The sequence below is a fragment of the Pezoporus flaviventris genome, unplaced genomic scaffold (assembly GCF_033815535.1).
Source record: "Pezoporus flaviventris isolate CSIRO_AGI_PZ_B2104156 unplaced genomic scaffold, CSIRO_AGI_Pfla_v1 ptg000199l, whole genome shotgun sequence".
Classification (NCBI taxonomy): domain Eukaryota; kingdom Metazoa; phylum Chordata; class Aves; order Psittaciformes; family Psittacidae; genus Pezoporus; species Pezoporus flaviventris.
Window position 1 is genome coordinate 1 of NW_026892747.1, and position 483,184 is coordinate 483,184.

At 44.5% G+C, this 483,184-nt stretch overlaps 4 protein-coding genes, 1 long non-coding RNA gene and 1 pseudogene across 9 annotated transcripts; 4 read left to right on the forward strand and 2 right to left on the reverse strand.

The window, feature by feature from the left end:
* Positions 1-47,559: 47,559 nt before the first annotated feature.
* On the forward strand, positions 47,560-344,205 carry LOC133262220 (uncharacterized). The gene is made up of 3 exons (XR_009741251.1): positions 47,560-47,589; positions 326,185-326,328; positions 344,103-344,205. It is a non-coding gene; the product is annotated as an uncharacterized LOC133262220 (long non-coding RNA).
* Positions 146,564-196,942, forward strand: LOC133262219 (palmitoyltransferase ZDHHC7-like). Its single transcript, XM_061441181.1, has 7 exons — positions 146,564-146,647; positions 153,783-154,105; positions 156,893-157,017; positions 193,110-193,206; positions 193,647-193,728; positions 194,979-195,109; positions 196,046-196,942. The coding sequence occupies exons 2-7, from the start codon at positions 153,800-153,802 to the stop codon at positions 196,220-196,222; spliced, it is 918 nt and encodes a 305-aa protein (XP_061297165.1). The 5' UTR covers positions 146,564-146,647; positions 153,783-153,799; the 3' UTR covers positions 196,223-196,942.
* Positions 292,254-340,921, reverse strand: LOC133262217 (ubiquitin carboxyl-terminal hydrolase 10-like). The gene is made up of 14 exons (XM_061441174.1): positions 340,836-340,921; positions 331,894-331,962; positions 328,804-328,849; positions 321,929-322,939; positions 309,250-309,341; positions 307,561-307,670; positions 307,052-307,107; positions 305,566-305,669; positions 304,687-304,786; positions 303,264-303,444; positions 299,565-299,730; positions 296,854-296,998; positions 295,631-295,696; positions 292,254-293,359 (listed from the first exon to the last, which is right to left on the reverse strand). Exons 1-14 carry the CDS (start codon positions 340,854-340,856, stop codon positions 293,172-293,174), a joined length of 2,355 nt encoding a protein of 784 aa, XP_061297158.1. The 5' UTR covers positions 340,857-340,921; the 3' UTR covers positions 292,254-293,171.
* Positions 344,206-347,382: 3,177 nt separating the features above from the next.
* On the forward strand, positions 347,383-349,600 carry LOC133262216 (kelch-like protein 36; annotated as a pseudogene).
* A 49,415-nt stretch (positions 349,601-399,015) lies between these two features.
* On the reverse strand, positions 399,016-421,216 carry LOC133262221 (kinesin-like protein KIF2A). Its single transcript, XM_061441182.1, is given in 9 exon segments — positions 399,016-399,147; positions 404,148-404,258; positions 407,422-407,447; positions 407,450-407,625; positions 408,290-408,432; positions 409,268-409,359; positions 409,767-409,830; positions 409,986-410,178; positions 420,972-421,216. Coding segments are annotated over 9 exon segments (1,143 nt in total). The 3' UTR covers positions 399,016-399,054.
* A 3,129-nt stretch (positions 421,217-424,345) lies between these two features.
* On the forward strand, positions 424,346-479,471 carry LOC133262218 (neuropilin and tolloid-like protein 2). 5 transcript variants are annotated; one of them, XM_061441175.1, is made up of 10 exons: positions 424,346-424,513; positions 448,222-448,278; positions 450,979-451,119; positions 452,579-452,617; positions 453,057-453,305; positions 463,374-463,418; positions 463,508-463,635; positions 470,613-470,841; positions 475,314-475,427; positions 478,493-479,471. In XM_061441175.1, exons 1-10 carry the CDS (start codon positions 424,480-424,482, stop codon positions 479,068-479,070), a joined length of 1,614 nt encoding a protein of 537 aa, XP_061297159.1. In that variant the 5' UTR covers positions 424,346-424,479; the 3' UTR covers positions 479,071-479,471. The 5 variants fall into 5 exon arrangements, with proteins under 5 accessions (XP_061297159.1, XP_061297160.1, XP_061297161.1 ...); XM_061441176.1 differs by lacking the exon at positions 452,579-452,617; XM_061441177.1 differs by lacking the exon at positions 448,222-448,278.
* The last annotated feature ends 3,713 nt before the right edge of the window (positions 479,472-483,184 follow it).

Sequence of the window (483,184 nt, forward strand, 5' to 3'; positions counted from 1 at the left end):
TTCCAAAGGTCATAAACCTCCCCCCCCCCCCTTTTCCTTCTGCTAACCCCCCTCCTTATTTCTTCAAGAATTGAAAACTCACAATCGCTATGCTCAAAACAGCCTCCCACCCCAGAAGTCCTTCTCTGTTCACAAACAGGTCCAGCAGGGTGCATTCCCTAGTTGCCTCACACACCCACATCCCTATCTTGCACACACTCCAGGAACCTCCCAGACTGTTTCTTCTCTGCTGTATTGTATTTCCAGCAGACATCTGGTAGGTTGAAGTCCCCCACAAGAACAAGGGCTAGCAATTGTGAGATTTCACCCAGCTGCTTATAGAATATTTCACCTGCCTCTTCATCCTGTTTGGGTGGTCTATAACAGATTCCCACCATGATATCTTCCTTATTTGCCTTTCCCCTCAATTCCTACCCATAAGCACTCAACCCTATCATCACCATCATCAAGCTTTAGACAATCAAAACACTCCCTAACATACAGGGCTGCCACACAACCTGTCCTTCCTTGCCTATCCCTTCTGAAGAGTTTATAGTCATCTACTGCAGCACTCCAGTTATGCTAGTCATCTCACCATGTTTCTGTGACAGTTAGCATGTAGATTATATGTGTTGGATAGACTGTAAACCTTGGAGTACCCAACCGATGGGGAAACAAGGGAGGGAACTTGCAGATGGGATACGAAATGTAAATCACAGTTCTGATTTTGCTCTGTGTGCCTACTTGCTAGGACACTCTTTTTTTGCAAAAATTTTAATAAACAGCTGCTTCACTGCTGTGTCTACCCTGAGCTGAAGTTTTTATCTAGAGACCATTTCTCAAAATTTGGGGGTGTCCTGGGTTCAGCAGTAGCAGTCATTTTTCTCCTTCTTGGTAGCTGGTGCAGTGCAGTGTTTTGACTTTCAGCTCGGGAACAGAGCTGATAACAATGATGTTTTGGTTTGGCCAAGGACTTTGTGAGCCTCATGCTCTGCCAGGGAGGAGGGGAAGCCGGGAGGAAGCAGAGACAGGACACCTGACCCAAGCTAGCCAAAGAGGTATTCCATACCACAGCACATCATGCCCAGGATGTAACTGGGAGTTACCAGGAAGGGCTGGTGCTCTGCAGGGTTGGAGGAGGTATCGGTCAGTGCTTGGTCTGGTGGGGTGGGGCTGGTGGTGAGGTGATGTATTCTCTTCCCTTGTTATTTCCTTTATCATTGTTATTATTGGTAGTAGCAGTAGTGATTTGTGTTATACCTTAGTTACTAAACTGTTCTTATCTCAACCCGTGGGAGTTGCATTCTTTTCGATTCTCCTCTCTGTCCCTCCAGGAGTAGGGGGAGGGCAAGAAGGGGAGGGGTGAGTGAACAAGTTACCTGACTGGGTTTAAACCACGACAGTTCTTTTGTTTGGGATCAAGTAATCTTTGAAGGGACCTCTGCTGCCGAAAGATGGGAGACTCATCCTATTGCTTTCAGTGGCCTCATGTGGAGCTGACAGGGGGTTCCACAGCTGCTGACTAAAATCTGTCGGGTGGTTATTGAGTCAGAGTCCCAGACCCGCAAGCAGTGTCATCTTTCATCGGCGGAGGAAGAATGCAATCAGACTCAATATGAGTGATAAGCAGACTTCGTTTATTGATTCAACTTGCCATCTTTTATACTCTTACAATGATTTATGCCTACTAGTCAGTTGCTGATAGGCTGCAAGCCTAAAGGTTACATTAATATACTTCTCCTACTTGCGGTTTACTTGCGGTTTAACGGCAGGCTAACATCCTCATTCCTGAGAGGGCACTTCCTCAAAGTTGTTTATCATACTTGTCCTCAACCGAACTTGACCTAGGGTTATTAGCGGTCGGTACTTTTCCACTGCCACGTCAGTCTCGTAGCAGTAGAGATGTCAAGGCCGCTGAACCAGACTAGGCCGCAATCATCAAAACTGACTTTCTCGATACAGAGGGTCACTAGACCCACTGTGCCCTTTCTTTCTAAGCCATTCTCCAACAATTCCCCCTTTTTCTTTTTGGGCTATCAAAATCTGATCAGATGCCTTCATGAGCCCCCTTTTGATACACTTAAAAGCTATACAAATACAAATTCCTATTAAGCTAATTATGATTAAAAAGCGTATGCCTTCGATTAATAATCCTTTCAGCCACCCCGTTATACCCCAATTGCCAAGGTTGATTCCAAAAAATCCATTATCTTCCTGTAGCAATTGTACTCGTTGTTGCAAGGTTCGGATCCTCGCGTGGATAGACTCCGAATGGTCAGATAGATTAAAACAACACATTCCATCAAAATCCTCACACCCATGTCCATGTGCTAACAATAAAAAATCTATAGCGGCGCGATTCTGTAATATAGCCTTGCGATTGCTACTAACATCCTTCATCAAATCGGTTAAAATTTCAGAAGTGAGGTTAGCTTGCTTGGCAGCCCAGCATGCCAATTTTTGTAGGTTAGCATTAGCAATTGCTGCCGAGCAGCCAGGACAAAATATACTGGCAAACAAATTTTCTGTCTTCCCTATCAAGGTTACTGAATCCTGACAGGTGTCTGACAGAGCGTTCACACTGCGCTTGCTTCGAGTGCTATTTTTTGCCTTGATTTGTTCCATTGAAGGCGCTAAGAGGCCAAGCCTTCCCAAATAACATGGCCCTCCAAGTGGGAATCGCGGGATGCCTTGCCAAGCGCGATCACCACAGATCAAAAAGATTCCTTTAGGCAGGGCTAATGACCTGTCTGGGAAAAGTTCATATCGGTAACTTTCTTCTAATCCCACAGCCCCTCCACACCATGCTTGGGCGTCAGAGGCATTTTGTATCCCATAGACACCTGATCCAGACACATCTGTCCATGCCTTAAGTGGCTCACATATTGTGCCCGTCGTGGTAGAGTTACATCTAACTTTACCTATTGGGGTGTCGGTTATCTTAGCACTAAAGCCAAAGCACAAGCCATCTCTGTTTTTGTTTACAGATCCTGCTAAATGCAATTCTTGTGGGTCCCATGGTAAGGGCTTATTTAGATGTTCGATTAGCCGGACAGACATCCAAGCCAAGGTTCGATTTGCAATATTACCAAGGGTGCAGCCTCCACACCAGACCTGTCGATTAGCCCCGGGCTGTCGGCAGGCTGTCTGATTTCCGTGACACCAGTCATCAGCGTCATTAGCCCTTTTTCCTTCCTGTCTTAATATAGTTAGATTGGTTAAGGAGACGTTGCTTACATACCCCACAAATTTTTCAGGCTCTAAAAAGGGTATACCAATTAGACAAGTGCGAAATGGGTCGGACACAGCTGTTAAGGACATACAAAAACTAGAAGTGTTGGTTTCTTTTGCCCAAGTTACCCACATGTTAGGCCTGTGGAGATGCTCCGGGCCAGCTTCCGTCCCCCGGGCTTCCACAACCGGGACGGAAGCGGCGACAAGTGCGATCCCAATCACTAGGCCTAATTTGCCACATGGTGGGGATGCCCACATTTTGACCACACTTTGAATCTAAGATTGTGGTAGCGGCTGCGGCCTGAAGACAATTAAGCTGTTGTTGTACCCGCCACTTCAGGTATCGTAAATTTAGATCCTCTCTGTTCTCAATTATTGGGTAGGCCGATAAAAAGAGAGCTCCAGTTTCCACAAAAAATGCTCTAAGGGGAGTGTTATCGTTACTGTGCTGCAATTCCCAACTACAATCTATGCAACAATTAAGTAGCCTCAACTGATGTTGAGAGACCCACCACCTTTTATGACACTTCCCACAGTTGATTTTTACCCAGGCAACATGCGTTTCTTTCAAGCAAGCAAAACAATATCGCGGCAGAGCAAACTTATCACAAAGGGAGTTGAGTTCCCAACTTAGGCATGTTTCTGCTTCTTCTTCCGTTCTATATGATAACCGGACCCCAAAGTGTCTCTCAATCGGTTCCAACAGCGGTCGTAGTACACTCTGCAGACAACGACGTCGCCTCGCTTCCGGGCTGTTCATTCAGGTGAACCGCGCGGGTCCACTTGGCCGGAATCCACTTGGGTCCTGTTGGTGTAAGCACGCACATATAACCCCTGCCTACATATTGTACCTCAACAGGCCCTTGCCATTGTCCAGTTTCTGGATCCTTGTATAACACTTTCATCTGAACCTGTCGTCGTTCCTGCACCCCGGCATGTATTCTGACTGGTGGCTCTTCCTCAGGGCCAAAGATACATAAATAATTCAATACAAACAATGTTTTTGAGACCCGTTCATGGACATCCTTTACATCTACAAACTTATCAAAATAACGCTTCAGCGTTTGGTTCATCCTTTCTACTATGGCCTGCCCTGTGGGAGAATGTGGGATTCCTGTCACATGTCGGACTCCCCACTGTTGACAGAATTTTCTCATTTTCTCAGAGGTATAGGCTGGACCATTATCTGTTTTAATTTCTTTTGGCACCCCCATGACTGCAAAACAGCTCGTTAGGTGCCGTATCACATGAATAGCCTTTTCTCCCGCCTGTGCGGTGGCCCATACAAAATGACTGTAAGTATCAATGGTAACGTGCACATATTTTAGCCTTCCAAATTCAGATACATGCGTAACATCCATCTGCCATATCTCACAGGACCTCAACCCCCGAGGATTGACTCCAACCCCCAGGCCAGGCCCATGATGACTACATTGCGGACAAGTTTTCACAATTCCCTTTGCCTCTTCTATGGTGATATTGAACTGAGACCTTAATCCTCGTGCATTCTGATGGAATATGTTATGCGCTTCCCTGGCCCTTACAAAGTCATTTAAAGGTACTGCATGCATGACTAATTGATCCGCCTTGTCATTTCCTTCCCCTAGCCCCACTGTCCACATATGGCTCCTTATATGGATGACCGAATAAGGGACCGACCGAAGGCTCAGTGCAGTCTGCAATTGTCTAAAAAGTTCATTAAGTCTGGGATTGGCAACTTCTTTTACTCGAGCATCCTCTATCCTTTCCATCACCCCAGCTACATAAAGTGAATCTGTCACGACGTTGAGTGGTACGGTAATCCAGTACTCTACGGCCCACGTTACTGCGGCAAGTTCCAGCGTCTGCAGCGAGTCCCCAGGGACAGCATTCAGCAAATGGTGGTGCCATTCACCGTCAGCCATCCAGGTAATTGCTGCTCGCATAGACCTCTTGCCTGCATCTGTAAAGACTGTGAGCGCATCCTTTACTGGAGTCTCACTCCTTAGTGGCCGCCGTATCCACTCATTGCGACTGATCCACTGCACTATGGGTGATTTTACCGGCTCTATGATAATTGGAGAATATTCTGACAGCAGGCTGTCTCGTAGCCCTGGGCTGTGTTGCAGGTACCAGTCAATGTCCTCCTTGGATATCGGCAACTGTATAGAATGTGGTTCTTTTCCTGTTATTTGTAAAATTCTGGTTCGGCCCTTTTTAATTAACTCTGCTAAGTTTTCTACTTTGGGCTGAATCGACTTTTTTGGCTGCAAACTTGTAAATACCCACTCCAAGATCTTAAGCTCGCTTTTCTCCCCCTTTTTCTTTTTAAATTGCGTCAAGGCGCCTAATAACTGATGGTGAGTATGCCAAATAGTAAGATCGATGGGGAGAGCAAGACTGCGTCTTGAAACAAAATGTTCTGTGATCTGTTCAGCAAGTGTCTGAATTACAGTAGCTTGTTCCATTGTAACATCCACCTTGGCAGCAGGATCCGTGCCTTTGAGTAGCGGACGAAGAACCTCAAGCTGATGGGTGGGAATGCCAACTACCGGGCGAATCCACTGGATATCTCCTAACAATTTCTGCGCATCGTTGAGGGTTTTTATTTCCGTCCTAAGTTGTATCTTTTGAGGACGTATTTGAGAGTCCGTAATCTTCCAGCCAAGATAAAGCCACGGCGCTTTCTGTTGGATTTTTTCTTCTGCTACGACCAGGCCTTTGGAGTTTAACTGTTGTCGCAAGGTCTGTAATTGGTGTTGGTCAAATGGCTGCTGTTGTGCAAACAAAATATCATCCATATAATGATATATAAAGACGCCCTTCCATAGTTGCCTGATGGGTTGTAAAGCGTTGTCGACAAACAACTGACATAAGGTGGGACTGTTCTTCATCCCTTGAGGCAGCACTGTCCATTCGAAGCGCTGAGCAGGCGCTTCCCTATTAATTGCTGGCAAGGTAAAAGCAAAACGCTGGGTATCTTGTGGATGTAAACTGATGGTAAAGAAGCAGTCCTTGAGATCAATCACCAAAAGGTGCCAAGATTCCGGCAGCATTGCAGGATTAGGTAGACCAGGCTGTAGCGCCCCCATGGCTTGCATCTGGTCGTTAACAGCTCGGAGGTCGTGTAACAGACGGTACTTCCCAGATTTTTTCCCGATCACAAAAATTGGAGTATTCCAAGGGCTCGTAGACAGTTTTAGGTGTCCCTGACTGAACTGTTCTTGCACTAAGTGATGTGCAGCTTGCAGGCTTTCCAATTTTAACGGCCACTGTTCGATCCATACTGGGTTATCGGTAGTCCATTTTAGCGGGATCGGGAAAGCCCATTGTGCAGTGGCCGTCAGCCAAAATTTGGACCTTGGTCGGTAGTTAAAATTGCTCCCATCTGATTGAGCACATCTCTACCAACGAGTCCTTGCACTCCCTCAGGTAATTTCATTACAGTAACAAAGGTGTTAGCTTGACATCCACCTATGTATATCTGGACTCTATCGACACTTTGTTGAACTGATGAATGGCCTCCAACCCCTTCCACTCCTCTGGTGGAAGATCGGAGGGGCCAGCGCTGGGGCCAATAGTTGCTGTCTATGATAGTCAAGTCCGCACCCGTATCGAGAAGTAATGCAAGGGTCACAGTCTCATTCCGAGCACATAGTTGCGCAGTCACAATTGGCCTCTTTTTCATAGAGAGGGTGAGCATAGCCGCTACCCCTGTAGATCCAAACCCCTGATCATTTCTTTCTTGGTTACTAAGAGACGTCATGCCCTTTGTGACTTGTGCTATTGGGACTAGCTGTGCAACGCGGCTCCCTGCCGGGATATGGAGAGGCGGAAATAAGGTGTACATCACAATGTCAATTCGTCCCTGGTAATCGGCATCGATGACTCCCGGCAAAATCATTAGTCCTTTGAGTCCGGTAGATGATAGCCCTAATAATAGTGCTCCAACAGCTTGCCCGTTGATGATGAGCGGACCATAAACTGGAGATGCGACGCGTTGTGGTTTGCTGTCAATCAAGGTAATATCTACTGCTGTTGCCAGGTCCAGCCCGAGGCTCCCTCTGGTAGCTGGTTGTAGCTGGCAGGAGGGCCTTGCGGGTCCGGTGGCCCTTGTTGCTGCATCACGGGAGTTTGAAGCGCTGGAGCAGCTCGACGCGCTCTGCTGGCCGTTTCCCGAGCGATAACAGGCTGCGGTATTATGGTTGCTCGACTTGCAGTTTTCACACCACACTTGACCTGCGCGACAGTCTCGCCGAATATGCCCATCATGGCCACAGCGAAAACATTTATTGTGTCGTCTGCCAGAAGAGCCCTTTCGTTGCTCGCCTTTATCTGGAGGCCTCAGCGGAGCTAACGCAGCAAAAACTTGTTGTGTCGCTTGCTGCTGTGCTACGAGGGCTTGCTGTTGGGCTTGCAGGAAATCTTTCCCTAGATTTTTCACCGCCTCTACTAACATCGCTTGCGCACCTACCGGCACCCTGCTCATTCTTTCTAACATCATCTCGATAGTCGCATCAACCGGCAACGTCACTAGCACACTCCTTGTTGATGAATTTGCATTCTGTAAAACACACTGCCTGAGTAGTGCCCCATGCATCCAGTCGGGAACATCTGATTGTTCTATGGCACTGGTCAATCTGTCTACGAATGCAGAGAAAGGCTCCTCTCTTCCCTGTTTAATATTCATATATGATGGGGACGGGGGTGTCGTTTTAACTAACTCTATGGCTGCCTTAGCCGTTCTCATTGCTTCTAGGCACCTCTCCGGTCCCATCTCCAGCTGTGCTCTAACCGTAATAAAGGGTCCTGACCCCATCAGCTGTTCAACAGTGACCCCCCTCAGTGGATCATTATCTCCTCTGGGCTGCTGCACTGAGGCTTCACAGAGTCGCTGCCAATGTGCTTGCCACAATAAAATCTGCGACTGCGTCATTATCATTCTCATTATTACCTTAATGTCTTCGGGACACAATAGCGTGCTTCCCCATATATAATTCATGAACTGCTTCGTTGGCTCCCCATGCAGCCCAGCGTCATTTACTGTCTGCCTTAATTGTGATAACATTTTCCAACTAATTGGATTATGCTCCCCGTGCACATCCCCATGTTCGTTAATATTGAACATTACTGGGAAGGCTAAACTTGACAGTATCCCTGTTCCTTCCTCAGTTATCGCATCTTCCATAACCTTCTGCCAATTCATCCCTGTCACTCGCCTCCTAATAGAATCTGATTCCGTGACCGGTTCCGTTTTATCCTCCGTATCACTATCTGTCTCTTGTCTTGGCTCCTTTGAGTGTTTACTCACAGGCAACTTTTGCCAGCATGGCTCTGGAGGTATCCGTGTACCACTAAACATCACCCCTCCTCCTGTCGGAGCCTGCGTGGCGCTACTAGAGAATGTAGAGAGGCCACAGTCGGCTGTGGAGGATGGGGAAGGCCCCCCCTGCTCCAGTTTTGCCGAGGCGACTGCCGCAAGACCTTTTTCAATCTTATAACGTTTTATATTGTTAATGATTTCACGCCAAGGTTTCATCAGTTTCCTTGCTGTTTTGTCATCATCTATCACCCTGTCCCACAAATAATCTCCTAGCTTACGCCACTCCTCCTCTTCAAATATATCCTCTGAGCTCCTAAAACACCCCTGTGTACGCCCTGTTGCCACTAGTCCCGCTAGTGCTTTAACGCAACTTTTATCAACCCCCCGCTTTTCTAAAAAGCCTTCTAACATTTCTAGGGCTACTTCTAGATCCATAACCTCTTATCTTTTATAAAGCGCGCTGTCTTACCCTAACGTCCCGTTCCTGCAGCCCCTAAGCCTGTAGCCCTGGCAGCGGCGGTCTTCAGTCGGACCGGACCTAGGAGTCGACACACCGCAACAGTGTTGAGTCGCTCTTGCCCACCGGTGGCTGCTCCCGGTGCCGTGCTCCTGTCCGCCGATCCGTCATGGTGACACCGACTTCGGGTCCCTGTTCGGGCGCCAAATGTCGGGTGGTTATTGAGTCAGAGTCCCAGACCCGCAAGCAGTGTCATCTTTCATCGGCGGAGGAAGAATGCAATCAGACTCAATATGAGTGATAAGCAGACTTCGTTTATTGATTCAACTTGCCATCTTTTATACTCTTACAATGATTTATGCCTACTAGTCAGTTGCTGATAGGCTGCAAGCCTAAAGGTTACATTAATATACTTCTCCTACTTGCGGTTTACTTGCGGTTTAACGGCAGGCTAACATCCTCATTCCTGAGAGGGCACTTCCTCAAAGTTGCTTATCATACTTGTCCTCAACCGAACTTGACCTAGGGTTATTAGCGGTCGGTACTTTTCCACTGCCACGTCAGTCTCGTAGCAGTAGAGATGTCAAGGCCGCTGAACCAGACTAGGCCGCAATCATCAAAACTGACTTTCTCGATACAGAGGGTCACTAGACCCACTGTGCCCTTTCTTTCTAAGCCATTCTCCAACAAAAATCCTGAGACCATTTTTATAAGGTAGACCCAGTGAACCAGAGGGGGAAAAAGAGATAGAAGAAAAAGTAGGCACCACTGCAGCAACCAGGCAACTCTGTGCGCAGACCAAGGGAAGAAAATTGGACTTTAAGTATTGCCTTGGTGGTTGGGACATTCTGAGAGACTTGAGTGTGTATGTGTCTGAGACATACAAATAAGTATGAAGCGAGTATGTAGTCCTGATCCACCTTCCTGTTATTCCACGAGGGATGTAGCCAGAGAAGGACAAAGTATTAGGACTTGTTGAAAGGAAGTCTTGGGAAACAGAATGGGGAATAAGAAAAATAGGTCTAATGAAAAGAGAGGATATGAGAGGATTCATCCCAGGAATAACATTCCTCTGGAAAGTCCCTTAGGGAGGATGTTGAAAAAAAAATTGGGAAGACATGTCTTATACAAAGGGAAAAAATAGGAAAAAGAGGATACAGTACTGTTGTTTTATATGGAGAAAGGACAGTATTCAGCCACTGGCTGCTTTTTGGCCGAAGTATGGGGCTGAGGAAATATGAGTTTATCAGGCTTTAAATCTTTATGTAAATGTCAAGGGGCAACAGATTCAAACTTAGGCAGGGGAAGTTTAGGTTAGATATAAGAAAGAAGTTTTTTACTGTGAGGGTTAGGCACTGGGACAGGTTATCCAAGAAAGTGGTAAACGCTCCATTCCTGGCAGTGTTCAAGGCCATGTTGGATGGAGTGTTGGGTGACATGGTTTAGTGTGTGGTGTCCCTGCCCATGGCAAAGGGGTTCGAATTAGTTGATCTTAAGGTCCTTTCTAACCCTAAGTATTCTATGATTCTATGATTCTACGTTAAGGAACCTTTCTCACAATAAGAATCTGATTATGCAGCATGTTGGGAGTGTGAAAAATGTAAAAGGTCTCCTGGGAGACTTGGGTTGGGATCAACAGTGAAACAGGTGGGAGAAATTCTACCCCTCCCTGCAGTTCACTTGTTCCCCTTAAAAACAACAAAGAAAATTAAGGGAAATACTGAGGAACTTAAGGAGTAGAATCCTCTAAAGAGTTTATCTCCTCCATATGATTATCCCCAAATAATTTATAGCCCACCTCCTGAAAATCCTGATGAGTAGGAGTTGCAGCATCTGCAGCCATGGTGGGGGCAGTACCACTGAGCTCAGAGAACCCTGCCCATGCTCAGATCACTGCTGTGTGCGTACTGGCACAAGAGTACCAGGGTGGGATTACTTGAGCAGAGGGGCTGTCCAGGGCTGGCATGGGCTGGGTGCATATGCCAAGTCAGATGTAAGCTGCTTTGACAGGGCTGGATGTATGAGGCTCACATGTAGCCTCCCTCTGCTGCAGCCAGGCCAAGCCAGCAGCCTGAATCCTTCACTTTCAGGAACAATAAATTGTCTGTTGTGGTTTAAGCCCAGCCAGTAACTCAGAAACATACAGTCACTTGCTCGCTTCCCTCCAACTTCCTCCCCCCCGTCCTGGAGGACTCAGTGTAGAGATAAAGTACTGGCCACTTTTCTCATTCAGCAATGCCCAAGGCCAGCTGGATGGCTTTCACCTCAGCAAACCGACTTGATTCACCCTCTCCTTCATCAGTTTCTGCAACTTGTTGTCCAGGACTCCATACAGCTGCCTTCCATCTCCGATGCTTTCCCACAATACGGCAAGAGCCATCAGTAAACAAGGCATACTGCTTTTCACTTTCTGGCAGTTTATTATATGGTGGGGCCTCTTCAGCAGGCACCACCTCCTCCTCTGGTGACATTCCAAAATCTTTGCCCTCTGGCCAGTCCATGATAACTTCTAGAATGCCTGGATGACTGAGATTTCCTATTCAAGTTCCTTGTGTAATTAGTGCAGCCCATTTACTCCATGTAGCATCAGTTGCATGATGTGTAGAGGAGACCCTGCCTTTGAACATCCAGCCCAGCACGGGCAGCCGGGGTGCCAGGAGGAGCTGTGCTTCAGTGCCAATCACTTCTGAAGCAGCTCGAATCCCTTCATAGGCTGCCAGTATCTCTTTCTCAGTTGGGGTATAGGTGGCCTCAGATCCTCTGTATCCCCGAATTCAAAAGCCGAGGGGTCGACCTCGAGTCTCCCCTGGAGCTTTCTGCCAGAGGCTCCAGGTAGGACCGTTCTCCCCATCTGCGGTGTATAGTACATTTTTTACATCTGGCCCGGTCCGGACTGGTCCAAGGGCTACTGCATGAACTATCTCGCGTTTAATTTGCTCAAAGGCTTGTTGTTGCTCAGGGCCCCATTTAAAATCATTCTTCTTCCAGGTCACATGATAGAGAGGGCTTACAATCAAACTGTAATTTGGGATGCACATTCTCCAGAACCCCACAGCACCCAAGAAAGCTTGCATTTCTTTCTTATTAGTTGGTGGAGACATTGCTGTTATCTTGATGATCACATCAGTGGGGATCTGTCTACGTCCATCTTGCCATTTTATTCCCAAAAATTGAATCTCCTGTGCAGGTCCCTTGACCTTACTCAGTTTTATGGAAAAACCTGCTTTCAGCAGGATTTGGATTATTTTCCTCCCTTTCTCAAAGACTTCTTCCGCTGTATCACCCCACACAATAATGTCATCAATGTATTGCAGAAGTTCTGGAGCTTACCCCTGTTCCAGTGCAGTCTGGATCAGTCCATGGCAAATGGTAGGGCTGTGTTTCCACCCCTGGGGCAGTCGGTTCCAAGTGTACTGGGCGCACCTCCAAGTAAAAGCGAATTGTGGCCTGCATTCTGCTGCCAGAGGAATTAAGAAAAATGCATTGGCAATATAAAGTGTGGCATCCCACTTGGCTGCCTTTGACTCCAGTTCATACTGAAGTTATGGCCTGTCTGATACAGCAGCACTCAGTGGTGATGTGACTTCATTCAGGCCATGGTAGTCTACTGTTAGTCTCCACTCTACGTTAGGCATTTGCACTGGCCATATGAGGCTATTAAAGGGTGAGGGGTTCCTACTGATCACTCCTTGGCTCTCCAGTCTATGGATCAGCTCATGGATGGGAATCAGGGAGTCTCGTTTGGTGCAATATTGCTGCCGGTGCACCGTTGTGGTCGCGAATGGCACTTGTTGTTCTTTGACCTTCAGCAATCCCAAAACAGAAGGATCCTCTGAGAGATCAGGCAAGGTGGGCAGCTGCTCAATTTTTTCAGTCTCCAAAGCAGCAATACCCAAAGCCCACCGGTACCCTTTTGGGTCTTTGAAGTATCCTCTCCTGAGGCAGTCTATGGCAAGGATGCGTGGAGCCTCTGGACCAGTCTTAGTGGGGTGCTTTTGCCACTTCCTCCCAGCCAGGCTGATTTCAGCCTCCAATATAATCAACTCTTGGAATCCTCCTGTCACTCCAGAAATATAGATGGGTTCCACCCCTTGATAGCTTGATGGCTTCAGGGTACACTGTGCTCCTGTTTCTACTAGAGCCTTATACTTCTGTGGGACTGATGTGCCAGGCCACCTGATCCACACAGTCCAGTAAAACCAATTTTCCCTCTCCTCCACCTGGCTGGAGGCACGTCCCCTCTATAGTGATCACAACGTTGGTCACTTATGTCTTGTTGACAGGGGTTAGTCATATTTATCACAGGAGCTGCAGTAAAATCATGTCTTCTACTCTATCACCAAAGATTGGAGCAGCAGTTTTCATGGGATGATCATCATTGACCTTTGTTCTCCTCTTCAATTCACACACCCATTACTCTAGAACTTAGGTAGGTTTTTCATCCCACTTCCTCATGTCTTTTCTGTGATCCCCCTGGTAAAACCATAGGGTGGTCCGTGGCGTGTACCTCCTGTATCTTCTCTCTCGAGCAGTAGGGTGCTTCTCTTAATAGCTGATATATGGGTTGGTACACATGGGGGGCTGGATAGATCATCTCTCAATTGTTTCAACTCCTGGGACAGATTTTCCATAGCTGAAATGATGGAAGGGGTGAGATTGTCTTCGAACTCTCAGAGTTGACAAATCAGTTCATCTACTATTGAAATAATCCAAATCCTGCTGAAAGCCGGTTTTGCCATAAAACAGAGTAAGGTCAAGGGACCTGCACAGGAGATTCAATTTCTGGGAATAAAATGGTAAGATGGACATTGCCAGATCCCCACAGCTGTGATCAACAAGATAACAGCAATGTCTCCACCAACTAATAAGAAAGAAACACAAGCTTTCCTAGGTGTTGTAGGGTTCTGGAGAATGCACTTCACAAATTACAGTTTGTTTGTAAGCATCACATGTACCCAGAAGAAGAAGGATTTTAAATGGGGCCCTGAGCAACAACAATCCTTTGAGCAAATTAAACGCGAGATAGTTCATGCAGTAGCCCTTGGAGCAGTCTGGACTGGGTCAGATGTGAAAAATGTACTCTACACCACAGCTGGGGAGAACAGTCCTACCTGGAGTCTCTGCCAGAAAGCTCCAGGGGAGACTCAAGGTCGATACCCCAACTGAAAAAGAGATATTGGCATCCTATGAAAGGGTTCGAGCTGCTTCAGAAGTGATTGCCACTGAAGCACAGCTCCTCCTGGCACCCTAGTTGCCGGTGCTGGGATGGATGTTCAAAGGCAGGATCTCCTTTTCACATCATGCAACTACATGGAGTAAGTGAGATGCACTAATTACACATCGAGCTCAAATAGGAAATCCCAGTCATCCAGGAATTCTAGAAGTCATCATGTACTGGCCAGAGGGAACAATTTCAGAATGTCGTGAGAGAAGCATGTGACGTGCTGAAGAGGCCCCACCATATAATAAATTGTCAGAAAGTGAAAAGCAATGTGCCTTGTTTACTGACGGGTCCTGCCGTATTGTGGGAAAGCATCAGAGATGGAAGCACTTGGACTTTTTTAGGCAGCTGTTGGCAGCTGTGAAGGAAAGTTATCCCTACAAAGATGATGTTATGTGTCACTGAGCCAAGTGGACCACGATAGAGTTAGGCCTCCATTCCCTGAGGGAATCAGCCATTCTAGAGATGACCTATTATCGGCCTGATACCAGGAATGCACCTGTAGATCCAGATAAAGTCAAATGTATACGAGCCCGTGTGGCAGAAATTTACACAGAGTGTGCTATCATCATATACCCACTCATAGGCATCTGTCGTGGTTTAAACCCAGTCAGGCAACTTGTTCACTCACTCCCAGTGAGTGGTGCCAGGCTGACAACAATCGAGCCCCCCCCACCGGGGCTCTCCCCTTCCCCGCTCCCGGAGGAACGGGAGGGAGGATCGAAAGAGTGCAACTCCTACGGGTTAAGACAAGAACAGTCCAGCAACCAATGTACAACACAAATCACCACCGCTACTACCAACTACAACAATGATAAGGGAAAATAACAAGGGAAGAGAATATGATACCACCGGCCAAGAAACGAGTCCCACCCGGAAGCCCGTGTCCTTCCGGGTAACTCCCAGTTACCCCCCACCCCGGGCATGACGTGCTGTGGTATGGAATACCTCCCTGGCTAGCCTGGGTCAGGCTTCCCATCTCTGCTTCCTCACAGCTTCCCCTCCTCCCTGGCAGAGCATGAGCCTCACAGAGTCCTTGGTCAGGGTAAACATCACTTAGCAACAACCGAAAATATTGGTTTCACCAACACTGTTCCCAGGCTGGAAGTCAAAACACAGCACTGCACAAGCTACCACGAAGGAAAAAACATGACTGCTACTGCTGAACCCAGGACATTATCAGTGAGCTGGAGGGAGGCAGTGGCACCAGCAGCTGATGGAGTGATCAGCTCCAGGAGTTTGTAGACAATCTCGCCCCTTCCATCATTTCAGTTGTGGAAAAACTGTCCCAGGAGGTCAAACAATAGAAAGACTATCTATCCAGCTCCGCAAATGTACTGACCTGCATCTCAGCTATTAGCAAAAAGCACCTTAATGCCTGAGAAGGAAGATATAAAACGTTGTCATGGTTTAAACCCAGACAGTAACTCTGAACCATGCAGCTGCTCTTTCACTCTCCCCCTTCTTCCCCTCCCCGCTCCCCTGGAGGGATGGGGAAGAGAATCGAAAGAATGTAAATCCTACGAGATAAGAACAGTCCAGTAACTAAGGTATAACAGAAAACCACTACTGCTACCACCCATAATAATAATTATAAGGGAAATAACAAGGGGAGAGAATATAAAACTAAAAGGGGAAAGGAAAAAAAAATAAACACAAGTGATGCACAATACAATTGCTCACCACCCGCCTACCGATACCCAGTCTGACCTGAGCAGTGATCTGCGCCTTCCAGGTAACTCCCTTCAGTTTGTATACTGGGCATGACATACTGTGGTATGGAATACCCCTTTGGCTATACTGGGTTGGGTGTCTGTCTCTGCCCCCTCACAGCTCCTTTTGCCCCTCCTCACTGGCAGAACATGAGACTGAAAAGTCCTTGATCAGGGTAAGCATTTGTTGTGGTTTAAACAAAGTCAGCCATAAATCAAACAGTCACTCTCTCACTCCCCCCTCCTTTTTGCCCTCATCCTGCTCCTGGAGGGATGGGAAGGAGAATCAAAAGAAATGCAACTCCCACAGGTTGAGATAAGAACAGTTTAGTAACTAAGGTATAACACAAATCACTACTGCTACCAACAATAATAATAATGATAAAGGAAAAAACAAGAGAAGAGAATACAACACCTCACCACCTGCTGACTGATAACTCGCCCCCCCCCAGCCCGACCAAGCACTGACCAATACCTAGTCCAACCCCGCAGTCCTAGCCCTTCCGGGTAACTCTCAGTTACATCCTGGGCATGACGTGCTGTGGTATGGAATACCTCTTTGGCTAGTTTGGGTCAGGTGTCCTGTCTCTGTTTCCTCCTGGCTTCCCCTCCTCCCTGTCAGAGCATGAGGCTCAGAAAATCCTTGGCCAGACTAAACATTTGAGCAGTAACTAAAAACATCGGTGCTATCAGCACCGTTCCCAGGCCGAAAGTCAAAAACACAGCACTGCACCAGCTACCAAGAAGGAGAAGAAATGACTGCTACTGCTGAACCCAGGACAGCATTACTTAGCAACAACTAAAAACATTGGTGTGTTATTATCTTTGTTCTCAGACTAAATTTGAAAAAACACATCACTGCACCAGCTACTAAGAAGGAGAAAAATAACGGTTACAGCTGAACCCAAGACAGGCCCCCAACACAGGAGGGACATGAACCTGTTCAAGTGAGTCCAGAGGAGGGCCATGATGATTATCTGAGGGCTGGACCACCTCTCCTATGAAGAGAAGCTGAGAGAGTTGGGCTTGTTCAGCTTGTAGATGAGAAGGCTCTGGGGAGACCTTATAACAATCTTCCAATACCTAAAGGGGGCCTACAAGACTTCTGGAGAGGGACTTTTTACAAGGGCATGCAGTGACAGGACAAGGAGGAATGTCTTTAAACTGAAAGAGGGGAGATTTAGATAGGAATTAGGAAGAAATTTTTTACTATGAGGGTGGTGAGACACTAAAACAGAGAAGTTGTGGCTGCCCCATCCTTGGAAGTGGTCAAGACCATGTCAGTGGGGCTTTGAGCAACCTGGCATAGTGGAAGGTGACCCTGTCCATGAAAAAACTATATCATCTTTAGGGTCCCTTCCAACCCAAACCATTTCATGATTCTATGATTTTCAGGCAGGCACCAGCCTTTATGCTGTGCCATGGGGCTGGGAGGAAGAAACTGCCATCAGGCTCAGGGCTTGAACATCCACAGTGGGATTTTTATACCAATAAAATTAAGTGCCAGAGTTGAGCAAGGGTGTGTGCGCCACTACTGGTGGTAGTGGCTTGTGCTGCTGTGACCATGGGATGTTTCTAGCAGTTGCAGACCCAGTTGCCTGAAGGTCTTGCTCTTGCCTTGTCCATCTCTGGTTTTACTGCTTTGAGGTGGAGGCTGCTGAGAGGTAGAGACCTGCAGTTTCAGGCAGGGCCAGGCTGTGCAAGGAACCCTGCACTGCTTGCTTTAGAGCTCTGCCTCTTGTACAGAGGCTGATGTTGTCTCTGCTGGTCAGGAAGGAGTCCTTGTGCACCCCTCTGCTGTAGGTCCAGGTCCACAAGTGCCCCTCAGCTTAAGACTAGGACAGCAGAGACAGCTGGCACCATGGGAGGCTTTTACTTATGTTTTAACTTTTTTTTTGTTTTTCCTTCCCCAACCCTCCTTCCCCCACCCCCACCCTACAAGTGAGCTGAGCACAGACATGTTAACACTGCAGACAGTCTCCTATGGCTACTGGACAAGGGAGATGGGACAGGTCTGGAGAAGGCTGTTGGCCCAAAGGGAGAGAGGACATGAAGGGAGTAACGTCAGCTTAGCATGCTTACCTGCCTCAAATGAAGAGCTGGAGTGTCCTGCAAGAGACAAACACAAGAGGACACCTGTGAGAGCCAGCTGTGCAGATGCTATGGGAGCTCTGAACTCCCATCATGGCTGCCTGACCCTGGGCTCAGCACACAGCTGCCAGGCCTCCCCTTTCCCAGGCAGGTATGCACCCTGGCCATCTTCCTATCTGTCCTGGGTTCAGCAGTAGCAGTCATTTTTCTCAGTCTTACTAGCTGGTGCAGTGCTGTGCATTTTCAGCCTGGGAACAGGGCTGATAACACCAAGGGTTTTAGTTGTTGCTAACTAATGTTTACTTTGACCAAGGGCTTTGTGAGTCTTATGCTCTGCCAGAGAGGAGGGGAAGCCGGTAGGAAGAAGAGACAGGACACCTGACCCAAAGTAGCCAAAGGGGTATTCCATACCATACCACATCATGCCCAGTATATAAATTGGGAGCAGTTACCTGGAAGGGCTAGATCGCTGCTGGGGTAAGGCGAGGTATCGGTTGGTGGGTGGTGAGCAGTTGTATTCTCTTCCTTTGCTATTTCCCTTATCATTATTATTACTGGTGGTAGCAGTAGTGGTTTTGTGCTAAAATTAGCTTTGTGGTTTGGACAGTGACTAAATCACCAGGGAACATGCACAACGACTAGAGGTGAAAAGTTCAAGGAAGACTCATTTACTTCATCTTGAGACCCTAGCCCACGACCACCAGGAGACACTACACAAGCAAGGACCTCTTACCTCACTATAATACAAAGTGGGGATAGGTCATGAATACGTATAAGTGTGTTGTGGAATCTAATGCATATGTAATAGTGTCGTGGTTTAAACCCAGTCAGGCAACTTGTTCACTCACTCCCAGTGAGTGGTGCCAGGCCGACAACAATTGAGCCCCCCCACCCCCACCGGGGCTCTCCCCTTCCCTGCTCCCTGAGGAACGGGGAGGAGGATTGAAAGGGTGCAACTCCTATGGGTTGAGAGAAGAATAGTCCAGCAACCAATGTACAACACAAATCACCGCCGCTACTACCAACGACAACAATGATAAGAGAAAATAACAAGGGAAGAGAATACGATACCACCGGCCAAGAAACGAGTCCCACCCGGAAGCCCGTGTCCTTCCGGGTAACTCCCAGTTACCCCCCACCCCGGGCATGACGTGCTGTGGTATGGAATACCTCCTTGGCTAGCCTGGGTCAGGCGCCCCATCTCTGCTTCCTCACAGCTTCCCCTCCTCCCTGGCAGAGCATGAGCCTCACAAAGCCCTTGGTCAGGGTAAACATCACTTAGCAACAACTGAAAACATAGGTTTCACCAAGACTGTTCCCAGGCTGGAAGTCAAAACACAGCACTGCACCAGCTACCACGAAGGAGAAACATGACTGCTACTGCTGAACCCAGGACAAATAGCGATCTCCCATGCGCCTCAGCGCTGAATAAAGCATACCTACTTTGCAACTTTAGTGAGTTGTGGAGTTTATCCCTGCATCAATTTGGAGAGCCAGACAGGAGATGTCTGTTCGGCTGCAGGATCGGATGAGCGGTGGACATCCTAGGTGCCCCAGGCCGTTTGCCTGGAGGACCTCCCTTTCTCGTCTGCTCACTGCGGGGGCAGACAACAACCTGTGCCGGCTGTGGAAAAGGTATGCTTGCAATTTAGGGTGCCTATAAGTCCTACGCTTGGCCGGAGCTGCTGGTAAGCCACGCAGAGACGTCTGGTGCATGGTGTTGTCCCCATACTGGGAAAGCAGGCCTTGCAAGCAGTAGGTTGGGGACTCGTTGACCGATAAGAGTTTCCACTAGAAATCCTAAGGGTGGATTGAGTGAGTCCAAGGACTCGTTGGCCAATAGAGAGTCCGTGAACCAGGTGAGTCCGGGGTCTCCACTGCATCCCAGGTTTTGGGAGCCAGGACAGACCTGCTAATAACTGTGGAGGAAGCAGGAGAAGAGTAAGCAGAACTGCTGTGTGGAGTGTGTCTGTGGGATCCCGTGTGGGTGTGAAAGTTTTTTGTGTGACTGAGACGTGGCATAGCTACGAAGTGTATTTGTCTTGTGTTGTGCCTGTTTGTTCTTGTGTATATGTCTGTTGTTAGTGTTAAAGATTGCAGTGTTTAAGTGGTGGGGGAAGAGTAGATGAAAGTAAACCATGGCTAATGGGGGGTGGGGGTTTAAGAAGAGTTCTCTTTCTGTGCCCCAGTGGCTTTATAAGAGAAGTATAACCTCTAATATCTGTAGTTCTACTCTTGAGACCTGAACTTTACACTCAGTACCAGAGGATTGTAGCCTCACATATGCGTGCATAATAACTTCTGAATGGTGGAACCTGCCGTGGATACTAGGATAGTGTAAATTTTGCTGGAACCGAAACTATGATCTAACAACAGGGGAGTTGATCTGCAGAACCCAGAGGTATTATTTTACTGAACCCCCTGAAAATAACATAAAACTTGTGCAGGTGCCCTCATATTATTTTTATAATTGCATCCAAGGAGAACTGGGAGAGAGAGGCTATAGAGATCTGTAAAAGATTGTTTGAAATGGGAGCCGATCAAAGCAAGAAAATTCTGAAGGAAAGCCCATTCAGTTGCATTTTGGAATATTGGAAAAAACTGGGAGGGTCTCCTGGGGTCTCGGTAAACAAGAAAATGTTGGTAAAATATTGTAACCAATGTTGGCCTTTATATACTTTGGAAGATCAGGAGAAATGGCCTAAAAATGGAACTCTGAATTATAATACATTGTTACAATTAATGTTGGTTTTGAGGTGGCCAGGAAAATGGGATGAAGTAATATATACAAATATGTTTTTCACTTTAAGAAACCATCCAGAGTGACAGACTGAATGCAAAATTAATATAGCTCTGCCAGATTCCCTAATTTTGGCTTTGGAAAAGGAAAGGGAAAAACTGAAAGTTAAGATGGAGAGATGTTGTTCAGCCTATGATATTGAGGAAAGATGTTTAAAGTTAAAAAACAGTAATCAGGAAGGTAGGTTGGAAAATTATGTATCACAGGTACCTTTGAGAGGAGCACTCTCTGTAACTGTCCTATCAGATATTGATAAGGAGGAGATTGCTGTCACTGGCAACAAGTGGAAGATTCACATTCAGAGTTAAGAAAAGGTTAAAACAGAAGTGCTGTTGCAGATGCAGGCATCTGCAGTCCCTGCAGAGCAGGGTAAGCAGCTGTGAGAAAAAAAAGGGAAAACCAAGGGGGAAAGGATGGGAGTTCACACAACTCCTGTGTTTGAGCACGGGATGGGGGCTGGGGCAGGCAAACAAGTGGGAACAGACATGTTGACAGACAGGACTGAGGGGTTGTTGAATAAATGTGTACGGGAGTGAAGGAGGAAGCATGGAGAGCGTATAGGAATCGGGAACAGGTAGAAAAGGAAAAGCTGGGTCGTGCAATAGCCACGGCTGCTGTGATTGCTTTGAAACTGGTGAGGAGGAATGTCAGGAGGAGGTGGAGGAATGGGCTCTTCTTCTGTGGAAGTGGATCCGTGTTTTTGCTTTGGGGAGTTTGGACGCTTGGAAGTGAGACTGCCCTGGGGGGGAGTGACTCTGGTGGCTGAATTGGAACTAGACTGATGGGGACCTGGAGTATCTACCCTAGCAGTTCTGCTGGTTATAATGGAGCCAGGGAATGAACAAGAAAATATTGAGTTTTTAATACACACAGGAGCAACATATTCTGTTTTAAATCAAGCCCTAATACATGTAGGAGATGAGTACATTATGGTAAAAAGGGCAACTGGCCAAAGTGAGAAGGCATACTTTTGTAAACCATTAAAATATCAATTGGGAAAACAATGGGGCATCCATAAGTTTTTGTTATATGCCTAACTCCTGATTCGGAGAAAACTCCAGGAACAAACTTGCCAACAAAGTTTTCAGGCTGACAAGCAGGTATTCTTTATTGCGGCGCCAGGAGACACAGGGAATAGCTCCTCCTAACGTGTGTCCCTGTATTGCTACACAACCTGCCCTTATATAGTCACTGGGCATACATGCATATTCATGAGGTTATGTATGGATTGCATTATTTTCCAGAAAGTTCCCCACATGAGTACAGAATTGTGGTGGTGGTCTCTGAGGGTTGTCTACTTCTTCGAATAATCTTCATCACTTCTGGTAGTCTTTGAAGCACGCGCAGTAGATGCTTATACCAGCTTAATTGGTACGTTAACAACACAGACATAATAATCCTCCTGTCCTTCTAGTTATCAGTTACTTTAACTGCAGCCCATCCTGGACCCCTGCCGTTCCCAGATACTCCTTATCCTTGCATCCTGTTCTTCTAGCCTGTTTTTCTTATATTCATTTTGTATTAAGGTCATAGGGCCTAAAACTATGTCAACTATAACAGTTTATCTTATACAAGAATTCTCAGTATGTTCTCTAGCTGTTCTCTACTTTTTTTTTCTGTGCATCATGCACCTCAGTAATTTTCCATTGTTACTGTTACAAAGCCATCAAACTTAACATTACTTAAAACTGATTCTAAAGGTTTATATATTCCATTTTGTAATGTTGTGCCCCCCCCTTGTCTTACTCCCCAAAAGGTCTTTTGGGGGGAGATTTGTTAGAACACTTGAGAGCGACCACTACCTTCAAGGGAAGCAAGATCCCTTTAAAAGTAAATGACCAGCAGTATATAGAGATGTTAAGCTTAGTTTTGGTTACTAACCACATCGAGGAAAAAGTCAGGGAAGATATACTGGATCAGGTATTCCCAGGAGTATGGGCCACGAATGTAACTGGAAAAGCCAAAAATGCACCCCCAATACAGATTAAGCTCAAGGAGGGAGAACAGCCAGTCAGGATTAAACAATACCCCCTAAAAAAGGATGATAGGGAAGGAATTTGTCCAATAATTGAAAACTTCCTACAGCTAGGACTGCTAAAAGAGTAACAATCTGATTTTAACACCCCTATTTTACCTGTTCGTAAACCTCATGGGTCGTACCGGGTGGTACAGCTTGGAGGCAGTGTTCTCACAGGAGAATGCATAATTGGTACATAAACTCTGAATAATCCGGAAAGATACAGCAAGGCCATGAGAGGCCTGAAGAAGCTTAAGTAAGCAAGAAGAAGCTGGAATTCACTGAGCTAATGAGAACTGTTGACTGTTGGCAAGTTTTTGAGGTCAAGTTCTCACACCAGTGCTTAACCAATTATATGTCAGTCACTAAGGGTCTTCAAGACATGTATCCAATCATAATATGACAAATCAGTGTAAGCCCATGTAAGAAATAGTATATAAGGAGTTAAGGCTTTGTAATAAATTTCGCAATCGCTTGATCACATTGATCATCTCTGCGTTGTCCGTGACTCCCACGTCAACAGTACAGGACTTATGGGCTGTTAACAAAATAACTGAGTTGTTACTGTAGTAGCAAATCCATACAATTTACTTACATGCTTAACACCAGAGCTGACTTTGTTTACCGTTCTAGGTTTGAAGGATGCTTTCTTTTGCCTCACTCTCCATGAAGCCAGCCAGAAAATCTTTGCATTTGAATGGGAAAGCCCTAAGAGTGGGTGCAAAACTCAGCTCACTGAGGCGGTGTTGCCTCAGGGATTTAAGAACAGTCCCACCTGGTTTGGAGAACAACTTTCAAAAGACTTAGAGTCCTGGGAAGCCCCACCAGAAGAAAGGAAGTTATTGCAGTATGTAGATGGCATCCTAATAGCTACCCAGACAGAAGAGGCCTGTGTGGCCTGGACGGTAAGCCTCTTAAACTTTCTGGGACTCCAAGGGTACAGGGTAACAAGGAAAAAGGCTCAGGTGGTGAAACTGAAAGTGATTTACCTGGGCTATGAGGATAGCTTTGAAAAATGGACTTTGGGGCAAGATCGTAAAGAAGCAATATGTCAAACCCCAAACCCCCAGACAATAAAGGAACTGTGGACCTTCCTGGGTATGATAGGATGGTGTAGGTTGTGGATTTACAAGCATGGATTGCATGTAAAGACTCTGTATGTAATCTTTGCCAATGGAAACAGAGACCTCCAGTGGACAAAGGAAGCCACACGGGTCTTCGACCAGCTGAAAAATGCTCCAGCTCTAGGACTTCCAGACGTGAGTAAACCATTCTTTCTGCTCTCCCATGAGAAACAAGGGATTGCCCTGGGATATACTAGCATAGGATTTGGGTCCATACCAAAGAGCAGTTCCTTATTTTTCTAAGCAGTAAAACACAGCAGCCAAAGGTGGCTGGGGTGCTTCAGAGCTGTCGCAGCAGTTGTACTAAACATCCAAGAAGCACGCAAATTCACCTTGGGCCAGAAAATGACTGTACTAGTGTCCCATACAGTGTCTGCAGTGCTGGAGGTGAAAGGCGGGAACTGGCTTTCCCCACAAAGGTTTCTGAAATATCAAGCCATCATGGCGGAACAAGATGATGTACAGAGAGGGGTAACTAACATTGTCAACCCAGCTTCTTTCCTCAGTGGAAACGAAGGAAAACTGGTACACCACGATTACCTGGAGACTTGTCCTGGGTTCAGCAGTAGCAGTCATTTTTCTCCTTTTTGGTATCTGATGCAGTGCAGTGTTTTGACTTTCGGCCTGGGAACAGAGCTGATAGCGATGTTTTGGTTTGGCCAAGGACTTTGTGAGTCTCATGCTCTGCCAGGGAGGAGGGGAAGCCAGGAGGAAGCAGAGACAGGACACCTGACCCAAACTGACCAAAGAGGTATTCCATACCACAGCACGTCACGCCCAGGATGTAACTGGGAGTGAGCCGGAAGGGCTGGGAGACTGCAGGGCTGGAGGAGGTATCGGTCGGTGCTTGGTCAGGCTGAGAGGGGGCAAGTTATGGGTCGGCTGGTGCTGAGGTGTTGTATTCTCTTCCCTTGTTATTTCCTTTATCATTATTATCACTGGTGGTAGCAGTAGTGATTTGTGTTATATCTTAGTTACTAAACTGTTCTTATCTCAACCCGTGGGAGTTGCATTCTTTTCGATTCTCCTCTCCGTCCCTCCAGGAGCAGGGGGAGGGAAAGAAGGGGGGGAGTGAGTGAACGAGTTACCTGACTGGGTTTAAACCACGACAAGACTATTGAGGTCACATATTCCAGTCATCCGTATCTGAAAGATACCTCTTTAGGTGACACGGAAACCTGGTTTACTGATGGGAGCATCTATGTCATCAGTGGAAAATGACATGCTGGATATGTAGTTATCACCTGCAGAGAGGTAATAGAATCTGGACCTTTGCCAATAAACACCTCTGCACAAAAGGTGAAGCTGATTGCGCTGACTAGAGCCTTAGAAATAGTGAAAGAAAAGAATATAAACATCTGTACAGACTCAAGATATGTATTTGGGATCCTACATGCGCATGGAGCCATTTGGAAAGAAAGAGGACTGTTGAACTTGAAAGGGAAAAACGTCAACCATACACAAGAAATAGTGAGACCTTTGGAAGCAGTCCAACTGCCTGAGAAGGTAGCAATTATGCACCTCAAGGCACACCAGAAGGTGAGCTCAGAATTAGAAGAAGGAAATGAACTGGCGGATAGAGAGGGAAAAGAAGCAGCAAAAGGTGAGATAGTGGTTGAAGGAGATTTAATTCCTGATGGGAAAATTTCCCTGGAATGTAAGCCAAATTACAACAAAGATGACCAAAAATTAATCACAGACCAAGAAGCAATATTCAGTGAGGAGGGGTGGGCCTGCATAACACAGGAAAGAATAATTGTCCCCTCCTCTGTGTTATGGTCACTAATAAGGAATGAGCATCAAAAAACACACTGGGGGGTAGATGCCTTATATAAATATCTAACCAGGCAAATTGTATCTAGAAACTTGTGATTCTACCATGTGACCTTTGCCTCCAGACTAATCCTAAAAACACTCCCAAGCTTGAGATGGGTCAAACTGGGAGGGGCAATGGACAAGGACAGCAATGGCAGATCGACTTCACAGAACTGCCAAGAGAAGGTGGGTATAGGTATTTGTTGGTATTAACGGATACCTTTTCAGGTTGGCCGGAAGCCTTTCCAGCTAGAACTGTGAAATCTCGAGAAGAAACACAATCGGTGCTAAGGACATATGCCTCGATACAGAACAAGGCATCTGTCCTTTTGAAGTCCATCCAGGCAATACTCAAAGCACTGTACTTGTATATATTGGCCAAAGCTGTGTATGCTGAAGAACTGCTTGCGCTTTTATAAGGATAGATAATAATGAAACTGTAGCTGTTAAGAATAGTTCTAATCACTGTATTTATAATTTTGTTGAGATCACTGGGTGTGACTTTTCATATTTAGTACCAGTTGCATACCACCAATTGATAAAGTCTAATTACACAATGTACCACAAATTATCACCTACACCCATTGGGATGAACCCTACATTGGTAAGGCAATTAATAAAGCATCATACCTAATTAACATTTTGAAAGAGGTCTAGAAAAGTGGAATGAAATCTTTAATTACCATTCATCATGATATTGTCTTGTAGAAAAGGTTTTGGATTTTACCAGTATACAATCACAAGAAGCAGAGGGCTTCTTGTGGTTTGGGTCCTTCAAGACACAGTGGGCATCTTGTAGAAAAGGTTTTGGATTTTACTGGTATACACCCACAAGAAGCAGGGGACATCTTGTGGTTTGGGCATTCTTTCTGAAACCCTTAAAGTACAAACTGGGAAAACAAATAGGAATGCATAAATTTTTATGCATGCTAAATTCTCTAAAATATTTATTAGGGTAAGAAGCAACATTTAAAGAAGGCAAAATGGAATTCATAGTTAAAAAACAATCATTTAATTGCAGTTTTGAGTTTATCTTTAATTCAACAGAAAAGAAAAAGGAGGACCTCCCTGAAATAGAAGAAATCCTTAATCAGGTATATCTGGGAGTATGGGCATCTGAAATTCAAGGTAAGGCGAAAAGTGCTTTGCCTGTTCAAGTAGAAATAAAAAGGGGGGGGGAAATGCCCAATTAGAATAAAACAATGTCCCTTAAAATTAGAAGACCAAAGGGAATAAAAAAAAAATTGTAAATTTTAAAATATAGATTATTAATTGAATGTGAATTGGAATATAATACTTCTATCTGGACAGTAAAGAAATATGCTGGGAAAAGTTGCAGATTGGTTCATGATCTCAGGGCAATCAACAAAATTGCTGAGGATATTTGTCCAGTAGTAGATAATTCCTATGATTTATTGACTAAATTGAATAATAATCAGAAATGGTTTGCCATCTTGGATTTAAAGGATGCTTTCTTTTGCTTACCATTGGCCAAAGAAAGCCAAAATTTATTTGCTTTTGAATGGGAAAATACTGACACAGGAAGGGAAACTCAATTAACTTAGACAGTATTACCTAAAGGGTTTAAAAACAGTCAAGCAATTTTTGGAAATCAGTTAGCACTGGAAGCAACCTACACAGATGGGGACTCTGTTACAATCTGTGGATGACCTGTTAATTGCTACAGAAAGAAAGGAAGAATGCATCCAGTGGAATTATTAAATTTTCTAGGACTGAATGATTATCGGGTATCCAATCAAAAGGCCAAACTAATCCAAACCCGAGTTTCCTACCTAGGATATGAAATAACAGGAGGACAGAGAGAACTTGGAGCTGCTAGAAAAGAAGCCATTTGTTAGACTCCACAGCCATCAACCGTCAAGATGCTCCGAACATTCCTGGGAATGACTGGATGGTGCAGACTTTGGATACATGATTATGGTGTTCTGGTAAGACCACTATATGAACTGTTGAAAGGAAACCCTCCCTTTTTAGAATGGACTGATTCAGCAGAGGGGGCTTTTAGAAATTTAAAAACAGAGCTAATGAGAGCTGCAGCTCTCTGACTTCTGGATGTGACTAAATCCTTTTGGCTATATTCCTATGAAGAACAAGGAATAGCTTTGGGGGTCCTTGCTCAAAAACTAGGACCCTATAGAAGGGCAGTGGCATGTTTTTCAAAACAGCTGGTTGAAGCGAGCAAAGGATAGCCCAAATGCCTAAGAGCTGTGGCGGCAGTTGTCATGAATATTGAAGAGGCTTGCAAATTCACCTTTAGTCAAAAAAACACTGTGCTAGTGTCCCATGTTGTATCAGCAGTCCTGGAACAGAGGAATCCCACTGGTTATCTCCTTAATGTTTTTTTAAAATACCAGACCACCCTTGTGGAACAAGATGATATAGAAATTGTGGTCACTAATGTTGTGAATCAAGCATCCTTTTTGCAGGAACAATCAACAGAACCACTAACACACGACTGCTTGGCCACTATAGAGACTCTATATTCAAGCCAACCAGATATGAAAGAAAAACCTCTGGAAGATGCTGATTCTTGGTTAACTGATGGTAGCAGCTTCGTGAAAAATGGTGAAGGAAAGGCAGGATATGCCATTACCACCTCTTAACAGATAATAGAAGCTAAACCTTTACCTGCGAACACTTTTGCCCAGAAGACAGAAATAATAGTGTTAACGAGAGCCCTGGAATTGGTTAAAGATAAAAGGATAAATATTTGGACTGATTCTAAATACACATTTGGTGTGGTACATGTACATGGTGCTATCTGGAAAGAACGAGGACTTTTGAACACACAAGGCAAACAGATTAAACATGCTACAGAAATTTTACAGCTGCTGGAGGCTGTTCAGCTACTTGAAGAAGTAGCTATTATGTACTGTAAAGGACATCAACAGGGTGACTCTGATCAGGAAATCGGAAATAATTTGGCTGATTTTGAAGCCAAACGAGCAGCTGAACAATCTCAAATCATGTCCTTAATCCCTGACAGCAAACTAACAATTGAAAAATCTAAGCCTAGGTATTCAAAAGAGGACAGAAAATTGATTCAAGATCTAAAAGGACAGGAAAATAAAGAGGGTGGAGTTCAGATACCTGGTGGGCAAATTGTAATCCCCTATAACCAAGTCTGGAAGTTAGTTCAGGAGGAACATAATAAAACTCATTGGGGTATTAACTCTTTGTATAAATACCTAAACAAATTGTAGGAAGAAATCTATATACTATAGTTGAATTAGTGACAAAGCAATGTCAGCTATGTTTTAAGAATAATCCTAAGACTGAAAATAGAAATCAAAATGGGACAATTGTGAGAGGAAGTTATCTGGAACAGCACTGGCAAATAGATTTTTCTGAATTACCGAGAAAAGGAAGTTATTGATATTTGTTGGTGATAACAGATACTTTTTCAGGCTGGCCAGAAGCATTCCCTTGTAGGATAAATAATGCAAAACAAGTGATTAAAACATTATTTAATGAGATAATACCTCATTTTGGAGTACCAGCGGCAATTTCTTCTGACCGAGGTTCACACTTTAGTGCAAAATTGTTACAAGAAATTAGCAAAAATTAGAAATTGATTGGCAACTACATGTTCCATACAGGCCTCAGGCCGGAGGGCAAGTAGAAAAAATGAGCCATCTGATTAAACAACAGATTAGTAAAACATGTCAGGAAACAAATTTATATTGGTACCAAGGTTTACCACTGGCTCTATTAAGAATTCGAACTAAACCTTGGTCAAAGAAGAGGTTAGCCCATTTGAAATTTTATATGGAAGACCATATCAGTCCCAGTTTAAAGGAGAAAGTCTTCAGCAAGTGGGAGAAGGCTATCTCCGACAGTTTCTGACCAATCTGAGAAAACAGCAGAGATAAATATTAGAATAGTAGGGACAAGAGCAAAAGGTTTGGATTATCCGATTCACCCTTTCAGATCTGGAGACTGGGTTTATATTAAGAATTTTTCAGGAGATCCTTTACAGGAGAAGTGGAGTGGACCATGCCAGATATTATTGACCACCTTTACAGCACTGAAGGTAAAGGAGCAACCAGCTTGGATACATAATTCAAGAATTAAGAAAGCACCAGAGCCAGAGAAGACATGGCAGATCAAACCTTCAGGACCCTTACGTATAAAAATGCGTTGGTCATAATTTGGACTCGTGATAACTGGTGCACAAGCTTGGGACCAGAATTTATACCTGAAATTAGTGCAGAATGTTACTAAGGTTTTTAATTGTAGTGACTGTTGGGTGTGTGCACAGTAGCCTAAATCAGAAGAAGATAAGGACCTTCCATTAACTGGCATTCCAATTTCCAACACTATCTCACAGGCAAATTTGTGGGTGAACACTAGCAATCTACATCCGAAGGACAGGTTAATATTTGGGATTGTTAATCCTAATCCAAATAAAGAATATTATACCTGTGTACAAAGATGTATTGCACCAGGAACCAGAGTATGAGATCGTTTGCTTAAATGACACAGATGTAGGTCACTATTGATATTGCAGTCACACTATTAAAATAGATGGTATTGTAGTTCAGTGGTGGCCCGTTCCTAAAGGAAAAGGATGGTATTGGTTATGTGGAGAAAATGCTTATAAGACTCTACCCCCCAGCTGGAAGGGGGCGTGCACCTTAGGTGCTGTGATACCCAATCTAACTAGTATTGACACGTATCCTTCTGGGACTTGGATTAGAAATTTTGCTAAATGAATTAAGCGAGGGTTTAACCCTACTACTGAATGGCAAACTGCATTTCATAGCTTTGTCAGAAGGCTAATTCCATCTTTGGGAGTAAGTGAATTAGAAAAGGCAATTGTAAATATCTCAGCAAGCATAGAGGAAATGGAAAGTAAAACTATCGATATAATCCAGGCAGAACAACAAGAGATAACCAGCCTGTGTAAAGTGATATTACAAAACCGAAAGGCTCTAGACATGTTACTGGCATCACAAGGAGGGGTTTGTTCCATAATCACTCAAAGTTGTTGTTCCTATATAGACTAAAGTGGCAGAATTGATACAGATCTGGAGGAAATTTGGAAACAAACTAAGGTATTTCATGACATGGCCATGGGTGACACCTCCTGGGGTTTTGAAGAAATATGGAAAAAGTTAACTTCATGTTTACCCAATCTCTCCTGGTTGAGGCAACTGGTTGCAGGAATATTGATATTAATTGTTTTAATATTGATTACTTGTGGTATGATACAATATTCCCTCTGTTGTTGTAAACGGTCTATGATTGGAAAAGGAATGAAATCAAGCACCAAGTAGAAACGGGAAATTATTTCAAAAAGACTTTAGACGATAATGGTAATATGAAAGAATTTGCAAAAGGACAGAAAAAGGGGGGGTTTGAGACAAGGGAGGGGCACAAAATTACAAAATGGAATATATAAACCTTTAGAATCAGTTTTAAGTAATGTTAAGTTTGATGGCTTTGTAACAGTAGCAATGGAAAATTACTGAGGTGCATGATGCATAGAAAAAAATAGAGTACAGCTAGAGAACATATTGAGAATTCTTGTACATGATAAATCGTTATATTTGACGTAGTTTTAAGAAAAAACAGGATGCAAGGATAAGCAGTATCTGGGAATGGCAGGTGTCCAGGATGGGCTATGGTTAAACTAGTTGATAAGTAGGAGGACAGGAGGATTATTATGTCTGTTGTGCTAACAAACCAATTAAGCTGGTATAAGCATCTACTGCATGTGCTTCAAAGGCTGCCAGAAGTGATGAAGATTGTTGGAAGAAGTAAATGACCCTCAGAGACCACCACCACAATTTTGTACACATGTGGGGAACTTTCTGGAAAATAATGTAATCCATACGTAACCTCATGAATATGCATGTATGCCCAGTGAATATATAAGTGCGGCTTGTGCAGCAATACAGAGACACACGTTAGAAGGAGCTATCCCCTGTGTCTCCCGGCACTGTAATAAAGAATACCTGCTTGTCAGCTTGAAAACTTTGTTGGCAAGTTTGTTCCTGGAGTTTTCTCCAAATCAATTATTTGGAAGAAATAAGCAGAGTCTTGTGAAGGGTAAGACAAGATGCAAGTCACCACTGGTGGGATGCACTTTTTGGATGGTCACCTACTGGCATTCTAAATCTGCTACTTTACCCCACTATTGTTCTTTTAATCGTAGTTAGTGTTAGCTTTGTGTTATCCATTGTGTTATTTGTTTGGAATTTGAGGATGCTGCGACAAGTGGCAAATTTGACTTCTTTGTCAAACGCACAATGTAAAACACTGAAATATACCTTTAGCAGGAGTTTGCTAAAAGAAGAATCTATGTATTAGTAAACAAATTTACTAACTTTATAGAAAAGGGGGGACTGATGCAAAGGGTTAACCGATTTACAGGAGTGTTAGGGTTAAGCCGCTTGCTTAACAATGTTACTGCTTACTCATGCTTACTCAACAAATGCGTGCTCAACACTTATCATGCTTGCCAGAACAGGGTGGGAGGACCAAGGCTATTGATAAGGGGAAGGAACAGTAACTCGGTTCCTGCTCTCCAGACCCCTAAAACGGCTGAAATTAGCTTTGTCGTTTGGACAGTGACTAAATCACCAGGGAACATGTGCAACGACTAGAGGTGAAAAGTTCAAGGAAGACTCATTTACTTCATCTTGAGACCCTCGCCCACGACCACCAGTAGACACTATGCAAGCAAGGACCTCTTACCTCATTATAATACAAAGTGGGGATAGGTCATGAATATGTGTAAGTGTGTTGTGTAACCTAATGCATATGTAATGGTTTAGAGGATAAATATAGAGGAGAACAATGCTGGGGTGCGCATGCCTTTGGAGGAGCGATCCCCCATGCACCTCAGCACTGAATAAAGCGTACCTACTTTGCAACTTTAACGAGTTGTGGAGTTTATCCCCGCATCAAGCCTGTGAAGAACACATTCCCTCACAGCCTCTGCTCCCCCACCAGACTATTTACAGTAGGAGGAGATACTGAAAGAGTTAAAAGATCCTGAATATCCTTTCTATGCCCTTGAAAGCACCCTGTTCCTATTGCTGGAAACTAGCTTGTTGCTGCATGTGCTCTCTATGTTTTGCCTGCAGCATGACCACCTTGAGAATGCCCAATCTTGTCCAACTGTGGGACCTAAGGAGGGTCCAGCTCTAGTCTTCTCTGGGATTAGACAACGATATAGGAGGACCACCAAGAGTTTTTCCTCGAGGATGGACAGACATGAGTGGCAGGGTGTGTGGGACAGTATGGGCAAGTATTTAGTCCAATGGGTCCCTCCAGTGCTTTGGAAGAGTCAGAGATGGAAGACAGCTGTATGGATTCTCCGATGACATGTTGCAGAAACTGCTGATGGAGAGGGTGAATCGAGTCAGTTTGCCAAGGTGAAAGCCATCCAGCTGGCCCTGGACATTGCTGAACAAGAAAAGTGGCCAGTACTTTATCTCTATACTTATGGATGGTGGCAAATGCCCTGTGGGGGTGGTTGCAGCAATGGAAGTAGAGCAACTGGCAACGCAAAGGGAAACCCATCTGGGCTGCTGCACTGTGGAAAGATGTCGCTGCCAAGGTGCAGAACCTAGTGGTGAAAGCATGCCATGTAGATGCTCATGTACCTGAGAGTCGGGCCACTGAGGAACACCAGAACAACCAACAAGTGGATAAAGCGGCTAAGATTGAAGTGCCTCAGATGGGCTTAGATTGGCAACATAAGGGTGAATTATTTTTGGCCCAGTGGGCCCATGACACTTCAGGCCATCAGGGCAGAGATGCAACATATAGATGGGCCCGTGATCAACGGATGGACTTAACAGTGGACACTATTGCCCAGGTTATTCATGAGTGTGAAACATGTGCTGCAATTAAACAAGCCAAACGGATAAAGCCTCTTTGGTATGGCAGATGATGGCTGAAGTACAAATATGGGGAGGCCTGGCAGATTGACTATATCACACTCCCACCAACCTGTCAAAGCAAGCGCCATGTGTTTGCCATGGCGGAAGCAACCACTGGATGGCTGGAAACATATACTGTGGCCCACGCCACTGACTGGAACACTATCCTGGGCCTTGAGAAACAGATATTGTGGCGACACAGCCCCCCAGAGGGAAGTGAGTCAGACAATGGGACTCATTTCCGGAACAACCTTATAGACACTTGGGCCAAAGAGCATGGCATTGAGTGGGTATATCACATTCCCTGCCACGCACCAGCCTCTGGGGAAATCAAATGGTACAATGAGCTGTTAAAAACTACACTGAGAGCGATGGGTGATGGGACTTTCAAGCATTGGGATATACATTTACCAAAAGCCACCTGGTTGGTCAACACCAGAGAATCTGCCAACAGGGCTGGCCCATCCCAGTCAGAACTTTTACATACCGTAGAAGGGGATAAAGTTCCTGTGGTGCATATGAAGAATTTGCTGGGGAAGACAGTCTGGGTTATTCCTGTTTCAGGTAAAGGCAAACCCACTTTTGGGATTGCTTTTGCTCAGGGACCCGGATATACTTGGTGGGTAATGTGGGATGAGACAAGGAAGTGCAAAAGCGCAAAATGTAATCAGTTCTAAGCAATGTTAAGTTTGATGCCTTTTTAATGGAAAATAACTGCGGTGCTTGAAGGTAGTTGACATAGTTTTAGGTCCTTAGCACCTTAGTACAAAAAGTGTAAGAAAAGCAGAATACAGAAACAGGACCTGGGGATGGGAAGTATCTGGGTCTAGCAGATGTCCAGGGTGGGCTACAGTTAAACTAACTGATAAGTAGAAGGACAGGATGATTGCTATGTCTGTAATGTTAATTAAGCTGGTGCTTCAAAGGCTGCCAGAAGTTATGAAGATTGTTGGGAGAAGTAAACGACCCTCAAAGACCACCATCACATTTTTGTATGCATGCGGGAAACTTTCTGGAAAATGATGTAGTTCATGTGTAGCCTCATGAATATGTATGCATGACCAGTGACTATATAAGGATGGCCTGAGTAGCAATATGGGGACACACGTTAGGAGGAGCTATCCTCCATGTCTCCTGGTGCTGTAATAAAGAATACCTGCTTGTCAACTTGAAACTTTGTTGGCGAGGTGGTTCCTGGAGTTTTCTCTGAATCAGGGAAGACGGGGAAGTCCAATGTGTACCTCAAGGGGATTTGATTTTGGGGGAAAACAGTTAATGAACTCAATTGCATGCTGTTGCCTGCTATGTAGCACTTTTATAGCCCACCAACTAGATGTCTTCACCCATCATTTCAGCAAAGAATGAACTTTGATGAAACCAGAAGCGCACAGCAGTGACCAGATGAGTTCCGTGGTGTCATCAGCAGGCAACAATCCAACACTGAGCACCATCTCTCCTGCTTTGAAAGACTGTTACAAGAGATGGAGCCTGACATCATGGACTGGATGAACTCAGCAGCTTTATAGCATTCTTTTTTGGGTTATACCTTTGTTACTGGACTTTTCTTAGCTCAACCCGTGGGAGTTACATTCTTTCGATTCTCCTCCCCATCCCGCCAGGAGTGGGGGGAGGAAGAGAGGTAGTGAGTGAATGGCTGTGTGGTTTCTGGGTTGCCGGCTGGGCTTAAACCACAACACCAAAATAGTCCCAACTTTCATCTAAAGGTCTGGACCATCCTTTAGGTGGGTTTCTCAGATGCTCACGTGTAAGCGGCGAGGAGAGGCAAGACACCCCAACCCAATATGGGTGATAAGCAAACTTCTACTTTATTTGTGGCACACTTCGCTTATATCCACGTGGTGTTTAGCCACGCCTGCTAGTCAGAACAGTATTGGTTAGTTCTACACAGCTTCCTTCACATTCTCCTCCCACATCCGGTATCCAGTTACCTGTGAGGCCTACACCTTGCTTTGCTCGCACAAGGCCTCTAAGGATCCATGGCCTTGCTCTTGGAGCCATTCTGCAACAATTCCCCCCTTTTTCTTTTGTTCGAGCAAAACATTGTGGGTCGTTATGTTCACTTGTTTTCACCACGCAACTATAAGCAAGTCTAACAACTACAATGATTGAAATAACAATGACACATAAGCGCAGTCCTTCAAATAGCAGTGTTTTAAGTCAACCTGTAATGCTCCATGAGGACAACCATTTAGTTATCCCTAGGTCATTGCTCACTTGCAATTGCTGGGTAAGCTGAGCTGTGCATGTATCGAAATAGAATGACCAGAAAGTTTCATACAACACATTCCATCAAACTCTTCACATCCATGTCCCTGTTCCAACAAGAAAAGGTTCTGCAGTGTTGCACGTCTTACAGAGTCAACATTAAACAACAAATCAGAAATCGCCTTCAATGTAGCATTTGTCTGCTTAGCAACTCAGCAACTCAGTCTGCTTAGTTGAGCCAAGGCCCCAGCTGAAGCACTTACAGTGATTTGGCATATTACGATTGGATACATGTCTTGAAGACCCTTAGTGACTAGCATATAATTGGTTAAACACAGGTGTGAGAACTCAACCTTGAAAGCTTGCCAACAGTCCACACTTCTCATTAACCTGGTGAATTCCAGCCTCTTATCTTGCTTGCTTAACCTTCTTCAGGCCTCTCATGGCCTTGCTGTATCTTTCAGGATTATTCAAAGTTTATGTACCAATTATGCATTCTCCCGTGAGAACACTGTCTCCACATCTCTCCCCTTTTGTTTTATCCAGTAACAAGTCGCTACTACAGCAAGGCACCCACACATTTACATTAGCAGAGTAACTATTACAGGGTGCAGCAGCATGTTGAAGACGCTGATGGCAGTGAGGGACTAGCCAAAGAAATTTCTTACCAGTGGAATTCTCCCACCCTCTTCATTTGTTCCATCACCTGCTTTATAACACTACCATTGTATTAAAATCTTTCTAGCTTTTGCCTTAGCATTTTTCTAGCAGCTACTGCAAATTTCCATACTCTAACGTCTCTTTTACAAGTGACAAATCTATACAATACAAGGTGCAGTTTCTTATTAGGAACTAGCTAGTAAATACAGGTGGTTTCATATACAAAATCACAACCTCTAATAATAGCTACTTTACAAGCACACATGTTCAGGATGTTACTTTTCAGTTGCCCCCAAGTGATGTTTTGCAGTTATTCATTCTTTCTCTTCCTCTATCTCATTCTGCTTGGGGTATTCACAGTCAGCTCCTGTAGCTGAGGCATCAGGTTTTTCCATTCGTCTGTCCAGTTCATGTCAAGGCTTCACAAACTTTGCAGGCAGTCACCATGGACCTGTAGGCAGGAGGACACAAATATACCCCCTCCCCCAGGTTATCAGTTTTTGAGAAGCAGACAGGTTAAACTACACATTGTTAACTGTCGAGGAGTTTGCTGCATCATTGCTCTTCCCCCCCGCCCCTTTTTTTTTTTTTTTTACCCCTGCAAAAGCCGGCCTGCTTGGCAGCAGCTACAGCCGCCTGCCTGTTTCAGCAGCAGCTATAAATACCTGCAGGCAGACGCACTTCAACGTTAACTCGTTCATGTCCGAAATGTTAAACAGCTACCCGTTGAAAGCTTTTACATGAACCCAACAAGAAAAATACACAGATCACCGTCTGCCCTCAGCATACACACACACACGCGTATGGGATCCCACAAGCACACACCACACAACTATAATATTTGAAGCACAAAATCCAGACAATCATTACTCCCACTGCAGTTCCACGTACAGAACGTGGCACAAGGACCCTGTGTAGACTAACAGCAAACCAGCTCCGAGAAGCATCATTGCAGTGCGAGGTGGCAGGCTCATCCTTAGCGGGTGTTCCCACAGAGGCTCTGCCTCCCCCACATCGTATGAGGCTTGGGCTTTTATACTGACCAAAATGCACACTCATTCCGACACAGGTGGCCAGCCTGTGCTGGAAGAAGTGGCCAGCAATATCTACAAAGGTCTCCAAAGGTTGATAAAAGCTTGGAAATACTTATATTTACCAAATTCTGGTACATGAGTATCACTGAGAAACTGTATGGGCTCCCCCTGTCAATTGCAAGAAAAAATCATAACATATACAGCTTGAGTATAAGAGGATTTTAACCCATACGTGGTCACTGCTTGTCAGGCCTCCTTAACTATTTTGAGATCAAGAGCTTCCCACTCTTTAGCCCCCTGCTGTGTAGTAAACACAGGATATGCAGAGATGCCCATTGCAGAAAATTCACCAGTAATGATCATATCTTTGATTAACCATTGTTGCAGCTTCGCGTCTCCAGTCAGTCTGGAAGCAGAAGATATAAATCTGGCTCGGATTCAGGGGATTCAGGGGCTCATCCTGGGCTGAACTCAGGGTCTCCGTTGCTCACAGCTATGTCTTTCTTGTCTGATGTCTCTCCTTCGTTATGTGGCCATCTGCAGACCTGGCTCCTCCGTAACTGAGTTAAAAATTTCCACTTTAGGGCATATAGTGGGTTGTAAAGGCTCGCAGTTCTTTTAAATCTCCCGCTAGCACATGATCTCTATTTTCTGCTGCGTGCTTCAAAATGGCGCCCCAATCGATCCGGCACCGAGGCACCACCCTCTTCCTTTCAGCTTCCTCGCCATTCATCATGCGTGTCCCTTCTAATACACTTTCTCTGTCCTTTTCAAAGTCCCTACTTTCCGAACTGGGGTGGTGGGGGAGCAGGGGGTTACACCTCCTCCGCTGCACCTTCTGATGAAGAAGGATGGGAAGAAAAGGAAGGGGGAGGGAAAGTTGTAATCTTTCCCCGGTTTCAACCGACTGGGGATGTCTGTTCCTAGTTTCTCCGTTGCTACCGCGGCAGTTTTCTTTTCCGTCTTGTATCTTTTTAGACAGTTTATTACTTCTCTCCGTGGTTTACCAAGTTTCTTTGCCGTTTTATCATCATTAAGCATTGAGTCAAACAGTTCATCAGCAAACTTTCGCCACTCACTCTCCTCAAAACCTTATTAGGATCTACAAAAATCCCTTAGCCTTCCCTACAGCCACTAGGCCTGCTAGCTGCTTTAGAGTCTCAGGCTCAATTCCCCGCTTTTATAAAAAGCACTGAAATAAGTCCAGGGCTACCTCTCGGTCCATTTTCATGGCCGGCCTTTTCCGGATCGTCTTCTTCTGGATCGTACTGTAACCTCGGTCTCCGGATCGGCCTCCTGATGCAGCAGTGTTTGGTTCACCCCAGCGGCAGACTCCTTTCGGTCAGTCCAAGCACCCGGGTCCGTCACGATACCGCAGTAGCATTGCCAGCGCTCCCCAGCCGCTGCTGCTGGCTTCGCTCACTCTCCGTTCTGGGTCCCTGATACTCAGGGCCCTGTATTCCAGGTCCCCGTCAACCGGGGCCCTGTATTCAGGGTCCCCGTTAACCGGGGACCTGTATTCCGGGTCCCCGCTAACCGGGGCCCTGTAATCCGGGTCCCCGGTAGCCAGGGCCCTGTAGTCCATGGTCCCTGTTCGGGCACCATTTGTAAGCAGCAAGGAGAAGCAAGACACCCCAACCCAATATGGGTGATAAGCAAACTTCTACTTTATTTGTGGCGCGCTTCGCTTATATCCACGTGGTGTTTAGCCGCGCCTACTAGTCAGAACAGTATTGGTTAGTTCTACACAGCTTCCTTCACATTCTCCTCCCATATCCGGTATCCAGTTACCTGTGAGGCCTACACCTTGCTTTGCTCGCACAAGGCCTCTAAGGATCCGTGGCCTTGCTCTTGGAGCCATTCTGCAACACTCGTGTTCTGTGGCAGTAAGATTTCCAATTGTAGTTTGATTAGTTGCACATAGTGACAGTGAGCCTGCAGCTTGCCCTCCTGAAGCCTGAAATGAAAAGGTTAAAAATTCCCCCTTTAAGTTTTGTGACCCTTCAGGACATTGTTGATGACCTCCCTTTCCAAAAACTGTACAATTGTCTCCTGGTCTCCAATGAGCTGTATCTCATTCGGGCCACAAGGATGATCAGGGGACTGGAGCTCCTCCCACATGAAAATAGGCTGAGAAAGTTGGGGCTGCTCAGCCTGGAGAAGAGAAGGCTGCGTGGAGACCTCATAGCAGCCTTCCAGTATCTGAAGGGGGCCTATAGGGATGCTGGAGAGGGACTCTTCATTGGGGACTGTAGTGACAGGACAAGGGGTAATGGGTCAAAACTTAGGGGAAGTTTAGATTGGATATAAGGAGGAAATTTTTTCCTGTTAAGGTGGTGAGGCACTGGAATGGGTTGCCCAGGGAGGTTGTGAATGCTCCATCCCTGGCAGTGTTCAAGGCCAGGTTGGACGAAGCCTTGGGTGAGATGATTTAGTGTGAGGTGTCCCTGCCGATGGCAGGAGGGTTGAAACTAGGTGATGTTAAGGTCCTTTCCAACCCTAACTGTTCTATGATTGTATGATTCTATCTTATAGTATGTCACTGCCTTCTTGTCTACAGCCCTGCTCTTTGTCCAAAAAGTAGGATGTATTTGCTGCTTTCAACTGTTTAGTCAAATTTTCAAAATGCTCTATGATGGAAAGGTTTAGGGGAATAATACCCCATGGGATGGGCTCTCCTACAGCATGAGGAATAGGTAAGCAGGCAGTTACTCCAGTTAAATTATGCATTTTCCTAAACCCCTGTATCAATTTCAGGATCAAGTTATCACTTGGTTGGCTTGCTGCACAGTCCCCTGCAAATAGAAATAAAGCAATCAATCACAGCAATCACAGTCAATGCCTGGTAAGCTTTAGGTGCATCGGTCTGGTGGCTTAGGCTATCCATTCTGGTGTCAGTGAGGGTTTGAACCGACTGTAATGAACCCACATGTCTGCTTCTTGTACTTTAACAACCGTGTTAGTTGTCAGCAATACCAAGTATGGTCTGACCTAAGAGGATATGGTATTATATAAGAAGATGACCATTTAATAAGTAATGAAACAGCAAAAAAATCAAAAGCAAGAAGACCCCAGACCTTAACATTACTATTGTTCTGAAATATTGTGAGGGGTGGGGAACTTAGATTGTAAGTGTATAATTGCCCAGGGATTTGTTTGTTCAGGGTCCCTCTTTGGAGGCATCCAGTTCAAGCTGTAGCGCTATTAATAAAATGCACTTTCATAAAGGAATCTATGTTTCGGCGTATGTGGAAACCTAGAATCAAACCCTGTTATAACAGGTGAGACTGACTGGTCTGTAGTTCCCTGGGTCTTCCTTTTTTCTGTTTAAAAAAACAGGGGTTATATTTCCCCTTTTCCAGGCAGCTGGTGGCTGGCACACATATTTTCCATAACAGCTTGACAATTACAGATATTGGCTTCCGTCACTGAGCAGCACTCCTGCAGCTACTCTGGAGCAGCCACAATACTTAATGAGCACTTAATGAGGCAGGACTGCAGTTTCCCTGCTTGTACAAGCAAGAGCAGCCATGAAAACGGCTGTCCTGGTGGCAGTCCTCGACTGCTGAAGTGCTGGAGGACATACGGGAGAAGAGCAGTGTCCTGGGTTCAGCAGTAGCAGTCATTTTTCTCCTTCTTAGTATCTGGTGCATTGCTGTGTTTTTGACTTTCAGCCTGGGAACAGCTCTGATAACACCAATGGTTTTAGTTGTTGTTAAGTAATGTTTAGTCTGACCAAGGACTTTGTGAGCCTCATGCTCTGCCAGGGAGGAGGGGAAGCCGGGAGGAAACAGAGACAGGACACCTGACCCAAACTAGCCAAAGAAGTATTCCATACCACAGCACATCATGCCCACTGTATAAACTGGGGGCAGTTACCTGGAAGGGTTAGATCTCTGCTGTGGTCGGGCTAGGTATTGGTTGGCGGGTGGTGAGCAGTTGTATTCTCTTCCCTTGTTATTTCCCTTATCATTATTATTATTGGTGGTAGCAGTAGTGGTTTTGTGTTATACCTTAGTTACTGGACTGTTCTTATCTCAACCTGTGGGAGTTACATTCTTTCGATCATCATCCCCAACCCTCCAGGAGTGGGGGGAGGAAGGGGGGGAGTGAGCGAGTGGCTGCGTGGTCCTGGGTTGCCAGCTGGGCTTAAACCACGACAGGCAGCAACCACACTATGAATAATTTGGGTAGCAAGTTACATTGCACTGTGCCAACACCTTCCTCCCACTGCAAAAGCAGCTCCCGTCACTCACAACAGAGGAAGCAAATGACTCCCAAAACTGTCTTCCTCAAAAAGGAGTGCCCCTAGCCACAGGGGCAGACTGCCACAGGAAAACATGCCAGACCAAACATGCAGCTTCTGTTCTGGCAGCCCCCTGCCCCAACTCACCCAAACACCGAAATTCCCACAGAGGTGCATAAGGGTTCTACCTCATGCAAACTCTTAGTCAAAGCAGAGGGGAGGATGGGGGAGCATGTGTCAGGACCTCTGCATGCCCCATGTCACCCATGGGTCACACAGCAGCCACAGCAGGGCAGGATGAGCTCTGGTGATCAACATAGTGTCCCCTAAGCCTCCCACAGCTCCCTGGTGTGCAGACCTGGAGGGACCAAAACCCTCCTGGAGCAGGTTCTGAGGATACGACTGTGCTTCACACATGACCACTTTCATCCGGAGCTGCCAGCAAAGCCCAGGCTCCTACTATGTGGCTGTAGCTGAATTTAGAGTTGTCCCAGAGTTTCTTCTCAGACCCCACTGACCAAACACTTTGGCTATCACCACCCCTTCCAGAAGCAACCAGCTCCAGGCAAAGGGACACAGTACTTGGATTTGCCACATACAGAGAAATGCTGCCCATAAGGATTATACCCCAGCCCTGACTGGCAACAGGGAATTCATGGGCCTTTCCTCTGACTTGTCCTTACCATCATGCTCTCAATGGGCACAGCACTGGTACAGATGGGACAGGCTTGGGTCAATGGGGTGCATGAACCCAGAAGTGAGGGGCAGCAACCACACCCATATCCGTCAGCTCCCCAGGGTACAAGGACATGGAGGAGCATTTAGCAGGGACAGTCCAGCCCTGATATGATCTACGTCCCTCAGTGGGGCAAATGCCTGTCAGCCCAGCGAGGATACAGGAGTGGCTCAGCAGGCACTGCTCCCTGCTGCTGACAATGGATATCAACAAACACTTGCTATTAATAGGAGTGGATTCCAGTTCAGGAGTGAGAAAGGAAGAGGCACTTTCCAAAGACCAGATGTCCTATGTGAAATTCCAAGCACAGCGGGACCCTGCTCTCCTGTCAGCAAGGATTGAGACATGGGTGCTGCAAGGGGCTACTGGCACAGCTGCCACTCTGGAGAGCAGATGGCCACCACAAAAACAGGCTGGGAAGGGATGGAGAGTGCTTTAGGAGCACCAGGAGTTGCAAAGATGGGAACAGCCCTGGAGCACCCACCAGCATCACCCGTAACTCATCTCTGCATGTAGTGCTTCCAAAGCTCAGGAGTGATGCTCTGGAGTAACGTGTCCAGGCATGGGGTACTCCCAAAGGCATAAGGGTGCCTATCAGCATAGGGAGTTCCTTTGAGAGTCTCCCATGTTGAAGAACACCTGTTGCAGAATGACTCAAAGAGCAGGACCATGGAGTTCTGGAGGACTGTACAAGCAAGGCAGGGGGTGGCCCCCACAGGTAGCCGGAGACCAGACCTGGGAGGAGAATGTGGAGGAAGCTGTGGGGGGCTAACCAATACTGTTGTGCCAAGAAGGAGTGGCTGAATACCACTCCTATATATGTGTGAACTGCGTCACAAATAAAGTAGAAGTTGCTTATCACCCATATTGGGTTGGCCTGTCTGCTTCTCCTCGCCGCTTACAAATGGCGCCTGAACAGGGACGCGGACTACAGGGCCCTGGTAGCTGGGGACCTGGATTACAGGGCTCCGACTAGCGGGGACCCAGAATACAGGGCCCCGACTAGCGGGGACCCAGGATACAGGGCCCCGGTTGACAGGGACCCGGATACAGGGCCCCGGCTAACGGGGACCCGGAACGGCGAGTGAGCGGAGCTGGAGGCAGCAGCCAGGAAGCACGGGCAATGCTGCTGCGGTAGCGTGACGGACCCGGGTGCTTGGACTAACCGAAAGGAATCTGCCGCTGGGGCGAACCAGACACTGCTGCGTCGGGAGGCCGATCCGGAGACCGAAGTTACAGGACGACCCAGAAGAAGACGATCTGGAAAAGGCTGGCCATGAAAATGGACCGAGAGGTAGCCCTGGACTTATTACAGTGCTTTTTATAAAAGCTGGGAATTGAGCCTGAGACTCTAAAGCAGCTAGCAGGTCTAGTGGCTGTAGGGAAGGCTAAGGGATTTTTTTGCAGATCCTAATACAATATTTGAGGAGAGCGAGTGGCGAAAGTTTGGTGATGAATTATTTGACTCAGTGCTTAATGATTATAAAAAGGCAAAGAAACTCGGTAAACCACGGAGAGAAGTAATGAACTGTCTAAAAAGATACAAAGCAGAAAAGAAAACTGCCGCGGTAGCAACGGAGAAACTAGGAACAGACATCCCCAGTCGGTTGAATCCGGGGGAAGATTACAACTCATTTCCCCCAACTCGCGGGAGCACAGGGTTTCCCACCCCCCCCCCACCCCCCACCCCCTCCTTCCTTTTCTCCCCCTCCATCAGAAGGTGCCGCGGAGGAAGTGTAACCCCCTGCTCCCCCACCCCCCCAGTTCCGAAAGTAGGGACTTTGAAAAGGACAGAGAAAGTATATAAGAAGGTATACGCATGATAAATGTCGCGGAATCCGAAAGAAAGAGGGCGGTGCCTCGGCACCGGATCGATTGAGGCACCATTTTGAAGCACGCAGTAGAAAATAGGGATCATGTGCTAGCGGGAGATTTAAAGGAACTGCAAGCCTCTCCAACCCACGATGCCCTAGAGTGAAAAAAAAATTTTTAACGCGGTTTCGGAGGAGCCAGGTCTGCAGATGGCTACATACCGAACGAGATACATCTGATAAGAAAGACACAGCTGCGAGCAACGGAGACCCCGAGTTCGGCGCAGGATCAGCCCCCGAATCCCCTGAATCCAGTCCAGATTTATATCCTCTGCTTCCAGACCCTGACTCTTTGTCTCCCGGGGCTCAGACTTACTGGCCCTGGAGACGCTCAGTTGTAACAATGGGTAACCAAATATGTGATCATTACTGGTGAATTTTCTGCAATGGGCATCTTTGCATATCCTGTGTTTACTACACAGCAGGGGGCTAAAGAGTGGGAAGCTCTTGATCTCAAAATAGTTAAGGAGGCCTGACAAACAGTGACCACGTATGCGTTAAAATCCTCTTATACTCAAGCTGTATATGTTATGAATTTTTCTTGCAATTGACAGGGGGAGCCCATACAGTTTCTCTGTGATACTCATGTACTAGAAGTTGGTAAATATAAGTATGTCCAGGTTTCTATCAACCCTTGGAGACCTCTGTAGATACTGCAGGCCATTTCTTCCAGCACAGGCTGGCCACCTGTGTCGGAATGAGTGTGCATTTTGGTCAGTATAAAAGCCCAAGCCTCATGCGATGTGGGGGAGGCAGAGCCTCTGCGGGGATGGCCACTAAGGTTGAGCCTGCCACCTCGCACTGCAATGATGCTTCTCGGAGCTGGTTTGCTGTTAGTCTCCACAGGGTCCTTGTGCCACGTTCTGTACGTGGGACTGTAGTGGGAGTAATGATGGCTTTTGCAGGGACTAAAAAAAAAAAAAAAAGAGGGGGGAGAGAGAGTAATGATGTTACATTTAACTTTAACCTGTCTAACCTGTCTACTTCTGAAGAACTGATAACCTGGGGGAGGGGGTATATTTGTGTCCTCCTGCCTACAGGTCCATGGTGACTGCCTGCAAAGTTTGTCAAGCCTTGCCATGAGCTGGACAGACGAATGGATAAACCTGATGCCTCAGCTACAGGAGCTGACCGTGATTACCCCAAGCAGAATGAGATAGAGGAAGAGAAAGAACAAATAACTGCAAAACATCACTTGGGGGCAACTGAAAAGTAACAGCCTGAACATGTGTGCTTGTAAAGTAGCTATTATTAGAGGTTGTGATTTTGTGTATAAAACCACCTGTATTTACTAGCTAGTTGCTAATAAGAAACTGCACCTTGTATTGTATAGATTTGTCACTTGTAAAAGAGATGTTAGAGTATGGAAATTTGCAGTAGCTGCTAGAAAATGCTAAGGCAAAAGCTAGAAATATTTTAATACAATGGTAGTGTTATAAAGCAGGTGATGGAGCAAATGAAGAGGGTGGGAGAATTCCACTGGTAAGAAATTTCTTTGGCTAGTCCCTGGCTACCATCAGCATCTTCAACATGCTGCTGCACCCTGTAATAGTTACTCTGCTAATGTAAATTTGTGTGTGCCTTGCTGTAGTAGTGACTTGTTACTGGATGAAGCAGGTGAAACTGTGCATTGACAACAAGGTGCAAGGACTGAGGCTGACCAAATGCCTGCTACCACAATCAAGGGCAAGACTGGGTTGGCTTCTGTGTTTGCCACCAAGGAGAACCTTTAGCTCCGCTGTTGGCTGCAACCCAGCAGGCATGGAGCGGTGGGGACACATGCCATGCCAGACCTTGATGTGAAGGATCAGAGAGCTATACAGCCTGTTATCAGAGAGCCATGCAGCAGAAAAAAGGGGCAGGCCCAGGCAGCCTCTAGTTGGCATATGTTAGAGATATAATCTAGCCCAGATCCCCTGCTCAAGTAGGGCCACCCAAACGTATATAAAACATAAAGGGGGAAGATGTGGAGACAGTGTTCTCACAGGAGAATGCATAAGTGGTACATAAACTTTGAATAGTCCTGAAAGATACAGCAAGGCCATGGGAGGCCTGAAGAAGCTTAAGCAAGCAAGCTAAGAGGCTGGAATTCACCAAGTTAATGAGAACTGTGGACTGTTGGCAAGCTTTCAAGGTTGAGTTCTCACACCTGTGTTTAACCAATTATATGTTAGTCACTAAGGGTCTTCAAAACATGTATCCAATCATAATATGCCAAATCACTGTAAGTGCTTTAGCCAGGGCCTTGGCTCAACTAAGCAGACTGGGTTGCTGAGTTGCTAAGCAGACAATTCTACATCGAAGGCAATTCCTGATTTGTTTTAATGTTGACTCTGTAAGACATGCAACACTGCAGAACCTTTTGTTGTTGGAACAGGGACATGGATGTGAAGAGTTTGATGGAATGTGTTGTATGAGTCTCTCTGATTATGCTAATTCGATGCACGCACAGCTGAGAACCCTGGCTCAGCTTACCCAGCAATAGTAAATGAGCAATATCCTAAGAATAACTAGATGGTTGTCTTCATGGGGCATTACAGGTTGAGTCAAACACTGCGGTTTAAAGTATTGCACTTATGTATCATTGTTAGGTTAATCATCGTAGCTATTAGACTTGCTTATAGATGTGTGATAAAACAGGTGAACAGAATAACCCATAATGCCTTGCTTGCGCAAAGAAAAAGGGGGGAATTGTTGCAGAATGACTCTAAGAGCAGGACGATAGAGTTCTGCAGGACTGTGCAAGCAAGGCAGGGGGTGGCCCTCACAGGTGGCCGGACACCGGACCTAGGAGGAGAATGTGGAGGAAGTTGTGGGGGGCTAACCAATACTGTTGTGCCAAGAAGGAGTGGCTGAATACCACTCCTATATATGTGTGAACTGTGTCACAAATAAAGTAGACGTTGCTTATCACCCATATTGGGTTGGTTGGCTTGTCTGCTTCTCCTCGCCGCTTACAAACACCTGGCACAAGGAAATGTCATGGCTTCAGCTGGGACAGAGTTAATTACTTCTTAGTACCTGGCATAGAGTTGTGTTCTGGCTTTAGTCCGAGAACTGCGTTGATAATACACCAATGTTTTAGTTGCTGCTAAGTAGTGCTTAACCTTATCAATGATTTTCAGTCTCATGCTCTGCCAGTGAGGAGGTCCAGAAGAAGTTGGGAGAGAGCACAGCTAGGTCATGTGACCCAAACTAGACAAAAGGGTATTACATAACATAGAATGTTGTGCTCCCTACATGGGAAAAGCTGGCTGGGAGACTCTGATTTATGCGCAGGGAAGGGAAAGGCATTAGTCAAGGGGGAGTGAATAAGTGCATTCTGCATCACTACCATTACTGGAGTTGTATACTCTCTTACCTTATTAAAAAATATTATATTTTTTTATTTCAATTATAACACTGGTGTCGTGGTTTAAACCCAGTCAGGTAACTTGTTCACTCACTCCCAGTGAGTGGTGCCGAGCTGACAACAATCGAGGTCCGTGTCCCCCCCCCCCACCGGGGCTCTCCCCTTCCCCGCTCCCGGAGGAACGGGAGGGAGGATCGAAAAAGTGCAACTCCTACGGGTTGAGACAAGAACAGTCCAGCAACCAATGTACAACACAAATCACCACCGCAACTATCAACTACAACAATGATAAGAGAAAATAACAAGGGAAGAGGATACAATACCACCGGCCAAGAAAACGAGGTCCACCCGGAAGCCCGTATCCTTCCGGGTAACTCCCAGTTACCCCTCACCCCAGCCATGACGTGCTGTGGTATGGAATACCTTCCTGGCTACCCCGGGTCAGGCGCCCCATCTCTGCTTCCTCACACCTTCCCCTCCTCCCTGGCAGAGCATGAGCCTCACAAAGTCCTTGGTCAGGGTAAACATCACTTAGCAACAACTGAAAACATCGGCTTCACCAACACAGTTCTCAGGCTGGAAGTCAAAACACAGCACTGCACCAGCTACCACAAAGGAAAAAACATGACTGCTACTGCTGAACCCAGGACATTATCCACCCCTTATTCCATACCATTCACGTCGTGCTCAGATCCCACATTTCCCCATCGTGCTCAGATCCCACATTTCCACCATTGCTCTCCCACATATATACATCCATATACATACAGACCAAGAGGAAAAGATCATTTTCTTAGTGCATGGACCAATCCCTATAATGCTGCCGAGTCCATTCGGTCCATGATGTTCAAAGTTCATTCTCTGTTGGGATGATGGCTGGAGGGAAGTCAGGGCCAGTCGCTGGTGACCTGGAGACATCTAGTTGATGGGCTATAAAAGTATTACACAGCAGGTAACAGCATACAATTAAGTTCATTGGCTGTTTTCCCCTAAAATCAAATCCCCTTGAGGTATACATCGGACTTCCCCATCTTCCCGCATTACCCACCAAGTATATCCGGGTCCCTGAGCAAAAGCAATCCCACGAGTGGGTTTGCCTTTACCTGAAGCAGGAATAACCCAGACTGTCTTCCCCAGCAAATTCTTCATATGCACCACAGGAACTTTGTCCCCATCTACAATATGTAAAAGTTCTGACTGGGTTGGGCCAGCCCTGTTGGCAGATCCTCTGGTGTTGACCAACCAGGCGGCTTTTGGTAAGTGTGTATCCCAATGCTTGAAAGTTCCCCACCCACTGCTCTCAGTAGTTTTTAACAGCCCATTGTACCGTTCGATTTTCCCAGAGGCTGGTGCATGGTAGGGGATGTGATATACCCACTCAATGCCATGCTCTTTGGCCCAAATATCTATAAGGTTATTCCGGAAATGAGTCCCATTGTCTGACTCAATTCTCTCTGGGGTGCCGTGCCGCCACAAAATCTGTTTCTCAAGGCCCAGGATGGTGTTCCGGGCAGTGGCATGGGGCACAGCGTATGTTTCCAGCCACCCGGTGGTTGCTTCCACCATGGTAAGCACATGGCGCTTGCCTTGGCGGGTTGGTGGCAGTGTGATATAGTCAATCTGCCAGGCCTCCCCATATTTATACTACAACCATTGTCCTCCATACCAAAGAGGCTTTAACCGTTTGGCTTGTTTAATTGCAGCACATGTTTCACACTCATGAATAACCTGGGCAATAGTGTCCATTGTTAAGTCCATCCCTCGATCACAAGCCCATCTGTATGTTGCATCTCTGCCCTGATGGCCTGAAGTGTCATGGGCCCACCGGGCCAAAAATAATTCACCTTTATGTTGCCAATCTAAGTCCATCTGAGCCACTTCAATCTTAGCCGCTTTATCCACTTGTTGGTTGTTCTGGTGTTCCTCAGTGGCCCGACTCTTGGGTACATGGGCATCTACATGACGTACCTTCATCACCAGGTTCTGCACCCTGGCAGCAATATCTTTCCACAGTGCAGCAGCCCAGATGGGTTTACCTCTGCGTTGCCAGTTGCTCTGCTTCCATTGCTTCAACCACCCCCACAGGGCATTTGCCAACATCCATGAGTCAGTATAAAGTACTGGCCACTTTTCTCATTCAGCAATGTCCAGGGACAGCTGGATGGCTTTCACCTCGGCAAACTGACTCGATTCACCCTCTCCTTCAGCAGTTTCTGCAACTTGTCATCCAGGACTCCATACAGCTGCCTTCCATCTCCGATGCTTTCCCACAATATGGCAAGAGCCATCAGTAAACAAGGCATACTGCTTTTCACTTTCTGACAGTTTATTATATGGTGGGGCCTCTTCAGCGTGCACCACCTCCTCCTTTGGTGACATTCCAAAATCTTTGCCCTCTGGCCAGTCCATGATGACTTCTAGAATGCCTGGACGACTAAGATTTCCTATTCGAGCTCGTTGTGTAATTAGTGCAGCTCATTTACTCCATGTAGCATCAGTTGCATGATGTGTAGAGGAGACCCTGCCTTTGAACATCCAGCCCAGCGCGGGCAACCGGGGTGCCAGGAGGAGCTGTGCTTCAGTGCCAATCACTTCCGAAGCAGCTCGAACCCCTTCATAGGCTGCCAGTATCTCTTTCTCAGTTGGGGTATAGCTGGCCTCAGATCCTTTATATCCCCGACTCCAAAAGCCGAGGGGTCGACCTCGAGTCTCCCCTGGAGCTTTCTGCCAGAGGCTCCGGGTAGGACCGTTCTCCCCAGCTGCAGTGTACCGTACATTTTTACATCAGGTCCGGTCCGGACTGGTCCAAGGGCTACTGCATGAAAAGCTTCTCAATTTCCTCAGTCTCCAAAGCAGCAATACCAAAAGCCCACCGGTACCCTTTTGGGTCTTTGAAGTACCCTCTCTTGAGGTAGTCTATGCCGAGGGTGCATGGAACCTCTGGACCAGTCACAATAGGGTGCTTTTGCCATTCCCTCCCAGTCAGGCTGATTTCAGACTCCAGCACAGTCAACTTTTGGGATCCTCCTGTCACTCCAGAAATATAGATGGGTTCCACCTCTTGACAGCTTGATGGCATCAGGGTACACTGTGCACCGGTATCGACTAGGGCCTTATACTTCTGTGGGACTGATGTGCCAGGCCATCTGATCCACACAGTCCAGGAAATCCGATTGTCCCCTACCTCCACCTGGCTGGAGGCAGGGCCCCTCTAATGGTCGTCAGCGTTGGACACTTCAGTCGTGGTGAAAGGGATTATTCTTCGTTATCACAGGAGCTGTAGTAAAATCAGCTCTTCCATTCCATCTGGGAAACTGATCACCAGAGACTGAAGCCGTAGCTCTCATGGGACGATCAGTCTTGGCCCTTGCTCCCCTCTTCAGTTCACTCACCCGTTCCTCCAAAGCTGAAGTAGGTTTTCCATCCCACTTTGTCATGTCTTCTCCGTGATCCCGCAGGTAAAACCATAGGGTACCCCGTGGTGTATACCTCCTGTATCTCCTCACTTGAACAATAGGACGCCTTTTGTTAATAGCCGAGACGTGTGTTGGTACACGTGAGGAGCTGGATAAATCAGATAGATCATCCCTCAATTGTTTGAGGTCCTGGGACAGTTTTTCCACAGCTGAGATGATGGAAGGGGTGAGGTTGTCTTCGAACTTTCGGACTTTATGAACCATTTCATCCACTGTTAGTGGTACTATGTCATTCCAGGTCACTGTTGCCAATGAATGGGCATATGATGACGGTGCATTCCGTGTGAGTTTTCGCCACATGGGTCGTGTACATTCAACTTCATCTGGATCTATAGGTGTATCCCCGTTATTCGGCTTGATGTGATAGAGCATCTCTACAATGGCCGATTCCCTCTGAGACTGGATGCCTTTGTCTATAGTAGTCCACTTGGCCGAACGACTCGTAACATCGTCCTTGTACGGAAACCTTTCTTTCACAGCTGCCAAGAGCCGCCTCCAAAGGCTGAGGGACTTTTTCTCTCTTGCGATTGCTTTGTCAATTCCCCCTTCTCTAGCAAGTGATCCGAGCTGCTTGGCTTCTGTACCTTCTAGTTCGTGACCATCGGCCCCATTGTCCCAGCATCGGAGTAACCAGGTGATGATGTGCTCCCCTGGTTGACGGGTAAAATCTTTTCGCATATTCCGCAGCTCGGTTGAGGTCCGAGGTCGAGAAGTTACCTCTTCTTCATCTTCTTCGTCATGTGATGATGACTCCTGATCAGATTCTGGACCGGGTGGTGAATTCATTGGTTCTTCATCTCGCTTCACCCTTTTTGCCTCCTTTTTGCTTGTTCTCTTGCGTACAGGGGCAACCGATAATGGTACGAATTGATCCTCTGGTTTGACTGCAGTGATTATCACTGTGGTTTGAGTAGCAACTGTACTTGTTGCTGGGGGTGGTGTAGCTGCTGTGCTTGGAGCTGGGGTAACCGCGCTGTCTGTTGCAGTTGAAGTTTGAGCAGCTGCTGTACTTGCCACTGGGGTAGCTGCTCTGTTCATTGAGGCCAAAGTTTGAGTAGCGACTGTACTTGTCGCTGGGGTTGGTGCAGCTGCTGTGCTTGGAGCTGGGGTAACCGTGCTGTCTGTTGCAGTTGAAGTTTGAGCAGCTGCTGTACTTGCCGCTGGGATAGCTGTGCTGTTCATTGCAGCCGAAGTTTGACTAGCGACTGTTGCTTAGCCCTCAGATCTGCCGACATTCTTTTCCTTTTGAAGGTGCTGGATAGTGTTGAACCAGGCCGTGTAATCATAGGCCAAGCCCCAGCACGTTGCCATGATTTGTCTATCTCTGGTATGGCCAGAATGACCACACACCTCATTTAAGTGTTTTACTAATTCTTCTGGATTTTGCAGTTGTTCGGTAGTGAAATTCCAAAGTACTGGAGGGGCCCACTGACCTAGATACTTGCCCATACTATCCCACACACCCTGCCACTCATGGCTGTCCAGCCTCAGGGAAAATCTCTTGGTCCTCCTACATCGTCGTTTGACCCCAGACAAGACCCAAACCTGACTCTGCTTAACTCTTGAAATCAGTAGTGGGCAAAACACACTCTGTATGCGTGTTTAGCATGGTGATTCCCATCACCATCAGCAAACAAGTCTCAACAGCATTAAAAGGCCATTCAAAAAATTCAAAACTCTCGAATGTAAATGGTCTGGGGGGAGGACTGGGAGGGTAAAAGGATGTCTCCTTCACAGGTTGAGCACCTGAGAAGGAGAAAAAAGATGTGTAATTGCTAAGCACCTCCATCATATACCTCCCAAAGTATAAAGGTGGTGACCACACTGGGAACATAAGCCAGATCAGTTTCATGATCAATGATTCTATTGTATTACAAGTCATTGCCATAAAGTACAATGGGACAAAAACCTTAGCCCAAGCCCCACACTTGAAAAACACTAATACAGCAAATACCGGATGGACGTAAGATACGATATACTGAAACTGTGAGATCAAGAGGAACAACCTTGAGAGCCAATAAATCAGCATTGTGACGAGTGACTATCAATCCAGTCAGATCTGTTCTTATCTCAACCCCTCGTGCCCCACGTTGGGCGCCAAAAAGAACTGTCGTGGTTTAAACCCAGTCAGGTAACTTGTTCACTCACTCCCAGTGAGTGGTGCCGAGCTGACAACAATCGAGGTCCGTGTCCCCCCCCCCCGCACCGGGGCTCTCCCCTTCCCCGCTCCCGGAGGAACGGGAGGGAGGATCGAAAAAGTGCAACTCCTACGGGTTGAGACAAGAACAGTCCAGCAACCAATGTACAACACAAATCACCACCGCTACTATCAACTACAACAATGATAAGGGAAAATAACAAGGGAAGAGAATACGATACCACCGGCCAAGAAAACGAGTTCCACCCGGAAGCCCGTGTCCTTCCGGGTAACTCCCAGTTACCCCTCACCCCGGCCATGACGTGCTGTGGTATGGAATACCTCCCTGGCTAGCCCGGGTCAGGCGCCCCATCTCTGCTTCCTCACAGCTTCCCCTCCTCCCTGGCAGAGCATGAGCCTCACAAAGTCCTTGGTCAGGGTAAACATCACTTAGCAACAACCGAAAACATCGACTTCACCAACACTGTTCTCAGGCTGGAAGTCAAAACCCAGCACTGCACCAGCTACCACAAAGGAAAAAACATGACTGCTACTGCTGAACCCAGGACAACTGGTCTTAATACAACTAACAGGTTTTAACTCCTTCTGATTCTACTCCACGCCCTACTTCCTTCCTTCCTTCATTGTGGGACGGCCAGCCTCCCCTACTGCACATTCCTTCCTTCAATAATCCCTCCCTCCCTCCTTCTTTCCTTCCTTCCTTCCTTCTTCCTTCCATCCTTACTTCCATCCTTCCTTCCTATCTTCTTCCTTCCATCCTTCCTTCCATCCTTCCTTCTTCCTTACATGAATGCCAACCTGCACTGCAGGACATTCAGTCCTTCCTTCCTTCCTTTCTTCCTTTCTTCCTTCCTTCCTTCCTTCCTTCCTTCCTTCCTTCCATCCGTCCTTCCTTCCTTCCTCCCTTCCCAACCTGCACTACAGGACATTCGACATTCCTTCCTTCCTTCCTTCCTTCCTTCCTTCCTTCCTTCCGTCCTTCCTTCCTTCCTTCTCTGACTTTCAGCATGCCCTCCTGGATCTTCCTTCCTTCTTCCTTTCTTTCTACTCTGACTGCCAGGCTGCCCTACCTACCGTTCTTCCTTCCTCCATTGACTGTCAGCCTGCCCTTCCCTTCTTCCTTCCTTCCTCCCTTCCTTCCTCCCTTCCTTCCTTCCTTCCTTCCATGAATGCCAGCATGCCCTACAAGACAGTCTTTCTCCTCTTCCTTATTTCCTTCTTTCCTTCCTTAATTTCTTCCTTCCTTCCATGAATACAAGCCTGCCCTACAGGACATTCTCTATTTCCTTCCTTCCTCCCACCCTCCCTCCGTTCCTCCCTCCCACCCTTACTTCCTTCTTTCCTTCATTCCTTTCCTCCTTTTTGCTCTGACAGCAAGCCTGCCCTTGCACCCTTTCTTCCTTGTCTGACGGCCAGCCTACATTAGTGGGCATTCCTACCTCCCTCCCTCCCTCCCTTCCTTCCATCCTTCCCTACTGGACCTTCCTCCCTTCCTCCCTTTCTTCTTTCCTTCCCTACTGAACCTGCCTCCCTTCCTCCCTTCCTTCCTTCCTTCGCTGACTTTCAGTCTGCCCTACTGGACCTTCCTTCCTTCCTTCCTTATTTCCTTCCTTCCTTCCTTCCTACCTTCCTTCCTTCCTTCCTTCCTTCCTACCTTCCTTCCTTCCTTCCTTCCTTCCTTCCATGAATGCCAGCATGCCCTACAAGACAGTCTTTCCCTTCTTCCTCATTTCCTTCTTTCCTTCCTTCCTTCCTTTCTTCCTTCCTTCCTTTCTTCCTTCCTTCCATGAATACAAGCCTGCCCTACAGGACATTCTCCATTTCCTTCCTTCCTCCCTCCCTCCCTTCGTTCCTCCCTCCCTCCCTTTCTTCCTTCTTTCCTTCATTCCTTTCCTCCTTTTATCTCTGACTGCAAGCCAGCCCTTTCATTCATTCTTCCTTGTCTGACGGCCAGCCTACCTTAGTGGGCATTCCTTCCTCCCTCCCTCCCTCCCTCCCTCCCTTCCTTCCATCCTTCCCTACTGGACCTTCCTCCCTTCCTCCCTTTCTTCTTTGCTTCCCTACTGGACCTGCCTCCCTTCCTCCCTTCCTTCCTTCCATCTCTGACTTTCAGTCTGCCCTACTGGACCTTACTTCCTTACTTCTTTCCTTCCTTCCTTCCTGCTCAGACGTCCAGGCTGCCCTACTAGGAAGACCTTCCTTCCTTCCTTCCTTATTTCCTTCCTTCCTTCCTTCCTTATTTCCTTCCTTCCTTCCTTCCTTCCTTCCTTCCTTCCTTCCTTCCTTCCTTCCTTCCTTCCTTCCTCCCTTCCTTCTTTCCTTCCTTTTTTCTCTGACTTTCAGCCGGCCCTACTGGACCTTCCTTCCTTCCTTTCTTTCTACTCTTACTGCCCGGCAGCTCTACCTACAATTCTTTTTTCCTCCTCTGACTGTCAGCCTGCCCTTCCCTTCTCCTTCCTTCCTTCCTTCCTTCCTTCCTTGAATGCCAGCATGCCATACAAGACATTCTTTCCCCTCTTCCTTATTTCCTTCTTTCCTTCCTTTCTTCCTTCCATCCATACATACAAGCCTGCCCTACAAGACATTCTCTATTTCCTTCCTTCCTCCATTCCTCCCTCCCTCCCTTCCTTCCTTCTTTCCTTCATTCCTTCCCTCCTTTTTTCTCTGAGTGCAAGCCTGCCCTTTCATCCTTTCTTCCTTCTCTGACGGCCAACCTACCTTAGTGGGCATTCCTTCCTCCCTCCCTCCCTCCCTTCCTCCCTCCCTTCCTTCCATCCTTCCCTACTGGACCTTCCTCCCTTCCTCCCTTTCTTCCTTCCTTCCCTACTGGACCTGCCTCCCTTCCTCCCTTCCTTCCTTCCTTCTCTGACTTTCAGTCTGCCCTACTGGACCATCCTTCCTTCCTTCCTTCCTTCCTACTCTGCCGTCCAGGCTGCCCTACTAGACCTACCTTCCTACCTTCCTTCCTTCCTTCCTTCCTTCCTTCCTTCCTTCCTTCCTTCCGTCCTTCCTTCCTTCCTTCTCTGACTTTCAGCATGCCCTCCTGGATCTTCCTTCCTTCTTCCTTTCTTTCTACTCTGACTGCCAGGCTGCCCTACCTACCGTTCTTCCTTCCTCCATTGACTGTCAGCCTGCCCTTCCCTTCTCCTTCCTTCCTTCCTTCCTTCCTTCCTTCCTTCCTTCCTTCCTTCCTTCCTTCCTTCCTTCCTTCCTTCCTTCCTTCCTTCCTTCCTTCTTACATGAATGCCAGCATGCCCTACAGGACATTCTTTCCCTTCTTCCTTATTTCCTTCTTTCCTTCCTTTCTTCCTTCCTTCCATGAATACAAGCCTGCCCTAGAGGACATTCTCTATTTCCTTCTTTCCTCCATTCCTCCCTCCCTCCCTTCTTTCCTTCTTTCCTTCATTCCTTTCCTCCTTTTTGCTCTGAGTGCAAGCCTGCCCTTTCATCCTTTCTTCCTTCTCTGACGGCCAGCCTACCTTAGTGGGCATTCCTTCCTCCCTTCCACTCTCCCTCCCACCCTCGCTTCCTTCCATCCTTCCCTACTGGACCTTCCTCTCTCCCTCACTTTCTTCCTTCCTTCCCTACTGGACCTGCCTCCCTTCCTCCCTTCCTTCCTTCCTTCTCTGACTTTCAGTCTGCCCTACTGGACCTTCCTTCCTTCCTTCCTTCCTTCCTTCCTTCTCTGACTTTCAGCCTGCCCTACTGGACCTTCCTTCCTTCCTTCCTTCCTTCCTTCCTTCCTTCCTTCCTTCCTTCCTTCCTTCCTTCCTTCCTTCCTTCCTTCCTTCTCTGACTTTCAGCCTGCCCTCCTGGACCTTCCTTCCTTCCTTTCTTTCTACTCTTACTGCCAGGCTGCCCTACCTACCATTCTTTTTTCCTCCTCTGACTGTCAGCCTTCCCTTCCCTTCTCCTTCCTTCCTTCCTTCCTTCCATGAATGCCAGCATGCCCTACAAGACATTGTTTCCCTTCTTCCTTATTTCCTTATTTCCTTCCTTTCTTCCTTCCTTCCATGAATACAAGCCTGCCCTACAGGACATTCTCTATTTCTTTCCTTCCTCCATTCCTCCCTCCCTCCCTTCCTTCCTTCTTTCCTTCATTCCTTTCCTCCTTTTTGCTCTGAGTGCAAGACTGCCCTTTCATCCTTTCTTCCTTGTCTGACGGCCAGCCTACCTTAGTGGGCATTCCTTCCTCCCTCCCTCCCTCCCTTCCATCCTTCCCTACTGGACCTTCCACTCTCCCTCCGTTTCTTCCTTCCTTCCCTACTGGACCTGCCCCCCTTCCTTCCATCCTTCCTTCCTTCTCTGACTTTCAGTCTGCCCTACTGGACCTTCCTTCCTTCCTTCCTTCCTTCCTACTCTGACGTCCAGGCTGCCCTACTAGACCTTCCTTCCTTCCTTCCTTCCTTCTTCCTTACATGAATGCCAGCATGCCCTACAGGACATTCTTTCCCTTCTTCCTTATTTCCTTCTTTCCTTCCTTCCTTCCTTTCCTCCTTCCTTCCATGAATGCAAGCCTGCCGTGCAGGACATTCTCTAACTCCTCCTTTCCCCCTTTCCTTCCTTCCTTCCTTCCTTCCATGAATGCCTCCATGCCCTACAGGACATTCTTTCCCTTCTTCCTTATTTCCTTCTTTCCTTCCTTCCTTCCTTTCCTCCTTCCTTCCATGAATGCAAGCCTGCTCTACAGGACATTCTCTAATTCCTTCCTTCCTCCCTCCCTCCCTCCCTTCCTTCCTTCCTTCCTTCTTCCTTCCATCCTTATTTCCATCCTTCCTTCTTCCTTCCATCCTTCCTTCCATCCTTCCTTCTTCCTTACATGAATGCCAGCCTGCACTACAGGACATTCTTTCCCTTCTTCCTTATTTCCTTCCTTCCTTCCTTCCTTTCCTCCTTCCTTCCATGAATGCAAGCCTGCCCTACAGGACATTCTCTAATTCCTTCCTCCCCCCCTCCCTTCCTTCCTTCCTTCCTTCCTTCTATGAATTCAAGCCTGCCCTACAGGTCATTCTCTAATTCCTTCCTTCCCCCCTCCCTCCCTTCCTTCCTTCCTTCCTTCCTTCCTTCCATGAATGCCAGCATGCCATGATTTAGATGAGGGAATTGAGTGTACTATCAGCAAGTTTGCTGATGACACTAAGCTGGGAGGAGTGGCTGACACGCCAGAAGGCTGTGCTGCCATCCAGCGAGACCTGGACAGGCTGGAGAGTTGGGCAGGGAGTAACTTGATGAAATATAACAAGGGAAAGTGTAGAGTCCTGCATCTGGGCGGGAACAACCCCAGGTTCCAGTATAGGTTGGGGAACGACCTGTTAGAGAGCAGTGTAGGGGAGAGGGACCTGGGGGTCCTAGTGGACAACAGGATGACCATGAGCCAACACTGTGCCCTTGTGGCCAAGAAGGCCAATGGCATCCTGGGGTGTATTAGAAGGGGGGTGGTTAGTAGGTCGAGAGAGGTCCTCCTTCCCCTCTACTCTGCCCTGGTGAGACTGCATCTGGAGTATTGTGTCCAGTTCTGGGCCCCTCAGTTCAAGAAGGACAGGGAGCTGCTGGAGAGAGTCCAGCGCAGGACAACGAAGATGATTAGGGGAGTGGAACATCTCCCTTATGAGGAAAGACTGAGGGAGCTGGGTCTCTATAGTTTGGAGAAGAGGAGACTGAGGGGTGACCTTATAAGTGTCTATAAATATATAAAGGGGGAGTGTCACGAGGATGGAGCCAGGCTCTACTCAGTGGCAAACAATGATAGGACAAGGGGTAATGGGTACAAACTGGAACACAAGAGGTTCCACTTAAACTTGAGAAGAAACTTCTTCTCAGTGAGGGTGACGGAACACTGGAACAGGCTGCCCAGGGAGGTTGTGGAGTCTCCTTCCCTGGAGACATTCAAAACCCGCCTGGACGCATTCCTGTGCAACATTATCTAGGTGTTCCTGCTCCGGCAGGGGGATTGGACTAGATGATCTTTCGAGGTCCCTTCCAATCTCTAACATACTGTGATACTGTGATACTGTGATGCCCTACAGGACATTCTTTCCCTTCTTCCTTATTTCCTTCTTTCCTTCCTTCCTTCCTTTCCTCCTTCCTTCCATGAATGTAAGCCTGCCCTACAGGACATTCTCTAATTCCTTCCTCCCCCCCTCCCTTCCTTCCTTCCTTCCTTCCATGAATGCAAGCCTGCCCTACAGGACATTCTCTAATTCCTTCCTTCCCCCCTCCCTCCCTTCCTTCCTTCCTTCCTTCCTTCCATGAATGCCAGCATGCCCTACAGGACATTCTTTCCCTTCTTCCTTATTTCCTTCTTTCCTTCCTTCCTTCCTTTCCTCCTTCCTTCCATGAATGCAAGCCTGCCTTACAGGACATTCTCTAATTCCTTCCTTCCTTCCTTCCTCCCTCCCTCCCTCCCTTCCTTTCTTCCTTCCTTCCTTCCTTCCTTCCTTCTTCCATACATGAATGCCAGCATGCCCTACAGGACATTCTTTCCCTTCTTCTTTATTTCCTTCTTTCCTTCCTTCCTTTCTGTTTTCCTTCTTTCCATGAATGCAAGCCTGCCCTACAGGACATTCTCTATTTCCTTCCTTCCTCCCTCCCTCCCTCCCTTCCTCCCTCCCTCCCTTCCTTCCTTCGTTCCTTCCTTCCTTTCCTCCTTTTTTCTCTGACTGCAAGCCTGCCCTTTCATCCTTTCTCCTTAGTTTGACGGCCAGCCTACCTTATTGGGCATTCCTTCATCCCCCCCTTCTTCCCCCCTCCCTCCGTCCCTCCATCCCTCCCTCCCCTCCTTCCTTCCTTCCTTCTCTGACTGCCAGCTTGCCCTTCCTTCCTTCCTTCCTCCTCTGACTGCCAGATTGCCCTTCCTTACTTCTGTGTCTGACTCCCAGCCTGCCCTGCTAGACCATCCTTCCTCTCTCCCTTCCTTCCTTCCTTCCTTCTATATCTGACTGCCAACCTGCCCTATCTGACATTCCTTCTCCATTCCTTCCTTCTCCGACTGCCAACTTGACTTCCTTGCTTCCTTCCTTCCGACTTCCTTCATTCTTCCTCCCTTCTATGACTGCCATCCTTCCCTAAGTGCGTTCCTTCTTTCCTCCTCTGAATGCCAGCCTGCCTTACCTGATCTTCCTTCCTTCCTTCCTTCCTTCCTCCCTCCCTCCCTTCCTTCTTTCCTTCATTCCTTTCCTCCATTTTTCTCTGACAGCAAGCCAGCCCTTTCATCCTTTCTTCCTTGTCTGACGTCCATCCATGCTTACTGGGCATTCCTTCCTCCCTCCCTCCCTCCCTCCCTCCCTTCCTTCCATCCTTCCCTACTGGACCTTCCTCCCTTCCTCCCTTTCTTCCTTCCTTCCCTACTGGACCTGCCTCCCTTCCTCCCTTCCTTCCTTCCTTCTCTGACTTTCAGTCTGCCCTACTGGACCTTCCTTCCTTCCTTCCTTCCTTCCTTCCTTCCTGACTGCCGGCCTGCCCTACCTGACATTCCTTCTTTCTCTGACTGCCAGCTTGCCCGCCCTTCCTGCATTCCTGCATTCCTCCTTCCTTCCTTCCTTCCTTTCTTCTCTGTCTGCTATCCTTCTATTCCTTCTTTCCTTTTTTCCTTCCTTTGTGGAAGCAGTGTTCTCAGAGCAGAATAGATATTGAGACAGAAACTCTTAATAATCTTGAAAGATACTGTAAGGCCCCTGGAAGTTTAAGCAAGGAAGTTAAGAAGAAGCTGGAATTCACTGAGCTGATGAGAACTGTTGGCTGTTGGGAAGCTTTCGAGGTCAAGTTCTCACACCTGTGCTTAACCAATTGTATGTTAGTCACTAAGTGTCATCAAGACATGTGTCCAATAATAATATGCCAAATCACTGTAAGTGCATGTAAGGAATAGTATATAAGGTGTTAAGGCTTTGTAATAAATGGCTTTTGTCTGATCACATTGATCTCTAACTCGGTCCATATCTTTTCTGAGGCAAATGGCGCCCAATGTGGGCCCCCTCATTTCTTATATTGAAACTGACGGTATTAAAGCTCATGGCACCGAAGAAAGTGGAAAACGCGGAGCCGCAGGGACATTGGCTGTGTTCGTCCTGGCAGGATGTGGATCGGGAAATAGACACCTTGGAACAGAGCGTTGTGAGCCTGAAGACACTGTGCTGTGCAAATAAGGTAACAGCCGATGGGTCTGGAAGACGATTAGGATGGGGAATCAATTAAGTAAAGAAGAAATGGTCATCCTTAAGCTCTTCCAGCATAACCTCTCAAAGAGAGGGATAGAGTATGACAATAATCTGTCAAAAAGGCCATTGCTCTGGAGTAAAGAAAAAAAGCTGATCCAGGGGGTTAATGGAGCTTTTGATCTCGGGACTTGGGAAAAAATTGGGTCATGCCTGTGGGATCAAGTTACTTGTGGGTCTAAGGAGGCGAAGTCTCTTGCTGCCCCCTGGCTACTACTGAAAGGGACTCTAGCCGCAATGAAGGCTGAGAAACAGGCGGAAAAATCTGCTTTTAAATCTCTCTGTTCGGTAGTGAAATTCCAAAGTACTGGAGGGGTCCACTGACCTAGATACTTGCCCATACTATCCCACACACCCTGCCACTCATGGCTGTCCAGCCTCAGGGAAAATCTCTTGGTCCTCCTACATCGTCGTTTGACCCCAGACAAGACCCAAACCTGACTCTGCTTAACTCTTGAAATCAGTAGTGGGCAAAACACACTCTGTATGCGTGTTTAGCATGGTGATTCCCATCACCATCAGCAAACAAGTCTCAACAGCATTAAAAGGCCATTCAAAAAATTCAAAACTCTCGAATGTAAATGGTCTGGGGGGAGGACTGGGAGGGTAAAAGGATGTCTCCTTCACAGGTTGAGCACCTGAGAAGGAGAAAAAAGATGTGTAATTGCTAAGCACCTCCATCATATACCTCCCAAAGTATAAAGGTGGTGACCACACTGGGAACATAAGCCAGATCAGTTTCATGATCAATGATTCTATTGTATTACAAGTCATTACCATAAAGTACAATGGGATAAAAACCTTAGCCCAAGCCCCACACTTGAAAAACACTAATACAGCAAATACCGGATGGACGTAAGATACGATATACTGAAACTGTGAGATCAAGAGGAACAACCTTGAGAGCCAATAAATCAGCATTGTGAAGAGTGACTATCAATCCAGTCAGATCTGTTCTTATCTCAACCCCTCGTGCCCCACGTTGGGCGCCAAAAAGAACTGTCGTGGTTTAAACCCAGTCAGGTAACTTGTTCACTCACTCCCAGTGAGTGGTGCCGAGCTGACAACAATCGAGGTCCGTGTACCCCCCCACCGGGGCTCTCCCCTTCCCCGCTCCCAGAGGAACGGGGAGGAGGATCGAAAGAGTGCCTATAGCCTCACATATGGGTGCATAATAACTTTTGAACAGTGGAACCTGCCATAAATACTAGGACAGTGTAAATTTTGTTGGAATCCAAACTATTATCTAACAGAAGAGGAGTTAATCTGCAGAACCCAGAGATATTATTTTACTGAACCCCCTGAAAATAATATAAAACTTGTGTGCAGGTGCTCTCATATTTTTATAAGTGCATTTGCAGAGCACTGGGAGAGAGAGGCTATAGAGATTTGTAAAAGATTGTTTGAAATGGAAGCAGGTCAAGGCAAGGGAATTCTGAAGAAAAACCCATTAGGTTGCATTTTGGCACATTGGAAAGAACTGGGAGGGTCTCCTGGGGGCTCTGTAAATAAGAAAATATTGGTAAAATATTATAACGAATGGTGGCCTTTATATACTTTGGAAGATCAGGAAAAATGGTCTAAAAATGGAAATCTGAACTATAATACATTGATACAATTAAGGTTGTTTTGAGGGGGCAAAGAAAATGGGATGAAATAATGTATGCAGATATGTTTTTCACTTTAAGAAACCACCTGGAGTGACAGACTGCAAAATTAATATAGCTCTGCCAGATCCCTTAATTTTGGCTTTGGAAAAGGACAGGGAAAAATCTGAAAGTTAAGCTGGAGAGATGTTCAACCTGTGATATTGGGAAAAGATTTTTAAATTTAAAAAAAAACAGTGATCAGGAAGATAGGTAGGAAAAGTATATATCACAAGTACCTCAGAGAGGAGCACCCTCTGTATCTGTCCTATCAGATATTGATAAGGAGGAGGAGATTGCTGTCACTGGCAACAAGCAGCAGATTCACATTCAGAGTTAAGAAAGAGTTAAATCAGAAGTGCAGTTGCAGAGGCAGACATCTGCAGCCACTGCAGAGAGGGGTGAGCAGCTGTTAGGAAAAAAAAAAAAAGGAAAACCAAGGTGGAGTGTCAAGGGGTGGCTCCAGTAACTGAATCGGAACTAGACTGACAGGGACTGGGGGAATCATCCCTAACAGATCCACTGGTTATAATGAAGCTAGGGGACAAAGAAAAAAGAAGTGGAATTTTTAGTTGATATGGAAGCAACATATTCAGTTTTTAAAAAAGCTTTAATATCTTTGGAGGATGATTATATCATGGTATAAGGGGTGACTAGCCAAAATGAAAAGGCTTATCAACTGAAAAAGCAATGGGGCATTCTTAAATTCTTGTATATGCCTAACTCCTCAAAAGCCCTTTTGGGAGAGATTTATTAGAACATTTAGAAGCAACTATTATTTTTAAAGGAGGCGAGATCACTTTAAAAGTAAACTACCAACAATATATAAAGATGTTAAACTTAGTTTGGTTACTAACCACGTTGAGGAATAAGTCAGGGAAGATTTACTGAATCAGGTATTTCCAGGGGTATGGGCTACAAACATACCTGGAAGGGCCAAAAATGTACCCCCGATACAGATTAAGCTCAAGGAGGGAAACAGTCAGGATTAAGCAATACTCCCTGAAGAAACAAAATAGGGAAGGCATTCACACAGTAGTTGCCTACAGTTAGGACTGCTAAAAGAGTGCCAGTCTAATTTTAAAACCCTTATTTTGCCTGTTTGTAAACATGATGGGCCTTACCGAGTGGTACAGGACTTACAAGCTGTTAACAAAATAACTGAGGGCCTTTACCATGGGGTAGCAAATCCATATACCCTATTAACATGAATGACACCAGAGTTAACTTGATTTACTCTTTTAGATCTGAAAGATGCTTTCTTTTGCCTCCCTCTCTATGAAGCCAGCCAGAAAATCTTTGAACTTGAATGAGAAAGCCCTAAAAGTGGGCACAAACCCCAGATCACATGGACGGTGCTGCCTCAGGGATTTAAGAACAGTCCCACCCTGTTTGGAGAGCAACTCTCAAAAGACTTAGAGTCCTGAGAAGCCCCACCAGAAGAAGGGAAGCTATTGCAGTACGTAGACAACATCTTAATAGCCACCCAGACAAAGGAGGCCTGTGTTGCCTGGACGGTAAGCCTCTTAAATTTTCTGGGACCCCAGAAATATAGTATATAAAAAAAAAAGAAAATCCCAAATATTAAAGCACCTAAAATATGAAATTAGTGCTGGACAGTGAACACTGAAACAAGACCAAAAAGAGGCAATATATCAAAAGCCAAAACCCCAGACGGTGAAAGAATAGTATAGTTTGTGGATCTACAATTATGGACTAATTGTTAAACCTCTAAATGCACTTGTCGTGGTTTAAACCCAGTCAGGTAACTTGTTCACTCACTCCCAGTGAGTGGTGCCGAGCTGACAACAATCAAGGTCCGTGTCCGTCTCCCCCCCCCCTGCACCGGGGCTCTCCCCTTCCCCGCTCCCGGAGGAACGGGGAGGAGGATCGAGAGAGTGCAACTCCTACGGGTTGAGACAAGAACAGTCCAGCAACAAATCACCACCGCTACTATCAGCTAAAACAATGATAAGGGAAAATAACAAGGGAAGAGAATACGATACCACCGGCCAAGAAAACGAGTTCCACACCGAAGCTCCTGTCCTTCCGGGTAACTCCCAGTTACCCCCCACCCCGGGCATGACGTGCTGTGGTATGGAATACCTCCCCGGCTAGCCCGGGTCAGGCGCCCCGTCTCTGCTTCCTCACAGCTTCCCCTCCTCCCTGGCAGAGCATGAGCCTCACAGAGTCCTTGGTCAGGGTAAACATCACTTAGCAACAACCGACAACATCGGCTTCACCAACACTGTTCTCAAGCTAGAAGTCAAAACACAGCACTGCACCAGTTAACACAAAGGAAAAAACATGACTGCTACTGCTGAACCCAGGACATTATCCACCCCTTATTCCATACCATTCACGTCGTGCTCAGATCCCACATTTTCAATACACCATCGCTCTCCCACATATATACATCCATATACATACAGACCAAGAGGAAAAAATCATTTTCTTAGTGCATGGACCAATCCCTATAATGCTGCCGAGTCCATTCGGTCCATGATGTTCCAAGTTCATTCTCTGTTGGGATGATGGCTGGAGGGAAGTCAGGGCCAGTCGCTGGTGACCTGGAGACATCTAGTTGATGGGCTATAAAAGCATTACACAGCAGGCAACAGTATACAATTGAGTTCACTGGCTGTTTTCCCCTAAAATCAAATCCCCTTGAGGTATACATCGGACTTCCCCATCTTCCTGCATTACCCACCAAGTATATCCAGGTCCCTGAGCAAAAGCAATCCCACGAGTGGGTTTGCCTTTACCTGAAGCAGGAATAACCCAGACTGTCTTCCCCAGCAAATTCTTCATATGCACCACGGGAACTTTGTCCCCCTCTACAATATGTAAAAGTTCTGACTGGGCTGGGCCAGCCCTGTTGGCAGATCCTCTGGTGTGGACCAACCAGGTGGCCTTTGGTAAATGTGTATCCCAATGCTTGAAAGTTCCCCCACCCATCGCTCTCAGTGTAGTTTTTAACAGCCCATTGTACCGTTCGATTTTCCCAGAGGCTGGTGCATGGTAGGGGATGTGATATACCCACTCAATGCCATGCTCTTTGGCCCAAATATCTATAAGGTTATTCCGGAAATGAGTCCCATTGTCTGACTCAATTCTCTCTGGGGTGCCGTGTCGCCACAAAATCTGTTTCTCAAGGCCCAGGATAGTGTTCCGGGCAGTGGCATGGGGCACAGCGTATGTTTCCAGCCACCCGGTGGTTGCTTCCACCATGGTAAGCACATGGCGCTTGCCTTGGCGGGTTGGTGGCAGTGTGATATAATCAATCTGCCAGGCCTCCCCATATTTATACTTCAACCATTGTCCTCCATACCAAAGAGGCTTTAACCGCTTGGCTTGTTTAATTGCAGCACATGTTTCACACTCATGAATAAGCTGGGCAATAGTGTCCATTGTTAAGTCCACCCCTCGGTCACGGGCCCATCTATATGTTGCATCTCTGCCCTGATGGCCTGAAGTGTCATGGGCCCACCGGGCCAAAAATAATTCACCTTTATGTTGCCAATCTAAGTCCATCTGAGCCACTTCAATCTTAGCCGCTTTATCCACTTGTTGGTTGTTCTGGTGTTCCTCAGTGGCCCGACTCTTGGGTACATGGGCATCTACATGACGTACCTTCACCACCAGGTTCTGCACCCGGGCAGCAATATCTTTCCACAGTGCAGCAGCCCAGATGGGTTTACCTCTGCGTTGCCAGTTGCTCTGCTTCCATTGCTTCAACCACCCCCACAGGGCATTTGCCACCATCCATGAGTCAGTATAGAGATAAAGTACTGGCCACTTTTCTCGTTCAGCAATGTCCAGGGCCAGCTGGATGGCTTTCACCTCGGCAAATTGACTCGATTCACCCTCTCCTTCAGCAGTTTCTGCAACTTGTCGTCCAGGACTCCATACAGCTGCCTTCCATCTCCGATGCTTTCCCACAATACGGCAAGAGCCATCAGTAAACAAGGCATACTGCTTTTCACTTTCTGACAGTTTATTATATGGTGGGGCCTCTTCAGCACGCACCACCTCCTCCTCTGGTGACATTCCGAAATCTTTGCCCTCTGGCCAGTCCATGATGACTTCTAGAATGCCTGGACGACTGGGATTTCCTATTAGAGTTCGTTGTGTAATTAGTGCAGCTCATTTACTCCATGTAGCATCAGTTGCATGATGTGTAGAGGAGACCCTGCCTTTGAACATCCAGCCCAGCACGGGCAACCGGGGTGCCAGGAGGAGCTGTGCTTCAGTGCCAATCACTTCCGAAGCAGCTCGAACCCCTTCATACGCTGCCAGTATCTCTTTCTCAGTTGGGGTATAGCTGGCCTCAGATCCTTTGTATCCCCGACTCCAAAAGCCGAGGGGTCGACCTCGAGTCTCCCCTGGAGCTTTCTGCCAGAGGCTCCAGGTAAGACCGTTCTCCCCAGCTGCAGTGTACCATTGTCCCAGCATCGGAGTAACCAGGTGATGATGTGCTCCCCCGGTTGACGGGTAAAATCTTTTCGCATATTCCACAGCTCGGTTGAGGTCCGAGGTCGAGAAGTTACCTCTTCTTCTTCTTCTTCGTCATGTGATGATGACTCCTGATCAGATTCCGGACCGGGTGGTGAATTCATTGGTTCTTCATCTCGCTTCACCCTTTTTGCCTCCTTTTTGCTTGTTCTCTTGCGGACAGGGGCAATCGATATTGGTACGAATTGGTCCTCTGGTTTGGCTGCAGTGATTATCACTGTGGTTTGAGTAGCAACTGTACTTGTTGCTGGGGGTGGTGTAGCTGCTGTACTTGGAGCTGGAGTAACCGCGCTGTCTGTTGCAGTTGAAGTTTGAGCAGCTGCTGTACTTGCCACTGGGGTAGCTGCTCTGTTCATTGAGCACCTGAGAATGAGAAAAAAGATGTGTAATTGCTAAGCACCTCCATCATATACCTCCCAAAGTATAAAGGTGGTGACCACACTGGGAACATAAGCCAGATCAGTTTCATGATCAATGATTCTATTGTATTACAAGTCATTGCCATAAAGTACAATGAGACAAAAACCTTAGCCCAAGCCCCACACTTGAAAAACACTAATACAGCAAATACCGGATGGACGTAGGATATGATATACTGAAACTGTGAGATCAAGAGGAACAACCTTGAGAGCCAATAAATCAGCATTGTGACGAGTGACTATCAATCCAGTCAGATCTGTTCTTATCTCAAACCCTTGTGCCCCACGTTGGGCGCCAAAAAGAACTGTCGTGGTTTAAACCCAGTCAGGTAACTTGTTCACTCACTCCCAGTGAGTGGTGCCGAGCTGACAACAATCAAGGTCCGTGTTCCCCCCCCCCCCCCACCGGGGTTCTCCCCCACTCCCGGAGGAACGGGGAGGAGGATCGAAAAAAAGTGCAACTCCCACGGGTTGAGACAAGAACAGTTCGGCAACCAATGTACACAAATCACCACCGCTACTATCAACTACAACAATGATAAGGGAAAATAACAAGGGAAGAGAATACGATACCACCGGCCAAGAAAACGAGTTCCACCCGGAAGCCCAGGTCCTTCCGGGTAACTCCCAGTCACCCCCCACCCCGGCCATGACGTGCTGTGGTATGGAATACCTCCCTGGCTAGCCCGGGTCAGGCGCCCCGTCTCTGCTTCCTCCCGGCTTCCCCTCCTCCCTGGCAGAGCATGAGCCTCACAAAGTCCTTGGTCAGGGTAAACATCACTTAACAACAACTGAAAACATCGACTTCACCAACACTGTTCTCAGGCTGGAAGTCAAAACACAGCACTGCACCAGCTAACACAAAGGAAAAAAAAAAACATGACTGGTACTGCTGAACCCAGGACACACCTGCAGAAAGGTAATAGAATCTGGACCTTTACCAGTAAACACCTCTGCACAAAAAGCAGAAAAAATTGCTCTGACTAAAGCCTTAGAAATAGCAAAAGGAAAGAATATAAACGTCTATATAGACTAATGATATGCATTTGGGGTTTTGCATGCACATGGAACCATTTGGAAAGAAAGAGGACTGTTGAACTTGAAAGGGAAAAACATCAAACATGCACAAGAAATAGCACGATTGTTGGAAGCAGTCCAACTGCCTGAGAAGGTAACAATTATGCAAATCAAGGCACACCAGAAGGTGTGCTCAAAAATGGGGGAGGGAAATGAACTGGTGGGCAGAGAGGCAAAAGGAGACGCAAAAGGTGAGATAACTACTGAAGGGGCCCTTAATTCCTGAGGAGAAAAATTTCCCTGGAAGGTAAGACAAATTATAATAAGGAAAATCAGAAATTAATCACAAACCAAGACGGAAAGTCTAGCCTTCAGAATTCAGAGTGTAATCCTCATCACTCTTTGCACGGTGTTTCAACTGAAATATTACTGGGAAAGGGACAATTTCACCCTGATGGAGTACAAGCTCATATGAAAATTGAAGTTTTACAGCAAGCACAGCAATTGGCTTTAGCTGCTCTGAAAGCTGTGCCGGAATTGGGAAAACCGAATCCTTCATATACATCAGTAAAACAGGGACCTACTGAGCCCTATATGCAATTTATTGACAGATTGACAGAGGCTATTGAAAAGGATATTGATCTGGCTTCTAATGCTAAAGAATCCATGCTTATGTCTCTGGCTATGGAAAATGCTAACCCAGCTTGTAAGCATATTTTGCAGGTTTTGCCAAAATATGCTGGTCTTCAAGAAGTGATGGATGTATGTTCTGAAGTGGGCGCAGCAGACGAAAAGACTGGATACATGGCTACTGCCTTCGCCGCTGCTGTTAAACCCCTTCTACAACAAGGTCAGGGTAATCATGGGGGTACGAAGGGTATGAGATGTTATAAATGTGGACAGATGGGACATTTAAAAAAAAAATAACAAAACAAAACAAAACAAAACAGTGTACTGTAAAGAAAATTAGTTCATCAACCCCCCCCCCCCCCCCCCCCCCAGGGTGGTGTCACTGGTTTTTCAGATAAATGTATTTAATATGACAAATTTGGCCACAAGACAATTGAATGTCATTGCTTTGCAACCTGGCATGCCTAGCCCTTCAATGATACCTCAGGGTTGGTATTTAATAATAATTGATTTAAAAGACTGTTTTTTCACAATTCCTCTACACCCAAGCAATTGTGAAAAATTTGCTTTCTCTGTCCCAGCAATTAACAAAGGAGAGCCTGCTAAGAGATACGAATGCATTGTTTTACCTCAAGGTATGAAAAATTCTTCTGTTATTTGTCAACTGTATGTTGCCTGGGCGTTGCAACAGATCTGAAAAAAACTGCAAAAATATGTAATCTATCACTGTATGGAAGAGATCCTAATTGCAGGCAAAGATTTAAACAAGGACCTTCTGCTCTGACTGCTACAATCAGAATTAGCGAAAGCAGGACTGGTAATTGCACCAGACAAGGTGCAACGTGAAGCCCCTTGGAAATATGTGGGGTGGATCATTTCTGGAACTGAAATTAGGCCTCAAGAAGTTAAAATTACCACACAGATAAAAACTTTGTCTGTCATGCAGAAATTGCTGGGTGATATTCAATGGATCCGCCCTTTGTGTGGAATCACAAATGATGATTTGACCGATCTCATGCCCCTTTTAAAGGGTGAGTCAAAGGCAGAACAAAACAGAGTTCTATCAGAAGCCCAGTGTGAGGCCTTAGATCACATCACGACAAGAATCACTACCTCTTACGCTTCTCAATGGAATCCAGACTTACAGGTTATTCTGTTTATTGTCAACAGTGAGTGTCATCCATTTAGTCTACTAGCACAGTGGGATCTTCAAAAGACTGACCCTTTATGCATTTTAGAATGGATTTTCCTGCCTTTTCAATTACATAAAACTGTAACTATACCGCTAGACGTATTTGCTCTTATGATTGTACAAGGTCGTTCACGTTGTCAGGAAATTATGGTCTGTGTTCCATCACAAATTTGTTTGCCACTTACCAGGGTATGGTTAGACTCGGCACAACAATTTAGCTCTGCTTTTCAGTTTGCTCTGATAGGCAAAAAAAAAACCAAACCTCTCAATCTATTGAGATATTGAGGCAGTTTGTAGAGACACCACAGAAAAAGGCTAAGAGCACCTGCAACACAGTGGGTGCGTGGTAGGAGCCTTCCTTAGTATGTTTAAAGTAACCTGGGGGTGAATCCAAGATTTGGAGGAATAGATAGATAGGTTGAAACAAGAATTGCTAACTGAAGCGAGAGGGGTGGTGCAACCATGTTGCAGAATGACTCTAAGAGCAGGACCATAGAGCCCTGGAGGACTGTGTGAGCAAGGCAGGGGGCAGCCCCCACAGGCAACCGGAGACCGGACATGGGAGGAGAATGTGGAGGAAGCTGTGTGGGGCTAACCAATACTGTTGTGCCAAGGAGGAGTGGCTGAATACCACTCCTATATATATGTGAACTGCGTCACAAATAAAGTAGAAGTTTGCTTATCACCCATATTGGGTTGGCCTGTCTGCTTCTCCTCGCCGCTTACACAACCACAAGCTTTATGAGCCATCACCTAAGCAGCATCAGGGTGGAAGAGGAAAAAAAATAAAAAAATAAGGGTAGTGATACAGCAAACTCCTGGACAGTTAACAATGTTCAGTTTAACCTGTCTACTTCTCAAGAACTGACAACCTGGAGGAGGCCATCTGTTAGCGGCGAGGAGAAGCAAGACACGCCAACCCAATATTGGTGATAAGCAAGCTTCTAATTTATTCGTGGCGCACTTCGCTCATATCTGCATGGTGTTTCTCCACGCCTTCTAGTCACAACAGTATTGGTTAGTTCTACACAGCTTCCTTCACATTCTCCTCCCACATCCGGTTACCAGTTACATGTGAGGCCTACACTTTGCTTTGCTCGCACAAGGCCTCTAAGGATCCATGGCCTTGCTCTTGGAGCCATTCTGCAACAATTCCCCCCTTTTTCTTTTGTGCGAGCAAAACATTGTGGGTCATTCTGTTCACACAACTGTTCACTTGTCACACAACTATAAGCAAGTCTAACAACTACAATGATTAAAATAACAATGATACATAAGCGCAGTCCTTCAAATAGCAGTGTTTTAAGCTAACCTGTAATGCCCCATGAGGACAACCATTTAGTTATCCCTAGGTCATTGCTCACTTGCAATTGCTGGGCAAGCTGAGCCAGGGTTTTCAGCTGTGCATGTATTGAATTAGAATGATCAAAAAGATTCATACAACACATTCCATTAAACTCTTCACATCCATGTCCCTGTTCCAACACCGAAAGGTCTATAGCGGCTCTGTTCTGCAGTGTTGCATGTCTTACGGAGTCTACTTCAGACAACAAATCAGAAATTGCCTTCGATGTAGCATTTGTCTGCTTAGCAAGCCAGCAAGCCAGCTTGTTTAACTGAATCAAGGCCCCAGCGGAAGCACTTACAGTGATTTGGCATATTATGATTGGATACGTGTCTTGAAGACCCTTAGTGACTAACATATAATTGGTTAAACACAGGTGTGAGAACTCAACCTTGAAAGCTTGCCAACAGTCCACACTTCTCATTAACCTGGTGAATTCCAGCCTCTTATCTTGCTAGCTTAAGCTTCTTCAGGCCTCTCATGGCCTTGCTGTATCTTTCAGGATTATTCAGAGTTTATGTACCAATTATGCATTTTCCTGTGAGAACACTGTCTCCACATCTCCCCCCTTTTGTTTTATATCCAGTAACAAGTCGCTACTACAGCAAGGCACACACAAATTTACATAAGCAGAGTAACTATTACAGGGTGCAGCATCATGTTGAAGATGCTGATGGCAGTGAGGGACTAGCCAAAGATATTTCTTACCAGTGGAATTCTCCCACCCTCTTAATTTGTTCCATCACCTGCTTTATAACACTACCATTGTATTAAAATCTTTCTAGCTTTTGCCTTAGCATTTTTCTAGCAGCTACTGCAAATTTCCATACTCTAACATCTCTTTTACAAGTGACAAATCTATACAATACAAGGTGTAGTTTCTAATTAGCAACTAGCTAGTAAATACAGGTGGTTTCATATACAAAATCACAACCTCTAATAATAGCTACTTTACAAGCACACATGTTCAGGATGTTACTTTTCAATTGCCCCCAAGTGATATTTTGCAGTTATTTGTTCTTTCTCTTCCTCTATCTCATTCTGCTTGGGGTATTCACGGTCAGCTCCTGTAGCTGAGGCATCAGGTTTATCCATTCGTCTGTCCAGCTCATGGCAAGGCTTCACAAACTTTGCAGGCAGTCACCATGGACCTGTAGGCAGGAGGACACAAATATACCCCCTCCCCCAGGTTACCAGTTCTTGAGAAGTAGACAGGTTAAACTGCATATTTGCAGCATCATTGCTCTCTCTCCCTTTTTTTTTTTTTAATCCCTGCAAAAGCCGACCTCCTGGGCAGCAGCCATAGCAGCCTGCCTGCTTCAGCAGCAACCATAAATACCTGCACTTTTACATTAACCCTTTCATGCCTGAAATGTTAAACAGCTACCCGTTAAAAACTTTTATATGAACCCAACAATACACAAAGCACCAATTGCCCTCAACACATACACACACACACGCGTATGGGATCCCACAAGCACACTCCACACAACTACAATATTTGAAGCACAAAATCCAGACAATCATTACTTCCACTACAGTCCCACGTACAGAACGTGGCACAAGGACCCTGTGTAGAATAACAGCAAACCAGCTCCGAGAAGCATCCTTGCAGTGCGAGGTGGCAGGCTCATCCCTAGCGGGCATCCCCGCAGAGGCTCTGCCTCCCCCACATCGCATGAGGTTTGGGCTTTTATACTGACAAAAATGCACACTCATTCTAACACAGGTGTCCAGCCTTTGCTGGAAGAAGTGGCCAGCAGTATCTACAAAGGTCTCCAAGGGATGATAGAAACCTGGACGTGCTTATTTTTACCAACTTCTAGTACATGAGTATCACAGAGAAACTGTATGGGCTCCCCCTGTCAATTGCAAGAAAAAATCATAACATATACAGCTTGAGTATAAGAGGATTTTAACCCATACGTGGTCACTGTTTGTCAGGCCTCCTTAACAATTTTGAGATCAAGAGCTTCCCACTCTTTAGCCCCCTGCTGTGTAGTAAACACAGGATATGCAGAGAGGCCCATTGCAGAAAATTCACCAGTAATAATCGCATTTTGACTAACCCATGCCCGGAGTGCGCAGGATTTTTGCCCTCCCAATACCTCTCCCACCCCCTCCCCCTGTTTGCCTTCTTTAAGGAAGGGGTTTTATGGAGGTTAAGGTGGAGGCACCGATGGAGATGTGTCAATCTGAGTCTCAAGGGCTTCAAGCTTTTTCATCAATTGTTGCTGCTGAGCGTCTCCAGGGCCAGTGAGTCTGAGCAGACCGACCCAGGAGACAAAGAGTCAGAGTCTGGAAGCGGAGGATATAAATCTTGCTTGGATTCAGGGGATTCGGGGTCTGATCCTGGGCCGAACTCAGGGTCTTCGTTGTTCGCAGCTATGTCTTTCTTGTCAGATGTCTCTTGTTCGGTATGTGGCCATCTGCAGACCTGGCTCCTCCATAACTGCGTTAAAAATTTCCAATCTAGGGCATAATGGGTTGGAAAGGCTCGCAGTTCCTTTAAATCTCCCGCTAGCGCATAATCTCTACATTCTACTGCGTGCTTCAAGATGGCGCCTCAATCGATCCGGCGCCGAGGCACCACCCACTTCCTTTCAGCTTCCTCGCCATTCATCATGCGTATCCCTTCTAATATACTTTCTCTGTCCTTTTCAAAGTCCCTACTTTCGGAACTGGGGTGGTGGGGGACCAGGGAGTTGCACCTCCTCTGCTGCACCTTCTGATGAAGAGGGAGGGGGAGAAAAAGAAGGGGGGGGAACGACCCCTTGCTCCAAGCACAGGGAGTACCCCACGAGTTGGGGGAAACGAGTTGTTATCTTGCCCTGGCTTCAACCGACCGGGGACGTCTGTTCCTAGTTTCTCCGTTGCTACAGCGGCAGTTTTCTTTTCCGCCTTGTATCTTTTTATACAATTTATTACTTCTCTCCATGGCTTACCTAGTTTCTTTGCCTTTTTATCATCATTAAGCATTGAGTCAAATAGTTCATCACCAAACTTTCGCCACTCACTCTCCTCTAAAATTGTATTAGGATCTACAAAAAATCCCTTAGCCTTCCCTACAGCCACTAGACCTGCTAGCTGCTGAAGCGTCTCAGGCTTAATTCCCTGCTTTTATCAAAAGGGCTGTAATAAATCAGGGGCTACCTCTCGGTCCATTTTCATGGCCGGCCTTTTCCGGATCGTCCTCTTCTGGATCATCCTGTAACCTCGGTATCCGGATCATCCAATACTGGATCGTCCTCCCAGTGCAGCAGTATCTGGTTCGCCGCAGCGGTGGACTCCTTTCGTTCAGTCCAGGCACCCGGGTCAGTCACGCCACTGCAGTAGCACTGCCCACACTCCCTGGCCGCTGCCGCCGGTGCCGCTCACTCGCCGTTCCGGGTCCCTGATACTCAGGGCCCTGTTACCCGCATCCCCGTTAGCCGGGACCCTGTATTCCAAGTCCCTGTTAGCTGGGGCCCTGTACTCCGGGTCCCCGGTAACTGGGGCCCTGTAGTCCTGGTCCCTGTTTGGGCGCCATTTGTTAGCGTCGAGGAGAAGCAAGACACGCCAACCCAATATGTGTGATAAGCAAGCTTCTAATTTATTTGTGGCGCACTTCACTTATATCTGCATGGTGTTTAGCCACGCCTACTAGTCACAACAGTATTGGTTAGTTCTACACAGCTTCCTTCACATTCTCCTCCCACATCTGGTTTCCGGTTACCTGTAAGGCCTACACCTTGCTTTGCTCACACAAGGCCTCTAAGGATCCATGGCCTTGCTCTTGGAACCATTCTGCAACTGCCCCCCTCTTTGTGTCCTGCCAACAGGTCCATGGCAAATGCCTGTGCAGTTTGTCGAGCCTTGCCATGAGCTGGACAGATGAGTGGAGGAACCTGATGCCTCAGCTAAAGGACCTGACCGTGAATACCCTAAGCAGAATGAGATAGAGGAAGAGAAATACTAATGATTGCAAAATATCACTTGGGGGCAACTGAAAAGCAACAGCCTGAATATGTATGCTTGTAAAGTAGCTATTATTAGAGGTTGTGATTTTGTGTATAAAACCACATGTATTTGCTAGCCAGTTGCTAATAAGAAACTGCACCTTGTATTATATATATTTGTCACTTGTAAAAGATATTTTAGTGTATGGAAATTTGAGGTACCTGATAGAAAATGCTAAGGCAAAAGCTAGAAAAATTTTAATAAAATAGTAGTGTTATGAAGCAGGTAATGGAACAAATTAAGAGGGTGGGAGAATTCCACTGGTAAGAAATATCTTTGGCTAGTCCCTCACTGCCATCAGCATCTTCAGCATGCTGCTGCACCCTGTAATAGTTACTTTGCTATAGTAAATTTGTGTGTGCTTTGCCATAGTAGCAACTTGTTACTGGATGAAGTAGGTGAAACTCTGTATTGACAACAAGGTGCAAGGACTGAGGCTGACAAAATGCCTGCTACCACAGTCAAGAGCAAGACTGGGTTGGCTTCTGTGTTTGCCACCAAGAAGAACCTTTATCTCCGCTGTTGGCTGCAACCCAGCAGGCGTGGAGCAGTGGGGACACATGCCATGCCAGACTTGGATGTGAAAGATGGCCTCCCCTGTTATCAGAGACCCATCCAGGAGAAAAAAGGGGCAGGCCCAGCAGGCAGTAGTTGGCATATGTTGGAGATATGATCTAGCCCAAATCCCCTGTTCAAGTAGAGTCATCCAAACCATATATAAAACAAGAAGGGGGAGATGTGGAGACAATGTTATCACCGGAGAATGGATAATTGGTACATAAACTCTGAATAATCCCGAAAGATACAGCAAGGCCATGAGAAGCCCCAGGAAGCCTAAGCAAACAAGATAAGAAGAAGCTGGAATTCAGGGACTTAATGAAAACTGTGTACTCTTGGCAAGCTTTCGAGGTCAAGTTCTCACACCTGTGCTTAAAGAATTATATGTTAGTGTCCTGGGTTCAGCAGTAGCAGTCATTTTTCTCCTTCTTGGTAGCTGGTGCAGTGCAGTGTTTTGACTTTCGGCCTGGGAAGAGAGCTGATAGCGATGTTTTGGTTTGGCCAAGGACTTTGTGAGCCTCATGCTCTGCCAGGGAGGAGGGGAAGCCAGGAGGAAGCAGAGACAGGACACCTGACCCAAACTGGCCAAAGAGGTATTCCATACCACAGCACGTCATGCCCAGGATGTAACTGGGAGTTAGCCGGAAGGGCTGGGAGTCGGCAGGGTTGGAGGCGGTATCGGTCGGTGCTTGGTCGGGCTGAGGGGGGCAAGTTATCGGTCGGCTGGTGCTGAGGTGTTGTATTCTCTTCCCTTGTTATTTCCTTTATCATTATTATCACTGGTGGTAGCAGTAGTGATTTGTGTTATACCTTAGTTACTAAACTGTTCTTATCTCAACCCATGGGAGTTGCATTCTTTTCGATTCTCCTCTCTGTCCCTCCGGGAGCAGGGGGAGGGCAAGAAAGGGGGGGAAGTGAGCGAACGAATTACCTGACTGGGTTTAAACCACGACAGTTAGTCACTAAGGGTCTTCAAGACATGTATCCAATCATAATATGCCAAATCACTGTAAGTGCATCTAAGAAATAGTATATAAGGAGTTAAGGCTTTGTACTAAATTTCTTTTGTCTGATCATATTGATCTCTGACTGGGTCCATATATTATCTGTGGTACAGTATATAAACTGGGAGGTGTTACCCAGAAGGCCCAAATTGCTGCTCAGGTCAAGCTGGGTATGGGTCGGCGTGTGGTGAGCAATTGTGTCGTCTCCCCTTGTTATTCCCCTTATCATTGTTATTATTGTTGGTAACAGTAGTAGTTTTGTATTGTACCTCTTTTTCTGGACTGCATTTCTTTCAGCCTGTGAGAGTTACATTCTTTTGATTCTCCTCCCCATCACTCTGAGAGCAGGGAGAGGAAGAAGTGGGGGAGTGAGGGAGCATCTGTGTGGTTCTGAGTCATCGTCTGGGCTTAAACCACGACACTGAGGACCAGCAGCACAAAACGTAACCTGACTCGAGGATAGTAGTAGCTAAACTTTGTTGTAACCCATGGCACTCCCTCTGCTTCCAAAGGCAGGTTTCGAAGAAGGGTGATGTGCAACACTCTTCTTGGATTAATGTCGAAAACACAGCAGAACATCAGCTGACAGAAAGGGGAAAAATAACTGCTACAGCTGAACACAGGACAGATTAACAGAGGTGGGAAGCGTGGTAGGAATTGCATGACTTTCAGTAATGTTATATTGTCTCAAAATGAGATCTGATTTAACTGTGCTTGGTTCTAGAGGAGGAAGAATTTTGGTGGCTGTGCTATCCTGATTTTATTGTCCTCATCAACCCATCAGTGTATGGATGGGGGAGGAGGTGGCTGTAAGAAAAGTCACGAGAAAGCATTTGGGGTAAGAAGGAGAGGAAGAATTCAATAGATAGGGTTGGTCATGGACTGGAGATTGGGAATCTGGGGGCTTTTCAAGAAGCTCCAGAGCACCCTTTTTGACAACAGCTTAGGGAAAGCAAGTGCCACATCCCCATAAAGGGCAGAAGGGGCTGCACTTCTTAATTGTCCGCAGCCCTGCTCATTTAGCATGTAGCCGTCTGCAAGGGGATGGTTCGCAGCTGAGTGCTGCTGAAGTCTGGCTTGAGAATGGGGTCCGAATTAGGATACCCACACATCAGTAACTCACTCCCACAGCACTGGACAGACTTGTTTAAAAGCAGACATAGAAAAAAGATAAACACACAAAGCCAAATAATCTCATCCTTCCTTCTCCAGATGGCGAGCAGCCTGCTCCTTCTTGTTACTGAGGCTTGAGGTGCACGTGATCCCAATCTGAAAGAGGAGATGGGGGAATTAAGAAGTTTCCCAATTCATTTTTCCTTGGAAAATTCAGTCCTGAGGATGGCTGACCCTAGCAAGCTTTCTCCTCACCCTCTCCTGTGTGCATTTTGCTGTTACCAGCACATTTTAGCACATCTCAAAGGCGGGCATGGGATACCTGGTGGTTTTCCATGTGACCAATTCTTTCTACTCTGTCAGGAAGGGTCTGAAATAGCTCATAGATCTGCCAGGCTTCCCTAATAGTCACCCAGTGCAGCTCCCTGCTTCTCTGTAGAGGCTGGAACTTTCCTAATGTCTTTCAGGGTTTTGTGACTGCAAGGCTATGGCTGAAAAAAATCACTGTGGAAAGAAGCAGAAAAAGTCTTGGGTTACTGCATCCTTCCTCTTGAGCTTCATCCAGTCCTTAGGCACTGGAGACATTGAAGCACTGTGTAAAGAAAAAAGGTCATGGGCATTTTGAAGAGGATAAACCCCCTCCTTTCCAATAGGAATTCCACTACTTGTGCTGTCTCTATTATCTGTCCCTCACTGGCTATTTTATTAAGCTTTCCCTCCTCTCAAAATAAGCAGTAAATCATAACAGGCTAAAAACATGGTTGGGCATCTGTCTTGCCAGTGCGCCTTTGAATGCTTTTAGATCATTAGATGGGCCTGGCTCTACACAATCTGACAAACATGAGGTGAACTTTACCTCAGTGTCTGCCATCTTCACACAAGGGCACATATGCCACAGCTGGGGAGCTGTTATTCAACTTGGGCTGTACCATGGGTCAGAATATATGACTTTGTTATAATTATGTTTATGAGTTTTACAGCCACACTGGTCCTGCGGGAACCCTCAGCACTTTTGCTTAGCAATGCTTGTCAGACATTCATAATGCACCAAAGAGGAAGCATCGAAAATGCTGGGAATATCCCATCTAACATTGTCTCTCATCTCTCTGACCCTCAGATTAGGGCCAGACTTTGCACGGAGCATTAGAGGAAGCTGATAAAGGGCATAAGAGGAACATGGAGGGGGAGTGAAAGACAAAGAACACTCAGCAGTGTTATTGCCAGAGGCCTCTGCTACTCTCTTTTTTTTATCCAATGACACATCCCAAATTTCCTGATGATAACAGTCATCATGTTGTGCTTGATGTTTTATTGACTTCTGATGTCGAGCCAGGAACTTCACAATGGGGGTTAACCTGATGTTAATGAGTTTAACCACTCCAGTTCATCTGCTGACCCTTCAGAGTGTTAAAGGCTTGTGGGGGCAGAGACAGTTATTTTTATTCATGTACAGTGTGTAAACACACCACACTCTTCCCAGATTTCACTGCAGAGCACCACCAGCAATGATGACAACTCAAAAGCTTTGATTGGTTTTGTCTCCTGGATTCCCGTGGTTTGTCAGGAATGGTAATCACTTTTGCGGTAAAGTATCCAGGGTGGGAATTTTTCTCTCGTACATGTGCTGGATGGATGCTAGTGTGGAAAATTTTGTGGAAAACATAGACTGATCAAACTTCTCTGTTGCAGTGTAAGTTGTAAGGCTACTAACATGGTGGCATCTTTTGCTGGTATCCAAGATGAAAAAATCCACTGAGTAGGATGAAGTTGTACAGTGTTTGGCCCTCTGATACCCCTGAAGCAGCATGGCTCTTCCCCATCAAGCTGCCCTAGCCCTCAGAGGATCTTAATTCTTCAGAAAAGTCAAGATTCCAAAGCAGCCGTCATCCCAATTAACTCTAGCAACTCCCACCATCCACAGCCAAGAGCTGATAGTGGCTGTTTCATCATCTCCCTTCCTGGGTATATTTAGGCCATGAGATGGAGAAGTTGTAGCCTGGGTCTGAAATCTTTGCCTGAGCCACTGGCAACTGAAGCAATAAAAAGCCAAGGTCAAACTATCCTGAGCATTTTCCCCTTTTCCCCTCCTTCCATAGTCCCTCTTTTACGCTCTCCCAGGCAGGATAGTAACACCCAAGCTCCAGGAGAAATCTCTCTGAAGAGACATTATGTTAAAGGCAAAGTTGGTATTGTATTTTACACGACCTAGGGTTTGACATTCCTCACGTTTGGATGCAGAAAATATTCAAGCAATATGTCCTGGGTTCAGCAGTAGCAGTCATTTTTCTCCTTCTTGGTAGCTGGTGCAGTGCTGTGTTTTGACTTTCGGCCTGATGTTTTGGTTTGGCCAAGGACTTTGTGAGCCTCATGCTCTGCCAGGGAGGAGGGGAAGCCGGGAGGAAGCAGAGACAGGACACCTGACCAAAACTGACCAAAGAGGTATTCCATACCACAGCACGTCATGCCCAGGATGTAAGGGAGAGTTACCCGGAAGGGCTAAGACGGCAGGTTTGGAGGAGGTATGAGTGGGAGCTTGGTCGGGCTGGTGGGGCTAGTTATCGGTTGGCTGGTGGTGAGATGTTGTATTCTCTTCCCTTGTTATTTCCTTTATCATTGTTATTATTGGTGGTAGCAGTAGTGATTTGTGTTATACCTTAGTTACTAAACTGTTCTTATCTCAACCTGTGAGAGTTGCATTCTTTTGATTCTCCTCTCCGTCCCTCTGGGAGTAGGGGGAGGGCAAGAAAGGGAGGGGAGTGAGTGAACGAGTGGCCTGACTGGGTTTAAACCACGACACACTATCATTCTTTTGTTGCCTGTCTATCCTGGACAAACCAGGGTGTACAGGTATGTGTAATTACCATAGGAATCTAAAAACATATGTTTTGGGAATATACCAATGCAAACTAACCTTTCAATTATACATCAAACTTAGAAAACAGTTATAATAATAAATATATAACTCCCTGATATCCAACGTGTGTAGGAGAAGCTTTCCAACCACTTTTCTTTTTTCCCTCCTGCCTGAAGAAAGTATTCCCTTCTCTACCTGTCCACAGAATATATAATTCTAATCAAACCAGATGTGTTGGGGGAGGGGGGCATCATTCCATCCCAACACACCCAGTCAGTTGCCAGCACCTATAATAAATGCTTGGAGCAACGTAGAGATATTCCAGCCACTCCAGCCAATGAGCCGGCTTCATTTGGAGCTTGGCTCAGATACCTCTATACAAACACCCGTAGCATGGAGAACAAACAAGAGGAATTAAAGATGTGTGCACATCTACGGGGGTATGATATAATAAGCATCACAGAAACATGGTGGGATGGCTCATATGACTGGAGTGTTGGAATGGAAGGCCCCTCTTTAGAAAAGACGGGCCCGGCGGGAGGTGGAGTTGCTCTTTATGTTAGGGATAGGCTGGAGAGTACGGAACTCTATCTGGGGACAGGTGAGCAGTCAACAGAGAGTTTGTGAGTCGGGATCAAAGGGAGAACAGCTATGGGGGACATCACTGTGGGAATCTGTTACAGACCACCTGACCAAGAGGAATCTGTGGATGAAGTTCTCTACAGACAGATAGTGTTAGCTTCGAGACAAACACATAACCACCGGGATGGTTATACGAGGTGCTTTATTGAGGCTTCGGGAACCAGGGGTACGCACCCAAATCTGGTTCCGACTCCCATCACATTGCGTTCACAATTTATACACTAAAAATTTCGTAACTAATACATATTCAACACAGATTACATCATTTACTAATACATATGCATCAAGGATTGCTACATCAGTCTATTACGACATCAGCCTCTTTTGCGCTTGCGCAGCCCCCTCTGGTGGTCGCCCTGATGAAGTAAGGAGTCTTCCTTAGATGAAGTAAGACGTCTTCCTCAGGTTGTCCTCTTCACCTTTTCTCTACTTGGCTAGGTCCCAATAGTCTTGTGGACGTTAGCATTCTCTTATCTTCACCAGGATGCTTCTGGTATGCCCTTTTTGGCTATCTTAAACTTAGGTTCTGCTTGGGTAGAGTTTTACAATACGTACACCCATACTCCCCTCACCATATACAGTTACATTAGCTCTTGCTACCAAGACTACCATTGTAACATTTAGTTACAGAGTAACTATGATACAAAACAGCAAAGTTACAACATCTTCTAATATACAAAGCCTCACTATTGATTTATAAATTTCTCAAATATGATCATTTTACTATTTTATATGATTATTTTATTGTAAAAACTTCACCCTCTCTAACAATAGGAACAGCCTCACGCTCTCAGGCCCTTGTCTTCATGGGGAACTTAAACCACTGTGATATCTGTTGGAGGGACAGTACGGCCTGGCGCAACCAATCCAGGAGGTTCCTCGATTGTGTGGAACACAACATCCTTCTGCAAGTAATAGAGGAGCTGACAAGGAGAGGTGACATTCTTGAACTGGTGCTCACCAAAGGGAAGGGCTGGTAGGAAATATGATGCTCCAGGGCAGACTTGGCTGTAGTGATTATGAGCTTGTTGAGTTTGAGATCTTCAGGATAGTGAAAAGAACATGCAGCAAGCTCAGTGTCCTGGACTTGAAGAGGGCAGACTTTGGCCTCCTCAGGAACCTGCTTAGTAAGGTTCCATGGGATATAGCCCTAGAGGGCAGGGGAGCCCAAGATTATTGGTTGTTGCATGGATCATGAGTGTTGCATCCCAACTAGAAGGAAGTGCAGCACGACGGCCAGAAGACCTCCTTGGACGGATGAGGAATGGCTCATTGAGGGAAAAAAGGGGCTTATAAAAAGTGGAAGCCAGGACAGATGGCCTGGGATCAACACAGGGATGTTGTCCGGGAAGCTACGGACAAGGTTAGGAAAGCTAAGACTCAGTTAGAATTAAACTTGGCTATGGAAATTTATGATAAGAGGAAGGGATTCTATAGGTATGCAAAAAATAAAAGACAGACTAGGGAAAATATAGGCCCTTTCCAGAATCTATCAGGAGAACTGGCTACTCTGTATTTGGAGAAGGCTGAGTTTCTGAATGACTTCTTTTCCTCAGTCTTCACTGGCAAAGGCTCTGACCACACCATCCAAGTCTTGAGAGGCAGATGCAGTGACTGTGAGAATAAAGCACACTGTAGGAGAGGAACTGATGGACGGGGTAGAGAAGTTGATGTCATCTACCTGGACTTCTGCAAAGCATTCGACACGGTCCCGCATGACATCCTTGTCTCTAAATTGGAGAGGCATCAATTTGGTAGGTGGACCACTCGGTGAATAAAGAACTGGTTGGATGGCCACACACAAAGTGTTGTGGTCAATGGCTCAATATCCGGCTGGAGACCAGTAACAAGTGGTGTCCCTTACAGATTGGTGTTGGGACTGGTCTTGTTCAACATATTTGTCAGTGACATGGACAATGGGATTGAGTGCGCCCTCAGCAAGTGTGCCGATGACACCAAGCTGTGTGGCTCTGCTGATACGCTGGTGGGAAGGAATGCCATCCAGAGGGACATTGACAAGCCTGTAAGGTGGGCTGAAGTCAAACTCATGAAGTTTAACCATGCCAAGTGCAAGGTCCTACACCTGGGTGGGAGCAATCCAGACACAGCTACAGGTTGGGCAAAGAAGAGAAGACATTCAGAGCAGCCCTTCAGAGAACAACTTGGGGGTGTTGCTTGATGACAAAATTAACATGAGCCGGCACTCTGCTCTCCCAGCCCAGAAAGCCAGCCGTACCCTGGGCTGCATGAAAAGGAGCATGACCAGCAGGTGGAAGGATGTGATCCTGACCCTCTACTCTGCTCTCGTGAGACCTCGCTTGGAGTACTGTGTGCAGTTCTGGTGTCCTCAACATAAAAAGGACATGGAACTGTTGGAACAAGTCCAGAGAACGGCCACAAGGATGATCAGGGGACTGGAGCACCTCCCGTATGAACACAGGCTGAGAAAGTTGAGGTTGTTCAGCCTGGAGAAGAGAAGGCTGTGTGGAGACCTCATAGCAGCCTTCCAGTATCTGAAAGAGGGCAATAGGGAGGCTGGGGATGGACTACTCTTTAGGGACTGTAGTGATAGGACAAGGAGTAAAGGGTTAAAACTTAAACAGGGGAAGTTTAGTTTGGATATAAGGAATAAGTTCTTTACTGTAAGGATGGTGATGCACAGGAATGGGTTGCCCAGGGAAGTTGTGAATGCTCCATCCCCGGCATTGTTCAAGGCCAGGTTGGACAGAGCCTTGAAGGTTGGATAGAGCCTTGGTAGACATGGATTAGTGTGCAGCATCCCTGCCCATGGCAGGGGGGTTAGAACTAGATGATCTTAAGGTCCTTTCCAACCCTAACTATTCTATGATTGTATGATACGATATAAGGGATTTTCACCCAACTTTTTTTTCTTCTGTTTTCAAAGACAGCTGTATCATAGATAGCCTTCCCCTCCCTTTGTTCCTCTGAGCTCTTATTCTTGAATCCTCTTGGATTCCCTCCAGGGAGGGGAAATATTCCCTTAACCTTCCCCCAAAATTGTGTGTTCCTTTAACCTTGGAACAAATTTAGCCACTGAAAATAGACACCAAACTCCAAACTTCACTGTCTCTTCTTTTGCCACAACTTCATTTTGACATTCTATTCTTGGTTGATCCCATGCAACCTCCTTTCTTCCTTCCCAAGGCTGACAGAAGAACAATGTGTCACTAAAATCTTAAACAGGAATTACAATGACCAGACATTTCCTGAAAACATAAAAGAAAATCGTGCATGGAGAAGATTTTTCATATGAATAGCAACAGAGAAAAAAAATTTCACAGAATTACAGTCTCTTAAAAACTAGAAATAGAAAATTGATAGGGTCAGACAGGCTATTTCTTTGCCAACTCAGGATAATCCCATATAGCATTGTCTGGTTTAAAAGCCCTAAATGAGAGACCGCTTACCAGCATCTGAGAAGATCATTCACCTCCCAAATCTTTCCATCCGTCTTCATGAAAGGATTTGAGGCATTTTTCCCATGAACTTTTGAAAAGTATTATACCTGCCTGTTGTTTTATCAGAAATGAGATAATTAGGATATGTTGGCTTTCAACGTCTCAATTTTCCATTGGTCTTCAGTTCTTTATCCTGGTGATTTCTTCAAATATCATAAAATCATAGAATCATAGAATCATTAGGGTTGGAAAGGACCTTAAGATCATCTAGTTCCAAACCCCCTGCCATAGGCAGGGACACCTTACGCTAAATCATATCACCCAAGGCCTCGTCCAACCTGACCTTGAACACTGCCAGGGATGGAGCATTCACAACCTCCCTGGGCAACCTATTCCAGTGCCTCACCACCCTAACAGGAAAGAATTTCCTTCTTATATCCAACCTAAACTTCCCCTGTTTAAGTTTTAGCCCATTACCCCTTGTCCTGTCACTACATTCTCTAATGAAGAGTCCCTCTCCAGCATCCCTATAGGCCCCCTTCAGATACTGAAAGGCTGCTATGAGGTCTCCACGCAGCCTTCTCCAGGCTGAACAGTCCCAACTTCCTCAGCCTGTCTTCATAGGGGAGGTGCTCCAGTCCCCTGATCATCCTCGTGGCCCTTCTCTGGACTTGTTCCAACAGTTCCATGTCCTTTTTATGTTGAGGACACAAACTTTTTCCAGTTAATGAGCCACAGCAGGTAGTGCGGTGTCAACTGACTGCAGAAGAGCACTTACCTCCTGGATACCATCCTCCATATATATCACGGTAGTTAATTTTCCTAATATTAACTTGCACGTGTAAAAAATTACTGGTTTTCTGTTTGTCAGTAATAGCTCAGTTTTTTGTCAATATGAGTCTTTTTGTTTTTTTTTCCTTTTCATTGAATATTTGTCCTTTTGACTACCCTTTGCTGATTAATTGTGTTTGTTTTTTTTCTTTTGTGAGTTGTATTTGTTCTTTTCTGGCCACTTTCCTTATTCCTTAAAGCAATAGATCAAGATAACATGAACATCAGGTCTGACATGGGACCTCAGTTCTTGCACTGTGAGAAATGGGAGAATGTGGGTGACCTCTCTATCCTCCTGTGACTCACATGTGATAGTAGAGCAGAGAATTTGTTTATCCTTCTAACATCAGTTGAGATGCGTGGCTGAAAAATGCTGTTAGTTTAAATTTTTTGTAATGTCTATTATTTGAGCATTTCTTTTTTCCTCCAGAGGTAGCTCCCAATTATACAGCGGCACTCCTAAACTTTGTTGCCTCCATGTCCTTTGTTCACTTTCTGCTCTGCTTCAGTGTGGTGTTTTTCAGGAACACAGTGCTGATCCCCATCACACAAGTTTAGGTCTCGCTATCCAAGGATATGAAAATGGGTCTCTGTGAAGACTGTGCTTAAGTCTGTGTATGTGACAGTCCCATTCCATCATAATGCTCCAAGGGCCATCCCATAGGCCACCTGTGAGCATGAGCTTTTCCAGGATTCATGAATTATCCTTCAACCAACTCACACAGGAACAAAGATGTTTGTCTGAGGAGAAATTGATTTAATAGTTGCACGGTCATAAGTTGTCCATAAAGAGTATACATACACAGAGAAAGCCACAGAGAAAATTATATCAATGTGGGAATGACCCTCTGGATTTTCCAGTTTTGAGGCATGGACAGAAGGTGAAATTGAGTTTCCAAGGTTTTCCCTTTGCATCAGCATTATTGTACATTGTATACCCCAGCCCTCATTGAAATCAGTCATTCTGAGTCCATAAATTGCTTGTATTTTGGAGAGCAAAAATTCTTGTGTTATTCAAGAGCACCACAGTGAAAAATAGCATGAAGAAATGCAACAATGAAAACTCAGAGCTCTGACAGGTTGGTAGTCTGGTGTGATTAAATGTTCTCTTTCTGGGTTCCCTTGCTGCTGGGAGAAAATCCTTGGGGCTGATGGCCCACAGCTATGTTCATTGTTCTGGTGTTTCTCAGTGGCCCTACTCTTGGGTACATGAGTATCTACATGGCTAACCTTCAGCACTAGGTTCTGCACCCTGGCAGCGATATCTTGCCACAGTGCAACAGCCCAGATGGTTTTCCCTCTGAATTTCCAGTTGCTCTGCTTCCATTGCTGCAACCACCCCCACAGGGCATTTGCCACCATCCATGAACCACTATAAAGTACTGGACACTTTTCTCGTTCAGCAATGTCCAGGGCCAGCTGGATGGCTTTTACCTGTGCAAACTGACTCGATTCACCCTCTCCTGCAGGAGTTTCTGCAACTTGTCATAGGGGACTCCATACATCTATCTTCCATCTCTGATGCTCTGATGCTTTCCCACAATACAGCAGGACCCATCACTAAACAAGGCATAGTACTTATAACTTTCTGACAGATTATTATATGGTGGGGCCTCTTCAGGACGCAGCACCTCCTCCTCTGGTGACATTCCAAAATCTTTTCCTTCTGGCCAGTGCATGATGACTTCTAAAATTCCTGGATGACTGGGATTTCCTATTTGAGCTCGTTCTGTAATCAGGGCAGCCCACTTACTGTAGCATCGTTTGCATCATGTGTAGAGGAGACCCTGCCTTTTAACATCCAGCCCAGCACGGGCAACCGGGGTGCCAGGAGGTGAGGGAATAAATGGACTATACCCGATCCAATGTGAATACAGCATAAGACCCTTAATTGTGTTACAAGCGCATATTTATATCATTCTACTCACTTTACAAGTGATCATACATTCTTTGATTGGTCACCTCCTATCCCTTTTATCTGCTAAGAGCTAAGCAGTAACTTTCCACTCTTTTACTCCCTTATCATTCCTATTTAGCAAAACTACTAAGGGCTACAAATATTCACACTGTTTGGTCTGTCTTTGATATGAACATCCTTCTTTATCTTGCAAATCGCCTGCTCTGTTTTGCTAACTGATCTTTACCCTTCACAGTTCCCTTTACAGTTCCGAAGGTTTAGGACTGAGCAACACCTTCACAGTTCCCAACCTTGAGCCTCTACAGGGCAACAGCACCTGGTGCTTTCTTTACCCTTCCAAGGTATAAGCCAGACCAGAGCGATAACACCTAGATCCAGTTCGTTAACTATTTCTGTCACCCACAAGGAGGAGATCTGCTTTAGTGCCAATCACTTCTGAAGCACCTCGAACCCCTTCATAGGCTGCCAGTATCTCTTTTTCAGTTGGGGCATAGATGACCTCAGATCCTTTGTATACCTAACTAACTCCAAAAGCCGAGGAGTAAATCTCCAGTCTTCCCTGGAGCTTTCTGACAGAGGCTCCAGGTAGGACCATTCTCCCCAGCTGCGGTGTAAAACAAATTTTCTCATCTAGCCCGGTCTGGACTGGTCCAAGCATACTGCACGAAATATCTCATGTTTGATTTGCTCAAAGGCTTGTTGCTAGTCACGGCCCCATTTGAAATAACATTTCTTCTGGGTCACAATATAGAGAGGGCTTAAAATCAAACTGTAATTTGGGTTGTGCATTATCCAGAACCCCACAGCACCCAAGAAAGCTTGTGTTTCTTTCTTATTAGTTGGGGGAGACATTGCTGTGATATTGTTGATCACATCTGTGGGGATCTGGTGACATCCATCTTGCCATTTTATTCCCCAAAATTGAATCTCCTGTGCAGGTTCCTTGATGTTACTTCCTTTTATGGCAAAACTGGCTTTCAGCAGTATTTGGATTTTTTTCCTTCCTTTCTGAGAAAGTTCTTCAGCTGTATCATGCCACACAATAATGTCATCAATGTATTGCAGGTGTTCTGGAGCTTGCACCTGTTCCAGTGCAGTTTGGATCAGCCCATGGCAGATGGCAGGGCTGTGTTTCCACCCCTGGAACAGTCGGTTCCAAGTGTACTCGACGTCCCTCCAAGTAAAAGCAAACTGTGGCCTGCATTCCTTTGCCAAAAGAATAGAGAAAAATGCATTGGCAATATCAATTGTGTCAGACCACTTTGCAGCCTTTTACTCCAATTCATAATGAAGTACTGGCATGTCAGTTACAACACTCAGTGGCGGTATGACTTCATTCAGGCCACAATAGTCTACTGTTAGTCTCCTGTCTCCATTAGACTTTCACACTGGCCATATGCGGCTGTTAAAGTGTGAGGGGGTCCTACTAACAACTCCTTGGCTCTCCAGTCTATGGATCAGCCCATTGGTACCCTTTTGGATTTTTGTAGTACACGCTCCTGAGTTAGTACATGCCAAGGATGCACGGAGCATCTGGACCAGTCACAATAGGGTGCTTTTGCCACTTCCTCACAGTCAGACTGATTTCAGACTCCAATACAGTCAACTCTTGGGATCCTCCTTTCATTCCAGATATATCAATGGCTTCCACCCCTTGGCAGCTTGATGGCATCAAGTTACACTCTGCACTGGTATCTACTAGAGCTTTATACTTCTGTGAGACTGATGTGCCAGGCCATCTGATTAACACAGTCCAGTATATCTGATTGTCCCTTACCTCCACCTGGCTGGAGGCAGGGCTCCTCTAATAGTCCTCACAATATTGAACAGATCTTTTGCAATTGCTTTGTCAATTCCCCATTCCCTAGCAAGTGATCTCAGCTGCTTAGCTTCCCTACCTTCTAGTTCGTGACCTTCACGTCCATTGTCCAGGCATTAGAGCAACCAGGTGATGATGTGCTCCTCTGGTTTATGGGTAAAATATTTTTGCATATTCCATAGCTCGGCTGAGGTCCGGGGGGGAGAAGTTGCCTCTTCTTCTTCTTCTTCCTCTGATTCATGCAATAATATCTCCTGATCAGAAGCTCTCATGTGTAGTAAGTGCATTGTTTCTTTATCTTTCTAGCCTCTTTTTTGCTTTTCCCCTTGCGTACAGACTCAAACAATATTTGCACAAATTGGCCCTCAGGTTTAACGGCAGTGATTATCACTGTGGTTGGAGTGGCTGGAGTAGCTGTTGTCAGGGTTTAGTTAGCTGCTGTACTTGTTGCTGAGGTTGGTGTAGCTGCTGTGCTTGTACCTGCAGTGGCTGTGCTCTCTGTTGCTGTCAGAGTTTGTGTAGCTGCTGTACTTGTCTCTGGGGTTGGTGTAGCTGCTTTACTTGGAGTTGGAGTAGCTGCATTATCTGTTGTAGTTAGACTTTGAGAACTTCTGTATTTGTCACTAGGCTTGTTGTAGCTGCTGTATTTGGAGTTTGAGTAACTGCGTTGTCTATTGCTTTGCCATCATATACAGAGGCATATTTTTCCCTTTGAAGTTGCTGGATAGTGTTGAACAGGGCTCTGTAAGCATAGGCCAAGCCCCAACACATTGCCATGATTTGTCCCTCTCTGGTATCACCAGGTTGACAGCACACCTCATTTGAGTTTTTTACTAGTTTTTCCAGATTTTGCACTTGTACAGCGGTGAAGTTCCAAAGCCCTGGAGAAGCCCACTGGCCTAGATACTTGCCCATACTATCTCACACACCCAACTGTCCAGCCTTGGGGAAAATCTCTTGGTCCTCCTATATCGTCATCTAACCCTAGACAAGACCCAAAGCCGAGTTGGCTTAACTTCTGAGATCAGAAAAAAATGGTTGTGGGTAAAACACACTCTGTATGTATGCCAGCATGCTGCTCCCCATCACAATCAGCAGGTAGGTCTTAAGGGTACCCAAAGGCCATTCAAAACATTCAGAACTCACAATTCATGATGCAATTAGTCTGGTGGGGTGGCTGGGAACATAAGTGAATGTCTCCTTCATAGGTTGAACAGTCAAGGAGTGGAAAAAAGATTTTTAATTGCTAAAAACTTCCATTATATACCACACTGGGAACACAAGCCAGATCAGTTTCATGATCAATGAGTCTATTGTATTAGAAATCATGACCTTAAAGTACAGTGAAACAAGAACCTTAGCTCATGTCCCTCAGCCGATAAACACTAAAACAGCAAATACTGGCTGTAAGTAAGTTACGACATGCTGAAACTCTGAGATCAATAGTAACAAACTTGAGAGCCAATGTCAGCTTTAATGAGAGACTATTAATCCAAAACAATGAATGATTATCACAAATACGATTTCACCCAATCCAGTCAGATCTGTTATCTCAAACCTTTGTGCCCCACGTTGGGTGTCTCTAAGTATGATTTTGGTTTAAGCCCAGCCGGCAACCCAGAATCATGCAGCTGCTCACTCACTCCCCCTCTTCCTCCCACCACTCCCGGAGGGGTGGGGTGGAGAATCGAAAGAATGTAACTCCCTCTGGCTGAGATAACAACAGTCCAGTAACTAAGATATAACACAAAACTACTACTGCTACCACCAAAGAGCAAATGAATCAGTGGGGAGACCAGTGGAAGTCATGATTTGACAACATCAAAGAGCAGCTTGGACCCTATCCTTATAGAGAGAAAAAGCTTGCCAGGATCTCATGAGTTGGTTGACTAATAAGTGCTGCCAATGCTCCAGTTCAGGATGACTTGGGGTGACCTAGTGAATGATGACCACTGCTAGTGGAAGACTTTAATAGAAAAAAGGAGTGAGATAAAAAAAATAACCAAGCAAATACAGGATTTGGGAATGCATAGGAGCACAGAAGGAGTCACCTCTTGAATCAGAAACATCTGTATTAGTAGTAAGGTCAACAGTGACTTCTGAGAAGGATTCTGAAAAGCCTTTGTTACTGCTTCTGTCTTCTGAAAGAGACGCATTGGTGTTTGGTGCTATTTGTCTTGCCCACACTGGTCAGAATAACAGACAGCATTGGGGGGGGGGGGAGGGGGAGGACAGAAAAAAATATTTAATTCAAAAGCCAGGATGGCCAAATGTACATTTGTACTGGGATATCACACATTGCATGTGGCTCAAACCCTGCTATTACAAATGACCTTTTGCTAATTATGAAGACCAAGTCCCCAGTGAGGTCTGAGTGACTTGATTTGTTTGTTTGCCTGAGGGAAAGCAACTACAGCATGTGCCATTCCAAGGCATGCTACTACAGACAAGGGACAGGCAGCTGCCTTAGGGCAAGAAAAGGCTTAGTGACTGCTTATTGGGTGAAGGACTGCCCAGGGTGTATAGAAAATGTTTCATGGTGTTGCAGAATGGCTCCAAGAGCAAGGCCATGGATCCTTAGAGGCCTTGTGCAAGCAAAGCAGAGTGTAGGCCTCACATGTAACTGGAAACCGGATGTGGGAGGAGAATGTAAAGGAAGCCGTTTAGAACTAACCAATACTGTTGTGACTAGTAGGCGTAGCTAACACCACGAAGATATAAGCGATGTGCGACACAAATAAAGGAGAAGCTTGCTTATCATCCATATTGGGTTGGCGTGTCTTGCTTCTCCTCGCTGTCGACAAATGGCGCCCAAACAGGGACCTGGATAACAGGGCCCCGGATAACGGGGACCCGGATAACAGGGACCTGGAACAGCGAGTGTGAGCGGCACCGGCGGAAGCAGCCGGGGAGCGTGGGCAGTGCTACTGCGGTGGTGTGTCTGACCCAGGTGCGTGGACTGACGAAAACGAGTCCGCCGCTGGGGTGAGCCAGATACAGCTGCATCGGGAGGACGATCCAGTATTGGACGATCTGGAGACTGAGGTTACAGGACGATTCAGAAGAGGACAATCCAGAAAAAGGAACAGGCCGCCTAAAGAAAATGGACCGAGAGGTAGCCCCTGATTTATTACAGTCCTTTTGATAAAAGCAGGGAATTAAGCCTGAGACTCTAAAGCAGCTAGCAGGTCTAGTGGCTGTAGGGAAGGCTAAGGGATTTTTTGTAGATCCTAATACAGTTTTAGAGGAGAGTGAGTGGCGAAAGTTTGGTGATGAACTATTTGACTCAATGCTTAATGATGATAAAACGGCAAAGAAGCTTGGTAAGCCATGGAGAGAAGTAATAAATTGTATAAAAAGATACAAGGTGGAAAAGAAAATTGCCACTGTAGCAACGGAGAAACTAGGAACAGACGTCCCCTGTCGGTTGAAGCTGGGGGAAGATAACAACTTGTTTCCCCCAACTCGTGGGGTGCTCCCTGTGCTTGGAGCATGGGGTTTTCCCCCCCCTCCTTCTTCATCAGAAGGTGCAGCAGAGGAGGTGCAACTCTCTGCTCCCCCGCCACCACAGTTGACTTCCGAAAAGCAGAGGGATTCCAAAAGTAGGGATTTTGAAAAGGACAGAGAAAATCTAATAGAAGGGATAGGTGCGATGAATGTCGGGGAAGAGGGTGCTGCCTCGGCACCGGATTGACTGGGGAGCCGATAAAAGCAAGAGAGAGGTCTGCAGATGGCCACATACCGAACAAGAGACATCTGACAAGAAAGACATAGCTGCAAACAACAGAGACCCTGAGTTCGACCCAGGATCAGATCCCGAGTCCCCTGAATCCAAGCCAGATTTATATCCTCTGCTTCCAGACTCTGACTCTTTGTCTCCTGGGTCGGTCTGCTCAGCTCATCAGCAACTACTCACTGGCCCTGGAGATGCTCAGCTGCAACAATTGATGAAAAAGCTTGAAGCCCTTGAGACTCAGATTGACACATCTCCATCGGCACCTCCACCTTATCCTCTGTAAAACCCCTTCCTTAAAGAAGGCAAACAGGGGGAGGGGGTGGGAGAGGTATTGGGAGGGCAAAAATCCTGCGCACTCCTGGCATGGGTTAGTCAAAATGCGATTATTACTGGTGAATTTTCTGCAATGGGCCTCTCTGCATATCCTGTGTTTACTACACAGCAGGGGGCTAAAGAGTGGGAAGCTCTTGATCTCAAAATAGTTAAGGAGGCCTGACAAACAGTGACCATGTATGGGTTAAAATCCTCTTATACTCAAGCTGTATATGTTATGATTTTTTTGCGATTGACAGGGGGAGCCCATACAGTTTCTCTGTGATACTCATGTACTAGAAGTTGGTAAATATAAGTATGTTCAGGTTTCTATCAACCCTTGGAGACCTTTGTAGATACTGCTGGCCACTTCTTCCAGCACAGGCTGGACACCTGTGTTGGAATGAGTGTGCATTTTGGTCAGTATAAAAGCCCAAACCTCATGCGATGTGGGGGAGGCAGAGCCTCTGCGGGGATGCCCGCTAAGGTTGAGCCTGCCACCTCGCACTGCAAGGATGCTTCCCGGAGCTGCTTTGCTGTTAGTCTCCACAGGGTCCTTATGCCACGTTCTGTACGTGGGACTTTGTAGTGGGAGTAATAATTGTCTTTTTGTGTTTCAAATATTGTAGTTGTGTGGAGTGTGCTTGTGGGATACCATACGTGTGTGTGTGTGTGTTGAGGGCAATTGGTGTTTTCTGTATTGTTGGGTTCATGTAAAAGTTTTTAACGGGTAGCTGTTTAACATTTCAGGCATGAAAGGGTTAATGTTGGGTTGCTGGCGGGTATTTATGGTTGCTGCTGAAACAGGCAGGCGGCTGTAGCTGCTGAACAGCAGGCCGGCTTTTGCAGGGATAAAAAAAAAAAGGGGGGGGGGGAGAAAGAGCAATGATGCTGCAAATATGCAGTTTAACCTGTCTACTTCTCAAGAACTGATAACCTGGGGGAGGGGGTATATTTGTGTCCTCCTGCCTACAGGTCCATGGTGACTGCCTGCAAAGTTTGTGAAGCCTTGCCATGAGCTGGACAGACGAATGGAAAAACCTGATGCCTCAGCTACAGGAGCTGACTGTGAATACCCCAAGCAGAATGAGATAGAGGAAGAGAAAGAACAAATAACTGCAAAATATCACTTGGGGGCAATTGAAAAGTAACATCCTGAACATGTGTGCTTGTAAAGTAGCTATTATTGGAGGTTGTGATTTTGTATATGAAACCACCTGTATTTACTAGCTAGTTGCTAATTAGAAACTACACCTTGTATTGTATAGATTTGTCACTTGTAAAAGAGATGTTAGAGTATGGAAATTTGCAGTAGCTGCTAGAAAAATGCTAAGGCAAAAGCTAGAAAGATTTTAATACAATGGTAGTGTTATAAAGCAGGTGATGGAACAAATTAAGAGGGTGGGAGAATTCCACTGGTAAGAAATTTCTTTGGCTAGTCCCTCACTGCCATCAGCATCTTCAACATGCTGCTGCACCCTGTAATAGTTACTCTGCTTATGTAAATTTGTGTGTGCCTTGCTGTAGTAGTGACTTCTTACTGGATATAAAACAAAAGGGGGGAGATGTGGAGACAGTGTTCTCACGGGAAAATGCATAATTGGTACATAAACTCTGAATAATCCTGAAAGATACAGCAAGGCCATGAGAGGCCTGAAGAAGCTTAAGCTAGCAAGATAAGAGGCTGGAATTCACCAGGTTAATGAGAAGTGTGGACTGTTGGCAAGCTTTCAAGGTTGAGTTCTCACACCTGTGTTTAACCAATTATTTGTTAGTCACTAAGGGTCTTCAAGACATGTATCCAATCATAATGTGCCAAATCACTGTAAGTGCTTCCGCTGGGGCCTTGATTCAGTTAAACAAGCTGGGTTGCTGGCTTGCTAAGCAGACAAATGCTACATCGAAGGCGATTTCTGATTTGTTGTTTGATGTTGACTCTGTGAGACATGCAACACTGCAGAACAGAGCCGCTATAGACCTTTCGGTGTTGGAACAGGGACATGGATGTGAAGAGTTTGATGGAATGTGTTGTATGAATCTTTCTGATCATTCTAACTTGATACATGCACAGCTGAAAACCCTGGCTCAGCTTACCCAGCAATTGCAGTTGAGCAATGACCTAGGGATAACTAAATGGTTGTCCTCATGGGGCATTACAGGTTAGCTTAAAACACTTCTATTTGAAGGATTGCGCTTATGTATCATTGTTATTTTAATTATTGTAGTTGTTAGGCTTGCTTATAGTTGTTTAATGAAACAAGTGAACAGAATGACCCACAATGTTTTGCTCGCACAAAAGACAAAAGGGGGAATTGTTGCAGAATGGCTCCAAGAGCAAGGCCATGGATCCTTAGAGGCCTTGCGCAAGCAAAGCAAAGTGTAGGCCTCACATGTAACCGGTAATCGGATGTTGGAGGAGAATGTAAAGGAAGCCGTTTAGAACTAACCAATACTGTTGTGACTAGTAGGCGTAGCTGACACCATGAGGATATAAGTGATGTGCGACACGAATAAAGGAGAAGCTTGCTTATCACCCATATTGGGTTGGCGTGTCTTGCTTCTCCTCGCTGTCGACATCATGGTTCTCCGAAGGTTGAATATTGCGACCACAGGTGGTGCCAGGAACTCTCAGCACCCACTGATTTACCACCAAGATTAGCTTTCATCAATGAGTAAAGACAGGCACAGGATTGTACAGGGCATCAGAGACATAATTGCTTCTCCTTGCTTTAACTGGATTCCCTTTTCTGCACAAAGAACTCAACAGAAAATAAAGGGTCACAAAATGTCATCTTCAAAGAGGTGAGGAAGGAATAGTTTAGCATCCTTAAGGCTTAGACTGCTTAATGCTAAACTCTGATGCCCTGCTGGTATATATCTAAATAACAACCACCTTCAAAAATTGAAATCAACGAGTCTCCTCCTGGACTGAGGTGCTGCCCACAGAGTGTTCAGCTCTTCCCCTGACTTCACTGCAGGTACAGAAGAAGCCATGCTGTGACACTGAGCATCATCTGTGACGAAATCAGGAATCCTAGCAGATGCTGAGACCAGAGTTTCCAAATGCTGTTTGGTCCAAGCTCATCAGTCTTCCTCGCTGAAAGACTCAAAGTTGTAATTTATCATCTCAGCTTGTTCAAATTGCAGAAAACAAGAAGGGAGAATGGTTTTCCAGCTTTTAAGACAGCATAATTTGTTTGGTTTTTTTTTCATAAATTTTACAAAAGTTTTAAATCCATCAAGTCACTCTTCAGAATTATAGAGCTGAAATAAATTCTAATCTGTTTGGATTTAGATTCCGGTTAAGTGGTTTACCAAGCAGCCTAATAAAAATGCATTAATTTAAAGCTATGCAGAGAAAATAAAATAGAATTTAACAGCAGACATTTCTTTAGCTGGACTGTGCTATTTTTCTATGCTTGTTTGCATCATAGTAGCAATAAAAAGAACTGGTAATTGCATTGCCTATAAAAAGTCATTAGACAGGAATGGAAATGTATAAAACCCCACAATTAATGTTTGATTAGTACATACATAAACATATGTACTTGTATAGAGGATAATTATGGGAGCTTGACAGGAAAGGAGACTGCATTGAGGTTTGAATGAGTTATCTTCTAGGTTTGTGGGATTCTAGCAGTCTTGAGGATACTCATACATTCCTAAAAAAGGAAATTCAGGCTGTACAACCACCAAGCACATTCCTGAATCAGATTCCTGAGCAGGGGGTAATGTGGGGTCCATGGGAATGAAAGAAGGGAACCCCATTCAAGCCAAGGATCATCCTACCCTGAAAAGCTTGCTGGATGGGAAGGCCCACATAAAAAGTGTAACCTGAGACCTGCATAACTAGGTTAAAATAAGGAGCGACTATGCAATTTTTGTAGCCAGCCATAAAAGAAACCTTCTCTAATTTCTCAAATGAGCTTTGCATAAAACTGTGAATGCCAGGCCTTGACATTTATTGTCCACAGTCCTGATCCCTGTCTCATATCAGGGACAGCAAATAAACACTTCTGGCTTGAAAGAATTGGTTGTCTGCAGAGATTTATTTCTCCATGGAAGTATTTATGAACCCCAGTGTGATAGTTGCTGCCTGGAGAGGCAAAAATCATCCTTTAGATAATCTGGGAGCAAAAGCAGCCTGGTGCAGGCTTCTTTAGTTTAAGGGAAATGAAACATTGCCAACCCCATGGGAAACCATGTAAAGGGATGGGATTCCATCACCTGGGAGAAAAGCACTGTCGTGGTTTAAACCCAGTCAGGTAATTCGTTCGCTCACTTCCCCCCCCTTTCTTGCCCTCCCCCTGCTCTCGGAGGGACGGAGAGGAGAATCGAAAAGAATGCAACTCCCACGGGTTGAGATAAGAACAGTTTAGTAACTAAGGTATAACAGAGATCACTACTGCTACCACCAATGATAATAATGATAAAGGAAATAACAAGGGAAGAGAATACAACACCTCAGCACCAGCTGACCGATAACTCGCCCCCCAAGCCTGACCAAGCTCCGACCGATACCTCCTCCAACCCTGCAGTCCCACAGCCCTTCCGGCTAACTCCCAGTTACATCCTGGGCATGACGTGCTGTGGTATGGAATACCTCTTTGGTCCGTTTGGGTCAGGTGTCCTGTGTCTGCTTCCTCCTGGCTTCCCCTCCTCCCTGGCAGAGCATGAGGCTCACAAAGTCCTTGGCCAAACCAAAACATCGTTATCAGCTCTTTTCCCGAGCTGAAAGTCAAAACACTGCACTACACCAGCTACCAAGAAGGAGAAAAATGACTGCTACTGCTGAACCCAGGACAAGCACAGAGACCTCGCAGTTACAACATACATAGGTGGTCTGGGCCAGTCTTAATGAAAATATGAGAAACTAAAAAAAAAGACAGGGGAGAAAATCGTCCCTCTTTCACTACAGCCATCACAGTACAAAAGGATTATTCTTAAACTTATGTTTTAAAAGCATTGTTAGTCCTTGAGTCCAAATTTTAAAAACAGCAGCAGCACATGCTCAGAAATTGATTGGGGGCTCTTTTACATGCTCAATTCAAAGAAAATTTAAAAGGAAAAAAACACTTCAAGAAAAATAAGTTCAAACAAGTGGGATTTTCTTGACAAATTCATTCAAAGGATTTCCCCCCTCTTATTAGATGATTTCCAATGGCAATGTTCTTTTCCCCTTTTTGGAAAAGCTTTGGACTGACATTTGCTTATATCTTAGTAGAATTTACCAAAATAATTTCAGCATAAGACCCATGGTGTCAACTCATCTTTTCTTACTAAACCAATAAGTACACATAAAGGCACAAAACATTGGGCTTCCTGTTTACATCCACAGATGGTGAATTAATGCATACTCATTCCTCTGATGTATTAATCTCGCCTTTTCTCATATAATCTGTCAATGAAGTCCAGATGGAAAGAAATAGCTTGAAACCTCTCCCTCCTCTTGACCCTCTCCCTGAAAAATGTGGGTAGAAGGGTTTTGGTATCCCGGATTACACAAAAAATTGTTTTCTGCTTCCTTATATATATTGCTATCTCCCAAAAGCAATATAGGATTATACTGCTGCTATAGCACATGATATATTATGGTTAATGCGCTACATCTCTGTTTACAAGATGAGGGATATTAAAAAGAAACCATTGAAAATTTATAACCCAAGTAGCTAGAAACTAACAGACACTAATCCGAGCTCAGTGAATTTAGTGAAGAGACTCCAAACAACATAGGATTAAATTTTTCCAGGTCTTAAAAAGCTAGAGTTAGCTAGGTATAGTTTCTAAGGTCTTACATTACTTATAAGCTTTTGAAAGTGGTCTTGCTGGATATGATTATATTCTCTTCCTTATTTTTCAAGGGAAAAACTTTTAATGAGATGCCTATAATGCCTTTTTATATTGCTGCTTCAAGAACTTTGGATGGCTGTTTCCTATGGTATCTTTGCCAGGTGACAAACGAGCAAAGTGGCAAGACCAGTTCTGGTTTAATCACACTGGCATGTGAAGTGGTTTCACAGTGTATGTCTATCCAGTTGTTTACAGAACTAAAAGCACAACTGCAAGATGGATGTCTTCCCCACACAAATGGAGTGGAGTAATTACAATGTGCCTTAAGATAATGGACTGGGAATAGCCATGTTCAGCACCCTTTTTTCTGTAAAAGAATTCTTGTGCATGTTAGGACACACCTGCCTTATTAAAAATAGTCACAACTTTCCAGGCTCCAGAGGCCTTGATCTCTTTGCAATCTTTCCCTATGTACTCCAGCTGCGTCATATCCAGCTCCAGAGAAGTTGTGTTGATCGACCCTTTATAGGTGGGGAATATCCCATAGTAATAATTCTCTTCAACAACAGTTATGTCATGGCCAATTCTTGATCATCCTGGTAGGAAAAACTGAACCTCAAGTGAGTATGTGCTGACATAAAGGCTTTCTAAACTGACAATGAATTTTACTTTGCTATTGCATACCATGGCAAAAATTTATCAAAGGGAATTAAAGAACTGGTTCATCTACAGTTTTTCTCATTCTAGTAAAAAAACCCCACAGATGAATTATATTAATCTTCAAGTATTAACTTGCTTAGAGGAGTTTACTGCACTGGGGAAGTGGGAAAAATTTCAGACACAATGCCAGCAACTTGTCTGAAGCCCCGTGTGTTGCCAGACTCACTGAACTACCCATGAACTCAGGGTGGCTTCAGCATTCCTAATACTCAGGCCATGCAGTAGCAGCAGCTCAGACCACAGAGGAATTTGAATACAAAAAATAAATTGCTTTGTAGAGAGTGCAGGAGCAGGCACAGCTCCGAAACACTTGCCAGGGGTTGAGCTGACAGAAATGTAAACCAAAAACAGACCTATGTTTGCTTTTATACCGTGACATTCATCTAGAAGCAGACCACTTTCCTGCAGAATTTGGTAAATTTGATGGAGAAATGACATCTTCAGGAACTAATGAATGGGAAAAGCTGAAAGATCAGAATTAATTACCATGAAAGCTGCAACAATTTAAGAAGTTTATGTATATGGGTGATTTTGAAGTTCTTTGTGTTTTTTTAATTTTATTTTGTGAGTATTGTAATAGCAAGAAATGTAATTGTTTTTTGAATGTGAGCGTTCTGTTTCAAAACATTTCTTTTAAATTGAGAAACGGCCCCCTCAGTGAGTGTCTTGGTTTAAACCCAGGTGGGATCTCAGAACTACACAAATGCTTACTCACTCCCCAACTTCTTCCTCCCTCCAGTCCCGGAGGGTTGGGGAAGACAGTCAAAAGAATGTAACTCCCATGGGTTGAGATAAGAACAGTCCAGTGATTAAGGTATAACATAAAACCACTATTGCTACCACCAGCAATAATAATGATAAGGGAAAAAAAAACGGAAGAGAATACAATCACTCACCACTCCCGAATCGATACTCAGCCGACCTGAGCCTGGAGGCTAATATCTCAGTTCCCAGAAGAATGACATAAAACTTGATGTCTTAAGATTGGAAGGCAGATGCAGAGACTGTGAGAATGAAGGCATTAAGCCCACTCTAGGAGAGGGTCCGGTTGAGACCACCTCAGGAACATGAACGTGCACAAGTCCATGGGACCTGATGAAATCTACCTGTGGGTCCTGAAGGAGCTGGCAAATGAAGTTGCTAAGCCACTGTCCATCATATTTGAAAAATCGTGGCAGTCAGGTGAAGTTCCCAATGACTGGAAAAAGGGTAATATAAACCCCATTTTCAAGAAGGGGAAAAAAGCAAGACCCGGGGAATTACAGACGAGTAAGTCTCACCTCTGTGCCTGGCAAAATCTTGGAGCAGATTCTCTTGGAAGGCATGCTAAGGCACATGAAAAACAACAAAATGGTTGTTGGGATCCAGCATGTCTTCACTAAGGGGAAATCCTATCTGACCAATATTGTGGCCTTCTATGATGGGGCTAAGGAACTGATGGGCAGGGGTAGAGCAGTTGATGTCATCTACCTGAACTTGTGCAAAGTGTTCGACACTGTCCCGCATGACATCCTGGTCTCTAAACTGGAGAGACATCAACTTGGCAGATGGACCACTCGGTGGATAAAAAGTGGCTGGATGGCCTCACGCAAAGTGTTGTGGTCAATGTTTCAGTATCCAGCTAGAGACCAGTAACAAGTGGTTTCCCTCAGGGATCGGTGTTCAAACCAGTCTTTTTCAACATCTTTGTCAGTTACATGGACAGTGGGATTGAGTGCTCCCTCAGCAAGTTTGCTGATGACACCAAGCTGTGTGGTTCAGTTGATACTCTGGAGGAAAGGGGTGCCATCCAGAGGGACCTTGACATGCTTGTGAGGTGGGCTGATGCCAACCTCATGAAGTTTAACCATGCCAAGTGCAAGGTCCTACACCTGGGTTGGAGCAATCCCAGGCACAGCTACAGGTTGGGCAAAGAAGAGATTCAGAGCAGCCCTGTGGAAAAGGACTTGGGGGTTTTGGTTGATGAGATAATGAACATGAGCAGGCAGTGTGCGCTCACACCACAGAAAGCCAAACGTATCCTGGGCTGCATGAAAAGGAGGGTGAACAGCAGGTCAAAGGAGGTGATCCTGACCCTCTACTCTGCTCTCATGAGACCTCACTTGGAGTACTGTGTGCAGTTCTGGTGTCCTCAACATAAAAGGGACATGGAAATGTTGGAACAAGTCCAGAGGAGGTCCATGAGGATGACCAGGGGCCTGGAGCACCTCCCGTATGAAGACAGGCTGAGAAAGCTGAGGTTGTTCAGTCTGGAAAAGAGAAGGCTATGTAGAGACCTCATAGCAGCCTTCCAGTATCTGAATGAGGGCTATAGGTGTGCTGGAGAAGGACACTTCACTAGGGACTGTAGTGATAGGACAAGGGGTAATGGGTTGAAACTTAAATAGGGAAGTTTAGATTGGGTTTAAGGAAGGAATTCTTTACAGTAAGGGTGGTGACGCACAGGAATGGGTTGCCCAGGGATGTTGTGAATGCTCCATCCCTGGCGGGGTTCAAAACCAGGTTGGAGAGAGCCTTGGGTGGAATGGTTTAGTGTGAGGTGTCCCTGCCCATGGCAGGTGGGATAGAACCAGATGATCTAAAGGTACGTTCCAACCCTAAGTATTCTATGTTTCTATGATTCTATGTTTTCTGCATTTCCCTGTGTTGGGTGAGTTGCCCCCACACCTGCTGGCATCCACATTACTGCTCCTCCATCCTCCTACCCATCTAATTGCAACAGGCTGTTGCCCCTTGTCCAGAAATATTCAGCGAGTAATGAATCTGTGTAACATTCCGTTTACCAGCCTCCTCAAAGAGGATATGCAAGTGATTTATTACAGCACTTTATCAGATGACAGCACTGAGATTTTCCCTCTCCTGTTGTTTTTACAATGACAATATATTGTTACAATCATTACTTTACAAGACAGCTCTCATTGCCCCAACTAACTGAATGGGGTTGCTGATTGCCATGATTTCCCTGCAGGTATAAAGGCTGTGTGGTTTATGGCAAGAAAAATTAATATTAACAATAAATATCTTTATAACTAGCCATCTGGAAGAGAGAGCGGGCTATGCAACCAGCACAGAGTAATTCCTGTTTTATAGGTTGCATCTGCAGCCCTCTGTAAAGCAATGCTTGTCTCAGTGGGTGTTGCTGAGGCTATAGAAAGGGCTTTTAATCTGAAAGAGGAAATATGCCACAGTAGTGCTGACTGGTGCTCTCTGCTCTGCACTGCTAGTCTGTCCCACAAGAGCTGATTTTCTTGTATTAAACAGGTAGATGCAGTCTTCCACCCTCATCCAAATACTGGACCCAAAACCCCCAGCCACAGCTGGGGCTGTGCCCTGTCTGCCATCAGAATGGCTGCAGCCACCCTCCAGCTCCTGCATACCAAAAAGGGAACTTGCATCTCCCAACCTCAATATGAGGAAAGTAAATTCTTGTAAAGGGTGAGGGATTTGGTAAAAATTTGTGTGTTCTTCATCAAGGAGGGCTTATAGGGAGTTTGATGCCAAGCCGGCACAGGAGGTGGAAGGTTGAAACTGGGATGCTGTGCTTTTCTATACTACTTTCCTGCACAGTAAGATGGGAAGTCTGAAGACATTTCTGTGTGACCCAATTTAGGGTCCTGTGTCCAGAAAGAGATGCTTCTTACCACTTCATCCATTGCTCTTTTGTTTACACCCCAACTCTTTGGATCAGCATCTTTCCTTATATATCAACCTCCCTCCTCTTTTCTTAATTCAGATTTCAATGTATACATATCCCATTAGCAGTTTCACTGCAGGGGGAGATAAATGAGTCTGAGAATAGTGTTCATTTTTTAACTTTCGGATGACATGGTCTCTTTCAACCCATATGGATATTTCATCTGTATCGCATCCTCTGCAGAAGTCTAAGCCAAAGGACATCCTCAGTGTTTACGCAGAGATAAGGTATTAGTGAAAATAAAACTGCTGAAGTGCAGCTGTGTTAGGATCATTTACAGTTTCTTTGAGATCAGCTGAGGTCTCTCAGGAAACACTGTTCATGTATTAAGTATGTCTCCTGCCTTTTTATTTGGGGTCATTGTTATGAGAGAGTCCCGCACAGAAATGAGTGATGACGAGCCACAATAACAGTTCAGGGGTCTGGCCATTTCCCTGTTCAGCCATGATATTTGATGGTGTTTAGCTGAAAACATTGTTTAAGGACTCTACTGTTTTAGCAAAACTCTTCAAAGTTTCCTGGACCCAGAGGAAAATAGCTTTCCACCAAGCTTCCCTTTCCTTACTTCTGATGAATTTAAAAGCAAGACCTTGCTAGATTCTAAAGTTTTGGAAATGGTCTACAAAAATATTGTTTGGGTTACCTATGGTACATGAAGAGTAGACACTGAAATTACTGAATCCTGTTGTGACTAGAAAAGTCCCTATACAGAAAAAAAAGAGGAAAGAGAACCACTTTACCCCTGAAGAGCTGAACTGCCCTTTGAGAGGTTCACGAGTCATCAGGTTTCTTTAAGCTAACAGTCAAAACAAAATGTCACCAAGGAGTTAGGCAGTTGGTGAAACACATGTGGAAGGTGAAAAATGAACCATGGTGCTGTATTTGTTTTCCAGCCCTGCAGCTAGTTTGTGTATGCTACACATAGCTGTCCTGGAGAGCACGTTTGCAAACACACCAGAGCAATAAATGTGGGCTGCAGATGCTGGTTTACAGGTATATATGCCCAACCAATCCTTTCTGATAAGTACAGAAGGTGTGGAGATGTTACTCCTCATTTTACTTGCCTCATTTTGCTATGGGTCTCAGTTTTCATTCAACGCTTTCTCTTGGAGCATCAGTACTGACAGACCACTGTCTTGGCGGCAGATTAAGTATAAATGTATAGGTGTTTAAATCCTGTCATAGTCTCCACAGCATCACCAGAAATGTTTAAAATTTTAGAACCAGATATGAAAATTTCTGTGTTCACTGCCACGATGTATAGAACCAGCATCTTCCACAACTGCTTGGGAAAATAAAGAGCAGATCAAATCTGCCCAGGAAAGATTAGTGTTTCCTGCAGAAATTATTACCTCATAATAGTCTGCAACTCTGGCACAAGGGATGGCAGAAGCTGCCGCGCCTCAGTGCGGGTTTTCATGAACTAAAAAGCAGCTTTTTCACATCTTCTGGAATCAGGATCTAACGCAAAACCTCATGAAGCTCTGACTTCTCCAAGTGACGTGACTTGTCTATGTTGAAGGTCAGTCACTTTTGTATGAACAACCCTCCAGTCAAAATTACCCCCACACACACCCCCCAGTGAGAACACATCAGTTCCCACCAGGCAGAGACACATTTAAACCATTGTGTGTTGGCACAGGGACTTGAGAATCTTCTAGGTCTGGTTTGGTTTTAAGCACAGAGATAATGCAATATCATGTTATAAAGCCTGAAAGGGAGGTGGAGGCGCTAGGATTCATAGAGAGAAGAAACTGATTTCATGAGATGAAGTGAGAAGAGGTGACGGTCCAGGTGTGCTGGCTCCAGGTGCCTTTCAGATCTGGACATTGAGTTTCTATTAAGAATTTTACAAGTAATCCCCTAGAACAAAAGTGGAGCAGACCATGCCAGGTATTACTTACTACCTTTACAGCAGGGAAGATAAAGGATTAACCTGCTTGGATACACTATTCAAGACTCAAGAAAGCACCAGCCCCAGAGAAGATATGGGGAGTCGAATATTCAGGACCCTTATGTATGAAATTGCGTAGATCATAATTTGGACTTGTATGATAATTTATCACAGTATGCTAGAGATTGGAAGGGACCTTGAAAGATCATCTAGTCCAATCCCCCTGCCGGAGCAGGAACACCTAGACAAGGTTACACAGGAATGTGTCCAGGCAGGTTTTGAATGTCTCCAGAGAAGGAGACTCCACAACCTCCCTGGGCAGCCTGTTCCAGTGTTCTGTCACCCTCACTGAGAAGAAGTTTCTTCTCAAGTTTAAGTGGAACCTCTTGTGGGAGGTTTGTGGAGTGGAGATGCTCCACTCCCTTAATCATCTTAGTTGCCCTGCGCTGGACTCTCTCCAGCAGGTCCCTGTCCTTCTTGAACTGAGGGGCCCAGAACTGGACACAATGTTCCAGATGCAGTCTCACCAGGGCAGAGTAGAAGGGAAGGAGGACCTCTCTCGACCTACTAACCACCTCCCTTCTAATACATCCCAGGATGCCATTGGCCTTCTTGGCCACAAGGGCACAGTGTTGGCTCATGGTCATCCTGTCATCCACTAGGACCCCCAGATCCCTCTCCCCTACACTGCTCTCTAACAGGTCGTTCCCCAACCTATACTGGAACCTGGGGTTGTTCCTGCCCAGATGCAGGACTCTACACTTTCCCTTGTTATATTTCATCAAGTTATTCACTGCCCAACTCTCCAGCCTGTCCAGGTCTCGCTGGATGGTAGCACAGCCTTCTGGCATGTCAGCCACTCCTCCCAGCTTAGTGTCATCAGCAAACTTGCTGATAGTACACTCAATTCCCTCATCTAAATCGTTGATGAATATATTAAATAATACTGGTCCTAGTACTGACCCTTGAGGCGCTCCTCTAATTACAGGCCTCCAACTAGACACCGCCCCATAGACTACAACTCTCTGGCTTCTCTCCTTCAGCCAGTTCACGGTCCACCTCACTACCTGATCATCCAGACCACACTTCCTCAATTTAGCTGTGAGGATGCTGTGGGAGACTGTGTCAAATGCTTTGCTGAAGTCAAGGTAGACCACATCCACCGCTCTGCCATCATCCATCCACCGTGTTATTTCCTCATAAAAGGCTAAGAGATTGGTCAAGCATGACTTCCCCTTGGTGAAGGCTTGTTGACTGCCCCTCATAACCCTCTTATCCTTGATATGCCTTAAGATGGCACCAAGGATAAGGTGTTCCATCACTTTCCCAGGGATGGAGGTGAGGCTGACCAGTCTATAGTTACCCGGGTCCTCCTTCTTGCCCTTTTTGAAGACTGGAGTGACATTTGCTTTCCTCCAGTCCTCAGGCAGCTCTCCCGTTTCCCAAGACTTGGTAAAGATGATGGAGAGTGGTCTAGCAATGACTTCCACCAGTTCCCTCAGCACCTGCGGGTGCATCCCTTCTGGACCCACGGATTTATGGATGTCCAGATTGCTCAACTGGTCTCTAACCCATTCCTCATCGACCAAGGCAAACCGCTCCGTTGACCTGACTTCATCTGAGGTCTCAGGGGTACAGGGCTCTTCAGGACTGCCTGCAGCAGAGTAGACAGAGACAAAGAAGGCATTCAGTAACTCTGCCATCTCTGTATCTTCTGTCACCAGGGCACCCATCCCATTCATCAGTGGGCCTACATTGCCTCTGGTGTTAGTTTTGTCTGCCATGTATTTGAAAAAGCTCTTTCTGCTGTCCTTGACCCCTCTCGCCAGGTTTAATTCTAAGGAGGCCTTAGTCATCCTAGCTGCCTTCCTACATTCTCTAGCAGCAACCTTATATTCCTCCCAAGTGGCCAGCCCCTCCTTCCATGACCTGTAAACTCTCCTCTTCCACTTGAGCATACCCAGCAATTCCCTATTTAGCCACGCAGGTCTCCTGACCCTCTTCCTTGACTTCCTACGTGTCGGGATGCTCTGATCTTGAGCTCGGAAAAAGCAATCCTTGAATGCCAACCAACTATCTTGGGCCCCTTTACCTTCAAACAGCCTTGCCCATGGGATTACCCCTAGCAATTGCTTGAAAAGGCCAAAGTTTGCCCTGCTAAAGTCCAGGGTTGCAATTCTACTTGCTATTCTACTGGTCCTACCACACAAGATCCTGAATTCCACCATCTCGTGGTCGCTGCAACCAAGGCAGCCCTCAACCCTTACTGCTTCGACCAGACCCTCCTTGTTAGTGAGGATGAGATCCAGCAGCGCTCCTCTCCTGGTTGGCTCATCCACCATTTGTATGAGGAAGTTATCATCCATACACTGGAGGAACCTCCTGGACTGTGGCTGGGTTGCTGAGTGGTCCTTCCAGCAAACATCAGGGAAGTTAAAATCCCCCACAACGACCACGGCCTGTGACTGTGAGGCCACTCTCAGCTGCCTGTAGAAGGCCTCGTCAACTTCCTCACCCTGATCTGGTGGCCTGTAACAGACACCCACAACAGTATCCCCCCTGCCAGCCTGCCCCTTAATTCTCACCCACAGACTCTCAACTCACTCGTCATCTGGCCCTGGACAGAACTCAGTGCATTGTAGTTGCTCTCGCACATAAAGAGCAACCCCACCACCCCGCCTGGCTGGCCTGTCTTTCCTGAAGAGGACATAGCCCTCCATGACTATATTCCAGTCATGTGAGCTGTCCCACCACGTCTCTGTAATTGCCACCAGATCATAATCTCCTGACTTAACACAGGTTTCTAACTCCTCCTGCTTATTTCCCATGCTGCGTGCATTGGTGTACAGACATTCCAGGGAGCGAGCTGAGCACACCGATTTCACCCTAGGATTATAGGAGGCCTCCCAGTCTTCATCAATTCTGGAGTGCTGCCCCACTGGGGCAAGCCCAGCTACAACCCCATCCCCCTTCGAATCTAGTTTAAAGCTCTCCAAATGAGCCCTGCTAATTCGTGCCCCAGCATCCTTATGCCTCTGTGAGATAAACCTTTCCCACTTGTCATTGTCCAGACTGGTGCCCTATAAAACCAGCTGTTATCAAAGAATCCAAAGCCCTGCCTGTAGCACCAGTCTCAAAGCCAATCGTTTATGGACTGAATCTTCCCATTCCTTCCCACATCATCAGTGGAAGATGGAAGGAGTGAGGAGAAGATCACTTGAGCCCCAGACTCTTTCACCATCCGCCCCAAGGCCCTCTAGTCTTTCTTCATCCCCCTCAGACTGCGGGAAGCAGCTTCCCCCTCACCTGTCTGGAAGACCAGCAGCGGGTAGTAGTCTGTCGGGTGCACCAGGCTGGGGAGCGCCCTAGTGATATCCCGGATCCGGGCTCCAGGCAGACTACACACTTCCCTATGATGAGGGTCAACTCTGCATATCGGGCCCTCTGTTCCTCTGAGAAGGGAATCGCCTACTACAATGACCCTTCTTTCTTTCTTATCAGAGGCAGTCTTGAGGTGCAAAGTCGACACCCTTTTCCTATGTGGCCTTGTAGGCTGGCCTTGCCCCACATTCTCACCTACCTCTCCTTCAAGATCCAGGGCCTCAAACCTATTACAGAGGGACACCTGGGGAAGCAGGGCAGGAAGGGGGGAGGGTTTCCCACGACACCAACCTGGAACTCGCTTCCAACCCTCGTCATCTTTTTGGTCCCCTACCTCTGTGCAACAGCTACAGGGCAGGAGCTGTCTCGGGCCATCCCCCTCTGTGTGAGGGGGCAGGGGGTCCTTCCCCTTTTGGGAGATATCTCCCTGGAACCATTCCAACTGGCCTGCCAGGGAGTTATTCCACCAGTCAATCTCCCTTTCACACTCCCTGATGGTCCTCAGCGTCTCAACCTCCTCCGTAAGTTTTGCCACCAGACTAAGCAGATCTTCTACCTGCTCACACCTCACGCAGGTGGAATGCTGTCCTCCCTCCCCCGGCAGCAGCAGGCTCTGGCACTCCCTGCATCCAGAGACCTGAACAGCCACAGTTTGGGATGGAGTCTCTGTCTGAGTTGCTACAGTCTTCTTACTGCAAGCTCTCTTTCTGGAGGCGACCATATTGGTCAGCAGTCTGGGACACCAGCAACAGGGTCACCAACACGAACTGCTTGTTCCTCCCTGCGCCTGATGGGCAGCAACGTCGCTGCCCTCTCAGAGGCTCTTTCAAGGCAAGGGGCAGGGGGGTGGTCACCGTCACCGTGGGAACGCCCCCTGCCACGTCAGCCGCTCTCTCGCAAGGGCTGCTGGGGCTTGGGGATCGGGAGATGTCGGGAATCGCGATGCCTTTGTGCTATCCCCTCTGATTTTCCTAATCTCCATTGACCCTCGCGGTCGCTGAAGCGTGCCGGCTGTGGCTCTAGCTAGGCTAGCTCCGATCAGCTGACTGAATCTAGGGCTGAATCAGCTGGCCTCTAGGGCTATATCCCATGAACCTTACTAAGCAGGTTCCTGAAGAGGCCAAAGTCTGCTCTCTTGAAGTCCAGGCCAGTGAGCTTGCTGCACGATCTTCTCACTGTACTGAGGATCTTGAACTCGACCATTGTCCTGGGTTCAGCAGTAGCAGTCATGTTTTTTTTTTTTCCTTTGTGCTAGCTGGTGCAGTGCTGTGTTTTGACTTCCAGCCTGAGAACAGTGTTGGTGAAGTCGATGTTTTCAGTTGTTGTTAAGTGATGTTTACCCTGACCAAGGACTTTGTGAGGCTCATGCTCTGCCAGGGAGGAGGGGAAGCTGGGAGGAAGCAGAGACGGGGTGCCTGACTCGGGCTAGCCAGGGAGGTATTCCATACCACAGCACGTCATGGCCGGGGTGGGGGGTGACTGGGAGTTACCCGGAAGGACATGGGCTTCCGGGTGGAACTCGTTTTCTTGGCCGGTGGTATCGTATTCTCTTCCCTTGTTATTTTCCCTTATCATTGTTGTAGTTGATAGTTGCGGTGGTGATTTGTGTTGTACATTGGTTGCTGGACTGTTCTTGTCTCAACCCGTGGGAGTTGCACTTTTTTTCGATCCTCCTCCCCGTTCCTCCGGGAGTGGGGGAGAACCCCGGTGGGGGGGGGGGGACACGGACCTCGATTGTTGTCAGCTCGGCACCACTCACTGGGAGTGAGTGAACAAGTTACCTGACTGGGTTTAAACCACCACAGTTCTTTTTGGCGCCCAACGTGGGGCACGAGGGGTTGAGATAAGAACAGATCTGACTGGATTGATAGTCACTCGTCACAATGCTGATTTATTGGCTCTCAAGGTTGTTCCTCTTGATCTCACAGTTTCAGTATATCGTATCTTACGTCCATCCGGTATTTGCTGTATTAGTGTTTTTCAAGTGTGGGGCTTGGGCTAAGGTTTTTGTCCCATTGTACTTTATGGTAATGACTTGTAATACAATAGAATCATTGATCATGAAACTGATCTGGCTTATGTTCCCAGTGTGGTCACCACCTTTATACTTTGGGAGGTATATGATGGAGGTGCTTAGCAATTACACATCTTTTTTCTCCTTCTCAGGTGCTCAACCTGTGAAGGAGACATCCTTTTACCCTCCCAGTCGTCCCCCCAGACCATTTGCATTTGAGAGTTTTGAATTTTTTGAATGGCCTTTTAATGCTGTTGAGACTTGTTTGCTGATGGTGATGGGAATCACCATGCTAACACGCATACAGAGTGTGTTTTGCCCACTACTGATTTCAAGAGTTAAGCAGAGTCAGGTTTGGGTCTTGTCTGGGGTCAAACGACGATGTAGGAGGACCGAGAGATTTTCCCTGAGGCTGGACAGCCATGAGTGGCAGGGTGTGTGGGATAGTATGGGCAAGTATCTAGGTCAGTGGGCCCCTCCAGTACTTTGGAATTTCACTACCGAACAACTGCAAAATCCAGAAGAATTAGTAAAACACTTAAATGAGGTGTGTGGTCATTCTGGCCATACCAGAGATGGACAAATCATGGCAACGTGCTGGGGCTTGGCCTATGCTTACAGGGCCTTGTTCAACACTATCCAGCACCTTCAAAAGGAAAAGAATGTTGGCGGATCTGAGGGCAAAGCAACAGTCGCTACTCAAACTTTGGCTGCAATGAACTGCGCAGCTACCCCAGCGGCAAGTACAGCAGCTGCTCAAACTTCAACTGCAACAGACAGCGCGGTTACCCCAGCTCCAAGCACAGCAGCTGCACCAACCCCAGCGACAAGTACAGTCGCTACTCAAACTTTGGCCTCAATGAACAGAGCAGCTACCCCAGTGGCAAGTACAGCAGCTGCTCAAACTTCAACTGCAACAGACAGCGCAGTTACCCCAGCTCCAAGCACAGCAGCTACACCACCCCCAGCAACAAGTACAGTTGCTACTCAAACCACAGTGATAATCACTGCAGCCAAACCAGAGGACCAATTCGTACCAATATCGGTTGCCCCTGTACGCAAGAGAACAAGCAAAAAGGAGGCAAAAAGGGTGAAGCGAGATGAAGAACCAATGAATTCACCACCCGGTCCAGAATCTGATCAGGAGTCATCATCACATGACGAAGAAGAAGAAGAAGAGGTAACTTCTCGACCTCGGACCTCAACTGAGCTGCGGAATATGCGAAAAGATTTTACCCGTCAACCAGGGGAGCACATCATCACCTGGTTACTCCGATGCTGGGACAATGGGGCCGATGGTCACGAACTAGAAGGTACAGAAGCCAAGCAGCTGGGATCACTTGCTAGAGAAGGGGGAATTGACAAAGCAATTGCAAGAGAGAAAACAACCCTCAGGCTTTGGAGGCGGCTCTTGGCAGCTGTGAAAGAATGGTTTCCGTACAAGGACCATGTTACGAGTCGTTCGGCCAAGTGGACTACTATAGACAAAGGCATCCAGTTTCTGAGGGAATCGGCCATCGTAGAGATGCTCTATCACATCAAGCTGAATAACGGGGATACACCTATAGATCCAGATGAAGTTGAATGTACACGACCCATGTGGCGAAAACTTACACGGAATGCACCGTCATCATATGCCCATTCATTGGCAACAGTAACCTGGAATGACATAGTACCACTAACAGTGGATGAAATGGTTCATAAAGTCCGAGAGTTCGAAGAGAACCTCACCCCTTCCATCATCTCAGCTGTGGAAAAACTGTCCCAGGACCTCAAACAATTGAGGGACGATCTATCTGATTTATCCAGCTCCTCACGTGTACCAACACACGTCTCAGCTATTAACAAAAGGCGTCCTATTGTTCAAGAGAGGAGATACAGGAGGTATACGCCACGGGGTACCCTATGGTTTTACCTGCGGGATCACGGAGAAGACATGACAAAGTGGGATGGAAAACCTACTTCAGCTTTGGAGGAACGGGTGAGTGAACTGAAGAGGGGAGCAAGGGCCAAGACTGATCGTCCCATGAGAGCTACAGCTTCAGTCTCTGGTGAGCAGTTTCCCAGATGGAATGGAAGAGCTGATTTTACTCCAGCTCCTGTGATAACGAAGAATAATCCCTTTCACCACGACTTAAGTGTCCAATGCTGTGACGACCATTAGAGGGGCCCTGCCTCCAGCCAGGTGGAGGTAGGGGACAATCGGATTTACTGGACTGTGTGGATCAGATGGCCTGTCACATCAGTCCCACAGAAGTATAAGGCTCTAGTAGATACCGGTGCACAGTGTACCCTGATGCCATCAAGCTGTCAAGGGGTGGAACCCATCTATATTTCTGGAGTGACAGGAGGATCCCAAGGGCTGACTGTGCTGGAGGCTGAAATCAGCCTGACTGGGAGGGAGTGGCAAAAGCACCCTATTGTGACTGGTCCAGAGTCTCCATGCTTCCTCGGCATAGACTACCTCAAGAGAGGGTACTTCAAAGACCCAAAAGGGTACCGGTGGGCTTTTGGTATTGCTGCTTTGGAGACTGAGGAAATTGAGCAGCTGTCCACCTTGCCTGGTCTCTCAGAAGATCCCTCTGCTGTGGGGTTGCTGAAAGTTGAAGAACAACAAGTGCAAATTGCGACCACAACAGTGCACCGGCGGCAATATCGCACCAACCGAGACTCCCTGATTCCCATCCATCAGCTAATCCGTAGACTGGAGAGTCAGGGGGTGATCAGCAGGACCCGCTCACTCTTTAATAGCCCCATATGGCTAGTGCGAAAGTCTAATGGAGAATGGAGACTAACAGTAGACTATCGTGGCCTGAATGAAGTCACACCACCCTTGAGTGCTGCCGTACCAGACATGCTAGAACTTCAGTATGAACTAGAGTCAAAGGCAGCCAAGTGGTATGCCACGATTGATATTGCCAATGCATTTTTCTCCATTCCTTTGGCAGCAGAGTGCAGGCCACAGTTTGCTTTTACTTGGAGGGGTGTCCAGTTCACTTGGAACCGACTGCCCCAGGGGTGGAAACACAGCCCTACCATTTGCCACGGACTGATCCAGACTGCACTGGAACAGGGGCAAGCTCCAGAACACCTGCAATACATTGATGACATTATTGTGTGGGGCGATACAGCAGAAGAAGTCGTTGAGAAAGGGAGGAAAATAATCCAAATCCTGCTGAAAGCCGGTTTTGCCATAAAACGGAGTAAGGTCAAGGGACCTGCACAGGAGATTCAATTTTTGGGAATAAAATGGCAAGATGGACGTAGACAGATCCCCGCAGATGTGATCAACAAGATAACAGCAATGTCTCCACCAACTAATAAGAAAGAAACGCAAGCTTTCTTGGGTGCAGTGGGGTTCTGGAGAATGCACATCCCGAATTACAGTTTGATTGTAAGCCCTCTCTATCATGTGACCCAGAAGAAGAATGATTTTAAATGGGGCCCTGAGCAGCAACAAGCCTTTGAGCAAATTAAACGTGAGATAGTTCACGCAGTAGCCCTTGGACCAGTCCGGACCGGACCAGATGTAAAAAATGTACTGTACACTGCAGCTGGGGAGAACGGTCCTACCTGGAGCCTCTGGCAGAAAGCTCCAGGGGAGACTCGAGGTCGACCCCTCGGCTTTTGGAGTCGGGGATATAAAGGATCTGAGGCCAGCTATACCCCAACTGAGAAAGAGATACTGGCAGCCTATGAAGGGGTTCGAGCTGCTTTGGAAGTGATTGGCACTGAAGCACAGCTCCTCCTGGCACCCCGGTTGCCCGTGCTGGGCTGGATGTTCAAAGGCAGGGTCTCCTCTACACATCATGCAACTGATGCTACATGGAGTAAATGGGCTGCACTAATTGCACAACGAAGTCTGTTGCAGAATGACTCTAAGAGCAGAACCATAGAGTTCTGGAGGACTGTGCAAGCAAGGCAGGGGGTGGCCCCCACAGGTGGCCGGAGACCGGACCTGGGAGAAGAATGTGGAGGAAGCTGTGGGGGCTACCCAATACTGTTGTGCCAAGAAGGAGTGGCTGAATACCACTCCTATATATATGTGTGAACTGCGTCACAAATGTTATAAATTGGGACCACAACGGATCATAATCCAATTGAATTTTATTAATTATAGCAAGTAGAATATGAGCAAAGACAGCGCTGGACGACAGGGGAGTCTGCGCTCCGACAACTGCCGTGCTGAACAGTTCTAACAGTCCCTTTTTATCAGTCCTCCAGTTCCGCATTCGTATCTTCAACGGAGTACTCTGCGCATGCCCCAGTTGCTTGAGGCTGAAGGCTTGAAGTCCTCCTCGGTTACCTTTAGATATCCTTTTCCATATATGGTCTTCAACTTGCTGTGCAATAATTTTTAGAATTGTTTTGCAAAAGCCCTTAGTAAGCGTCTTGCGGTTTGTAAGTAATTTTGGTGTCAACTTATGCAAGTAAAGCACTTAAGCAAAGCAATAGTTGCCCCCACCCATATGTCTGCCAGTTTTTTAGAACATCTTGCAGATATTTCCTCAAAACTTGCAGATATTTCCTCAAAACTTGCGCAAGCGGTGTCTGGTTTAATCTGCACAAGCGACCACGGTTATCTTTTCTTTTGTTGTCTAATCTTTACATCAGGCTTAGCATAAATCTTAATAAACAATACCATAGTCCCTAGTTTTTCACAATCCCCCCTTTTTCTTTTTATCCTATTATTGTTTATTAGATGTTACTTTCATTTTCATTCTCAGTACTGTAAGCTAATTTGTTCCCACACTCCCAACACTTATCATAACATTCACAAGGTAATACCTCGCAGTTACATTCATAGCATTTTCGTGGTATAGTACATTCACAGTATTCTTCCTCTTCATTGATAGATACCTTCTTATACTTTGTTTCGAATTTTGTAGTTAGAATAAGCAATTTGGCTATGTCAAGCCTTTCCTTAATAAAATGTAAAATATAACGCAATATACAAGGTCCAAATACAAGTCCTAAGATTAGCATAATAAGCGGTCCTGCTAAAGTAGATAACAAAGTGGTTAGCCAGGGTGAAACATTAAACCAGTTCTCATACCATGACCTGCCCGTCTCACGATCTTTCTTACGTTGATCTAACCTTTTCCGGAGTTCAGACATGGTGTCCTGGACTACTCCCGTATGGTCAGCAAAAGAACAACATTCTTCATTGAGAGCTACACATAACCCTCCCTCCTTTAAGAACAACAGATCTAATCCTCTTCTATTTTGCAGTACTACTTCTGATAAAGACTTTACTGAAGTGGCTAAATTTTGGATAGATTGTTCTATTTTTGCTAAATCCTCATCTACAGCCATCTGCAAACTTTGTAATTCCTGACCTTTTACTAGGGAGGCTATGCCTGTGCCTGCTCCAACTCCGCCCGCTATCAGCAGTGTAGCTAAGGTTACCACTGTAATTTGCTCTCGTTTTTGTCTATTCAGGTCTCCTTCAAAATGGTGTAACACCTCCTCAGAGGTGTGATAGATCAGACGAGGAACAATAATCACCTGTACGCAAAACTGAGATTTATTAAACACCTTTAGGGATAGGCAAGGCGTTACTCCGATGTCTGAACAAACCCATTTAGCTCCTGGTGTCGGGATAGCCCATTTGTCATTTTTATTCTTGTGTTTCTCTATAGTGTGTTTTTCTATAGTGACTGTTCGGTTGCACAAAGGCTGATACTTTTTGGGCACTGTACCTATACATTTTCCTTGGCCTGTTACTAATTGAATAGTAATGCCTTGCGTATGGTTTCTCTGGTCATCCCATGGGCATTCTTGTGGGTTTGAACCACTAGACCATTGAATCTTCCCTACTTTTCCAATTGCCTCAAAATATGGTGGTCCAACATTGTAACATAACCAGCATTCCTTAGTTAGATCTGGTTTGCTTTCATTAAGGGCACGATAAGAGGCTTGCATTAAATCCCATAAAGGGTCTTTGAATTCTGACTTTCCTGAATCCCTAACTACAGAAGACTCAGTCACCGCGTCTGTTACTGATAGGGAGTTAACACTTGTGGGGACAATCTTTTCCTTAGGAAAAGTGGGTGGATTCAATACTTTATTCGGCCCAACAGGGAGTGGATCATGTGGTATTTTAACTTTTCTTATGAGAAAGTGCCCTCCCCTGTCTTTAGGAATTCCTGCATGGATACGTATTCCCCATGTTCGTCCTATTAACCACTTGTCATCTTGGGGATTTAATACTTGAAATTTGATGTAGGTACAGATTTCCCTGTCACGTGAAGATACATATTCGTCACGTAGACCTGTAAGATCTACACCTGTGCCTTCAGGTACACATCCGTTAGGAGTCCAGGTTGCTTTTATATATTTATCAGGAGTATTTACTGACCAGCCTGAGGCTATTGTCTCACATCCCCAATACCCACAATAGTAATGTCCGGGATAATTACAGTAAGTTGGTCCAGAGGCCGGGCATATATAAAATGGAGGCCCCTTTTCACAAGGTATTGGTATTAATTCACAAAGTTCCACTATGAATTCAGGTGGCCCTGGGTCGCTAAAAGTGGCTATTGTTCTCGTTCCTTCCCAAGATACTAGTTCCCACTTAAATGGTTCATGTGGGTTTTCCCCTTTTGCCTGGGTTATTATCAATATCAAGACTAATGGTATACCAGGAAAAAGGGTGTTTGTCAATTTTGCCAATTCAAATATATTCTTACCAGTCCTGGGGAAGTTCGGCCATGGCTGCTTCTGCATCCCATTTTTCTGGCTCTTTTCTCCACGGTTTGTTTCTCTTCTGCCTCGCCCGTCGACTCGGTTGCTTCGAGCCACGGGGTGTACCATCTTCTCGGCAGCAAGGGAATTCTTCAGGAGAATAGCTGTTTCGGGCTTTTTGCCTGCTTACATAGGCTTCCCACTTTACAGCCTTAATTAATGGGGCCAAGCAAGACACGGTTAGTACTTCCCTCCGGCACTGGACAGCCACGATTTCAGTCACAAAAGGGACTGGTTGATTTGAGTGGTAACAATAATATTGGGGGTGTATTCCCTTAGCAAAAATATCCCACCATTGGGGGGATCCTTTTACAATTTCTCGTCTTTGTTCAAATTGTTTTAATTTCCAATCGGTTAATGATCTTTCAAATTTATAGCACTGTTCACAGACTCCGTTCGGAGGGTACCCCTCATAACAGTGCACCCACCTTTTGTCCTGGCATACCTTGCATTTAAAACATACAAATGGATAACAATCACACTGTGGGTTGCTACACCTTAATCGTAGGTTTTGTATACAATTGTTCCTTATTCCCGTGGGGTCTCTATAGTCTATATCAGGTTGCATGGGTATTTAACAATTTTTACGACCGCACTTGGTATGTTTCCACAGGTAATACACTATTAAAGACATTATAACAGCAATTGCAAAACAAATCACACACTTAACTCCAAAGGGTAAAGCTTTAAAATAATCAAACCAAGTCTCTATCATAACTTTATCTTCTTAATATTATCTTGGTATCACCTGGTGCACTGATTACTTTCCAGTGGGGTTTCGTCACTGGGCCTTTAATGCGACTGGCATGAGTCCATCCGCGCTCAGCAGTCCGGACAGCTGTTTCTGTTGTAAGTAAAACAAGATAGGGTCCCTCCCAGTTAGGTTTTAGGGTTTCTTCTTTCCACGTTTTAACCAATACCCAATCTCCAGGTTTAAGATTGTGAATTTTTAAGTCCAACGGCGGTCGTTGTACAATCAGTCCCCGTTCCCAAAGCTTATTACGATGTTCTGCTAATTGTAAAATATAGTCATTAATCGCACGGTCTCGAATTAAAATATTTGTCTGTGGGCTTTCAATTCTATAGGGCATTCCATACACCATTTCAAATGCTGATATTCCCACATCTGCTCGGGGTCGAGTTCTGAGAATCAATAGAGCCATGGGTAGGCACTTAATCCATGATAATTTGGTTTCTATCATTAATTTAGTTAAGATAGTTTTGATTTCCCCATTCATCCTTTCAACTTTTCCCGAACTCTGTGGATGCCATGGTGTATGGTATTCCCACTTAATACCCAAGCTTTCTGTTAGATCTCTAACAATTTTTGACACAAAGTGTGTTCCTCTGTCCGAGTCGATTACTTCAGGTACTCCATATCGAGGTATAATGTGTTCAAGTAACACTTTAGTAGCTTGGTTAGCAGTAGCCCTGGAGGTAGGAAAAGCCTCAACATAATGTGTTAAATGATCCACCATAACTAATAAATATTTATAATGCCCTGCCCTAGGTAGTTCAGTAAAATCTACTTGTATGTGTGAGAAAGGTCTGTATGCTGGGGAACGTCCTCCAAGAGGTCTTTGTCTCATGTTGTTTCGATTAACCTTTTGACAGGTCTCGCAGGCTGCCATGACTGTCTTTGCTATATTATATACGCCTATACAGGCAAACTGTTGATTGAAATGATCAACTAACGCCTGTGTTCCCCAGTGTGTTTTACTGTGTATTTTTGAAAATATTTCGAGTGCTATGCCTTTCGGCAAGACTTCTCTCCCATCTGGCAATATGTACTTCCCATCTTGTTCCTTAGCTCCCATTTGTTCTAGTTTTTCCTTTTCTGCAGACTCAAAACTCAAATTCTTATTAACAGGTACTTGTTGCATAGTCAAAATCATACTATAATTGCCTGCCACTCGTTTTGCTTCTGTATCAGCTGCATTATTTCCCCTAACTTGATAACTTGTACCTCGCTGGTGTCCCTTTATATGTACAACTGCTATTTTATTTGGCATTTTCAATGCCCCCAGAACTCTCCGAATTAATTCCGGGTGTATTAGTTCTTTTCCCTGTGAGTTAACAAAACCTCTTTCCTCCCATATTTTTCCAAAAGTGTGCACTACTCCGAACGCATAGCGTGAGTCTGTATATATAGTTCCATCCTTTCCTTTTAGTGACACTAATGCTTTCCACAATGCATACAGCTCACAGGCTTGAGCCGACCAGCTAGCACTCAGGGGGCCTGATTCTATTGTCCTAAATTCCCCTTTTTCCAACTTAACAATGGCATATCCAGATAATCGTTTACCTTTCACTATTCGTGATGACCCGTCTATAAATAATACTTCTCCACATTGTAGTTCTTCTTCTTCTAAATCTGGCCTAATGCGTGTCTGTTGTTCAATTGTTTGAAAACAATTGTGCAATAATTCATTACCTTCTCCTGGGTACAAAAATTCAGCGGGGTTAACTGCTCCAATAGTTTTCAAAGATAGTTTAGGGGATTCTATAAGTATTCCCTCATATTTTAATAATCGGCTATCTGTAAGCCATTTTTCTGCTTTTTGTTGTAACACTCCCCGGATGTTATGAGGCGCATATAAGACAACCTCTCCATTAAAGGTAATGCGATTTGTTTCCTCAAGTAATAAGGCAGCGGCCACAATGATTTGTAAACAACTCGGCCAACCCCTGCTCACAGGATCCAACAGCTTTGATAGATATGCCACCGGTTTCTTTTGTCCGGCCCATTCCTGAGTTAATACTCCGAATGCCGTACCTTCATGTATGTTAACAAATAAATGGAATGGCCGCTTTAAATCTGGTAAGCTTAAAACCGGTGCTTGGCTTAGTTCCCTTTTGAGATTGGCAAACTGCTCTTGATCTTGTGGGGTCCATTTGGGTAGTTTGTCTTTAGACAGTTGTTCATATAAGAATTTAACTTTAAAGCTGTAGTTCTCTATCCACTGCCTACAATACCCAAATAGCCCTAATGCCTGCCTAATTTGCCTCTTAGTGACAGGCATAGGTAATTCCAGAATTCCTTTAATGCGTTCTGGATCCAATATCTTCTTGCCATTAAACAAATAATGTCCCAAATACTTCACCTTTTCCTCCACAAATTGTAACTTTTCCTGTGATACCTGTAGTCCTTTTTGTGCAAGAAAGTTTAGGAGTCGAATGCTTTCTTTTCTTACATCCTCCTTATTATTCCCTGCTATGAGTAGATCATCTACATATTGTAACAACACGTTTCCCGTTTGGACCTGGTATTCCTTTAAGAGCTCTTCCAGGGCTTGTCCAAACAAATTAGGGGACTCCGTAAACCCTTGGGGAAGCACGGTCCATCTCAATTGTTGTCTACGGCCTGTCTCTATGTCCTCCCATTCAAAAGCAAAATAATCACGACATTCCTCTGCCAGTGGACAGGCCCAAAAAGCATCCTTCAAATCAATTACACTATACCAGGAATTATGGGGTCCTAGTTTACTTAACAATGTGTATGGGTTTGCTACTACAGGGAACCGGGTAATAGTTCTTTTGTTTATTTCTCTTAAATCATGTACGAGCCGATACTTCCCATTTGGTTTCTTTACAGGCAGAATGGGAGTATTAAAGGGTGACATACAAGGCTCTAAGACTCCTTTTGCCAACAATCGATCGATTTCTGGTTTAAATCCTCTCCGTCCTTCTAGGGAGATGGGATATTGTTTCACTCTCACAGGTATGTGGGGTTCGGAAATCTGGATCTTAATTGGTGGGATTTCCAGTCTACTTATTGTATCCGGAGAGTACCAGACATCGGGGTTAATTTGGTTTTGATCATCCACGGTCAAAGGATAAGTAGACACTGTTAGTTCATTATTTTTTACTTTAATTTCTAATTGCAATTCAACAATTAAATCTCGTCCTAACAGATTAAATTCTGCTTCAGGGACGAGCAAGAGTTCACCTATTCCAAATTTATTTTCAGTTTCGAATACTACATTTTTGATTTTGCTTACTTTAAAGGGTTCTCCTTTTGCCCCAATTACTTGTACTTTTTCAGGGGAAACTTTACATCCCTCAGGTATTTGCTTAATAGTTGATTTTTCAGCCCCAGTGTCTACTAAAAAGGTGAACTCTTGTTTATGGGGACCTATTCTTAATTTTATCAAGGGCTCATGATGACTCCGGTCCCCTAAGATATAGAGCCCCTGACTCTCCTATTCTGTTTTCAACATTTCCTCATCCCTGATCCTTTGTCTGCAATTCTTCTTTATATGTCCCTTCTTTCCACAGTAAAAACAATATCTCTGTTCCTTCTCTACTACTACGTTCCCTTGTTTCGTTCCAGCAGATCTGTGTTCACCAGTTCGCCCTTTGTGATCCTCTCTGACCACTGCTACCATCATTTTTACTTGTCGCTTGCTGCTCTCTTCTTCCCGCCTTACATAAACTTTCTGAGCTTCTCTCAGTAATTCATCCAGCCCTCTATTCTGCCAGTCTTCTAACTTTTCAATCTTCTTTCTGATATCTTCCCATGATTTTGCCACAAACTGAGTTTTGAGGAGCGCTTGCCCTAAAGGGTCGTCTGGATTTACCCCAGAGTACAGCTGAAGGGCTTTCCTCAGTCGTTCTAGCCACTCAGTAGGGCTTTCATCTTTCTTTTGCATTTCATTAAATGCTTTATTGATATTCTGGCCACGGGGTACTGCTTCTCTAATTCCCTGAATTACTATAGTTCTCAGATCCTGCATATGAGTTCTATGTACCGGATCTTGATTATCCCAATTAGGTCTTTGGAGTGGCCATTTAATATCTGCTTGGGGTCCCTGGACATGTTGAGCATCCCACAGTCTCATTCCTGCTCGTCTAATCATATCTCTTTCCTCAGTAGTAAATAATTGACCAAGGATAGATTGCATCTCATCCCAAGTATAAAGGTTTGGTCCCAAAAATTGATCTAATCTTTCTGCCACTCCGAGTGGGTCCTCAATTAAGTTTCCCATCTCGGTTCTTTTAAAATCTCGTAGGTCAGCCGAATTTAAAGGTACGGAAATATATCCGATCACAGGTTGAGGTCCCCCCATGGGTATTTCCCTTAGAGGGTACATCTGAGCTGCCCCTTTTTGACTTCTAGTTACGCGTCTAGGAGGAGGGGGAGACTCTTGTTCCGACTCTGGTGGGGGAGTGGATGCTCTGGGGGCCTCTGGAGGGGCTGTGGGAGCAGGAGGAGGAATATAAGGAGGGGGGGTCAGAAGGGTTTCATCCAATTCTTCCTTCTTTTTCTTTAATTTAGTTTTCAGTTCATTCAATGGATAAAGTCTAGTTCCTGGTTTTTTCAGCCAGACTTCTGCATATTGACTCTCCTCCGGGTTAAGGGGTTTTTTACTATTAACCCAGAGGTTTAATTGCTGTCTTACCCAATCTTCTTCTGACCCATAGACTGGCCAAAAGACATTTTTAAAAATCTTCTTCCCTCCCCATATCTTAGTACAATATTCTATCATCTTCTGCTTATCTTTCCCTTGGGTTCCAGGGAAATATCTCCAATTATCTAAGATATATGCCAGAGGGGTATTCTTAGGTACAGTAGGTACCCTTCCCATGGGAGCCGAAGGCTTGCTGCCCTTCGCCCCCATCTTCTGGAATATCCACAAACACACACTCAGTCACTCCCCTTGTTCCTGGCCCAGTCCCTCGCGGGAGATGGAAAACGCAGTACTTAAGGGTCCACACTCGCTTGGTTCAGTATATCGAACCTCTCATTTGTTATATTCCAGGAAACCCAATCCCGCCCGAACGGCAAACCCGCGAAAAATTTCGCAATATACTTACGTGTCCTGCGTCTTCGTCCGGACTCCTGTGCACAGAATTTTATGGGATTTTACCGGTTTCTCCTTTGCTCATTATTCTAGAATTTAGGTTCGTCGGTAAGGTTGGGGTGAGCTGTTGGTCGCGGGGCCGCGAAATGTCGCGGGGCGCCTCCCCGGAGGACCAAAGCCCACCGTTCCTTATCCGAGTCACGGCACCAAGAAAATTGTTATAAATTGGGACCACAACGGATCATAATCCAATTGAATTTTATTAATTATAGCAAGTAGAATATGAGCAAAGACAGCGCTGGACGACAGGGGAGTCTGCGCTCCGACAACTGCCGTGCTGAACAGTTCTAACAGTCCCTTTTTATCAGTCCTCCAGTTCCGCATTCGTATCTTCAACGGAGTACTCTGCGCATGCCCCAGTTGCTTGAGGCTGAAGGCTTGAAGTCCTCCTCGGTTACCTTTAGATATCCTTTTCCATATATGGTCTTCAACTTGCTGTGCAATAATTTTTAGAATTGTTTTGCAAAAGCCCTTAGTAAGCGTCTTGCAGTTTGTAAGTAATTTTGGTGTCAACTTATGCAAGTAAAGCACTTAAGCAAAGCAATAGTTGCCCCCACCCATATGTCTGCCAGTTTTTTAGAACATCTTGCAGATATTTCCTCAAAACTTGCAGATATTTCCTCAAAACTTGCGCAAGCGGTGTCTGGTTTAATCTGCACAAGCGACCACGGTTATCTTTTCTTTTGTTGTCTAATCTTTACATCAGGCTTAGCATAAATCTTAATAAACAATACCATAGTCCCTAGTTTTTCACACAAATAAAGTAGAAGTTGCTTATCACCCATATTGGGTTGGCCTGTCTGCTTCTCCTCGCCGCTTACAAACGGCGCCCGAACAGGGACGCGGACTACAGGGCCCTGGTCGCTGGGGACCCGGATTACAGGGCCCCGACTAGCGGGGACCCGGGATACAGGGCCCCGACTAGTGGGGACCCGGGATACAGGGCCCCGGTCGACGGGGACCCGGGATACAGGGCCCCGACTAGTGGGGACCCGGGATACAGGGCCCCGGTCGACGGGGACCCGGAATACAGGGCCCCGGCCGACGGGGACCCGGGATACAGGGCCCCGACTAGCGGGGACCTGGATACAGGGCCCCGGCCGACGGGGACCCGGGATACAGGGCCCCGACTAGCGGGGACCCGGATACAGGGCCCCGGCCGATGGGGACCCGGAATACAGGGCCCCGGTTTAACGGGGACCCGGAATACAGGGACCCGGTTTAACGGGGACCCGGATACAGGGCCCCGACTAGCGGGGACCCAGGATACAGGGCCCCGGTCGACGGGGACCCGGAATGGTGAGTGAGCGGCGCCGGCGGCAGCGGCCGGGAAGCGCGGGCAATGCTGCTGCGGTGGCGTGACGGGCCCGGGTGCTTCGGCTAACCGAAAGAATCCGCCGCTGGGGCGAACCAGACACTGCTGCGTCGGGAGGCCGATCCGGAGACCGAGGTTACAGGACGACCCAGAAGAAGACGATCCGGAAAAGGCTGGCCATGAAAATGGACCGAGAGGTAGCCCTGGACTTATTACAGTACTTCTTATAAAAGCGGGGAACTGAGCCCTGAACTTTTTACAGTGCTTTTTATAAAAGCGGGGAATTGAGCCTGAGACTCTAAAGCAGCTAGCAGGTCTGGTGGCTGTAGGGAAGGCTAAGAGATTTTTTTTGCAGATCCTAATACAATATTTGAGGAGAGTGAGTGGCGAAAGTTTGGTGGTGAACTATTTGACTCAGTGCTTAATGATTATAAAAAGGCAAAGAAACTCGGTAAACCACGGAGGGAAGTAATGAACTGTATAAAAAGATGCAAGGCAGAAAAGAAAACTGCCGCGGTAGCAACGGAGAAACTAGGAACAGACGTCCCCGGTCGGTTGAAACCGGGGGAAGATTACAACTCGTTCCCCCCCCCCCCCCCCCCAGCTCGCGGGAGCACAGGGTTTCACAACCCCCCCCCCCTTCCTTTTCTCCCCCTCCATCAGAAGGTGCCGCGGAGGAGGTGTAACCCCCTGCTCCCCCACCACCCCAGTTCCGAAAGTAGGGACTTTGAAAAGGACAGAGAAAGTATATTAGAAGGTATACGCATGATAAATGTCGAGAAATCCGAAAGAAAAAAGGCGGTGCCTCGGCGCCGGATCGATTGCGGCGCCACTGTGAAGCACGCAGTAGAAAATAGGGATCATGCGCGAGCGGGAGATTTAAAGGAACCGCGAGCCTTTCCAACCCCCTATGCCTTAGAGTGAAAAAATTTTTAACTCAGTCACGGAGGAGCGAGGTCTGCAGATGGCTACATACCGAACGAGATACACCTGATAAGAAAGACACAGCTGCGAGCAACGGAGACCCCGAGTTCGGCGCAGGATCAGCCCCCGAATCCCCTGAATCCGAGCCAGATTTGTATCCTCTGCTTCCAGACCCTGACTCTTTTGTCTCCCGGGTGGGTCTGCTCAGACTTACTGGCCCTGGAGACGCTCAGTTGTAACAATGGGTAACCAAATATGTGATCATTACTGGTGAATTTTCTGCAATGGGCATCTTTGCATATCCTGTGTTTACTACACAGCAGGGGGCTAAAGAGTGGGAAGCTCTTGATCTCAAAATAGTTAAGGAGGCCTGACAAACAGTGACCACGTATGCGTTAAAATCCTCTTATACTCAAGCTGTATATGTTATGATTTTTTCTTGCAATTGACAGGGGGAGCCCATACAGTTTCTCTGTGATACTTATGTACTAGAAGTTGGTAAATATAAGTATGTCCAGGTTTCTATCAACCTTTGGAGACCTCTGTAGATACTGCTGGCCACTTCTTCCAGCACAGGCTGGCCACCTGTGTCGGAATGAGTGTGCATTTTGGTCAGTATAAAAGCCCAAGCCTCATGCGATGTGGGGGAGGCAGAGCCTCTGCGGGGATGCCCGCTAAGGTTGAGCCTGCCACCTCGCACTGCAATGATGCTTCTCGGAGCTGGTTTGCTGTTAAGTCTCCACAGGGTCCTTGTTCTGTACGTGGGACTGTAGTGGGAGTAATGATGGCTTTTGCATGGACCAAAAAAAAAAAAAAAAGGGGGGGGGCGGAGAGAGAGTAATAATGTTACATTTAACTTTAACCTGTCTACTTCTGAAGAACTGATAACCTGGAGGAGGGGGTATATTTGTGCCCTCCTGCCTACAGGTCCATGGCGACTGTCTGCAAAGTTTGTGAAGCCTTGCCATGAGCTGGACAGACGGACGAATGGATAAACCTGATGCCTCAGCTACAGGAGCTGACTGTGAATACCCCAAGCAGAATGAGATAGAAGAAGAAAAAGAACAAATAACTGCAAAACATCACTTGGGGGCAACTGAAAAGTAACATCCTGAATATGTGTGCTTGTAAAGTAGCTGTATTAGAGGTTGTGATTTTGTGTATAAAACCACCTGTATTTACTAGCTAGTTGCTAATAAGAAACTGCACCTTGTATTGTATAGATTTGTCACTTGTAAAAGAGATGTTAGAGTATGGAAATTTGCAGTAGCTGCTAGAAAATGCTAAGGCAAAAGCTAGAAAAATTTTAATACAATGGTAGTGTTATAAAGCAGGTGATGGAACAAATTAAGAGGGGGGAGAATTCCACTGGTAAGAAATTTCTTTGGCTAGTCCTTCACTGCCATCAGCATCTTCAACATGCTGCTGCACCCTGTAATAGTTACTCTGCTAATGTAAATGTGTGTGTGCCTTGCTGTAGTAGCGACTTGTTACTGGATAAAACAAAAGGGGGAAGATGTGGAGACAGTGTTCTCACAGGAGAATGCATAGTTGGTACATAAACTTTGAATAGTCCTGACAGATACAGCAAGGCCATGAGAGGCCTGAAGAAGGTTAAGCAAGCAAGATAAGAGGCTGGAATTCACCAAGTTAATGAGAACTGTGGACTGTTGGCAAGCTTTCAAGGTTGAGTTCTCACACCTGTGTTTAACCAATTATATTTTAGTCACTAAGGGTCTTCAAGACATGTATCCAATCATAATATGCCAAATCACTGTAAGTGCTTCATCCAGGGCCTTGGCTCAACTAAGCAGACTGGGTTGCTGAGTTGCTAAGCAGACAATTCTACATCGAAGGCAATTCCTGATTTGTTTTAATGTTGACTCTGTAAGACATGCAACACTGCAGAACCTTTTCTTGTTGGAACAGGGACATGGATGTGAAGAGTTTGATGGAATGTGTTGTATGAGTCTCTCTGATTATGCTAATTCGATGCACGCACAGCTGAGAACCCTGGCTTAGCTTACCCAGCAATAGTAAATGAGCAATATCCTAATAACTAGATGGTTGTCTTCACGGGGCATTACAGGTTGAGTCAAACACTGTTGTTTGAAGTATTGCACTTATGTATCATTGTTAGATTAATCATCGTAGCTATTAGCCTTGTTTATAGTTGTGTGATAAAACAGGTGAACAGAATAACCCATAATGCCTTGCTTGCACAAAGAAAAAGGGGGGAATTGTTGCAGAATGACTCTAAGAGCAGAACCATAGAGTTCTGGAGGACTGTGCAAGCAAGGCAGGGGGTGCCCCCCACAGGTGGCCGGAGACCGGACCTGGGAGGAGAATGTGGAGGAAGCTGTGGGGGCTAACCAATACTGTTGTGCCAAGAAGGAGTGGCTGAATACCACTCCTATATATATGTGTGAACTGGGTCACAAATAAGGTAGAAGTTGCTTATCACCCATATTGGGTTGGCCTGTCTGCTTCTCCTCGCCGCTTACAAACTCAAATAGGAAATCTCAGTCATCCAGGCATTCTAGAAGTCATCATGGACTGGCCAGAGGGCAATGATTTTGGAATGTCACCAGAGGAGGAGGTGGTGCGCGCTGAAGAGGCCCCACCATATAATAAACTGTCAGAAAGTGAAAAGCAGTATGCCTTGTTTACTGATGGCTCTTGCCGTATTGTGGGAAAGCATCGGAGATGGAAGGCAGCTGTATGGAGTCCTGGACGACAAGTTGCAGAAACTGCCGAAGGAGAGGGTGAATCGAGTCAGTTTGCCGAGGTGAAAGCCATCCAGCTGTCCCTGGACATTGCTGAACGAGAAAAGTGGCCAGTACTTTATCTCTATACTGACTCATGGATGGTGGCAAATGCCCTGTGGGGGTGGTTGAAGCAATGGAAGCAGAGCAACTGGCAACGCAGAGGTAAACCCATCTGGGCTGCTGCACTGTGGAAAGATATTGCTGCCCGGGTGCAGAACCTGGTGGTGAAGGTACGTCATGTAGATGCCCATGTACCCAAGAGTCGGGCCACTGAGGAACACCAGAACAACCAACAAGTGGATAAAGCGGCTAAGATTGAAGTGGCTCAGATGGACTTAGATTGGCAACATAAAGGTGAATTATTTTTGGCCCGGTGGGCCCATGACACTTCAGGCTATCAGGGCAGAGATGCAACATATAGATGGGCTTGTGATCGAGGGGTGGACTTAACAGTGGACACTATTGCCCAGGTTATTCATGAGTGTGAAACATGTGCTGCAATTAAACAAGCCAAGCGGTTAAAGCCTCTTTGGTATGGAGGTCGATGGTTGAAGTATAAATATGGGGAGGCCTGGCAGATTGACTATATCACACTGCCACCAACCCGCCAAGGCAAGCGCCATGTGCTTACCATGGTGGAAGCAACCATCGGGTGGCTGGAAACATACGCTGTGCCCTATGCCACTGCCCGGAACGCTATCCTGGGCCTTGAGAAACAGATTTTGTGGCGACACGGCACCCCAGAGAGAATTGAGTCAGACAATGGGACTCATTTCCGGAATAACCTTATAGATATTTGGGCCAAAGAGCATGGCATTGAGTAGGTATATCACATCCCCTACCATGCACCAGCCTCTGGGAAAATCGAACGGTACAATGGGCTGTAAAAAACTACACTGAGAGCAATGGGTGGGGGAACTTTCAAGCATTGGGATACACACTTACCAAAGGCCACCTGGTTGGTCCACACCAGAGGATCTGCCAACAGGGCTGGCCCAGCCCAGTCAGAACTTTTACATATTGTAGAGGGGGACAAAGTTCCCGTGGTGCATATGAAGAATTTGCTGGAGAAGACAGTCTGGGTAATTCCTGCTTCAGGTAAAGGCAAACCCACTCGTGGGATTGCTTTTGCTCAGGGACTTGGATATACTTGGTGGGTAATGCAGGAAGATGGGGAAGTCCGATGTATACCTCAAGGGGATTTGATTTTAGGGGAAAACAGCCAGTGAACTCAATTGTATGCTGTTGCCTGCTGTGTAATGCTTTTATAGCCCATCAACTAGATGTCTCCAGGTCACCAGCGACTGGCCCTGACTTCCCTCCAGCCATCATCCGAACAGAGAATGAACTTTGAACATCATGGACCGAATGGACTCGGCAGCATTATAGGGATTGGTCCATGCACTAAGAAAATGATCTTTTCCTCTTGGTCTGTATGTGTATGGATGTATATATATGGGAGAGCGATGGTGTATTGAAAATGTGGGATCTGAGCAAAAGCAATTATGATCGCTACAACCAAGGCTGCCCTGGAGCGTCGCATTTCCAACCAGCCCCTCCCTGTTGGTGAGAACAAGGTCAAGCATGGCACCTCTCTTTGTTGGCTCTTCTATTATTTGCCCTCCTCTACTACTTGTCATCCCTGTAAGAACAGTGATGCTGAGTTGATGTCCCTCAGTGAGGGGGAAGAAGCAGACACCACCCTTTAATGTCTGACATGGTTTTGATTTGGAAGCAGATAGGAGATGGGAGCCTATGGAATTTTGTCAGCATTGTTAAATTAAGCCTTCCTGGGCAGGATCTAGAAATGCCCAGGACTGCCTGGATTTGCAAAAGGTGCCTTGTCTGGGTTTTTGCTGAGACTTTCCTTACTGGGTCATTTCCTCCACCACACAGGTTTTGACAGCCAGTGAAGGGAGTGGAGCAGGTACATGACGTCAGCTACAGGCCATGTTTTTCAAGTTCAACAGGCAGGTTTTTGGCAGTTTAGTGGCCTATTTTATGTGCTTTAATGTGTTTGGGTTTTGGAAGAAGCTTTCCAGGACGGACTATAAACACCAACTCACAAACCTTTATGGATAACTATATAAAATTCCACATTAACCTATATAACAAAAAACTGAAAAAGTGCTCGTGGTTTGTCTACATGTATGAGGTGCTTGCCGAACCATTATTTTTCAAATAATAATATATACTTTCTTCAATTTAATAAACACATTAAGCACTAAATGAACATCATTTCTTTGCATCAGATAAAAAAAAAAACGTGCATTTATGCTTCAAATATCTATGGAGCTGTAGCCACATAGGTCATATTACGAGTACAGGAATTCTTTACCACTTCTTCCCTGTCATTATTTTACCTGTAAACGAATTCAGCCAAGCCCTAGTCTTACATTATCCTTTTCGGTCGGAAATCTGTAATGCACTCATGGAAAATGCTGCTTCCAGTCAGGTTGTTATACACCATGGGGCAAGCCTGTTATCCAGCAGTGCAGAAAAATCAAAGTACTTAGAATCATAGAATTGTTAGGGTTGGAAAGGACCTGAAGATCATCTAGTTCCAACCCACCTGCCATTGGCAGGGACACCTCCCACTAAAACATGTCACCCAAAGCTCTGTCCAATCCAGCCTTCAAAATCTCCAGGGATGGAGAATTCACAACAACCTTGGGCAACCCGTTCCAGTGCCTCACCACCTTCACAGTAAAGAACTTCCTTATATCCAATCTAACCTTCCCCTTTTTAAGTTTTAAGCTGTTGCCCCTTGTCCTATCACTACAGTCCCTAATGAAAACTCCCTCCCCAGCATACTTATAGGCCCCCGTCAGATACTGGAAGTCTGCTTTAAGGTCTCCATGAAGCCTTCTCTTCTCCAGGCTGAACAGCCCCAAATTTCTTAGCCTGTCTTCATATTGGAGGTGCTCAAGGAACATCCTTGTGGCCCTCCTCTGGACTTGTTGTAACAGTTTAATGTCCTTCTTATGTTGAGGAAACCATAACTCTACACAGTACTCCAAGTGAGGTCTCACGAGAGCAGAGTAGAGGGGCAGGATCACCTCCTTCCACCTGCTGGTCATGCTCCTTTTGATGCTGCCCAGGATATGGTTGGCTTTCTTGTCTCTGAGTACACACTGTTGTCTCATGTTAAATTTCTCATCAACCAACACCCCCATGTCTTTCTCCACAGGCCTGCTCTGAATCTCTTCCACGCCCAACCTGTAGCTGTGCCTGGGATTGCCACCTTTGAAAAAAGAAAAAAGGGAAGAGTGTGCCCAGCTCTCATTAGTATTTTATCTCAAAAAAAATCCAAGATCTATTATTTTTGCATGTTTTCTTCTTATGCTTTTCTAAAGAGCAATACTATCCCTGTCTGTTTTGTAAATGAAGTAAAACCTTGGATCCAGCCATATTTCCAGAGCAGCTTGTCGTGGTTTAAACCCAGTCAGGTAACTCGTTCACTCACTCCCCCCTTTCTTTCCCTCCCCCTACTCCCAGAGGGACGGAGAGGAGAATCGAAAAGAATGCAACTCCCATGGGTTGAGATAAGAACAGTTTAGTAACTAAGATATAACAGAGATCACTACTGCTACCACCAATGATAATAATGATAAAGGAAATAACAAGGGAAGAGAATACAACACCTCACCACCAGCTGACCAATAACTCGCCCCCCAAGCCCGACCAAGCTCCGACCGATACCTCCTCCAACCCTGCAGTCTCCCAGCCCTTCCGGCTAACTCCCAGTTACATCCTGGGCATGACGTGCTGTGGTATGGAATACCTCTTTGGTCAGTTTGGGTCAGGTGTCCTGTCTCTGCTTCCTCCTGGCTTCCCCTCCCCCCTGGCAGAGCATGAGGCTCACAAAGTCCTTGGCCAAACCAAAACATCGCTATCAGCTCTGTTCCCGAGCTGAAAGTCAAAACACTGCACTACACCAGCTACCAAGAAGGAGAAAAATGACTGCTACTGCTGAACCCAGGACACAGCTGAATCCACCTCATAACATAGGTTTTGACATGAAAAAAGTAAAAAACTCGTCATCTTGATTAGCTTAAACAACAGTCACCACAAATAGAAACTCTAAACCTAGTTGATGCAGCTGCCCATGGCCCTGAGCCTGCAGTGGACACACACTGTTTCAGTGATAACACACTACACATAGGACTTAATTTAAGCACAGAACTGAATTTTTCAGGGTGTAAGATGATGCATTTAACTTCCACATTTTCTCCAAGGATCACCTGGAATTTCGCTAAAAAGCCTTTCCTCCCCTAAATTAACTGCATGCCAAAAAGCTGAAGGCAGATATTGTTGGGCTGCATTTAGCTTACCAGCCATAAGACTGACTCCATATTCATCCTTGATAACACCTTCATCAGCCATCTCAGCCAGAGAGGTATTGGACCACTCAGTGCCTCCCATCAAGGAAAAAGACATAACCCACATTGAGGCTGAAGGGAAAGAAATGGAGCAGTTGAAAGTTCAGCCAAAACTCTAATGGACCAGTACATTGGCTTTCCAGGGGATCTCAATTCTGAGCATAACCTCCATCCCTGGAAAGCAGCAGGAACAAATAAAAAAGGTGGGAAATTCCAAATGCTAAGCGGAAGAAGCCATGCATGCAGGAAAGATGAGGCTTGCATGATGGATTGTGGAGGCGAGGTGGCAGATTATTTTGTCCCACTTACGTCACAGGGCCATGAGAACTGATCTTTAAGGTTCTGGATGCAGAGAGTACCAGTCAGCAAGGCAAGGCTCCCTGAACAATGCCCTACAGAAGGACACACATTCTTAAATATCTGGAAGTGCAGAATTTGTACCTCTAAATCTAGGCACAAAGACAAGAAGCTGCATCAGCCAAACAGTAACTGAATGGAAAAGAAGTACTTGAAGGTAAAAACTTACTAGCTGCAAATGGAAAATTGGTTGGAGTAAGTGGGGAACAAGAGTGTGTGGATGGAAATTTGTCTGTGCAGGTTCAAAGCAAGACTGCATATAGGCATCGTGCACATACTTTTAGCAGCATAAACTTCCTTGGCTACTTACTTAGTTGTGGTAGCTCTTATATTAATAACTTTTAAATGTGCTGCAGTCCCATCCTGTAAGAGAGTGAAAAAGAAAAAGCAGTCTAATTTGTGTGGACTTATTTCTGTGGGTCATCGACTGATTTGACCAAGAAGACACTGAATATTACTCAGGTTATGCAGTGGGCTCTGACTTTATACTTATAAATCTTCTCAATACATCTTCCAAGAAAATCTACCTGAAAATTAGTCCAAACACATTAGAGACAAATTAAGGACATTAAGGACAACAGAAAGTCCACAGCAAATGAACTTAAGAGGAAGAGAGAGAAAATACATGTGAAGATATCAGCTAGCCATGGTCAAAACTGATTGGCAGACTATTAAAGCTGTCTCTGCTTTGGCCAGACATCTCTTCTAACCTTTATTATTCTATGACTGAGAACAGTATATAGGAAAAATGTTTAATAAGAAAGAACTGGAATCTCATGGTTTTATCCATTTCTCTTCCATCCTTGAGTCTGAATCCCTTCATGCTCTACTTGGGCTGTTCCAAGGCGAGTATAAGCCTACACTGTGATGTTACATATGTACAGTATGAGGACTCCAACCTTCAATAATCAATAAACATTGATTCCATCTTAAAAACCACTCGGCTTCTAATAGGAGGTCGAACCACAGTCCCTTTGAGTTCTGAATATCTCAGAAGTAAAGGGAGAGGTTACTACCTGATTACACACATTGCAGTGCAAAAGCCCAGTCTTTTCAAAAAGTACAAAATTATGTGTGAAATCACAGCAGCTACTGGATCTGCAGTGATGTGGGTTTCTCCATGGTGTGGTTTTGTGCTAGCCATCATATATCTGGGAAAAAAACTTTTATGCTGCATTCAGTCTTAACTCCTGTTATTTTGCTTATAGTAGAGAATTTAGATCTTTTACACCTCTGTTGGCAAAGGAAATGCCTTTTTAGGAGCATCTTCTGGGATTGTATGCGAGCTTGTTAGGCCAGAATTCAGCATTTCCCCAGGCTGTTTGCTCCCAGAAGCTACACAATGCCTCTCCCCCAGCACAGCCACCACTGCAAAGCTCGGCACAGGCAGAAATATTTTCTAACTGCTGTCAGGAAGGCTTAGGATGCCTTCAAATGCCTCAGACTCTCAATTAGTGTGAATCCGCACTGCATCAACTCCACTGAATGCTGGGTATTTACTGTAGCTTAGAACCTGCCCTGTGAAGCTGCCTATCTAATTTTTCCTCAAAAAGCTAAAACAAACAATTTCAAGTTACTGAAACAACTATTGGTTGAGCCAATGTAGCAAAATCTCAGTTTTTACACACATGGCTCTCCTTCTGAGAGCTGCTCCCAACACTGATACCTGCTAATGCTGGCACCACTTAACACTTCTGATTGCACACCATGGATCCCAATGCCTAAATTCTGGATACATAAATATGACTGACAAGTTCAGAAACACCTCCAGTTTCATGGTTAAGTAGCACATTGCCATATTAGTACCTGCTTCAAATTGTGCCAAAATCATGACATAATGGTAAATCTCAAACCAGTTCTGGATACCTGCCAAAAAGAACAAAACCACCCAACCTAAACTTCACCATTACTGGAAAATGTGAATAGTAACTGACTTGACAGTAACTGTGGATAAAGAAATATCCTGTAATTGATAAAAATTTAAGCATATGCATATACCCAAAACAGTAATGGCATTTAATCTGAAATGTCTAAACTCCATGCCCAGTCATGAAATTGGTTATTTTTAAAGATAGACTTATTCCTGCTGTCCTGCCAGTACCAGCTACTGTGAAGGAAGCTAAATGAGTGAATTGTTTCTGGCGCTGTTGCCATAAGAGTGGGTCTGAATTCCTTTGAGGAAATGTTTGGTTTTCTCATGATTTTCTATTTCACTTTCTCCAAAAGACTGGCCACACTACTCATGTTGGAAACTTTGTTCCCTTTGTCTGGAAGAAAGAATCATTGAATCATAGAATCACAGAATGATTATGGTTGGAAAGGACCTTAAGATCATCTAGTTCCAACACCCCTGAGATGGGCAGGGATGCATCACGCACGACAATATTGCCCAAGGTTCTGTCCAACCTGGCCTTGAACATTGCCAGGGATGGAGCATTTATCACTTCTTTGGGCAACCTGTTCCAGTGCCTCATCACTCTCACAGTAAAGAACATCTTCCTAATATCTCACCTTAACTTCCCCTATTTAAGTTTAAACGCATTCCCCCTAGTCCTATCACTACAGTCCCTGATGAAGAGTCACTCCTCAGTATCCTTGTAGGACCCTTCAGGTACTGGAAGGCTTCTATGAGGTCTCCACGCAGCCTTCTCTTCTCCAGGCTGTGAAATACAAGCTCACTCCTCTAATAGAGATAACAGGGTTTTATTGAGGGACAAAGTCAATAAAGCAAAAGCAACAGCGCTGGGTGCGTGACCATAGCCAGAGGCACACATTAGTATTTGTTACAGGTTTATATACTTTCACTATTGCATTAGTCCTATACATATTCATAATTCCCACATGCAGGCGGGGAATATTATAACTAGCTACAGGAACGTATTATCATAAGTCTCCTCCTCTTGGCTTCTGCACGCTTCTCTCCAGTGATTGTGGGCAGGGTTCTTGAGGATGAAGTAAGCAGTCTTCCTCTTGTGAGTAGGGGTCTTCAAGACTAAGTATGCAGTCTTCCTCACAGTATACTTTTTATGTTTGTCACAGTTGGACGCCCCAACAATCACACAATTAGCTGAAACAAATCATATCTGTGATTCTTTTGATAGCTGGCAAAGATTTAGAAGAGTGTGACTTTCCTGCAAAATTTATTGCAGGATGGGCAGACAAGGAGTATCCCAAGCTAGGAGATGTTTGGGAGGCTCTGTCTCTAACTGATAAGTATGGTGTGAAATAACTCATTCATGTTTAATGCCATCACTAAATACTGTTATCTCACCACAAACTTGCAACACAAACATTGTTCTTTAAAGCTAAAGGTGCTTTAAAGCTAAAGACTATTGTGAAACAATTTACTCATATTTAGAGGGGCCACTAAATTCCACAGACTTACAACATAAACATTGTTCTCTTTCTACAACCTAAGTTAAGCTAAAAAGTACTTTAACTCTATGCTTTCTAGGCACTAGCTTTTCTTATATCAAGCCCCCCCTCCCCCCCCCCATTTCTTTTACCTTTACAAATTCTTTTGCTATGTGACTCCGTTTTGCTCAAGGGTTCTGGCCATTTTCAACTTGTCTAATCTTGTGTCTTTAGCTAGCTTTTTTTCTGTTATTGTGAACTCATACCATTATATCCACATAACCACACCTATGATTCGTGAAAGCCAATACATTTATGTGTTTATCATAAGGCTGAACAGCCCCAACTTTCTTAGCCTCTCTTCATTTGGGAGGAAAAGAGTGAATCGGCACAGGCAATTTCAGTAAGTCTTCTATTCAAGCAGCTTCAGTGCCACTCTGATGGACTTATATCCCAAAATGAAGAAGAAATTTGAGAGCATTTGGATCGTGGCTATGCCAGATTTTACACATGAGCAATCAGTTTTAAATTTCCCCGTTATTTCAACATAATGTCTGTAAGAAACCTGAGAATGAAACAACAGCAAATTTACAACCTGACAGACTACAGAAATGCCTTCTCTTTGAAAAAATTCTGTACTACCACATAGTTGCTGCTTAGAAGTCAGCAGATACCACCAAAGACAACATGCTATTGGTATACATATTTTCTTCTTGTATTTAGACAACACAATATTGATACTAATTTTTACTTCTCATATTTTCAGCTCTCCATAGCTTGTAACATTATTAGAACTCGCACTTTAGCTCTCCTTCTACATGATTATACTTAATCCTTTGCTTAGATATACCTGGACTGTTGACTTGGGAAGCAGCCTAAACCATGTTGTTAGCAATGAAAAAAGACAGAGTAAGAAATATTCCAAATGCTCAAGGTTTTACAGACAACAAATGTGGGCAGAACCCTCAAAACACACATTAGGAAGTGCCTGTCTGCCTGCTGAATTCTCCTCAGAGTTTACCAGATCTGGTGTGGTAATGAAACCAGAAAAAAACTGACAGGTGTCCTTTATTAGCTCACTTGGGAAAAGGTGGGAGAAGGTGAGAAATTCTTTGTTCTCCATAGATCTCTTCTCAGGAATCAAAGTTTACTTTCACTTTCTATATTTAATAGCAGGCACCCCAGTAAACAGCCAGAGATTTCTGCTAGAAGCAGTGAAGCCTCCTCCATAAGACAGGACAGCTCATGTCCTCAGGAAATAACTGAGATCCACAATATTTAGTCAATCTAGAACAAAATAATCACAATGTTCATTGACACAAAATCATTTTTCCTACATTATTTGCCCATTTTCTCATCAGGGCAGACACAAAAAGCAAAAAGAGAGCAGATGAGAAGCAGTTTTAGAGAGAATAGGCCACTAAACTGCCAAAAACCTGCCTGTTGAACTTGAAAAACATGGCCTGTAGCTGATGTCAGGTACCTGCTCTACTTCTTTCACTGGCTGTCAAAACCTGTGTGGTGGAGGAAATGACCCAGTGAGGAAATGACCCAGTAAGGAAAGTCTCAGCAAAAACCCAAACAAGGCACCTTTTGCAAATCCAGGCAGTCCTGGGCATTTCTAGATCCTGCCCAGGAAGGCTTAATTTAACAATGCTGACAAAATTCCATAGTCTCCCATCTCCTATCTGCTTCCAAATCAAAACCACGTCAGACATTATAGGGTGGGTGTCTGCTGCTTCTCCCTCACTGCAGGACACCAACTCAGTATCACTGTTTTTACAGGGATGACAAGTCAGTCTCACCTCTGTGCATGGTAAAATCCTGGAGCAGATTCTCCTGCAAAGCATGCTAAGGCACATGAAAAACAACAAAGTGGTTGGTGACAACCAGCATGGCTTCACTAAGGGGAAATCCTTCCTGACCAATTTGGTGGCCTTCTATGATGGGGCTACGGAACTGATGGAGAGGGGCAGAGCAGCTGACATCACCTACCTGGACTTGTGCAAAGCATTCAACACTGTCCCGCACAAAATCCTTTTCTCGAAATTGGAGAGGCATCAGTTTGATAGATGGACCACTCAGTGGATAAAGAAATGGCTGGATGGCCCCAAGCAAAGAGTTGTGGTCAATATTTCATTATCCAGCAGGAGACCAGTAACAAGTGGTGTCCATCAAGTATCTGCGTTGGGGCCGGTCTTGTTCAACATCTTTGTTGGTGACATGGACAGTGGGATTAAGTGCGCCCTCAGCAAGTTTGCCAGTGAGAGCAAGCTGTGTTGTTCAGTTGATAAGCTGGAGGGAAGGAATGCCATCCAGAGGGTCCTTGACACGCTTGTGAGGTGGGCTGATATCAACCTCATGAAGTTTAGCCATACCAAGTGCAAGGTCCTACACCTGGGCTGGAGCAATCCCAGGCACAGCTACAGGTTGGGCAGAGAAGAGATTCAGAGCAGCCCTGTGGAGAAAGACTTTGGGGTGTTGGTTGATGAGAAAATGAACATGAGCAGGCAGTGTGCGCTCACAGCACAGAAAGCCAACCGTATCGTGGGCTGCAACAAAAGGAGCATGACCAGCAGGTCAAAGGAGGTGATCCTGCCCCTCTACTCTGCTCTACTGAGACCTCACCTGGAGTATTGTGTGCAGTTCTGGTGTCCTCAACATAAAAAGGACATGGAACTGTTGGAACAAGTCCAGAGAACAGCCACAAGGATGATCAGGGGACTGAAGGGAAGGAATGCCATCCAGAGGGACCTTGACATGCTTGTGAGGTGGGCTGATGCCAACCTCATGAAGTTTAACCATGACAAGTGCAAGGTCCTACACCTGAGTCGGAGCAATCCCAGGCACAGCTACAGGTTGGGCAGAGAAGAGATTCAGAGCAGCCCTGCAGTGAAGGACTTCGGGGTGTTGGTTGATGAGAAACTTAACATGAGCCAACAGTGTGTGCTCAGAGCCCAGAAAGCCAATTGTATCCTGGGCTGCATCAAAAGGAGCGTGACCAGCAGTTGGAAGGAGGTGGTCCTGCTCCTCTACTCTGCTCTCGTGAGACCTCACTTGGAGTACTGTGCACAGTTCTGGTTTCCTCAACTTAAGAAGGACATGGAACTGTTGCAACAAGTCCAGAGGAGGGCCACGAGGATGTGCCTTTAGCACCTCCCATATGAAGACAGGCTGAGAAAGTTGGGACTGTTCAGCCTGGAGAAGAGAAGGCTTCATGGAGACCTCATAGCAGCCTACCAGTGTCTGAAGGGCACTTATAATTTTGCTGGGGAGGGACTCTTCTTTAGGGACTGTAGTGATAGTACAAGGGGTTACAGGTTAAAACTTTAACAGGGGAAGTTTAGATTAGATGTAAGGAAGAAGTCCTTTACTGTGAGGGTGGTGAGGCACTGGAATAGGTTGCCCAAGGAAGTTGTGAATTCTCCATCCCTGGCATTGTTCAAGGATGGGTTGGATAGAGCCCTGGGTGAAATGGTGTAGTGCAATGCATCCCTGCCAAATGCAGGTGGGTTGGAACTAGATGATCTTAAGGTGCTTTCCAACTCTAATCATTCTATGATTCTATGTTTCTATGATTATTATTAATAGTAGTTGTTGTTGTATTTGTATTTTTCTCTTGAGAAACATGATCTCAGCGCACATTCTGCCCAGCTGTATGGAAGCGCCAAATGGGAAGTTGAGGCTGTTCCCCTGGAGAGGCACAGCCATGTGTCCAGGAAACCCTCCAGGTTAAGTGCTGTGTTGCAGGAGCAGTAGGTTTCAGGGTCACCCCCGGGTTTGTCAGGGAGCACTAGGGCCTTATCAGCAGCTGCTCCCCAAAGCTGAGGGTTTCCATCTCTTCAATTCAGATCACAGTTCCTATTGCAGGTTTCTGACCCTGTTTTCTCAGGCTCTCAGCTCCCACCACCAGGTCCAGCCCATCTGTCAGCCCATTTCATTTAAGACACCAAAAAATAAACCACAGTAAGCAACCTTCCAGCATCTCTTGTAAGTACAATTTCTAGAAGCTGTATTAATTAAGGCTTTGGGCTGGCTGTACTGCCACAGAAAAAATATGGACTCAGTCCAAGATCAATATGATCAGACAAAAGCCAATTATTGCAAAGCCTTAACTCCTTATATACTATTGCTTACAAACACAGTGATTTGGCATATTATGATTGGATACATGTCTTGAAGACCCTTAGCAACTAACATATATTTGGTTAAGCACAGGTGTGAGAACTTGACCTCGAAAGCTTGCCAACAGTCCACAGTTCTCATAACTCAGTGAATTCCAGCTGCTTCTTTTCTTGCTTGCTTAAGCTTCCTTGGGCCTCTCATGGCTTTGCTGTATCTTTCGGGATTATTCAGAGTTCATGTAATAATTATCCATTCTCCTGTGAGAACACTGTCTCCACACTGTACAATAGGTATTTTTATTCCTTTTGTAATTAACAAGTATTTAGTCTCATTTTCCTACACAAAAACTCCCCCAACCTCTCAGGGGTCGTTGAAGTGTAGCTGACCTTGCTTTGGAGAAAGATGTGCCCCTCAAAACCCATGCTTTCTTTTGTCTGCTGAGTGTTTTGACTCCCTATTAGCTCTACAGGCTTCTCAGGGGACTTCCTGTTACTTGAAATAGCATTTGTTGTATGTTTTTATGCCTCATCTCAACTGTCCCTCAGTTTGGTTTTGTAACCACCTCTGCTGTGGTCTGTGTTTAATGAATCAGTGCTTCTGGTTCTTTCGATTTTCTTCTCTGAATGCAACTTGTATTTAATAACCTCCTTATTTCTGCTGCTTATTTTGCCCTTTAGCTAAGCTTTTCTGATACTGATGTGTGCTTACTCCACCTCTATGATCATGTCTCTATCTATCCTTCAAAAGCTTTTATTGTCTTAGATGTTCCTTTTACCTCCTTAAAAAGCTTCCTTATTTTTACACAGTTGCCCTTTTTCTGAGACCAGGCACAACCATTCTGTATTGCTTTATTGCTATCTATAGACCACATCTAATCAAAATAAGAAGGGCAGGAACTAAAAAGCAGAAGGTACCAGAGATAAAGACAATGAGGTTCAGAAATGTATTTCTGTAAATCACCATTCTTCAGTTAATACTGAAGGGGTACATCTTAAAGTCAACCACACAGAGCAGGCAGAGAACCAGAGAAAAAAAAGGTTATTTTCTTACTTCAGATTATGTCATGGATGGGCTGAAAATGGTCTAAAAATAGGAGATGTTGCATAATGTTATCACCCTGCACCTGCAGCACAGCAGGAATGGTTCAGCACAGAGAAAGGATGCAAAGGAAATATATTATGAAAACCAGCTTTTATTTTTAGTTAGAATTTAAACCCAGTACTGACACCAAGCAGTATTCAATGGGTAAAATTCCACACAAATGACAAACCTTTGGGACTTCACAAATAATTAAACCCGCAGCAGATCTAGTCTGCTGGAGATGGAAGGGCCTTGGGCAAATGTCACTCTTGTAAACTCTCCCTTTTCTCCATAATGCAATCCATGAGCATCTTTACTGCCCTTTACCAAACTGCTAGACTCCTCATACAAATCATGTGAATTTCAGTATTTGCATTTCTAAGGGGAGGATAAATGGGGCATGAATATTTCATATGTTCCTCTGACATGTGAAGGATTCAGAAACTCCCCTAAGTCTCACCCACACACCAGTAAAGGTATTGTGGCTGCCTCTATGCAATCTGCAACAGAGATAAGTGCTGTTCCTTCCTATGAGGACAGGAAGCTCGGAAAAAAATTGATTTGTACAGTGTTATGTTTCAACATTTCTTAGGTAAATTGTTTGTGGACCTGAAGTTATCTCTGGCAAACAATTTATCTTGGTAATATCGTTTGCTGTGGAAACAGGCTCCAAAACAGCAGGGCTTGCAGAAGAACCAAAGTCCTGACATGTCTGGTAATGTTTTTAGCATGGCAAATACAATCCTGTGCACATTAAAACAAGTCTAAGACCTGCTCCCCATGCTTAACAAAGAAGTGGGAAGGAAAATATTCAAATGCTTGGTTTTAAGTCTGGGAGGAAATGAAGAAACTGCAATTGATGCATGGTGCTAAAAATACAGACAACAAAGAAAGCTGAATTTAAGAATTTCTGGTTAGCATAAGTTTGATAGATTGCTCTTGATCATCTGCAATATTGACCATCAAACTTCTCATTGTGCAGTGAACACTTTAAACAGCGCTACCTCTTTTAAACCCAGCTGCCTGGCAAGGGAAATTGGTATGCTAGGACTATATTCCATCAGAAAAAAAGTACTTTGGCACCCTGAGAAATCAAGGGCCTGCAAAATCAGATGAAGTGTGGCTCTGAGTTCCAAGCTGGTTCTCAGGATCTTTGCACTGCAGTGAGCACTGACTCTGTGTGCTGTGCAAAGCCACCCAGTGTTTCTAGCAACGTTCAAGCAGAAATCAAAGCAACATAAAAAAATGCATCACAGCCTTTCCTCCTCAGAGAGCTGCAAATGTAACTGGATTTTCAGAACTACATCCAGAAATAATGGCTAGACTCACACCTGTAGTATGCAACCCAGACATGCCTATACTTCAGGAAAACTCAGATCTCAGAGAGAATTTCCTGGTTTCAGCCTATATTTAAGTTATATGTCATTATATGTTATATATATATTTCTTTAAAAATTGTCAAATAAACGACTTGTCTTGTACAGCTTTTCTCCCTGCATTTGCATCTGGAGATGCTCTGTTTGCCAGTGTCATATGGCCAGTGTGACAAACGATATTTAGGCTACCTCAGAGCTGCAGAAATAAGTCATGCACCATCCAGTGGACAAACTCACTACTTACACTGCAGCGAGGAGTTAGTAAACATCAGTTCCACGGAAATCGATTGCAAAACTTCCACTGAATTAGAAGCTCTCAGGGATAAAGCATGTGTAGGAACTGCTGAAGTATACACACCTCCAGGGTGTGACAACATACAGAGTCCTGTCTAGTTGACAATGCTAAAAAAAAAATCAAGCCCAACACAGTACCTAACTTTTTTGTAGTTTCTGGGTAACCATCGTTACTGAGATAAAAGCTCAAGGACATCAAGTTTTCTCAAGGCTTAAGCTCACTATAATCAACACTGCACCCCCCTGTAAGCATGTACCCAAGAAAAAATGCTTTTCTTCATTTTGTTTTTACTCCTGGCTAAATGACATTAGTTATATTAAGGGAAAACATGGAGGGAAAAAGTTTTAGAAAAAGATCAGCCCTTATGATTTTGTGTCTATAGATGTTTACATACTTTCATTTGAATAGCGGAGATACTGGCATCGAAAATTTCTTTTTGCATGTGAAACCCAGCTGCTAGGAGATAGAAACCCAAGCTTTTCTGAAGTCCTTAATATTTCAGCACAGAAGCATTTGGAAATTAAAAAAAAAAAGGCAGAAGCACACAGGTATATGGGTAGCTGAATGTTGTACTTGCAGCATGCACAGCCACTCATGCACTTGCTGCCCAAGTCCCACTAGATGGTGTTCACGCTGCAAGATAAAAACGATGCAGAAACGTGCCCAAGATGCCGTAATTTTGTTTTGTCATCCTTCAGCGTTTTTATCTTTGTGTTTCAAATGCATCCTCAGCTCACACACTGCAAGGTTTAGTATTTTTCATCAAATTTTTAAAGCTACTGGGCATGTATTTTTCCTAATGGAAAATTCTGAATGAGTGTCATAAAGTAGTATTTCATAGAATCACAGAATGGTTTGGTTTGGAAGGGGCCTTAAAGATCATCCAGTTCGAACACCCTGCCACAGGCAAGGACACCTTCCACTAGACTAGGTTGCTCCAAGCCCCGTCCAACCTGGTCTTGAAATCTGCCAGGGATGGGGAAGCCACAGCTTCTCTGGGCAATCTGTGCCAGTGTCTCACCACCCTCATAGTGAAAAATTTCTTCCTAATATCTGATCAAAATCTCCCCTCTGTCAGTTTAAAGCCATTCTCCCTTGTCCTATCACCACGTCCTTGTAAAAAGTCCATTTTTTACTTCCATATATAACTGCCCAATTCAAGTCCTTATGTTGAAGCCTAGGTTGATCAACTTTAGTGAACACTCTTGACTTCAGTGCCAAATCACCCTCCTGAGACGCCCTGAAGTAACAAAGAACTGTAACAAACTACCCCCACAAAAACCTGTTTAGGCATAAAGGAAAAATCCCTCATAGAAGAACTGAAGAGAACCCCACTAGGTCTGTATTCTGTTATGGCAGGTGCAAGGGGATGTGCTGCTGCTGGTGACGAGGGCTTCGACGGGACGAGGCAGGACTGGCCAGGGGCCAGCTCCCCGGGGCAGCAGCACCACCATGGACGCAGGGAGGGCTTCACCCAATGGCATGGGCGCTTCCAGTGAGCACGGGGCCGGAGCCACCCTGCCAGCAGGCCCCACACTTTCACTCTGCAACAGAGGTACCACCCTCACATGACGATTGCTTGTCAATCTGGCGGGAAGAACGTGAAGCGGCAGAGCCTTGAGCGCACAGAAACTAAGAACACAACTCCCACCTCAGCCCTCCCAGGCTCACACACAGCCACGCCTTTCTCCGGCAGCCTGGCCAAAGACGTCCCCCTCGAGACGCGCATACACACAACTGGCCGCGGCCAGCGGTCAGCCCCTCAAGGGGCGGTGCCTGTTCAGCTCGGCAAGCTTGGTTTCCGCCTCCTGCGGGGCTGCACTTCCCGCTTCCGGGAGTTCTTGACTCTGCGGAGCGTCCGGGGACAGACGGACGGGGTTTGGCTCCGGCTTTTTTCATTGTGCTGTCGGTACGGCATCAGCTTCATCTCTGAGAGTAGTAGGGCCGCCGCCACTGAGGTAAATCCACTCCCGTTCCCTTCCCTTCCCGGGCCGCTGTCCTCTCACCGAGCCGGTTCCCCTCAGGGCGCCCGCCGCCGCGGATCCTCCTTTGCGCTCCCCCCCGGCTCTGGCGGAGGCCGGGCCCTGCAGAGAGGGAGCGTGGGAGTTCGGTGAAGCCTTGGCGAAGGACGGGCGGGGTAGGTTATCGGGATCAGCAGCCTCTCCGGGCAGGTCGGGCTGAGAGCTGGGCGCCCCTCAGGTCCCTGTCCTTTCTGGCGCTTGGTGCCAGGTCTTAACGGGGTGTTTCTCGGTCCTGGCTGTACTCCTGCCTCTATTTGGATTATTTAAAAATAAAAACCTGGCAGTAGCCATGGAAACAAGCTTAGGGAAGCATCCTTGTGCCCCAGCACTGCTATGTTGTAGAGTCTTAGCTGCTGCCATGGGAAGCTGGAAGTTGACGGAACAGCAACTGCTTGACACACCACGCTTTTCAGTGGTATCCTGGCTCTAGGGAGTTTTGTTGATTTCTGTGCTGTTAGTTTTCCTTATTTCCGGGAAGGAAGAACAGCGCTTAGAAGAAGAGGGAACACAAATAGTTCACACTGAGAAATGAGAGGGTGGGTTTGCACAGCACGTATGTGATCTATGCCGTAAAAAGAAAAAAGGATTGGGAGAGCATTGGCTATACTATAGTTTTATATGCCCATTTTTGTTGAAATAATACATGCATGTTCCAGCTGCTAAGTATGTAGGCTTCATCAAACTTGAATTTTCTTTTACAAGTCTTGACCACAAAGAGTGGTTGATGTCACAAAGTGCTATTGAAATGAATTGGCGTATATTGTAATTTTAACTGGAAACATTTAGAAAGGGTAGGATAACGGAAAGTGGATGAAAAGCAGGCCTTATTTAGGTAAACATAAGCTCGAGCTGCTATTAAGGGAGGTCCTGGGTTCAGCAGTAGCAGTCATGTTTCTTCTTAGTAGTTGCTGCAATGCTGTGTTTCTGACTTTCAGCCTGAGAACAACACTGATAACATCAATGGTTTTAGTTGTTGCTAAGTAATGTTTAAGCTGACCAAGGACATTTCTGAGTCTCATGCACTGCCAGGGAAAAGGGGAAGCCAGGAGGAAGAAGAGACAGGACACCTGACCCAAACTAACCAAGGAGCACGTCATGCCCAATATAGAAACTGGGGGCAGTTACCCTGAAGGCCCAGATCACTGCTCAGGTTGGGCTGGGTATCGGTCGGTAGGTGGTGAGTGGTCATATTCTCTTCCCTTGTTATATGCCTTGTCATTATTATTATTGGTGCCAGCAGGAGTGGTTTTGTGTTATACTTCAGTTACTGGACTGTTCTTATCTCGACCCATGGGAGTTACATTCTTTTGATTCTCCTCCCATCCCTCTGGGAGTGGTGGGAGGAAGTGGGGGAGTGAGCGAGCGGCTGCGTGGTTCTGGGTTGCCAGCTGGGCTTAAACCATAACAGTTCTTTGTGGTGCCCAAAGTGGAGCACGAAGGGTAGACATAACAGATCTGACCAGAATGTATCTAATCGTATTTGTTATAAGCTGATCTGTAGAATGGAGAGCAAAGTAGTGATCAGCAGTACCAGCACCCTTTAATAGCCCCTTATAGCCAGTCCCAAAATCTAACGGAGAGTGGAGAGACAGTAGACAATCGTGGCCTGAATGAAGTCACACCACTGCTGAGTGCTGCTGTATCAGACATGCTAGAACTTCAATATGAACTGGAGTCACAGGCAGCCAAGTGGGATCCCACAATTGATATTGCCAGTGCATTTTTCTCGGTTCCTTTGGCAGCAGAGTGCAGGCCACAGTTTGCTTTTACTTGGCGGGGTGTCCAGTACACTTGGAACTGACTGCCCCAGGGGTGGAAACAGCCCTGCCATCTGCCATGGACTGATCCAAACTGCACTGCAACAGGGGCAAGCTCCAGAACACCTGCAATACATTGATGCCATTATCGTGTGGGGCAATACAGGGGAAGATGTTTTTGAGAAAGGGAGGAAAATAATCCAAATCCTGCTGAAAGCTGGTTTTCCCATAAAACGGAGTAAGATCAAGGAACCTGCACAGGAGATTCAATTTTTGGGAATAAAATGGCAAGATGGATGTAGACAGATCCCCACAGATGTGATCAACAAGATGACAGCAATGTCTCCACCAAGTAACAAGAAAGAAACGCAAGCTTTCTTGGGCGTTGTGGGGTTCTGGAGAATGCACATCCCAAATTACAGTTTGATTGTAAGCCCTCTCTATCATGTGACCCAGAAGAAGAATGATTTCAAATGGGGCCCTGAGCAACAGCAAGCCTTTGAACAAATTAAATGAGAGGTAGCTCATTCAGTAGCCTTGGGACCAGTCCGGACTGTGCCGGATGTAAAATATGTACTCTGCACTGCAGCTGGGGAGAATGGTTCTACCTGGAACCTCTGGCAGAAAGCTTCAGGGGAGATTTGAGGTCAACCTCTCGGCTTTTGGGATCGGGGATACTGAGGATTTGAGGCCAGTTGTACCCTAGTTGAAAAAGAGATACTGGCAGCCTATGAAGGGGTTCTAGCTGCTTTGGAATTGACTGGCACTGAAGCACAGCTCTTCCTGGCACCCTGGTTGCCCGTGCTGGGCTGGGTGTTCAAAGGCAGGGTCTCCTCTACACATGATGCAACCAATGCTGCATGGAGTAAATGGGCTGCACTAATTACACAACATGCTCGAATCGGAAATCCCACTCATCCAGGAATTCTAGAAGCCATCATGGACTGGCCAGAGGGCAAAGATTTTGGAATGTCACCAGAGGAGGAGGTGGTGTGTGCTGAGGAGGCCCCACCATATAATAAACTGTCAGAAAGTGAAAAGCAGTATGCCTTGTTTACTGATGGGTCTTGCCATATTGTGGGAAAGCATCAGAGATGGAAGGCAGCTGTATGGAGTCCCCTATGACAAGTTGCAGAAACTGCAGAAAGATAGGGTTTGCTGAGGTAAAAGCCATCGAACTGGCCTTGGACATTGCTGAACGAGAAAAGTGGCCAGTATTTTATCTCTATAGTGACTCATGGGTGGTGTCAAATGCCCTGTGGGGGTCGCTGCAGTAATGGAAGCAGAGTAACTGGCAATGCAGAGGTAAACCCGTCTGGGCTGCTGTACTGTGGCAATATATGGCTGTCCGGTTGCAGAACCTCATAGTGAAGGTAAGTCACATAGATGCTCATGTACCCAGCAGTTGGGCCGATGAGGAACACCAGAGCAACCAGCAAGTGGTTAAAGCTGCTAACATTGAAGTGGCTCAGATGGACTTAGATTGGCAACATAAGGGTGAATTATTTTTGGCCCAGTGGGCCCATGACACTTCAGGCCATCTGGGCAGAGATGCAGCATACAGAAGGGCTTGTGATCGAGGGGTGGATTTAAGAATGGGCGCTATTGCCCAGGTTATTCACAAGTGTGAACCATGTGCTGCAACTAATCAGTCCAGGAGGTTAAAGTCTCTTTGGTATGGAGGACGATGACTGAAGTACAAATATCAGGAGGCCTGGCATATTGACTATATCATACTCCCGCCAATGTGCCGCGACAGGTGCCATGTGCTTACTATGGTAAAAGCAACCACCAGATGGGTGGAAACATATGCTGTGCCCCTCGCCACTCCCCCGAACACTCTCCTGGTCCTTGAGAAACAAATTTTGTGGCAACATGGCACCCCAGCGAGAATTGAGTCAGACAGTGGGACTCATTTCCGGAACAACCTTATAGACCTTTGGGCCAAAGAGCATGGCATTGAGTGGGTATATCACATCCCCTACCATGCCCCACCCTCTGGGAAAATCGAACGGTACAATGGGCTGTTAAAAACTACACTGACAGCAATGGGTGGTGGGACTTTCAAACATTGGGATGCACATTTACCAAAAGCCACCTGGTTGGTCAACACTAGAGGATCTTCCAACAGGGCTGGCCCAGCCCAGCCAGAACTTTTTACATATTGTAGAAGGCAATCAAGTTCCTGTGTTGCACACACCTGAGGAATTTGTTTGGAAGACAGTCAGGGTTATTCCTGCTTCAGGTAAAGGCAAACCCACTCATGCGATTGCTTTTGCTCAGGGACCTGGACATACTTGTTGGGTAATGCAGGAAGATGAGGAAGGCGGATGTGTACCTCAAGGGGATTTGATTTTGGGGGAAAACTGCCAGTGAACTCAACTGTATGCTGTTGTCTACTATGTAGCACTTTTATAGCCCACCAACTAGATGTCTTCAGGTCACCAGGGACTGACCCTGACTTCCCTCCAACCATCATCCCAACAAAGAATGAACTTTGATGAAACCAGATGAGCTCAGCAGTGACCAGACGAGTTCCAGTTTGAAGAAATGGAGCCTGACATCATGGACCTGACAAACTCAGCAGCTTTATAGGGATTGGTCCATGCACTAAGGAATCCTATCTCTCTGTTTGTGTTTGTGTGGAGAGATATCTATATATATATATGAGACAAGAGTGATGGTATATTGAAAAATGTGGGATCTGAGCATGACGTGAATGGTATGGAATAAGGGATGGATACTGTCCTGGGTTCAGCAGTAGTAGTTATTTTTCTTCTTTTTAGTAGCTGGTGCAGTGCTGTGTTTTTGACTTTCAGCCTGGGATCAATGCTGATAACACCAATGGTTTTATTTGTTGCTAACTAATGTTTACTCTGACCAAGGACTTTCTGAGTCTCATGCTCTGCCAGGGAGGAGAGGAAACCGGGAGGAAGCAGAGACAGGACACCTGACTCAAACTAATCAAAGGGGTATTCCATACCACAGCACGTCATGCCCAGTATATAAACTGGGGGAGTTACCCGGAAGGCCCACATTTGCTCCTTGGGTCAGGCTGGGTGTTGGTCAGTGGGTGGTGAGTGGTTGTATTCTCTTCCCTTGTTATTTCCCTTATCATTATTATTATTGGTGATAGCAGTAGTGGTTTTGTGTTATACCTTAGTTACTGGGCTGTTCTTATCTCAACCCCTGGGAGTTACATTCTTTCCATTCTTCTCCCCATCCCTCCAGGAGCAGGGGGAGGAAAGGGGTGGGGAGTGAGTGAGCATGCTTTTCTTGACACATAATGTTAAAGCTTAAATTTGTCTCCTGTTTGTTGATAGCACTTAATTTATACCATATCTTTGCTTGATAGAGACATCTGAAAAATAGTTCTATTTTCATAAAAACTGTCAAGGTTTCAAGTCTTGGTTTTGTTCCATGTTGGAACAACAACAAAGTCCTAGAAGGGTTTTTATGAAATTAACGTGTTCTTTGAAAATCTGATTCATGTAGTCCATTGCCATGCTAATTTAACCACTACCGTTGGTTTCCCTGAAGTTTGGTCTGATCTGACACCATGTTGTAAGTTATCCAATATATCTTTGTATCAGGATTTTGGTTTTTTTCAACACAGTAGCACTTTTGTCAACCAGTTTAGCTGCTTACTAACTTGCAGTGTTGTTTGTTGTGAACAGTGTACTAAACAGCTTTATTTCCATTCTGCATTTCATTCTGCTTTTCCCTGGGCTGCTGGAGAAGTATGAAAAGCCAACAGTCTGGTGCCATTACTTGCTGTTTACTGAGAGACAGGAACTGTAATTTAATGAAGGCTTTGCCATTTTAATTTGAGCTAAATGGAAAAGGTTACGTTTCCAGCAGAAGAGGAAGAATGGTTTACAGGCACACAAAGGTGGAAATGTAACCATTCTAAAATCACTTTGTCAAGCATTGAAGTTGTATGATTTTGATGGGTTGACCCTGGCTGGACACCAGGTGCCCACCAAAGCTGCTCTGTCACTCCCCTCCTCAGCTGGACGGGGGAGAAGAATATAACCTAAGGCTCATGGGTGAGATTAGGACAGGGAGAGATCACTCACCAATTACCATCATGGGCAAAACAGACTTGACTTAGGAAATTTAGTTTAACTTATTACAAATCAAATTAGAGTAGGTTAATGAGAAATAAAAACTAAATCTTAAAATACCTTCCCCCCACCCCTCCCTTCTTCCTGGGGTCAATTTTACTCCCTATTTCTCTACCTTCTCCCCCTCAGCGGCTTGTAGGGGTTGTGGTCAGTTCATCACACGGTGTCTCTGTGGCTCCTTCCCCCTCAGGGGAGGACTCCTCACACTCTTCCCCTGCTCTAGTGTGGGGTCCCTCCCACAGGAGACAGTCTTCCACAAACTTCTTCAATGTGAGTCCTTCCTATGGGCTACAGTTCTTTATGAGCTATGCCAGTATGTGTCCCTTCCCTGGGGTGTAGTCCTTCAGAAAGAGACTGCTTTAGCATGGCTTCCTTGCAGGGTCACAAGTCTTGCCAGCAAACCTGCTCCACTGTGGGCTCCTCTCTCCACAGGGGCACAGGTCCTGCCAGGAGCCTGCTCCAGCATGAGCTTCCCACTGGGACACAGCTTCCTTCGGGCATTCTCCTGCTCCAGTGTGGGGTCCTGCACAGGCTGCAGGTGGATATCTGCCCCACTGTGGATTTCCATGGGCTGCAGGGGCACAGCCTACCTCACCATGGTCTGCACCATGAGCTGCAGAGGAATCTCTGCTCTGGTGCCTGGCATACCTCCTCCCCTCCTTCCTCACTGACCTTGGTGTCTGCAGAGCTGTTTCTTTCACATTCTTACTCCTCCAGCTGCAGTTCTACAGGGTGGGGTTTCCCCCCCTTCTTAACTGTATTATACCAGAGGTGCTACCACTGTCACTGGTGGGCTTGCTTGGCCAGTGGCAGGTCTGTCTTGGAGCTGGCTGCATTGGCTATGTTGGACATAAGGGAAGCTTCTAGCAGCTTCTACCAGAGGCCACCCCTGTAGCACCCTCCTGCTACTAAAACCTTGCCATTCAAACCCAAGTGATAAAATAAAAATTTTATGGTATTATAAAACTCAGAAAATGGCTTATGAAGTTGTTGCTGAAACTTTGTAAATTAGTATCTTTTCATCACAGAAATATTTAATCTTTACGTAGTCATAGAGTTGTTCAGGTTTTTATTTTAAATCAGTAATCTATTTTCAACTGGGATATGTTTTATCTTGCACAAATAATAAATGAGTCACCTGTATTTCCAGTTTCCTCAAGCATAATAATGTATCTTTGCTTCCTGCAGGGCAAGGCCAAAAAACCATGCAGTCACCAGGGCACAGATTTCACAATGCTGAGCACCACCTGCTTCTTGCTGAAAATGACAGCTACGATTCCTCTTCCTCAGAGGCCAACATGGCAGACAGGGTTTGGTTCATCCGAGATTGCTGCGGTATGGTCTGTGCTATAATGACATGGCTTCTGGTTGTCTATGCAGACTTTGTAGTGACTTTTGTCATGTTGCTGCCTTCCAAAGACTTTTGGTACTCAGTGATCAATGGTGTTCTCTTTAACTGTTTGGCAGTACTAGCTTTGTCATCACATCTGAGAACTATGCTGACTGATCCAGTAAGTATGCAATTGTTCCTTCACTTTGGATTGTTCTCTCATGTAGTTCATTGTCTGCAGAGATGTGGAAAAGTGACATCAGTCTTCTCTTGGCAGGAAAAGCAGTATTAGGTTCAGAACCTTAAAGGTGAAGGGATGATATCCATGCTTTTCCTGTTCTGTTGAAACCTTAAATAATTTTTGACTTGAGGAGCAGGCAGTATAAAATTAACATAAGAGGGGGATGTAGGCTCACAAGAAGTTTAGTTTAATTGTAAAATATTAGCCCAGGTTTTGAAGAAGCTGATAGAGCTTTAGTCTTCTCTGTCCTAATGTTTCTTACTTTTGTTTGTCAGATATATTTTCAAAACTTCATAAGAAGTTGTAGCTTCACCCTCTTGTATTATTTCAAATGTATCTTACATTTATGGCACATGAAAGAACTTTTAGAGGTAGACATGCTGAAAAACCTCAGTCACATAATTGCACACATGATTTTGTGATTATTGTGTTTAGATATGTGTAGTCAGTGGGAAGGGAGATTTAAGTTGAACCCATACTGGAAGAGTATATGTGTGAGAGGTCTTGAAATTACTCATTTCTTAGGACTTTTACTCTTCAATTCAAGAGCTCAGGAGATTAAATAGTTTATTTTGTATTAATCTATTACTCTCAAGGGAATAAATCTGTAGAGAGAGAAGTGAGAGGAAGCACTTCTGTTTTCTCCAGATTTTTGAGATGGCAACAGTGTATACAGCGGTTATGGGAGTGTTCAAAAAACCAGCAGGGTGTTGTAGTTAATGGTTTCCTAGGTCTTTGATGTACTTCTGAGCCCACACCCAGTGAAGAAATGTTCAGACTTCTACAGAATGCAACAGCTAAGAAAGTTAATGGTTTAAGGATACATTGTTTAAGAATATGTCCTGGTAAAACTGTGTGTCTTTCTAGACCTATGTTGTGCTTTATGGATAAAACATGATAGAAATTGAGATGAATCGCTACCTTTTTTTTTTTTTTTCCTCCACTCCTTTCCTGGTGACTCCCAGAATGGAAGACATGATCGTGAGATAAAAATTAAGATTGAAGGAAAAAAGGAGTAAACTGCCTCAAAACATATGTGAATTATCTTTCTGATTATGACTGTTAAAATTTTTTTTTTTAATTGAAATGAACTTGTGACCATCAGACTATGGAAGATATTTTTGAAATAGAGCATATTTTTATCAGCAAAATGCCAAAAGTACAGCCTGAATTTATTATCCTTAGACAGGTGAACAGGTGAATGTGAGATGTGTTTTGTAAACACAAATCTACCTGGAAGAAGATAAATTTGTGCTTTAGGAGTTCTCTCTGAGATAATTCACCATGTTTACACCAAAGTATTCACTTCAATGAGAGCATTCATATTGCAAAAAACACTTCAGCAATACAAGATGAGAGTTTAAGAAACTCTTTTAGTTCATGTCCCTGCAAAGGCCAGCTGGCTTGCTTGAAGCACCACTTAACCAAAGGGTTCATCTAGGGCAGAACTTGGGCTGTGTCTCAGGCAGTGCAAACACAAGATTGTTATTCCAGGTCATAGGCAACAAAAACTTTCTGCCAAAGTAGAGAGGTGTTTTGCAGTTGAATCTTAAGTGCATGCTGGTTTCTTAATTCTATCCATAAAACTTCCTTAAGGTGTGTCTGTAAAGTCATGATGTTGCCAGTGGGCTTTTTTTGAATGAGAAATAATTATAGAGTGTTGCAGATGATTTAAGCCAACCAGGAGAAGGCGCTCTCTGTGTGAAGTAGGGGCTGGCCTACAGGAGTTGGTACAGAAAGGCCATTATGCTTTCATTTCACATCCCGGTTTATTTCATGATTACTTCCTGTCACAGGTAAGCCTTTAGCTCTATAAATAAGCAAAGTGACAGTGGTAATGTCCATTATTTTCTTCTTACTAATCTAAAGATAGATTCTGATCTTGTGAGGCTCTCGATTGATATTGTTACTGGAAGAAGCAATCCTGCCCGTTGTTCCTGTCCATTCATCATCTTCCTTGTGTTGAAACAGCTGCTAACACAGCTCTGTGGTGAACAGCTCAGAAAACTAATCACTAAAAAATAATGTATTTTCCTGATGGATTGTTTTTTCTTTTGGAAATAGTTCCTTCAACTGTTTACCATGTAGCTACACAAACTTTCACAGTAGCAGAAGGCAGCAGGTGACACTAGATGTAGAATAAAGAAGCCAGTAGTTCATACTGACAGTGTCCAAGCGAAAAGCTTAAGTATAAAAGAAACAAGGATGACTGTTGGTTCTCAAAAACCTGTATACATGTGGCAGGTGGCTAAATCTTGGATTCAGACTTGAAGTAACATCTTTCAAGCAGTTGTTGCTGATTTAAGTTTTGTAGATGTCTTTGCCTAATAATTGAACATCATGACAATTAACATACGCTGCTGTAAGAAAGCATCTCTCAGTAGCACTCGTTCAGAGTAACTTTCCAACAAATATTTTACCTGTAGGGCTTGTATCTGCATGTAAAGATGTCTTCATTTTATGTATGCTGGTGACAGTAGATTTTATCAGAATTATGCTAATGCTTGGCCATAGATAAGTCTTGCTGAAATGAAACTGAATTTGAGGTCAAGCAGAGGGAATTTATTCATTTGGAAATTTTTCTGGTTTATGGTGGACTAGCTTAGAATAAATTAATTTATTTCATCAGTTATCCTGAGATTACTAATATGAAGTCTATAAAATGTATTTTTAAACACTCTCAGACCATTTAAGAAGCTTTCTCTCCTTTAATTGAAATTATTTCAGGGGGCTGTACCCAAAGGAAATGCCACTAAAGAATACATGGATAATTTGCAACTGAAACCAGGAGAGGTGATCTACAAATGTCCAAAGTGCCGTAGTATCAAACCTGAACGTGCACACCATTGCAGGTATGCCATAGTTTTAAAGCAGTTACGCAGATTGAGTCTTGGAATAATGTTCCTGATATTTATGTGTTAATTTTGTTCCCATGAGTTGTTTTGGTATCCAGTAAAGTTTCAAATTCATCCATTGCAGAGTATTTAATAAATATAATATATTGTGGGCAGAAATTAATGTGGATGAGGGGAAAGAAGCAAGAGACTCAAGAGTTTCTAAAAATAATCATGCTGTGGTGTCTTAAATACTTTTTCATCTGTGAATATGTTTTCCTGTGCATTATTCTAGTTATTGTACCATAATGATAATGCAGGGCAAGGGGAAGAATCTCAAGGAAATTTCAAGAAGCTGATTTAAGAAATGACTCCTGCAATCTTAGTTTAAAACTCATCTGTACTTTTTTAATTTTAATTTGTGCCTTCTGGTCCTTGTCATATGCCATTTGAAGTTATATGTGAATTGGCAAATTATTTTTGCAAGGTTGTATGCATAATTGTTTAAATGCATTTCTGCTTATTGAAGATTCATTTTAATAAGGACAGAAGTAATGATAATTTGAACTAAACGTGACATGGAAGAGGTAGTAAATTGTCCTGGGTTCAGCCGTAGCAGTCATTTTTCTCCTTCTTTGTAGCTGGTGCAGTGCTGTGTTTTTGACTTTCAGCCTGGGAACAACGCTGATGTTTTTAGTTGTTGCTAAGTAATGTTTACTCTGACCAAGGACTTTCTGAGTCTCATGCACTGCCAGGGAGGAGGGGAAGCCTGGGAGGAAGCAGAGACAGGACACCTGACCCAAACTAGCCAAAGAGGTATTCCATGCCACAGCACGTCATGCCCCGTATATAAACTGAGGGGAGTTAACCAGAAGTGCTAGATCACTGCTCGGGTCAGGCTGGGTATTGGTAGGTGGGTGGTAAGAGGTTGTGGTTTTTTCCCTTGTTATTTCCCTTATCATTATTATTATTATTAGTGGTAGCAGTAGTGGTTTTGTGTTATCCCTTACTTACTGGACTGTTCTTATCTCAACCCGTGGGAGTTACATTCTTTTGATTCTCCTTCCCATCCCTCTGAGAGTGAGGGGAGGGGATGTGTGTGGAGTGAGCGAGTGGCTGCGTGGTTCTGAGTTACTGGCTGGGCTTAAGCCATGACATATGCATTTTCAATTCTCAGTCTTTTGACTTTTCAGAAGCTGTGGATATGCATTTGTAATGTTTATTGTGTGAGAGTTGAAAATAGATATGTCTGCATAATTAAGACTTACTTAAATATGCACATGTTTCTGGTGGCTCTCTAGGTGTGAGGAATGATACTGAATTGTGTAGCATATTAAATTTAAGTCTCTAAGTTAGTTCCCATCAAAAGAACAGAATGTAGTCTTGTCAGGTCTCTCAAATTATTCTGTAAATTTGTGGCTTCTAAATTAAATGTCTCGGGGTATGTCACTTATCTTTGTGAACATTATGGCTGCAAAGCTATTTCCGTCAAATACTCAGCCACTGAAGTCTTGTTCTTCTCTCAGATGCCAGTAGGCTTTTGTATCTGGAGTGTGAAGGAAAAAGTTTAATGTATAAATAGTCAAGTACAGAGTTATCTTTAGCTAGTTTCTCTGTGTTATAGTTTAGCTTTTGCATGGATGCAGGTAGCAGTCTTTCCTGCCTGTGCAATGAGTTTGGTTCTGGCTGGCATTACTAGTTCCAGTAGAGCATTACATGAACACAGCTGTACCAGCTGCTCAGTGGGCCTAGGGTTAGGAGCAGCACAGCTGCTTTCTTGTGGCAAAATGTAAGCTGTTAATCTCTGGGGATCCCGAACAGCTTTGTGCAGTCTGTTCATTGGCATTGTGTTCATGGGAAGCAGTAGGGGGACACCTGAGAGCCTCTGCTGAGTCTAGGTTGGATCTTGCTAATTTCCTCATCTTGGATTTAGGCTGGTTCCTACAGGGATTTTGCAGGTATCTTTGTAAAGTGTTTTCCATGTCTTCCGTCCTGATAGGCCATACTAATTTGGAAGTAGCCCTAAATGAAGACATCTTATGTTGAGCTCTGCATATGAACAAACAAGCTGGAGTATTAGAGAGGCTAGAACCTGTGCAGCTGGGCTGTGCTCTGTGTGGACAGTGCTTATCTGTTAGACCTGGAGCTAACAACTATATAGGTTTCAGACAAGTCTTGCAGAGTCCCTTGGGTACATCTGGGCCATCATCTGCTGTTGTTTTAATCAACAGTTGGATATCTGGTTTAATTGTCTTTGTTTCTGTTAATCTGCGTCTTTGACACAGACTTACCACTACAGAAGTTTACCGAATAGATAAAAGTTTGTTTGATTATACTACCAACTTATTGGCTTACAAATCCATTCCAAGGATATTAAAAGGACGGTCTAGTCCCAAGTAGTCAAAGTAGCAATTTACTGATGGAAGAGACTTGAAAATGGAAATTGAAGCTGGTTCCTGTTGGGAAATACTTACACTCAAAGCCACAGTGTTTTGAGTAGTAAATTATTAACAGAAGAGACTCTTACGATGTAATTATGAAAACTGAAGTTATGAAAATTGTTGTGCAACACTGCAACAGAATTTCTGTTAAGGAAGAAATATAGTTTCATAATACACAGTGATAGCAAAAAGAGCAAGAAACTTTCATTTACAGCTAAATAACTAGCCTTAGTGCAATATGTTAAAATGAGATTTTACTAAGCAGTTTCAGCATAAGCAAGAGGCTTATCCTGAGTTGAATGCTATTTCATTTTCACTGAAGGACCATAGCTGTCATTATTTCTAGCCTATTCTGAGTGCCTGTCTTTGTGTGGGGAACTGCTATCCAGAAATAAGTCACCGAGTTGTTTGCATCAGTCTTCCTATGAATTTCTGTTATCCAGCCCAGTTTCTCTTAAGCAATTAGCTGTGTCTTTCTGAATGTTACCTTCATCATTCAAATCTGTAACTGCATCTGCTGTTGTCTGAGTGGATTCAGCAGCAGTGCCAAGCTGGAGAAGACTTTCCTTCATCCACAGCTGATTGTTCTCACTCCTTCCTCTTGTGTAAGGCATGAATGTTCATACACAGTGACATGACTTAGGTAGAAGCTAATAGAGTGACTTTCCCAAACTCTTGCTGCATAAACATCTGTGCTTGAGCAGGGGAAGGACTAGAATACAAGTGATGGGGGTAGGAAGAAGGCAGAACCACTGTGTTAAGCATTGCTGTCTGTTTGTTGGCTGGAAATGTTTGTTGAATCATGATGTGAGATAAGAAAGGAAGGCAGGGTTCCAGACATCTGATGTCTTGAAGATCTCTGTGTAGGCATGTGTGAAATAATGAGCATAAGTGAGTCCTGCCAACCACACATATTCAGGTGTTTGGCTCAAGTGAGTCTGGATATGATTTTACTCAGCAGTTGATCTTAATATTCTTTTTAGAGTGACAGTATATATTCTGAGTTGCATTAAGAGGCTTGCATAGTTGTGGTAGCCGGAGTTGGCTCATCTTCCCACAGAGCATGGGAAATTAATGAGAGCCTTAACTTATAGGCAACAGTCTGTGAAATGAAAATATTTTTGAGAACCTTTGGAATACCTTCTCTTCAATGATACCTGTTTCTTCTGCACTAGAGAATGGTTGTGGTGTGTCCTGGGTTCAGCAGTAGCAGTCTTTTTTCTCTTTCTTAGTAGCTAGTTGTCCTGGGTTCAGCAGTAGCAGTCATGTTTCTCCTTCGTGGTAGCTGGTGCAGTGCTGTGTTTTGACTTCCAGCCTGGGAACAGTGTTGGTGAAACCGATGTTTTTCGGTTGTTGCTAAGTGATGTTTACCCTGACCAAGGACTTTGCGAGGCTCATGCTCCGCCAGGGAGGAGGGGAAGCCGTGAGGAAGCAGAGACGGGGCGCCTGACCCAGGCTAGCCAAGGAGGTATTCCATACCACAGCACGTCATGCCCGGGGTGGGGGTTAACTGGGAGTTACCCAGTAGGACACGGGCTTCCAGGTGGGACTCGTTTCTTGTCCGGTGGTATCGTATTCTCTTCCCTTGTTATTTTCTCTTATCATTATTGTCGTTGGTAGTAGCGGTGGTGATTTGTGTTGTACATTGGTTGCTGGACTGTTCTTGTCTCAACCCGTAGGAGTTGCACTCTTTCGATCCTCCTCCCCGTTCCTCTGGGAGCGGGGAAGGGGAGAGCCTCGGTGGGGGGGGGGGGGGGGGGGCTCGATTGCTGTCAGCCTGGCACTACTCACTGGGAGTGAGTGAACAAGTTGCCTGACTGAGTTTAAACCACAACACTAGTGCAGTGCTATGTTTTTGACTTTCAGCCTGGGAACAACGCTGATAACACCAATGGTTTTAGTTGTTGCTAACTAATGTTTACTCTGACCAAGGACTTTTTGACTCTCATGCTCTGCCAGTGAGGAGGGGAAGTTGGGAGGAAGCAGAGACAGGACACCTGATCCAAACTAGCCAAAGAGGTATTCCATACCACAGCACGTCATGCCCAGTATATAAACTGAGGGCAGTTACCTGGAAGGCTAGATTGCTGCTCAGGTTGGGTTGGGTATTGTTTGGTGGGTGGTTAGCGGTTGTATTCTCCTCCCTTGTTATTTCCCTTATCGTTATTGGTGCTAGCAGCAGTAGTTTTGGATTATACCTTAGTTACTAGACTGTTCTTGTCTCAACTCATGGGAGTTACGTTCTTTTGTTTCTCCTCCTCATCCCTTCAGGAACGGGGGGAGGAAAAGTAGGAGAGTGACTGAGAGGCTGTGTGGTTATGGGTTGCCAGATGGGCTTAAAACATGACAGTTCTTTGTGGCATTCAGTGGAGGCCTGAAGGGTTGATATAACGACAGATCTGACCAGGGTGTGTCTAATTGTGTTTGTGATAAGCATTCAGTGTTTCGGATTAATAGTCACTCGTCACAATGCTGATTTATTGGCTTTCAAAGTTCTTACACTTGATCTCAGAATTTCAGCATGTCGTACCTTACTTACAGCCAGTATTTCCTGGTTTAGTGTTTATTGGCTGGGGTGCTTGTGCTAAGTTTCTTGTTTCACTGTACTGTATGGAAATGCCTTGTAATACTGTCCTGGGTTCAGCAGTAGCAGTCATTTTTTCTCTTTATTAGTAGCTGGTGCAGTGCTGTGTTTTTGAATTTCGGCCTGGGAACGGTGCTGATAGCACCAATATTTTTAGTTACTGCTCAAATGTTTTAGTCTGGCCAAGGACTTCCTGAGCCTCATGCTCTGCCAGGGAGAAGGGGAAGCCAGGAGGAAGCAGAGACAGGACACCTGACCCAAACTGACCGAAGTAGTATTCCATACCACAGCACATCATGCCCAGGATGTAACTGAGAGTTACCCGGAAGGACATGGGGTCTTCTGGGTCGGACTTGTTTTGGCGGGTGGTATCGTTTTCTCTTCCCTTGTTATTTTCTCTTATCATTATTATCATTGGTGGTAGCAGTAGTGATTTGTGTTATACATTCGTTACTGGACTGTTCTTATCTCAGCCCATGGGAGTTAAATTCTTTTGATTCTCCTCTCTATCCCTCCGGGAGCAGGGAAGGGGGGGGGAAGAAAGAGACAGGAAAGGGGGGGAGTGAGTGAACGAGCTGGCTGGCTGGGTTTAAACCACAACAAATACAATAGACTCATTGATCATGAAACTGATCTGGCTTGCATTCCCAGTGTGGTCATCACCTCTCTACTTTGGGAGGCATATAATGGAAGTGTTCAGCAATTACACATCTTCTTCTCCCTCCTTGGGTGGTCAGCCTATGAAGTAGACATTCCATTATGTTCCCAGCTCCCCTACCAGACTATTTACAGCATCATTTGAGAGTTTGGAAGGTTTTGATTGGCCTTTGAATACCCTTGAGACCTGCCTGCTGATTGTGATGGGGATCACCATCTTGGCACGCATGCAGAGTGCGTTTTACCAATGACCGTTTTGTCTGACCTCAAAAGTTAAGCAGAGTTGGGTTTGGGTCTTGTCTAGGGTTAGATGACAGTATAGGAGGGTGAAGTGATTTTCCCCGAGGCTGGACAGTCATGAGTGGCAGGGTGTGTGGGATAGTATGGGCAAGTATCTAGGGCAGTGGGCCCCTCCAGTGCTTTGGAACTTCATCACTGAACAAGAGCAGAATCCAGAAAAATTAGTAAAACACTTAAATGAGGTGTGTTGTCATCCTGGTCATACCAGAGATGGGCAAATCATGGCAACGTTTTGGGGCTTGGCCTATGCTTACAGAGCCCTGTTCAACAGTATCCAGCACAGTCAAAGAGAAAAAAAGGTCTCTGGATCTGATGGTGAAGCAACAGACAACACAGCTACTCCAACTCCAAACACAGCAGCTATACCAACCCCAGCGACAAGTACAGCAGCTACTCGAACTGACTACAACAGGCAAAACGGCTGCTGGTGCTACCCCCTAAGCACAGGGGCTGCACCAAACCTGACAATATATACTGCAGCCGCTCCAACCATAGTGGTAGACAGTGCAGACACTGTCTACAGTGTGTGACTGTCACACAGTGATAGTTACTGCAGTTAAAGCAAAGGACCAATTTCTGCCAATATTGGTTGTCCCTGTACTCAAGGGGAAATGCAACCAGGAGGCTCAAAGAGCAACCCGTACAGTGAAGAAAGATGAAGAACCAGTGCACTTACTGCACAGGACAGCATCTGAACAAGAGTTACTATTACATGGATCAGAGGAAGAGGAAGAAGATGAGGGGACTTCTTGACCCCGGACCTCGACTGAGCTACGGAATGTGCAAGAAGATTTCACCCATTATTCAGGGGTGCACATAGTCACCTGGTTGCTCCAAAGCTGGGAAAATGGGGCCGATGGTCACCACCTAGAAGGTAGGGAAGCCAAGTAGCTGGGATCACTTGCTAGGGAAGGTAGAAAGGCCAAAGCGACTGCAAGAGAGAAATGGTCCCTCCGCCTTTGGACACAGCTCTAGGTAGCTGTGAAGGAAAAGATTGCGTACAAAGACGATGTTATGAGTCGTTCGGCCAAGCGGACTACTCTAGAGAAAGGCATCCAGTCTCTGAGGGTATCAGCCATTGTAGTGATGATCTGTCATAGGCTGGATGCTGGGAATGTGTAGATCCAGATGAAGTCAAATGTACACGACCCATGTGGCAGAAATTTACAAGGAGTACACCATTATCATATGCCCACTCATTGGCAGCAATGACCTGGCATGACGTAGCACCACCAACAGTGGATGAACTGATTCGTCATCTCCTAGAGTTTGAAGACAGTCTCACCCCTTCCATCATTTCAGCTGTGAAAAAACTGTCTCAGGAGTTCAAACAATTTAGAGACAATCTATTGTGGCGTATCAAAGATGGACTCCACCTCTGGTGAATTCTGAAGACCTTTGTTTCACATGCATCCCTTTTATAGTCTGCTAAGTGCTAAGCAGTAACTTTGCACTCTTTTACTCCCTTATCATCCCAATTTAGCAAAACTACTAAGAGTTACAAATATTCACACTGTTTGGACTATCTTTGAGATGCACATCCTGCTTTATCTTGCCAACTACCTGCTTTGTTTTGCTAACCAATCTTTATCCTTCACTGTTCTCTTTACATTTCCCAAGGCTTAGGCTCGACCAGGGCATTGACACCTGGTATTTTCTTCACTGTTCCCTCAGCTTAAGCCGGAACAGGGTGATAACGCCTGGATCCGTTTCATTAACTATTTCTATCCCATCACCCATGTCTCCCCTTTTTGTTTTACTAAAAGACACCTTTATAGATTTGTGATCTACTTTTGCCAAAGTTTCTATATTCTTCATTAACTATTGTAGCAAACAAGGCACACAGATTAGAATACCTGAAAAGACTGACAAAATGATTAATGCAAACAAGGCACACAGATTGAAATACCTAAAAAGATTAACAAAATGATTAATACCAACAAGGCACACGGGTTAGGATACCTAAAAAGACTAACAAAATGATTAAGTAAAGCCATCCTGTAATGCTCAAGTCAGAAAGCACTTTGTTCAACCAATTCAGTCCCTCATCTTCCTGAAGGTGTGCTGTCCTTGTTATTAAGTCCAGAATGCTTTTATGGATGATCTGATAAATTTGTGCAGCATCAAAATCTTCACACCTATGGTCTTTAGCTAACTTTATCAACAGCCATTCTGTTCTGTAGTGAGGTGTGCTTCACAGAATCAACTTCTAAAAGCAACACTGTTGTACAGTGGTACCCTTTCTGGGCTTAAATGTTCCCAGTCTATTACTAGTGGCTGGAAAGTCCAGTTGTGATACGCTCCCACATGGATACGCTCTCTGTTGACTGGTTCTCCAAAAAGAGACCGGTTGACTTTGTACACTTCCTACGGGTTAACTTCAAACCAGCGATGCATCAGTATCAATCTTCATTGGCAGCTGTTGCTTGTATAAACGGATGGGTACATTGCTTGGGGATCCATCAGGGTCCTTGTTCTGTAGAGACAAAAGAATAGCCTCTTCCCCAAGTTATTAACCTAAAAGGACCTTCCCAGTTATGATTTTCCAAAGACTTTACCATTACCATAACGGGTTCTTTCCCTGGTATCAGATCTGAGCCTACATGGGTTAGTGCAGAAAAATGCCTAATCATTGGGGGGATATTCGTGCCTGTGTATAAATCAGAACTGGATAATGTTAAAAAAATTAAGACAAACAATGTTTTATTGATTCGTACATTTGGGGTCTCCCCTGTCGTTCCCCCTTTTTGTTTTGCTAGCATGTTTTTTACAATTTGGTGTGTCCGCTCTATCACTGCTTGACCTGTGTAATTAACCTAACCACCCACTACTCCAGGCAGCATTATTTCAGTAAGATTAGTCTGATTTGAAGTCACTCGAACCTTTATAACATGTGACATACCAGTGAATCCTACACACCGTGTAACAGGTCAGAATAATGGGGATTTAACAAATGTGCCCAGTGTACTTGTCCTTACCCGTGGTCACACATAACAGAACAGATATTACAAAGATTTCTGTCATTGTCGTTTCTTTATGTTGTTGAGTTCTAGGGCTTTATACATTTTGCTGGCAGTCAGTATGGTCCTGTTGATAGCTATACACAGCCGTATCCTTGACCCCATGTCAGCAATGGCACTGGTCCTTTCCCCTTGTTATCATGTAGGTCTTTATATAGAGCCAGTGTTTTGGGCAAGGAATTGTCCCTCAGATGTCACAATCGCTGTACTGCGGAAAGAGAATCAAAACTAAACAAATTTAAAGAATTTAGTACAAATTGTGCTTTTGCTAAGTGTCCATGTGGTGAAAATCATTGCATTCCCCTTTTTTTGTTTTATATATCTTTTAGGTGACACTACTTGAGCAGGGGATTTGGACTAGATCGTATCTCCAACATATGCCAACTATAGGCTGCTGGGCCTGCCCTTTTTCTCCTGGATGGCTCTCTGACAACAGGGGAGGCCATCCCTCATATCAAGGTCTGGCATGGCATGTGTCCCCACCGCTCCATGCCTAATGGGTTACAGCCAACAGCGGAGCTAAAGGTTCTTCTTGGTGGCAAACACAGAGGCCAACCCAGTCTTGCCCTTGACTGTGGTAGCAGGCATTTTGTCAGCCTCAGTCCTTGCACCTTGTTGTCAATGCAGAGTTTCACCTGCCTCATCCAGTAACAAGTCACTACTATAACAAAAGATATATCACATACAGATTTACATTAGCAGAGTAACTATTACAGTGTACAGCAGCATGTTGAGGATGCTGATGGCAGTGAGGGATCAGCCAAAGAACTTTCCTACCAGTGGAGTTCTCCCACCCTCTTAATTTGTTCCATTACCTGCTTTACAACACTACCATCGTATTTGAATCTTTCTAGCTTTTGCCTTAGCATTTTCTAGCAGGTGCTGCAAATTTGCATGCTCTAACATCTCTTCTACAAGTGACAAATCTTTACAATACAAGGTGTAGTTTCTTATTAGCAACTGGCTAGTAAATACATGTGGGTTTATACACAAAATCACAGCCTCTAATAATAGCTATGTTACAAGCACACATATTCAAGTTGTTACTTTTCAGTTGCCCCCAAGTGATATTTTGCAGTCATTTGTTTTTCTGTTCCTGTGTCTCATTCTACTTGGGGTATTCAAGGTCAGCTCCTGTAGCTGAGGCACTGTTTTTTTTCACTCGTCTGTCCAGCTCATGGTAAGGCTTGACAAACTTTGCAGGCTTGTAGGTAGGAGGACACAAATATACCCCCTCCCCCAGGTTATCAGTTCTTGAGATGAAGACATGTTAAAGTGTTTCCTTAAAGCAGAGGTATTCTGATGCAAAGGGAATGTGAAGCAGCTGCAGAAGTAAACTGCACAGTGTTAACAGTCAAGGAGTTTGCTGTGTCATTGCCCGTTTTTTTTTTTTCTTTTTTCTCTGCCACCCTGATACTGCTTAGGTGGCTGCTAATAAAGCTTGTGGTTGCACTACTCCTTTCGCTTTTTTCAGTTAGTAGTTCTTATTTCAACCAATCTATTTGTTCCTCCAAGTCTTGGATTCACCCCCAGGTTACTTTAAACACACTAAGCAAGGCTCCTCCCCTGCACTCAGCATGTTGCAGGTGCCCTTTAGTCTTTGTTTGTGGTGTCTCTACAAACTGCCCCAATACTTCAATAGATTGAGTGGGATTTTTTTTGTTTTTTTCCTTCTTCACTCCTCTGCTCTGGCGTCCATCTTGGCCGTTCCACTAGTGGAGCACTGGGAGCAGAATTGGAAGGCAGCTTCTTTTGAACATGGTTACCGAACTCTTATCATATAAGTTTGGAGTTTTTTCCCGAAGTTGCTCACCCTGCTCTGCGGAGGCTATAAACGCCTGCCTGCTCAGCAGCAGCTACAGCTGCCAGCCTGCTCAGCAGCAGCCATAAATACCTGCTGGCAACCACAGTTTTGCATTAACCTTTTCTTGCCCAAAATGTTAACCTGCTGCCCGTTAAAAACTTTTACGTGAGCCCAACAAGAAAAATTACACAGAGCACCGTCTGCCCTCAACACACAGACACACACACACTTATGGGATCCCACAAGCACACTCCACACAACTACAATATTTGAAATACAAAACCCAGACAATCATTATTACTCCCACTACAAGGCCCCACATGGTGCATAGACTCTGTGAAGACAATCAGGAAACCAGCTCCAAGAAGCATCATCACAGTGCAACGTGGCAGGCTCAGCCTTAGCAGGCGTCCCCCCAGAGGCTCTGCCTCCCCCACATCGCATGAGGCTTGTGCTTTTATACTGACCAAAATGCACACTCATTCCGACACAGGTGGCCAGCCTACGTTGGAAGAAGTGACCAGCAATATCTATAAAGGTCTCCAAGGGTCAATAGAAACATGGACATATTTATGTTTGCCAACTTCTAGTACATGAGTATCACAGAGGGACTGTATCAAATGAGTTGTATATGGGGTCCTAAGTCCACGGTCCATCACAGTCCTCCCAATACCCCTGATAAGAGCATACGAGAGACTTTCCCACTGCAGGTCTTGATCCAGTGCATACACCGCAGGGAAAGCACACAATATATCTGCATACCCCACCCGTCTCACTTCTCCCTTTATAGCTGTGCATTTAACATGAGGATCTGGGGGATATAAATCAGGCTCCTTTTCTGGATCAATAGGCCCTGGGTCAAAAGGACCATCCAGGTCAGCATCAGAATTATCAGGCATCAGAACCTCAGGAGCAGCAACAGCAGTCTGGTGAACATGCACAGGCTCCTTCTCGGGGTCAATATGGCCTGGGTCAAAAGGATCATCTTCATCCCTGTTCTCAGTCTTCACAGCCGTGGCTGCAATCGGAGGGGGGTGGGAGGGGTGGATCTCATTTTTTGACTTTAGAGTCTCTAAAATAGTTCTCCAAATGACTAACGAATTTTTCAGTGTCATTGCCTTTTGTGGCTGCGTCCCACAATTTAACTCCTGCCCCATTCCACAAAGATACCTCAAATACGGTATACTCATCAGTCTCTGGATATCGCGTCTTCAATCATTTCAACATTAACTTTAGGTCTGTCTCCTTAAAGGTTGCTCCCTTCTTAAGAAGGACTGAAAACATCCATAAAACAGAGGCTTCTTCCTTAGTAACATTCCCCCCCATAGTCCCGTTCCCAGCTGCTCACCTTTTCCAGGTGATCCTACGTCTGGACCTCTGTGGTGCTCCCCCACCGGCCTCCCCCCACCAGACTCCTCTGAGTTCAGCCGAGCTACGCCACCAGCCGCCAATTCTGATGCATTAGCCCGAATTCCTCCTGTTTGGGCACCATTTGTGGCATATCAAAGACGGACTCCAGCTCTGGTGAAATCTGAAGACCTTTATTTTGCATCTCGAATACCTTTTATAGTCTGCTAAGTGCTAAGCAGTAACTTTCCACTCTTTTACTCCCTTATCATCCCGATTTAGCAAAACTACTAAGGGTTACAAATATTTACACTGTTTGGTCTGTCTTTGAGATGCACATCCTACTTTATCTTGCAAACCACCTGCTTTGTTTTGCTAACCAATCTTTATCCTTCCTTGTTCTCTTTACAGTTCCCAAGGCTTAGGCCTGACCACAGCAGTAGCACCTGGTGTTTTCTTCACTGTTCCCATGGCTTAAGCTGGACCAGGGTGATAACGCCTGGATCCATTGCGTTAACTATTTCTATCCCATCACCCACAATCTATCCAATATATCCAGCTCCCCACATATCCCAGCCCACATCTTAGCTATTTACAGAAGGTGCCCTCCTGCTCGAGAGAGAAGATACAGGAGGTACATGCCACAGGCCACCATATGGTTTTACCCTGCAGGATCACGGAGAATACATGAGAAAGTGGGATGGAAAACCTACCTCAGTTCTGGAGGAACGGGTGAGTGAATTGAAGGAGAGAACAAGGGTCAAGGATGATCCTCCCATGAAAGTTGCTACTCAAGTCTCTAGTGAGCAGTTTCCCAGATGGAGTGGAAGAGTTGATTCTACTCCAACTCCTGTGATAAGGAAGACTAATCCTTTTCTGCAAGGCATAAGTGGACAACCTTACGATCAATACTATAGGGATCTTGTCTCCAGCCAGGTGGAGGAGAGGAACAATCCCAAGAGTTGACTGTACTGGAGTCTGAAATCAGCCTGACTGGGTGGAAGTGGCAAAAGCACCCCATTGAGACTGGTCCGGAGGTTCCATGCATCCTTGGCATAGACTAACTCAGAGGAGGGTACTTCAAAGACTCAAAAGGGTACCGATGGGCTTTTGGTACTGCTGCTTTGGAGACTGAGGAAAGTAAGCAGCTGTTCACCTTTCCTGGTCTTTCAGAGGATCCTTCTCTTGTGGAGTTACTGAAGGTTGAAGAACAAGAAGTGCCAATCACGACCACAACAGTGCACCAGTGGCAATATCACACCAACCAAGAATCCCTGATTCCCATCCATCAGGTGATCCGTAGACTAGAGAGCCAAGGAGTGATCAGTAGGGCCTGCTCACCCTTTAATAGCCCCACCTGGCCAGTGCAAAAGTCTAATGGAGAGTGGAGACTAACAGTAGACTATCGTGGCCTGAATGAAGTCCCACCACCATTGAGTACTGCCATACCAGACATAATAGGGCTTCAATATGAGCTGGAGTCACAGGCAGCCAAGTGGGATGCCACAACTGATATTGCCAATGCATTTTTCTCCATTCCTTTGGCAGTAAAGTGCAGGCCACAGTTTGCTTTTGCTTGGAGGGGTGTCCAGTTCACTTGGAACCGACTGCCCCAGGGGTGGAAACACAGCCCTACCATCTGCCATGGACTGATCCAGACTTCACTGGAACAGGGGCAAGCTCCAGAACACCTGGAATACATTGATGACATTATTGTGTGGGGTGGTACAAAGGAAGATGTTTTTGAGAAAGGGAAGAAAATAATCCAAATCCCGCTGAATACTGCTTTTTCCGTAAAACAGAGTAAGGTCAAGGGACCTGCACAGAAGGTTTAATTTGGGGGAATAAAATGGCAAGATGGATATTGCCAGGTCTGCGTAGGTGTGATCAACAAAATAGCAATGTCTCCACCAAGTAACAAGAAAGAAACACAAGCTTTCTTGGGTGTTGTGGGGTTCTGGAGAATGCATATCCCAAATTACAGTTTGATTGTAAGCCCTCTCTATCACGTGACCCAGAAGAAGAATGATTTCAAATGGGGCCCTGAGCAACAACAAGCCTTTAAGTAAATTAAACGCGAGATAGTTCATGCAGTAGCCCTTGGACCAGTCCAGACGGGGTCAGATGTATATAGTGAACTCTACACTGCAGCCGGGAAGAATGGTCCTACCTGGAACCTCTGGCAGAAAGCTCCAAGGGAGACCTCAGGGTCGATCCATCAGCTTTTGGGGTCAGGGATACAGATGATCTGAGGCCAGCTATACCCCAACTGAGAAAGAGATACTGGCAGCCTATGAAGGGGTTCGAGCTGCTTTGGAATTGACGGGCACTGAAGCACAACTCCTCCGATCACCCTGGTTGCCTGTGCTGGGCTGGATGTTCAAAAGCAGGGTCTCCTCTACACATGATGCAACCAATGCTACATGGAGTAAATGGGCTGCACTAATTACACAACATGCTCGAATCGGAAATCCCACTCATCCAGGAATTCTAGAAGCCATCATGGACTGGCCAGAGGGCAAAGATTTTGGAATGTCACCAGAGGAGGAGGTTATGGGTGCTGAAGAGGCCTCACCATATAAAAAACTGTCAGGAAGTGAAAAGCAGTATGCCTTGTTTACTGATGGGTCCTGCTGTATTGTGGGTAAGTATTGGAGATGGAAGGCAGCTGTTTGGAGTCCCTTGCAACAAGTTGCAGAAGCTGCTGAAGGAGAGGGTGAATGGAGTCAGTTTGCCGAGGTAAAAGCCATCGAGCTGGCTTTGGACATTTCTGAACCAGAAAAGTGGCCAGTATTTTATCTCTATACTGACTCTTGGATGGTGTCAAATGCCCTGTGGGGGTTGCTGCAGCAATGGAAGCAGCGTAACTGGCACCACAGAGGTAAACCCATCTGGCCTGCTATATTGTGGCAAGATGTTGCTGTGCAGGACATGGTGGTGAAGGTACGACACATAGATTCTCATGTATCAAAGAGTTGGGCCGCTGAGGAACAACCAACAAGTGAATAAAATTGCTAAGATTGAAGTGGCTCAGACAGACTTAGATTGGCAACATAAGGGTGAATTATTTTTGGCCCAGATGGCACATGACATTTCAGGCCCTCAAGGCAAGGATGCAAGATGGGCTCGTGATCAAAGGGTGGTCTTAACAATGGGCACTGTTTCCCAGGTTATTCACGAATGTGAAATGTCCTGCAATTTATCAAGCCAAGAGGTTAAAGCCTCTTTGGTATGGAGGATGATAGCTGAAGTACAAAATGAGGCCTGGCATATTGACTATATCACACTCTCACCAGTGTGCCGAGGCAGGTGCCATGTGCTTACCATGGTGGAAGCATCCACCAGATTGCTGGAAACATAAGCTGTGCCCCGCACCACTGCCTGGAACACTGTCTTGGGCCTTGAGAAACAAGTCTTGTGTCGACACGGCACCTCAGAGGAGTTGAGTGAGACAGTGGGACTTGATTCCAAAGCAACCTTATAGACACTTGGGCCAAAGAGCATGGGTATATCACATCCCCTGCCATGCAACAGCCTCTGTGAAAATCCAACTGTGCAATGGGTTGTTAAAAACTACACTGAGAGCAATGGGTGGTGGGATTTTCATACATTTAACAAAGGCCACCTGATTGGTCAACACCAGAGCATCTGCCAACGGGGCTTGCCCAGCCCAGTCAGAACTTTTACGTACTGTAGAAGGAGATCAAGTTCCTTTGTTGCACACACCTAAAGAATTTGCTGGGGATGACAGTCTGGATTATTCCTTCTTCAGGTAAAGGTAAACCCACTTGTGGGATTGCTTTTGCTCAGGGACCCAGACATACTTGGTGGGTGTCTTGGGTTTAGCAGTAGTAGTCATTTTTATCCTTCTTAGTAGCTGGTGCAGCGCTGTGTTTTTGACTTTTGGCCTGGGAACAGAGCTGATAACACCAATGTTTTTAGTTACTGCTGAGATGTTTAGACTGGCCATAGGACTTTGTGAGTCTCATGCTCTGCCAGGGAGGAGGGGAAGTGTCCTGGGTTCAGCAGTAGCAATCATGTTTTTTACTTTGTGTTAACTGGTGCAGTGCTGTGTTTTGACTTCTAGTTTTGAGAACAGCGTTGGTGAAGCCGATGTTGTCGGTTGTTGCTAAGTGATGTTTACCCTGACCAAGGACTCTGTGAGGCTCATGCTCTGCCAGGGAAGAGGGGAGGCTGTGAGGAAGCAGAGGCGGGGCGCCTGACCCGGGCTAGCCGGGGAGGTATTCCATACCACAGCACGTCATGCCCGGGGTGGGGGGTAACTGGGAGTTACCCGGAAGGACAGGGGCTTCCGGGTGGAACTCGTTTTCTTGGCCGGTGGTATCGTATTCTCTTCCCTTGTTATTTTCCCTTATCATTGTTTTAGCTGATAGTAGCGGTGGTGATTTGTTGCTGGACTGTTCTTGTCTCAACCCGTAGGAGTTGCACTCTCTCGATCCTCCTCCCCGTTCCTCCGGGAGCGGGGAAGGGGAGAGCCCCGGTGCAGGGAGGGGGGGGGAGACGAACACGGACCTTGATTGTTGTCAGCTCGGCACCACTCACTGGGAGTGAGTGAACAAGTTACCTGACTGGGTTTAAACCACGACAGTTCTTTTTTGGCGCCCAACGTGGGGCGCGAGGGGTTGAGATAAGAACAGATCTGACTGGATTGATAGTCACTCGTCACAATGCTGATTTATTGGCTCTCAAGGTTTTTCCTCTTGATCTCACAGTTTCAGTATACCATATCTTACGTCCATCCGGTATTGGCTGTATTAGTGTTTTTCAAGTGTGGGGCTTGGGCTAAGGTTTTTATCCCATTGTACTTTATGGTAATGACTTGTAATACTGTCCTGGGTTCAGCAGTAGCAGTCATGTTTTTTTCCTTTGTGTTAACTGGTGCAGTGCTGTGTTTTGACTTCTAGTTGGAGAACAGCGTTGGTGAAGCCGATGTTTTCGGTTGTTGCTAAGTGATGTTTACCCTGACCAAGGACTCTGTGAGGCTCATGCTCTGCCAGGGAGGAGGGGAAGCTGTGAGGAAGCAGAGACAGGGCGCCTGACCCGGGCTAGCCGGGGAGGTATTCCATACCACAGCACGTCATGCCCGGGGTGGGGGGTAACTGGGAGTTACCCGGAAGGACAGGGGCTTCCGGGTGGAACTCGTTTTCTTGGCCGGTGGTATCGTATTCTCTTCCCTTGTTATTTTCCCTTATCATTGTTTTAGCTGATAGTAGCGGTGGTGATTTGTTGCTGGACTGTTCTTGTCTCAACCCGTAGGAGTTGCACTCTCTCGATCCTCCTCCCCGTTCCTCCGGGAGCGGGGAAGGGGAGAGCCCCGGTGCGGGGGGGGGGGGGAGACGGACACGGACCTTGATTGTTGTCAGCTCGGCACCACTCACTGGGAGTGAGTGAACAAGTTACCTGACTGTGTTTAAACCACGACAGTTCTTTTTGGCGCCCAACGTGGGGCACGAGGGGTTGAGATAAGAACAGATCTGACTGGATTGATAGTCACTCGTCACAATGCTGATTTATTGGCTCTCAAGGTTTTTCCTCTTGATCTCACAGTTTCAGTATACCATATCTTACGTCCATCCGGTATTGGCTGTATTAGTGTTTTTCAAGTGTGGGGCTTGGGCTAAGGTTTTTATCCCATTGTACTTTATGGTAATGACTTGTAATACAATAGAATCATTGATCATGAAACTGATCTGGTTTATGTTCCCAGTGTGGTCACCACCTTTATACTTTGGGAGGTATATGATGGAGGTGCTTAGCAATTACACATCTTTTTTCTCCTTCTCAGGTGCTCAACCTGTGAAGGAGACATCCTTTTACCCTCCTAGTCGTCCCCCCAGACCATTTACATTTGAGAGTTTTGAATTTTTTAAATGGCCTTTTAATGCTGTTGAGACTTGTTTACTGATGGTGATGGGAATCACCATGCTAACACGCATACAGAGTGTGTTTTGCCCACTACTGATTTCAAGAGTTAAGCAGATTCAGGTTTGGGTCTTGTCTGGGGTCAAAAGACGATGTAGGAGGACCGAGAGATTTTCCCAGAGGCTGGACAGCCATGAGTGGCAGGGTGTGTGGGATAGTATGGGCAAGTATCTAGGTCAGTGGGCCCCTCCAGTATTTTGGAATTTCACTACCGAACAACTGCAAAATCCAGAAGAATTAGTAAAACACTTAAATGAGGTGTGTGGTCATTCTGGCCATACCAGAGATGGACAAATCACGGCAACGTGCTGGGGCTTGGCCTATGCTTACAGGGCCTTGTTCAACACTATCCAGCACCTTCAAAAGGAAAAGAATATCGGCGGATTTGAGGGCAAAGCGACAGTCGCTACTCAAACTTTGGCCGCAATGAACTGCGCAGCTACCCCAGTGGCAAGTACAGCAGCTGCTCAAACTTCAACTGCAACAGACAGCGCGGTTACCCCAGCTCCAAGCACGGTAGCTACACCACCCCCAGCAACAAGTACAGTCGCTACTCAAACCACAGTGATAATCACTGCAGCCAAACCAGAGGACCAATTCGTACCAATATCAGTTGCCCCTGTACGCAAGAGAACAAGCAAAAAGGAGGCAAAAAGGGTGAAGCGAGATGAAGAACCAATGAATTCACCACCCGGTCCAGAATCTGATCAGGAGTCATCATCACATGACGAAGAAGAAGAAGAAGAGGTAACTTCTCGACCTCGGACCTCAACCGAGCTGCGGAATATGCGAAAAGATTTTACCCGTCAACCAGGGGAGCACATCATCACCTGGTTACTCCGATGCTGGGACAATGGGGCCGATGGTCACGAACTAGAAGGTACAGAAGCCAAGCAGCTGGGATCACTTGCTAGAGAAGGGGGAATTGACAAAGCAATTGCAAGAGAGAAAAGGTCCCTCAGCCTTTGGAGGAGGCTCTTGGCAGCTGTGAAAGAAAGGTTTCCGTACAAGGACGATGTTACGAGTCGTTCGGCCAAGTGGACTACTATAGACAAAGGCATCCAGTCTCTGAGGGAATCGGCCATCGTAGAGATGATCTATCACATCAAGCCAAATAACGGGGATACACCTATAGATCCAGATGAAGTTGAATGTACACGACCCATGTGGCGAAAACTTACACGGAATGCACCGTCATCATATGCCCATTCATTGGCAACAGTGACCTGGAATGACATAGTACCACTAACAGTGGATGAAATGGTTCATAAACTCCGAGAGTTCGAAGACAATCTCACTCCTTCCATCATCTCAGCTGTGAAAAAACTGTCCCAGGACCTCGACAAATTGAGGGACGATGTATCTGATTTATCCAGCTCCTCACGTGTACCAACACGCGTCTCAGCTATTAACAAAAGACGTCCTATTATTCAAGAGAGGAGATACAGAAGGTATACGCCACGGGGTACCCTATGGTTTTACCTGCTGGATCACGGAGAAGACATGACAAAGTGGGATGGAAAACCTACTTCAGCTTTGGAGGAACGGGTGAGTGAACTGAAGAGGGGAGCAAGGGCCAAGACTGATCGTCCCATGAGAGCTGCGGCTTCAGTCTCTGGTGAGCAGTTTCCCAGATGGAGTGGAAGAGCTGATTTTACTCCAGCTCCTGTGATAACGAAGAATAATCCCTTTCAACACGACTTAAGTGTCCAATGCTGTGACGACCATTAGAGGGGCCCTGCCTCCAGCCAGGTGGAGGTAGGGGACAATCGGATTTACTGGACTGTGTGGATCAGATGGCCTGGCACATCAGTCCCACAGAAGTATAAGGCTCTAGTAGATACCGGTGCACAGTGTACCCTGATGCCATCAAGCTGTCAAGGGGTGGAACCCATCTATATTTCTGGAGTAACAGGAGGATCCCAAGAGTTGACTGTGCTGGAGGCTGAAATCAGCCTGCCTGGGAGGGAGTGGCAAAAGCACCCTATTGTGACTGGTCCAGAGGCTCCATGCATCCTCGGCATAGACTACCTCAAGAGAGGGTACTTCAAAGACCCAAAAGGGTACCGGTGGGCTTTTGGTATTGCTGCTTTGGAGACTGAGGAAATTGAGCAGCTGTCCACCTTGCCTGGTCTCTCAGAAGATCCCTCTGCTGTGGGGTTGCTGAAAGTTGAAGAACAACAAGTGCCAATTGCGACCACAACAGTGCACCGGCGGCAATATCGCACCAACCGAGACTCCCTGATTCCCATCCATCAGCTGATCCGTAGACTGGAGAGTCAGGGGGTGATCAGCAGGACCCGCTCACCCTTCAATAGCCCTATATGGCCAGTGCGAAAGTCTAATGGAGAATGGAGACTAACAGTAGACTATCGTGGCCTGAATGAAGTCACACCACCATTGAGTGCTGCCGTACCGGACATGCTAGAACTTCAGTATGAACTAGAGTCAAAGGCAGCCAAGTGGTATGCCACGATTGATATTGCCAATGCATTTTTCTCCATTCCTTTGGCAGCAGAGTGCAGGCCACAGTTTGCTTTTACTTGGAGGGGTGTCCAGTTCACTTGGAACCGACTGCCCCAGGGGTGGAAACACAGCCCTACCATTTGCCATGGACTGATCCAGACTGCACTGGAACAGGGGCAAGCTCCAGAACACCTGCAATACATTGATGACATTATTGTGTGGGGCGATACAGCGGAAGAAGTCTTTGAGAAAGGGAGGAAAATAATCCAAATCCTGCTGAAAGCCGGTTTTGCCATAAAACGGAGTAAGGTCAAGGGACCTGCACAGGAGATTCAGTTTTTGGGAATAAAATGGCAAGATGGACGTAGACAGATCCCCACAGATGTGATCAACAAGATAACAGCAATGTCTCCACCAACTAATAAGAAAGAAACGCAAGCTTTCTTGGGTGCAGTGGGGTTCTGGAGAATGCACATCCCAAATTACAGTTCGATTGTAAGCCCTCTCTATCATGTGACCCGGAAGAAGAATGATTTTAAATGGGGCCCTGAGCAGCAACAAGCCTTTGAGCAAATTAAACGCGAGATAGTTCATGCAGTAGCCCTTTGACCAGTCCGGACCGGGCCAGATGTAAAAAATGTGCTGTACACTGCAGCTGGGGAGAACGGTCCTACCTGGAGCCTCTGGCAGAAAGCTCCAGGGGAGACTCGAGGTCGACCCCTCGGCTTTTGGAGTCGGGGATACAAAGGATCTGAGGCCAGCTATACCCCAACTGAGAAAGAGATACTGGCAGCGTATGAAGGGGTTCGAGCTGCTTCGGAAGTGATTGGCACTGAAGCACAGCTCCTCCTGGCACCCCGGCTGCCCGTGCTGGGCTGGATGTTCAAAGGCAGGGTCTCCTCTACACATCATGCAACTGATGCTACATGGAGTAAATGGGCTGCACTAATTACACAACGAACTCGAATAGGAAATCCCAGTCGTCCAGGCATTCTAGAAGTCATCATGGACTGGCCAGAGGGCAAAGATTTCGGAATGTCACCAGAGGAGGAGGTGGTGCGTGCTGAAGAGGCCCCACCATATAATAAACTGTCAGAAAGTGAAAAGCAGTATGCCTTGTTTACTGATGGCTCTTGCCGTATTGTGGGAAAGCATCGGAGATGGAAGGCAGCTGTATGGAGTCCTGGACGACAAGTTGCAGAAACTGCTGAAGGAGAGGGTGAATCGAGTCAATTTGCCGAGGTGAAAGCCATCCAGCTGGCCCTGGACATTGCTGAACGAGAAAAGTGGCCAGTACTTTATCTCTATACTGACTCATGGATGGTGGCAAATGCCCTGTGGGGGTGGTTGAAGCAATGGAAGCAGAGCAACTGGCAACGCAGAGGTAAACCCATCTGGGCTGCTGCACTGTGGAAAGATATTGCTGCCCGGGTGCAGAACCTGGTGGTGAAGGTACGTCATGTAGATGCCCATGTACCCAAGAGTCGGGCCACTGAGGAACACCAGAACAACCAACAAGTGGATAAAGCGGCTAAGATTGAAGTGGCTCAGATGGACTTAGATTGGCAACATAAAGGTGAATTATTTTTGGCCCGGTGGGCCCATGACACTTCAGGCCATCAGGGCAGAGATGCAACATATAGATGGGCCCGTGACCGAGGGGTGGACTTAACAATGGACACTATTGCCCAGCTTATTCATGAGTGTGAAACATGTGCTGCAATTAAACAAGCCAAGCGGTTAAAGCCTCTTTGGTATGGAGGACGATGGTTGAAGTATAAATATGGGGAGGCCTGGCAGATTGACTATATCACACTGCCACCAACCCGCCAAGGCAAGCGCCATGTGCTTACCATGGTGGAAGCAACCACCGGGTGGCTGGAAACATACGCTGTGCCCCATGCCACTGCCCGGAACACTATCCTGGGCCTTGAGAAACAGATTTTGTGGCGACACGGCACCCCAGAGAGAATTGAATCAGACAATGGGACTCATTTCCGGAATAACCTTATAGATATTTGGGCCAAAGAGCATGGCATTGAGTGGGTATATCACATCCCCTACCATGCACCAGCCTCTGGGAAAATCGAACGGTACAATGGGCTGTTAAAAACTACACTGAGAGCGATGGGTGGGGGAACTTTCAAGCATTGGGATACACATTTACCAAAGGCCACCTGGTTGGTCAACACCAGAGGATCTGCCAACAGGGCTGGCCCAGCCCAGTCAGAAGTTTTACATATTGTAGAGGGGGACAAAGTTCCTGTGGTGCATATGAAGAATTTGCTGGGGAAGACAGTCTGGGTTATTCCTGCTTCAGGTAAAGGCAAACCCACTCGTGGGATTGCTTTTGCTCAGGGACCTGGATATACTTGGTGGGTAATGCGGGAAGATGGGGAAGTCCGATGTATACCTCAAGGGGATTTGATTTTAGGGGAAAACAGCCAGTGAACTCAATTGTATACTGTTGCCTGCTGTGTAATGCTTTTATAGCCCATCAACTAGATGTCTCCAGGTCACCAGCGACTGGCCCTGACTTCCCTCCAGCCATCATCCCAACAGAGAATGAACTTGGAACATCATGGACCGAATGGACTCGGCAGCATTATAGGGATTGGTCCATGCACTAAGAAAATGATTTTTTCCTCTTGGTCTGTATGTATATGGATGTATATATGTGGGAGAGCGATGGTGTATTGAAAATGTGGGATCTGAGCACGACGTGAATGGTATGGAATAAGGGGTGGATAATGTCCTGGGTTCAGCAGTAGCAGTCATGTTTTTTTCCTTTGTGTTAACTGGTGCAGTGCTGTGTTTTGACTTCTAGTTGGAGAACAGCGTTGGTGAAGCCGATGTTTTCGGTTGTTGCTAAGTGATGTTTACCCTGACCAAGGACTCTGTGAGGCTCATGCTCTGCCAGGGAGGAGGGGAAGCTGTGAGGAAGCAGAGACAGGGCGCCTGACCCGGGCTAGCCGGGGAGGTATTCCATACCACAGCACGTCATGCCCGGGGTGGGGGGTAACTGGGAGTTACCCGGAAGGACAGGGGCTTCCGGGTGGAACTCGTTTTCTTGGCCGGTGGTATCGTATTCTCTTCCCTTGTTATTTTCCCTTATCATTGTTTTAGCTGATAGTAGCGGTGGTGATTTGTTGCTGGACTGTTCTTGTCTCAACCCGTAGGAGTTGCACTCTCTCGATCCTCCTCCCCGTTCCTCCGGGAGCGGGGAAGGGGAGAGCCCCGGTGCGGGGGGGGGGGGGGAGACGGACACGGACCTTGATTGTTGTCAGCTCGGCACCACTCACTGGGAGTGAGTGAACAAGTTACCTGACTGGGTTTAAACCACGACAAATACAATAGAATCATTGATCATGAAACTGATCAGGTTTATGTTCCCAGTGTGGTCACCACCTTTATACTTTGGGAGGTATATGATGGAGGTGCTTAGCAATTACACATCTTTTTTCTCCTTCTCAGGTGCTCAACCTGTGAAGGAGACATCCTTTTACCCTCCTAGTCGTCCCCCCAGACCATTTACATTTGAGAGTTTCGAATTTTTTAAATGGCCTTTTAATGCTGTTGAGACTTGTTTGCTGATGGTGATGGGAATCACCATGCTAACACGCATACAGAGTGTGTTTTGCCCACTACTGATTTCAAGAGTTAAGCAGATTCAGGTTTGGGTCTTGTCTGGGGTCAAACGACGATGTAGGAGGACCGAGAGATTTTCCCAGAGGCTGGACAGCCATGAGTGGCAGGGTGTGTGGGATAGTATGGGCAAGTATCTAGGTCAGTGGGCCCCTCCAGTATTTTGGAATTTCACTACCGAACAACTGCAAAATCCAGAAGAATTAGTAAAACACTTAAATGAGGTGTGTGGTCATTCTGGCCATACCAGAGATGGACAAATCACGGCAACGTGCTGGGGCTTGGCCTATGCTTACAGGGCCTTGTTCAACACTATCCAGCACCTTCAAAAGGAAAAGAATGTCGGCGGATTTGAGGGCAAAGTGACAGTCGCTACTCAAACTTCGGCTGCAATGAACTGCGCAGCTACCCCAGTGGCAAGTACAGCAGCTGCTCAAACTTCAACTGCAACAGACAGCGCGGTTACCCCAGCTCCAAGCACGGTAGCTACACCACCCCCAGCAACAAGTACAGTCGCCACTCAAACCACAGTGATAATCACTGCAGCCAAACCAGAGGACCAATTCGTACCAATATCAGTTGCCCCTGTACGCAAGAGAACAAGCAAAAAGGAGGCAAAAAGGGTGAAGCGAGATGAAGAACCAATGAATTCACCACCCGGTCCAGAATCTGATCAGGAGTCATCCTCACATGACGAAGAAGAAGAAGAAGAGGTAACTTCTCGACCTCGGACCTCAACCGAGCTGCGGAATATGCGAAAAGATTTTACCCGTCAACCAGGGGAGCACATCATCACCTGGTTACTCCGATGCTGGGACAATGGGGCCGATGGTCACGAACTAGAAGGTACAGAAGCCAAGCAGCTGGGATCACTTGCTAGAGAAGGGGGAATTGACAAAGCAATTGCAAGAGAGAAAAAGTCCCTCAGCCTTTGGAGGAGGCTCTTGGCAGCTGTGAAAGAAAGGTTTCCGTACAAGGACGATGTTACGAGTCGTTCGGCGAAGTGGACTACTATAGACAAAGGCATCCAGTCTCTGAGGGAATCGGCCATCGTAGAGATGCTCTATCACATCAAGCCGAATAACGGGGATACACCTATAGATCCAGATGAAGTTGAATGTACACGACCCATGTGGCGAAAACTTACACGGAATGCACCGTCATCATATGCCCATTCATTGGCAACAGTGACCTGGAATGACATAGTACCACTAACAGTGGATGAAATGGTTCATAAACTCCGAGAGTTCGAAGACAATCTCACTCCTTCCATCATCTCAGCTGTGAAAAAACTGTCCCAGGACCTCGACAAATTGAGGGACGATGTATCTGATTTATCCAGCTCCTCACGTGTACCAACACGCGTCTCAGCTATTAACAAAAGACGTCCTATTGTTCAAGAGAGGAGATACAGAAGGTATACGCCACGGGGTACCCTATGGTTTTACCTGCTGGATCACGGAGAAGACATGACAAAGTGGGATGGAAAACCTACTTCAGCTTTGGAGGAACGGGTGAGTGAACTGAAGAGGGGAGCAAGGGCCAAGACTGATCGTCCTATGAGAGCTACGGCTTCAGTCTCTGGTGAGCAGTTTCCCAGATGGAGTGGAAGAGCTGATTTTACTCCAGCTCCTGTGATAACGAAGAATAATCCCTTTCAACACGACTTAAGTGTCCAATGCTGTGACGACCATTAGAGGGGCCCTGCCTCCAGCCAGGTGGAGGTAGGGGACAATCGGATTTACTGGACTGTGTGGATCAGATGGCCTGGCACATCAGTCCCACAGAAGTATAAGGCTCTAGTAGATACCGGTGCACAGTGTACCCTGATGCCATCAAGCTGTCAAGGGGTGGAACCCATCTATATTTCTGGAGTAACAGGAGGATCCCAAGAGTTGACTGTGCTGGAGGCTGAAATCAGCCTGCCTGGGAGGGAGTGGCAAAAGCACCCTATTGTGACTGGTCCAGAGGCTCCATGCATCCTCGGCATAGACTACCTCAAGAGAGGGTACTTCAAAGACCCAAAAGGGTACCGGTGGGCTTTTGGTATTGCTGCTTTGGAGACTGAGGAAATTGAGCAGCTGTCCACCTTGCCTGGTCTCTCAGAAGATCCCTCTGCTGTGGGGTTGCTGAAAGTTGAAGAACAACAAGTGCAAATTGCGACCACAACAGTGCACCGGCGGCAATATCGCACCAACCAAGACTCCCTGATTCCCATCCATCAGCTGATCCGTAGACTGGAGAGTCAGGGGGTGATCAGCAGGACCCGCTCACCCTTCAATAGCCCCATATGGCCAGTGCGAAAGTCTAATGGAGAATGGAGACTAACAGTAGACTATCGTGGCCTGAATGAAGTCACACCACCATTGAGTGCTGCCGTACCGGACATGCTAGAACTTCAGTATGAACTAGAGTCAAAAGCAGCCAAGTGGTATGCCACGATTGATATTGCCAATGCATTTTTCTCCATTCCTTTGGCAGCAGAGTGCAGGCCACAGTTTGCTTTTACTTGGAGGGGTGTCCAGTTCACTTGGAACCGACTGCCCCAGGGGTGGAAACACAGCCCTACCATTTGCCATGGACTGATCCAGACTGCACTGGAACAGGGGCAAGCTCCAGAACACCTGCAATACATTGATGACATTATTGTGTGGGGCGATACAGCGGAAGAAGTCTTTGAGAAAGGGAGGAAAATAATCCAAATCCTGCTGAAAGCCGGTTTTGCCATAAAACGGAGTAAGGTCAAGGGACCTGCACAGGAGATTCAATTTTTGGGAATAAAATGGCAAGATGGACGTAGACAGATCCCCACAGATGTGATCAACAAGATAACAGCAATGTCTCCACCAACTAATAAGAAAGAAACGCAAGCTTTCTTGGGTGCAGTGGGGTTCTGGAGAATGCACATCCCAAATTACAGTTCGATTGTAAGCCCTATCATGTGACCCGGAAGAAGAATGATTTTAAATGGGGCCCTGAGCAGCAACAAGCCTTTGAGCAAATTAAACGCGAGATAGTTCATGCAGTAGCCCTTGGACCAGTCCGAACCGGACCAGATGTAAAAAATGTGCTGTACACTGCAGCTGGGGAGAACGGTCCTACCTGGAGCCTCTGGCAGAAAGCTCCAGGGGAGACTCGAGGTCGACCCCTCGGCTTTTGGAGTCGGGGATACAAAGGATCTGAGGCCAGCTATACCCCAACTGAGAAAGAGATACTGGCAGCCTATGAAGGGGTTCGAGCTGCTTCGGAAGTGATTGGCACTGAAGCACAGCTCCTCCTGGCACCCCGGCTGCCCGTGCTGGGCTGGATGTTCAAAGGCAGGGTCTCCTCTACACATCATGCAACTGATGCTACATGGAGTAAATGGGCTGCACTAATTACACAACGAACTCGAATAGGAAATCCCAGTCGTCCAGGCATTCTAGAAGTCATCATGGACTGGCCAGAGGGCAAAGATTTCGGAATGTCACCAGAGGAGGAGGTTGTGCGTGCTGAAGAGGCCCCACCATATAATAAACTGTCAGAAAGTGAAAAGCAGTATGCCTTGTTTACTGATGGCTCTTGCCGTATTGTGGGAAAGCATCGGAGATGGAAGGCAGCTGTATGGAGTCCTGGACGACAAGTTGCAGAAACTGCTGAAGGAGAGGGTGAATCGAGTCAATTTGCCGAGGTGAAAGCCATCCAGCTGGCCCTGGACATTGCTGAACGAGAAAAGTGGCCAGTACTTTATCTCTATACTGACTCATGGATGGTGGCAAATGCCCTGTGGGGGTGGTTGAAGCAATGGAAGCAGAACAACTGGCAACGCAGAGGTAAACCCATCTGGGCTGCTGCACTGTGGAAAGATATTGCTGCCCGGGTGCAGAACCTGGTGGTGAAGGTACGTCATGTAGATGCCCATGTACCCAAGAGTCGGGCCACTGAGGAACACCAGAACAACCAACAAGTGGATAAAGCGGCTAAGATTGAAGTGGCTCAGATGGACTTAGATTGGCAACATAAAGGTGAATTATTTTTGGCCCGGTGGGCCCATGACACTTCAGGCCATCAGGGCAGAGATGCAACATATAGATGGGCCCGTGACCGAGGGGTGGACTTAACAATGGACACTATTGCCCAGGTTATTCATGAGTGTGAAACATGTGCTGCAATTAAACAAGCCAAGCGGTTAAAGCCTCTTTGGTATGGAGGACGATGGTTGAAGTATAAATATGGGGAGGCCTGGCAGATTGACTATATCACACTGCCACCAACCCGCCAAGGCAAGCGCCATGTGCTTACCATGGTGGAAGCAACCACCGGGTGGCTGGAAACATACGCTGTGCCCCATGCCACTGCCCGGAACACTATCCTGGGCCTTGAGAAACAGATTTTGTGGCGACACGGCACCCCAGAGAGAATTGAGTCAGACAATGGGACTCATTTCCGGAATAACCTTATAGATATTTGGGCCAAAGAGCATGGCATTGAGTGGGTATATCACATCCCCTACCATGCACCAGCCTCTGGGAAAATCGAACGGTACAATGGGCTGTTAAAAACTACACTGAGAGCGATGGGTGGGGGAACTTTCAAGCATTGGGATACACATTTACCAAAGGCCACCTGGTTGGTCAACACCAGAGGATCTGCCAACAGGGCTGGCCCAGCCCAGTCAGAACTTTTACATATTGTAGAGGGGGACAAAGTTCCCGTGGTGCATATGAAGAATTTGCTGGGGAAGACAGTCTGGGTTATTCCTGCTTCAGGTAAAGGCAAACCCACTCGTGGGATTGCTTTTGCTCAGGGACCTGGATATACTTGGTGGGTAATGCGGGAAGATGGGGAAGTCCGATGTATACCTCAAGGGGATTTGATTTTAGGGGAAAACAGCCAGTGAACTCAATTGTATGCTGTTGCCTGCTGTGTAATGCTTTTATAGCCCATCAACTAGATGTCTCCAGGTCACCAGCGACTGGCCCTGACTTCCCTCCAGCCATCATCCCAACAGAGAATGAACTTGGAACATCATGGACCGGATGGACTCGGCAGCATTATAGGGATTGGTCCATGCACTAAGAAAATGATTTTTTTTCCTCTTGGTCTGTATGTATATGGATGTATATATGTGGGAGAGCGATGGTGTATTGAAAATGTGGGATCTGAGCACGACGTGAATGGTATGGAATAAGGGGTGGATAATGTCCTGGGTTCAGCAGTAGCAATCATGTTTTTTACTTTGTGTTAACTGGTGCAGTGCTGTGTTTTGACTTCTAGTTTTGAGAACAGCGTTGGTGAAGCCGATGTTGTCGGTTGTTGCTAAGTGATGTTTACCCTGACCAAGGACTCTGTGAGGCTCATGCTCTGCCAGGGAAGAGGGGAGGCTGTGAGGAAGCAGAGGCGGGGCGCCTGACCCGGGCTAGCCGGGGAGGTATTCCATACCACAGCACGTCATGCCCGGGGTGGGGGGTAACTGGGAGTTACCCGGAAGGACAGGGGCTTCCGGGTGGAACTCGTTTTCTTGGCCAGTGGTATCGTATTCTCTTCCCTTGTTATTTTCCCTTATCATTGTTTTAGCTGATAGTAGCGGTGGTGATTTGTTGCTGGACTGTTCTTGTCTCAACCCGTAGGAGTTGCACTCTCTCGATCCTCCTCCCCGTTCCTCCGGGAGCGGGGAAGAGGAGAGCCCCGGTGCAGGGAGGGGGGGGGAGACGGACACGGACCTTGATTGTTGTCAGCTCGGCACCACTCACTGGGAGTGAGTGAACAAGTTACCTGACTGGGTTTAAACCACGACAGGAAGCCAGGAGGAAGCAGAGAGAGGACACTTGACCCAAAGTGACTGAAGAAGTATTCCATACCACAGCACATCATGCCCAGGAAGTAACTGGGAGTTACCCGGATGGGCACTCTCTTCTCAGTCAGGCTCGTTTTGGCAGGTGGTATCTTATTCTCTTCCCTTGTTATTTCTCTTATCATTATTATTACTGGTGGTAGCAGTAGTGGTTTGTGTTCTACCTTAGTTACTGGACTGTTCTTATCTCAGCCTGTGGGAGTTACATTCTTTCGATTCTCCTCCCCATCCCTCTGGGAGCAGGTGGGGGGAAGGAATAAAGAGGGGTGGGAGTAGAAATTGTGTGACTGACTGGGTTTAAACCACGACAGTGGGTAATGCAATAAGATGGGGAAGTCCGATGTGTGCCACAAGGGGATTTGATTTTAGCAAAAACAGCCAGTGAACTTAATTGGATGCTATTACCTGCTATGTAGCACTTTTATAGCCCAACAGCTAGATGTCTTCACATCAGCAGTGACTGGCCCTGACTTCCCTCTGATCATCATTCTAACAAAGAATGATGAAACCCGATGAGCTCAGCAGTGACCAGACGAGTTCCACGTTGTCATCAGCATGCAACAGTCCAACACTGCACACCTTCTCTCCTGCTCTGAAAAACTCTACAGGAGATGAAGACTGACCTCATGGACTGGATGAATTCAGGAGCTTTATGGGGATTGGTCCACAGACTAAGGAATGATATCTCTCTCTTTGTGTGGGAGTGTGTCTGTGTGTATGTATATATATGTATTAGACCATTGTGAGACAGGTTAGCTTTACCCTATTGATGATGTGTTGTTGCAATAGTAATCCTGCTCAGTACAAGAGGACCCATAGGTTCAGACCCCTGGTGTGTGTGCTTGGCTGAGGAGCCACTGGTGTGAGGCTACCATCTGCGGGCTCATGACTGAACGCCTCTAAATCAGAGTCAGAATCCTGCCTAGACATTTGATGTTGTGCTGTTGCATCATTGGTCGCTCGAGATTGACCCAGGAGATGACAGTCTTGTTCAGAAACATCCTGAATGACCAAGCAGCCTTTTTTCCAACCAGATTTTCCTATCCCACGTTCCCTTAGTCATCATGCTTGTAGTAAGCATGGGTAAAGCCCTTCCCAAATCTTCGTTCAGGAAGCCAAGCCATCAATCAGTCAATGTGGGTTTTTCTTATATATATATGAGACAAAAGCAGTGGTATATTGAAAAATGTGGGATTTGAGCATGACGTGAATGGTATGGAATAAGGGGTTGTCCTGGGTTCAGCAGTAGCAGTCATGTTTCTCCTCCTTGGTAGCTGGTGCAGTGCAGTGTTTTGACTTTCGGCTTGGGAACAGAGCTGATAGAGATGTTTTGGTTTGGCCAAGGACTTTGTGAGCCTCATGCTCTGCCAGGGAGGAGGGGAAGCTGGGAGGAAGCAGAGACAGGACACCTGACCCAAACTGACCAAAGAGGTATTCCATACCACAGCACGTCATGCCCAGGATGTAACTGGGAGTTAGCCGGAAGGGCTGGGAGACTGCAGGGTTGGAGGAGGTATCGGTCGGAGCTTGGTCGGGCTTGGGGGGCGAGTTATCGGTCAGTGGGTGGTGAGGTGTTGTATTCTGTTCCCTTGTTATTTCCTTTATCATTATTATCATTGGTGGTAGCAGTAGTGATTTGTGTTATACCTTAGTTACTAAACTGTTCTTATCTCAACCCGTGGGAGTTGCATTCTTTTGATTTCCCTCTCCATCCCTCCGAGAGCAGGGGGAGGGCAAGAAAGGGGGGGAAGTGAGCGAACGAATTACCTGACTGGGTTTAAACCACGACAGTTCTTTTTGGCGCCCAACGTGGGGCACGAAGGGTTGAGATAACGACAGATTTGACTGGATTAATAGTCATTCGTCACAATGCTGATTTATTGGGTATCAGAGTTGTTCTTCTTGATCTCACAGCTTCAGACCGTTGTAACTTATGTAGAGCCGGTATTTGCTGTGTTAGTGTTTATCAAGTGTGGGGCCTGGGCTAAGGTTCTTGTCTCACTGTGCTTTATGGCAATGGCTTGTAATACGGGCGGGCTCCAGCAGCAGGGCGGGACGGACGTGGCCGTGGACTTGTACCTGGCCGTCCGGCTGCTCTTCACCGTCCTGGCCCTCACCCTACTCTCCATCTTCGTGAGGCTGCGGGGAGCCGAGGGGGAGCGGCCCCGGGAGCCGGCGGCTGCTGAAGCGGCCCGGAGGAGCGGCCCCGGGGACCAAGCGGCGGCGGGAGCGGGGCCGGAGGCCGCCAGGGGACGGCTGCCGGTGGAGGAGGCCGGGGCGGTCGAGGAGCAGAAGGAAGCGGCTGCCGAGCAGCGGGATAAGGCGGTGGAGGAGCCGAGCCCCGCGGAAGAGCCGAGCCCCGCGGAAGAGCCGAGCCCCGCGGAGGAGCCGAGCCCCGCGACGGCCGAGAGCATTCCCCGGCAGCCACCCGCCGAGCCTCAGGAGGATGCAGGAGACCACGCAGCACTTCCCAGCAAGGCAGAGGAGGAAGAGCTGGACTCAGGAAAAGAGAAGCCGGTGGTGGGAGAGCCGGCAAGCACAGCAGCTACACCAGCCCCAGTGACAAGTACAGCAGCATCGTTTGAGAGTTCTGAAGGCTCTGAATGGCCTTTGGGTATCCTTGGGACCTGCCTGCTGATTGTGATGGGGATCAGCATGTTGGCACACACACAGGCTGTGTTCTACCCACAACCATTTTGTCTGATCTCAAAAGTTAAGCAGAGTCAGGTTTGGGTCTTGTCTGGGGTTAGACAACAATATAGGGGGACCAAGAGATTTTCCCCAAGGCTGGAGAGTCATGAGTGGCAGGGTGTGTGGGACAGTATGGGCAAGTATCTAGTCCACTGGGCCCCTCCAGTGCTTTGGAAGCGTCGGAGATGGAAGGCAGCTGTATGGAGTCCCCAGCAACAAGCTGCAGAAACTGCTTAAGGGGACAGTGAATTATTTTAAGCCTGGTGGGCCCATGGCACTTCAGGCCATCAGAGCAGAGATGCAACACAGAGATGGACTCATGATCGAGGGGTGGACTTAGCAATGGGCACTATTGCCCAGGTTATTCACGAGTGTGAACACTGCACACAGTCTCTCCTGCTCTGGAAGACTGTTACAAGAGATAGAGCCTGACATGGACCAGATGGACGCAGCAGCTTTATAGGGACTGGTCCATGCACTAAGATAAGAGTGCACCGAGATAAGAGTGATGGTATATTGAAAATGTGGGATCTGAGCATGACGTGAATGGTATGGAATAAGGGGTGGATAATGTCCTGGGTTCAGCAGTAGCAGTCATGTTTCTCCTCCTTGGTAGCTGGTGCAGTGCAGTGTTTTGACTTTCGGCTTGGGAACAGAGCTGATAGAGATGTTTTGGTTTGGCCAAGGACTTTGTGAGCCTCATGCTCTGCCAGGGAGGAGGGGAAGCTGGGAGGAAGCAGAGACAGGACACCTGACCCAAACTGACCAAAGAGGTATTCCATACCACAGCACGTCATGCCCAGGATGTAACTGGGAGTTAGCCGGAAGGGCTGGGAGACTGCAGGGTTGGAGGAGGTATCGGTCGGAGCTTGGTCGGGCTTGGGGGGCGAGTTATCGGTCAGTGGGTGGTGAGGTGTTGTATTCTGTTCCCTTGTTATTTCCTTTATCATTATTATCATTGGTGGTAGCAGTAGTGATTTGTGTTATACCTTAGTTACTAAACTGTTCTTATCTCAACCCGTGGGAGTTGCATTCTTTTGATTTCCCTCTCCATCCCTCCGAGAGCAGGGGGAGGGCAAGAAAGGGGGGGAAGTGAGCGAACGAATTACCTGACTGGGTTTAAACCACGACAGGGGTGAATACTGTTCTGGGTTCAGCTATATCAGTCATTTTTATCCTTTGTAGCTTGTGCAGTGCTGTGGTTTTGACTTTCAGCCTGGGAACAAGTCTGATAACACTGATTGTTTTTAGTTATTGCTTATTAATGTATACTTCAAGGACTTTGAGTCTCATGCTCATGCTGGAGGGGAATCCAGGAGGAAGCAGAGACAGGACACCTGACCCAAACTAGCCAAAGGGGTATTCCATACCACAGCACGTCATGCCCAGTATATAAACTGGGGGGATTTACCCAGAAGGGCTAGATCACTGCTCGGGTCAGTCTGGGTATCGGTCAGCAGGTGTTGAGCGGTTGTATTCTCTTCCTTTGTTATATCCCTTGTCTTTATTATTATTGGTGGTAGCAGCAGTAGTTTTGGATTATACCTTAGTTACTGGACTGTTCTTATCTCAACTTGAGTCAGTTGCATTCTTTCTGTTCTCCTCCCTATTTCTCCAGGAGCTGGGGGAGGAAGAAGTGGGGGAGTGAGTGAGTGGCTGTGTGGTTCTGAGTTACCGGCTTAGGCTATGGTTTTGGGATTTTCGTGTGTATCTGGCACTAGTTAAGAAGCAATTTGCATCTGAGGATGAATTGTCTTTAATGTCTGTAAAACCAGAGGCAGTGGGAATGTAGTGCCTGCATTTTTTAAGGTTTGTTTGCCTTTGTAACTGCCAAAATGAAAATGCTTAATATTTTGTATGTTCTGCAGGAAAATCTGGAATATTTTGTGTGGCTCTCAAACACAAAGATAGGAAAATTCAACATCAGTAGTATTACTTAAGCTATTGATTAATTGAAGAACTTCTGCACATATTGCACCTCTTTTGTTTCTCTTGTATAACTGTTCATGTTTGGCTGGAGATGGACAGATGCAGATATAAGACAAATGAGCCCTCTGGTGGTGTATGGCCTAGGAGATATAAAATAGAGTTACTGAAATATTTGACTTGTGGAAATAACCTTGACTCAAAACTTGGCAGAAACGAAGTGTTTATTTGCAAAAGTAGCAAGGAACAGCAGTGTTTAAATATTCATTAACAAGTAGGCAAAGAATGTGTGCTGCTTATAGTGTCAGTATTTTTTTTTTTATGTTGAGGAAGTGAGGAGTGACCATATTGGCATATGTTTATGTCCTGGGTTCAGCAGTAGCAGTCATGTTTCTCCTTCGTGGTAGCTGGTGCAGTGCTGTGTTTTGACTTCCAGCCTGGGAACAGTGTTGGTGAAACCAATATTTTCGGTTGTTGCTAAGTGATGTTTACCCTGACCAAGGACTTTGTGAGGCTCATGCTCTGCCAGGGAGGAGGGGAAGCTGTGAGGAAGCAGAGACGGGGCGCCTGACCCAAGCTAGCCAAGGAGGTGTTCCATACCACAGCACGTCATGCCCAGGGTGGGGGGTAACTGGGAGTTACCCAGGACACGGGCTTCCAGGTGGGGCTCGTTTCTTGGCTGGTGGTATCGTATTCTCTTCCCTTGTTGTTTTCTCTTATCGTTGTTGTCTTTGGTAGTGGCGGTGGTGATTTGTGTTGTACATTGGTTGCTGGACTGTTCTTGTCTCAACCTGTAGGAGTTGCACCCTTTCGATCCTCCTCCCCGTTCCTCTGGGAGCGCGGAAGGGGAGAGCCCCAGTGGGGGGAGTTGCCCTCGATTGCTGTCAGCCCGGCACCACTCACTGGGGGTGAGTGAACAAGTTGCCTGACTGGGTTTAAACCACGACAGTTTACAGTTGTATGGCCAGTTGAAACCTCAGTTTCTCTTTGAAGATGCAAATTGTGAATTTCTTTGGGGTGTGTGTGGTTTGTTTGTTTGTTTTTCCCTTGTAATTCACAAAACAAATTCACAACTTAAGTCTGCAACCTTGAAATAATTACTTTGTGTAAAATAGGTTCTCCTGAGGGGAAGATTCTACTGAATCTAGAAAGAACAAAAACTTTGCTTATGCAGTGCCACAAGTGTCTAAAACAAGTTACTGCAGTGGGGCTCATGTTAATACTGGTTTTCTTATATGAAGAAAAATTTATGTATACAGTCAGTTTTGTAACAACCAAAACCTGAGTTGTAAGTGAGCAAATAGTTTCTTTAAAGAAATGCAAATATAATAACTGTTTGTAGTTTGTCAAGAAAGAATTCAGCACATCATCTTATGATCACCAGATACCCTTGTTTCAACATTAAAATGTGAAGTAGTCTTTCTCAACAGAAGTCTCTTTTTCTGTCCTTCAGTATTTGCAAACGATGTATTCGAAAGATGGATCACCACTGCCCATGGGTGAATAATTGTGTGGGGGAGAAAAATCAGAGATTTTTTGTTCTGTTTACGGTAAGTGAAAACAGCAGCTTGATTTCAGTACAAATCTACCTTGATTATAAGTTTTGGTTGTGCTTATTGAGTAATGTCTTAAGGGCACTACTGGGTTTTGTTGGGTTTGGTTTTGTTTCTGTCTATGCAAGATATTCTCCAAGAGGAAGATATTTCTACTCATACTTATTTTAATCTTGTAAAGTGCTGTTATTTTAAACTATATTAATTTTGCTGTGTTTTATGTAGTAACAGTTAATGAAATGGTATCGTTTAGGGAGCTAATCCTTAAACTTTTATTGTTGCCCATGTTTTTAGATTCAAGCTTAATTAGAATTTGTTTTTACATCATTGTATTGAATTAAAAATTGAAATCGCTGTGCGGTGGTGAAGGTTGGCTGAAAGGAATGTCTGCTTTACTACCTGGCAGCAGTCAAAAGTAAGCACTCTCTTATTTCCAGATGTATATAGCCCTAATTTCAGCTCATGCGCTCATACTGTGTGGGTTTCAGTTTTTCTCCTGTGTCCAAGGGCAGTGGACTGGTAAGCAAATACTTAATTTTCACTGTCATAATCTAGCAGTAATTAAGGGGAAGTTCCACCTATTTCAGTCCCATGTATGAAACATTACAAGACTTCAATCTTTTGAAAGTGAGGTCCTGAAAATATTTCATACCTATTTTTTCTTTGCCCCTCTCTGTGCCCTCCTCTGTGCCCTTCTCTCTCTCCCTCTGTCACTCTTTTGGTTCCCTTTATTTTAGACATTCACTCTAAAAGCTGTGTCTGTCAACAGCATTCTCACTCCCTTTCCATATAGTAAAAGTTTACTACCTCTGTAATAGGAAGGAAGCAGATAGCTGGTCCTCAGCCAACTCAGTGCTATATTACCTGAAGCTGCCAGCTGGGGCTTTGTGTGTCCCAGCACAGTTCTGTGAACAACAGCTGGAACTTTAATTTTTTCCTTATTTTGTTACTGGGACAAACTGTGGGGTTCCTTTAGAAAGGAAATTTCCTAAATTGTCCTAGTAGTTTGTTTAGGCCTCTGACTTGCATTTCCTAATGTTCCATTGTGCTAGAGCTCATTCTGACCTTGTGCTTTTGCCAGAAGATGGTTGACTGTATGTTCTTCCTGGTACCTGAAACAACAGGGGAATCCATGTGACTGATTTTTGATGAATATTCAATTAAATGGATGGAATCCTAGTACTTCTTTTACTTGAAATATTCTGCTTCCTGTATACTATCCCATTTCTTCTTTGTTTAACTATAATTGAGTTAATCAGTTGATCAGAGGGCCTCCTGAGATGTGACTGTAAGTCAGAACCTTCTGTGTGGTTAATTAAAAAAAAATAACAGCAATTGCAGCAAAATGGAACATCTGGATTAAACTATCAAGTCAGCTGACAATGGTGGTTTTTACAGTGCTTGTCACTCATGAAACTTCAAGCTGCTCTCATCTTTATATATGTGCAGATCTGAGTATTTAAATTCTCATGTGCAAACATTTATTTGAGATCCTTGAAATATTGAAGCAGGATTGCAGCAATGCAGTACCATATGCTTTATAGGAAGCCAAAAGTGTTACTTCCATAAAATTCTTTATTTCCTTGGGCAGCAAATAACGCTGCTGCAGTGCTAGAAATTAGAAGTTTGTTTTAATTGTGAAATACTGTTTCAAGTGTCAGATATTTAACTTTTTATTGCTGTTTGTTGAAGAGGGGATGTCTTAGTATGAAAATGCTCTATAGACTTTTTTCTTTTTTTTTTAATCACTACGTATATCGTTTTCACAGAATGCAGTGACTTCTCCCCACCTGTAACTGTGATCCTGATGATCATCTTGTTCCTTGAGGGTTTTCTGTTTCTCACTTTCACTGCAGTCATGTTTGGCACCCAAATCCACTCAATATGCAATGATGAAACGGTAAAGACCTCTACTTTTGTATGCTGTAACAATATTTTTTTTTTTCAGGTTTGCTTTCTAGCAGAAGTTCTTATATTATTTACCTTTCTGGCCTAAATTTTATAATTAGGTTTTCAATTACAGACACTGCACACATTCTGACTTCATTTTGGGCTTTCACTTCTCAAGTGTCACAAACTCCTGATATGTGCCATGAGAAATTTCTGCTTTTCTCAGGCTTACACTTAAACTGGGTATCTTGTATCAACCCTTCAAGTTTTCCTCTATTTTGATACACTTCATGTTAGAGTATCACCATAGTTTGGACCTTTGGCTCCCCTGCCCTTAAATGTAGTGTTAAGCCTTGAGAGGCTGTTTTGTGATGGGTAATTGACTGGAAACAGAAGGAATTTGAATCCTGTGGCTGTTCAGAATTTTCTCATGTGAGGCTGTTTAAAAGTGTATTTCTGTAGCTGTGAAATATAATTGGTAAATCAAGCTTTTGTTCGTGGGAAGTACAAGAAATGATCATCAAAATAATGCATTTGGGAGAGCAAGACTACCTTCAGTAATTGCAGCACAAGAGCCTTCTTAGAAGCCTTATTGTCTCATTTCATTAAATGAGTAAACAACTTCTAGTGTAGGTATGTTGTGTGTGGATCCTCTACTGTAACATCAGCTTTTCTGGTAATTTTGTCTTTGATGGAGGAGAGGTAGAGGTAGACCAGCCTTCTTGTACACATTTAATGTTCTAAGTTGTCTGCCCTGTACCCGCAGGGCTAAATCAGCCACTCTTACTTCATTCCTACTAAGTAACAGCAAGAAACTAATCAGCTCACATCACTAGCTATACGTCAAAAGAATGCAAAATAATCATCAGCTTCAATAAGTGCTATTATTAGACTTTACTAAACTGTGGACTTAACAGTGTGTCACGGCATGTCTATCTGTACACAGGAGATTGAAAGACTGAAGAGTGAAAAGCCAACATGGGAGCGGAGACTACATTGGGAAGGAATGAAATCTGTTTTTGGGAGTCAGCCTTCACTCCTGTGGATCAATCCTTTTGCAGGATTTCAAATCAGGCGACTTCTACTGAGAGCAAAGAAAGGAGGACCTGAGTTTTCTGTTTGAGTCTAATTATGCTTGAACTTACAAGAATACTATATAATATTTATTGGGGGGGCAGAGAAGGCTGTCTACATATAATCTGTGACCAGGTGAAACTGATATCAGACATTTGCTTGTAGCAAGCAGAGTTTTATACCTTTATCATCACAGACATCTCATTAACTTTTAGAGATGTGAACTGGATCTGTAATGGTCTTAACAGCAAGATAACAAAGGAAATGCACATGGTCACACTAAAGAAGCCAAATGTTGTCATGCTACTGTAATTTATTTTGAGATTAATTATCCATTTTTGTTAAACCCTTTTGATTTCATAAATGTTTGGAGAATTACCTGTGTGTTTTTATAAAAAGCATACACTTGGGTGCAGTTGTCAATCATAAGGAGGAGTATTATGGTGAAAGTTGATCTTAAATGAGTGTTTCAGGTTCGTAGGATTCCCGTGTACAAAGACTGGACACCAAACGCAATATAAATAATTAAATGCTCTAGTCTATTTATTGAGGTATTAATGTGAAGCAAATATATATATTAATGCGAAGCAGGTTGCATACATACTGACCCCTGGTTGAACGGGGTACCGCTGAGCAGCAGGAGATTGAACATGTTGCCCAGTTGGAGGGGTGGAAGGCAGTGCATCCATCGTCAAGGAGTCCCCCCAGTCAAGATGCGTATCTGGCTTTCTCACCTGTCTGTCCCTGCACAGGTCCTCATATCCATCCTCAGCTGGAGTGCAAATTACCAGTTGCAACATCAGCTCACACGTGGCCGTGTGCACAGATGTTTACTGGTATGACTCCCTTTTGCTAGCAGAGATGGTATCTCCTCTATACTCAAGGTTATGTTCTCACAACCCATGCCAAACAGTATTTTTCTATTTTTGTGTGTTTCACCACAGACTATTATCTATTGTCACTGACACAATGAGGCCTACTTTTCAGGGAATAGTGGTTTGTTCAGTTTTAATTTATATTTCAGCTTGTCCTAATAAACAGAGCTGTATTCTTGTGTCCCACTTCAAGCACACATTCCTCCTATGCAAGTGTTTCTAAAGACTGGTGCATACAATAGCATAACACATCAGAGGCACTGTTACACCCCTGCCAAATGTCTTCCCAGGCTCACAAAAGCACGTCTTGTGTTTGGCAGTATTAATCTCATGGCATTCGGGTAATCTCTGAATCTTCAGTAAACAGCACTTTTGACTAACAGCTGTGGTCCAAATTCTGCCCACAGATATGCATCTCCAATTCTTAATGCATTGATTCTAGAGGAACTTAAGTGTAGATTTCGGGGGATTGTGTCTAGTCCTCTGCAGGGATGAGTGGGACCAGTGACTATATCCTCCTGTGTGAGATTAAAATGAACGCACTGCAGATTGGAGTTAATTAATGGAAAACGGTTGTTTTTGTAAGATCTTGCTCAGCTCCTTTTTCATTATACAGACTTTTCATAGAAAGAAAGCTGTTAACTTAATGATACCTTAAACAAAGACATCAGAGGAATGAAGGAGGTTGCCTCTTTCTCAAGTACAGCAGATCTTAAATGTAGAAAGAATTGCAGTAGAAGGAACTATTTAGAATTTAGCTGTTTTCCAACCAAAATTACTTGGAAGAAATGAGCTTTATGTGGGCCTGCCAAACAACAGCAGTATGAAGAAACGTTTATAAATTTTCAAGTAATGAAATAAAAGCAGCAAGTGCTGAAACTCAGATGAAAGTGGATTCTTTCAAAATTACATTTAGACTAGTTTTTGTATTATTGTTAATCTGTTCTATATATTACAATATAAATGATAAAGCAGGAGCCTTGATGCATAGCTTGAAATTGTACCTAGAAAGCAAATAGCTCCCTCTTCTGAGACTTGCCAGAACATGAATATAAATGTTTTGCCACTGCTGCTTGTATTTTTCAGCAGGTTAATGATTTGATTATGTTTGTATGCCACAACAGTTAGGCTGTGCCATGCTTACATAAGTTTTAGGGGAGAGGTTGTTTATTCTCCAAATGGAATAGATGTCGCTGTAGATGGCTCCTGCTAGTTTACTGTCATGGCTTAGACCCAGGACCCATCAGTAAACAAGGCATATGGATTCTCAGTTTATGATACGGTGGGGCCTCTTCAGTGCACATTACATCCTCCTCTGGTGACATTCCAAACTCTTTGCCCTCTGGCTAGTCCATGACAACATCTAGAATTTCTGGATGACTGGGATTTCTTATTTGAGCTCGCTGTGTAATAAGTTTGGCCCACTTACTCCATGTAGCATTCTCCCTGGCTACTGTGTAAAGCACATAGAATCATAGAATAGTTAGGGTTGGAAAGGACCTTAAGATCATCTAGTTCCAACCCCCATGCCATGGGCAGGGACACCTCACTCTAAATCATATCACCCAAGGCCTCGTCCAACCTGGCCTTGAACACTGCCAGGGATGGAGCATTCACAACCTCCCTGGGCAACCCATTCCAGTGCCTCACCACCCTAACAGGAAAGAATTTCCTCCTTTTCTCCAATCTAAACTTCCCCTCTTTAAGTTTTAACCCGTTACCCCTTGTCTGATCACTACAGTCCCTAATGAAGAGTCCCTCTCCAGCATCCCTATAGGCCCCCTTCAGATACTGAAAGGCTGCTATGAGGTCTCCACGCAGCCTTCTCTTCTCCAGGCTGAACAGCCCCAACTTTCTCTGCCTGTCTTCATACGGGAGGAGCTCCAGTCCCCTGATCATCCTCGTGGCCCTTCTCTGGACTTGTTCCAACAGTTCCATGTCCTTTTTATGTTGAGGACACCAGAACTGCACCCAGTACTCCAGGTGAGGTCTCACAAGGGCAGAGTAAAGGGGCAGGATCACCTCCTTTGACCTGCTGGTCACACTCCTTTTGATGCAGCCTAGGATACGGTTGGCTTTCTGGGCTGCAAGCGCACACTGCTGGCTCATGTTCATTTTCTCATCAACCAACATCCCCAAGTCCTTCTCTATAGCGCTGCTCTGAATCTCTTCTTTGCCCAACCTGTAGCTGTGCCTGGGATTGCTCTGACCCAGGTGTAGGACCTTGCACTTGCTATGGTTAAACTTCATAAGGTTGGCATCAGCCCACCTCACAAGCGTGTCAAGGTCCCTCTGGATGGCATTCTTTCCTTCCAGCATATCAACCGAACTACACAGCTTGATGTCATCGGCAAACTTGCTTAGGGCATGCTCAATCCCACTGTCCATGTCAGCGACGAAGATGTTAAAGAAGACCGGTCCCAACACCGATCCCTGAGGGACACCACTCGTTACTGGTCTCCAGCCGGACACTGAGCCATTGACCACAACTCTTTGCGTGTGGCCATCCAGCCAGTTCTTTATCCACCGAGTAGTCCATCCATCAAATTGATGTCTCTCCGGTTTAGAGACAAGGATGTTGTGTGGGACAGTGTCGAACGCTTTACACAAGTCCAGGTAGATGACATCAACTGCTCTACCCCTGTCCATCAGGTCCATAGCCCCATCATAGAAGGCCACCAAATTGGTGAGGCAGGATTTCCCCTTAGTGAAGCCATGCTGGCTGTCACCAAGCACCTTGTTGTTTTTCATGTGCCTTAGCATGCCTTCCAGGAGAATCTGCTCCAAGATTTTGCCAGGCACAGAGGTGAGACTAACTGGTCTGTAATTCCCTGGGTCATCCATTTTCCCCTTCTTGAAAATGGGGGTTATATTTCCCTTTTTCCAGTCGTCAGGAACTTAACCTGACTGCTATGATTTCTCAAAAATGATGGCCAGAGGCTTAGCAACTTCATTCACCAGCTCCCTCAGGGCCCGTGGATGGATTTCATCAGGACCCATGGACTTGTGCGCGTTCAGATTTTTAAGATGGTCTCGAACCAGATCCTCTCCTACAGTGGGCCCAAGGTCTTCGTTCTCACAGTCTCTGCATCTGCCTTCCTAGACTTGGGTGGTGTGGTCAGAGCCTTTGCCAGTGAAGATCAAGGCAAAGAAGTCATTCAGAACCTCAGCTTTCTCCAAATCCTGTGTAGTTAGTTCTCCCGAGAGCTTCCTGAGGGGGCCTACTTTCTCCCTAGTCTGTTTTCTGTTTGCTATGTACCTGTAAAATCCCTTCCTGTCCATCTAGTAAACCAAATTGTCCCTCTCCTCCACCTGGCTGGAGGCAGGGCCCCTTTAATAGTGATGATGAGATTCTCCACTTATGTCTTGTAAAAAGGTATTAGAATTCTTTCTCACAGGAGTTGGAGTAAAATCAGCTCTTCCACTCCCTCTGGGAAATTGCTCACTAGAGACTGGAGAAGTGATTTTCATGGGAGGATCAATCTTGACCCTTATTCTCCCCTTCAATTCACTCACCCGTTCCTCCAGAACTGAGGTAGGTTTTCCATCTCACTTTCTCATGTCTTCTTCATGATCTCGCAGGTAAAACCACAGGATGGTCTGTGGCATGTACCTTCTATTTTTTCTCTCTTGGGCAGTAGGCCGCCTTCTGTTAATAGCTAAGAAGTGGGTTGGTGTTGCAGAATGACTCTAAGAGCAGGACCATAGAGCCCTGGAGGACTGTGCGAGCAAGGCAGGGGGTGGCCCCCACAGGTAACCGGAAACCGGACATGGGAGGAGAATGTGGAGGAAGCTGTGTGGGGCTAACCAATACTGTTGTGCCAAGGAGGAGTGGCTGAATACCACTCCTATATATATGTGAACTGCGTCACAAATAAAGTAGAAGTTTGCTTATCACCCATATTGGGTTGGCCTGTCTGCTTCTCCTCGCCGCTTACAGGTTGGTACACATGGGGAGCTGGATAGATCAGATAGATCGTCTCTTAATTGTTTGAACTCCTGAGACATTTTTCCACAGCTGAAATGATGGAAGGGGTGCTATTGTCTTTGAACTCTCGGAGCTGATAAGTCATTTCGTCCACTCTTTGTGGTGCTGCCTCACTCCGTTCCAGGTCATTGATGACAATGAGTGGGCCTATGATGATGGCGCACTCTGTGTAAGTTTCCACCATATGGGTTGTGTACATTCGACTTCATCTGGATCTACGGATGCATTCCCGGCATCCAGCCTTCTATAGATCATCTCTCAAATGGCTGTTTCCCTCAGGGACTGGCTGCCTCTCTCTATCGTGGTCCAGTTGGCTGAGTGACACATAACATCCTCCTTGTAGTGAATCCTTTCTTTCGCAGCTGCCAAAAGCTGCCTCCAAATGCTGATGGCTCATTTCTGTTTTGCAACCACTTCGTCAGTCCCAGCTGCTTGGCTTCCCTGCTGTCTAGGTGGTGACCATTGGCCCCCTTGTCCCAGCTTCGGAGCAACCAGGTGACAGTGTGCTCCCCTGGATGACAGGTGAAATCTTTTCGCATATTCCGCAGCTCGGTCGAGGTCTGGAATCTGGAAGTTGCCTCTTCCTTTGATTCCTGTAGTAATAAATCTTGTTCAGATGGCGTTCCCTGTAGTACGTTCACTGTGTCTTCATCTTTCTGCAATGCACAGGTTGCTATTTGTGATTCTCATTTGCTTTTCCCCTTGCTTACAAGTGTAACCGATAATGGCACGGGGTGGTCCTTTGGTTTATCTGCAGTGTCTGTCACTGGGGTTGGAGTTGCTGCAGCATCTGTTTTTGGCCTTGGTTTAGCTGCTGTGGCTGGGGGTTGAGTAGCTGTGTTTTCTGTTGCTTTGCCATCAAATCCAGAGACATCTTTTTCCTTTTGAAGGTGCTGGATAATGTTGAAAAGGGCTCTGTAGTCATAGGCCAAGCGCCAACATATTGCATTGTCCTCCCTGCCAGGACAACAGCACACCTCATTTACGTGTTCTGCTAATTTTTCCGGGTTTTGCACTTGCTCAGGGGTGAAGTTCCAAAGCACTGGAGGGGCCCGCTGGCCCCTTCTTTTTTTTCTTTAAAAAGAACTGTCATGGTTTAAGCCCAGATGGTATCTGAGAACCACACAGCCACTCACTCACCCCACCACCTCTTCCCCCTCTGCTCCCGGAGGGATGGGGAGGAGAATCGAAAGAATGTAACTAACTCCCACAGGTTGAAATAAGAACAGTCCAGTAAGTAAGGTATAATACAAAACCACTACTAATGCCACCAATAATAATAATGATAAGGGAAATAACAAGAGGAGAGAGTACAATTACTCTGACCAAGGACTTTGTGAATCTCATGCTCTGCCAGGGAGGAGGGGAAGCTGGGAGGAAGCAGAGACAGGACACCTGACCCAAACTGACCAAAGGGGTATTCCATACTACAGCATGTCAAGCCCACTATATAAACTGGAGGCAGTTACCCGGAAGGGTTAGATCACTGCCGGGGTCAGGCTGGGTATCAGTCGGCTGATGGCAAGTGGTTGTATTCTCTTCCCTTGTTATTTCCCTTAACATTATTATTAGTGGTGGTAGCAGTAGTTGTCTGTGTTCTACCTTAGTTACTGGACTGTTCTTATCTCAACCTGTGGGAGTTACATTCTTTCAGTTCTCTTCCTCATCCCTCTGGGAGTGGGGGGAGGAAAGGCAGGGAGTGAGAGAGAGACTGCGTGGCTGGACTTAAACCACAACACACAGTAAATTATTCTTGCTGTGAACATTCACCAGGCTAGCTGACACTGGAGGCTCAATCACAGTTTTGTTTTCTTCTATCAGATAGTATCTTGGAGTGATAGTATATCACTCTCAAGTGAAAGCTGGGCTTTTGCAGCTATAGGTGATTCATTTTTTAATGAAAAATAAATCCCTAAGGTATTTGCATAGGGTTAATCATTAGAGAAACTTGAAAACTTGATTTAAAGAAAAAAGGTAAACTGTCCATATGAAATATGAGAATATTTTTTTATTTCCCTCCTAGATGTGTTTTCTTACCATTAATGAGTATAAATGCACATTTAATTTCTAGAAATGTAATCTACATGATGGAGGAACTGGAAGCAATGTTAGCTAAGTACCGTTGCATCTGTCACGCAGCAGGAATGCTTACAGTGGAACCTGGCTTCCAGATATATCTGTTTCAAATCAAAGTTATCAGCATATAATGCCAGAGCAAATTCATCGCAGCCAGTAGGAAAATAAACCACTGTGATCCTAGGTGAAATTCAACCTGGTCTTCAGGGTTTTACATACCTCTCTTGTGCTGTAGAATGGCAACTCTAAAGTGTCTCCCCAGTGAATGAAATAGAAAGCATTTGCCTTCTGATGAAAGTTTGGATGCCCTTCCCAACTTCTTTTTTAATCAATAAAATTGCATGTTGATAGAGTCCTCCAGCTGAGGATCTCAAAGTCCTTCATGAGCAGTAGTGAAAGAAGCTCCACAAAGCCGCAGCTGGGCACCATCATCTCATTTTTGCCGTGAACAGGGATGCACATGGGCTGATGGATTTGTGTAATGTGGCAGGACTACAAATTCTTCATCGGGTTTTACTGTTCACTGCAGCTGCTCCTAATCCCTCAAGAGCTGTCTGATGGAGGTCATTGGACTTCTATACAGATAAGCATAAGTTTTGTAGAGGTCTGGCAGTTTGCTCTCTAATGAAGTCCAATGCAGTCAAATAAAGACCCTAATACAATGACTGCGCTTCAGGCACATTTGAGGTTGTATAGACACTGTTGTGCTTATTTTAAGTAATAGTTAATAGTTGGTCACCTACCACTCATAAAGTTTTATATTAAGTGCAGAAGCACCTTATGTTTTAAATACAAGCATTTTTTTATACGAAGTAAGTGGCTCATAGGAGACCTGCTGCTTCCTTTATTTGGCTAACTTAGAGCTTTGAAGTTTAGGGTGCAGACATTACAACGACATATAAAACTACAGCAAAAATCATGTCTATGTACTGGGAAAAGGATTTTTTTCCTTGCATTTTTGTTACTACTGTTGCTCCTTCCAAATATGTTTGCAGTAGAAGCTTGCAGAAGAGACAAAGCAGTGATTCTTAACCTTCTGCCTAGTTGTGAGTCTTTCTTACTAAGAGTCAGCAGCCACAGACTGATGCAGAGATCCTTGCTGGCATCCTGGAGCTGCGTTAGACGTGCACACAAAGTAGAGGATACACCAAATGACTTACAACTGGCCTCTATGTATACTGGATATTATAGAAAATAAGTAACAAAAATGTTGGTGTTCCTAATCACAAATAAGTGACCAGCATTAGATGTGGAACAAGATACATCTGTGTGCCATAAGAAAGCATTGGCCTGCTAACCTGCTAAGGGTTAAGATATTCTTCCTAAAGCTTAACATGCAGCACGAGAAATGGGAGTGTAATTCAAGACATCCTGTACTCAGTAACAATTACCAAGAGCTGTGTAAGGCATTTCAGTTTACGGAGATAGTGGCTGAAGGCTTTAAAAGAGTTATGATCGCACCAAGTTAGGTGATGACAAATGCAATTTGGAAGCCCTGCTCCAAAGAGCTTACAGTCTTGGTCCTAATGGCAAGAGCATTAGCCCCAATCCCTTATGAAACGAGGGTGATGGTGGTGGGAAGACCCATGGTGAGGCTCCTGCTGTAGTCTGGTACTTGGTGCTTGACTCGCAGATGGGAAAGAGTGTGACTGACAGATCTGGGTACAGGCAGGGGGCTGCTGTGCTTTGCTGCTGAAAGGGCCCATTTCATTTTCAGCATGGTTTCCACATTGCTCCCAGCTTTTCCTTCCACCTCTCCCTACAGAATCTCCTGTGTGGGTATCACTGTCTGAGGCAAGAGCTGTGCTACAGTGTTGGGTCCTGTGCTAGAGCCTAGTTTATAGTCTTCACTGCCTGTACTTGGAGATGAGAGGGATGTTTCAGGAGATGCTGTGGGAGAGAAAAGAAACAGAATTAACATGGACTTGGATGCAGTGCCCAAATAAAAAAAACAAACTATCCTGCAAACCAAGGAGGAGGACCTTGGGGGATGGGGCAGAGGAATCCATCCCAAATTCAGGCATGTTCCAGCATATTCTTCATTCCTGGTTTGTGATGAGGACTGATAAGCACATACCAACTCTTTTCTCAGTATTTTGCACTTCGGGAAATTCCCCAATTGCTTTTCAATCCTTCCTCTCCTCAGTAGGAGAGCTCTACTTTCTGGCCACTATATTTCATTTACAGAACACAGCATCTCTCTAATCTCTCTTGCTGTAAAACCGCTTAAAACAACCAAAAAAAGCTACAATACATGATGCTGATTCGGAGAAAATTCCAGGAACTCGACAACAAAATTTGACAAGCAGGTATTCTTTATTGCGGCGCCGGGAGACACGGAGGATAGCTCCACCTAGCGTGTGTATAATCACTGTACATACATATTCATTACGTACAGACATGCATATTCATGAGACTGTGTACGAATTACATCATTTTCCAGAAAGTTTCCCCGCATGCTTACAAAAATGTGGTGGTGGTCACTGAGGGTCATTTACTTCTTCCAACAATCTTCATCACTTCTGGCAGCCTTTGAAGCACGCACAGTAGATGTTTATACCAGCTTAATTGTTTCGGTAACACTGCAGACATGCAGTGTTAAGACTGTGTTAAGACATGCAAGTAAGACTGCAGCCTGTCCTACTTATCAGTTAGTTTAGCTGCAGCCCATCCTGGACACCCGCTAGTCCCAGATACTCCTCATCCCCCATGTCCTGTTTTTCTATCTTGTTTTTCTTACACTTATTTTTGTACTAAGGTCATTAGGACCTAAAACTATGCCAACTACAATGGTTTATCTTATACAAGAATGCTCAGTATGTTCTTTAGCTGCACTCTACTATTTTATTTTCTGTGAAACATGCACCTCATTTATTTTCCATTGCTACTGTTACATAGCCATCAAACTTAACGCTACTTAAAACTGATTCTACTTATTTACAAAGGTTTATATTTAATTTTGTGATTTTGTGCCTCCTTGTCTCATTTATATGGCTGAGAAATAGCAAAATATGCTACAAGAAGTATAGGACTGTGACTGGCAGAAGGAGACTGTGTGTGCCAAACATGGTGATTACATGGCAGCGGTGGTTAAATTGCAACTAGTGTTCTACTTTATTATTTTTCAATTGCATGGTCCATTTGCTACTGCAGTGGAAAAATGCCTTAACCAATAGCCACTGCCTAGCAGCAGTGCCCAGAGTGTTTGAAGACTGTCTTGTATTCAGGCCATATTATGTTCTGTTTGACAGCAACCAAGATGCTTTACGTAGAGAAACCCTCACCACTAGTCACTGTAGTGATAGGACAAGGGGTAACGGGTTCAAACTTAAACAGGGGAAGTTCAAGTTAGATATAAGGAAAAAGTTCTTTACTGTGAGGGTGGTGTGGCACTGAAACAGGTTGCCCAAGAAAGTTGTGAATGCTCCATCCCTGACAGTGTTCAAGGCCAGGTTGGACAGAGCCTTGGGTGACATGGTCTAGTGTGAGGTGTCCCTGCCCATGGCAGGTGGTTTGGAACTAGGTGATCTTAAGGTCCTTTCCAACCCTAACTATTCTATGATTCTATGATAACTGTCTGTGCCGCTTTGTGGTATTTCCCAGTGCTGCCCATGTTCATAGAAATACACTGTCACCAATCTTGATTTCTTTTTTTTAAAAAACTTCTGATGTCTAGTAGCATCTCAAAATCCTTCTGGATCATGCTGTTTTGTGAAAATCTCAGCTTCTCTTTGGAAGCATGTAAAGGAGTCAGCAAAGGAGGCCATGAACTCAGATTCAAGTGTAATGCTTAAACATATAAATAAACTTAAAGGTCTTTTTTTTAACTGCTTCTCCTATCCAGTCCCTTCATTATGCTGACACTAATAGCATATAAGTGGACATGTATGGTCTGGAGTGGTGGGAATCACAGAGCTCATGTTGCTTGGGAGGATATGTCCTGGCAGCAGTTTCAGGTTGAGATTGGGAGGTCCTGACTGGTACTGGAGATCAATGGAGGTTCCTGCAGTGGAAGTGGGAAATACATCATTCTTTGTATAGTTATAGAGAAGCCAGATGCTCTGGGCCAAATGTCTTTTTTTTTTTTTTTGTGGAAGACTTCTGTGGAGGTTAATGTCCTGGCTTTGATGCAAAGGGTTAACCAATGTACAGGGAGGTAGGTCAAGCTGCATGCTTAAGTGTTACTGCTTGCTCATGCTTATCGTACTTGCAATGTACAGGGGGGTAGATCAAGCCGCTTGCTTAACAATGTTACTGCTCGTTCATGATTATCGTATTCGCCGTATATGCTAGAACAAGATATAAAGACGTGGCTATTGTTAAGAGGTAGGGACCATCACCTGATTCCCGTCCTTTGGACGCCTAGGCTGGCTGACATTGGCTCTGTGCTTTGGACAAAGACCAAGCCTCCAGGGAGCATGCGTAAAGACTAGAAGTGAAAAGTTCAGACTCGAGGAAGACTCATTTAATTCATCTTGAGACCCTCGCCCATGACCACCAGGAGGCACTGCGCAGGCGCAAAGGACTTCTTAGCTCATTATAATACGATGCAGGGGTAGGACATGAATATATATAGGCGTGTTGTGCAACCTCATACATATGTATAACTTTAAAGGATAAATGTAAAGGGGAAACGACGCTAAGGTGCGCATGCCTTTGGAGGAGCTATCCCCCATGTGCCTCAGCGCTGAATAAAGCATACCTACTTTACAACTTTAAGAAGTTGTGGAGTCTATCCGCGCATCAGCTTGTCCTTGCTTCCTTCCTGCTCTGGATTTTTGCTTTTAGCCTTTTCACTGGTTACAGACAAACTTCTGGAATGGCTGGGGTTTCAGCTAATACCCAACTACACTGTTCATCTGTCTCTGTGTGGTCCCCAGTTACTGCTCTTATCAGGGTTTCCCAGGAAGTTACAACTTCTGCATATTGCTAAGAAAAAATGTGTTGTCCTGCAAACTGCATCAGTTTGGTAGGGTACCTAAAAATCAATGTCCCACTGGTGTGAAGCACTACAGAGTGCACCCACTTCTATAAAACTGATTCTGGGTCATATTTTCAGAGACAGACTGGGAAGAAAAGGCATGGGGATTAGGTTGAAGTGAGAAGGTGTGGCATTTCACAACACAGACTCAAGTTGATGCAGAGACTCAAATCCTCATTTATTACCACCAAGCCCTTTTTATCCCCTTGTTCGGTACTTTCCCAACCTGCACATACATACAACGTTCAATCTCACTGGCCGCTTTAAAATTCTCCAGGTAAATAGTCCAATCACAATGTTGTAGACCCTCTCACAACCCCCACATCCTCTGGCCTCCTACTGAGATTCCCACCACAACTACATCCTCCCTCATCCTCCCAAGGCTTGCTTGTTTACCTTTCCTGTCCTTCAACATTCCAACTCATCGCCCCAGGGCTTGTCAAGTGTGATAAACACATAAATGTATTGGCTTTCCCAAATCATAGGTGTTGCTATGTGGATATAACTGTATAAGTTCGCAAAGCTCGCTAAAGACACAAGATCAGACAACAAGTTAAAAAGGGCCAGAACTCTTGAGCAAAACGGAGTCACATAGCAAAAGAATTTGTAAAAGTAAAAGAAAAGGGGGGGGGACTTGATATGAGGAAAGCCAGTGCCTAGAAAACATAGGGTTAAAGTACTTTTAGCCTAACTTAGGTCGAAGATAAAGAACAGTGTTTGTGTTGTAAGTCTGTGGACATTAGTGGCCCCACTAAACATGAATGAATGATTTCACACCATCCTTCTACTTATCAGTTAGTTTAGAGACAGAGCCTCCCAAACATCTGCTAGCTTGGGATACTCCTTGTCTGCCCATCCTGCAATAAATTTTGCAGGAAGGTCACACTCTTCTAAATCTTTGTGTCCTGGGTTCAGCAGTAGCAGTCATGTTTCTCCTTCGGGGTAGCTGGTGCAGGGCTGTGTTTTGACTTCCAGCCTGGGAACAGTGTTGGAGAAACCAATGTTTTGGGTTGTTGCTAAGTGATGTTTACCCTGACCAAGGACTTTGTGAGGCTCATGCTCTGCCAGGGAGGAGGGGAAGCTGTGAGGAAGCAGTTTCTTGGCCAGTGGTATCGTATTCTCTTCCCTTGTTATTTTCTCTTATTGTTGTCGTTGGTAGTAGCGGTGGTGATTTGTGTTGTACATTGGTTGCTGGACTGTTCTTGTCTCAACCCGTAGGAGTTGCACTCTTTTGATCCTCCTCCCCATTCCTCCGGGAGCGGGGAAGGGGAGAACCCCGGGGGGGGGGGGGGGGGGGAGGCCTCGATTACTGTCAGCCCGGCACCACTCACTGGGAGTGAGTGAACAAGTTGCCTGACTGGGTTTAAACCACGACAGTTCTTTTTGGCGCCCAACGTGGGGCACGAGGGGTTGAGATAAGAACAGATCTGACTGGATTGATAGTCACTCGTCACAATGCTGATTTCTTGGCTCTCAAGGTTGTTCCTCTTGATCTCACAGTTTCAGTATATCGTATCTTACGTCCATCCGGTATTTGCTGTATTAGTGTTTTTCAAGTGTGGGGCTTGGGCTAAGGTTTTTGTCCCATTGTACTTCATGGTAATGACTTGTAATACAATAGAATCAGTGATCATGAAACTGATCTGGCTTATGTTCCCAGTGTGGTCACCACCTTTATACTTTGGGAGGTCTATAATAGAAGTGCTTAGCAATTACACATCTTTTTTCTCCTTCTCAGGTGCTCAACCTGTGAAGGAGACATCCTTTTACCCTCCCAGTCCTCCCCCCAGACCATTTGCATTTGAGAGTTTTGAAGTTTTTGAATGGCCTTTTAATGCTGTTGAGACTTGTTTGCTGATCGTGATGGGAATCACCATGCTAGCACACATACAGAGTGTGTTTTGCCCACTACTGATTTCAAGAGTTAAGCAGAGTAAGGTTTGGGTCTTGTCTGGGGTCAAACGACGATGTAGGAGGACCAAGAGATTTCCCTGAGGCTGGACAGCCATGAGTGGCAGGGTGTGTGGGATAGTATGGGCAAGTATCTAGGTCAGTGGGCCCCTCCAGTACTTTGGAATTTCACTACCAAACAACTGCAAAATCCAGAAGAATTAGTAAAACACTTAAATGATTTGTGTGGTCATTCTGGCCATACCAGAGATGGACAAATCATGGCAACGTGCTGGGGCTTGGCCTATGCTTACACGGCCTTGTTCAACACTATCCAGCACCTTCAAAAGGAAAAGAATGTCTCTGGATCTGAGGGCAAAGCAACAGTGAGCGCAGCTACTCCAGCTCCAGGCACAGCAGCTTCACCACCCAGCGACAAGTACAGTCACTACTCAAACTTTGGCTGCAATGGACAGCGCAGCTACCCTAGTGGCAAGTACAGCTGCTGCTCAAACTTCGACTGCAACAGACAGCGTGGTTACCCCAGCTCCAAGGACAGCAGCTGCGCCACCCCCAGCAACATGTACGGTTGCTACTCAAACCACAGTGATAATTACTGCAACCAAACCAGAGGACCAATTCATACCAATATCGGTTGCCCCTGTACGCAAGAGAACAAGCAAAAAAGAGGCAAGAAGGGTTAAGCGAGATGAAGAAACAATGAATTCACCACCTGGTCTAGAATCTGATCAGGAGTCATCATCACATGACAAAGAAGAAGAAGAAGAAGAAGAAGAAGAGGTAACTTCTCGACCTCGGACCTCAACCGAGCTGCGGAATATGCAAAAAGATTTTACCCGTCAACCAGGGGAGCACATCATCACCTGGTTACTCCAATGCTGGGACAATGGGTCCGATGGTCACGAACTAGAAGGTACAGAAGCCAAGCAGCTGGGATCACTTGCTAGAGAAGGGGGAATTGACAAAGCAATTGCAAGAGAAAAAAAGTCCCTCAGCCTTTGGAGGTGGCTCTTGGCAGCTGTGAAAGAAAGGTTTCCATACAAGGACGATGTTACGAGTCGTTCGGCCAAGTAGACTACTATAGACAAAGTCATCCAGTCTCTGAGGGAATCGTCCATCGTAGAGATGCTCTATCACATCAAGCCAAATACTGGGGATACACCCATAGATCCAGATGAAGTTGAATCTACACGACCCATGTGGCAAAAAGTTGCACGGAATGCACCGTCATCATATGCCCATTCATTGGCAACAGCAACCTGGAATGACATTAGTACCACTAACAGTGGATGAAATGGTTCATAAACTCTGTGAGTTCGAAGACAATCTCACCCGTTATATCATCTCAGCTGTGGAAAAACTGTCCCAGGACCTCAAACAATTCAGGGACGATCTATCTGATTTATCCAGCTCCTCACATGTACCAACACACGTCTCAGCTATTAACAAAAGGCGTCCTGTTGTTCGAGAGAGGCAATACAGGAGGTATACGCCACGGGCTGCCCTGTGGTTTTACCTGTGGGATCACGGAGAAGACATGACAAAGTGGGATGGAAAACCTACTTCAGCTTTGGAGGAACGGGTGAGTGAACTGAAGAGGGGAGCAAGGGCCAAGACTGATCGTCCCATGAGAGCTACGGCTTCAGTCTCTGGTGAGCAGTTTCCCAGATGGAGTGTAAGAGCTGATTTTTATACAGCTCCTGTGATAATGAAGAATAATCCCTTTTACCACGACTTAAGTGTCCAACCATTAGAGGGGCCCTGCCTCCAGCCAGGTGGAGGTAGGGGACAATCGGATTTACTGGACTGTGTGGATCAGATGGCCTGGCACATCAGTCCCACAGAAGTATAAGGCTCTGGTAGTTACCGGTGCACAGTGTACCCTGATGCCATCAACCTGTCAAGGGGTGGAACCCATCTATATTTCTGGAGTGTCAGGAGGATCCCAAGAGTTGACTGTGCTGGAGGCTGAAATCAGCCTGACTGGGAGGGAATGGCAAAAGCACCCTATTGTGACTGGTCCAGAGGCTCCATGCATTCTCGGCATAGACTACCTCAAGAGAGGGTACTTCAAAGACCCAAAAGGGTACCGGTGGGCTTTTGGTATTGCTGCTTTGGAGACTGAGGAAATTGAGCAGCTGTCCACCTTGCCTGGTCTCTCAGAAGATCCCTCTGCTGTGGGGTTGCTGAAAGTTGAAGAACAACAAGTGCCAATTGCGACCACAACAGTGCACCGGCGGCAATATCGCACCAACCGAGACTCCCTGATTCCCATCCATCAGCTGATCCGTAGACTGGAGAGTCAGGGGGTGATCAGCAGGACCCGCTCACCCTTCAATAGCCCCATATGGCCAGTGCGAAAGTCTAATGGAGAATGGAGACTAACAGCAGACTATCGTGGCCTGAATGAAGTCACACCACCCTTGAGTGCTGCCGTACCGGACATGCTAGAACTTCAGTATGAACTAGAGTCAAAGGCAGCCAAGTGGTATGCCACGATTGATATTGCCAATGCATTTTTCTCCATTCCTTTGGCAGCAGAGTGCAGGCCACAGTTTGCTTTTACTTGGAGAGGTGTCCAGTTCACTTGGAACCGACTGCCCCAGGGGTGGAAACACAGCCCTACCATTTGCCATGGACTGATCCAGACTGCACTGGAACAGGGGCAAGCTCCAGAACCCCTGCAACACATTGATGACATTATTGTGTGGGGCGATACAGCGGAAGAAGTCTTTGAGAAAGGGAGGAAAATAATCCAAATCCTGCTGAAAGCCGGTTTTGCCATAAAACGGAGTAAGGTCAAGGGACCTGCACAGGAGATTCAATTTTTGGGAATAAAATGGCAAGATGGACGTAGACAGATCCCCACAGATGTGATCAACAAGATAACAGCAATGTCTCCACCAACTAATAAGAAAGAAACGCAAGCTTTCTTGGGTGCAGTGGGGTTCTGGAGAATGCACATCCCGAATTGCAGTTTGATTGTAAGCCCTCTCTATCATGTGACCCAGAAGAAGAATGATTTTAAATGGGGCCCTGAGCAGCAACAAGCCTTTGAGCAAATTAAACGCGAGATAGTTCATGCAGTAGCCCTTGGACCAGTCCGGACCGGACCAGATGTAAAAAATGTACTGTACACTGCAGCTGGGGAGAACGGTCCTACCTGGAGCCTGTGGCAGAAAGCTCCAGGGGAGACTCGAGGTCGACCCCTCGGCTTTTAGTGAGAAGGCATGTCAACAGCAAAGGACAGATGTAGAGGTTGTGACCTTCACTGCCATGCTCATCCGCCTGGGTGACTTGCAGAAATGATGGGAGGCACTACAAGGGATTACAGCCAACGTCTTTATCCCCACAAAAGGGACTGCTATTGATTATTTCATTAGCATCATGAGGTTCTTGAGCATTACAAATTGGTTTGGTCTTTCTTCCAAGGCTCCAGGGGCCAAGAACTGCTTCAACTTGCTCAGTCTCCACAGATTATGAAGAAAGTCACATTTAGAACTGCAGCAGGAGGGTAGCTGGGAGAGTGGATTTCATGCTGGAGATGAAATGCAATGTGTTCATAATGTGCTGTGAAGTCCCTCAGATTTTGCTGCTCGTCTGTAAAAGGCAGCAAACATTTCCACTGCCAGCTGGCAGAGCATCCCCAAAGGGAAAGCAGGCAGCCTCCTAATCCTACTTTAGGAAGAACTGTCGTGGTTTAAACCCAGTCAGGTAACTTGTTCACTCACTCCCAGTGAGTGGTGCCGAGCTGACAACAATCAAGGTCCGTGTCCCCCCCCCACCGGGGTTCTCCCCCACTCCCGGAGGAACGGGGAGGAGGATCGAAAGAGTGCAACTCCCACGGGTTGAGACAAGAACAGTCCAGCAACCAGTGTACACAAATCACCACCGCTACTATCAACTACAACAATGATAAGGGAAAATAACAAGGGAAGAGAATACGATACCACCGGCAGGGAAGACGAGTTCCACCCGGAAGCCCGTGTCCTTCCGGGTAACTCCCAGTCACCCCCCACCCCGGGCATGACGTGCTGTGGTATGGAATACCTCCCTGGCTAGCCCGAGTCAGGCGCCCCATCTCTGCTTCCTCCCGGCTTCCCCTCCTCCCTGGCAGAGCATGAGCCTCACAAAGTCCTTGGTCAGGGTAAACATCACTTAGCAACAACTGAAAACATCGACTTCACCAACACTGTTCTCAGGCTGGAAGTCAAAACACAGCACTGCACCAGCTAGCACAAAGGAAAAAAAAAAAACAAAACATGACTGCTACTGCTGAACCCAGGACAGAAACACAAGCTTTCTTGGGTGCTGTGGGGTTCTGGAGAATGCACATCCTGAAGTACAGTTCGATTGTAAGCCCTCTCTATCATGTGACCCAGAAGAAGAATGATTTTAAATAGGGCCCTGGCAACAACAAGCCTTTGGGCAAATTAAACGAGAGATAGTTCATGCAGTAGCCCTTGGACCTGTCCGGACCCGGCCAGATGTAAAAAATGTACTATACACTGCAGCTGGGGAGAACGGTCCAACCTGGAGTCTCTGGCAGAAAGCTCCAGGGGAGACTCGAGGTCGACCCCTCGGCTTTTGGAGTCGGGGATACAAAGGATCTGAGGCCAGCTATACCCCAACTGAGAAAGAGATACTGGCAGCCTATGAAGGGGTTCGAGCTGCTTTGGAAGTGATTGGCACTGAAGCACAGCTCCTCCTGGCACCCCGGTTGCCCGTGCTGGGCTGGATGTTCAAAGGCAGGGTCTCCTCTACACATCATGCAACTGATGCTACATGGGGTAAATGAGCTGCACTAATTAAACAAAGAACTCAAATAGTAAATCTCAGTCGTCCAGGAATTCTAGAAGTCATCATGGACTGGCCAAAGGGCAACGATTTCGGAATGTCACCAGAGGAGGTGGTGTGGTGCGTGCTGAAGAGGCCCCACCATATAATAAACTGTCAGAAAGTGAAAAGCAGTATGCCTTGTTTACTGATGGCTCTTGCCGTATTGTGGGAAAGCATCGGAGATGGAAGGCAGCTGTATGGAGTCCTGGACAACAAGTTGCAGAAACTGCTGAATAGACGGTGAATCGAGTCAGTTTGCCGAGGTGAAAGCCATCCAGCTGGCCCTGGACATTGCTGAAGGGAGCAGGGGAAGCCGTGAGGAAGCAGAGACAGGGCGCCTGACCCAGGCTAGTCAATACCTGTCCATACCACAGCACGTCATGCCCGGGGTGGGGGGTAACTGGGAGTTACCCGGAAGGACACGGGCTTCCGGGTGGGACTCGTTTCTTGGCCGGTGGTATCGTATTCTCTTCCCTTGTTATTTTCTCTTATCATTGTTGTCATTGGTAGTAGCGGTGGTGATTTGTGTTGCACCTTGGTTGCTGGACTGTTCTTGTCTCAACCCGTAGGAGTTGCACTCTTTTGATCCTCCTCCCCATTCCTCCGGGAGCGGGGAAGGGGAGAGCCCGGGGGGGGGGGGAGGGCCTCGATTGCTGTCAGCCCGGCACCACTCACTGGGAGTGAGTGAACAAGTTGCCTGACTTGATTTAAACCACGACACTTTGCCATCTATCAGAAGAATTACAGATATGGCTGGTTTCAGCTAGTTTTGTGATTACTGGGGTGTCCAGCTGTGCGAAAGGTGAAAAGTATACTGCGCAGAAGACTGCTTACTTCATCTTGAAGACCCCTACTCACAAGAGGAAGACTGCTTACTTCATCCTCAAGACCCCTGCCCACAATCACCAGAGAGCAGTACGCAGATGCCAAGAGGAGGAGACTTATGATAATAATTTCTTGGAGCTAGTTATAATATACCCCACCTATACGTGGGAATTATGAATATGTATATGACTAATGCAATAGCGAAAGTATATAAACATGTAACAAATGCTAATCACTTGCACCTCTGGCTACCGTCACGTGCCCAGGGCTGTTGCTTTTGCTTTTTTGACTTTGTCCCTCAATAAAACCTTGTTATCTCGTTTAGAGGAGTTTGTATTTCACATCAAGCACCAAGGCTTCAGTGCTTATTCCCAAACTCCTTTTTATGCAAATCTTATCGCCTTCACTCCCCACATCTCCCCTTTCTTTGTTTTGTATATTCACTATCAACACCTGCTTAAGGGCTCAATTAATAAGAAAATGTATAAGCTAATAAAAACTAACAAAACAAACATTCTTAATACAATTTTTTCACTCGTGCTCCTAGCCTAGCAAATAAACAGTTAAAGAACAGTTAACATTCTGCACTAACAATTGGTTTCAAACTATATAATGAAAATACAGATACATATTCATTTTTACAGATCTCAACAAATCAGTTTCTTGAGGCTGTGTTGTTAGACCCCCCAGCCATCCCATGTGTCCACAAGATTCGAGGCTGCCATTGCTTCCAACAACAGTCTGAAAGGACTCGTAGGTGTGGCAACCAATAGGCACAGGGTGTCTTGTCCTGTCCCATTGGCTAATGTTCTCTTTTGGCTGGGTGAGAAACCATGGTAGGGTCAGTTCTCTTGTGATGAAGAGACAGAAGACAAGGCAGTGATACGCGGATAGACTCCACAACTCTTTAAAGCTGTAAAGTAGCTGTGCTTTTTATTCAGCACTGATACGCATGGGGATAATTCCTCGAAGTCATGCGTACCTCAGTGTTGTTTCCCTCTACATTTATTCTCTAAAGTTATATATATTCATAAGGTTGCACAATACGCCTATACATATTCATGTCCTATCTCCGCTTTGTATTATAATGAGTTAGAAGGTCCTTTGCACCTGTGCAGTGCTCCCTCTGGTCATGGGCAGGGGTCTCAAGATGAAGTAACTGAGTCTTCCTCCTGTGGGTAGGGGTCTTCAAGATGAAGTAAATGAGTCTTCCTCCTGTGGGTAGGGGTCTTCAAGATGAAGCAAATGAGTCTTCCTCTTCTTAAACTTTTCACCTTTTAGTCTTCACTTATGGCCTTAGGGTTTGGTCAGTGTCCCAGCCATAAACCATCTGCTTCTCCCCCTTCAGGTGTCTGCTTTTCCTTATCAATACCTGCTTATCAGTAGAATCAGGCCTTTGCTTTTCCTTGTCAATAGAACCAGGTGTCTGCTTTTCCTTATCAATGGTGAGTGCCTTTGTTCTGCTTAGTAGGCATGATAGTTACAGACAATACTTTTGCTTAAGCAAGCAAATTCCTCTAACCCCCTTGTACAACCCCCCTGTACAACCCCCCTGTACATTGGTTAATCCTGTATCAATCCCCCCTTTTTCTATTAAAATGAGTAAATTCTTTTACTATATTATTTATGACAGAGCTATCCATGTTCCTTCTATTGATTTATGAAGTGATTTAGATATACATTGTATTATGCAAGGTACAATCATTAAAATGAGTAGTTCTATAGCTAAGATTAGAAGGCCTTGTTTAAGTATTTCTCTGAACCATCCAGTAACTCCTAGGTTATTTAGCCAGTCATCCATTCTACCTCCAACAATTTTAAGCTCCTGCATATTTTCCTGCAATTTTCGCAGCTTAGCATGAATTCATTCAGAATGGTCAGTTAAGTTCATGCAGCACATACTTTCGAAATCTCCACAACCATCCTGTAACAATATCTTTGTTACCTCCCAGGCTTGTGCACTTCTAGTTGGAAAGGCTTCTGGCCAACCTGAAAAGGTGTCTGATAGTACCAACAAATGTCTATTATACCCCTTTTTTCTGTCCTTTTGAAAATTCTCCTGCAACATTTTATATACTGCCATTACCATCTAGAGTCTTTTTGAAATAGTTTCCTGTTTCTACTTGATGCTTAAATTTCATTTCTTTTTTCCAGTCTTCATCGTTTATCATAGATCATTTACAATTTCAGGAAGAAAATTTTGTTATACCACAAGTAATCAATATTAAAACAATTAATAGTAATATTTCTGCAACCAGTTGCCTTAACCAGGAGAAATCAGGTAACCATGAAGTTAATTTTTTTCTACATTTCTTCAAGCCCCCAGGAGGTATTATCCTTGGCCATTTTATGGAATATTTTAGTTTGTTTCCAGATTTCCTCCAGATCTGTTTCAGGAACAGCAACTTTCATTGATTCTTGTTCCACTTGGATTATATCAATGGTTTTACTTTCTATTAATACATCTTCGTACACAGGTATAATATTCTTTACTTCGATTAGGATTAACTATTCCAAACCTTAAATTTGTCCATGGGATAGTATTGGAAATTGGAACGCCAATTAATAATGGAAAGCCCTGATCTTCTCCTGATCTAGGCAACTGTGCACGCACACAACAGTCACTACAATTAATAACTTCAGTAATATTCTGCATTAATTTCAGTTATAAGTATTGGTCCCAAGCTGGTATGTCAGTTATCACATAAATCCAAATTACAACTGATACAATTTCATATGTGAAGGTCCTGAAGGTTCAATCCGCCATGTCTTCTCTGGTTCTGGTGCTTTCTTCGTTTTTGAAGAAAGGTTGTTCCTTTATCTTCACTGCTGTAAAGGTGGTCAGTATTATCTGGTACAGTCCACTCCACTTCTCCTGTAGAGGATCTCCTGAAAAATTCTTAACATAAACCCAGTCTCTGGATGTAAAAGGGTGAGTCAGATAATCCATGCCTCTCACTCTTGTCCCCAGTATTCTCTTATTTCTTCTAATTGCTTTCCCAGATTGATCAGAAACTCTAGGAGATAACCTTCTCCCACTTCCAGAAGACTTTCTCCTTTGAACTGGGACTGATATGGTCTTCCATATAAAATTTTAAATGGGATAGACTCTTCTTTCCACCGAGGTTTAGTTCAAATTCTTAATAGAGCCAGTGGTAAAGCTTGGTATCAATATCTTGACATATTTTACTAATCTGTTGTTTGATCATCTTTTCTACTTGCCCACTGGCCTGAGGCCTGTACAGAACATGTAGTTGCCAATCAAGCTCTAATTTTGGCTAATTTCTTGTAACTATTTTGCACTAAAGGACGAGCCTCTGTTGGAAGAAATTGCCTTTGGTACTCCAAAACAAGGTATTATACTGTTTAACAGTGTTCCAATTACTTGTCTTGCATTATTTATTCTACAAGGGAATGCTTCTGGCCACCTTAAAAAAGTATTCGTTAACACCAACAAATATTGGTCTCGGTAATTCAGAAAAAATTATTTGCCAGTGCTATCAGTTGTACCAATTTGATTTCTATTTTCTTGAGACAGAGCTGATATTGCCACTAATTGAACTATGATATATAGATTCCTTCCTGCAATTTGTTCATCTAAGTATTTATACAAGGACTTGCTACCTCAATGAGTTTTATTATGTTCCTCCTGAACTAGCTTCCAGAGTTGGTTAGGGGATTATAATTCGCCCATCAGGTATCTGAACCCAATCTTTTTTGTTTTCCTCTCCTTTGAGATCTCCAATCAATTTTCTATCCTCCTTTGAATATCTAGGTTTAGATTTCTCAGTTGTTAGTTTGCCGTCAGGGATTAAGGGAATAAGTTTAGATTGTTCAGTTTCTCCTTTGGCTTCAGAATCGGCCAAATTTCACCTTGTTGATGCCCTCGACGATACATAATAGCTACCTCCTCAGGTAGCTGAACAGCTTTCAGTAGTCATAGAATTTCTGTAGCATGTTTAATCTGTTTCTCCTGTGTGTTCAGTGGTCCTCGTTCTTTCCAGATGGCACCATGTGCATGGACCACACCAAATGCATATTTAGAATCAGTCCAAATATTTATCCTTTTGTATTTAGCCAATTCCAGGGCACGTTCCAGGTTTCTTTCAAATCTGGTTGGCTTGAATATACAGTTTCATATAGTGGCCAAGTAGTCGTGTGTTAATAGTTGCTGGATTGACAGCATTAGTGACCACAATTTCTATATCATCGTGTTGCACAAGGGTGGCCTGGTATTTTAAAAAACATTAAGGAGATATAAACAGTGGGCTTCTTTCTGTTCCAGGAATGCTGATACAACATGGGACACTAGTACAGTAATTTTTTTGTCCCAAGGTAAATATGCAGGCCTCTTCAATATTCATGACAACTGCTGTCACAGCTCTTAGGCATCCGGGCCATTCTTTGCTCACTTCATTCAGCTGTTTTGAAAAATACATGACTGTTCTCTTACAGGGTCCTAGTTTCTGACTAAAGACCACCAAAGCTATTCCCTGTTCTTCATAGGAATATAGCCAAAAGGATTTAGTCACATCCAGAAGTCAGAGCTGCAGCTCTCATTAGCTCTGCTTTTAAATTCCTAAAGCCCTCCTCTGCTGAATCAGTCCATTACAAAGAGAGAGGGGTTTCTTTTAACAGTTCATATAGGGGTCTTACCAGAACACCATAATCATGCATCTGAAGTCTGCATCATCCAGTCATTCCCAGGAACGTCTGGAGCTCCTTGATGGTTGACAGTCGTGGAGTTTGACTAATGGCTTCTTTTCTAGCAGTTCCAAGTTTTCTCTGTCATCCTAGGTAGGAAACTCAGGTTTGGATTAGTTGGGCCTTTTGTCTGGTTACCCAATAACCATTCAGTCCCAGAAAATTCAATAATTCCACCATTCAATGGACACATTCTTCCTTTGTTTCTGTGGCAATTAATAGGTCATCCACATATTGTAACAGAGTCCCCGTCTGAGTGGGTGGTTTCCATGATCCTAGTTCCAGTGCTAACTGATTTCCAAAAATCGTTGGACTATTTTAAACCCTTTAGGTAATACTGTCCAAGTTAATTGGGTTTTCCTTACTGTGTCAGGATGTTCCCATTCAAAAGCAAATAAATTCTGGTTTTCTTTGGCCAATGGTAAGCAAGATAGGAGTATTATATTCCAGTTCACATTCAATTAAGAATTTATATTTTAAAATTTATCAATGATTTTTTAATTCCCTTTCCTGCAATTTTAGGGGCTATTGTTTTATTCTAATTGGGCAGGCCCCCCTTTTTATTTCTACTTGAACAGGCAGAGCATTTTTTGCCTTACCTGGAACTTCAGATGCCATAGTCCCAGATATACCTGGATTAAGGATTTCTTCTATTTCAGGGAGGTCCTCCTGTTTGCTTTTCCTGTTGAATTAAAGATAAGCTCAAAACTGCAATTAATTGATTTTTAACTCTTAATTCCATTTTGCCTTCTTTAAATGTTGCTTCTTGCCCTAATAAAGATTTCGGAGAATTTAGCATGAATAAAAATTTTATGCATTCCTATTTGTTTTCCCAATTTGTACTTTAAGGGTTTCAGAAAGAATGCCTCTTTTTGCCTTTTTTTTTTCTTTTCCTTGGTGGCCAGTAGCTCCCACATCTGTAACAAATTCTTTTCCCTCTGAATTAACGCCGAATAAGTTGCTCCTGTATCCACTAAAATTCCACTTTATTTCCTCTGGTCTCTAGTTTTAATTTAACCAGTGGATCTACTAGGTACCAACATTAATTTTAACAAGTATTATGAATTCAAAGTTCCATTTTTAGGCCATTTCTCCTGATCACAGAATTGTAGAATTAACCCGGTTGGAAAATACCTTTAAGATCATCAAGTCCAACCATTACCCCAGGACTGCCAAAACCACCACTAAGCCATGTCATTAAAGGCCTCATCTCAATGTTTTTAAATACTTCCAGGGACACTGATTTCACCACTTCCCTGGGCAACCTGTTCCAATGCCTGATCACCTTTCGGTGAAGAAATTTTTCCCAATACCCAGACTAAACCTCCCCATGCCCAGCTTGAGACATGTCATTATGAGATTAAAGTGTGTTTTTTTAAATCTCTCTCCTACAATTCAACCATTTTCATTGCTTTATCTAATTAAATTCACTACGAGTTACCAGACAATGGGAGCTGTAGCCCCATTTTCTGATCTGACAAATTTAAAATAAATAAATTATACATGTACACACTGCCATAAAGGATCCTCTGCCTTAGGCATCAGACATCCTTAAAGAACTACTATCAAACCCTAACACACGACAGACAGAAGGAGGAATCCAAGCCAGGGAAAATTCCATATCAAATTGGAAAAATGCTTAGCAATCTCCAGAGCAATCCAAGTCTGGAAAGGCAAATCAAACACATTTAATTAATATCACTCTTTCTTTATAGATGAAATGAAAGTTCAAGTATTGACCATGGGAAAGAGCCATTTCATTGACACACTGTTCTCTTTCCATATCATTCCTGAATGTCTTATGTTTTTTTACGGATGAGCATATAATAAATAGGGGGCTAATACCTGTCCTCTGCTACTCAACTTCAGAGACTTCACACCAAAATCCCAATTAAAACTTTCCCCAATCTCATAAACAATCACAAGCTTGGCAATTAATTTTTCAAAAGCAAGCTTTTTACACTCACAATATTTTTACAGAGACAATTCATACACAGATAGGAACATCACAGTCTTCATAAAAAGATACACCTGCACACAAGACCTGATATTCCATATGTATGCATCAAGTACTCAACTTTATCCAGAGAAGTTTCCTATCAAATTTTACAAATTAAAAATAACAGGGGTGTACATCATGCAAAATTACAGGAGTGGAGAATTGTCACTTTTAAGTTGGCAAGAGTCTAAAACTAAAACCAGACATTGGTTACAATATTTTATCAACGTTTTCTTGTTTACCGAACCCCCAGAAGACCCTCCCACTTCTTTCCAATGTGCCAAAATGTAACCCAATGGGCTTTTCTTCAGAATTCCCTGACCGGCTCCCATTTCAAACAATCTTTTACAAATCTCTATAGCTTCTCTTTCCCAGTGCTCTGCAAATGCACTTAAAAATATGAGAGCACCTACACACAAGTTTTATGATATTCTCAGGGGTTCAGTAAAATAGTATCTCTGGGTTCTGCAGATCAACTCCCCTGTTGTTAGATCATAGTTTCAGTTCCAGCAAAATTTACTCTGTCCTAGTATCCACAGCAGGTTCCACTGTTCAAAAGTTACTATGCACCCATATGTGAGGCTACAAGCCTCTGGTACTGAGTGTAAAGTCCAGATCTCAAGAATAGGACTACATATATTAGAGGTTATACTTCTCTTATACAGCCACTGAGGCGCAGAGAGGGAACTCTTCTTAAACCCCCCCCATTAGCCACAGTTTACTTTTGTCTACTCCTCCCCCACCGCTTAAACACTGTAATCTTTAACACTAACGACAGACATATACACACACAAAGCACTTAGGCACAACACAAAACAAAGTTACTTGTCTGTCTCCAGCCGCTCTCCTCGCGGAGAACAGGGAACCAGGGATCAGGACTCCACGCTCGCTTCGTAGCTATGCTACATCTCAGTCAAACAGAAACACAAAACGCACATGGGATCCACACGCACACACTATGCTTCCACCTTAACCTTCTCCTGCTTCTTATGGTAGCAGGTCCATCCTGGTTCCCAGAATTTGAGATGCAGCGGAGACCTGGTGGGTTCGCCTACCCTTCACCTGCTTCCACTACGGTCATTAGCAGATCATTCCTGGCTCCCAAAACGTGGGATGCAGCCAAAACCCGGACTCACCCGATTCACCCTCAGGATCGCTAGCGGCCACTCTACCAGTCGGCGAGTCCCCTGCTTGCAAGCCCTACCTGCCAAGGAGAACTACGCTGTGTGCCCGACGTCTCTGCGCGGCTTACCAGCAGCCCCTGATGCGCGGATAGACTCCACAACTCGTTAAAAGTTGTAAAGTAGGTATGCTTTTATTCAGCGCTGAGACGCATAGGGATAATTCCTCAAAGTCATGCGTGCCTCAGTGTTGTTTCCCTCTACATTTATCCTCTAAAGTTATATATATTCATAAGGTTGCACAACAAACCTATACATATTCATATCCTATCCCCGCTTCCTATTATAATGAGCCAGAAGGTCCTCTGCGCCTGCGCATCGCCCCCTCTGGTCATGGGCAGGGGTCTCAAGATGAAGTAACTGAGTCTTCCTCCTGTGGGTAGGGGTCTTCAAGATGAAGTAAATGAGTCTTCCTCTCCTTGCACTTTTCACCTTTCAGTCTTCGCATATGGCCTTAGGGTTTGGCCCGTTATCCCAGCCATAAACCATCTGCTTCTCCCCTTGTTAGTAGATTCAGGCGTCTGCTTTTCCTTATCAATAGCTGCTTATCAAAAGGACCAAGTGTCTGCTTTTCCTTATCAATAGCTGCTTATCAATAGGACCAAGTGTCTTCTTTTCCTTATCAATAGCTGCTTACCAATAGGACCAGGTGTCTGCTTTTGCTTATCAATAGGACCAGGTGCCTTTGTTCTGCTTAGCAGACATTTACAACAGACAATACTTTTGTTTAAGCAAGCAAATTCCTCTAACCCCCTTGTACAACCCCCCCGTACAACCCCCTTGTAAAATATCCCTGTACTACCCCCCTGTACATTGGTCAACCCTCTGTATCAATCCCCCCTTTTTCTTTTAAAGTTAGTAAATTCTTTTACCATATTAGTCACTATAGTATTCATGACAGAGCTATCCATGTTCCTTCTATTGATTTATGAAGTGATTTTGATATACACTGTATTATACAAGGTACAATTAGTAAAATGAGTAGTCCTATAACTAAGATTAAAAGGCCTTGTTTCAGTATGTCCCTGAACCATCCAGTAACTCCTAGGTTATTTAACCACTCATCCAATCCGCCTCCAACAATTCTAAGCTCTTGCATATTTTCTTGCAATTTTCGCAGCTTAGCATGAATTGATTCAGAATGATCAGATAAGTTCATGCAGCACATACCTTCGAAATCCTCACAAACATGTCCATGGGCCAATAATAAAAAGTCAATTGCTGCTCGGTTTTGTAAAGATGCATGTCTTACACTATCTGTGTCTGTGGCTAGGGAGGATATCACATCTGAGGTTATATTTAATTGCTTAGCTGCCCAACATGCCAAATGATGTATATCTGCCAATTCTTTCCCCGCAGCTATATTTGGTACAAATAATGCTGCCAAAAATCTTGCTGCGTGATTCCAAATTTTTAAAGTGGAATCGCAATTCGGGCCTAATTGCCCAATGGATCGTTTGTTTCTGCGGAGGCTGTCCTTCATGTCCTGGATTAAATGCCTTTTGGAGGCTGCAAACAGGGACAATTTACCTAGATAACATGGTCCTCCAAAGGGTTTAGAAGGAATCCCTGGCCATGCACGGTCTCCACATATCAAGAAATATCCTGGGGGTAGAGCTTTTGGTATTTCATCATTTTATCGTAACATTGGAGATGATCCTGAGCAGTAAGCGGTTATATTATGATACCATGTCTTCCCACTAGTTACCTTGGTCTCAGGAACTTTGCTTGACCATGTATTAAAAGTTATACAGCTCTGATTAGTTTTGTCAGATCCCAAGAGTTGGAGCTCTTGCATTGGGATAGTAGAATAATTTAAGTTACACCCACTTGTGCTGATGCAACTGTCCAGTCGGTTCCATGAGCTCTCTGGACCATTTTGATCACTGTGCTAGGATTTAGAATCGAGTCATTCCTAACCCATCCCTGGAAATCAAAGGGGTTCAAGTATGGTATACCAATTAGACACGTTTGAAAGGGATTTCCCACCTGTGCCAAGGTCAGACAAAAATCAGTAATCCCAGTCTTGTTTGCCCATGTGAGCCAGACATTCGTATTTGAGCCCAGTATTGAAGTTTCTTTTTCTATGGCTTGGACCATGGTACAGGTATAGAGGATTACTATCAATAATTGCTCCATTTTAACTATTCTACTTAACTATATATGTTGATTACAATTGCAACACCGTATTGACACCCATGAATCACTCTTATTTTTCACGAGTTAGTTTTAATTTCAGTCTGTTAGTACCGCTTGATGTGATTTTCCAGGGTGCCTTTGGAGCCTTCTTGACTCAAGTATGATGAATCCAGACGTTTTGTTCTCTAATTTTGATAGCTGTGAAAGTTGTGAGTAGTACTTGGAACAGCCCTTTCCACTTCGGTTCAAGATCTTCTTCCCCTGTGGGTCTGAAAGATTTTATATACACATAATCTCCAGGTTGTATGTTATGTACCGGACTGTCCAGTCCTCTGGTTCGAGTTCCAGCCACATATTTTTCAACTTTCTTGAGTTGTTTTCCTAACTCTATTATATAGTTATTCATAGTCTCTTCTCCCACTTGGAGAGACGTTCCCTGTTGGACCCCATATGGTCTCCCATACAGAATTTCGAAAGGACTCAGCCCTTCTCGAGCTCTTGGTTTAGTTCGAATTCTCAATAGAGCTAATGGAAGTGTCTGGGGCCAAGGTAGACTGGCCTCCTGACCCAATTTCACAATTTGTTGTTTAATTAGATGGTTCATTTTCTCCACCTGACCACTTGATTGGGGGTGGTAGGGAGTATGAAGTTGCCAATCAATACCTAAATGTTTGTTAATTTGTTGTACCACTTTTGAAACAAAATGTGGTCCTCTGTCTGAAGATATAGTGGCTGGAACTCCATATCGTGGTATTATTTCCTGTAACAATATTTTTGTTACCTCCCGGGCTTGTGCGCTTCTAGTTGGAAAGGCTTCTGGCCAACCTGAAAAGGTGTCAGTTAGTACCAACAAATGTCTATACCCCCTTTTTCTTGGCAGCTCCGTAAAGTCAATCTGCCATTGTTGGCCTGGTCCATTACCTCTGCCAATTTGGCCTAATTTAAGTTTGGGAGTAATTTTGGGGTTGGTTTGGAGGCAAAGATCACATTGTTGAGTGACTTGTTGGATGGTAGCATACAAATTTCTAGCTATGATTTTGTTTATTAAATATTTATGTAAGGCATCCACTCCCCAATGTGTTTTCTGATGCTCATTTTTTATAAGGGCCCATAACAACGATGAGGGAACAATTATCCTCCCCTGTGGTGTGCTAGCCCACCCATCCTCATTAAATATTCCATCTTGATCTATAATCAATTTCTGATCTTCCTTATTATAATTCGGCTTAGCTCCCAGAGAAATCTTTCCATCAGGAATTAAAGCTCCTTCAATTGTTATCTCACCCTTTGCCGCTTCCTTTGCCTCTCTATCCGCCAGCTCATTTCCTTCCTCTAATTCCGAGCTCACCTTCTGGTGTGCCTTAATGTGCATAATTGCCACTCTCTCAGGTAATTGGACCGCTTCCAACAGTATCAATATTTCCCGTGCATGTTTAATGTTTTTTCCTTGTGAATTCAACAGTCCTCTTTCTTTCCAAATAGCTCCATGTGCATGCACAACTCCGAATGCATACCTTGAGTCTGTATAGATGTTTAACCTTTTCCCTTTTGCTAGTTCCAGAGCTCTAGTCAGTGCGGTCAGTTCTGCCTTTTGCGTGGAGGTATTTAGTGGCAAAGATCCAGATTCTATTACTTCTCTGCAGGTTGTGACTGCATATCCAGCATGTCGCTTTCCACTGGCGATATAGCTGCTCCCATCAGTAAACCAGGTTTCTGCATTGTCCAAAGGGGTATCCTTCAGGTCTGGGCGACTGGAGTATGTGGCTTCGATGGTTTCCAGGCAGTCATGGTGTACATGTTCTCCTTCCTTTCCACTAAGGAAAGAGGCTGGGTTGACAATGTTAGTTACCACAATCTCTATATCATCTTGTTCCACAATGATGGCTTGGTATTTCAAGAACCTCTGAGGGGAAAGCCAATGCCCGCCTTTCATTTCCAACACTGCAGACACTGTATGGGACACTAGCACTGTCATTTTCTGGCCCAAGGTAAATTTGCGTGCTTCTTGAATATTCAGCACGACTGCCGCGACGGCTCTGAGGCACCCAGGCCATCCTCTGGCCGCTACATTTAACTGCCTAGAAAAATAGGCAACTGCTCGTCGGTATGGACCCAAGTCTTGTGCTAGTATTCCCAGGGCAATCCCTTGTCTCTCATGCGAAAATAAAAAGAATGGTTTACCCACGTCTGGAAGTCCTAGAGCTGGAGCTGACATGAGAGCATTCTTCAGCTGGTCAAAAGCCTGCGTGGCCTCCTTTGTCCATTGGAGGTTTCTATTTCCCTCAGCAATGAGTGTATATAGGGGCTTTACAAGGAGCCCATAGTTGTAAATCCACAACCTGCACCACCCTGTCATACCGGGTTTCGGGGTTTGACATATTGCTTCCTTACGATCTCGCCCCAAGGTCCGTTGTCCAGTGCTAACCTCATAGCCCAGGTAAATCACTGTCTGCTTCACTACCTGGGCCTTTTTCTTAGACACTCTATATCCTTGGAGTCCCAGGAAATTTAAGAGGCTTACTGTCCAAGCCACACAGGCTTCTTCTGTCTGGGTGGCAATTAAGATGTCATCTACATACTGCAGTAACTTCCCTTCACCTGGCGGAGCCTCCCAAGACTCTAAGTCTTTTGAAAGTTGCTCTCCAAACAGAGTGGGACTGTTCTTAAATCCTTGAGGCAACACTGTCCATGTGAGCTGGGTTTTGCGCCCGCTCTTAGGGCTTTCCCATTCAAATGCAAAAATTTTCTGGCTGGCTTCGTGGAGAAGGAGGCAAAAGAAGGCATCCTTTAAATCTAGAACGGTAAACCAACTTAGCTCTGGTGTTAAGCATGTTAGCAAAGTGTATGGATTTGCTACTACAGGGTAAAGGTCCTCAGTTATTTTGTTGACAGCTCGTAAATCCTGTACCACTCGGTATGACCCATCAGGTTTCTGAACAGGTAAAATAGGGGTATTGAAATCAGACTGGCACTCCTTTAACAGTCCCAATTGTAGGAAATTCTCAATTATTGAGCAAATTCCTTCTCTATCTTTCCTTTTCAGAGGGTATTGTTTAATCCTCACTGGTTGTTTTCCTTCCTTGAGCTTAATCTGTATCGGGGGTGCATTTTTGGCTCTCCCAGGTGTGTTTGTGGCCCATACCCCTGGGAATACCTGATCCAATACATCTTCCCTGACTTCTTCCACCGCATAATTGGCAATTAAAACTAAACTTAACATCTCTATATATTGCTGATCATTTACTTCTAACGTGATCTCGCCTCCTTTGAAAGTAATAATTGCTCCCAAATGTTCCAGTAAGTCTCTCCCTAGGAGAGCTTTTGGAGAATTAGGCATATATAAAAATTTATGAATGCCCCATTGCTTTCCCAATTGATATTTCAATGGTTTACAAAAATACGCCTTTTCACTTTGGCCAGTTGCCCCTTTTACCATAATATAGTCATCCCCTAAGGGCATTAAGGCTTTATTTAATACAGAGTATGTTGCACCCGTATCAATCAAAAACTCCACTTCCTTCTCCTCGTCCCCCAGCTTCATCATAACCAGTGGATCCGCTAGGGAAGATTCCTCTGGTCCTCTTCATTCTTCCTTCACATGTGCAACCGTCCTTCCTTTAGTGGCTCTGTTTGGATGGCGGTTCTTGTTTTCTGGACATTCATTCTTCCAATGTCCAAACTTTTTACACAATGCACACTGATCTTTACCTAGTTGGGGTTGTTGTCTTTGTTTTCTTCTTCCTCCTTCTTCCACTACAGCCACCAATCTCCGCACTCCTTGCTTATAACCTTCCTCCCGGTTACTGAATACTCGCCATGCTTCATCCAGCAAAATTTCTAGATTCCTTCCTTCCGTTGGTCGTAACTTTTGAAGTTTCCTCCTAATATCCCCAGTAGATTGTCCTAAAAATAGAGATACTAACTGCTGTATTCCTACTTCTGATCCCGGGTCTAATGGTGTATTACGGCGCATTGCATCCTTGAATCGATCTAGGAATTCCGATGGTGATTCCGAAGGGCCCTGTTTCACTGCGTATAGTGTTGACCAGTTTATGGTTTTTGGTATTGCTTTCTCGACCCCTTTTACAATCCATTCTCGGTAAGCTCGTAATTTTTCTAAATCTACTGAACGGTTTGGATCCCACTTTGGATCCTGAAGTGGAAAAAATTCCCTTACATCTTCTTGTTTCACTCTATAATAGTCCTCAGCTAGATCTCCTGCTGCTTTTAATATCAGTTGTTTTTCTGTTTCTGTCATTGCTTCTAATAGTAACTGCATATCACTCCAATCTGGATTATGTTGTTTTATAATAAACTGCAAATGTTTCGTAGTGCTTACAGGATCATTACGATAATCCTTTGCTATCTTTTTCCATACTTCCAAATCCAGGGTGGAGAAAGGTACTTTAATCAGCATTGGAGCTCCTTCCGGTCCTACTGCTTCCCGCAGAGGTGCTTGCAGGACATGTTTTTGCTGGTTCTGTCGGGTTCGTGAGGAGACTGGACTCCCCAGGGGAGTAATGATGTCTTCCGAATCTGTGTCCACCTGTCTCTTTGGTGGAGGCTTAAACACATCTGTTAATTCCTGGTTTGCATCATGGTAAATTTTATCCTGTTTAGTACATCTCTGACCTATATCACATGATGAGCAGCATCGCTTAGGCTTAATTTTGTTTTCTTTATTATCCCTTTCAAGGGCTAATACCAAGGGATCCTGAGGTGGTATTATTCCACAGGCTCTCTGCCATTCTGGGTGGTTTCGGAGAGTGAAGAACATATCTGCATATGATACTTCATCCCACTTCCCTTCTCTTCTTAAAAATAACATTAATTGTAACACGGTATTATAATCCAGGGTCCCATTAAGTGGCCACTTAGCCCCGTCTTCTAATTTATAGAGAGGCCACCACTGATTACAGTACTTAATCAGGGTTCTCCTATTTTCTGAGCCCCTGGGTCCTGTAATTTCTTTCCAGTGTACCAAAATACACCCTAAGGGGCTCTTTTTTAATATTTCTTTACTTTGGTTTATTCCCATTTTACTTTTTCCTCAAATATTTTTGATACTTTTAGAAACTCTCAGTTTTCCTCACTTCCTGAGGAATCCCTGGGACTCTGTGGCTCTGTCCACAGATTAATTCACTTATTCTTTTCTCTTGGCCCCAAGAAATGGCCAGCCAGAAATTTTCTGATTATTTTCCCTTTTTCTGAACAATATCTGGTGGACTTTTTCTGAACAATATCTGGTCCACCAGAATTCTGAGTGACAAAAAAACCAAACAAAAATAAACTATCACAATATTCGTGTAAAATATAATGCTGTCACATACAGTTACTCTCACACAGCACACTTAAAATCTTTTCTTGGTGTCCGGCGTAAGGCTAGCCACCGTGGGAGGGATAGTTGTTCCCCTCCCCTAATTCTTAAACGTATACAGTTACTCTCACAAAGCACACTTAAAATCTTGGTGTCCGGCGTAAGGCTAGCCACCGTGGGAGGGATAGTTGTTCCCCTCCCCTAATTCTTAAACGTATCACAATATTTGTGTAAAATATAATGCTATCACATACAGTTACTCTCACAAAGCACACTTAAAATCTTTTCTTGGTGTCCGGCGTAAGGCTAGCCACCGTGGGAGGGATAGTTGTTCCCCTCCCCTAATTCTTAAACGTATCACAATATTCGTTACAAACAAGACATACAAAACAAACGACAGAAAACATAAACACTTCGTCCGTCTCCGGCCGCTCTCCTCGCGGAGAACACGGAACCGCAGATTAGGACTCCGCACTCACTTCGTAGCTATGCTACGTCTCAGTCACACAGGGGTACTCACGGGATCCCACACATTCACACAGCGGTTTCGCTTACCCTTCTCCTGCTCGTTAGCGGGTTCGTCCTGGCTCCCAAAAATCTGAGATGCAGCGAAAACGCGGAACTTGCCTGGTTTACGTCCGCCCCCAGCTGGCAAGTTCCTAAACCCACCGGACCCACTCTGTCGGTGAGTCCCCTGCTTGCAAGCCCTACCTACCAAGGAGAACTATGCTGTGCGCCAGACGTCTCTGAGCGCCTTACCAGCAGCCCCGGGTCAAGTGTATGACTTATAGACCCCCAAAATTACTGAAATAAATTTTAAAGCATACCGTTTCTCCGCAGCCGGCACAGGTTGTTGTCTGTCCTCGCAGTGAGCGGGCAAGGAGCGGAGCTCCTCCAGGCAAGCGGCCTGGGGCGCCCAGGATGTCCACCCCTCAACCGATCCTGCAGGCGAACAGAGATCTCCTGCCTGGCTCGCCAAATTGATGCGCGGATAGACTCCACAACTCGTTAAAAGTTGCAAAGTAGGTATGCTTTTATTCAGCGCTGAGATGCATAGGGATAATTCCTCAAAGTCATGCGTGCCTCAGTGTTGTTTCCCTCTACATTTATTCTCTAAAGTTATATATATTCATAAGGTTGCACAACACGCCTATACATATTCATGTCCTATCCCCGCTTCCTATTATAATGAGCCAGAAGGTCCTCTGCGCCTGCGCATCGCCCCCTCTGGTCATGGGCAGGGGTCTCAAGATGAAGTAACTGAGTCTTCCTCCTGTGGGTAGGGGTCTTCAAGATGAAATAAATGAGTCTTCCTCTCCTTGCACTTTTCACCTTTCAGTCTTCGCATATGGCCTTAGGGTTTGGCCCGTTATCCCAGCCATAAACCATCTGCTTCTCCCCTTGTTAGCAGATTCAGGGTCTGCTTTTCCTTATCAATAGCTGCTTATCAAAAGGACCAAGTGTCTGCTTTTCCTTATCAATAGCTGCTTATCAATAGGACCAAGTGTCTTCTTTTCCTTATCAATAGCTGCTTACCAATAGGACCAGGTGTCTGCTTTTGCTTATCAATAGGACCAGGTGCCTTTGTTCTGCTTAGCAGACATTTACAACAGACAATACTTTTGTTTAAGCAAGCAAATTCCTCTAACCCCCTTGTACAACCCCCCTGTACAACCCCCTTGTACAATATCCCTGTACTACCCCCCTGTACATTGGTCAACCCTCTGTATCACCCCTGGCCACGCGTATGCCTTACAGGCCCCCTAAATTTCAAGCATTCCATTTCTCCGCAGCCGGCACAGGTTGTTGTCTGTTCTCGCAGTGAGCGGCCGAGGAGCAGAGCTCCTCCAGGCAAGCGGCCTGGGGCGCCTAGGGTGTCCGCCCCTCAGCCGATACTGCAGCCGAACAGAGACCTCCTGGCTGGCTCGCCAAATCGACAAGCGGATAGACTCCACAACTCGTTAAAGTTGTAAAGTAGGTATGCTTTTTATTCAGCGCTGAGACACATGGGGATAATTCCTCAAAGTCATGCGTACCTCAGTGTTGTTCCCCTCTACATTTATTCTCTAAAGTTATATATATTCATAAGGTTGCACAATACGCCTATTCATGTCCTATCCCCGCTTCTTATTATAATGAGTTAGAAGGTCCTTTGCACCTGCGCAGTGCCCCCTCTGGCCATGGGCAGGGGTCTCAAGATGAAGTAATTGAGTCTTCCTCCTGTGGGTAGGGGTCTTCAAGATGAAGTAAATGAGTCTTCCTCTTCTTGAACTTTTCACCTTTTAGTCTTCACATATGGCCTTAGGGTTTGGTCAGTGTCCCAGCAATAAACCATCTGCTTCTCCCCCTTCAGGTGTCTGCTTTTCCTTATCAATAGCTGCTTATCAGTAGTATCAGGCCTCTGCTTTTCCTTGTCTATAGAACCAGGTGTCTGCTTTTCCTTATCAATGATTAGTGCCTTTGTTCTGCTTAGTAGGCATGATAGATACAGACAATACTTTTGCTTAAGCAAGCAAATTCCTCTAACCCCCCTGTATAACTCCCCTGTACATTGGTTAACCCTGTATCAGCAGGACGAACCCATCATGCAGGGACCCAATGAGATCCTTTATCTGTGGAAACACAAGCGTTCCCTCGTCCCCTGGTTATTAAAGGGAATGGGCCTTCCCATTCATGCGTTCCAAGGTTACGTACTTTAACATGAGCTTTCACTTGTTCAAAATTCTTAGAACCCTAAAATGGCACTGTATATGAGGTCCATCCTCTGTCCAGCAATTTAGAAAATTCAAAACATAACAAACTTTTGCTATACATTCTTGTGGAGTTAACCCTTTTTTGTTTCATATATCTACTATCAATGTCTGCTTTATAACACTACCATTGTATTAGAATCTTTCCAGCTTTTGCCTTAGCATTTTCTAGCAGCTGCTGCAAATTTGCATGTTCTAACATCTCTTTTACAAGTGACAAATCCATACAATACAAGGTGTAGTTTCTTATTAACAACTGGCTAGTAAATACAGGCGGTTTATACACAAAATCACAGCCTCTAATAATAGCTATGTTACAAGCACACATATTCAAGTTGTTACTTTTCAGTTGCCCCCAAGTGATGTTTTGCAATCATTCGTTTTTCTCTTCCTCTATCTCATTCTGCTTGGGTATTCATGGTCAGCTCCTGTAGCTGAGGCATCGGGTTCTTCCACTCATCTGTATAGCTCATGGTAAGGCTTGACAAACTTTGCAGGCAGCCACCATGGACCTGTAGGCAGGAGGACACAAATATACCCCCTCCCCCAGGTTATCAGTTCTTGAGAAGAAGACAGGTTAAAGTGTTTCCTTAAAGCAGAAGCATTCTGATGCAAAAGGAATGTGAAGCAGCTGCAGAAGTAAACTGCAAAGTGTTAACAATCAAGGAGTTTGCTATGTCATTACCCGCAGTTAAAGGGCCAGGCAGGTTAGAAACACATGAGCTGCGCTGGCTCCTTCCTTTTCCAGGTCTGCCTAGTCTCGGGTTTTTTTCTTCTGCCACCCTGATGCTGCTTGGGTGGCGGCTTATAAAGCTTGTGGTTGTGCTACCCCTCTCGCTTTTTCAGTTAGTAGTTAGCAGTTCTTGTTTCAACCGATCTGCTCCTCCAAGTCCTGGATTCACCCCCAGGTTACCTTAAACACACTAAGCAGGACTCCTCCCATGAGCACAGCATGTTGCAGGTGCTCTTTAGGCTTTGTTTGTGGTGTCTCTACAAACTGCCCCAGTACTTCAATAGATTGAAAGGGTTTGTTTGTTTTTTTTCCTTCACTCCACAGCTCTCATGTTCACTGGGGACAGGGGTCTCACTGCTTTTTTACGGCCCTGTTAAAAACTTTTATGTGAACCAGGCAACAAAAAATGCAGAGAAGGCCATCTACCTTCAACACACACACATACACACACACACACACACAATGGATCCCACAAGCACACTCCACACAATTACAATATATGAAACACAAAATCCAGACAATGATTACACCCACTACATGGCCCCACATACAGAACATGGCACAAGGACCCTGTGAAAATAATCAGGCTAGAAAAATCTCCAAGGGTCGATAGAAACATGGACATATTTGTATTTGCCAACTCCTAGTACATTAGTATCACAGAGAGACTCTATCAAATGAGACCTATATGGGGCTCCAAGTCCATGGTCCGTCACCGTTTGCCTGATACCTTTGATAAGAGCATACGAGAGACCTTCCCACCACGGGTCTTGTTCTGGCACATACAACACAGGGAAAGTACGCAATCCATCTGCATCCCCCGCCCGTCTTGCTTCTCTCTTTACAGCTGACCATTTGTCATGATGATCTGGGGGATATAAATCAGGCTCCTTTTCTGCATCCACAGGCCCCGGGTCAAAAGGACTATCCAGGTCATCATCAGAATTATCAGGAGCAACAACAGCAGACGGATATTTTGATCTCATGGCAGAGTCCGCCAAAGAGGGTGGTGGTGAGGGAGCCGAAGGTGCCACTTCTGCCCCCTGTGCTTGTGAGCCTGTGGAGACAGTGTTCTCACGGGAGAATGGATAATTAGTACATAAACTCTGAATAAACCTGAAAGATACAGCAAGGCCGTGAGAGGCCCAAGGAAGCTTAAGCAAGCAAGATAAGAAGAAGATGGAATTCACTGAGGTAATGAGAACTGTGGACTGTTGGCAAGCTTTCAAGGTCAAGTTCTCCCACCTGTGCTTAACCAATTATATGCTAGTTGCAAAGGGTCTTTAAGACATGTATCCAATCATAATATGCCAAATCACTGTAAGTGCATGTAAGAAATAGTATTTAAGGGGTTAAGGCTTTGCAGTAAACGGCTTTTGTCTGATCATATTGATCTCTGACTGAGTCCATATATTTTCTGCGGCATGAGCCGACATGAAGTTTTAAAGTTTCAGAAATAGCTCGCCAAGAGCTCAATAAATAGGCAGCAACTTCATCGGTTTTTGTAGCAGAGTCCCACAGATTAACACCAACTTTGTCCCAAATCTCTGGGGTATAAATATTAGTGGAATTAAAAGATGGATCTGATACAGGGTTAACCAATGTACAAGCGGGTTGAACAAGGGGGTTAGAGGAATTTGCTTGCTTAAACAAAAGTATTGTCTGTATCTATCATGCCTACTAAGCAGAACAAAGGCACTCACTATTGATAAGAAAAAGCAGACACCTGGTTCTACTGACAAGGAAAAGCAGATGCCTGATGCTACTGATAAGCAACTATTGATAAGAAAAAGCAGAATCTTCTGATAAGGGGGAGAAGCAGATGGTTTATGGCTGGGACACCGACCAAACCCTAAGGCCATATGTGAAGACTAAAAGGTGAAAAGTTCAAGAAGAGGAAGACTCATTTACTTCATCTTGAAGACCCCTACCCACAGGAGGAAGACTCAGTTACTTCATCTTGAGACCCCTGACCACGACCAGAGGGGGCACTGCACAGGCGCAAAGGACCTTCTAGCTCATTATAATACGAAGCGGGGATAGGACATGAATATGTATAGGCATATTGTTCATCCTTATGAATATATATAACTTTAGAGAATAAATGTAGAGGGAAACAACACTGAGGTATGCATGACTTTGAGGACATGCGTCTCAGTGCTGAATAAAAAGCACAGCTACTTTACAACTTTAACGAGTTGTGGAGTCAATACGTGTATCAGGTCGATTTTTGATGCCCAGAGAAGGATACTTTTCAATTCTTCCTTGTCAACTTTTTTCTCATACTGCTTAAGAAGCATAGCAAAAACTTCTAGAACATTTCCCTGCTCCTTTGTTAAAGCAGACCCCATAATTCTCAGCCGCTTACCCCCATCCTGCTAGAGGCAATCCACGTGGTTTGAATTTGTTTCCTTTTAGCGTACACCTTTGCTTACATTCAGCAAGCAGTTCGGCTGAGCCACGGTACCAGATCGACAACTAGTCGGTTTTCATGATTCACATGGTGGGCGCCATTTCTGGCATTTCATGACAGGAACCTTTCCTGTCCTTCAACATTCCAGCTCATCGCCCCAGGGCTTGTCAAGCACCAAGGCCTCAGAGCTCATTCCCAAACTCTTTTTCATGCAAATCTTATCCCCTTCACTCCCCACAAGAAGGAACAATATTCAAGCTGCAACTAAACCTGAGCTTTCACTTCCCTCCTCCCAAGACTGAGTTCTCTCTACCATATGCCCTCGAGAGAAGGACACAAACCCAGACATGAAGCCCTGTAACGGCTTTGAAATACAACAACTTTGCTGGTTTTTTTTTCAGCAGAACTCATATCTCCCAGCAGCATCGCCTAGTCCTGGGTTCAGCAGTAGCAGTCATTTTTCTCCTTCTTAGTAGCTGGTGAAGTGCTGTGGTTTTGACTTTCAGCCTGGGAACAGTGCTGATAACACCGATGCTTTTAGTTGTCGCTCAGTAATGTTTACTCTGACCAAGGACTTTCTGAGTCTCATGCTCTGCCAGGAAGGAGGGGAAGCCGGGAGGAAACAGAGACAGGACACTTGACCCAAACTAGCCAAAGGGGTATTCCATACCGCAGCATGTCATGCCCAGTATATAAACTGCGGGCAGTTACGTGGAAAGGCTAGATCGCTGCTCGAGTTGGGCTGGGTATCATTCGGTGGGTGGTGAGCATTTGTATTCTCTTCCCTTGTTATTACCCTTATCATTATTATTACTGGTGGCAGCAATAGTGGCTTGTGTTATACCTTAGTTACTGAACTGTTCTTATCTCAACCCGTGGGAGTTACATTCTTTTGATTCTCCTCCCCATCCCTCCGGGGGCTTTGGGGGGGGGGAAGGGTGGGGAGAGAGTGATCAGCTGTGTGGTTCTGGCTTGCCAGCTGGGCTTAAACCACGACAGTTCTTGGTGCCAATCGTGAGGGTTGAGATAACAGCAGATCTGACCAGAGTGTGTCTAATTGTATTTGTGATAAGTATTTATTGTTTCAGATTAACAGCCACTCGTCACAAAGCTAATTTACTGGCTGGTTTAAGTTGTTGCCCTTGGTCTCGGAGATTCAGCATGTCGTACATTACTTAAACCTGGCATTTGCTGTGTTAGTGTTCATTGGCTGCAGGCCTTGGGCTAATGTTCTTGTTTCATTGTACTTTATGGTAATGACTTGTAATACAATACACTAATTAATCATGAAAGTGATCTGGCTTGTGTTCCCAGTGTGGTCATCACCTCTATACTTTGGGAGGTATATAATGGAAGTGTTTAGCAGTTACACATCTTTTTTCCCCTCCCCGGGTGGTCAACCTGTGAAGGAGACATTCGCTTATGTTCCCAGCTCCCCCACCAGACTATTTACAGCATCCTTTGAGAGTTTGGAAGGTTTTGAATGGCCTTTGAATACCCTTGAAACCTGCCTGCTGATTGTGATGGGGATCACCATGTTGGCATGCATGCAGCGTGTGTTTTACCCATGACCATGTTGTCTAATCTCGAAAGTTATGCAGAGTTGGGTTTGGGTCCTGTCTAGGGTTCGACGACAATATAGGAGGTCCAAGAGATTTTCCCCGAAGCTGGACAGCCATGAGTGGCAGGGTGTGTGGGATAGTATGGGCAAGTATCTAGTCCACTGGGCCCCTCCAGTGCTTTTTAACTTCACCACTGAACAAGTGCAAAATCCAGAAAAATTAGTAAAACACTTAAATGAGGTGTGTTGTCATCCTGGTGATATCAGGGAGGGACAAATCATGGCAACATGCCTGGACTTGGCCTATGCATACAGAGCCCTGTTCAACACTTTCCTGCACCTTCAAAGGGAAAAAAATGTCTCTGGATCTGATGGGAAAGCACCAGGCAATGCAGCTACTCCAACTCCAAGTAGAGCAACTACACCAACACCAGCGACAAGTACAGCAGCTACTCAAACCCTGACCGCCACAGAAAGTGCAGCTACTCCAGCTTGAAGTACAGCAGCTACACCAACCCCAGTGACAAGTACAGCAGCTACCCAAACCCTGACAAGAGCTACTGCAGCTACTCCAACCACAGAGATAATCACTGCAGCTAAACCAGAGGAGCAATTCGTACCAATTTCTGTTGTTCCTGTATGCAAGGGGAAAAGAAAAAAGAGGCAAGAAAGATGAGCCAAGATGAAGAAACAATGCACTTACTACCCAGGACAGCATCTGATCAAGACTTATTAGTACATGAATCAGAGGAAGAGGTGACTTCTAGAACCCAGACCTCAACAGAGCTATGGAATATGCAAAAAGATTTTACCCATTAACCAGGGGAGTACATCATCATCTGTTTGCTCTGATGCTGGTACAATGGGGCCGACGGTCATGAACTAGAAGGTAGGGAAGCCAATCAACTGGGATCACTTGCTAGGGAAGGGGGAATTGATAGAGCAATTGTAAAAGTGATATAGTCCTTCAGCCTTTGGAGGCAGCTCTTGGCAGCTGTGAAAGAAAGGTTTCCATACACAGGCAATATTATGAGTCATTCAGCCACGTGGACTACTCTAGAGAAAAGCATCCAGTCTTTGAGGGAATCAACCTTTGTAGAGATGAACTATCGCAGGCTGGAGGCCGGGAAAGGGCCCATAGATCCAGATGAAGTCGAATGCACATGACCTATAAGGCGGAAATTTACATGGAATGCACTGTCATCATATGCCCACTCATTGGCAACAGTAACCTGGAATGACATAGTACCACCAACAGTGGATAAAATGATTTATCAGCTCTGAGAATTTGAAGAGAATCTCACCCATTTCCATCATTTCAGCTGTGGAAAATCTGTCTCAGGAGTTCAAACAATTGAGAGATGATCTATCCGATATATCCAGCTCCCCACATGTACCAATCCATGTCTCAGCTATTAACAAGAGTCGTCCTACTGCTCGAGAGAGAAGATATAGAAGGTATACTCCACAGGGCACTCTATGGTTTTACCTGTGGGATCATGGGAAGACATGAGGAAGTGGGATGGAAAACCTACCTCAGCTCTGCAGGAAAAGGTACCTGAATTGAAGATGAGAACAAAGTTCAGCGATGAACCTCCCGTGAAACCTGAGGCTCCAGTCTCTGGTGGGCAGTTTCCCAGACGGAATGGAAGAGCTGATTCTACTCCAGCTCCTGTGATAAAGACTAACAACTGTCAACAAGACGTAAGTGACCAATGTTGTGATCACTATTAGAGGGGCCCTGCCTCCAGCCAGGTGGAGGTAGGGGACAATCGGATTTACAGGACAGTGTGGATCAGAAGGCCTGGCACATCATTCCCACAAAAGTATAAGGCTCTAGTGGATACCGGTGCAAAGGGTACCCTGATGCCATCAAGCTGTCAAGGGGTGGAACCCATTTCTATTTCTGGAGTGACCAGAGAATCCCAAGAGTTGACTGTACTGGAGGCTGAAATCAGTCTGACCGGGAGGAAGTGGCAAAATTGCCCCAGGGGTGGAAACACAGCCCTACTATCTTCCATGGACTGATCCAGACTGCACTGGAACCGGGGCAAGCTCCAGAACACCTGCAATACATCAATGACATTATCGTGTGGGGCAATACAGCGGAAGAATTCTTTGAGAAAGGGAGAAAAATAATCCAAATCCTGCTGAAAGCTGGTTTTGCCATAAAACAGAGTAAGGTCAAGGGAGCTGCACAGGAAATTCAATTTTGGGGAATAAATTAGCAAGATGGATATTGCCAGATTATTCCCAAAGATGTGATCAAAAAGATAACAGCAATGTCTCCACCAACTAATAAGAAAAAACACAAGCTTTGTTAGCTGTTTTAGGGTTCTAGAGAACGCGCATCTCAAATTATAGTTTGATTGTAAGCCCTCTCTATCCTGTGACCCAGAAGAATGATTTTAAATGGGGCCCCAGGCAACAAAAAGCCTTTAAGCAAACTAAACAAGAGATAGTTCATGCAGTAGCCCTTGGATCAGTCCGGAACGGGCCAGATGTAAAAAATGTACTATACACTGCAGCTGGGGAGAACGGTCCAACCTGGAGCCTCTGGCAGAAAGCTCTGAGGGAGACTCAAGGTCAACCCCTCGGCTTTTGGACTCGGGGATACTGAGGATCTGAGGCTAACTATACCTCAACTGAAAAAAAAGACACTGGCAGATTCTGAAGGGGTTCGAGCTGCTTCAGAAGTGATTGGCACTGAAGCACAGCTCTTCCTGGTACCCCAGTTCCTGTGCTAGACTGGATGTTCAAAGGCAGGGTCTCCTCTACACATCATGCAACCGATGCTACATGGAGTAAATGGGCTGCACTAATTACACAACATGCTCGAATAGGAAATCCCACCTGTCCAGGCATTCTAGAAGTCATCATGGACTGGCTCTCCAGTCTTTCTTCTGGAAAAAGGTAACTTCATGGTTACCCAATCTCTCCTGATTGAGGCAACTGGTTGCAGGAATATTGATGTTAATTAATTTAGTATTGATTATTTGTGGTATGTTACAATGTTCTCTCTGGTGTCGTAAACGGTCTAGGATTGGAAAAGGAATGAAATTAAGCACCAAGTAGAAATAGCAAATTATTTCAGAAAGAATTTTGATGGTAATGGTAATATATAAAATGTTGCAAAAGAATTTGCAAAAGGACAGAAAAAGGGGGGGATTGGAGACAAGGGGGCACAAAATCGCAAAATGGAATATAGAAACCTTTAGAATTAGATTTAAGTAATGTTAAGTTTGATGTCTTTGTAACAGTAGTAATGGAAAATTACTGAGGTGTATGATACATAGAGAAAAAAAGTAGAGTACAGCTAGAGAACATACTGAGAATTCTCACAAGATAAATTGTTATAGTTGTGACGTAGTTTAAGAAAAACAGTCTAGAAGAACAGGACACAGGGATAAGGAGTATCTGGGAACCGCAGGTGTCCAGGATGGGCTTACAGTTAAACTAACTGATAAGTAGAGGATAGGAGGATTATTATGTCTCTGGTGCTAACGAACCAATTAAACTGGTATGAGCATCTACTGCGCATGCTTCAAAGGCTGTCAGAAGTGATGGAGATTGTTGGAAGAAGTAAACGACCCTCAGAGACCACCACCACAATTCTGTATGCATGCGGGGAACTTTCTGGAAAATTATGTAATCCATAGGTAGCCTCATGAATATGTATGGATGCCCAGTGGCTATAACAGGATGGCTTGTGTGTCAATGGGGAGACACACGTTAGGAGGAGCTATCCCCCATGTCTCCCGGCACTGCAACGAAGAATACCTGCTTGTCAGCTTGAAAACTTTGTTGGCAAGTTTGTTCTTGGAGCTTTCGCCGTATCAGTTCATGTAAAAGTTTTTAACAGGTAGCAGTTTAACATTTCGGGCAAGAAAGGGTTACTGCAAAAGTGCGGTTGGTGGCAGGTATTTATGGTTGCTGCCATTGCACGCCAGTGTTTCTAGGGTGAGCGACTTTGTATCAAAAAAAAAAAAAAATAATGGGGGCAGTGATGCAGCAAACTCCTCGACTGTTAACAATGTGCAGTTTAACCTGTCTACTTCTCAACAACTGATAACCTGGGGGACGGGGTATATTTGTGTCCTCCTGACTACAGGTCCATGGTGACTGCCTGCAAAGTTTGTGAAGCCTTGCCATGAGCTGGACAGACGAATGGAAAAACCTGATGCCTCAGCTACAGGAGCTGACCGTGAATACCCCAAGCAGAATGAGATAGAGGAAGAGAAAGAACAAATAACTGCAAAACATCACTTGGGGGCAACTGAAAAGTAACATCCTGAATATGTGTGCTTGTAAAGTAGCTATTATTAGAGGTTGTGATTTTGTGTATAAAACCACCTGTATTTACTAGCTAGTTGTTAATAAGAAACTGCACCTTGTATTGTATAGATTTGTCACTTGTAAAAGAGATGTTAGAGTATGGAAATTTGCAGTAGCTGCTAGAAAATGCTAAGGCAAAAGCTGGAAAGATTCTAATACAATGGTAGTGTTATAAAGCAGAATATGGAACAATCGGGTCAATTGCTGAGGTGAGTAGCTCGAGAGAGGGCGCCTTCAACACCGGAGCGGGGGGGAGATCAGCGTCCAGGAGCCTCAACTCAGAGCGACAAGAGCCACGGAGGGAGCCTCAAGTCCTCGACAGGACCTGCCCAGGAGCCGGCAGCTCAGCTGACGAGAGCAGCTGACTCACAGGGGGCGGAGCCTGAAGCAGCGGCACCAACCTTGACTGGTTAAAAACCTGCCCCAGGGAGCGCGGCAAGGCAGTTTTCGTGGCAGTTCGAGCGGGATGGTGAGCACTCGTCGTATGATCAGGGCCAGTTCTGGGAGCTCTGCTCTGTCTGCCCCGGCGGTGGCCAGCGTAGGCACCCAGACAGAGCCGATGAGAGGGGAGGCTGCAGTGCAGAGCTCTGAGTGTAGAGAGTGCCTGCACTGGTCTTGTGAGGGGAGGATGCACAATGGGCAGGGCTGCACTCGGTGCTCCCTGGTGGAGGTCCTCCTGCAGCAGGTGGCTGAGCTGCGAGATGTCAGGGAAGCTGAGAGGAAGCAGGAATGTTTGCTCCACACCCAAACTGTCCAGGGGCCTCGAGCTTCACCTCTACCTCATGAAGGAAAGAAGGAGGCCGTTAACCCGGGAAGCTGGGAATTAGTGACAAAAAAAAACAACAAAAAAAAGAAGGAAAAGGACAACCAAAAGTGAGGGGCTTCCCCCTAAATCCCCTGTCTCCATGCAGAACAGTTTTGCTGTCCTGCAGGGGGCTAATGAGGAAGCGCACTCGAGCCAAAAACAGCCGGCTGATGCACTGGTAAAGAAGATCTCTACTGGTGCTGCTAGGAAAAAGAGGCGGGTCGTAGTAGTAGGGGACTCTGCACTGAAAGGGACAGAAGCACTTGTCTGCCGGCCAGACCCTGTCTCAAGGGAGGTGTGTTGCCTACCGTGGGCACAGATCAGGGATATGGCAGAAAGGCTGCCTGCTCTAGTAAGTCCCACGGATTATTACCCACTCCTGGTGCTAGGGACATAGATAGTAGTAGCCTGGGGAACATAAAGAAGGACTACAGAGCCCTGGGGGAGGTGGTTAGAGGCTCTGGAGCTCAGGTGGTCTTTTCATCAATTCTCCAGGGTACAGGGGAGGACCTTAAAAAAGCTAGGAGGATTAGCCAGGTTAATAACTGGTTAAAAGGGTGGTGTCATAGTCAGGGGTTTGGGTGTCTTGAACATGGGACCCAAGCTTCTAGGCCAGGTCTAGTGGGGGCTGGTGGAGATGCTCTGATAAAGAAGGGAAAGAGCGGTTTTGGTAGGAGGCTTGCCAGACAGGTCAAGGACGCTTTAAACTAGATGTGTTGGGGGAGGGGAGCATCATTCCACTCCAACACACCCAGTCAGTTGCCAGAACCTATAATAAATGCCTGGAGCAATGTAGAGATATCCCAGCTGCTCCAGCCAATGAGCCGGCTTCAGTTGGAGCTCAGCTCAGATGCCTCTATACAAATGCCCGTAGCATGGGGAACAAACAAGAGGAATTAGAGATGTGGGCACGTCTATGGGGGTATGATATAATAGGCATCACAGAAACATGGCGGGATGCCTCCTATGACTGGAGTGTTGGAATGGAAGGTTACAGGCTCTTTAGGAAGGACAGGCCTGGCAGGCGGGGAGGGGGAGTTGCCCTTTATGTTAGGGATAGGCTGGAGAATATGCAACTCTGTCTGGGGACAGGTGAGCAGTCCACAGAGAGTTTGTGGGTCAGGGTTAAAGGGAATATAGCTATGGGAGACATTACTGTGGGCATCTGTTACAGACCACCTGATCAAGGAGAACCTGCGGATGAAGCACTCTATAGACAGATAGGAAAAGCCTCACGCTCACAGGCCCTTGTTCTCATGGGTGACTTCAACCACCCTGACATCTGTTGGAAGGATGGTACGGCCCAGCACAAGCAATCCAGGAGGTTCCTCAGTTGTGTAGAAGACAACTTCCTCCTGCAAGTAATAGAGGAGCTGACAAGGAGAGGTGCCATGCTTGACCTCATGCTCACCAATAGGGAAGGGGTGGTTGGAAAAGTGACTCTCCAGGGCAGCCTTGGATGCAGCCATCATGAGATGCTCGAATTTGAGATCCTTAGGACAGTGAGAAGAGCGTGCAGCAAGCTCACTGCCCTGGACTTCAAAAGAGCAGACTTTGGCCTATTCAGAAACCTGCTTAGCAAGGTTCCATGGGATACAGCCCTAGAGGGCAGAGGGGCCCAAGACTGTTGGTTGATATTCAAGGATCACCTGCTACAAGCTCAGGAGTGTTGCATCCCAACCAGAAAGTAGTGCAGCAGGAGGGCCAGGAGACCTCCTTGGATGGATAAGGAGCTGCTGAGGAAAATTCAAATGAAAAAGGAGGCTTATAATAAGTGGAAGCAAGGACAGGTGGCATGGGAAGAGTACAGGGATGCTGTCCGAGAAGCTAGGGACCAGGTTAAGAAAGCTAAGGCTCATTTAGAATTAAACTTAGCTAGAGGTATTAAAGATAACAGGAAGGGATTCTACAGGTACATAGCAAATAAAAAACAGACTAGGGAGAATGTAGGCCCCCTCAGGAAGCTCTCAGGAGAACTGGCTACACAGGATTTGGAGAAGGTTGAGGTTCTGAATGACTACTTTGCTTCTGTCTGCACTGCCAAAGGCTCTGACTGCACCACCCAAGTCTTGGAAGGCAGATGCAGAGACTGTGAGAATGAAGACCTTGTGCCCACTGTAGGAGAGGATCTGGTTCGAGACCATCTAGTCCATGGATCCTGATGAGATCCATCTGCGGGTCCTGAAGGAGCTGGCAAATGAAGTTGCGAAGCCGCTGGCCATCATATTTGAAAAATTGTGGCAGTCAGGTGAAGTTCCCGATGACTGGAAAAAGGGAAATATAACCCCCATTTTCAAGAAGGGCAAAATGGATGACCCAGGGAATTACAGACCAGTTAGTCTCACCTCTGTGCCTGGCAAAATCTTGGAGCAGATTCTTCTGGAAGGCATGCTAAGGCACATGAAAATCAACAAGGTGCTTGGTGACAGCCAGCATGGCTTCACTAAGGGGAAGTCCTGCCTGACCAATTTGGTGGCCTTCTGTGATGGGGCTACAGAACTGATGGACAGGGGTAGAGCAGTTGATGACATCTACCTGGACTTGTGCAAAGCATTCGACACTGTCCCACATGACATCCTTGTCTCTAAATTGGAGCGACATCAATTTGATGGATGGACCACTCGGTGGATAAAGAACTGGCTGGATGGCCACACGCAAAGAGTTGTGGTCAATGGCTCAGTGTCCGGCTGGAGACCAGTAACGAGTGGTGTCCCTCAGGGATCGGTGTTGGGACCGGTCTTCTTTAACATCTTCGTCGCTGACATGGACAGTGGGATTGAGTGCGCCCTCAGCAAGTTTGCCGATGACACCAAGCTGTGTGGTTCGGTTGATACGCTGGAGGGAAGGAATGCCATCCAGAGGGACCTTGACACGCTTGTGAGGTGGGCTGATGCCAACCTCATGAGCTTTAACCATGATAAGTGCAAGGTCCTACACCTGGGTCAGAGCAATCCCAGGCACAGCTACAGGTTGGGCAGAGAAGAGATTCAGAGCAGCCCCCCTGTAGAGAAGGACTTGGGGGTGCTGGTCGATGAGAAAATGAACATGAGCCGGCAGTGTGCTCTTGCAGCCCAGAAAGCCAACCATATCCTGGGCTGCATCAAAAGGAGCGTGACCAGCAGGTCGAAGGAGGTGACCCTGCCCCTTTACTCTGCCCTTGTGAGACCTCACCTGGAGTATTGTGTGCAGTTCTGGTGTCCTCAACATAAAAAGGACATGGAACTGTTGGAACAAGTCCAGAGAAGAGCCACGAGGATGACCAGGGGACTGGAGCTCCTCCTGTATGAAGATAGGCTGAGAAAGTTGGAGCTGTTCAGCCTGGAGAAGAGAAGGCTGTGTGGAGACCTCATAGCAGCATTCCAGTATCTGAAGGGGGCCTATAGGGATGCTGGAGAGGGACTCTTCATTAGAGACTGTAGTGACAGGACAAGGGGTAACGGGTTATAACTTAAACAGATGAAGTTTAGGTTGGATATAAGAAGGAAGTTTTTTCCTGTTAGGGTGGTGAGGCACTGGAATGGGTTGCCCAGGGAGGTTGTGAATGCTCCATCCCTGGCAGTGTTCAAGGCCAGGTTGGACGAGGCCTTGGGTGATATGATTTAGAGTAAGGTGTCCCTGCCCATGGCATGGGGGTTGGAACTAGATGATCTTAAGGTCCTTTCCAACCCTAACGATTCTATGATTCTATGAAATTAAGAGGGTGGGAAAATTCCACTGGTGAGAAATTTCTTTGGCTAGTCCCTCGCTGCCATCAGCATCTTCAACGTGCTGCTGCACCCTGTAATAGTTACTCTGCTAATGTAAATTTGTGCGTGCCTTGCTGTAGTAGTGACTTGTTACTGGATGAAGCAGGTGAAACTCTGCTTTGACAACAAGGTACAAGGACTGAGGCTGACAAAATGCCTGCTACCACAATCAAGGGCAGGACTGGGTTGGCCTCTGTGTTTGCCACCAAGAAGAACCTTTAGCTCTGCTGTTGGCTGCAACCCAGCAGGCATGGAGCGGTGGGGACACAGGCCATGCCAGACCTTGATGTGAAGGATGACCTCCCCTGTTACCAGAGAGCCATACAGAAGAAAAAAGGGGCAGGCCCAGCAGCCTGTAGTTGGCATGTATTGGACATATGATATAGCCCAAATCCCCTGTTCAAGTAGAGTCATCCAAACCATATATAAAACAAAAAGGGGGAGATGTGGAGACAGTGTTCTCACAGGAGAATGCATAATTGGTACATAAACTCTGAATAATCCTGAAAGATACAGCAAGGCCATGAGAGGCCTGAGGAAGCCTAAGCAAACAAGATAAGAAGCAGCTGGAATTCACTGAGGTAATGAGAACTGTGGACTGTTGGCAAGCTTTCGAGGTCAAGTTCTCACACCTGTGCTTAACCAATTATATGCTAGTTGCAAAGGGTCTTCAAGACATGTATCCAATCATAATATGCCAAATCACTGTAAGTGCATGTAAGAAATAGTATTTAAGGAGTTAAGGCTTTGTAATAAATGGCTTTTGTCTGATCATACTGATCTCTGACTGACTCCATATATTTTCTGCGGCAGCTCTTCCCCTCCATCTGGGGACCTGCTCACCAGACTAAAGCCAGAGCTTTTATGGGATGATCATCCTTGACTGTTGTTCTCATCTTCAATTCACGCACCCTTTACTCCAGATCTGCAGTAGGTTTTCCATCCCACTTCCTCATGTCTTCCTCATGATCCCATAGGTAAAACCATAGGGTGGCCTGTGGAATATACCTGCTGTATCTTATCTCTCGAGCAGTAGGACGCCTTTTGTTAACAGCTGAGACATGGGCTGGTACACGTGGGGAGCTGGATAGATCAAATAGATCGTCTCTCAATTGTTTGAACTCCTGAGACAGATGTTCCATAGCTGAAATGATGGAAGGTGTGAGATTGTCTTAGAACTCCTTGAGTTGTTGAATCATTTCATCCACTGTTGGTGGTGCTATATCATTCCACGTTATTGTTGCCAATGAGTGGGCATATGATGACAGTGTATTCTGTGTAAATTTCCGCCATATGCGTCGTGTACTTTTGACTTCATCTGGATTTATGTCCCCTTTCCCGGCATCCTGCTTGCAAAAGATCATCTCTACAATGGCTGATTCCCCCAGAGACTGGATGACTTTCTCTAGAGTAGTCCACTTGGCCGAACAACTCAAAACATCATCCTTGTCGGGATACCTTTCCTACACAGCTGCCAAGAGCCGCCTCCAAAGGCTGAGGGACAGCTTCTCTTTTGCAATTGCTTTGTCATTCCCCCTTCCCTAGCAAGTGATCCCAGCTGCTTGGCTTCTCTACCATCTAGTTCGTGACTGTTAGCCCCATTGTCCCAGCATCGGAGCAAACAGGCGATGATGTGCTCCCCTGGTTGATGGGTAAAATCTTTTTGCATATTCCGTAGCTCGATTGAACTCTGGGATCGAGAAGTCACCTCTTCTTCCTCTGAATCACATACTAATAACTCCTGGTCAGATGCTGTCAGTGGTGAGTACATTGTTTCTTGATCTTGCTTAATCTTTCTTGCCTCTTCATTGGTTTTCCCTTTGTGTACAAGTGTTAGCGGCGAGGAGAAGCAAGACATGCCAACCCAATATGGGTGATAAGCAAGCTTCTGCTTTATTTGTGGCCCACTTCGCTTATATCCACGTGGTGTTTAGCCACGCCTACTAGTCACAACAGTATTGGTTAGTTCTACACAACTTCCTTCACATTCTCCTCCCACATCCGGTTTCCGGTTACCTGTGAGGCCTACACCTTGCTTTGCTCGCACAAGGCCTCTAAGGATCCATGGCCTTGCTCTTGGAGCCATTCTGCAAAAATTCCCCCCTTTTTCTTTTGTGCAAGCAAAACATTGTGGGTCATTCTGTTCACTTGTTTCATCACGCAACTATAAGCAAGTCTAACAACTGCAATGATTGAAATAACAATGATACATAAGCGCAATCCTTCAAATAGAAGTGTTTTAAGCCAAACTGTAATGCCCCATGAGGACAACCATTTGGTTATCCCTAGGTCATTGCTCACTTGCAATTGCTGGGTAAGCTGAGCCAGGGTTTTCAGCTGTGCATGTATCGAATTAGAATGATCAGAAAGATTCATACAACACATTCCATCAAACTCTTCACATCCATGTCCCTGTGCAAACAACAAAAAGTCTATAGCCGCTCTGTTCTGCAGTGTTGCATGTCTTAGAGAATCAACATCAAACAACAAATCAAAAATTGCCTTCGATGTAGCATTTGTCTGCTTAGCAACTCAGCAACCCAGTTTGTTTAATTGAGCCAAGGCCCCGGCTGAAGCACTTACAGTGATTTGGCATATTATGATTGGATACATGTCTTGAAGACCCTTAGTGACTAGCATATAATTGGTTAAACACAGGTGTGAGAACTCAACCTTGAAAGCTTGCCAACAGTCCACAGTTCTCATTAACTTGGTGAATTCCAGCCTCTTATCTTGCTTGCTTAAGCTTCTTCAGGCCTCTCATGGCCTTGCTGTATCTTTCAGGATTATTCAGAGTTTATGTACCAATTATGCATTCTCCCGTGAGAACACTGTCTCCACATCTCCCCCCTTTTGTTTTATCCAGTAACAAGAAGTCGCTACTACAGCAAGGCACACACATTTACATTAGCAGAGTAACTATTACAGGGTGCAGCAGCATGTTGAAGATGCTGATGGCAGTGAGGGACTAGCCAAAGAAATTTCTTACCAGTGGAATTCTCCCACCCTCTTAATTTGTTCCATTACCTGCTTTATAACACTACCATTGTATTAAAATCTTTCTAGCTTTTGCCTTAGCATTTTTCTAGCAGCTACTGCAAATTTCCATACTCTAACATCTCTTTTACAAGTGACAAATCTATACAATACAAGGTGCAGTTTCTTATTAGCAACTAGCTAGTAAATACAGGTGGTTTTATACACAAAATCACAACCTCTAATAATAGCTACTTTACAAGCACACATATTCAGGATGTTACTTTTCAGTTGCCCCCAAGTGATGTTTTGCAGTTATTTGTTCTTTCTCTTCCTCTATCTCATTCTGCTTGGGGTATTCACAGTCAGCTCCTGTAGCTGAGGCATCGGTTTTTCCATTCGTCTGTCCAGCTCATGGCAGGGCTTCACAAACTTTGCAGGCAGTCACCATGGACATGTAGTCAGGAGGACACAAATATACCCCCTCCCCCAGGTTATCAGTTCTTCAGAAGTAGACAGGTTAAACTGCATATTTGCAGCATCATTACTCTCTCCCCCCCCCCTTTTTTTTTTTTTTAATCCCTGCAAAAGCCGGCCTGCTGGGCAGCAGCTACAGCCGCCTGCCCGCTTCAGCAGCAACCATAAATACCTGCCGGCAGCCACACTTTTACATTAACCCTTTCATGCCCGAAATGTTAGCTACCTGTTTAAAGCTTTTACATGAACCCAACAACAAGAAAAATACACAGAACACCGTCTGCCCTCAGAGTGCACACACACACACACTTATGGGATCCCACAAGCACACGCCACACAATTACAATATTTGAAGCACAAAATCCAGACAATCATTACTCCCACTACAGTTCCATGTACAGAACGTGGAACAAGGACCCTGTGGAAACTAATAGCAAACCAGTTCCGAGAAGCATCATTGCAGTGTGAGGTGGCAGGCTCAACCTTAGCGGGCGTCCCTGCAGAGGCTCTGCCTCCCCCACATCGTATGAGGCTTGGGCTTTTATACTGACCAAAATGCACACTCATTCCGACACAGGTGGCCAGCCTGTGCTGGAAGAAGTGGCCAGCAGTATCTACAAAGGTCTCCAAGGGTTGATAGAAACCTGGACATACTTATTTTTACCAACTTCTAGTACATGAGTATCACAGAGAAACTGTATGAGCTCCCCCTGTCAACTGCAAGAAAAAATCATAACATATACAGCTTGAGTATAAGAGGATTTTAACACATACGTGGTCACTGCTTGTCAGGCCTCCTTAACAATTTTGAGATCAAGAGCTTCCCACTCTTTAGCCCCCTGCTGTGTAGTAAACACAGGATATGCAGAGAGGCCCATTGCAGAAAATTCACCAGTAATGATCGCATCTTTGATTAACCCATGCCACCAGTGTGCAGGATTTGTGCCCCCCCCCCCGATACCTCTCCCACCCCCTCCCCCTGTTTGCCTTCTTTAAGGAAGGGGTTTTACGGAGGATAGATGTGTCAATGAGTCTCAAGGGCTTCAAGCTTTTTCATCAATTGTTGCAGCTGAGCGTCTCCAGGGCCAGTAAGTCTGAGCAGACTGACCCAGGAGACAAAGAGTCAGAGTCTGGAAGCAGAGGATATAAATCTGGCTTGCATTCAGGGGATTTGGGGTCTGATCCTGGGCCGAACTCAGGGTCTCCATTGTTCGCAGCTATGTCTTTCTTGTCAGATGTCTCTTGTTCGTTATGTGGCCATCTGCAGACCTGGCTCCTCCATAACTGAGTTAAAAATTTCCAATCTAGGGCATAATGGGTTGGAAAGGCTTGCAGTTCCTTCAAATCTCCCGCTAGCGCATAATCTCTATTTTCTACTGCGTGCTTCAAAATGGCGCCCCAATCGATCTGGCGCCGAGGCACCACCCTCTTCCTTTCAGCTTCCTCAACATTCATCATGCGTATCTCTTCTAATATAACTTCTCTGTCCTTTTCAAAGTCCCTGCTTTCGGAACTGGGGTGGTGGGGGAGCAGGGGGTTGCACCTCCTCCGCTGCACCTTCTAATGAAGAAGGAGGGGGAGAAAAGGAAGGGGGGGGGGAACAACCCTGTGCTCCAAGCACAGGGAGTGCCCCGCGAGTTGGGGGAAACGACTTGTAATCTTCCCCTGGCTTCAACCAACCGGGGACGTCTGTTCCTAGGTTCTCTGTTGCTATAGCGGCAGTTTTCTTTTCCGCCTTGTATCTTTTTATACAATTTATTACTTCTCTCCGTGGCTTACCGAGTTTCTTTGCCGTTTTATCATCATTAAGCACTGAGTCAAATAGTTCATCACCAAACTTTCGCCACTCACTCTCCTCAAAAACTGTATTAGGATCTACAAAAAATCCCTTAGCCTTCCCTACAGCCACTAGACCTGCTAGCTGCTGAAGAGTCTCAGGCTTAATTCCCCGCTTTTATAAAAAGCACTGTAATAAATCAGGGGCTACCTCTCGGTCCATTTTCATGGCTGGCCTTTTCCGGATCGTCCTATTCTGGATCGTCCTGTAACCTCGGTCTCCGGATCGTCCAATACTGGATCGTCCTCCCGATGCAGCAGTGCCTGGTTCACCCCAGTGGCGGACTCCTTTCGGTCAGTCCAAGCACCCGGGTCAGTCACGCCACCGTAGTAGCACTGCCCGCGCTCCCCGGCCGCTGCTGCCGGTGCCGCTCACTCGCCGTTCCGGGTCCCCGTTACTCAGGGCCCTGTTATCCGGGTCCCCGTTATCCGGGGCCCTGTATTCCGGGTCCCAGTTATCCAGGGCCCTGTATTCTGGGTCCCCGGTAACCGGGGCCCTGTAGTCCTGGTCCCTGTTCGGGCGCCATTTGTAAGCAGCGAGGAGAAGCAGGACAGGCCAACCCTATATGGGTGATGAGCAAGCTTCTGCTTTATTTGTGGCGCGCTTCGCTTAAATCCTCGTGGTGTTTAGCCACGCCTACTAGTCACAACAGTCTTCGTTAGTTCTATCCAGCTTCCTTCACATTCTCCTCCCACATCCGGTTTCCGGTTACCTGTGAGGCCTACCCCTTGCTTTGCTCGCACAAGGCCTCTAAGGATCCATGGCCTTGCTCTTGGAACCATTCTGCAACATACAAGGGCAACCAATATTGGTGCGAATTGGTTCTCACGTTTATCTGCAGTTATTATCACTGTGGTCAGAGTGGCTGCAGTAGCTGTTCCTGGGGTTTGGGTTTCTGCTGTACTTGTCACTGGGGCTGGTGTAGCTGCTGTGCTTGGAGCTGGAGTAGCTGCATTGTCTGTTGCAGTCAGAGTTTGAGTAGGTTCTTGTCCTGGATTCAGCAGTAGCAGTCATGTTTCTCCTTAGTGGTAGCTGGTGCAGTGTGGTGTTTTGACTTCCAGCCTGGGAACAGTGTTGGTGATACCGATGTTCTCGGTTGCTGCTAAGTGATGTTTACCCTGACCAAGGACTTTGTGAGCCTCATGCTCTGCCAGAGAGGACGGGAAGCTGTGAGGGAGCAGAGACGGGGCACCTGACTCAGGCTAGCCAAAGAGGTATTCCATACCACAGCACGTCATGCCTGGGGTGGGGGTTAACTGGGAGTTACCCGGAAGGACACGGGCTTCCGGGTGGGACTCGTTTCCTGGCCGGTGGTATTGTATTCCCTTCCCTTGTTATTTTTTCTTATTGTTGTCATTGGTAGTAGCGGTGGTGATTTGTGTTGTACATTGGTTGCTGGACTTAATCCATGCTCACTTAATCCATTTTGCAAAAATTCTAATCCAGGTCCCAGAAGGATAAGTGTCAATAATAGTTAGATTGGGTAACATAGCACCTAAGGTTCATGCCCACTTCCAGTTGGGGGGTAGAGTCTTATAGGCATTTTCTTCACATAACCAATACCATCCTTTCCCTTTAGGAACGGGCCACCACTGAACTACGATACCATCTATATTAATAGTGTGATTGCAATTTGAATGGTGACCTACATCTGTGGCATTTAAACAAGCATGATCTCCTACCCTGGTTCCTGGTGCAATGCATCTTTTACACAGGTATAATATTCTTTATTTGGATTAGGATTAACTAACCAAATCTTAACCTTTCCTTCGGACTCAGATTTGCTAGTATTCACCCACAAATTTGTCCATGAGATAGCGTTGGAAATTGGAAAGCCAATTAACGAAAGGTCCTGATCTTCTTCTGATATAGGAAACTGTGCACACACCCAACAGTCACTACAATTAAACTATCAACAGCCTATTATCAGTCCAGTGATGCTGTCAGCATGGGTCCCTGAATAGGTTAGTCGAATCACCCTCTGATACAGTGGGCTCTCCAGGGGTTGAAACACAGCCCTACTATCATCCATGGACTGATCCAGACTGCACTGGAACACGGGCAAGCTTCCAGAACACCTGCAATACACTGATGACATTATCGTGTTGGGCGATACGGTGGAAGAAGTCTTTGAGAACGGGAGGAAAATAAATACAAATACTGCTGAAAGCCAGCTTTGTTATAAAACAAGTAAGGTCAAGGGACCTGCACAGGAGATTCAATTTGGCAAAACGGATGTCACCAGATCCCCACAGATGTGATGAACAAGATAACAGCATTGTCTCCACCAACTAAGAAACACAAGCTTTCTTAGGTGTTCTGGGGTTCTGGAGAATGCACATCCCGAATTACAGTTTGATTGTAAGCCCTCTCTATCACATGACCCAGAAGAAGAATGATTTCAAATAGGGCCCTGAGCAACAACAAGCCTTTGAACAAATTAAACGAGAGATAGTTCATGCAGTAGCACTTGGACCAGTCCAGACCAGGCCAGATGTGCAAAACGTGCTCTACACCACAGCCGGTCCTACCTGGTGCCTCTGGCAGAAAGCTCCAGGGGAGACTGAAGGTCGACCACTCAGCTTTTGGAGTTAGGGATAAAGAGGATCTGAGGCCAGCTGTACCCCAACTGAGAAAGAGATACTGGCAGCCTATGAAGGGGTTCGAGCTGCTTCAGAAGTAATTGGCACTGACGCACAGCTACTCCTGGTACCCCAGATGCGCGTGCTGGGCTGGATGTTCAAAGGCAGGGTCTCCTTTACACATCATACAACTAATGCTACATGGAGTAAATGGGCTGCACTAATTACACAACGAACTCGAATAGGAAATCCCAGTTGTCCGGGAATTCTAGAAGTCATTCTGGACTGGCCAGAGGGCAAAGATTTTGGAATGTCACCAGAGGAGGAGGTGATGCATGCTGAAGAAGCCCCACCATACAATAAACTGTCAGGAAGTGAGAAGCAATATGCCTTGTTTACTGATGGGTCCTGCCATATTGTGGGAAAGCGTCGGAGATGTAAGGCAACTTTATGGAGTCCCCTACAACTAGTTGCAGAAACTGCTGAAGGAGAGGGTGAATCGAGTCAGTTTGTTGAGGTGAAAGCCATCCAGCTGGCCTCGGACATTGCTGAACAAGAAAAGTGGCCAGCACTTTATCTCTCTACTGACTCATAGATGAAACCACCAATGTCCTGTGGTGGTTTCAGCAACGGAAGCAGAGAAACTGGCAATGCAGAAGTAAACCCATCTGGGCTGCTGCAGTGAGGTACGTCACTGCCCGGGTGCAGAACCTGGTGGTGAAGGTACACCATGTAGATGCTCATGTACTCAAGAGTCGGGACACTGAGGAGCACCAGAAAAACCAACAGGTGGATCAAGCTGCTAAAATGGAAGTGGCTCAGATGGACTTAAATTGGCATCATAAGTGTGAACTATTTTTGGCCTGGTGGGCCCATGACACTTCAGGCCATCAAGGCAGAGATGAAACATATAGATGGGCTCGTGATGGAGGGGTGGATTTAACAATGGACACTATTGCCCAGGTTATTCACAAATGTGAAACGTGCTGCAATTAAGGAAGCCAAGCTGTTAAAACCTCTCTGGTATGGTGGACAGTGGCTGAAGTACAAATACGGGGAGGCCTGGCAGATTGACTATATCAAAATCCCACCTGAGACCAGGAAGTAGAAATGAAATATAATCCTTTGTAAATAAGTAAGCTCAGTTCTGCTTTGTGGCTATGTAGCTTGGTGGGTTTGTTACAGTAGCAATGTGGAAGTATCTTGGGTATATGTTTCATCACAACCAGCCAGAACCGGACTAGTGGTTGCTAACATGACTTTCATGACTAACAGGACTTTCCAAACCTACAGTTCAGCCATAGGACGAAGTGATGAAGAGGAAGATGATGAAAAAACGAGCACCAGGGGTCCCAAAGACCACTATCACATTCTTGTGCGCATGCAGAAATGGGAGTGGAATTATGTAAAATGTTTCTCAGAAACATAATGAATATGTATGACATTTGCTGCAAATATAAGCACTATGTATGTTGATCAACAATATAAACACAGTCTATTTGATGCTTGGATGAGACACATTAGGAAGAGATATCCCCCATGTCTCCCAGCGCTACACTTCAAATCACAATTACCCGTCAAGGCAAGAGCAATGTGCTTACCATTGTTGCGTATCAAAGACAGACTCCAATTCTGGTGAAATCTGAAGATCTTTATTGCGCATCTCACATCCCTTTTATAGTCCACTAAGTGCTAAGCAGTAACTTTCCACTCTCTTACTTCCTTGTCATCCTGATTCAGCAAAACCACTAAGGGTTACAAATATTTACATAGTTTGGTCTGTCAATCCTGCTTTATCTTGCAAACCGCCTGCTTTGTTTTGCTAACTGATCTTGACACTTCATTGTTCTCTTTACTGTTTCCCAAGGTTTATGCCCTACCAAGCCAATAATGCTTGGATCCATTTCATTAACCATTTCTGTCCAGTAACCCACATACCATGGTGGAAGCAACCACCAGATGGCTGTAAACATAGGCTGTGCCCCACACCACTGCCCGGAACACTATCCTGGGCCTTGAAAAACAAATCTTGTGGTGACATGGCACCCCAAAAAACATTGAGAGAGACAATGGGACTCATTTCTGGAACAACCTTATAGACATTTGGGCCAAAGAGCATGGCATCAAGTGGGTATATCATACCCCCTACCATGCACCGGTCTCTGGGAAAATGGAACAGTACAATGGGCTGTTAAAAACTACACTGAGAGCAACAGGTGGTGGGACTTTCAAACACTGTGACACACATTTAGCAAAAGCCACCTGGTTGGTCAACACTGGGGATCTGCCAACAGGGCTGGCCCAGCCCAATCAGAACTTTTACATACTGTAGAAGGGGATAAAGTTCCTGCGGTGCACATTAAGATTTTGCTGGGGAAGACAGTCTGAGTTATTCCTGCTTCAGGTAAAGGCAAACCCACTCATGGGATTACTTTTGCGCAGGGACCCAGATATACTTGGTGGGTGTCGTGGTTTAAACCCAGTCAGGTAACTCGTTCGCTCACTTCCAGTGAGTGGTGCCGAGCTGACAACAATCAAAGTCCATGTCCGTCTCCCCCCCCCCCCCCCGCACCGGGGCTCTCCCCTTCCCCGCTCCCGGAGGAACGGGGAGGAGGATCGAGAGAGTGCAACTCCTACGGGTTGAGACAAGAACAGTCCAGCAACAAATCACCACCACTACTATCAGCTAAAACAATGATAAGGGAAAATAACAAGGGAAGAGAATACGATACCACCGGCCAAGAAAGCGAGTTCCACCCGGAAGCCCCTGTCCTTCCGGGTAACTCCCAGTTACCCCCCACCCCGGGCATGACGTGCTGTGGTATGGAATACCTCCCCGGCTAGCCCGGGTCAGGCGCCCCGTCTCTGCTTCCTCACAGCTTCCCCTCCTCCCTGGCAGAGCATGAGCCTCACAGAGTCCTTGGTCAGGGTAAACATCACTTAGCAACAACCGAAAACATCGGCTTCACCAACACTTTTCTCAAACTAGAAGTCAAAACACAGCACTGCACCAGTTAACACAAAGGAAAAAACATGGCTGCTACTGCTGAACCCAGGACATTATCCACCCCTTATTCCATACCATTCACGTCGTGCTCAGATCCCACATTTTCAATACACCATCGCTCTCCCACATATATACATCCATATACATACAGACCAAGAGGAAAAAATCATTTTCTTAGTGCATGGACCAATCCCTATAATGCTGCCGAGTCCATTCGGTCCATGATGTTCCAAGTTCATTCTCTGTTGGGATGATGGCTGGAGGGAAGTCAGGGCCAGTCGCTGGTGACCTGGAGACATCTAGTTGATGGGCTATAAAAGCATTACACAGCAGGCAACGGCATACAATTGAGTTCACTGGCTGTTTTCCCCTAAAATCAAATCCCCTTGAGGTATACATCGGACTTCCCCATCTTCCCGCATTACCCACCAAGTATATCCAGGTCCCTGAGCAAAAGCAATCCCACGAGTGGGTTTGCCTTTACCTGAAGCAGAAATAACCCAGACTGTCTTCCCCAGCAAATTCTTCATATGCACCACGGGAACTTTGTCCCCCTCTACAATATGTAAAAGTTCTGACTGGGCTGGGCCAGCCCTGTTGGCAGATCCTCTGGTGTGGACCAACCAGGTGGCCTTTGGTAAATGTGTATCCCAATGCTTGAAAGTTCCCCCACCCATCGCTCTCAGTGTAGTTTTTAACAGCCCATTGTACCGTTCGATTTTCCCAGAGGCTGGTGCATGGTAGGGGATGTGATATACCCACTCAATGCCATGCTCTTTGGCCCAAATATCTATAAGGTTATTCCGGAAATGAGTCCCATTGTCTGACTCAATTCTCTCTGGGGTGCCGTGTCGCCACAAAATCTGTTTCTCAAGGCCCAGGATAGTGTTCCGGGCAGTGGCATGGGGCACAGCGTATGTTTCCAGCCACCCGGTGGTTGCTTCCACCATGGTAAGCACACGGCGCTTGCCTTGGCGGGTTGGTGGCAGTGTGATATAGTCAATCTGCCAGGCCTCCCCATATTTATACTTCAACCATCGTCCTCCATACCAAAGAGGCTTTAACCGCTTGGCTTGTTTAATTGCAGCACATGTTTCACACTCATGAATAACCTGGGCAATAGTGTCCATTGTTAAGTCCACCCCTCGGTCACGGGCCCATCTATATGTTGCATCTCTGCCCTGATGGCCTGAAGTGTCATGGGCCCAGCGGGCCAAAAATAATTCACCTTTATGTTGCCAATCTAAGTCCATCTGAGCCACTTCAATCTTAGCCGCTTTATCCACTTGTTGGTTGTTCTGGTGTTCCTCAGTGGCCCGACTCTTGGGTACATGGGCATCTACATGACGTACCTTCACCACCAGGTTCTGCACCCTGGCAGCAATATCTTTCCACAGTGCAGCAGCCCAGATGGGTTTACCTCTGCGTTGCCAGTTGCTCTGCTTCCATTGCTTCAACCACCCCCACAGGGCATTTGCCAACATCCATGAGTCAGTATAGAGATAAAGTACTGGCCACTTTTCTCGTTCAGCAATGTCCAGGGCCAGCTGGATGGCTTTCACCTCGGCAAATTGACTCGATTCACCCTCTCCTTCAGCAGTTTCTGCAACTTGTCGTCCAGGACTCCATACAGCTGCCTTCCATCTCCGATGCTTTCCCACAATACGGCAAGAGCCATCAGTAAACAAGGCATACTGCTTTTCACTTTCTGACAGTTTATTATATGGTGGGGCCTCTTCAGCGCGCACCACCTCCTCCTCCTGTGACATTCCGAAATCTTTGCCCTCTGGCCAGTCCATGATGACTTCTAGATTGCCTGGACGACTGGGATTTCCTATTCGAGTTCGTTGTGTAATTAGTGCAGCCCATTTACTCCATGTAGCATCAGTTGCATGATGTGTAGAGGAGACCCTGCCTTTGAACATCCAGCCCAGCACGGGCAGCCGGGGTGCCAGGAGGAGCTGTGCTTCAGTGCCAATCACTTCCGAAGCAGCTCGAACCCCTTCATACGCTGCTAGTACCTCTTTCTCAGTTGGGGTATAGCTGGCCTCAGATCCTTTGTATCCCCGACTCCAAAAGCCGAGGGGTAGACCTCGAGTCTCCCCTGGAGCTTTCTGCCAGAGGCTCCAGGTAGGACCGTTCTCCCCAGCTGCAGTGTACAGCACATTTTTTACATCTGGCCCGGTCCGGACTGGTCCAAGGGCTACTGCATGAACTATCTCGCGTTTAATTTGCTCAAAGGCTTGTTGCTGCTCAGGGCCCCATTTAAAATCATTCTTCTTCCAGGTCACATGATAGAGAGGGCTTACAATCGAACTGTAATTTGGGATGTGCATTCTCCAGAACCCCACTGCACCCAAGAAAGCTTGCGTTTCTTTCTTATTAGTTGGTGGAGACATTGCTGTTATCCTGTTGATCACATCTGTGGGGATCTGTCTACGCCCATCTTGCCATTTTATTCCCAAAAATTGAATCTCCTGTGCAGGTCCCTTGACCTTACTCCGTTTTATGGCAAAACCGGCTTTCAGCAGGATTTGGATTATTTTCCTCCTTTTCTCAAAGACTTCTTCCGCTGTATCGCCCCACACAATAATGTCATCAATGTATTGCAGGGGTTCTGGAGCTTGCCCCTGTTCCAGTGCAGTCTGGATCAGTCCATGGCAAATGGTAGGGCTGTGTTTCCACCCTGGGTAGTCGGTTCCAAGTGAACTGGACACCCCTCCAAGTAAAAGCAAACTGTGGCCTGCACTCTGCTGCCAAAGGAATGGAGAAAAATGCATTGGCAATATCAATCGTGGCATACCACTTGGCTGCCTTTGACTCTAGTTCATACTGAAGTTCTTGCATGTCCGGTACGGCAGCACTCAAGGGTGGTGTGACTTCATTCAGGCCACGATAGTCTACTGTTAGTCTCCATTCTCCATTAGACTTTCGCACTGGCCATATGGGGCTATTGAAGGGTGAGCGGGTCCTGCTGATCACCCCCTGACTCTCCAGTCTACGGATCAGCTGATGGATGGGAATCAGGGAGTCTCGGTTGGTGCGATATTGCCACCGGTGCACTGTTGTGGTCGCAATTGGCACTTGTTATTCTTCAACTTTCAGCAACCCCACAGCAGAGGGATCTTCTGAGAGACCAGGCAAGGTGGACAGCTGCTCAATTTCCTCAGTCTCCAAAGCAGCAATACCAAAAGCCCACCGGTACCCTTTTGGGTCTTTGAAGTACCCTCTCTTGAGGTAGTCTATGCCGAGAATGCATGGAGCCTCTGGACCAGTCACAATAGGGTGCTTTTGCCACTCCCTCCCAGTCAGGCTGATTTCAGCCTCCAGCACAGTCAACTCTTGGATCCTCCTGTTACTCCAGAAATATAGATGGGTTCCACCCCTTGACAGCTTGATGGCATCAGGGTACACTGTGCACCGGTATCTACTAGAGCCTTATACTTCTGTGGGACTGATGTGCCAGGCCATCTGATCCACACAGTCCAGTAAATCCGATTGTCCCCTACCTCCACCTGGCTGGAGGCAGGGCCCCTCTAATGGTCGTCACAGCATTGGACACTTAAGTCGTGTTGAAAGGGATTATTCTTCATTATCACAGGAGCTGGAGTAAAATCAGCTCTTCCACTCCATCTGGGAAACTGCTCACCAGAGACTGAAGCCGTAGCTCTCATGGGACGATCAGTCTTGGCCCTTGCTCCCCTCTTCAGTTCACTCACCCGTTCCTCCAAAGCTGAAGTAGGTTTTCCATCCCACTTTGTCATGTCTTCTCCGTGATCCAGCAGGTAAAACCATAGGGTACCCCGTGGCGTATACCTTCTGTATCTTCTCTCTTGAATAATAGGACGTCTTTTGTCAATAGCTGAGACGTGTGTTGGTACACGTGAGGAGCTGGATAAATCAGATACATCGTCCCTCAATTTGTCGAGGTCCTGGGACAGTTTTTTCACAGCTGAGATGATGGAAGGAGTGAGATTGTCTTCGAACTCTCGGAGTTTATGAAGCATTTCATCCACTGTTAGTGGTACTATGTCATTCCAGGTCACTGTTGCCAATGAATGGGCATATGATGACGGTGCATTCCGTGTAAGTTTTCGCCACATGGGTCGTGTACATTCAACTTCATCTGGATCTATAGGTGTATCCCCGTTATTCGGCTTGATGTGATAGATCATCTCTACGATGGCCGATTCCCTCAGAGACTGGATGCCTTTGTCTATAGTAGTCCACTTGGCCGAACGACTCGTAACATCGTCCTTGTACGGAAACCTTTCTTTCACAGCTGCCAAGAGCCTCCTCCAAAGGCTGAGGGACTTTTTCTCTCTTGCAATTGCTTTGTCAATTCCCCCTTCTCTAGCAAGTGATCCCAGCTGCTTGGCTTCTGTACCTTCTAGTTCGTGACCATCGGCCCCATTGTCCCAGCATCGGAGTAACCAGGTGATGATGTGCTCCCCTGGTTGACGGGTAAAATCTTTTCGCATATTCCGCAGCTCGGTTGAGGTCCGAGGTCGAGAAGTTACCTCTTCTTCTTCTTCTTCGTCATGTGATGATGACTCCTGATCAGATTCTGGACCGGGTGGTGAATTCATTGGTTCTTCATCTCGCTTCACCCTTTTTGCCTCCTTTTTGCTTGTTCTCTTGCGTACAGGGGCAACTGATATTGGTACGAATTGGTCCTCTGGTTTGGCTGCAGTGATTATCACTGTGGTTTGAGTAGCGACTGTACTTGTTGCTGGGGGTGGTGTAGCTACCGTGCTTGGAGCTGGGGTAACCGCGCTGTCTGTTGCAGTTGAAGTTTGAGCAGCTGCTGTACTTGCCACTGGGGTAGCTGCGCAGTTCATTGCAGCCAAAGTTTGAGTAGCGACTGTTACTTTGCCCTCAAATCCGCCGACATTCTTTTCCTTTTGAAGGTGCTGGATAGTGTTGAACAAGTCCCTGTAAGCATAGGCCAAGCCCCAGCACGTTGCCGTGATTTGTCCATCTCTGGTATGGCCAGAATGACCACACACCTCATTTAAGTGTTTTACTAATTCTTCTGGATTTTGCAGTTGTTCGGTAGTGAAATTCCAAAATACTGGAGGGGCCCACTGACCTAGATACTTGCCCATACTATCCCACACACCCTGCCACTCATGGCTGTCCAGCCTCTGGGAAAATCTCTCGGTCCTCCTACATCGTCGTTTGACCCCAGACAAGACCCAAACCTGAATCTGCTTAACTCTTGAAATCAGTAGTGGGCAAAACACACTCTGTATGCGTGTTAGCATGGTGATTCCCATCACCATCAGCAAACAAGTCTCAACAGCATTAAAAGGCCATTCAAAAAATTCAAAACTCTCAAATGTAAATGGTCTGGGGGGACGACTAGGAGGGTAAAAGGATGTCTCCTTCACAGGTTGAGCACCTGAGAAGGAGAAAAAAGATGTGTAATTGCTAAGCACCTCCATCATATACCTCCCAAAGTATAAAGGTGGTGACCACACTGGGAACATAAGCCAGATCAGTTTCATGATCAATGATTCTATTGTATTACAAGTCATTACCATAAAGTACAATGGGATAAAAACCTTAGCCCAAGCCCCACACTTGAAAAACACTAACACAGCGAATACCGGCTCTACGTAAGATATGATATACTGAAACTGTGAGATCAAGAGGAAAAACCTTGAGAGCCAATAAATCAGCATTGTGACGAGTGACTATCAATCCAGTCAGATCTGTTCTTATCTCAACCCCTCGTGCCCCACGTTGGGCGCCAAAAAGAACTGTCGTGGTTTAAACCCAGTCAGGTAACTCGTTCGCTCACTTCCAGTGAGTGGTGCCGAGCTGACAACAATCGAAGTCCGTGTCCGTCTCCCCCCCCGCCCCGCACCGGGGCTCTCCCCTTCCCCGCTCCCGGAGGAACGGGGAGGAGGATCGAGAGAGTGCAACTCCTACGGGTTGAGACAAGAACAGTCCAGCAACAAATCACCACCGCTACCTTCAGCTAAAACAATGATAAGGGAAAATAACAAGGGAAGAGAATACGATACCACCGGCCAAGAAAGCGAGTTCCACCCGGAAGCCCCTGTCCTTCCGGGTAACTCCCAGTTACCCCCCACCCCGGGCATGACGTGCTGTGGTATGGAATACTTCCCCGGCTAGCCCGGGTCAGGCGCCCCGTCTCTGCTTCCTCATAGCTTCCCCTCCTCCCTGGCAGAGCATGAGCCTCACAGAGTCCTTGGTCAGGGTAAACATCACTTAGCAACAACCGAAAACATCGGCTTCACCAACACTGTTCTCAAACTAGAAGTCAAAACACAGCACTGCACCAGTTAACACAAAGGAAAAAACATGACTGCTACTGGTGAACCCAGGACAGTGGGTAATGCGGAAAGATGGGGAAGTCCAGTTTGTACATCAAGGGGATTTAATTTTGGGGGGAAATAGCCAATGAACTCAAATATATGCTGTTGCCTGCTATAGAACACTTTTATAACCCATCAGTTAGATGCCCATCTCCACCGCTCTGGGCTTTGAAAAGAAGATATGTGCTTTCATGATCATCAGCGGAGCATAAAGTCATGGGAAAAGTCGGCAGCAGTAGCAGCAGAACTGTCCTCAGGTCACCATCAACTGACCCTGACTTCCCTCCAATCATCATCCCAACAAAGAATGAACTTTAATGAAACCAGACAAGCTCAGCAGTGACCAGACTAGTTCAGTGGTGTCATCAGCAGGCTACAGTCCAACACTACACACCATCTCTCCTGCCCTACCTGTTAGAAGAGATGGACTGGATCACGGACTGGATGAATTCAGCAACTTTATAGGGATTGTTCCATGGACTAAGGAATTATATCTCTCTCTTTTTGTGTCTGTGTATATATATACACATATATATGTATATACATATGAGACAAATGCGATGGCGTATTGAGAAATGTGGCATCTGAACATGACATGAATGGTATGGAATAAGGGGTGGATACTGTCTGGCTTCAGCTATAACAGTTGTTTTTCTCCTTCTTAGTAGCTGGTGAAGAGCTGTGTTTTCAGATTTATTCTGGGAACAACGCTGATAACACACCAATGTGTTTAGTTGTTGCTAAGTAATGTTTACTCCCATCAAGGACTTTTCATTCTCATGCTCTGCCAGTGAGGAGGGGCACAAGAAGCCAGGAGGAAGCAGAGACAGGACACCTGACCCAAACTATCTAAAGGGGTATTCCATACCACAGCATGTCATACCCAGTATATAAACTGGGCGGAGTTATCTGGAAGGCCCGGATCGCTACTTGGGTTGGGCTGGGTGGCAAGCAATTGTATTCTCTCACTTTGTTATTTCCCTTATCATTATTATGTGTGGTGGTAGTAGGAGTGGTTTTGTATTATACCTTAGTTACTTGGCCGTTCTTATCTCAACCCGTGGATTTACATTCTTTCAATTCTCCTCTCCATCCCTCCAGAAGTGGGGGAGAAAGAAGTGGGGGGAGTGAGCGAGCGGCTGTGTGGCTCTGAATTGCCGGCTGGGCTTAAACCACGACAGACTGTTACAAGAGATGGAGCCTGACATCATGGACTGGATGAATTCAGCAAAATTTATAGGGATGGTCCATGGACTAAGGAATTATTTCTCTGTTTGTGTGTGTGTATATATATGTGTATACATATATATGTGACAAAATGTGATGGTATAGTGAAAAATATGGGTTCTGAGCATGACGTGAATGGTATGGAATAAGGGGTGGATACTGTCCTGGGTTCATCTATTGTTGCAGAATGACTCTAAGAGCAGAACCATAGAGTTCTGGAGGACTGTGCAAGCAAGGCAGGGGGTGGCCCCCACAGGTAGCGGGAGACCGGACCTGGGAGGAGAATGTGGAGGAAGCTGTGGGGGCTACCCAATACTGTTGTGCCAAGAAGGAGTGGCTGAATACCACTCCTATATATGAGTGAACTGCGTCACAAATAAAGCAGAAGTTGCTTATCACCCATATTGGGTTGGCCTGTCTGCTTCTCCTCGCCGCTTACAAATGGCGCCCGAACAGGGACGCGGACTACAGGGCCCTGGTCGCTGAGGACCCGGATTACAGGGCCCCGACTAGCGGGGACCCGGGATACAGGGCCCCAGTCGACGGGGACCCGGATTACAGGGCCCCGGTCGACGGGGACCCGGATTACAGGGCCCCGACTAGCGGGGACCCGGGATACAGGGCCCCGGTCAACGGGGACCCGGATTACAGGGCCCCGACTAGCGGGGACCCGGGATACAGGGCCCCGGTTTAACGGGGACCCGGATTACAGGGCCCCGACTAGCGGGGACCTGGGATACAGGGCCTCGACTAGCGGGGACCCGGATACAGGGCCCCGGCCGACGGGGACCCGGGATACAGGGGCCCGACTAGCGGGGACCCTGATACAGGGCCCCGGCCGATGGGGACCCGGAATACAGGGCCCCGGTCGATGGGGACCCAGGATATAGGGCCCCGGTCGATGGGGACCCGGAATACAGGGTCCCGACTAGCAGGGACCCGGGATACAGGGCCCCGGTCGACGGGGACCCGGAACGGTGAGTGAGCGGCGCCGGCGGCAGCGGCCGGGAAGCGCGGGCAATGCTGCTGCGGTGGCGTGACGGACCCGGGTGCTTGGACTAACCGAAAGAAATTTGCCGCTGGGGCGAACCAGACACTGCTGCGTCGGGAGGCCGATCCGGAGACCGAGGTTACAGGACGACCCAGAAGAAGACGATCCGGAAAAGGCTGGCCATGAAAATGGACCGAGAGGTAGCCCTGGACTTATTACAGTGCTTCTTATAAAAGCGGGGAACTGAGCCCTGAACTTTTTACAGTGCTTTTTATAAAAGCGGGGAATTGAGCCTGAGACTCTAAAGCAGCTAGCAGGTCTGGTGGCTGTAGGGAAGGCTAAGAGATTTTTTTTGCAGATCCTAATACAATATTTGAGGAGAGTGAGTGGCGAAAGTTTGGTGATGAACTATTTGACTCAGTGCTTAATGATTATAAAAAGGCAAAGAAACTCGGTAAACCACGGAAGGAAGTAATGAACTGTATAAAAGGATACAAGGCAGAAAAGAAAACTGCCGCGGTAGCAACGGAGAAACTAGGAACAGACGTCCCCGGTCGGTTGAAAACGGGGGAAGATTACAACTCGTTCCCCCCCCCAACTCGCGGGAACACAGGGTTTCCCACCCCCCCCACCCCGCACCCCCCCCCTTCCTTTTCTCCCCCCCCATCAGAAAGTGCCGCGGAGGAGGTGTAACCCCCTGCTCCCCCACCACCCCAGTTCCCAAAGTAGGGACTTTGAAAAGGACAGAGAAAGTATATTAGAAGGTATACGCATGATAAATGCCGAGAAATCCGAAAGAAAGAGGGCGGTGCCTCGGCGCCGGATCGATTGCGGCGCCACTTTGAAGCACGCAGTAGAAAATAGGGATCATGCGCTAGCGGGAGATTTAAAGGAACCGCGAGCCTCTCCAACCCACTACGCCCTAGAGTGAAAAAAAAAAATTTTAACTCAGTCACGGAGGAGCGAGGTCTGCAGATGGCTACATACCGAACGAGATACATCTGATAAGAAACACACAGCTGCAAGCAACGGAGACCCCGAGTTCGGCGCAGGATCAGCCACATTTGCTGCATCACTGCTCCTTTTTTTTTTTTTTTTTCTTTTCTCACCCTGCAAACGCCGGCCTGCTCGGTGGCGGCTACAGCTGCCTGCCTGCTTCAGCAGCAAGCATAAACTGGTACCCGTTAAAAACTTTTACATGAACCCAACAATAAAAAAATACAAAAACCACCGATTGCCCTCAACACACACACACACGTGTGGGATCCCACAAGCACACTTCACACAAGTACAATATTTGAAACACAAAAAAACAATTACTACTCCCACTACACAGTCCACGTACAGAACGTGGCATAAGGACCCTGTGGAGACTAACAGAAAAACAGGTCCGACAAGCATCACTGCAGTGCGAGGTGGCAGGCTCAGCTTTAGCTGGCGTCCCCACAGGGGCTCTGCCTCCCCCACATCGCATGAGGCTTGGGCTTTTATACTGACCAAAATGCACACTCATTCCGACACAGGTGGCCAGCCTATGTTGGAAGAAGTGCGCAGCAATATCTATAAAGGTCTCCAAAGGTTGATAGAAACATGGACATACTTATACTTACCAACTTCTAGTACATGAGTATCACAGAGAGACTGTATCAAATGAGTTGTATACGGCGACCCAAGTCCACGGTCCGTCACAGTATGCCCAATACCCCTGATAAGAGCATATGAGAGACCTTCCCACCACCAGAAAATCACACAATACATCTGTATCCCGTGCTGATCTTGCTTCCCTTTAAGAAAGACTGAAAACATCCATAAAACGCATGTCCTGAGCTCAAATTTCAATTCATTCAATCACTGACAAGGGGGGTGTCCTGGCTCTCCTTGGGCGGTGCTGACTCTTTGCAGGGTTTCACCCACCAAGCTGGCACCCACCACATACCGGAATGTAATTTCACACATATAACCTCGACCAGTTAGTTTTACTTCCGCAATACCTTTCCAAATCCTTGTACTGGACCAGAATACCCAGAGTTTTAGTCATATAATCTGAACCTAATGCCTGACCATGTATTATAGCAGGGGGGTCATTAAAGTCTGCTGTCAATCGCAAAAAAAATCATAACATATACAGCTTGAGTATAAGAGGATTTTAACCCATATGTGGTCAGCGCTTGTCAGGCCTCCTTAACTATTTTGAGATCAAAAGCTTCCCACTCTTTAGCCCCCTGCTGTGTAGTAAACACAGGATATGCAGAGAGGCCCATTGCAGAAAATTCACAAGTAATAATCGCATCTTTGATTAACCCGTGCCAACAGTGGCAGGATTTGTGCCCCCGATACCTCTCCCACCCCCTCCCCCTGTTTGCCTTCTTTAAGGAAGGGGTTTTGCGGAGGATAAAGTGGAGGCGCCAATGGAGATGTCTCAATCCCAGTCTCGAGGGCTTCAAGCTTTTTCATCAATTGTTGCAGCTGAGCGTCTCCAGGGCCAGTAAGTCTAAGCAGACCGACCTGGGAGACAAAGAGTCAGAGTCTGGAAGCAGAGGATATAAATCTGGCTCGGATTCAGGGGACTCAGAGTCTGATCCTGGGCCGAACTCAGGGTCTCCGTTGTTCGCAGCTATGTCTTTCTTGTCAGGTGTCTCTCGTTCGGCATGTGGTCATCTGCGGACCTGGTTCTTGCTTTCATCGGCTCGGGGCACTGATTTTTTCGGCACCGTTCCAGGTACCACAGGAGGCGCAGAAGTCATAGCCGCAGCACTATGATGTGGGTTAGGGGAGACAGCCCCTTCTGGAGCTGTGGTGGCAAATACAGAAGCTAATGCCGCCCTTTCCAATTTCATCTCTTTCAAAGTCTCAAACACCAATCTCCAAAGTGTAGAGTGTTTCTGTGCACCTTTGGTCCCTTTACTAACCTCACAATCACGGGACCACTTTAACAGCCTCTGTAAGGTGACACTATCATATTGCAGTCCTCTCTTAGAGAGAATGTGTTGGAGGAGCTTCACCACCGCCTGTTCCTCTTTAGCAGTTTTATTCCCTTCAATGGTAGCGTCCCACAAAGAGTCCCCAACTTCCCTCCATTCAGTAATACTGAACATTAGCTGTGGGTCCTTAAGATGTCCTTTCTCCTTCGCCCACCAACATAGCTCTCTGAGCTTTTTCGTACTCACACTAGCCTCTCGCTTAGCAAGTAATTGTTCTAAAAGTGTGAGTGCCGCCTCTCAATCCATAGCGGATTTTAGAGTGCGGTCTTACCCGTGCAGGTGTGGTTGCACAGTCCACAACAGCTGTCTCTTCTAGCCAAGCTTCACCGCTTTTGCTAGTAGACGCTCCTGCTCCGTCATCTCCTCCACTTCTTCCGTCTGTGCCTTTGCCACAACGGCCAGACACAGTTTGAAGAAGTCCGAGTCCAACCTCGAGTCCCTGTTCGAGCGCCAAATGTCGGAGAGAGCGACCGGAATCAAGAGAACAACTCAATATGAGTTATGCTTCTTGTTCATTTTATACAAATCCTTAACCCCTTATATACTATTTCTTACATGCACTTACAGTGATTTGGCATATTATGATTGGATACATGTCCTGAAGACCCTTAATGACTAACATATAATTGGTTAAACACAGGTGTGAGAACTTGACCTCGAAGGCTTGCCAACAGTTCACAGTTCTCATTAACTCGGTGAATTCCAGCCTCTTATCTTGCTTGCTTAAGCTTCTTTGGGCCTCTCATGGCCTTGCTGTATCTTTCAGGATTATTCAGAGTTTATGTACCGATTATGCATTCTCCCGTGAGAACACTGTCTCCACACTAATAGATGTGTTTTCTGGTTGGCCAGAGGCTTTGCCTTGTCGCACCAATATGGCTTGTAAAGTAGTAAAATATTTATTGAATCAAATAATACCCCAATATGGTGTACCAGCAGGCTTGTCATTGCAGAGAGGTCTACATTTTGTTGCAGAAGTAATTAGGAAGGTGGGAGAGTGTTTCGGAATCAAGTGGGATCTGCATACCCTATATAGACCTCAGGCTAGTGGGAAAGTGGAACATATGAATCAGACACTCAAGTTACAATTAAAATATGTCAAGGAACTTGTTTAACTTGGTTACAAGCCCTACCAATTGCTTTGTTAAGGATACAAATACAGCCAGGAAGGCATCATGTGAATCCATATGAACTGATGTATGGGCGGCCTTACCAACTGCCTTTTGTTCCTGGCGATATGTCTTTACAGGGAAAACAGGATCTCAGACAACACCTGCTGGCACTGGGTAAAACTCTTAGCTCTGGTAATATCTTGGTAGGACATTACCCAGACTGTAACTGGACAATGCAACTCTGGATTAAGGGACCCCAAACTGGCTATTGGAATACTCCAGAAGGGAAAGGGTGGTACTGATTGTGAAATGGGCTAGAAAGGCCCTTTCCCTCAGGATGGACTGGATTTTACGCTGGGTGTTGTACTCTGTCACGCTATACAAGCATTACAGATTGAGGTATCCAGCTTATCTCAAGTAGTATTGCAAAACTGTATAGCCCCTGATCTGCTATTAGCTTCCCAAGGAGGTGTTTGTACAGTTATAAATACAAGTTGCTGCACATACAGAGACCAGAGTGTCAGAATATCCACAGATCTGGCAGAAATCTGGAAGCAGACAAAGATCTTACATCAGGCTGTAAGAGATGATACTAACTGGGGATTTGAACAATTATGGCATGGACTTACTTCTTGGCTAACAAATTGGATATTGTTAGAAAACTTGTTTGTGATCATTATAGTAATAATCTGTGTCCATAATCTTGCATGTATCATGATTCAACTTTGTAATTGGTGGTCACAATGGTGTACTAGAATCAAACATGAGTAAAGGGTATAGAATAAATATATCCTGTAAGTCTCAAAGGGGGAAAATATAACCTTAAATCTTAAACTAACAATAGTGTGTGTGCCTTTAACATAGTGAAATAGACCAAACTGTTCTAACTTACTGACACACAGAGAGAAAGGAATGTTCAGCTCATGGGGGAAGGAACATCACAGGACTGATAACAACTAAGGAGACAGAAAATAAGACCAGGGATGCCAGCCTTCAAGATAGCAGAGTGGTGCCCAGCAGGGAGCAAGACTGGAACAGAACAGAAGCAAGGACATACCAACTGCTAACTCGGCACTAGGATCTTTCAAGAGTGTGCAAGCACTGAGGTCATTCAGTAAACACAGTGAGGAAGACTATCGACGACCACCAAAGACCCCCACTCAGCAAGAAAGCACAGGCATAATTAGGATGCAAATATTATAAGTAGTTCCTGGAAATCTAATGAATATTTAAATAGTCTTCCCTAGGAAAGCTATGAATATGCATTAGTATGCTAAACATATAGCCACTGGCAGCAAGTATCAGAGGCGCTCATCTTTGCAAAACGATTCGCATGTGCGCCCAAGTGCTGCAATCAAGAATGCTACTTTCTAAAACTCCAGATTGAGTCTTAGAGAGTTTCTCTGACTGACCTTTATAGTAACAGGGATTCCAGCAAAGCATCTAAACCAGCAAAGCAGGGGGGAATCAGCCCCTCATTTAGCCTGAGTTCACTTGGTATCAGCTTCTACCCTGTGCAAAGAAATCCAGCAATAAAGCCACAGCATACTTAAAGCATTAAACCTCAGGTCTGTTTAACTGAGAAGCACATATCTCAAGCTTTGAAGAAATGAATTGGCTTCAAAAGAAAAGCAGAATGACAAGTCCCTTGACACAAGACATAAAGCTGTCTGTGCAGAACACATTAGAGATTCAGCATCTTCAAGGCCACAGGCCAAAACATTTGGATCTTCCATTACAATCCACTCCCACAGAACTGAAGTGGGTGAGTTTCTACATAAACCCACATGGAAAACCCACCAGTAACAGACACAACACGTAGCGAGACACAGTGAAATTTCTTTTAGACAGGACTTTAGAGCACAGTTGAATAAATACAGGTTTCCTGGAGCAGGGTAGGTGTGCCCATGGGTAGTCAGCTATTAGAGACTGCTACAGCATCCCTTAGATGTTTTCTATTTGTGTAGAAATCCACTCCTGTACTTGCAAACTCCTCCAATTCGTTCAAGATTAATGCATAATAATCTTGCAGTAACCTCTGCAAAGCATACATAAGGGAAGCTCAGACAGTATTGTGCTATTTTACACCATGCAGGCAACTTTTTGGAGACGTTATAAAACTGCGCTTTCTGAAGAGAGACATTTCTTGCACACACGCTCCCCAAACCACATTTCAGAAGCAGGGACAAAAGCTTACGCTTACCTTGCCGAGTATTTCCAAGTCCCCAGGAAACTGTAGCTCCTTCAAGTTTGCTTGTGGAAAATAAACTATACATCTGAATATTTAAACTAGGAGGAGGGGGAAAAGGATGAAATCAGTCTGAGGAGGCACGGGATGTGCAAGGTCTCAGCTCAGCAGCTCATACCAACTGCAGTCTTACAGAGCTCCCCAGTGGTATTTATGTTCTCCAGGCAAAGAGGACAACCCTGGATCATCCTGTTTGCCAATAGGCCTGTAGTAATAAAGAAAAAAAGAAGGAAAAAAAAAAAAGTGTGGAACCACAAAAGGAGTCAGAAGCAAAGAGCAGAGGGGTGTCACTTGGGATCTCAGCAATATGAAGATCATCACTGGGGCTCAGCAAATTAGGACCATCCTCCCAAGGGCTGTAACACCACACACAGGGAGGGGGAGAGGAGGAGAGAAGGAGGAATGCAGCCAGATGATATAAAAGGGTTTGCTTTGCTTTCTCCTGCAGTCAGCTCTCAGGCAGAGCTCGCAGCCCTACCGTCTCCTCTCGGCTGCCAGGTCAGCCATTTCCTGCTCCCCACAGAAGTCTCACAGCAGATCCCGCTGCTCCAGGGCTGAGACAGCTCCGCTGGACTCCACGGCAAAGTGGGGTCCCAGCTCTGGCAGCAAGGCTGAGCTGGAGTCCAGCCTTCAGGTACACCCCACGGCATCCCCCTTCTTCCCAGAGCTGGGGACTTGGCTGGGAAACAGGAGATTTATCACCCTCTGCAGTTTGTTCCTAAAGCTCTCCCAGCACTGGCATTCCCTGTGCACCCCAGTGGTTCAGTCCTGCTGCGGGAGTTACAGGGAATGGGGAAAATAAAAAGTGAAATATCTAGGCAATTCTCACCTCTTCTGCTGCACAGCTGATGCTCACAAAACCCCAGCTTCTGCATCAATCTCCATGCTCACGTCCACTGTTGAAATATAGTTCTACTCACTGTGAAAGGAAAGGATTGAGCAAAAGATAAGCTGAAAGGTTTGTTGCTGTTTGTTTTTTTTTTTTAAGTGGAAACCAGGAAAAAATAAACCAGTATCATGAGTAACAACATAAGTATATTACAGCACCTCTTCTGCAGCAGCCCACAGCAGGATGCTGCAGTGCCAAGTGCCCAGAGTGAACAGGTCCAGGCATCACCTCTCCCAGGGTCCATTGGGGTCCCCATCCAGCCCCAGCTCAGGTGTCCCCCTGCAACGGCCCAGCATGGAGGCAGAGGAGCACCCACCTCCTGGACTTGGGATATTCAAGCAAAGCAGCTATGATATTTCTGAATCCACTGTCTAGTCCTCTCTCCAAAGTTCTTAGGGGAAATAAGTCCTTCCATTCTTCTAAAGAGACAATATTTATTTCTTTGAACAAAACCCCAACCACTTATTTACTATTTACAAGAAGGGAATTTACAAGATATATTCTGGGAGACTTGTTTAAACCCAGCAGTGCTCAGAAGCAGAATGACATCTATCACATTTGTTCAATAGTGTGTGAGCAAAGCAGCAAATATTGGCAGCTGGGAGCAACTCCACTTGAGCAAAGAAAATAATCCCTCTGAAGTCAGCTCTGAGACATAACTGCTGATTTAATCTCTTATACTATCCTCCTGAGAACTTCTGGAGAAAATTTCTAGAGAAAAATCCTAAAGGAGCCAACAAGAAATCTGGAGAGGGACTTTTTACAAGGGCCAGGACAAGGGGGAATGGGTTTAAACTGACAGAGGAGAGATTTAGATATTAGGAAGAAGTTCTTCCCTGTGAGGGTGGTAAGGCACTGGCACAGGTTGCCTAGAGAAGCTGTGGCTGCCCCATTCCTGGCAGTGTTCAAGGTGAGGTTGAATGGGGGTTGGAGCAATCTGGTTTAGTGGAAGGTGTCCCTGCTGATGACAGGGGGTTGGAACTAGATGAGCTTTAAGGTTCCTTCCAACCCAAACCATCCTATGATTCTAAATATCAGATTCTTAGCACTTAGGGTGTATCTTCAGCACTGTTTCAGGTCTGTCTGCTACCTGAGTCATAGCTGAGCCATGGGGAGGCCAGGCCTCACTAGTCACTCCCAGCGTCGTGGTTTAAACCCAGTCAGGTAACTTGTTCACTCACTCCCAGTGAGTGGTGCCGAGCTGACAACAATCAAGGTCCGTGTCCGTCTCCCCCCCCCCTGCACCGGGGCTCTCCCCTTCCCCGCTCCCGGAGGAACAGGGAGGAGGATCGAGAGAGTGCAACTCCTACGGGTTGAGACAAGAACAGTCCAGCAACAAATCACCACCGCTACTATCAGCTAAAACAATGATAAGGGAAAATAACAAGGGAAGAGAATACGATACCACCGGCCAAGAAAACGAGTTCCACCCGGAAGCTCCTGTCCTTCCGGGTAACTCCCAGTTACCCCCCACCCCGGGCATGACGTGCTGTGGTATGGAATACCTCCCCGGCTAGCCCGGGTCAGGCGCCCCGTCTCTGCTTCCTCACAGCTTCCCCTCCTCCCTGGCAGAGCATGAGCCTCACAGAGTCCTTGGTCAGGGTAAACATCACTTAGCAACAACCGACAACATCGGCTTCACCAACACTGTTCTCAAACTAGAAGTCAAAACACAGCACTGCACAAGTTAACACAAAGGAAAAAACATGACTGCTACTGCTGAACCCAGGACATTATCCACCCCTTATTCCATACCATTCACGTCGTGCTCAGATCCCACATTTTCAATACACCATCGCTCTCCCACATATATACATCCATATACATACAGACCAAGAGGAAAAAATCATTTTCTTAGTGCATGGACCAATCCCTATAATGCTGCCGAGTCCATTCGGTCCATGATGTTCCAAGTTCATTCTCTGTTGGGATGATGGCTGGAGGGAAGTCAGGGCCAGTCGCTGGTGACCTGGAGACATCTAGTTGATGGGCTATAAAAGCATTACACAGCAGGCAACAGCATACAATTGAGTTCACTGGCTGTTTTCCCCTAAAATCAAATCCCCTTGAGGTATACATCGGACTTCCCCATCTTCCCGCATTACCCACCAAGTATATCCAGGTCCCTGAGCAAAAGCAACCCCACGAGTGGGTTTGCCTTTACCTGAAGCAGGAATAACCCAGACTGTCTTCCCCAGCAAATTCTTCATATGCACCATGGGAACTTTGTCCCCCTCTACAATATTTAAAAGTTCTGACTGGGCTGGGCCAGCCCTGTTGGCAGATCCTCTGGTGTTGACCAACCAGGTGGCCTTTGGTAAATGTGTATCCCAATGCTTGAAAGTTCCCCCACCCATCGCTCTCAGTGTAGTTTTTAACAGCCCATTGTACCGTTCGATTTTCCCAGAGGCTGGTGCATGGTAGGGGATGTGATATACCCACTCAATGCCATGCTCTTTGGCCCAAATATCTATAAGGTTATTCCGGAAATGAGTCCCATTGTCTGACTCAATTCTCTCTGGGGTGCCGTGTCGCCACAAAATCTGTTTCTCAAGGCCCAGGATAGTGTTCCGGGCAGTGGCATGGGGCACAGCGTATGTTTCCAGCCACCCGGTGGTTGCTTCCACCATGGTAAGCACATGGCGCTTGCCTTGGCGGGTTGGTGGCAGTGTGATATAGTCAATCTGCCAGGCCTCCCCATATTTATACTTCAACCATCGTCCTCCATACCAAAGAGGCTTTAACCGCTTGGCTTGTTTAATTGCAGCACATGTTTCACACTCATGAATAACCTGGGCAATAGTGTCCATTGTTAAGTCCACCCCTCGGTCACGGGCCCATCTATATGTTGCATCTCTGCCCTGATGGCCTGAAGTGTCATGGGCCCACCGGGCCAAAAATAATTCACCTTTATGTTGCCAATCTAAGTCCATCTGAGCCACTTCAATCTTAGCCGCTTTATCCACTTGTTGGTTGTTCTGGTGTTCCTCAGTGGCCCGACTCTTGGGTACATGGGCATCTACATGACGTACCTTCACCACCAGGTTATGCACCCGGGCAGCAATATCTTTCCACAGTGCAGCAGCCCAGATGGGTTTACCTCTGCGTTGCCAGTTGCTCTGCTTCCATTGCTTCAACCACCCCCACAGGGCATTTGCCAACATCCATGAGTCAGTATAGAGATAAAGTACTGGCCACTTTTCTCGTTCAGCAATGTCCAGGGCCAGCTGGATGGCTTTCACCTCGGCAAATTGACTCGATTCACCCTCTCCTTCAGCAGTTTCTGCAACTTGTCGTCCAGGACTCCATACAGCTGCCTTCCATCTCCGATGCTTTCCCACAATACGGCAAGAGCCATCAGTAAACAAGGCATACTGCTTTTCACTTTCTGACAGTTTATTATATGGTGGGGCCTCTTCAGCGCGCACCACCTCCTCCTCCTGTGACATTCCGAAATCTTTGCCCTCTGGCCAGTCCATGATGACTTCTAGAATGCCTGGACGACTGGGATTTCCTATTCGAGTTCGTTGTGTAATTAGTGCAGCCCATTTACTCCATGTAGCATCAGTTGCATGATGTGTAGAGGAGACCCTGCCTTTGAACATCCAGCCCAGCACAGGCAGCCGGGGTGCCAGGAGGAGCTGTGCTTCAGTGCCAATCACTTCCGAAGCAGCTCGAACCCCTTCATACGCTGCCAGTATCTCTTTCTCAGTTGGGGTATAGCTGGCCTCAGATCCTTTGTATCCCCGACTCCAAAAGCCGAGGGGTCGACCTCGAGTCTCCCCTGGAGCTTTCTGCCAGAGGCTCCAGGTAGGACCGTTCTCCCCAGCTGCAGTGTACAGCACATTTTTTACATCTGGCCCGGTCCGGACTGGTCCAAGGGCTACTGCATGAACTATCTCGCGTTTAATTTGCTCAAAGGCTTGTTTCTGCTCAGGGCCCCATTTAAAATCATTCTTCTTCCGGGTCACATGATAGAGAGGGCTTACAATCGAACTGTAATTTGGGATGTGCATTCTCCAGAACCCCACTGCACCCAAGAAAGCTTGCGTTTCTTTCTTATTAGTTGGTGGAGACATTGCTGTTATCTTGTTGATCACATCTGTGGGGATCTGTCTACGTCCATCTTGCCATTTTATTCCCAAAAACTGAATCTCCTGTGCAGGTCCCTTGACCTTACTCCGTTTTATGGCAAAACCGGCTTTCAGCAGGATTCGGATTATTTTCCTCCTTTTCTCAAAGACTTCTTCCGCTGTATCGCCCCACACAATAATGTCATCAATGTATTGCAGGGGTTCTGGAGCTTGCCCCTGTTCCAGTGCAGTCTGGATCAGTCCATGGCAAATGGTAGGGCTGTGTTTCCACCCCTGGGGCAGTCGGTTCCAAGTGAACTGGACACCCCTCCAAGTAAAAGCAAACTGTGGCCTGCACTCTGCTGCCAAAGGAATGGAGAAAAATGCATTGGCAATATCAATCGTGGCATACCACTTGGCTGCCTTTGACTCTAGTTCATACTGAAGTTCTAGCATGTCCGGTACAGCAGCACTCAAGGGTGGTGTGACTTCATTCAGGCCACGATAGTCTACTGTTAGTCTCCATTCTCCATTAGATTTTCGCACTGGCCATATGGGGCTATTGAAGGGTGAACGGGTCCTGCTGATCACCCCCTGACTCTCCAGTCTACGGATCAGCTGATGGATGGGAATCAGGGAGTCTCGGTCGGTGCGATATTGCCGCCGGTGCACTGTTGTGGTCGCAATTGGCACTTGTTGTTCTTCAACTTTCAGCAACCCCACAGCAGAGGGATCTTCTGAGAGACCAGGCAAGGTGGACAGCTGCTCAATTTCCTCAGTCTCCAAAGCAGCAATACCAAAAGCCCACCGGTACCCTTTTGGGTCTTTGAAGTACCCTCTCTTGAGGTAGTCTATGCCGAGAATGCATGGAGCCTCTGGACCAGTCACAATAGGGTGCTTTTGCCACTCCCTCCCAGTCAGGCTGATTTCAGCCTCCAGCACAGTCAACTCTTGGGATCCTCCTGTTACTCCAGAAATATAGATGGGTTCCACCCCTTGACAGCTTGATGGCATCAGGGTACACTGTGCACCGGTATCTACTAGAGCCTTATACTTCTGTGGGACTGATGTGCCAGGCCATCTGATCCACACAGTCCAGTAAATCCGATTGTCCCCTACCTCCACCTGGCTGGAGGCAGGGCCCCTCTAATGGTCGTCACAGCATTGGACACTTAAGTCGTGTTGAAAGGGATTATTCTTCATTATCACAGGAGCTGGAGTAAAATCAGCTCTTCCACTCCATCTGGGAAACTGCTCACCAGAGACTGAAGCCGTAGCTCTCATGGGACGATCAGTCTTGGCCCTTGCTCCCCTCTTCAGTTCACTCACCCGTTCCTCCAAAGCTGAAGTAGGTTTTCCATCCCACTTTGTCATGTCTTCTCCGTGATCCAGCAGGTAAAACCATAGGGTACCCCGTGGCGTATACCTTCTGTATCTCCTCTCTTGAACAATAGGACGTCTTTTGTTAATAGCTGAGACGCGTGTTGGTACACGTGAGGAGCTGGATAAATCAGATACATCGTCCCTCAATTTGTCGAGGTCCTGGGACAGTTTTTTCACAGCTGAGATGATGGAAGGAGTGAGATTGTCTTCGAACTCTCGGAGTTTATGAAGCATTTCATCCACTGTTAGTGGTACTATGTCATTCCAGGTCACTGTTGCCAATGAATGGGCATATGATGACGGTGCATTCCGTGTAAGTTTTCGCCACATGGGTCGTGTACATTCAACTTCATCTGGATCTATAGGTGTATCCCCGTTATTCGGCTTGATGTGATAGATCATCTCTACGATGGCCGATTCCCTCAGAGACTGGATGCCTTTGTCTATAGTAGTCCACTTGGCCGAACGACTCGTAACATCGTCCTTGTACGGAAACCTTTCTTTCACAGCTGCCAAGAGCCGCCTCCAAAGGCTGAGGGACTTTTTCTCTCTTGCAATTGCTTTGTCAATTCCCCCTTCTCTAGCAAGTGATCCCAGCTGCTTGGCTTCTGTACCTTCTAGTTCGTGACCATCGGCCCCATTGTCCCAGCATCGGAGTAACCAGGTGATGATGTGCTCCCCTGGTTGACGGGTAAAATCTTTTCGCATATTCCGCAGCTCGGTTGAGGTCCGAGGTCGAGAAGTTACCTCTTCTTCTTCTTCTTCGTCATGTGATGATGACTCCTGATCAGATTCTGGACCGGGTGGTGAATTCATTGGTTCTTCATCTCGCTTCACCCTTTTTGCCTCCTTTTTGCTTGTTCTCTTGCGTACAGGGGCAACTGATATTGGTACGAATTGGTCCTCTGGTTTGGCTGCAGTGATTATCACTGTGGTTTGAGTAGCGACTGTACTTGTTGCTGGGGGTGGTGTAGCTACCGTGCTTGGAGCTGGGGTAACCGCGCTGTCTGTTGCAGTTGAAGTTTGAGCAGCTGCTGTACTTGCCACTGGGGTAGCTGCGCAGTTCATTGCAGCCAAAGTTTGAGTAGCGACTGTCGCTTTGCCCTCAAATCCGCCGATATTCTTTTCCTTTTGAAGGTGCTGGATAGTGTTGAACAAGGCCCTGTAAGCATAGGCCAAGCCCCAGCACGTTGCCGTGATTTGTCCATCTCTGGTATGGCCAGAATGACCACACACCTCATTTAAGTGTTTTACTAATTCTTCTGGATTTTGCAGTTGTTCGGTAGTGAAATTCCAAAATACTGGAGGGGCCCACTGACCTAGATACTTGCCCATACTATCCCACACACCCTGCCACTCATGGCTGTCCAGCCTCTGGGAAAATCTCTCGGTCCTCCTACATCGTCGTTTGACCCCAGACAAGACCCAAACCTGAATCTGCTTAACTCTTGAAATCAGTAGTGGGCAAAACACACTCTGTATGCGTGTTAGCATGGTGATTCCCATCACCATCAGCAAACAAGTCTCAACAGCATTAAAAGGCCATTCAAAAAATTCAAAACTCTCAAATGTAAATGGTCTGGGGGGACGACTAGGAGGGTAAAAGGATGTCTCCTTCACAGGTTGAGCACCTGAGAAGGAGAAAAAAGATGTGTAATTGCTAAGCACCTCCATCATATACCTCCCAAAGTATAAAGGTGGTGACCACACTGGGAACATAAGCCAGATCAGTTTCATGATCAATGATTCTATTGTATTACAAGTCATTACCATAAAGTACAATGGGATAAAAACCTTAGCCCAAGCCCCACACTTGAAAAACACTAATACAGCCAATACCGGATGGACGTAAGATATGGTATACTGAAACTGTGAGATCAAGAGGAAAAACCTTGAGAGCCAATAAATCAGCATTGTGACAAGTGACTATCAATCCAGTCAGATCTGTTCTTATCTCAACCCCTCGTGCCCCACGTTGGGCGCCAAAAAGAACTGTCGTGGTTTAAACCCAGTCAGGTAACTTGTTCACTCACTCCCAGTGAGTGGTGCCGAGCTGACAACAATCAAGGTCCGTGTCCGTCTCCCCCCCCCCCTGCACCGGGGCTCTCCCTTTCCCCGCTCCCGGAGGAACGGGGAGGAGGATCGAGAGAGTGCAACTCCTACGGGTTGAGACAAGAACAGTCCAGCAACAAATCACCACCGCTACTATCAGCTAAAACAATGATAAGGGAAAATAACAAGGGAAGAGAATACGATACCACCGGCCAAGAAAACGAGTTCCACACCGAAGCTCCTGTCCTTCCGGGTAACTCCCAGTTACCCCCCACCCCGGGCATGACGTGCTGTGGTATGGAATACCTCCCCGGCTAGCCCGGGTCAGGCGCCCCGTCTCTGCTTCCTCACAGCTTCCCCTCCTCCCTGGCAGAGCATGAGCCTCACAGAGTCCTTGGTCAGGGTAAACATCACTTAGCAACAACCGACAACATCGGCTTCACCAACACTGTTCTCAAACTAGAAGTCAAAACACAGCACTGCACCAGTTAACACAAAGGAAAAAACATGACTGCTACTGCTGAACCCAGGACACCCAGTCTTGCAGCCTGGTACAGCCATGAAATCCTCTCTGGCTGCTCTTCTCCACCAGCCACATTCTCAAAGATGTACTGACAAAGAGTTCCTATTTACTTCAAAACAAGTTGTGTATGATGGTACACAAAACCAGCAACATATGGTCTGTCACTGGGACCTGGCACTTCTACTCAGCTAAAAGCAACTCAGTGCGATGTGGACAGCATGCTTCAAAAAAGGCTCAGGTGCTGCCACCAAGAGAGGCAATCCAGAGACCACAGGGAACTGGGTTGACAGAAGGTTCTGCACTGCTTCACCTTAAAAAACATTGCGTCCTTTTTTTTTTTTTCTCTCTTTCTTCTGTGCTCCTCTGATTCATTCTGGATCAATGAGTTTGCTCTATCTGCAGGCAGCTTATATCATCAGCTGAAAGATGCTGTAGCCCCCAGTTTCCTAACAACCCTGAATAATGAGGGTAGAAGTGGTAAACCATCATACTTCTGCACTGGCACCACCCCAAAACCACTCAGCTCCACAGCCCTGACTCACGGCCCTCAGAAGATGCCATTCACTCCAGTTACCAGAAAGCTGAATTAACTAATTTTAAACCGCATGTACCAAAATGCAAATGATTTCCAGACTTCAGAGAAACTCGGTATTTTGTAATCTCCACAAACGTTCCTACTGGAAATTAATCCCTGTAGGATGGTTTGGGCTAACTTCTCCATCAACCCTGCTGCTTAACAAAGATTTTACTTTAATTTAGTTTTTTAATATACACCAGTAGGCTTTCACTGTACAACTCATACATGGTTGTACTTTGGGATGAGGAGAGCCTGGAATGAGATATTTTATCCACCTCATTTTGTCTTAAGTCAGCAGTTTCATGTCATACATTTGACCAAAGCCAAAACAATCAGAAGTTACTTTTAATCATTCAGCATAATTACTGCCCTGATTAGAATGTCTCCTTTTCATATGTGGTAAAGCCACGTAAAGCAGGCTGCATATACAAGTATATATTAGGAGAGAAGGCTTTTAATGTAATAGCCAATGAATAGGAAGAAACAGAGATTACACTATGCCCTACTAATTGAACATGCAGACAGCATGTCTTGATTTTCAACTACAGCAAAATTCCCCTTTATTTCCTATTCAAATGGTGGTTCAGGAATAAAGACACCAAAACTGGGCAGGGGCGGAGCAAAGAGCAGGGTGAGAGGCCCAAAGCCATAGTGCTAATTCCTGTTGTATCTGGTTTGAATTCCAGCTCCAGATGGCTCCTTACATCCATACACAAAATGAGGATGCCCCAGCATCTCAACTATATGGCGTGATGCTGCCTTGGCATTATCCAGAGGCTGCACCAGCAGGTTATTTGACAGCGCAGGGATCCTGTATCTCTGGAGTGAAAGGCAGGCATTTATAGATTGACTCCCAGACACAACTAATGTTTGGCACAGTGAACCCCTATTTATTCTTTCTCACTGCTCTCCTGTTCTGGGGCAGACTAGACTGTGACCACCTGGGTTCATCTGCAGCTTCTTTTCCTCCTCATAATAAAGAGCATCTCCCCAAATGTTTAATCTGCTGCTGATATACAAGAAAACTCCTCACAAAACTTCCCAAAGCCAGTGCTGTTTCCTCAGTGCCCAGGTAAAAACTGAAGTAAGACAAGGAAATCAGAAAACAAATACAGAAGCAAATTCAGACAATTTTGGAAGCACTGCTAACCCCGCCAAGTACAAGGGAAATGTGAACTAAAAACTCCCCCCCTTCCTCCCCCCACTCCCGGAGATAAGAACAGTCCAGTAACTAAGGTATAACACAAAACCACTACTACTACCACCAATAATAATAATGATATGGGAAATAACAAGGGAAGAGAATACAACCGCTCACTGCCTGCCGAGCGATACCCAGCCTGACCCGAGCAGCGATCTAGCCCTTTCGGATAACTGCCCCAAGTTTATATACTGGGAATGATGTGCTGTGGTATGGAATACCCCTTTGCGTAGTTTGGGTCAGGTGTCCTGTCTCTGCTTCCTCCTGGCTTCCCCTCAACCCTACAGAGCATGAGACTCAGAAAGTCCTTGGTCACAGTAAACAATACTTACCAACAACTAAAACCACCCCAATAGACTTTCGCACTGGCTATATGGGCTATTAAAAGGTGAGCGGGCCCTACTGACCACTCCTTGGCTCTCCAGTCTAGGGATCAGCTTACGGATGGGAATCAGCGAGTCTCGGTTGGTGTGACATTGCCACCGGTTCACTGTTGTGGTCACCATAAGCACTTGCTGTTCTTCAACCTTCAGCAACCCCACGACAGAAGGATCCTCTGAGAGACAAGGCAAGATGGACAGCTGCTCAATTTCCCCTGTCTCCAAAGCAGCAATAACAAAAGCCCATTGGTACCCTTTTGGGTCTTTGAAGCACCCTATCCTGAGGTAGTCTATGCCGAGGATGCATGGAGCCTCTGGACCAGTGCTTTTGGTGCTTTTGCCACTTCCTCCCAGTCAGGCTGATTTCAGCCTCCAGTACAGTCAGCTCTTGGGATCCTCTGGTCACTCCAGAAATATAAACGGGTTCCACCCCTTGACAGCTTGATGGCATCAGGGTACCCTTTGCACCGGTATCCACTAGAGCCTTATACTTTTGTGGGACTGATGTGCCAGGCCATCTGATCCACACAGTCCAGTAAATCCGATTGTCCCCTAGCTCCACCTAGCTGGAGGCAGGGCCCCTCTAATAGTGATCACAACATTAGTCACTTATGTCTTGTTGACAGGGATTAATCTTTATCACAGGAGCTGGAGTAAAATCAGCTCTTTCACTCCATCTGGGAACCTACTCACCAGAGACTGAAGCCGCAGCTTTCATGGGATGATCATCCTTGACCTTTGTTCTCATCTTCAATTCAGGCACTCGTTCCTCCAGAGCTGAGGTAGGTTTTCCATTCCACTTCGTCATGTCTTCCCCATGATCACACAGGTAAAATCATAGGGTGGCTCGTGGTGTATACCTCCTATATCTTCTCTCTCGAGCAGTAGGACGCCTTTTGTTAATAGCTGAGAGGTGGTTTGGTACATGCGGGGAGCTGGATAGATCGGATAGGTCGTCTCTCAATTGTTTGAACTGAGACAGTTTTTCCACAGCTGAAATGATGGAAGGAGCGAGATTGTCTTAGAACTCTCAGAGTTGATGAATCATTTCATCTACTGTTGGTGGTGCTATGTCATTCCAGGTTATTGCTGCCAATGAGTAGGCATATGATGACGGTGCATTCCATGTAAATTTCCGCCATATGGGTTGTGTACATATGACTTCATCTGAATCTATGGGTGCATTTCTAGCATCCTGCTTGCCATAGATGATCTCTACAATGGCTGATTCCCCCAGAGACTGGATGCCTTTCTCTAGAGTAGTCCACTTGGCCAAACGACTCGTAACATCATCCTTGTCGGGATACCTTTCCTACACAGCTGCCAAGAGCCACCTCCAAAGGCTGAGGGACAGCTTCTCTTTTGCAATTGCTTTGTCAATGCCCCCTTCCCTAGCAAGTGACCCCAGCTGGCTAGATTCCCTACCTTCTAGTTTGTGACCATCAGCCCCATTGTCCCAGCATCGGAGCAAACAGGCGATGATGTGCTCCCCTGGTTGACGGGTAAAACCTTTTTGCATATTCTGCAGCTTGGCTGAGGTCTGGGGTCAAGAAGTCACATGTTCTTCTTCTTCCTCTGATTCACGTAACAATAACTCCTGATCAGATGCTGTCCCCTGTAGTAAGTGCATTGGTTATTCATCTTTGTTTGCTATGCTTTTTGTGCCTCTTTTTTGCTTTTCCCCTTGCGTACAAGGGCAACTGATATTGGCGCAAATTGGTTCTCTGGTTTATCTGCAGTGATTATCACTGTGGTTGGAGTGGCTGCAGTATGTGTTGTTGCGGTTGGTGCAGCCACTGTGTCTGGGGTGTGAGTATCACCGGCAGCTGCACTGTCTGTTGCAGTCGAAGTCCGAGTAGGTGCTGTACTTGTCACTGGGGTTGATGTAGCTGCTGTATTCGAAGTTGGAGTAGCAGCATTGTCTGTTGCTTTGCCCTCAGATCCAGAGACATTTTTTTCCCTTTGAAGGTGCTGGATAGCCAAGCCCCAGCATGTTGCCATGATTTGTCCCTCTCTGGTATGACCAGGATGACAACACGCCTCATTTAAGTGTTTTACTAATTTTTCTGGATTTTGCACTTGTTCAGTGAAGTTAAAAAGCACTGGAGGGGCCCAGTGGACTAGATACTTGCCCATACTATCCCACGCACCCTGCCACTCATGACTGTCCAACCTTGGGGAAAATCTCTTGGTCCTCCTATATCGTCATCTATCCCTAGACAAGGCAAAAACCCAACTCTTCTCAACTTTCGAGATCAGACGAAATGGTCGTGTGTAAAACACACTCTGTATGCGTGCCAAAATGCTGATCCCCATCACAATCAGCAGGAAGGTCTCAAGGGTTGTCTCCTTCCCTGGAGACATTCAAAACTCGCCTGGACACATTCCTGTGTAACATTATCTAGGTGTTCCTGCTCCGGCAGGTCGTGGTTTAAACCCAGTCAGCAACCCAGAACCATGGATCTGCTCACTCACTCCCCCCCCCCCCTTCCTTCCCATGCTCCCAGAGGGATGCAGAGGAGAATCAAAAGAATGTAACTCCCATGGGTTGAGATACGAACACTCCAGTAATTAAGGTATAACACAAAACCACTAATGCTACCACCAATAATAATAACGATAAGGGCAATAACAAGGGAAGAGAATACAACTGCTCACCACCCACCGACTAATACCCAGCCCTACCTGAGAAGTGATCTGGGCCTTCTGGGTAACTGTCCCCAGTTTATATAGTGGGCATGACGTGCTGCGGTATGGAATACCCCTTTGTCTAGTTTGGGTCAGGTGTCCTGTCTCTGCTTCCTCCCGGCTTCCCCTCCTCCCTGGCAGGGCATGAGGCTCAGAAAGTCCTTGGTCAGAGTAAACATTACTGAGGAACAACTAAAAACATTGGTGTTATCAGCGTTGTTCCTGTTCTAAAAGTCAAAAGCACAGCACTGCACCAGTTACTAAGACTGAGAAAAAATGACTGCTATTGCTGAACCCAGGACACAACTCACTATAGTTCCTGGTTACATCTGCAATAAGCTATTTTGAAACATACTTTTTTAATAATCAAACTAACTGATCCAGATCTGCAGACTGAAACAGTTCAGAAATATTAACCCCACACACCCATATCTTTGGAGATTTCACCTGGAAACAGAGAAGGTGAATTGCAGTCACAAGCTCTACAGACATTACATCTTATTATTTGCCAGTACAAATTCTTTCCAAAATCCTTTGGGCCATTAGAAATAGCCCAGAATTAACCCACGGCTGTGTGAATCCCCAACACCTTGGGAACACCACTGCTTGTCAGACACTCTATTCATTCCTGTTCAAACCCAGTGAGATTTAGGGTACTTTTATGAAGATAAACCCCTTGCTGACATCCCAGGAGGTCCCCAAAACCTGGGCAGCAATTCTGGGAGCAACTTCAGAGCTGCAACACCACAAAACTTAGGAATGCTACCACTGCCCTCTGATGTGACACATCTGGGACCGTCCCATGACATCAACACCAGGGCATAATTGTGGAAAACAGTACAATTTCTTAATTAAAATTCACATGACCTCTCTCCACCCCCAAATACCTTGTGCTTTTAATAATCCTTCTCCCCACCCCATCAAATCCATTCCCACCCAGATCTGGCTTATGGAACAAGTTTTCTTTTGGCCTCACACATCCCAAGTTTCTAGATGAAAACTTTAGGTCTTAATGTGGGTATTTTAAAAGCCATTTCTTCAAACCTGGTTTAAGCATCAGTAAATAACCACCAGATTTGTGGAGTACTGGAAGGGAGTTGGGCGTTGGGTTTTTTTTCTTTTACATAATTACCCCCAGACAAAGCAAATATCCAAAAGGCTGTAAAATCCTTCTTTTGCAACAAGGGGAGGAGTCGAATACAGAAAATAAAAATTGTGGTTATGTGTCCACATCATACTCTTGCCAGATACTTTTTTCTTTTCTGGCCTTTGAGCAATATGCTGTTAATATCCTTAGTGAAAAATCAATAAATTAATTTCCATTTCATACTAAGGGAGGATTTCAACACCTGCTTTCTAAACCAGCAATTACTCATTATTTCTTTAGAATTAATAACACTCGTAACCTGTTTCTGCTTGTCATGGTTTAAACTCAATCAGCCACGCACTCTCGCTCACTCACTCCCTCCCCTTTCCTCCCCCTGCTCCCGGAGGGATGGGGAGGAGAATCGAAAGAATGTAACTCCCAAGGGTTGAGATAAGAACAGCCCAGTAACTAAGGTATAACACAAATGACTACTGCTACCACCAATAATAATGATAAAGGAAATAACAAGGGAAGAGAATACAATACCACCTGCCGATCAATGCCTAGCCCGACCCAGCAGTACACCAGCCCTTCCGGGTAACTCTCAGTTATATCCTGGGCATGACATGCTGTGGTATGGAATACCTCTTTGCCTAGTTTGGGTCAGGTGTCCTGTCTCTGCTTCCTCCCGGCTTCCCCTCCTCCCTGGCCGAGCATGAGGCTCAGAAAGTCCTTGGTCAGAGTAAACATTCAAGCAGTAACTAAAAACATCAGTGTTATCAGCACTGTTCCCAGGCCAAAAGTCAAAAAACACAGCACTGCACTAGCTACTAAGGAGAAAATTGACCGCTACTGCTGAACCCAGGACACTGTTAAATAAAATGCAGGACTGAATATACAGGCTCAGGGTGAACTGCATCTTTGCAGCAGGAACACTTCTCGTCACCTTCCCTGGTCGTGACAACTTTACCAGGTGTCTACACAGGTCTTCTACAAAGAGGAAAGGTCTCGGTTGTATACCAGAACCATGTTGTAATATAAATTCATTTCCTATTTTTACCCCAGGGAATTATGCACAGGACATGGGAAAAGCTCCAGGAGCTCCCACAGCTACAAAGGAACACGGCACCGTTCAACACCAAAAAACTCCTGAGATAAAAAAAAATAGCAAATAGGATGCTCTTAGGACTCAGCCTACATTAGGTAAAACCGCATTAGGTGATTAAATTGTAATTTAAAAACTGTAATGTTAATCCATCACATCTGTAGCAACTCTAAGCAAACTCAAGCAGAAATACAAGCACAGCTAAATTAAACAATACTAAAATCTCATTAGTTGTACACCGATTCTTTTGCATCCTACTTTTCATTTCTTCCTCTCTTCTTCGCTTTACCTTTTTAAAGCTATTTCTGTTGTGTTGGACTCCACTCGAAACTGCTCCTCACAGAGGCACCTGCTAAGGGTGGAACACTGTTGTTTCTGAGGCTGATATGCTACCTACAACCAAGACTTATTTTATTCACAGCAAGACTGAGATGAAAACATTCCCTTTCCAACTGACGGTGGAAGAGAAGACTTCTGATAGCAGAAAGCCAAATTTCACTGCACATTCCCACATCCTGGGAAAGCCTCACAGGGCAGTAACCATCCTCAAAATAAAAAGTATTTTATTACACTTTTATTTTAAAAGTGCCTGTATTGCAAATCCATTTACAACTGGTTAAGACATCTGTAAATAGAAAAAGCTTTTTGCTAGAAACCCCCTCACCTGTAGAAGTAGACCAACAACACAAGGTCCAATTTGTTTCTACTAAATATACCTGACATCTGACCTGCAAAGGTGAAGCCGGAATTTCTGAGTAACATCAGTCAAAACTCAGCAGCCAAACATCTTGTCCAGTCAAAACCAAAGTTAACTGCAAGGACCTGATATCAAGTAATATATTGAGTGCTGATTACCTGCAATTTTATCTGGGCTGCTCTGTGTCCTGGGTTCAGCTGTAGCAGTTATTTTTCTCCTTCTTAGTAGCTGGTGCAGTGCTGTGTTTTCAGCTTTATTCTGAGAACAATGCTGAGAACACACTTAGTTGCTGGTAAGTAATTTTCACTCTGATCAAGGACTTTTCAGTCTCATGCTCTGCCAGGGAGGAGGGGCACGGGAAGCCGGGAGGAAGCAGAGACAGTACACCTGACCCAAACTAAGCAAAAGGGTATTCCATACCACAGCACATCATGCCCAGTATATAAACTAGGGGCAGTTATCTGAAAGGGCTAGATCACTGCTCAGGTTGGGCTGGGTATCGGTCAGCAGGTGGTGAGCAATTGTATTGTGAATCACTTATGTTTATTGTTTACTTTTCCTTTTCCCCTTTTAGTTTTATATTCTCTCCCCTTGTTATTTCCCTTATCAGTATTATTGGTGGTAGTAGTAGTAGTTGTGCATTATACCTTAAGTTACTGAATTGTTCTTATCTCAATCCATAGGATTTACGTTCTTTCGATTCTCCTCCCCATCCCTCCAGGAGTGGGGGGAGGAAAAGTGGGGGAGTGAGCGAGCAGCTGCATGGTTTTGAGTTACCAGCTGGGCTTAAACCACCACAGCCTATGCTATCAGAAAGGGACCTTTCCACAGTCCACTGGAGGTACAGATCAATACTCAATGCAGCTTCAAGGGGGGAGGGGGGGGGGAAGGAAAATAAAGGGATTTCTGTAGTACAGGGAACTACTTCAACCAGGGTGCAGACACAGGGCATGAATAACAACAGAACAATTTCAAAATCTGTTTTTTTTTCTGTTTGGAATAATCCCCCACTCCTCTCAGATGTCAGTGCCCTATGAGCAGTCAGGAGCTGAGGTTTTCCTTGAGACCACCCAAAATCAAACCAAACTTTGGACAGAAAATTGTTTTTGGGTTGGTGGAATGTCACCAAAATCAAGAACAGTGAGAGTCACAATTTTCAGTTCAGAAAATACTAATAAAATTTGCTTAATAAATACAACAAAAAATACCTATACATTTGGGTATCAAAACAACTGACAAAACACCATACAATTTTCTCAGCATCAGGATCGTGGTAGTGATTTAAAGTTAACACTGTCCAATTATTCAAGAAAGAAACAGAAAAACATCTTTCTGAAGACCACGCAGCTTTGAATAGGGAGAAGAGGACCATCCCAGACAGCCTGTCCCCATGCAGAAGAGCATCTCCAGGGGCGACTCAGAGGCAGGCAAGTCCCCAGCTCTCCACCACCCCATGGTAGGGTAGAAAAGTCAGAGGGCAAATCAGGAGAGCTTTCTTCAGCAGGTCTCACTGCTCACCCAGCACCAGGGCAAGTGGCAGTTTTGTTTCCACTACAGAAGCTGTACATCCACCACAGGAGCTGTACATCCACCACAACAGCCCCACACAACACATCATGCAAACCACAGCTGTGATTTAACATCCCCCTATTTCCAACTCCATCCCCCCCAGGAAGAAGCCATGAACAACCTTCAGCGCTGTATGATGAGGGCAGAACACCTGAGAGGGAAGTCTGTGCCAAAGGGCACATGCTGGAAATCCAAGGCGCGTGCAGGGCTGTTTCATTCTCCTGAAAAAAACCAACACTACTTTTCACTGAAGATCAGCACTCATCTCCTGGACAGACAAAGTGAACTATATTTGATCAGAGTATATGCAGCTTAACCTTTAATTAACAAGCCATGTTCAAATCAGCCCTGTTTTCACTGGCAACAATCGTAATACCTCTCCAATAAGCACAGAACACCACTAGCATCAAATTAAGACTTAAACAATGTCTAGACTTTTATCATCATCTTCAGCAGCAGGGAAGGCAACAGGAGCTGGTAAAGGAAATACTTTTACCAAATTTTTCAATGAAAATGTCAATGGGCAAAAGAAGGGAATACTTCAGTCAAACCAAACAACATCCGCCTTGAGAGCACCTATGCAGGGCTTTCATGGGGATTCAATTCCTTTTCGGGCCAATGGGTGTTCAGCCCTGGGACCATCACAACCTGGGTGTGGGCCCACCTTGGACCTGGAGTTGTTGTGGAATGACTAACAGCCTCTCCCTTTCCCTCTCCCCTCAAAGTTCAATTCCATCTCAATGCCAAATGGGAACATTTCCAAAGTCTCAAGAAGTTGAAAAAGTAATCCATGCTAATTTGGGGAACACTATCTACAGCCTGTACAAGTGCTACGGAGCAATTTTTGAGCTTCCAGGGGTAGAATTTACCGTTGAGGAAAAACACCTCCCCCCTTAAACCAACTTTGTGACTTTTATTGATGGGCAACAACTTTATACTTCTAGATATCACTAAACTGTGTACAATTAGGAACTCAATATTATAGAAGAGCAGACAGCAAAATTAAACAAAGCAGACAAATATAAATCTTAATTATTTTGCCCATTTTGTTTTAATTTCATGTACACAGAAGCATAAATGCAGTTGAAAATTTCTTAATAGCAATAAAGTTACAATCACCCATTTATATAGACTAACAACTCCAAATATTTGAGCTGCAATGTGTATTGAAGCAGATTCTCATCACACAATTATTAAATTATGTCTTCCTATTAGGAACCAGCAACTTTGCATTTTGTATGTTTGTACATGTTTTGAAGCATGTAAGACGATTTCCATCTCATATACATCGGCTCATATTTTACCACGTATCAAAAACTATCGAGGAAGTAAAGAGCGCTTTTCAGTTTGTTGTTTTGTTATGTTTGTTTTGGTTTTTTTTACTTAAGTAAAGAGAAAACATTTTCACAGAAATCTACAAGTTCTGTTGCTGGTGCAGGGTTTTCTACTATGCAATTAGGAAGTGGGAATCAAATGCAAATCCCCTTTTATTATCTTATGATTCATCATTAACTCAGATTAATTATTTTTTTTTTCATATTTTTCTGATTCGTGAGACCAAGTCTTTCAACCAAGTGACTTCATTCTGCAAAGCCAAAAGTCAACATAAACTATATTGTGCACAAACCCATGGCAGTTTCCTTCATCTCTATCCCATAGTTGCAAGGAAAAAAACCAACAAAACAACGAAAAAAAACAAACCCCAAAAAAACCCATTCACTCAAAAGAGCATTTACAGGAGAAAAAAGTTAGTGATAGTTGGTGTTCTACAAAGCAGGTATCTTGCACACACAGCGTAGAAGGGCAAGGTTTCACAGCAGGTCAACTCGGCGGTAGTACAGGAGGTAGGCTGTGCGTTCTGCAGACGGCTTCACTACCTGGTTCTGACTGATCACTTTGACTGCCTGGTCATCAATGCGTAACCAGCCGTTTAGACCAATTTGGAAGACGTCCGTCGTGTAATGGCCACCAGTTGCACTGTTTCCGTGATGATAGACAACTGCAAAGAGAAATTCATGATGTACATATGCACTATACGCTGATAAATAGCCACTGAAAAAGTACATAAAGAAAATGTCACATATTGCTTTATCCATAGCATACTCATGGTTTAGCCAGATGATATGATCTGGCTTATGCAAGAATCTGGGCTTGTTCAGCCTAGAGAAAAGAAGGCTCAGGGGAGACCTTATCACCATGTTCCAGTATTTAAAGGGTGGCTACAAAGTAGATGAAGGCTCCCTTTTTACAAATAGTCAGATGGAAAAGACAAGGAGTAATGGGCACAAGTTACTCCTGGGGAGATCCTGAATGGGCACAAGGGGAAAATTTTTCACGAGAGCAACCAGCCACTGGAATATGAGAAGTGGTGGACTCCCCAACATTGGACACTTAAGATTCAGCTGGAAAGGATGCTGGGACATCTAGTCTAGGTCATGTTTTGCCAAGGAAAGTTGGACGAGATGATCCTTGAGGTCCCTTCCAACCTGATACTCTATAATTGAATCCTTTAAGTGTTAGTGCTTGCTTGCTTACGTTTGATGCTATGTAGTATTAGTAATGTTTCTCCAGCATACCAGGTCTCATAAGTCTAAGTAAATTAAGAATCAAAATTATTAAATTGCTTTTTATAACTTCCTAGGGGATTTTCTGGGAAAGATGTGCCTCATAAAGGTCATTCAAAACAGTGCAGTGCATCCTTCAGAACTTCCAACAGGAACTGCTATTGTTAGTGAGATACTCTAAGCTACACATTGGCTTTGTCTGCAGAAGACAACAGTATGTTGTTGTAACTATTTGTAAGGAGAAAAAACAAAAATCAGGTAAAACTATGTAGTAGTCAAAAGGGAAGAGACCTTTTAGTACCTAATTCTAGGGATGAATAAGGGAAATTGCATGCAACTCCTAGGAACATGTGAGCCCTAACCATATACTTAACAAGAACAAATAAAAAAAAGAAGGAATTGCCCTATTTTACATAAGAGCAGAGGTATGTAATTATGAAATTGTTTACACTTGTTCAAGACTAGAGTCACGCTTCAAACTTACTCAGATTTTCTTCACACTTTAAGAAAATAAACATTTTAGAATAACTGGAGTTAAGCAAAAGGAAAGTGTATACTACATCTATAGGTAAGGGGGGGGGATTCAGGAAATAATTCTGTTGCAGTAGCTTAAACTTAAATTATTGATTTTCTAAAATTTAGTGGTAGATAATTAGGCAAATCCTGGATGACAGCTGAAACTTAATTCTTCAAAAGTTAATTTTGGTAATATAAAATTCATCTAACAAGCTCAGTTTCTGTGGATAAGAACTCCTATACTGACTGAAAAATTAACTATTTTCCACAGGACTTAGAAAAAAAAATACAGTGACACATTTTCTTCAAGCCACCTTAAATACACTGTCTAAACTTGTCCCATTAAAAAAACCCACTACCAATAAAAAAATATTACACTGGCAGAAGCACTCTTGAATTTCCACAAGAGACAAGTATGTTATTTTCCTCTGTAACCTCAGCGGTCACAAAACTGGATCAAAACCACCAAGTCACACAAGGCCACTAATAACTGGCACAGATTTGGTGATATAGAAATGAAGACCTCTGGTTCTCCACTTTATTATGTTCTCCTGATGCTAACACAAATAAGCAGGTCCAAACTGAGTAAGAGTTTTAAACTTCAGGAAATTCATTACTGCCCAGAAATTTTTTTGTTCAATATTCAAATGCTTTTTATGAATTTTTACATAAGCTTTCAATCTTAACTACTAATTTAGGTATTGTGCACCTCATAGACACTCTAAAAAACATTGAGTCCTCACACAAAAATTATCATCTCCAAGTTCAACTTTTCCACCTACAGTACACTATTCATACCCTGCCAGCAACACTCATCTTGAGGGCTCAAAAGGATGCAAAGCCAGCATTCAAACAGCCATTTCAAAAGACATCTGAAAGATTATTCTGAGAATATGTGGCGTATTTTAGGCACAGTTATATTACAGCTGATATTTTTCAGGGTGAATCTGTTATGGAACTCTGGTTTTGCACAATGCTGGATCAGCGAGATATAAATACAGATATAACAATGTATGTGTATATGCACATATGCAAAAAACTCCACTAAATAAAAGATTTTGACACCCACTAGCTACTTCCATCTAATTTAAAAGTATTTTATAAAATCCAGGAAGCTCCAATGTTTCTAGAATTCTATATGTAAAATTTGTATTTGCAATACAGGGACTATAAGCATATAGATAATATACCTGCAAAGAGCCGGTAGGTTCTTTGGCCTTTAAAAATTTTACTTTTCACACCAGGAGATAGTAGCTCTGGAGGAAAAAGTCACAAAGGCAATAGTTAGCAAGTTTAGAAATGTAATTTCAAAAGGATCAATTAATTCTCTGAGAAACCAACACTACCATAAAGAAGAAAGTTTAATTAAAATGCCTTCTGTGGCCACTAAAGAATATTCATGGTTCTCATACCTGGTAACCAAGGGAATGAATTCTGAGGTTTCCTGAACACTAATATCAATTGAAGGTTTAAAAATACCACCAGAAAAAAAGAAGAGGGGGGGGGGCGGGGGGAAGACAAGGATTGATTTGCCTTGACTGACAAGGCAAATTGAACTAGTTCAACAAGTTTATATTAAGAATTTTTTAAAAATTAAATATTAAGTAATATTAAGTACTGCCTGACAATGTACATCTCTCACTTGAGATATGAGTAACCATTTGTCTAATTTCCCCCCACCCCCCATCTGAGCTACTGGACGGCTTACAGTCAATTTGTCATATCAAAACAAAGTGCATTTAATTTGGCAAGCTTCAGGTGCTGGATTATATGCAAACTCTGACACTTTAAAATCAGTATCTCTCAAGATATTTGTTAAATGAAAGAACTGGGCCGGTTAACCCCTGAACTACAGCTTGTCTACCTTCAGGCTCCATTTTCTATAAAATACCAGTTTCCTTTAATCAGCCACTGTATATTACAATAATTTGCCACTTCTCTGAATGAAATCTGAGATAAAAGTATCTAGTGCTACTTGGCAACAGCCCTCATTCAGCAGGATCACTTCCAATATTTGTCCTCAGCAGTCTACAACCTTACTCCTTAAATCTGCAGGGACCTCTTATTTTGCCAACCCAATGTCTAGGACATGCCAAAGGTGTTAAATCTTTTGCCACATTGTTCTTTGCAAAATAGATGCCCAAACTCCTATACAGGCAACATCAGGTTCAGCAAGACTGAATCCAGAAACCCAAATATATTCTTTTTATGAGGGAGGAGAAAAAAAAACAAACACAAAAAAAAAAAAACCAAAACCCAGCATACAAGATTATTATTAATATTAATAATACTAATATATCAATTATCCAAATTACCAACTCTCCACACAACAATGGAGAAAAAATCTTGTGCACAAGAAAGGAGAAAACTGAAACACAGATACCCCTAAGAAATTCTGTTAAAATATCTTTACCTTTACTAATTTCCAGATCAACAAGATACTCAACATTCTTGATAAGCTTCTGACATCCACCAGTTTTCTCATATACAAACCGCTTGAGATGTAAAACAAGAACAGGGGGAAGTTCTTCTAGTGTCACTCTTCGACTGATCTCCACCTAACACATACATAGGACAAACATGAAGAAAATCGGTAATTTTTTGTTAATTGGAAAAATTACCCTTTTAAATGAGGAATATTTAATTTTAAATATACTAGCAGAAAAAAACACAGATTTGTTATTATAATATTAATTTAAGGTAAACACTGCAGTTTAGGACTAAAGTGCACTGAAACTTCAACCAAAGAGTTGTCTTAAAGAACTCAACACTTTCAGCAGAATGTAATGCTACTAATGTAGTGCCCCACCACCGTAACAGGAAAGAATTTCCTCCTTATATCCAATCTAAACTTCCCCTGTTAAGTTTTAACCTGTTACCCCTTGTCCTGTCACTACAGTCCCTAATGAAGAGTCCCTCCCCAGCATTCTTATAGGCCCCCTTCAGATACTGGAAGGCTGCTATGAGGTCTCCACACAGCCTTCTCTTCTCCAGGCTGAACAGCCCTAACTTTCTCAGCCTGTCTTCATACGGGAGGTGCTCCAGTCCCCTGATCATCTTCAGAGCCCTCCTCTGGACTTGTTCCAACAGTTCCATGTCTTTTTCATGTTGAGGACATCAGAACTATACACAATACTCCAGGTGAGGTCTCACAAGAGCAGAGGGCCATGATCACCTCCTTTGAGCTGCTGGTCACACTTATTTTGATGCAGCCCAGGATATGGTTGGCTTTCTGGGCTGTGAGCGCATACTGCTGGCTCATGTTCATTTCCTCATCAACCAGTACCCCCAAGTCCTTCTCCGCAGGGGTGCTCTGAATCTCTTCTCCACCCAACCTGTAGCTGTCTGGGGCTGCTCAGACCCAGGTGTAGACACTTGCACATGTCATGGTTAAACTTCATAAGGTTGGCATCAGCCCACCTTACCAGTGTGTCAAGGTCCCTCTGGATGGCATTCCTTCCCTCCAGCATATCAACCAAACCACACAGCTTGGTGTCATCGGCAAACTTGCTGAGGGCTCGCTCAATCCCACTGTCCATGTCAGTGACAAAGATGTTGAATAACACCGGAGCCAACATCAGTCCCTCAGGGACACCACTCATTACTGGTCTCCAGCTGGACACTGAGCCATTAACCATCTTTGCATGTGGCCATCCAGCCAGTTCTTTATCAGGCAGCATTTCCCCTTAGTGAAGCCAACCACCTCGTTGTTTTTCATGTGCCTTCCAGGAGAATCTGCTCCAAGATTTACCAGGCACAGAGGTGAGACTGACTGGTCTATAACATGAACAGTATGCAAAAATTCTAAGTAATCCATGCACACCAGAGATGTTCTTCACTAATGCACATTATAGGAAGCAATACCTCAGTGAGGAAAAAGGTTAATTTATTTCCTTATATCACGTTGTCAAACTGCAATGCCAAAAGCATGCTTTTCTTCCTGTAAAGTATTTTTCTATTGCTATTATGTATCATATTTGAAAAGTAAGACAAAAAGTTTGCAGAGCTGCATGAGAGTACAGAATAAAATGTCCTGGTTCTGGGAAGTGACAGCAAATGACAGGGCTTGGAGATCTCAAAAGACCCTCCACTACATCCCCTCTGTATCAATTACAACAATTAGTGTAAATTCTACTGGTGCTTCTCCAACTTTCTCTTAAAGCAGCGAGGACAACTCTACAAGCACCACAGGTAACATCTAGTCTAGGCCCTATTCCTGTTTACTGTCCAAGCATCACTGCAAAAGATCAGCCTTTTCCTTTTTAGAGCAGCCATGACTTATAAAGTTTTACATCTGTTTCCATCTCTCTACTTCCACATTTTTCTTCTTTTTAAGGCTGTGTACAGCAAGCCAGTCAACTACACAGCGCCAAGAACACTACTGAATGGAGATGTTACTGGTTATTGGAAAAATTTCAGATTAATCCAGAGAGAAAGATCATCAGATGTTTTCATGAGTTACTACCAGGCCTACCACCAATGAATATTTTCATTTTTGATTTGTGAAATGTGTAAATCAAAACCCCTCAAGAAGAGCCAAAAAACCAGTAACACAAGTGTTCTGCTACAGGAGTTTTCTTCTTAAAGCTAGAGTATGCTTTCAAATGATACTCTGAAGAGCTGCTCCTTTACTAAGAACATTTGGCAATCCCCAGGAGTCAGTATGTTAAGATCAGCTAAAAGGTATTTAACTCATAATAGTATGCATTAACACAGTTCACCCTGTTAACACACACTCCAGTAAAATCTCCAACCAATTACTACTCCAATTTAGAAAAAGATGCCTACTTACAGGCTTAGTTTTGATAGTTCTCTTCCTTTGAGTGTACGCAGCATCATAGAATAGTTAGGGTTGGAAAGGACCTTAAGATCATCTAGTTCCAACCCCCCTGCCATGGGCAGGGACACCTCACACTAAATCATGTCACCCAAGACTCCATCCAACTTGGCCTTGAACACTGCCAGGATGTGTAATATGTTTTAGTACTGCAGGACACTTTGAAGAGGTCAGTACCTCTTTTGTTAACATAACAGTGTTCAAGTAACTATTTGTAAAGCAAGAGCTGTGTAAAAAGCCTTTAAAATTTTAATATTTGACTATAAAGAGGAGTCAACAGAGCACACCTCTTGCTTGCTTTTTGTGGTATAACCCTGGACAGACTCTCTTGCCACCAAACTTTCCAACGCATCCTGAACTGTGCGTATCTTGTCTGACTGGATATCCAGTTGCAGGGTGAAGAAAGGTTGCAGTGTAGCAGACTCCTTAGAACTCTGCTGGTAAACAACAGACCTATGGAAACAAAAAAGAGAAAATGTAACAAAGCAGAGTAATTTTCAACAATATAGAACCTTCAAGCAAGAATGGACCGAAGTCTACTTTAGTAACTTGATTTATAGTTAATCTAAAACAACACACACGAAGGTTAAGCTTAAATGTCAATAACCTGAATTCACTTTACTGCAATTTAAATAATTTTCACATCCACTTAGAGCATGAGTGGGGTTATATTTGGTTTATTTATGCAAGGATTAAAACACTTATTGGATTAGCATCAAAAGTTTAAATTTTTTGATAATGCAGTTAAAAAGACGTGCTTCTGGATTCTTTTTATGTTAAAGAGTTTTGAAATTATGTTTTCCAACAGATCCTTGGAAGTGCAAAACACTAGTGCTCATCTAATTGTCTGTTCTATTGTAAAATCACAACTGATCCAGATTCTCCAATAAAGCACACAATGTTTTCAGTAATTTCTTAAAGACCAATTTCACAGTGATTTTAAAATATTTACTTAAATCTTGCCATAGGAATATATAAACTATGCTCCCTCAAGGACTGGCATTTCCCCCCACCCCTTCCTGTGTCCAGACTGTGTCCATGTATTCCTTTGTATGTAAACTGAAGTCTTTCAGAAAACTGGCAGGAGTAACGACCTAGGCCATGAGAACATGTTTCCCATTTGGCTTTGATTTTGGTTTGAAGCATGTTCAGTTGCAGTTTTCAAGTAGCCTGGCTTGGTGATCATTGTTTTGTACAATGAGCAGTACACTCCTCAGCCATGTCATTGCACTAAATGGACTCTTCCTGATTTTAATTTTTCTTAACCATCCAACATGAAGATTTTTATTTTTTTTCAAAGTAGTGCTTACATTAAAAAGCTCCAGCTGCTACAAAAAAGTGGTTTTATGCATCCAAAGAAATCATTAATTTCTTATATTGTTACGCTTGTTACAGTGCGTTACAAAGCTTGGTAGTAGCAAGGTGGTTAACACAGCTTTCTAATCCATGTAGCCAGGTCATGTATGAAATGTTAACATACAGGTTTAATGCTGTACTGCAAACTCCTGTCAAGAGCCCCTTGGACTCAGGCAAAGCCCTGAAGCACCAACAGAAAGGCAACACATCTTTATAGAATCATAGAATCCTTTAGAGGAAAGAGAGCTCATGAAAAACAGTAGCATCTTTATTTCAGTTAAACACTTCCTTCTTGATTATATTTAAGGACAAAACCTTCAACACATGACAGTGTTTCAACAAACAAACCCTTCACTGTGTTAAGTCTTGCTGCTTTTGTATATACTTCCGAAACCCTTTTTAAGCTAACCATTACTTACTGCAATAATCAACAGAAAACAGCTGGAGTTAACATTTTTCAAGTTCATGTATTAAATAGTAAGAATACCAGTAATACTCTGAAAATACAATGTTAAGGAAAAGCTTAAAAAAATAAAAAAAAATTAGAAATTAAATTGTAACATCTATGCAGAAATTGATTTGATAGCAAAATCTTTGCAGGACTATGACTTTCTATAACAACATAATTTATTAGAACAATTACAAATTTCAATTAGTCAAGGGAAAATTCTTCATTTTCAAATGAAGTATTACTCTTGTTTACTGTAAGAACTCTACAGTGAGAATTTCTCAGGAAAACAGGCACTGCCCATTGCTACCCTGCTTCAACTACAACAATGTAATTGAGGTATTTTCTTAAAATAACAGTGCATTTGAAGGGAGAAGTTGGTACTACTCATGGAAATATTTAGCAGACTTCTAATTGGCCTGTGAGCTAGCTTGCATTTGAAATTCACACAAGTTGAAAGTCAAAGAGGGATTCCTGTAGGTGGACAAACCAAATCCTGATAGAACTGTGTAACTTCATGCTTAAAGCATTAAAGTCTCACTTTGCTCAAGGAAGACATTTTTGGGTTGTTTCGGTTTTGGCTGTTTGGTGGGGGTCTTTTTGAGTTTTTTTTATGTTTGTTTGTTTTTCAGTTATCATGCCTAAATAGGCATTTAACAGACAATTAAAGACTCAAGAGGACAGCCTAAAGTTTCCCAAGCCAAAAGATGCCAATTCAAATAATTTTTCCTAGCTGCTTTTTCCATTCGATTTTTCCAATTTCAGATGTTTTTGTTTAGTAGAATTCTACCGTATTCAATCCTTCCTATCTCCACCCTCAGCCTCCAAGGATGAAGCTTTCCAACATGACATGGGATACTGTTTCTGTGGTAAATTATGTGACCTGGTTTGGAGGCTAAATAAAGTGGATGTGGTGACAGAAGCCAATAGATGTTAAGATTGGACCCTGTGGTTATTTTGCTTGCTGCAAGTTTTTGCTTTTTTTCAGTATTACCTTTGCTTTATGTCATTTTCAGTGGACTTCTACAGAAGACAGCATTCTCTTGGTATTAAATTAAAAACCAATGGAATCATGTAGAGATCTAATCAATTCAGACCATGATAAATATACTAAGGGTATTAACAATACCTTGGGTACATGAACATATCAACGTCGAAATTCATCAGTACATACAGACATCTTTAGGCCAATTTTTATGGAAAATATCATTTGCCAGCTGTCTGACTCAAATCCCAGAAGAATAATTTCAGTGCACTTCACGGGCAGAAAGCCTTAGCCCCATTATTCACACCTCTAGACCAAATATCTGGCAACAAAGGGAGTCAAACACTAGCAATTAAGTGTCTGCCTCCAATTTAAAAATAATTCTTCAAGTCTAGCATTTTGTGTTTTTGAGTATGTTTTTAGCAAGTGCTTACCTTGCTTTCATTTTAAATTACACATTTCTCCAAACAAGTCATAAGGCTTCCTTTACAGAAAATATTCTTTCAGTTACTTTCTGCCTTCATCTGGTATCAGACCTGAACATAAATAATTTCACACATTCTTTTCATTACTGTAACATTTCATAGTAATTTCTATTTTTCCAAATTTCTTTGGCCTTTAATATTTATTAACTATCACGCATAACTTTCCTACCTCTGGGAAGCATAACTGTTTAAAACCCCCAAAGTTTACAATTTCTTTATTTTATTTAATTCTTTTACTGACCAGATTTAACATTTAGCAAATCTCACTACGCCTTCATATCCTTATTTACAAAATGAGTCAAGACTCCTCAGAGATCATAAAAATTAGGCTGTAAAGTTCTTTGGAATTCTTAATACATAAATATACAAAGCACACATATTTCAAACTCCTCTACATGCAATTCAGGTTTTTTTGTTATCTAAACAATCTATTCTTTTAAGACACTTTAAAAGATTCAGACTTTACAGTAATTCACAGAATCATCTGGTCACTGATCAATCCTTTGATCATTCTGGTCCATCTTCTGAACTCTCTTGCATAACAAATGCTTCATGGTAGAATGTTCATCTTTCCTGGCCTGAACAAACTGCATAACAGTTTCTTCCATCCAACTATCCAATGGTGAAAACTACAGACAGCAAAGCAGAGGAAAAAGTTACCTGTAAAGGCAAAGCAGCCTGTAGTCTCAACTTTTACAGAAAAGTACTATACCTTATATGACCACCAAAAATATCAGTAATTGGAGTCTGAACAAAATCAGCTTGTCGAGTAACTGATGATTTGTTGCGAGGTCCCACTTGCTCCCATTCATCCTCACTGCCTTCCCCTTGTTCATCTTGCTCCTCTTCTTCATGAACAGTCTGAGCCTCAGAGCCATTGGAAACCAAGAGTTCTTAAAGTGAAGAAGAAAAAAATCATTGATTTTTGTACAAATAAACCACGTATACAGATAAAGAATTTAAAAGGCAAAAAGCCCCAGTACAAGTAATTTTCAGAGGATAAAATATTTTCATAGATCATAGATTTGAGAAAGTAAATGAGAACAAGTATATTCCAGGCTCACTCACAGCTGATGACTGTATGTAAACAGATAAAGTTTTCTAGAAAAGTCTGGTATATTTTTAGTAGTAAATTCATGGGGAGGAAAATTAGAAAGTTAAGTGTTATTCTGGAAACATAGTTATGCCATTATTAAATACAACTCCTTTTCTGCACAGATATTTTACAGAGAACCCAAGGCTTAGCAAATATTTTCTTTGCAAGTGCCAGAGTCGAGAGGCTATAAGATGTACACCGCTAAAGAACAAAACATGGAATGATCATTTTGTATCATAAAAAATTTACCCTACTGAAGAGAAATTGGATAACTAGCGATCTTAATTCTATACTTGGCTAAGACTAATAGTGTTTTGTTTCATTTTTAATAGTGGACCCAGATGTAAAGCCACTGCAAAATAAAATGGCATTTTACTCTGCATACAAATTCTAATACTACTTTAAAGAAAATTTTTCTCCAGTTTCATCAAGAAGAAATTTAAAACAATTTCATGTGTTCTGTTTTACATTAGATATAAACTAGTCATTAGTCCAGAAGTTTCCACTTCAAAAAAATATCTTAATGGTGGTTTTAAAGATTAGTGGAAAAAACACTGATAAATTTTTGAACTACCATGGAGAAAGCTAAAACCCCAGTAAATAACTGACATGGCAGGTATTATAAGTGGCAGACAAACATACCCATGCTTAAGACAAGACTAGTCAACTTAAATTGCTTAGTTGAGCTCAGTAAAAATTTGTAATACTGAAATGTGTTATTTAGGACCACCAGGTAAATGATTTATTATTATTGTAATTCAGAACATTTACAGAATGATTATGCTTTTCCAAGTACCCAGTAACACTTGAGATCACTTGCAAACTGGACAGAATGGACTCATTTTACCTTTTGGATAGATTTTAACAAAAGATTATTTGTTAATGTCCAAGTTAACTAAAACACGGCATTCTACCCCTATCTGAACATCTACACAAAACATTACTCTATTACAGAATCACTGCAAAAAGGAAAAATATTTGAAAGAAATAGTTTGCTAAAAAAAAACCACAAAAAAACAAACAAAAAAACACCACTAACTTTCATTATGTGGAGAGAGAAGTTTCTTTAGGGTCAGCATTTCTTCATGTAGTCCATTGAGGATAAATCCCAAGTACTCTTCAGCATCCTCTTGTCTGCCCTGAATAATTTTTTATTTTCCAATTATTATGACATTTTTATGTTTTCATTTCAACAGAAGGTTCATGACACTGAACATCTACCTTTCTCCTATTAACTTAGCTAATTAACCAACTACTCAGTCCAAGTTGCAAGGTCAAATAAAGTTTAAACTTTGCTATAACCACCCCTCATATTTAGCCAGGTCAAGAAGAACCAACACATTAACTGGTAACCTTCCACAAGCAGTAAGTACACACATAAGCTTGACCTGCATACAAACATTACCATATTCTTCTTAATACAAATTCAATTTAACATGGGAGTTAGGTGGAGGGTTTTGCTATTCCTTTTCAAAGCAATATTAGAAATTGCTGTCAAACCAAAAGCCAAATCAAAAGATGGCTTGGATTATTAATCTCCTCTTTAAATTGAAACTAAATTTGAAATAGTATTCTGAGGTCTCTGTATACCTTCAACCATTCCAAGCTGAATCCCAATCAGAAATGAACAACTGTCTGTTTCTTAAATATAAATCCATCGGCATCTTCTTTATAAAAAGAGATGTTCCATTCCAATAGTTGCGTTTTCATTATTCTGACATATCAAACTGACAAACTTGTAATTAACATATTCCTATAATTTAAGTCTCAAGACAGTCTAACTTCATTGTAACGAACTATCAACTAGTTGATCTTCATAGTATTTAGGCTGAGAACCTGACGTATGGCTTTACATTGTTTTAACAACAGTGACTTCCTTGCAATGCAATTACAGAAGTCAAAGACTGGGAGGTCACACCTTTTCTGACAGACTTGACTTTATAACTGTCAAAAGTCTATAAACGTATGCAGGTTCAAAAGCAGCTCCTGGTCGGATATCTCTCACAATTTTATCACCTAAAGCTGCAAGGCAAAAGAGAAGTACACATAAATAACAAGATGAAGGTATAATGTAGAAAACAGTCTACATGTTCTCTTCACACATCACTAGATTTCTGGAATCCAAAATTATTTTGTACTAAGAGTTTTATAACAATTTTACTGACTCAAGCTCAGAATTCATAAGATACAACTCTCTTACCTGTAAACTTTTCTTAACTGAAATACATCTTACATCACCCTACATACTTAGAGCAGTCTAAGAGTATTAACTCTTTTTTTTTTAAACTCAACACTCTGAAGATTAACAAGAATATCCCCAGCCATCATAAAATAACAACTCTAGTTTAAATTTTTTTTACTTTTGTATTCAAAGAACACTTCCTTAAATCTTTTATATCTTTCTAATTCTAATAGATCACTTTTCCTCACTGCAGAAAAAAACAGCAAAAACCCAGACAAGAAACAGTTTGACAGCATGTTCAACCTAATGGCAATAAAAGGCCTCAGAAACTAGATTTGAAAACTACACAAGACAATAAAATGACCTAGAAACATAATGAGTTGCATCAGACAGCAAGATTTGTTTTACAGAATCGAAACCTAAACAGCAAACCACAGAAATGTCTGAACTGTTTGGAAATCTCTGGAACCAGCTCCTTGTGATATTTTCTTATAATGTTACATAAACACATTCCTGAAGCAGGTTTTTATTTCTGTAAGTCTGTAATACAAGAGATTTGGTTTAGAGATTGAAAAAAATGAAACCTACAAGATAAAATGATTTGCATAAAAAAAAATTCTATTCCTCACTACATAATCATCACTGATCCTAAATACATATTAGCAAGGACTGTACACTTCTAGGTTTTAACACCAAAATAGTGTATAGGATGGAGAGGAATTAAGAGTTATGATAACATGCCCAAAGGCAATCTCTAACTGCTAAAAAGACATATTATGGCCCTATTTTGTTTTAAATAAATACAAGTGTTTAGTATTTAAGGAATAATGACAGAATAGAGGAAGTTGATAAGCTAAACATAGAAATATGTAAGGAAGAAAGCAAAGTAAAATACAGTGAATATCAAATGATTTTGTTAGAAAGGGAATGTTCTTAGACGATATCCTAACAATTAAGCTAACCTTCAACAAAAATTATTCTTATTGCACTTGTACATTTTATCTACCAAATAGAAGAAAAAAAATAAGGTGCAACACCTATGACTCCTTGACATGAATCACCAGTAAGAAAAAACCTTAACACTGGCAGAAATACAACAGCAAACTTCTTAAGATATCAAGAAACCCCAAAAGTCCAAAGAGCCATGAAGAGGATCAAACACCAGTATTTAAAGGTCTTAATTACATGATTTTAAGACTCTTCTCCCCCTATTCCCACTCACCTTGTTTTGCTTTAGGAGGTACAGGCATATTAGTGAATTCATTCATTAAACGAACACTGAAACAGAATGTAAGGAACAACTAGACATGAGCAGCAAGTTAAGACTGAGAAGTACAAATAATGAAACTAGATCACTGTCAAAAAATAAAATAAAATCAAAGAATATCATTATGAAGTCTGAGTAAAGTTCATACATAAAAATTAACCTGATCACTGCTTATGAAACCAAGGTGGTCAATTAGTTATTGCAGCTCTCACTGTTCATTTTTGCATATTAAAACACCATTTAAAACTGATATTCCTCAGGCAACAGGAAGGATCATCCTTGACTAGGCAAGCAATCATAAAATACCAAGGTCATTATAAAAGACATGTATCGCCAAAACACACACAACAAAAAAGACTTCTGTATACATAACACCTTTCAAAAACTGCACAATCATTCATTAGATATTGCTGAACGAGCTTAGTCAGATCACAGATTCATTCTATTTTTAACAAGCTACTTACAAACTGTCTATCATTGGTGTTGAGGTACATGGCCGCTGCGATTTTGAAAACATTGGAATGGACTTCATTAAATGATACATTGGAGGACAAGCAACCAAGGCTTGCAGGGTCTAATGCAGTGGCATTAAGGAAATATTCAGAGAATGTGATCTGCATATTAACCAAATATTCAATTATATTTAAAATTATATGCAAAGCAAAGCTAGGTCTATTATGTAGACCAATTCAATAACTAAACCGGAACAGATGGATGGACTTTTATCACAACATTAACTATTAAGAAGTTATACTAAAAAAACCCAGCAATCTTGTAACATGCAATGATTTCACTGACAATAATGTCAAATCTTTAATTTAAGGGGAAGGAAAGATTTAACCTAGGTGCAGGAGAAGAAAAGAACTTTCATAGGAAAGACTTGATAATAACAAACAATTTGAAAATTGGCAAGTGATAACTTGTAACATGTTTTCTGAAAAGAATGTCAGCAGCCAGCTAACAGGCTTCAAAAATTAAAAGGTGATGATTCCCCCCTGTAACCAAAGCAAAGCAAAAACATCCACTGTGATGTGAAACATTCTGCAGTGTAAAGAAGAGTTTGGAGTAACCAGTAAAACTACAGTGTATTTTGGAAGGAAATACTTTAAAAACATAAAAATCCATGCTACTTGGTGAGAACAGTGAATACAGGAAATGTATTAGAAGACCTGAGAACAGAAGAAATTACAAGAAAATGCAGCAATCTCAATAGCTAGAGACATATATTAACTTGATCCCTACAGCATGCAAAAACTGAGTTACAAATTCCCATGTAACATTTTAAGACTGAAAAAATGGGAGCTAATACATGAGTGCAGAAACTGGTTATGCAAGATAAAAGCTGAAGTTTAAAGCACAGTTGCTGGTCTGGAAATAGTTATTAAGTTCTGCAACAATCAGTCTTGAAACTGGTCTTAATATTTTTCTCTAGCAGTACTAGAAGTTAAAGTATCCTGTCACTTGCAGTGAGCCACTGCTAACACAGGAGATATAGATATATTAATAAAAAATATTAAAGTATCATAATACAGCACTGAAGAAGGCAGATTTCTGTTACCCAAGGTAAAAGTTATTTTTTCAGGGGAGTACAATTCTAATACGTTACGAGTGAGCTAATCTTCCATCCTGATGCAAAATGGTTATTTTAGACACTGCATTTACAGTGATACGATCATGACTGCCTGCTGAACAGAAAAACAAGTGATCGACTTACCAAATGGCCAAAACGAAACATAAGAGTAAAAATAGTTACTTCAAGTACAAAAGAGAAATAACCATGTAAGTTGATGCATAAAGAGCCATGAAATTACTAAAAATTACAAGGATTTCAGTCATAAGAAAGTTCTGAAATATTTTGATAGAGGGAACAAAGTGCAAACAGGATTGTGCAAACAAATGCAAGGGGACTCTGAACACAAGGTTCAGTGATCCAAAACACCCCTGGATTTCTAGACACTACCCTTAAACTCTTTAACCACAGTAGTAGGATATGGAAAGACAAACATTTTATAAAATACCACAGCACTGTACCAGCTACTAAGAAGGATAAAAATACCTGTTACAGCTGAACCCAGGACAATAATCCAGAAAAATTCTGACAGATACAATATACTAATTTTAAGTGTATTAATTTCTTCCCAAGGTAAGGATACAGCATTGATGTAGCACCAGTTTCCCTTGTTGATCAGTCCTCGCGGTTGCAAAGACACTGGTTTATGTATTAGTCTTACATTTTCCAATATTTCTGCAGAATGAGAAACAGTAAATTGAGCCTCAACAAAATACACATGCTAGCCATCAAAACAAGTATCTGCTGCTGTATTACAAAACAATTCAAATAAATCAACAAGATTCCCAGAAAATTCAGCAAGTAATTTTTACTCCATTTAAACACTGCTCATATTTCAAATGAGACATATTTCTTCAACCAAAGACAGACTGGAATTTAGGTCAGGAGGATGCTGATACAAAAACTAATCATCATACTTTCAGAACTGAGAAAACCTGCTTGTTTCCATTTTCCTAAAATCAGATACTTATATTCATATAGGTACATATATAGATATAAAATCCAAATAGCTGTAATCCCTTGACACCACTTCTATGTATTCCCCAAGTCACTTTGCTTTGAAGAGAGATGAAGCTGACTCAGCAGTCTGTTTACAAGTTTCAACATACACTATCTTACACCAAAAATATCTTAGTGCAAACAGGACAGGCAGATGTTAATGTTGTCTTCAAAACAGCATGTTTTATTTACCAGTTTAAGACTTCCAAAATCAACAAGATAACAGGCTTACATAATACAATGCCTATTGTATTCCTGCTTTCAAAAACTTCAGCAATGGCCCAAGTTTAAAAATTAGAAGCCATTGCACATAAATAAGTCTGTCTCAGTTATGAAATGAAGAGAGACAGGGGGAGTTTTTCCAGGAAGTTTGACCTGTTATATAGGTGCCTAAATAAAAACTGTTTAAGGAAAAAATGTATCACGTATACTTTAAATTTGCAAACTAAGGATAAGAGGCATACAAGACAAAATAAAAATTGCAAATAAACATAGCAATTGTCTACCAATGGTGTTATTTATTTTTATAATAAACATGAGGGTCTCTAAATCCCTTATATGCTATGTTGCTGTTGTGGTTTAAACCCAGTCAGGCAACTTGTTCACTCACTCCCAGTGAGTGGTGCCAGGCTGACAACAATCGAGGCCCCCCCCCACCCCCCCATCGGGGCACTCCCCTTCCCTGCTCCCGGAGGAACAGGGAGGAGGATCGAAAGGGTGCAACTCCTACAGGTTGAGACAAGAACAGTCCAGCAACCAATGTACAACACAAATCACCACTGCTACTACCAACTACAACAAGGATAAGAGAAAATAACAAGGGAAGAGAATACGATACCACCGGACAAGAAACAAGTCCCACCCGGAAGCCCGTGTCCTTCCTGGTAACTCCCAGTTACCCCCCACCTCGGGCATGACGTGCTGTGGTATGGAATACCTCCTTGGCTAGCCTGGGTCAGGCGCCCCTTCTCTGCTTCCTCACAGCTTCCCCTCCTCCCTGGCAGAGCATGAGCCTCACAAAGTCCTTGGTCAGGGTAAACATCACTTAGCAACAACTGAAAACATCGGTTTCACCAACAATGTTCCCAGGCTGGAAGTCAAAACACAGCACTGCACCAGCTACCACAAAGGAGAAACATGACTGCTACTGCTGAACCCAGGTATCATATTCTCTTCCCTTGTTATTTGCTGTATTAGTGTTTTTCAAGTGTGGGGCTTGGGCTAAGGTTTTTGTCCCATTGTACTTTATGGTAATGACCTGTAATACAATAGAATCATTGATCATGAAACTGATCTGGCTTATGTTCCCAGTGTGGTCACCACCTTTATACTTTGGGAGGTATATAATAGAAGTGCTTGGCAATTACACATGTTTTTTCTCCTTCTCAGGTGCTTAACTTGTAAAGGAGACATCCTTTTACCCTCCCAGACCTCCCCCCAGACCATTTACATTTGAGAGTTTTGAAATTTTTGAATGGCCTTTTAATGCTGTTGAGAGTTGTTTGCTGATCGTGATGGGAAGGTTATTCCGGAAATAAGTTTATTCCGGAGAAATAAGTTTATTCCGGAGATAAGGTTATTCCGGAAATAAGTCCCATTGTCTGACTCAATTCTCTCTGGGGTGCCATGTCGCCACAAAATCTGTTTCTCAAGGCCCAGGATAGGGTTCCGGGCAGTGGCATGGGGCACAGCGTATGTTTCCAGCCACCCGGTGGTTGCTTCCACCATGGTAAGCACATGGCGCTTGCCTTGGCGGGTTGTCGGCAGTGTGATATAGTCAATCTGCCAGGCCTCCCCATATTTATACTTCAACCATCGTCCTCCATACCAAAGAGGCTTTAACTGCTTGGCTTGTTTAATTGCAGCACACGTTTCACAGTCATGAATAACCTGGGCAATAGTGTCCATTGTTAAGTCCACCCCTCGATCACGAGCCCATCGATATGTTGCATCTCTGCCCTGATGGCCTGAAGTGTCATGGGCCCACCGGGCCAAAAATAATTCACCCTTATGTCGCCAATCTAAGTCCATCTGAGCTACTTCAATCTTAGCCGCTTTATCCACTTGTTGGTTGTTCTGCTGTTCCTCAGTGGCCCGACTCTTGGGTACATGGGCATCTACATGACGTACCTTCACCACCAGGTTCGGCACCCGGGCAGCAATATCTTTCCACAGTGCAGCAGCCCAGATGGGTTTACCTCTGTGTTGCCAGTTGCTCTGCTTCCACTGCTGCAACTACCCCCACAGGGCATTTGCCACCATCCATGAGTCAGTATAGAGAGAAAGTACTGGCCACTTTTCTCGTTCAGCAATGTCCAGGGCCAGCTGGATGGCTTTCACCTCGGCAAACTGACTCGATTCACCCTCTCCTTCAGCAGTTTCTGCAACTTGTCGTCCAGGACTCCATACAGCTGCCTTCCATCTCCGATGCTTTCCCACAATACGGCAAGAGCCATCAGTAAACAAGGCATACTGCTTTTCACTTTCTGACAGTTTATTATATGGTGGGGCCTCTTCAGCGCGCACCACCTCCTCCTTTGGTGACATTCCAAAATCTTTGCCCTCTGGCCAGTCGATGATGACTTGTGGAATGCCCGGATGACTGAGATTTCCTATTCGAGTTCGTTGTGTAATTAGTGCAGCCCATTTACTCCATGTAGCATCAGTTGCATGATGTGTAGAGGAGACACTGCCTTTGAATATCCAGCCCAGCACGGGCAACCGGGGTGCCAGGAGGAGCTGTGCTTCAGTGCCAATCACTTCCGAAGCAGCTCGAACCCCTTCATAAGCTGCCAGTATCTCTTTCTCAGTTGGGGTATAGCTGGCCTCAGATCCTATGTATCCCCGACAACAAAAGCAAAGGGGTAGACCTCAAGTCTCCCCTGGAGCTTTCTGCCAGAGTCTCCAGGTAGGACCGTTCTCCCCAGCTGCAGTGTACAGTACATTTTTTACATCTGGCCCGGTCCGGACTGGTCCAAGGGCTACTGCATGAACTCCCTATCGTTTAAGTTGTCCAAAGGCTTGTTGTTGCTCAGGGCCCCATTTAAAATCATTCTTCTTCCGGGTCACATGACAGAGAGGGCTTACAATCGAACTGTAATTTGGGATGTGCATTCTCCAGAACCCCACTGCACCCAAGAAAGCTTGCGTTTCTTTCTTATTAGTTGGTGGAGACATTGCTGTTATCTTGTTGATCACATCTGTGGGGATCTGTCTACGCCCATCTTGCCATTTTATTCCCAAAAATTCAATCCCCTGTGCGGGTCCCTTGACCTTACTCCGTTTTATGGCAAAACCGGCTTTCAGCAGGATTTGGATTATTTTCCTGCCTTTCTCAAAGACTTCTTCTGCTGTATTGCCCCACACAATAATGTCATCAATGTATTGCAGGTGTTTTAGAGCTTGCCCCTGTTCCAGTGCAGTCTGGATCAGTCCATGGCAAATGGTAGGGCTGTGTTTCCACCCCTGGGGCAGTCGGTTCCAAGTGAACTGGACACCCCTCCAAGTAAAAGCAAACTGTGGCCTGCACTCTGCTGCCAAAGGAATGGAGAAAAATGCATTGGCAATATCAATCGTGGCATACCACTTGGCTGCCTTTGACTCTAGTTCATACTGAAGTTCTAGCATGTCCGGTACAGGAGCACTCAAGGGTGGTGTGACTTCATTCAGGCCACGATAGTCTACTGTTAGTCTCCATTCTCCATTAGACTTTCGCACTGGCCATATGGGGCTATTAAAGGGCGAGCGGGTCCTGCTGATCACTCCCTGACTCTCCAGTCTATGAATCAGCTGATGGATGGGAATCAGGGATTCTCGGTTGGTGTGATATTGCCGCTGGTGCACTGTTGTGGTAGCAATTGGCACTTGTTTTTCTTCAACTTTCAGCAACCCCACAGCAGAGGGATCTTCTGAGAGACCAGGCAAGGTGGACAGCTGCTCAATTTCCTCAGTCTCCAAAGCAGCAATACCAAAAGCCCACCGGGACCCTTTTGGGTCTTTGAAGTACCCTCTCTTGAGGTAGTCTATGCCAAGGATGCATGGAGCCTCTGGACCAGTCACAATAGGGTGCTTTTGCCATTCCCTCCCAGTCAGGCTGATTTCAGCCTCCAGCACAGTCAACTCTTGGGATCCTCCTGTTACTCCAGAAATATAGATGGGTTCCACCCCTTGACAGCTTGATGGCATCAGGGTACACTGGGCACCAGTATCTATTAGAGCCTTATACTTCTGTGGGACTGATGTGCCAGGCCATCTGATCCACACAGTCCAGTAAATCTGATTGTCCCCTACCTCCACCTGGCTGGAGGCAAGGGCCCCTCTAATGGTCATCACAGCGTTGGACACTTAAGTCGTGGTAAAAGGGATTATTCTTCGTTATCACAGGAGCTGGAGTAAAATCAGCTCTTCCACTCCATCTGGGAAACTGCTCACCAGAGACTGAAGCCGTAGCTCTCATGGGACGATCAGTCTTGGCCCTTGCTCCCCTCTTCAGTTCACTCACCCGTTCTTCCAAAGCTGAAGTAGGTTTTCCATCCCACTTCATCATGCCTTCTCAGTGATCCAGCAGGTAAAATCACAGGGTACCCCGTGGAGTATACCTCCTGTATCTCGTCTCTCGAACAATTTTGTTAATAGCTGAGACGTGTGCTGGTACACGTGAGGAGCTGGATAAATCAGATACATCGTCCCTCAATTGTTTGAGATCCTGGAACAGTTTTTCCACAGCTGAGATGATGGAAGGGGTGAGATTGTCTTCGAACTCTCGGAGTTTATGAACCATTTCATCCACTGTTAGTGGTACTATGTCATTTCAGGTTACTGTTGCCAATGAATGGGCATATGATGACGGTGCATTCCGTGTGAGTTTCCGCCACATGGGTCGTGTACATTCAACTTCATCTGGATCTATGGGTGTATCCCCATTATTCGGCTTGATGTCATAGATCATCTCTACAATGGCTGATTCCCTCAGAGACTGAATGACTTTGTCTATTGCAGTCCACTTGGCCGAACGACTCGTAACATCGTCCTTGTATGGAAACCTTTCTTTCACAGCTGCCAAGAGCCGCCTCCAAAGGCTGAGGAACTTTTTCTCTCTTGCAATTGCTTTGTCAATTCCCCCTTCTCTAGCAAGTGATCCCAGCTGCTTGGCTTCTGTACCTTCCAGTTCGTGACCATCGGCCCCATTGTCCCAGCATTGGAGTAACCAGGTGATGATGTGCTCCCCTGGTTGACGGGTAAAATCTTTTCGCATATTCCGCAGCTCGGTTGAGGTCCGAGGTCGAGAAGTTACCTCTTCTTCTTCTTCTTCGTCATGTGATGATGACTCCTGATCAGATTCTGGACCGGGTGGTGAATTCATTGGTTCTTCATCTCACTTCACCCTTTTTGCCTCCTTTTTGCTTGTTCTCTTGCGTACAGGGGCAACCGATGTTGGTACGAATTGGTCCTCTGGTTTGGCTGCAGTGATTATCACTGTGGTTTGAGTAGCAACTGTACTTGTTGCTGGGGGTGGTGTAGCTGCTGTGCTTCGAGCTCAGGTAACCGCGCTGTCTGTTGCAGTCGAATTTTGAGCAGCTGCTGTACTTGCCGCTGGGGTAGCTGTGCTGTTCATTGCAGCCAAAGTCTGAGTAGCGACTGTTGCTTTGCCCTCAGATCCGCCGACATTCTTTTCCTTTTGAAGGTGCTGGATAGTCTTGAACAAGGCCCTGCAAGCATAGGACAAGCCCCAGCATGTTGCCATGATTTGTCCATCTCTGGTATGGCCAGAATGACCACACACCTCATTTAAGTGTTTTACTAATTCTTCTGGATTTCGCAGTTGTTCGGTAGTGAAATTCCAAAGTACTGGAGGGGCCCACTGACCTAGATACTTGCCCATACTATCCCACACACCCTGCCACTCATGGCTGTCCAGCCTCAGGGAAAATCTCTTGGTCCTCCTACATCGTCGTTTGACCCCAGACAAGACCCAAACCTGACTCTGCTTAACTCTTGAAATCAGTAGTGGGCAAAACACACTCTGTATGCGTGCTAGCATGGTGATTCCCATCACCATCAGCAAACAAGTCTCAACAGCATTAAAATGCCATTCAAAAAATTCAAAACTCTCAAATGTAAATGGTCTGGGGGGACGACTAGGAGGGTAAAAGGATGTCTCCTTCACAGGTTGAGCACCTGAGAAGGAGAAAAAAAGATGTGTAATTGCCAAGCACTTCTATTATATACCTCCCAAAGTATAAAGGTGGTGACCACACTGGGAACATAAGCCAGATCAGTTTCATGATCAATGATTCTATTGTATTACAAGTCATTACCATAAAGTACAATGGGACAAAAACCTTAGCCCAAGCCCCACACTTGAAAAACACTAATACAGCCAATACCGGATGGACGTAAGATACGATATACTGAATCTGTGAGATCAAGAGGAACAACCTTGAGAGCCAAGAAATCAGCATTGTGACGAGTGACTATTAATCCAGTCAGATCCGTCGTTATCTCAACCCCTCGTGCCCCACGTTGGGCGCCAAAAAGAACTGTCGTGTTTTAAACCCAGTCAGGCAACTTGTTCACTCAGTCCCAGTGAGTGGTGCCAGGCTGACAACAATCGAGCCCCCCCCCCCCACCCACTGGGGCTCTCTCCTTCCCTGCTCCCAGAGGAACAGGGAGGAGGATCAAAAGGGTGCAACTCCTAGGGGTTGAGACAAGAACAGTCCAGCAACCAATGTACAACACAAATCACCACTGCTACTACCAACTACAACAAGGATAAGAGAAAATAACAAGGGAAGAGAATACGATACCACCGGACAAGAAACAAGTCCCACCCGGAAGCCCGTGTCCTTCCGGGTAACTCCCAGTTACCCCCCACCCCAGCCATGACGTGCTGTGGTATGGAATACCTCCTTGGCTAGCCTGGGTCAGGTGCCCTGTCTCTGCTTCCTCACAGCTTCCCCTCCTCCCTGGCAGAGCATGAGCCTCACAAAGTCCTTGGTCAGGGTAAACATCACTTAGCAACAACCGAAAACATCGGTTTCACCAACAATGTTCCCAGGATGGAAGTCAAAACACAGCACTGCACCAGCTACCAGAAAGGAGAAACTTGACTTCTACTGCTGAACCCAGGACAGTTGCACAATCTTAAAAGAGTTTGAGCTGTTCACTAGAAGGACTATCTAAACAGACAAGATAACATGACATAGGTGGAAAAGAAGAGGCATTAAGCCATAGCTAAGCAGAGGAGGTGGCAGAATTGCAAGAAAAATCCATGTCCTTCTACTTCTGAACTCTCTCTTTACCGGTAAGATCCCATTTCCTGCTGACACCAAATAAAACCATAAAAAAGTTTAAAGCAGTCTTCTATTACATAAAGAACCTGCCACCTGAAAGGGCAGACAGGAAAATGATGCAAAATAGATGTTACCAGCTAGTGCTGATGTAGATAAATTTCTTCTGTGAATATTGATATAGATGTTATAAATTATAGATTAAGTATTTCAGAACTTATTGTTAAAGCAGCAGTTTGAAACATGATGTGCACAGACATAATCTTTCTGTTAGTATAACTAAGCACAGTTGAAAATTAGATTAAAATAATGAAAAAAGTATTTAGTGATATGTCTGTTAATAACTTTATGTGAACTGTATTTTTTCCCATTTTTTGTATTAAAATATTATTAGGACCTTTAGCATCCTCTTGGGGCCATAAACCTGTTTTGCAAACAATGTTTATAGCAATTAGTAAGTTTTGTTTCCTTTAACATAAAGAAATTTTGCTACTTCAGCTATTTCAGCGCTGCTACTGCTGAACCCAGGATAGTACAGCAACTTAATTCAATACCACATTTTAATGTCACATCTAACATTTACACAATAACTAAAAATTCTTACAAGCTATCAGAAGAAAAATACACTTGGAACTATGAGAAAACCTTCTTAAAATTTGAAAACCTGTTGGAAAGCACACATCACTTATTACAATGAATTCACATTCCCTTTGGTGGATATTGACTGTGGCCTTTATTTGAAAACATATCTGGAACAGTATTACCATGTTTAGAAATTTCTGTTGGCAAGTAGAAAATGTTTTGCTAAGGTTCATTCACAGGGTGATGGTGTTATAAATACCAGTCAAATTAAAAAACAAACCAAAAGGTAAATCCCTAATCAAATCCAAAGGTTTTCTTTAACCATTTTAAGAGAAACCATGTGGATATGATCTCCATGCTGAAGAGATACATGTGACAAATTGGCAACTTAACACAGCTTGAGACCATTATTTGGCAAATATTATGTACATTGCTCGGATCTCTCTTCAAACATGGACAATGCCAGGACAACACTGATGGATACAAATCTTTGATACAAATTAAACTAAGTATTGTCTTGTTCACTGCAGTCTTGGGAGAGCAATGAATCACTGCCTTCTTTATGAATTTGTGTTACTCCAGCAATTTCATCTGACACAAAGTAAATCCAAATTTCCAATGTTTGCCAAAAAAAGTATGGTTTTCATATCTTTCTTCTGTTTTCGCTGCTGCACTGTTACATCTCCCTTGAGAAGTAATATCCAAAGATGGCATTTCCATCAAGTCCTCAACAGCAACAACAGAATTATATTTATCTTCCATATTTTCCATGTAAATTGGTATTAACACACACTGGAAAAAAAAATTTGCCTTCTTAAGCTTTACTAAGGACACTTATCAATTCCCTAGAACTTCCAGATCCTTTTATTCTCTAATACTATCACCAACCAACCATTTGTTCCTTGTGCTGTATGCTTCCATTTGATTTATGTTCTGGTGTATCCTTCCATACTTGCATTTATTGGCTTCCCCTCTTTCTAATTTAAAAACATTCTAGATTAGTCAGATCTTAAGTGTTTGTGTTCTTCATCTGAAATTCTGCCTGCTGTAAACAAGCTTTACATGCACTGTTAATTCCATCATCCACAACAAAAACACTGCAAGAAAACATGATTTGGAAAATCTTTTTAGCTTTTCCCACTGAAATTTTTCCTGAAGTTACACAGAACAGTTAAAAGAATAGCTAGATTTTCCAACCACTTGTCGTGGTTTAAACCCAGTCAGGTAACTTGTTCACTCACTCCCAGTGAGTGGTGCCGAGCTGACAACAATCGAGGTCCGTGTCCCCCCCCCCCCCCACCGGGGCTCTCCCCTTCCCTGCTCCCGGAGGAACGGGGAGGAGGATCGAAAGAGTGCAACTCCTACGGGTTGAGACAAGAACAGTCCAGCAACCAATGTACAACACAAATCACCACTGCTACTATCAACTACAACAATGATAAGGGAAAATAACAAGGGAAGAGAATACGATACCACCGGCCAAGAAAACGAGTTCCACCCGGAAGCCCCTGTCCTTCCGGGTAACTCCCAGTTACCCCCCACCCCAGCCATGACGTGCTGGGGTCATCGGCTTCACCAACACTGTTCTCAGGCTGGAAGTCAAAACACAGCACTGCACCAGCTACCAGAAAGGAAAAAACATGACTGCTACTGCTGAACCCAGGACTCCACTTATTTCCCAAGTTTACTTAGAACATTATATAGGGCATTATTAACTATCATAAGGTTATGCATCAGAGGGTAGTAACTGTGAAATGTGGCAAGTTTTTTTTTTTTACAAATACAGACCATTTATAACCTTACTACCCCTCAGAAACAAATTATTATGTTTGCCCTAGCATCTAAATTAGGCTAAGGTGAATAATTAGTATAGTTGTCCCTTTCTAAATGTGCAAGTGTTGTATGTGTACTTCTCTACCATTCTGATGTTATCTGCCTTGACTTTTGCCAAATAAACATCAATGGTTCATAGTTCGCTTCAGAAGTTGCTTTAACTTGCTCACTGGTGTTGCCAGTGAAGCTTCCTACCACAGACCTTAGCCACCTGTTAAAATTAACTCTTCAGTTGTTTTTTTTTTCCTCAGCAATATTAACATGAAATTTGTTCGGTTTATTTATTTTCTAGTCCTGATCATCTCCTTATCTTGTACAGCTTTTGTTTAAATTTGAGGACTAAGAAACCACAGATGCTTGCAGGTTGAATCAAGCGTCATTAAACTATCTTCAAGGTGCCTGTGAATCTTTAATGCACCTTGTAATAGCTGCTGAAATTAAGGCACAAACCAGCAATGTGTCTCCTTGTGTCCTGAGCACCCGATCTAAATGAAAACTATACAGAAGAGCCTCAGAGCTCCAACATTAAGTCAGAAGATTTGCTAGTTTTGCTTCTTAAACTCAAGATACTTTAGGTCTGGATTTTACCTGTGTTTAGTACCCTATGGCACTTGTGGTCAAAAATTCTTTCCCATTGGCATGAGTTGAAACTGGTGAATTCCCAGCAAATCCAATAACAGGATCTCAACTCAGTCACACAGAAAACAAAGAACACAATCAGCAGCTACCTACACAGTGGTGTTAACCTAGATAGAAGATTTTATATTAAATATGTACAGAACAAAGCAAATGATCTGCCTGGAAATCATAAACTGAAACTCACATAACATTTTTGAGTGTGGGTATATGAACAAACCACTGATGCACCTACTTTCCAAACAGCTGAGAATATTAAAAAAGAACAGACCATGAAGTCAGTCACCTTTTTGCACAGAGCAAAGCACCTATTACATGGCATTCAGATCGCTAAGTGAACATTTTAGACCAAAATCAATAGCATCTGAATTACAGCAATTGCAGTAATATAACTCCTATCTAAATCTGTGACAATAAGAAGATTAATTCCTTTTCACTGGAAAAGGATCTACATTCAGATTATTCCTCTGCAAAACCAGCTAGCTAATAGTGAAGGCGCAGAAGAAAACTGTCTAAAAATTATACCACCATTTAAATACATTAAAGACAAAATAAAAAGCTCTGCTCCCACCTGGTGGCAAAAAAAACAGTGCAAAACCTTTAGAAGTCTAGAAAATAGAAAGTTAAATTAAACCTGAAGCAACTTGGACAAGATTAAAAAAACACCAACTTTTTCTTCTATGGCAAGCAATTCTAGCTTTAAAGTTGCCATAAAATAGTTTTAACTTAAAATTCATTACCAAATGATGACTTAATATTTTAAGAGTACAACATGCTCTACATGTATTGATTCATACAAACCATAATCACCTGCTTATACATATTTTTTTTAATAGTCAACTGCATTTGTGACACCTAAGTGAAAAATACACAGAAATATAAATTTATTCTGACAGCTTTCCTCTTAAACAGTGAAACTTACTGAGTAAGGAGGGAATGAGAGGCAAGCATATACTTCTGGGTATTCTGTACAGAAATATCCAGGTCAGCCTCTGGTTAGAGTAGAAACCTTGAAGCTGTCACACACAAAAGGCCATTGTACTTGTATATTAGCTTGTAGCACGACCAGCAGGACTTCGCACAAGCCTTTTCACATGCAGACTATTTCACACATTCAAAATAATTATTTTTGTTCCAACACTCATGGGTCAGTGACACAAAATGCAACCAAGTGGATATTTTTCTTTATGTTTTCCAACTAAATCTGCAAAACATGATCTCATGCACATTCCAGAATTTCTCATTAGAACCACAAATACGACAGGACCAACGGTCAAAGCCTTTGTATCATGCACTGCCTTCCCTGATGTACCCTCTGGACAGTTTCTTATGGTTCTTGAACAGGCAATAGCTAGCATTGTTTCTAAATAAAATAATAGTATTTATAATACTGAAGGATAATTCTTCAAAATTTGACAGACATGCACCTCAAACAGCGTGCTAATAAATAAATAAATAAAGATATTACCTGAATTAGAATTTCCAAAGCAAGACCTATTTAAGCTCCTGTACGTGTCCAGGAATTTCAGCTACTTTGGCATAAATACATTAATACTCTTCCCTTCTTGTAATGGAATGCATTACAACATTGTAAATACTGGACAATATAATGCACCATTTTCAGAACAAACTTTTCAAATGTATTCTCCACCAGCCTATTTAAAATTCACAGATCACTTAAACAGTTTGACATGTAGCGATAATTTTACAGTATCCAGGATGACGACATGGTAACGCCTCATTGGGATGTTTACTTGGGGATACAAAACTAGCTTTAAATTACATCTTTCATGCAGGATTTGAACAGACATCTTACTAAGAACATTGACAGAGGAATTATCTCTATTGATATTATACACTCCTGCTTACAAACAGAGTTAATACCCTTCCAGTGTAACATCCACTCATGTGTATTAACTATACCTGCAATCTTTATGGCTACAGGATCCTCCGAAACTGGAATAGGTCCCTCTTTGACTTCAACCTGTTTTTCAGGGACCAAAGTAGATGTGGCAGGAGGGGTATACTTAGTCTCAACATAGACCACAGATGTGGAAGCAGACGGCTTGGAACTGTGAAAAAGACTAGCCCACGACTTTGCAGGCTGATTAATAAGGACTGATCCTGCAACCGGGACTGTTGCCTCAGTAGTAGGTGAAGCTTCCTCAGGCTTAGCTTGGTCTGAGTCAGTGCTTTCCACAGCATGCAATTCTACCCCACTGGCAGCTGTGTCCTCACCAGAGGATTCAAGTGTTTGTCCATTAGTAACACCAAGATTTTCAGTAGTATCAGCACCAGCATAAGACTGTACAACAGCTGTCCTTAAAGGGCTATCTCTGCCAGTCTCTGAGGGGATGCAAAACTGTTCAGAATTAGTAACACAGCATATCTCAGGCTGCTCTGTAGTTCTGGTATTGTCTAGTGCACTAGAAACAGAATTATCAGAGACAGCTTCATTAATGAGGTCCACAGAGTTGTCCGGGCTGTTTAAAGTCCTTGGTGTGGCCAGTGAAGGTATGTCTCCCATCAGTTCTGTATCCTCTGCGCTTATACTGTTTAGTCCCGAGGAATTTGCATGGCCATTTACAAGAGCTTCTGTGGGAGCAATGCTGTCACTGACATCTTCTAAGTAACTGTAGTATCCAGGTGGTCTTTTTTTCTTCTTTTTACGCTCCCTTTGTCCAAGACCATCACTTTCAGTGTTAGAACCACTGTCCAAAGTGAGGTTTGGATCAGTGAACTGGCAGTCAATGGAGTTGTAGTTTGTTTCACTGAGAGTATCAGGGGTTTTCTGAGCAGGTGCACAACCAAGAATGAATTCTGGAGCCTGAGGATTCAGAGTACTTGAAATACTGTAATCTATGTTATTTAGTACAGATGACTGTGTCTCAATAACCTCATTAACACCAAATTCAATTCTCTGGTACTCTTCCCCTGGACAAGAGAAAGGAAACCTGAATTAATGAATGACACCCAATCAAAAAACTACAAAAAAAAAAACGTCAAGAAAACAACCCCATATTTTCCTACATCTCAGAAAACAAACTACATTCCCTCAAATTAAAATAATTCTTATTCTCTATCTCAATCCTGAAGACTATTTCAAAACACCATTTTGTTAAAGATAACAGAGTACGATTCAGATTTTCTTACACAGGGTATGTAATTTCCCAAACCACTGCACAATTCCTGCATATGACTAACACCTATTAAGAAAAACTATTAAGGCCCAATGACTTCAGCAATAATTTGCATTAATTACTGGATAACTGTGTATAAAATGTGGTGCAATGCTGTAACTTCCCACTTCTTCTAAAGCCAGTCTTTTCCACTGACAATTACAAAATCCAAGCCTTCACCTGTTTAACTTTTAAAAATAATTTCCACATGTGGAGTTTGGTGTTGGGGTGGTGTGGTTTGCTTTTCCTGGTGTGTAAAGATTCATCATAATCCTTAATAACTGAAAAAGTTTTCATTAATTGTATGGAAACAAGGCAATTATATCTTTTGAAACTCTAGGCTAAAAAAAAAATTATGAACAGGTTTGGGTTATTTTGGTTTGTTTTTTGTTTTTTTTTTTTTTATTTATTTATCTACCTTGGAACTTTGACATGCTCTTTACAGAAAGTCTAAGAAATACTCTCCTGGCAGGCTACAGTACCACAAAATATTGTCAGTCACAAAGTACTGCAATTTCATGGAACCTAGTTTCATAATGCATGTGAGGTAACTAGCAACACTGAATACTTCAGTTACAGAAATTTTCATAACTATCAAATAAAGAGATAAAATTGGTGAAACTGAGTCTCAGAATGTTAAAGGTAAACTCATATTTTAGCACTTAAAAGTTTTGTAGGTCTTTCAAAAGGATATGTATATTACTGTCTCAAAAGACATTAATTTTAGTATTTTCTGTTTCCTCAAAGACAAGGGAGCTAAAAAACACATTTCAGAGTTTTAAGAGTGTTACTAGAAAACCAAACAACACTAAATACTATTTCCAAAAGCAGTGTAAGTTGATGCACTGCTAAACTTTAAGGATTTTGTGCAACTTACATTATGTATGACACATCAGTACATGCATACTTCCAAGTATACCACTATATTTTGGCTTGTTTCCTAAAAAAAAACCAAAAACCAAAAAACAAACCAAAATAAACAAAAAAAATGCCAAATCCAACAAAAAAAACAAAACAAACCAAAAGAGCCAAACAACAAACCCCAAAACAAAAAAATAAAACCCACCACCACCACAACAAAAAAAAAAAAAGGCAAGCAACAGTTCAGGGGGGTGGGGGGAGAAGGTTATTTGCACACCTAAGGAAATAATCACATGGGAGCACAGAGGCTAGTGGAGAATGTTTTGATAGATAACTGTCAATGTAACTATTTTTAAATACTCCAAATACTTTCTAGAAAAGTTTGCTAATGAAAATTTTAGCTTTAGAAAAAAAATTTGGAACAAAAAAAAAAAAGAAACAATCTACAGAATACATATTTAACAAACATTGTGTGTTGAGGCCTGACTTACACACGCAATACCAACATATTATGAATTAATAAACAAAGATATATATAATAGTGTTAATTACTTTTCTGTTTTGATCTTTTAACTGAGTAGTAAATACATTTCACTTATCAATTTCAATCCTGTTGCCAGTCAGACTAAAGGAAACAAACAAAAAAGATGAAGAAAAACTCTCCATACCCATCTGATTTCTCTAAATCATGTTAACAAGAGCCTAAATTTCAAGTTTTCTTCACCTCACCGCTACACTCATCAGAAACCATTCTATAACACCGTGCCTGTCAATCCACCATTCAGCAAGTACTTCTGCAATCAGTGACTTGCTATCACCAACCAGAAAAGAGGGCTTAAATTTCTTTTAATACAGATCAGCAGCCTAGAGGCAGGAAGGTGGAAAGCTACTGCCTGATACCCACTGAAGAGGGAAGGTCTGGGAGATCTCAGGCATCACCTAGCTGGTTAGCAGCAGCACTAACTGGCTACCAGCCCTGTCAGGACACACAGCTCAAAACCAGCCACAGCTTCATCTGCTTGCAAATGCAGTGCACAGGATTTTAAGAGATATGGGACACAAGTCCACAACAGAACTATTCCTCATTAGTTCTTCTGCTTTTGGAGCAACTTATTAGTTCAAGCATGAACCAAAAGCTAGTTCTTTACCCTTTGTTACAATAGTACAAAGCACAAGGACAACTCACAATTCCTAGTATTCCTCTGGCCATGATAAGAATGAACGACTGGGCACATTTCAAATCCCTACCAGTTCAAAATAATCTGTGACTTCTGCTTCTTTTCCAAAACCCCAATTAAAAAATAAAAAAAGTTAAAAAAATTGCTTTGAAACAAAAAATGTGTTGAGGTAAGTCTACCACAGCCAAAAGTCAAAGTGTTCACTTCTGCACTCCTCTCCTGCTCCTCTCCAGGAAGCTTCCAGCTCTTGTGGCACCAAAAGCTAAGATAGCAAAAGCAAAAAAAATCCAAGTTTTATTTTCCTAATTTTAGTGGATTTTACAGTGTTCTGTACAACAGACAATCACAAAAGCCAACTCAGGACAAGTGAGGATCAGAAAACAAAACACAGCCCTTACAATTACAGCACACTGGTAATTTAGCTGAAAGTCCAACATGAACATCGTAGGCTAAAACCTTGCTAAGAGCATAACCGATATTAAACTTTACACACTACAGCAGGATCAGAATAATAAATACCAGTAGCTACTGTACAGTTAGTCTATGGAATGATTGGCAGAAGCTCATTTGCCATAAGATTGTGTCAGGTTCATTTAAAGAAAATGAGAGGTCATTTTTTCTATTTGTTTTGACTTTCCACTTTGCTTCTGGGAATCTTTGTTTCAATCTACTTCACAGTGCTGTTCCTGAATGGACTGAAACAGATATATCTGTCATGAACAAAATGACACACACATTAAAACAAGTATCAACAGATTCTCCGAGGACAAATTCTATGTACTATAGTGCCCTAGGTATAGCTGTAACATTTATTTTTCTCCTTCTTAGTAGCTGGTGCAGTGCTGTATTTCAGCTTTAGTCCAAGAAAAATGCTGATAACACATCAATGTTTTAGTTGTCGCTAAGTAGTGCTTACCCCGATCAAAGACTTTTCAGTCTTTTATGCTCTGCCAGTGAGAAGGGGCACAAGAAGCCCAGAGGAAACAGACAGGACACCTGACCCAAACTAGCCAAAGGGGTATTCCATACCACAGCTCGTCATGCCCAGTACAGAAACTGGGGGGAGTTACACAGAAGGCCCAGATCACTGCTTGGGTCAGGCTGGGTATTGGTCGGCAGGTGATGAGCAATTGCATTGTGCATCACTTGTGTTTATTGTTTTCCTTTCCCCTTTTAATTTTATATTCTCTCCCCTTGTTATTTCCCTTATAACTATAATTACTGGTAGTAGAAGTACTTTTGTATTTGTTGTGGTTTCAGCCCAGCCAGTAACTCAGAACTATGCAGCCAATTGCTCACTCCCCCACATCTTCCTCCCCCCACCCCCAAAGGGATGGGGAGAAGAATCAAAAGAACTCCCACAGGTTGAGATAAGAACATTCCAGTAACTAAGGTATAACACAAAACTACTACTTCTGCCACCTATAAGAATAATGAAAAGAGAAATAACAAGGGAAGAGAATATAACCGGTCACCACCCACCCACCGATACCCAGCCCAACCCGAGCAGTGAGCTCACCCTTCTGGGTAACTGCCCCCAGTTTATATACTGGGCATGATGTGCTGTGGTATGGAACACCCCTTTGGCTAGTTTGGGTCAGCTGTCCTGTCTCTGCTTCCTCCCAGGCCTCCCCTCCCTCCTGGCAGACCATGAGACTCAGAAAGTCCTTGGTCAGAGTAAACATTACTTAGCAACAACTAAAAATATCGGTCTTATCAGCGTTGTTCCCAGGCTGAAAGTCAAAAACACAGCACTGCACCAGCTACTAAGAAGGAGAGAAATGACTGCTACTGCTGAACCCAGGACAGTACTATACTTTAATAACTGGAGTGTTCTTATCTCAACCCGTGGGATTTATGTTCTTTTGATTCTCCTCCCCATCCCTCTGGGAGTGGGGGGAAGGGAAAAAGGTGGGGAGCGGTAGAGCAGCTGAATGGCTCCGAGTTACAGGCTAAGCTTAAACCATGACATATAGCAAAAACTGTGAATACATATACTAATTAGTCTGAACAGAGCTCTGCATATTAGAGCTTCATCTGTGATGTAATTATTCCTAGTATGTATTAACAGATCTAATTCTGTAATAAAGTTAAATACTGAAGTACAGAAAAAAAAAATTATGGGGAGTAACTCTGTCAGTGTGCACCATCTTATTGTAATTATAATTACTCTGCATAAGCACAGCATTCCATTTTCATTTCTACAGCTTCTTATGCAGCCATTACAGTGATAATATGCATGCACAGTACAGTGCAAGCTTATTAAAGACATTTTTCAGGCAAAACTTAATTTGCTGTCATTACCTAATCTCAGGGCTGGGAGGGGTTCTCTCAGGGTCTAGGAATGATCTGAAAAACATTTGTACAAACCAACTTCCTGTATGGCTAGTGAACATTAAAATCTCAGTCTTAAAGAACAGAACTTAAATCCACAGTTAGACAAAGCAATATATGACTGGACACCTCTATCATCAACGAGAGACAATTCATACTATATGGTCCTTTTGATGAACTTTTCAAACTCCTATTAAAAATACTCAGGGTCCTAAACCTAGACTTGTACTGGAGCTCCTCAATTTTCAAAAATGTTGTATACCTGCTTTCACCTGTTTTATGACTGGCTCTTATTTTCCTTTATATGCAAGGCCAAAGCTGCTAAGCATAATGATCATGTTTTCTTAAACATTAACATGTGCACTTTGGTCCTCTTAAGTACTTTTTAGAACTGTCCAGTCTGACACTTGAATTATTTTGAAGGAGATCTGGATGTCATTTGTATCACACATATACATCTGGGTAAGTCTCAGCTTCCTTGCTCTACCCTGGTTCAGGGAAAGGAAAAAAATAAAAAAGCAAGCACACACCAATTTACCTGCTGCTTAAAATAATGTTGATGCTTGGTTTAAACTATGCAGAGTGATGATCAAATACCTCCTACTTAACTGTCAACTTCATATAGCTATGAAGTAAGTCCAGTTTGTAAGGTGTATGGGTGAGGACAAGAATAGACGTATGACTGATACAGTTTTAAAACTAGAACTCTGTAATGTACTTTTACATCAAGAGTCATATCTTCACCAAAAAGGGGGAAAAAAGGGATTTTCCACAAAAATGGCTGAGCAGGACAAAAAACAAGAATCAAAGGGAACACTGAACAGAGCACTGCTTGCAGAACTGTTTTTAGGTTGCAACTGCCAGAAAATACTCATGCTAAATGCCACACTATTTACTTGTTTCTTCAGTACAAGTTCTCTAGCAAGCTTCAGCCCCCTGTGTTTTTACAGCTACATCCCACAATATTTCAAGCAAGGCACTAAGATCAGGTGGTAGCACAATCAAGGAGTAAGCATGTCTATCCTAATTAGCTGAAGTTCAATGCACTATTTTCAAATACTTTCACAGATCTCATTCAATAAAGGTTTTTAAAAAAAAAAAAAAAAACACCTGCCAAATATATGTATATATACTTGCTGAATGAGCTCTGAAGATTAAAGAAAAGCTGTAGTGAATCTAAGGGAAGTGTCACAACCTTGACGTTTAAAAAAAATGGATACTGATTTCTTACCATCATGAAACTTACCTGTGGGCTTAATACCACATGAAACTGTTTCATTGTATGGGGGGAGCTGTACAAAAAAGAAATGGAAGACAAAGCAACTCTTAACATTTGATACCAGTTTCATTTGAAACATCTGAATCCTTTAACAATAACATCATTAGTAAGGTCTGATTTTCTGAGAGTATGTCTTCTATATTTCTCAAATCCCACACTGTAGCTTCAAGAGTCCTTTCAGATTACCAGTTACTGAAAGATAAAAATTATCTTGGTTACACACCACAGGCTCATCAACTTCTCAAGCAATTTACCTCACAGCATCAGGATCTTCCTTCATCAACAGTAACTCACCATGATTTCAAAATGAGGAACATATCCTCTTTTTAGACAGAAACTAAGGTTGAACAAATGACCTGTGAAAGGATGAAACAAAGTTTTGCACAGACAATAGTCACACCTAAATTTTTCAACTCTCAACCTGGTTCAGCTATAGTGATGTCCTTGAAATGTTTCAATTAAGGTGTATTCTTAACCACATTTAACAGAAACAAAAAATTATGATCGTCAGCCTAAGTAAGTATAACCTAACCACAGCATATACTTATAAACCAGATAGAAACTATGTCTATTATAAAATACTGGCATCATTTTATAGTCTCAGTGGTCAATAGAACCCTTGCTATTGTGTAAGCACAGGTGGGCAATTTCTAATTCCCCCCTCACCTGCCTGCAAACTACCCAGCAGCTGAAAGCCTTCTCCTGTGCCTGCATGAACTGGTAGCTACTGCTACACTGCAGTCCAGCAGCTCTCTGGGTAACAGCTGAACTATTTCTGCAGTGGGAGATAAAACATTGAGTATAGTACAGTTTTATAATGCTATTCTAAATATTCATTGTAATGGTGTAACAAATATCAAAGGCTTCTCCATTAAAGTTTTCAATTCTCTAAAGTTACAGATAATTACATACTGCCTTCTTAAAGCACTGTAGACAGCAGTGCACTGGAAATGGCAAGAAAAATATTCCTAAAATTCTATTATTAAAAAGCACATAAAAAGATCACATACTGTAAATCAATTTATAAACCATACATTAACTTTCCTGGTCAAAAATTAAAATCAGTAGGTCAGAAAAGGCTCCAAGCTATTAAGAGCCTATTATCTATATGAATACTGAACACAGCTCCAATATGTTATAGTTAGAGCTAAAAAAGTTACTCGGAAAGCCTTCAGTCAGCAGTTTATGATAAAACTTGTAATTCTTGTTTTTCTCCAATTCAAAAGGCTTAAGAAAATACAAAGTAGAAAAGAAAAAAAAAAAAAAAAAAAAGGAGTGCACCTATTGGTCCCCCATGTATCTGGTTAATCAACAGCACCTATGTGAAAGCAGAGATTTAGATTTCCGAGTCGACCTGTTTCATACAACTGGGTCATCTGAGTCATCTCAGACAACAGGTATCTGATATAACATGCATTAAGAAGTCCATGTATGAAGAGACATTCTAGACAGCTTTTAGCTTTAACTAGTCCCTTGCCTCAGTCCACCCTTCAGTCTATAGGGAAGGGACTTCAGAACACCAGCATCAACAGACACTGGGAATCCCAGAACTGGCACTGCCCCCAACAGAATGTATGTCGAACACCCACCACTGCAGTATTATAATCTCAGTCTTGTCTGTCTTGAATTTCACCTTATTTTTTTTCAGACCACTTTTCTCTGAAATATCTGCACAGTGTAAAACTAATAAGCATAATTTTTATTTCATCATCCAGATAACTGAAACATTGACCTGAACCAGATCAAGGACAAACTTAAAGAACATCGTTCAATACAGTTTTTTACTTTGATAGCTAACTGGTAAGTGGTACACTTGAGACGGTTATAAAATGAAGTAATGCTGGTTCTAATCCCGTAGGTTCATGTTTCCTCAACATACTTCATGAGAATAGCTTTATAGAAGTCAAGGAATGATGCTTTCATCTTCTACAACGTAAGTATTAGCACAGCTGACGTAGGACACTTGAGGTGACACTAGACAGGATGCAAACGTCACACTGCTGCTACTGTATTTAATGGTGGGAAAACAGCAATATAGGCAAAAGAAACAGGTACTACCTGAAAACCTATTCTGCATTACTTCCCACCTACCAGAGAAGATACAAAGCTATCCCTAAAGGCAAGCAGAAGCTCTCTTTTGCTTTCTAAACTTCCCCACCCCATTCCCTTCATGCACCTTTACTGTTTAGCAGTATACTATGCTAATTATACTTAGAAAATTAAGTTGCAGGAAACTAAGTCACATTAACAATGGTCATCAGATTTGTAAAATGCGACAAAAGGATTTCCCCTTCTATAGTTGTAAGTGCTCATTTCCTTTATGTTGAGGGGGGAGGACGGAAGCATGACTTAAATGTTAGAAGGATAAACATGGAACCTAACCTAGAGAAATATTATTTTCCAAGCCTGGAAATTAGGACAATGGCATAATACTCTTCCCTACAAAGTAAAACGGTTTCTTCATTCTTTACCAAGAACTACAAAGAATAAGAATCTACAATACTATCTGTAGTATGCTATAAACTCAAATACACAAAGACAACTGCTTCCACTCTGTAGTTCTCACTGCCACTGTAATTATTTCAATATTGATCCATTTCTCGGAGCTCATGCACAGCCTTCCTTGTATGCAGAGCTCTGATGGTTAGCAGTGCTCCACCTGCCAAAAAAATACTAAGAACCCCTGTGCTTCCAAAGGCTCACAAGACTTAGAAGCCCACCTTACAACTGAGAACACTGCTGAAAAAGTTTTCTCTACATGCACTTCAAAGCTGAGGTAGCAGGGCAGGACAACTCACTTTCCACATCCTATCACTACAGTGTCAGCTGTTCCAGCTCTGGAAGATGACAAGCAGAAAGTGGAATAATTAATTTCTTATTTCTAAAAAATTACTTAACATCCACACAGAAAGAAGACTCCTGTTCAATATCTGCAGTTTGTAAATTAGCAAGCTAAAAGAATGATAAAGAAATAATTTTAGTTTTATATTTCAAATATACACAAAGAGATGGAGCTTTAAAATGTAACTTCTAAAAGAAGTTTAAAGTAGATCTTACCTCAACAGAGCATCGCGGAGTCACAAAGAACTGATTAAATTCATCAGGACTGAATTCCCCAAAAATGTACTAAAAATAAAAGAGAAGCATCTTTGTTACAGAAAGATTTATATGCAATAAAATTAATAAATTAATTATGAATTCTATTAAGATACTAGCATTCCAAAAGACCTGTGTGTTGGGAGCCAGAAACTCATCTGTTACCATCCCAACTCTCATATTAATTCCTTCCCAAGCCTTTAGCAAGGTACTTCAGGCTCTAAAACTGTATACAATGCATTTTCCTTCAAAATCCCACTAGAGATAATCACAGCACAAACTGCACTTCATCCTTTGACCAGTCTTAAACCAACATGTAGGGCAAGAAATTGCATCAATTCATGTACGACCTAGGCACACACTGGTTTACCTTCCAAAACATACATACTTACCCTTCAAACAGGAAAAGAAAAACAAACAACAAAAAACCAAGAATTAGTTTTCCAGAGTTCTGCTAAACTAATGAGTTACACAAGACCAATGCTACCACTTACATGAGTGCAGAAGCAGAGAACTGAAACTGCCTAGGTATAGAAAAATACACGATCTAAATATCAGTTTTGGCACAAATCAGTTTGGCACAATATCAGTTTTTGCCTGAAACTCCATAAAATAAACCTAAGATGAAATGTCTTTTCCCAATATTATCTTCCTGTACCCTTCTAGATATTTCACATCTATATTTTTACTTAAAATAAAAAGACCACCAAAAAAAACACAAACGAAAACCACCAAAATAGGAGTTAATATTTAGTTTCCAGAAAATGCAACATTCCCAATAAGAAGGCCTTACATGTTGGCATTTCATAGCAACCAGAAGCTTCTATAAACTTATGGTCCAGTTTTAATTCACTGAATACCTTCTGAACACCCAGGACAGCAGAGGGATACTGGGACAGAAAGGAGTCAAACAAGAAGCTGAATAAACTGACAAAACACACAAGTCCACGGGACCTGATGAAATCCAGCCGCCGGTCCTGAAGGAGCTGGCAAAGGAAGTTGCTAAGCCACTGTCCATCATATTTGAAAAATCATGGCAGTCAGGTGACGTTCCCGACGACTGGAAAAAGGGAAATATAACCCCCATTTTCAAGAAGGGGAAAACAGATGACCCTGGGAATTACAGACCAATCGGTCTCAACTCCGTGCCTGGCAAAACCTTGGAACAGATTCTCCTGGAAGGCATGCTAAGGCACATGAAAAACAACAAGGTGCTTGGTGACAGCCAGCATGGCTTCACTAAGGGGAAATCCTGCCTGACCAATTTGGTGGTCTTCTGCGATGGGGCTATGGAACTGATGGTCAGGAATAGAGCAGTTGATGTCATCTACCTGGACTTGTGCAAAGCATTCGACACTGTCCCACACTACATCCTTGTCTCTAAACTGGAGAGAAATCAATTTGACAGGTGGACCACTCGATGGATAAAGAACTGGCTGGATGGCCGCATACAAAGAGTTGTGGTCAATGGCTCAATGTCCAGCTGGAGACCTGTGGTGTCCCTCAGGGATCGGTGTTGGGACCGGTCTTGTCGGTGACATGGACAGTGGGATTGAGGGCGCCCTCAGCAAGTTTGCCGATGACACCAAGTTGTGTGGTTTAGATGATACACTGGAGGGAAGGAATGACATCCAGAGGGACCTTGACACACTTGTGAGGTGGGCTGAGGCCAACCTTGTGAAGTTTAACCATAACAAGTGCAATGTTCTACACCTGGGTCGGAGCAATCCCAGGCACAGCTACAGGTTGGGCAGAGAAGAGATTCAGAGCACCCCTGCAGAGGACTTGGGGGTGTTGGTTGATGAGAAAATGAACATGAGCTGGCAGCATGTGCTCACAGTCCAGAAAGCCAACCGTATCCTGAGCTGCACCAAAAGGAGCGTGACCAGCAGGTCGAAGGAGGTGATCCTGCCCCTCTACTCTGCTCTCGCGAGACCTCACATGGAGTACTGTGTACAGTTCTGGTGTCCTCAACATAAAAAGGACATGGAACTGTTGGAACAGGTCCATAGGAGGGCCACGAGTATGATCAGGGGACTGGAGCACCTCCTGTATGAAGGCTAGCTGAGAAAGTTGGGGCTGTTCAGCCTGGAGAAGAGAAGGCTGTGTGGAGACCTCATAGCAGCCTTCCAGTGTCTGAAAGGGGGCTATACGGATGCTAGGCTTGGACTACTGTTGTGGTTTAAACCCTGTTGTCATGTTAGTCATGCAGTCTCCCCTTCCTTGTGTACATTCAGGTTTTTAAGATAGTCTCGAACAAGATCCTCTCCTACAGTGGGCCTAGGTTATTCATTCTCACAGTCCCTGCGTCTGCTTTCCAAGACTTGGGTGGTGTGGTCATAGCCTTTGCCAGTGAAGACTGAGGCAAAAGTCATTGAGAACCTCAGCCTTCTCCAAATCCAGAGTAGCCAGTTCTCCCAATAGCTTCCGGAGGGGGCCTACCTTGTCCCTAGTCTGTTTTTTTTATTTGCTACATACCTATAGAATCCCTTCCTGTTATCCTTAACATCCCTAGCCAAGTTTAATTCTAACTGGGCCTTAGCTTTCCTAACCGGGTCCCTAGCTTCCTGGACAACATCCCTGTATTCTTCCCAGGCCGCCTGTCCTTGCTTCCACTTTTTATAAGCCTATTTTTTCCTCTGAATTTTTAGTCTTACTAACATGAGTGATCATCCTTCTAATGAGTGAATTATTTCTTACCATCCTTCTGATTATCAGTTAGTTTGGAGACAGTGACTCCCAAACATCTGCTAGCTTAGGATACTCCTTGTCTGCCCATCCTGTTTTGCTTGCAAGAAATTTTTTACAAAGGTCACACTGTTCTAAATCTTTGCCAGCTATCAGAAACTTACAGATATGGCTGGTTTCAGCTAGTTTTGGGATTACTGGGGCATCCATCTATGCAAAGGTGAAAAGTGCACCATGAGGAAGACTGCCTACTTCATCTTGAAGACCCTTGCCCACTACCATCAGAGGGCAGTACTCAATTACCAAAAGGGAGGAGACTTATGATAATGAGTACCTAAACTAATTGTAATATCCCTGCCCCCCTCTTGGGAACCTATTGAATATGCATGTTTCTTGTGTAATAAATATCTGCTTGCTTAACCCCTCGGTGTGCAAGTTAGGAGTAGCAATCCCCCTTGCACCCAGTGCCATAATAAACATACCTGCTTTATAACTTTCTTGAGTTGTAGAGTCTGATTCCATGCTTCAATATGCCTTGTTTACTGATGGGTCCTGCCGTATTGTGGGAAAGCATCAGAGATGAAAGGAACTGTATGGAGTCCCCTACAACAAGTTGTAGAAACTGCTGAAGGGTGGGTCAAGTCAGTTTGCAGAAGTGAAAGCCATCCAGCTGGCCTTGGACATTACTGAACAAGAAAAGTATCCAGTACTTTATCTCTCTATTGACTCATGGATGGTGGCAAATGCCCTGTGGGGGTGGTTGCAGCAATGGAAGCAGAGCAATTTGCAACACAGAGGGAAACCCATCTGGGCTGCTGCACTGTGGAAAGATATCACTGCCCAGGTGCAGAACCTGGTGGTGAAGGTAGGCCTCGTACACGCTCATGTGCCCAAGAGTCAGGACACTGAGGAACACCAGAACAAGCAACAAGCGTATCAAGCTGCTAAGATTGAAGTGGCTCAGATGGATTTTGATTGGCAACATAAGGGTAAATTATTTTTAGCCTGGTGGGCCCATGACAGCTTAGGCCAACAGGGCAGAGATGCAACATACAGATGGGCTCATGATCGAGGGGTGGACTTAACAATGGACATTATTGACCAGGTTATTCACAAATGTGAAACGTACTGCAAGTAAGCCAAGCTGTTAAAGCCTCTTTGGTATGGAGGACAATGGCTGAAGAACAAATATGGGGAGGCCTGGCAGACTGTATCACACTCCCATGAACCCACCAAGGCAAGTGCCATGTGTTTACCATGGTGGAAGGAAACACCGGATGTCTGGAAAAATACGCTGTGCCCCATGCCACTGCCCAGAACAACTAAAACATTGGTATGTTATCAGCATTATTCTCAGACTAAAGCCAAAACACAGCACTGCCACCAGCTACTAGGAAGGAGAAAAATAATTGTTACAGCTGAACCCAGGACATAACTGCAGCTGCAAGTTGTGGAAAACTAAAATCTCTCCCCAAGAGCACCATGGCTAGGTAAGTCACCCACAAAATGCTTTTCACAAGCAATTTGTCAGGGCAGGATTTAAGATAACTAATTTTTTATCGCACTTAATTTTTGTCATCTGGACTCCATCCTGACAATGAATACAAATTAAGGCCCTCAGAAGGCAGTTGAGACCAGCTACGCAGGACTGATGTGCCTCTTTTGAAACCTTGTCTTCCTATCTCAGCCCTAAATTTCAGAAGTGCTGAATGCTTAGAACCACAGGTGAGTGAGATTTAATGTAGAAAGTTTAATATTAATCTCAGTGCAGTGCAAAGTCCTATCAGAACCACTTTCGCCACCAAGAAAAGATAAAAAAGACAATGCAAGACACTACACAAATGTACAAAATGTACAAAAAAAATTTACAAAAACAGTGACAGTAAGAGAAAGCACCACCTGCTGCTTTCACCAAGACCACACAGATTTTATTTGGCTTCTTGTTTTGCTGGATTCACAATCCCACCTCTTGTGCTGCCCCAGTTCTGGCACACACTCAATAATCAGCACAGCGATTATACTCTACCTGAGAGGAAATGATCCAATGATTTTTTTATTTGTTTTCTTCACTGGGGGAAGGAAGGTTAAGAGAGGATGAAGAACTAGCATAAAGCAAAAGATGAAAGCGGCCATGAGTGACAGCAGAGGACTCATTTTACTAGCTGAGACTAACCAAGTTAAAATTTACCTAAACAAAACCATACATATAGAATCATAGAATAGTTAGGGTTGGATCTCAAGAAAAAACAAGACAAAAGGCAAAGAATATTCTTTAGCTATCCAGCTCACTGTGTTACTGTAAAAGTCAGTCAGAGAAACTCTCCAAGACTCAATTTGGAGTTTCAGAAAGCAGGCATTCTTTACTGCAGCACTGGGCGCACACGTGAATCATTTTGCAAAGGTGAGCGCACCTGATACTTGCCAACAGAAGCTATATATTTAGCATACTCCTGCATATTCACAGCTTTTTATAGGAACTAATTATAATATTTGCATCCTAATTACACATTTGCTTTCTTGCTGAGTGGGGGTCTTTGGTGGTCATCAGTGTTTACCGAAGGTCCTAGTGCTGAGCTAGCAGCTGATATGTCTTTGCTTCTGTTCTGTTCTAGTCTCACCCCACGCTGGGTGCCGCTCTGCTATCTTGAAGGCTGGCATCCTTGGTCTTATTTACTGTCTTCCTATTTGTTATCAGCCCCATGGTGTTCCTTCCCCCATCAGCCAAACATTCCTTTCTCTCTCTGTGTTAGTAAGTTAGAACAGTTTAGCCTATTCTACTGCGTTAAAGGCACGCATACTACTGTTAAAGATTTAAGGTTACAACTGAACTGGGAACTATTCCTCACAAAGACAGAAGAGAGGCCAACCTAAGACCATGAAAGGAAGATAATGAGAGAAGTTCAGCCAAAGGTCAACAAAGATATGGCCATCAGGGGTTCCAAAGACCCTTGGGACCCTCACTCAAAATAAACAGCCTATGTTTCCAGTGGGTAGTAACCTATGTTAATTAGTTTTGGGAAGAAATTATAATATTTATAAGACTTCTGGGAATTATAATGTATGAGATGAATACTTATAAGCAAGAAACCTGTAAGAATCTGCATGCACATTTGCCAACCTTATGAAGTTTAACCATGCCATGTGCAAGGTCCTACATCTGGGTTGGAGCAATCCCAGGCACAGCTACAGGTTGGGCAGAGAAGAGATTCAGAGCAGCCCTGCAGAGAAGGATTTGGGGGTGTTGGTTGATGAAGAAAATGAACATGAGCTGGCAGCATGTGCTCACAGTCCAGAAAGCCAACCGTATCCTGAGCTGCACCAAAAGGAGCGTGACCAGCAGGTCAAAGGAGGTGATCCTGCCCCTCTACTCTGCTCTCACGAGACCTCACATGGAGTACTGTGTACAGTTCTGGTGTCCTCAACATAAAAAGGACATGGAACTGTTGGAACAGGTCCAGAGGAGGGCCACGGTGATAATCAGGGGACTGGAGCACCTCCCGTATGAAGGCAGGCTGAGAAAGTTGGGGCTGTTCAGCCTGGAGAAGAGAAGGTTGTGTGGAGACCTCACAGCAGCCTTCCAGTATCTGAAGGGGGCCTATAAGGATGCTGGGGAAGGACTCTTAATTAGGGAATGTATTAGTAGGACAAGGGGTAATGGTTTCAAACTTGGGAATACTTAAAACACAGTCTTAAATGCATATGTTACAATTTCATAAAGTAAAGTCAGGGTTTAGAATCCCAAACTTAAAATATCAGACACAAAATTTTTCACCATGAAGCATAACCCTTTGTTCCATAATTCCCAGTTGTATGTTTAATAAACACGTGAAACACATCAGAAAGAAAAATCGCAGTTCTAGAATGTTTATTTCTTTGGAAATTATCATCTTACATTGCTGAAATGTGACAACCATAATCCAGTGGCCCAAGGCCAGCAACTTCTATTACAAAAGAATTGGCTGTTTTGTATGACACAGCATGTTACATGTGTATCACTAAACAGAAAAGAGACTGCTTAGTTTACCTATAAATGAAAGTCCACTTAACTGTACAAGTATTTTAACAGCTACATGAATGGAAACAGCAATTTATCTAAGCAACTGCCTACAAAAACTGATTAATAGGTAAATGGCTGTATCTATTCTAAGAAGTTTCCCAATCAGTGCTATAGTCTAGAATGCACAGAATAAATAGCAGCAACTCACAGAACCTGTGGATTTTATTCTAGTATTTGCATGCTGCCATTTAGTTCCAAATTTGAGTTCTATGTCAGCTTTCTCAGATTTCTTTTTTTAACCAATCCACATTCACCCACTGTACTCTGCATGGATTCACCATTCACATTTTAGAAAGGCAAATAATACCTTCTGGCTATCTAAATTTACAGCTTCAGCTGCAGCCTGAATTCCAGAGACCACAGAAGCCTACGACAACTACTCCCTCCACTGGCAAAAGTTTTAGCAAAATGATGAACCCAGGCCTTCAGAGCAATGAAAGCAAGACTCAGAAATGAAAGGAGACAAATCCAGCTTCTTCATCCCTTTAAGACAAAGGACAGCAACTGTTCTTTGTTTGGACAGGAGAGAAGCAGCAGCTACAGCAAGACGATGCACTCCAACACCTCTGTCCAAAACCACCACTGGCAGCCCTTGCCCAGGGCCACCTTTCATTTTGTGTTCAGGGTGTCACCCCTGCTAGTTTCAGCTTGTTTCATAAACCTGACAGACAAAATCTACATTGCCCTCTTCCCAAACACTTCCTTTTGTCTGTAAGGACCCTGTAACATTAGACACATCAACACAGATGCAAGCAAGCTAGCACTCACCCAGCAAGAAACTCATGCAGCTGCAGAATTACTTTTTTTTTAAGATTATTTTGAAGACAGATCGATTTCCTAATTAAGGTCACCCACACACATCAGCCAAAGACAGCGCAGAAAAAATGCGTACAGACTGCAGCCTTTTTTTTTCATCCAGAAACAGTGCTGGCTTGAGGGAACATCAAACTACACCCTGTCAGGGAGCAACACTCCAAGGGGCCATAAAAGAGACAGTTTGCAGTGCAATATTTCAGGGAGTTAAACTGCATGCCATGTTCTGAGTTCTAGTTATTCTGGTTGCCAAGCCAGACAGAGGCTTGGGTGAGGATGAGCAGCAACTGCCCTCAGAACACCCACATTAACAAAATAACATCCCTCATTCTTCCAAACATAAATAAATCAAGCTGGATAAGAAACGTCATAATAATTTTCACTACTTGCAGGCTTTTGTTTATGGAAAAATTGTTGTCAGTGCCACTAATGCACAACTTTATTAGATGCATACCTTAACTGCCATTCAGGAAAGCAGGACACAGAATAAAGCATAACCTTGTTTCAAACATTTAAATTGTATGGAAGATATTTTCTACCACAAAAGACACAGTTTCTTAATAAACTCATCTTTAACATGATCAAATCTTTTTAAACTTTATTATTTGCTAAAACCAAAATTCTATGAAGTCTTGCAAGTAAACACCTCAGTGCACCACACACATGGCCTGACATTTTTGCTTTAAAGCTTTGGGGATTAAAATTTTACACAAATAGTGAAGTTATCTCATTCAATCATTTGCTCTAAGCACACACTAGATTAGACCAGGAATTGAGACGCATCCCCATGCGCAGTGATCTTAGAACACTCAGCCCTTTGCACTACAATGCACAGAAGTTTATTGAGTGCTTGGGCAGGGGGGTGTGTGTGTGTGAAAGGATTAATCCACAAATCTTATCCCCTTCTTATTATAGAATCGCTTCTATCTCTTCCTTCCTCCAAAAACAAAAAAGCCCAAATTTCTCCCCCCATCATCTCTTTGCAGTGACTTAAATAGGGGCACAACACGGTCTTCTCCCCGTCAAGGCTCTGCAGGCCGCCTCCGCCTCTCCGCTCCTTCCCCTCACCGAGGCGCGGTGACACCGGCGAGGCGAGAGGGCGAGCCACAACACGCTAACTCCCTCCGCGGGGCCGGGAGCGCAGAAGGTCGCCGTCCCGGCGAGCAGCAAGGCCGCTCCACCGCCCTGAGAAGATCCAATGAAACTGCAAAATCACCCTAGGCCTTGTCTGGGCCACCACGCTCCCCCAGTTAGCGAATCGCGCCGTAGGGCCAGGCCGCCCCTCACAGCCCTTCAAAGGAGCCCCCGCGACGCCTCGGGCCGGCAACGCGAGACTGAGCAGTACCTGTGCGCTGTTGACCGCCATGACAACGCCCACCCGTGAAAAAATCAACGTCTCCCAAAAAACTCACACCGCCGCCATCTCCTCTCACACGCAGCGCGCAGTCGGCACGCACTGCGCTTGTGCACGGAGGGGCTGGGTGGGCGCGCTTCTGCGCCTGCGCGCGGGCCGAGTGGTGGTGGCTGATGGTGGCTGTGTAGCTGTGGTGGCGGCTGGGACAGTTTTGTGGGAGGTGGGATTGTTCAGAGGTGAGAGGATGGGTGAGATAAAGTTAAGAACTTCGCTTTCGGGCGAGGTGGGTCTAGGCTGAGGCTAGTCGGCGGTGGGAGCCTGGTCCCCCATTACTGAGGCTGCGGGCAGCTGAGTAACCCAGGGAAGGCAGCGCGGCCGGCCTTGTCCTACCGCAGTGAGGTAGTGCGGTGCAGGAGAAACGTAGTTGGAAAACTGCACGTAGCCAGGCTGCCCCCAAGGAATTAATGCAGGGTTCACCTTGAAAGGCTGTAAAAAGCTGCATGTCACTGCTTGCTCTGGCAGGTGAGAGGCAGGATGCGTATCCATGCAAGGCAGAGTGAAGCTATACTAAGTATGTCCCAAATGATGAGCATGGGAATGGGTTCAGCATTTGTATCTGGAAAAAAACAACCCTCAAGGGATTAAGCCAATTTCATGATTTTGAGAGGACTGACTCATAACTGAATACTAAAACTTCCAGGCAAGAATCCATTATATTCGTTGCTAATTTACTCTGTTGTTTGGGTTTTTTTTTCCTTAAACTACCAATTTCTGCAGAAGTATAGTTCAGTTGGGATGCAAGTAGTAGAGGAAGATTAACCATAAAAATCGAAGAGAAGGAAATAAAGAACTATGTGGCTTTGGCTACTCAGAGAGGAGGTTCACTTACAGCAGAAAGAAGATTCATCCACCTTTCTATGATAAGAACATTTCAGTCTTGTTCTATGAAATGCAATGCTTCATGTGTGCTCATGGAATGATTTTCTGTATTGGCCTTTGTCCTTTTAGCAGACACATCCTGCTGCCGCTCCGTTCTTTTTCCAGCAAGTGTTGCTCTTCTGTCTTAAGGCAGAGAACTAGCAGTGAAAACAGCTGTTTAATATTAAAAGAGAGAAACAAAGAAGGGAGACAATTGTATAGGTATTTTGCATACAGCATTTCAAAGGTCTGAAATCCCCTCTCCACTCACAAGTCTAATTTACAAGGTAAATAATGGAGTGGCTCATCTGCTTAAAGGCAAAATTCCCTTCTGCTCACAGTGCTACCTAAATAAACAGCCTGTTTTTGCTGGAAAAAAGACCCTTCAAATGACTGAAAATACAAATGAGGATAATGCCTCCCTCCTGAAAGCCAGTTAATTCAAATACCAATGCTGTTAAATGCTGTAACTAATGGCGAAAACTGACATGGGCAGAAAGGATGTCACTATCTCATAGTTCAGCAACATTTAAAACAACCCATCCTGGTAGTTTCATTGGAAAATGTGTTAATTTACCACAAATATTTTGCAATAATATCAGTTTTGTAAGATTTATTGTAATTGAATGCTTTACAGAAACTTACCTGCTGGGAAGCATGCACCTCAGTTCTTTTTTATCGTTCACATTTGCCATTTTAATGGCCTGTTATTGCATTACTGCTTACTGTATTGCCCAAATAAGTTTACATCTATCCTTTATGCCAGTGGTGTGAAATACAAACTCACTCCTCTAAACAAGATAACAAGGTTTTATTGAGGGACAAAGTCAATAAAGCAAAAGCAACAGCGCTGGACGCATGACCGTAGCCAGAGGTGCAAGTGATTTCTATTTGCTACAGGTTTATATATTTTCTCTATTACATTAGTTACATACATATTCATAATCCCTGCATGCAGGCGGGGAGTATTATAACTAGCTCCAAGAACTTATTATCATAAGTCTCCTCCTCTTGGCCTCTGCACACTGCTCTCTGGTGATTGTGGGCAGGGGTCTTGAGGATGAAGTAAGCAGTCTTCCTCTTGTGAGTAGGGGTCTTCAAGATGAAGTAAGCAGTCTTCCTCGCAGTGTACTTTTCACCTTTGGCATAGTTGGATGCCCCAGTAATCACACGACTAGCTGAAATCAGCCATATCTGTAATTCTTCTGATAACTAGCAAAGATTTAAAACAGTGGGACCTTCCTGCAAAATTTCTTTCGGGATGGGCAGACAAGGAGTATCCCAAGCTAGCAGATGTTTGGGAGGCTCTGTCTCTAAACGAACTGATAAGTAGAAGGATGGTGTGAAATAACTCATTCATGTTTAGTGGGGCCACTAAATCCTGTTAACTCACTACAGACTTACAACACAAATATTGTTCTTTAAAGGTAAAGGTACTTTAGAAGACTAGTGTGAAACAATTTACTCATGTTTACTGGGGCCACTAAATTCCACAGACTTACAACACATTGTTCTCTTTCTACAACCTATGTTAAGCTAAAAAGTACTTTAACTCATGTTTTCCAGGCACTGGCTTTTCTTATATCAAGCTCCTCCCCCTTTCTTTTACCTTTACAAATTCTTTTGCTATGTGACTCCATTTTGCTCCAGAGTTCTCGCCATTTTCAACTTGTTGTCTAATCTTGTGTCCTTAGTGAACTTTGTTTTTGTTATTGTGAATGCATACAGTTATATTCACATAGCCACACCTATGATTTGGGAAAGCCAATACATTTATGTGTTTATCACAATACAAAGCTACTGCTACTAGCTCTAATAATAATGATAAGGGAAATAATAAGGGGAGAGGATACAATTGCTCACCATGTGCAGACCAGTACTCAGCCCGACCCGAGCAGAGATCTGGGCCTTCTGGGTAACTCCTCCCCCCTCAGTTTATATACTTGGCATGACGTGCTGTGGTATGGAATACCCCTTTGGCTGGTTTAGGTCAGGTGTCCTGTCTGCTTCTTCCCGGCTGTCCTGGGTTCAGCAGTAGCAGTCATGTTTCTCCTTCTTGGTAGCTGGTGCAGTGCAGTGTTTTGACTTTCGGCCTGGGAACAGAACTGATAGCAGTGTTTTGGTTTGGCCAAGGACTTTGTGAGCCTCATGCTCTGCCAGGGAGGAGGGGAAGCCAGGAGGAAGCAGAGACAGGACACCTGACCCAAACTGACCGAAGAGGTATTCCATACCACAGCACGTCATGCCCGGGATGTAACTGGGAGTGAGCCGGAAGAGCTGGGAGACTGCAGGGTTGGAGGAGGTATGGGTCGGTGCTTGGTCGGGCTGAGGGGGGGCGAGTTATTGGTCAGCTGGTGCTGAGGTGTTGTATTCTCTTCCCTTGTTATTTCCTTTATCATTATTATCATTGGTGGTAGCAGTAGTGATTTGTGTTATACCTTAGTTACTAAACTGTTCTTATCTCAACCCGTGGGAGTTGCATTCTTTTCGATTCTCCTCTCCGTCCCTCCGGGAGCAGGGGGAGGGCAAGAAAGGGGGGGAAGTGAGCAAACGAGTTACCTGACTGGGTTTAAACCACGACAGTTCTTTTTGGCGCCCAACGTGGGGCACGAGGGGTTGAGATAACAACAGGTTTGACTGGATTAATAGTCACTCATCACAATGCTGATTTATTGGCTCTCAGAGTTGTTTCTCTTGATCTCACAGCTTCAGAATGTTGTAACTTACGTAGAGCCGGTATTTGCTGTGTTAGTGTTTATCAAGTGTGGGGCTTGGGCTAAGGTTCTTGTCTCACTGTGCTTTATGGCAATGGCTTGTAATACGGGCGGGCTCCAGCAGCAGGGCGGGACGGACGTGGCCGTGGACTTGTACCTGGCCGTCCGGCTGCTCTTCACCGTCCTGGCCCTCACCCTACTCTCCATCGTCGTGAGGCTGCGGGGAGCCGAGGGGGAGCGGCCCCGGGAGCCGGCGGCTGCTGAAGCGGCCCGGGAGAGCGGCCCCGGGGACCAAGCGGCGGCGGGAGCGGGGCCGGAGGCCGTGCGGGGCCGGCTGCCGGTGGAGGAGGTCGGGGAGGTCGAGGAGCAGAAGGAAGCGGCTGCCGAGCAGCGGGATAAGGCGGCGGAGGAGCCGAGCCCCGCGGAGGAGCCGAGCCCCGCGACGGCCGAGAGCATTTCCCGGAAGCCGCCCGCCGAGCCCCAGGAGGATGCAGGAGACCACGCAGCATTTCCCAGCAAGGCAGAGGAGGAAGATCTGGACTCAGGAAAAGAGAAGCTGGCGGTGGGAGAGCCGGCAAGTACAGCAGCTGCACCAGCCCCAGTGACAAGTACAGCAGCATCAACTGAGAGTTCTGAAGGTTTTGAATGGCCTTTGGGTATCCTTGGGACCTGCCTGCTGATTGTGATGGGGATCAGCATGTTGGCACACACACAGGCTGTGTTCTACCCACAACCATTTTGTCTGATCTCAAAAGTTAAGCAGAGTCAGGTTTGGGTCTTGTCTGGGGTTAGAAGAGGATATAGGGGGACCAAAAGGTTTTCTCCAAGGCTGGACAGTGATGAGTGGCAGGGTGTGTGGGACAGTATGGGCAAGTATCTAGTCCACTGGGCCCCTCCAGTGCTTTGGAAGCGTCAGAGATGGAAGGCAGCTGTATGGAGTCCCCAGCAACAAGCTGCAGAAATTGTTTAAGGGGACAGTGAATTATTTTGAGCCTGATGGGCCCATGGCACTTCAGGCCATCAGAGCAGAGATGCAACATAGAGATGGACTCATGATCAAGGGGTGGACTTAACAATGGACACTATTGCCCAGGTTATTCATGAGTGTGAACACTGCACACAGTCTCTCCTGCTCTGAAAGATTGTTACAAGAGATGGAGCCTGACATCATGGACCAGATGGATTCAGCAGCTTTATAGCTACTGGTCCATGCACTAAGATAAGAGTGATGGTATATTGAAAATGTGGGATCTGAGCATGACATGAATGGTATGGAATAAGGGGTGGATAATGTCCTGGGTTCAGCTGTAGCAGTCATGTTTCTCCTTCTTGGTAGCTGGTGCAGTGCAGTGTTTTGACTTTCGGCCTGGGAACAGAACTGATAGCAGTGTTTTGGTTTGGCCAAGGACTTTGTGAGCCTCATGCTCTGCCAGGGAGGAGGGGAAGCCAGGAGGAAGCAGAGACAGGACACCTGACCCAAACTGACCAAAGAGGTATTCCATACCACAGCACGTCATGCCCGGGATGTAACTGGGAGTGAGCCGGAAGGGCTGGGAGACTGCAGGGTTGGAGGAGGTATGGGTCGGTGCTTGGTCGGGCTGAGGGGGGGCGAGTTATCGGTCAGCTGGTGCTGAGGTGTTGTATTCTCTTCCCTTGTTATTTCCTTTATCATTATTATCATTGGTGGTAGCAGTAGTGATTTGTGTTATACCTTAGTTACTAAACTGTTCTTATCTCAACCCGTGGGAGTTGCATTCTTTTCGATTCTCCTCTCCGTCCCTCCGGGAGCAGGGGGAGGGCAAGAAAGGGGGGGAAGTGAGCAAACGAGTTACCTGACTGGGTTTAAACCACGACACCGGCTTCCCCTCCTCCCTGGCAGAGCATGAGACTCAGAAAGTCCTTGATTGGCGTAAACATTAGCAACAGCTAAAAACCTCAGTGTGTTATCAGCACTGTTCCCAAACTGAAGTCGAAAACACGGCTCTGTACCAGCTACTAGGAAGGATAAAAATGACTGCTACAGCTGAACCCAGGACACCATTCCTCTGGAAGGATGGCCCTAAAAGCCGCATTGCCTGACATACTGGGGTAACCAGCCCCTTCAATATGTGTTCTGCAAGACATTCAAAGAGTAACAAAAACATTTCCATTTTAGTGGTTCTTAAGACTGGTAATGTGAGTCTGTGAGAAAGAGGCAAACATTGGTTGCTTCACAAGCTCTGTGGCATGTACAGAGCTGGTGGGAAGAATGTCTGGACTGGAGGCATCCCAGAAAGGCACTTATGGGCATGTTCTGAGGGCATTTTCCTCCTTTTTTTTTTTCAGGAAAATACTTAGTTGTATTCATTAAAACATAAAATACCTTGGCTTCTGGAAATAAGTAGTCTTCTTATGAGAATAGGTTATCCACATGTGTGGCTTTGCACATAAATAAACAGCTATTATTTTTAATGCAGTGTGTGCCTGGAATAATATGGAAAGAAAGAAAGAAAGATTTTACCATAACAAGCTTGGAAATGCAGAGCTCTGAGAAGATTTAAGAGGGGGCAGCTGTCAAGTAAGCACTAACCCAAACAAAATACATGTCCTGAATGAAATTTGTCATACTGCTGCATGTTTCTCTCCCACTGCAGATATTTAGCAAGTAACTCGGTTGAGAAAAACTCTGCAAGAAGTCATTTGGGAAACAAGTAAGAAAGGAAATTTCAACAAGATGTCTCAAAGACAATGAGTTTCAGAAAACTGTGCCTGTATAAATCATCAGAAAAGAGGTTTGGATGAAGCACTGTGGAGGAGATAGGAGTAACATGTTTTTATATGTGTATATATATAAAGGGTGAGTAGGAAGCGGTTAAAGTCTGCATAGGCCTTTCAAAGTGAAGGTGAGGCACTTGGGTGCTTGTACTATGTTGCTTGCCAACTGTTTCAAGTCAGAATTGATCATAAATGTACAGCACAAGTAATCATTCTTGTGCTTGCGTATGACCACATTTGGTGGAAAACCACTTTTGTACACACTGAAATTTATCTTGGTGAAGATAACACCTACCTGATAGTGTTTGTTTATTCCAGGTATACAGGTGGGATGACCACTCCAATATAGTTCTTCAGAGCCTGAATGAGCAGAGGCACCAAGGCCTCTTCTGTGACATTGTCCTTGTGGTGGATGAACAGAGAGTCCCTGCCCATCAGATCCTCCTTGCTGTTTGCAGCGACTACTTCAACTCTATGTTCACCATTGGTATGCAAGAAGCCCACCAAAAAGAGGTTGAACTTTTTGGAGCCTCTTACATTGGTCTCAAGGTTGTGGTGGATTTCCTTTATGGCAGTGAGCTGTCTTTAGACGGAGGCAATATCGACTGTGCTCAAAACAGCTCACCTGCTGCAGATCTGGAAGGTGGTTGATTTCTGTTGTGAGTATCTGGAGAATGAAGTCAGTGAGGAGAACTATTTGTACCTGCAAGAGCTGGCCTCTATTTACAACCTGAAGAGCCTTGACTCCTACATTGATTCTTTCATCTTGCAGAACTTCGGCACACTGTCTTTCACCCCAGACTTCCTGCAGAACATTTCCTTGCAGAAGTTGTGCCAGTACCTGGACAGCAGCAACGTGCAGCAGGAGTGTGAGCATGACTTGCTGCAGGCTGCCTTGCAGTGGCTTACCCAGTACCCAGAAAGGGAGAACGAGGCTTACCAGGTTCTGGATAACAATCATTTTCCCTTGATACCTAAAAGTGATCTTCTCCATCGAGTCAAGCCTGCTATCTGCTCTCTTCTTCCCAAAGAAGCAAACTATGAGGGGTTTATAGAGGAGGCAGTGCACTATCACAACAATATCACGGCTCAGCCAGTGTTGCAGAACAAGTGGACAGTCCTGCGGACTTGCAAGGACAGGCTTCTCTTTGTGGGTGGAGAGGTTTCCGAGTGCTGCCTGGAACTGAGCGATGATACCTGCTTCCTGGACACCAGAAAGGGGCAGTGGGTAGCAGAGACCCCTCTCCCAGCCAGGTGAAGTCACCACTGTGTTGCAGTCTTGGGAGGCTTCATCTTCATAGCTGGAGGCAGCTTTTCAAGAGACAATGGAGGGGATGCAGCTTCAAATCTCTTATATAGGTATGATCCCCTCTGTAACCAGTGGATAAAGGTGGGACATGAGCTGTATTATTTCTCTGTTTAAAGTCCTTAATGTTTAGAGTGTTTTCTTCTTTTTGGTGAAAGGACAGGGCTCATTAGAATAGCCAACACAGCAATACTTGCAAATGGAAATTCAATCTATTTAAGTTGAAAAAGCAGCTACTTGAATCCTTTGTGGGAGTGCTTATGTTACAGCAGAAGACTTTGGGGCAGATTTTCAACTTCACTTGGGATTTGGGTGTCTCATCTGTGAAACTGTTTGTCAGCATCCATCTGCAACTCTAGAGTACTTTGGGAATAATGCTACAAAGGACTTAGAGAGATGATTGCTTAGTTCATCTTTCTCAAGCAGTAACACATATAGTTATATCAAAACTGGGTATGATATAAAAAGAAAATGTCTCTGACTCTTGTCAATGTCTCTGTGCTAAATGTCTCTTAGAACAAGCTATTCAATCCCAGTCCTGTAAAACCCTGGGGCCAGCACAGATTCCTGTATGAACCAGTCATCCTTTGTTGTTCAGTTGTGGTTTTTAGTGATTCCAGTATATTTCTTGCAGAGTTTTGGAAGGAGGACCATGTAAGACAAAACTTATAGAGTAACATGTCTCTTGGATGCTTTCTGTTGTCCCCTTTTTTGGAAATTAATGCTATGCAACATGCTACTGCAGAAAAACAAAAGTATTTTATGAACATAATGGTCAAAACCAGTAGCTCTGCTTTCCAAATACATGGGAAGAAGCAATTATCCTATCCTCAGACATGAATGTACCTTCAGTCTGCTTGCTTACCAGATGTTTGAAGATGTCAGCATGTTATTCTTTTTGACAGGTTGCCTCCATGAGACAGCGCCATGTAGATTTCAACCTAGGAGCTGTTACGGACATGCTGGTAGCTGTTGGTGGCAGGAATGGAAATGGGGCACTTTCTTCAATCGAGACCTACACTCCTCAGGATTCATGGTCCTATATAGCAGGCTTGCCCAGGTAATAGAGATGTTTGGAAAGTTATCCTGTGTTTGAAGAATGCTAGTAAAGGGAGCTGATGAATGGGTGTCTCTAGAAGAGAGGCAAGGGGATATGTAAACACACGGTATCTGCAAGTAACAAACCATATATTTGAGCAACCAGCTCTTCTGTGACAGCGACACCTTGGTGTGATGATTTTCCTTGTAAGGTGTTTCTGGCTGCTCTGGTTGGCTGTTGCAGACAAACCGCATTGACCTGTATTGCAAATAGGTAACCCTGGCAAATATGACCTCTCTTTCTCTCAGTCTGAGTTAAAACTTAGCTGTGCTACTTCTGAGAGGCTTTAGTACTGCAGCTCTTGTAACAGCAGCACAGGACATTGCTAGTATTTTGTATCAATATTTGATTGGTGACTTAAGAATGGTAGGATAGCTTTTCATTTGTAAACAGCTTTTCAGGTTTAAAAATAGTTAACATGCATGGAAATTACAAGAGTATTGGCTACGTGGATGGTGTTTTCATGATGTCTGAAACCCGTGACATCAGCAGCAGCACTTGCTTTCTTAATGGCATTATGAGTAAGATAGTTGCAGTCTGATTTCTAAGTTTAGTCTTTTTCCCTTGTTCACTCAGCCACAGAGCTGCAGAGCCAGAGGCAGCCAATGCAGGCACAGGTGACTGTTGCTCAGTTCTATTTTGGGTGGGTGCTGCAATGCGAGTGTGATCCAGACTAACAGCTGGGCTTGAGTGCTCTTCAGAACCAGGGTGCTTTTATCCTTTTTATTTCTGCTCACACAGGAAGACTGAGCAGGTGAGGTTAAACACCGCATTCTTTCCTGGGAAGCTGTGTATAAGAGCATCTCCATTTCTAAGCCTTCCTGTTAACTGGAGTGACCCGAGAGATCCCAGTAACATCTCATAGAAATTGTAGCACAGCTTTTCTTTTAAACATTTTTGAAAGAAATGTAGGTGTGACCTGACTGTCTTGTATGATGTTAGAAAACCACCTTAGAACAGGTATGGATATTTTTGCTCATAAATGATCCTGGGGATGTTTGCATGATTGTCTTAAGCCAACCAGACTGCAAGCTGTCCAAAACGGGGCAGTTTGTCTTCATGTTCCTCCTGCTACCTGAGTGCTGGCTTTGGGAATTTTGCAGCTGCAGTATTTAAAGGTGAACTTGGACATAGGGCATGTTGATGAATTTTTATTTTTTTTTTAATAAATTGCCTAGCTGATCCACTTGGACAAGGAAAAAGTTCCCCTTATGGGATAGACCCCACTTACACTGACTTACCTGGTCACTCGCTAAGCTGCAGGATTAGTCTATACAGTGACTGTTTTAAGTTATTTCTGCATCCCCGAGAAATAGTTTTGCATCCTCTCTTCCTGCCTGCTCTGTCCTCATCCCATGCTAACTGTCCCTTGTGCCAGCTCTGGTGTTCCTAAGGAACTAGGTAGTTTCCCAGTCTTCCATGTAGCTGCATGTTAATATGTCTTTAGTTAGATCTTAATGGACACTTACTACCTAGAGCTTTTCTGTCTTTTCAGCCCCCTTTCTCCTTTTGGAGAACTCTTGCTTTGGGCAGCATATTGTTTGCAACAACCACTTTCCTGCACAGAAGGAATAAAGGAAAAAAGTACTTCATGCAGCTTGCAAAAGGCAAAAATCAGCACAGAGGTGGACAAAGGAAGAAACCTTCCTGAATGCAGGAACAGGCAAATACTGCTTGAGCTCAGAGAGGAGCAGCTCAGGCTGATGTGGGTGGCTGCCATAAGGGACCTGGGCAGTCCTTTCCTGATTGTCCTGGGTTCAGCAGTAGCAGTCATTTTTCTCCATCTTAGTAGCTGGTGCAGTGCTGTGTTTTTGACTTTCAGCCTGGGAACAGTGCTGATAACACCATTTTTTTTAGTTGTTGCTCAGTACTGTTTACTCTGACCAAGGACTTTCTGAGTCTCATGCTCTGTAGGGTTGAGGGGAAGCCAGGAAGAAGCAGACAGGACACCTGACCCAAACTAGCCAAAGAGGTATCCCATACGACAGCACATCATGCCCAATATATATAAACTGGGGGCGGTTGCCCAGAAGGGCGAGATCACTGCTCAGGTCAGGCTAGGTATCAGTTGGCAGGTGGTGAGAGGTTGTATTCTCTTCCCTTGTTATTACCCTTATCATTATTATTATTGGTGATAGCAGTAGTGGTTTTGTGATATACCTTAGTTACTGGACTATTCGTATCTCAACCCATGGGAGTTACATTCTTTCTATTCTCCTCCCCATCCCTCTGGGAATGGGGGGAGGAAGGGGGGGAGTGAGCGAGTTGTTGCATGGTTCTCGGTTGACAGCTGGGCTTAAACCATGACAAGTTGCAATAACAAGGTGAGGTGAGTTTTTAGTTCACATTTCCCTTGTACTTGGCGGGGTTAGCAGTGCCTCCAAAATTGTCTGAAATTGTTGCTGTGTTTGTGTTCCTATTTCCTTGACTTACTTCAGTTTTTACCTGGGCACTGAGGAAACAGCACTGGCTTTGGGAAGTATTGTGAGGAGTTTCCTTGCGTATCAGCAGCAGATTAAGCATTTGGGGAAATGCTCTTTATTATGAGGATGAAAAGAAGCTGCAGATGAACCCAGGTGGTCACAGTCTAGTCTGCCCCAGAACAGGAGAACAGTGAGAAAGAATAAATAGGGGTTCACTGTGCCAAACATTAGTTGTGTTTGGGAGTCAATCTATAAATGCCTGCCTTTCACTCCAGAGATACAGGATCCCTGCGCTGTCAAATAATCTTCTGGAGTTCAGTTGGTAAGGCCACCCATACATCAATTCATATGGATTCACTTGATGTCTTCCTGGCTGTATTTGTATCCTTAAAGCAATTGGTAGGGCTTGTGTAACCAAGTTAAACAAGTTTCTTGACATATTTTACTTAACTGTAGTTTGAGTGTCTGATTCATACATTCCACTTTCCCACTAGCCTGAGGTCTAGATAGGGTATGCAGATCCCACTTGATTCCCTAACATTCTCCCACCTTCCTAATTACGTCTGCAACGAAACGTAGACCTCTGTGAGGACAAGCCTGCTGGTACACCATATTGGGGTATTATTTGATTCAATAAATATTTTACTACTTCACAAACCATATTGTTGTGACAAGGCAAAGCCTCTGGCCAACCAGAAAACGCATCTATTAGTACATATATATATATATACACACACATACACCTGAGCCCATTGCGCTGTGGCAGTTCTGTAAAGTCCACTTGCCAATAGTCTCCTGGACAATTGCCTTTGTTGTTCCAGGTGGGGGTCTCTTAGCATGGTAAACAAGTTTCACACTTCTTTATAACACTTTTATAATTCCAGCCATACTCAGAACTTGGAGCTTTAAAGCCTCAGTCATTGATTCTGTTCCCCCATGAGTTGCCTGGTGTTTTTCTTCTCATGAAAGTCTGGGCAATTATTACTTGCCTGTTTGGTGTAACCGACCATCCTTCATTCTTCTTGGTTCCTAATAGACTAGGTAATTTCTTATCCTCTGTCTGGTAACCTGGAACTTCATTATCCAAGCACTGATACTTATGAGTCAATATTAATAAAAGGTCCCCACACATAGCTTCTTTGGCTGCTTTGTCAGCAACATGATTACCAACATTCACTGGAGTGTTATCAAATTGATGTGTCTTAAAAGCAAATTTTGACTTTCTGACAATTCCAGAAGTCTCAGTAGTACCATCAGCTTCTTGTGGTGATGTGTATGTGGGGGGGAGATATAGGGCTTCAACCTCCATTATCTTATGTTTGGCTATCACAGCATAATCCTGCTTTCCAGTTTCCATTTTCATAAAGCTGCTACCATCCAGAAACAATTTGTAGTCCACATCCTTCATGGATATATCTTGAAGGTATTCCAGTATGACTGGAATATACCTGCTCAATAGTCTGTAAACAGTTGTGAGTCAGCTCTCCTCCTTCTGGATCAGTTGTCAAAACCACTGCTGGATTTAAAAGGTTAGTTACTTTCAATTCTATGTCCTCTTGCTTCCAGTTTTATAGGATATTGTTTCTGTCTTACTGGTCTGTTGTTTGGTTTCAGATGAATAGTACTGGTTCTGCATTTCACGATTGTCCTGGTGCTCCAGCAGCCCATACTTGTGGGGTATATTCTCCATTTCTGGTCTATCCAACTCAGTATCTGATTTCTGTAACATAAAAACTTGTGCCTCCACATCCTTTTCATGAGGAACATGTATCTGAATCTTCTTTCAGCCTAAGTTATGCATGTAATTTACTCAGTATATCTCTATCCAATAGCAGCATGGGGCACTCAGGCATGCAAAGAAATTGATGGGTCAATTTGCCAATTTTTAAAATTTAAAGGTTGAAAGAAAGGCCGGGTTCCTGTCCACACTGTGACACCAATGCCTGAAGCTCTTTCTTTGTTTGTTTAGTTGCCATTTAGAAGTATTTATAACAGAATAAGTAGCTTCTGTTTCTACGAGAAATTTTACCTTATCATTCCCCAACCTAACTGTAGCTGGGGGTTCTGCTAGGGAGGGTTTTGAATCTTCCCCCAGTCCTCCTCAATATAAATCAGGGGACGGCACCAGGAGGGACGGTGGCAGATGACAACCATTCATCATCAGCCACTAACGGTCATTTGGTGAGGTGAGTAGCTCCAGAGAGAATGCCTTCAACACTGGAGCGAGGGGAATCACAGTGTCCAGGAGCCTCAATTCTGAGTGGCAAGAGCCACTGAGGGAGTCTTCGACAGGACTTGCCCAGGAGCAGGCAGCTCTGCTGATGTGAGCAGCTGATTCACAGCAGGCAGCATCAGCCCTGAGTGGTTAAAACATGCCCCAGCAATCATGAGCAACCAGGAGCATGGTGAACAGGGTGGGCAGGCAGGGTGTGCCATGGCAGTTCATGCAGGCAGAGTGAGTGGTCAGTGAGTGTGATGGTGAGCACTTGTCTCAGACCCACAGCTTGGTCTGGCAGCTCTGCTCTGGCTGCCCTGGCAGTGGCCAGCGTCTGCACCCAGACAGAACTGATGAGGGGAGGCTGCAGTGCAGACCTTGGAGTATAGTTGGTACCTCCACTTGTCCCTTGAGGCAAGGGTGCACAATGGGCAGGGACGCATTCAGTGTGCCCTGGTAGAGGTCCTCCTGCAGCAAGTGACTGATCTGCGGGAGACTGTCAGTAAGCTAAATGATGTCAGGGAAGCTGAGAGGGAGCTGGGCTGTTTCCCCAGACCCAAGCTGTGCAAGGGCCACAAGTATCCACCATAGCACATCCAGAAAAGGAGGAGGGCATTAATGCCGGAAGCTGAGAACTAGTAACAAAAAAAACAAAAAAGGGGAAAAAAAAAGCACAAAACCCAACCAAATCCCCCCCACACACACACACATGCAGAAAGTAGAACAGAGCAAGCCTGATGGAGTGGCTCGGTGACACTTCACATGCTGAGGTTTTCAACTCCAGTTCCTGCTCTAACCTTCAACCACAAAATTAGGCTCAGCTTCTGCCAGAGGCAGCTGCAATACTTTGTGTTTTTCAGGGCAGTGTTTTTCACAAAACAGGAATTCAAAATGAAGAAGGAAGTTTATTTTGATACCTTTTTTTTTTTTTATCTTTTAATCACATTTTCTGTATCTGCATGGGTAGTAGCTCTTATCTCCTCCAGCAAAATGTAGAAGATGGGGTGTGGGCCAGAAAGGAAGAGACATAGCAATAGGAAGGGATATTTAGCTTCTGTGCCCATCCCTTCCTACACTTTTTTACTGACTAGCAGCCTTCCAGTATCTGAAGGGGGCTTACAGAGATGCTGGAAAGGGATTCTTCATTAGGGACTGTAGTGACAGGGGGTAATGGGTTCAAACTAAAACAGGGGAAGTTTAGGTTATATATAAAGAAGAAGTTCTTTACTGTGAGGGTGGTGAGGCAGTGGAATGGATTGGCCAAGGTAGTTGTGAATGCTCCATCCCTGGCAGTGTTCAAGGCCAGGTTGGACAGAGTCTTGGGTGACATGGTTTAGTGTGAGGTGACCCTGCCCATGGCAGAGGTGTTGGAACTAGATGATCTTAAGGTCCTTTCCAACCCTAACCATTCTATGATTAATATGAAGCTGTAACCCTAGACCTTAAACTGATGACAGTGTGTGCACCTTTAACTCAGTAGAATAGACCAAACTGTTCTAACTTACTAAAGCATAGAGAGAAAAGAATGTTCAGCTCATGGGGGAAGGAACATCACAGAACTGATAACAGCTAGGAATACAGCAAATAAGAACCAAGGATGCCAGCCTTCAAGATAACAGAGCGGCACCCAGCATGGAGCAAGACTGGAACAGAACAGAAGCAAGGACATGCCAACTGCTAACTCGGCACTAGGACCTTGCAAGTGTGCACAAGCACTGAGGTCATTCAGTAAACACAGTGAGGAAGACTATCGGCGACCACCAGAGACCCCCACTCAGCAAGAAAACACATGCGTAATTAGGATGCAAATTTTATAAGTAGTTCCTGGGAATCTAATGAATATGTAAATAATTCACAGGAACCTTATGAATATGCGTGGATATGCTAAATATATAGCCGCTGTTGGCAAATATCTGTTGCACTCACCTGATTCGCATGTGTGCCCAGCACTGCAATAAAGAATGCCTGCTTTCCGAAACTCCAAACTGAGTCTTAGAGAGTTACTTCGACCGATTTCTATGGTAACAAAGCAGGGTATGTGCAATTTTGGCTGGCCATTTCAGAAGTCAGGCAAAGTGAAACATCTCCAACATATTTCAATGAGTAATATTCCTGCACTTAAAAATAACAAATTGATGGTCAATTTGGTTCTTCAGATTTGATTGCCTCTTTCAAATGATTCTTGTATCTATTGCTGTTCACTAGTGAAACAAGGGGGCACAAAATCACAAAATGGAATATAGAAACCTTTATAATTAGTTTTAAGTAATGTTAAGCAGGGGGCTTCTTGTGGTTTGGGTCCTGAAAGACACAGGGGGTTTCTTGTGGAAATGGTTTTGGATTTTACTGGCACACACCCATAAGAAGCAGGGGGATTCTTGAGGTTTGGGTCCTTCAAGACACAGGGGGTGTCTTGTGGAAATGGTTTTGGATTTTACTGGCATACACCCATAAGAAGCAGGGGGCTTCTTGAGGTTTGGGTCCTGCAAGACACAGGGGGTGTCTTGTGGAAATGGTTTTGGATTTTACTGGCATATACCCATAAGAAGCAGGGGTCTCCTTGTGGATTAGGTCCTGAAAGACACAGGGGGTGTCTTGTGGAAATGGTTTTGGATTTTACTGGCATAAACCCATAAGAAGCAGGGGGATTCTTGAGGTTTGGGTCCTGAAAGATGCAGGGGGTGTCATGTGGAAATGGTTTTGGTATTTATTTTGTGGCTTGTTACATAAGGATTTTGGTCTTGTGATTTTGGTATCAGTGACAGACTGTTACAACTAAGCAGGGGATGGTCTGAGCCATAGGGGTTAGGATGTATTGCTTTTGTTTCTACTGTTATTCGTCTTATTTTGTGGCTTTTTACAGTAATGATTTTGGTACTGGTGACAGGATTTTATAACTGTGTTATTAACTGTTGTTTGTTTGGTTGAATCTTTGTCTCAAGTGTTGTAACTGTGTGGAGTGTGTCTGTGGGATCCCGTTTGTGTATGTGTGTGTGTGAATGTGAGATTGATAATGTAAAATCAGCAGAGTGAAGACATCTTGAAAAAGAGTCTTTTGGGTGCATTTTGGCACACTGGAAAGAACTTGGAGAGTCTCCTGGGGGCTCGGTAAATAAGAAAACATTGGTAAAATATTGTAACCGATGGTGGCCTTTGTATACTTTGGAAGATCAGGAAAAATGGCCTAAAAATGGAACTCTGAACTATAATACATTGTTACAATTAATGTTGTTTTGAGGGGGCAAGGAAAATGGGATGAAGTAATGTATGCAGATATGTTTTTCACTTTAAGAAATCACGCGGAGTGACAGACTGAATACAAATTAATATAGCTCTGCCAGATCCCTTAATTTTGGCTTTGGAAAAGGACAGGGAAAAACTGAAAGTTAAGCTGGAGAGATGTTGTTCAGCCTGTGATGTTGGGGAAAGATGTTTAAAGTTAAAAAAACAGTAATCCGGAAAATAGGTTGAAAATTATGTATCACAGGTATGCGTGATATGTATCACAGGTACCTCCGAGAGAAGCAGCCTCTGTATCCGTCCTATTTGATATTGATAAGGAGGAAGAGATTGCTGTCACTGGCAACAAGCAGCACATTCACATTCAGAGTTAAGAAGGGGTTAAACCAGAAGTGCTGTTGCAGGGGCAGGCATCTGCAGCCCCTGCAGAGCAGGGTGAGCATCTGTGAGGAAAAAAAAAAAGGGGGGGGAAAAACCAAGGGGGAAAGGGGGGGGAGCTCGGGCAGCTCCTGTGTTTGAGCATGAGAGGAGGGATGACGGGCTGAGGTTGGGGGAGTGGGCTCTTCTGTGGAAACGGATCAGTGTTCGTGCTATGGGGAGTTTGGACATTGGAAGTGAGACTGCCATGGGGTGGTCCCGGTGACTGAATTGGAACTAGACTGACAGGGACCTGGAGAATCTACCCTAGCAGATCCACTGATTAAATTAAAACTACGGACTAGAGGAAATAAAGAGGAATTTTAGGAATTTTAGTGGATACAGGAGCAACTTATTTGGTGTTAAATCAGAGAGAAAAGAATACGTTACAGATGTGGGAGCTACTGGCCACCAAGAAAAAGCAGAAAAAAAAAGAAAAAAGAAAAAAGAAAGGCATTCTTTCTGAAACCTTTAAAGTACAAACTGGGAAAACAAATAGGAATGCATAAATTTTTAAGCACGCCAAATTCTCTAACATCTTCATTAGGGCGAGAAGCAACATTTAAAAAGGCAAAATGGAATTTAGAGTTAAAACCAATCAATTAATTGCAGTTTTGAGTTTATCTTTAACTCAACAGAAAAGCAAAAAGGAGGACCTCCCTGAAATAGAAGAGATCCTTAATCAGGTATATGTGGGAGTATGGGCATCTGAAGTTCCAGGTAAGGCAAAAAGTACTTTGCCTGTTAAAGTGGAAATAAAAAAGGGGGGCCTGCCCAATTAGAATAAAACAGTATCCCTTAAAATCAGAAGATCAAAGGGAATGAAAAAAAATTGATAAATTTTAAAATATAGATTATTAATTGAATGTGAATTGGAATATAATACTCGTATCTGGACAGTAAAGAAATATGATGGGAAAAGTTGCAGATTGGTTCAAGATCTCAGGGTAATCAACAAAATTGCAGAGGATATTTGTCCAGTAGTAGCTAATTCGTATGATTTATTGACTAAATTGAATAATAATCAGAAACGGTTTGCCATCCTGGATTTAAAGGACACTTTCTTTTGCTTACCATTGGCCAAAGAAAGCCAAAATTATTTGCTTTTGAATGAGAAAATCCTGTCACAGGAAGAAAAACTCAATTAACTTGGACAGTATTACCACAGGGGTTTAAAAACAGTCCAGTGATTTTTGGAAATCAGTTAGCACGAGAATTAGAATTATGAAAGCCACCTGCTCAGATGGGGACTCTGTTACTATATGTGGATGACCTGTTAAATGCTACTGAAACAAAGGAAGAATGTGTCCAGTGAATGGTGGGATTATTGAATTTCTGGGACTGAATAGTTACCGGGTATCCAGACAAAAAGCCCAACTAATCCAAACCCGAGTTTCCTACCTAGGATATGAAATAACAGGAGGACAGAGAGAACTTGGAACTGCCAGAAAAGAAGCCATTTGTTAGACTCCACAACCGTCGACCATCAAGGAGCTCTGGACATTCCTGGGAATGAAAGGATGGTGCAGACTTTGGATCCATGATTATGGTGTTCTGGTAAGACCTCTATACGAACTGTTGAAGGGAAACCCTCCCTCTTTGGACTGGACTGATAAAGCAGAGGAGGCTTTTAGAAATTTAGAGTTAATGAGAGCTCCAGCTCTGGGACTTCCGGATGTGATTAAACCATTTTGGCTATATTCCTATGAAAAACAAGGAATAGCCTTGGGGGTCCTTGCTCAGAAACTAGGACCATACAGAAGGGCAGTGAAACAGCTGGATGAAGCGAGCAAAGGATGGCTCGGATGCCTAAGGGCTGTAGCAGCTGTCATCATGAATATTGATGAGGCTCGCAAACTCACCTTGGGACAAAAGATTACTGTGCTAGTGTCCCATGTGGTATCAGCAGTCCTGGAACAGAAAGGAGCCCACTGGTTATCTCCTTCACGTTTTTTAAAATACCAGGCCACTACTGTAGAACAGGATGATATAGAAATCGTGGTCACTAACGTTGTGAATCCAGTATCTTTTTTGCAGGAACAATCGACAGAACCACTAACACACGACTGCTTGACCACCATAGAGACTGTATATTCGAGCCGACCAGCTTTGAAACAAAAACCTCTGGAAGATGTTGATTCTTGGTTTACTGATGGTAAAAAAAAGCTTCATGAATAATGGTAAACGAAATGCAGGATATGCCATTACCATCACTTCACAGGTAATAGAAGCTAAACCTTTACCTGCGAACACCTTTGCCCAGAAGGCAGAAATAATAGCATTAATGAGAACCCTGGAACTGGCTAAAGATAAAAGGATAAATATTTGGACTGATTCTAAATATGCATTTGGTGTGGTACATGCACATGGTGCTATCTGGAAAGAATGAGGACTTTTGAACACACAAGGGAAACAGATTAAACATGCTACAGAAATTCTACGATTACTGGAAGTTGTTCAGCTACCTGAAGAAGTAGCTATTATGTACTGTAAAGGACATCAACAAGGTGACTCTGATCAGGAAACTGGAAATAATTTGGCTGATTTTGAAGCCAAACGAGCACCTGAACAATCTCAAATCATGTCCTTAATCCCTAATGGCAAACTAACAATTGAAAAATCTAAACCTAGGTATTCAAAAGAGGATAGAAAATTGATTGAGGATCTAAAGGGACAGGAAAATAAAGAGGATTGGGCTCAAATACCTGATGGGAGAATTGTAATCGATATTTGTTGGTGTTAATGGATACTTTTTCAGGCTGGCCAGAAGCATTCCCCTGTAGGATAAATAATGCAAGACAGGTTATTAAAACATTATTAAATGAAATAATACCTCGTTTTGGAGTACCAGCAGCAATTTCTTCCTACCAGGGTTCACGCTTTAGTGCAAAATTGTCACAAGAAATTAGCAAAAAATTAGAAATTGATTGGCAACTACATGTTCCGTATAGGCCTCAGGCCAGTGGGCAAGTACGAAAGATCTGATTAAACAACAGATTAGTAAAATATGTCAGGAAACGAATTTCGATTGGTACCAGGCATTACCACTGACTCTATTAAGAATTCGAACTAAACCTCAGTCAAAAGAAGAGGTCAGTCCATTTTAGATTTTGTATGGAAGACCATATCAGTCCCAGTTTAAAGGAGAAAGTCTTCAGGAAGTGGGAGAAGGCTATCTCCGACAGTTTCTGATCAATCTGGGAAAACAATTTTAGGAGATAAATTAGAGAATAGTAGGGACAAGAGCAAGAGGTTTGGATTATCCAATTCACCCTTTCAGATCTGGAGACTGGGTTTATGTTAAGAATTTTTCAGGAGATCCTCTACAGGAGAAGTGGAGCGGACCGTACCAGATATTACTGACCACCTTTACAGCAATGAAGATAAAGGAACAACCTTCTTGGATATATTATTCAAGAATTAAGAAAGCACCAGAGACAGAGAAGACATGGCGGATCAAACCTTCAAGACCCTTACATATGAAATTGCATCGGTCATAATTTGGACTCATATGATAACTGGCGCACAAACTTGGGGCCAGAACTTATACCTGAAATTAGTGCAGAATGTTACTAATGTTTTTAACCGTAGTGATTGTTGGGTGTGTGCACAGTTGCCTAAATCAGGAGAAAGCCCGGATCTCCCATTAATTGGAGTTCCAATTCCTACCACTGTCTCATGGACAAATTTGTGGGTGAACACTAGCAATCTGTATTCGAAGGAAAGGTTAAAATTTGGAATAGTTAATCCTACTCCAGGTAATAAATATTACACCTGTGCACAAAGATGTATTACACCAGGAACCAGGGTAGGAAATCTTGCTTAAATGCCACAGATGTAGGTCACCATTCAAATTGCAATCATACTATTAATATAGATGGTATCATAGTTCAGTGGTGGCCTGTTCCTAAAGGGAAAGGATGGTATTGGTTATGTGGAAAAAATGCTTATAAGACTCTATCCCCCCCCCCCAACTGGAAGGGGGCATGCACCTTAGATGCTGTAATACCCAATTTTAACCAGCCTGTCTAAAGTGGTATTACAAAACCAAATGGCTCTAGACATGTTATTGGCATCACAAGGAGGGGTTTGTTCCATAATCAGTGAAAGCTGTTGTTCCTATATAGACCAAAGTGGCAGAATCGAAACAGATCTGGAGGAAATTTGGAAACAAACAAAGATATTTCATGAAATGGCCATGGATGACACCTCCTGGGGTTTTGAAGAAATATGGAAAAAGTTAACTTCATGGTTACCCAATCTCTCCTGGTTGAGGCAACTGGTTGCAGGAATACTGATGTTAATTATTTTAATATTGATTACTCTTGTGGTATGATACAATATTCCCTCTGGTGTTGTAAACGGTCTAGGATTGGAAAAGGAATGAAATTAAGCACCAAGTAGAAATAGGAAATTATTTCAAAAAGAATTTTGATGGTAATGGTAATATATAAAATGTTGCAAAAGAATTTGCAAAAGGACAGAAAAAGGGGGGAATTTGAAACAAGGGGGCACAAAATCACAAAATGGAATATAGAAACCTTTATAACCAGTTTTAAGTAATGTTAAGTTTGATGGCTTTGTAACAGTAGTGATGGAAAATTACTGAGGTGCATGATACATAGAGAAAAAAAATAGAGTGCAGCTAGAGAACATACTGAGAATTCTCACAAGATAAATTGTTATAGTTGTGACATAGTTTAAGAAAAACAGTCTAGAAGAACAGGACACAGGGCTAAGGAGTATCTGGGAACCGCAGGTGTCCAGGATGGGCTACAGTTAAACTAACTGATAAGTAGGAGGATAGGAGGATTATTATGTCTCTGGTGCTAACGCACCAATTAAACTGGTATGAGCTCATGCTTCAAAGGCTGCCAGAAGTGATGAAGATTGTTGGAAGAAGTAAACGACCCTCAGAGACCACCACCACAATTCTGTATGCATGCAGGGAACTTTCTGGAAAATTATGTAATCCATACGTAGCCTCATGCCCAGTGGCTATAAAAGGATGGCTTGTGTGTCAATGGGGAGACACACGTTAGGAGGAGCTATCCCCCATGTCTCCCGGCGCCGCAATAAAGAATACCTGCTTGTCAGTTTGAAAACTTTGTTGGCAAGTTTGTTCCTGGAGTTTTCTCCGAATCACTAGGCATAGCCACTGACTGTGGCAAAAAGAAAAGCATCAGCTTTTTCTGTAGCTGTCTAAGCTAGGCTGCTTGCATGTGCTTGGGAGAGTGTTGCTTGCTTATCTGTACAGAACTCCACTTTCCAGTTAGTGTAGGAAAACATTGAATCTACTTGAACAAAGGTCATTCAAGTTTTTCTTAACTTGCTGTCATTTTTTAAAATGCTGAATGTAATGTGTTTGCTGTCAGAAGCACAATAACCCCAGGCTTTGTGCTGGATCCAGTGTCATTTTACTGTTCTCCTGACTCCTCAAAGCTATCTGTTATCTGGCACTACCTCCACAGTGGAGCATGCTGCACATCCTCCAGGTGGTTTGCTGGTTAGATGTGGGTTTAAAATCTGGTGCAGTTTGAGTAAGGAGATGAATTCAAGTTGTTCATCCCACTTCCCAGATAGGTAGTCCACTTCTTAAGACCCATCCCTGGATACAGAGAAACAAAGACTCCAGCAACCAGACTGGGTGCCACTGGAGACATATGCTAATGGTTCTTGTCCGTAAGAGACCACAAATAAGGTTGTCCTGGGTTCAGCAGTAGCAGTCATGTTTTTTTTTCCTTTGTGCTAGCTGGTGCAGTGCTGTGTTTTGACTTCCAGCCTGAGAACAGTGCTGGTGAAGTCGATGTTTTCAGTTGTTGTTAAGTGATGTTTACCCTGACCAAGGACTTTGTGAGGCTCATGCTCTGCCAGGGAGGAGGGGAAGCCGGGAGGAAGCAGAGATGGGGCGCCTGACTCGGGCTAGCCAGGGAGGTATTCCATACCACAGCACGTCATGCCCAGGGTGGGGGGGTGCCCGGGAGTTACCCGGAAGGACACGGGCTTCCGGGTGGAACTCGTTTTCTTGGCCAGTGGTATCGTATTCTCTTCCCTTGTTATTTTCCCTTATCATTGTTGTAGTTGATAGTAGCGGTGGTGATTTGTGTACATTGGTTGCTGGACTGTTCTTGTCTCAACCCGTGGGAGTTGCACTTTTTTTTTCGATCCTCCTCCCCGTTCCTCTGGGAGTGGGGGAGAACCCCGGTGGGGGGGGACACGGACCTCGATTGTTGTCAGCTCGGCACCACTCACTGGGAGTTAGTGAACAAGTTACCTGACTGGGTTTAAACCACGACAGTTCTTTTTGGCGCCCAACGTGGGGCACGCGGGGTTGAGATAAGAACAGATCTGACTGGATTGGTAGTCACTCGTCACAATGCTGATTTATTGGCTCTCAAGGTTGTTCCTCTTGATCTCACAGTTTCAGTATATCGTATCTTACGTCCATCCGGTATTTGCTGTATTAGTGTTTTTCAAGTGTGGGGCTTGGGCTAAGGTTTTTGTCCCATTGTACTTTATGGTAATGACTTGTAATACAATAGAATCATTGATCATGAAACTGATCTGGCTTATGTTCCCAGTGTGGTCACCACCTTTATACTTTGGGAGGTATATGATGGAGGTGCTTAGCAATTAAACATCTTTTTTCTCCTTCTCAGGTGCTCAACCTGTGAAGGAGACATCCTTTTACCCTCCCAGTCATCCCCCCAGACCATTTACATTTGAGAGTTTTGAATTTTTTGAATGGCCTTTTAATGCTGTTGAGACTTGTTTGCTGATGGTGATGGGAATCACCATGCTAACACGCATACAGAGTGTGTTTTGCCCACTACTGATTTCAAGAGTTAAGCAGAGTCAGGTTTGGGTCTTGTCTGGGGTCAAACGACGATGTAGGAGGACTGAGAGATTTTCCCTGAGGCTGGACAGCCATGAGTGGCAGGGTGTGTGGGATAGTATGGGCAAGTATCTAGGTCAGTGGGCCCCTCCAGTACTTTGGAATTTCACTACTGAACAACAGACAAATCCAGAAGAATTAGTAAAACACTTAAATGAGGTGTGTGGTCATTCTGGCCATACCAGAGATGGACAAATCACGGCAACGTGCTGGGGCTTGGCCTATGCTTACAGGGCCTTGTTCAACACTATCCAGCACCTTCAAAAGGAAAAGAATGTCGGCGGATCTGAGGGCAAAGCAACAGTCGCTACTCAAACTTTGGCTGCAATGAACTGCGCAGCTACCCCAGCGGCAAGTACAGCAGCTGCTCAAACTTCAACTGCAACAGACAGCGCGGTTACCCCAGCTCCAAGCACAGCAGCTGCACCACCCCCAGCGACAAGTACAGTCGCTACTCAAACTTTGGCCTCAATGAACAGAGCAGCTACCCCAGTGGCAAGTACAGCAGCTGCTCAAACTTCAACTGCAATAGACAGCGCAGTTACCCCAGCTCCAAGTACAGCAGCTACACCACCCCCAGCAACAAGTACAGTTGCTACTCAAACCACAGTGATAATCACTGCAGCCAAACCAGAGGACCAATTCGTACCAATATCAGTTGCCCCTGTACGCAAGAGAACAAGCAAAAAGGAGGCAAAAAGGGTGAAGCGAGATGAAGAACCAATGAATTCACCACCCGGTCCAGAATCTGATCAGGAGTCATCATCACATGACAAAGAAGAAGAAGAAGAGGTAACTTCTCGACCTCGGACCTCAACCGAGCTGCAGAATATGCGAAAAGATTTTACCCGTCAACCAGGGGAGCACATCATCACCTGGTTACTCCGATGCTGGGGCAATGGGGCCGATGGTCACGAACTAGAAGGTACAGAAGCCAAGCAGCTGGGATCACTTGCTAGAGAAGGGGGAATTGACAAAGCAATCGCAAGAGAGAAAACGTCCCTCAGCCTTTGGAGGCGGCTCTTGGCAGCTGTGAAAGAAAGGTTTCCGTACAAGGACGATGTTACGAGTCGTTCGGCCAAGTGGACTACTATAGACAAAGGCATCCAGTCTCTGAGGGAATCAGCCATCGTAGAGATGCTCTATCGCATCAAGCCGAATAACGGGGATACACCTATAGATCCAGATGAAGTTGAATGTACACGACCCATGTGGCTAAAACTTACACGGAATGCACCGTCATCATATGCTCATTCATTGGCAACAGTAACCTGGAATGACATAGTACCACTAACAGTGGATGAAATGGTTCATAAAGTCCGAGAGTTCGAAGACAACCTCACCCCTTCCATCATCTCAGCTGTGGAAAAACTGTCCCAGGATCTCAAACAATTGAGGGACGATCTATCTGATTTATCCAGCTCCTCACGTGTACCAACACACGTCTCAGCTATTGACAAAAGACGTCCTATTGTTCAAGAGAGGAGATACAGGAGGTATACGCCACGGGGTACCCTATGGTTTTACCTGCTGGATCACGGAAAAGACATGACAAAGTTCCCGTGGTGCATATGAAGAATTTGCTGGGGAAGACAGTCTGGGTAATTCCTGCTTCAGGTAAAGGCAAACCCACTCGTGGGATTGCTTTTGCTCAGGGACCTGGATATACTTGGTGGGTAATGCGGGAAGAATGGGAAGTCCGATGTATACCTCAAGGGGATTTGATTTTAGGGGAAAACAGCCAGTGAACTCAATTGTATGCCGTTGCCTGCTGTGTAATGCTTTTATAGCCCATCAACTAGATGTCTCCAGGTCACCAGCGACTGGCCCTGACTTCCCTCCAGCCATCATCCCAACAGAGAATGAACTTTGAACATCATGGACCGAATGGACTCGGCAGCATTATAGGGATTGGTCCATGCACTAAGAAAATGATCTTTTCCTCTTGGTCTGTATGTATATGGATGTATATATATGGGAGAGCGATGGTGTATTGAAAATGTGGGATCTGAGCGCGACGTGAATGGTATGGAATAAGGGGTGGATAATGTCCTGGGTTCAGCAGTAGCAGTCATGTTTTTGGTTTTTTTTTTCCTTTGTGCTAGCTGATGCAGTGCTGTGTTTTGACTTCCAGCCTGAGAACAGTGTTGGTGAAGTCGATGTTTTCAGTTGTTGTTAAGTGATGTTTACCCTGACCAAGGACTTTGTGAGGCTCATGCTCTGCCAGGGAGGAGGGGAAGCCGGGAGGAAGCAGAGATGGGGCGCCTGACTCGGGCTAGCCAGGGAGGTATTCCATACCACAGCACGTCATGGCCGGGGTGGGGGGTGGCTGGGAGTTACCCGGAAGGACACGGGCTTCTGGGTGGAACTCGTCTTCTTGGCCGGTGGTATCGTATTCTCTTCCCTTGTTATTTTCCCTTATCATTGTTGTAGTTGATAGTTGCGGTGGTGATTTGTGTACATTGGTTGCTGGACTGTTCTTGTCTCAACCCGTAGGAGTTGCACTCTTTCGATCCTCCTCCCCGTTCCTCCGGGAGTGGGGGAGAACCCCGGTGGGGGGGGGACACGGACCTCGATTGTTGTCAGCTCGGCACCACTCACTGGGAGTGAGTGAACAAGTTACCTGACTGGGTTTAAACCGCGACAGTGGGACTATACATTACTTAGCAGCAACTGAATTGGTGTTATCAGCATTGTTCCCAGGCTGAAAGTCAAAAACACAGCACTGCAGTAGCTACTAAGACTGAGAAAAATGACTGCCGTAGCTGAACCAGGACAATAGGAGAAGTGGTAAAGCAGGTGAATAACTCATGAAAAGGACAATTACATGTATCATGACTGCAGATACACTGTGCTGTGGACAGTAGTGGGTAAGAAATGTGATTCATGTTTCTGAAGCTGTCAAAGGGGAAGGCAGCAGTAGTTTTCTTGGTTAATAGCCACCCTCAAGTCTGAGAGGTACCATGATTATTTCCTCTTTCTGTCATAGAAACCCTTGCTGAATGTGGACAGGGTTTTTTTCCTCTCTGGCCCTCTCAGACTGATCCAACCCATGCACTGGAGCAGGAAAATGGGAGTGAAGACCATGCCAACTAGAGCAAGATGGGTTACTTGTGTTGTTTGACACACTGTAGAGGATGCCTTAAAAAGTGACTGTCATAGCTTTAGCATTCTGCAGTGCAGGGTGGAGCACTATGGATGAGAATAGTTACTGGGTAACTAACAGGGTTAGGGATTCTTTTGTCTTTAGTTACTGTTTACATTGTACTTTAATAGCAATCCTTGTTGAACACTGTGTGTCTTGGTGAAATCTGTGAGCATTAAGCCAGATCATTTTTGGTTGCCTGTCCTAGATTTACCTACGGCCATGCTGGAACAGTCTACAAGGAAGGGGGCGCATCTTCTGAAGCCTCAGAAAATGTACAGTTGAATGTGATTTTGGAATTAAGCTCATGTTTAAGATAAAAACAACAAAAGAAAAAAAAAAGGAAAAAACCTCAAACAAAAAATCTGAAGCACCCCAACCCACCTACTATATAAGGAGTGAGATGGCAAGAGAGGTTGTGCTGCTTTCCTGAATGTTAAGGCTCAGTCTTTTACTTCTGTGTTTTTTGGCATTTCCACATATGTCATATTATATCGATGTTTTTAAAATAAGGTTGAATCTGTGGCTGAGGTGATAATGTCAAGGGAGAGGAAGGAGGCAGAGTAGTGAGTGTCTGGTTTGAAGTTACAGAGCAGTTCAAAGGAGTTCAGAAGCAACTGCTAAGAGAAAATGAAATGGATCTTCACTGTTATAGATCTTGAATTTTTAAAATGTTAAAATTCATTTACAATACATTCTTGAGATGTAAGTATCAGATTTCTGGAACACATGAGTATTCAAAGAGGATATTGCTTTTGGTGAATGAAGGTCAGGTCAGCTTGAAGAGCAAATAACTCCACTGTACTCTTAAGATTAAGACCTTACTGTGTGACTGAAGAATAGATGGGATTGACTGGGGTTTGGATTGACAACACTGTGACTTGGAAACCTGGGAAAGGTGAAATGACTTTTGCATCCCTTGTCATAGCACTTTTCAAATCTAAACACAATTGCAAGTTTTCCTTGGGCTTTAAACCGTGTTCCAGATTGAGGGGAAAAAAATTACTGAAAAACTAGAAGATTTGAGGATTTGGATGGAAACTGCACAATTTGTCTTGGGCTTCAAAGCACATGGAACTGATAGAACCCACTGCAAGTCTGGAGTTTGCTGAATAGGGTAACAGTGGGGAAAAGTGGCAGGAGGATCCCTCAGGTGGACTTGAAGCGATCAGGAAGGGATTCTATGGGTACGTAGCGAATAAAAGACAGACTAGGGACAATGTAGGCCTCCTCCAGAAGCTATCAGAACTGCCTACCCTGGATTTGGAGAAGGGTGAGGTTCTCAATGACTTCTTTGCCTCGGTCTTCACTGGCAAAGGCTCTGACCACACCACCCAAGTCTTGGAAGGCAGACGCAGGGAATGTGAGAATGAAGACCTTAGGCCCACTGTGGGAAAGGATCTGGTTTGAGACCATCTTAAGAACCTGAACATACACAACTCCATGGGACCTGATGAAATCCATCTGTGGGTCCTGAAGGAGCTGGCAAAGGAAGTTGCTAAGCCACTGTCTGTAAGCGGCGAGGAGAAGTAAGACACGCCAACCCAATATGGGTGATAAGCAAACTTCTACTTTATTTGTGGCGCACTTTGCTTATATCCACGTGGTGTTTAGCCACGCCTACTAGTCAGAACAGTATTGGTTAGTTCTACACAGCTTCCTTCACATTCTCCTCCCACATTGGGTTTCCAGTTACATGTGAGGCCTGCACCTTGCTTTGGCACAAGGCCTCTAAGGATCCATGGCCTTGCTCTTGGAGCCATTCTGCAACAATTCCCCCCTTTTTCTTTTATGCGAGCAAAACATTGTGGGTCATTCTGTTCACTTGTTTTCACTTGTTTTCATCGTGCAACTATAAGCAAGTCTAACAACTACAATAATTAACATAACAATGATACATAAGCACAGTTCTTCAAGTAGCAGTGTTTTAAGTCAACCTGTAATGCCCCATGAGGACAACCATTTAGTTATCCCTAGGTCATTGCTCACTTGCAATTGCTGGGTAAGCTGAGCCAGGGTTTTCAGCTGTGCATGTATCAAATTAGAATGACCAGAAAGATTCATACAACACATTCCATCAAACTCTTCAAATCCATGTCCCGGTTCCAACAACAAAAGGTTCTGCAGTGTTGCATGTCTTAGAGAGTCAACATTAAGCAACAAATCAGAAATTGCCTTCGATGTAGTATTTGTCTACTTAGCAACTCAGCAACTCAGTCTGTTTTGTTGAGCCAAGGTCCCGGCTGAAGCACTTACAGTGATTTGGCATATTATGATTGGCTACATGCCTTGAAGACCCTTAGTGACTAACATATAATTGGTTAAACACAGGTGTGAGAACTCAACCTTGAAAGCTTGCCAACAGTCCACAGTTCTCATTAACCTGGTGAATTCCAGCCTCTTATCTTGCTTGCTTAACCTTCTTCAGGCCTCTCATGGCCTTGCTGTATCTTTCAGGATTATTCAAAGTTTATGTACCAATTATGCATTCTCCTGTGAGAACACTGTCTCCACATCTCCCCCCTTTTGTTTTATCCAGTAACAAGTCGCTACTACAGCAAGGCACCCACACATTTACATTAGCAGAGTAACTATTACAGGGTGCAGCAGCATGTTGAAGATGCTGATGGTAGCGAGGGACTAGCCAAAGAAATTTCTTACCAGTGGAATTCTCCCACCCTCTTAATTTGTTCCATTACCTGCTTTATAACACTACCATTGTATTAAAATCTTTCTAGCTTTTGCCTTAGCATTTTCTAGCAGCTGCTGCAAGTTTGCATACTCTAACATCTCTTTTACAAGTGACAAATCTATATAATACAAGGTGCAGTTTCTTATTAGCAACTAGCTAGTAAATACAGGTGGTTTTATACACAAAATCACAACCTCTAACAATAGCTACTTTACAAGCACACATATTCAGGATGTTACTTTTCAGTTGCCCCCAAGTGATGTTTTGCAGTTATTTATTCTTTCTCTTCCTCTATCTCATTCTGCTTGGGGTATTCACGGTCAGCTCCTGTAGCTGAGGCATCAGGTTTTTCCATTCGTCTGTCTAGCTCATGGCAAGGCTTCACAAACTTTGCAGGCAGTCGCCATGGACCTGTAGGCAGGAGGACACAAATATACCCCCTCCCCCAAGTTATCAGTTCTTGAGAAGTAGACAGGTTAGACAGGTTAAATGCAGCATCATTACTCTTTCTCTCCCCTCCCCCTTTTTTTTTTTTTTTTTTTTTTTTTTAAATCCCTGAAAAAGCCGGCCTGCTGGACAGCAGCTATAGCGGCCTGCCTGCTTCAGCAGCAACCATAAATACCTGCCGGCAACCGCACCTTTACGTTAACCCTTTCATGCCCGAAATGTTAAACAGCTACCCATTGAAAGCTTTTGCATGAACCCAACAACAAGAAAAATACACAGAACACCGTCTGCCCTCAGCACACACACACACACAAGCGTATGGGATCCCCCAAGCACACGCCACACAACTACAATATTTGAAGCACAAAATCCAGACAATCATTACTCCCACTACAGTTCCAGGTACAGAACGTGGCACAAGGACCCTGTGGAGGCTAATAGCAAACCAGCTCTGAGAAGCATCATTGCAGTGTGAGGTGGCAGGCTCAACCTTAGCGGGCGTCCCCGCAGAGGCTCTGCCTCCCCCACATCGCATGAGGCTTGGGCTTTTATACTGACCAAAATGCAGTCATTCCGACACAGGTGGCCAGCCTGTGCTGGAAGAAGTGGCCAGCAGTATCTACAAAGGTCTCCAAAGGTTGATAGAAACCTGGACATACTTATATTTACCAACTTCTAGTACATGAGCATCACAGAGAAACTGTATGGACTCCCCTGTCAATTGCAAGAAAAAATCATAACATATACAAGAGTCAGAGTCTGGAAGCAGAGGATATAAATCTGGCTCGGATTCAGGGGATTCGGGGGCTGATCCTCGGCCAAACTCAGGGTCTCCGTTGCTCACAGCTATGTCTTTCTTGTCAGATGTCTCTCGTTCGGTATGTGGCCATCTGCAGACCTGGCTCCTCAGTAACTGAGTTAAAAATTTCCACTCTAGGGCATAGTGGGTTGGAAAGGCTCGCAGTTCCTTTAAATCTCCCGCTAGCACATAATCTCTATTTTCTACTGCGTGCTTCAAAATGGCGCCCCAATCGATCCGGCGCCGAGGCACCACCCTCTTCCTTTCAGCTTCCTCGCCATTCATCATGCGTATCCCTTCTAATGTACGTTCTCTGTCCTTTTCAAAGTCCCTACTTTCGGAACTGGGGTGCTGGGGGAGCAGGGGGTTACACTTTCTCCGCTGCACCTTCTGATGAAGGAGAGGGAGATAAGGAGGGGGGGGAGCCCTGTGCTCCCGCGAGTTGGGGGAAACGAGTTGTAAACTTCCCCCGGCTTCAACCGACTGGGGACTTCTGTTCCTAGTTTCTTCGTTGCTACAGTGGTAGTTTTCTTTTCTGCCTTGTATCTTTTTGTACAGTTTATTACTTCTCTCCGTGGTTTACTGAGTTTCTTTGCCATTTTATCCTCATTAAGCATTGAGTCAAATAGTTCATCACCAAACTTTCGCCACTCACTCTCCTCAAAAACTGTATTAGGATCTACAAAAATCCCTTAGCCTTCCCTACTGCCACTAGACCTGCTAGCTGCTTTAGAGTCTCATGCTCAATTCCCCGCTTTTATAAAAAGCACTGTAATAAATCAGGGGCTACCTCTCGGTCCATTTTCATGGCCGGCTTTTTCCGGATCGTCTTCTTCTGGATCGTCCTGTAACCTCGGTCTCCGGATCGGCCTCCCGAAGCAGCAGTGTCTGGTCCACCCCAGCGACGGACTCCTTTCGGTTAATCCAAGCACCCGGGTCCGTCACGCCACCGCAGCAGCATTGCCCGCGCTCCCCGGACGCTGCCGCCGGCGCCGCTCACTCGCCCTTCTGGGTCCCTGATACTCAGGGCCCTGTATTCCGGGTTCCCGTTAACCAGCGCCCTGTATTCCGGTTCCCCACTAACCGGGGCCCTGTATTCCGGGTCGCCGTCAACCGGGGACCTGTATTCCAGGTCCCTGCTAACCAGGGCCCTGTATTCCAGGTCCCTGCTAATCGGGGCCCTGTAATCCGCGTCCCCGGTAGCCGGGGCCCTGTAGTCCATGGTCCCTGTTCGGGCGCCATTTGTAAGCGGCGAGACGAAGTAAGACACGCCAACCCAATATGGGTGATAAGCAAACTTCTACTTTATTTGTGGCGCACTTCGCTTATATCCACGTGGTGTTTAGCATCGCCTGCTAGTCAGAACAGTATTGGTTTGTTCTACACAGCTTCCTTCACATTCTCCTCCCACATCCGGTATCTGGTTACCTGTGAGGCCTACACCTTGCTTTGCTCGCACAAGGCCTCTAAGGAGGCTCTTGGAGTCATTCTGCAACAACTGTCCATCATATTTGAAAAATCATGGCAGTCAGGTGAAGTTCCCGACAACTGGAAAAAGGGAAATATAACCCCCATTTTCAAGAAGGGGAAAACAGATGACCCAGGGAATTATAGACCAGTCAATCTCACCTCTGTGCCCAGCAAAATTTCGGAGCAGATTCTCCTGGAAGGCATGCTAAGGCACATGAAAATCAACAAGGTGCTTGGTGAAAGCCAGCATGGCTTCACGAAGGGGAAATCCTGCCTGACCAATTTGGTGGCCTTCTGTGATGGGGCTACAGAACTGATGGACAGGGGTAGAGCAGTTGATGTCATCTACCTGGACTTCTGCAAAGCGTTCGACACTGTCCCACACGACATCCTTGTCACTAAATTGGAGAGACATCAATTTGATCGGTGGAACACTCGATGGATAAATAACTGGCTGGATGGTCACATGCAAAGAGTTGTGATCAATGGCTCAATTTCTGGCTGGAGACCTGTAATGAGTGGTGTTCCTCAGGGATTGGTGTTGGGACTGGTCTTGTTCAACATCTTCGTCGCTGGCATGGACAGTGGGATTGAGTGTGTCCTCAGCAAGCTTGCTGATGACACCAATCTGTGTGGTTCGGTTGATACCCTTGAGGGAAGGAATGTCATCCAGAGGGACCTTGACACACTTGTAAGGTGGGCTGATTCCAACCTTATGAAGTTTAACCATGTCAAGTGCAAGGTCCTACACCTGGGAAGGAGCATTCCCAGGTACAGCTACAGGTTGGGCAGAGAAGAGATTCAGAGCAGCCCTGCGGAGAAGGACTTGGGGGTGTTGGTTGATGAGAAAATGAACATGAGGTGGCAGTGTGCGCTTACAGCCCAGAAAGCCAACCGTATCCTGGGCTGCATCAAAAGGAGCGTGACCAGCAGGTGGAAGGAGGTGATCCTGCCCCTCTGCTCTCGCGAGACCTCACTTGGAGTATTGTGTATAGTTCTGGTGTCTAACCTGTCTACTTCTCAAGAACTGATAACCTGGGGGAGGGGGTATATTTGTTTCCTCCTGCCTACAGGTCCATGGCGACTGCCTGCAAAGTTTGTGAAGCCTTGCCATGAGCTAGACAGACGAATGGAAAAACCTGGTGCCTCAGCTACAGGAGCTGACCGTGAATACCCCAAGCAGAATGAGATAGAGGAAGAGAAAGAACAAATAACTGCAAAACATCACTTGGGGGCAACTGAAAAGTAACATCCTGAATATGTGTGCTTGTAAAGTAGCTATTATTAGAGGTTGTGATTTTGTGTATAAAACCACCTGTATTTACTAGCTAGTTGCTAATAAGAAACTGTACCTTGTATTGTATAGATTTGTCACTTGTAAAAGAGATGTTAGAGTATGCAAATTTGCAGTAGCTGCTAGAAAATGCTAAGGCAAAAGCTAGAAAGATTTTAATATAATGGTAGTGTTATAAAGCAGGTAATGGAACAAATTAAGAGGGTGGGAGAATTCCACTGGTAAGAAATTTCTTTGGCTAGTCCCTCGCTGCCACCAGCATCTTCAACATGCTGCTGCAACCTGTAATAGTTACTCTGCTAATGTAAATTTGTGTGTGCCTTGCTGTAGTAGCGACTTGTTACTGGATGAACAGGTGATACTCTGCATTGACAACAAGGTGCAAGGACTGAGGCTAACAAAAGGCCTGTTACCAGAATCAAGGGCAAGACTGGGTTGGCCACTGTGTTTGCCACCAAGAACCTTTAGCTCCGCTGTTGGCTGCAACCGAGCAGGCGTGGAGCGGTGAGGACGCATGCCATGCCAGACCTTGATGTGAAGGATGGCCTTCCCTGTTACCAGAGATCCATACAGCAGAAAAAAAAAAAGGAGCAGGCCCAGCAGCCTGTAGTTGGCATATGTTGGAGATATGATCTAGCCCAAATCCCCTACTCAAGTAGAGTCACCCAAAACGTATATAAAACAAAAAGGGGGAGATGTGGAGACAGTGTTCTCACGGGAGAATGCATAATTGGTACATAAACTTTGAATAGTCCTGAAAGATACAGCAAGGCCATGAGAGGCCTGAAGAAGGTTAAGCAAGCAAGATAAGAGGCTGGAATTCACCAAGTTAATGAGAACTGTGGACTGTTGGCAAGCTTTCAAAGTTGAGTTCTCACACCTGTGTTTAACCAATTATATGTTAGTCACTAAGGGTCTTCAAGACATGTATCCAATCATAATATGCCAAATCACTGTAAGTGCTTCGGCGGGGGCCTTGGCTCAGTTAAACAAGCTAGGCTGCTGGCTTGCTAAGCAGACAAATGCTACATCGAAGGCAATTTCTGATTTGTTGTTTGATGTTGACTCTGTGAAACATGCAACACTACAGGACAGAGACGCTATAGACCTCTTGTAGTTGGAACAGGGACACGAATGTGAAAAGTTTGATGGAATGTGTTGTATGAATCTCTCTGATCATTCTAATTCGATGCACGCACAGCTGTGAACCCTGGCTCAGCTTACCCAGCAATCGCAAGTGAGCAATAACCTAGGGATAACTAAATGGTTGTCCTCACGGGGCATTACAGGTTGACTTAAACACTGCTGTTTGAAGCACTGCGCTTATGTATCATTGTTATGTTAATCATTGTAGCTGTTAGACTTGCTTATAGTTGTGTGATGAAACAAGTGAACAGAATAACCCACAATGTCTTGCTCGCACAAAGAAAAAGGGGGGAATTGTTGCAGAATGGCTCTAAGAGCAAGGCCATGGATCCTTAGAGGCCTTGTGCAAGCAAAGCAAGGGGTAGGCCTCACATGTAACCGGAAACCCAATGTGGGAGGAGAATGTGAAGGAAGCTGTGTAGAACTAACCAATACTGTTGTGACTAGTAGGTGTGGCTAAATACCACGCCTATATAAGTGAGCTGCGTCACAAATAAAGGAGAAGTTTACTTATCACCCATATTGGGTTGGCGTGTCTTGCTTCTCCTCGCCGCTTACAAGAGACAGACAGCCCAGCAGTGGGTTTGTCAATCCCACGTGCATTTTTCAGCATCACATAGGCTCTTTTTGGAACTCAGAGTGTCTTTGGGAAAAAAATGTACCTTTGGTTTTATCTTGATGGGTCTGGTGACAGAACATGAAAGGAAAGTGAGACAGAGACTTGTGGGTTCTTTCAAGACTGCAGCCCTAAAACAGATGATTGTATGAAAGAAGAGAAGGCTCATGTTGAAGATAAGAATAAGCCACAAATAATTCAGCCAAAAGGTCTGTATAGGTAATTGAAACACCAAACACAGTGAACCAAGCCTCCACAGGATCTACTAAAGGCTTACCCAGACTTCAAATTTGGTTTAGGTTAACTTGAACTGGTCTATGCTGAAGTTCCTTACATTGGCAAATTAAATGCATTTGTTAGATATTTCCAGCAAATTTAGGAATATAGAGTTTGAAGTCAGGTTTTCATTAATGCATTCTTGGATTGAAACATTTGCTACTGGTGTCCTGTGCTACTCAGCTCACTGTGTCTGCCCGCTTCTCTCCCCTGCAATTCAGACCACAGCAAGTTAAAACTTATTCTGCAATCTTGTTTTGGTGCTCAGGGTACTCAGAAGTACAAGACTTTGGGAAAGCCTCAGAAGCATGACATGACATGATAGCTTGACTTCGCGAACAAAGATTTGGGAAGGGCTTTACCCACGCTTACTGCAAGCCGAGTAAACCCTTCAGGCCTGTGGAGTGGATTTTTTAGGTGGGGCACAGCGTGCGCAGAACTGGACCCACCCTTTACACCTGAGGTTTATCTGCCAGGGCCTAGCGATCTTGGATGGTGACAGCAAAGTCCTCAGGTCGTAGGTTTTGTTAGAGTATCCTTCTCTTAGATGGATGGCCTTACAGGGCTAGACGAGCTCCATCTGCCCGGGTTTGAAATTAGAGTTGTCATTCTCCTATCCAGCAACAGCAGCTGTCCAAAGAAAGAGGTTCAACAAGAAGTACCTAAGCAAGTTCTTCAAAGGAAGGAGAAGCACTTTATCAGGGTTGTAAATATGTGTTGTTATAGCCATGAGCAGCAAAAGGGACCTCCTTCAGCAGTGACTTCTGTTCCTTCTTCACAGGCACCACATCATGCAACAGCCTTTGGGCCCCCACGACCACAGTGAAAGCAGCTTGATCTACCTCCCTCCAGCAAAACTCATGGCACCTCTTGTACCTCATGCTGGAGGAGCTCCATGACAGCTTTGCTTGGCAGGGTACATCAACAACACCTCTGGGGATGCTGGCCTAGAGTAGGTTCATTTTAAATGGAAAACATGAAATGAAAGGAGCCAACAGACCCATGAGCAAACACCCCTCCTGGCAAGCCAACCAGGGTAGATGACTGCTGCCTCTAAGTACTTTATGATAGGCAGTGGTATGGACAGAGTGAAAAGACCTCCCTCCCCAACAGTTTTTGTGCCATTATGGGCACAAGGATGGCACCACAATGGCCCCTTAGACTCTTGGTGCTTTAAATAAGGTCTCTGCTATTTCTCTACACAGCAGACACCTTTCTGTGCCTTGGTTCCCCCCAAAATACAGCACAGTGCTGTGTTTCTTCTTCACAGTTGAATCCCATTACCAGAATGACCAGAGAAGTAGCAAAGCCCTTCTTTTACCTAGAGACTGTTTGTCCTGGGTTTAGCAGTAACAGTCAGTTTTTCTCCTTGGCAGCTGGTGCAGCATTGTGTTTTGACTTTCAGCCTGGGAACAGTGCTGCTAACACCAATGTTTTCAGTTGTTGCTAAGTAATGTTTACCCTGACCAAGGACTTTGTGAGGCTCATGCTCTGCCAGGGAGGAGGGGAAGCCGGGAGGAAGCAGAGACAGGACACCTGACCCAAGCTAGCCAAAGAGGTATTCCATACCACAGCATGTCATGCCTGGGGGGGTAACTGGGAGTTACCCAGAAGGACATGGGGTCTGCTGGGTCGGACTCATTTTTCAGCAAGTGGTATCGTATTCTCTTCCCTTGTTATTTTCTCTTATCATTGTTGTCGGTGGTAGCGGTGGTGATTTGTGTTGTATATTGGTTGCTGGACTGTTCTTGTCTCAACCCATGGGAGATGCATTCTCCTCCCCATCCCTCCGGGAGCGGGGAAGGGGAGAGCCGCCGGGGGGGGGTGGAAGCGGGCTTCGACTGCTTCCAGCCTGGCACCACTCACTGGGAGTGAGTGAACAAGCTGTCTGTCTGGGTTTAAACCACGACACTGTTGGAATAAAAGTTCTGCATTTCTGAAGAAAAAGTCTTCAGAGCTTAAAAAGCTCTTGGCACTGGGAGGAACCTTTGCATGGACAGCAGGAAACATACCACAGTGATCAACTAGTTCTTGCAACACTCCTTGCAGCACTCCAGGAAGATACTCTCCTCCACCCTGAAAGAATGGATGTGTGGGTCCTGGTTGCTTCAGAAAAGTCATATGTATAAATCCTTCAACTCCTGGGAGCTGTTGTGACTGGGGTGTCTTCCTGCAAGTCCCAGATTTCTGTTGGGTATCGGTCAGCGGGTGTTGAGCAATTTCACTGTGCATCACTTTGATGCAAGGAATAGTAACGGACTAAGAAAAGAGTTTTCTTCAAGCTATGCATTGTCTTAACTTAGAATAGGGAACAGGTATGTTCTTGTTCTTGGCAGTTAAACTATAACCCAGAACAGAATAGGTAGTCAAACACATTGTTTAAAATCAGAGACCCTTTTCCCTCAAGAAGATGAATGCCTGACAGGAATTTGTTTCAACAAATTTCCATAAGACGTGAGGTTGCCAACTGGGGAAACTGTGCCAAGGGTGAAAAGTGCACCGTGAAGAAGACTGCTTACTTCATCTTGAAGACCCCTGCCCATGACCATCGGAAGGCAGTGTGCAAGCGCGAAAAGGATGGAGACTTACTTATGATGAGTACCTAAACTAATTGTAATATCCCCGCCGAACTCTCGGGAACCTAATGAATATGTATGCTTGTGCATAATAAATATGCAGCTTGTTGAGCTCTCGGTGTGCGAGTTAGGAGGAGCGATCCCCCTCGCACCCGGCGCATCAATAAACATACCTGCTTTACAACTCTTTGTGAGTTATGAAGTTCTGTTCCGTAAATCAACTTGGGTTTATTCTTTTTTTCCTTTCCCCTTTTCGTTTTATATTCTCTACCCTTGATATTTCCCTTATCATTATTAGTGGTAGTAGTAGTAGTAGTTTTGTATGGTACCTTAGTTATTGGACTGTTCATATCTCAACCCAAGCATCACTGTTTAAGCCCAGCTGGTAACTCAGAACCACACAGCTGCTCATTAACTCCTGCCTTCTTCCTGCCCCCGCTCCCAGAGTGATGGGGAGGAGAATAGAAAAAATGTAACTCCCACGGGGTTGAGATAAGAACAGTCCAGTAACTAAGGTATAACACAAAACCACTACTGCTACCACCAATAATAATAATGATAAGGAGAATAACAAGGAAAGAGAATACAACCGCTCACCACCCACCGACTGATACACAGCCCAACCCAAGCAGCCATCTGAGCCTTCTGGGTAACTCCCCCCAGTTTATATACTGGGCATAATGTGCTGTGGTATGGAATACCCCTTGGTTAGTTTGGGTCAAGTGTCCTGTCTCTGCTTCCTCCTGGCTTCCCCTCCTCCCTGGAAAAGAATAAGACTGAAAAAGTCCTTGTTCACAGTAAACATTACATAGCAACAATTAAAAACGTCCATGTTATCAGCGTTGTTCCCAGGCTGAAAGTCAAAAAACACAGCACGGCACTAGTTACTAAGACTGAGAAAAATGACTGCCATAGCTGAAACAGGACAGTATCCAGCCCTTATTCCATACCATTCATGTCATGCTAAGATCCCACATTTTTCAATATACCATCACTCTTGTCTCATACATACATATATATACATCCACACAAACACAAAGAGAGATATCATTCTTTAGTCCATGGACCACTCCCTATACACCTGCTGAATTCATCCAGTCTATGATGTTGGGCTCCATCTCTTGTAACAGTCTTTCAGAGCAGGAGAGACAGTCTGCAGTGTTGAACTGTTGCCTGCTGATGACACCGCGGAACTCATCACTGCTGAGCTCATCTGGTTTCGTCAAACTTCATTCCTTGTTGGGGTGCTGATCAGAGGGGAGTCAGGGTCAGTCAATGGTGACCTGAACACATATAATTGGTGTGCTATAAAAGTGGTATATAGAAGGCAAAAGCATACAAATGAGTTCATTGGCTGTTTTCCCCTAAAATCAAATCCTCTTGTGGTATACAACGGACTTCCCCATTTTCCTACATTACCCACCAAGTATATCCAGGTCCCTGAGCAAAAGCAATCCCACGAGTAGGTTTGCCTTTACCTGAAGCAGGAATAACCCAGACTGTCTTCCCCAGCAAATTCTTTATGTGCACCACATGAGATTTATCCCCTTCTACAGTATGTAAAAGTTCTGATTGGGCTGGCCACCCCTGTTGGCAGATCCTCTGGTGTTGACCAACCAGGTGGCTTTTGGTAAGTGTGTATCCCAATGTTTGAAAGTTCCCCCACCCATTGCTCTCAGTGAAGTTTTTAACAGCCCATTGTACCGTTCCATTTTCCCAGAGGGTGGTGGCTGGTAGGGGGGTTATATACCCACTCAATGTCATGCCACTCAATGTATCCACCACTCGGTGGATAAAGAACGGGCTGGATGGCTGCACGCAAAGAGTTGTGGTCAATGGCTCAATGTCCAGGTGGAAACCAGTAACGAGTGGTATCCCTTAGGGATCGGTATTGGAACCGGTCTTGTTCAACATCTTTGTCGGTGACATGGACAGTGGGATTGAGTGCGCCCAGAGCAAGTTTGCCAATGACACCAAGCTGTGTGGTTTGGTTGATACAATGGAGGGAAGGAATGCCATCCAGAGGGACCTTGACATGCTTGTGAGGTGGGCTGATGCCAGCCTTATGAAGTCTAACCATTCCAAGTGCAATGTCCTACACCTGGGTTGGGGCAATCCCAGACACAGGTACAGGTTGGGCAGAGAAGAGATTCAGATCAACCCTGCGGAGAAGGACTTGGGGGTGTTTGTTGATGAGAAAATGAGCATGAGCTGGCTTCAGTGTGCGCTCACAGCCCAGAAAGCTAACCGTATCCTGGGCTGCACCAAAAGGAGGTGATCCTGCCCTTCTACTCTGGTCTCCTGAGACCTCACTTGGAGTATTGTGTGCAGTTCTGGTGCCCTCATCATAAAAAGGACATGGAACTGTTGGAACAAGTCCAGAGAAGGGCCACGAGGATGATCAGGGGACTGGAGCACCTCCCATATGAAGATAGGCTGAGAAAGTTGGGGCTGTTCAGCCTGGAGAAGAGAAGGCTGCGTGGAGACCTCATAGCAGCCTTCCAGTATCTGAAGGGGTCCTACAAGGATCCTGGAGACTCTTCATTAGGGACTGTAGTGATAGGACAAGGGGTAATGGGTTAAAACTTAAATAGGGTAAGTTTAGATTGGATATAAGGAGGAAATTCTTTCCTGTTAGGGTGGTGAGGCACTGGAATGGACTGCCCAGGGAAGTTGTGAATGCTCCGTCCCTGGCAGTGTTCAAGGCCAGGCTGGACAGAGCCTTGGGGGATATGATTTAGCGTAAGGTGTCCCTGCCCATGGCAGGGGGGTTGGAACTAGATGATCTTAAGGTCCTTTCCAACCCTAACTATTCTATGATTCTATGCTCTTTGGCCCAAGTGTCTATAAAATTGTTCCGGAAATGAGTCCCATTGTCTGACTTAGTTCTCTCTGGGGTGCCATGTCACCACGAAACTTGTTTCTCAAGGCCTAGGATAGTTTTCTGGGCATTGGCGTGGGGCACAGCATGTTTTTAGCTGTCTGGTGGTTGCTTCCACCATTGCAAGCACAGGGCATTTGCCTTGGCAGGTTGGTGGGAGTGTGATATAGTCAATCTGCCACGCCTCCTGAAACAAAGAAATTCAAAACAAAGTATAATCTTTTGTAAATAAGTAAAATCAGTTCTGCTTTGTGGTTAAGTAACTTTGAGATTGTTAGGTTTGCAACAATAGCAACGGGAAAGAACTTTGTAGTGATTCGGAAAAATTCATGACGACTGCTGCCACAGCCCTTAGGCATCCGGGCCATCCTTTGCTCGCTTCATTCAGATGTTTTGAAAAATACGCCACTGCCCTTCTGTATGGTCCTAGCTTCTGAGCAAGGACCCCCAAGGCTATTCCTTGTTTTTCATAGGAATATAGCCAAAACGGTTTAGTCACATCCGGAAGTCCCAGAGCTGGAGGTCTCATTAACTCTATCTTTAAATTTCTAAAAGCCCTCTCTGCTTTATCAGTCCATTCTAAAGAGGGAGGGTTTCCTTTTAGCAGTTCATATAGTGGTCTTACCAGAACACCATAATCATGGATCCAAAGTCTGCACCATCCTGTCATTCCCAGGAATATCCAGAGCTCCTTGACGGTTGACGGTTGTGGAGTCTGGCAAATGTCTCCTTTTCTGGCAGTTCCAAGTTCTCTCTGTCCTCCTGTTATTTCATATCCTAGGTAGGAAACTTGGGTTTGGATTAATTGGGCCTTTTGTCTGGATACCCGGTAACCATTCAGTCCCAGAAAATTTAATCATTCCACTGTCCACTGGATACATTCTTCCTTTGTTTCAGTAGCATTTAACAGGTCATCCACATATTGTAACAGAGTCCCCATATGAGCAGGTGGCTTTCATGATTCTTGTGATAACTGATTTCCAAAAATCACTGGACTTTTTTTAAACCCTTGTGGTAATACTGTCCAAGTTAATTGAGTTTCCCTTCCTGTGTCAGGATTTTCTCATTCAAAAGCAAATAAATTTTGGCTTTCTTTTGGCCAATGGTAAGCAAAAGAAAGCGTCCTTTAAATCCAGGACGGCAAACTATTTCTGATTATTATTCAATTTAGTCAATAAATCATACGAATTAGCTACTACTGGACAAATATCCTCTGCAATTTTGTTGATTGCTCTGAGATCTTGAACCAATCTGCAACTTTTCCCATCATGTTTATTTACTGTCCAGATAGGAGTGTTATATTCCAATTCACATTCAATTAATAATCCATACTTTAAAATTTATCAATGATTCTTTGATTATCTTTCATCTTCTAATTTTAAGGGATACAGTTTTATTCTAATTGGGCAAGTGCCGCAGAAAATATATGGACTCAGTCAGAGATCAATATGATCAGACAAAAGCCGTTTATTACAAAGCCTTACCCCCTTAAATACTGTTTCTTACATGCACTTACAGTGATTTGGCATATTATGACTGGATACATGTCTTGAAGACCCTTTGCAACTAGCATATAATTGGTTAAGCACAGGTGTGGGAACTTGACCTCGAAAGCTTGCCAACAGTCCACAGTTCTCATTAACTCTGTGAAATCCAGCTTCTTCTTATCTTGCTTGCTTAGGCTTCCTCGGGCCTCTCATGGCCTTGCTGTATCTTTCAGGATTTTCAGAGTTTATGTACCAATTATTCATTCTCCCATGAGAACACTGCCTCCACAAGGGGTTTACTAATTTTTCTGGATTCTGCACTTGTTCAGTGGTGAAATTAAAAAGCACTGGAGGGGCCCACTGGTCTAGATATTTGCCCATACTATCCCACACATCCTGCCATTCATGACTTTACAGCCACGGGGAAAATCTCTTGGTCCTCCTATATCGTCATCTAACCTTAGACAAGGCCGAAACCTGACTGTTTAACTTTCGAGATCAGACAAAATAAATGGTGGTGGATAAAACACACTCTATATGTGTGCCAACATGGTGACCGCCATCACAATCAGCAGGCAGGTCTCAAGGGTACCCAAAGGCCATTCAAAACCTTCAGAACTCTCAAAGGATGCTGTAAATAGTCTGGTGGGGAGGCTGGGAAGGTAAGGGAATGCCTCCTTCATAAGTTGACCACTCAAGGAGGGGAAAAAAGATGTGTAATTGCTAAACACTTCCATTATATACCTCCCAAGGTATAGAGGTGGTGACCACACAGGGAACATAAGCCAGATCAGTTTCATGATCAATGAGTCTATTGCATTACTAGTCATTACCATAAAGTACAATGAGACAAGAACCTTAGCCCAAGCCTCACCCTTGAAAAAGACTAACACAGCAAATACCGGCTGTAAGTAAGGTGTGACATGCTGAAACTGTGAGATCAATAGCAACAACTTTGAGAGCCAATAAATCAGCATTGTGACGAGAGACTATTAATCCGAAACAATGAACGCTCATCAAAAATATGGTTAGACACACTCCAGTCGGATCTGTCACAATCTCAACCCTTCGGGCCCTACGTTGGGCTTCAAAAAGAACTGTTGTGGTTTAAGCCCAGACGACAACCCAGAACCACGCAGCCACTCACTCACTCCCCCCCTTCCTCCCCCCACTCCCGGAGGTATGGGGAGGAGAATAGAAAGAATGTAACTCCCATGGGTTAAGAACACTCCAGTAACTAAGGTATAATATAAAACCACTATTGCTACCACCAATAATAATAATGACAAGGGAAATAACAAGGGAAGAGAATGCAAGCGCTCACCACCCGCCGACTGATACGCAGCCCGACCCAAGCAGTGATGAAGCCCTTCCGGGTAACTGCCCCCAGTTTATATACTGGGCATGACTTGCTGTGGTATGGAATACCTCTTTGCCTAGTTTGGGTCAGCTGTCCTGTCCCTGCTTCCTCACAGCTTCCCCTCCTCCCTGGCAGAGCATGAGACTCAGAAAGTCCTTGTTCAGAGTAAACATTACTTAGCAACAACTAAAACCATTGGTGTTATCAGCGTTGCTCACAGGCTAAAAGCCAAAACCACAGCACTGCACCAGCTACTAAGAAGGAGAAAAATGACTGCTACTTCTGAACCCAGGACAGTGGGCGTATAATGATGGTGCATTCCCTTTAAGTTTCCGCCACATGGGTCATGTGCATTTCTGTTCATCTGGATCTATGGATGTATTCCCGGCATCTGGCCCCCAACAGATCATCTCTAGAATGGCTCAAATCATAGGTGTGGTTATGTGGATATAACTGTACCAGTTTATAATAACAGAAACAAAGCTCCCTAAAGACACAAGATTAAACAACAAGTTAAAAGGGGCCAGAACTCTGGAGCAAAACAGAGTCATATAGCAAAAGAATTTGTAAAGGTAAAAGAAAGAAGGGGGGGGCTTGATATAAGAAAAGCTAGTGCCTGGAAAACATAGTTAAAGTACTTTTTAGCTTAACTTAGGTTGTAGAAAAAGAACAATGTTTATGTTGTAAGCCTGTGGAATGTAGTGTCCCCAGTAAACATGAGTAAATTGTTTCACACTAGTCTTCTAAAGTACCTTTAGTTTTAAAGAACAATGTTTGTGTTGTAAGTCTGTAGTGAGTTAACAGGATTTAGTGGCCCCACTAAACATGAATGAGTTATTTCACACCATCCTTCTACTTATCAGTTCGTTTAGAGACAGAGCCTCCCAAACATCTGCTAGCTTGGGATACTCCTTGTCTGCCCATCCCGAAAGAAATTTTGCAGGAAGGTCCCACTGTTTTAAATCTTTGCTAGTTATCAGAAGAATTACAGATATGGCTGATTTCAGCTAGTCGTGTGATTACTGGGGCATCCAACTATGACAAAGGTGAAAAGTACACTGCGAGGAAGACTGCTTACTTCATCTTGAAGGCCCCTACTCACAAGAAGGAGACTGCTTACTTCATCCTCAAGACCCCTGCCCACAATCACCAGAGAGCAGTGTGCAGAGGCCAAGAGGAGGAGACATATGATAATAAGTTCTTGGAGCTAGTTATAATATTCCCTGCCTGCATGCAGGGATTATGAATATGTATGTAACTAATGTAATAGAGAAAATATATAAACCTGTAGCAAATAGAAATCACTTGCACCTCTGGCTACGGTCATGCGTCCAGCGCTGTTGCTTTTGCTTTATTGACTTTGTCCCTCAATAAAACCCTGTTCTTTCTATTAGAGGAGTTAGCTCATATTTCACAGTATTATACTTTAGTTATTGGACTGTAACCCATGGGAGTTACATTCTTTTGATTCTCCTCTCCATCCCTCTGGGAGCAGGGGGGGGAAGAAAGGGGGAAGTGAACAAGTGGTCGTGTGGTTCTGAGTTACTGGCTGGGCTTAAACCATGAGAAATGGAATGCTTGATAGTCAGGTTAACTTAAATGCAAATACGTATCTTTAATTACCAAATCCAAACCAGGCAAAGTTGCAGAGCCTTTAATAACATGTAAGAGAAATGAAAGGAGGTGGAAAGGAAGCACATTTTTGCATTAAACCTAAATTAACTCTGAACAGTTCTTGCTGCAAGACCCTGGGTCTGGCCCAGTTTTATATCCTCAGGCTGCATTTCCAAAAGTGACATCCTGAAAAGGCATATCAGCCCATATCTACATGGCAAACAGTCACACAGATGACCTGATGTCTATTCAAGGCTCTCAGACATTCAACCTTTCCTTCACCAATCTGTTGCTTCTCCTAGAAATCCTAACTTTAAGCCATTAATGCATTGGTTAAACCATGGTGAGACAACCTCCTACCCGCCTGGGCAGGATAGGTTCAAGTCCTAGAGTCAAGTTTTCTCCCCTGCATGCAACCCTTGCTCTAGATCTGCGCTCTGTGTACATAATTTGGTAATTGTACTTCTATCTGAGGAGATAACCAGGACTGAGGCATGCAGCTCACCACTGGCCAGACATGATGGCATCCAATCTTCCTGAGCTAACACCAACCTCGGGAACCTTGCCTCCTACCTTTTAGCAGTTAGTGGTACAGTGACAGGCATTCCACCAAAGGTGAGACCCAAATTAATAACCAAGTGTGCCACTCTTAGTGTGATAGCCCAGTGGTTTCCCTTTAGTTTTGCTTATGTTCTTCTTTAAACAATGGGGACTAAGCTGCCAAAAAGCCTTCTGTTGGAGTAACCTTGTACATGCAAGCGTACAGAGTTAAACCAATCTAAATGAAGAGGCTTCAATAATTATAGGTTTAAGAGGCTTCAATAATTATAGGTTTCCTGGGCCAAAACTTTTTAATTTGCCTTATACTCATTGCCTAATCAGATCACTGAGCCTAAAAAGGAAACTCTGGCATAAACAACAAAGTAACTTCCATTGAGGAATAAAACTGGCAGAGATCTGTAACAGAAAAAAATACAGGGTTTAAGGATTGTGAAGTTTTTTATATTCACTTTTCTGAAGCTGAGAAAAGGTGGCATCACACAGGAGCCCAAATCAGAGATGAGGGGATGATGGAGGAGATGGGAAGAAGAATAAATATGGCAAAGGACAGTGGATGAACAGACAATAACTAACATCTTATAGCACCTTCTTCTGCATCTGACTCCTTGGGGACAGTTACTGGATTACACCAAAAACATATTCCCTCTAATATTCTCTTAATACCATCGTGCATAGTAAGATTACACCAGAACATGAAATTTGCCAGAGATCCCTATTTACTTGGCTGGATGTCAAATCAGCAGACACACACACCTGATAACTTGTACTCCCAAAAGCCTAGTTGCCATGCAGAACTGCTGCTACTTCAGAAATCAAGCATCAAATCAGGATGTATAGCAGTGAAGTATGAGAGGGAGACAGCATGTGTGTGCAAACTGAATCACTTTTACTGAGTTTCTTGCCACATTTATACAAAATCACACAAGCTATTTTTAGACAAGCTATTTTTAGATCTTAACTATTCAACTGTTATCCTTGTTTTTGTACTAGCTAAGCTTTGATCAGTTCCAACACTACAAGTCACACCATCCCCACTTATCAGCTCGTGTCCTCCCGTACAGGATATGCTGCATACCAACTTTTTTTATTCACATATGTGATGTTTTATGGCTGTTCTGGTTACGTCCCTCACATCTTCCACTGCATGTATTCCTACAATTCCCCTTTTTTGTTTTTAACAACATCATAAACATGATCTGCTTGTGCTTAATTTTGATGGCTCGTATTACTTTAATAGCTATTTCCAAGAGTACTATGAAAATCACTGTGAACAGTAATCCGATACCTAGAAATACCCAAGTTTGCAAATTTAACCCAGAAAAGCAATTTTACAGATTTATCCATGAAAGGTAATCTCTTAAGGTTTCAAGAACTGATGTTTTTTGCATTTTTTGTAGGTTTTTAATTGATCTTGTAACTGATGTTTGAGAGCATTGATTCTGTTATGCAGATTAATATCAAATGCCCCTTGAATATGTTTTTTAACTCTGTCCCATCCATGTATAGCCTGATTCCAAGGTAACGAGGTAACACACATATTCTACTTGTGGAATTCCCAGTCACATTGTTGAGATAAATGTATATGCAAAGCTTCTTATTTATCTCCTAACCATAATATTGCAGATTCTAAACCATCTAAATGAATCATTATCTGTTTGTCGCGATGTAAGCCCAGCTGTAAATCAGAAACACGCAGTCTCTGTCTCACTCCCCCCCTTTCCCTCCCCCCCCCCCCCCCCCCGCTACCGGAGGGATGGGGAGAAGAATCGAAAGAATGTAACTCCCACGGATTGAGATAAGAGCAGTCCAGCAACTAAGGTATAACACGAACCACTATTGCTACCACCAATAATAATAAGGACAAGGGAAATAACAAGGGAATAGAATGCAAGTGCTCACCACCCAGCCTGACCTAGCTGTGATCTCACCCTTCTGGCGAAACAAGGGGGCACAAAATCACAAAATGGAATATAGAAACCTTTAGAATTAGATTTAAATAATGTTAAGTTTGATGGCTTTGTAACAGTAGCAATGGAAAATTTCTGAGGTGCATGATACATAGTGAAAAAAAATAGAGTACAGCTAGAGAACATACTGAGAATTCTCACAAGATAAATTGTTATAGTTGTGACATAGTTTAAGAAAAACAGTCTAGAAGAACAGGACACAGGGATAAGGAGTATCTGGGAACTGCAGGTGCCCAGGATGGGCTACAGTTAAACTAACTGATAAGTAGGAGGATTATTATGTCTCTGGTGCTAACGAACCAATTAAACTGTTATGAGCATCTACTGCGCATGCTTCAAAGGCTGCCAGAAGTGATGAAGATTGTTGGAAGAAGTAAACGACCCTCAGAGACCACCACCACAATTCTGTACGCATGCGGGGAACTTTCTGGAAAATTATGTAATCCATACGTAGCCTCATGAATATGTATGTATGCCCAGTGACTATAAAAGGATGTCTTGTGTGGCAATAGGGAGACACACGTTAGGAGGAGTGCCCCATGTCTCCCGGCGCCGCAATAAAGAATACCTGCTTGTCAGCTTGAAAAATTTGTTGGCAAGTTTGTTCCTGGAGTTTTCTCTGTATCACTGGGCAACTGCCCCCAGTTCTACATCCTGGGCATGACTTGCTGTGGTATGGAATACCTCTTTGGCTAGTTTGGGTCAGGTGTCCTGTCTCTGCTTCATCCCGGCTTCCCCTCCTCCCTGGCAGAGCATGAGACTCACAAAGTCCTTGGTCAGAGTAAACATTACTTAGCAACAACTAAAACCATCGGTGTTATCAGCACTGTTCCCAGGCCGAAAGTCAAAACCACAGCACTGCACCAGCTACTAAGAAGGAGAAAAATGACTGCTACAGCTGAACCCAGGACAATATCCACCCCTTATTCCATACCATTCACATCATGCTCATATCCCACATTTTCAATATACCATCACTCTTATCTCATATATATACATATATATATATACATCCAGAGAGAGAGAGGTTATTCCTCAGAGCATGGACCAATCCCTATAAAGCTGCTGAGTCCATTTGGTCCATGATGTTGGGCTTCATCTCTTGTAACAGTCCTTCAGAGCAGGATAGGCTGTGTGCAGTGTGGGATCGTTGCCTGCTTATGCTGTTCGTTCCTTTACCGCAGAACTTGTCTGGTTTCATAAAAAATTATTCTTTCTTGGTATGATGGTCGGAGGGAAGTCAGGGCCAATCACCTGAGGACCTCTAATTGGTGAGCTATAAAAGTGCTACATAGCAGGCAACACCATACAATTGAGTTCATTGGCTGCTTTCCCCAAAAATCAAATCCCCTTGTGGTACACATCGGACTTCCCCATCTTCCCACATTACCCACCAAGTATATACAGGTCCCTGAGCAAAAGCAATCCCATGAGTCAGTTTGCCTTTACCTGAAGCAGGAATAACCCAGACTGTCTTCCCCAGTAAATTCTTAATGTGCACCACAGGAACTTTGTCCCCTTCTACATTATGTAAAAGTTCTGACTGGGCTGGACCAGCCCTGTTGGCAGATCCTCTGGTGTTGACCAACCAGGTGGCTTTTTGTAAGTGTGTATCCCAATGTTTGAAACTCCCACCACCCATTGCTCTCAGTGCAGTTTTTAACAGACCATTACACCGCTCAATTTTCCCAGAGGCTGGTTCCTGGTAGGGGATGTGATATACCCACTCAATGCCATGTTCTACGGCCCAAAGGTCTATAAGTTTGTTCCGGAAATGAGTCCCATTGTCTGACTCAATTCTCTCTGGGGTGCCGTGTCACCAGAAAAACTGTTTCTCAAGGCCCAGGATAGTGTTCTGGGCAGTGACGTGGGGCACCATGTATCTTTCAAGCCATCCAGTGGTTGCTTCCACCATGGCAAGCACATGGTGCTTGCCTTGGCTGGGTGGTGGGAGTGTGATATAATCAATCTGCCAGGAATCCCTGTATTTGTATTTTAGCCATCGTCCTCCATACCAGAGAGGATTTAACCGCTTGGCTTGCTTAATTGCAGTACATTTTTCACACTTGTGAATAACCTGGGCAATAGTGTCCGTTGTTAAGTCCATCCCTCGATCACGAGCCCATCTGTATGTTGCATCTCTGCCCTGATGGCCCGAAGTGTCATGGGCCCACCCTGCCAAAAATAATTCACTCTTATGTTGCCAATCTAAGTCCATCTGAGACACTTCAGTCTTAGCAGCTTTATCCACTTGTTGGTTGTTCTGGTGTTCCTCAGTGGCCCAACTCTTAGGTACATGAGCATCTACATGACGTACCTTCACCACCAGGTTCTGCACCCGGGCAGCAACATCTTGACACAGTGCAGCAGCCCAGATGGGTTTACCTCTGCGTTGCCAGTTCCTCTGCTTCCATTGCTGCAACCACCCCCACAGGGCATTTGAAAACATCCCTGAGTCAGTAGAGAGATAAAGTACTGGCCACTTTTCTCGTTCAGCAACGTCCAAGGCCAGCTAGACTGCTTTCACCTCGGCAAACTGACTCAACTCACCCTCTCCTTCAGTAGTTTCTGCAAGTTGTCATTGAGGACTCCATACAGCTGCCTTCCATCTCTGATGCTTTCCCACAGTACGGCAAAACCCATCAGTAAACAAGGCAAACTGCTGTTCACTTTATGACAGTTTATTATATGGTGGGGCCTCTTCAGCGCACATCACCTCCTCCTCTGGTGACATTCCGAAATCTTTGCCCTCTGGCCAGTCCATGATGACTTCTAGAATGCCTGGATGACTGGGATTTCCTATTCGAGCTCCTTGTGTAATTAGTGCAGCCCATTTACTCCATGTAGCATTAGTTGCACGATGTGTAGAGGAGACCCTCCCTTTGAACATCCAGCCCAACATGGGCAAGCCGGGTGCCAGGAGGAGCTGTGCTTCAGTGCCAAACACTTCTTAAGCAGCTCAAACCCCTTCATAGGTGTCCTGGGTTCAGCAGTAGCAGTCATTTTTCTCCTTCTTGGTAGCTGGTGCAGTGCTGTGTTTTGACTTTCGGCCTGGGAACAGAACTGATAGCGATGTTTTGGTTTGGCCAAGGACTTTGTGAGCCTCATGCTCTGCCAGGGAGGAGGGGAAGCTGGGAGGAAGCAGAGACAGGACACCTGACCCAAACTGACCAAAGAAGTATTCCATACCACAGCACGTCATGCCCAGGATGTAACTGGGAGTTAGCCGGAAGGGCTGGGAGACTGCAGGGTTGGAGGAGGTATCGGTCAGAGCTTGGTCGGGCTTGGGGGGCGAGTTATCGGTCAGCTGGTGCTGAGGTGTTGTATTCTCTTCCCTTGTTATTTCCTTTATCATTATTATCATTGGTGGTAGCAGTAGTGATCTGTGTTATACCTTAGTTACTAAACTGTTCTTATCTCAACCCGTGGGAGTTGCATTCTTTTTGATTCTCCTCTCCATCCCTCCGGGAGTAGCGGGAGGGAAGGAAGGGGGGGGGGGGGGGGGGGTGAGTGAACGAGTTACCTGACTGGGTTTAAACCATGACAATAGGCTGCCAGTATCTCTTTTTCAGTTGTGGTATAGCTGTCCTCAGATCCTCTGTATCCCCGACTCCAAAAGCCGAGGGGTTGACCTCGAGTCTTTATGGGCTCCAGACAGGACCATTCTCCCTGGCTGCGGTGTAGAGTGCATTTTTCACATCTGGCCCGGTCCAAGGGCTCATTTAATTTGCTCAAAGGCTGCTCAGGGCCTGACTGGAAATCATTCTTCTTCTGGGTCACATGATAGAGAGGGCTTAGAATCAAACTGTACTTCAGGATGTGCATTCTCCAGAACCCCACAACACCCAAGAAAGCTTGTTTTTCTTTCTCATTAGTTTGTGGAGACATTGCTGTTATCTTTTTCACATCTCTGGGGATCTGTCTACGTCCATCTTGCCATTTTATTCCCAAAAATTCAATCCCCTGTGCAGGTCCCTTGACCTTACTCCATTTTATGGAAAAACCGGCTTTCAGCAGGATTTGGATTATTTTCTTCCCTTTGTCAAAAACTTCTTCCTCTGTACTGCCCCACACGATAATGTCATCAATGTATTGCAGGTGTTCTGGAGCTTGCCCCTGTTCCAGTGCAGTCTGGATCAGTCCATGGCAGATGGTAGGGCTGTGTTTCCACCCCTGGGGCAGTCAGTTCCAAGTGAACTGGACTCCCCTCCAAGTAAAAGCAAACTGTGGCCTGCACTCCTTTGCCAAATGAATTGAGAAAAATTCATTGTAAATATCAATTGTGGCATACCGCATGCTTGCCTTTGACTCCAGTTCATGCTGAAGTTCTATCATGTCCGGTATGGCAGCACTCAATGGTGGTGTGACTTCATTCAGGCCACAATAATCTACTCTCCGTTAGGCTTTCGCACTGGTTATATGGGGCTATTAAAGGGTGGTTATATGGGGCTATTAAAGGCTGATCACTCCTTGGCTCTCCAGTCTACGGATCACATTATGGATGGGAATCAGGGAGTCTCGGTGTGATATTGCCGCCAGTGCACTGTTGTGGTCGTGATTTGCAATTTTGTCCTTTGACCTTCATCAACCCCACAAGAGAAGGGTACTCTGAGAGACCAGGCAAGGTGGACAGCTGCTCAATTTCCTCAGTCTCCAAAGCAGCAATGCCAAAAGCCCATCAGAACCCTTTCGGGTCTTTGAAGCACCCTCTCCTGAGGTAGTCTATGCCAAGGATGCATGGCGCCCCTGGACCAGTCACAGTGCGGTGCTTCCTCCCAGTCAGGCTGATTTCAGCCTCCAGTACAGTCAACTCTTGGGATCCTCCTGTCACTCCAGAAACAGAAATGTGCTCCACCTCTTGACAGCTTGATGGCATTAGGGTACACTGTGCACTGGTATCTACTAGAGCCTTATACTTCTGTGGGACTGATGTGCTAGGCCGTATGATCCACAGAGTCCTGTATATCCGATTGTCCCCTACCTGCACCCGGCTCAAGGTAGGGCCCTTCTAATAGTGATCACAACATTGGTCACTTACGTCTTGTTGACAGGGATTAGTCTTTATCACAGAAGCTGGAGTAAAATCAGCTCTTCTACTACATCTGGGAACCTGCTGTCGTGGTTTAAACCCAGCCACGAAGCTCGTTCACTCACTCCCCCCCTTCCACCCCCCTCTTCCAGATGGATGAGGAGGAGAATCGAAAGAATGTAACTCCCATGGGTTGAGATAAGAACAGTCCAGTAACTAAGGTATAACACAAATCACTACTGCTACCACCAATAATAATAATAATAAAGGAAATAACAAGGGAAGAGAATACAACACCTCACCACTCGCCGACCGATAACTTGCCCCTTCCGACTGAGCACCGACCGATACCTAGTCCAACCCCGCAGAGAACTAGCCATTCCAGGTAACTCTCAGTTACATCCTGGGCATGACGTGCTGTGGTATGGAGTACCTCTGTCTACTTTGGGTCAGGTGTCCTGTCTCTGCTTCCTTCTGGCTTCCCCTCCTCCCTGGCAAAGCATGAGGCTCAAAAAGTCCTTGGCCAGACTAAACAGTAACAAAAAACATTGGTGTTATCAGCACTGTTCCCCGGCTGAAAGTCAAAAACACAGCGCTGCACCAGCTACTAAGAAGGAGAAAAAATGACTGCTACTGCTGAACCCATGACACCTGCTCACCAGAGACTGAAGCCACAGCTTTCATGGGATGATCATCCTTGACCTTTGTTCTCCTCTTCAGTTCACGCGCCCATTCCTCCAAAGCTGAGGTAGGTTTTCCATCCCACTTCCTCATGTCTTCTCTGTGTTCCCGCAGTTAAAACCATAGGGTGGCCTGTGGCATATACCTTCTATATCTTCTCTCTCGAGCAGTAGGATGCTTCTTGTTAATAGCTGAGACGTGGGTTGCTACACATGGGGAGCTGGACAGATCAGATAGATCTTCTCTCAATTGCTTGATCTCCTTGGTCAGTTTTTCCACAGCTGAAATGATAGAAGGGGTGAGATTGTCTTCAGACTCTCGGAGTTTATGAATCATTTCATTCACTGTTGGTGGTACTATGTCATTCCAGGTTATTGCTTCCAGTGAATGGGCATATGATGACAGCGCATTCTGTCTAAATTTCTGCCACATGAGTTGTGCACATTCGATTTCGTTTGGATCTATGGGTGCATTCCCAGCATCTGGCCTGCAATAGATCATCCCTACAATAGCTTATAACCTCAGAGACTAGATGACTTTATCGTGGTCCAGTTGGCTGTACAACTCATAACATCGTCCTTGTATGGAAACCTTTCTTTCACAGCTTCAAAGAGCCACCTCCAAAGGCTGAGGGACCATTTCTCTTTTGCAATTGCTTTGGCAATTCCCCCTTCCCTAGCAAGTGATCCCAGCTGACTGGCTTCCCTACCTTCTATTTCATGACCGTCGGCCCCATTGCCCCAGCATTGGAGCAACCAGGTGTTGATGTGCTCCCCTGGTTGACAGGTAAAATCTTTTTGCATATTCCGTAGCTCTGGGCCGAGAAGTCACCTCTTCTTCCTCTGGTGCATGTAATAATAACTCCTGATCAGATGCTGTCCCGTGTAGTAAGTGCATTGTTTCTTCATCTTTTTTCTTCATCTTTCTTGTCTTTTTTTTTGCTTTTCCCCTTGCGTATAGGGGCAACCGATATTGGTACGTATTGCTCCTCTGGTTTAGCTGCAGTGATTATCACTGTGGTTGGAGTGGCTGCAGTATCTGTTGTTGGGGTTTGGGTAGCTGCTGTACTTGTCACTGGGGTTGGTGTAGTTGCTGTATTTGGAGTTTGAGTAGCTGTGTTGTCTGTTGCTTTGCCATCAGATCCAGAGACATTTTTTTCCCTTTGAAAGTGGTGGATAGTGTTGAACAGGGCTCTGTAAGCATAGGCCAAGCCCCAGCACGTTCCTATGATTTGTCCCTCTCTGGTATGACCAGGATGACAACACACCTCATTTAAGAGTTTTACTAATTTTTCTGGGTTTTGCCCTTGTTTAATGGTGAAGTTAAAAAGCACTGGAGAGGCCCACCGGCCTAGATACTTGCGCATACTATCCCACACACCCTACCACTCATGACTGTCCAGCCACGGGGAAAATCTCTTGGTCCTCCTATATCATCGTTAACGCAAGACAAGGCCGAAACTCGACTCTGCTTAACTTTCGAGATCAGACAAAATGGCTGTGGGTAAAACACATTTCTGCATGTGTGCCAGCATGCTGACCCCCATCACAATCAGCAGTCAGGTCTCAAGGGTACCCAAAGGCCATTCAAAACCTTCAGAACTCTCAAGTGATGCTGTAAGTAGTCTGGTGGGGGGGGCTGGGAATGTAAGGAAATGTCTCCTTCATAAGTTGACCACTCGAGGAGGGGAAAAAAGATGTGCAATTGCTAAACGCTTCTAATATATACCTCCCAAGGTATAGAGGTGGTGACCACACTTTGAACGCAAGCCAGATCAGTTTCATGATCAGTGAGTCTATTGTATTTCAAGTTATTACCATAAAGTACTATAAAACAAGAACTTTAGCCCAGGCCCCCCAGCCGATAAACACTAAAACAACAAATACTGGCTCTAAGTAAGATACGACATGCTGAAACTCCAAGATCAAGAGCAACAACTTTGAGAGCCAAGAAATTAGCATTGTGACAAGTGACTATTAATACGAAAACAGTAAATGCTTATCACAAATATGATTAGACACACTGTGGTAAGATCTGTTGTTATCTCAAGCCTTCCAGCCCCACGTTGGGTGCCACAAAGAAGTGTTGTGGTTTAAGCTCAGCTGGCAACCCAGAACCATGCAGCCGCTTGCTCACTTCCCCCCTTCCTCCCCCCTCTCCCAGAGGGATGGGGAGAATTGAAAGAATGTAACTCCCATGGGTTGAGATAAGAATAGTCCAGTAACTAAGGTATAACACAAAACCACTAATACTACCACCAATAATAATAATGATAAGGGTAATAACAAGGGAAGAGAATACAAACGCTCAAAACCTGCCGACCAATACCTAGCCTGACCAAGCAGTGATCTCGCCCTTCCAGGTAACTGCCCCCACTTTTATACTGGGCATGACATGCTGTGGTATGGAATGCCTCTTTGGCTAGTTTGGGTCAGGTGTCCTGTCTCTGCTTCATCCCGGCTTCCCCTCCTCCCTGGCAGATCATGAGACTCACAAAGTCCTTGGTCAGAGTAAACATTACTTAGCAACAACTAAAATCATTGGTGTTATCAGCGCTGTTCCCAGGCCGAAAGTCAAAACCACAGCACTGCACCAGCTACTAAGAAGGAGAAAAATGACTGCTACTGCTGAACCCAGGACACTAACAAATCAGTGCTGCCAATTTGCAGGAGACTATAATAGCAATGTTTTCAGAAGAGTCATTCCAGATTTCAGTTCATGCAGTTAATAAAATTTGTTCTACATTCAATATTACATTAAACTCCTCCTTTTAACATTTCAAACCACTGCAGTGCTTTAAATTCTATACTTCCCCCTTTCTTACACTGTTCAGACACTGGTGTTCAGCAGCTAAAACCTAATTGTACAATGAAAATGATATATTGCTTGAATAAAAAAATTACACGAAATATATGAAGCAACTTTACAGTGATAGACTTTTACTCTGTAACAACATCATAGAAATTCAACACCAAGGGGAAGAAACGGTTTCAGCACAACAATTTAGTATGGCAGAAACAGATAATTAATTTGTTTTGCAGTGACTTTTTTTGGAGTCATTTCAGCAATACGTATTCTATAAGGGATAGAAAGATCCAAGGGGTCCTGATTAATGTGCAATGCCCTTCATTGCGTTACTGTAAGCAGGGCAGTAGATTCCCCCTTCTCACCAGGAGAGAAATCACATAGACTGGTCCAAGACAGGCCAATTTGCTACCAACTCCCTTGATCCAAACACAAAGACATTCGGATACCAGGAGGAGCAGGTGGTAAACTTCTCTAGAAGCCTTTTGTGCCCAATTAGCAACTGGCTTGGGGGTGCCCAGCCAAGCAGCTGAAGTGGTTCTGCCCTATCTTTCACTGGGGCAAGCAGGCCACTAGGTGGTAGCCTCTTCTGGCAAAACCAGGCTTTATGATGGCCCAGAAGTCTGTTTGCCTCCTTTGGTCTTTGCAGCAGGGTCGCAGGTCTGACTGAAGGCACATGCAGGACACCATCTCCACAGGCATTCAACTGAGAACTGCAGCTGAAGAAGACTCCTTTCACACTCACTGCGGAGATTAATACTTTCAGAGAGCAGTACAGGTCTCGGAGGTGCTGCATCAGCCTCTGAAAGCACTAATTTCTTTACATTGATTATAACATCACTGTTGGATTAACTGACTTTACTTAGAGGTCTCAGATATTTGTCTGACGCTGGGAAATAGAAAATCTGGGCCACAGCAACTGCAGAATTTCCATAAGAATAAACTAGTTGAGATAGATCTAGGTATGACATGATATATATAGAAAATAAATACGCTGGCAACTGAATTAAATTCCACCAAGGGGATGAAAAATTACATTGCAGAAAGGTATTTCAGCTAACACCCCATGGAATAATCATGAAAACTGACTACCCTAATGCAAGAGGTGATGACTCCAGAGCAGGGGCAAAACTAATGGAGGTATCTCCCAGATTCCTTCCACACTATATCCATCTCTGGGTAATGGCTTAAATGCAGTTTTTATCGACTCGCTTGTAATGGTTGTGAAAAGTGACAAATTAAATTAAATGTGAACCTGAAACAGTATTTTGCTTTTAATCTTATTAAGAAATGCAAGTACACTAAAATTATTCAAGTAGTTAAAATAATTATACATCATGGAACAACAGTATTCCAAACATTAGTGACCAACAGCTCATATAGCTATAAACAATAACATTTTCCATACCTGTTTGTGTGTCTCAATGTATTTAGAGTGTTTTCACATGATGCCATCCCAGGAGAAATTGTAGCAATCTGAAGAAAACAAGCCACACATTAATAAATCACTTTGTACAGATGAAAGGGTAGATGAATTTAAATGAACATTTTTTTAAATCTCCATTTTCATTTGAGATGTTCTACAAAAACCGTCTACTATGTGCAGCTGTCCTAATACAATGACATCTCAAGAAGAGATGTCAAGTCAAAGCTTCAATTTAATTTTTTCAACCATACCTGAAACATTAAGAATTCATAGAAAATTCAATTTCACCAATTTCACAGTCTTTGTAACATAATATGCATATGCAAAACTCTAATTAAAAAAAAAAAGACTCCTCAAAGAGGGAAATATACAACTCAGTAGAAAGTAAGCAAAATGTATCCTGCAAACAGTTACCAGATTATTTTTATATATATATCTTTGTAGACTATTCAAGCAGACTAATTTGAGAAATTTTTTTTGGCCACAGTACAAAACTGTACTTAATAATATTAAAGATAAGCATGTGTTTAAATATTTTCCAAAGTAAAAATTTTTTTTTTTTCTTTTTTTCTGACCTGAACATTATCTGTAAATATTACTTGATAGCTAACTTATTATCAAACAGCTGGAATCTAGAAGTCTTTCCTTTACCAGTTAAATAAAATACCCTGAAGATCTCACCTTCTTTTTAGCACTCAGCAGAAAATAATAACTGTGGTCAGGCAACAGTGGCATCATTATTTGTCCTAGTTTCTCTCAGTAGTCCAATTTTTTCATCTGTTATTCCTTCAGGAGAGCCATAAAGTACTACCCAGGACAAGCCCCTCTACGATCCTACACTAGCGTTTTTTCAGACTGAAACTTATGAAGATTAGAAAATCCTAGTCTTCGCTTTAATCCTGTTGCTGACATTACTGTACAAAAGCACAGGTATTCATCATGAGAGGAATTTCTCCTACTGGAAAGAAAGGAAAAATATGTGGTGGGAGGAAGTTAGAAAGTCTAAAGAGCCTGCTATCACACAGACTTAAGTTTAAACCTCTACTACTGGTATGAATCAGTTAGTAATGAAAACAAGTGTAGATTTAAAAAGTTCATATGATTTCATGACTCTCTATAAAGCATTCTGGGTGCTAAGTAACAAAAAGACCTACAAGTTGCTAAAATCCTTCCAAAGTCATTTAAAGTGAAAGGTATATGCATCTCCTCCATCAGTTTAATGTTTAGAGTATACTACAAAAGGCAAATGTCATAAGGCCCCAACTTTTGCATATAAGGTGCAGCTGCTATAGGGAAGTGCTGATACCCCCTTTAAGGACAGAAGAATCCATGCATAAGACTCAGTCTGTACTTCATCATATGTCCTCATGCCTCAACAAGTCCTGTCCAGCCAGGACAGGGGGACTCCAACCTGTCTGTCACTCGCTTCCTCATTCATGATTCCAAATGAGGATGAAAAAAGCATCACTATTTATGGACAGGAATATCCTTAAGACCTGTAACTACCATTCTTCCTATTTTGAATGTGTCTACATTACTTACAAGCCACCACAGTGGGATCATTGGCCTTTCTGGGACATTGAAGTCACCAAGTTCCTACTCTCCCCCCTGGAGAGCTGAGGGGTCTGGCACTTCATCTATGACTGCAGCATGTCAAGGATGCAACAGATCAAACATTAAATACCGGTTAAAAAATTAGACTATTCTATGTAGCTACCTTGCATATTTCAATTTATGATATCTTATCCTACTATGTAACTCTTCAAAACCAACTTGAAATATTATGGTAAATGCTCCATCCCTGGCAGTGTTCAAGGCCAGGCTGGACAGAGCTTTGGGCGACATGGTCTAGTGTGAGGCATCCCTGGCCATGGCAGGGGGTTTGGAACTAGATGATCTTAAGGTCATGACACCAATCCTAACCATTCTATGTTTCTATGATTCTATGTTCAGTTTTGGGCCCCAGAAAAATATTGAGGTGCTGTAGTGTGTCCAAAGAGCAGTAACGAAGCTGGTGAAGGGTCTAGAGAACAAGTCCTATGAAGACCAGCTGAGGAAACTGGGGTTGTTTAGTCTGGATAAAAGGAGGCTTAGGGGACACCTTATTGCTCTCTACAAATACCTGAAAGGAGGTTGTAGTGAGGTGGGTGTCAACCTTTTCTCCCAAGTAACAAGTGATAGGATGAGAGGAAACAGGCTCAAGTTGTGCCAGGGGAGGTTTAGATTGGATATTAGGAAAAATTTCTTCACTGAAAGGGTTGTCAAGCATTGGAACAGGCTGCCCAGGGAAGTGGTTGATTCACCACTGCTGGAGGTATTTAATAGTTGTGTAGATGTGGCACTTAGATACATGGTTTAGTGGTGGACTTGGCAGTGCTAGGTTAATCATTGGACTCGATGATCTTAAGGGTCTTTTCCAGCCTAAATGATTCTACGATTCTATGAAATTACTTTTGAAAATATTTAAGGACAAGAACTCCATTAAAATTGCAATGACTGATAAAGTCCTATACCTATTTATGCTGACTGTATGCCACTGTATTTCTTTAGAATAATGCAGATCCTAGTCATAACTGTCCAAAGGGAAATTAATTTCAAAATATTTTTTTAATTTGACAAGACTAAATTTTAAAATCATATTTTAACTTTCTATACAGATGATATGCTCCATCCCTAAAGATGCAACTTTTAAAATTGCAACAAGAAATTCCGTAAATGATAAAAGGCAAAGTCAAATAAAAATTAAGTGTAGAAATTAACAAAAGAAATGTCACTCAAACACCCCATTTACAGATCAGTATATCAGAAAGTAAGTGAAAAAAACAAGGTAGGTACTTTATACCAGGATGCTTCAGGAATCTCTCAGAAAGTTAAAATCACAAGGTTTTACTACATCATTTTATATGCTTTCCATATTAAGAAGTATCACATATTTACAAAATGTCTTACTCTCTAACAGCACATTAGAACATTGGAATCCTTTTACAATAAATGCCTCCTCACTGACAAGCAAAACCAACATCATAAAAGAGGTAAAATTTTGATAACTGATCTTACATGTTCAATAAATAATGTTCTCTAATTGAATAATACTTCTATAGTGCAATCTCTTTAATTTATTTTGCCTGTAACAGGCTAAAATATTTTGGAGGAAATGCTACCATTATCTACGTTACCTTGTTATAACACTAATGTATAATTGTTTTGCGATGGTGGTGTGATATTTAAGAAGGGGAAAAAAACCTGCTGCGCAACAGCAGCAGAGAGGAGTGAGAATACGCGAGACAAACAACTCTGCAGACACCAAGGTCAGTGAAGAAGGAGGGGAAGGAGGTGCTCCAGGCACTGGAGCAGAGATTCCCCTGCAGCCCATGGTGAAGACCATGTTGAGGCAGGCTGTCCCCCTGCAGCCCATGGAAGCTAACGGTGGTGCTTCTAGACTAATTCCAGGGAGCCTGTGAAAAGTAACCAATACAAATGTATTGGGTCTGGCTGAGATGGAGTTCATTTTCCCCATAGCAGCCCTCATTGTGCTGTGCTTTGTATAAGTAGCTAGAAAGATGTTGCTAACACACCAGTGTGATAGAGCAGCTTGGTGAGCAGCTGGTGGGTAGCCAAGGTCAACCCACACAGAAAACAAGCCTAATAGTCAGTGTCCACTGCATATAATTTGCATTTCCATAAAGAGAAGCATTAAGGTTGTACAAATAAAACCACTGGACATTTGTGCTTTTATCTGTCCTTTCCACCATCTGACAGAATTCTGTTTTCCAGATTGATGCAAATGCACATTTATACAGTATAGGACTATTCATCCCATCTATCTAAACTACTTCTCCCCTCAACAGCCCAGAGCATATTCTGATGCCTTTGATACCAATTCTAAATTTGCCTGTCATTTAAATATCATAACTCATCACTATACTTCCAGTCTATACCACCTTTTCCAAAATTCTGATTCAACAAACAGTACTCTCACAGTTTCACAGTATGCTAGAGATTGGAAGGGACCTCAAAAGATCATCTAGTCCAATCCCCCTGCCGGAGCAGGAACACCTAGATAATGTTACACAGGAATGCATCCAGGCGGGTTTTGAATGTCTCCAGGGAAGGAGACTCCACAACCTCCCTGGGCAGCCTGTTCCAGTGTTCTGTCACCCTCACTGAGAAGAAGTTTCTTCTCAAGTTTAAGTGGAACCTCTTGTGTTCCAGTTTGTACCCATTACCCCTTGTCCTATCATTGTTTGCCACTGAGTAGAGCCTGGCTCCATCCTCGTGACACTCCCCCTTTATATATTTATAGACACTAATAAAGTCACCCCTCAGTCTCCTCTTCTCTAAACTATAGAGACCCAGCATCCCTCAGTCTTGCCTCATAAGGGAGATGCTCCACTCCCTTAATCATCTTAGTTGCCCTGCGCTGGACTCTCTCCAGCAGGTCCCTGTCCTTCTTGAACTGAGGGGCCCAGAACTGGACACAATATTCCAGATGCGGTCTCACCAGGGCAGAGTAGAGGGGAAGGAGGACCTCTCTCGATCTACTAACCACCCCCCTTCTAATACACCCCAGGATGCCATTTGCCTTCTTGGCCACAAGGGCACAGTGTTGGCTCATGGTCATCCTGTCGTCCACTAGGACCCCCAGGTCCCTCTCCCCTACACTGCTCTCTAACAGGTCATTCCCCAACCTATACTGGAACCTGGGGTTGTTCCTGCCCAGATGCAGGACTCTACACTTTCCCTCTCATATAATTAAAACATTATTAAAAACAATCAAACAAAAAAACCCTCAAGCTAGAAGTGCTTCTAGCTATGTTCCTAGCTACAAAACTAGAATAAGCAATTAGAAAGGCCAATAAAAAGTGAGAAGGGAGCAAGTTACCTGAAATCTCTTCTGAAAGACTCACTCCAAATATAGTGTCAGTTAATGTATAAACTTAAGTCTAACACATCGCCAGTATCAAGTGTCCGGTTCTAAATATAAGATCCTAAATTCCCAGCTTCTTTTCTTTGTAATTGTTAAAACATACAGTTAACTAAAGAAACTTACCATACAGGTATGGGAGTTTTCTCCTATGAATGAATCTCTTAGCACTTGACTAAGTTTACTTGCTCTGAATGGTGTATGAGGTTTATTTCAGCCTAAGGCTCTAAGGCACTCCTGAAAGAACAGGTTGATATTTATTCAATCCATGTTAAAGAAAAATACGTAATACAAATGCAATTGAAATCAGAAAATATATGCCTTAGTTATGTTGCTGTCTTCTAAGGTATCATTAAAATTTACTATTAAGGCTTGAATTTAAAAAGCGTTAGGCTTTTACATCTCATTAAGTTCAGTAGAGAGGTAGAAACTTAGAAAGGATTTAAGAGCCTAAAAACATTCTGAATCTCATTCAAAATGTTTACATATATTGTATCCAACAACAGCAATAAAAAAAAAAAATCAGTGTTATTGCTAAATCTCCAGACTAACAACTATTTCTGATTATGAGCTGCAAAAGCCTGAATGATCTACAGCCTCTGCCAACAGAAGCAGCGTGGACAGTGACTCGTGTTAACTCTATCAGTTAAAAGCAGTAGCTTTAATTCTGGCTCTACCACTGACTTTCTTTAAAGCTCAGAAGAAAACACTGGTGCCCAAACTTTCTGAAAGCTTCCACAGGTCACAAACCTAGTAAGTATAGCTCTGTATTGATGTACTCAGTATTGGAAGACAATTGAAAATGTAAATCGTGTTCTGTTTTAGAATACTCTTCATGTGAAAAAACAGGGATAACATCTTCCCTTTCACTCATAAGAAGGGTATGGGGCTAAACTAATATTTGTAATTGATTGGAGAGTTCCAGAGAGAAATACTGTACAGAAGATAATATTAAGAAATTACTATAGAACTTAGAGCAGCAACTAAATATGACAGTGCAAAACAAGACTGCACTAATCTAATAAATTACTTCTTACAGGAAGAAAGTTTAAATTTAAAAATCTGTTTTTTTGCTGTTGTCATATTTTGATCATTAATTTCAGTTTCTGGCTTTGCCTTAATATTTTGTGTACAGGCATCTCTTCAGATTCAGGGCTTCCTTGGTACAGTTTTAGCATGCTTACCCACAGAACTTCTTCAAACAACCCTACATCAAAATCTTCTCATATTACATCTTTGCTTTTATCAGGACCAACAGATGGAAAGGCTTTTGTGTTACATGAATAGTTCTACAGTAGTTCAACTAATCCTCCAGCTGCAGCCATATCCTTGTGGTCTTTTGTAATTTCCTTGAAACAGCTTCTTCCAAAAGCAGGCTAGAAACTGAGGGATGATAACCCAAGAAAGCATTGCAACTGTGAAGCATCATAAAACAGAACTAAATAGGCTCACAATGAAACCATGATACAGAACAGAACAAACACAAGGGCAAGTTGGCTTTAACTAAAGTGATTATTTAAAAATTCACCACCTGAATTTTATAGAATGGACACAACTCATATAAACAGAAAGACTGAAGCTTGTTGAATGTAAATTTCACATGCAGATGCTAAAAAGGACTCGATACTTATAGGTAAGCAAGGAAATGCACTGATTGAATTTTTAAAATTTGGTTATACATTACTACTATACTTACATAAGGAGAAAAGCAGATTAGACAGGAATAGGGGCAACAGACTTAGCAACTGACATTACAAACTAAAACTAGTAAGAAATGTGTATGCTGAATTCATAATATGGCAGCCAACTAGTGTAATTAATTTTCATTTACTATAATGATTTTTAGCTTGCTTATTCCTGAAATTTTAATATTGGATTGTCTCTTTAATAGTAAAAGGATTATAGGACACTGACAGCTTCTAAATTAATGGAGCTTTTAAACTACTGTTGCTTTTCAACACAGCTCAGAAAGCCAGGTAACAAAATGATAGTACTACTTCCATGTAGAGACATTACAGAAATAATTTCCTGTGTCAAAAATATGAACAGGTTAAGACAAGACTGATGCAAATAGAAAATCTTGAATTAGAACCAAACCCCACTCTTCTTAACATACTAGTTTAATTCAAACTTGACAATAACTTCAAGGGTCTTGAATACAAATGAAAAAAAGGTGCAATTTTTTTGGCATAGATGAAAATTGGAAAACCAACGCATCATTGAGAAACATTTATAACTTTTTGTACAGCTGTTTAGACCTCTGCAAGACCTACACTTATTTTTATTTCCCCTTCCCCATATAATTTATATCACAACCACCAGTACAGCAGAGTCTTTCACTATAATTCAAAAGAAAAATTGTATGAAAATGACCCAAGTATGTTGTATGGGTACTGTATTGAAAACACTAGCCAGCACAAAATCAGCAAGTAAACTAAAAAAACAAAACCAAAACAGCTTTATTCAGTTACATTTGGAAACAAGTGATAACATCAGTACAATGTTGATTTGATTATTTATTTTAATACTAAATCAAAACAGGCCATAGTTTTGGAACTGCCAATTCCAGTTTTTCAACATGACATACAATTTTGTAATGACACATTACAATTTTGTGCTTTTTTGTGAGATCTCTTAGAGTCTGATACAAGTCTTTTCCCGAGTTTATACTCAGATACAAAAGTGATCATAGTGACTTTTGCATTTAGATTCTTTATATAAAACCACAGTGCTGGTGCAGAGAGCAGTAAACTTAAGCAAAGCTAACCAATGACAGAGATAAGTTCTGGGCTGTTCAAGACTACTGTTTCCCCAAGTGAGAAAAAAAATACTTTCACTATTTAGACTGAACCTTTTTTGAGCATTATGAAACAAAAATTTGAATATTTAAATAATATTTCTTACCTCTCTTGATGTGCTCTAGATTAATGTATGAAAATCTGCAAAGTGATTGTATCAGACAATTTGCTCTAAAGAGTAGTCAAAAATGGAGTCCAACTTTCAAGGGTTATTTTAACAGATTTCTTAATTCTTTCTGGATATGGTGCTGTTGTGCTGTTTTCTTCTTTTGTTAATTAATTACCAATGGTAATCTAATCTGTCATAAAGGTAATTTTTTATTTTTTCTTAAAAAAATATATAGAGAGATCAAAAAGAATATTTCTAGCTAGCATTTCAGAGTACCAAAGACAGTCATCTCCCATTTTAGGTGTATATCAGAAAAGTGTTCAAATTCAACTTTTTTTTTCTTCTTTTTAAACTACATGAAAGTTATTTTACCTGTCACATCAGTAGACAATGTAGACAAGTAAAGCCTGCAAAACCACTCATTTTAGTAGTAATTGTTATTATATGTAGAAGGATTCCACCTACTCAAAGGCAATAGAAACATTTCAGTTACCTTGAGTGCTAAAAGGCTTTTGTTACTTCTGCACATTCCAGTCAAGTCTGCCTATCTGCACTGGAAGTATCTGCTCCTCTTTCATTGCCAGCCAAATCAATCAGAGAAAATCTACCATGCAGTTTCCCTTTTCTTCTAAGAATAATCTGAAATACTGCATGGCTTCGAGATGAGCGTTCATTTGCAGATGTCTGTCCAGGTGTCCTTTGACAAAAGAAAGGAAAGACATATGAATGAACACGCTACCATTGGAATGTTAGTATTTTCAGGGCAGAGTCCTGTATTACCCTAATAATTTGATGTACATAGTATAATTATACCTATTTTTCCAATTCTTCAAACAGAAATGGAAAATTAATAACATTTTACTTCCCTCTTAAAAGCAAGAATAATCAGATGCCCAAAGATTTCAGACTATCAGAGAGCTTATATGTAAAATGCCGCATGCAGCATTTTTATCTGGTCAGGCAGTTTTCTATGCACAAGGCTAATTTTAAAAGCAACGAAGCTGTATCTTAAAAAAAAAAGTATATATATATATATACACTTAACTTCTGTCACTACATGTCAAGGCCTTTTAGAACTGAAGAGTCTGGTGGTACTCCAGATTATAAATAATGCAAATTTAAGTCAGTAAGCTGGTTAAATAATGCATGCCATTCACATCCTGTCGAAAAATCAGTCTGTATTTCTGTCTAGGAGAGAAACTCTAAACTATCTTTATTCAATAGACAGGCAGATTCTTTACTTGCAGTCAACTACCACTGCATATTAAAAAAAAAAAAAAATCACTATGAAGAGATACAAAAAAATCTTGTTTTGATTCATTAATTTACAATGACAAACTGGTGGAAGCTATTGGAGATACCTGCAGCTGTTGCCTATTTCAATAAGTTTAAGAACATCTTCAACACATTTGACTTCCCATTCCTGAAATCCCACCACCTGGACTTGCTGTTTACCATCTTCTGACACTCTTAATTTTGACTTCCTGTTCAACAAGTCAAAGACCTTATGTCGTGGTTTAAACCCAGTCAGGCAACTTGTTCACTCACTCCCAGTGAGTGATGCCAGGCTGACAACAGTCGAGCCCCCCCCCCCCGGGGCTCTCCCCTTCCCCGCTCCCAGAGGAACGGGGAGGAGGATCAAAAGGGTGCAACTCCTAGGGGTTGAGACAAGAACAGTCCAGCAACCAATGTACAACACAAATCACCACTGCTACTACCAACTACAACAAGGATAAGAGAAAATAACAAGGGAAGAGAATACGATACCACCGGACAAGAAACGAGTCCCACCTGGAAGCCCGTGTCCTTCCGGGTAACTCCCAGTTAACCCCCACCCCAGGCATGACGTGCTGTGGTATGGAATACCTCCTTGGCTAGCCTGGGTCAGGTGCCCTGTCTCTGCTTCCTCACAGCTTCTCCTCCTCCCTGGCAGAGCATGAGCCTCACAAAGTCCTTGGTCAGGGTAAACATCACTTAGCAACAACCGAAAACATCGGTTTCACCAACATTGTTCCCAGGCTGGAAGTCAAAACACAGCACTGCACCAGCTACCACAAAGGAAAAACATGACTGCTACTTCTGAACCCAGGACACCTTGGGGGGGGGGGGGGAACAGAACAATTAAAGAGTAGCTTTAAAAGACATTTTTGCTTTAAACCTCATGTCAAAATATGCAAAGCATTCCATGCACAAACACGATTGGAAGGGAAGTGTAATGAATTATTTCAAATTACACTTTCAGTACAAAAAGTAAAAAAAAAATCTTTTATGTGACAAGCTCACAATCTTGTTTGTGAAAGAGAAATTCCACCTTCCTCAGAAAAAGATCAGGTACTTACCTTACCACTGCAGATCGCAAAAAATGTTGCATATACTTGAAGTTCTAACTTCTTATAGTTTGGCTTCTTTATCATTAAAAAGACATGTCGAGCTGTGAATGCATTTCCAAAATAAAAAGAAATCTAGTTACGTATTTTCATTTAGTGAAGACTCATTAATGTATAACAGTGTATATTTTACAGCATCTCTCATATTTTGCAAGGGTAACAGATAGGGTCAGTCAATCAAGTAAAAAACACTGTGGTTTAAACTGACACATTACATTAGAAGATGCAGAAGACCCCAAGACTGTAAACTCAATCATCAGTTATATTTCTTATGTTTTTGAAGTCATCTATATACATATTTACTGTGTAAAGACTATACACCTAGGAACTATTTTTTTTTCCAAAGCTCCACTGTGATGCAAAAATGCAGACTCATGTTTGTAGGACAGGGAATAGAAATGCATTGACTGCAACTAATTTACAAAAAGCCAACAGAACAATGAAGACTCACCTGTGAGTGCATATATTCCTTTAGAACAATCTTGGCTCTTTCCTGAAAAGTCACCACCCATAGTCTGAATAAGAAAAAAAAACCAAAAGAACCAAACAAAACAAAAAACACAGTATAAAGATCACAGAACTGTAAATTACATATTTGTTACTTATTAAAGTAATTTATTAAAATGTATTGTACATAGAAAGAAGTGTATTACTGACATGTAGAAGAAACACTTAGATGGGGTTTTCCACTGCCTGTTTGTCCATATGCAAAACAAATGGTCATCCCCCTTTCAAATATGGTCTCTACTAACAGTCGAGCTGTAAACCTTAAAAGCAAAAAAACAAAACAAAAAAAAAATCCCAAACAAAAACAGTACTTAAGAAACTTATTTACTTTAAGGTGCCACAGTCTCGCAAAGACACTACAAATTTTAAGGCCAGAAGTGACAAAACTGGTTCCGTACTTTGAGAGGCCAAAGGACATCTCCACATTAAGTCCTGAACTAAAGAGGCTACCAGCTCTAAGGCTTTAAAATATCCTAAACAACTAAACAAAAGCTACAAGGTATCTCCCATTTATTTTAAAACATTATTATCCTCCTTCAAACCTGGAGGGGAAAATAAAATAAACCCTTGTTTTAATGAATGCAACATGGCAGAGCTTACTACGTGGAATATGGAGCTCTCTAAAGAAGACAGCATTAGAAGATACAAAAGTAGGACAGTGCAGCAGATAAATACATAGATTTTGGCAATACAAAATTATAGGGTGGTGGTTTAGTTGGTTGTTTGGTTGTTTTTTTTTTCCCCCTAAATTGGCTTCCAAGATTAAGTTTAGAAGACAGGTGACCAAAACAACATTGCATGCCTTACTATTTTGAGAAAATAGTTACACTGAGAAAAGGCTCAAGAAAACATACACCCAAACTCATCAGAAGGGAAAAACCCTGTTATCCCTTCAGTATTATCTGTTGTATCAAAAATATTCTCCAAAGTATATTTTTTTCTGGTTTAGAGAAGTAATTTTTACTTTAAAAAATTTAGAGTTATTGCTCCTACTTCAGCTTCTTATCACCATTAACTTCATTAAAAACTCTAAAAGCAAAGGGTATCCTTACGGAGGGTTATCTCTACTAGGTGATGGAGATAAGAGTCTCTCTGCAACAGTCTCTCTTTCTAAACTTTTTCCAGGTGTTTACACTTAAAGTATGCTTAGTGACAGAAACAAGAATGATTACAGAAACAGAGAGGGTTTGCAACCTTCTTTCATGCTATTTTTGGAACAAACACAAGATCACATACAAAAATAACATGGGTAAGACCGAGCCATTCAGCAATCAAGGGTTATGCAAACATCTGAGTTAAATTGACTCTACAATTTTCATCAAAAATGTACCAGATGATTCCTGATCACCCTTAGTCTTTCTTTTTTGCTTCCTCCAAACATAAACTTCTTTTGTCCTCAAGAGGTTATTCCCATATTTCGGTGTTTGTTCTTTTTATATTTAAAATACAAACTTCAAGAAACCTGTTCACCTAAGAAGCATGTTCCATTATCCCCATTTGAATGAATTTGAAACTATTTTGTTGATTTATAAAAAAAAAATGACTCAATTATATGTATTTTAAAATAAGGCAAAATACAAACATATCTTGAGAAGTTTTTGTAAAGCATTATAAAACTCCACATTATATCACACAAAATAGTCCATCTTTTCTTCTAGTATAACCTTTATTTGCAATCTTGATCCTTCAGAAATATAAACTCTGATTCTCCTTTAAAATTTAAAAGTCATACCCATTCACACTAGTACATGGTTTTGAATACTAAAGAGAACTTGCAACTCAAGTGTTGCAGCTCATGGACTCAAAATCCAGCTTAAACAAAATAATAATAATTAAAAAATTAGTAGTACATTTCTTAAGAACATTTTTCAGTACAGAAATACAGTAATTTTAGCATACTGAAGAAAACTGGAGTAATTGCTCATACTTTCCTTTTCCCACTGTGACACTGACTGATAGTTCTGAGAGCAGGCAACAATACCTGTCTTCCTCTTAATTGTGTTACTACAGGAGGCCTTGAAGCAGATTAACCTTCATGTAATAATCATTATTGTGACGTATGAGAAGGAAAAAGCCTTTACTGCTACACAGAATATTTTCTGTTTCAGAATAAATACAAGCATCTTTCAATATTTTCTGATATTACTAGTAATTTATTATGCAACTAATAAATATTGTCAAACTCAGTACAAAAACATAATAACATTGTATGTCAAAACCAGCCCTCACATTTAAACACTATGCTCACAAAGGCAAATAAAATGAATGAGGGATATAACTCCTGTTAAGCAGGAGGACATCTTACCAGCTAGACCACTCCTCCACAACTCTTCTGTATCAAGAAAGAAAAGATGCTACCAGTAGACACTCATTAGAGACAGAAATTTCCAAGGGCACAGCTTTGCTGTTTAGAAGTCTTTCATTAGTGTTAACTAACAGAATAAAAGGATGTTACTTTTCCTACCCTTCTCCTCTTACCTATATCAAACACAAGCTGAGTTTTCATTTTCAAGGCTTTTTAATAAATCTTTTACTATTGATTTTCTTTTATCTACTGTTGTGGTTTAAACTGAGATGGCAATTTAGAACTACACAAGTGCTCCTGCACTCCCCTCTTCCCCCCTCCCCTCACCTAGTGGGATGGGGAGGAGAATCAAAAGCATGCAAACCCCAAAGGTGGAGATAAGAACAGTATAATAACTAAAGTATAATATAAAAATACTACTACTAAAAAGAATAACAACGATAAGGGAAATAAGAGGAGAGAACATAAAACTAAAAAGGAGAGGGAAAAAAATCCCAATAAAAACAAGTGATGAGCAATTGTCATGGTTTAAGACCAGCTGGTAACTGAGAACCATGCAGCCACTCACTCACTCCCCACAGCACCTTCTTCCCCCCCACTCCCAGAGGGATGGGAATGAGAATCGAAAGAATGTAAATCCAGCGGGTTGAGATAATAACAGTCCAGTAACTAAGGTATAAAACAAAACTACTACTACCACCACCAATAATAATAATGATAAGGGAAATAACAAGGGGAGAGAATATAAAACTAAAAGGGGAAAAGGAAAAGAAAACAATAAACACAAGTGATGCACAATACAACTGATCACCACATGTCAACCGATATGCAGCCCAACCCAAGCAGCGATCTGGGCCTTATGAGCAACTCCCCCCAGTTTATATATGGGGCATGACATGCTGTGGTATAGAATATCCCTGCAGCTAGTTTGGGTCAGGTGTCCTGCCTTTGCTTCCTTCTGGCTTCCCATGCCCCTCCTCACCAGCAGAGCATGAGAATAAGAAAGTCCTTGATCACAGTAAGCATTATTTAGCAACAAATAAAAACATCAGTGAGTTATCAGCACTGTTCGCAGACTAAAGTCGAAAACACAACACTGCACCAGATACAAAGAAGGAGAAAAATAACTGTTACAGCTGAACCCAGGACAATATCCACCCCTTATTGCATAGCATTCACGTCATGCTCAGATTCCATTTTTTACAACATACCATCGCTTTTTGTCTCAAATATATATATACATACACATATAAATAGTCAGATATCATTCCATCCTGGGCATGACATGCTGTAGTATGGAATACCTCTGGCTAGTTTGGGTCAGGTATCCTGTCTCTGCTTCCTCCTGGCTTCCCCTCCTCCCTGGCAGAGCATGAGACTCAGAAAGTCTTTAGTCAGACTAAACATTTGAGCAGTAACTAAAAAGTTCGGTGTTATCAGCACTGTTCCCAGGCCGAAAGTCAAAAACACAGCACTGCACCAGCTGCTAAGAAGGAGGAAAAATGGCTGCTACTGCTGAACCGAGGACACTTAGTCTATGGACTATCTCTAGACTGAGAGTTTGCTGAAATCATTCAGTCCACGATTCAGGTTCCATCTCTTGTAACAGTCTTTCAGGACAGGAGAGATGGTGTGTAGTGTTGGATTACTGCCTGCTGATGAAACCGCCAAACTCATCTGGTCTCATCAAAGTTCATTCTTTGTTGGGATGATGACTGGAGGGAAGTCAGGGTCAGTTGATGGTGACCTGATAACAGTTCTGCTGCTGCTGGCTTTTCCCATAACATTATTCTCGGATGATGATCATGACAGCACATATCTTCTCTTCAAAGCCCAGAGAGGTGGAAATGGGCATATACCTGATAGGATATAGAAGTGCTATAGAGCAGGCAAAAGCAAATAATTCAGTTCATTAGCTGTTTTCCCAAAAATTAAATCTCCTTGATGTTTACACAGGATTTCTCCATCTTCTCACATTACCCACCAAGTATATCCAGGTCCCTGAGCAAAAGCAATCCCATGAGTCAGTTTGCCTTTACCTGAAGCAGGAATAACCCAGACTGTCTTCCCCAGTAAATTCTTAATGTGCACCACAGGAACTTTGTCCCCTTCTACAGTATGTAAAAGTTCTGACTGGGCTGGACCAGCCCTGTTGGCAGATCCTCTGGTGTTGACCAACCAGGTGGCTTTTTGTAAGTGTGTATCCCAATGTTTGAAACTCCCACCACCCATTGCTCTCAGTGCAGTTTTTAACAGACCATTACACCGCTCAATTTTCCCAGAGGCTGGTTCCTGGTAGGGGATGTGATATACCCACTCAATGCCATGTTCTACGGCCCAAAGGTCTATAAGTTTGTTCCGGAAATGAGTCCCATTGTCTGACTCAATTCTCTCTGGGGTGCCGTGTCACCAGAAAAACTGTTTCTCAAGGCCCAGGATAGTGTTCCGGGCAGTGACATGGGGCACCATGTATCTTTCAAGCCATCCAGTGGTTGCTTCCACCATGGTAAGCACATGGCGCTTGCCTTGGCGGGTTGGTGGCAGTGTGATAAAGTCAATCTGCCAGGCCTCCCCATATTTGTACTTCAGACATCATCCTTCGCACCAGAAATGCTTTAACTGCTTGGCTTGCTTCATGAATGAGGTGGGCAATAGTGTCCATTGTTAAGTCCAACACTCAGTTACAAGCCCATCTATATTTTGCATCTCTGCCTTGATGGCCTGAGGTCTCATGGGCCCACTGGGCTAAAAATAATTTATCCTTATGTTGCCAATCTAAGTCCATCTGAGCCACTTCAATCTTAGCAGCTTGATCCACCTGTTGGTTGTTCTGGTGTTCCTCAGTGGCCCGACTCTTAGGTACATAAGCATCTATATGGCATACCTTCACCACCAGGCTCTGCACCCTGGCAGCGACATCTTGCCACAGTTCAGCAGCCCAGATGGGTTTACCTCTGCTCTGCTTCCACTGCTGCAACCACACCCACAAGGCATTTGCCACCATCCATGAGTCAGTACAGAGGTAAAGTACTGCCCATTTTTCTCTTTCAGCAACGTCCAAGGTCAGCTGGATTGCTTTCACGTCAGCAAACTGACTCGATTCACCCTCTCCTTCAGTAGTTTCTACAACTTGTCATCAAGGACTCCATACGGCTGCCTTCCATCTCTGATGCTTTACCACAATACGGCAGGACCCATGAGTAAACAAGGCATACTGCTTTTCACTTTCTGACAGTTTATTATATGGTGGGGCCACTTCAGCATGCATCACCTCCTCCTCTGGTGACATTCCAAAATATTTGCCCTCTGGCCAGTCCAGGATGACTGGAATTTCCTATTTGAGCTCCTTGTGTAATTAGTGCATCCCACTTACTCCATGTGGCATCGGTTGCGTGATGTGTAGAGGAGACCCTGCCTTTGAAGATCCAGCCCAACACAGGCAACCGGGGTGCCAGGATGAGATGTGCTTCAGTGCCAACCAATTCTTAAGCAGCTCGAACCCCTTCATAAGCTGCCAGTATCTCTTTTTCAGTTGGAGTATAGCCAGCCTCAGATCCTCTGTATCCCCATCTTAAAAATCCGAGACGTCGAGTCTCCCCTGGAGCTTTCTGCCAGAGGCTCCAGGCAGGACCATTCTCCCCAGCTGCGGTATAGAGAAAATTTTTCAGATCTTGCCTGGTCCAGACTAGTCTCGTTTAATTTGTTCAAATGCTTGTTGTTGACATTTGAAATCATTCTTCTTCTGTGTCACATGATAGAGAGGACTTACAATCAAACTGTAATTTGGGATGTGCATTCTCCAAAAATCCACAAAAACTAGGAAATCATAGAATCATAGAATAGTTAAAGTTAGAAAGGACCTTAAGATCATCTAGTTCCAACCCCCCTGCCATGGGTATGGACACCACACAATAAACCTTGTCCTACCTGGCCTTTTGGGACTCTGAAGTACCCTCTCAGGAGGTAGTCTATGCCATGGATGCATTTAGCCTCTGGACCTGTCACAATAGGGTGCTTTTGCCACTTAGTCCCAGTCAGGCTGATTTCAGCCTCCAGTACAGTCAGTTCTTTGGATCCTCCTGTCACTCCAGAAATATAAATGGGTTCCACCCCTTGACAGCTTGATGGCATCAGGGTACACTGTGCACCGGTATCTACTAGAGCCTTATACTTCTGTGGGACTTATGTGCCAGGCCAACTGATCCACACAGTCCAGTAAATCTGATTGTCCCCTACCTCTACCTGCTTGGAGGCAGGGCCCCTCTAATGGTCATCACAGTGTTGGACACTTAAGTCGTGGTGAAAGGGATTATTCTTTGTTATCACAGGAGCTGGTCTAAAATCAACTCTTCCACTCCATCTGGGAAACTGCCCACCAGATACTGAAGCCATAGCTCTCATGGGATGATCAGTCTTGGCCCTTGCTCCCCTCTTCAGTTCACTCACCTGTTCCTCCAGAGCTGAAGTAGGTTTTCCATCCCACTTTGTCATGTCTTCTCCATAATCAAGCAGGGAAAACCATAAGGTGGCTTGTGGCATATACCTTCTATACCTTCTCTCTCGAACAATAGAACGCCTTTTGTTAATAGCTGAGATGTATGTTGGTACACGTGAGGAGCTGGATAAATCAGATAGATCATCCCTCAATTGTTTGAGATCCTGGAACAGTTTTTCCACAGCTGAGATGATGGAAGGGGTGAGATGGTCTTCGAACTCTCAGAGTTTATGAATCATTTCATCCACTGTTAGTGGTACTATGTCATTCCAGGTTACTGTTGCCAATGAATGGGGATATGATGACGGCGCATTCTGTGTAAGTTTTCGCCACATGGATCGTGTACATTCAACTTCATCTGGGTCTATGGGTATATCCCCGATATTCAGCTTGATGTGACAGATCATCTCTACGATGGCTGATTCACTCAGAGACTGGATGCCTTTGTCTAAAGTAGTCCACTTGGCCAAAGGATTCATAACATCGTCCTTGTACGAAAACCTTTCTTTCACAGCTGCCAAGAGCCTTTTTCTCTCTTGCAATTGCTTTGTCAATTCCCCCTTCTCTAGCAAGTGATCCCAGCTGCTTGGCTTCTGTACCTTCTAGTTTGTGACCATCGGCCCCATTGCCCCAGCATCGGAGTAACCAGGTGTTGATGTGCTCCCCTGGTCAACAGGTAAAATATTTTCACATATTCCGTAGGTCGGTTGAGTTCTGAGGTTGAGAAGTCACCTCTTCTTCTTCTTCTTCTTCATCATGTGATGTTGACTCCTGATCAAATGCTGGACCGGGTGGTGAATACATTGTTTCTTCATCTTGCTTCACCCTTCTTGCCTTTTTTGGGGTTTTTCTCTTGCGTACAGGGGCAACCAATATTGGTACCAATTGGTCCTCTGGTTTAGCTGCTGGGATTATACCTGTGGTTTGAGTAGCGACTGTACTTGTCACTGGGGGTAGTGTAGCTGTTGTGCTTGGAGCTGGGGTAGCTGTGCTGTCTGTTGCAGTCAAAGTTTGAGTAGCTGCTGTACTTGTCGCTGGGGCAGCTGCGCTATCCGTTGAAGCCAAAGTTTGGGTAGCGACTGCACTTGTCACTGGGGTTGGTGCAGCTGTTGTGCTTGGAGCTTGAGTAGCTGCACTGACGGTTGCTTTGCCTTCAGATCCAGGTACATTTTTTTCCATTTGAAGGCGCTGGCTAGTCTTAAACAAGACCCTGTAAGCATAGGCCAAGCCCCAGCACGTTGCCATGATTTGTCCCTCTCTGGTATGGCCAGAATTACAACACAGCTCATTTAAGCATTTTACTAATTTTTCCGGATTTTGCACTTGTTCATTGGTGTAGATACCCACGTGTGACTTGGGGTAGCTGCGCTGGTCATTGCAGCCTAAGTTTGAGTAGCGACTGTACTTGTCTCTGGGGGTGGTGAAGCTGCTGTGCCTGGAGCTGGAGTAGCTGCGCTGACTGTTGCTTTGCCCTCAGATCCGCCGACATTCTTTTCCTTTTGAAGGTGCTGGATACTGTTGAACAAGGCCCTGTAAGCATAGGCCAAGCCCCAGCACGTTGCCATGATTTGTCCATCTCTGGTATGGCCAGAATGACCACACACCTCATTTAAGTGTTTTATTAATTCTTCTGGATTTTGCACTTGTTCGGTGATGAAATTCCAAAGTACTGGAGGGGCCCACTGACCTAGATACTTGCCCATACTATCCCACACACCCTGCCACTCATGGCTGTCCAGCCTCAGGGAAAGTCTCTTGGTCCTCCTATATCGTCGTCTAACCCCAGACAAGACCCAAACTGGACTCTGCTTAACTTTCGAGATCAGACAAAATGGTCTTGGGCAAAACACACTCTGTATGCATGCCAACATGGTGATCCCCATCACAATCAGCAGGCAGGTCTCAGGGGTATTTAAAGGCCATTCAAAAACTTCAAAAATCTCAAACAATGCTGTAAATGGGGGGGGGGGGGGGGGGCTGGGAGGGTAAGAGAATGTCTCCTTCACAGGTTGACCACCCAAGAAGGAGAAAAAAAGATGTGTACTTGCAAAGCATTTCTATTATATACCTCCCAAAGTATAAAGGTGGTGACCACACTGGGAACATAAGCCAGATCAGTTTCATGATCAATGATTCTATTGTATTACAAGTCATTACCATAAAGTACAATGAGACAAAAACCTTAGACCAAGCCCCACACTTGATAAACACTAAAATGGCAAATACCAGCTCTAAGTAAGGTGCAACATTCTGAAACTGTGAGATCAAGAGAAACAGCTTTGAGAGCCAATAAATCATCATTGTGATGAGTGGCTATTAATCCAAAACAATGAACGCTTATCACAAATATAATTAGAGACACTCCGGTCAGATATGTCGTTATCTCAACCCCTTGTGCCCCACGTTGGGCGCCAAAAGAACTGTCGTGGTTTAAACCCAGTCAGCCACACAGTTTCTACTCCCCCCCTCCCCCTTTCTTTCCTTCCCCCCATCTTCTTTCCCCCATTCCCGGAGGGATGGGTAGGAGAATCGAAAGAATGTAACTCCCACTGGTTGAGATAAGAACAGTCCAGTAACTAAGGTATAACACGTAATACTACTGCTACCACCAATAATAATAATGATAAGAGAAATAACAAGGGAAGAGAAAACGATACCACCTGCCAAAACGAGCCCAACTGAGAAGAGAAGTGCCCTTCCAGGTAACTCCCAGTTACCTCCCTGGGCATGACGTGCTGTGGTATGGAATACCTCTTTGGCTAGTTTGGGTCAGGTGTCCTGTCCCTGCTTCCTCCTGGCCTCCCCTCCTCCCTGGCAGAGCATGAGACTCACAGAGTCCTTGGTCAGAGTAAACATCAGTGTTATCAGCTCTGTTCCCAGGCTGAAAGTCAAAACACAGCGCTGCACCAGCTACTAAGAAGGAGAAAAAATGACTGCTACTGCTAAACCCAGGACAGGCCTATGGTCAGGGGCATGGCAGGGGACCAAAGCGAGTGCCTCAATGGAGCCACTACTGGCTCCCCATAGGGCCAGGGCAAGGATGGCTGTCTCTCCCACCCTGTGCTCAGCTGGGTGGGAGGAATCATAGAATCAGCTAGGTTGGAAAAGACCTTTAAGATCATCAACTCCAACCATTACCCCAGGACTGCCAAGACCACCACTAAAGCATATCACTGAGGGCCTCGTCTACACAGTTTTTGAACACTTCCAGGGACAGTGATTCCACCACTTTCCTGGGAAGCCTGTTCCAATACCCAATCAACCTCTCTGTGAAGAATTTTTTCCTAATAGCCAGTCTAAACCTGCCCTGATGCATCTTGAGGCCGTTACCTCTCATCCTATCACTTGTTACTTGGGAGATGAGACCAACCCTCACCTCACTACAACCTCCTTTCAAGTAGCTGTAGAGAGCGATAAGGTCCCCCCGAGCCTTCTTCAGGCTAAACAACTCCAGTTCCGTCAGCCATTCCTCATAAGACTTGTTCTCCAGACCCTTCACCAGCTTTGTTGCCCTTTTCTGGACCCACTCCAGCACCTCAATGTCTTTCTTGTAGTGAGGAGCTCAGAACTGAACACAGTATTTGAGGTGTGGCCTCACCAGTGCCAAGTACAGGGGGATAATCACTGCCCTGGCCCTGCTAGTCAAAGTAGTGCTGATACAGGCCAGGATGCTGTTGACCTTCTTGGCTACCTGGGCACACTGCTCGATCATGTTCAGCTCCATTAATCAGCACCCCCAGGTTCTTTTCCACTGAGCAGCTTTCCACTCTTCCCCAAGCCTGGAGCATTGAACAGGGTTGTTGTAGCCCAAATGCAGGACCTGGTACTTCGCCTTGTTGAACCTCATACCACTGGCCACAGCCCATCGACCCAGCCTGTCCAGATCCCTCTGCAGAACCTTCCTATCCTTCAGCTGATCAACACTCCCAGCCAACTTGGTATTGCCTGAATATTTACTGAGGGTGAACTCAATCCCCTCATCCAGATCATCAATAAAGATATTAAGCAACACTGGCCCTAACACTGAGCCCTGAGGGACACCACTAGTGACCAGTCACCAACTAGATGTGGCACCATTTGCCACCACTCTTTGAGCTCGGCCATCCAGCCAGTTTCCAACCCAGCAAAGAATCCACCTATCCAGGCCATGAGTAGCCAATTTGTCCAGGAGAAAGCTGTGGGAGACAGTATCAAATGCTTTACTAAAGTCCAAATAGACAATGTCCACAGCCTTTCCCTCATCAACCACATGGGTCACCTTATCATAAGAGATCAGGTTGGTCAAGCAGGACCTGCCCTTCATGAAGCCATGCTGACTGGGCCTGATCCCTCCATTTTCCTGCACGTACTTTATGATCTCACTTACGATCATCTGCTCCATGACCTCCCCCGGCACTGAGATCAGGCTGACAGGCCTGTAGTTCCCAAGGTCATCCTTCCTACCCTTTTTGTAGAAAGGTGTCACATTGGCCAACCTCCAGTCCTCTGGGACCTGCCCACTAGACCAGGACTGCTGATAAATGATGGAGAGTGGTTTAACAAGCTCCTCTGCTACCTCCTTCAGCACTCTTGGGTGTAACCCATCTGGCCCCATAGACTTGTATATGTCTAAATGGAGCAGGTGGTCTGTAACCACCTCTTCCTGAATTATGGGGACTTCAATCAGCTCCCCATCTCTGCCATCCAACTCAGGGTATGCTGAGGTTGGATGGTGTGACTATTAAAGACTGAGGCAAAGGCAGCATTAAATACCTCAGCCTTTTCCTCATCCTCAGTTCCTAGGTTTCCCCTAGTATCCATCAGAGGATTGGCTCTTCTTTTATTGCTAATACATTTGTAAAAGTACTTTTCTTTTCTTGCTAATACATTTGTAAAAGTACTTTTTATTATCTTTGATGTCAGTGGCCAGATTTAGTTCCATCTGTGCCTTTGCCTTTCAAACTTTCTCTCTACATAACCTAAGAACAGCCTTATACTTTTCATGGTGTAACTGTCCCTTCTTCCACAGGTGATACATTATCCTTTTTTCCTGAGTTCAAGCAGTATCTCCCAGTTCAGCCAGGCTGCTTTCTTCCCTGCCAGTTTGATTTTGGCACATAGGCACCACCTGCTCCTGCACCTTGAAGATTTCATTCTTGAAGAGTGTCCAGCCTTCCTGGACCCCTTTGTCCTTTAGTAGTTTCCCAAGGAATTCTGCCAACCAGCGTCTGAAACAGGCCAAAGTCAGTCTAGTCTAAGGTGGAGGTTTTGCTGACCTTCTTCCTGACTTCTCCAAGGACTGAAAATTCAACCATTTAGTGATGTTATCAATATTCTAGCCAATTTTGGTTTAAAGTATAAATTTTATTAAACTGAGTAAGCGATAGCAGATAAAACAGCGCTGGGTGCGCCGGGGAGTCCTCTGCTCCGCCCAAGACGAGCACACGCGGTCCCTGGGAGGCGGTCCTTTATCTTCTCCGGTTCAAGGCCCCGGCCAATCCTGTCGCCCCTCCTCACTCGGATGTTGACATGGCTCTTCCGCATTGGTTCCCTTTGTTGCAGGGGTCTCATTACCGAGAAGTTTCGGGAAGTTTTGAGAAGCTGCCAGAGGCTTCGAGAAGCGTCCACTGCCAGCCTCCTCACCGTCGCAGCCCCCTCCCCTCAAGCGTTGCAACAAGACACCACTTCGAGCCACCCAGCCCCCATTTCTCTCTCACAATCCCGCGCAACAATACAACTGACCTCCCCCTGATGCGCGGATTGACTCCACAACTCGTTAAAAGTTGTAAAGTAGGTATGCTTTTTATTCAGCGCTGAGACGCACGGGGATAATTCCTTAAAGTCATGCGTACCTCAGTGTTGTTTCCCTCTACATTTATTCTCTAAAGTTATATATATTCATAAGGTTGCACAATACGCCTACACATATTCATGTCCTATCCCCGCTTCGAATTATAATGAGCCAGAAGGTCCTCTGCGCCTGCGCAGCGCCACCTCTGGTCATGGGCAGAGGGCTCAAGACGAAGTAAATGAGTCTTCCTCCTCTGGGTAGGGGTCTTCAAGATGAAGTAAATGAGTCTTCCTCTTCTTGCACTTTTCACCTTTTTTAGTCTTTACGTGTGGCCTTAGAGTTTGGTCAGTGTCCCAGCCGTAAATCCTCTAATTCTCCCCTTTATCAGTAGAGTTTGATCAGTGTCCCAGCCGTAAATCCTCTACTTCTCCCCTTTATCAGTAGAGTTTGATCAGTGTCCCAGCCGTAAATCCTCTGCTTCTCCCCTTTATCAGTAGATTCAGGCGTCTGCTTATTAACAGGACCGGAGGTCTCTGTTCTGCTTAGCAGGCATTTACAACAGATAGTCCTTTTGTTTAAACAAATTCCTCTAACCCCCTTGTACAACCCCCCTGTACTACCCCCCTGTACAATGGTCAACCCTCTGTATCACCCCCATTACCTACAGAGTACAACAGTTACAGAGTCAAAAGGAGTATTGTTTCACATAACGACAGCCACAGAGAGCCTCCCTCCCCCCAAACTTCTTGATGAACAAACCCCACACATTACAGTGATAACATTGCCCAAGACGGCCTCCAGCCATCACATCACCCACCAGTCCTTCTCTGTATGTAAAAAGCAAATCTAGCCAGGTATCTCCCCTAGTTGGCTCACTCACCAGCTGGGTTAGGAAGTTATCTTCCACACTCTCCAAGAACCTCCTGGACTATTTAATCTATGCTGCGTTGTACTTCCAACAGACATCTGGTAGGTTGAAGTCCCCCACGAGAACAAGGGAAAGCAATCATGAAATTTCTCCCAGTTGTTTGAAGAACACTTCATCTGTAGCTTCATCCTGGCTGGGTGGTCTATAACAGACTCCTACCAGGATATCAGCTTGGTTGACCTTTCCCCCTGATCTTTGCCCACAAACATTCAGCCTTCTCACTCGCAGCACTGAGTTCAAGGCAGTCAATGCACTCCCTAACATACAATGCAACCCCACCACCTCTTTTTCCTTGCCTATCCCTTCTGGAGAGCCTATAGCCAACCATTGCAGCACTACAATCATATGAATCATTCCACCACGTTTCTGTGAGGGCAATTATGTCATGATTTTCTTGCTGCACAGTAACTTCCAGCTATTCCTGTTTGTTGCCCATGCTGCAGGTATTGGCATAAATGCATTTAAGTTGCGGCTCCTTAAGTTGCATTAAGGAGCACAGCGGCCCCACCAGATGCGGCTACTTGTGGGGTTCCGCAGGGGGAGGACACATGCATCCAAGGGGCTCATCCAGGTAAATGATCATCATCATGGCTTGACTTCCCGAACGAAGATTTGGGAAGGGCTTTACCCACGCTTACTACAGGCACGCTGATGACTAAAAAGGCCAATGTGGGTTAGGCAAATCCGGTTGCAAAAAGCACAACGAAAGGTCTACCTTGTGTTGTATTAGGCGGGGGGCGATTCTTTCTAAGGTGTCTTTTCTCCTCGAGACTAGTCCTGCGTGTGTTCTCAAAGGAGACAACGGCATTATGTATGGTGTGTCTCCAGGTAAATACCCCTCGCATTTTAAGTGAGCTTCATTTACCGGCAGCCACTTCAGTCGGGCGTGGAGCTGCGTTTAAGCCGCCCCCTGGGAAGGCCCCAGTCTCCGCCCTCCGGGGCAGCCCAGCCGCACCCCGCTCTAGATGGGGCTGAGCGCGGCGGCTGAACGCACCCCCGCGGGGGCTTGGGCATGGCCGCGGTTGGGCGGGGACCTGCCAAGCCATAGCCGCGGGCTATAGCGCCCTCGCGAGGGACAGTCGCCGCTCCCGGCCGCGGCCATGGAGCGTCGGTGATCGCCGCCGCAGCGGAGTCACCACCGCAGCCCCTCCGGGAGACGATGGCCCTGCACTCGTTCTGCTTGGTACTGGAAGGTAGGAGCCGCGGGCGGCATGGCGCCCTCCGCGGGAGAAGCGGCCCAGAGGCGCCCCATCCTCTTTGGCTGCCACGTGTGACACCCCTCACCCTCCCACCCAGCTCGACCCCGGCCGCCCTCCTACCGCCGACTGAAGGTTTGGTACGCGGTGCATGGGGCTACAGAGGGCACGGCCGCCCCGCTGCTGCCGGGGCTGTTCTTCCCTGCCGGGCCCTGCTCCGCTCCGCGCGAAAGCCGGCGCCGCGGGGCCTCAGGGCGGGTGCTGCTGGGAGACCGGCGGTGGGCTGGGAACCCGCGGCCAGCCCGGGCTGCCCCCGTCCCCGGTGGGCGGCGGGAGCACCTCGGCCCCTCGGGTGGGGGGGTCCCCGCCTCAGCGCCGCGGGTCACGGCGGCAGTGTCAGTGCCCGGTCTGTTCCCGAGATCTCCAGACTTTTCGCAGTAAAAGCGTTCTTTGTGCTTTCGGGACTCTCTTAATAAGCTGTCTGATAGCGATCGGATTATCGTACTGTGATCGGGAGCATTTTTTTTTTTTTCAGCAAGGTTTTAATAAAATGAGTCACCTGAGTGACAAGCGGCTTCCTGACCCGTATTTACCTGTGCTTCTCTTCCTCCCGGGGCTTTTAAATCTTGTTTCTAACTTCTTTAGGCTCAAAGGTAAACAAGTGAGGAAGGTTCCTCATCCCAGCATTTCTTTGTCTTTGATGCCCCTATCATTTGCATAGCTCGACAATGGGCAAGGCTTTTCTCTTAGGAAGTAAAGCTAGATATGGCAGTTAACCGTGTGCCTCAAGATTATTTTCTAGCATTCAGTATCTTATAGAATCACAGAATGGTTTGGGTTGGAAAGGACCTTATGATCATGTAGTTCCAACCCCACTGTCGTGGGCAGGGATGCCTTCCACTAGACTATGTTGGTCGAGTCTCTGTCCAACCTGGCCTTGAACACTGCCAGGGATAGAGCATTTACCATTTCCTTGGGCAACCTCTTCCAGCGCCTCACTACCCTCACAGTAAAGAACTTCTTCCTTATATCTAACCTGAACCCCTGTTTAAGTAAGTTTGAACCCATTGCCACTTGTCCTACTGATACAGTCTGTGATGTCTCCAGCATCCTTGTAGGCCCCCTTCAGATACTGGAAGGCTTTTTCAGCAATAGCAGACTTGAACAATCAGGGATTTTAATAAATAAATAAATAAATCATTAAATTATTTTGTTAGGAAATTCTGGAGTGTCTGCTTGCATTACTGAAGCCAAGGCATTATTGTAGGCAGGAGAAATGTTTCTGGTATGCATTGATGTCCTCCCCACATATAAAACTTGTGCAGAAGTCTGTTTTAAACTCAGAATGTTTCCACAGCCCATGGAATCTCATGTTTCTGGCCTTAAGGCCAGATGTCTTGAGGGTTTAAATAAATATTTTTCTGTTATTGGCACAGTAACTGAGAGACAGATGATACTTGCTCTTAATAAATGTCTATGTAGGTATTAACCATCCCCTGAGTTTAGATAACAGGAACATAAAGCTTACATGGGGAGAAAAGGCATTTAAACCACTGTAAAATACCCATAAATTGCAACTTACATATCTACTTCTTAATTATTTTCTACATCTGCAGATTTAATTGCATTTCACAAATATGCATTTGCTGCACGTTTGACTGTCCAGGTTTTGACCTGAGCAGACCTCATGCTTATCTTTTATAATCACACAAGTCCAGGTACAAAGTCCCTCTACAGGAAGTTTTTTATTATTCATAATCTATAAATTGCACAAAGCCATTAGTCAAGAAGCTGTTAGCATTCTAAATGCATCACATTGCTGTACAATGGTCAACCCTCTGTATCAATCCCCTCTTTTTCTTTTAAAGTTAGTAAATTCTTTTACTATATTATTCATGACAGAGCTATCCATGTTCCTTCTATCGATTTTATACAAGGTACAATCATAAAAGGCCTTGTTTCAGTATGTCCCTGAACCATCCAGTAACTCCTAGGTTATTTAACCACTCATCCAATCTGCCTCCAACAATTCTAAGCTCTTGTATATTTTCCTGCAATTTTCGCAGCTTAGCATGAATTGATTCAGAATGATCAGATAAGTTCATGCAGCACATGCCTTTGAAATCCTCACAACCATGTCCATGGGCCAATAATAAAAAGTCAGTTGCTGCTTGGTTTTGTAAAGATGCATGTCTTACACTATCTGTGTCTGTGGGTAGGGAGGATATCACATCTGAAGTTATATTTAATTGCTTAGCCGCCCAACATGCCAAATGATGTATATCTGCCAATGCTTTCCCCGCAGCTACATTTGGTACAAATAATGCCACCAAAAATCTTGCCGTGTGATTCCAGATTAAAGCGGAATCACAATTCAGGCCTAATTGCCCAATGGATCGTTTGTTTCTGCGGAGGCTGTCCTTCATGTCCTGGACTAAATGCCTTTTGGAGGCTGCAAACAGGGACAATTTACCTAGATAACATGGTCCTCCAAAGGGTTTGGTAGGAATCCCTGGCCATGCATGGTCTCCACATATCAAGAAATATCCTGGGGGTAGAGCTTTAGGTATTGTATCGTACCATGTCTTCCCACTAGTTACCTTGGTCTTAGGGACTTTGCTTGACCATTTATTAAGTTATACAGCTCTGATTAGTCTTGTCAGATCCCAAGAGTTGGAGTAATTTAAGTTTCTTCCATTTGCGCTGATGCAACTGTCCAGTCGGTTCCATGAGCTCTCTGGACCATTTTGATCACTGTGCTAGGATTTATAATCAAGTCATTCCTAACCCATCCCCGACAATCAAAGGGGTTCAAGTATGGTATACCAATTAGGCACGTTTGAAAGGGATTTTCCACCTGTGCCAAGGTCGGACAAAAATCAGTAGTCCCAGTCTTGTTTGCCCATGTGAGCCAGACATTCGTATTTGAACCCAGTATTGAAGTTTCTTTTTCTATGGCTTGGACCATGGTACAGGTATAGGGGATTAATATCAATAATCGCTCCGTTTTAACTATTCTACTTAACTATATATGTTGATTACAATTGCAACATCGTATTGACACCCATGAATCACTCTATTTTTTTTTTTTTTAATTGTTTTCCCAGATTGACCAGAAATTTTAGGAGATAAACTTCTCCCACTTCCAGAAGACTTTCTCCTTTAAACTGGGACCGATATGGTCTTCCACATAAAATTTTTACATAGAATAGCCTCTGGTACTCCAAAACCTACAAGGGAATGCTTCTGGCCACCCTAAAAAAGTATTCGTTAACACCAACAAATATTGGTAAAAAAAATTTATTTGTCTAATTGAACTATGATATATAGATTCCTTCCTTCAATTTGTTCATATATATAAAGACTTGCTATCTCAATGAGTTTTATTATGTTCCTCCTGAACTACCATCCAGAGTTGGTTATAGGGGATTATAATTCACCCATCAGGTATCTGAACCCAATTTTCTTTGTTTTCCTCTCCTCCTCTGAGATCTTCAATACATTTTCTATCCTCCTTTGATTTTCTAGGTTTAGATTTCTCAATTGTTAGTTTGCCGTCAGGGATTAAGGGAATGAGTTTAGATTGTTAAAATCAGCCAAATTTCATCTTGTTGATATCCTTGACAACACATAATAGCTACTTCCTCAGGTAGCTGAACAGCTCTCAATAGTGGTAGCATGTTTATTCTGTTTCTCCTGTGTGTTCAAAGGTCCTCGTTCTTTCCAGATGGCACCATGTGCATGGACCACACCAAATGCATATTTAGAACCAGTGGGCTTCTTTCTGTTCCAGGAATGCTGATACAACACAGGACACTAGTACAGTAATTTTTGTCCCAAGGTAAATAAGCGGGCCTCTTCAATATTCATGACAACTGCTGTCACAAATGTCCTGGGTTCAGCAGTAGCAGTCATTTTTCTCCTTCTTGGTAGCTGGTGCAGTGCTGTGTTTTGACTTTCAGCTCGGGAACAGAGCTGATAACAAGGATGTTTTGGTTTGGCCAAGGACTTTGTGAGCCTCATGCTCTGCCAGGGAGGAGGGGAAGCCAGGAGGAAGCAGAGACAGGACACCTGACCCAAACTGACCAAAGAGGTATTCCATACCACAGCACGTCATGCCCAGGGTGTAACTGGGAGTTAGCCGGAAGGGCTGGGAGACTGCAGGGTTGGAGGAGGTATCGGTCGGTGCTTGGTCGGGCTGAGGGGGGGCGAGTTATCGGTCGGCTGGTGCTGAGGTGTTGTATTCTCTTCCCTTGTTATTTCCTTTATCATTATTATCATTGGTGGTAGCAGTAGTGATTTGTGTTATACCTTAGTTACTAAACTGTTCTTATCTCAACCCGTGGGAGTTGCATTCTTTTCGATTCTCCTCTCCGTCCCTCCAGGAGCAGGGGGAGGGCAAGAAAGGCGGGGGGGGAAGTGAGCGAACGAGTTACCTGACTGGGTTTAAACCACGACAGTTCTTTTTGGCGCCCAACGTGGGGCACGAAGGGTTGAGATAAGAACAGATCTGACTGGATTGATAGTCACTCGTCACAATGCTGATTTATTGGCTCTCAGAGTTGTTCTTGTTGATCTCACAGCTTCAGAATGTTGTAACTTACTTAGAGCCGGTATTTGCTGTGTTAGTGTTTATCAAGTGTGGGGTTTGGGCTAAGGTTCTTGTCTCACTGTGCTTTATGGCAATGGCTTGTAATACGGGCGGGCTCCAGCAGCAGGGCGGGACAGACGTGGCCGTGGACTTGTACCTGGCCGTCCGGCTGCTCTTCACCGTCCTGGCCCTCACCCTACTCTCCATCTTCGTGAGGCTGCGGGGAGCCGAGGGGGAGCGGCCCCGGGAGCCGGCGGCTGCTGAAGCGGCCCGGGAGAGCGGCCCCGGGGACCAAGCGGCGGCGGGAGCGGGGCCGGAGGCCGCCAGGGGACGGCTGCCGGTGGAGGAGGTCGGGGCGGTCGAGGAGCAGAAGGAGGCGGCTGCCGAGCAGAGGGATAAGGCGGCGGAGGAGCCGAGCCCCGCGGCCGAGCCCAGCCCTGTGACGGCCGAGAGCATTCCCCGGCAGCCACCCGCCGAGCCCCAGGAGGATGCAGGAGACCACGCAGCATTTCCCAGCAAGGCAGAGGAGGAAGATCTGGACTCAGGAAAAGAGAAGCTGGTGGTGGGAGAGCCGGCAAGCACAGCAGCTACACCAGCCCCAGTGACAAGTACAGCAGCATCCTCTGAGAGTTCTGAAGGTTTTGAATGGCCTTTGGGTATCCTTGGGACCTGCCTGCTGATTGTGATGGGGATCAGCATGTTGGCACACATACAGAGTGTGTTCTACCCACAACCATTTTGTCTGATCTCAAAAGTTAAGCAGAGTCAGGTTTGGGTCTTGCCTGGGGTTAGACGACGATACAGGGGGACCAAGAGATTTTCCCCAAGGCTGGACAGTCATGAGTGGCAGGGTGTGTGGGACAGTATGGGCAAGTATCTAGTCCACTGGGCCCCTCCAGTGCTTTGGAAGCATTGGAGATGGAAGGCAGCTGTGTGGAGTCCCCAGCAACAAGCTGCAGAAACTGCTGAAGGGGACAGTGAATTATTTTGAGCCAGGTGGGCCCATGGCACTTCAAGCCATCAGGGCAGAGATGCAACATAGACATGGACTCAAGATCGAGGGGTGGACTTAGCAATGGACACTATTGCCCTAGTTATTCATGAGTGTGAACACTGCACACAGTCTCTCCTGCTCTAGAAGAATGGTACAAGAGATGGAGACTGACATCATGGACCAGATGGACTCAGCAGCTTTATAGGGACTGGTCCATGCACTAAGATAAGAGTGATGGTATATTGAAAATGTGGGATCTGAGCATGACGTGAATGGTATGGAATAAGGGGTGGATAATGTCCTGGGTTCAGCAGTAGCAGTCATTTTTCTCCTTCTTGGTAGCTGGTGCAGTGCTGTGTTTTGACTTTCAGCTCGGGAACAGAGCTGATAACAAGGATGTTTTGGTTTGGCCAAGGACTTTGTGAGCCTCATGCTCTGCCAGGGAGGAGGGGAAGCCAGGAGGAAGCAGAGACAGGACACCTGACCCAAACTGACCAAAGAGGTATTCCATACCACAGCACGTCATGCCCAGGGTGTAACTGGGAGTGAGCCGGAAGGGCTGGGAGACTGCAGGGTTGGAGGAGGTATCGGTCGGTGCTTGGTCGGGCTGAGGGGGGGCGAGTTATCGGTCGGCTGGTGCTGAGGTGTTGTATTCTCTTCCCTTGTTATTTCCTTTATCATTATTATCATTGGTGGTAGCAGTAGTGATTTGTGTTATACCTTAGTTACTAAACTGTTCTTATCTCAACCCGTGGGAGTTGCATTCTTTTCGATTCTCCTCTCCGTCCCTCCAGGAGCAGGGGGAGGGCAAGAAAGGCGGGGGGGAAGTGAGCGAACGAGTTACCTGACTGGGTTTAAACCACGACACAGCTCAGAGGCATCCGGGCCATCCTTTGCTCACTTCATTCAGCTGTTTTGAAAAATCCACCACTGTTCTCTTACAGGGTCCTAGTTTCTGAGTAAGGACCACCAAAGGTATTCCCTGTTCTTCATAGGAATATAGCCAAAAGGGTTTAGTCACATCCAGAAGTCAGAGCTGCAGCTCTCATTAGCTCTGCTTTTAAATTTCTGTCGTGGTTTAAACCCAGTCAGGTAACTTGTTCACTCACTCCCAGTGAGTGGTGCCAAGCTGACAACAATCAAGGTCCGTGTTCGTCTCCCCCCCCTCCCTGCACCGGGGCTCTCCCCTTCCCCGCTCCCGGAGGAACGGGGAGGAGGATCGAGAGAGTGCAACTCCTACGGGTTGAGACAAGAACAGTCCAGCAACAAATCACCACCGCTACTATCAGCTAAAACAATGATAAGGGAAAATAACAAGGGAAGAGAATACGATACCACCGGCCAAGAAAACGAGTTCCACCCGGAAGCCCCTGTCCTTCCGGGCAACTCCCAGTTACCCCCCACCCCGGGCATGACGTGCTGTGGTATGGAATACCTCCCCGGCTAGCCCGGGTCAGGCGCCCCGTCTCTGCTTCCTCACAGCTTCCCCTCCTCCCTGGCAGAGCATGAGCCTCACAAAGTCCTTGGTCAGGGTAAACATCACTTAGCAACAACCGAAAACATCGGCTTCACCAACGCTGTTCTCAAAACTAGAAGTCAAAACACAGCACTGCACCAGTTAACACAAAGGAAAAAACATGACTGCTACCGCTGAACCCAGGACATTATCCACCCCTTATTCCATACCATTCACGTCGTGCTCAGATCCCACATTTTCAATACACCATCGCTCTCCCACATATATACATCCATATACATACAGACCAAGAGGAAAAAAAAAATTTTCTTAGTGCATGGACCAATCCCTATAATGCTGCCGAGTCCATTCGGTCCATGATGTTCCAAGTTCATTCTCTGTTGGGATGATGGCTGGAGGGAAGTCAGGGCCAGTCGCTGGTGACCTGGAGACATCTAGTTGATGGGCTATAAAAGCATTACACAGCAGGCAACAGCATACAATTGAGTTCACTGGCTGTTTTCCCCTAATATCAAATCCCCTTGAGGTATACATCGGACTTCCCCATCTTCCCGCATTACCCACCAAGTATATCCAGGTCCCTGAGCAAAAGCAATCCCACGAGTGGGTTTGCCTTTACCTGAAGCAGGAATAACCCAGACTGTCTTCCCCAGCAAATTCTTCATATGCACCACAGGAACTCTGTCCCCCTCTACAATATGTAAAAGTTCTGACTGGGCTGGGCCAGCCCTGTTGGCAGATCCTCTGGTGTTGACCAACCAGGTGGCCTTTGGTAAATGTGTATCCCAATGCTTGAAAGTTCCCCCACCCATCGCTCTCAGTGTAGTTTTTAACAGCCCATTGTACCGTTCGATTTTCCCAGAGGCTGGTGCATGGTAGGGGATGTGATATACCCACTCAATGCCATGCTCTTTGGCCCAAATATCTATAAGGTTATTCCGGAAATGAGTCCCATTGTCTGACTCAATTCTCTCTGGGGTGCCGTGTCGCCACAAAATCTGTTTCTCAAGGCCCAGGATGGTGTTCCGGGCAGTGGCATGGGGCACAGCGTATGTTTCCAGCCACCCGGTGGTTGCTTCCACCATGGTAAGCACATGGCGCTTGCCTTGGCGGGTTGGTGGCAGTGTGATATAGTCAATCTGCCAGGCCTCCCCATATTTATACTTCAACCATCGTCCTCCATACCAAAGAGGCTTTAACCGCTTGGCTTGTTTAATTGCAGCACATGTTTCACACTCATGAATAACCTGGGCAATAGTGTCCATTGTTAAGTCCACCCCTCGGTCACGGGCCCATCTATATGTTGCATCTCTGCCCTGATGGCCTGAAGTGTCATGGGCCCACCGGGCCAAAAATAATTCACCTTTATGTTGCCAATCTAAGTCCATCTGAGCCACTTCAATCTTAGCCGCTTTATCCACTTGTTGGTTGTTCTGGTGTTCCTCAGTGGCCCGACTCTTGGGTACATGGGCATCTACATGACGTACCTTCACCACCAGATTCTGCACCCGGGCAGCAATATCTTTCCACAGTGCAGCAGCCCAGATGGGTTTACCTCTGCGTTGCCAGTTGCTCTGCTTCCATTGCTTCAACCACCCCCACAGGGCATTTGCCACCATCCATGAGTCAGTATAGAGATAAAGTACTGGCCACTTTTCTCGTTCAGCAATGTCCAGGGCCAGCTGGATGGCTTTCACCTCGGCAAATTGACTCGATTCACCCTCTCCTTCAGCAGTTTCTGCAACTTGTCGTCCAGGACTCCATACAGCTGCCTTCCATCTCCGATGCTTTCCCACAATACGGCAAGAGCCATCAGTAAACAAGGCATACTGCTTTTCACTTTCTGACAGTTTATTATATGGTGGGGCCTCTTCAGCACGCACCACCTCCTCCTCTGGTGACATTCCGAAATCTTTGCCCTCTGGCCAGTCCATGATGACTTCTAGAATGCCTGGACGACTGGGATTTCCTATTCGAGTTCGTTGTGTAATTAGTGCAGCCCATTTACTCCATGTAGCATCAGTTGCATGATGTGTAGAGGAGACCCTGCCTTTGAACATCCAGCCCAGCACGGGCAGCCGGGGTGCCAGGAGGAGCTGTGCTTCAGTGCCAATCACTTCCGAAGCAGCTCGAACCCCTTCATAGGCTGCCAGTATCTCTTTCTCAGTTGGGGTATAGCTGGCCTCAGATCCTTTGTATCCCCGACTCCAAAAGCCGAGGGGTCGACCTCGAGTCTCCCCTGGAGCTTTCTGCCAGAGGCTCCAGGTAGGACCGTTCTCCCCAGCTGCAGTGTACAGCACATTTTTTACATCTGGTCCGGTTCGGACTGGTCCAAGGGCTACTGCATGAACTATCTCGCGTTTAATTTGCTCAAAGGCTTGTTGCTGCTCAGGGCCCCATTTAAAATCATTCTTCTTCCGGGTCACATGATAGAGAGGGCTTACAATCGAACTGTAATTTGGGATGTGCATTCTCCAGAACCCCACTGCACCCAAGAAAGCTTGCGTTTCTTTCTTATTAGTTGGTGGAGACATTGCTGTTATCTTGTTGATCACATCTGTGGGGATCTGTCTACGTCCATCTTGCCATTTTATTCCCAAAAACTGAATCTCCTGTGCAGGTCCCTTGACCTTACTCCGTTTTATGGCAAAACCGGCTTTCAGCAGGATTTGGATTATTTTCCTCCCTTTCTCAAAGACTTCTTCCGCTGTATCGCCCCACACAATAATGTCATCAATGTATTGCAGGTGTTCTGGAGCTTGCCCCTGTTCCAGTGCAGTCTGGATCAGTCCATGGCAAATGGTAGGGCTGTGTTTCCACCCCTGGGGCAGTCGGTTCCAAGTGAACTGGACACCCCTCCAAGTAAAAGCAAACTGTGGCCTGCACTCTGCTGCCAAAGGAATGGAGAAAAATGCATTGGCAATATCAATCGTGGCATACCACTTGGCTGCTTTTGACTCTAGTTCATACTGAAGTTCTAGCATGTCCGGTACGGCAGCACTCAATGGTGGTGTGACTTCATTCAGGCCACGATAGTCTACTGTTAGTCTCCATTCTCCATTAGACTTTCGCACTGGCCATATGGGGCTATTGAAGGGTGAGCGGGTCCTGCTGATCACCCCCTGACTCTCCAGTCTACGGATCAGCTGATGGATGGGAATCAGGGAGTCTCGGTTGGTGCGATATTGCCGCCGGTGCACTGTTGTGGTCGCAATTGGCACTTGTTGTTCTTCAACTTTCAGCAACCCCACAGCAGAGGGATCTTCTGAGAGACCAGGCAAGGTGGACAGCTGCTCAATTTCCTCAGTCTCCAAAGCAGCAATACCAAAAGCCCACCGGTACCCTTTTGGGTCTTTGAAGTACCCTCTCTTGAGGTAGTCTATGCCGAGGATGCATGGAGCCTCTGGACCAGTCACAATAGGGTGCTTTTGCCACTCCCTCCCAGTCAGGCTGATTTCAGCCTCCAGCACAGTCAACTCTTGGGATCCTCCTGTTACTCCAGAAATATAGATGGGTTCCACCCCTTGACAGCTTGATGGCATCAGGGTACACTGTGCACCGGTATCTACTAGAGCCTTATACTTCTGTGGGACTGATGTGCCAGGCCATCTGATCCACACAGTCCAGTAAATCCGATTGTCCCCTACCTCCACCTGGCTGGAGGCAGGGCCCCTCTAATGGTCGTCACAGCATTGGACACTTAAGTCGTGTTGAAAGGGATTATTCTTCGTTATCACAGGAGCTGGAGTAAAATCAGCTCTTCCACTCCATCTGGGAAACTGCTCACCAGAGACTGAAGCCGTAGCTCTCATGGGACGATCAGTCTTGGCCCTTGCTCCCCTCTTCAGTTCACTCACCCGTTCCTCCAAAGCTGAAGTAGGTTTTCCATCCCACTTTGTCATGTCTTCTCCGTGATCCAGCAGGTAAAACCATAGGGTACCCCGTGGCGTATACCTTCTGTATCTCCTCTCTTGAACAATAGGACGTCTTTTGTTAATAGCTGAGACGCGTGTTGGTACACGTGAGGAGCTGGATAAATCAGATACATCGTCCCTCAATTTGTCGAGGTCCTGGGACAGTTTTTTCACAGCTGAGATGATGGAAGGAGTGAGATTGTCTTCGAACTCTCGGAGTTTATGAACCATTTCATCCACTGTTAGTGGTACTATGTCATTCCAGGTCACTGTTGCCAATGAATGGGCATATGATGACGGTGCATTCCGTGTAAGTTTTCGCCACATGGGTCGTGTACATTCAACTTCATCTGGATCTATAGGTGTATCCCCGTTATTCGGCTTGATGTGATAGATCATCTCTACGATGGCCGATTCCCTCAGAGACTGGATGCCTTTGTCTATAGTAGTCCACTTGGCCGAACGACTCGTAACATCGTCCTTGTACGGAAACCTTTCTTTCACAGCTGCCAAGAGCCTCCTCCAAAGGCTGAGGGACTTTTTCTCTCTTGCAATTGCTTTGTCAATTCCCCCTTCTCTAGCAAGTGATCCCAGCTGCTTGGCTTCTGTACCTTCTAGTTCGTGACCATCGGCCCCATTGTCCCAGCATCGGAGTAACCAGGTGATGATGTGCTCCCCTGGTTGACGGGTAAAATCTTTTCGCATATTCCGCAGCTCGGTTGAGGTCCGAGGTCGAGAAGTTACTTCTTCTTCTTCTTCGTCATGTGAGGATGACTCCTGATCAGATTCTGGACCGGGTGGTGAATTCATTGGTTCTTCATCTCGCTTCACCCTTTTTGCCTCCTTTTTGCTTGTTCTCTTGCGTACAGGGGCAACCGATATTGGTACGAATTGGTCCTCTGGTTTGGCTGCAGTGATTATCACTGTGGTTTGAGTAGCGACTGTACTTGTTGCTGGGGGTGGTGTAGCTACCGTGCTTGGAGCTGGGGTAACCGCGCTGTCTGTTGCAGTTGAAGTTTGAGCAGCTGCTGTACTTGCCCCTGGGGTAGCTGCGCAGTTCATTGCAGCCAAAGTTTGAGTAGCGACTGTCACTTTGCCCTCAAATCCGCCGACATTCTTTTCCTTTTGAAGGTGCTGAATAGTGTTGAACAAGGCCCTGTAAGCATAGGCCAAGCCCCAGCACGTTGCCGTGATTTGTCCATCTCTGGTATGGCCAGAATGACCACACACCTCATTTAAGTGTTTTACTAATTCTTCTGGATTTTGCAGTTGTTCGGTAGTGAAATTCCAAAATACTGGAGGGGCCCACTGACCTAGATACTTGCCCATACTATCCCACACACCCTGCCACTCATGGCTGTCCAGCCTCTGGGAAAGTCTCTCGGTCCTCCTACATCGTCGTTTGACCCCAGACAAGACCCAAACCTGAATCTGCTTAACTCTTGAAATCAGTAGTGGGCAAAACACACTCTGTATGCGTGTTAGCATGGTGATTCCCATCACCATCAGCAAACAAGTCTCAAGAGCATTAAAAGGCCATTTAAAAAATTCAAAACTCTCAAATGTAAATGGTCTGGGGGGACGACTAGGAGGGTAAAAGGATGTCTCCTTCACAGGTTGAGCACCTGAGAAGGAGAAAAAAGATGTGTAATTGCTAAGCACCTCCATCATATACCTCCCAAAGTATAAAGGTGGTGACCACACTGGGAACATAAACCAGATCAGTTTCATGATCAATGATTCTATTGTATTACAAGTCATTACCATAAAGTACAATGGGATAAAAACCTTAGCCCAAGCCCCACACTTGAAAAACACTAATACAGCCAATACCGGATGGACGTAAGATATGGTATACTGAAACTGTGAGATCAAGAGGAAAAACCTTGAGAGCCAATAAATCAGCATTGTGACGAGTGACTATCAATCCAGTCAGATCTGCTCTTATCTCAACCCCTCGTGCCCCACGTTGGGCGCCAAAAGGAACTGTCGTGGTTTAAACCCAGTCAGGTAACTTGTTCACTCACTCCCAGTGAGTGGTGCCAAGCTGACAACAATCAAGGTCCGTGTTCGTCTCCCCCCCCTCCCTGCACCGGGGCTCTCCCCTTCCCCGCTCCCGGAGGAACGGGGAGGAGGATCGAGAGAGTGCAACTCCTACGGGTTGAGACAAGAACAGTCCAGCAACAAATCACCACCGCTACTATCAGCTAAAACAATGATAAGGGAAAATAACAAGGGAAGAGAATACGATACCACCGGCCAAGAAAACGAGTTCCACCCGGAAGCCCCTGTCCTTCCGGGCAACTCCCAGTTACCCCCCACCCCGGGCATGACGTGCTGTGGTATGGAATACCTCCCCGGCTAGCCCGGGTCAGGCGCCCCGTCTCTGCTTCCTCACAGCTTCCCCTCCTCCCTGGCAGAGCATGAGCCTCACAAAGTCCTTGGTCAGGGTAAACATCACTTAGCAACAACCGAAAACATCGGCTTCACCAACGCTGTTCTCAAAACTAGAAGTCAAAACACAGCACTGCACCAGTTAACACAAAGGAAAAAACATGACTGCTACCGCTGAACCCAGGACAATTTCTAAAGCCCTCCTCTGCTGAATCAGTCCATTCCAAAGAGAGAGGGGTTTCTTTTAACAGTTCATATAGGGGTCTTACCAGAACACCATAATCATGCATCCAAAGTCTGCATCATCCAGTTATTCCCAGGAACGTCTGGAGCTCCTTGATGGTTCTCAGTTGTGGAGTTTGACAAATGGCTTCTTTTCTAGCAGTTCCAAGTTTTCTCTGTCATCCTAGGTAGGAAACTCAGGTTTGGATTAGTTGGGCCTTTTGTCTGGTTACCCAATAACCATTCAGTCCCAGAAAATTCAATAATTCCACCATTCACTGGACACATTTTTCCTTTGTTTCTGTGGCAATAGGTCATCCACATATTGTAACAGAGTCCCTGTCTGAGTGGGTGGTTTCATGATCCTAATTCCAGTGTTAACTGATTTGAGATAATGCTGTCCACGTTAATTGGGTTTTCCTTACTGTGTCAGGATGTTCCCATTCAGAAGCAAATAAATTCTGAATGGTAAACAAAAGAAAGAGTCCTTTAAATCCAAGACGGCAAACCATTTCTGATTCGATTTAGTCAATACGGATTAGTTATTACTGAGTATCCTCTACAAATTTGTTGATTGCTTATCTTTTATAATCACACAAGTCCAGGTACAAAGTCCCTCTACAGGAAGTTTTTTATTATTCATAATCTATAAATTGCACAAAGCCATTAGTCAAGAAGCTGTTAGCATTCTAAATGCATCACTTGCTGTGACTACCAAAATAACCTATCATTACTTAGCATCACACACTCCCTTTTATCTCTTCTTCATTAGAAGTCTTCATATAGCCCAATTATTACATCTAATCAGAAATTAAAAAATATTCCTATTCATATATACAGAGATTTAATCCCCAAATGAAGCTGTTGAATCACTTTCAAAGCAAGCCTCTGTATTTTACAAGTTGCATCTCAGGTTCTGCATGGAAGCTCTACTTAGAGTGGCAGTAATTTTTTTTTTCTCCATACAAAGAGCTTTGTGTGCAGAACTGGGAGAGTTCTGCTAAACCACACATGAAGTGCCATGAAGCTCAGTATATTGTGAAAAGTTACATACCTTTTAACAATGCTTAGAAACAGTTTAATCTCCTGTTCTTAACATGGAATGCATATATACATTTCTGTCATTCACAGAGGTTGTATTTTTTAGCTGTATCTCAGGGCAGAAGATAGCCCATCATACTCATTTTGTGGTAATTCAGATTTCTTCTGTAATGCTTGTTCAGAAATACTCTATGTTCTTCCTCAGCTATCAAGAATAAGGGCTGATTTAAATAAGCATCTTAATATAATTCTTATTGCCTCTGTCCCAAGTGTTCAGCAAAGCCTGTTAAAGTCTCCTACTGAATCCCATCACCTCGCAGTGAGGGTGTGCTCCCATGCAGTTCTTGCAGCCAGCTGTGCTGCCTGGCAGCAGTGGTGGGCCAGGACAGCTATGAGCCTGCAGCAGCTACAGGTTTTGCTTGGTGGAGCCCAGACAAGGCCTACCTACTTCCTTGGCAGTGGATGTAACCCATTGGAGGTCAAGGTGCTCACTGCATTTTGGTTGTTGAAAGACTGTCATGGTTTAAACCCAGTCAGCCATAAATCAGCCACACAGTTTCTCTCCCCCCCCCTTGTCCTCCCCCTGCTCCCAGAGGGATGAGGAGGAGAATCAAAAGAATGCAACTTCCACGGGTTGAGATAAGAACAGTTTAGTAACTAAGGTATAACACAAATCACTACTGCTACCAATAATAATAATGATAAAGGAAATAACAAGGGATGAGAATACAACACCTCACCACCTGCCAACTGATAACTTGCCCCACCCAACCCAGCACTGACCAATGCCTAGTCCAGCCCTGCAATGAACTAGCCCTTCCAGGTAACTCTCAGTTACATTCTGCGCTTGACGTGCTGTGGTATGGAATACTTCTTTGGTCAGTTTGGGTCAGGTGTCCTGTCTCTACTTCCTCCCAGCTTCCCCTCCTCCCTGGCAGAGCATGAGACTCACAAAGTCCTTGGTTAGTCTAAACATTTGAGCAGTAACTAAAAACATTGGTGTTATCAGCGCTGTTCCCAGGCCAAAAGTCAAAACCACAGCGCTGCACCAGCTACTAAGAAGGAGAAAAATGACTGCTACTGCTGAACCCAGGACAAAGACAAAGCCTCTTCCTCCCATCTTCAGTTCTAAATAAGATTTTAAACACATTGGAATCATTCTTTAATCCTAACACATCTTGCAAAATGCAACTGATCCACAGCAGTAAAGCATTATAACCTACTTCATAAGGGAGAAAACCAGCTGCTTTCTTAATAAATCCATGTTCCTGTTATGCTTTGGAAGTAAATTTAGCTATCTGTAATTTCCTCATATCTGCTACTCCCCCAAATGTGATTGCTAAGAGCTTGTTCCCATTCTTCAAATATGCCCCCTCTTTCATTTCCATATGCTGCTATTTGGTTAAGAAAAAGAAACCACAAACCCTATGTTAAATCCTAATTGTGCATTAATTTTTGACCATTTCAGTTATTATATTGGATTAACTTAAAAAGCCAAAATGAGAATTCTGTAGTTTCTGTCCTGATAATTCAACAAGCAGCTGGGGCTAGAACACATCACTTCTACTTCTGGAAAGTTGATGTTCACAGCCTTTCAATGAGCTACAGAATTATTTCCAATTCTGGCAGGTTGCAAGAATGCAGACTACTATGATTAACTTCCTGTCATTCTGCTCAGACCCTTCATTTACATTTTGGCATGATTATAACAGCTAATTAATTTCTCACAAACAAGTAGTGTTAGGAAGCAATGCTTTGTTCCACTTAAAATCTAGGAATCCTGGCCTCCTGTTTCCAAAATCAGAAGGTGTAACAATGGCTCAAAAACCTGAAAGCAAGCAGAGAAAAAAGATAATTTATAAATTTGTTAATGATTTCATGATTTGTCCACTGAAACCCAAAACAAAGTACTGACTGTAGAGGCTACAGTTGCCCTAATGAAGGCAGTATCAAGTGTATGTCAGAATTTCATTTTTTACTTCAAAACAGGATCTACTTGCAACCTTTTCTGCTGCACCAAACAGCTTGCACCACTAAGCCGTTACGTAGAAGTAACTCAAGTAACTGTAGAAGGAAAATATCTGGTAGTATGCGTTATGCCTTCCTTTTAATACATATACAAACTTAATACCCAAAATATACCACTCCCAGAGTAGCATAAATTAAAAATATTACTATGTTATAATTACATTGATGGTAATAGAAAAATTCAGCGTATAAATCAGGCATATAGTTGCAGTTGCAGTACAGAGTAGCACCAGAGTGAAGCTAAAGGAGCTATTGAATTATGTATCCCTATCTCATGAAAAAGCTAAGATTTTCTCCACCTTGCCTGAAGTTAAATTATGGAGAAAGATTAGAGAGAAAAATTACCCCCAGAATGAAACTTCATAAGCTATTCATCATTTATGAACCTGTCAGAAATTCACAGTATAATTCACTGCAGGAATGGTGAAGAGTGCTGACAGACATCTGCAATTAGAGCAGAAAGTGCACAAAATCTTTGATGTAAAAGCTGGGATACTGTGATTAGCAATTACTGAATGTAATATTAATTTTAGCACACAGAGCAAATTAGGAGCTAGGTTTAAGAATGGCACACAGAAAAGGATTTGTTCCCATAAGGCAAAACACAGTATATAATTAAGATCAAACATTTGTTGCTCTGGGCTGTATCTGCCAGAAAGGAGCAGGCATCGTGTCAAGATTTTCCAACATGCATGATTTGTGTGTTGCCAATTACTGTCTATTTGTATATGTATACAAGGTGCTGCCTAATTCAGGGAGTACAGCACAGAGATAAAACAGTGAATCCAGCTTTAAGCAATGTCTGTCATCTTTATCCCTAGGATTCTGGCTACCACTATACTAAGAATGTGTAATACTCTATTAAGTCTTTATTTAAAAAAATGGTGGAATTTTCCCCTCTGTTTCTCAGTTGTGCATGACACTCCCCAATCTGATATTCAGCTTGCCCTGCATGCACAGGTCCCCCATTGTCATCACTGAAAACAGACACTGTTCTGAGCTACACAGCAAATCTAGTCTGTTTTCTCTATATGTGAAGATTCCTAGAGCATGCAGAAAAAGCAGAGGAAAGACATACCATAGGGAGCTGAGAGCAGTACTGTATCCCATGAAATCTGAAGAATGCATCTTGCTAGGAAGTCCAAGCATATGCAGCCTGAAGCACTTGTTTTTCTTAAGCAGCACACATTTTTAAGTGTTGGGTTGAGTACCTGTTTACTATAAAACTAGCTATATGAAATAGGAGCCACTCATTTGTGAATCTCTCTATATATGCTTCAATACACAAATTGCCTTTCTTCTTTCTTTTTTTTTCCCAGCTTAGATTCATTTTAGAGATTTGTAAGAAATGCCAGCAAAGAAAATCTTGACTCCTGCAAACAATGCATAGTTTCTTACACCACTTCAGGGGATTCTTTTATATTATTCCATAAGCCTATTTCAACAATAGAATAGTAATAAGAATTTGCAACGTATGGTTACTGTCTTAACTCTTAAAAAATTATACAGCTGTCTGCGGGCTATGTATTTCTAGTTAATCTTCACACAGGTAAAAACTATCAGAGCTTTAAATAGTAGGACAAAAGTATGCACCATAATTCACAGATAAGAAGTCTGTAGCAAATACCAGATTCATGAATAAAAGAAGCCCCTCTCAATCTGTCTTCCTCAGTGGCTGTGCTGCTGTTGGCTTAGTGACAGCCTCTTCTACAGTATACATACAATACCATGAAGCAGAAACTCAATATAAGGTGCAGAAGCACTAACCTCTATTGTACTTACCAACTACATATCTCTGAGTTTATAAGGTCAGCCTCTCATATTTTAGTGTCCTCTAGTAGAACTCTCAGCACACTCTATTAAAAATGAAACAATCGAACCCACACTTCTATCCCTTTGATATTCAGTGCAGTCATGCAATCTTGCACTTTGTGCTGTTGCTCACATTAGCAAGCCACATGCAAGTGGCATTTTTAGATACTGCTTCTGGTACAATAGTAGAGCACAGAGGTAAGTCTAGAGTTACCTTTCATCCACACTGAAGAAGAGTCATGTCACAGTGATATGCAATTGACTTTAAAAGAGGAAAAATGAAGGAGCATTATAACTGTTTGAATTTCAGTTCATCAGAAATAACAAGATCACTCTTCATCCTTCTCAAAGTGCTACAAGACTTTTGGTGAAAGTAGTATTTTGTGCCTGTTCTAATTCTGTGTCCTCACATGCAATACCAGGACAGTGGTTCAGCACTATCTCTCCACTGCACCATGCTACAGGATCTGTCTCTTCCCAGACATCTTCCTTCCTTCTTACCGACTTGTGTAGTCCAAATTAGTCTTTGAGAATCAAAAATAGTTTTCCAAGAAGTGGTATGGATTTAGGACACCAAGCGATTGCTTTGTTGTTTTTAAAATACACAGAAAAATGGGTTAGTGGAACCAGTCTAAAAATATCCTGACTGATTTTTCTCCCTTCTTTCTTTTCCTTTCATCCTGAAAATTGATAGGCCTTGTTTTCAGCCAGAAACCTCCTGTCTGCTATCCTATACTATATTGTGTCATGTAAATACACACATTTTAAGGCAATAATACCCTCAGGCTCCCTGCCCAGCGCTCTTGGGAAGAACAGATACAGTTCTTCTCTCCACCTTTTTGCTACCAATGTCACAGAGATAAGGACAGCACACATACAGAGTATTAGTCAGAGACACCACTTTTCTTTATCATGCTATCAATTGGGATAAAACTAATAGCAAAGGAAGGCCCTTAAACATTTGCTACCTGCCTTGAATACATCTTAAGGGTTGTTGAGAGCAGAGCACGAGGAGGATAGGAATTGCCAGGGAAAGGCAAGAGATGGAAGAGATTAAAAATGAAGAGGATGAAAAGGGCAGGGAACAAAGAGGTGATGGCCCATACTATATCCACTCATCCATATAACGTGACAAAAGGAAGACAGCAAGACAAATATTCAGCTCATTTATCTTCTGTAATTGCCTGCATATCCATGCTGTTCTGCAGGAAATATGCACTATTCCTTTGTACTTACACACACATACTCTGAACTATTTATAGAAATGGCACAGGCTTTAGTGAAAGCCAGTCAAATTTTCTGAATTCCTTTTAGGAGTTTTGTTCCTGTATCCACATCACTTTAAGAAGTGAAATCACTGGTTAGTGTAACTGAACATCTCACATTGTCTCTATCTGTACAAGAGAGCACAATCTTGTACTCTTGGGGGAAAAAGAAATAAAAGGTATATTGTAACAGTGTTAGATAGTAGATAGCTCTACTAGAAAAACCCAAAGCAAATCAACAAACCCCCAGATTTTTCACTTGAAAGTGACTATCTGTATTAGTTTTGTTAGTCATCAAAATACTTATTTTACTTACATTTCTGTGTGTGTTTGCTTTGAGAAAAAAAGACAAAACCCATTTTGCATTTTAAGAGGCATCACAACAACTTGTATAGACATTGCCATGTCTTTGCAAATCAGAGGGTGGGCACAGCAAATCTTTAAGAACATAGTGACATGTGGTTTACATAGGATTGTGGAAACTGCATTTACTTTAATGCTAAAAGCCAACTTTGAACTGTTGTTCCAAAACCAGTATAGAAAAAAAAGCAAAGAAAATACATAGACAACTTTATAACCACCATCAAGATTGTTAGGGACAAGCAATCTCAGGAGTACAAATGCATTACAAGTTCATGCACTTAAACTCTGATCTTCTGAGTGTACAGTTTAAACACAGAAGCTGCAAAAATGAACTGCAAATCATTTTGAAATAGTGGCTTCTATAGAAGAAATGCTAAATAAAAATATCTGAAAGCTAATGTCACTCACATGTTAATAAAGATGGGATATTTATTTTATATGCTTTAAAGACTAGTGAACATCCATAACTTGAAGACCAGTAATGGGTACTAGTTACTTTCTTCTGAAGGATGAATTTTCAATCCAGGATGAGTCAGCAACGATTAACAATTGATAATTTATATTGGGATAATGACAGTGTCATGGTTTAAGCCCAGCTGGTAACTCAGAACCACACAACCACTTGCTCACTCCTCCCCTTCTTCCCCCCCTGCTTCCAGTGGCATGGAGAGGACAATCTAAGGAATCTAAATCCCACGGGTTGAGATAAGAACAGTCCAGTAACTAAGGTATAATACAAACCTACTACTACTACCACTAATAACAATAATGATAAGGGAAATAACAACAGGAGAGAATATAAAACTTAAAGGGGAAAGGGAAAAATAATTAACACAAGTGATGCACAATACAATTGCTCACTACCTGCAGTCTGGGCCTTCTGGGTGACTCCCCCCAGTTTATATAGGGGGCATGACATGCTGTTATGGAATACCCCTTGGGCTACTTTGGGTCAGGTGTCCTGTTTCTGCTTCCTCCTGGCTTCTTGTGCCCCTCCTCACTGGCAGAGCATGAGAGACCGAAAAGTCCTTGATGGGGGTAAGCATTACTTAGCAACAACTAAAACACTGGTGTGTTATCAGCATTGTTCTCAGGCTGAAGTCAAAAACACAGCACTGCACTAGCTACTAAGAAGGAGAAAAATAACTGTTACAGCTGAACCCAGGACAGACAGTTAGGAAGTATATTTTTCAGTATATTAAAAATGGAGAATTATTGCAAAGATACCTAAGTCTTAACCTACAACCTCATAATCCATCCCTAAAAATCAAATGAGCTTCTAGGAACATAGCAGTTGTTTGCAAGAAAGACACATATTGTATTTTAGAACACTCACAGTTCTGAACTCAACGTACAAGGGATGAAAGTATTATAATGGCACACAGCCTGTTTTAATATGGGGAGAGAGAAAAAAGGCCATCAAAACCACATGTAATAAACTGCAAATGCTAGAGGGACACTCTCGAGGGCAGACTTTGTTTCCTTTCCTCTTTCCCCAAGGCAATGTATCATATGCCAAGATTGCGTCTAGATGAGTTTAGTTGAAATCACCGTAGTTCTCAGTCATTGAGTGCACGCTTACTCTGGAACTGTCTGAAGGGCTCAAAGTCTACCAGCAACACAGGGAAAATCATGACAGAGAAAATGCTATTTCAGCATGAAACAATAAAATGCCTGAGCAATGAGAGGGGAAAACTGTGAAAATAAAATGGACTTCTCGAATGTGACAATAAAATTCCTGCTGAAATCTTTTTCCCTGCAGTGGTAAGGCTATGCCTGTCTGACTTAGTATTAACAAGTAGATTAAGAACATGGAAAAGGCCATACCAGCTCAAATCAAAGGTCTATTTAATCTGGATATGTTCTTTCACAGAGATATAAAAGCAGAAAGAGTGTAAAAGTAGAGCAAATTATATTTTCCCAAAATAGCATTCCAGAGTTCCAGCAACTTATGGCTTAAGGGGTTTCTGAAACACAGTTTTCTACCTCAAGAATGTGTTATGAAGTATGAGCATTAAATAAAAAAAAAATCTCATTTACTTTGAACATGCCACCTGCTAGCTTTGTCTGATAACTCTGGTTCTTGTACTGGAAGAGAGAAGTAGTTGCTATCTATTCACCATCTCAAGGACACTTGGGATTTTATCCTATCTCCCCTCAGCCAGCAGTAGTTCAGGCCAGAGTGCTGCCCCTACTTAGGAAGTTCTCCAATACCTGTTCAGAATTGACAGAGATATACTCAAGACATAAGCAAATGAAACATTTGAAGACTGGAGTGATTAATATACTTTATTTCATTCTCTTTTCCCTTCCTGGTAATCACTAATACATTGAGGGGAAAAAGCATTTTAGGAAAATCTAGACATTCAGCTTGTTTTGTAAATGTTGATGGATAGTGAAATATGGAATCTTTACTACATGCTGTGGAAGGGAGGGGGGAAGGAAGGAAGGAAGGGGGGGAGGAAGGAAGGGGGGAGGGAGGAAGGAAGGGGGGGAAGGAAGGAAGGGAGGGGGGAGGAAGGAAGGGAGGGGGGGAGGAAGGAAGGAAGGGGGGAGGAAGGAAGGAAGGGGGGGGAGGAAGGAAGGGGGGAGGAAGGAAGGAAGGAAGGGGGGGAGGAAGGAAGGGGGGGAGGGAGGGAGGAAGGAAGGGGGGGAGGGAGGAAGGAAGGAAGGGAGGCAGGGAGGAAGGAACGAAGGAAGAAAGGAAGGAAGGAAGGGAGGGGAGTAGGAAGGAAGGGGGGGGGTAGGAAGGGAGAGGGTAGGAAGGAAGGAAGGGAGGGGGGAAGGAAGGGAGGGAGGGAGGGAGGAAGGAAGGAAGGGAGGAAGGAAGGAAGGAAGGGAGGGAGGAAGAAAGAAGGTTTATTAGTCAATCAATTCAACTCTAGAAAACACTAGCATGTCAACACCTGAGACTAACAACACTCCAGCAAACCAGAGTGCTTGCAGCAGTGTACATCCTAAGTATCCTCATCCTAGCTGTTGTCACTGCTCAAAGTAAGTCTCTCCATTGTTAGAACTTGTGTCTGCTTGTTTTCTACTGCTACATCATTCAGAGAAATCAGTGCTACTGTGTCTGCATCTCAACCACCAGTCTCATGAGCACAATTATATAGCGCACCTGAAGTCCATGTGGGGGTAAGACCATGCAGCATCTCACTTGTCCTGATTAATTTCTGGGAAGCTGGAAAAGCCATTTGTACACGTTACACCAATGGAGGTTTAGAATAAATGTGGTTCAATATAGCAGAGAAACATCTTGTTTCAGGATATAAAAGTTATATAGCAGGTACCATGTAATTTTATAAAATGCTTGCACATTAGTAGATGCTCTAGAAAATATTCTTGAAGCTCCCTCAAACAATAAAAATTGCTATTCTCATATATGCTTTCTTAAGGAACCTGGAAGAACCAACACTGCACTTAGACTGTACTGGTTTCCTAAAGTTCAAATTTTAAGAAAGCACATAAATGCATTACATATTTTTGCATGTTCCAAGTTGTTGTGGTTAATGATTTCTAGGATTTGCATGATTCAGGACTGCAGAAAATAGTCTATAATTTTGATGAATTACTGATGTCTTTCCTGTCCAATTTCTCTCACCAGTGTTACTAGTAACAACCTTTGTAGTGGAAGGGATTGCCATTGCACAGAAGACACAAGGTACAATTTTGGTTTGATGATTTTCTTTCAAAAAATGTAATGGCTGTCTCATTTTTATTTAAGCAATATAAGTGAAAGTATTTGTGTTCAGATATTAATAGCTCTTGAATTACCAATGTGAATTCTAATTTTTTCCATTTCCCCCTATTTACTAAACTTTTTTCCAAGTGAACAAAGCCATCCAGTCACAAAGAACATGGAAGTTCACTTACCCAGTTAAAATCCTATGGGTTTAGACCTTAGAAGTGGGAAATTAAACACCAGAAAAATTCATGTTTTCTGTGTATGACAAGCTATTCAAATAGTCCACCCACAACCATTTTTGAAGCTTGCTGAGTGGGGAAAGCATCAGTTTCACAAAATTTATTTTCTTATATGCGGGATTAACACACACTTAGGAGAGAATTCCTAGAACTAACACCTACAGAATTTCCTTTAACAGTTTCTGCAGGACAGACTAAATTTTCACCCACATAAATCTAAAAGCTGTCAAGAAACCGGTGGAAGGTGATATAATTTACTGGAGGCAGCCAATTAAAACTGTGTAAATATAAATAACATTATGAGAGCACCCTGTGAGACTTCGGAAAAATCTGCAGAAACCACATATCCTGTCTTACTCTCTCCAGTTCTGCTAACAAGGAGAAGGTACAAAGGTACTTGAGAAGAAATGTCAGAGATCATACTATTCCCAACTCCTTTCTCTTAGGATAAAGAGAAGCCCTGCAGAGAAAGACTTGGGGGTGTTGGTTGATGAGAAAATGAACATGAGCAGGCAGTGTGCGCTTGCAGCCCAGAAAGCCAACCGTATCCTGGGGTGCATCAAAAGGAGTGTGACCAGCAGGTCGAAGGAGGTGATCCTGCCCCTTTAATCTGCTCTTGTGAGACCTTACCTGGAGTATTGTGTGCTGTTCTGGTGTCCTCAACATAAAAAGGACATGGAACTGTTGGAACAAGTCCAGAGAAGGGCCACGAGGATGATCAGGGGACTGGAGCACCTCCCATATGAAGATAGGCTGGGAAAGTTGGGGCTGTTCAGCCTGGAGAAGAGAAGGCTGTGTGGAGACCTCATAGCAGCCTTCCAGTATCTGAAGGGGGCCTATAGGGATGCTGGGGAGGGACTCTCCATTGGGGACTGTAGTGACAGGACAAGGGGTAACGGGTTAAAACTTAAATAGGGGAAGTTTAGATTGGATATAAGGGGGAAATTCTTTCCTGTTACGGTGGTGAGGCACTGAAATAGGTTGCCCAGGGAGGTTGTGAATCATAGAATAATTAGGGTTGGAAAGGACCTTAAGATCATCTAGTTCCAACCCCCTTGCCGTGGGCAGGGACACCTTATGCTAAATCATATCACCCAAGGCCTTGTCCAACCTGGTCTTGAACACTGCCAGGGATGGAGCATTCACAGCCTCCCTGGGCAACCTATTCCAGTGCCTCACCACCCTAACAGGAAAGAATTTCCTCCTTATATCCAATCTAAACTTTCCCTATTTAAGTTTTAACCCGTTGCCCCTTGTCCTATCACTACAGTCCCTAACAAAGCTCCTGTGAATAGTCCAGCATGGTGCATTAGCTTAGTAAAGTGCATAATCTCAGTCAAGGATCATATTTCCCTGTGCATCAGAATGATCTTAGAATCATAGAGTTGCAGGATCATCTTCTTTGACCTGGTCACGCTTCTTTTGATGAAGCCCAGGATACAGTTTGCTTTCTGGGCTGCGAGCACACACTGCCAGCTTGTGTTCATTTTCTCATTGACCAAGACCCCCAAGTCCTTCTCCACAGGGCTGCTCTGAATCTCCACCCAACCTGTAGCTCATCTTAAATGAGACCCTTAGCTACCAGTACAATCTACCTATTAGAATCATAGAATCATAGAATAGTTAGGGTTGGAAAGGACCTTAAGATCATCAAGTTCCAACCCCCCTGCCATGGGCAGGGACACCTCACGCTAAACCATATCACTCAAGGCCTCGTCCAACCTGGTCTTGAACACTGCCAGGGATGGAGCATTCACAACCTCCCTGGGCAACCTGTGCCAGTGCCCCGCCACCATAACAGGAAAGAATTTCCTCCTTATATCCAATCTAAGTGATTGGTTATAAGGAGGATAAGTGATTGCTAGTGATTTTATTAGCTACCATTGTTGTATTTAGTGTATTTTGCAAATTATAATTTGTTCTAAACATTCTGTATTAAGAAAAAATATTGTAAATATATATTTAGTCTAAGGGTCGCATACTTCAGTATAATCCGGAATCAGGGCAAAAATAGTAAAAGCCAACAAGCATTTTAGATTATATTTGCATAGGAGTGGAGAAGACATAAGCCCGAAAATAATGCTGCTATATTGGCAGCTACTGTGACTATCTGACTTAGAAAGAAGAGCATCAAAAAGTCTAAACTGACTTGGCTAAAAAAAAATTTACTCCCTCTCTTCCCTTCCCAAGAATTACTGGATATATTTGATATTCCGAAACTGTGATCTCTTTAGGGTACACCACATCACTAAATTAAACATAAGATTTTCCTAGCTAGATGTTAGCAAGGGGCATAGAAGAGGGTTTTCCACCAAAATAAATTACTTTCTTCTTTCATAGGACATGGGTTATGTCAGTGTTTTACTTTTTTCCAAAATCAACCTTGCATGCTTATAGGAGAAATTTATTTGATCACTTTTTTTTTTTCCCACTTAAGGTGGGCAAAATATTGGTGTGAATCGTATTCCTCCCACCCAGTGTGACAATTGGGTACGGACAAGTAATGGAGGACATTTTTCTTCACCAAACTACCCTAACATGTACCCACCAAATCAAGAGTGCATCTATATCTTAGAAGGTACATGCTGTATTTCTCTTTTGTTGTGTTGTAATCTTAGTGTTCAATGTATAATCTTGAACTGTTAAAACTGTGTCATCTTACTGTACTGTCAAATACTGTATAGCTGTACTGGTAATATAATCAATTCTGCAGTCATTTGGTTAAACAAGAAGCTAAATTTGTTTTCTGAAGTAATAACAATACATTAATAGAAAATGCAGTCATTCAGGAATTAGCTATACGGAATAATACATACCCTCAGACAGGAAAAGCAGCATCAGATCTATTGTAATCTATGAAGGCACAGAACTACTAAGATAAAAATTGTAGCTTGTTATCTTAATATCACTTCCAATATTGCTGAAGATAAACTACAAAAGATGCTTGCAGACTGCCTTCAGCATTTACCAGACCATACTGGATTATTCAAAGTGTATTCCACAGGCAGGGAATCTTTATGCTGTCCTTTATTAATAAAAAACACACATCTTACTGCTATGGCACTGTATTAAAAATATGGAGATTTGTTAGCACTGGGGAGGTCACTACTGAAATAATGTGATGAGGACAAAAAAATTTAATTAACTAGAATAAAACCACATTCCAATGAGAATATCTTGGGTAAAGGCTGTAAGACTTGGGACACACTAATTATTTTTTCCTCTTATTAGAATGCATCCAAAACCCACTGAAGTCAGCTAAAAACGTTAGCTTAATAATCAGATTCATATCAATTAACTGAAATATTTCAAGTAACATGTTTCAGTGAGGTTTTATATGTACAGTATAGTAGTAGTTCACAGACACCCTCATTTTTGCTTGTATGCATTCATATCTGAAGTTCTGTATCTTCCCTGACAGTGAAGGCACTGGGGAGCAGATCTGTCCAGCTTCAGTGTTGGGACATACCAGATCCACTGCTGGATCTCCCTGACATGAGGCAGTTTCCATGGGGCACAGAGCCTCACAATCCTTATACAGAAACATTAGGGTTACCTGAGTGAGACCAAGGTCCTCCACAATTTCTAGCTAAAGTATTCCTACAGACCTCTGACAATATGTGCAAACAGCTACAAATGTTTTTAACTCGTGTATAAGGTGTAAGTTCTAAAAAAAGTGTTAGAGACATACAAGTAAATCCTTTTTGCATTCAGAAGAAATTGACAGTATGTGATTCTTTAATGCTGTCATTCCAGATAGCCAATTAGTACCTGAAAGTTCATGTAGCTTAATAGATGACAAGAACAAAAAACACTTAAGCTATTCATACAATATAAATCACAGTTCTGAACTACAGATGTGGAAGTCTGGTCAAAAAGTAGCCACAGCTGCATCAACTCAGGATTTAGGGATCTGATCCAAGTCCTGATGTTAGGCTGCCACTTGTTCAGACTTAGTAGTCACCTGCATATTAATAACGTATATGAAGCATTTACACTTCTCTGAATATTCTAATAAAAGGTGTCTCCTGCCAAAGGATCTCCAAATTTGGGCTTGATGCTTAGGAAATGTACCAGTGAGTAGTTCTTCATAACTAACTTTTTCTTTTCCATTCTTTTCTGCATCCCTCATTGTTTTGTCCTTTTTTTATGTACTTTGTTTTCACAGAACACTGAATTCAATTTAATATTAAACCTTGTTTGAATACCTTTGCATATATGTTAGTATCTGTTACATGTGCTGAATTCAATTTATGTTATTTCTGAATTTTCAACAATAAAGATCAGCAAGCAAAAAAAAGAATCCATGAAAAAGGATGTCCTATATAATAATTTTTAAATTTTTTATTATAGTGTATCTGAGTTTTTGTAGCAGACTGCCAGATGTATTTTGAGAAGTTTCCAGTCTCTTTTTTATCTTGCTGTCTTGGAGGTCTGTTTCTTCATTATTCTGTGTCTTCATGTGCTTTTTATATAGATCTTCATTTAATCTTTTGCTCATTTTTTTATGTCTAGCTGCTCCACGACAAAGAATTGAGTTGACCTTTGATGAGCCTTATTACATAGAACCCTCATTTGAATGTCGGTTTGATCATCTGGAGGTTCGAGATGGACCTTTTGGTTTCTCCCCTCTCATTAATCGTTACTGTGGTTTGAAAAGTCCTGCACTAATTAGATCAGCAGGGAGATTTATGTGGATCAAGTTTACTTCTGATGAAGAGCTGGAAGGAAAGGGATTTCAAGCAAAGTACTCATTTATACCAGGTAAAGATGCCTAACATTATGACTGAGTTAATAGCCATCTGCTCCCATGGAATTCTGTGATGTGTTTATGCTGGCAGTCTAGAGCTGTAATTCATCCTAAGTGCTTATGAAGACAAAGTGACAGTGTGATAGTTACAGTCTCAATCCTGCTAATCCCACAGCATACTTAACTAAAACCACTTTGAAAAACTGACTGAAGGAAATTGCAGGTCTATAGTTTGCTAGAGAAGTCAGTTGATCTTGTTTGTGCTGAAGGCTTTAGCAACTTCCCTCTTTGTTACTACTCTAACTTGTACCAGTACCTCACCAGTGGTAGTAATGGAAAGAGCATTTATGTAGACAAATAGCTGGTGTTTTCAACAGTCTATCATCCAGGAATGTAAGACACTATGACAAAAACACCTGAAGCACATCTACAATAGCACTTCCAGCCAGATGCAAAGCATTTTAAATCTCCATTCTGACATGCCAGAGGAAATATCTATACAGTCCAAGCATCAGCTCTCAGTATAACTAGATTCCCTCAACCCATAGGCTCAGACAACAGAATTGTTCTTTGCTCAAAATACTGTGTGGTTTACAAGGTATGAAGAGGATAATATGCTGACAGTGCCTTTAGAAAAACAAAAGTACATCTGCTCTGTGGGGCCACTTAAAACTGGCAGGGCATTCTTTTTACAGGAAAATTTGATCTGGTGTCCTTGTGCAGTGCTTGACTGCTGTACTTCATAGATATTACACATATATTTATCAGCATTTTATTGTCTTTTGTGACAAAGGACAATATACAAATGTCAGCTCTACTACTACTGTAAAAGTATACACAGGCATAACTTTTTAATGTCACCTTTACCCAACTGGTCTTTACCTGTATAGCACGTGAAAACACTCTACATGATTATGTGTTACCGCTCATAGAACTGTACACCTTACTAGGGATTTAGACTTGGAAACTCTTCAGATTACCACAGTGACCGGTCCACTGGAAGTAACACACTAAAATCTTTTCATAGGGTCAGTACTTATGCATTCGGTTTAGTTCATTTCCAAAGCAATTTCATTAACATCACTGTCAAAACTAACTTAGCCTAGTTCCAGACTGGAACGTAAAATATACATTTGAACTGTATAGTATTTTTGCAATAGATTGCAGCAAGTGAAGGACCAATATTTTTCTTTCCTCTACATTTACATGGAGTGTGGTAAAATATTTTGTAATTGTGAAAATGGAAGGGGACGTGCACGTACACCCCCACTCAGTTCAGAAAGAAGGTTAAGACTTTCAGTGAAAATCGGTAGTTAAATTCAGAATGTAATGTAGGAACAGTTTTTAACAGCCCATTGTACCGTTCGATTTTCCCAGAGGCTGGTGCCTGGTAGGGGATGTGATATACCCGCTCAATGCCATGCTCTTTGGCCCAGGTGTCTATAAGGCTGTCCTGGAAATGAGTCCCATTGTCTGACTCAGTTCTCTCTGAGGTGCCATGTCTCCACAAAGTCTGTTTCTCAAGGCCCAGGATAGTGTTCTGGGCAGTGGCACGGGACACAGTCCCACAGACTATTACCCACTTCTGGTGATACATGTGGGTGCTAGGGATATAGATAGTAGTAGCCTGGGGAACATAAAGAAGGACTACAGAGCCCTGGGAGAGGTGGTTAGGGGCTTTGGAGCTCAGATAGTCTTTTCGTCAATTCTCCAGGATACAGGGGAGGACCTAAAAAAAGCTAGGAGGATTAGCCAGGTTAATAAATGGTTAAAAGGGTGGTGTCATAGTCAGGGGTTTGGGTGTCTTGAACACGGGACCCAAGTTTGTAGGCCAGGTCTACTGGGGGCTGGTGGAGCTGGTGATAAAGAAGGGAAAGAGCAGTTTTGGTAGGAGGCTTGCCAGACTGGTCAAGGAGGCTTTAAACTAGATGTGTTGGGGGAGGGGGCATCATTCCATCCCAAGACACCCAGTCAGTTTCCAGCACCTATAATAAAAGCTCGGAGCAATGTAGATATATTCCAGCCGCTCCAGCCAATGAGCCGGCTTCATTTGGAGCTCGGCTCAGATGCCTCTATACAAACGCCCGTAGCATGGGAACAAACAAGAGGAATTAGAGATGTGTGCACATCTACGGTGGTATGATATAATAGGCATTGCAGAAACATGGTGGGATGGCTCCTATGACTGGAGTGTTGGAATGGAAGGTTACAGGCTTTTTAGAAAAGACAGGCCCGGCAGGCGGGGAGGGGGAGTTGCCCTTTATGTTAGGGATTGGATGGAGAGTATGGAACTCTGTCTGGGGACAGGTGAGCAGTCCACAGAGAGTTTGTGGGTCAGGGTCAAAGGGAAAACAGCGATGGGAGACATTACTGTGGGGATCTGTTACAGACCACCTGATCAAGGAGAACCTGCGGATGAAGCACTCTATAGACAGATAGGAAAAGCCTCACGCTCACAGGCACTTGTTCTCATGGGGGACTTCAACCACACTGACATCTGTTGGAATGACGGTACGGGCCAGCACAAGTAATCCAGGAGGTTCCTCGATTGTGTGGAAGACAACTTCCTCCTGCAAGTAAGAGAGAAGCCGACAAGGAGAGGTGCCATGATTGACCTCGTGCTCACCAGCAGGGAAGGGCTGGTTGGAAATGTGAGGATCCAGGGCAGCCTTGGATGCAGCCATCACGAGATGGTTGAATTTGAGATCCTCAGAACAGTGAGAAGAGCGTGCAGCAAGCTCACTGCCTTGGACTTCAAAAGAGCAGACTTTGGCCTATTCAGAAACCTGCTTAGCAAGGTTCCATGGGATATAGGCCTAGAGGGCAGGGGGGCCAAAGACTCTCGGTTGATATTCAAGGATCACCTGCTACAAGCTCAGGAGTGTTGCATCCCAACTAGAAGGAAGCGCAGCAGGAGGGCCAGGAGACCTCCTTGGATGGATAAGGAGCTGCTGAGGAAAATTCAAATGAAGAAAGAGGCTTATAATAAGTGGAAGCAAGGACAGGCGGCCTGGGAAGAGTACAGGGATGTTGTCCAGGAAGCTAGGGACCAGGTCAGGAAAGCTAAGGCCCAGTTAGAATTAAACTTGGCTAGGGATATTAAGGATAACAGGAAGGTATTCTACAGGTACGTAGCAAATAAAAAACAGACAAGGGAGAACGTAGGCCCCCTCAGGAAGTTCTCGGGAGAACTAGCTACAGAGGATTTGGAGAAGGCTGAGGTTCTGAATGACTTCTTTGCCTCCGTCTTCACTGGCAAAGGCTCTGACCACACCACCCAAGTCTTGGAAGGCAGACGCAGGGACAGTGAGAACGAAGACCTTGGGTCCACTGTAGGAGAGGAACTGGTTCGAGACCATCTTAAAAATCTGAATGTGCACAAGTCCATGGGTCCTGATGAAATCCATCTGCGGGTCCTGAAGGAGCTGGTGAATGAAATTGCTAAGCCACTGGCCATCATATTTGAGAAATCATGGCAGTCAGGTGAAGTTCCCGACGACTGGAAAAAGGGAAATATAACCCCCATTTTCAAGAAGGGGAAAATGGATGACCCAGGGAATTACAGACCAGTCAGTCTCACCTCTGTGCCTGGCAAAATCTTGGAGCAGATTCTCCTGGAAGGCATGCTAAGGCACATGAAAAACAACAAGGTGCTTGGTGACAGCCAGCATGGCTTCACTAAGGGGAAATCCTGCCTGACCAATTTGGTGGCCTTCTGTGATGGGGCTACAGAACTGATGGACAGGGGTAGAGCACTTGATGTCATCTGCCGGGACTTGTGTAAAGCGTTCGACACTGTCCCACATAACATCCTTGTCTCTAAATTGGAGAGACATCAATTTGATGGATGGACCACTCGGTGGATACAGATCTGGCTGGCTGGCCGCACGCAAAGAGTTATGGTCAATGCCTCAATGTCCAGCTGGAAACCAGTAACAAGTGGTGTCCCTCAGGGATCGGTGTTGGGACCGGTCTTCTTTAACATCTTCGTCGCTGACATGGACAGTGGGATTGAGTGCGCCCTCAGCAAGTTTGCCGATGACCCCAAGCTGTGTGGCTCGGTTGATACCCTGGAGGGAAGGAATGCCATCCAGAGGGACCTTGACACGCTTGTGAGGTGGGCTGATGCCAACCTCATGAAGTTTAACCATGTCAAGTGCAAGGTCCTACACCTGGGTCGGAGCAATCCCAGGCACAGCTACAGGTTGGGCAGAGAAGAGATTCAGAGCAGCCCTGCGGAGAAGGACTTGGGGGTGCTGGTCGATGAGAAAATGAACATGAGCCGGCAGTGTGCGCTCGCAGCCCTGAAAGCCAACCGTATCCTGGGCTGCATCAAAAGGAGCGTGACCAGCAGGTCGAAGGAGGTGTTCCTGCCCCTTTACTCTGCTCTTGTGAGACCTCACCTGGAGTACTGTTTGCAGTTCTGGTGTCCTCAACATAAAAAGGACATGGAGCTGTTGGAACAAGTCCAGAGAAGGGCCACGAGGATGATCAGGGGACTGGAGCTCCTCCCGTATGAAGACAGGCTGAGAAAGTTGGGGCTGTTCAGCCTGGAGAAGAGAAGGCTGTGTGGAGACCTCATAGCAGCCTTCCAGTATCTGAAGGGGGCCTATAAGGATGCTGGGGAGGGACTCTTCATTAGGGACCGTAGCGATAGCACCAGGGGTAACGGGATAAATTTAAACAGGGGAAGTTTAGATTGCATATAAGGAGGAAATTCTTTCCTGTTAGGGTGGTGAGGCACTGGAATGGGTTGCCCAGGGAGGTTGTGAATGCTCCATCCCTGGCAGTGTTCAAGACCAGGTTGGACAAAGCCTTGGGTGATATGGTTTAGTGTGAGGTGTCCCTGCCCACGGCAGGAGGGTTGGAACTTGATGATCTTAAGTTCCTTTCCAGCCCTAACTATTCTATGATTCTGATTCTATGTTTCCAGCCATCCGGTGGTTGCCTCCACCTTGGCGGGTTGGTGGGAGTATGATATAATCAATCTGCCAGGCCTCCCCATATCTGTACTTTAGCCATCGTCCTCCATACCAAAGAGGCTTTAAGCGCTTGCCTTGCTTAATTGCAGCACATGATTCACACACATGAATAACCTGGGCAATAGTGTCCATTGTTAAATCCACCCCTCGATCACGAGCCCATCTGTATGTTGAATCTCTGCCCTGATGGCCTGAAGTGTCATGGGCCCACCCGGCCAAAAAATAATTCTCCGTTATGTTGCCAATCTAAGTCCATCTGAGCCACTTCAATCTTAGCAGCTTTATCCACTTGTTGGTTGTTCTGGTGTTCCTCACTGGCCCGACTCCTGGGTACATGAGCTTATACATGGCATGCCTTCACCACCAGGCTCTGCACCCGGGCAGCGATATCTTGCCACACTGCAGCAGCCCAGATGTGTTTCCCTCTGTGTTGCCAATTGCTCTGCTTCCATTGCTGCAACCACCCCCACAGGGCATTTGCTACCATCCATGAGTCAGTATAGAAAGTAATGGCCACCTTTCTCGTTCAGCAATGTCCAGGGCCAGCTGGATGGCTTTCACCTCGGCAAACTGACTCGATTCACCCTCTCCTTCAGCAGTTTCTGCAACTTGTCGTTGAGGACTCCGTATGGCTGCCTTCCATCTCTGATGCTTTCCCACAGTAGGGCAGGACACATCAGTAAACAAGGCATATTGCTTTTTAATTTCTGACAGTTTATTATATGGTGGGGCCTCTTCAGCACGCATCACCTCCTCCTCTGGTGGCATTCCAAAATATTTGCCCTCTGGCCATTCCATGATGACTTCCAGAATTCCTGGACTACTGGAATTTCCTATTCAAGCTCATTGTGTAATTAGTGCAGCCCACTTACTCCATGTAGCATCGGTTGCATGATGTCTAGAGGAGACCCTGCCTTTGAACATCCAGTCCAGCACGGTCAACCGGGGTGTCAGAAGGAGCTGTGCTTCAGTGCCAGTCACTTCCGAAGCAGCTCAAACCCCTTCATAGGCTGCCAGTATCTCTTTTTCTGTTGAGGTATAGCTGGCCTCAGATCCTCTGTATCCCTGATTCCAAAAGCTGAGAGGTTGACCTCGAGTCTCCCCTGGAGTTTTCTGCCAGAGGCTCCAGGTAGGACCATTCTCCCCAGCTGCGGTGTACGGTATATTTTTTACATCTGGCCCAGACTGGACTGGTCCAAGGGCTACTGCATGAACTACCTATCGTTTAATTTGTTCAAAGGCTTGTTGTTCTTCAGGGCTCCTTTTGAAATCAGTCTTCTTCCAGGTCACATGATGTAGAGAAGGTTTACAAAGAGACTGTAATTTGACATGTGCATTCTCCAAAACCCCACAACACCTAAGGAAGCTTGTGTTTCTTTCTTATTAGTTGGTGGAGACATTGCTGTTATCTTGTTGATCACCACATCTGTGGGGATCTGGAGACGTCCATCTTGCCCTTTTATTCCCCTAAATTGAATCTCCTGTGCAGGTCCCTTGACCTTACTCCATTTTATGGCAAAACCAGCATTCAGCAGGATTTGGATTATTTTCCTGCCTTTCTCAAAGACTTCTTCTGCTGTATTGCCCCACACAATAATGTCATCAATGTATTGCAGGTGTTCTGGATCAGTCCATGGCAGATGGTAGGGCTGTGTTTCCACCCCTGAGGCAATCGGTTTCAAGTGTACTGGATGCCCCTCCAAGTACTACTTGTCTGCCTTTGACTCCAGTTCATGCTGAAGTTCTAGCATGTCCGGTATGGCAGCATTCAATGGTGGTGTGACTTCATTCCGGCCACAGTAGTCTACTGTTAGTCTCCACTCTCCGTTAGACTTTTGCACTGGCCATATGGGGCTATTAAAGGGTGAGCGGATCCTTCTGATCACTCCTTGGCTCTCCAGTCTATGGATCACCTTATGGATGGGAATCAGGGAGTCTCGGTCAGTGTGATTATTGCCGCCGGTGCACTGTTGTGGTCGCGTTTGGTACTTGTCCTTTGACATTCGGCAACCCCACAACAGAAGGATCCTCTGAGAAATCAGGCAAGGTGGACAGCTGCTCAATTTCCTCAGTCTCCAAGGCAGCAATACCAAAAGCCCATTGGTACCCTTTTGGGTCTTTGAAGTACCCTCTCCTGAGGTAGTCTATGCCAAGGATGCATGGAACCTCTGGACCAGTCACAACAGGGTGCTTTTGCCACTTCCTCCCAGTCAGGCTGATTTCAGCCTCCAGTACAGTCAACTCTTGGGATCCTCCTGTCACTCCAGAAATATAGATGGGTTCCGCCCCTTGACATCTTGATGGCATAAGGGTACACTGTGCACCGGTATCTATTAGAGCCTTATACTTCTGTGCGACTTATGTGCCAGGCCATCTGATCCACACAGTCCAATAAACCTAATTGTCCCCTAGCTCCACCTGGCTGGAGGCAGGGCCCCTCTAATAGTGATCGCAATATTGGCCACTTACACCTTGTTGACAGGGATTAGTCTTTATCACAGGAGCTGGTGTAAAATCAGCTCTTCCATTCCATCTGGGAACCTGCTCACCAGAGACTTAAGCCACAGCTTTCATGGGATGATCATCCTTGACCTTTGTTCTCGTCTTCAATTCACGCACCTGTTCCTCCAGAGATGAGGTAGGTTTTCCATCCCACTTGCTCCTGTCTTCTCCATGATCCCACAGGTAAAACTATAGGGTGGCCCATGGCGTGTACCTCTATATCTTCTTTCTTAAGCAGTAGGAAGCCCAGCCAGTAACTCACAACCATGCAGCCGCTCACTCACTCCCTTGATTCTTCCCCACTGTTCCCAGCAGGATGGGGAGGAGAACCAAAGGAATGTAAATACAGTGGGCTGAGATAAGAACAGTTCAGAAACTAAAGTATCATATAAAAATACTACTACCACCACTAATAACAACAATGATAAGAGAGAGAATATAAAATTAAAAAGATAAGAAAAAAACAATAAACACAAGTAATGCCCAATAAAGTTGCTCACCGCCTGCTGACTGATACCCAGACTGACTCATGCAGCGATCTGGGCATTCCGTGTGACTCTCCCCAGTTTATATACTGGGCATGATGTGCTGTGTTATGGAATACCCCTTTGGCTAGTTTGGGTCAGGTGTCCAGTCTCTGCTTTCTCCCAGCTTCTTCTCCCCTCCTCACTGGCAGAGCATGAGAGACTGAAAAGCCCTTGATTGGGGTAAACATTACTTAGCAACAATTAAAGAAATTGGTGTGTTATCAGCAATGTTCTTAGACTAAAGCCGAAACGCAGCATTGTGCCAGCTACTAAGAAGGAGAAAAATAACTGTTAGAGCTGTAGGGTATGTTGGAGAGTCTCAGTGTAGAATTCTTTTAGTCCCCTAGGACAATCGCAGAACCATAGAATGCTTTGGGTTGAAGGGGCCTTAAAGCTCATCCAGTTCCAACCCCCTTCCATGGGCAGGGACATCTTCCACTAGACCAGATTGCTCAAGGCCCATCCAACCTGGCCTTGAACACTGCCAAACAAGTACATTTACAGAACAGAAATCCAAACGGAAAAATCTAATCTCCAAATAAGATTTTTTAGTATGGAAACCATCTTGTTCTGACGTTGCCATCTTGTACTAGCCAAAAGTGCCATATGATAAGGGTTGGTTGGTCCATGTCTGTTCCCCCCAGGCCCTCTCTTTTTTTTTTTTTTTTCCATCTGACTTGATTACTGGACTGTTAAAACTGGAATATATCTATGCTAAAGCTCCTTGTAAACAAATAGTACAGTCACCTTCACATCATCACTATGATAATATTTCCCTTTTAAGGAAGAAATAGATAATTTTAAATCTATGTTTCCTTCTATTGACATCAGTGGGAATGTTACCAGCAGGAGCAAAACATGGTAAGAGAAGTATCAGCTGTAGCTGTTACTTTAAGCCTACTTAACTTGTGGATTTTGGAATGTGAACTGATCAGTAGAGGTTCAGGATTAAAGCCACATCCTAGCTCAGTCAGCCTACGCTGGCCACAGAGTTCCACCTGCCACTGAAATACCATGTGGTGGCCAGTAACACAGACAGGGAATTAGACTTGCTGAACAAATGCACAGATCCAGGATGATAAATCCCATTGACACACAGATCTAGTCTCCAATGCCGTTAAGTCATTAAGCATGATCAAAAATGTGAAAAATCATAAACCCGTCATCATAAGCCTAATTTTTTCTTTGCAGAAAGGAAAATAACTGGATTGTTTGGACAAATCACCAAAACTCATGGAACAATCATTGCCATCACATCAGGGATAGTTTTAGTACTTCTCATCATTTCAATTCTAGACTTGGTAATCCCCAGATAAACAAAAGGAAAATTAAGTATGTTTATTTCATAGAATCATAGAATAATAAAATAGTTAAGGTTGGAAAGGACCTTAAGATGATCTAATTCCAACCCCCTGGCCATGGGCAGGGATACCACACACTAAAGCATGTTCCCCAAGACTCTGTCCAACCAGGCTTAGAACACAGGCAGGGATGGAGCATTCACATCTTCCCTGGGCAACCCATTCCAGTTCCTCTCCACCCTTACCCCTGATTTTCTTACTTTTATTTTTGTACTAAGGTCATAAGGACCTAAAACTAAGCCAGCTAGAGCGATTTATCTTACAGAAGGATTCTCATTATGTTCTTTGGGCGTATTCTGACTAGTTTTTGTGAAACATTTACCGGAGTTACTTTCTATTGCTAATGTTACAAAGCCATCAAACAATGTTATTTAGAACTGATTTTAGTTAAAGAAGGGTAAATTTTTCAGTGAAAATTGGTAATTAAATTCAGAATGTAATGTAGGAACAACATACCGAATAGCGATTTTTGGTGTTTTGCTGGAAACCTGTGCTGTCAGTATAGAATTACCTCATTCAGATAAGGTCAATCTTTGTGGAATAATGTTATCTAAAAAAAATAAAAAATCTGTCTCTGTACCCTGCAATTGATTCAGTAAACAATTTTTATTGTGATATAATAATAGACATAATCTTCAGATTATACTAAACCTTGAAGTGAATCTTAAACACTGATAGCCCGTGTGATTCATTACTTCTTTCTATTACAGATCCTGACTCTACTTACCTAGGAGGTATTTTAAATCCCATACCAGGTCTAGTATTACAGTAACAATTTCTTTATACATTAAATTTAAAATTAATATCATATTGAATTTGACAGCAAGGTATATCTTCTCCCTAGACTGCCAGTTTGAACTCTCAGGAGCTGATGGAATAGTACATTCCAGTCAAGTACAACAAGAAGGAAAAACAAAGCCAGGGCAACCAGTTGACTGCATATGGACAATTAAAGCTACTCCGAATGCTAAGGTGAGTTTCATTCATATCATTCAACATATAATGGGTTTCTAAGTCATTAGTAACAGGTAATAGTCACTAGCTGTGATTTACATAATGTCTCTCTTTCAGTGAGATGAGTGAGTTACCAGTGGCTTAGGAAATCCAGATTGTTCCTGAAATTAAATTTATAGAGCAAGTCCACAGTCTTGACTTCCTATTATTTGAAACTTAAAATTCAAAATAACTGTGAACACTGTTCAAGCAACAGTTTTCAAGGGCATTTGACTTGGACTCTGGTTTTATTGGAAGACCGCAGGCAAAGATGCTAGCTAACAGCTTTGATAAGTTCCCTTAAATCTTGCTGCCACATCTTAAAATTTTGCCTCCGGTGGTTCTATTGGAAAATTTGGTTCTGTTCAGTGTCAAAAGAACATGTACCTGCTCCTCCTCAGTGTAATTCACAATCCAGCACCTTAAACCCCACTTTCATCAGTAGCCTGAGCTAAAATGAAAGGCTTTGCCTGGAAGCAGCTAAGGAATTGTCACTCTTCTTCTGACTTGGCTATAGCATCACGCCCTCTTAAAGTGCCACAATAAAATTTGCTAGAGCTTTTCTGCCCAAGCCCTAAAGGGGCATAGTAACTGTTCAAGCCAAAAATCAGCATATGTTACCTGGGTACCTGGTATTTGTGATTGTGCCTGCAGATCTAGAGACTGCTTATGAAATCATCACTATCTTATGCTCATTAAAACAACTTGAGCTTTATTGTTGGTCAGAGAGAAGTATAAAATTCTATTCATAATTCCAAAATACAATATCTATAGCCTGTTCAACAAAACCCGACAGCTATATGTTTCAGACATAGAATGGTTAATAATTTGAGTTGCACTGAAGAGTACATATTTTTTTCTTCCATATAGTATACACATCTTTCATTTTGCTCCTGTATGTGTGTTAAAGCGCATATCACTGCTTGCATGTACACAAGAATTAAAAAAAATATTTCTAAGCAGTAGCTGCCAAGATGACAAGCCTACTCTATGCCTTCTTACATACCCTTAATGGTTAACTAACCAGCCCTGTTACCACAAAAGACAGACGAATAAACTCTCTAAGGCTCGATTTGGAGTTTTAGAAAACAGGAATTCCTTATTGCAGCGCTGGTGCACACACACGTCATTTTGCAAAGGTGAGCGTGCCTGGAGTCTATAAGCAGCATCCATATATCCAACAAACTTATGCATATTTACAACCTTTCTGGGAAATGCTTTACATATTCACTAGATTTCCTGGAGCTAATTGTAATATTTGCATTTTAATTACGCATGCTCTTCCTTGCTGAGTGGTGGTTTTGAGGGGTCTCTGGTGGTTGCTGACAGTCTTCCTCCCTGTGTCTGCTGATTGACCTGTGTGCTTGTGCAGGTGCAAAAGACTTGTGGATTATTTAAAAACTCTCTGTGGTTTAGGTCAGTTTGTTCTTATTTGTTCCTTATCTTGAAGAACTGGCCCTATATGTCTTGGTTACTCCTTTCTTATCTTCAAAGGCTGCCCTTTTTTTATACATACCCCAAGGCCGTACTGGCCTATCTTGCTCTTAACAGAGTGGTTTTAATTTACAACTTAACATTTTAGCTTACAGGCCTATGAACCAACTTCCAAATTAAAAGTTCAAAACCAGCAACCTAAAAGATAGTAGTAAGAGGAGAAGACGAGAAAGAAACTAAAACTTCGTTAATATATTTGAGCATTTGAGGAAGTGACTCAACTCATGGAGCCCTATACTAAGTAATAGTAGCAGTTCTTCCGGAAACTGATTTGTAGTACTCGCTAAGAACTTGCCAACAAAGTTTAAGTTGACAAGCAGGTATTCTTTATTGCAGCACTGGGAGACACGGGGGATAGCCCTTCCTAGCTTGTCTCAGCCAAACCTCAAACAGACTGTGGTTATATTGTTGCTTGTCATACATATTCATTTAACTGAGAACCGCTTTACGTAATTCCACACCCATTTCCGCATGCGCACAACAATGTGGTAGTGGTCTTTGGGGGTCACTTACTTCTTCCAACAATCTTCATCACTTTCTGGCAATCTCTGAAGAATGTGCAGTAGATAATGCTTACACCAGCTTAACTGGTTCAGTAACACTGCAGGCATAATCATCTCGTCCTTCGGTTAGCTTAGCCACAGCACATCCTAGACATCTGCTAGCTTCAGATACTCTTTATCTACATGTCCTGTTTTTCTGTCCTGTTTTTCTTACAATTATTTTTGCACTAAGGTCATAAGGACCTAAAACTACGCCAACTACAACGATTTATCTTATACAAGGATTCTCATGTTCTTTGGGTGAATTCTGACTAGTTTTTGTGAAACATTTACCTGAGTTACTTTCTATTGCTAATGTTACAAAGCCATCAAACAATGTTATTTAGAACTGATTTTACTTATTTACAAAAGATTTTGTACTTCCTTGTCTCAAAACAATAATAAAACAATTTCGTCCCCACATTGCCTTTTGAGTGCATCAGGCCATATGCTTAAGCACTTCAATAAATTATTGAATGTTGGCAGAAGGCAGAGTTATGGTTGGGTCAGCCCTGAGATTAGATCATCACCCTAAATTATAGAGTTAAAACATTACAGAAAAATAATTCTTACTATTAAAGAATCATAGAATAGTTAGGGTTGGAAAGGACCTTAAGATCATCAAGTTCCAACCCCCCTGCCATGGGCAGGGACACCTCACACTAAACCATATCACCCAAGGCCTTGTACAACCTGGTCTTGAACACTGCCAAGAATGGAGCATTCACAACCTCCCTGGGCAACCCATTCCAGTGCCTCACCACCCTAACAGGAAAGAATTTCCTCCTTATATCCAATCTAAACTTCCCCTGTTTAAGTTTGAACCCTTTATCCCTTGTGCTATCGCTACAGTCCCTAATGAAGAGTCCCTCCCCAGCATCCCTATAGGACCCCTTCAGATACTGGAAGGCTGCTATGAGGTCTCCACACAGCCTTCTCTTCTCCAGGCTGAACAGCCCCAACATTCTCAGCCTATCTTCATACGGGAGGAGCTCCAGTCCCCTGATCATACTCGTGGCCCTTCTCTGGACTTGTTCCAACAGTTCCATGTCCTTTTTATGTTGAGGACACCAGAACTGCACACAATACTCCAGGTGAGGTCTCACAAGAGCAGAGTAAAGGGGCAGGATCAACTCCTTCGACCTGCTGGTCACACTCCTTTTGATGCAGCCCAGGATACGGTTGGCTTTCAGGGCTGCGAGCGCACACTGCCGGCTCATGTTCATTTTCTCATCAACCAACACCCCCAAGTCCTTCTCCGCAGGGCTGCTCTGAATCTCTTCTCTGCCCAACCTGTAGCTGTGCCTGGGATTGCTCCGACCCAGGTGTAGGACCTTGCACTTGACATGGTTAAAATTCATGAGGTTGGCATCAGCCCACCTCACAAGCGTGTCAAGGTCCCTCTGGATGGCATTCCCTCCCTCCAGCTGTGAACCACACAGCTTGGTGTCATCGGCAAATTTGCTGAGGGCGCACTCAATCCCACTGTCCATGTCAGCGACGAAGATGTTAAAGAAGACCGGTCCCAACACCGATCCCTGAGGGACACCACTCGTTACTGGTTTCCAGCTGGACATTGAGGCATTGACCACAACTCTTTGTATGCGGCCATCCAGCCAGATCTGTATCCATCGAGTGGTCTATCCATCAAATTGATGTCCCTCCAAGTTAGAGACAAGGATGTTATGTGGGACAGTGTCGAACGCTTTACACAAGTCCCGGCAGATGACATCAAGTGCTCTACCCCTGTCCATCAGTTCCGCAGCCCCATCACAGAAGGTCACCAAATTGGTCAGGCAGGATTTCCCCTTAGTGAAGCCATGCTGGCTGTCACCAAGCACCTTGTTGTTTTTCATGTGCCTTAGCATGCCTTCCAGGAGAATCTGCTCCAAGATTTTGCCAGGCACAGAGGTGAGACTGACTGGTCTGTAATTCCCTGGGTCATCCATTTTCCCCTTCTTGAAAATGGGGGTTATATTTCCCTTTTTCCAGTCGTCGGGAACTTCACCTGACTGCCATGATTTCTCAAATATGATGGCCAGTGGCTTAGCAATTTCATTCACCAGCTCCTTCAGGACCCGCAGATGGATTTCATCAGGACCCATGGACTTGTGCACATTCAGATTTTTAAGATGGTCTCGAACCAGTTCCTCTCCTACAGTGGACCCAAGGTCTTCGTTCTCACTGTCCCTGCGTCTGCCTTCCAAGACTTGGGTGGTGTGGTCAGAGCCTTTGCCAGTGAAGACGGAGGCAAAGAAGTCATTCAGAACCTCAGCCTTCTCCAAATCCTCTGTAGCTAGTTCTCCCGAGAACTTCCTGAGGGGGCCTACGTTCTCCCTTGTCTGTTTTTTATTTGCTACGTACCTGTAGAATACCTTCCTGTTATCCTTAATATCCCTAGCCAAGTTTAATTCTAACTGGGCCTTAGCTTTCCTAACCTGGTCCCTAGCTTCCCGGACAACATCCCTGTACTCTTCCCAGGCCGCCTGTCCTTGCTTCCACTTATTATAAGCCTCTTTCTTCATTTGAATTTTCCTCAGCAGCTCCTTATCCATCCAAGGAGGTCTCCTGGCCCTCCTGCTGCGCTTCCTTCTAGTTGGGATGCAACACTCCTGAGCTTGTAGCAGGTGATCCTTGAATATCAACCGAGAGTCTTTGGCCCCCCTGCCCTCTAGGCCTATATCCCATGGAACCTTGCTAAGCAGGTTTCTGAATAGGCCAAAGTCTGCTCTTTTGAAGTCCAAGGCAGTGAGCTTGCTGCACGCTCTTCTCACTGTTCTGAGGATCTCAAATTCAACCATCTCGTGATCGCTGCATCCAAGGCTTCCCTGGAGTGTCAGATTTCCAATGAGCCCTTCCCTGTTGGTGAGCACGAGATTCCAAGAGTAGTTTCTCAAGCTTCAATTCTGGCAGAATTGTGATGATAAAATCTATTAGATCTGATATGGTGCAATCTCTTGAGAAAAATAAGCATAGACATTTTTAATTTCCTCAATTAGATTCTGTCACAAAAGTAATTTTTTAAAACTGATACAACTGCAGCAATGAAAGAACTTTTAAAATCTGTGTAACAGATATTTACACATACAGAGAATAGTTCTACTAAAAGCATCCTCGTTTATTTTTAGCTTCCCTTGTAATTTCACAGCAGATACATAAAGCCAAACATTAAATGCAAATACCATCTCTCAGCCCATATACTAGCATTTAACAGCTCACACCCATGTTTGTGAGATAAGACATCAGTGGAAGACAGGTTCTCAATATAGCTGAGAACAAAGACAGCAGAAGTAGAAAAAAGGGAATAAAAAAATGGATACTGAAAATCACACAATAGTGAGATGAAGCATGAGATCGTATGGCACAGGCTGCACCTTTTCATAGTGTGCAAGGGGAGACAGAACTGGCAACCTGCCTCTGGAAAACACTGGAAAGGAAAAGCCAGGGTGTTTTGCCTGCCTTTTCCTGTGCTCACTCTTTTGCCATGCTTTCAGTAGAGCTTGTTAAGTGTTTGTAAATCTTTTTTTCCCCCAAAGTTGGTTGGTTTTGGTTTAATGAATTCTTTACAATTCAGTTTTAAAAGGCTTTGGCTGTAGCTGAGGTTAAAAGAAAGATGATATGGGAAAAGGACAGAAAAATAGGTAATACAACAGTAGTAAGCGTGGTATTCATCTATGCTTGTCTCCCCTGCTTCACAAATTAAACAAGAGCTGGAGATGTTTGTCATTAGTCAGATGCATGAAAAATTATACTGCGCAAAAGGTCCTTAGCATCTGTAATAGCAGCCTGAGATGTAGCTGTAGGCTGTACTCACTCAAAACACATCAAGTCTAGACTCAAGCTTATCTGAGGAACATACTGAAGACCTTGTGGGTAGAAGGCGCATCTCCTCTCACACAGAGCAGGAGACCTCTGTCTTCACATGGATAGATTTCTTCTCTGTCAAAATAATGGCTATCTGAGGAATTTTTAAAGTTTAAGGATAGCCTTTGCAGCATGCCTAGGTAACTGAGTTTGAGTTACACAGTTCATCAACTTCCCCTAGAATTTTAAGAATCCCAATACAACCATTCAAGAGATGAAAAAGGCCTGTGATCTTTTCACGTAATCTTGCAGAAGTTTCCTGCTCTGGCAAAATAAATTGTTTGTTTATTTTCCAAGTGCCATGTTGGTCTTCCAATTTCTTTGCTGCGTACGTTCTAACACATATGCTGCCTTCTCTTGGATTAGATTCCTGCTTTTGGAGGAATTAAGATTGGCTTAATTTATTAACTCTTCCTAGAAAGCCAGTTTACTTTTCTTCTGCTTCCATTTTTATTCAAATTACTCCTGACTTTCATGGCTTGTGTCTTCCATAACAATGCTACAATTCAGTAATTAGCTTTCATTCTGAAGCAATAAATTTCAATTTCCTTATTTTTACTTCAGAGCTTTCCTGACTAGACTCCTTCCCTTATATTTTAACACTGCTGTTAGGAATTAAAAAGAAAGAAAAGAGAACAGTCAAAATACCATTAACATTCTTTCAGCACATTTATGTGTTTCTCATATCTCTTCTAGAGTAATAGGTTGCACATGTAGCAGAGCTGCTTAGGGCTTTCTTCAGCAAGTATGTTGCTTTACCTTTTTTTTTTTTTACCTTTTTTTTTTCTTCCCCCCCCCCCCAAGGGGAGTAGAAACATGAGAGTAAATTATTAAGTAAAGATTGTTTTGGGGAAGGGGCCAAAGCAAAACAGACACTTAAGACAAACTTTAAGTAATACTCCACATTTACATTTCATGAGAAAATGTAAGTTTAAAAGTGCTGTGCATTGAGAGTTACACATGTGTAACGGGACAAAACATCTCCGAGATTTGCTAAGAAATACTGTCTTCTCTGTATTACTTTTCCTAGAGACATTAATTTCTCTTTTCTAACAGATTTATGTACGATTTCTCGACTATCAAATGGAGCATTCAAATGAATGCAAAAGAAACTTTGTTGCTGTGTATGATGGAAGTAGTTCTATTGAAAACCTGAAGGCAAAGTTCTGCAGTACGGTAGCAAACGATGTCATGCTGCAGACTGGGATGGGTGTGGTGCGGATGTGGGCAGACGAAGGCAGTAGGCTAAGCAGATTCAGAATGCTGTTCACTTCATTTGTGGATCGTAAGTAGATTTTAAACTGCCTATTCTCCTGGGATCAGGGTACTTTTTCAGGTATATTTTAGGAAAAGCATCAGCTATATATTATGCAGCAGGAACACATGAAAAAGGTTGTTTCCATTTCCTTCATGTACTGGCATCTAAATTAAATACTTGCTTTATTACAGTTATAAGCATGGTTCCTGAAGAAAGGCTTTCCTCCAGTCTTAAAAGGTTTATTTTTCATTTGAATTCAGTAATAATACAGCCCTAAGCTATGTCATTCTCACAAAGATTTCTACAGATGAGCACAGGCTTACTTAAAGAAGACAGCAGTGGGACTGAAGTGTGCTCTCCCATTAGCCTTCATCTTCCAGTTCTCTGCCAGATACCACAACAGGCTCTTCTCAAGCCCATACTGGATGTTCAGAAGGCTAGAGAACACGTGTGACCCTGCAGAGTCTGGATCTGGAAGTACACCCACTCCAGCTATACCTAAGCTGCTACCTCCTTCTCAGCTGCACATGGCTTGGAGCGATCCCACACGTGCTCCCTTAGGAAAGTCCAGTTGTGTTGCACAACTGTGGATAAGCAGTTAAATTCAAATTTATTTAAGAAGGCTATATTAAAAGCAGAGCTGTAAATGCAAACTGGATTTCTGTTTGTATCTCATAGCCCAGGGTGGAGATAGTCTTTATTCCCATTGTAAATGAAGACGTTTCCTGAAAGTGAGATTTTCTTTGAAGTGCTTTCTCTCTGAATTTACTGGAATTTTGTTGCCTCACATATTTATAAAGGACAACATTGTCCACATTGCAGAACCTGAAAATAAGTAGCATCTTCAGGACTAAAGTAGACTAAGTTCAGAACTGCAGAGAAGATCTGCGATACACGGGGAGAGCTGAATAAAGCATATCTGCCACTTCAGGAAATCAAACCTATGCTTGTGTCAAAGGTTTTCAAAAGACTCACTCTGCTTGAAGAATAAGTAGTACAAATTTGCTGTCAAAGAAATACCTTTCTCGACAGAACATGTCTGTAGCCAGTCCTGAAAGGGATCCTGGTCACCACCTTACAAAAAAGTTTAGGTTACAGATAAGAAGTGGATTTTATATTCTGTTCCATAAAACAGTAATTTTTTAACACAGGTGAAAAGTTACTTTCTGTAAAACAATCTTTCTAAAAAGACTGACAGAGACTTAAGAGAAATATCTTATTGCTTACTTTGCCTACATGGTAAAATAATGATTATTGCCTAGATGTAAAATAAACAATTGCATGGGTCAAACTAGTCTATTGTTTAAGCTACAAGAGGCATTTAGTAAAAGTTACATATTGTGCTTAAAACTGGTATTTACTGCAATTCACAACTTGCAAAAATTGAGAACTGCTTTTCCAGTAGCATTTATTTCAATGCAATTATTGATATTAGTGGTAGTGCAAGTTATTCCAGCTTCCAATCTAGAAAATGCTATGAATTTTGCCAGGGAAATTATCTGTTTATATTACAAATACTGGAGTGGGGTTGGGTTTTTCTTCTGTTGCGTTTGGGTTTTGGGGGGTCTTTTTGTGGTGTTTTTTTGAGTGCAAGAGGTTGAAACAGTAACTAATCCTAAAGTTAGATAACTTTGTTAACTTACAATTTTAAAGCAACTCAAAAGTCATTGGCAGAAGAAAACCTGAAAAGGTATGTGGTTATTATTATCTATGTTCTAACTTCAAATAGCATCTTTATTGGATAGGGCAATTGAAAGGTATGTGTCTGAAAAATGTTTCATGTATTTTTAAATCATAGAATCAGAATCATAGAATAGTTAGGGTTGGAAAGGACCTTAAGATCATCTAGTTCCAACCCCCCTGCCATGGGCAGGGACACCTCACACTAAACCATGTCACCCAAGGCTCTGTTCAACCTGGCCTTGAACACCGCCAGGGATGGAGCATTCACAACTTCCCTGGGCAACCCATTCCAGTGCCTCACCACCCTAACAGTAAAAAACTTCTTCCTTATATCCAGTCTAAACTTCCCTCTGTTTAAGTTTGAACCCATTACCCCTTGTCCTATCACTACAGTCCCTAATGAAGAGTCCCTCCCCAGCATCCTTATAGGCCCCCTTCAGATACTGGAAGGCTGCTATGAGGTCTCCACTCAGCCTTTTTTACTCCAGGCTGAACAACCCCAACTTTCTCAGCCTGTCTTCATACGGGAAGTGCTCCAGTCCCCTGATCATCCTCGTGGACCTCCTCTGGACTTGTTCCAACAGTTCCATGTCCTTTTTATGTTGAGGACACCAGAACTGTACACAATACTCCAAGTGAGGTCTCACGAGAGCAGAGTAGAGGGTCAGGATCAAAGGAAGCTCCTACCAGAAGTGGGGTAAGCAATTTTTCTAACTGAAAAAAAAAAAAAGTGAATCCTTGCTTATCTTATTTTCAGATCATGAGGCTATTTTTGTCTTCTACCTTACTAATGATTTGTAATTATATGAAGCCAACCATGAAAATGATCAGTATTTCTGAAAAAAATTGCATAAAAGTACTAATTGTGCATGACAGTCACCTAACACATGCCTAGAGCTTTTTGCAGAATCGACTTATGTTAAAAATCAATGTATTTGATTTCTGGCTTGGTTCAGTACATGAATAATGCTAGATACAAAGAACACTGAACATTGCACCAGCTGTTATGAGAAGAGTCCAGCTTGGGTGACATAGCCTAGTGTGAGATGTCCCTGCCCATGGCAGGGGGGTTGGAACTAGATGATCTTAAGGTCCTTTCCAACCCTAACTATTCTATGATTCTATGATTCTATGTCCTTGAAGCCCTGGAGTGGCTTCAATCATTGTGACACAATCAATCATTGTGACTTTTAGACTTGGTAATCCCCAGATAAACAAAAGGAAAATTAAGTCTATTTGTCCCATCTTTATAAACTTGTGAACAAAAGCCATCCCCAAAATACGGTAAGGAGACTTCACAGAAATGTAAAATAGAGACTGTACTGGCAGATGGAGAAGCAGCAACAGAATGCATCATCCAAATATACAGAAAGATGAAACAAATTCCCCTGTTCAGGGGAAATAAAGGGAATGTGTCTTACATCGTAACTCTTCCTCTGTGCCTCCAAAAGAACTACAACTCCATACAGATCCATACTGGAACACCAACAGATACACATGGATCCATGATAACCACTCTGGACACAAATTTCATAGTCCGTCCTTTATGTCAGAAATACTTCAGTAGGTATTGTAGCCTTTTACATACATAGCCTTTTTAAGCTATTCTGTTTAAATGACAATCCTATTTACCCTTTATAAAGTAAAGCTTGTGCAGTCTTTCTTTCCAAATTCAAAAGGAGAACCTGCCTACTCCCTTTTTCTGTCACAGACTCTGAAGCCTCACAGGAGAAGTGAGAAATTCTGTATTCAGGACTAGTCACCCTCCTCTGCCGTACCCTTTGGGTTTTGTATTGTGCTTCAGAGAATCCAGACTGCTCAAGAGAAAATTCCTTCTATGAAACCAAAGAGTAGAACATCTACCATACATCTTTGCTGTTTAATGTATAACTGACTCCACTGATAATAGACATTTCTATCAGAAAAATGCCACATTAATGAGACAAGGAGAAAATAATTTTCTTGTCCGGTGCTCTGAATCCATAAAGAATTCCCTATGAATATTACAGAACATACTGAAAAGAATTACTAATATTTTTTAGCATATTTTTTTTAATGTCAAGGAGCTATACCAAACATTCACAGAAACAAAATCTTTAGGGCAACTTTCTACTTCATTTATTTCTTCAAATTTCTAAATATATATAGACAGATAAAAAGCTAAACTGTACTCTCTCAATCCCTGCATTAGATCTAATAGGAGGATCTAGGAGCTTTGATTCACAAGCAAGAATGACTTAGATGCCTCCAGTTTCTGAAATCTCTTACAATTACTGAAACAGTCCTCCAGAAGCTGAAATCTGATTTGCCTTGAGATATTAATGGGCTCTACAATGCGTATGTTCAGGAACTGCTTCACAACATCTACATAGCAGATGCACAGCAGACTGAACAAATATAAACTGATTTTGAGCATACAATTTTTACGTATTTAAAGCCAAGTATTTTAAAACCAAGTATTAAAGCATTATTTTAAAGGCAAGTATTAAAGCCTTCTTCCATTATCTGTGTTGTGACTGTCTCTATCTGCTGCCCATTTTGAGAGAGAATTTTTTTGTAGCATTGGTAATGCCCTTGTCAGAAACCATATAAAGGGAGTAAATCATCCAGTAATTAGTGATGTGCAAGAAAAGTGCTTGTGTTTGAAATGGAGATAAAGAATTAGTATGCATGTTAAAAAAAAAAAAAAAAAGCAAACAAAAAAAAACACCAACAAACACCCTGCCCCCCCCCCCCCCCCACGAAATTTACTAATTTTATTGCAGTGCATCAATTACTGAAAATTCCTAATGTTTTCTTTCTCTTCTCTCCTGCAGCTCCCTGCTCAGGCAACACTTACTTCTGCCATAGCAACATGTGCATCAATACTTCTTTAGTGTGCAATGGCATTCAGAACTGTGCATACCCTTGGGATGAAAATCACTGCAGAGGTGAATATTATACAAAGTATAGCCTTTGTGAGCTAGGCTGGTCAATTTGCCTTTCAAGAAAGTCATGAAATGTATTCTTCCTGGAAATATGCTGAAGACAGCTATTCTACTAATCTCAGACGGGTGTTTCAAATTTTTTATTTAAACTCAGGAGACGTGCAAGCATCCTGAATATTGATCTTACTGCTTTATAATTAAATTTCTTCCTCTTCAGCATAAAGTATCTTATTTTAAAGGGATGTCAGCTTAATAGGAAATAGAAATTAGTATTTGCCAGGTTGCAGCCTATTGATTCCTAAACTTTAAAGGAAGCAAGGATTGTATGGACAGGTAATACCTTTTAGAGAAAAAAATACAGAGCTTGAAAAAGACACAAGCCTTCAAGCACAAAAAGCCTTGGGCAACAGTCTTCAAAGAGAAAGACAATTTTAAAACACTTTTTTTAAGTTGTTAATCACAGGCTATCTCAGAGTAAATGCAGCTGCTGCATATGATGTGAGAACGGGTAGGAGGAATTGTTTAGGAAGCAGAAGTCATCGCTTATGGAAAATGAACACATGTAATTCACTTCTTCTAGAAGATGGGGTGCAGGAGTATTGTTGAAATCATCACAGCTACAGGAAAAATGTGTCTCAATATCAGGTTTTGTAGGAAAAATTCTCATAATATGAGGAACTTGTTATTCTGCTAAAGTACAAATATGTTCACCTGTGCTTCAACAATCACTGAGTTTTCAGAGTTGGAACAAAACAAATTTAAGGTCATCAGTTTTTCTTGCTAAAAGAAAACCAGAAAAGAACACATGTGAGCAGGGATTTTTTTTTTTATTTTTAGACAAAGAATGGCATAAATGCTCTGAACGCATGACTCCAGAAAGTTTTAAATACGTACTGCATTTCAAAGAGAAATTGACCCTAAGGAAGGGTCAAAACCTCCTTTACAGAAAATCTTGAAATAAAATGGCTTTTCAACACACAAATCCTGCTTAATTTTTTTAGTAAATACATATTAAAAACCTTACTTTGACATTTTATTTGGGGCAAACAAAAAAATGCACACCACTCATAAATACTCTAATGCAAGGTATATTCTGGAAGCTTTCCAGTTAACAAAACTGATTCATAACTCCCAAGTTTTCAGTGTAAAAGTGAGCTCCTCTAAACAGTACTTAGCTTTGTTAATATTCGGTATTCCCTCTTAAGTGCAATTTCCAGATCTCTTTCCCATCTTTACCAACCACTTCCTAGAATTTTGCTTAGAATTCACACTTTACATACTGCAGTATTTAAAAAATTAATTCCATGAAAACCGTGTCACAATGTGAAGAAAGTGTCTTTCCCAGTTTTTGCAAATTGCTGTATCTGCTGCTGAATAACCTACCATGCTTTATGCTGAATACAGTCTAAATTTTGCTGTAATACTTGCACAGCAGATAATGAAGAGACAGCTGAAGACTGGATCCATATTGCCAGCTTAGGCAGACTGAAGGGAGACTGCTGCAACCAAATAAGCAATATCTAGCCTTAAAAAGAAAGCTTCTCACAGTTGTGTAAAATTCCTTCCGGCACCCAGAGTTCTCATGTAGTCTGTACTGATAGCTACCTAAATCTGAGCATATTGTGACCTAAGCCCAGTGGCACAAAAACTGATAGGAAAGTCAGTTGTGCGCCATTTATTTTAAGAGATTGGAGAATACATCACCTTTTGCATAACAACTTTTTGACCGGAGTATCTTCCAAGAATTAAGAAACCTAGGCACAGATGAGAGAACTGCCATAGCGCTGAAATTCATACCTCCCACAATGTATGGTAATGCTGAAATCTAAGCTAGGCATGTTTAAACCATGACAGCAGGACAAGGGAGATATCCTCCTTCACATTAAAGGGACAAGTGTAACTCAGAGTAAGACAGTCTACACTCTGAAGTAGAACTGTATTTCAGACATAACTTCTTACTAGCCAACTCCTTGGGAGTCTGTTTAGTGTATGAATTGTTTCAAATAGTGTATGATGGTGTAGAACTGTCTCCAGGCACTGTGTGCAGAGTACTTAAGTGCATAATACATATATCCAGATGGCAGGAGCCAGATATCTGAAAATAACATGCAACATCTAGGCTACTGTATTTTCTTCTACATAATCTTAAATGCTTTTTCCCCCCAGTAGAGGATGTTGCAGAATCTCAGTGTAGAATTATTTTAGTCCCCTAGGACAATCGTAGAACCATAGAATGCTTTGGGTTGAAGGGGCCTTAAAGCTCATCCATTTCCAACCCCCTTTCATGGGGCAGGGACATCTTCCACTAGACCAGACTGCTCAAGGCCCGTCCAACCTGGCCTTGAACACTGCCAGACAAGTACATTTACAGAAAAGAAATCCAAACGGAAAAACTTAATCTCCAAATAAGAATTTTTAGTATGGAAACCATCTTGTGCTGGTGCTGCCATCTTGTGTTCATATGAAGTACTAGCCAAAAGTGCCATATGATAAGGGTTGGTTGGTCCATGTCTGTTCCCCCCAGGCCCTCTTTTTTTTTTTTTTTTTCCATCTGACTTGATTACTGGACTGTTAAAACTGGAATATATCTATGTTAAAGCTCCTTGTAAACAAATAGTACAGTCACCTTCACATCATCACTATGATAATATTTCCCTTTTAAGGAAGAAATAGATAATTTTAAATCTATGTTTCCTTCTATTGACATCAATGGGAATGTTACCAGCAGGAGCAAAACATGATAAGAGAAGTATCAGCTGTAGCTGTTACTTTAAGCCTACTTAACTTGTGGATTTTGGAATGTGAACTGATCAGTAGAGGTTCAGGATTAAAGCCACATCCTAGCTCAGTCAGCCTACGCTGGCCACAGAGTTCCACCTGCCACTGAAATACCATGTGGTGGCCAGTAACAGACAGGGAATTAGACTTGCTGAACAAATGCACAGATCCAGGATGATAAATCCCATTGACACACAGATCTAGTCTCCAATGCCATTAAGTCATTAAGCATGATCAAAAATGTGAAAAATCATAAACCCGTCATCATAAGCCTAATTTTTTCTTTGCAGAAAAGAAAATAACTGGATTGTTTGAACAAATCACCAAAACTCATGGAACAATCATTGCCATCACATCAGGGATAGTTTTAGTACTTCTCATCATTTCAATTCTAGTACAAGTAAAGCAACCTCGCAAAAAGCTTATGGCTTGCAAGACTTCTTTCAATAAAGCTGGCTTCCAGGAAGTATTTGATCCTCCACATTATGGACTATTTTCATTAAGGGACAAAGAAATTTCTGCAGATCTGGAAGATTTATCAGAGGAACTTGAAAACTACCAGAAAATGAGACGCCCTTCAACAGCTTCCAGATGCATTCGTGACCACCACTGTGGTTCCCAGGCCTCTAATGCCAAACAAAGCAGGACAAACCTCAGCTCCATGGAACTTCCCTTCTGCAATGACTTTGCACAGCCTCAGCCAATGAAAACATTTAACAGCACATTCAGGAATAGTTACACTTTCAAACAAGTGCATGACTGCCCTGAACAAGTCATAGAAGACAGGGTGATGGAGGAGATTCCGTGTGAAATTTATGTTCGAAGAAGAGAAGATATGACACAAGGTTCATTATCTATTGACTTTTGATTTCCTAGTGAAGGTGGTATCAGTGTCTATACAAGATGCTTGTGTATAATGCCTGAATATATTCAAAGTGTATTATATGCAGCGTGAGATGCACACACTTTTAGCTTGTTATACTTCATTTAAAAAAAAAGTCTGCCTAACTAATTCTTGCTGAGAAATGGTGGATTTCCTCCCATCTTCCCAAGCTACCTACCTAGTGGAGGAGTAAGACAGAGACTTTGCATGAATATTATAAGTAAAGGATATTGGAAGAAAAAAACAGCTACTAATCACTTAAGACCGAAACCAATGATACTATTCTCTTACTCATATCATTTTCTCTTCTTTAGATGCCTGCATTTCAAGACAATTTTAATACCTCAGTTAGTTACATAAATAAAAGTGCACCGCATGTATGTCAACATATGAGTCTTATTTTATTTGTCAAATTGAAAGTAGTGCTAAATGCCAGTTGAGACTCGAGAATTATGTTACAGCCATCTGTTTAATCTTGCCTACTATTTATATTGCCTTCAATGATCAGTTCCTCACTCTATGTTTTCTGAGAAATAAGTGAAAAGGATTACTGCCTTTTAAAATTCCAAGTCACATAAATTTTAGTACATTTGAACATATGTAATTTTGCAGCTTCTGGTTAAAACAAAAGTAAGTACCCATGTTAGTCTAGATGCAGACTTTTACAATAGTATTCTGTCACGGTTTAAGCCCAGCCGGTAACTCAGAACCACGCAGCCACTCACTCACTCCTCCCCTTTCTCCCCAGTGCTCCAAGAGGGATGGGGAGGAGAATCGAAAGAATGTAAATAACTCCCACGGGTTGAGATAAGAATAGTCCGGCAACTAAGGCATAATACAAAACCACTACTACCACTACCACTACCACCAATAATAATGATGATAAGAGAAATAAGAAAGGGAAAGAATATAAAACTAAAAGGGAAAAAGAAAAGACAACAAAAACAATAAACACAAATGATGCACAATGCAATTTCTCACCACCCACCAACCGATACTCTGCCGACCCAAGCAGTGATCTGGGCCTTCTAGGTAACTCCCCCCAATTTATATAGTGGGCATGAAGTGCTGTGGTATGGAATACCCCTTTGGCTACTTGGGGTCAAGTGTCCTGTCTCTGCTTCCTCCTGGCTTACTGTGCCCTTCCTCACAGGCAGAGCATGAGACTGAGAAAGTCCTTGGTCGGAGTAAACATTACTTAGCAACAACTAAAAACATTGGTGTTACCAGCATTGTTCCCAGGCTGAAAGTCAAAAACACAGCACTGCACCAGCTACTAAGAAGGAGAAAAATGACTGCTACAGCAGAACCCAGCTGAACTGTACACAGTACTCCTAGTGAGGTCTCACGAGAGCAGAGTGGAAGGGCAGGATCACCTGCTTTGACCTGCTGGTCAAACTCCTATTTGATGCAGCCCAGGATACAGTTGGCTTTCTAGGCTGCGAGTGCACACTGCCGGCTCATGTTAAGTTTCTCATCGACCAACACCCCCAAGTCCTTCTCTGCAGGGTTGCTCTGAATCTCTTCTCCACCCAATCTGTAGCTGTGTCTGGGACTGCTTTGACCCAGGTGTAGGACCTTGCACTTGGCTTTGTTAAAATCCATAAGGTTGGCATCGGCCCACCTCACAAACGAGTCAAGGTCCCTCTGGATGGCATTTCTTCCCTCCAGGGTATCAACCGAACCACACAGCTTGGTGTCATCGGCAAACTTGCTGAGGGCGCACTCAATCCCAATCTCCATGTCACCGACAAAGATGTTGAACAAGACCCAATACCAATCCTGAGGGAAACCACTCGTTACTGGTCTCCAGCTGGACATTGAGCCATTGACCATAACTCTTTGCATGCGGCCATCCAGCCAGTTCTTTATCCTCCGAGTACTCCTGTCGTGGTTTAAACCCAGACACACAGCTCGTTCACTCACTCCCTCCCTTCCTCCCTCTTTCTTTCCTTCACCACCACGCCCCCCCCACTCCCGGAGGGATGGGGTGGAGAATCGAAAGAATGTAACTCCCAAGGGTTGAGATAAGAACAGTCCAGTAACTAAGGTATAACACAAATCACTGCTGCTACCATTAATAATAGTAATTATAAGAGAAAATAACAAGGGAAGAGAATATGATACCACCCGCTGAAATGAGTCCAACCCCGGAATATTTCATATTTCCAGGAAGAATACATTTCATGACTTTCTTGAAAGGCAAATTGACCAGCCTAGCTCACAAAGGCTATACTTTGTATAATATTCACCTCTGCAGTGATTTTCATCCCAAGGGTATGCACAGTTCTGAATGCCATTGCACACTAAAGAAGTATTGATGCACATGTTGCTATGGCAGAAGTAAGTGTTGCCTGAGCAGGGAGCTGCAGGAGAGAAGAGAAAGAAAACATTAGGAATTTTCAGTAATTGATGCACTGCAATAAAATTAGTAAATTTCGGGGGGGGGGGGGGGGGCAGGGTGTTTGTTGGTGTTTTTTTTTGTTTGCTTTTTTTTTTTTTTTTTTAACATGCATACTAATTCTTTATCTCCATTTCAAACACAAGCACTTTTCTTGCACATCACTAATTACTGGATGATTTACTCCCTTTATATGGTTTCTGACAAGGGCATTACCAATGCTACAAAAAAATTCTCTCTCAAAATGGGCAGCAGATAGAGACAGTCACAACACAGATAATGGAAGAAGGCTTTAATACTTGCCTTTAAAATAATGCTTTAATACTTGGTTTTAAAATACTTGGCTTTAAATACGTAAAAATTGTATGCTCAAAATCAGTTTATATTTGTTCAGTCTGCTGTGCATCTGCTATGTAGATGTTGTGAAGCAGTTCCTGAACATACGCATTGTAGAGCCCATTAATATCTCAAGGCAAATCAGATTTCAGCTTCTGGAGGACTGTTTCAGTAATTGTAAGAGATTTCAGAAACTGGAGGCATCTAAGTCATTCTTGCTTGTGAATCAAAGCTCCTAGATCCTCCTATTAGATCTAATGCAGGGATTGAGAGAGTACAGTTTAGCTTTTTATCTGTCTATATATATTTAGAAATTTGAAGAAATAAATGAAGTAGAAAGTTGCCCTAAAGATTTTGTTTCTGTGAATGTTTGGTATAGCTCCTTGACATTAAAAAAAATATGCTAAAAAATATTAGTAATTCTTTTCAGTATGTTCTGTAATATTCATAGGGAATTCTTTATGGATTCAGAGCACCGGACAAGAAAATTATTTTCTCCTTGTCTCATTAATGTGGCATTTTTCTGATAGAAATGTCTATTATCAGTGGAGTCAGTTATACATTAAACAGCAAAGATGTATGGTAGATGTTCTACTCTTTGGTTTCATAGAAGGAATTTTCTCTTGAGCAGTCTGGATTCTCTGAAGCACAATACAAAACCCAAAGGGTACGGCAGAGGAGGGTGACTAGTCCTGAATACAGAATTTCTCACTTCTCCTGTGAGGCTTCAGAGTCTGTGACAGAAAAAGGGAGTAGGCAGGTTCTCCTTTTGAATTTGGAAAGAAAGACTGCACAAGCTTTACTTTATAAAGGGTAAATAGGATTGTCATTTAAACAGAATAGCTTAAAAAGGCTATGTATGTAAAAGGCTACAATACCTACTGAAGTATTTCTGACATAAAGGACGGACTATGAAATTTGTGTCCAGAGTGGTTATCATGGATCCATGTGTATCTGTTGGTGTTCCAGTATGGATCTGTATGGAGTTGTAGTTCTTTTGGAGGCACAGAGGAAGAGTTACGATGTAAGACACATTCCCTTTATTTCCCCTGAACAGGGGAATTTGTTTCATCTTTCTGTATATTTGGATGATGCATTCTGTTGCTGCTTCTCCATCTGCCAGTACAGTCTCTATTTTACATTTCTGTGAAGTCTCCTTACCGTATTTTGGGGATGGCTTTTGTTCACAAGTTTATAAAGATGGGACAAATAGACTTAATTTTCCTTTTGTTTATCTGGGGATTACCAAGTCTAAAAGTCACAATGATTGATTGTGTCACAATGATTGAAGCCACTCCAGGGCTTCAAGGACATAGAATCATAGAATCATAGAATAGTTAGGGTTGGAAAGGACCTTAAGAT

Excerpts from the sequence above, each read along its gene's own strand:
- LOC133262218 (XM_061441175.1), top strand. The coding sequence starts at position 424,480 with ATGGCCCTGCACTCGTTCTGCTTGGTACTGGAAG. Across the intron at positions 448,279-450,978 it reads CATTGCACAGAAGACACAAG|GTGGGCAAAATATTGGTGTG; the intron begins GTACAATTTTGG and ends TTCCCACTTAAG. Across the intron at positions 463,419-463,507 it reads TATTTTAAATCCCATACCAG|ACTGCCAGTTTGAACTCTCA; the intron begins GTCTAGTATTAC and ends TCTTCTCCCTAG.
- LOC133262219 (XM_061441181.1), top strand. The coding sequence starts at position 153,800 with ATGCAGTCACCAGGGCACAGATTTCACAATGCTGAGCACCACCTGCTT. Across the intron at positions 157,018-193,109 it reads GAACGTGCACACCATTGCAG|TATTTGCAAACGATGTATTC; the intron begins GTATGCCATAGT and ends TCTGTCCTTCAG. Across the intron at positions 195,110-196,045 it reads CAATATGCAATGATGAAACG|GAGATTGAAAGACTGAAGAG; the intron begins GTAAAGACCTCT and ends ATCTGTACACAG.
- LOC133262217 (XM_061441174.1), bottom strand. The coding sequence starts at position 340,856 with ATGGCGGTCAACAGCGCACAG. Across the intron at positions 303,445-304,686 it reads TCTCTCTCCACATAATGAAA|AACTCTTGGTTTCCAATGGC; the intron begins GTTAGTGGTGTT and ends CTTCACTTTAAG. Across the intron at positions 295,697-296,853 it reads TGATCTGGAAATTAGTAAAG|AGCTACTATCTCCTGGTGTG; the intron begins GTAAAGATATTT and ends TTTTTCCTCCAG.